The 547,709-nt window shown below is 52.0% G+C and overlaps 26 protein-coding genes across 65 annotated transcripts in view; 15 read left to right on the top strand and 11 right to left on the bottom strand.

The window, feature by feature from the left end:
* Positions 1-74,106, top strand: part of KAZN (kazrin, periplakin interacting protein) — a 90,216-nt gene extending 16,110 nt beyond the window's left edge. The window contains exons 1-8 of one of the 2 annotated variants that reach the window (XM_062012938.1): positions 53,169-53,520; positions 60,736-60,927; positions 68,082-68,218; positions 69,160-69,330; positions 69,818-70,007; positions 70,894-71,024; positions 71,265-71,315; positions 72,365-74,106. In XM_062012938.1, the coding sequence (XP_061868922.1) occupies positions 53,364-53,520; positions 60,736-60,927; positions 68,082-68,218; positions 69,160-69,330; positions 69,818-70,007; positions 70,894-71,024; positions 71,265-71,315; positions 72,365-72,532 (1,197 nt within the window). In that variant the 5' untranslated portion in view covers positions 53,169-53,363 and the 3' untranslated portion in view covers positions 72,533-74,106. Of the gene's footprint in view, positions 1-53,168; positions 53,521-60,735; positions 60,928-68,081; positions 68,219-69,159; positions 69,331-69,817; positions 70,008-70,893; positions 71,025-71,264; positions 71,316-72,364 lie in introns of those variants that run through there. The other variant, XM_062012937.1, reaches the window with a different exon arrangement.
* An 8,109-nt stretch (positions 74,107-82,215) lies between these two features.
* On the top strand, positions 82,216-92,648 carry TMEM51 (transmembrane protein 51). The gene is made up of 3 exons (XM_062013023.1): positions 82,216-82,259; positions 89,095-89,531; positions 91,520-92,648. The coding sequence occupies exons 2-3, from the start codon at positions 89,194-89,196 to the stop codon at positions 91,917-91,919; spliced, it is 738 nt and encodes a 245-aa protein (XP_061869007.1). The 5' UTR covers positions 82,216-82,259; positions 89,095-89,193; the 3' UTR covers positions 91,920-92,648.
* Positions 92,649-95,871: 3,223 nt separating this feature from the next.
* On the top strand, positions 95,872-114,688 carry FHAD1 (forkhead associated phosphopeptide binding domain 1). The gene is given in 30 exon segments (XM_062013265.1): positions 95,872-95,967; positions 96,190-96,396; positions 96,686-96,926; positions 98,072-98,163; positions 98,409-98,639; positions 99,214-99,337; positions 100,082-100,212; positions 101,889-101,954; positions 102,275-102,379; positions 102,675-102,782; positions 103,371-103,454; positions 104,100-104,252; positions 104,601-104,796; positions 106,250-106,320; positions 106,628-106,762; positions 107,442-107,549; positions 107,859-107,948; positions 108,137-108,362; positions 108,848-108,929; positions 109,342-109,457; positions 110,174-110,333; positions 110,655-110,784; positions 111,229-111,269; positions 111,271-111,387; positions 112,242-112,390; positions 113,065-113,192; positions 113,469-113,552; positions 113,843-114,063; positions 114,276-114,441; positions 114,605-114,688. Coding segments are annotated over 30 exon segments (3,942 nt in total).
* Positions 114,689-115,820: 1,132 nt separating this feature from the next.
* Positions 115,821-120,550, top strand: EFHD2 (EF-hand domain family member D2). The gene is made up of 4 exons (XM_062012867.1): positions 115,821-116,019; positions 119,179-119,326; positions 119,481-119,615; positions 119,740-120,550. The coding sequence occupies exons 1-4, from the start codon at positions 115,832-115,834 to the stop codon at positions 119,872-119,874; spliced, it is 606 nt and encodes a 201-aa protein (XP_061868851.1). The 5' UTR covers positions 115,821-115,831; the 3' UTR covers positions 119,875-120,550.
* A 527-nt stretch (positions 120,551-121,077) lies between these two features.
* Positions 121,078-123,176, top strand: LOC104556604 (chymotrypsin-C-like). The gene is given in 9 exon segments (XM_062013264.1): positions 121,078-121,131; positions 121,133-121,216; positions 121,218-121,296; positions 121,415-121,506; positions 121,590-121,687; positions 121,765-121,890; positions 121,980-122,116; positions 122,561-122,706; positions 122,805-123,176. Coding segments are annotated over 9 exon segments (1,188 nt in total).
* Positions 123,177-124,908: 1,732 nt separating this feature from the next.
* CASP9 (caspase 9) lies at positions 124,909-130,620 on the bottom strand. The gene is made up of 9 exons (XM_062012866.1): positions 130,489-130,620; positions 129,213-129,432; positions 128,624-128,715; positions 127,857-128,033; positions 127,240-127,329; positions 126,459-126,606; positions 125,806-125,985; positions 125,527-125,636; positions 124,909-125,438 (listed from the first exon to the last, which is right to left on the bottom strand). Exons 1-9 carry the CDS (start codon positions 130,618-130,620, stop codon positions 125,346-125,348), a joined length of 1,242 nt encoding a protein of 413 aa, XP_061868850.1. The 3' UTR covers positions 124,909-125,345.
* A 174-nt stretch (positions 130,621-130,794) lies between these two features.
* Positions 130,795-144,289, top strand: DNAJC16 (DnaJ heat shock protein family (Hsp40) member C16). Of its 4 annotated transcripts, none has more exons than XR_009820221.1 (15): positions 130,795-130,982; positions 132,301-132,367; positions 133,865-134,195; positions 134,915-135,099; positions 136,275-136,379; positions 137,181-137,339; positions 137,661-137,791; positions 138,175-138,358; positions 138,540-138,722; positions 138,982-139,058; positions 139,713-139,793; positions 139,885-139,983; positions 140,423-140,593; positions 140,969-141,855; positions 143,325-144,289. XR_009820221.1 is itself a non-coding variant. In XM_062013105.1 (14 exons), exons 1-14 carry the CDS (start codon positions 130,819-130,821, stop codon positions 141,363-141,365), a joined length of 2,331 nt encoding a protein of 776 aa, XP_061869089.1. In that variant the 5' UTR covers positions 130,795-130,818; the 3' UTR covers positions 141,366-143,086. The 4 variants fall into 4 exon arrangements, 2 of the variants coding, with proteins under 2 accessions (XP_061869089.1, XP_061869088.1); XR_009820220.1 differs by lacking the exon at positions 143,325-144,289 and adding an exon at positions 142,918-143,086; XM_062013105.1 differs by lacking the exon at positions 143,325-144,289 and having other exon boundaries at positions 140,426-140,593; positions 140,969-143,086.
* Positions 144,290-146,176: 1,887 nt separating this feature from the next.
* On the top strand, positions 146,177-151,783 carry FBLIM1 (filamin binding LIM protein 1). 3 transcript variants are annotated; one of them, XM_062012988.1, is made up of 10 exons: positions 146,177-146,373; positions 147,079-147,113; positions 147,259-147,379; positions 148,115-148,323; positions 148,643-148,776; positions 148,874-148,985; positions 149,058-149,227; positions 149,314-149,492; positions 150,326-150,443; positions 151,245-151,783. In XM_062012988.1, exons 4-10 carry the CDS (start codon positions 148,140-148,142, stop codon positions 151,356-151,358), a joined length of 1,011 nt encoding a protein of 336 aa, XP_061868972.1. In that variant the 5' UTR covers positions 146,177-146,373; positions 147,079-147,113; positions 147,259-147,379; positions 148,115-148,139; the 3' UTR covers positions 151,359-151,783. The 3 variants fall into 3 exon arrangements, with proteins under 3 accessions (XP_061868972.1, XP_061868973.1, XP_061868971.1); XM_062012989.1 differs by having other exon boundaries at positions 147,255-147,379; XM_062012987.1 differs by lacking the exons at positions 146,177-146,373; positions 147,079-147,113; positions 147,259-147,379 and having other exon boundaries at positions 148,017-148,323.
* A 3,870-nt stretch (positions 151,784-155,653) lies between these two features.
* Positions 155,654-235,306, top strand: SPEN (spen family transcriptional repressor). Of its 10 annotated transcripts, XM_062012934.1 has the most exons (20): positions 155,654-155,866; positions 156,293-156,601; positions 159,107-159,158; positions 160,778-161,414; positions 161,857-162,443; positions 162,905-162,974; positions 187,194-187,514; positions 190,891-191,367; positions 210,936-211,096; positions 212,284-212,484; positions 213,351-213,502; positions 215,758-215,883; positions 216,432-216,545; positions 217,729-217,842; positions 219,450-219,550; positions 222,229-230,143; positions 230,720-231,115; positions 231,384-231,578; positions 233,280-233,438; positions 234,425-235,306. In XM_062012934.1, exons 7-20 carry the CDS (start codon positions 187,315-187,317, stop codon positions 234,554-234,556), a joined length of 10,443 nt encoding a protein of 3,480 aa, XP_061868918.1. In that variant the 5' UTR covers positions 155,654-155,866; positions 156,293-156,601; positions 159,107-159,158; positions 160,778-161,414; positions 161,857-162,443; positions 162,905-162,974; positions 187,194-187,314; the 3' UTR covers positions 234,557-235,306. The 10 variants fall into 10 exon arrangements, with proteins under 10 accessions (XP_061868918.1, XP_061868913.1, XP_061868912.1 ...); XM_062012929.1 differs by lacking the exon at positions 162,905-162,974 and having other exon boundaries at positions 161,896-162,443; XM_062012928.1 differs by lacking the exon at positions 162,905-162,974.
* Positions 235,307-237,176: 1,870 nt separating this feature from the next.
* ZBTB17 (zinc finger and BTB domain containing 17) lies at positions 237,177-248,405 on the bottom strand. Its single transcript, XM_062013151.1, has 16 exons — positions 248,306-248,405; positions 245,342-245,440; positions 243,320-243,526; positions 242,496-242,684; positions 242,093-242,257; positions 241,860-241,970; positions 240,957-241,195; positions 240,725-240,867; positions 239,774-240,074; positions 239,605-239,692; positions 238,905-239,021; positions 238,688-238,808; positions 238,443-238,573; positions 238,140-238,355; positions 237,665-237,754; positions 237,177-237,563 (listed from the first exon to the last, which is right to left on the bottom strand). The coding sequence occupies exons 3-16, from the start codon at positions 243,522-243,524 to the stop codon at positions 237,274-237,276; spliced, it is 2,406 nt and encodes an 801-aa protein (XP_061869135.1). The 5' UTR covers positions 243,525-243,526; positions 245,342-245,440; positions 248,306-248,405; the 3' UTR covers positions 237,177-237,273.
* Positions 248,406-250,657: 2,252 nt separating this feature from the next.
* On the bottom strand, positions 250,658-252,251 carry HSPB7 (heat shock protein family B (small) member 7). Its single transcript, XM_010209262.2, has 3 exons — positions 252,077-252,251; positions 251,516-251,649; positions 250,658-251,101 (listed from the first exon to the last, which is right to left on the bottom strand). Exons 1-3 carry the CDS (start codon positions 252,129-252,131, stop codon positions 250,916-250,918), a joined length of 375 nt encoding a protein of 124 aa, XP_010207564.1. The 5' UTR covers positions 252,132-252,251; the 3' UTR covers positions 250,658-250,915.
* A 480-nt stretch (positions 252,252-252,731) lies between these two features.
* Positions 252,732-256,989, top strand: CLCNKA (chloride voltage-gated channel Ka). Its single transcript, XM_062013263.1, has 19 exons — positions 252,732-252,840; positions 252,930-253,058; positions 253,155-253,283; positions 253,390-253,529; positions 253,652-253,729; positions 253,831-253,909; positions 253,988-254,113; positions 254,230-254,314; positions 254,407-254,508; positions 254,851-254,935; positions 255,021-255,197; positions 255,301-255,370; positions 255,645-255,755; positions 255,852-256,065; positions 256,159-256,292; positions 256,365-256,456; positions 256,539-256,622; positions 256,753-256,839; positions 256,948-256,989. The coding sequence occupies exons 1-19, from the start codon at positions 252,732-252,734 to the stop codon at positions 256,987-256,989; spliced, it is 2,073 nt and encodes a 690-aa protein (XP_061869247.1).
* Positions 256,990-258,646: 1,657 nt separating this feature from the next.
* On the bottom strand, positions 258,647-271,680 carry EPHA2 (EPH receptor A2). Its single transcript, XM_062012776.1, has 17 exons — positions 271,494-271,680; positions 268,576-268,643; positions 267,258-267,921; positions 266,199-266,354; positions 265,771-266,103; positions 265,558-265,682; positions 264,603-264,762; positions 264,405-264,504; positions 264,253-264,308; positions 264,048-264,173; positions 263,772-263,954; positions 263,452-263,513; positions 263,131-263,340; positions 262,360-262,509; positions 261,792-261,985; positions 260,478-260,633; positions 258,647-259,322 (listed from the first exon to the last, which is right to left on the bottom strand). Exons 1-17 carry the CDS (start codon positions 271,561-271,563, stop codon positions 259,184-259,186), a joined length of 2,952 nt encoding a protein of 983 aa, XP_061868760.1. The 5' UTR covers positions 271,564-271,680; the 3' UTR covers positions 258,647-259,183.
* A 798-nt stretch (positions 271,681-272,478) lies between these two features.
* On the bottom strand, positions 272,479-274,316 carry CPLANE2 (ciliogenesis and planar polarity effector complex subunit 2). The gene is made up of 6 exons (XM_062013026.1): positions 274,293-274,316; positions 273,917-274,041; positions 273,669-273,821; positions 273,436-273,560; positions 273,196-273,335; positions 272,479-272,811 (listed from the first exon to the last, which is right to left on the bottom strand). Exons 2-6 carry the CDS (start codon positions 274,020-274,022, stop codon positions 272,583-272,585), a joined length of 753 nt encoding a protein of 250 aa, XP_061869010.1. The 5' UTR covers positions 274,023-274,041; positions 274,293-274,316; the 3' UTR covers positions 272,479-272,582.
* A 453-nt stretch (positions 274,317-274,769) lies between these two features.
* Positions 274,770-324,321, bottom strand: FBXO42 (F-box protein 42). 6 transcript variants are annotated; one of them, XM_062013098.1, is made up of 11 exons: positions 324,192-324,281; positions 323,800-323,972; positions 308,443-308,709; positions 305,941-306,057; positions 298,988-299,122; positions 281,099-281,252; positions 280,064-280,174; positions 279,724-279,820; positions 278,574-278,630; positions 277,983-278,099; positions 274,770-277,809 (listed from the first exon to the last, which is right to left on the bottom strand). In XM_062013098.1, exons 3-11 carry the CDS (start codon positions 308,690-308,692, stop codon positions 276,724-276,726), a joined length of 2,124 nt encoding a protein of 707 aa, XP_061869082.1. In that variant the 5' UTR covers positions 308,693-308,709; positions 323,800-323,972; positions 324,192-324,281; the 3' UTR covers positions 274,770-276,723. The 6 variants fall into 6 exon arrangements, with proteins under 6 accessions (XP_061869082.1, XP_061869083.1, XP_061869085.1 ...); XM_062013099.1 differs by having other exon boundaries at positions 324,177-324,215; XM_062013101.1 differs by lacking the exon at positions 323,800-323,972 and having other exon boundaries at positions 324,177-324,321.
* A 189-nt stretch (positions 324,322-324,510) lies between these two features.
* On the top strand, positions 324,511-342,134 carry SZRD1 (SUZ RNA binding domain containing 1). 4 transcript variants are annotated; one of them, XM_062012698.1, is made up of 5 exons: positions 324,511-324,915; positions 325,009-325,120; positions 336,899-336,948; positions 337,906-338,160; positions 339,432-341,826. In XM_062012698.1, the coding sequence occupies exons 2-5, from the start codon at positions 325,100-325,102 to the stop codon at positions 339,532-339,534; spliced, it is 429 nt and encodes a 142-aa protein (XP_061868682.1). In that variant the 5' UTR covers positions 324,511-324,915; positions 325,009-325,099; the 3' UTR covers positions 339,535-341,826. The 4 variants fall into 4 exon arrangements, 3 of the variants coding, with proteins under 3 accessions (XP_061868682.1, XP_061868681.1, XP_061868680.1); XR_009820175.1 differs by lacking the exons at positions 324,511-324,915; positions 325,009-325,120 and adding an exon at positions 327,048-327,170 and having other exon boundaries at positions 339,432-340,085; positions 340,387-342,134; XM_062012697.1 differs by lacking the exons at positions 324,511-324,915; positions 325,009-325,120 and adding an exon at positions 327,048-327,170 and having other exon boundaries at positions 337,909-338,160; positions 339,432-342,133.
* Positions 342,135-342,538: 404 nt separating this feature from the next.
* Positions 342,539-346,762, top strand: NECAP2 (NECAP endocytosis associated 2). Of its 2 annotated transcripts, XR_009820174.1 has the most exons (9): positions 342,539-342,681; positions 343,292-343,392; positions 343,495-343,599; positions 344,309-344,390; positions 344,912-345,020; positions 345,349-345,523; positions 345,645-345,729; positions 346,040-346,329; positions 346,462-346,762. XR_009820174.1 is itself a non-coding variant. In XM_062012695.1 (8 exons), exons 1-8 carry the CDS (start codon positions 342,575-342,577, stop codon positions 346,086-346,088), a joined length of 813 nt encoding a protein of 270 aa, XP_061868679.1. In that variant the 5' UTR covers positions 342,539-342,574; the 3' UTR covers positions 346,089-346,762. The 2 variants fall into 2 exon arrangements, 1 of the variants encoding a protein (XP_061868679.1); XM_062012695.1 differs by having other exon boundaries at positions 346,040-346,762.
* Positions 346,763-347,373: 611 nt separating this feature from the next.
* CROCC (ciliary rootlet coiled-coil, rootletin) lies at positions 347,374-372,080 on the top strand. 4 transcript variants are annotated; one of them, XM_062012692.1, is made up of 33 exons: positions 347,374-347,423; positions 349,218-349,366; positions 350,547-350,732; positions 350,812-350,895; positions 350,984-351,075; positions 351,161-351,326; positions 352,020-352,126; positions 352,225-352,431; positions 352,529-352,625; positions 352,737-352,832; positions 353,309-353,416; positions 353,507-353,706; positions 354,468-354,629; positions 354,728-354,872; positions 355,585-355,953; positions 356,580-356,773; positions 356,847-356,974; positions 357,744-357,889; positions 358,633-358,734; positions 358,813-358,947; positions 359,562-359,693; positions 359,767-360,005; positions 361,232-361,391; positions 361,473-361,640; positions 362,623-362,959; positions 364,392-364,519; positions 364,604-364,724; positions 365,586-365,743; positions 366,622-366,825; positions 367,991-368,140; positions 368,950-369,120; positions 371,401-371,463; positions 371,546-372,080. In XM_062012692.1, exons 2-33 carry the CDS (start codon positions 349,232-349,234, stop codon positions 371,594-371,596), a joined length of 4,941 nt encoding a protein of 1,646 aa, XP_061868676.1. In that variant the 5' UTR covers positions 347,374-347,423; positions 349,218-349,231; the 3' UTR covers positions 371,597-372,080. The 4 variants fall into 4 exon arrangements, with proteins under 4 accessions (XP_061868676.1, XP_061868677.1, XP_061868678.1 ...); XM_062012693.1 differs by lacking the exon at positions 347,374-347,423 and adding an exon at positions 347,838-347,896 and having other exon boundaries at positions 350,990-351,075; XM_062012694.1 differs by lacking the exon at positions 347,374-347,423 and adding an exon at positions 347,838-347,896 and having other exon boundaries at positions 369,004-369,120.
* Positions 372,081-375,510: 3,430 nt separating this feature from the next.
* On the bottom strand, positions 375,511-382,544 carry MFAP2 (microfibril associated protein 2). Its single transcript, XM_062013024.1, has 9 exons — positions 382,456-382,544; positions 378,624-378,714; positions 377,591-377,677; positions 377,142-377,168; positions 376,950-377,036; positions 376,718-376,759; positions 376,422-376,509; positions 376,222-376,295; positions 375,511-375,944 (listed from the first exon to the last, which is right to left on the bottom strand). Exons 2-9 carry the CDS (start codon positions 378,658-378,660, stop codon positions 375,841-375,843), a joined length of 546 nt encoding a protein of 181 aa, XP_061869008.1. The 5' UTR covers positions 378,661-378,714; positions 382,456-382,544; the 3' UTR covers positions 375,511-375,840.
* Positions 382,545-384,464: 1,920 nt separating this feature from the next.
* Positions 384,465-404,644, bottom strand: ATP13A2 (ATPase cation transporting 13A2). 6 transcript variants are annotated; one of them, XM_062012921.1, is made up of 30 exons: positions 404,519-404,558; positions 400,740-400,883; positions 399,391-399,464; positions 398,679-398,846; positions 397,822-397,880; positions 397,590-397,701; positions 397,422-397,501; positions 396,521-396,598; positions 396,218-396,287; positions 395,692-395,826; positions 395,387-395,453; positions 395,171-395,302; positions 394,158-394,325; positions 393,959-394,069; positions 393,798-393,844; positions 393,250-393,438; positions 392,963-393,169; positions 392,702-392,812; positions 392,426-392,582; positions 391,505-391,625; positions 391,179-391,303; positions 389,865-390,025; positions 388,990-389,100; positions 388,747-388,826; positions 388,370-388,522; positions 387,457-387,553; positions 387,102-387,325; positions 386,277-386,428; positions 386,027-386,199; positions 384,465-385,845 (listed from the first exon to the last, which is right to left on the bottom strand). In XM_062012921.1, the coding sequence occupies exons 3-30, from the start codon at positions 399,391-399,393 to the stop codon at positions 385,675-385,677; spliced, it is 3,462 nt and encodes a 1,153-aa protein (XP_061868905.1). In that variant the 5' UTR covers positions 399,394-399,464; positions 400,740-400,883; positions 404,519-404,558; the 3' UTR covers positions 384,465-385,674. The 6 variants fall into 6 exon arrangements, with proteins under 6 accessions (XP_061868905.1, XP_061868907.1, XP_061868904.1 ...); XM_062012923.1 differs by lacking the exon at positions 404,519-404,558 and adding an exon at positions 401,053-401,122; XM_062012920.1 differs by lacking the exons at positions 400,740-400,883; positions 404,519-404,558 and adding an exon at positions 404,564-404,644.
* Positions 404,645-406,329: 1,685 nt separating this feature from the next.
* On the bottom strand, positions 406,330-416,119 carry SDHB (succinate dehydrogenase complex iron sulfur subunit B). Its single transcript, XM_062012985.1, has 8 exons — positions 416,008-416,119; positions 414,968-415,095; positions 413,687-413,772; positions 411,519-411,655; positions 411,006-411,122; positions 408,757-408,858; positions 408,431-408,553; positions 406,330-406,553 (listed from the first exon to the last, which is right to left on the bottom strand). The coding sequence occupies exons 1-8, from the start codon at positions 416,080-416,082 to the stop codon at positions 406,476-406,478; spliced, it is 846 nt and encodes a 281-aa protein (XP_061868969.1). The 5' UTR covers positions 416,083-416,119; the 3' UTR covers positions 406,330-406,475.
* Positions 416,120-416,560: 441 nt separating this feature from the next.
* LOC104556759 (protein-arginine deiminase type-2) lies at positions 416,561-426,917 on the bottom strand. 2 transcript variants are annotated; one of them, XM_062012984.1, is made up of 16 exons: positions 426,826-426,917; positions 425,178-425,364; positions 425,035-425,104; positions 424,806-424,867; positions 424,606-424,723; positions 423,907-424,032; positions 423,407-423,585; positions 423,108-423,211; positions 422,842-422,953; positions 422,649-422,756; positions 420,283-420,434; positions 419,870-420,014; positions 418,407-418,515; positions 417,536-417,606; positions 417,233-417,361; positions 416,561-416,812 (listed from the first exon to the last, which is right to left on the bottom strand). In XM_062012984.1, the coding sequence occupies exons 1-16, from the start codon at positions 426,915-426,917 to the stop codon at positions 416,579-416,581; spliced, it is 1,998 nt and encodes a 665-aa protein (XP_061868968.1). In that variant the 3' UTR covers positions 416,561-416,578. The 2 variants fall into 2 exon arrangements, with proteins under 2 accessions (XP_061868968.1, XP_061868967.1); XM_062012983.1 differs by having other exon boundaries at positions 417,536-417,621; positions 418,422-418,515.
* Positions 426,918-433,112: 6,195 nt separating this feature from the next.
* Positions 433,113-444,696, top strand: LOC104556757 (protein-arginine deiminase type-1). The gene is made up of 16 exons (XM_010200741.2): positions 433,113-433,204; positions 435,077-435,251; positions 435,940-436,009; positions 437,386-437,447; positions 438,173-438,290; positions 438,407-438,532; positions 439,132-439,307; positions 439,394-439,497; positions 439,808-439,931; positions 440,747-440,854; positions 441,692-441,843; positions 443,192-443,336; positions 443,587-443,680; positions 443,766-443,845; positions 444,225-444,350; positions 444,463-444,696. Exons 1-16 carry the CDS (start codon positions 433,113-433,115, stop codon positions 444,694-444,696), a joined length of 1,986 nt encoding a protein of 661 aa, XP_010199043.2.
* Positions 444,697-446,155: 1,459 nt separating this feature from the next.
* LOC104556756 (protein-arginine deiminase type-1-like) lies at positions 446,156-452,499 on the top strand. Its single transcript, XM_010200740.2, has 16 exons — positions 446,156-446,279; positions 447,677-447,857; positions 448,500-448,572; positions 448,661-448,722; positions 448,821-448,938; positions 449,041-449,166; positions 449,459-449,637; positions 449,724-449,827; positions 449,899-450,010; positions 450,092-450,199; positions 450,400-450,548; positions 450,705-450,849; positions 450,933-451,026; positions 451,333-451,412; positions 451,975-452,103; positions 452,194-452,499. Exons 1-16 carry the CDS (start codon positions 446,188-446,190, stop codon positions 452,425-452,427), a joined length of 1,986 nt encoding a protein of 661 aa, XP_010199042.2. The 5' UTR covers positions 446,156-446,187; the 3' UTR covers positions 452,428-452,499.
* Positions 452,500-454,751: 2,252 nt separating this feature from the next.
* On the bottom strand, positions 454,752-465,247 carry RCC2 (regulator of chromosome condensation 2). The gene is made up of 14 exons (XM_062012804.1): positions 465,138-465,247; positions 464,965-465,040; positions 463,587-463,911; positions 462,287-462,380; positions 460,947-461,090; positions 460,708-460,839; positions 460,519-460,607; positions 460,134-460,248; positions 459,742-459,908; positions 457,183-457,363; positions 456,986-457,091; positions 456,783-456,855; positions 456,561-456,638; positions 454,752-455,892 (listed from the first exon to the last, which is right to left on the bottom strand). Exons 3-14 carry the CDS (start codon positions 463,905-463,907, stop codon positions 455,788-455,790), a joined length of 1,605 nt encoding a protein of 534 aa, XP_061868788.1. The 5' UTR covers positions 463,908-463,911; positions 464,965-465,040; positions 465,138-465,247; the 3' UTR covers positions 454,752-455,787.
* Positions 465,248-472,466: 7,219 nt separating this feature from the next.
* Positions 472,467-496,426, top strand: ARHGEF10L (Rho guanine nucleotide exchange factor 10 like). 7 transcript variants are annotated; one of them, XM_062012799.1, is made up of 28 exons: positions 472,467-472,519; positions 477,709-477,793; positions 478,148-478,324; positions 478,446-478,473; positions 479,182-479,267; positions 479,393-479,476; positions 480,256-480,431; positions 481,906-482,014; positions 482,338-482,430; positions 483,356-483,462; positions 483,736-483,813; positions 483,890-484,069; positions 484,282-484,398; positions 484,503-484,595; positions 485,031-485,204; positions 485,854-485,999; positions 486,767-486,951; positions 487,051-487,166; positions 487,553-487,680; positions 487,769-487,869; positions 488,812-488,930; positions 489,207-489,293; positions 489,411-489,640; positions 489,723-489,877; positions 491,619-491,764; positions 492,989-493,163; positions 495,207-495,329; positions 495,410-496,426. In XM_062012799.1, exons 2-28 carry the CDS (start codon positions 477,757-477,759, stop codon positions 495,892-495,894), a joined length of 3,735 nt encoding a protein of 1,244 aa, XP_061868783.1. In that variant the 5' UTR covers positions 472,467-472,519; positions 477,709-477,756; the 3' UTR covers positions 495,895-496,426. The 7 variants fall into 7 exon arrangements, with proteins under 7 accessions (XP_061868783.1, XP_061868781.1, XP_061868780.1 ...); XM_062012797.1 differs by lacking the exon at positions 472,467-472,519 and adding an exon at positions 473,013-473,243 and having other exon boundaries at positions 479,414-479,476; XM_062012796.1 differs by lacking the exon at positions 472,467-472,519 and adding an exon at positions 473,013-473,243 and having other exon boundaries at positions 480,259-480,431.
* The last annotated feature ends 51,283 nt before the right edge of the window (positions 496,427-547,709 follow it).

The following is a 547,709-nucleotide window of genomic DNA, read 5'->3' as shown; positions in this document are numbered from 1 at the left end:
AGCAATCGATGGACATTTTTCTCTGTAGTTTTTGGGTTTCTTTTTGTGCTCCATGTTGTTTTTGTGCTCTGCTCTGGGGTATGGTTAGATGTGTGTGCTGCCTTTCTGCATCTGAGTTAGTGCCAGCTCTACAGTAAGTAGTGTGCTTACTGCTAAGTATTGCTAAGGATGTAACAAAAGGAGTCCTGGGGGAAAAAAAATGCCAAGCCAAACAGCATCTAAGGGATTTATCCACCCCTTGACATTTGAAGACAGCAGAGAGGAGAACTGAGGGGTTGTAGGCCAGGTCTGCTTGGGATCAGTGGAGTGTCTGAGCAGTCACCCACAAAGCTGACAGGGCTGTGATCACCTCTTCCTGGGGGGAACTGAGAAAAACACAGCTGTGCTTGCTCTGCTTCTACTGAGGGTCCTTCGAGTCTCTGGTTGTAGATCAAACTGTTCATTGCATCAGGAGAGAGGCCAGTGCAGGGCTCCCCAGATGCTGAAGGGATAGAACATGTGTGTGAGGAGGAAAGGCTGCAGCCCTGGGGCTGTTCAGCCTGGGGAAGCCTGAGGGGGTAACCTTATCAATGCTGATAAATACCTAAAGGGTGGGTGCTGAGAGGATGGGGCCAGTATTTGTTCTGTGGTGGCCAGTGACAGGACAAGGAGTAAGGGGCACAAGCTGGAACATGAGGAAAAACTCCTTCACTGTTCAGGTGATGGAGCCCAGGCTGCCCATGGAAGATGTGGAGGCTCCTCACAAAGCTTCCAAACACACCCAAATGTGTTCCAGTGCAACCTGATAGAGGGAAACCTGCCTTAGCAGGGGGTTGGGCTGGATGAGCTCTGCAGGGCCCTCCCAATCCCCATCCCTCTGGGATTCTGTGTAGTGCTTGCTCCCAGTAACACTGGGAGAAAGTCACAGGTTCACTCTGCAGCTTTGCAGATTTAACAGGAGTCATCCTCCCACAACAAGCCCCAGGGGGTTGAGGGCTGGGTTTGCACTTTCCCTGGTGTGAGAAGCTCCTGACTTGTATTCCAGGAATTACTGTGTGTCAGAGGGATGTGCAGCCAGGGGAGATGGGCTGAGGGAGTCAGGGAGAGAGCAGTGTTCTGAGCAGCAGAGGCAAGGTCTTAAAGAGGAGTTTCCAGCAATTTTAAGGTATTCATTGAATTGCAATGGGCTACAAATGTTCTTGCCATTTGATGTGTTGGAAGAGATCAGCTGCTGCTTTGAAAGATTAATTTATACAACTCACATCACACTTGTAGGGGTTTTTTTTCGTTTCCCATCGTTTCTTGTTTTACTAATTGCAATTGTTTCACGTCCTCTAATCCATTATACTTTTTAATAAGGCATATAATTCATTATTTAAGTGGTAGTGTTCTGGTAATTAGATGAGTTATTTTTGTCAGTGCTGATTAGTTGGTAAGTACAGATTAATATTTGAAGACGTGATGTGGTCCCTTGATATTTTTGTTTCAAAGAGGTGATGTGGCACTTGTTTCACAGCGTTCCCAACAACTTCATCCCTTACAGCCGGAGGAAGGTGCTGACAAATTGTAAAGAGGGTTTGAAAGGCTCCAGATCTTGTTTCCCCTGTAAAACTCATTATGTTAGGGGGGAAAAAAAATGACAGCAAGTGTAAACTGAGGCTGGTGTAGTGAAATTGCAGCTCCCTGGGCAGGCAGCATCTCTGCACATGCAGCACTGGTTACTGCAGGTGTCCTTACCCCAAATGGGTTTTTGGGGTGTGCAAACACAAAATCTTGCACATTGCAGGGCATGAACCTGCAGTTTGCTGGGTAGGGCCTAGAAAAGCTTTGCCTCTTCACAAATAAGAAGCCTTGGCCTTTTATTTTCCCCTGGAGTTAACGGCAGCGTGGGACAATGTGAGCTTTGTGTGTCGGTCTCTGCGCTGGGGGATGGTTTCTCCTCTGCCCCCTGCAATGCTGACAGGAGAGCTGTTCCCTGCTCTTGGTACAGAAGCTGTTTGCAGGATTAAGGCTTTTTTTTGTTCATTTGCACACTGTTTAATGAAGGGTGTGGTGGCAGAGGGGAGGGAGTGGGCATCTGCAGACTGGTATGACTCAGGTGCAGATATCTGTGGGGTGACACAGCCTGACATTCCCTGTCCCCTGCAAGCTACCCCAAATGAAACTGTTGATATGCTGGAAAGCAATCAAGCATGTGTTTTTGGGAGTTGCAGCCTTCAGCTTTCTCCAAGATATGATGAACCATGCTGCTAGAAGAGATGATGTACTTGGAGCTGAGCCATCACATTATTCAAGAGCAGATTTCTGGGAAAAGGGGGTAAAACAGACAGGGGGGGTTGTCACTTGATCACCCCTACCAAGGAAACCACAGTGCTCTTCAGTGGATCGTTCTTATTGTAGGCTGTTTCAACACTCCTTGCTTTGGCAGATGGTTCCAAACACAAATGAGCCTCAGGGATGCCTGTCCCTGCCTGTGGCCCCAGGGAAAGTAGAAACCACATCAGAAATGAGCAGGGATGAGGAGATGCCTGACACTTTCCTTGAGCAAAGTGGCACAGGGATAGCTGAGGTAAGCTCTGCGTGTTTATCAGTGCCATGAGCACACCTCTGGCAAAGCCCCTGCACCACCCTGTGATGCAAAGAGGGTTCATGATCCGTGGTACCTGTGTTAATCATTGGTCTCTGATGTATCTGCAAAGGTGTGGTAGGGTTTGCATGTGTTTCCAGAGCCCCTCTGCCTGAGAATGGGAGTTGAAGTCATTGTTTTGCTCTCCCTTGAGTTACCTGGGGGTGAATTTGGCATTTGCTCTGTCTTTCACGTGGAGATTGAGCTGCGAGTGATGGTGAAGATGGGTTAGATGAGCTTTGGAGATGAGTTTGCAGACTAGCACAGAAGCAGTGCAAGGAAAAGGATTTAACAAAGTAGAAACAGAGGTGTGATACTGAGGGTTTCCATACTTCCCCTGCTCTCAAGTCTGTTGGGCTGTGGAAATAAGTTAAAGGCTCAGCAACTGGGAATGAGGGGATAGGATGGTCTGCAAAGAGGGCAGAGGTAGAGCAGAGAAGACCAATGATGTCTCCATAACCCCACTGCAGCCCTGTAACACAGCCTGGGATTTCCAGCCCCTCTTTGCTCGGGCTGCAGTGCTGGAGTTGGCGTGTGGTGTGAGGAACGGCTCGTGCTTCCTGCGCCCTCTCGCTGCTGCTGGAGGAGGGGGTCAGAGTGTCAGGCAGTTAAGTGGCTGGATTGCCCTGGTATGTTTGCCACAGGATAATGGAAAATTCCTGTGAGGAGCCTTGCTTGATCTGGGGCCAGAGGAAACAGGATGAAGTGTATTCCACCAGCGAAACGACACAAGAGTACAGTGAGCATCTTCCGGTGCCTGCTGCCAGGCTTTTACTTGCAAGAAGAAAAGTGACCATGCATGAGGCCAAGCTGTGGTCATGCCAGGCTCCTGGCCTCGTGTCCTCTCACACTGCCCCTGTGCCTTTGTGCTTGCAGTCCTCCTAAAATGATACAAAGCCCATGATAGCTTTGGTTTGTGCTTCCCAGGGCGGTGGGAGGAATTTAAGGCTGCCCAGGGCCCCCGTGGTCAGACCCTGCGGTCAGTGTCCTGACACAGCATTCCAAAGTCTGCTCACGCAGAGGAGAGCCTGTCAGGAGCTGCAATAGGCTTTCCATCCTCCTCTTCTCCCTGAGTGGGTTTGTGTCCACACTGCTGTGGAGTGAAAGGGAAGTTTGGAAAACTAGTGTGTGGTAGAAGTCTTTGAAATGAAGTTGGAATGTCTCTCAGGACTTTGTGGCATCTTTGTGTTACAAAACCGTTTGTGCTGGAAGGCTTTAGGCTGAAGGATCCAACTTGCAGGTTTTAGACTGTTATCATTAATAAAGTGACTTTGCACTTTGATAGCCTCTTTCATTCAAGGATCTAAAAGTACTTAAAAAATGCTGATGAATTAAGCTCCTTGATAGCTCCTGAGTGCAGCTCTTTGTACAGGAACTTGGTCCAAAGCCTAGTGAAGTCAGTGGAGAGATGTCCATGTCATTAGCTCAGGCAAATCCCTTAATCTGTCTGTCCCTGCTTGTCCTATCTGCAGCCAGAGCTAATGGCATGGACATCTTCCCGTGCCAGGAGCTCTCATCCTTGCCCCATTGGGATTTTTCTGCCTGGTTCTGCTGCTGAGGAGCACATGAGGACAGCATGGGAAGGGGATTTCAAGGTTTAGGGTTACCTGTTTTGTCTGCTGCTGAGCTCTGATGTAAGGTCAGAGATTTAAGAGACATCTGGATTGGAAATAACATAGAATAATCCTGTAGAGAGAGCCCTGTTAGCCCAGCACCGAGGCAGTGTACAGCAATGGCTCTGTGCTGTCCACAGGCCATCGTGGCCCAGCTCAAGGAGTGATGCTGTCCTCCAGGAAATCTGCAGCAGTGGGATGAGCTTATTCATGTGTCTCATGATTTCCAGTCCAAGACCATCCCATGAGCTTTATACTTTCACCTTTTGTTTTAGTTTGCCATTTAAACATTGGGGATCAAGCTTTGGAGAAGGCTGCTGTGAGACAGCTCTGGACGTGAGCAGCAGGGCTGGGCTGGAAGGAAGAGTACGTGGCTGCTAATGGAAACTCTCTTTTGATCCAGTTCATGGCTGTCAACTGAAGTAGCAGGGGAATTCTTCTCCTTGCTATATTAAAAAAGATAAAAGCAGTTATGCCTCTAGCAAAGCTGTAGACACAAGGCACTGTGAACATCTTGACGCCCCTTTCCTCTCCGAGCCATACAACGGGTCATGTAATATCCTTACGTCTCGTCAGCCGTGACAATCTGTATTTTATGGATTCTCACTCTTTGTCACCTTATTACAATCTTCCCCTCTCCCCTACCTTTCATTAATTGTCTCTCAAAGCATCTCATCGCTGTTCTGATGCTTTTTGCCAGTGGATAAGCCTGTTAGAGGGAATCTAGTTTGCTGAATTCCCTTTCTGCTGGGCAATCTCCTTAATAGCCGCCTTGGAGGATTTCATTGTGTTGGATGTCAGGATGTGGCTTCGTGTACATATTCTGCTTCTTCATGGTTCTGCTGCTGCTTAAGGACCATTCTTTCTCCTAAATAAATTGTCCCATAAAATACTTCTGAGAGGAGAGAGCTTTGCAGACACTTGGCATGTGTTTGGTACTTCTGAACAGATTGCGTCGGCCAAGTCAAAATTCACTGTTGATTTGGGATATTGTCAACTTGGGCAGTTCAGGGGCCAAAACAAAGGGAGGAGGGGAGAAAGGAGTTATAATCCTTGAATGTGATGTGCCTTGCACTACAGGATACAGTCCCATTTGGGATGCCCCATGTAGAAAAGGTGCTTTAAATACAAAAGGCACATCCCATCTCCTTTTATCCCTTTCTCTGCTCCGTAGCAGTCGATTAATCATTTAATCTCTTCCAGAATTTTATCAGGCTTCATGTAACCTGATAAGGAAGTTTGTCAGCACTGCTCCTTTGGAAAAAGCTCATTTTTGGCACTTTTAAAAACAAGCCTCTCCCTTTTTTATACGTGCTCCAAGGATGCTTTTTCTCTTCCTTGTCCAAATCGACACTGGATGGAGGGTTCTTGGCGTTGCCAGCGAGTTGCTGAATGATCTTCAGCAATTCATTTGATCTTTCTGCACCTCATTCTCACAAATAAGGATGCTGGTAATAACTTTGTATTGTTAAAGCTCTGGTAATAACTTTCCATTGTTAAAGCTCTTGTATAGAAAGTGCTAGATGGGAGTTAGAATAATTATTGTAATCATGTGCAAGCGAAGGCACTGGAAAGAGGTTCTGCAGTGGAGGACTTGTTGTTAGCTCTTGTTGAAGGGAATTATTAGAATGATTTTGGAATGACCAATAAAGTGGGAATAAAGCAGATGCTTCTATTGAATTTCTAGCTGGAGAGAGATGATTGAAAGATATGAGAAATGAGTGGAAGGTGCAGGTTTCCATTTGAACCATCCTGGGGGGACCAAAATAGCACTGTGCTTACTCCAGCTGATTTGGATCGTGCCAAGTGCCTGTGTATCAGGTGGGCTCCTTGCACACATTGACAATGAGCCATTTGGGCCAGTGTTTTGTGGTTTGTGTTTTTGTAATAAACAAAAAATTGACTCCAACCCCAAACCAGTGACACTTCCCCCATCAGTGCTCATTCTGGGGCTGTGCATGCACAAGAAGGCAAGCTTAAGCAGCAAAGGCAATATAATGCTGACCATGATTGTCCATTCAGTACCTAGATATAGCAGTTATAAGTACATTAGGATAATGGAGAAGTAGATAAGTTTGCTCTATACATTTCTCAACTCCTGGCTTCCACCTTGTCCCTTATTGCCTCTTAATTTACAGCTGGCTAAAAATAGGTCTTGGAGAAGACTCTGAGCTGCTGAGATGGAGACAGAACAAGACTGTAAATCACTTGACAGCTCATTTCCTTGTAGCAAGTATCTTATTCTTGTGACAGTATGTTTAGATTCAGGAAGGAATAAAACATAGCGAGAACTCTGTTGGGATACTGCTAGTTGTGTTTCTTTTTCCTTTAAGTAATAGCAGGAGTAGACAGGAATGGGACAAATCCTGTAGAAAAGGCCTGAACTTGTTAGGTGTTGTATTTAAAGCATCTCAGATTTGGGGGTTTTGGGTGCTGGTGTGGAAAGGAGAGTCATGGTTGGTGCAGGAGCTGGGATCTGAGTTGCAGTGTGGTACATGGGGATGCAGCGATGCTGGCACCAAGTGCCCTGGCACTGACACGTCTGGGATGGGTTATTTCACCTGAGTGTCTGTGGGACGATGGACAATATGCCTCATCTTCACTTCTACTGAGCCCTTTTAGCCTTCCTTGTCGTTGACTCAGTCATTGTCATTGACTCTGCAACCCTTTGAGCCCCATTCCTGCAGCCAGCAGGAACTTTGCCAGTAATTCCAGCCAGGATGGGACCAAGACTTTGAGGGTCATTTCCTCTCCTTATGCACACAGGGAGCTGCAGAGCTCTTTGCAAACATCATTTAGTCTAAGGTGCTCTCATTAGGTATGTTGGAGGTGTTAGACACTGTTAGTCTCTATTCCCTTGGGGTATTTGCATTCTCTGGCTGTGATGAGAGATCAGCAGCCACAGCTGGGGCTGTTCTTCGAAAGACAAAGACATGGGCAACTTTTTCAGAAGAGCTTTTTGGAAAAGCCCTTGAAGCTGCTGCAGTCCCAGCCCTCCCCTCACCCTGCCCAGCCCAGCACTGACCCACAGCCCTCAGCACCTCAGCTCCATGGCTTTGGGATCCCTCCAGGGCTGGGCACTCCCCCAGCTCCCTGGGCAGCCTGGCACAGGGGCTCACACCCCTCTCAGGGAAACAGTTCTGCCTCAGCTCCAACCTCAACCTCCCCTGGGGCAGCTTGAGGCTACATCCACCTGTGTTTTCTGCAAAAGCCCCATTTCAGAGGGATCTGCTGGAGGTTACTCATATTTTGATGCATGTTTTAGTTTTCTCTAGCACTGCACCTCATGCAGCCTGAGCTGCTGCTCACCTTCCTCATTGCCACCGCCAAGGGACCAGCCAGGCTGAAGCAGGCTGTGCCAAAGTCACAGGATCAAGCCCATAATGACAGACTTCACCTTTTGGTGTGGCAATATGTGCTTTAGATGAAGGAAATTAGAGCCTTGTCTTGCTGGATGCAGCTTCTGATAATCAGAGCCGTTATCTGAATGTCATGCTGCTTTTTCACAGCAAACATTTTGCCAGTGTTCTAGATGGCTGGATGTTTCCATCATTTAATGGCAGCTTGGGACAGATGAGTCCTGCTTCCAGATCTGATAATAACCTATGATAAGATCACAGACAAGACTCTTCTTTCACCTGAGCTGCTGTTTCCCAACCTTAATGTCTTTGCAAGGAAAATGCTATGTGACAGCCAGGGGTTATAGCATTGCCTTAGACTTGCACTGTCTGTCTACACAGCAGAGCAACAAGAAAAAGGAGTTATCAGTGTCCCAGGAGGCAGTGAACAAATTTAGGTCCTGATCTTGCATATGCTTATACAGCTAATTAGCTTTACTGAATGGAGCCCATTCAGCCCATAGCACTTGTCCTTCATCTGTTCAGGACTGTGTGTGTGAATGCTTATTGCAACCCCAAGTCAATTGGCACATTGTGGCACGTACATTATTTCTTATGTTCTTGTTTGAAGCCAGGAACAGTCTCTCCATTATAGAAACCTTTATATATACAGCTATTGGTGTGAAATTGCAGGCCCAGGTAAATTTATGCTTTCTAGTTCTTGGGTCTGAAATAGCTGAGCTCAGCTGTTTAGAGGCAGGGAATGTTTAGCGATCTTTGTCATCTCGTGGGTTGATGTGGTTCCAAATCTGGTGTCCTGCCAGCGCTGGGACTTGGAGTAATAGACACATAATGACTGATTACCTGATTGTTGTCAGGTGCTTGTGTATCAGGACCTTTCTGTCTTGGCAATTAATCTGCCTGTTGATGAATGCTTGACCTGATCCTGCTGGGATCTCTCTTTCGCTCAGCAGCAAAGATTGCAACAAGACTTTGATCACATTTTGAACTTGAACTTTACTGATGCTTTTAAAGGATATAGGGATGCATAAAGCTGAGCAAATGCTGCATGCAGTGGAAGATGTGAATGCTCAGTGTGGAGTCCAGATGAGGCTGTGCACTGAGCCAGTCGTGGACCTCTGCACATCACCACGTCCTCCTGGACATGGATCCCAGGTCAGTGCATGTGCTGCTTTCACTCTGCTCCTACACTAAAACTACCTTGTGATAGCTGTGACCGACCTTAAAAACCACAATTTGCATAACAATTCTGTGTTAGTAATATTAACATAATGGTACCAACAGCAGCTTGTCCAAGGCCAATCTCCAGAGGTTTCTCTTTCCATTTGACCTTGAGTGCTGACTGGCCCAGTTCCTGCATTTTTGCCTTAACTTGAAAGGTTCTCTAATGCTCAGCTCCATGTTTCTGTTTTGCTTTTCCAATTCCTTATGATTTCCCATGGCTGTAATGTGCACTGATACCCCGTGCCAGGTCATTTCCACAACTTGGACCCAAATTAGATTTGGTAACTGGAAGGCTGTGAGCTTCAGAAATGTTTGTACATGATTCAGTTCCTGGAGGACAAAGGCTCATCCTTGGCCACGGAGCATCATACACAAGACTATCCTTGTGCTTCCAGGCACTGTCAGAAGAGAAATGTGGAGGCAGGCTGTTCCCAGGATAGTCCTGCCCTAAAATTTCCCGCCTGCATGGCTAATTTTGAGTTTTGTCTCCTTTCCCAGACAGATTCTCTCTCTGAATCTTTATCAGATGCTAATTAGCATTTGTTCCCACCCAGTACTGGTTTTTGAGAGAGCTTTTGAGTTTTGGCACTGTTGCAACCCTGAGGATGAAATCTCCTGTAACCCCTTCACTCCTTGGCCTGGTCTGCAAGTTCCCAGTGACCCCAAATGACTGAATCTCTGCCCTGCTCAGCTCAGACATCTTCTGATGAGTAAGGTTTTGGGATAAACAGGATTACACCAGGATCTACTGCACCACTATGACTTCAGCTTGCTAGAGACACTTCTCTTTGCATGGTCCTACACAGCCCAGGGTGTCCCTGATGTTGGTTGGAGGCCCATTTCAGCCTGAAGTTTGAAGCTGCAACTTGAGCTGCTGCCTGCAGGCTCAGTGCTGTGTATTCCCCAAGTCAGCAGATGCCATCACGAACTTGCTTTTGCTCACTGGTGCTGCCTGCTTATTTTTATTTGCATGCCTGGGATTCTTGCTTTCAGCTCAGCAGCAATAAATGAGCCATTTGCATAATGAATGGGTTTAAAAACTGCATCCCTGCAGTGTCTCCAGCCTTGCCCTTCACAAGGAGCTGTGTTCCAGGAGAAGGTGGCATAATTCAAAGAAGCTTAAATTCCTCTGGGAAATGGAAGTTTGAAAGGGAAAGACTTGGGTTGTTTTTCAGCTAATTTGTCCCATGGTTGCACAGTGCCCTTGCACAGCTCCATGAGTGCAGCATCACTGGGGCTTTTGAAGCAAGCAGAGAAAATACAATGTATTGCTCTGGGGGGGGAGGATTGAAGGCAGCTGTGTGAAGGGGATGCAATGGGTGAGAAATGAGAAGGTGAAAGTGCTGGGAAAGGCTGGTCTGCTCCAATTCCTGCTGTAGCAGTAACCTGATTTCTCCATGCCTTGTTTCTTTTCATGCAGAGTTGCTGGGAGTGGGGTTTGTCCTTGCTCCTGGATGGGGAGGGCAGCCTGGTTTCTGAGTGCTGCTGTCTTTTACTCTGTAATAAAAGAGCAAGCAAGCAGGTTTAATTTCCTACTTGTATTTCCTTGAGACCCTCTGGAAAATGAACTTTTAAAAGAGTAAAAAAAACCAGTCAGACCATTCTGTGCTCTCTCTCCTGCCTTTCCCTGTGCCTATTGCCACCCTGACAGTGGTTTTGGCTGCTTTGGCATAAATGCTCATTTAGTGCACTGTGGTCACCCTCCTCTTTAGGCAGAAGGACTTAGCAAAGGAGTGTTTCTTCCTGTATGCTCAGATTCTAATGTGAAAGTGGCAGTTTGGAAGAGGATTTTGGCTAAAACCATGCAGAGAGCACCTGTAGAATAGCAGGGAAAAACCAGCATCAGGAGATGTGCATCAGCCCCAGCTTGATGGTGCATGTGCCATATGGGGCTTTCTTTGGCCTCTTTTTCTTCTGGTCTGTGAGGAATTCAGAAGTAAAATGCTGTGGTGATATTCAGTGCTTGAGGAGATATTGATCTCTCTGATCCCTAATAACCCAGGCAAGGTGTGAGCTCTTCTATGGATCCTTTTGGGGTGATCTCATCTGTGGCCATGAGGCTGCTCAAGACCTCACGTCCTCCCCCTGAAACTGAGACATCCCCCAAACATAGTGAGATATGGAGCAGCAAATGAGGTGAAGGACCCCAAAATAACCCTCACCACCCCTAAAAGAACAGGAGCCCATGGCCTTTGTGAGTGAGGAGCTTTCTGCTGTGTTGGTGCTGCAGAGAAGCCCTGCAGCTCAACGAGTGATGTCTCCTAATCATTCCTAGTACAGAAAAGGAGGATGAGTAATGAGCAGCAATAACTGTCCTGCAAGCATTAGCATCCCACTCACTCTGATAAGATGTCCCTTAAAATGTTCTCTGTGTTTCCCAGGACTCTTTACTGTAAAAAAATCTGCAAGGCACCAGTTTGTTTTCCTTTAAACTACTTTCCAATTTCCCTTTGCCAAGTTGGTTGCACATGTTGCAAAGCTCCATTTCTGAAGAGGAGGAGATGATGAGGGTAGGCAAATCCTTAATGGAAAATGAATGTGGATCAAAAGCCAGCCCAAACCCTGTAATCTCTGCCCCACACCAGAAAGTTCCACTTCAAGGAATAAAAGTAGGAGAAAATAGGTTGGATTTAATTGCTTTGGATGCCCTGTTACAGCACAAGTGCGAGAAGGCGATAAAAGATGCAATTTAAAGCTCAGCAGCAGCAGGTTGGGAAGGCTGGTGCTGGTGCACTGGGAGATGGATGCTTTATCCCCAGCACATCTCTGCTGAGTTAGGATAAATGTTGAGCTATTAAGTACCTGAGAGCAATAAGAGGCTGGGAGAAGGTCACTTATGTTCCCCTGATTTTGGGTTTGGCCCTGTGCTGCACCACTTTCTCTCTGCTGTAAGGAGGATGGATCCCCTTTCTCCTCCAAGATTCCCCCCCAGTGAGCCCCCAAAAATGCCAGGGTAGGGGCTCAGGACAGCCCAGCTTAAGGCACTGGGGGTTGCTTCCCCCCATCACTGTGAGACAAAGTACTCAGCAACCAAAATAGCTCTGGGGATGACAGACACTCTCATGGGATGGTGAGGACTCAGTTCTCCTGCCTGTGGGGTTGAAGAAAGCTTGAGAAACTGGGCTGGAGCTTGTCGTGCCAAGCAGGCAGAGGCTGGAGTCTGGCCTTAGCCTGGCTGGGGTAAAATGCTTTTGAGAGGCTTTAAAACTCATATTCACCTTCTGCTGAGCAATTCCTGGGAGAGTCACGATGCTCAATATGGTGCAGCCAGGTGGAAAGAGCTCAGAGTGCCAGCAGCATCTGCAAAACCTGTGGGCACTCCAGTTCTCTTGCTGTCCTGCACACTGAGGTGGCAAAAGCCAGACCAGTGGGAAGATGCCCTGCTCCATCTCCCTACACAAATCCTGACTTTTCTCCAGCCTCAGGAGGCTGTGCACAGCTCCAGCAGATAAGACTGAAGTTAAGGAGGACAGAGGAGGGGAAAGAAGACGAAGCTCCTGCATTCATTATTCTGTATGCAAAGAACATCAAAAGCCCTAATGGAAAAGCCTTTTTATATTTTTCATCAAAGCAGTTGTTCACATTTGGCAGCCTGGTTTCTTACCAGTGAAATATTTATGAATGGAGCAGCTGTAGGGTGCTGCTTGAGGAGAACAGCAAGCAAAAGCTCCCTTCCCTCTCTGTTAATCTGTTCTTCCTCTTGGCCCTTTCCCCCCCTGCTTTATTCCCTCCTCTGCTTTATTTGTGTTAGTTCTGTTAGAAGAACTCATAGACAAGTTGGGACCACAGGTAGTGAGATGAGTTCCTTTGCTTTAAGTCAGGAAAAGGGAGACAGTGATAAACCAAACCTCAGGAGATAGATGGGCTGAATGGGGACAACAATGGGGGTTGCACCCTGACTTCTCTCTGCCAGTACATCCACATTTAACCTGAAAACCTCTTGACTTATTTCTATAGCTTATAATCCATCAAGGGTTTTCTTTCCTTGCTAAGGAAGACAATTGCACTGACCTAAATGAGGTTTGTCTTTTTTATCCTGAGTAATTAGACCCACCCATACAGAGGGAGGATGGAATGATTCATGAAGGTGTTTTGATCCCAGGTTATTCATTCCTAATCCCAATTTATTGTTATTCTGTCTGATTTTTCACTGTCACTGGGTCAGTAAGGTGGTGCAGAATGCACAGATGAAGAGCTAATATTGAATTTCAATTGGAAGAACAGACTCACAGAGGGAAAGCTGCAGCACTCCCATCTGTCTGAGGGGCTGGGAAGAGCAGCAGTGTGTCAGTGTGTCCAGTCTCATGGGCACTGATACTCTCAATTCATTTTAACAAAAACAAACTGCTTTTCCTTCTGGCTTTGTCCAGAACATGGTCAATCTGGTGCCATCACCAATGTTTTGCATCATTGCTTTCCTACCCTTCCTTCTCTGGAGATGGGACACGGATCCTGCTGTCACAGGGGTGTGTGGGGTGGCAGGTGACAAGTTTGGGGTGTGGGATGCTGAGCTGGGGCAGTGCTGGGGACAGGCAGGACCTGCTGTGGTTTTGTAGGGAATATGGGAGTTCTTGGGCATGGTGGCTGAGCATCTGTCTCTGCAATGCATAAAGAGAACACAGCTACTTCACATTTAAAGTTGCTGTGCACTCAGAGTATTGTGTTCTTCAAATAGAGACCCTTTGAAATGCAATAACTGTGGCTGTTGAAGGATAGTAACGGTAATTGTATAAATATTTATGTCATGTAAATTGGCACAAATCTGCAGCACAGAACTGGGCTAGCTCTTTGCAGTTGTCTTCAAATCTCAAGTTTTGACCAGATGTGTATGTGGCTCAGCCCATAAAAAGATGAGCAGCTGTCTGAGCTTGTTCCCATTGAAAAAGAAGTGCATTCATGCACCAAAAAGAGTGGAAAGTTCCAAACCTGCAGCTCACGAAACAACTGCAGGCTGCTTGCTGCTGAGGTTTGCACATCTGTGGGCTGCTGCTTGCCAGTATTCAAAGTGGGTGCACATATAGAACTGTTTAGGTTGGAAAAGACTTTCAAGATCCAATCCAAGCATGAACTGAGCAGTGCCACGTCCACCACGAAACGTGTGGTTCTGTGCAAGTGGAAGGTCCTGCTGAGCCTCCCCAGGTGCCATGAAGCCTTTCATTTCTGCCTGGCAAACAGAGGGGAAGCATAATGACATTTTGCATTTGTTTGCTCTTTTAATGTTTCTTTTCTGTGTGTTTTAATATTACAAAACCTCACAGCAGACTTTCTTATTAGATCTTCATGTTGATTTAGCATCTGGCCAAACACTGTGTAATCACTCGCCTCTGTCTAAATACGTCCCCAGAAGAGGAGTTCCCCATTAAGGAGCTCTTGCTGTCCTTAATGACCATCAGACCTGTTTCATTCCCTTGGTATTGGTAAAAAAAAAGCTTTTCCAGGGGTGAGATACTGGTGAAAGCACTAGTGGCTGTCTTGTTCCCAGCCCCATGGCATGCAGCAAAGCCTGGCACTGCAGCCTTCTGCTCAGTAGCACATCACTTCTGCTGGTGTCATCAACACCGAGTGGGAGCTGTAGTGTGTGTCCTGACAATGGAGAGAGAGCTGACACAGGGGCTGGAGCATCTTTCTTATGAGGAGAGGCTGCAGGACCTGGGACTGTTGAGCCTGGAGAAAACTGAGGGCAGAGCTCATTAACACTTGTAAGTCTCTAAAAGATGTTTGTCAAGAGGATGGGGTGATGCTTTGTTTCTGTTGTCTCCAGTGACAGGACAAGGGGTCATGGACATAAGCTGGAACACTGAAAATTCCACTTAAGCATAAGGAAAAACAACTTTATTGTAAGGGTGAGGGAGCCCTGGCCCAGGCTGCCCAGGGAGGGTGTGGAGGCTCCTTCTCAGGAGGTTTCCAACCCCACCTGGACACGTTCCTGTGCCCCCTGAGCAAGGGCAACCTGTCTTAGCAGGATTTGTGCTGGCTGAGCTCTGCAGGACCCTTCCAACCCACCATTCCATGATTCTGTGAGCTGAGCCACTGATGGTGTGTGCTTGATGGGGCAGATGTGAAGCTTCACAGGCTTGGTGCAGCATTAACTCTCCAGTCCTAGCGTGGCTTCAGCTGCGAGCTGCAAGGAGCTGGGCTATTAATCCTCTCTTTGAATACCATCATATTTCAGTCCTGTTAAGCTGTTGGGCTGTTGTTTATGGAGTTTGTACTGAAAGGAAGAGCTGTGCTGAGCCTGCAAAATGCTACTTTACTTTTGTAATGCCCCTGCAAGAGGAGGCAGCTCATCACCACTGCCCACAGCAGCCCTCCTCCAACCCCAGCTCCTGCCTTGTGCAAAGCCTTGTGTGGCTGAGCATTGCTGGCTGCTGCCCTGTGGGTCCCTGCAGCAGTGGAGACATGAGGAATGGAGCTTCTCTGTGAAACTTCCCAGCTCTCAAGGACAGCTTCAAAGCAAGGCCCAGGGTTCTCTGTGGAGGAAGGGGAGTATGGACCCTTTGCTAGCAGCACTGGCCTCAGTAGCAGCATCCCCAGCCTGTGCTTTATTAGTTGGGTTTGATTTCTTTCAGTTTGCATACCTTAGGGGTTTCCCTCCTGTCCATCTTGCTTGTACATGTTTTCCTTAGCCCTTTCTGCTTGTCTCTGCCACATCCCAGTGCCAGGGTGGACGTCTGTACTGGGGGCAATCAGGGCACAATGGTGCTGGGACTGGGGGTGGATGGAGGGTACCACACCAACAGCTTTGTCACCAGCCAAAAACTACATTTAGCTGGAAAACCAGAGTTTTTAACCAGGAGCCAGTGGTCCAAGCTTGCAGAGTCTGAGGGCACCCAGCAGCAGTAATATTCAAGTCATACTTTTGTCCAGGTCTCTTGGAATGAGTTTGTTGGATGCAAAGGGACCAGCTGAGATACTGCACTTGTAAAAGGGTGGAGAGGCGAATTCTGCTGCACAGCCACAGCTCAAGCTCCTCACCACACTCTGTGAGGAGAGGCTTGCAGTGATTTGTGGGGCAGGGAGCTTTCCTCCTTCCCTCTCCACAGGCAGTAATTCCCTGGCATTATAACATGTCATTTTTGCAGCCTACCTGAGGAGCCAGGAAATAATGTCTAAGCCTAGAGAAACAGCAACGATGGAGCCTCCAAAGGGAGCTGGGCTGGAGAGATTAGGGCAAGAAATGGAAGTTATCCTTTATTTCCTCAGGGTGGGAGGAAGGGAAAAGTAAACACGTTCCTGGGGATGCCTTTATTTTCCAGCTTTGAGCTTGTTGGGGTTTTTTAAAGCTACTGGATGCTGCCAGTCCCCATCACCTAGTCACAGCTCCTCTGTCGAAGGGCCGGTGTCAAACGAGCCGGCGGTCTCGTTCTGACATCCCATTATACCCTCTGTACTTTATAACCACCCAGGAGAGCTGACAGGTAACCAATGAGATGCATATTCCAATGACAACCCTCCTGCCCTCCCCTAGACAGACAGGACCCCTTTTTCTGTGCCAGAGCTGGGTGTGATTGTGGCTGGGTGCTTGCTGGGGAGCAGCTGGGGCCATTGTCTGTCCCGGCAGCCGCCGAGCGCGAGGCCATGGCGCAGCGAGGTTTGCTCTTTTGTTCCCTTCTCATTTCATTGTCTGTTTGGGATGGGTTGCCTTGCAAAGCTTCAGCATTTGTTGGTTTGATGTAAAAAGGGAAGAAGAGTCACTCAGAGGTATGGGGATAGCTGAGATGTAGAAGGAGGGGAGCTGGGAGTCTTGGAAAGGACCGGGGGTGGGGGCTAAATAATGTTGTTGCAACTAGATATTGCAGCTCAGCACAGCCTGATGGTGCACTAATTCATACCTCATTATGCAGTCTTATAGCCATCACCCTTACATCGGTACAATACAGTGCTGTCATGTCTTGGGCACCAAAGGGAAAGGAATCTCATTGATTTCAAAGCAGTGTCTTCCTTCTGTCTCTCCTCAGTGCTCTTCTGCTGTGTTTTGTTGTTTGTCATGATGAAGTGTGGGGTTTATTGGAATATTCTGTTTTCAGGACTTGTGCCTGGGGCAGGGGGGAAGGTCAGGCTGGACATGGAGGGGTGAGGGATAAACTGGGATTGGGAGAGATTTAGGAGTTGGCTGGGGTACAGCATGGTGCCTGGGATAACTTGATGGAGTAGAGTTATTTGCTGGTTTGGTGCTGAGTTAGTTGTGGGCTGCTTCTCTCCTTGCTTCTACTGCAAAACAAACCTTGAGCTCATGCCTGGTTCTGGTCTAAAAGCAAGCACTGGTAAATCCAAGGACAGTGATGCATCAGTGAGCTGCCAGCAGCGTGTCCATCCAGGCACACAGGTCAGGGCAGGAGGGGCAATATTGACTGCAGCATCTCATTTCTGTAAGGAATTGAGATGTCATTAGAGCAGCCTGAATAATTGGCTGTTAGTGAGAGCTGGGGCAGCCTGGGGTGAGACCTGTGTGTCAGCCTGGTGCTTTCCAGCATCCTTTGATCTGAGCCTCTCGCTGCACAGGGCTGGGAGTGCAAGTTCAAGGCTGCAGCACAATGGGTGCAAACTGAGTCTGGGACCAACTGGAGTCTTTTTGCCACTCAAGTGAGTTTTGCCCTCCCCTGTTGTCCTCTCTCTGTTGGATGTGGCAGCCAAAGGGACTCCCAGAGCACATTTGCAGCAGGAGTTGCCTTCAAATCCTCCAGCTCCTAATGTGACAGCTGCTAAATCACCTGTTATTATGCAGAGAACAAAGCTGTTGTCCTCCCTGAACAAAGGAAAGATGAGGGTCTGAAATCAGGGAGGGGGGTGAGTGGAAGGAAGAGCATAGCAGGGGGAAGGAGATGGTGTCTCCTGAGTGATGCCAAGCAAAGGTGCCGGGACTGGAGGGGTTGAGAAACCTCTCAGTGTGGTCATTAAAACCTCAAGTGATGGATGCAGTAACATCTGGATCCATCCAGCAATGCTCTGAACAGTGCCAGCCACGTGCTGCAGTGTCTAAAGGCCAGGGAAGAGCCACATCCAGGCTTGGCTGCAATTTGGAGTGAATATTGTTCCTTTCCTTTGAGACTGTCATACATGGCTGTAAGGAAAGAAGTGAGGTATAGACCTGTATTCCTGCTCTGTGTGCCTGGGCTTGAGCTGTAATCACACTGCCCAATGCCAGCACTTGTGCTCACAGCCTCTCATAGAATCATTTTGGTTGTTAAAGCCCCTGAAGCTGCTGCAGTGCCAGCCCTGCCCTCACCCAGCCCAGCCCAGCACTGACCCACAGCCTCAGCATCTCAGCTCCAGGGCTTTGGGGTCCCTCCAGGGCTGGGCACTGCCCCAGCTCCCTGGGCAGCCTGGCACAGGGGCTCACACCCCTCTCAGGGAAACAGTTCTGCCTCAGCTCCAGCCTCAACCTCCCCTGGGCAAACTGAGCCCATTTGCCCTTGTCCTGTCATTCATGGCTGGGGAGCAGAGCCCGACCCCCAGCTCCCTGCAGCCTCCTGTCAGGTAGTTACAGAGAGATGGTTCTGCAGCTCAGCTTGCAGTGAAACAATGCAGCCCAAACCCCTTTAAGAGCAAGTTCTATGCTACCTGAGCTTTTCCCACAAGTATTTTGGCCTCCTTCAAGCTAAATCAGTGAGCAAGAGATGCTTCCAATAGCCTTTTGATGCTAAAAAGTTAATCCCTCAGTCCCAGCCTGGTGTAGCTGTTAGACATGACCATGCAAACAGTGGGGAAGCACACTGGGGCACAGGAGCTGCTGGAAACTCAGTCTGGACGTGGCACACAGCAGTGGGCAAAGTCTCTCTTGTGCTTCTGCAAAGCACTTTGCTCCCAGACAGCTCTATCTAAATAACATTAATAATTGAGGGCTCAAGCTGGGCACAGATGTGCTTCCCAGGGGCTACAACCATGCACTTAAGCAACTACACCCAAGTCTGCAGATGCCACCTCCTCTGCCTGATGGCCTTGGCCATCCCCAGTAGCAGCAGCAGTCACAGCAGGAGCCCTTCTCAATATTTAAAGACTATTGATGGGCTTGTAGGGTTGGGATGATACAAAAGAAGACATGTCTAGACATATCAGAAAGCAGGGAGGCTGCTTTGCCTTTAGTGCATGAGGTCTGACAGGAGCAAAGAAGTTGCTTTATTAATATTTCTTTCCTTTTTCAATAGAAGAAAGTTGGGGGTTTGCACTGTTGTGCAGCCCAGGCCATGGTGTGGGAGAAACTGGTGGCTGGTGGCTCTGCCTGTCTCCAGATCTGTGTCTTCACCTCCCCTGGCAGCAGCAGGACGTTTTCCTCAGCACCTCACAAGTGAGCAGAGTGCTTCCAGTTTTACTGTGTTGTCAGTAATAATTAACTGCAAAGTAGGAGGAAGACTTGCAAAATAACTCTGGGCTCAAGGAGGCTCTTCCAGGAAGAAAAGTTGATGGGAAGAAAGAATCATCAGTCTGGAATTCAAGTAAAGGGCTGTTCCTGTAAATCTGAATTTCAGGGGCAGGGGCAGACTGTCATTTCTTCTCTGTTCCAGTGAACAGTGTTCTGAAGGAAAGCTCTTGCAATCGCTGTGATTTAGGGTATATATGTTAGAGTAGAGGGGAGGTGGCTGCTGAAAACCCTGCTGTAAGTCCCTGCAGAGCATCATGTAAAGAGGAGGCTTTTTAAAGTTGCTGTAAAAACATCAGGATAAAAGAAATCAAACTTGTTTTTCCCCAAGGGCTGTAACATCCTTTAAGGCTTCATTCTGCTTAGTACTTTGTCTGCCCCTCCTGGGCTGTGCTGTTATGTTTGGTCTGTTACAGTCCAGTTTTGTGGCTTGAGAGATGTTTGAGGTCTGGCTGCTCTTGCTCTCTGCCTTTCCCCTTCCCTCACCCTTTTTTATTGGTGGGGGAACAAGAGACAGGATTCCAGCACATACATTAAATGATGAGAGGTGTTCTGCCCAGGTGCCTGCTGCCTGCCCCCAGTGACCCTTTGCTGTGGTTACTTGTTCCAATAGCCTGCTTTTTTCACTTCTCCCCCATCAGACCATCCTGGTCTCTGTGTGCTATGGGCCCAGGCAGCCACATTCACTTCACATATTTGTCTCTCCTGTCAGCATTTGTGTCAGGAAAGCACTTGTGCAATTTCTTAGTGAAGTCCCCATCTCCCTCCACTGAACTTTTATTTCTTCTGTGGATGGAGCATTCCTTCTTTAGTATCCTCTACAGCTTTTGCTTCAGCCACCACTTATTCTCATATCACTTTATACACCTGCCTATAATCTCCCCAGTTTGCATCTACACATTTGCTCAAGAGCTTCCCTCTTTAACACTTGACGGGCTGCTGGTGGTTCCTCTTTTGCATGGCCATGGCCCCTGCTCCATCCTTCAGCTGAAGGGCACCCTTAGCACTTGAACATAGTTATATTCAAACAGTTTTCCTGCAGAATTGCACTTGTCTCAAAGCACTGTACTGTCCAAAAGCATCTCAAAGCCTGGAGAGATGAGATGGCATCCCATGCCCTCCTGCCACTTTCCATTGAAGGAACATCTTGCTTTTATCCATCTCCAAGTCCCTTGGGAGCTACTGAAGTGATGTGATACCAGCCATGGCTTTTGGAGCCATTTCCAAGTCAGCAGGACAGTGTGTCTGTAGCAGGACTCTGTTGCATGTGTGGTTTATGCTGGCTGCCCCCACAGCACTGCAGACCTGGTGCCACCATTGCCCTGAAAGCTGGTAGGCCATGCAGAGCTGTGTGTCTTAACTTTCAGACCATGAATTTCCTATTTAATGCCTTCTGTTTTCTGCCTTGGTCTTTCCTCTCTGTTATTTCCCCCCAGTAGTTCATCACCAAGTCAGTAGGTTTGTTACCAACAGAAGGCATTATGGATCACACTCAACACTCTTGGTAGGGAAATGTTTGAGGTCACTGTGGGGTTGGTTTGTTTTTTTTCAGGAAGAAAGCTAAATTCTTGGCTCTTCATTAAACTTTCAAAGCAATCAAGCTTTGTTGCTCCAGTGACCATCCACAGGACTCCAGCTCTCCTGGCTGTGTGGTGGCCCTCTCTGCCCTCTGCATGCCGTGCATTCCTCGTGTCCGGATGAGCTGGGCTCTGGGAAGTCTCATTAGTTCCTCGTGACCCCTCTTGGCTTTTTGCCATTTTCCCAACACTGTCCTTAGAGGAATTCCCCTTTTCTCTGATTCCTGTTTCCAGCTTTCAGTTTAAGAGGGAGATGCCCACGCATAAGGCAATGAGAGTGATTTTTGGTGACTTTAATGGAGCTGACTGGGAGTTTCCTGGGTTGGTGGTGGGAATGGACCACTCTGTGTTCAGCTTCTTGATTCAACCCATCCCCAGTAATCACTGCCTGTGCCACATTGCTTTTGGAAGCACCCCAGCACAGTTCTCCAATAGTAAGAGCACAGAGAAAGAGACTTTGTGCCTAAAAATGCCCACTCTGGCTTTTTGTGACTAGTACTTTATGTTGTTAAGATGACATAGTGGAGACCACTAAGCAGATAAACACCAAAAGCAATGATGATTTGTCCTTGAAAAGCTCTGTGGGCGGTTTGTGAGGAAAGGGGAGATACATTGGCTTGGACAGCTACTTACAGAAAACAGATGTGCAAGTTAGGAAACACAAGTGATAAATCTGAACCCATATGGCAGCCCTCTCACGAGCATTTAGAGTCACAGCCAGCCACGAATGGCTCTTGGCTTCTTGGAAGAACTCACCATCTCTTGTAAAACATGAAACAAAACCACGTTTCTGTCTGTGTCCCCCACTCCCCAACTTCCACTCTTGGTGGATGGAGCATCCTACACCCTACAGATTCCTCTTGCACTGGGTAGGAAGGCAGAGCAGGGGTGTGTGTCACTAGGACAGGCTTATGGGTTTTCCTTAGCAGATGCCAGGGTTGAAGGCACGAACAGGTCATGCAGGATCTGGGCTAGTTTCTGTAGCTGCTGGGGCCTGGCACTGATGAGAGTGGCTTTTGGCAGCACCCACAGTTGGGTTGGATTGGAAGCAGTTGTGATGTCTAATTTCCTGCCAAAAAAAAGGGGACTTCTTGACTTGCTTCTCTGCAAGGCTGAGGGATTCCTGCTCCCTCTCCCTTAAGCCTGCCTTATGTTTGGAGGTACCTTCAGGAACACCCATGCTCTGCTGCTTTGGACCTCTTTTTCCTTTTCTCCCCTTTCTCAAGCTTATAAAGAGAGGCAATTTCTAAACTAACTGTGGACATGTGGGTTTTTTCCTCATACCCATCTGAAAGCTGCTTTTCAAGCAAGTTGGGGCTTAGTGGCTGTGTAACCTCTGCACTGGGTGGGAAACCTTTTCTGTAGCCCTCTGTCTCCTCTCAGCTCATGGCATTCCCTCCTTGTTGGCTCTTCCAAAGCCCTTTGTATGGGAATCTAAAGTGTTTTACCAGTTATTGCCTTAAGTGTGTTAAATTAGTCCTTTCCCCACAATACCATAAGGAGATTTATGACAGAGAATGGATGCATTTATAACCTGAAGACTATAGAAATGTATCCTAAGGAAGCATTTCAAACTCTGGATCCCAGTTTAACCCAATGACTTCAAAAGTGTGGGGGATGTTCCTGCTCTGGATATGGTTTGTAGAGATGACCATGGTACAGGTCTCCTAGTTTATCATTAGCTTGGTCCTGCTGCACATCCCCTGACCAGCTGTTGTACTTCAGGACTGGGCTGTTGTATTCCCATTTTGATCTATTGCTGCACCCTAAATTAGTTTCTTACCAATGTCATTTGCAGCACTGTGGAGTGAGTGGGTCTCTAGAGGGGAACACATTGTTAACACTGACAAACTCCATGATAGGACCATGCAGAAGTTGACATAACTAAGGAAAAGAGGTGCTGTGAAGGTGCTCTTTGCAATCTGGCTGAAGTCCATGTCCTCTTCTAGTGCTTGCTGAGAGTCTTGTTTGGAAGGAAAACCACAAAGCATTTAGTGGAGGCCACAGGTAGGAGGAGTGGTGGGGAATGAGGTCCCAGGCAGAGTTCTGGCTTACCAAGGTTCATGGTTATCCTACAGCAGCACTGCTCAGAGTCCAACACTTGCTTGGAAGGAAATGTGGGGTCATCCAGGTACTTGTTTTGCTTGTGGAGCCCAGGGCTTACACTTTGATTCGTGGCTTTTGCTGATGTGAAGGTTTTGGCATGGAGCAAGCAGCACCATGAAGGTTGGCCTCTCAGCCTATGTATGTTGAGGTTTTTATATATGTGCATTGGTCTGTTGCAAATCTAATATCCTGCCACTGCTGTGCTGGCCAGAATGCCTTGTCTATTCCTGCTCTTCTCTCTGTGTTAAGTTGGTATCTAGCACCTTATCCCAAAGCCTGTGAGTCACTTGGAGAGGAGCCACCCATCCCTGCTCAGGTGTGGAATGCTGCTGCCTTGCACGTGGTCCTGGGATGCTTTCAAATCTCACTTGTGGTCCCTTGGGCTGTTCTTGGGACTAGATGAGACATGCATGTGTGTGGCTCTTGTGAATGAGGGTGTATTAAACTCAGAGGTGATGACAACTGCCAGATTAGTGGTTAAAATGACCTCAGTAATTGTAACAGGAGGGTTGAGTGAGGGCAACAAGCAATCTAACAGCATAGGCGAGGCTGCAGCGTACCGAGTGGGACACCTTGGGAAACTTGCAGGGCCAAAAACTGGTCTGTGAGAGACACTGGGGACCCTATTACCACATTTTAAAAGAATTTGGTACTCACTTCAGATAAAAAGTGGTGGCACCTTCAAGAACTGGTTAAGCCTGATCTTCTCAGGTGCATTTCTGGTGTTGCTGTGTTCTCTCAGGGTTCACAGTAGGGTTTTGTAATACGAGGGAAGACTCTTGTGCTTTGTTTGAGTCAAGGCCAACTGAAATATCCCAAGAACTTAGAAGTTATCTGGAGGCTCAAATTCCCCTGGCATCTTCAGAAATCCCAGCTGCCATTCTGAGCATGAGTTTAGATGTTTTGCAGATGGCATTAAATCAAAATACTCCCGGTTGATCCTTTGGGGTTTTGTTTCTCAGTGGCAGCAGTTCATTTAAGGCCATGGCTGACTTGTGTCCTGCCTGGCAGCAGAGCTCAGAGGGCTTTCTTTTGAAAGCAGCTGAGGAGGAGAGCTGGGCACAGTGTCAGCTCTCTCCAGCCTTTAGAAGAGCAGTTGCTGGTGGCTGATGTTGTGGCTGGTACCACGTAAACCAGTGTTGAAGCTACAGAGTTTGGTGGACTCATCTGGGAAGCAATAGCTCCAGTACCTCTTGCCTCTAACCCACACAGAGCCTGCTTTCTTTTGTGATGGAAATGGTAGGAAAAGGTAGAAATCCTGTCTTTGGGGAGGCAGCTTTTGCTGTGGCAGTTGGCATTGCTGAGCACTGTTTGTATTGATTGGAGCGGAGACAATTAAGAGGCTCCCACTGCTTTCACTGGAGCTTTTGCTGCATAAGGAGGCTTGAAGCAGAGGGGAGGGCCATTACAGTGTATAAACACAGCCCAGGCGAGCGGCTGGGGTCTAGAGGCATCTCACAGCCTTGTTTAAGCCTGAAATATTCACTGTTGAATGTCTGGGAGGCCAAGAAGCAGCACATGTCTCAGCAACGTGAGCCGTTGGCTTTGTGGTGCCGTCCCTCCTCACACGGGGTGCTGAGCTGTGGAAGTGGGGATGGGCCCCTCTCACTGCCCTGCATTTTAGTGGTGTTTCTGTGATGGAAAATGCCTCAAAACTTCCTTATTCATGGACTTAGTGGTCTTAAATCTGCTCATATCCCCTGAAACTCCCTTTTGTTGTGGTGGCAAGCTATAGCTGTGAAAGGATCATTTGTTCAGGAGAGGGGAGTCCTGTAGCATCTCAAATGCCTGCATGGAGAATTGTATGGCATTGCTTCCTTGTCCTCCATCCTGTGCTCTGGGTTAGGTGTTGGCATTGGCCATGGGCTTAGTCCTCAGCCACTGGGACTTTGCCCTGTCCCCAGTTAGGAAATGGTCTCCTGTATCTGCTGGCAAGAGCTCACAAGTGTGAGATGTAAGAATTTGGGATGGGTTGTAGGAAGTTGATTTGATCACTTGGCAAGAGCACAGGGTAATCCAGTTCTCATGCTGGGGGCTTTTTGTCTCAAAAGAAGAAAGTGGCAGCAAAGGAGCTTGGTTTTCAGTGCATTAACACATCTCTTATTGTTCTGATGTCTTTAACATCTCTCTTTAAACATGATATTTCACAGCAGCCCTTAGAGACCTCAAATCCTGTTTAGTCAAAGTAAGCTTTGATGAAGCTGGATGTTTCTAATTCAGCAACGTGCCTGAGAGAGGGCTGGTGTGAAAATGCTGGAAGAAAGAGTCAAATGCAGCCTCTCCTCACTGATGCTATGGTGTCCCCTTCTCTCTTATGGAGGATTGCTTGCTGGAACTCCAAAGTCTCTGGTTGATTTAGTAGTAACATGGTTAGTTGTTTGTGTGACTGTTCCTGTGACACTGACAGAAGCTGCTGGTGTTCCCCAGCAATGCCTCATTATAGGAGGTGAGCTGTAGCCTCATGCACCATTACAGCCCCATGGAATCAGGGGAAGAGCTGGAGGAGGGTGTTGAGGTAGCAGTCACTCCTGGCTTTGGAAGAGGAACCAGGCTGGGTGCTGTGCTGGGTTGGATGTAGGTCGGATGTGGCTGTTTGTTGCCTGGGAGAAGGTGAAGTTTTGAAACTGAAGAGGAATTGCAAAAATGCATCAACTTTGCTTGAAGCAAAACAAACCAAACCACCCAAACTGGATCTCATTTTCACTTTAGAATGATGCCTTTCCTCTCAGTTTTAATTCTGTTGGCATGAAAACTTGATTGCTGCTGTAATTGAGAAAAAGTGGAGGAAAACATCTTTCCTTTTGCCTTCTTGTATGTTCTTCACAGCTTTGGGTGTGTGCTTTAATTTGTCCACTGAGGATTTAGTTTCCTTTTCCAAGAGATGGGAATAACACCTGGGAGTGCTTAAAACTCATCCTAGAAGCTGAGGGGTGGCTCTGTAGTGTATGATAGAGCATAGGAGCATCAGGGTTATTCTCTGAAGCTTTCCTCTTTCTGCTTTGGTCCGTGCTAGAAGAGACTCTGCCCAAGTCTGTAGAGCTAGCAGAGCATCACTGAAGCAAAAGAAAGCAAAATGCAGTCTGCATTCAGTGCTGGTTGATCCAAAGGGCTAAAACCAGGTCTCTGGGCTGTGCAGAAGGAGCAGGAGAGGGCTGTAGAGAAGGGCTCAGTGGCCTCAGTGTTGGCCAATCCCAGCCAGAAGCTATAAAATACCATCACACTAAGCCTCTTGTTTGCTCTAAGCTGTTTATTTTGCTGCTGGAGGGATTTTATAATCTATTTGGCTGAGTGGAAGCAGCCAGAGAACATCATGGGCTGAAATTCCTGCCTACCTGTTAGATTATAGATACATTTTTAATAGATACCTAATTTACTAAGGATATATTTGCTAAATGCATGTGTGTTCACTGGTGTGTGTGTATGTGTGAGGGGTATTTGTCTTCAGCAGCACACTGGGATGCAAAGCCCAGCTCCAAGGCCAGGTCAGCACAAAGCAAGAATACAAAAAGCTTTCTGGAAGGCTGGCTCCCATCCATTATAATATTATTAAACACCATAATCCTGTGAGCTTTCTCTTCATAATACGATAATGAGTTATTAAAGACTAAGGCAGGCTACTTCAGGGAGGGAGGGAGGGAGGTTTAGGGTGGCTTGGTGGTGGTGGTGGTTTGTTTTCCCTGCTGCTGGCTCTCTCCTGCCATGGCTGAGCCATTTCTCTGGGTTATTCTCCATTCAGAAGATGCTGTTTCAGAGGTTAATATTTTTAAAGGCTGTAAAAACGACAGTATCTGATTATTTCATGGCTTCTCCAGACAAAACAAGCTGCTTTACTCTGTTCCCTGAGTTCCCAGCTTGCCTCACAGCCCTTTGCTCCTCGCCAAGGGAATCAGCTCAGAAGCAGTCCTGCAGTGCTGGAGTCTGGGGCTGTGCTGCCAGCTCAGCGTGGGCCATGGGGAAGGTGTTTCCTTGGCCACACATGTGCTCTGCTCAACATTAACACCTGGCAAAAGGATGCTGTTGGAATAAAAACGTTGGAAGCATCTTGCAGCCACCTCCACGTCTCAGGTCAAGGTCTCTACATGTTTCTTGGAGTTCCTAGTGAGGAAATGGTGCCATGCAGAGTGCCAGGGCTGCTGAGGGGGAGGGAGCCTGTTCTTGGTTGCTTGGAAAATAAAGGAGGAATGAAGGGGTGAAAAAAAAACCCCAAAGAGGAATGTGCCAGCCATTATTTGCAAACTCTTTAACTTTGGGTTTGGGAACGCTTGGCAGCTCTGGGCTATATTCAAAGTAAAGGCAGATACTCACATAACCCCTGCACCCTGCAGTGTGGAGGGAGGCCAGAGTGCTTTTTTTTCATTGCAAAATACTCTTTTTAATCTTTCTTAACCACTTTTCAGAGTCAAGTCTGTTGCTGTCTGTTTCATTTGGGTTTTTCAAGCCCTTGGAGTGGGCTGTGGCTGCATTCCTTGGCCCACCACCCTGCCTCTTCCAGCTCTTCCAAATACTGTTGTCCAGCAGCACTGGGATGAGCACTATTAACTATCAGGGGCAACTTAGGAGTTGATAGAGATCTCTTTATTATTTTACAAGCACAATAATTACCACCTAGAGATGTTTTCCTATAGCTTAAGTGCTCTGCTCCTCCTTTGGGTATGTGGGATGTACAGACTTGTCCTCAGTTGCTTGAATATCATCTGCAGAAGCCAGGATTTCTCCCAGCACACTGAATATCAAAGCAGCACCTTTGAAGAGCTATTTAAACCACTTTTCTTCCCCTTCCTAATTGTCAACACAAAAGCCTGAGGAAGGGCCAGAAGAAGAGATTTGGATTGATTTGCTCCAGCACTTGTTAATTAATGTTGTAGTGAGAGACTCCTTCAGTTGGCTCTGCAGGAGCAGACAGCCTGTTGTCACACTCTGATGGCTCAGAGGGGAGAACACTCTGTCAGGCATTGCTGGAGGAACCTGTACCCCTCTGCCTTATCAGGAGATGTGGGGAAACACCAAGGGGTTTTGTCTGGGCTGCTGTGCTGGGTTTAAGCTGTTGTGTCAGGCATGTCATGCTGTTAACATACATCCCTCCCATGTGTGCTCCTCTTGGAAGTTTCTGATGGGACATGATGGTTCAATGACTAAGTCATGCATCCAAGACTGACTGCAAAGCTGGCACAAAGCAAGGAGTTGTTTTCCATCCTAAAAATAACAGTAAATGTAAATCTGAGTCTGTGTTAAAATAGTAATTTCCAGGTAAATCTGCTCAGATGTGTCACTGGTGTAAGAGAGCAACGGGGGTGGATGCAGGAACTGCAGTGCTTGGTGTGTATGGATGGAAGTGTGGGAGGGAGAAAGAAATGAATCCAATGCTTCATCTGTGGCAGGCCTGTGGGAAGGACATTGCTGGGTGACAGTTCTGAAATGCATGTGCTTTGACCAGCCACTCCTGAGATGAGAAGCAAAAAAGGAAGGGTTTTACCCAGATGTGCACCAGCTGCCTCCCCTGGCAGTACATCTGGGGAGCGTGGGGTAGTGCAGAGTGTGGAGGTCATCTCTGGTCCTCCCATGTTGGCTGGCCACAAGGTCCCCTTTGTGCTCTGCCATCATTCTCCTCCTGAGGTTGGCCCCTGGCATGCATGTCCCAGCATTTTGGACAGTCACCAAAAAGCTGTGTTGGTCCCAGTGGAGCTGGAGGAAAGGTGGGAGAGCTGAGGCCAAAAGCAATGGGTGAAGGCGACAGGAGGCTTGCAGAAGGGGATAAAGATGCAGTGCTCAGGTTGGGATAGGGCAGCACTTCCCCACTATGCCAGTTTCTTCTTTTCTTCTTTGTTGGAATACCTGTGCTTTCGGGTTTTTACCCTCTCTGTCTTCCTGGGAGCACAGCAGGTGATATGTAAAGAGCTCCCTGCTGAGTTTGGCTGATGGAAATCTTGACAGCACAGACATATCTCCAGCACAGGGTGCACCTCAGCTGCTTCCAAGGCAGTAGAAGCCAAAGGGCTGGGAAAAGGTTATAAACTCTGTGATTTGGAGTAGCTGAACTCTTTCCTTCCAGCTTTTCCAGGCTCTGCTTGCCATGGGCACCATGGGCTGTGGATGCAAAGCCACACGCTGTGTGGTACCTGCATTGGTCCCAGCACTAGCATCTTGCCCAGCATGACACAGTCCCATTCAGGTGGCACTTCAGTTGCCCATTCCAGCTGAATAACAACAGAAATACACCGTGGGGGTGTGTTTTCTCTTTGGATTTCAAAACTGTGGCCTTTGACATGCTAGCTGGCAAATGAGCAGGTCCTGCTTCCTCCGTGCTAATGGATCTCCATCAATTTATTTCTCATTAAAAATTTTATGCTCTGCAATAAAAGTCAAGAGTGAGAAAACAGCAGAGCTTTATAACCTGTTAAATCAGGCCTCTGCTTATACATACAGCTGCCTTAGGCTGTCATCAGGGTGTAGAATGAAACCAAATCAATCCATCACCCTCCCCCCTGTCCCATGACCGTGATGCTCAATACAAAAGAGGGGGGGAGAAATCACTGTGTTTCAGTGACTCTTACCAAAGAGTTTGGTAAGTAGGAGAGGGATTGATCTCTGGGTGATCTGCATTACAGACAGCTTTTCTTTTTTCCTCTTTTTCTCCTTTTTTTCTCTCTGCACACAAGAAAAGCAGAAGAGGTTTGGGGTTGCAGGAGCCTGTAGTGGAAATCTTTTTAATTAACAGTGGATTAGTGCTTTAGCTGGAAGAGGGGAAGACTGGGCCTTGTTTTGCTGGGCAGCCAGGCAGACTGCTAATTATTATTTGTGAGGGCAAGAGGGTGCAGTGGGGTTTGTCCTCCACCCCATCCCTTTCTGGCACCAAACTCACTCTTTATGCCATTTGCTCCTCTTGTGCTGATGCGAGTTTATTCCCCCTGGTTTTACTCTGATCAAACCTCATTCCTTGCCAACTCCCAAGTTCACTCACCCCTCTTTGCTTTTAGGCTGAGCTCTGCTGAATCTCACTCTTGGGGCTTGTAGGGTGGGTGCAGGATGCACCATGAGTGATGCTGCAGGAGGGAAGGTGGGTGCCTCATCCCTCCCATGTCCCCTCCCCACCATCGATCTGGCTCTGTCGCATCTGGAGGCTCTTGCCATGGTCCCACTTTGCTCTAAGTGCAAAAGGAAGGGTGAAAAATCAATTCCCATCAGCTGAACAGTACCCTTTGATTTATTGCAGGGAGAGGAAGAAATTCTTTATCTCCTTCTCCTGGAAGGGATTGCTTTGCTGTTTGTTATTAGGGAGAGATGCTGTAACAGCCTCTTTCCTACCAACCCTGGTATTTTGATAACCTTTACCAAGCCGAGGACGTTCACGTTCTGTTTTCACTCTGAGAGCTCTCTTTTGGTTAAGCAATTACAGATCTTTAATTATTTATTTCATTTTAAGCTGTGAGGCTGCCCAGCCACTATCCCTGCAGAGGTGAGAGCCTGGAAAGGGACTTTTTGTGTTTGAAACACAAAGGGGATGCTGAATCAATACAGATGCATTGGATGGAGCCAGCTCACAGCCATCCCCAAAGCTTCATCTCTTGGTGTCCCAATGTATTGGATGGTATTTGATGGTGTTTTAGCAATTAGTACCTTGCATGAGGTCTTCTTATAGCAGCCAAGCTGTTTAACACCCCTGTGCAGGGTGCTGAATTGCTTTTGTGTCATGGTTTGGTCAGGACAGACAGACAGACAGACAGCAGCCTGGGGATATCTCCACTGCAAAGTGGGTATTTTCCTGCCATCATTCAAGGGATGCTCTAACCAGGGAAGAGCATGAAGGTTAGAAGGCAAAAAGCTCCATCTGAAGCCACCATGAACCACAGTCCAGAGAGATATCAAGCCTCTAATTCATATGGATGAAGGAAATGCCATTTGAAAGAGGTAAATCAGCTGTTTTTGGTGTATTTGTGTGAGTGGAAGCAGATTGAGACAGCCCTTGCAGGTATCAGGGCACAGAAAGGGTCTCCTCAGTGTGCAGTGAAACATGTCTACTGTGGTGGTTAGCAAAGGTCCATCTCTTCTCATAGTGGCTCATAGTACAAGGTGGCTTTGGCACCATGTTCCCTCAGCCATTTAAGTTCCTTTGGAGTCCATTCTTGCATCTCCCTGGGGTTATCTAGCATGATTTTTTTGGCCTGCAAGTAGAGAACAGCATTGCTGCACAGAGCAGAGGGAGTTATCTTGGTCCTCCTTGCCTTCTGACACTGGTCATCTCTCCTCTTGGTGTACACCACTGCTCTGCCACAGAGGATAGCTGTAAATGCACTGGTTTACACCCACTGAAGGTTACCCTCTTCATTCATCTTCCAGATGAGGTCCAGAGCAGCAGCAGCAGCAGGAGATGGGCACACCAGAGCTCAGACCTCAAGGCACTCCTCTGATGGGGAATGTTTTGCATGGTAATGACTCGAATTGCAATGCCTGCAGGGTGAGGTTTTAATTATCTGTAATTGCTGAAGCAGGTTAGTGGCCAAATGAGCGACTGCAGATGCACAACTGGCCTAATTTGTTGGCAGCAAGTGTGAGCTGATACCTTGACAATGTGATTAGTGCTAATTTTGCATTTCTGAGGAAAAAAACCAGACCCCAAGCCTGTGTCCCTTTTGGAATCTGAGGTTGCTTCTGGTCTCTGTCCCTGTCAGACTCTGACTGGGAGGACAGTGGGAGGTGGGTGGCCATGGCTTGGTCTGCTCAAGCTCTCCTCGATGGAAATGCAAGGTGAATTCTTTGCGATGAAGATGCTCTGATTGATACTTTCCCTGCAGGGCAACAGCTTTGCAGATGGTTTTGGTATGTGGGTGATAGCAGGAGTGTGCAGCAGCAATAGGTGTGATTTAGGGAAGAGAGAGAAAATTCAGACAGTCTCAGTGCCACTTAGTGTCAAAATGAGCTGCTCTCCCCTTTTGGATACTCTGACAGCATTTATTTGTGCACCTTTCTAGGACATGAAGGTTTTTGCATCATCCACAATCCATGAGTTTAATTCCCTCTTTAAAGCAGTGATCTTGAGACTTAAAACAGAGAAGGAAAGAAAAAGAACTCAGCCTGGTAGGCAGCAAGGAGCTTGTTTCCAGCCTCAGGCAATGCAGCTGCAGGCATGAAGTTCTCCTGGAGGAGAATCCCAGCTGCACCAGCAGTCCTGGGGCTTTTAGGCAAATCCCAATATTCATTTTAGCAGCAGTTTTGTGCAGATGAACTTCAGGGCTTTGTGAATAAAGAGAGTTTCTTTATAAACCTGCTGTGGGCTGGTTTTGCATAGCTGGTGAGTGATATCTACCCTGGTTGGGTTTGGTTGAAGCAGTTGGTTTCTTACACCTACCTTGAATGCCTTCCCTTGGGTCTTTCCTTCTCAGCAGGTAACAGGGGAAGTGGGAACATCTGAAAGGAAGGGTGGGCATTGCAAGACCTGTGTGGTTGAGGGTGCTGCCTTACAGCTATTGAGCAGAGCCAGATGACTACTTCTCTCCCTGGGCTGACCATGGTGCAGAAGTGGTCTGATGGCCACAAGCCAACTCGATGACATTTTGTCACAAGCCTACCTTGTTTCATGAGCATGTAAAGGGTGGGTGTGAGGATGGAGCCAGGCTGTGCTCAGGGATGGCCAGTGACAGGACAAGGGGCAATGGGCACAAGCTGGAACAGAAGAGGTTCCAAAGACCTCCAAGAATTTGTTCCCTGTTGAGGTGAGGGAGCCCTGGCAGGGGCTGCCCAGATGGGCTGTGGAGGCTCCTTCTCTGGAGACATCCCAACCCAGCTGGATGAGTCCCTGTGTGCCCTGCTCTAGGTGGTGCTGCTCTTGCAGGGGGGTTGCACTGGATGAGCTTTTGAGGTCCTTACCAACCCTTGAGATTCTGTGAGTGAGGCATATGAGGTTTTTAATAGAGTTGCCAAAATGAAATGCAGAGGTGGTGGCCCTGTGGAGCGTGACCATCCATCTGGCTTGTGGGGAACGAGGTACGTGGTGTTGAGCAAACCTCAGAAATCTGGGGCTGCTGTTAGTTTGGGCCAGATTCTGGGCTTAAATAAATCCTCAGCTTGATTTAAACTATTTCAGTTGATTTCATTCACGTTTCTTTTGTGCCATTTCACGTGACTTTTGGCCTAGAGGGCTTCTGCTTTGTGGTCTCTCTTGTTTCACTGGGGCTTTTGATGCTGGTTTGTCAAACATGCCTAATCCTGCTGTGGTAACCGTGTAGGAAACTCAAGAAAAGTACAATTTAAGGGTCTGTTGGACTTGTGCAGAGATTGGCCATGGACCAGAACAGATCAAATGTGCTGCAGAGCAAGTTTCTTTCTGCAGGATTTTACAGCATAGTGCAATTACAGAGCTAACCAGCATCCTTTAAGGAGATGATCATTCCACCTCCAGTATGGACACAACCTTTCTGCAGGGGCATCATAATCAGAGCTGGGGCAGTTCTCTGGTGTATTGAGGTTGAACCAGGTTAGTAGTGCTGTTGCAGCATTAATTACTCTGAAAGCAAAAGGTTAATTGGAAATTTTGGGGGTTGCAGCAGATACTGGGGAAAGAGAAACCTTTAATTTGGTGCCATCATGTAGATGCAGCAGCAAACTGTGTGAAAATGGTTGGGTGTGCTGAATGCAAGGAGATGCAGGGACTGTGAGCTCCCCTGCTTTCTGGAAGCTAAAATTAAAGCAAACCTCTTTATTTCTTGTATTGGTTTTTGCCAGCATATCCTAGATTTAAAAAGAAAAACCAGGAAAGATGGAGATTTGTCAAGATGAATTATTAAAGCAGTCATACTTCACATTGCCTTCCAGTCTGAGGAAGCAAAGCATGTCCTTCACTGTGATGGAGATGCTTTTTTATCTCTCTTTTTTTGTTCCAAGCATTGGGCATGCAGTTATCATTCTGCAATAACTCAGCAAACATCAGATTTCTGCCACAAATCTTCTGAGAGCAGCCGGAATCGATAGATGGTGTTTGTTTATTTTGATACAGCAAAGCAAAGGGGAAAGAAACAAATCAGGCAGGTTGGGGGGGGGAGGCAAAAGAAGAGCTTCAGGAGATTTTGTTTATATAAAGTTTGATGAGGTTGTTTATAAAAAAAAAAGAAAATGAAAGCACTGATCAGATTGGATTCAGATTTCCAGCCCAGCTTCCAAACACACAGGGTGCTCCCAAGCACAAAGACTTTCTTTCACATGGGCCTCAAAGGCACGATTTGTGCTTTTCTTCCTGGCATTCCCTCAGGAGTATTTGAATTATTCCACCCTGTCTGCCTTTCCCACCTGCCAGCTCCCTTATGGCTGCATGGTGGGGTCAGTCCTGCAAAGGTGGCCCCAGTGCAAGACTTAAAACAGGGGAGCTCAAGCCTCAGGGGCTTGCAACATCTCCCCAGGCTGGTGACTACAACGTGCTGCTTCAACTTGCCACCCCTGGCTTGGTGCAGGAGAAGCTGCCATGGCTTTGGGTTCATCTAGTGGGTTTTGCTTTCTGAATGCTCCTGTGGCTTGCTCTGCTTTAGAGCCTCCCCAAACTAGAAACTCCCTTAATATTGCTCCATGCAGAAGCCATAACACTGGTAAAGAGCCAGCTTGGGGAGCAGAAGGCAGAGACCTCAGGAAGACATCACTCATCAATCCAGTTTATGGTGTAATTAGAGCTGGCCAAATTAATCACAGGATATAAGATTATCCCATGAATTTAACTCTCTTTTTTAGGTGTATATGAATTAACTGTAACCCCATTCAGGTTTCTGCACCAGCTGCTTATCCATTTATAGCCCAGGTCAATAAGTCTTTGCCCAGCAGATGATTCACAAACCGGCCGTGTCGGTGTTTATTTGCCATCAGGGCTCCGTCACTCCTGGGTTTATGGTGTTTCCATCCCCAGCTCCAAGGGATGGAGAAGCAAACAGCAGAGCCCATCATCTGCCTGGGGATGTGAGTAAGGCTATTGATCAAAATATTAGAGCTGGGCAGTGGGGATGGAGAGCTGTGCATCCTTCCCCTGAACACCAAACGTCTCGGGGGGATGGTGTGCCGTGCCTGCACACAGGATGAAAGTGGAATGTGTCTTCCCCAGGTGCTGTGTTAATGCCAAACATCCCTCCTCTATTCAGCAGAGGAAAAGGAGAATCTCTCTAAATCCCTCACAGTTGTTAACATTGGAGTTTGGTGCCTGTCCTTAGGTCATTTGCAAACTTTAAACACCTCGTGATGCTTCTGGAAGAGCTGCCCTTTAAAAGTCAATCTTTTCGTTTCCAGCCCCTTGTTTTTGATACCAAAGTGCTGAGGAGCTGCAGAGCAGAGGGAAGAGCATCCCTTTCATTTTCACTTTGATTTAGCAGGCATGCAGGAATTATCCCCAATTAAAGCACGTTTGACATGATACAAACCAAACACGCTCGGGCATGTTCTTTCCCTGCCTTATCAGAGGCGTTTGTAGGAGCATTGAATTGGCTCAAGGGTGAGGGAAAGGGAGCTGGGAAGGTCCACATTTCTGAAAGTACACATTGCAGCTGCTTCCAGCCTCAGAAAGGTAAAAATTGCCCCAGATCTGGAGTGATGGTGGGATGTGGAGTACCCAGGGTCAGAGCTGGAGCATTGGATGCCTCCAAAAACTGCAGCTGCATCCAGAGTGCTGCTGGCACACTGAGCAGCCAGCTCAGATACATCTCCCCATCAGGTTGCCCCATGCTTTAAAGGTTTCTCCCATGCTGGGACCAGGGTGTGAGCCAAGCAGGAGGAAATTCGGTTTTTGTTGTAATTCCCATTTCAAAGAGACTTTGTAGATAGTGATCTTCCCTTCATTAGGATGCTCAGAGATACAGAGCGAGGGAGTGGAAAAACAGGGAAACCCAAATGGCTTTTGCCACACTTTGACCGTTCCTGGGTGGGCAGGGGAAGGGGTATGAGGTGGCACAAGTGGGTACCTGCCTGGTCTGTCCCCTGCTTGCATATTGCAGAGCTGGTGAGCTGGCACCTGCAGCTCAGATGGTCAGCAGCTTCCCAGCCGTGGGATTAGGAGGTGTGGCTGGAGGTATTTGTCTAATGACACTAATAAGCACTGGCTGGGATTTAGGAAGGTAGCAGTATTCAAAGAGACTTTCAGTGGGATTTAGACACCTTAACCAGCTTAGGTGTTCCTGAAAATTCCCCTAAGCTCTTAAATAGCTGCTGAAAATGTGCCCTGAAGTGAGGGATCCCAGCCCTTCGTGCATCCCTGGCACCAGGCACATGGCTTGCAGGGCTGCAGATGGGAGAAATCCTTCTTGCTCCCCAAATTAGCCCTAAGCTGCCAGTAAGGAATAAAACTGAGCTGCCTGCTCCATGCTGGTGAGCATTTTCCTTACTCTCCCTGTCCTTATATCAAACAGCATCCAGGGGAACAGGCACATCCTTAATTTAAAATGATGGGGGGTTTTTTTCCACTCACAACACTCTTGGCAGAGTGTTTTTTCCCATTTATTCTCAGCCCCCTCCAACAAGTTACTGGAAAACATAAAAAGGAACAAAGCCAAATGAGCAGGAACTCTTGGGGACAAGCTGCAAAACCAGGGTTGTCCAAATGTTGGGAGAGATGTTGTGGGGAGTGAGTGGGAGACTCTCTGGGTGAGAGAACTGCAATTAGGGTAATGTCTTCAACTGAACTTGGAAGCTCAGTAAAGAGGAGAAAGGTTGAGCTGGAAATAAAAGGTGGGACTGGATGAGTGTGGGAATTGCCAGTGGGATTTGGGAGCTTCCCAGCTGCTGGTTGGTGTTTCTTGCTTGAACCCCCCACATACACACCAGTCTGGGGATGGGGCTCCAAAAAGGGGAGTCACAGTGTGTGCATTACCTTGGGAGAGGTATTCTCTTTGCTGGGACTCCAGGTCCTCATGGCAATAGTCCCTAGAGTGTGTTTGGAGGAGTTTTGCAGGGGAGTGTGTGCTGTCCCAGCTGTTGGAGCAGAATCCAGCCTGGAAACAGGAACGGGGAGGGGGGCAACCAAAGGCCTTTTAAGCATGCTGAGGCTGAGCAATGGTGCTTTGCAAGTTGGCAGCTCCTATCCTAGCTGATCTCTTCCTATATGCATTCAAAGCAACCTCTGCTTTCAGGTTAGGGATATGTCTTGATTTGTTTGGCTCCTGCAGACCCAGCTCAGGGAAGAGTATAAGCTGGTTCTTAGGCAGGTGCTGCAATACTTAAAGGATTCCCAGGCTGGCTGCAATGGGGAGCTGCTCTGCCTGAGGGCTGGGAGCATCTCTGGAGAGGGTGGAAGGGTTTGACTGGGCTGCAGGGGCTTGCTGGGTCAGAGGAAAAAGAATCACAGAATTGTTGAGGTTAGAAAAGAGCTCATCATCAAGTCCCAGCCCAGCACTACCCCCTGGCCCTCAGCACCTCAGCTCCAGGCCTTTGGGATCCCTCCAGGGCTGGGCACTGCCCCAGCTCCCTGGGCAGCCTGGCACAGGGGCTGACACCCCTCTCAGGGAAACAGTTCTGCCTCAGCTCCAACCTCAACCTCCCCTGGGGCAGCTGCAGCCCATTGCCCCTTGTCCAGTCATTCATGGCTGGGGAGCAGAGCCCGACCCCCAGCTCCCTGCAGCCTCCTGTCAGGGAGTGTCAGAGAGTGCTGCTGGCTGCCCTCAGTCTCCACTTCTCCAGACCCCCAGCTCCCTCAGCTACTCCTCATAAGACTTGGAAAATAAGGCAAACAAGCCCTTTCCTCTGTGTATATTTTGATGAAGGAACTGTATTTGATATGCAGATCCCCAAGGAGTTAAAAAAACCCCATAACAACTTTGGAACCACAAATGTCCATTTGTTGGCATTTTAAGATAGTTTTATATTTAAATAATATCTGAGAAAAATAAACTGAGCCATAAGCTGACAAGAGTTGGCTTAAGCCCAGTGTTACTGCTGCTAGGAGGCAGGGCTGAGCTCAGCCCAAACCTGCAGAAAAGCAAAAAGCAGGGAACCTTCAGGCACTGGCAGGAGCCCAGAGCTTGCTGAAGCAGCGTTTGCAGGTGGCAGCCCCTGGATTTGGGGCTGAAGAGCTTTTTATCTCTTCTGTCTGTGATCCAACATGTGCTTTTTAACCATGTCCTGGTGCAGCTCAGCTTCCCTCTGCTTATTCCCATCGTGTTTTATCCCAGGTCAGAAGAAGAGCCGGGATGCTGTCGGCAGAGACAGTGGCTGGGTGACACCTCTTCATCTCCTCCCATCCTCTTGTTAAGCTCTTCAGATGCCCTTTGTAGATGGGATTTATTCCAGGGGGGGGTTTATTGAGGTGAAATTCTGCAGGAAGAAGCCTCTTAACTGCAGCAGAACTTTGTGCACAGCCGCTCACGGGGTTTATCTCACCACCACGGGTGAAATATTCCTTTCAAATGTGCTTGGCAAACAAATGAGAGAGGCAGAAACACAGATTGTGTTTGCTAATGGTAATGCAGTTGCCAAAGAATGTATCAACTGCTGTTCCCTGAGAGGGAAATTCCTCTCTTTCAGATGGTGGAGCTGTAAAGCTCAGGATAGCAGCTTTCCTGAAATGGCATTTCTTGCTCTGGCATCTTTTGGTGCAGGTCTTTTGGAGGGGAGAGTTAATGTTGCTGTGCTGAAGGAGAATCCCAAGTCAGCCAAGCCCTCAGTGATGCTGATTCATGGTGAGATCCTCTGGACTTCAGCAGGTCTTGAGGCAGCAGAGGTAAATGCCAGGGGTCTGTTGCATGGGTAGAAATCAGGTCTGTGCTTGTGTCTGCAGTGCTCTGGCTGCTCTGGGATGAGCTACTGCTCTGGAAAGTTGATTTTGGAGCTTTATCTGATTAGATGGCACATTCCCCAGCTTCCCACATCCTCCTTGTGCTTGTTGTTTTTGGGGTTGTTGAGTGTCTCATTGTACTGAGGATCACAAAGGTCCTTGTCCTCACACAGTGTCTGACAAGGAGGTTTTGGCCCTTGGCATTTGCTGTGGGCAGGTGCAGTCAAGGCAATGTATACACCTATATACACGTTGGTATTTGCAGTCAGATGTGTGGTCATTTTGGGATTAGGGCTCCCTGAGCAGAGAGCAGGGACTGCCCAGCCCCAGGGACACATCAGCTGGAGCAGCTCCCTGCACCCAGTCCATGGGCATCCAGTTAGAAACACGGTTTGGCTTTGAAGTTACTGTTTGAAGGCTGGAGAAAGGTAACTGGAGGATGGGGAGATGACAGACAATATTCATGTGTGGAATTCTCTTGTAAATACTGTGGTTTTTGAGTATGCTTCTTCCCCCTCCTATTTTGGATGTTAACTTAAAACCAGCTTTAGGTTTTGAATTACAGAATCACAGAATAGTAGAGATCTGAAGGAGCAGAAGATGACAGCAAAAACAATCAATTTGCAGCCCTTGGAGGGGCTGAGCTTCCCCTTCATCACCCTGGCAGCCTCCCTTGTCCCTCTCTTGCTATCTGTTGCTGAATATAAAAGGGCAGTAATGATTAAAATGGTGTGTACAGGAGAATTTAGCCTCTCATTTGAGTTGTCCTAATGACACTTCAACAACTGGTATGGAAGATAATAGGCTTTGTGGCAATTCCAGAGCCAGGAAAATGCCACACATGAATGGCTGGGGTTTGGGCTGGGAGCTGGGGTGATTCTGTGCTTTCTTTGTTAATGCACAGCTGCTTTGTGAAATATTTTGGCAGGAATGGTAGAACTGCCCATCTTCTGCTGGGGTCTGCTCCTGCATTTCTCCTCCACCTCTCACCTTGTGTCTTGTGTTCACTGTGATACCTGTGCTGAAGGGGATGCTGCCAGGCACTGAGGGCTCTGTTTCTTTGGGTTATCTTTGTCCTCTGCTATTGTTTCTTCAGAGCAGGCACTGTTGTTTGTTTCCCCCCCAAAAAAACCCTCTTGGATACCTAAAAATCAGACATTTAGCTCACATTTGCACACCAACATGCCCTGTGGTTCTCTGAGGCTGTTGGCAATAGTCAGGGCCGTGGCATCACTGCTGACATGAGCCCTCTCAACAACAAGGTAATGAACGACAGGACAAGAGGAAAAGGGCTCAAGTTGCCCCAGAGGAGGTTGAGGTTGGAGCTGAGGCAGAACTGTTTCCCTGAGAGGGGTGTCAGCCCCTGTGCCAGGCTGCCCAGGGAGCTGGGGCAGTGCCCAGCCCTGGAGGGATCCCAAAGCCCTGGAGCTGAGGTGCTGAGGCTGTGGGTCAGTGCTGGGCTGGGCAGGGTGAGGGCAGGGCTGGCACTGCAGCAGCTTCAGGGGCTTTAACAACCAAACAATTGTATGATTTGGAGATGGCTCCCATATAGAAATCTGCTCATGTTACTGTTACAGGGTGTTGAAGGCCTACAAAACCCCTCGAAGGTGTAACAGGGACTGGGTGGGATTGATTCAACCCAAGTAACAGCCACTAAGGAGGATGGAAAGGAACCTGCTCCCAGACAGATGTACTGTCCAGGGACACTTTTTTGGCACAAAGCCCATTCTCCTGTCCCTGATCTTTGTCTTTTTGATGTTGAGGAGTGCTCAGTGTGGTGTTGGCTCTTCCACAGCCAGGCCTAAGGAAACAAATTGCTCCATGTAGCTTTATTTGTTACCCTAGAACTAAAAAGATAAAGGAATGTTTAAAAAACTGATTTTATCAATTGCAAACCACTTTGCAACAGCAGAACAGTAGTGGCTGTCATTCCCAAGGGTGGCTTTACTGCATTAAGCATCACAGATAACATCCAGTCCTGTCCTATTTACGTCTACAAGGGTGGAAGGGAGTTTCTTTGGGACTTCTTGTCTCTGGTGATGCTGTTTGTGATGCCATAAAGCTGAACTCAGCTCTCCAGGGGTTTCTTGGAGGAGAGCCTACATCTCCAGCTCTGCCAGGGACTGCAGCCTCCACCCCCAGGGAGCTGCCAGAAGGGATCAGCTGCTTGCTGGCCATCTCATTTGGTTATTTCCAGTAAGAAAGGGATTTTCTAACGTTCTAACTTTGCAAGTGGGTTGGGCTGCTATGGCTTGTAGGTATTTTTCCCCATAGAAGCAACAGGACACCCAACTTCCACTTGTCAGTTCCCAAAACTCCCAGTGGGCAGGTCCCACTATGCATTTCTCTTGCTGTATTTTGATGTTCTCCAGAGTTCTTGGAGTTGCCAGTGCTTGGAAGAACTACCTTTGCTGAATTCTCCCTGGAATCCCTCTTTCCTTCCTTGGATGGAGTCATATCTTTGTGCCACGCTTTGGAGATAAGGGCAGGAGGCCAAACAAACCTGCTGCTATCTCAGCTTTAATTTTTACTTGCAACTAGTGTCAAGCCAATGCTTCTCCACCCAGATCAGCTTCTCTTATCAGAGAGATTATAACTGGCTCACTAAACAATATAATCCCTCCATAACCCCCAGCAATCTTTCAGGAGGATTTTGCAAGTGGCTGAAGAACAGAGTGAAATCTCTGGCTGGAGGATTAATTGGTAGAAAATGAAGCTGGTGTTTGAGCATGTGTTTAAAAATCATAAAAATGCTGTGTGCATGTAAATACAAGGGACTGGAGTTCAGCTTCTTGCCTCTTAAATGATCCCTCAGTGGCTCCTACACACACAGAGCCTGATTTATGGGCACAGCAACTTGGAGGCATACAAAAGTATGCAGATTTGAGACTCTGGGTGTCCCAAGGAGTTTGCTCTTGAAGCAGTGCTACAGGTGTGTGGTTTTTTTAGAGGGAACTATTTTTGCATTGCTAGGCTTTGTCTCACTGATGCTCTGGGGCTGTTCTTCACCTGCATCACCACTTCTCACAGCCCGTGGGACCAGCCTGGGCTGTGCTTGTCTCCAGGACATGCTGTGCTGCTGGTCTGCATCTCCTGGGCAGATGTATTTGTGCCTGGGAAGGTTTGATAGCCCTGAGGACAATTTTGCTTCCAAATATCTTCTTTTATTTGGGTTTTGTTTAGCTTTGGAACCTCACTGTAGTGTTTGCCTGTTGTTTCCTTATAGCTTGCTGAGTTGCTGCTATTGGATGCAAGTGGGCAGGCTGGATTATTGAAGAGGTTTTGATTTCCTTGTTGATCATTTGCTCTTTTTTTTCCCTCCTCACTCCTTTCAATACAAGGAAATCCACAGCAGCACCAAATAGCTGTGTCTTGCACCATTTGATTCTTGTCCCAAGAACTGGCAGGGATTGAACTTGCTTCTGCAGGGAGGTTGGACTAGATGATCTCTAAAGGTCCCTTCCAACCCCTACCATTCTATGATTATTGAATGTTAATAGCATTAACTGTAGTCATGTTGGTTTAAAATCCCCTCTCAAGTTGCCTTTATCACCCAGAAGCAGACACCCCTTGGGTTGTGAAGGGGGAGGGTTTCTTTTCTCCTCCCTCGCCTGCAGAAACCACAACCAGAATTGAGACAGATTTGGAAGGTTGAATCTTCCCAGATTGTTTCCCTTTCAGTTGTCATTCCAGGGTGATTTTGTTTTCTTTCTGATTGCATCAAATATTTTGAAATCCTACCAGGGCTGTGGTACAGGGGTGAATCTCACTCAGAAACACAAAGGGACTGGTTTTTCAGCCTTTCTGCAGCGTGGCTGGGGGGGAAACTGGGGAAAAGAGCAATTACCAAGCATGGCTCAACTTGGTGAAGATTGGGGCTGTGCTCAGCCTCTCCTAATGCCTCTTAATTGAGTGTGTAAAGCATCACCTGAGACTTTCATAGTTAGAAATACTGATGGAGACTGTTTCAGCCAGCTTGAGTTTCAGGTATCTTCTTGCTGTGCTGTCTCAGGCAGCCCCTGGGGAGAGGGGACATGGCCAGCACCCTGTCCCAGCACACATAAGGCACAAAATAGCTGAAATACTCAAAACTGCCCTGATTTGTTAAGGGAAAAAAATAACTTTGAATAGTTGTGAGTGTTTGAAGGCTTTGGAGTGTTCTCTGTCTTGTGTCTGTGGGGTGGTGAGTGGCTGCTGCCTCAATTACCAGTTATTTCTCCCATTTTTCTGATTTTAATGCTATTGCTGGAGTTGTCATTGAGTGACAGACGTGTCAGTGGTTCCAGGGGGCTGCTCTGGGCTCCAAGTCATCCCTAGAAGCTTATTATTTACCATGCTGAGGGTTTAAGGTACAGTGACCCAATCCCTGGGTCGAAGCTGGCTGAATCCCCACTCGTTGATGCTGTTGTGCAGGTGACTCCAGATTTTGATACCTGTCCCTGCACACAGCCTGGCTTTCCCCAAAGTGCCTCTTTACTTCATGCTTCCCTTACAAACACCCCATGCCCAGTGCATCTTGCAGATGGAGCTGAGCATCCCTTTCCCACCTGCCACTGCCTTGCTCCAAGTTTAGTGCACTACATTTGCTCCATCATGGCTTATTTTTTTCCCTTCCAAGTCCCCAAGTCACTTTGGTTGTATTTTTGTTGTTATTGGCCTGATTCTCTCAGTACAACAGTGTTTTTTCTGGGGCAGTGCCCACTTGGGAGAGGTCTCACGAGGGTAACATAGAAAAAGTGCACAGCATCGAAGCCTTTGTGGGAGTAAATAGAGAACAACATCCCTTTTTATTCTGTCATCTTCAACTAATGCATTGAAAACCCCTCACATTATTACTCTTGATCACATTTACTTTGGAGTTAATACAATTGCTTCTTGGGTACCCATCTCCTAGGACCATTTATTACAGTTTTCATGGTTTTTTTACTCTAGCTATTTGAAAATCATGGTTTGGGTGATAAAGTGTGTGTGGAAGAGATGAGAGCTGCTTTTATTTGCCTTGCTTTCTGAGCAGTACATCTCCAGAGCAGCAATCTCTTCTGTACTGGACCTGGGTCATGGACTTTTATTTATAAGCAGAAAGCTGAGATTTTCACAAGTCCCTTTTGAGTTAAGAAACTGAAGTTTGGGAGGGGAAAAGAAGAATCCAAACCAAATAAATACTGAGAGGCTTGTGATGAAGTAATGAAAATTGGCAGCTCCTGTTGCTGCACATCTTGCTCCAATAATCCCTCTTTCCCTCTTCTCTCCCTGCTTGAACTCTTGATCCCCCTCTCTTTCCTGGTTCTCCCCTGGTGCACACTGATGCTGGGGATCTCAGAGTGTGATGTCTGAGCTAGGATCCCTCCCTCATGGCAGTGGCACTGTCCCCAGCTGCACACACAGCCCAAGTGCAAAGAGTGCCCTGCCAGCAGGTGAAAACTGGAAGTGCACGAGAAGAGTTGCTGTTCTGTCACTGTGCAGCTTGGTTGCATCCTTCTGTGCCTGAGTGCTCTTTCTGATCCAAGGTGATGTAGGGAAGGGAATGGAAGGCCAGGGATGGTGGTTGCACAAGCAGTCAGAATAGTTGTCAACATGGCAGTGACTTATTCAGGGTTTTTTTTCCCCTCACATCTGTCCTGTGCTCACACCAATGATGCTGCTGGGACTGTCACCTTGCACGTGCTGCCTAAATGCTTAGCACTAAAAACTTAGCTCAGTAGCAGTCTCTTAAAACTGTGAGCTTTCCAGCTGGCCTCCTTGGCTAGCAAGAGCCTTGCTGTTGTGTTTGGGAGCTGCTGCAGCAGTGGTTGCAGAGAAACAGGGGAGAAACCCAGTGGCAGGGACCTGCTAAATATTGTAGCAGACCGTTGTGCCAGTAAAGGCTTCTGGCTTGGGGCTGTGGCTCTCTGCAGGTGCTGAGCATCAGAGCTCTGCTCCCCATTAAGCTTAGAAAACCCAAGAAACTGGAAAGTAACTTTCCTTTTTGCTCATAGACCTGTTGTAAAAATCACCTGGGTTGGGAAAACCCAGCAGCAAGGTCAGGATTTGAACGTGCCACATGATGATTCCTGTTTCCACCCCGTTAAAGTAGAAAAGGGCATCGAGGGCTTTGCACATCCACCCTATAACCTTAACTAAGCATTGGGTGCCTCCTGGGGAGCTTTGAAAGGCATTTAATGCAATTTAAAAATCAAACCCATCCTTCAGCTGCCTTTTTCCAGCCGTGGTGCAGTGTTTGGGTCGATCAGGAGCCGGCTGCAAATGCCATGGTTCCTTGGAGCTGATGTTCCCTCCGCGGCTCCGTGCTCACCTGGAGCATTGGTGCCTGAGGAACTGCAGTGCTCAAGCTCTGCAGGCTTTCCCCAAGTGCAGATAAAACATTTTAGAGCATGGCTTCCTCTAGATATTTTGCTTCATTTAGTTGGAACTAAAACCCATGAGGTTTCCTTCTGTGCTTAGCTGGGTTGCTGGACCTTCTCAGCGATGCCACTCCAATATCGAGCTCATTCCGTGACGATCCAGCCCCAGATTCCACCCCACTTCTCAGCCTCGTGCAGCTGACTTTGGCACCATCTTCTGTGGCTTCTGCTGCTCCCTTTCCCTTCAATTTATTCTTATATTTCTTTTTACCAGCTCTGGTTTGCTGTTGTTTCCCCAGCCCTGCCTTTGCCTGGTGTGACACGCTGATAACTTTGTGGGAGCAGCTGCCTGCCGGCTCCCAGCTCTGCACAGTGAGCTGAGATTAATAAAAGGCTGTCACTTTTATTAACTTTGCAACCTAGTGCATTATTTAATTCCAGGCAGGCACCAAGTGCAGCCCTCCAAGCTTTAAATGGCTTTTTGTGCATGAGGGTGAAATAGATGTGCAGCAGGCTGGTGTTACCCCAACCCAATGCCATTCTCCCGTTGAGCTCATTTTTAGTAGTGCTTGGTGCTTGCATCCCCATTTTAAGCCTGCCTGTACCATTTTGGGGTCAGTTTGGTCTTTTTATGAGGGCAGGAGTATATCTGGTTCACTACAATGCTATTTAGTGTGGTGGTAAAGGTTTGGTGGGGGAAAAAAAGCTGGTTGAAAGCCTTCAGGAGTTGGATTCTTTTGTCCTAAACCTCCTGGCAGGAAAAGGCAAAGTTTGCTGCAAAGGAGGTTTTAATAAATGGAGTTTGGAAGTTCAATAAGTGGCATATAAATAAAATGTAACTGCACTTGGAAAGAACTTGAGGTTTATTTAAAAAGAAAGGAGAGGAGGGGGGGAAATGCTTTTGGAAATAAAGCTCTGAGTCACTTATAGTGCAGTGCAAGGAGTGGGGATGCTGTGGGGCCGTTGGGGAGCATCTCACTTCTGCACAAAGTGGGCTTAGCCTGCAAATTCACACCCACTGAGGCAAACTCCAGCCTCTCAAATCAACATTAGCCCTTTAAATATCAGGTTTGTGGGTAGTTTTCCTGCTGTCAGGCCCCATACTTGCCTTTCAGTGGATGGGCTGTTTGAGCAGGGAGAAGGCTGCTCAGTGCTGCCTGTCTCCTTGCTGCAGTGCAGGTTTTTTTATCTATTATATATTGTTCTCAGTAGAATTCTTCTGCCCCCAGCCTGTAGATAAGGAGTGTTACTAAATGAATTTGAGCTCTTCCTTGAAGGTTAAATTGCTGCCTTGCAAGTTGGCAGGGAAGGAGAGATGCTTTCTCTCCTTTCCCCCCCTCCATGGAAGAGCAGGTGAGCTCCAGCCCTGACCTGGCAATTTTGTTGTTACTTGAAAAATACAAATATAGTACTGAAATGATGCATTGAAGTCTTCAAAACTCACAGCTTTTCCTAAGCCCTTTCAGTTGAAGATGCTCACCCAAGTATCAGCTCTCAGGGAGGGTCCTGCAACACCAGAGGAGGTGGTGCAGGGATTTAAAGCCACAACTTTGGGAAAGCTGCTTGTAGGTACCTCTGGGAGTGTTCCCATAGGATGCAGGTCACAGCCAGGGGATGGGACATTTTTGGGTGCTCCTCAAAAATCAAGTGGCAACTTCAACCCTCTTTGGAGCAGCTCAGAGGTGTATTCTGGCAGAAGGAGCTCAGTTCTTGGTAATACTATCACAGGGATACTGCTTCTGCAGGCTGGATGAAGCCCAGCCCTGGTGTTGGCATCATCTGTGAGCATGAAAAACATAACTAATGGCAGCAGCACAGCTTGTCCTGAGCCTCCCTAAAGTTTGGTGTGGAAGGATGAGGCTGAAAAAGTGAACAGGAAAACATATGGAAAATGTGACTGCTGGCTGCTGTGACCAGAGGGGAATTTTTCAGTTGGCAAGTGAAATGAGTCTCTTTAGTGCTGCCTTTGCTATTGGAAGGCTACAGTGGGATGTGTCAGGTGGGTAACAGCATCTGTGTGACACCGTGGTGCGGGTGGGCTGTGGGGGCTGTGGCTGGGTGATGGTTCCTTTGCAGGTCCTGCTGCCCATGGGCTGTGGTGGTTAACAACCAGCCTGCCACAGGTTGGTTTTTTTACAAGCTGTTAGCATAACCATTAACTCTTCCTTTTAATTATTCAGGTTGCCTCCTTTACATTTCTTTTTTAAGTGGAGCTAATAGGCTCTGCAGAAGGAGGCTCCCAACCACAGCAGTTCCTCCCCGGAGGAGCTCTGCTTGTGCAGAGCCAGCTAATCTCTTTTCTTCATTATCCCTTATCTTCCTCTAGCTGATTAATTGCTTTCAATTGATTTATAAATATTCTGTTGATACATGCAGCAGAAGGGAGGGGAACAGGATGTGTCCTGGCACATGGGGTCATTGATCCCTGCAGCCCCCGTGGGCTTTCCTAACCTGACTTGCAAAGCTGAGCAATATCAGCCAGACTTTCTTTTCTTTCTTTGGAATTCTTGCAAGCCATCAAAAAATGATCCTGTGGCATCATTTTGAGTCTCTGCACATGAACAAGCTCTGTTGCTTTTCATGGTCCTGTTCAAACAGCCATTGGGATGTTGGGCATACTCAAGGGCATGCTAAGGTGGGCTTTGTGCTTTGCCAGCTTCACTAGTGGGCAAGAAGTCACTGGTGTGATGCAGGTTTCCAACTCCATCAGTGCATCCCATCCACTCCCAAGGCTGTATCTGACCACCTGGTCCCAAAAATGTTAGTGGGTGGGATGTTCTTTGTGGCTTTGGGGCTGCTGGAGCTGCAGATGAGGATGTGAGCAGGATGGGGTGGGCTCTGCCCAACCTCCCCTCCACACAGAGCCTAGCCTTGTGTCTCATACCTGGTGAGCAGTGGGATTTGAGTGTAAAGAAAATGGGGTTGAGCAAGTTTCTGGAGGTTTCCAAACCCACCTGGACATGTTCCTGTGCCCCCTGAGCAAGGGGAACCTGCTTTAGCAGGGGGTTGGGCTGGAGAAGCTCTGGAGATCCCATCCAACGCTCACCATCCTGGGAGTCTGAAGTTCTGTTCTATGGACAGATGGGGCAGGTTGCTTTGGCAGCAAAGTCACCACAAGCTGCTTTCTATACTGAATTCCTGAAGACACACATAGACATATATGCAGATGGAGTGGTTAATGAAGAGGGCTTGTTAGAATTGCTTGTTTGCAACTCTCTAGAAGCTTGAAGAGCAAGAAACCCAATTCAAAAAGGCAGTGTGGCAGCTGGTTAGCAGAGTGGCCAAACTGGGAGTCAGGTTGCCTACCTTCCACCCCATTAAAACCACGTGTGTCATGGAGGACACAAAATGATGGTTAAAAACAAGAGCAGGTTTTCACACAGGGATAAATTATTAACCTCTCTGGGTAGACATCCTTTTCCCCCCTGTTATGTTCCCTGCCATTCCCCCCATGGACCCTGCTTGGGTGGGCTGAGCTGGGTGGCTCTGGGGACACCACAGCCCTTAGTGGCCTTGCAGGGAGAGATAAGGCTTCCCAAACCTCAACAAGAAACATCCCCAAAGGTTTGAGACCTACCATGCAGCTCTGGGGGGTTGTTGCTGGGTTGAGTTGTGATTGGTTTGATTTGTTACTATTTTGTTTGATGGTTGTTTAGCTTTATTCTCTTCATTCACCATCAGGTGGCTGTTGGTGGCAGAGGCACAACCTCAGTGTACAGCAGCTTAATTGCACGTTGCTAGTGAGGGATTGCCAGTCGAGGGGGCTGTTGCAGCAGCCCAGGCTGCCACATTATCATGTGTTCACAGCAGTTGTGTCAGTTCTTTGCCATCATAGGTGGTGATATATTCACTGCAGCATGACACAGGATGAGGTTCAATGAATAATGTAAACCTCAGCATAACACTGAATCATATTGGATGGGCTTTTCCCCTCCCCCAGCATTGGTTTGGAAAGGAAAATATTGATTTGGGTGAGGTTTTAAAGGTTCAGGGCTCTCAGAGAGCCTGTGTTTCACTGGTCAGTGCCCAGGCTGGGTGGCCAGCTGTGCCACATCCCCTCTGTGCCATCTCTCACCTCCCTGTGTGCTCGTTAGCTCTGGTGAAGATGGGGAGGATGGGAAGGAATTTGGTGGCATTTGCCACTGGACTAGGTTGGTCCCAGGCAGGGTGCTTGCAGAGAGAGCAGCTGAGGTTTTGGGTGCATGGCCCATGAGTGATGTGAAGATAAACTGCTACTGAGCTCAGAGACAATGCTTTGGGGCTTTCCTTCCCTTCCAACCACTCCCCAAAGCAGAGCTGCTTGTCACCCAGGGCAGGGCAGGTTGTGTTGGGATTTGGGTAGGAGGTGAAACAGCCCTCCCCACAAGACATGCTTCATTTTTTCCTCCTCCACTGACTCTTTGAATACTAAATAGAATGGACAAATTCTGTTTGTTTTCCTTTGGGGTTGTTTTGAACCAAACTCCCCATGTTCTGATCTGTATCGTTTCTTTTTGTGGGCTGTTATCTTCATTTCCTTACAGCCTTCTTAGCATTTGAATGAAAATATTGTAAGGAGTCCAGAAGTTGTTCAGCATAAACCTTCTGTGATGATAACCACGATTCTCATGATAAAATAAACACAATAGAAAGAACTGTGATGAGCTCAGGAAAACTGTCCCAAACGAGATGGCAGCATGGAACAAACCGATGATATTTGCCCTTTACTCGTTGCTTTTCTGCCTCTTTACCTTGCAAACAGCTTTTGCAGTGCTTTTTTAAAGAAGGGGAAAGTCATTGTGTAGGACTTGAGTAGGGACATTAAAACAAACCCATTGGGTGGTTCTCTTCATTGAGGCTTTGACAGCAACAAACTCTTGTGTGGTTTTTGGGGGGGAGGGAGCTTAAAACACTCTGTCAGTGGTGGAGGAGGAGGTGCCAAGCAGTGCCAAGTTCCTGAATGAAAACTACTCAGGTTTTGGAGCCAGATGTATATTAATTGATCCTTTGCCTCACACATTACATTGTGCAGCCTCGATTCTTTTAAGTGGGTGAAAGCAGACGGAGGCTTCCCGAAGCGCCGCCGTGATCCCCAGCCGAGCTCTGCTCGCTGACAGCACCAATTTGTCATGAGTGAGATGTTTGACAAAAATGTGTCATTTTGGAGAGAAGTTTTTCCTTGAAAGAAAAACTAGAGGGGGGGAACTGTCTGTTTTAAAACATCATCTCGCTCCATAATTTGATTCTGGTGAGAGACAGGGATGAGGGGAGGGAGTTTCCGTGGGCACGGGGGAGATGCTTCAGCCGCTTTTCCTGGAGGTTGATGGCATTTTGGTGCAGGAGATCTTGTATGAGGTCTCCTGACTTTTCTGTTCCAGGCAATGGGGGTGTGGTTTTTGTGGACAGCTCTGTTCTCCACAGCAAATGCAAGGACCAGGTCACAGAATCTTAAGGGTTGGAAGGGATCCTGAAAGCTCATCCAGTGCAACCCCCCTGCCAGAGCAGCACCACCCAGAGCAGGGCACACAGGGACTCATCCAGCTGGGTTGGAATGTCTCCAGAGATGGAGCCTCCACAGCCCATCTTGGCAGCCCCTGCCAGGGCTCCCTCACCTCAACAGGGAAGAAGCTTTTCCTTATGTTTCTTTGGCACCTCTTCTGTTCCGGCTTGTACCTGTTGCCCCTTGTTCTAGAGCTGCATAAAGACATCACTGACCTTTTGCAGAGTGCCTGTATGTTATTGCCTGGGCAATAACATACATCAACATGGTCAAGCTGTATTTAATCAACCACCAACTGCTATGAAGTTTTTTGGTGAGAAGGGTACCTTTTGGGTGGCAGTGTTGAAGTGGAAGTACTGCTTGACCTCAGCTTGACTCTCATGACAGGCCTGGCAATGTAGTTGGACTTGATGCACTTAAAGATCTTTCCCAACCATAATGATTCTGTGATTCTGGTTGCAAGTCTCTGGTGGTCTCTGCCCTTGTCAGGTGATGGATCATTGGGATTTTCAGCCCAGCCTTGAAGGAACTGAAATGACTTTGCCCAAGGACATTTTGGGAAGGCAGCCTGTGTGCCAGGGGGATGCTGTGCCTGTGTACTGCAGCCTCCTCCTGAATCAAGCATTGAACTTAAAGTTTAAGCAACCCACCTCCAAGAAGAAGTAAGCTCAGATATTGGTGGGCTTTGAGACAATGACTTTTCCTTAGAGATTATAAACTGACCCAGGGGCATGTTCAGAGCACAGTGTAAAGCTGAGGTATATGTCTCCTTTTAATTAACCAGCACCCTTTTTCCATGCACCTTGCAAAGGGGTTTTTATTCAGTTAGGAAGGGGCAGGGGGATCCCTGCAGACAGCCTTGCTGAGTTCAAGAGGAGCTGCAATGCCTCAGCACCTCACCCTGGGGATAAGTATAGGTGCTGTGGGTGTGAGGAATGCTGCCTGGTCCAGCATTAGTCAGCAGAAGCAAGGATACAAGCCAGCTCTGTCAGGGAGGAGCACAGCAGGTCAGAGGAGGCTCTGAGGAGCTGCTTTTGGGGAGCTTGGGGCTTGTGCAACACCCGTGACACAGAGAACTCCCTCCCCTGGCTTTGCTTTGGGGGCTCGGCACCTTCCCAAGCCCATCCCAGCGGAGAGCTGCACGGTTCCCTTTGCCTCACACTCAGTTTGTAAAGCACAATTCCATCAGGAGGTGCTCCCAGAGCCAGCAGTTTCCCTGCTCCTGTGGAGCTCCCAGCCGTGGTGGCATCTCTGCCACGGCGGGAGCTGAGTCGGCACGGGCAGACACGCTCCGACTTGATCCCCGGGGAGGGGTGTTGCAGCAGCGATGGGAAGTGAGGTGGCAGCTGAGAACGGAGCTGTCGTGGCCTTGAAGGAGCTGAGGTTGGTGGTGGGCAATGGGGGCATGGTATGGCATGGCCTGGGCACGGTGCAGAAGGCAGTGCCATGGCACACCCCTGGCTGCTGGCACTGCGAGCCCTGTCAGTGCTGGCCGCTCACACAGTGCTGGACTTGGTTGCAGTGAGGGCTTGTTGCAAAACACAGCCAACTCCCTCAGCCTCTGGTGAGGAAGCAGCAGGGTATGGAGTGGGGTAATGCCTGGGTGTGGGGCTGGTAAGGGCCTGGTTTATTGACCCAGGTTCACTTGGTGTATGAGACGACCGTGGGTGCACCTCTTCCTAGCCGGGAGCGGCTCGCTCCTCCCATGGTTACACTCTGACACCGCTTCCCAGCCATGTCAGAGCCCGTGTGCCTCGGTTTCCCCAGGCCTGAGATGCTGCTGCTGTAGGGTGGAGGAGCTGAGTTCATAGTGGATGCCTCAGGCCTCGTGTGCCAGGCTCTGTTGGAAAGCATTCTGTGTCTGAACTTTATGCAAGTGTGTGGAGCTGCCTGCAGAGAGTCCCCGTGCTGGGCTAGTGGCCACCCAGCCCTAGCAGTAGTGTTTATCCTCACTCCCACAGGTAGCAGTAAAGAGGCACCAATTTGTAAACCCAACCTGCTTCAGCCCAGTTCTTCCTCTCTTTAGGGGAGGAAATAAATCGAGTGTCTTCTGGAGGGCTTGGAACCCATGGCCCTGGGAAGGGTGCAGTGCATGCCATAGGGAGGGAAGAGCAGCACGAATCTGCTGGGTTTCAGAGTCTGGCTTTTGTGCTGGGTGTTTTTGTAGCTTTCATTATAGAAAAGCAAGTGGCCACTGATTGCTCGCTGGGTTTTGCTGTGTCCCTGCTTCCCTCATCCTCTGGCTCCACCTCTCTGCCCTTGCTCAGTGTGGGGCCGGTTCTGGTTGGCTTGGTGGCTTCCAGACAGGCAGGAGAGGCCTGGGTGTCCTCCCTGATGGCCACGGGCGAGATGGGTGCAAGCACCACCCACTGACCCATGTGCCGGGGGGTCCCATCTGGTGCTGTGCCCATCTGGAAGTGCCCAGGCTGAGCTGCCGCCAGTCTGAGGTGTGCCGCCGTGCTCCCGCCGCTGTGAGTGCCGTGCAAGCCCAACCTGCCCGGCCCCGAAAAGACAGCACTGCGGGGGAAAAATGCCTCCATTGCCCATTGCGAGGAGCAGCGAGCCCGAGCCGCTTGGCGCTGTGCTGCCTCGGCCGTGCCTCAGTTTCGCGGCGGGCCCCGCTCGGTGGGTGGTGGCAGCGCGATGGCCGCCGGCCGGGCCGCGGAGCCTTTCCCCCGGGGCCGGGCAGCGGGTTCCTGCGCAGCCCTTTGCCGCGGGGAGACAGCTCCGGCCTGCTCCGGGCTTCCCCTCGTCCCGTGGCCCTCGGCTCGGCGGCGGCGGCGGGGGAAAGCCACTCCTCTGCCGCCGTGACATCAGGCCGGAGAAACTCGGTGACCGGCGAGGGGTCAAATTCCCGGCGCAGGTAGCGCCGGCTGCGCTTCCGCGCTGCGCCTGGGGAGGAGTCTGCCCGCACACGGCCACCCCGCTGCTCCCCCGGCCCCGGGGACACCCCCGGCCCTGCCCTTACACACACCATGAAGTCGGAGCAGGAGGAGAGCAAGCCGGGGACGTGCCGCCGCGAGCGCGGCTTCGCCTCACGCCCGGCCTATTGTTCGGCTTCCTGGGGACGGCGAGGGGCGGCCGGGGACGATGCGAGGGGCAGGGCGCCGTGCCCCTGCTTGGCCCACGCAGGTAAGCCTCGGGGGGGTCCCGGCGCCTCGCAGGGGGATGTAACCCGGCGGGAGCGCCTTTCCCTCGCTGGCTTTGTGCCGTTGCAGCTCGCTTCCTCCTGCGAGGAGGGGAAGAACCACCCAAGCAGCGCCGGGCGGCCGGCGGAGCTCGCCGGGGCCACACGGGAGAGGTGGCTGCGGGTCACTGCTGTCCCCCCGGGCCCAGGGCAAAGCTCAGGGCTGGGGCTCAGGCTTGGGCTGCCCTGCAGCGGTGGGGAGGGCGGGCAGGCGGCTGGCTCTCCGCGCCCCGTAGTCCATTTTGTCTGCTGGAGAAGTTGGAGCGTGCTGGGAGCTCAGCGGGTGCCGGCCGGCGCCACCGCAGAGGTCACAGCACACGGCCCGCTGGGTTTCAGTCTGGGTGTGCTTTTGGAAGCCTTTGCAGGCTCCAGTCTGCTTCCCGAACCCCTCTTACCCCACCAGCATGCACAGGGGTGTTGCAGCTTTAAATTCACTGGGAGACCCCCACCGACTTGTAGCTGAGTGAGTGGGTGTCTGCATGGTAGGAATAGTCCTTTTGTGGGGTGTTGAGGGGTGCCAGGCTCCAGGGAAGATAACTTTGCAGGCAGGAGGTCCCTGTGTATGTGTTGAGGGGTGCCAGGTTGCAGGGGCATAACTTTGCAGGCAGGAGGTCCCTGTGTGTGTGTTGAGGGGTGCCAGGTTGCAGGGGCATAACTTTGCAGGCAGGAGGTCCCTGTGTGTGTGTTGAGGGGTGCCAGGTTGCAAGGAGATAACTTTGCAGGCAGGAGGTCCCTGTGTGTGTGTTGAGGGGTGCCAGGTTGCAGGGGCATAACTTTGCAGGCAGGAGGTCCCCCTGTGTGTGTTGAGGGGTGCCAGGTTGCAGGGGCATAACTTTGCAGGCAGGAGGTCCCCCTGTGTGTGTTGAGGGGTGCCAGGTTGCAGGGGCATAACTTTGCAGGCAGGAGGTCCCTGTGTGTGTGTTGAGGGGTGCCAGGTTGCAGGGAGGGTAACTTTGCAGGCAGGAGGTCCCTGTGTGTGTGTTGAGGGGTGCCAGGTTGCAGGGAGGGTAACTTTGCAGGCAGGAGGTCCCTGTATGTGTGTTGAGGGGTGCCAGGTTGCAGGGGCATAACTTTGCAGGCAGGAGGTCCCCCTGTGTATGTGTTGAGGGGTGCCAGGTTGCAGGGAGGTAACTTTGCAGGCAGGAGGTCCCCGTGTGTGTGTTGAGGGGTGCCAGGCTGCAGGGAGGTAACTTTGCAGGCAGGAGGTCCCTGTGTGTGTGTTGAGGGGTGCCAGGCTGCAGGGGCATAACTTTGCAGGCAGGAGGTCCCTGTGTGTCCTGTGGCCACAAGTGAGATGGGTACAAGCACCAGCAGTCAGGGCATGTGGCTGAAGGTCCCATCCAGGACTGTGATCATATGGAAGCACTGAGGCAGAGCTGGTGTCTGACTCAGGAAATGCTCAAAAATGGCTTTTTGCAAGGATTTACACTGACTGGGTGAAAGCTTTAACCCAAGCTTGCCAAGGACTGTCTGTATCCGTGTCCAGGTGTGACAGCTTGCTCACAGCATCACAGTGGTAGCAGGTGATGAATACTGAAGCTTCTTTCTTTACAAAATGTATGGAGGGAGCCCAAATGCACTTTATTAAGCCCAAGAAGCTCTGCAGCATGTGGCTGAGGGCCCTGGTGCTCACCCAGGAGGGAGCAGTGGCTGCTGACAGCTCCTCTGAGCTGGTGGTGTGGGAGATGCTGTGCCCAGGGGTACGTGGCGAAGGGACTGGGATGAAGGTACAAGAGGTTACAGACCCTTCTGCTTATCCCCATAGGGAGACAATGCAGCGTGGAGTTTGATTTTGAGCTAATCCATCAGGGTGTCCAGGTGTGGATGTGTGGGCAGCAGCAGTAACTGGGTTTTTCCTGCAAACCCAAGTGTGTTTTGAGCCAAACCAAATGCTTTCTCAAGTGTGACCCATGCTCTGTGTGGAGAAGCTCTCTGCTGACAGTGCTTGGTTTCCCTGGCCATCACACAGACCCTCTCTCTGAAAACTGGTGCTTTATCCTCTGAATTACTCTGTGCAGAGAAAACAAAACCCTCCATCATGCAGGCTACCTGGGAGGAGTGTTTGGTTGAACCTTTCTGCAAGAGACTCAAGTCCTAAGCTGGGGAGTTACTTAATGATCAAAGGTGATGAGATGCTCTTTCAAATACCAGCTCAGCTCATCCCTAGGGCTTCAGTCATTTTCTTTCAATCGTGGTCTTGATCCTTCTGTTTTCCATCCCAGGACAGAGGTGGATGTACATGTATATATGTGCTTATAAATAGATACCTGTGTTTATATTCTGGGCTAAAACTGAGTAGAGGTGAAGGGTTGTACCGTGCTCTCAACAAGTTGAGGGTCTGTTAGCACAGAGGTTTTGCATTTTCCTTTGTTGCCCCTTTCCCCCCTCCTCATTGTGCAGGGCCTGTGAAATCATCCTTCAGGGTGACCCACTGCTCCTTTTTAAGCTCTTGATCCCCATCTGAGGCTTTTCACCCTTTGGCCACCATCACTGATGTGCAGCTGCTGTGAGCCATGGCACTCTTGTGTCTTCCCTGTGTTTTTCCTGCCTGATGTCGTGGATTAAAAACCCAAAGTTCCTGACATTTGCTCAGCAAAGCAAAAACCATTCTGCCAGGAAACTTGTAAGAGTGGCACAAAATGCAGCTTTCACCTAAGATACTGATTTCCCCAACATAAACCTTGTTGTTTATACTGCATTCATTTTCAAGACCTACTCTCCAAAGGCAGAAACACGTGTACAGCTGAGTTACATGGGGGAGAAGAAAAACAGCCAGGCTTTTAAATGGGTATTTTTTAATGGATGCTTGCTCCAAGGCCAGGCAGAGGCTTTTCTGCTGCATGGCTGGTGGATCTGCTGCTGAGAAGCATCCAAGATGGGATTTGCTAGAGCCAGAGTGGAAACTTCAACCCCAAATGCTGTCTGGAGGTGTTCACCACAATTAAGGAAGCTCCAAATCAGTCTTTGCATTGTCTGTTAACACCAAGCTGTGCTTAAAGCATAAAGGGTGCAGAAGCTGACAGTGTCATAGAAGCTTAATGCTATCAACTGCAGTATAATTAACAATTATTTCAGTGTGAGTGGTGGGTTTTTTGTCAGTTAATCCAGGGAATGTTTCAATGGCATTAATTTCATCACTGCTCACTTGTGACAGGGTTGGAAGGGGCTGAAATGGAGCCAATGTGTGCAGATAACTCCCTCCAAAAAGGTTCAAAAGAGGAGGAAAAAACCAAAAAGGGGCAAAACAGCTGAGGAAAATGTGCTATGGAAGCCTTTAGCCCTGGGGTTATTGCATTTGGGAGGCAATTCCTAACAGCAGATTCAACTGTGCACCCTGGTATAGCAACACTGGTCAGGTTGGACTGCAAAAAATGGTGTTTAAAAATGATCCTATTCTCCAGGTGATACTTTTGCCTCGTGGTTTGGATGTGTGTGGATCCCCTCATATCAGATGCTGAGCCCTAGTCCTTGTTTGAGAGGGCTGAGACTCACTTGAGGTCACATACACCTCCTTCAGGGCTTCAAATAAGAGGCACAGACCCAACCAGCTGGTGGGGAAGCGTGTGGAAATCCCTGTTGAGCTGTCTGAGTGTGGAAGAAATAGAAGCTGAAATGAGGGTGCTGAAAAGTGGGCCTTATTTTCCCCCTTGTTGCAACTTTCCTGCAACAATCACTAAGAGCTGCTTGGATGGTTCATTTTAGGTGCTTGGTCTTGGCACTCAACTGCACTTGGCATTTAGGTGTTTAAACTGTTTGAGAAGGAAGGTAGACTTCCCTTTTCAAGCTGAGTTGTTCTCTTAATGGGATTTCTGCAAATAAAAGGGACTTTCTGTGGTAGGACCCTCTCAAGCTGGAGGTGGCAGGGTGGAAACTTGCAGGAGAGCCACGGGAAGCAGATGCTGGGTGGTGGGGGATGTGGCTTTTGGGGTGGTTTTGGTGGGTGAGCACTGACAGGCTGGATGGGGACAGGGAGCCTGAGGAAATACCAGAGTGAGGTGGAAATCCTGTATGTAAATGAGAGTAATTGCAGGTGTAAGTCAAGCTGAAGCAGCTTGATACAAGGCAAGAAATTGCCCATTAAATGGTTTCCAAAGAAAACTGAGGGGAACAGGAGATGCTGTACCCTCCCATCCCATCCCTGAAACACCAGAAAACCCTTTAAAAACTTGCTGGGAAGAGTTTGACTTGCCTCAAAGCCCATTCCTTGTTTCTACAGCAAAGGAGGGAGGTGAGAAGAGAGCAAAGACATCAACATTGCAATGTATTAAGAGCTGGTGGTGTGTCTTCTTGCTGTTGGAGCCTTAGCAAGAGGTGTAGGTGTTTCCCCCACCTTAAACCTTGGCTGTGTGGGTTGTGCTTTGCAGTTTTTATATCTCTATCCCTCTAAAAAGAGATGGATTGTGCTCTGTAAAATACAGATATAGCAGAAATAAATACATACTGCAAAGCACAGTCCATCTTTGTGTATGTCTCTTAAATTATATATATATAAAAGCAAGATTCCCAGGTATCTGCCTGCTCCTGAGCTCAATAATTCAGTTCCTCCATAGGCTTTGGCTTACACAGGGAGCACAGAGCTGCTTGCTCCTTTCCAGATTGCACCTAGAGCTTCTGAGAGAGCTTGGGTTTTAATGTTTGAGCTGTTTGTGCCTGTGCTGGGAGGCCAGGCTGAAGCTAGGGGTTGAGTTGCCTCCCTCCCTGTGTCAGAGGAGGAATGCTTTTCACTTGTGTCACTATTTTCTAACTGGGAACGGCTCAGTTTTGGGATAGCTGCATTGTGCAGTGCTTTCTAGACAGGAGCTTTGTAAGAAGCAACTGCTAATCTGTACCATGCCCAAGGACTCCTTGGGATTCTCTGCTGCACAATTCCCCCCTCAGCCTGCCCTTCCTTGCCCTCGTTTCCCCCCTCCCTTCCCCAAAGGGTTCCCCACTGTGTGGGGATTTTCTTGGATTCCCACCAAAACAAGAAATCCATCAGGATCAACCATCCTTACACACACTGTCCTGCCTGGATCCTCCTCTGCCACTTACTCATTTGCCAGGGAACAACCCTCTGTTCCCTCCTTGGCAAAGCAGCTTGGAATGAAAAGTGCAAATGAATTATCACCAGGGGAAGAAAATGAGCAATTAGCGACAGCCACTGGTGTTCTGTGGGGTTGCACAGGGCTGCCTGTGGCCAGGGAAGGTGCTTGGATGGGGTTTTGCACAGTATGACACGACATTTAGATCCCTTGCAATCCCTCCCCCAAGTTTCCCAAAGGCTGAAGGGGAAATGCTGCATTTCTGCAGCCCCTGGGGAAGATGCCCTTGGCCTTGGCTGCCTCTCAGTTCTTCTTTTCTTGCACGGATATCAAGAAACCACTTTGGGCTGCAGCGAAATCCCCAGCCTGGAGCTCAACTGTTCCTTGTTAGTGACTTTATTGCTAAATAATTTACAGAATGGGGCCTTGCCAGTTTTCATATGGGAAGCATTTCAAGTATGCAAACCAGATTTGATGCCTTCCTGGTGCAGCTGCTGGTGGGGCCAGGGGGAGCTGCCTCTCCCCATCCCAACACAGGCATCACCTCCCTGGCTGGGAGGAAACAGCCCACTTTGGGGGACCTTAACCAAGAAATAAAGGGGAAGCTCACCCTATATTTCATGCCCAGCTGCTGTTCCCCAGCTGGCTGTTACTCAGTGGCATTGTAGAAGGGCTCCCAAGCTTGGAGAGGAGGCATTAATATTCATTTCTGCTTTAACTTTCTTGTAACTCACATGCTGAGGGGTGATTTTTTTTCTCCCTGTGGTGCAAACCTGAGAAATCAAGAAGCTCTGTTTTCTTCACGTGTTCTCAAACTGGGGGAAGCAAAATCAAACCACTCACGTGCCCACACGAGTCATTTTGGATCACAGAGTCTGGCTCGTGCAGGGCACTGCAGTGATGGTGCACAGCCAGAGAAGTGTTCTGCAGGGAGGAGGATTGTGAGGGTAGATGAGGGAGATGGGTGCAGTGTGGCAGGAGCAGAAAAGCATTTTATGACACAAAGCAGTGGGTGCAGCTGTAGGAAATGGTGCCTCCTGCAGAGAGGACCCAGGCTGGGCTGTGCCAGGGTGCTCCAGTCATACAGCTGCTTTGAGGGCTATAAATCTGAAGAATTAGATCTGTGGGTGAAAGCATCTGCTGCTCCTTTCCAGTCTCAGAGGGGTTTTGTGGAGTTTTGTTGAAGGTGGGGGTGGCTGCAGGCAGAGCTGAGGGGTGTTATGTGTGGTGTAGTAGAGCTGTGAGCACAGGAGCAGCCCCATCAGGGAGTGGTTTGGATGGGGAGATGCTCCTTGGTTTGTTGTTGCCATACATGTTATTCCTTATTTTTAATTGTTTAATGCAAAAAAAGAGCCACCCCCATCACATCCATCCTTTCTTCTCTTCCTCTTCCATTCCCCCATCACATTCCTTTCCCGTTTTCCTCCTCCATTCCCCCATCACATTCCTCTCTCCTCTTCTTTCTCCATTCCCCCATCACATCCCTCTTCCTCCTCCATTCCCCCATCACATCCCTCTTCCTCCTCCATTCCCCCATCACATTCCTCTCTCCTTTTTCTCCTCCATTCCCCCATCAGATTCCTTTCTCTTCTTCCTTCTCCATTCCCCCATCACTTTGCTCTCACCTCTTCTTCCTCCATTCCCCCATCACATCCCTCTTCCTCCTCCATTCCCCCATCACATTCCTTTCCCCTTTTCCTCCTCCATTCCCCCATCAGATTCCTTTCTCTTCTTCCTCCTCCATTCCCCCATCACATTCCTTTCCCCTTTTCCTCCTCCATTCCCCCCATCGGATTCCTCTCTCCTCTTCCTCCTCCATTCCCCCATCACATCCCTCTTCCTCCTCCATTCCCCCCACCAGATTCCTTTCTCTTCTTCCTCCTCCATTCCCCCATCACATCCCTCTCCCCTCTTCCTCCTCCATTTCCCCATCCAATCCCTCTCTCCTCCTCCCTCCTCCATTCCCCAGGTGCTGTGAGCACCACTGCAGGTTTCTGGGCTGTGTGGACTGTGTTTGCACGTGGGGAGTGGGCATCACCCTGCCAGTGTTTGCCCCAGGGTCTGAGCTGACAGCAGGAGCACGGGGCTGTGCTGGGAGCCATCAGTCACTTCCTCACATTGTGTGTCCTCTTCCTGCAGCACTGCTGAGGGAGGAGGTGGCTCAGCTGCAGGAGGAGGTTCACCTGCTCCGGCAAATGAAGGAAATGCTCACAAAAGACTTGGAGGAGACCCACGGCAGCAAGTCCCCCGAGGTGCTCTCGGCCACCGAGCTGAAGGTGCAGCTGGCACAGAAGGAGCAGGAGCTGGCACGTGCCAAGGAGGCTCTGCAGGGTAAGGGCTGCACCACCCTCTTCTCACTCACCTCTCCCCAGGAACCTCAAGGTTCAAGAAGTTAATTAATGAGGAAAGGAGAAGCTGCCCTTTTCATCTGGGCTGTGCAGTGTGTGGTTGCTGTGGGCTTCTCAACACTTGCAGGGCAGTGTTCTCAGGTCATCCTGCCCTGCTTGAGGGCTGATGTGGAGCTGGGATGGACCAGGGTGCAGTGTTGGGCTGGGAAATGGGATGTGGGGGGTGTTTGCAGCACTGCAAAGGAATTTTTCCACGGTTAGCTATAGAGTGGAAGCCAAGAGAGCAGCTGAAATGCAGCTGCAGACGTTGGCAAGGTGGGGGTGGGTTGGATTTGAGCTCCTCAGATTCTTTTAGGAGGGCAGCAGCAAGTTTCCTGGTGAATCCAGTTTTCCTTGTCCCATGTGGAGTTACCAAAAGGGCTGCAGAAAGCAGAGGCTGGCTCTGCAGGTGATAGGCAGGATCTCCTCCTTGCCTCATGCCTTCATTTGGGTGTTTCCCTGCGAGCTTGCCCTGAGCCCCAGGACCAGAGTTTGCAGAGCAAAATGCAATATTGCAGCTTTTCCTCCTCAAAAACCCAGCTTGACAGTAAGTCTGGACAGGACAGTTTGTTAACTGGAGCCAGGGGATGATCCTGAGCAGGGGGAAGCTCTCACATGTCAAACCCTGGCAGCGTTGCAGCTCTAAATATCATCTCAAATCCCCAACATACCGAGTATAACTTCCACTTGTCACCTCGCGTTTGCGGATTACGAGGAGAGGCTGTCAGAAGTTCTCAGGCTCAGAGGTTGAGCAGCACATGAGGAGCCTGCAGGGCAGGGAGGGCTCCAGCCCACTGTGCCTCCCTGTTTTGGGATGTTGAGGTATGTAGGGGAGGGCAGGGAAATGGGCTGAATCAGTGTTTGCAGGGAGGGCAGGTTGCAGAAGGTGTTCTTTGAGCACGCTCTGTTTTGCAAATGCATCCCTAAGACATTAGTAACAGGGAAGTGATCTTGAGAATCTTGCCTCCCCTCCCATGCCACTGGTGCAGCCTCCAGCAGCAGGAAGTGGCTTAAAAAACCATCACTGGAGGAAAAAAATAACCCCACCCACTTAATTAGGGAATATGGACAGGGAAGAGGAAATGCTGCTAAGTGCAAAATGTGTCAGAGCAGAAGTGTTTGAAGGCTTTGCAAAACAAATAGGAATGAGAGGACATCTAAGAAGCTGCAGTGAGGTCATACATGCTCCTGTGGAGGGTAGCACAGAGAAAAAATGAGTTTGGCCTGAGAATCCTGTGTATTTAAGGAATATGATGGTGGGTTTTTATTGGACTTTTACTGGCCACTATATGAGCTGCTGGGATTGGTTTTCCAGGATGTCTCTGCAAGTGGGATGGCTAGGAAGAGGGAATTTCAGCTTGCACTTGGAAAGGCACAGAACAAGAATCCCTTTTAAATTGGTGCTCCTTCCCTGCAATATTGGAAAGCTGCTGCATAACTTGGAGAAGCTCTCTGTGCTGGCTCCAGCCCCGTGAGCTGTGCTGCAGGCACTGGGCAGCAGAGCAGGCTTAGCACAGGGACAGGTACTGGGGAAATGGGATCAGCAGCTGGAGAGGGACAAAAATCCTTTCTCCTTCCTGTGAAAAATTATCCATGGAGAAATGTGGCCAAAAGGGGAGGGGAAATGGCAATAACTACTCCTGGTGAATGGCTCTGAGAGGAGAAATGGATGTGCTGATAGAGGCATTTCATTGAATCCCAGAGTGGTGGGGGTGGGAAGGGACCTGCAGAGCTCATCCAGCACAACCCCCTGCTAAAGCAGGTTCCCCTGGCTCAGGGGGCACAGGAACGTGTCCAGGTGGGTTTGTGGAGCCTCCACACCCTTCCTGGGCAGCCTGGGCCAGGGCTCCCTCACCTCAGCACCAAAGGAGTTTCTCATTGAGTTTAAATGGAACTTGTTTTGTTCCAGCTCGTGTTTATTACCCCTTATCCTGTCAGTAGACACTGCAGGAAAAAGTGTCCCCCCATCCTCCTGACACCCACCCTTTAGGTACTTGTGAGTGTTGCTGAGGTCTCCCTGAGCTCAGGCTTCTCCTCTCTAGGCTGAAGAGCCCCAGGGCTGCAGCCTTTCCTCCTCACACACATGTTCCAGCCCCTCAGCATCTTGGTGGCCCTGCACTGGCCTCTCTCCAGCAGTTCCCTGTCTCTCTGCAGCTGGGGAGCCCAGAACTGGACACAGGACTCCAGATGTGGCCTCACCAGAGCAGAGCAGAGGGGGAGCAGAACCTCCCTCAACCTGGGAAGGTTCTAGGGAAGTTATATCTCTGTATTAAGGAGCTGCAGAATAAGACCATGTAAGGAGCTGAGGAAAACCTGGCCATGCTGTCCTGTTTCTGTATCTCTGTCAGCATGTGCTTTATGCATCTTTATTACTCCTTTTTTTCTGGGCCAATTCCATCTCTAGTCCTTCTTTTTACATCAATTAGCACCCAGATGAAATCCCCTAGCACTGCATCCTATCATTCTCTCTTTTGCTGGGGCTGGGACTCATTCTTTCAGTGGTAACACATTTTTTTCCCCTGGCCTCAGCTGGAAAGGGATGGATAAAGTCTGGATTTCTGATGTGGGGATCTCTGACAGGGGAAGCTGCAGACAGTTTTATTACTGTTGGGCCCTGCTGTGGGAAGGGACCGTGCCTGGAGGACTCAAGTTGCCTCTTGGCCAGGTGACATCTCTGAGCGTGTGGGCTAATGGCAGAAACCCCATTTCTGGGAAGGTCTATCCAAGATGCTGGAGCTCTCCTGTGGGATTCTCACACACAGAGCAAACCTGCTTTGTGTTTTGCTTTGTGAGTGCCAAGGTGGAGACCTCAGGCTGGCTTTCCCCACTGCTCAGGAAGGTAGGAACTGACTTCATGCCTGCTCCTCAAGTTGTAGCCTCGTCTCCTCTCTGCCAACCCCAGAGCTTAGAGCTGTGACCCCTCTTGGGGATGGCATTTGGGCTGGAACAGGAAACCTCCAGAACCTCCCAACTGGCTGCAGCAAGGGAATGGATGGATAAAGCTGACATCTCTTAGGGGAAGATCTCTGCTGATGGGGGTGGGCTGTGCCCAGGGGAGCACACGTGGCTGTTGAGTTACAAAGCAATTCCTGCATAGGGCTGACCAATTTTATGGGTTAGTCATGGTGACAATATTGAATTTCATGGTTGGGATGAAGAAACAGGAGAGATTAAGCAAGTGTTAAGGGCTTACACGTTGCTCTTGCGTTGGGGCATCGATGAGGCTTTGAGCAGTGCTTGAGCAGTGGATGTTCCCCACCTTGGAAAACTAAGTATATGAATCAGTAAGTGATAAAGTCAGCTCCCAGTTCCATTCCTGGCAGGAAAACCCACATTGCACAGCACGAGAGAACTGCTCCTGAGCACGTGGGAGTTGTAGGGAGCTGCTCTTTAGGGGGACAGAGATGGGCTGTGTCTGCTGCCAGCACCTTGGCCTGTGTTTGGGCTGTGCCACCATCCCAGGAGCAGGAGGTCAGGCAGAGCCATCACTGCCTCCTTCTCCCTTAATTTGATATCCATTTTGGAGAAGAGGATGGTACTTAGAGCAGGACATGCCTGCTTTCAGCATCCATTATCTGATTCCCCTCAGGAGTGGTTAGATGTTGAGGCCAGACAGGGGCTGTGAGCTGGTGGCACCTTCAGTGTTGGCATCCCCAGGTGGTTTCAGCCCCAGTTAAGGTTGTGCCACTCAGGTTGGTGCAGTGGAGTGAATAGTGGGAAACAGAAGGGGCTGGTAGGAGGGAAGTGTTTAATTGTTTTGTCTGTAAGAGGAGCCCAGCACAGAGCAGGTCTTGTTACTGCTCTGCAGCCATCATCCTTCTCCCAAAGGAGTGATGCTGAGCACAGCTCATGTGGCAGGAGGTGGAGGCTCAAATAACAGGAGGGAGGGTTGACCTCACCCAGGATTAACAGGACAGGAGAGGTGATGGTGAGAGCTGGAGGGTTTCACACTGCCTTTCCTGACCCTTCTCTCCCACCACTTGCTGCTGGGGCTGGTGGGTTCCCCCTCTACTTCTGCCCAAGTGCTTTGGGTGGGAGGGGAAGATGAATAATTCAAACAACCTGTGTGAGGTAAACACTTTCCACTCAGGGTGTGGGTTTAGGATTTCTTACTTCTCTTGTTTACAAACAGGTCAGAGGTTTTGCTGTAACACACGGTACAGATGGGCTGGGGGAGAGTTTATTGAGATACTCCTGAGGGACTGGTGTAAAGAAACCTGGCCCTGGATCATCAGATTAAAGAGAAACCCCATGTCACATCCCCAGATGGCCCTGATGACCAGTGAAAACCCACTTCATTCCTCCTTGGCTGCCCCTGCTGTCATGCCATGGATTGCAGTGGCTCATTTTCCCCCACTGAGTAATTAGCAGGGCTTGTTTGCTAAGGATGCATTAAGCTGCCACAGCAAGCAGTCTGTGGTCCAGGAGCTCTGGCAGCCCTAACTGCTCACTTCTGCCCAAGTTTTTATTTTTCTCCTGCCTCTTTCAATTAATTCCCTATTAATTGGGTTTGGATTGAAGCTCTCTAACATCTGACAAATCTCCTTTAAGCTTGGGGGCTAATCTGTTTTGGGAGGAGGGAGAGCAGTGCTAATAGAGGGGGAGGAATGTGTATTAATTGTAGCAAAACTCTCACACACAAACTGAAACAAATGGCAAATTGTCCTGTGGGGTTAACAGGTAAAAAAACCTGCTCCTGCAGTGCCCCAAAGTCCATCATCTTCCTCCAGTACTGCTTGGTTAAGTGTTCAGCCTTGGGAGATGGATACTCTCCTCCTAATAGTACTTCTGAGCATTTCTATCTCCTTTTTTTTGGCAAGCAATGAAGTGTTTTGTGTGACTCCTCAAGGACCCTGAGTGCTGCCACTAATTAAAGTGGGTTGTGTGTGTGTTATAGGGGACCCACTGTGTCATCAAATTCATTAGGAGCTTTCTGTTGCCTCCAGCATCAGAGTGCAAATGTGCCTCCAACTTTCAGAAGAGCCTCTCGGTGTCCTCAAGGAAATTAAAGGTGCACAGATATGTGTCTGTGTCACAAAGCATTCAAGGGCTTGAAAACAGAGGGGATAGGGCTGAGACTGACCCTGCTTGAAGGTTCTAAGGGGCAGAAGTTCCCCCTTAGGAGCCCAAATCACTTGGTAACTCTGGATACCCACTTCTGCAGGGACCAGATCTCACCCCAGTTATTGTTCATGCAGCTTAACATTCATTTTTGTGTTTCAGCAAGTTAGTTCATGTGGAATAACTGGTCAGAGGGGGGAAGGTTGTGGTTAAATACACACAGGCAGCAGGAAAGGGCTTTTTTAGAAACTCAGCTGTGATCCTGTTGTGTCTATTTTTAGAGGGTTTCTGTAGTAATTTCCTGAGCTGGAAATAAGGAAAGTCTCAGTGTTGGAAGGGGCTGAGTTGTCCCAGTGGGAGTGGTGTTCATTGAAGTGGGCAAGGGAAAAATCCCAAGTACTCCCTGTCACGGGACAACGTGAATTGTTGCAGCACTTCTTGAGCTGGTTCATTGTGTTGCTGGCTTTTGATTTACCTCTGATGTTTAATGGCAGAGTGCTTGGCTTGAAGAGTTTCATCTTCTGCTTTTTCACAGGTCAAAATCTCTGTTGGCCCAGACATCTCCCTCTTCCTCCACTATTAGGACTGATTTCCCCCTCTCCCCTTTTTCTCTGCTAAGCTGCAAGTCCTCTCCCTTCTGTCCTGGCTCCATCCCAAGCACTTGATTTATCATTCATCTTCCCAGCACATAGAAGTTCTTACCTGAGCAAATCCTTCCCTGAGCCAGTGGTTGTAGCAAGCTCAGATGAGGTGCAGGAGGTGGTCCAAATGTATTCTACAGAGCTGTCTGAGCCAGGGGAGCAGTTTAAGTCCCCAAATGAAGTGGCTCTTCATGGGGGTCCTGGGGTGGAGGAAATGCAGTGTGGGCTGAAATGCTGATTGTGGATTTGCTCAATAGAAATGAGTTGAGGGCAGAGATGGGTCCCCATGGTAGTGCTGTCATCTAGTACTACAGACAGCTCTTGGTAGCTTTGGGGATGGTTCTTCTGGTGGGTTTGGGAGCTTTGAGGGTTTCTTTCCAATGTAGAAGGATGTCTGGCTTGCAATGCAGTGGATGGAGGGGCAGAGGGTGTTTCATGCCATCCCACTCCCTGAAGAGCAGCCCTTCCTCAGGATGGAAAAGCATGCAATGACTTTCCTATAAAGAAAAGCAGTACTCTGGCTTCTAAACTGGGGATTATTTTGGTGGGATGGGGATGTATCTGGATTTTTTAGATACTGTCTGAGGCTGCCCAGGGAGCTGGGGGAGTGCCCAGCCCTGGAGGGATCCCAAAGCCCTGGAGCTGAGGTGCTGAGGGCTGTGGGTCAGTGCTGGGCTGGGCAGGGTGAGGGCAGGGCTGGGACTGCAGCAGCTTCAAGGCTTTAACAACCAAAACCCTCTGTTCTATGGAGCAGAGAGCTGCAGAGCAATGCCAAGGACCAGGTTCAAGGCTGGACAAAGCACTTCAGGAGCAGAAATCATTATAGTCCCATGTCTGACATGCTACTTGTGTAACTCTCCCTGGTTCTACCAGACTTCTACCGAGCTGTGCCCATGTTGGTGATCAGGAGAATCCCTCACTGGTGTATGGGAGAGGGAAAACACAAAGGTCTCCTGAGGTTTCCTCTCAGGGCTGGTGACATGGCCCTGTCACATCCCACAGTGCCCTCACTCAGCCTCCTGCTCTGCCCCACACAGCTGGCAGGGGACACTGGGGGAGCTGTGGGAGCGCAGCAGGAATCCGCCTCGCTGCTAAAAATAACCCACTCGTGGTTTATTTATCCTGGAAAGGGAGCAGCAGCTTTTCCTGTGCCAGGCCTTGAGGCTGAGGCAGTGGTTTTGCTCCCAAATCTCCTTTTCCAGGGGCTGAGCTGCCCTAGGGGAGGCTGGGCAAACGATTAGAAGCCACGGCAGCGCTCTGGCTGTTTGGGTGGGGAGCTGCTGGGTGTCTGCTCCCCGGGATTGTAGTTTTTGGTGGTGTTTTCCTTGGAAACCAAGAGATGGAGGCAGGGGGGCTGCTGTGCCCTCTGTGCTGGAGCCACCACCCTCTCCCACAGCCATGAAAGCCGACCGCAAGCGCTTGAAGGCAGAGAAGACAGACCTGGTGAGCCAGATGCAGCAGCTGTACGCCACGCTGGAGAGCCGCGAGGAGCAGCTCCGCGACTTCATCCGCAACTACGAGCAGCACAGGAAAGTGAGTGCAGGGGCCCAGCTGAGCACAGAGCCCTGTCTGCAGCCACCAAAGCTCCAGCTGGCCTCTTGCAAGCAGGCAGAGTCGTAAGGGCTGGAGCGTGGTGGGGTTAAGGATAGTTGGATAGCAGAGGAACTCAGGGTAGCGAGGCAGACCTGGAAGGTTTGGTGTATCACAGGATGGTGGGGGTTGGAAGGGCACTGCAGAGCTCATCCAGCCCAAGCTCCTGCTAAAGCAGGTACCCCTGGCTCAGGGGGCACAGCAATGTGTCCATGTGGGGTTGGAAACCTCCTGAGAAGGAGCCTCCACACCCTCCCTGGGCAGCCTGGGCCAGGGCTCCCTCACCTCAGCACCAAAGGACTTTCTCCTTGAGTTTAAATGGGACTTTCTGTGTTCCAGTTTATGTCCATCACCCCTTGTCCTGGCACTGGACACTGCAGCGAAAAGTGTCCCCCCATCCTCCTGACACCCACCCTTTAGGTACTTCTAAGTGTTGCTGAGGTGCCCTTGAGCTCAGGCTTCTGTTCTCCAGGCTGAACAGTCCCAGGGCTGCAGCCTTTCCTCCTCACACACGTTCCAGCCCCTCAGCATCTTGGCAGCCCTGCTCTGGCCTCTCTGCAGCAGCTCCCTGTCTCTCTGCAGCTGGGCAGCCCAGCACTGGACACAGGACTCCAGATGAGGCCTCACCAGGGCCGAGTGGAAGGAGAACCTCCTTCCACCTGCTGGCCACTGTCATTTTAACCAAGTGCATGGCTGACATCCCTTTTGGGGTGAACTGGCTGCATCCTGCAGCTCCTCACTCCTGCCTGCTGCAAACCGTGCAGCACAGGCTCTTGTGATACCAAGGGTGCCACTTGTCCTTTGGCACTGCAGCAGAGCGGGTGGTGGGAGAGGGGTTTGTAGCAATGTGTTTCCCCTTCCTGATGGCCACCCCTCTGCGGCAGGAGAGCGAGGATGCAGTGAAAGCCCTGGCCAAGGAGAAGGATCTCCTGGAGCGGGAGAAGTGGGAACTGCGGCGGCAAGCCAAGGAGGCGACCGACCACGCCAGTGCCCTCCGCTCCCAGCTCGACCTGAAGGACAACCGCATGAAGGAGCTGGAGGCCGAGCTGGCCATGGTGAGCTCAGCAACAGGGTGGGCACGGCCCAAGGCTCAGCTGCACCTCGAGGGCTTGAAACAGCCTCAGCAGGTTTTCCTGAGGTTAAATTATTGCTTGTAGTGCTGCATTGCCGTGTTTGCAGCTGCTGCATTGCGGTGTTTGCAGCTGCTGCATTGCGGTGTTTGCAGCTGCTGCATTGACATGTTTGCAGTGCTGCATTGACATGTTGCTGCATTGCAGTGTTCACACTGCTGCATTGTGGTGTTTGCAGTGCTGCATTGCAGTGTTTGCAGCTGCTGCTGCACTACTGCAGCACTGGCAGAGAAAAGAGAATCCATTAGGAAAGGTGTGGATATCCTCAGGGCAGGGAGCAAGACCATTTGGGTATTTACTTACCAGGGGTAGGGTGGGTTTGCAACAGTGCCTTGGTGCTGGTTCTGCTGCTCCAGGAGATGTTCACAGGGGCTTTTTTCACCCCCATCACCACTTTGCTGTCCTTCCCCAGGCCAAGCAGTCCCTCGCCACGCTGACCAAGGACGTCCCCAAGCGCCACTCCTTGGCCATGCCCGGCGAGACGGTGCTGAACGGCAACCAGGAGTGGGTGATGCAGGCTGACCTGCCGCTCACCGCCGCCATCCGGCAGAGCCAGCAGACCCTCTACCACTCACACCCCCAGCACTCAGCAGACCGGCAAGGTGGGCACCCCACACAGATCGAGACCTTCTCAGGGTGCAGGGGACAAACTTGTCTTGGGAAGCTGCCTTATCACAGAATCCCCGAGTGGTAGGGATGGGAAAGGCCCAGGAGCTGCTCCAGCCCCAGCCCCTGCTAAAGCAGGTTCCCCTGGCTCAGGGGGCACAGGAATGTGTCCAGGTGGGGCTGGAAACCTCCTGAGAAGGAGCCTCCACACCCTCCCTGGGCAGCCTGGGCCAGGGCTCCCTCACCTCAGCACCAAAGGAGCTTCTCCTTGTGTTTCAGTGAAACTTGTGTCCCAGCTTGTGCCCATCACCCCTTGTCCTGGCGCTGGGCACCACAGAAAAAACTGTCCCCCCATCCTTCTGACACCCACCCTTTAGGTACTTGTCATTGTTGGTGAGTTCTCCCTGAGCTCTGGCTTCTGTTCCCCAGGCTGAACAGCCCCAGGGCCCGCAGCCTTTCCTCCTCACACACATGTTCCATCCCCTCAGCATCTTGCTGGCCCTGCACTGGCCTCTCTGCAGCAGTTCCCTGTCTCTCTGCAGCTGGGGAGCCCAGAACTGGACACAGGACTCCAGCTGAGGGCAGAGTGGAGAGGGGTAGGATAACCCACACTCTCCTTGCTGCCCCCAGGCTGCCACTGGCCCCTTGCCCAGGAGGGCACGTTGCTGCTCATGTTGAGTTTGTTCTCCCCCAGCACTGCCAGGTCTCTCTCCTGGAGCTGCTCTCCAGCAGGTCACCCCCAGCCTGTGCTGCTCATGGGCTTGTTCCTCCCCAGCTGCAGGACTCTGCATCTCCCTCATTGAACCTCATGAGGTTCAACATGAGATTTCCAGGCTTGCTGGTGCCATGTTAACCCCTCCCTGCCCGCTGTGTGCCTTGCAGCAGTCAGAGTGAGCCCGTGTCATTCCCGGCAGCCGTCCATCATCTCCGACGCCTCCGCGGCCGAGGGCGACCGCTCGTCCACCCCCAGCGACATCAACTCGCCCCGGCATCGAACGCACTCGCTCTGCAACGTAAGGCCCCGTGGGATGGGGGAGGCATATCCCCCCCTGCCTGGCTTTTGCTGGGGAGGTGGGCTCTGGGAGTGCTGTGGGTCCTTTGCTTCCCAAAACGATGCTGGTTTTGGGGTTGGGTTATGGGCTGGGGGTTTGCTGACCTGGGGAGTTGCTTTCCTGGGAGTTTATGGCAAAGCCACAGTCATTGAATCACATCCCAGGCTGGGATTAAGTCAGATCCATCTCCTTCTGTCACAGGGAGACAGTCCTGGACCGGTACAGAAGAACTTGCACAACCCAATTGTACAGGTAGGACACAAAGCCTCATTGAAATCCCACTCACAAGACCCTGACCTGTGCTACCAACTATTTCAGTGGGCTCAGATTTGGGGTTTAATAAAAAATAACCCATCCAAAACTATCCATCTGGGATTTGGCCCAAAATCCAGGTAATGCTGTAGGTGATCCTTGTGCTCAGGCCCCATCGTGGTCTTGATCTGTGTAAGGCACAGCCCAGGTCAGGTTATTCTTCTATATTTGACCCTAAAATGTTGGGAGTGTTTTTGCAAGGCATAGACAGAGCCTTGCTGGAGTAGAAATCTTTTGAACCACTTGAATTAAGAATCTAAAGTCCTAGCAATATGGGGAGGGGGCCCAAGTTCACTGCAGATACCCCACACCTATTGCAGGATGGCTGTTTTGAGGGAGATCCAGGGTCTTTAATATTGCTTTGGGCCTGGGTTTGAGTGTTCTGGGGATTGGGACCCTGTGGTCCATTATCCCTGGTGTGAGTGGAGGTGGTGAATGAAAAGTTCATAGAATCATTGAATCATTTTGGTTGGAAAAGAGCTTTAAGCTCATTGAATCCAACCCTTCCCACTGCCAAACCTACCCATGGCCCTCAGCTCCATGGCTTTGGGATCCCTCCAGGGCTGGGCACTCCCCCAGCTCCCTGGGCAGCCTGGCACAGGGGCTCACACCCCTCTCAGGGAAACAGTTCTGCCTCAGCTCCAGCCTCAACCTCCCCTGGGGCAGCTGCAGCCCATTGCCCCTTGTCCTGTCATTCATGGCTGGGGAGCAGAGCCCGACCCCCAGCTCCCTGCAGCCTCCTGTCAGGGAGTGTCAGAGAGTGCTGCTGGCTGCCCTCAGCCTCCTCTTCTCCAGGCTCAACACCCCCATTCCCTCAGCCCCTGCCCAGCCCCTTGTGCTCCAGCCCCTTCCCCAGCTCTGTGCCCAGCTCTGGCCACGCTGCAGCCCCTCAGTGTCCCTGTGGCAGTGAGTGAGGGGCCCGAAATCAAACACAACATCGAACACGCAGCCAGCTCAATGACCAAACCCTGTGTCCTCTCCCCTCACAGTCTCTAGAGGATCTGGAAGACCAAAAACGGAAAAAGAAGAAAGAGAAGATGGGCTTTGGCTCCATCTCCAGGGTGTTTGCCAGGGGGAAGCAACGCAAGTCCCTCGACCCCGGGCTCTTCGACGGTACGGCCCCCGACTACTACATCGAGGAGGATGCGGACTGGTGACCTCTCCCCAGCCCCCCCATGGCCCATGTACATACCCCCCAGCCCAGCCCTGCCTGTGGACGTGTTACCTGTTGTCTTGGGAGCGATGCAGCTGTGTCTGTAACTTCAGTTTTCATCCCCTTTCTCTTTTTGTTGTGTGTGTTTCCTTCCCCCTCTCCCCCCACACACTCGGTAACTCCTTTGTTGTCGCTTCAGTTTGTCACTTTGGGTTTGTTTTCTTTCCTTCTTTTCCTTTTTGAGGTGTTTCTTTTCCCCCTTTTCCCTCTTTTGAACGAAAACTTGAAACTTGAAGGACTGCTGTGTCTCTGTAAATACCAGATTTCTTGTGCACTTTGTGCTTTCTGTGACGTCCCTTGTCCAAACCCCGCTGTTTTATTCTGGAGCCCAGCCTACCCGGGGTGGGGATTACCCTCACTTTGAGGACCCAAGGACCTGCTCAGCTGAAGAGACCTTAGAGAGAAAACAACACAAACAACACACACAGAGGCAAAACACAAAGAAGAAACAAATCTCTCACTTGCTGTGATGTCTTCCTGGCTGAAAACCCCACTGAGGCTACACACGGGCTGCTTTGGGACCCCCCCGCCGGTCTGGGAAAGAAGTTTGTGTTGAAAAACCTTCCTTTTTAAGTTGTTTTTAATTTATTTTGCACAAACCCAGAGAGGAGCTATTGTTAACTAAATTATTGCAGAAGTTTTTTGGGATTTTTCTATTTTTCCACGTCGGTTGGGATGGGGGAAGGGGGAGGAGTTGAAAAAAGGGGGCTGTGTTTGTACTGTACTTGTCCTGGGAAGCTGCTGCCTGTGGGGGTTGGAGCATGGAAACCATCCCCCCCTCCCTTTCTCCCCCTAACCTCAGGCTCCCCATGCCCCCAGGAGCACTTAAACCTAAATACATGCCTGGACATGAGCTGTGGGGGGTGGGAAGCTTGGGGGGGAGCTTCACCCACTGTTTTTTCCCCTGCATTTAGAGGGGCTTGGCCTTTGCTTCCAGTCCACACTGGGGAAGGGAGGAGGGGGAAATCCTGGCACCTCGCTCCCTTTTGGAGTGTTCCTGCACTCAGACAGAGGGGCAGGGGAATTGGTACGAGGTTTTTCTGGCACAGGGGGTGATTTTTAAGCACAGGCTTCACTTGTGTTTCCAAATCCCCTGGAATTTGCCCCAAAAGTGGCCGCTTCCCCCCCTCTCTCTCCACTAACACGCGCCGCGCTCTGCTTATGCCAAGATAAGTACCTTATGCTTTAATGCTTACAATATCATTTTAAGCTCTTAAGAAACAAACAAAACAAATGTATTAAGATTTATTTAATGATGTTATCACAGTGTATTCCCTTTTTTTTTTAATTTTTAATTCATCCCCATCCTCGTGCCCTGGTTGAAAACAACAAAAACCAAACAAAAAAGGGGGATTTAGGTCTTAAATCACCCCCCTGAAGCACCGATGCCCTCAGCTCTGTGTTTACTGCTAAGGGGGGTGATGATACAGAGGGACCAGCTCCCAGGGAAGACCTGGGGGTGGCCAGGTTTGCCCAGTGGCATTTTTCTCTACAAAGAAGCATTTTGATACATTGTGTTTGGGGTTTATTTTGGGGGGGAGGGGAGGGGTTGGGTGGCTTTTTGGTTTTGTTTTGTTTTTCTCCTTACATTTGTTATAATTTAAACTCTTAAACCACCAGAACAGATGAGCAATTCTTGTTATCAAGTAGTTTCCTTTGCATTTCAGCTTTTTTTTTTTTAATTGTAAATTAGGAAATGATTCTAAACAAAATGCCTAAGAGGATGATTTATTTAAGAGAGAACTGCGCTAAATAGCATATGAATTATGGGTAACATTAGAGTTAACTTTTCCCCACATGAGTGGGGGAGAATCCTTTGAAGACATGGATGCAAATATAAAATTATTAAGAAAAAAAAATCTAAATAAAGCTTATTTTAAAGTATGGATGAACTCCATGTGATTTAATTGCTTTGTCAGATGGAGATCCTGATGTTGGCACGCTGGGTACAAGCTGGATGGGTGCAGGGCAATGGTGGTCATCACCCTTGCCCTGGCTGCTGTGCAAATTAAGGGTCCATGAGGTGATGGGAGGTTGCAGGAGAAGAGCTGCATCCCTGGACCAGCTCTTTCCCAGGACTAGTTGAGCTCTTGCAGCCAGACACGATGATGCTGGTGGGAGGCTGAAGGCTGTCAGTGCATCCATGTGAAATGGGGATTGGAGGATGTAAGGTAAGGAAAGATTTGGGCATGTGGGAGGGACAGCCAGGAGATGCTCTCCTTGGATGCAGATGTCATGATAAGGACCAAGAAAAGCAGATGGGACAGAGAAAAAGACAAATTCTTGTGCTCTAGCACTTGCTGATGGATCAATTGGTAATTTACAGATGGATAAATGAGTGTTACGAATTTGTGGCTGCTGTTGGTCCCTTGCAGGGCTGTGCTGACAATCCCACAGAGCCTGATGCTGTCCTGGCTTGTGGGTGCAGCAGAGCTGGGCAGCTGTTGCCACACTTTGGGTGCTGAGGGGATTCCCAGGGAGAGCATCTGAGGGTCTCTGGTGTGTTGCAGGAAAAGCATCCTCTGGACTCACTGCACTCAGAGCAGCTTGAGGTACTCAAGCTCCAATCAGCCAGGGGAATGAAAAGAGCATTGCAGACAAGACCTGCAATGATACTCTGTTTGTCAAAACCATAATGAGGGTATAGATGAAGAGATGGAAGCTTGCTTTCTGCTGTTGTTGTTCTTTTTTCCCCCCTACAGAAGGACCTTCTGGCTTTGAGAGCAGCTGCAGAGCCAGGTAAGAGCCACCACAGGGCTGCAACGGAGAGAGGTTGGGCACAAAGCAAGCAGGCTAGAAGAACTAGAAGCCAGCTGGCTCTCCAGCTCTTGTCAGCTGAGCTGTAATGCAGCAATAATGAGAATTAAACATTGCATTAAAGTGGAGCTGTGGGGAGCAGCAGAGATAAGGTGGGCAGGGAGCGTGGCGGCGGTTGCTGTGCCTGGAGCGGTTCCCTGCAAATATTTGTTCCTGATGGAGAGCAGGTGCTCCTCCACCTCACCCACGGGTTTAAGAGCTCTGAGTTCCTTTTAGCAGCTGGGAGGTCAGCAGGGACTATGAGGGAAGTCCTGGGCCACCACTTGTCCCTGAGGAGGGCAGAATGGGTGATGACTTCTGTGCCGGAGCCTGTTGCAGCCAGGCTGAGCAGAGGGGGTTGGCCCAGCCATCAGTGGGTGATGGCCTGGGCTGAGGGGCATCTCCTTGGTGGCTTTGTCACAGAATCAGAGTGGTAGGGGTTGGAAGGGACCTTTAGAGATCATTTAGTCCAACCCCCTCTTAGAGCAGGTCCCACCTAGGTCAGGTCACACAGGAACATGTCCAAGTAGCTCTTGAAAGCCTCCAGAGGAGCCTCCACACGCTCCCTGGGCAGCCTGGGCCAGGGCTCCCTCACCTCAGCCAAAGGAGCTTCTCCTTGTGTTTAAGTGGAACTTCTAGTGTTCCAGCTTTTTTCCATTACCCCTTGTCCCTCTTCAGCCTGCATCTCCCTGGCACTGGAGGGCAGGAACCTGCCCCTTCTGCATTCCCCCTCCATTCCCTGCATGCTGCTGCATCCCCCTGCATGCAGCCTCATCCCTGCTGCAGCATGCTGCGCTGCTGCCATCGTGTGAGCAGTCTCTGAGCCACATCCAGCCCGGGACCCTGCAGCTACCTCACTAACCCATGTGCCCACCCTGGCTCCTCAGTCTGCCCCAAGTCAACTGAACCCCCCCAGCAGCTCCCCTGGCTGAAGATAAGCCTCATCCTCCCCTTAGAGCTGTAGAAAACAGCCCAGCAAAGGCACCACGAGGTTGTTTGTAAGGCCTGGCCTGGGATGTGTTTATTTTAGGTCTGACTCGTGGTGTTTGTGCACTTTGCACTGATAATATTACTGGGCAGATGGAGTCACAAGAGCATTTCCCCAGCAAAGGACTTTAGACCCAGGAAGGAAAATATCACAGCTCCCTGCTGGGACATGAGGTGTTGTGCTGGGATGGTTGGGGGTATCCCACAAAGGAGAGCACATAGAGACCACCACCTTCCTTCCCTGGTGTGTGAGCAAGGTGTACTGGTCCCAGCATGGTTGTAGGGTGATGTGTTTAGCCAGTGCACCACGACTGTGCCCTGCTGACCTGGAGATGAGGAGTAGATTTGAGAGGTTGCAGCAGGGAAGAGGGAGTGAGCCCTGAGAAGGTTTCTTGCCTTAGCATTGCCTCACCCCATTGCTTTAGGCAAGTGGTGGCACCTCCCTGAGCTGTGGGGTTTTGCATTAAAGAGCTAAGCCTGTGTACACTAAGCAGCTGAAGAAGCCATTAGGGGTGGTTGGTGAGTTTGGACACAGCCTGTGGGTGATGTGCACCAGGAATGGTGGCATCTCCCCTGACACTGGTGGCAAGGGCCACTGCTGAGCCTGCTGGTTTGTTGCTTGGGATCACTGAAAATCAGTGTCCCTGTTGTTTTATTCACTGAGTTTCAATGTTTTCCTTGAAGGTGTCTTCTTGCTGCTTTTTGTGCACAAATCCACGTTGGAAATGCCATTCTGAGCCTCAGGCATCCTGTGTGGCATCTGGGACAATCCCATCCTGCCAAGTGAGCTTTGTCCCTGCAGCTGTCCCCCACTTCAGCCTCTGCCCTCAGCTTCTTGCTGCCCCATCCTGATGCAGCCACCAGCACAGAGTTGCTCTGCTCCATGCAACCAGGATGCTGGAGCTGTGATGCTGCCCCATATCCAGGTAATAAGTTTCCTTGGAGTTTTTAACATCCAAGGAAGTGATTTAACATCCAAGCAGTGATTTTAACATCCAAGCAGTGATTTCCCACTGCTTTTCCTGTTCTCAGGCACCAGCCATCACTCACCATCTGCTCCTAATTCTGCAAAGCTCTGCTCAGTTACACACCACCATCACAGTTCTTCTCTTCAAGCCCTGGATCCCTGCTTCCAAGCCCTGGATCTTTATTCCCAAACCCCTTCTTGTCCTGATCAACACTCACTTCCCAGTGGGACAACTCAGGACACAGAAGCCTGGAGGAACATGAAGCAGCTCCTCAACCTCCCCATTTAGGGGTTCTCCAGCCTGGCCAAGCTGCACTTTGTCAAGGCAGAGCTGAGCCCAGAGGATCACAGATGAGCTGCAGCAACTGCCAGAGCAGCACCAGGAGGAAGCTGTGGGTTGTTTATTAGTGGTAGTACAGCAGCTTTACTCCTGCTGGTTTCCAGGTTGCAGACATGCATGTGCTTGAAATGACAGAGGGTGACCTGGCACTGTGGTTAGACTGGTTGTACTGGAACTCTGCGCCATGTCCTGCCCCACCAGCCCCCAGGGACACCAGTTCCAGCAGGTCACATCCTCCCACAGGGTAAGTGCAGGATTGGGCCAAGCAGGAGACAGAGGAAAATGCTGCTTTCCCTTTTTTACCCCCAGTTCCAGGTGCCCAGGCTGCAGCCCCAGCAGCACTCACTGAACCAGGGTATGGAAACCAAAGCGTGGCGAGGAGAGATACCAGTATGGACCAGTGCATGTGGGCTGGGAACTGGGGTCTGAGGGAGCCCAGCACAGAGCACCTCAGGGACAGGAGCTGTGCTGTGCTCCTCGTGGGAAATGAGCCTGGGCTGAGCTGTGGCTGGGGGCAGGTGGCTATGGCAGGGCCACTGAGGCTGGCTGGTGGGCACAGATGGCTGCTCCCTGGGCAGATGGGCTGCCTGGCAAACACTCTGCTCCTTTTCACCCACACACCAGGGCAAGTGAGGAGCTGGGCATTTGGGTTGGTGGTGCTGAGGAAGGGCTGGATGCAGCCCCTGAGGGCAGGTTTGGATGGGGCACATCAGGGTTGGTCACCACAGGGGGCTTTTGCTCCTGGTTTGGGCAATGGGGCAGCAGTTAATTAGCACAACCAGGGAAGAATCGTTTAATTAGTACTTAGGCTGCCCAGGTCCTCTCTGCTTTTGTTCTGGAGGGGTGCAAGTGTCTGAGACAAGGCAGTGTCTGTCCCCCAGCCCTTAAAGGCTGCACTGCCAGGGAAAGGGACAGCTTGGGGGCTGTAGGACTGGGAAGACAGGGGGAATAGGAGCCTGAGCATCCTCTCTAGGCTCAGATGTCTGATATTTCTGGTGCTAATTAAGTGTAAAATATAACTCTCTGTATGAAACAGCTAAGCAACCTGCTGACTCTGCTGATTAGACTCACATGGATGGGCTTTTCTTCTCCTAGGTTGCAGGTATCCAGGTATCACCCAGAGCAGTGGCTTTGGCTGGTAGCTGGAAAGGTTTGGAGGAATCCCAGGACTGTGGCTGGGAGTTGGTGGTTTTAATGTCCACGTTGAGCACCTTCCTTTGAGCAGAAAAGTAAAGCAGAGGGGAAGTGCTGGTGAGCTGTTATCTGCCACTAACAAAGAGTAACATGAATCCCTGGCATCTCAGCAAGTACCAGGGCATCCAGTGCCCCTCTCAAAGGCCCTTTTGTTGCCTGCTGATGCCTCCTAGTTGGGCTCCTCTTTCCTCTTTGGTGTTCCTGGACAAGCAAAGTCTTTATTGTGCATATTTGGTTGAATAAACACTCCTGAGAGGTACCAGCCCCCTGCCTGATGGGGCAGTGAGTGTTTGTAAGGGAAGGATTCGATCTGCCTGTAGGTAAATATCCACCCCAGGATGGCTGCTAGAGCTGCAAAGGCAAATGAGCCTAAAAACAATGCATGTTAAATGCATTAACCCCCAGGGCAGAGACTGCAGTTGCATTAGCAGCCACCCAGGCTCTGCCCTAAGAGGGATTTGAGTAAGCCCTCCTAATTTAAGGATGCACCAACCGATCTGAGTCAGCATCCTAAGGAGAGAGGAGAGAGAAACCTGCTCTAAAGGGAACAACTGAGTGAAGGGAGAGCTTAAATGGCTCAATGCAGAAACGTGCAGCTGCCTCCAGCTCACCAGTCCCTGCTGCTGTGGAAAAGGTCTTTTCTGGCCAATATTGAGCTTTGCAGAATGGAAACTCTTTGTGAACAGCCCCCTCTGTGCTCACAGCCTCCAGGGCCCGTGTGCAGGGTGGGTGACCTTGCTTGGGCTGGGCTCTCCCTGTGCTGGATTAAATGACATTCACTCTGTAAACTGTATTTTCCCATTTTTCTCACAGATAACCTGCAGAGAAAACAATTCCCTGCTATAGCTACCGACTGCTGGAGCTGCTGGAGACAACAGGTTTGTGTTTGATACAGAAAGGAGGGGCAGGAGTGGGGGGAATTTGCCTGAGTGGATGTTGAAGCCTGAAAATGCAAAGCAAACCATGTGGAGAACAAAATCCCCAACTCCTATGCCTGTGTGTTTAACAAATTGTTACTTCTTTAATAGCATGGCTACCAAAACTGGCCTTTGATTAGAGAAGGAAGGAATGGTGAGTGGGAAAGGGCAGCGCTGCTGTGCACAGGGAGGTGGAGCCTGGGCAGGTGAGTCAGTGGAAAATACCATCAGCTCGGTGTGGGATTGTGCTGGGAGGGAGAAAGCATGGAATGAGAGAATGGTGGGGGTTGAAGGGGCTTGTCCAGCCCAAGCCCCTGCTAAAGCAGGTTCCCCTGGCTCAGGGGGCACAGGGACGTGTCCAGGTGGGGTTGGAAACCTCCTGAGAAGGAGCCTCCACACCCTCCCTGGGCAGCCTGGGCCAGGGCTCCCTCACCTCAGCACCAAAGGAGTCTCTTCTCTACCAGTGGAACTTTGTGTGTTCCAGCTTTACTTTAGCTACTGATAAGTGTTGATGAGATTCCCTCCTCAGCCTTCTCTTCTCTAGGCTGATAAAGATGTTTCAGTCCCTTCATCATCAGGGGGTTTCCCACCCCAAGCACTGGTGCCCCCAAGGCAGGGCTGTGCCACACTGATTCACTCAGAGGGGATGTGACAAGCTGTGTTGGGTTGCTTTTGCCTTCACAGGGACTTGCATGGCTTAAGGGACAGGTAAAACTGCAGTGGCTGGTCCAGCGAGTGCAGCAGTGGGAAAAACCCACCCCAAGTGTCATCTCCAACAGAACTGGAGTCCTTGCTGGTGTTTATTATTACAGCAGGGTGTGAGAAGGGCTTGAGAAAACATGTTCCATTTGCCACTGGGATGGCAGCTGGGAAAAAGTGACACTGGACATGGCTTTAATTGTGATGGGGATGGCCAAAGCCCAGCTGCAGCTCATGCCCATCCCCATTGTGCTGCTGCTTGGGGACTGTGCTCCCAATTCTGTAGTTATTGTGTGTGTATCGTGTAGAAGGAGCACAGAAACATTACTGTGGCTGTTAATTGCTCGTTCATAACATCCTACCCAAGACAGAAAGCTGGAGACAGTGGGGAGTGCAGCCTGGCTGGCTACAAGACCAAGGCACGTGGCCAGCAGCCCCAGTGAGGGAAGAGCTCTTGCTGGGGAGCTGGTGGTTAACTGGGAGTGCTCATAGAAGGCAGCAGCCTGAGAAAAGGGCTTCCCAGGCTTGTTGCAGGCACCAGCCCTGCTCAGGGGTGGGGGAGGTTGTTGCCTTTGCCCTGTGAGCCTGAGCAGTTGTGGTTCCTCAAAATGAGGCTGCTGCAGTCAGTGCTCGGAACTGCTCGGATGAGGAAAGGCTCTGCCTGGCAGTCCAGCCTGGTTTGGTCACTCAGCATCCCTCACAAGCTGGTTTTTAAGCTAGAAATGAGGGCTGGTTTGCAGGAGGCACTGTGAGCACTTTGGAGTGATGTAACCTGCATCCCAGCTGTGACCCACACCTGGGATGAGGCAATGCATACATTGCATGGTGGGTTGGAAGTAGGGCAGGTAGGTGCTGCAGGGACCCCCAGGAGGCAGGCAGCCTGACCCCTGGCTGCACGACTAGCATGGGAAAAGGAAAGAAGGTGACTTGGCTGGCCCCACAGTACATCCTTTTCCTGAGCAAGCTGCTTGTTGCTGGAAGCACAGAGCAGGAGAAGGAAGGGGAACCAACCTCAGCCTGTGCAGTTCCCCAGTCTGAGAGCGTGGAGAAGATACTGAAAGAAACCACAAGCCCAGAGAGGGGCCGGAGGAGAGCGTGAGTCAGGACCAGCCCCTCCAGCCTCAGGCCACGGCTTAAATGGCTGCCAGGCGAGCAATGAATCCCCCCTCTGCCTCCCCTCAGGTCAGTGTGATTGCCCACACGTGGGTCAGAGGAAGGGACTGGGAAGAAGGGAGAAGAGCCTGCCTGCATCCCCCTGATCCTGAGGCTGCCTCTGCAGCCCCCCAGCCTGGGGTCTCTGCTGCAGCAGTCCCCGGTGGGCAATGGCTGGGGCTGGGCAGCGCTGCATCCCCCCAGCCGGGGGTCCATCTGCAGCAGCTCCCGGTGGGCAATGGCTGGGGCTGGGCAGCGCTGCATCCCCCAGCTGGGGGTCTCTGCTGCAGCAGCTCCCGGTGGGCAATGGCTGGGGCTGGGCAGCGCTGCATCCCCCAGCTGGGGGTCTCTGCTGCAGCAGCTCCCGGTGGCAATGGCCGGGGCTGGGCAATGGCCGGGGCTGGGCAGCGCTGCATCCCCCAGCCGGGGGTCTCTGCGGCAGCAGCTCCCGGTGGCAATGGCCGGGGCTGGGCAATGGCCGGGGCTGGGCAATGGCCGGGGCTGGGCAGCGCTGCCCGGGCCGCCCCGCCGCCGGGGCCGGGCCCCGCAAGCACCGCCCCGGGAGGGCCGGGCAGGGCGGATCGGCCCCGGAGCCACCCGCAGCCGCTGCCGCCGAGAGGTACGTGTGTGCGGCCGGGCCGGGGGCGGCGGGACCCCCGCGAGGGGCTGGGAGCCCGGCGGGGGCTGCGGGACTCGGCACCGGGGAGGGGTCGATGCTGCGGTGGCCGGGGCAGGGGGCGGGCTGGGGTCGGGCAGCCCCCGGGACGGGACCAGGCTGCATTCGGACTCGGGATGGGGGACAAAACCTGGTTGGTTTGAGCCCTGTGGGGCTCGCCCGTGGCTGAACCCCCCCGGGCCGGGGCCGGGACGTGCGGGGCGTCGGGGGAGGACACGGGGGGGTCTGTGAGAGCGGCCCGAGGGAGGGAGCCGGGGGCTGCCGGGCGGGCTCGGGAAGGTGAAATCAGCCGTGGGGACACTGCAGGGGAAACATCCCCCAGGGGCCGGGCGAGTGGGGGCTGGAGCGTCGGGGTTTGGGGGGCAGCGGTGCCGGGGGATGATGACACGGGGGCTCGGGGCACCTCCTCAGCCCCCCGCGGCTATCGGATTGGTGTTTGGGGAGGGAAAAGAGCAGCTGTGCTTTTTGGGGTGCAGCCACATGGGGGTCCGGAGGGGGGGAGGGTGCGAGGTGAGCCCCACGCCAGCCCCCCCCGGCCGGGGCAGTCACGGCTCACGGACCCATCGCTCCAAGACGTCAGCCCCGGGGAAAGGTGCAAAGGACGATGTGTGCACGAGGCTGTTTGGAAAGCAAACAAAGACAAAGAGAAGGAAAGCTGCTCGGGGCAGGTCCGTGTCGGGAGCTTTATGAGCTGAATGTCGGTCAGTGGGGTTTGGAGTTGTTCCTATGGTGCCGTTGATGTAACAGAGAGTGTCCCGGAGCTTTTAAAGGGCTCCAGCAAATCTGTGAGTGTCTCCTGAGTGTTCATTGAGAAAGAAATCTTGCTGGGAGAGCCAGTCAGCAGTTCCAGCAGGGGTTCTGTTGAGCTGGTGCAGCCGTGGCCCCCAGCATGCACAGTTAGTCACGGGGGGTGTGTCAGGCCAGCACGCACCCTCCTGCACCCAGGGTCTGGGACACAGGCCACGACAGGCACAAGGCTCTTAGGAAGCTCCTATCTCTGCTTGCTGCTGTGATTAATCCCTGCAGTGTCGAGGGGTAAGAACTTTGCTCTCCTTGGGTTGGAAGGCGAGGTCGAGTGGGAAGCTCCATGAGGTGGGTGTTTGTGGGGTTGTGAGTTTGGGTGCTGGGAGGGGAGGAATCCTGCTTGCCCCAGGGTCTGCTGGCTGCTGCCAGGTGGGTTTGTTGACTGCTGACAGCTTTGCCTGGATGGTTTTTCCCTCCCCTTAGGTGTGGGGGGAGCAGCATCTGCCCATCAGCAGTTGTGTCCCAAAGCAGTTGCCTGCATTTGCTTGGTGGGGGTGAGTGTCTCTGAGCCTGGTATAGCTGCATTTGGGGGAAAGTGGATTTTCTGTGAGCAGAAATCTAAGAGCACATCCCATGTGAGATGAGCTGCCCTCAGTGTCACGGAGGGAAGCTGCCCCAGGACCTGTGGTCTTGGCTTTCAGCTCACCAGCCCCAGCTGCTGATGGGCTCTCAGGCTCCTTAAAGCTCCTCTGCTGCACATTGTTCAATGAGATGCTGTGGCAATATACCCCTTGAGCAGCCTGCAGCCATCTAAGGCTTTGGATGAGGTGGTGTGATGTCCAGGAAGGGAAACCTCCCAGGTGGCAGTGAGGAAAGCTGTGGGTGTGGGGCTAATGAGCCCAGCCCTCTACCAAAATGACTCGGAAGTATGTGAGATGCCTTTGATTTAATCTGTGGGTAATTACACGGCTGAGGAAGGGAAGTGCCTGGGGAAGGAGGAATGGTTGGTGCCCTGGAGATAGCTGAGTGTCCTAAGGGCTGTCTGTCTGTGGCCAGAGCCCCTGAGGAGGAATTCCTGCAGCAGCTCAGGTATGCCTGTTTCCCAAACTCTGCTCAATGCCTTTCTTGTTCTCAGTGTACTTATTAGGCAGAAGCTGGTGTCAGGGCTCCACCAAAGCAGCTGAATATCCTGTGTGAGCTGTATAGGTGTAACATGCAGAGACATAATCCCCCAGCAAACCTCCATCCCTGTTCCAAATCCCTGGGCTTGCCTCACTGAACACTGCTGCTTTGTGTGGGGCTCCATCCCTCCCCCTGCATTGCTCCTCGTTCCACATCTGCCCCATCGATTCCTCTGTTAGATTTGAACTCTCCTTGGTTCCAGGGAGCAGCAAGGACACGACTGACAGTTCAGGCTGAGGTTAAAGAAGGCAGAACTAGTGAGGCTGATGGCAGTGGGGTGTGCTGGTTTAGTGCCTCTGGAGAGGGGAGATGAGGCTCTGGGGGCTCCCATGGTGGGACAGGAGCAGCTTAAAGCATTTCAGGAGTGGTGGGAAACTGTCTGAGGCAACAGGAATGTCACATTCTGCACCAGAAGGGCAGATGGATATTGTCTGAAGGCTCCAGGGAAGAGTGTGTTATCTGTCATGGAGACAGGGAGAGGTCACAGACCTAAAACCACGGGCAGGCTGCTGGGAGAAGTGGTTTTATCTGACAGGAAACAGCAGATTAGAAAAAGGTGAAAAAGAACCCCAAACAAAACCAAACCAAGCAAGCACAAAGGTGCAAAGTGGAGTCAGAGGGAAAGCAGGAAGGAGACACACTCAAAATGCTGGGATTTTCCCAGGCTGGCATTGCTTCCCCAGGCCTGGGCACACGTGGTGTGTTGGCAGTTCAGCTCCCTTTTCTAGCCCAAAGACAGGCAAGTGCCTCAAACTCTCTGGTTTGGCAGAGCCTGGCTGGGAGGTGTTAGGCTGGCACCAGCTGTGGATGTGTTCTGGGCTTGGGAAAAGCCTTGGGATGCTGCTCACACAGAGAGCTGGGACAGGGTGACAGCTCACTGAGCTCCAGCAGTGCCAGGAGCTCATGCCACTGTGATCTCGGTGGCTGCAGCACCACTATCCCCAAGAATAAGGGCTACCAGTTTGGGCTCCCAAGGTGCTGAGGGGATGGAACATGTGTGTGGGGAGGAAAAGCTGCAGGAGCTGGGGCTGTTCAGCCTAGAGAAGAGAAGGCTGAGCTCAAGGGGACCTCAGCAACACTTATCTAAAGGGTGGGTGTCAGGAGGATGGGGTGACAGTTTTTTCTGGGGTGCCCAGTGCCAGGCCAAGGGGTGATGGGCACAAGCTGGAACACAAGTTCCACTGGCACAGGAGGAGAAGCTCCTTTGGTGCTGAGGTGAGGGAGCCCTGGCCCAGGCTGCCCAGGGAGGGTGTGGAGGCTCCTTCTCAGGAGGTTTCCAACCCCACCTGGTCACGTTGCTGTGCCCCCTGAGCCAGGGGAGCCTGCTGTAGCAGGGGCTGGATGAGCTCTGCAGAGCCCTTCCCACCCCCATCACTTTGGGATTCCATGAACAAATGGTAATGTCCATAAATATGAGTTTAACAGGACTCTGTGTCCGAGTCCATCGCTGGGTTGCAGCCAGCACTGCTCTGAGGGCTCTAATGCAATTACTGCCTTCCAGACTCCTCCTCTCCCCACGTCCCAAACTGTCCATGGCAAAGTTCAAACTAATGTCTGGCTGCTGCACAGGGGTGATTGAGGCTCAGGGAATTTGATTACTCTGGCTTAATCTGTGCTGATTCTTGAACTGGTGGCTACTGGATCCTCTGAGGTTCCAAAGGATGGGGTGGTGGTGGCAGATGCCTTGAGCTGCAGAAGGAATCAGGGTGTTTTGTGAGCCCTGTCACTGTTGTTCAGCAGCCATCAGCAGAGCCAGCTGGCCACATTACAGCATCCTGAGCCCTGGGGTGGGTCGAGCAGCCTTTGCTTTCCCTTGTTTCACAGGAAGCCACAGGGCCCTGAGCTCCCATCCGAGGCGGATGGGGGGAAAGCGCCTTGTGCAGAGTTTTCAGCCCCAGCTGCTGCTCACCCTGGTGCTGTCTGCAGGAGCACAACTGAGGAGGAGTTGTTTAAAGTAAAAGTTAAGGGAAGAAATGAAAAGAACTAACTTCAGATGCCTGTGGGTATTGCCAAGAGCAACAAACGTGGGTGCATTCCTCTGCACTCTTGGCAGGAAGCATCAGCAGCAAAATGTGTTAAAGCCCTGATAGTCTAAACGGGGCTGTCCCTCTGGGTCTCTCTGTTCCCTGGCCAGATGCTTTAAAATGAGCTGGGTATTAGTCTCAATGAGGAGGAATTGGTCAAATCAGCTCATCCCAGCTCAGTTGGGTATCCCTGGGTGTTTATCTCTTGGGCTGCATCTGGCCAGGAAGGTCTGTGCTGCTGGGGCAGGTGTAATGCAGGCAGCAAGAAGGGCTCAGAGAGAGAAAATACTGCCTGACCTGTTGGTTTTCTGTCTCTGTGTGGAGTTTTGTGTGCTGGAGGTTGAGCCCTCGTGTAATGAAGGCTCTGGGAGAGGTTATGGCCATTGCAGGGATGAGCTGGTGGGGATCATGAGAATGTGCTGTGGTCACCAATTAGCAGGGAAGGTGGTTAATGAGAAGGCATAAGCATGAAGGTGAAGGTAGCACTTTGCTCCAGGGGAGCTGATGCTGTGCCCAGGAGCTGGGGCTGGGAAGGGAGGGGAGGCTCAGCCTTGGCTCAGTGTTACCCCCATCTCTGATCGTCTCATCCAGCCCAGGGCTGTGGTCAAACCCCTTGGAACTTCCAGCTCCATCTCCAAAAGGCACAGAGCTCTCTGGAAATGCCCCTGCATGAGCAGCTGAGCTCTGATGTTGAGAATTGCTGTGGAAAGGAGCCTGAGGACTTGATGGCTGTAACTGGGAAGGGATGGGGGTTGGGCTGCCAGCAGCCCTGGGAGCATCTTGGGAAGAGGAAGAGCTGTGGTCAGGAATGTGTCCTGGTTTGAGGTTTGGAAACCTCCTGAGAAGGAGCCTCCACACCCTCCCTGGGCAGCCTGGGCCAGGGCTCCCTCACCTCAGCACCAAAGGAGCTTCTCCTCCTGTTCCAGTGGAACTGCTTGTGTTCCAGTTTGTGCCCATCACCCTGTCACTGGGCACCACAGAACAAAGACTGACCCCATCCCCCTGACACCCACCCTTTATGTACTTGTAAGTGTTGCTGAGGTCCCCCCTCAGCCTTCTCTTCTCCAGGCTGAACAGCCCCAGCTCCTGCAGCCTTTCCTCATAGGGAAGATGTTCCCCTCATCATCCCTGTAGCCATCAGGTAGAAGCTGACGTGCAGCAGGCTCCAGGCTCAGGGGATGTTTGGGGAATAGATTTTTATGGGCTTTCCCCCCTCAAATCATCTAGAAATATGGTTTAGGACTGGTGCTGGAGCTGCACACTGGCTTTCAGAGGCAGGCTGCAGAGAGCTGTGTCTCTGGCAGCAAGCTGCCAGCTGTGCATCACACTCCCCCTCCTCCTCCTCAGGCAGCCCTGGAGCTCCGTGTGAGCTCATCAGCCCCGTGACTGCAGCGGGGTTTGCCCCATTCCCTCAAGTGCATATTCATCTCTCGTGATCCCATGACAAAGGTGTTGCTGCTGGAGCCTGAGCAGGGAAAGGTGATGTCACAGGAGGGGGAAAATCCAAAGGTTGTGGAGGGCACAGGAGCGTGGGCACTGCCATGGGCACTGCCGTGTGTCCTGCTTCCGCCTGACTCACCGCCCTGGGGGTGGCATTTCACCAGGAGCACGAGATGTGGAGCATGATCCAGGGCAGGCTCAGTCCCAGGGGCTCTGTGTCCTGGTGGTGGGGCTGTTGCTGGTGTCTCCCAGGGAGTGGAAGATATTATCTGCTGCCACGCCACCTGGGTGCCCCTGCCAAAAAGCCTTTGGGGTGCATCCAGGTGTGTGGGTGTGTGCAGTGCTTTGGGGAAAGGCTTATCCTGAGCCCTCCCCTGCTGAATGGAGCTGGAAATGTCCCAAGAGGAGGCACAAAAGCTTCCCTTGGCTCAGGGAGGTGCTGAGAGGTGCAGGAGGTGCAGGTGCCCCCCTGGCTTTGGAGTTTAATGATTCAGAGATCCTGGTGTAAATCATTGGCAGGGCAGCGTGGGATGGGGATGAAAGTGGGTCTGGCTGTGGGGAAGACTGTGTTGCAGGTGAAGGGAATGGTGGAGGGAGGAGCTGGAGCTACTCAGCCATCACTTGCCTGCCTGATGGAGAGGTGAGGTTCTATGGTGTGCTGTAAGGAGGCTGAGTACAGGTTGGATGCTGGGGGCTTTGTGCAGTGGAGCAGTCATGGTAACCAGGAAAAATCCCAGAGGGAGAAAATCCATCAAGGATTATCAAACCAGAGCAACCACAGGGCAGGGAATTCCCTGGGAGGACAGCACTGGATGTGTGCTGCTGCACCCCATCTGCCAGGGAAAGGCACAGCAGAGGCCAGCTCAGAGATACTGGAGATTTGGGGGTGAGTGGTTTGGGGCTTCCTTCAACCCTCAAGTTGCAACACCCTTTTGCTGAGCTGACCAGTGTCCATCTGTGCTGCTCCAGAGCCAGCAGCAGCTCCTTTCTCTGGCCACTGACGTCAGGGCAGCAGGGTCAGTGCTCAAGCAGAGACAGGAGCAGGCTCTGCAAAGCCAAAAGAAGAGCTAATTCAATGGAGAGACAGACTTGTTATGTCCAATCTCCTGCTTTAATCTGATTGCCCAGGCTGCAGGGTGGCACAGCCAGGCATCTGTGTAACACCTTTCAGGCACAGAGATGATGCAGAAGCTGAAATCCTGCCTGCATCCAGGACTGAGGTGCTCCAGGGGAGCCAGAGAGACTTCCCTGAGGTTGGTGGATATTAAAGCCAAGAAGCAGCAAAGGGTCGTGATGGCCAGCAAGGATCCTGCAGCCAACTGAAAGGAGAGCTTTGTAGCCCTTTGCATCATACTGTGCACTAACCAGAGCTTTCCATCTCTTCCCAGAGCAGAGGGAAGCGCACTCATGCGAGTGGGCCTGCAGCCCCCTGAGCCTGGCCTGGCTGTGAGCTGCAGGCAGCCCCAGTGACCCCAGCAGCAGCAGCCATGGCCCAGTCCCGGACCAACGGCTCACACTACGCCCTGACAGCCATAGGGCTGGGCATGCTCGTCCTGGGCATCATCATGGCTGTGTGGAACCTCGTCCCTGGCTTTGGCCCCCCTGAAAAACCCACCCCCCACCCTGGGAACAGCAGCAAACCCGACCACGGCGACGGGGCCGTCCTCAAGAGCAAAACCTTCTCGGTGGCCTATGTGTTGGTAGGGGCAGGTTTGCTGCTGCTGCTGCTCTCCATCTGCTTGAATATCCGGGACAAGAAGAGGCAAAGTGAAGATATCATCCATGTGCAGCACCAGTCTGCAGAGCCCTCGCAGCAGGAGGACAGGTGAGGCTGGCTGGGGGAAAGGGAGTGGGATCAAGTGGTGGAATGAAGCTAAGAGCTGCTATTAGAGAATGGTGGGGGCTGGAAGGGCCCTGCAGAGCTGCTGCAGCCCAACCTCCTGCTACAGCAGGTTCCCCTGGCTCAGGGGGCACAGGAACGTGTCCAGGTGGGGTTGGAAACGTCCTGAGAAGGAGCCTCCACACCCTCCCTGGGCAGCCTGGGCCAGGGCTCCCTCACCTCAGCACCAAAGGAGCTTCTCCTTGAGTTTAACTGGAATTTGTGTTCCAGCTTGTGCCCATTACTCCTTATCCTGTCATGGGGCACTACAGAAAAAAGTGTCACCTCATCCTCCTGACACCCACCCTCTAGGTACTTGTGTCAACAAGATCCCCCCTCAGGCTTCTCTCTCCAGGCTGAACAGCCCCAGGGCTGCAGCCTTTCCTCCTCACACACATGTTCCAGCCCCTCAGCATCTTGCTGGCCCTGCACTGGCCTCTCTCCAGCAGTTCCCTGTCTCTCTGCAGCTGGGGAGCCCAAAATTTGACAGAGCACTCCAGATGTGGCCTGATCCTTCCTCAGAGTCAGGAGTGAGGAAAGGAAGGCTGGTAGTGCTGTGTGCTAGATGAAAAACCAAGCCAGTCTCTTGATTTAGGGCTCAAATATGTTGTGGAGGTCAGGAGGGAATGACTTCAGATCTATTTCTGGTGCTGTAGGTGAAACAGAGTGTGTGTAAGCTGGGGTCTCAGTGGAGCTGTGGCTGAGACGTGCTGCTCCTGGCTTTGTCCCCACGCAGCAGTGTGCCAGGAGGGAACACCAACGGCAGCGGTTAATGGTTAACAGCAAAGAGCAGGAGCAGTGCTGCTGGGAGCTGGGCAAGGAGCAGGAGATGCAGGACCTGCTGTCTCTCTCTCCCTGGGTGCCAAACAGCCTTTTGACTCCAGTGGCTGGAAATGGAGTTTAGACTCTGAGATCCTCAACTCAAGAGAGACAGGGAACTGCTGCAGAGAGGCCAGTGCAGGGACAGCAAGATGCTGAGGGGCTGGAACATGTGTGTGAGGAGGAAAGGCTGCAGCCCTGGGGCTGTTCAGCCTGGAGAAGAGAAGCCTGAGCTCAGGGGGATCTCAGCAACACTTCTAAGTACATAAAAAGTGGGTGTCAGGAGGATGGGGGGACACTTTTTTGTGTGTGTGTCCAGTGCCAGGGCAAGGGGTGATGGGCACGAACTGGAACACAAACAGTTCCACTGGAACTCAAGGAGCAGCTCCTTTGGTGCTGAGGTGAGGGAGCCCTGGCCCAGGCTGCCCAGGGAGGGTGTGGAGGCTCCTCAGGAGATTTCCAACCCCACCTGGACACATTCCTGTGCCCCCTGAGCCAGGGGAACCTGCTGTAGCAGGGAGTTGGGCTGGAGCAGCTCTGCAGGGCTCTTCCAACCCCCACCACTCTGGGATTCAGGTCTGCAGGGCTCTCCTGTTTGCTCAGGACACTCCAATGAGCAGAGCAAAGGCAACTGCTGCAGCAGCCATGATCTAAGCAAATACAAGGTGTGGGAGAAGGCCCCTGATAACTGTGGTCTCTGGTGCAAAGACAAAGGGGTGATTTTCCAACCCATTTGGTCACGTTCCTGTGTGACCTGAGCAAGGTGGGACCTGCTTTTGCAGGGAGGTTGGACTGGATGATCCCTAAAGGTCCCTGCCCAACCCCTTCTGTGATTCTGTGTCTCTGAAATGTGTTCTGACCAATTGCCAAGAGGGGAGGAGAGGAATCAGTGTTCTGCTGGGGGCACAAATGCCAGCTGTGCAATAGGAAAGGGGGGTTTTGGTCAAAGAAAGTGAAGCTCAAAGGTGGATGTATGTACAGGGAACTGGTACATAAGGTAGAAAGGCAAGTAATTGATTAAGGTTTTGGGGGTGGTGGTTTTGCTCTCTCCACCACCCACCCCAAGTGGAGCTGAAGCAATGAGCTACTGACAGCTGTAATTCCTCCCCCTCTAGCCAAGAAGAGGATGAAGACACATCTTCCCAGTACTACGTCCCCAGCTACGAGGAGGTGATGAACACAGGCTACTCTGAGCCCAGAGACTTGGACAGGAGCAACAGGATCAGTGTGTCCCTGCCCTCCTACGAATCCCTGACGGGGCTGGAGGAGAGCAGCCAAGCTCCAGGAGCCACGGGCACGGAGCCTGGCCGGCACAGCTCCCGCCTCAGCAAGCGCCTCAAGCCCCTCAAGGTCCGCAGGATCAAGTCAGAGAAGCTGCACCTGAAGGACATCAGGTTGGACCTCAGCCAGGGGAACACCAGCATCCCTGTCACGATAGAGCCACTGACCCCTCCCCCCAAATATGAAGAGATCCAGGAGAAAGTGCCAGAAAGCAAGGAAATGACTTCAAAATAGAAGAGGGATGTGTGATGCTGATGGGGGTGTTGGTGGTTGTTTTGGGGTTTGGTTTTAAAAGCACACTAAGAGGGGCTCAGGTTGGGGGTGCAGAAGCAGTCCAGAGCTCCCAAGAAGCAGGGATGTGGAGGACACAAGGGGTGCACAGGGCTGTGGCATAGGGACAGGAGATGTTTTTCCCAGGACTGGGCTTTATAAAAGACTCTGAGGAATTAAATGTGAACGCCAGTAGGTCTGCTGGCCTGAAGGAAAAGAAGGCTGCAAGTGCCAAACAGTGTAGTCTGTGGTGTTTTACAGAAGGATCACCCAATGTAGCTTCTCACCCTCACTCCTCCTTGCACCAGCAAGGCTCCTCCAAGCCACCAACCTGATACCAAACAAGGATTTTTTTTTCCAAGTGGAAAAGGACAACTTTCCTATTTCTTGGTTTTGGTGCCTTTTTTCTGAGTAAGGCCAATGGCATTGCCAGAGGAGCACTGCAGCTTCCCCAGCTCCCATCTAGGGCTGTGATGGTGGCCCAGGGCCAGCCCCTACTCCTGCCAAGGTCTGTGCTTGCTGGTGGGAAGTGGGCTGAGACAAGGCCCCGTGCTCCTCAGGGGAGAGGATGGAGTTCTTGCCTCAGTTGCCTTCTCTGTCGTGTTTTGTGCTGGGATGTGAAGGGACTTGTCTGAGGCGAGTGAATAAATCTGGGGGAGGGCTGGGAGCTGAGTGCACCACTGCCAGGAGGGTGTGCAGGCTGAAATCACTGTGTGTGTGTTCAGAATAAATGTTTTATACCTTGTCTCTCTCTCTATGTGTGTGTGTGTGCCCTTCCCAAGGCTTGCAGTGGGTCAACTGCTTTGGGACAGATGCCTCTCCACAGCCAGGTGCCACCTCCTGAGCTTCCAGCAAAGCCACAGAGACATTGGCACATTCAGCTGTTTGGTCCAGGCTGAGTTTAGATGATGTGAATCTCCCATGAACTCAGAGCAGTGTGTGATGTTGACAGGGATGTAGTTGTGGACCATTCAGCAGAGGCTGGCTTGGCAATGTGGTTGATGTGTAAGAGGAGCACAAGTGACCAAAACTAAGACAAAGAAGAGATGCTGGTACAAATCCCCACCAGAGTTTCTGTTGGTTAGTTGTTATTTCACATTGCATCTCTTAATTTCTGCTGTTGTGTCACAGAGATTTCACTTTGCTGTGCCCCAAGGTGTCATCTCAGCTGAGCAAAGGGACATTAAATAAGGGTCTCCCTCATTAAATAAAAGGAAAAGAACACAGTAGAAGAATATAGCCTAGATGGAGGGGGTTGGGGTGAGGGGTCCCACGTGGTGCTGCTTGTTCAGGGGTTGGAAAGGTGATGCAGCTCCTTGGTAGTTGTCTCCCAGGCATGTGTGCTCACAAAGGGAAGCAATTCATGGAGCCCTCTCTCCCTGGTGAAGAAACACAACCCTGACAGATCTCTTGGAAAATCTGGGTTAAATAAAGTGAAGCTTCTTGTGTGAGCAGTCAGGAGTTGAAGTTTCATCGAGCCTCTTTGCCAGAGAGTCTCATGTAATGAAACAGACTGGCAAAAGCAGCACAGCATCTTGTGTAGGGAAAGAGAGCTGAGAAAATGCTGTGAAGTGCAGTGACCTCAGTGAAATGGGCTCTGACTAAGGCAATAGTGATGCCAAAAATGCACAAATGCCTAATGGGCATCTCCAGCTACGTCCATACTTGTCCTTTGATAGCATTCAGAAGGCAGAGGGAGATGTGGGCTGTCAAGAAGCACAAGAGCTCCCAAGGCTGTGACCATCACTGTCCCAGGATGGCTCATCCCCATGGCACTGACATATGTTGTAAGGGAAGAGTGATTCCTGAAGGAGAGTGTGCTGGAGAAGAAAGGGGAGAGAAGACAACCATGTCCTCCATGCACCCAACCCTGACCTCAGGCTGCTGTTCCCAGGTGAGATGTGCTGCTAGCCACTGTCTGAGGTGGCACATTGGTCTGGGAGGTGGCTCATGTACCATGGCAGCTCAGGAGAGATGTGCAGACATGGTCTGAGTGAGACCAGGGGAGCCTGGTGGGCAGTGGTTTTCAAAACAAGAAGTTAACAGATTGGAACTAGAGAATTTTGGCTGTTGTGCTGCAGTGCAAAGCTCCTGCAAGGGAAGGGACAGGATGAGAGTGCTGCTGGTCAAATCCAGCACTGGGACATGTGCCCAAGTACCCACTTCTGCTTTGTAGTGTGCACCTCTGCAAAATCAGCTGCTTCTGCCTCACAATTAACCATGACAGAATCATGCAGGGCTTGCAAGCTGTTCTCCTGGAAAGGTTTTGTTTGCCAAGTGTTAAACAGCCACGATGCAGCTGACCATGGCCCTGGTCAGCAGAGCAGCTCCTTTGTCTGGGATTGGCATCCAGGCCCTGCCAAGCATTGGAACAGCCTGAGTGGCAGCAGGAACCTTTTCTTTGCAGTTTATTTGTAGTTGGGCAATTAATTTGGGGGGAGGAGGGAAGAAAATGTGGTTTCATGTGTGTGCATCCAAAGGGATTTGCTGCTGACTTGTAGCCTGGCAGGGCAATAACCACTCTCCCTGCTGCCCACTCCTCCTGTCTGTGGGCTTGTTTGGCTGAAGGGTGAATTTGTGCTTCACTTCTGATGTGTTTCACTGGGATGATGTGGGAATTTCTCATCCACAGGAGCAGAATTGGGCCAAAAAGCCATCTTGGGGTTTGCTGTTAACAAAAATGCAAGGTTTAGGCTCACTTCCATCAAGCCTGAGCTGCTTTTCAGAAGGAATACAGTTGTGTTATGGATGGTAAAACACTGGGGTTGAGGGAAATGCTGTTGTTTTGGGCAATATAGGGATGCTGTGCCTCCCTCCTTCCCAAAACCCACGCTGGGGGGGATGGGGGTGCTGCTCAAGCTGCACCCATCTCACCCAGCCCTTTCCAACCTGCCAACTGCCCTGTGGTGGCACCTGAAAGACACACTGGCAACATTTGGACAGCAAAGCAGGAAAGGTGTGGGAATGAGAACGAGCAGAGGAGTGCAATGGTGGGATGTGGCACTGATCAGGAGCTGTCATTTGGGGTGCTGTTTGCTGGGGGTGAGAGAGATGGACGTCAGGTGCTTGGATGTGGGGAAAAGAAGCTCAAGTTGAGGCCAAAACAGAGGCTGCCAAGGGGAATGTTGGTGGTGGGTGTGTTATTTTCCCTTTTTGTGCTGAAAAAAGCCTGGGATGAAGGCACCTTGATGAAGTGACAGCCTCTCCATCTCCATCACAGCATCTCCATCTCCATCACAGCATCTCCATCACAGCCTCCCCATCTCCATCACAGCCTCCCCATCTCCATCACAGCATCTCCATCTCCATCACAGCCACCCCATCTCCATCACAGCCTCCCCATCTCCATCACAGCATCTCCATCACAGCCTCCCCATCTCCATCACAGCCTCCCCATCTCCATCACAGCATCTCCATCTCCATCACAGCCACCCCATCTCCATCACAGCCTCTCCATCACCAGGACAGAATGTGTATCCTCTTGCCTGAGGTTACAAGACCTGTTTGTGTGTGCATGCACAGTATTGAGTAAAAGATAAGCAATAAAAGGGTGGGAAATCCTTCCCTGGCAGCTTGCACAACCCCCTGTGAGCTTCTTGCTACGTCCCCGCGTGTGTCACCCTCTGCAGCCAGCACTGAGCTGTGTTGTGCAGCCGGGCCAGTTGCCTGGGAAAAGAAGAGGAAAACCAAAACAAAACAGAGAGAGGGACAGACTCAGGAGGGCAGCAGCCGGCTCCAGCTCGTCGGTGGTTTCCAAGGATACCGGGAGGCTGCCGGGCAGGGCAGAGGCACGTTTGGGGTGGATTCTGCACAATCTGGAGCTCCTGAGTTAGCCACAACGTTCCTGGAGCAGTGACTTGGGTGCTTTGGTTTGTTTTGCAGTGGAAGCCTTGCAGGTGAAGAGGCTGGATGGATGATGCAAGCCTTCCTAAAGAGTTCAGAGGGGTGTTTTCAGCTGAAGCCACACACCACGACCATAGGCAGGGATGAGAGATCCAGCATCACCCTGCAGGTAGGGGCGAGGAAGACAACCGTCGTGAAACAGAGAGTGGCTTGGGTGGAGGGAGGGTTTGGATGGGTAGAAGATGCACTGAGGTCTTCCCTGCAAAGCCTGGGGGCTCCCAGCTCTCTGCTGCTGAGGTGACAGTAAGTAGAAGGTTGGGGGTGCTTGGCAAACGAGTAACAAAAGCTGCTCTCTGGCAGGTTTCCCTGCCTGTTGATTGCTTGCTGCCAGCCCGCAGGTGCTGCAGAGCATCAGGCAGCCCTCACCTTCAGCGCCTCAGACAACAGCTTCGTCCTTCAGGACTTCAACTCCCCCCAAGGCACTTTTGTCAACGGCTGCCAGGTCCAAAACGCTGCGGTCAGAGTGAGCCCCGGGGACACCCTGCGCTTTGGTGCTGGGGGAGCAGCCTTCGAGCTGCTGCTGGATGGGACCGCCCGGGTAAGGGGGGCTTTGGGTGCCCGGGGAGAGGTGGATTTGGGATGCTCTGGAGCACGATGCCAGGCTCGTGTGGGGAAAGGAGGAATAAAAAGCTTGAGCTCCCTCTGCTGAAGGAATTGGAGCGGTTCAGGGCTCTGCAGAGCTCATCCAGGCTAAAGCAGCTTCCACTTCATCACGGGGCACAGGAACGTGTCCAGGTGGGGTTGGAAACCTCCTGAGGAGCCTCCACACCCCGCCTGGGCCAGGACTCAACACCTTTGCTGATGTTACAGTCTCTTTGCCACCACAGACGTCCCATCCCCCCGTGAAACGTCGCACAGCATGGACTGGGCAGCTCCAGGTGGTTGCAGAGCCCAAAGCCTCAGCTCCTGCCTCTCCTCCCCACCTCCCCTCACTGCAGCAGCAGCAGCAGCAGCATCCCCCAGGAGCAGCCACCCACATGCCACATCCACCCCTGCAGAAGCGCCCTGGGAGCGTGGCCACAACCAGCTGGATGGATGCTGTCAGCAGGACCTCTGCAGTGAGGCCAGGTACTCCCTGATGGCCAGCTCGGTGCTGTGTAGCCTTGGTGTCCTCTCTGACCAATTTGGAGTTGAGTGGAGGTGACCTGAGCTTGAGGAGGAGCTGAGGAGTGCTGCTGGTAGCTGGAGGTGAGGATGAGTCCAGTGAGGCTAATCAGAGACCACGTGTGGTCCTCTGTGGGTCAGTGAATAAGCTGTGGCATACAAAGGGGAATGCCATTGCCTTCAGAGATGAGAGGGACATTTCCTCTTCCTTTTTCCTTGTGTGTGATGGAGCAGGGCAATGACTAACTTTATCTGTATGGGTGACTCATGCCCCTGTTCCCATCTCCTGTTTGATGGTTTTTCCTCCTTTGAAGGGCAGTTTCTGGCTGCCACAAGTGCAGGGACTTTAAATTAGGTGCATAGGTGATATGCTGCTGAAAACAAAGTGTGCTTTACTGTGGGGCAAGGCTTTGGGGGAACAGTACAGATGGAGAATGAGGCTTTTACCATGAGTGGAGCTTTGTTATGGCCTGGTACACAGCTTGATCTTTTTCTTTCCCCTGGTCCTTGGGGGGTTTTGAGCAGCCTGAAGCAACACAATGTCAACAGTGAAGTGCCAGAGTGCAGCTGGTGGGCCAGGGTAGAGTCAGTACTGTGCAGCCACAGCACTCTGTTGTAAAGATGTGTGATGGGCAGAGTTAGGAACTGCAGCAAAGGTAAAGGGAGGGAAGCACACACTCCCAGTTAGCACACACTCATCTGATTTTTGAGGAATAAGAGGACCCATGTATGCTAATCATGGTGGGCATAGCTCTTCACACATGGGAAAGCCAGAAGAGCAGAGCTGCTTCTTGTAGAGCTGCATGATGCTGAAAAACCAGAGGTGCCTTTCTCTGCTGTGTTTCTCTGCTGCCCTTTGAGGCTTGTTTGGCTCCCAGACTTGGATCATTCCTCCTTGTCATGCAGATCATTTGCACTGGTATGTGTCCCTTCAGTGCCAAGCAGTTGTTTTCTCCTCTGGTTGTGAACTGAGCTGGTGGACTGTGAAGGAGCTGCTGCCTTTAGTGTATTTTTGAGACAAATGAGAGGGCTGCTGCAAGAGGCATTAGTGCTGCCTGAAACCACTTCTCGTGCTGACACTTGCTGCTGTGGTGTTTGCTTTCTTCCAGTTTCCAGGAGCATCTCAGGGGACAGTGTGAGTGGTGTGGGCACAGCCCCTTCCTCCAGGACTCACACCATGGATGTCTTCCCACAGGAGAAGGTGATGCTGAGGAAGGAGTTGGGAGATGCCATCCCTGTCCCACTCCTGAGCAGAGCAGGCAAATCCTGCCAAGGGGTTGTGTGTCTGAATGCACATTCCAGCAGGATGCAGGGGCTGCCACCAAAGGGATCTGCTGCCTTGGATGGGCACTGCAAGGGAGCCTGGTGGCACATGGGAAGGGAAGGCAAGCAGATCCCATGGCTCTGAGTCTCTGGCAAGTGACAGCACCTGTAATGTGCCTGCAGGGTGAAAAGCTGCTGAGGCTGGAGAAGGAGATCAGTCGCCTCTCAGGTTTGGAATCAGAACCCAAGAAGAAAGCTGCAGTGGTAAGAGAACTGCAGGATGAGATTGCAGCAATGGCAAAGACTCTGGCTCAGGCAGCAGCGAGGAACGAGGTTGAGCTGACCCAGAAGCTGCTCACCTTCGACAGAGAGCTGGCAGCCAAAACAGAGGAGATTAGAGCCTTGAGGGAACAGGTACAGAATGCTTCAGTGGGCATGGAGCAGGGAGAACACCTCTCTGGTACAGATGTGTTTAACACACAGGTCTGGGGAGGAGCAGGTCATATGCCTGCAACACATTTCTCTGGCAAAATCCTCTTCCACCTGTGGGTCTGGTTTGTTGTACCCTCCAGTGATTGCTTCATAAAACTGGTCATTTGAGCAGTGGGAAGTGCACTTGTGGGAAGCATATTCTGTGTCTGCAGAGAGGGACCTGGCAGTGCTGGGTGAGAACAAACTCAACATGAGCAGCAACGTGCCCCCATGGGCAAGGGGTCAGTGGCATCCTGGGGGCAGCAAGGAGAGTGTGGGCAGCAGGGCCAGGGAGGTTGTGCTGCCCCTCTGCTCTGCCCTGCTGAGGCCTCATCTGGAGTCCTGTGGCCAGTGCTGGGCTCCCCAGCTGCAGAGAGACAGGGAGTTGCTGGAGAGAGGCCAGTGCAGGGACACCAAGATGCTGAGGGGCTGGAGCATCTTCCCTTTGTACACTTACAAGTACCTACTTACACTGATAAATGATTCAGCAAAGGACACAGGTGCCTGTGTTTTGCAGATCAGTGACCTGCAGAAAGGCTCAAGCCAAGTTTTCAGCCATTCCCTCTATGAAAGAGACCTGGAGATAGGAAGGCTGAGTAAAGAGAGCGAGAAGTTGAAGAAGGACCAAGCTTTGGCTGCAGGTATTGTATCCCAGGAGCATTGTGTCAGGGCACAGAGCAGTTTGGGACCAGCTCTTGATGATGAGTGGGCATTGGCAAAACTGCCTGGGCATTTGTAGAGGCTTGTAGAAATCATCCAACCTCTGTTTCTGGGTCCTGAAACTCTGCAGGCAGTGTCTGACAGGAGTGGTTCCAGTGATGGGACAGAGATCTTTGATAGGGGAAGATGAGCCTGGAGCACAGGTGGCAGGGCTGGCTCTGGTCCATGTGTCATGTCATGGGCAACCCTCCACCCTGTTGCCCACCCAAGCTGCTGTGGGGCCACACAGGCCACCTTGGCCCACAAGCCTTTCCTAGTGACCTTTATCCCTGCCTTTAGCACACGAGGAGTGTGGTGTGAGTGCACAAAATACTGAGCTCTCATCATGCATTCAGATCAGTTAAAGTGTTCTGCTTGATCTCACTGCCTGAGATAAGGGAGCAGTAATGATGCTTGGCAGAGAGGAGGCATCAGAGCCGTGGATTTGACATAGGTAGGAAGCAAAACCAGATCTGTGGGTGCTGCTCATCTTCCAGGGAACTTGTGCTGTGAGTTCCTGAGGAGTTTGTTACTTGGAGCAATGTCCAGCACAATGTGCCAAAAGCTGAATCTGCTATCTGAGGCTGATGGTGGTTCAAGAGGGAGGATGGCCATTCAGTCAGTGGCCAGAGGGCTTGTGCAGGGACACTCTGGGGCAGCCTCTCAGCTGAGTTGTTTATTCTCAGGTCTGGTAACCAGCCTGCAAAGGGAGATCTGCAGGAAGGAGCAGCAAATCCAGCAGCTCGAGGAAGGTGTTGCAAAACTGAAGAAGGAAAACAGAGAAAAGGACAGTCAGCTAGCAGTTGTTTCTGCCAAGGTTAACATCCCTGATGAGGGGCTCTGGAATCTATGGTCTCCTGCACAGCTTAGGGTGGGAAACCAGGCTGGGAAGGGTGATGCTTCAGGAGCTGTATGTGTGTGGCTGTATCAAGGCAGTTGTCACCCCAGGGTGGTGGCTGAGTGCAAACAGAAGCCACAGAGCTGTTAGCACTGAGCCAGGGCTGTGGTTCTGTCCTTCCCCAGGTATCACTTTTCCCAGCTGAATCCCTCTCCCTGTTCTGCATTGAGGTACAGCGTGTCCCAGATCCCTGGGAGCACAGTAGCTGTTTGTGAGCACAAAGTGCTTGTGCCAAGCTCCTCCTGAGGAGCCATGGAAACCCTGTCTTTGTGTGGCTCCCTGCAGCCCAGCCTGCTTTTTCCCTTAAAGCAGACAGCCTGTGCAGCAGGTTGTTGCTTGATATTTGCAGCTCCCTGTTCAACTTGATGAGGGGTGACCTCATTAACACTGACAAGTACCTAAAGGGTGGGTGTCAGGAGGATGGGGGGACACTTTTGTGTGTGTGTGTCCAGTGACAGGACAAGGGGTGATGGACATAAGCTTGAACTCAAAGTTCCACTGGAAGAGGGGAAAGTCCTTTGGTGCTGAGGTGAGGGAGCCCTGGCCCAGGCTGCCCAGGGAGGGTGTGGAGGCTCCTTCTCAGGAGGTTTCCAACCCCACCTGGACACATTCCTGTGCCCCCTGAGCCAGGGGAACCTGCTGTAGCAGGGGCTGGGGCTGGAGGAGCTCTGCAGGGCCCTTCCCACCCCAACCACTCAGGGATTCCATGAATTTCCAGAGCTGCAGTGTCTGCATGATAAGCACAGAGTGGGTGCTGCGTGTTGGCTGGCTGACTAGACACAGTATCAAGACATGTCAGGGGTTGACTGTGGATTCTAAGTCATGAAAAAGATGTGTGAGTCTCCTGGAGTGGGCAGGCAGGAGTCACAGTGCCTGGCTGAGCATCCTCCCCAAGCAGCTCTCTGGAGGTGTATAATGGGTTCTGCTTTGCCTGGTGCAAAGGGGATGTGGCTGAGCAGCTGAGCTGCCATGTGTGGGAGTGTGACCAGGCACCCTGGGGAAGCATCCTGCTGGGTGCTCAGTGGCATTTGGTGGCCCACACTGCTGGTGTCAAGGCAGAGAGTGTGTCCCAGAGCATCCTCTTGTGGTTTCCCCCACTCTGTGAAGAGCTGGAGGGAGGTTGGAGCTGGTGTTCCTGGGAGAGGGAGCCAGATGCTTGGGGCAGGCAGATCAGAGTTCCTGAAGCACCAACAGCCTGGAACACTGAGCTGCAAAGCACAGTCTGAGGCTGTGCTGAGTAACCTGGAGCTGCCTGTTAATGGCATGGCCAGGTTACTGTGGGTGTTTTCAAGCACTGCTTTTCCTGCACACATCCCCCTCATCCCTGTCATGCTGTTTCTCTAAGGCCAGAGGAATTTCTCTCTGATGGGCACTCCTTCCAGATACCTGTCCTTTCCTTCTCCTTTAATACAAGCCTTTCCACCTGGGGATTCTCTCCATGCTCTGACATACTTGATGGCCCCATCAGGGCACTCCAGCACCCATTAGGCACTTAGCTGGGCTTTACCCCTGAAGTACATATTGCTGCAGAAGTGACAAGTATCTACCTGCCCTGCTGATGGGTTTTTCTTGTCCCTACTTGCCATTCACTCCAGTGTTCTAGAATTAAAGAGGAAACGAAGCGTGAACTCGGAGAACAAGAAGTGGTGGCCTGCAGAAATGTGAGTGGAGAGACATTTGGGGTGATGAAGGATGTGGGAGAGCAGGGGCTGAAGGAATGCATCATTGGTGTTTCAAGTCTGATTCCAGTAACAGAAGGCACCTAAGGAACTGGAGAAGTGTAAACTCATGGGAAAACTGTTAGGTTCCAGAAATGAGATGGAAATTCCACTTGAAAGCCAATATAAACACAATGGCTAGAGAAGAAAACCTCTGAGTAAAGGACATATGGGGCAGATGTATTGCTTATCAGTTAGAGCCCCCCAGAGAGGCAATGTCCCTTCTGCTGGTGAGAGCCTTTGCTATCCCACAACTCTTGCAGCGCATCAGGGAGCTGGAACGTGACCTGGAGGGGCTGCAAGGAGAAGTCCAGAAGTGTTGTGCCAAGCAGCACAGCCTCCACAAGCAGCTGGCTGAAAAAGCCAAGGTACCCATCCAGCTGGCCTGGCAAGCACGTGGCAGGCACCTCAGCCACCTGGGAGGGGTGGAAACTGAGGAGGGGTGATGGATGATGTGCTGGGAACACAAACACAGGCAAAAAGCACCGTGAAAGATCCAGTGCTGCAGATGCACTGCCTGCAAAGGGATTGCTGCCTCTCCTCTGGTGTTGCAAAGCTATGTTGAGAGTTGCCTGATGTGAATAATGCAGAGTTGGGGTAGAAGTGCTTACAGCATGACTTTTGGGTATGGCTTTGATATGCAAATGCTCTCCATCATTGCAGGCTGAGGAGCAGCTGAGGGAAGGCTGTGCCAGGCAGGCTCTGCAGCTGCAGGAGATGGGGCGCAGGGAACGCCTGCTGAGAGCTGACCTGGGCCGGGCCACCGAGCAGGTAGGGGTGGAGGGGATCAGGTAGGGGTGGAGGGGAGCAGGTAGGGGTGGATGGAGCAGGTAGAGGTGGATGGGAGCAGGTAGGGATGGATGGAGCAGGTAGAGGTGGATGGGAGCAGGTAGGGATGGATGGAGCAGGTAGAGGTGGATGGGAGCAGGTAGGGATGGATGGAGCAGGTAGGGGTGGGTGGAGCAGTTAGGGGTGGATGGAGCAGGTAGGGGTGGAGGGGAGCAGGTAGGGATGGATGGGAGCAGGTAGGGGTGGAGGGAAGCAGGTAGGGATGGATGGGAGCAGGTAGGGATGGAGGGGAGCAGGTAGAGGTGGATGGGAGCAGGTAGGGATGGATGGGACCAAGTAAGGATGAATGGGCTAAAGGAGGGGTGTCAGGGAACCCGTGTAAGTTTCATGGTGAAAGTGAGCTGAAGCACTGTGCTGAGAGGAAGGCAAGAACATACCCAGGGCCTCAGTGAGGGAGCCAGCAGGCACTGGGATGCCTTTGCATTGACAGGGCAGAGGTGGGTAGTGCAGATCAGCATCACTACTCTGTTGTCAGTGGTTTCTGTTTTCCTGTGTCACCTTCTGCTGTAGTTGGAGTCTTTCAGAACTCAAGTGATACGAATCTGTTCTCCTGAAGCAGCAGATGCTGCAGTGAAAGCCACAACAGAGCAGCAGGTGAGTCTGGACACCAAGCAAAGGAGATGCTGAGTGTCTCCAAAGCACAGCACAGCTTGAGCCAGTCACCACAGAGCAGCCACAGCACCTGCTCCATGCACAGGAGTGCCAGTAGCTTCTGAACTTCTCCAGCTCATAGACTCACAGAATCATTTTGGTTGGAAAAGACCTTTAAGAACACCAAGTCCAAGCCCTCCCCTCACCCTGCCCAGCCCAGCACTGACCCACAGCCCTCAGCACCTCAGCTCCATGGCTTTGGGATCCCTCCAGGGCTGGGCACTCCCCCAGCTCCCTGGGCAGCCTGGCACAAGGGCTGACACCCCTCTCAGGGAAACAGTTCTGCCTCAGCTCCAGCCTCAACCTCTCCTGGGGCAGCTGCAGCCCATTTCCCCTTGTCCTAAATCACATGTTGTGCCACAGCTCTCCCAGGTTAACGCTGCTGCACCGTGACATGAAGGAGACTTGATCCTTTTTGTGCCCAAAGCTTAGTTGGCATCAGTGGGCTGCAGCAGGGAGAAGCCCAGGAGTCTGCTGTGGCTACTGGATTGCAGCCTCTCAGGTGTTGCTCACTGAGACAACTGATGGCCCCTCAGCTGGAAAGCGTGTTAATACAGAGCCTGGGGCTCCTTTGCATGCTTTTGCCAGGTGATGGAGAAGGTCAGACAGATCTCCGATGAGAACAGACAGAGTCATGAGCGAGAGAAGTGTCTGCAGGAGGAATTAAACCTCAGGCTCTCAAAGGAAAAGGAGTTGTCTGCAAACATTGAGGTGCTCAAGGAATCCCTGCAGGAGCTCCAGGTCAGTCCTTTAAATGCTGAAGACCAGCTGGCAGCTGGGAGATGAGCATCAGTGGGCTTGTTCCTGGCTTGGGGAACGTGAGAAAAGACCCACTAGTGTCTCAGTGCTCTGGATTAGTGAGAGGTGAGTGTAGCCCCAAAAAGGATGGGTTAGAAAGAAATAGGAGGTGTGGCAGCAGTGTGTCCTTCCCTGGGGCTGCCAAGGGTGTTAACCACCCCCTGAAGTGCTGGACCAAAGCTTTCAGCTGGTTGTAGCCCAGGTTTTTGCAGAGCCAATGTGTTATCTGCCATGTGGCAGAAGGCCCCTGACTGTGGAGGTCAGCTCATGATCTGCTTGTATTTGTTCCAGGCTGGCCTGAGGAGCTCCTGCAGCAGTGAGAGCCTCAGAGGGGAGCTGGGGAAGCTGGAGGCAGTGTGCCTGGATCCCCTCATCTCAACCATCAGGGTGGCAGTGCTGGAAGTGGCACATGTGCCCCTGTCCTGGCTGGAGGGCATGGAGCAGCTCCTGGCAAGTGCAAGGATGGACCCACGTGCCTCTGGCAAAGGTCTGTGTCTCACTGGGTGTCCCTGGGAGTAAACCTGCCCCAGGTGGGATGTTCTGTGCCATTGGGAAAGGACAGTGTTAAGCCACTGCTTGGGAATGCCAGTCCCCCAGATTGGTGTAAATCTCAGGCAGATTGCTGCCCACAGCACTTGAAGGGCTTTGTCTGTGGGATGTGATGTGTGCCTGAGCTGGAACTGATCTACAGACATGGAGGTTGTTCAGTCTAGGTGGGTTTTGCTTCAGTGGCACATGAGAAACACTTTTGTGGCCACAGTGCTGGCTGAGATTTGAACCTCTGGTCTCGAGGTTATGAATGACTCTTTCCATAGCTGCCTCTGCTCTGGAGTGGCAGAACAACTGCTGTGTGGCTGTAAACAAGTGGGGGTGAATGGTGTGTGAGGAAGGGTCTCAAGTGACAGGACAAGAGGAAATGGGCTGCAGCTGCCCCAGGGGAGGTTGAGGCTGGAGCTGAGACAGAAATGTTTCCCTGAGAGGGGTGTCAGCCCTGTGCCAGGCTGCCCAGGGAGCTGGGGCAGTGCCCAGCCCTGGAGGGATCCCAAAGGCGTGGAGCTGAGGTGCTGAGGGCTGTGGGTCAGTGCTGGGCTGGGCAGGGTGAGGGGAGGGCTGGCACTGCAGCAGCTTCAAGGGCTTTTCCATCTGCAATGATGCTGTGACCCTGTGCAGGCAGCAGCTGGAGCAGTGCAGCTCTGTGTGGGAGCAGCGTGTGCTGTGGAGCATCGCTGCAGAGCAGGGATGGCTGGGGCAGCAGCGTGGGAGGGGGAGCAGGATGGGCCCTGTGGTTTGCAGGGTGCTAATTATAGCAGGAGGAGCATGGTGCAGCCACGAGCCAGCCTCAGCTCTTGCAGAAGTGTCAGGTTTAAAAAGGAGGTGCTACAGCCAAATGGGTGACGGTGTGTGAGAAGGAAAACAAGTCTCCTGGTGGGAACAGGCATCTGGGCTGTGTGTGCAGTCAAGCTCCCTGCCAGAGATGGCTCAGCTATAGCAGCCATCTCCCAGGGATGGGAATGTGCTGTGGTTCCACTAGGTGTGGAGAGAAAGCTTCAGGAGGCTTGTTGAGGGTTCCTGGGCTAGCAGGAGTCCCTGTGTGCAAGGCAGAACTGTGGCCCACAGGTCTCTTCCCCAGCAGCCAACACAGCAGTGCATTAAATGCCCCAGCTTGAGAGGGAAACTCGGGTCATGGGGGTTTTCTGGCTGTCCCAATAAGCCTGGGGGTGATGGTGTGGGAGGTTAGTGTCAGTCCCTCCTCTTCCCTGCTGTGTGTGAAGGAATGTGGACACCCCCTATCACAGGAGCGGGGTGAGGGCCAGGGCTGAAGGTCAGCAGTGGCTAAAGGGAGTTGGGCAAGGAGACAAACAGTGTCCCCAGGCCTCTGAGGATGCTCCAGCTGAGCTGCATGGACACCCTGCAGAGTGAGGCTCCCTTGGCTTTTTCAGGGCTGTTGGCTGCTCTCAGGACATTGTTGGAAACCAGTCAGGAAACTGCAGAGAGGAATCAGGCATTGCAGGTACAGAGCAAAGCATGGGCACACCAAGGGGACTGGGGGAGGCTTCCTGCCAGGAGCCACCATGGTAGCTGGGGGGACCTGAACTGGGACTGCACAGTGACAGAGGTCCCTGGGCCTGCAGCAGACACAGGGGAACAGAGAGGACAGAGCCCATAGTGAGTGTGGTGGTGTCCATGTCCCTAACGTGGCAGGGATGGAGCTGTGTTTCTTCTTTGGGATTGTGGTGAATGGATGCAGGGTGTTCATTTCTCACCCAGCTGCTGGCACACTTGCTTGAACACCTCAGTATCTGCTGTTTTCCCCATAGATCCAGTTAGAGAGTGTCCAGGAGACACAGGCAGCTTTACAGGAGCACGTGAGGGAGCTGGAAGCACAACACGAGCGAGACCTACAGACCAGAATAGAGCAAATGACACTGCACAAGGACCAGGAGAGCAAAGAGGTATGCTGGCATGGGTGGCATGGTCAGGGCAGGATGCACTGCAGCAGCTCAGGCCCTGGCAGCAAGAGGAAAGCATGAGCAGCACACAGACACATGAGCTCAGTAAGGCTCATGGTTGTAGCAAACAGAATGCAAGAGCAGGCAGGCTTCCTTGAAAGCCCTTTTCTCCCTCATGCTTTGCCTCATTTTTAGTGAGTTTTGGGTGGAAAAGGGTTTTCCTGGCAGAGCTGGAGGAGGAGCTTCCTACCAGGTCACTGTGAGACCCAGGGAAGCCTCAGGGCATGGAGCCAATGGCACTGGTGCTGGGTGTTAGGCAAGGGGTGAAGTGGTGTTTTGTGTTGGTCAAGGCAAAGTGGTGTTTTGGAGTGTTGTGATGGAGACAGCATCTCATGTTGGTCTTGTAAGGCAGTTTCTAGCATGCTTCTGTATCTGTTGCTTTGGGAATGGTTGTTTCCCAGCATCATTTTCCAAGGAGGCAGGTGAGGACCAGCTAAGTGGCTCCTCCTTGATCTCTCATTGAGTCACCTCATACCCTGCCAAGCTGTTCTCTCTCTCTGGAGCAGCTGTGCCTCTGCTCCAGAGCAGGGACAGTCCAAGTTGCTTCCCTTGTTGGAGTTGAGCTCTTTTGCCTAGTTCTATGTTGTTTTCTGTACTGAAATGGTGGGCTGTCACTTCTCAGCTGCTGGAGATTGCTGTTGCCAAGGAGAAGGACAAGTGCAAGCAATGTGTGGAGGAAGAACAGAAGAAGAACCAAGAACTGGAGAGCCAACTGAGAAGCATGACTGAGGTCAGTGCCAGGCACAAGAGGTAGAGCAGCACTGCTCATCCTTGGGATAAATGAATCCCAAGTGCTTTATAACATGGTTGCTCCATTTGGCCAGGGACCATCAGTGGAGTGGGGGGTTTTTGCCCCCCAGGTTGATCTAGGTGGGACCTGCTTTGGCAGGGGGGTTGGACTGGATGATCTCTAAAGGTCCTTTCCAACCCCCACCGTTCTGTGATCCTGTGAAATAGATGTAGGTGTGTATCTGCTGAGAGAAAGCTGGATTCTTGCAAGCTTATTAACTTCTCAATTACTGCTCACTTCCTCATGTAGGCAATAGCAAGGAAGTCAGAGGAGCAGGAGGCTGCAGCCTGCAAACTGAGAGCAGCTCTGCTGAAGCTGGAGGAAGCTGCCACACGAGAGGTAATGCCCACACCCCCCATGCACAGGCAGAGTAGATGCAGATTCAGTGAAGAAAGCTTCCCTGGCCCTTGCTGAGGAGGGGGAAGGTCACTGCAGCCTCCCCTCTCCCTAAAAACCTTCCCTCTGGCTGACAACCAGGAGAGATGGTGGTCCCAAAGGGAGACACTTCCACACACCTTGTGTCCCAGGTTGTGTTGCAGCAGCAGCTGGTCACAGGAGATGAGCAGCTCAGGAGCATTCAGGAGGAGCAAGAGGCAGAGAGGCAGAAACTGCAGGAAGAAATAGCAGAATATAAAGAGCAAAGCAAGCAGCATTCTCTGACAATTGTGGCTTTGGAGGACAAGCTGCTGGAGGCCAAGAAGCAGCTGGAGATGCTGGAGGAGGAAAAGGCAGCACTCATGGGAAAAATAGAAGGTAGCAAAGGGCTGGTGGGATGAGGCTGTACTGGGAACCTTCCCAGTTATTGTGAAGCTGATCCAGTGCATTGGCTGCTGTGGGAAGCATTGTGTAAGATGCTGGTTGGAGGTTTGCCTGCACGTGGGATGAGCTCCACAAGTCCCTGAAGCAACCATTTCACAGGGAGCTGCAGTGTAGTGCTCTGTGGCTTTGGGGACTGGTGGTAGTACACCACATAGGGCTTTTCCTCTGGAGAAGGGCTCTTGGCCCTTGAGACTGACACAGATTTAGGCTGCACTCAGGCAGAAGTGATCCCAAGTGAAGAAGGATACGAGCAACTGTCCAAGCCCTGCTTGAACCAGGCACTGAGGCACAGGTTTCCCAGAAGGAGAGTCCTTGGTCTTCCAAGCTGATGAGAAGGAAAGGATACCCACAGCAGAAGCAAGCAGACCAAAGGTGTGTGCATTACAGAAGTAGGTGGCCTTTGCCTTTGTGTCCTGCAGGACTCCAGGGTGCTGCTGGCAAGTTGACATCAGGAGCTTTGCTGGAGGTTTCTTCTGCCTCTGAGCCACACAGTTGTCAGAGGTGAGCACTGCTTGCTGCTGAGAGTCTTTTCAGAGGGGCTTGGAGAAGAGCAGATGTCTCTAGGAGAGCTTCAGGAAGGCTCAGGGGCTGGCTGCAACTCATCCCAAGATCCCTTTTTGTCTGTGATGGTGAAAAGAGTATTTTAGCTGGGCAGAGATGCTCTTAAGTGCCTACAGTGTCCAAATGATGCCAAGCAGCTTGTGAGTGATCTGCAATCTTGTCCAGATGGCTCCAGGTAAGAGCAAATGAGCTGGCAGTGCCAATGCCACAGGCTTGAACCTGGGGGACTGAGAGGCAGGTTAAAAAGGATTTTGAGTGGATAATTAGGAGTTAGAGCTCAGGGAAGGCATGCACAGGCTCTGTGAGATGAGTCTTCCAAAGGAGTGGTGAGATTGTCACTGATCTGTCTCAGAATGCTCAGGGAGGAGCTGGCAGCAGTGCAGAGCCTGCTCCTGTCCAAGGAGGCCATCATCACCCAACTGACCAAGGAGCTGGTGGGAACCAGAGCCAGGATGTCAGACATGAGAGGTGGGTAAAGAAATAACAAGGGCAGGTTCTAGTGAGCACACAGAGGGAGTAGGTGTCCTGGTCCTAAAGCAGTTCTATGGCCCTGCTCAGAGCAAAGTAGATGATCTATTCCCTTTGGGTAGGTGAATTCTGCCCTGTCCTTGGCAAAGCAGTGATGGTGAGTGAGGGGAACCAGGCTGGGCTGACAAAACAGGCCATCTTTCTCCAAATCCCACTTGGTGAGCTCTTAAGCTCTAAGGCAGTAGCCTGGGAGAGCCTTGCCTCACCTTTCTCTCTCTGGGGAGACTTTATGGGAGGAGCCAGCAGAGCAGACAGAAATAAGCCAGAGCCTGGAGAGATGTTCATGGCTTGTTCCCACGGCCTGTCAGGGTGAACATGGAGACAGAGCTGGTGAGGAATGTGAGGAAGTAGAAGTCTGCCAGGCAAAAAACACTGGTGAGCCTGCTCTTCTCCAATCTGAAGGAAAATGGCCAGAGCAAGTGGCTCTGACACGTGCCCAGAGAGACTGGCTATTGGCACAGCCCAGGATGTGGGGGCTGCTCTTGAGGGTAGGGCAAGGATCTGCAGGGACAGGTTCCATTGGTGCTGATAGCCCCTGTGAGGGTGTGCTGGGAAGGGGGAATAGCCTCTGTGAACATCACCTCAAGGAGAACTGCAGATGCCCCAGGGCTGGGTGAGGAAACAGCCCCCAAGCCCTGAAGCTGTTGTGTGCTTAGGTGAGCTGAGCGAGGAGCAGAAGGTGAAACTGGAGCAGAGCCTGAGCCAGCTGAAATGTCGAGGGCAGGAGCTGACCCTGCTCAGAGAGAAGCTCTCCCAGATGTCCAGGCTGGTGGAGAAGAAGGATCAAGCCCTGAAAGCAGCAGCTGAAGAGTTGAGGTACACACTGCCGTGACATGATGCTTGGCCAAAGCTGCTGTCTTACAGCCCAGCAGCTGCTGGCATGGAGTTATCTGCCTGAGTGAGAGCCTCTGGATTCTGCTCAGCAACGTGGTCTCTATGGAAGCACCACAGGAACCCAAAATGGGAGTTTAGGGAAGCTGGTGCCAGCGGCCATGTAACGGTGTCACTCGTAACTAAGTGACTGTTCCCACCCACACCACCGTAGTCATCAGTGGGTGCCTGAGGTGCGCTTCACAAGCTGTTGGGGCAACCATCATCCATCACAGTGGCCCACAAGGGTCTTATCTCTTGGCACAGGCAAGCCCAAGCCCAGTGCCAGGCTCTGAGGGAGAGGGATGGCTCCCAGGAAACACCACAAGAGCCGGTGGATGCTCCTGGGATGTCGCAGCAGGCGGGAGAAGCCTCCGAGAGGGTAAATCCACACGAGGCCAGGGGCTGCTGAGGGCTGCTGGTTGTGCAGAGAGTGCTTCTCAGCATCACTGTGAGACCTGAGGACGCCCAGGCAAACCTCAGGTGTGCTCAGAGCTGGCTGAAGACAAGAGCACTGGGTTGCCAGCTGCCCTTTCCCTAGCCAAGGGCTGCCAGGTAGCTGCTGGCTAATGAGCTGATGTTTGTACAGCACTTTGGAACTGGGAAGTGTTGTGTGTGCTAAGGGCTGTGATAATTGCCAATTAGAGAGGAGAGCAGAGAAAGATCTGCAGGAGTTTCCTCCTTCTCCCAGCCTTGCTGAGCCATACATGCTGGCTATACTGCTGCCAGGGTTGAACTTGCCAGGAGTAGGAGTAGCTTGTTGCTCAGGACAGGAATAAAGGTTCTTTTATCTCCTGTGCTGACTCCCCCTTTGATTTCCCCTGCTGCTAGATATGGGAAGAACTCAAAAGGTGGTTGCAGCAGCAGATGGAGGGACTGTAGAAATGGTACATCCTGTCCCATGGCAGGGGCAGACAGCGTGCCAGCATGGAAGGCTGGATGAGTGGGGGCCAAACGGTGACTCACAGCCAGATGACAAGCAGGAGCTATCACCCCTCCTGTTTGGCACATAGTAAGGAGGAGGAGAAGCACAGAGCACAGGAGGTACAGCTCAGCTGAAGCCCTGGTTTAGGAGCAAACAGCCTTTCCCTGAGCAGTGCCACAGGGACATGACAGCCAGACCTAAGGGAGGTTTGCAGCTGGTGCTACCTGTGTGCAGAGTGTCCCAGATTTTGGGGTGGTTGTCATAATGCAGCAAGCTGGGTAGAGCTGGAATAGGGAAATGCCAAGTGCCTGTGTGCACAGGTGTAGGTTAAAAGAGAATAATGCATGAGATCATGTCTAAATCCAGGCCACAAAGTGTCTCAGTGTTTGTGCATGGGAGACAGTGAAGTGGTAGCACCAAGTGTGAGAGGAAAACGCTGCTCAGAGCAGCACATCTCTGCAGCATTGGCAGGGCCTGTGACCTCCCCAGGGTGCAGCTGGCACCATGGAGTAGGAAAAGGTTCTCTGACACTGCTCTTCAACCTCCTAAATCCACAAAGAGGGTGTAGAGTGAGACATTCCTTGGGCTTTGCTCTTGGCATGATCCTAACGAAGCTGGTGAAGGGTCTGGAGAACGTGTCTTACGAGGGAACTGGGGAGTGTTTGGTCTGGAGAAGAGGAGGCTGAGGGGAGACATGAGAAGTCTCTGGAGCTACTGCAAAGCCATGGAGCTGAGGTGCTGAGGGCCATGGGTTAGTGCTGGGCTGGGCAGGGGGAGGGAGGGCTGGGACTTGATGCTTAAAGGTCTTTTCCAACCAAAATGGTTCTGTGATTCTAAGTGACCATCACTTGCCAGCAAGGCAGCGTTTAAGGCAGGTTTAAGCTGAGCTTGTGTTGAGCCAGATGCAGTTTGGGCAAGAACCAGCTGAGCTGCTGCTTCCAGGAACCAGCGTGGGACTTGGCTGACCTGGGTGCGAAATGCCGAGGCCTCAGGCACGAGGAGACGATCCAGCGCCAGAGGGAAGGTTTGGCTGAGCTCAGGGAGAGGGTAAAGATGCTGGAGAAGAGGCACTCCTCAGGTAAGTGTGGCTGTTTCTATGAAGGGAAGAGGCATCCTTTGGGGCAGTGCCCTGGGCTCCAGCTCTTGGCTTGCAACGGGCTCAAGCTTTTCCCTCAGCACTCCAGCGCTCCCCTGCATCCACCTTCGTGTGCACAGACGGCATGGAAAGCTCTCTGCAGAAGCTGCAGTGCAGCTGCAGGCTTTAGAAAAGCCCCTTGGTGTCATGTGTAGGCATCCAGTGTTATTAAGCACACACACATGTGAGGAGGTGGCACTTGAGGAGGCAGCTGGGGAGGGGTTTTGTGGCAGTCGCTGCTGTGCAGTCAGAGCCAGAAGCACTGGATGGTGTGAGCATCTCCTGCATGCCCTGCCTCATTCTCTTGCAGTCCCTTTCCATTGTGTCTATTCCTGTATCAAGAGCAGGCTGGAAAAGCAGCATTGACTGTTAGGAGCTGTGGGTAGAGTAGTGGTTTGTGGCACAACCTCTGAAATGCAGGTTAAGTAAAGCAAGTGATGCCCAAAACACTCTCTGCAGGAAAGGCTGGTGCAGGCTTTGCTCTGCAGCTTGGACCTGTCTCTATGCCTGGTGTCTGTAAGAGGAAGCCTGGCAAGTCTCAAAAGTGGCTGAGGGATGAAGCCCCAGCACACCATGTGGAGACTGGAATGACTTGATGGGTATTTGTTTGCCTCCAGCTGCTATGAAGAAGGATTCAGAGCTGCTGGGAGTCCTGACAAAAGATTTACCAGAGAAAATAGCCCAAAAAATAGGTCTCAAGAAGGAACCTGCATCTGTATTGGGAACCAAACTGAAGGCAGATGAGGTAAGAAGGCAGCTTGTGGTGCTTGTGGCTTCCTTGGAAAGGGATTCCCTGGAAAAGAGAGAATTAGGCTTTCAGATACACCAAAAGAGAAGCCATGGGGGAAGAGGGGAAGGTGTCCAAGAGGGAAGGCAGTGCTCACAGAGAGGGTGGCAGCTCCTGTCAGGAGCAGCATATGGCACAGTGTGGTTTTACCATGCAGCAGAAAGAAGGTTTGAGGCAGCTCAGTCCCAACCCAGGGAATCTGTGGGTTCTATTGCTGTTCCCCTGTCTGTGCAGGCTCCTGTCAGGGGATGTCACAGGGCTGGTGATGGAGCAGTTTGCTGGGAGATGGCAGATGGGACAGACCTCAGGGAGAAGATGGTATGTTGGTGATCAGGTTGTTTTCAAACATGTTTCACAAGGGATTGATTGGAATCAGGGTTCAGGAACATAGTCAGGCTTGAACTGTGTGTTGCAGGACCCAGGGCACGCTGGGCATCTGCTGGGTGTCTGGGGTCCCCAGAACATGCAGTGATGCCTCCTTCTCCCCTCCCCATCTTAGATCTCTGGGGGTCTTCCCTTGGGCAATCAGAGCTGATCCTCCAAGAGAGGTGTAGGGTTGGTGAGGAGTCATAGAATGGTAAAGAACACATCGTCTGTGCTTCCTACAGTACCTGGATGTCATTGGTGCCCTGGGAAGCCTGATGGAGGTGAAGGGGCTGTCAGGAATGCAGAGTCTGAAGCTCCTTCCCCAAGAGGAGAGGGAAAAAGCAGGATTGAGGAGACAGAAGGACCTGGAACTGCTGTATGATAAGATTAGGAACCTCAAGAGTCGCCTGAAGAGGAAAGAGGAGATGCTGAAAGAGTACGAGGGCAGCATGGAGCAGCTCAGGTACCAAAAGGCAGAGTGAGAGTCTGAGTAAGGCTGAGTCCTGGGATGCAGAGGTGTTAGCTACTCTGATGCCTTGCAGTGTCATCCTGTGGGGTCTGAGGGAGGGCACAGGCACGATGGGGTTTTGCTCAAATGGCATCTCTCCTGGGTAAAGCCCAACTGGGGGTCTGGGAGTCAATGCAGGTGACAGACCTTCCCTCCCGTTTACGCAGGCTGAGCCAAGCGTCCCTGCAAAGGTGCCAGGAGGAGGTGGCCAAACTAGAAGCTGAAGCCTACAGGGAGGCAGAGGAGAAGGCTCTGCTGAAAGAGGCTCTGGAGAGGATGCAGCTCCAGCTGAACCAGGAGAAGAGGCTGCTGCGAGCAGCCAAAGTGCAGCAGGTGAGAAGTCAGAGCGTGGTGTGCATTGTAGGCAGAGGTATTGGTGGGTTTGGGCAAAGCACCAGGGATGAGGGGGAAGGTGACACACATCCCACAGGCAGCATCAAGGCCATGTTGAGCTCTCCTGGGTAAACATGGTGTTTCATGTCCCTCTGTTCTGCAGCCTGGAGCCAAGAAGCCTTTCTGCTCAGGAAAGCCCAAGGCCAAAAAGCACACGGCAGCAGTTGTCAAGGCTGGAAGCCCATAGGAGAGGCACCACCCAGCCTTTGGTAGCTGAAGGTCCATGGTAGGAACAGCTCACTGTGCTGTGGACTCTGATGCTGGAGGTGATACGAGGTGTGGGTGCATTTCCCAGAGCTCCTGGGCATGCTGGTGTGACTGGAAGGTGTGAAGGACCTGATTTTTTCCCACAGTACCTGTCCCATACTGCCTGGTGGGGTTGATGGAATAGAAAAGGTTGTGTGTGTACGAGTTTGCAGCCGTTCTGCCTTTGCATGGCTCAGGGCAGCCTGTGCTGAGTCCTCAGCAAATCTTCTCAGCTGAGGATAACTTGGATATGAGCAAAAGCCCACTGGGCTTGGGGGATTTGGTTTTTATTGGTTTTGATGGGGATAAAAAGGTACCCAGGGGCATGCAGTGGCCCAAGCCTGATTTCTGGTGTGGTCTGTGGCAAGGTGTGACCTTGGCTCACCTGCATAGCATGAACACTGTCCTGGAAGCCTGTCTCTCTGATCTGTGGCCACCTTCTGCAGGTTGATCAAGTAGTTTGGGGCTATGGGATGTTGGTTCTCTCACTTCCCTGGTTGTGAAGCGATGGAGCTGTAGGTGCAGCCAGGGCTGCAGCATCCCCTTCCCTGGAGCTTCAGGAATCATAGAAGTGGTTTGGTTGGAAAAGGTCTTTAAGCTGCTGCAGTGCCAGCCCTGCCCTCACCCTGCCCAGCCCAGCACTGACTCACAGCCCTCAGCACCTCAGCCCCACGCCTTTGGGATCCCTCCAGGGCTGGGCACTCCCCCAGCTCCCTGGGCAGCCTGGCACAGGGGCTCACACCCCTCTCAGGGAAACAGTTCTGCCTCAGCTCCAACCTCAACCTCCCCTGGGGCCGCTGCAGCCCATTTGCCCTTGTCCTGTCACTAGTTACTGGGGTAAAGAGACCAGCCCCCACCTCACTACAACCTCGTCTCCGCATCCTCGGGGAGATCCCACGGGCGGGTGGGAGCGGGAGGGTGGGGAGAAGGTTGAGGGGCCGATGTGTGGGGCGGCGGCTGCAGCCGGAGCATCCCGCGCCGGGGGTCCAGCCCGCGGCGGGGGGCTGCAGCCCGGCCCCCGGGGCCGCCCCCGGCGGCGGGGCGGAGCGGGGCGGAGCGGTGGCGGCGCGGCCATCCGGGCACCATGGCGGCGGAGGAGCTGTCGGCACGACGGGGCCGGGGACCGGAGCCCGGGCCGGGACCGGGCAGCCCGGTGGGGCGGGTAGGGGGCGAGAGCTCGCCCGGGGGCGGTCGCCGAGTCTTCAGCCCCGCCGGGGAATTCCGCGAGTTCTCCCGGAGGCAGCTCCGCGACATGGAGCGGCTCTTCCGACAGTGAGTGCCGCTGGGGACGGGAGATGGGGTGTGGGGATGCGGACCCCCGGGTGGTCCTGGCCGGGGCACCCCCGGAATGCCGCCGCTGGCTGCCGGCGGGTGAGATGCCCCAGCAGCCGGAGGGATGCTCCCCGCCCCGGGCTTGCATGAGCAACCTGCCCACTTCTCCTTGCCGGAGGGACTCCCCATCCCCTTGCAGGAGGCTTCTCCCCATCCCCTTAAAGGAGGGACCCTCTATTCCCTGCAGGAGGGGACTCCCTCATCCCATTCCTTTGCAAGAGGGATGACTGGGACGCCCCAGCTCCTTGCATGAGGGATCCCAGGGACATCCCCAACTCCTTGCATAAAGAATCCTACAGACACCCACAACTCCTTGTGGAAGGGATCCCAGGGACACCCCCAGCTCCTTGCAGAAGGGATCCCACAGACTTCACCCCTGCCCTGAGCCCTTTTCAAGAGGGATGACAGAGACAAACCTTCCCCCCACCTCCTTTCAGGAGAGACTCCTGCACACCCCTAAATTCTTGCAGAATGGTCCCTCATCTCCTGGGAGGAGAGACCCTCGGTGCTGAGGCTGGGGGGCTGCAAGGGTGTGGGGAGCTGCCTCTGCCGCAGCATCCAGGGTTTCCCCCCCGCCCCGTTTTGCTGCCAGCGGTGCAGCCCCCGGGGCCGCAGCGGCAGGGCCGGCGCGGGCATGCGGCGTGTCCTCAGCATCCTCAGCATCCTCAGCATCCTCAGCATCCTCAGCATCCTCAGCATCCTCAGCATCCGTCCCCGGGCTCGCTGCGTGCCGCCGCGCACGACCGAGCGTGACTGGGCGACCTCAGCCCCCGGCCCCGGGGAGGCTGGCAGCAAGCGCCGAGCCTTGGAAATTTCCAGGGGGGAGATGGAAATTCGGGGTGGCCTTCGCTGCCGGTCACACCACGATGCACGTGAGGAGCTGGAGGCGAGGGGGCTGGCCCAGAGCATCCCCAGGGAGCCGGTGGCCTCCGGGAGGTGGCGGGGAGGGGGTTAGGGGAGTGTGGAGGCATCGCTGCAGCCCCTCACCCTATCTGACACCGGGCAGGGGGGATGCAAATCTGTGTAAGCATGCTGCGTGAAAGCAGAGGGGATGGAGGCTGCGAGGCCTGGAGAGTGAGGCTCTGGGGGGTTGTTGAGGGTGCAGCTTTGCCCTCTCAGCCTCCCCGTTCCCTGCTTCTTCCCGGAGGGCCGCCACCCCACCTCCCCCAGGGGATGTCAGCGCGGGGGGGACGTGCAGGGGGCTGGTTGGACTGCAGCAGAAGGGCAGCGGAGCGTCCGGGGTGCGGAGGGGCCGCCGGGGCGGCCGCGCGTGGTGCCGGCGGTGGGCGGGCGCGGGTGATGCGGCGCAGATGGCGATGGGGAGGGGGCGGGGGGACGAGCGGCGTGTGGTGGGAGTCTGGCCGGCGCAGATGAAGGAGGGAGCCGGGCGTGTGAAGCAGACGTGTTTGCTCTGACACCTGCAGCGTCTCGCTGCAGCGAAAGGAGCAGCGCCGGGGCTGCGCATCCTCCGGCGGAGCGGCCCCGGGGCTGTGCGAGCTGGAGGAGGCCGGGGGATTGTCTCCCAGGGAGCCGAGCCCTGCCACGCTGCCCTTGCCTCTGAGCAAGCTGGTTGTACAGGGTCAATAAACACACAAAAGGGGGGTTTTTTTGCAGTCTATAGGGAAGATGTTGTCCTTTAGGAGCTTTCCCAGGAGAAGCAGAGGCTGCTTGTGTGCCTGAAAGCCAGAGGAGGGGAACATGAGCGAGGAAGTTCCCTGTAGCTGGGGGATGGCTTGTATGGGACATGCAAGCAAGCGTGCCCCTTGCAGAGAAACTGTGTGATGCTCTGAGAAGGGTCTCAGAGAAGAAAGCCTGTGGGGTCTGCTCCCCCAGCCTTGCTCCTGGGGTGCCAGTGGTGGTGGAAGGCAGAGGTGAGTGGGGCTGGTGCAGGACAAGCCCTGTTTCAGGGCCCCAGCAGCGTGGGAGAAGAGGAAGGCGTCTCTTGCAACAGGGACAGTGCAGACCACAGCAGAGAAGGTACAAATGAGTCATGGACCCGCAGCGTGGCGAGTGTGGTGCTGTGCCTGGCTGCTGCAACGCCTGCAGGCACGGAGAGCACAAGCCACAAAGCAAAAATAAAGCCCTTGGTCTGGATGGGTGCAGCTGGACAGCTGCTCACTCACTTCTGCATAGAATCAGAGAAGCATTTAGGTTGGAAAAGCACTTTAAGCTCTGGAGTCCAAGCCCTCCCCTCACCCTGCCCAGCCCAGCACTAACCCATGGCCCTCAGCACTTCAGCTCCATGGCTTTGCAATAGCTTCAGGGCTGGGGACTCCCCCACCTCCCTGGGCATTGCACTGGGACGTGCCTCTTGCCCAAGAAGGTGCCAGCCAGCAGTCTTGCACAATCACTGTGGGCAGAGCAGCTGCCTGTGCTGGGGAGCCACACAGAGGGGAATTTGGGGAAAGGTCTCTGGGTGCTGGTTTGAGGTGAACTTTAACCTAGTTTGTCCATATATGGTCACAAGTCCTGATTTCTGCTTTTGTCACTCAGCAGAACCAGGGTGCTCAGTACTGACTGGCACCAAATCACCCTCAGCACACAACTTGCTTATCCTGTCTGCTTATCCTGTTTATACCAAGGGGGTCTTTTCTCCCATTCTTTGTCTATTGACTACACACCTTGTTCTTCACAAAGACTTGCTTATCTTCTCTGTCAAAGGGGGGTCCCATTCCTCTGTTCTTTGTATCACTGGGAGCAGAGCAAGCTGCCAGCTCTGCCAAGAGAAAGGTTGGTCGTGCCCCAGGAGTGATGGAGTGGTGCCTGGTGGGTGAAGCCCTGTGGCCCCTTACTCCTTGGAGCAGTCAGGAGTGTGTGGTCAGGCTCCTGGCCCAGGAGCAGGTTTGGCAGCATCCTCAGGGGTTCTGCTGCCAAATTGGAAGTAGAAATGATCCCGGATGGTGCCCTGGGGGGCTGTTAGTGGTTTGCCAGCAGCTTCTCGTGGTCTGGCAAGACGCCTGAGATCATTGGTGCCCAAGTCCTTGCTGTTCCCTGCTGGCAGCGTGGGCAGCGGGTGCTGGGCACACACAGAGGGGCTGGTGTGGGGGATGATGTCCGTGGCCCATGGTGATTTGGTGGGACCACGTCTCCCTCCTGCAGGTATGACGCAGGGAAAGATGGTTTCATTGACCTGATGGAGCTGAAGCTGATGATGGAGAAGCTGGGGGCCCCACAAACACACCTGGGCTTGAAGAACATGATCAAAGAAGTGGATGAGGACCTGGACAGCAAGCTCAGCTTTCGAGAGGTGAGAGGTTAGGCCAACCTCCGTGCCGTTAGGGAGGTGTCTCCGGCTGCTGCTTGGCTCAGCGGAGGGCTGGGCTTGGAGGTAAGAAGGTGGGGAGGGAGCCTTGGTGGCTTTGGGCTCCTGGGGGAGCTGACACCAGCATCTGGCCTGGCAGTTCCTGCTGATTTTCCGGAAGGCAGCAGCAGGGGAGCTGCAGGAGGACAGCGGGCTGCACGCCCTGGCCCGCCTCTCCGAGATCGACGTCTCCACCGAGGGCGTGAAAGGTGCCAAGAACTTCTTCGAGGCCAAGGTGAGAGGAGTGCCAGGGGGTGAAAGGTCTCCATCCGAAACAGTTGATGCATGAGGGTGGTTTGGTGCTGGCTCTCTGGGGCAGGGCTGGGCAGGGCTCTCAGGGGACACGCCGCTGTCTGCAGGTGCAAGCCATCCACGACGCCAGTCGCTTTGAGGAGGAGATCAAGGCAGAACAGGAGGAGAAGAAGAAGCAGGCGGAGGAGCTGAAGCAGAGGAAGGCAGCGTTCAAGGAGCTGCAGTCCACCTTCAAGCAGTGACAGGGCCCTGGCACGGGGCCAGGCGGGACTGGGAATGCTGCATGTGCCGTGTGCCGACCGTGCCAGGAGCGATGCCTGAGCCACGCACCACCTGTGACTCCCCAAAGGCCGGGCTGCTGACGGGCTCCCAGTCTGGGCTTGGCACAGAGCCCGCTCAGTCCCGGCTCCTTCCCTCTTGCTGTGGTGTCTGTCAGTGTTGTTCGTGCCCCCCTGCATCCCCAGCGTGCCCCCCACCCCCAGCGAGCCCCGCAGGGCAGCAGCACCCTGTCCCCTGCCCGCAGCCGTGCCCGGGGCAGCAGTGCCCGGGCTGTTGAGTGTTGTGCATGCACTGTGAGGTCTGCAGGACGGGGTTTTGCTGGGATGGCCGTGCCAGCCTGGTGCCTGTTGGCATTGCTGCGTGTGGATGGTGGCCGAGGGCCCACATGAGCTGTGCTCAGCAGTGGGCAGCTGCCTCTGCCTCTCTTTATTTTGCTGAAAGACACAGAGGGAGAAGCAGCTGCTGACCTGGGAAGCTGCAGTGTGTGTGTTTGTGTTGAGTTCAGCCCTGGGGGAGGATGAAGTGTTGTAGCCACGAGTGGTCCCTGTCAGTCAGCTGAGCCCCTGAGTCGCTGGGGGCTGTCGAGAGGCTGTGTCTGTCCTGCAGCAGCCCCCGTGCAGGAGTACTGGGGCTGGGGGAGGGAGGGAAGGGGGTTGTGTTTTGTTGTTTTGGGTTTTTATTTTGATCCCAAATAAATATTATCTTTCTTAAGCGTGTTGGGTGCCTGTGCAGGAGGCTGAGGGGCAGCCAGGGCTCGAGGGAGGGGGGAAGGAGCCTGCCAGGGAGAGGGCTCTGGCCACGGGTACCCAGTCCTGGCTGCCTGGGGTGTCGGGATGTGGGTGTGGGAAGCAGTGGGGGCTGAATCCAGCTGTGTGGACAGGGTGTTATCCAAGGTCTTTGGTATAGCCATTCAGTTTTGGCTGGTAGCCGTGGGGTTTTGACTGGCCTTGGTCACCTGGAGCGTGAGATAAGAGGACTTTGGCCTTAAGGAGGCAGTGGGCAGGGGGCCTGCATGCTGAGGCGGTGGGTGCTGGAGGTTGGGGTGCAGCTGGGCTGTCTGGCACCCCACGGAGAGCGGTGTGGCTGTCCCCTTGGAGAAGGACCCCAGGTTGAGGCCAGGCCTCCACATCACGTAGCACAATGAGATGTGGCCATTGCCAGGTGGGATGGGAGAGGATGATAAGATGATGCAACAGAGCTGGAGAGCCCCCTGTCCCCCGCAGCGTGGGACAGTCACCACATGGCAGTGGTGGGAGGAGTGTCACCAAGGTCCCTGCTGTGATGGGTGCTATAAGAGGGGTGAGTTGGCCCCACCACAGCACCTTGGGGCTGGCTGACTGCAACCATGCTGGGAGCTGTGTGTCTCGCTGTGCTGCTGGGCTACGGTGGGTGTGTGCAGCAGGGAGGGGATGGGGTGGGGGAGATGGGACCCCAGCACCCACCATGGCCCCAGGAACAAGGGTGCAGGTGGTGGCTGAGGTCCCTTTGCTGGCTGCCCCACAGCCTATGGATGCGGTCAGCCGGCCGTGCCGCCGCTGTTGGGTGCCCGTGTGGTGGGTGGTGAAGACGCCCGGGCCCACAGCTGGCCGTGGCAGGTAAGGGAAGGGGGGCACAGGGACAGGGAGGGGACTGGGGAGAGGGACATCCCTGCTCTGACGCTGTGCCTGGGCCGTTGCAGATCTCCCTACAGTACAGCCGCAGCGGGAGCTGGAGCCACACATGCGGAGGGACCCTCATTGCCCCTAACTGGGTGCTGACAGCTGCCCACTGCATCAGGTGAGGGATGGAGGGGTCTCTGTGATGGGGAGGAAGATGTTTGTGGAGACTGACACCCTTTCTCTTCCCACTGGCAGCTCTAGCCTGACGTACCGGGTGGTGCTGGGCAAGCAGGTCCTGTCTGAAGTGGATGAGCCAGGCTCAGTGGCCGTGGGTGTGGAGAAGATCATCGTGCACGAGAAGTGGAACTCCTTCCTCATCATGTAGGGGACAGGATGCTTTGGGTGGGGATGGGGCAGGGGGAGAAGCACAGGCAGGATCTCTCCTCCCTACAGCTTGGCTTTCCCCACAGCAACGACATCGCCCTGATCAAGCTGGCAGAGGAGGTGCAGGAGAGCGATACCATCCAGGCTGCCTGCCTGCCACCCTCCGGCCTCATCCTGGAGAATGACTACCCCTGCTACGTCACTGGCTGGGGACGCATCAGCAGTGAGCTGGGGGGGGACAGAGTGTCCCTGGGGAGGGGTCTGAGGGGATAGACAGAGGTGTGAGGTATGAGGTCAGGCTGTCACAGAATCACAGAATCTGAAGGGTTGGAAGGGACCTCGAGAGATCATCCAGTGCAACCTTCTGCAAGAGCAGCACCACCTGGAGTAGGGCACACAGGAACTCATCCAGCTGGGTTGGGATGTCTCCAGAGAAGGAGCCTCCACAGCCCATCTGGGCAGCCCCTGCCAGGGCTCCCTCACCTCATCAGGGAAGAAATTCTTCCTTGCCTTTGGAACCTCTCCTGTTCCAGTTTATACCCATTGCCCATTGTCCTATGATTGAGCACAGCCTGGCTCCATCCTCCTCACACCCACCCTTCATGTAAACATTCACGAGCTCACCCCTCAGTCTCCCATTCTCCACGCTGAAGAGCTGTCATTGCAGCAAACGGGCCGCTGGCTGACGTCCTGCAGCAGGCGCTGCTGCCCGTGGTGGACTACGCGACGTGCTCACAGACGAGCTGGTGGGGCAGCACCGTGCGCACCACCATGGTGTGTGCCGGCGGGGACGGCGTCGTCTCCGGCTGCAAGGTGAGTGGCGGCACCACGGGGGCTGGGGGATGGCGCTGTGGTGGTGGGGTGGCCACGGGAGGACACATGGGTTGTGGAACATCCGTCTGTCCGGGCAGGGGGACTCGGGTGGCCCCCTGAACTGCCACCATGACGGGGTCTGGGAGGTGGACGGCATCGTCAGCTTCGGCTCCGGCCTGGGCTGCAACACCATCAGGAAGCCCACGGTCTTCACAAGGGTATCTGCCTACATCGACTGGATCAACGAGGTGGGTGCACCTTCCTCTCACCCCAGGAGGGGCCACTTGCTTTGTCCCTGTCCCCTCCTGGCTGAGGGTCTCACCCTGAGTGCCCCCTTCACCCCATGTCTTGTCGTTGGCAGAAAATCAGCGCGAACTGAGGCGGCGGCGCGTGGCGCGACAGGTCTGGAGTGGAATAAAGGCACAAGTGCAGAGCTGGTCTCCTGTGTCTCGCTGGTTATTTGGGGTTGAGCGGGGTCACATGGCAGAGCTGGGGACCCAGGAAGATTGTGGTATACAGCCATGAGCTGTCCTCAGTTGTGGGGTGGGGGCAGAGTGGGGAGCCCCGGCTGTGGCACTCAGGGGCTGGAGGCTGGGCTAGTGGTCTGGGGGAAAGGGGTTGGAGTCTGGCTTGTGGGGTCCTGGGAGGGCTCTAAGGCATCCAGGTGAGCCTTGGGGGGCCTCTTGGGGATGTGGTAGGTCTCAGGAGGCTGTAGGGGGTTTGGCTGGCCCTGGATTACCTGGTCTTGAGGGAACTGATTTGAGTCTGGGGTGGTTCAGGGGGGCTGACTGGTCCAGGGGGAGCTTGAGGGAGCCCAGTTGGAGCCTCTCAGCAGTGGCACAGCATTGCCAACCCCAGGACCCACCACACAGCCCAGAAGCCGAGTGTCTTGCCATGAAGGGGGAGTCTCCTTCAATGGTGGCTGGAGAAACAAAGGTGGGGATGGCTGATGGAGTGGCATTGGGGTCACTGTGGGGCCCTGAGAGGAGCCAGGGCTGCCACGGGGCAGATGTGGGGTTTTCTGGGGACAGAGCCAGCTGTGGGTGTGAAGGGGCTGCCCAGGAGGGTGTCGAGCCAGAAGGCCCTGAGAAGAGCCTCAGGCAGGCAGTGGCAATGCCAGTGCCTGGACAGCCTGGAGAGGAGCTTTGCTGTGGGAGGAGGAAGATGACCAAAGACAGCCAGCAGTACCTGGAGCTCAGCAAGAGCCATGATGGGTCAGTGGCCGGCTTAGGAGCCGTGGTGCCACCGACTCAAGTGCCACCGAGCCCATGCAGCACGTGCCAGGCTGGCAGTGCAGTGGGCAAAGCAGAGGCACGGGCTGGGAACTTCTGTCAAGTGTGGTGCTGAGTGTGACAGCAAAAGGAAGATACACAGTGGGTGGTGGGGAAATAAATGCCCATCTGTGAGACGCATGGAGCCATGCCCTGTGTGCAGTGTCTGTGTCTGGGGCTGGAGGGGAGGCCCTGCCTGGGCTGAGAAGCTCAGGGCAGTGTTGGTGAGAAGGAGCTGTGTGAGGTGTGACCTCTGCAGCGTGGTGCATCCATGAGGGTGGCTCTCAGGGCTGGGGAGCAGGACCCCAGCCATGGGGGAGGTACTGGTCACAGCTCGTTATGGCACAACATACCGTCATGTCCTACGTGTACATCCACCTGTACGCTCTGTCCCCTTCCCCATGGTGCTCAAAATGATGTCTTAAGCTTGCTTGTGGTGCAGAGGGCAGGCAGGAACCAGAAAGCAAGGCTGATGGGGCATCTTGCCCAATTCTTCTTTGCTGAGGTCACTGTACATGGAGACCATTAACCCCTCATGACAGGGAACCATCCCCAGTGACATGAACCATGGCTGCTCAAAACAGCAGCTCCTTGGTCACCAAAGATGCTTTCCCTCTCACAATCCCATGCACATCCAGGGTTTCTGACCCAAACTGATCACCCTCAGCAGCTCCTTGGGGTAAGGACTTGGCTGTCATATCCAAAGGGATCTCACTCAGTTTCCCTTTAGGTGTCCAGTTGGCTCCTCAGGATGTGAGCTGCCTTCTCCTTACGCTCACACAGCTATTAGAAAATCTGGCAGAAACAGCAGGAGGCTTAAAAAAATGACCCAAGTCAGCTTTTTCTGGCTCTTCTCCTTTCCAAGAAGCCTTTGGGAGAGGCTGACATGGCATCCACAGGACAGAACAGACGAGGGAACACATGCAAAAGATCTGCTCCCTTTTTCATCACCTTTTACTTGAAAATGAGAAGCACTGGAAAAAAACCCACCTCATTGCACTGTCCCCAAGTGCCAGCCCTGGATGGCCATCCATCACTTATCCAGGCAGCAAATGACACACACATCCTGACCACTGAAAGAAGAGAGGACTCAGAAGCTGAGTGTAGCTGTGGTGAGGCACTCTCAAGGCGCTGGGCTGGCACATGCCCTGGCAAAGGGGCTTCCTCTGGCCACCTCGGCTCTGCCCTTCACACATTCCAGCACTGCTCTCCATCTCATCTCTCTTTCCCAGCGAGGAGAGCATTCCCAGGTTACATTTCTCAGGACAAACATCTTGACAAAGGCTGCTGGCAGCATCGACGCCGAGTGCTAGAGGGCGCTGATTTCACCCAGCTGTGGGGGAGTGACTCAGCCTCGGAGCACACACCTCACTTGCAGGAGAAGAAGAACTTTTTCCGGAGGAAGTTGAAACAGCCAGGGATCTGCTTGTACCTGCCCCTGGCAGAGACAGCATTGGCCACCTGGGAACAGGAGGAGAGGAGGCTGATTGCAGCCCTGACTTCTTTCCCTCATCCTGACTAGCAAAAGCAGGGCAAGGGGGATATTCACCCGCAGTAACATGTTCAGCAGATCCTCCGAGCGGGCGTGTTGCTCCAGCACGCTGTCCAGCGTTTCCACGTACCACGAGCCACTCGACACCTCCCTCCAGGAGACAAAACCTGCAGAGGAAAGAGGAGAACAAGGCTGCTGCTCAGGCCCCCTGACTGCTCTCACCTCACCAAGGCCCTGCTGCTCTCAGAGGGCCATCTCCCTGACTTTGGCCATGAGGCTCCCACTTTATTGCTAATTGCCCTTCACCCAGGAAAGGATTAGTGGGAGTTGTCTCACCTGGGAAAGTCGAGTAGGACACCAAGATATCACTTGGGGTGGGCAAACTGGCTACGGCATCTGGTTCATCCCCATTACCCAGTGGAGTCTGAAATGGAACAGCATCTGACTCCAAAGAACCTTCTGGAGCTTCGTCGCTGGGTGAATCGTGATCCACTTCGAAGCCACGATCCTTCTGTTCTGCAACAAGCAGCAAGGAGACAACCCCTGAAATTCATCTTACCCAAGCATTCCATGACCTTACATCCTCCCTTAAGAAAAGATGAGGCACTAAATAAAGGTCCTGCACGCAAACAAAGCCTTTTGGCCCACAAAAGCTTTTAGACTCCCATAAAAGCCCTCAGCCCATGCTTCCTCACCAACCTCTCTGGTGAAGGCCTGGGCTGTGGTTACTTCACTCCTTTTGTCCCATGGCCCTACCATGTGGAAAAACCCTTCCAGCACAGGCAAATGAGCACTGCCCTCCTAAGAGAGCCTCGTGCCTGAGTTCTTATCTCAACCTGTGTTGGCAGCACGAACACGTGGCTGAAAATAGAAGACAGCCAGAGAAACAGTTGAAGAGCAAAAAGGGAAGAAGTCAAAGCCTTGGCATGTTCCAAAGCCTACTTATGCCCAGTAGCTGATTTGTTTCAGCAGCTAAAACAGAGATTCACCTCCACCACAGGCCTGGATGAAGAAGAGTTTGGGTTTTCCTCTCAGACTCGGGCAATTGGACCCATTGAAATAGTTGACAATCTTTTCTATTGGAATGGGAGTTCCATCTGTTCCGTAAACGCCTCCAGGAAACTGAATATGGCTGGTCTGCAAGAGGAAAGTCCAGGAGGTAGTAACAGGGATGGGGAGGGTGGTGATGAAGGGACCCCTTCCCCATCAGGGGCTTTGTAGCCTAAAGTTACCAGAACCAGTCTCGCTGCTCAGGGGATGGCCCTGAGTCCTTGGAAACACTCTAAAGCCAATCTATCGAACTCCTCCTGTTCTCCACCTCCTACACTGACAGGGTTCTTCCTCCACTAGGCCAATGGGCACGTGACATACACCATTTTCCTACCAATTGCTCTTCTCACCCTTCCAGGTTTCTGCCTTATGATGGCTTTACTACCACTGGCATCTCCCCCATCAGAGCTGGAGAGAGAGGAAGGACTACACAACCATGGTGGGAGGGCTTTTAGCCCACCCTTCAGCTCTGAATTATACACTCCACCTTCCTTGATGGAAAAGGCTTCTCCCTTGGCCCCACTGATCAGACTGCACAGGAGAAGCTCCTGTTTCCTTCACTCCACACACGAGAGGGTAACTCTGCAACTGCAGAATGGCCATTGGTTGTGACAGACCACCTCCCTCCCACCACTCCTGAGACAGCACCATTGGGCAAAGCCCTGTCCCACGTGAGCAAGCCTGCCTGGGAGAGCAAAGAGAGAGACCTCCCAAACCTACCTGACACCCATGGGAGAGGATGACCACGATGCAGCAGTCCAAGGCGCTGTGGTCCCGCCGTGCCAGTCTCTGCAGCTCAGAAACCATTTCCTGCATGGAAAATGTCATGGGAAGAGTTCAATCAACCTCTGCAGCTCAGCCACAGGTTACAGCTGAGCCCTGCTCTCATCATTCTGTCGTGGCTGTGCTACTCAGAAGGCTCCAGCCAATCTCTCTGCTGCAGGGTCTGGTGGGTGAGTGAGACTTTGTTCCACCTCCAGCAGCCACTCTGCATAGTTGAGCTCCCTGTGCTGCTTCCAGTAACAGCCAAGGACTGTACTGACAGGCATCTCACAACCCCAGCCAGAGCTGTAACACACGTACAGCCTCACCCACTCTCCTAGAAACCACAGCCAGGAGGAAGCAAAGTTCAGGCAGAAGAGTGAAAACATGCCAAGGTCCTTTCTCATTCTACAATTGTATCAGGACCATAAAACAAGAGGGTGTGAGCAGTTGGTGCAGAATGAGACAGGGTTTTTGTGTGCTGCCAAGGTGGGGGTACATCCCCTTACGCTGTCCTGTTGCTGCCAGGCTCTCCCCTCTCAGCCCTTGCAGCAGTTGGCTGTGGATGGTCTCACCTGAGCTGGCAGATTCCGCCGGGTCAGGACATCGAAGCGCAAGGCCTTGAAGCGCTTCTCCAGCTTCTTGCAGTCCACATCAGAACCATCCCGAGGGGACAGACAGGAGTCTCTGCTGAAGGTGACATTGTTGATGATCAGGCAGCGTCCACATGGGTCTGCTTTCAGCTCATAAACCTGCCAAGCACACGTTGCAGTGAAACAGCCTGTTATTCACAGCACCAGCTGATCCAGCACAAAACAATGCCACTGAGCAACAGGAGCTCTTTCCTTTCTCCAGGCTGAGGGATGGACAAGAGCATCCATTCTCCACAGGCACAGTGTTAGCAGCAGCAGGGGAACACAGAACAACCAGGTGCTGCCTCATCTGTATTGTCTCTGATGGCAAGCTGAAGTTTCTGGGAGGTTTATAAGCACCGTTCAGGCAAGAGCCAACACAAGGAGCCAAGAGAATGGGCAGGTAGGATTCCTAGAGATTCAGCTTTACCATGAACAACAGCTGAGGGCTTACCCAAGAAACTAAGCACACGCTTGAGCTCTGTGTTATGTTATTTGTGTTGTAGCTGTGGTAACCTTAGGGAGGAGCTGGGTAACAACTGACCCTCTCTGAGCTAATCGGCCCCATTACGGCAATGTCAGCCTCAGAGTGATGGTTCAGGTAACACACAGCAAGGACCAGCAGTTCCAGGGCTGTTTTCTGGTAGCCACCCACAAGGCACAAAGCTTTTACTTAGAAGGGAATGCTTTTGGCCTAACCAAATACTAACCAAGTCATGGTTCCTCTTGTCTACAGCCGGCGTTCGAGGGCGTTCGCTCTTAGCTTGGACCAGGAAGGGCAAACGTTCAGGGAAGTTCACATCTGTAATGACACAGGACACGCAGGTCACACCTTCTGCCCCTCGTGATTTCACACGACAAGGAACCAACCCAGCAACCCCACAAGGACCTGAGTGACCTCCCTGCAAGGTTGCAGTACAACAGTACACTCCCAGTAAGTTTGTAGATGACAGTGACAAGAGGAAACAGCCTCAAGTTGCCCCAGGAGAGGCTGAGCTGAGGCAGAACTGTTTCCCTGAGAGGGTTGTCAGCCCCTGTGCCAGGCTGCCCAGGGAGCTGGGGGAGTGCCCAGCCCTGGAGGGATCCCAAAGCCGTGGAGCTGAGGTGCTGAGGGCCAGGGGTTAGTGCTGGGCTTGGCACCATGTTCTCCCAACAGCTCTGTGTAGTCATCTCCACAAGCTGTGCTCCAGGATAATAACAATTAGGACTCTGTAGACTATTATCCCCAGTGAGAGGGCTCCCAGCTGCCACCCCCATGCTGCTGTTTGCACAGAGAACAGCCACACTCTCAGTACTTACTTTTATTATGCTTCTCCGCATGTATGTCCAGCTGGACAGGCTGCAGGTCCACTGGCTGTGGTGCTGCTGGCAGGCCTTGGTACTCCTCCATCAGCATGTCAGCCAGGTCCCCTTGCCCAGTGTCCCTCAGGATGGAGAGGAACATGGGAAAAGCCTGTTTCCCTCGAGTCTCCAAGTCAATAACCAGCTTCCGGGCTTGCTCCCCTCGGCTGCCAGCGCTCTGCAGAGGAGGAAAGCCCAGGACAACGTGCCTTCACCCTGAGCCAAGGCACAGCAGCACCTGAGCAGCCCTTCTGACCCATACCCCGAGAGGGGAAACGTGGGGATGCAAGTGAGAACACCCACACGGGGCAAAGGAGACTGAGACGCAGGGGGGACAGCCACAGAGGCCCCCAGCAGCCACCTGAGCCCTGGCCCTCATCTCCCTCCAGCCACAAAGCCAGCCCCTGAGACAAGCAGGGAGGAAGGAAGGAGCACCCCCAGCCTGTCCCCAAAAGATGAAGGTAAGACAAAGGTAAGGTGACAGGCCTGTCACCAGAGCGAAGGGGCAGAGGAAGGCTTCCCTCAGGTCTGAGAGGGCATTGAGGCCACCCCTTGGGCCTGTCACTGGGGCTGAGGGGACACAGGGCCCTCCACACCTGAGAGGACATGGAGCCTTCCCTTGGGCCTGTGAGCAGGGTGAGGGGACACGGGGGGACCTCCCTTGAGCCTGAGATGAGATGGGGACAACCCCAGACCTGTCACTGTGGCTGAGGGGACACAGAGCCCTCCCTTGGGCCTGTCACCGGGGCTTGGGGGATCTGAGAGCCTCCTGTAAGCCCGTCAGCAGGGTGAGGGGACACAGAGCCCTCCCTTGGGCCTGTCACCGGGGCTCAGGGGACTTGAGAGGGTCCTGTAAGCCCGTCAGCAGGGTGAGGGGACACAGAGCCCTCCCTTGGGCCTGTCACCAGGGCTCAGGGGACTTGAGAGGGTCCTGTAAGCCCGTCACCAGGCTGAGGGGACACAGAGCCCTCCCTTGGGCCTGTCACCAGGGCTCAGGGGACTTGAGAGGGTCCTGTAAGCCCGTCACAGGGGTGAGGGGATGGGAGGGACCTCCCTTGGGCCTGAGAGGAGATGGAGCCACCCCCAGGCCTGTCACCGCGGCTGAGGGGACACCGGGGCCATCCTGCGCCCTCAGACGACTCGCTGCCCGTCCCCCGCCGCGTTCCCCCGGGGCAAACCACACGAGCCCCTCCCTGGGCCCCATCTCCCGCGCCGAAGGGGCCCCGGCCCCTACCTGCAGCTCCTCCACCATGGTCGGCGTGAAGAGCCCGCGCTGCTGCAGCGGCCGCCAGAGCGGCTCCGGGCTGAGGCCCGCCACGAGCCGCGCCCGCCCGCGCCGCAGCGCCCGCCGCGCCGCCTCCTCCATGGCGCCGCCGCCGCCGCCCCGGAAGCGCCGCGGTGTCCATGGTGACGGCGGGGCGGGCGCGACGGAAGCGGCGGCGCGGGGCAGGCTGAGCGCAGGGCGGCCCGGCGGGCGGTCCGCGGCCCCGCGGCTGGCCGGCGGCGCAGCGGCCGCGCTCCTTCCTTCCCTCGCTCCGTGCCGGGCCGAGCCGCCGCCGCGGCCATGGAGCTGCGCCGGGCGGGCCTGGCCTGGGTCGCCGCGCTGCTGCTGGCGGCCCTGGGAGCGCAGGCCGCGGGGGATTTCGACCCGTACCGCGTCCTGGGGGTCGGCCGGACCTCCAGTCAGGCCGAGATCAAGAAGGCGTACAAGCGGCTGGCCCGGGAATGGTACGTGTCTGCCCGCAGCGCCTCGGGCTCTCGCCGCGAGCCTGGGCCGGACACACGGCCCGGGAGGTTCCGCGTCCTCCCGGCTGACACAGCCAGGCCGCGGGGCTCTGAGGCGGGTGACGCTGCTGGGTGGTGGGTGAGCACCCTTACGGGGCTGACCGGGCTCAGCAGGCGCTCAGACATCAGGGCCGGTCTTCTTCGCACGCCAAGAGCCGTCTGAAACTCAGCGGACAGCCTCAAGCTCACTCTCCCGGCTCTGAAACCTTCCTGGAGCGATGGGGAGAGGGTTCTCAATAGGGTTCTTCCCCCTGTGCTGGGCCCTGGGCAGGCTGCAGCTCCAGGGCTGTGTCAGTGCTGGGCCCCTCACTCACTGCCACAGGGACACTGAGGGGCTGCAGCGTGGCCAGAGCCGGGCACAGAGCTGGGGAAGGGGCTGGAGCACAAGGGGCTGGGGAGGGGCTGAGGGAATGGGGGTGTTGAGCCTGGAGAAGAGGAGGCTGAGGGCAGCCAGCAGCACTCTCTGACACTCCCTGACAGGAGGCTGTGGCCAAGGAGGGGTTAGTCTCTTCTCCCAAGTAACAAGACAAGAGGAAACAGGCTCAGGTTGCCCCAGGGGAGGTTGAGGCTGGAGCTGAGGCAGAACTGTTTCCCTGAGAGGGGTGTCAGCCCCTGTGCCAGGCTGCCCAGGGAGCTGGGGGAGTGCCCAGCCCTGGAGAGATCCCAAAGCTGTGGAGCTGAGGTGCTGAGGGCTGTGGGTCAGTGCTGGGCTGGGCAGGGTGAAGGCAGGGCTGGCACTGCAGCAGCTTAAAGGTCTTTTCCAGTAAAAATGATTCTGTGATTCAACTGTGAACTTGTAATAAGCCAGAGTCTAAATCTCTGATGTGTCAAATGTCCAAGGACAACTTGCTGTGGAAGGGAAAACACTTTGGATCCACAAATCCCACCCCTCACTTCATTGAGGGTCAGGCTTGAGGGCAAATAGCTTCACCCAGAGCTTTTAGAGCCTACTTAGTTTTGCCTGAGGCATTCCCTAGGGCTGTGGCAGAAGGTATTTCACTGGAAGAACTCAGCAGATATGTAGGGCAAGAGTAGAGGAATGTATTTCTGCAGCAGGTTGGGAGATGACAGCTCCCTCCCCAAGGGATGGGCTGCAGGGGCACAAGGCACGTGTCCTGGTGCTGTGTATTGGGTGTCAAATCTGATCTTGGCCTCGGGGTATGTCACCACACACTGTCTGCCTACCCCTCACCTCTCTGGCAGCTCACTGTGCTCCCCTGGGAAACTGCTGACCCCCTTTTCCTCTGGTTCTACCTCGTAGGCACCCTGACAAAAACAAGAACCCAGGAGCAGAGGACAAATTCATCCAGATTAGCAAGGCCTATGAGGTAACATGCTCTTATTTAACTCTTGCTCTTGTTAAAATCTAAGGTGACCTTATTTTTCCATATGTAGCTTTGTGCTTTGTCTGCTTAAAGCTGCTTGACCCCATGGAGGTGAACACAACTGCCCAGATGAGTTTAGCCTTTTCCCTCAGCAGAGAGCTGCTGCCTCTCACTAGCGTGGCCTCTTGCAGATATTTTGCTATGAGTCAGCCCCTTTCTCCCTAAAAAGCCTCAGATGAGACAGCAGTGGGTATTCACCAAGCCCTGTGCAGATGGGTGGCTGTCACACCTCCAAATAAGCATTTGGGGGTTGAGGTAAGCAACGTTAGTCACAGCAGGGCTTGAGTTGCTTCAGATCATTCCATGCAGAAGAGGTTGTTTGTACCGAGCTCCAGCGCAGCTCTGCACATCAGCTGCCATGGTTTGCAGCAGCTGACCTGATCCTTCCACAGCCAGGGAGCTGAGCTCACAGAAATAAAAGCTAATCCTCATGTCTCAGCTGAAAGATGCAGTTTCTCTGCGGGGCTTCTGGCTGCTGGGTAAAACTTCTGGTGCTTTCTGATGAGCTGAGAAAACCTCTCAGTGGTGAAGGAGTCACCAGCAAAAACCTCTCCAGAAAAGAGTGCTGAGGTTCAGACAGCATGAGCTGCAGGCTGAAGGAGCTTTTAGTGTCAGATGCAGGTACAGCAATCTTGATTTCCAGGCTCCTTTTCTTTAGGCTTTGGCTTTTTGCACCCTTATGTACCACAGAGAGCCTGGCAGTGATGTGCTCCTTCCCTTTTCCAGAGTATTTCTCCTCTGACACACAGCTCCCTTGGAGCCTGTCCTTACCCATCCTGGCTGGAATCACAAATATTGTAACCAGCAGGCCCAGGGCAGGGACTGTACCCTGTGCTGGGCCCTGGGGAGGCTGCAGCTCCAGGGCTGTGCTCAGTGCTGGGCCCCTCACTCACTGCCACAGGGACACTGAGGGGCTGCAGCGTGGCCAGAGCCAGGCACAGAGCTGGGGAAGGGGCTGGAGCACAAGGGGCTGGGGAGGGGCTGAGGGAATGGGGGTGTTGAGCCTGGAGAAGAGGAGGCTGAGGGCAGCCAGGAGCACTCCCTGACAGGAGGCTGTGGCCAAGGAGGGGTTGGTCTCTCCTCCCAAGTAACAAGACAAGAGGAAATGGGCTCAGTTTGCCCAGGGGAGGTTGAGGCTGGAGCTGAGGCAGAACTGTTTCCCTGAGAGGGGTGTCAGCCCCTGTGCCAGGCTGCCCAGGGAGCTGGGGGAGTGCCCAGCCCTGGAGGGATCCCAAAGCCGTGGAGCTGAGGTGCTGAGGGCTGTGGGTCAGTGCTGGGCTGGGCAGGGTGAGGGCAGGGCTGGGACTGCAGCAGCTTCAAGGGCTTTTCCAACCAAACCACTTCCATGACTCTGTGCAGAGCTGTGATGTTCTGTAGGTTTATTATCAGGATGTTTCACCGTCACGGTTGCAGACAACTGTTGTATCCTCTACTTCCCAGATCCTGTCCAATGAGGAAAAAAGAGCAAACTTTGATCGCTATGGAGATGCTGGGGAGAGCCAGAGCTTCTCCCAGCACCAGCATCGCCAGTTCCACCACTTCCATGAAGGTTTCTATTTCGATGAGTCCTTCTTCCATTTCCCCTTTAACTCGGAGCGACGCGACGCCTCCGACGACAAGTACCTGCTCCATTTCTCCCACTACATCAACGAAATCGTGCCAGACAGCTTCAAGAAACCTTACCTCATTAAAATAACCTCAGACTGGTGCTTCAGCTGCATCCACATCGAGCCTGTGTGGAAGGAAGTCGCTCAGGAGTTGGAGGTGCTGGGTAAGGACGAGGCCGTTGAGTCTGGGCACGATTGCCTTCAGCTTCAAGGGGTCCCTTCAGCTTTGGAAGGATTCTGTTGAACCTCTAGATTTCCTTGGGGATTTGTCCTAATGCTTTCCTAAATGTGAATAACATCATAATTGATGAGGTTGTGTTAGAAAGGAGGAAAAAAAGTAGTCCTGTAGTCCAGAAGGGCAAGACAGCTTTCTGCTGCCCATATGGCCAACGACAGCTGTAATCAGTGATGGAGTGGGCAAGGGCTGATCACACCATCAAGTTTAGGCCATAAATGCTGTGTTTTCCTTTGGCTTGCACTTGGATGGCTTTGCTAAACACAAAAAAATCCCTGCAGAGTGTGTCCTCACCTTTAGGGCTGTTGCTGTGTGGTGAAGTTTGGAGGCTTTGTTGGACACACGTGGATGCCAAGGAGGTATTTTTGGACTTGCCTGCCTGCCCCTAGCTTCCTCGTCTTCCCTGCAGATGTTTCCAGAGAAACAGCAGGAGACACAGGCAGAGTCACCACTTACTGGGGTGTTTCTCCTCGAGGTTTTTGTGTGGCCACAACAAAAGAGGACAGTGTGTTTGACATGTAACTCTCAAGGGTTGCAAGAGCAGTACACCGTGCTGGGCAAGGGAACACATCTCCACCCTCAGTGCCCTGCCAGGTGTTGTGGCTTGCTGCTGCCGCTCTCCCATGTGAACCTCCTGTGCTTTGGCAGGCGTGGGCATCGGGGTGGTTCACGCTGGCTACGAGAGGCGCCTGGCCCATCACCTGGGGGCACACAGCACACCCACCCTGCTGGGGCTCATCAACGGCAGAGTCACCTTCTTCCACAGCGCCGTCCTCCGCGAGAACCTGCGGCGCTTCGTGGAGAGCCTGCTGCCGGGGAACCTCGTGGAGAAGGTACCTGCTGGGGAAAGCTCTGTGCTTCTCCTCCTTGGGTCAGTTCAGCTCTGATATTCAGTCTGTTTCATCCGGTCCCTGAGCTGATGTGTGTCACACAGGCGAGAAGATGCGAGCGGGATCGATGGCGCGGCACAGCTCCCCTTGCGCATCCCACCCCTCCACGCCCACAGCGCCAACCTTGGCTGCCTGACACTCTCCCTGTTGTACAACCCCGTGGCTGCCAGAGCTGTAGGAATGCTGCCCCTTGCTTAGGGATCTGTGCTTGTGCTCTACCTGTTGGATTCCACTTCCCTTCTCCTTTTTGTTTGGAGTTCTAGCTGGGAAATTAAGGACTGCTCACTAACTTGCAGGTGTTGCCTGCAAAAACTCACCCATGCAGAGACCTGTTGTTTGTTTCATCCAGTTTTGATTCAGGCCTGTGAAAACAGAGCCCTGTCAGAGTTCTAGGTCAAAGCTCCAAAGGTTACAAATTCCTTGGCCTTCCTTGGTTACTTTTGGCAGTTTCACCCCCATTTCAGTGCAGTGGAGCTGGGGCAGTCCCCACAGCGCTCTCACCTGCCCGTCCTCTGCCTGGGGCCTTGTTCATCTCAGCTCCTTTTCCCTTCAGTGAGGGCCACCCTTGCCTATGGACTCAGCACCTCTGGGTCTTTGAGTTCTCACCCCAAAAGCCAGGTCTGCTCTCCCTTTCAACAGCTTAAGTAGGAACATCACCTCCCACAGCCAGGCCTTCCCCAGCCATGGAGCTGGCAGCATGCTGCTTTCCCTGCAGGCCTCTTTTATCTCCTTCCTCGAGGTCAAAGAGGTAACTGCAGCTGAATCAGAGCAGGTCTGATGGAGTTCACAGGTGCCTCTTTCCCACTGTATATAAAGCACATGGCTCCAATGCACAGTTAAGAGAACAAAAGCAGCATTAGTGTTGGCTTGAAACAGGGTCAGAGAGTGCAATAGCCACAAGCGCTGGGAGGAGGGGTGAGAATCATGGCTTTAATTAATGTCCTGTACCAAAAAAGCACAGACCATCCCTGGCTGCTGGCAACACAAACCCACTGTCTGCTTCCTGTAACACCTGGATAGCTTTGTCAGGCTCAATTCTCACTCAGACACCTAACTGCAGAGCAGTGCCTGTGTGTGACAGCTCAGGGGTGGCACTGACCTGCTGATTGTGTTTCCAGATTACAGATAAAAACTACATCCACTTTCTCTCCAATGGGAAGAAAGAAAACAAGCCCCACGTCCTCCTGTTTGATCACATGCCAGTTGTGCCATTACTATACAAGGTAATGGGATTTCTATGGCTGTGCTGTTGACTTGCTAATAACTGCAGCTGGTCAAAAGAGAATGGGATACTGCTGGGAGCAGAGGCAGATGGAAGCCTCTGCAGTGTTGAGCAGTTCTAGGGTAGCAAGGTGAGTTGTGTGGGTTGAAAATGGCCTGGCCACATGACCCTCACTGCCACAGGGACACTGAGGGGCTGCAGTATGGCCAGAGCCGGGCACAGAGCTGGGGAAGGGGCTGGAGCACAAGGGGCTGGGGAGGGGCTGAGGGAATGGGGGTGTTGAGCCTGGAGAAGAGGAGGCTGAGGGCAGCCAGCAGCACTCTCTGACACTCCCTGACAGGAGGCTGCAGGGAGCTGGGGGTCGGGCTCTGCTCCCCAGCCATGAATGACAGGACAAGGGGAAATGGGCTGCAGTTGCCCCAGGGGAGGTTGAGGCTGGAGCTGAGGCAGAACTGTTTCCCTGAGAGGGGTGTGAGCCCCTGTGCCAGGCTGCCCAGGGAGCTGGGGGAGTGCCCAGCCCTGGAGGGATCCCACAGCCCTGGAGCTGAGGTGCTGAGGCTGTGGGTCAGTGCTGGGCTGGGCAGGGTGAGGGCAGGGCTGGCACTGCAGCAGCTTCAAGGGCTTTTGCAGCCAAACCAGTTCCATGATTCCATGACTAAGAGAACACAAACTGCCATTGAGTGAGGGCTTGGAAGGGCTTTTACCCCTAGCAGCACATACCCAGTGCATTTAAGCAGCAGGAGGCTCTGTGCACACCGCAGCCCTGGGGGGCCGTTTGACGCCGGGTGCTCTCTGCCCTCAGCTGGCCGCCTTCGCCTACCGCGACTACTTGTCCTTCGGTTACGTGTACGTGGGACTCCGTGGCACTGAGGAGTTGTCCAGGCAGTACAACATCAATGTCTACACTCCCACCATGATGGTCTTCAAGGAGCACATCGACAGGCCAGCTGATGTTGTGCAGGTAGGCTCACAGGTCTCTCTGAGGGCTTCTGCCAGACGGATGCTGAGGTTGGTCAGAGCAAAGAGCATCTCAGCATAAACTGCAACCTCAGCAGAGAGGGATGATTAGGAGCGGGGAGGAAGCTCAGGGAGCTTCAGCTCTGGTATCTGACCTTTTGAGGAGGGTGGCTGCAGGTAGCATCTCGATCTCAGGGCCTCAAAATGTGTCAGGTGATTTGAGTAAGGACTGTGATGGGCAGCAGCCTTCAGATGAGAACATCACAACAGCTTTACTCTCCTCATTTCACTCACTGCTCACCTCTGCTCTCTTTCTCCTCACCAGGCACGAGAGATGAAGAAGCAGCTCATTGATGACTTCCTTTCCCAGAACAAGTTCCTCATGGTGGCCAGGCTCACCAGCCAGAGGCTGTTCCAGGAGCTGTGTCCCGTCAAGAAGTCTCACCGTCAGCGCAAGTAAGGCTCTGTGGGTGACACTTCCCCTCTGTGGGTGACACTTCCCCTCTGTGGGTGACACTTCCCCTCTGTTCTGTTCCCTGAGGCTCTGGGGCTGCTCCTCTGTTTGATTCTGAGGGAGAAGGGGAAGGACAACATCAGATGGTGCTGGGTACTCATCCTGCCTTTACTGGGCGTATCATGGGACAGAGTGCAGGGGAAAGGGAGGAGGAACAGGGCAACAGGCTGGAGAGCTGAGTACACACAAGACAGGAGCAGCCAGCCTGGAAGCTAAAAATGGGAGTTTTGTCTCTTCAGGATCATTCTTACTTGTGGAAAGGGAACACTTGTTTCTTCTCATGTCCAGGATGGCTCTTAACCCTCCATCTCATTGTGTTGCCTAGGCACTGTGTGGTCTTACTTACTGGAGAAGGTGAAAGGTTTTCAGAGGCTTATGAGGCATTTCTGACGTTCGCTGTGGCCAACACAAAAGACACCCTGAAGTTTGTGCACATCTCTAACGAGCAGCAGCCAGAGTTTGCAGACACCTTGCTGATGGGGGACAAGAAGTATCAGGGCAGAGCAGCGGTGAGGGGTTGCTTGGTTTTATCCCTTCTTCTTTTCACCCACCTTTCTAATTCACATCACACTCTGTAGGATGTCACACCTTGATCTGACACCTAACTCCTGAGCAGTGATTTGAAGCACAACATGTGCCTGGTAAAGGGGATTTTCCTCTCTGACAGCTCTGATTTATTGGGTCACCCAGGTGGTCATCTTGGAGAGACGCAATAACGCGGGAAAGATTGCCTATAAAACCATGGAGGAGGCCTGGCAAGGCAGCAGAGAGGACAACTTCATCCTCCTGGACCTTCTGGACCAGCTGAGGACAGACCCTGGTCTTCTCTCTTCAGAGACAGTCCTGGCAGACTTGAATGATGAACTTGCTCCCGTAAGTGGTTGGACTCAAGGATCTCTGAGGTGACCTCCCAACCACCACAGGACCTTTTGGGATGCTCCCCTGGGTCACTCTCAGACATTATTTCTATTTTAAGAGACTGAGGCCAAGCTCTTACAAGGCTTCTCTCACACAGAGGGAAGCTTGGGGCATGCTTTGAAGCAGGTTAGGCCCAGGGTTCTGTTTAAAGGGTGGGAACTCTGTCAGGGCTCTGCAGAGCAGCTTTGTCATTTGATGTTTCTTGTTTAAACAGATGTTCCTTGTCCGTTGGCTCTACTCCACACTGGACTATCTCTCAGACTGCTGGGACAGTTTGTTTCACAGTAACTGGTAGGTACTGGCTGTGAATGAGTCTCAAGAGGGCACGGGATTGGTGTTGCCTTGCTCAGATGCACAGCAGAGCCAGGGTCTTAGACAACATCTCAAAACACACAGGTTTTCACCTTAGAATCACAGAGTTGGTTTGGTTGGAAAAGGTCTTGAAGCTGCTGCAGTGCCAGCCCTGCCCTCACCCTGCGCAGCCCAGCACTGACCCACAGCCCTCAGCACCTCAGCCCCACGGCTTTGGGATCCCTCCAGGGCTGGGCACTCTCCCAGCTCCCTGGGCAGCCTGGCACAGGGGCTGACAACCCTCCCAGGGAAACAGTTCTGCCTCAGCTCCAATCTCAACCTCCCCTGGGACAACTGCAGCCCATTTCCTCTTGTCATTAAGTACTTGGGAGAAGAGACCGACCCCCACCTCAACGTAAGCTCCTGTCAGGGAGTGTCAGACAGTGCTCGTGTCTCCCCTCAGTCTCCAGGCTAAACACCCCCAGAGCTGCCTCAGCTACACCCAATAAGACTTGTTTTGTAGACCCTTCACCTTCAAGATCGCAGGAAATGAGCTGAATGTCTGGGGACACTGCATGGTGTGACTCAGGCAGACAGGCACTGGAATTCCAGCAACTCCTGGCCCTGACTCCTGTTCACAACTCTTCCCCTCAGGCGCGAAATGATGCCGCTGCTGTCCTTGCTCTTCTCCGCTCTCTTCATTCTCTTTGGCACTGTTATTGTTCAGGCCTTCAGGTGAGTACATACCAAAACATCCTAGGGAACCTCATCTTGCCTCCATCCAATGTGGTGCCTCAAATGCACATGACATGATCTTCCTTTGCAGTGACTCCAGCGATACGAGGGACTCTCCTCCCTCAGAGAAGGAAGAAGCTGCTGCAAAGACTGAGAAGAACGACACGAGCTTCAGCAAAGAGAGTAACAGGTTCCCTTTCTAATTTCTCCAGCAATGGTTTCTGCTGAAGCATGGCTTGGGGAACATCTGTGTGGAGAGAGCTGGGTGGGTGGAGAAAGGGCCTGAGCTGCACGGACCCAGCGCGGTCACTGTGTGAGGCAGCGTGGGCACGGCCAGGGGCAGCAGCAGTGTGGCACTGGGAACCAGGGCAGAGGTGCACAAACTTGGTTATTAAGGTTAATAACTTGGTTATTATCCTGCCAAGTTTACCCCAGATGACATGTCCTGAGGGGAAAGGCAGAGGCCTGACTGGCTGGGTGAGGGAGATGCACTTCTGGCTGTCGCGCTGGATGAACTGCCTCGAGCAAGAGGGACGGCTCAGCGAAGGGGGTGGGGATCGAGCTCAGGGGTGTCCTCAGTCACTCCCAGCCCCTCATTCCCCTTTTACCTGGGCACTGTTTTGTCACAGCAGGATTCCAAAAAAGGGCTTTGTGGAGGTGACTGAGCTGACAGACATCAACTACAACAGCAACTTGGTACGCCTGAGGCCAGGTCACATGAACGTGGTGTTGATCCTCTCCAACTCAACCAAAACAGCCCTCCTCCAGAAGTTTGCCCTGGAAGTCTACACATTCACAGGGTAGGCTGGGACCCTCTCCTGGGTTTCTGGTCCTGCATTAACACCTTGTGTAATGCTGCTCTGGTGACAAGTTAGGAGGGAAATGGGCTTGCTTGCTGGGAGGGCACACTCCTGGCGAGAGCCCCCGCTGCAAACCAAGTGGCCTTTCCCAGATGGATGGGTCTGGCACAGCTGCTGTGGGTACAGCCAAACCCCCATTCCAAGGGATGGAGAGCACAAAGGGTAATTGTAGCCTGTGCTCAGCTGGGATAAAAAAGGAGCCGTGGTGACCCAGCTCTGCGCCCGCCCTTGTTGACAAACACTTGCCTGTGTGGCAAGAACCCAGCCTGACTCTGGACATGTGCTGATCCTGCTTCTCCTCTGCCCTTTCCCCAGGAGCAGCGCTCTTCATTTCTCCTTCCTCAGCCTGGACAAGCACCGAGAGTGGCTGGAGTACCTGTTAGAGTTTGCCCAGGACGCAGCCCCCATCCCAAACCAGTACGACAAGCATTTCCTGGAGCGCGACTACACGGGCTACGTCCTGGCTCTGAACGGCCACAAGAAATACTTCTGCCTCTTTAAGCCTCACAGATCAGGGGATGAGGGAGGAAGCACAGCATCCTGTGAGGAGTATGACACCTCACTACATGCAGAAGGCAGGGGGAAATCCTCCTGCAGCCCAGCATCTCGATCCATTAAAAACAAGTTACACAAATTGTCCTTCTGGATGGAACGGCTCCTCGAGGGCTCCCTGCAGAGGTTCTACATCCCCTCGTGGCCTGCACTAGACTGAGGGATTTTAAAAGAGATCCTAATGGACACACTTTTTATGAAGATGACAAGGGACAGCTCTTTCCAGCAACACACAGACCGTAGGTTTTAGATCAACCCTCGTGGGGCTGACGACTAGAGAAATACCTCCCCGTGTGCGGAGCTGGGGAGCGCGGCCGCAGTCCCCTGCCCCCACTCCTCCTGCCTTTGGACGCTGTACTACTGAAGAGCCAACAAGTCCTTGTGTTTTCCCTTCTCATCCTGCCCCATCTGCTTCCCAACTCACTCCTGTTCCACCTGTTTTACCTCAGTTGGATGAAAAGCCCCCCATGACGTGTCTCGGCGCCTGGGCCCGGACGGCGCGTGGCTGGTGACGTCGCTGGCGCCGTGGCTGTGTCTCTCTCTTCCCTTTGCCCATGGTGCATGGTGTCACACCGGCCAGAACCCCGCCTGCCCTGCCAAAAGGCCTTCTCCCACCAAGCAGTCCTACTTTATATTGGCTTTCCCCCCTGGTAAGTGACCTAGAGTAGGGTTGGGAGCTGCTCCCTCTTAGCAAACCCGTCGCTGGGGCCCCCGTGAGGTGCAGCTGCAGGTGATGTGTGTGTGTCACACTCCTGGTGTCACAGCTCCAGGGGCAGCTTTGCCAGCTCAGCCATCAGCAGTGGGAAGGGAAGGGGTTTGCACAGCCCTAAGTACTGTAAAGGTGTTGAGCCATTCACATGTCACCTGGGATTTTTCCTTTCAGATGCCTTTCTGCTTCTGTTGATTTTAGACGATGTGTCCTAGAGCCATAACTTTGTGTCCTCAGATTGTAGGTGTGAGCTACTATGAGCCAGTAGATGTGTAAAAGAAACTCTCCCCAGCTGCTAGGGAGTTGCTGTGGGCTCCTGTCCAACACCCTCACGTCTGTAGTACAAACCCACCTTTCTTTGTATCAAGGAACCTGACTCTTTAATGATTGTATCGAAGCGTGGCCCCACGAGTCCTGTGTCACCAGGCTGTTGCGTACGTGTGAAGCTCCTTTTGGCTTAGGCAGAGGTTTAAGATGTGTTTGCAGCCTCTTGCCCATTTCCCTCGTGCCACAGCCCTCTGTTTCTCAACGTGCAAGGCTTTGTCTTTGTTTGCAGGGGAGGTTCTTTATCTCTTTTGCACTCTTGGGTCTGTGTGAAGCCAGAAGGGCCATAAAGCACCAGGTTTGGGTTGGGCTTTGCTCTGACATCCTCCCCAGAAAGCTTTGTGGGGCAAGGGGAAGGTGAGAGGCAGCCTCACACCTCCTTTCCCCTCCTGGAGCTGAGCAGCAGGGTTTCTAGTTGTGGCTGGGACTGAAATCCTGTGAGGTTTACTCTTCCTTTGCACTGCTCAGGGCTGGTCCATGCTGTGCCTCCTGCAGCACCAGGCACAGGCCTCGAGTCCCCCAGTCCCAAGGCACAGGGGGGGCCTTTGCCAAAGGGCTCTGCACCCGATGGCAGAGTGCTGGGGATGTTAAAACCTTTGCCACCTTCGTTGCCACCTTAGCAGAGCAGCCAGTGAGGAGGGATAACTGCTGATCTCTGTCAATCTCATATGAAATCCAGGAATGCTCAAGCCATTTTCCTGCCTCCATGACCTGGTTGCTCACCAAACCCTTGGCTTGCTGCACTCCTCCCCGCCCCAGGAGCAGGTTGGCATGCTTCAACCACCACAGGTACCTCAAACACCCTGTACCATGTCCTTCCAAATAAAGGCTACGATGCTACCAACCCACCTTACGTCAGGTTACTTAATTTTAGCTCAGCAGACTCCAGGCTGCAGCGTGGATGAGGCATTGAAGGGAAGGGAAGGAAGGAAGGTGAGGTCTTCTCCCTGCCAAAGAGTATCAAAGCTGAAGAAAGAGACTGGGAGGGGGAAGGAAAAGTGGGCATGATGCTGCTAAGCTGGAGTTTCGTTTGGCTGGAGCAATCTCTGTAGCGCTCTCGTGCTTTCCCCGCTGTTTGCCACGCAGGACGGGGCTAGAAGAGCTTCCAGCCTCGTGGAAGGCTCCCTGTCACTTTCTCAACATTTGCAAAATCAAGGAAAACACTCAGTGGGTGTGTGCTGAGCCTTCAGCTGGTCAGAACCCAGGAGAAAAGCCTCGACACGTTACAAAAGTGCCTAGTTTTGCTGCAGCAAGGGAATTCAGCCCTGCCCCAGGTAAGAAGAGAATACAATTAGTCCACGTGCTGCACAACTGCTGGGAATCCTTTCATGCATTTTCTGTTTAGCACAGGGTGAGCTCCCCTCTCTGCCTGAGTTTTGCTGAAGCAGTGCTTGCTGCCTGCAGGAGCACAGCTCCTCTTCAGCTGCAGCTCTGCCCTTCAGTGCTTTTAACCAGGTCGCCTGGTGTCGCTGGATTATGGAGAGGAAAAAAAAAACCCTTTCAGGGAGCTGAAGCAAATGCCAAACTGTTCTAAACCCCTCCCTGAGTTCACTTTGGTGTCCACCATGGAGCACTGGGTGCTTGCTTTCACGGGGAAGAGCGTGGTTGGGAGGCTGCTTGCCCCTGAGCTCTCCCAGCAGCTCACATTCCGACCGTGGTGCCGTTACGCACGTGGCGGTTGGAAGCCAAAGACACAGTCAAATTCGGTCCTAGTGCACTGTTCTAGAGAGAGAATCCTGCTGCTCAGAAGCTGAAGCAAAGGGATTTGGCCCCTCAGTTTAACCAAAACCAGCCCAAGCAGGGTGGGCAGCAGCTGCCAGCTGGTCCCTGCAGGGAGCCTGCCTGGTAACGCAGCCCGAGAGCAGCACTGGAAACTAGGCACGTATTTTGCACTTTTGATACTGGGAGTAGGGGGAAAATTAACTTATTTGGCAAACTTGTCTCTTTTTGTTGTTGTTGTTATGGGTTTGTTGTGTACATGTGAGCAGGCACTGATGTCAGTTTTGGTTTGAAGATGGCTACAGGTTCGCAACCAAAATAAACTATTTTCCGGTGTGATGGAGCAGGTCTGTGTGTCCATGTACAACCCCTGTCCTGCAGCTGTACAACCCCTGTCCCCTGCAGCTGTACAACCCCTGTCCTGCACCTCTGCACACACATCCCAGGAGCTTGTCCCCACCAGCTCCCTCAGTCAGCTTTCCCCCTGCTCTCAGAACGAGCACCAGGACACCCTCAGCTTCCCTCCCTCCCCCGTTCATTCTCCTGCTGCTGCATCCTGCTGGGAGGAACCTTTGAGCACAGGGAGTTTTGCTGTGAGCCTGGTGAGTAGCTCAGAGGCAAAACACCATCAGGCTCCCCTTTTCCTTTCCCACTGTGGCAGAAGGACCATGCCCCTGCAGCCACTTGCTGAGTCTTCTTCCACTCCCCTACTCCAACGCCCTGTGGTGGGATGGTGAAGACAAGTAACCAAAGGCCTCCTGGAGACCCCCAAGGACAGGGAGGGCTTGCTTAGCAGTGATGGAGACCCCCAGGGACAGGGAGGGCTTGCTTAGCAGTGAGGGAGACTCCCAGGGACAGGGAGGGCTTGCTTAGCAGTGATGGAGACCCCCAAGGACAGGGAGGGCTTGCTTAGCAGTGATGGAGACCCCCAAGGACAGGGAGGGCTTGCTTAGCAGTGATGGTCCTGAGCAGACACAGACAAAGCTGCTACACTGGGACAATGAAACATAAAGAATTCAATCCATCCACCAGCAAAGCCATAACAAACAGAACTGGAGTGGGACTATGAGGAAAAGCATAACCAGTCCTTTAAGAGCAGCTTCTCCCCATCAACCACCTGCTGAACTAAGACTCAGGGCCCACTGAGTCTGGGTTGGTGATAGCCAAGGAAAGAAGTGCCTGTCTTTAGTCTTCCCTTTGGGGTGCATCATAACCTCCCCCCAGAGCTGGGGCTCTGGGGCTCATGTTACCCAACTGCCCCAAAACTCTCCCAGACTCTCAAAGGAACCCACCCAAGCTTGTCTAGGGAGCTTTTTCCAGCTGGTGGCAGCTTTGCAGCGACTCTGGGACTCAGATTCTCTCTCCTGTCCTTCCTCTTGTTTGTCAAGGAGCTGTGGCTAAACCTGTTGAGGGAGGTAACTCCACAGACCTGTGTTTGACTCTTGCTGAGGAGATCCCCAGGGATGCCTCAGAGCCCTTAACCCAGACAAAGAGCTCAAGGCTCTGTCTGCTCACACCCAGGGCTGGGGACACCCCAAAACCAGCCCAGCAGGCCTGTGCTTTGTTCTCAGCCCCTGTTTTTCCTGGGAGGAGCAGAGGAGCTGGGTTATGTCCCACTCTGCTCTCATGGACTTCCCAAACTGGCAGCAGTTTGTGTGCCATGGGAGGCCTGAACGCTTCCAGAGCCGTGCCAAGCCCCACATAGGGCTCCTTCACTCCAGCTCTTACCCCACTACCATTTACCATTTTGGCCAGTGGGTATTTAAAGCTGCAGTTTGGTATCTTGGCCCTGTATAGATGCCAAAAATAACAGCACAGGGATGTGGGGGCAGCGATGGGGACGTGCACAGCAGGCTCCTCTCTGCCCAGGGCAAGGTAGATGGGGGTATATGGGGCATCTGGGAGGTATATGGGGCACCCTGGGGCTGAATAGGGGCACATGGAGCATCCTGGGTCATGGATGGGATGTTTGGGGGGTACACGGGGCATCCTGGGGTGGGATCGTGGCCAACAGGCATCCTGGGGGTCTGTGGGGTGGTATGTGGCACATGAGGCACCCTGGGGGTGTGAGGGCACCCTGAGACATTATGGGGCACCGTCGGGAGGGTTCACGTCCTATGGAGCATCCTATAGGGCCGTGGAGGAGGCAGAGGGGAGGAGGAAGAAGGGAAGGAAGGAAGGAGGAGGAGGAGGAGGAGGAGGAGGAGGGAGGAAGGGGCGGTGATGCCGGGCGGCTCTGCCTCCCCGCTGCCGGGCGCGGAGCACACGGACGGACCCACACCGAGTGCCCAGGTAGGGCACAGGGACACGGACCCGCTCCCCCGCGGGCGGGCAGGGGACAGCCCCCGCCCCGGGAAGGGGACCGATCCCCCGCAAGGTGCGACCCTTCCAGAGAAGCGACGGCGGACACCCCCAGGTCAGGGAACCCCAGCGGTGGGGCTGGGGACTCCTGCAGGGAGTGGGGACACCACCACAGACGGGACAGGGGACCCCCGGGGAGGGGATGGGGGCTGCGGGGTCTGTGCTGAGAGAGGGGCTTGCAGGGGGCTGCAGGGCCACCCCCCAGGGAAGGGACAAGGAGACAGCGAGGGCATTCCAGGATGGGACAAGGGCACACCGAAGGCTTGTGTGTCCCCACTCCCTCTCTGGCATCCCCAAGTGCTCTCCCAGAGGTCCCCAGGGCAGGGGACAGGGTTGTGGTAGAGCTGAGGGAGAACCATGTCCTATCCCAGTTGGGAAGGGGGCCCATAAGTGTCCGTGTCCCCGTCAGCCCCACCTGGCTTCCCACCCTGGCACGGTGTGAGGAAACCAGGGGGACCCTTCCCAACCTCTGGCCTCGGCCATCCCAAACCAGGATGGAGCTACATCGGGAAGGGACACCCCAGAAAAAGAAGGAGGAGGGCTGAAGCCCACGGATGCCCCCTCCAACCCTGCCCACCCCCACGGCCCCGCTGGGGAGGATCCGGGGAGTGAGGCCACCGGGATCCCGCGGCCCCGGCACAAAGAGGAATGCGATGAGCACATGGTTCCCATTAGCCCTGCAGAGTTTTCTCTTTCTTTCTTTTTTTTTTTGCCTTATGGTTACTATTTCTCTTTGTTTTTTCATCCCCCTTTTCTGCAGCTCTTCCAGGGAGGAGGAAAAGCAGCAGCTCCTGGGTGAGGATTTGAGTGGCCCGGCAAAGGCTGGCAGCGCCTGAGCCCGTTTGGGGTTTCGCCGGCGGGGAGGGAGGGAGGGAAAGAGGGAGTGAAGCCACTCAGGGCTTTTTTTTTCCCCTTTAATCCCTTCCCCTGCTTGAGTCAGAGGCTGAAGTCACCGGTGTGCACATCCCTAAGCTCTTCCCCTGCTGTGTGGACACCAGCCCCCTCGGAAGCGATGGGTGAGCGGGGCTGCGGGGCGTGAGACCCGGCGACTCCTCACGCAGGTATCTGATGGTGGGGGGTGAATCCTGTTCCACCAGCTCCAGCCCCGGGGTTCCTCCCACCCCAAACCATCCCAGCTGGGAAAGGGGAAGCTTCGCCCTGGCTGCTTTTCCCTTTGGGAAGCTGAACAAACAGCCCTTTTCCTTCCCGTGCCGGGGTTTATCGGGGTCAGGCGCATCCTGCCTGTGCCGCCGCCTGATGCTCGGGGGCTGGCTGGGGGAATCGTGCCTCAGTTTCCCCACCTGTAAAATAAAGGAGGGGGGATGGCCCCGAGCTGGGAGTGAGTAGCAGGGAAATGGGGGTAAGCAGGGAGGGAATGGGGAGCCAGGGGACCTAGAAACATACAGAGGAAAGGGTTTGTACAAATGGATCTCATTGTAACCCTGGCTTTAAGAGGAAAGGTGGGTTTTTCCTCTTGCCCACAGGGAGTTGAATCCCAAGTGGGAGCAAGGGGAGGAAATGCAAAGGGTTAAAATGCTTAGAAAAGGGCAGAGTTTGGCCAGAGAGACATGAAAAGAGGTCACTTCAGCTCCTGCTTCACTGGGACCCTTTACCCTGTGTCCTCCCTGACCATTTATCGCCGTGACGTGGGCTGGAGCCACACGCTCCTTCTCCCTTTCCGGGAGGACGAGGAGGGAGGCGGGCTGAGGCCGAAGGGCAGCGCTGCTGCAGGAGCTGCCGCCGTGCCCGTGGCTTCTGCTCGCTTTTCACCTTCTTCTCCCTCAAATGACGGGCAGGTCGGGCCGTGGCAGCGCCGTGGCCATGCTGCCGGGCACCGCGCAGAAGAGGATCGCCTCGTCCGTCTTCATCACGCTGGTGCCGCCGCGCAGGGAGGCGGCTGCCGAGGGCAGGACCCAAAGGCAGCGGCAGCCGGGTGCTGCTGAGGCGCCCGGCACCCGTCGCCCCCCGAGCCCGCCGCCGCCGCTCCCCGCCGTGCCCAGCGCAGGTGAGGGGGTCCCTGCGGGCTGGGAGGATGCTGAGGGGGCGAGGAGGCTGTGGAGATGCTTTGCTAAAGGCTGTGCGTGCAGGCAGGAGGGGGTGTGGGTGTTTTTGGGGGGTTATAGCCCACGTCCCTGCCCCCAGCCCGGGCTGGATCCGGCTGCCAGGGAAGGGCTGTGTTTGCTCTCCGTGGCCGGGAGCTTATCGGCGCTGTTTGTCTGCTCGGGCCGGGACATTTGCTTTTGGGGCAGGTTGGTGAGTGCGGCTGCAAAGCTGTTGGGGCATTGCTGCACCCCTAAACACACCACGTCTGGCTTTCACCACAGAAAGCTGCCCAGCAGCCCCAGTGCCTTCGTCCCCACCAGTCCTCATCCTCGCCGATGCCCCCCAGCCCTTGTCTGCCGAGGCGCTGGGTCCGGCGCTGCAGCAACTGGACCTTGCAGCACCCGCCAGCCTCCAGGTGAGGGCAGAGGGGGCACAACTCCCCCACGGTGCCTGGGCTTCTCTACTTGTAGGAGTGTAAATGTGACGTGTCTTCACCTTCCCCTGCTCACCAGGTCCCTTCTGCCCTCCCTGCCGAACTGAGGCCGCCTAAGCATTGCCAGGAGCCAGCAGGCAAGCCGCAGCGGCAGGAAGCCAACGGGTACCCAGAGAGAGACAGCTCCAGAGGTAAGTGGGGAGGATGCAGTTGGGGAAACTGAGGCACGCAGCACCCAAACCCTTTCTCCCTTCTTCCCACAGATATCTGTGCCTTCTGCCACAAAGCTCTGGGAGCCCGGGAGCCGACGGTGGAGGCGCTGAGGAAGCAGTACCACGCAGCCTGCTTCACCTGCCGCACCTGCCAGCGGCTCCTGGCCGGGCAGCGCTACTACCAGAGGGACGGGCGGCCCGTGTGCGACGCCTGCTACCAGGTACCCGTGCTGCCCCTGGGGACAATCAGGGGTGGTGGTGGCAGAACTGGCACCTCACGACTGCCCTCTGCTCTGTCAAACCGCAGGCCACGCTGGAGAAATGCGCCAAGTGCCGGGGGCTGATCGCGGAGCGCATCGTGCGTGCCCTGGGTAAGGGCTACCACCCCGGCTGCTTCTCCTGCACCGCCTGCGGCCGCGCCATCGGCGCCGAGAGCTTCGCTGTGGATGAGCGGGACGAGGTGTACTGTGTGGCTGACTTCTACAGGTCAGGGAGGGCACAAACGGGGGGGCATCCCCTGTGGCTGGGGAGGGAGGGGGTCGGCTTGTCTTCAGCTTGCAGCAGCACAGGCTGGGGGTGACCTGCTGGAGAGCAGCTCCAGGAAAGAGACCTGGCAGTGCTGGGGGAGAACAAACTCAACATGAGCAGCAACGTGGCCTCGTGGGCAAGGGGCCAGTGGCATCCTGGGGGCAGCAAGGAGAGTGTGGGCAGCAGGGTGAGGGAGGTTGTGCTGCCCCTCTGCTCTGCCCTGCTGAGGCCTCATCTGGAGTCCTGTGGCCAGTGCTGGGCTCCCCAGCTGCAGAGAGACAGGGAACTGCTGGAGAGAGGCCAGTGCAGGGCCAGCAAGATGCTGAGGGGCTGGAACATGTGTGTGAGGAGGAAAGGCTGCAGCCCTGGGGCTGTTCAGCCTGGGGAAGGCTGAGGGGGGATCTCAGTAATATTTATAAGTATATAAACAGTGGGTGTCAGGAGGTTGGGGCAGCACTTTATTGTATCTAGCAACAGGACAAGGGGTGATGGGATGAAGCTGGAACACAAGAAGTTCCATTATAAACATAAGAAGAAAGTGTTTCAGTGTTTCAGTGAGGGAGTCCTGGCCCAGGCTGCCCAAGGAGGGTGTGGAGACTCTTCTCTGGAGCTCTTCAAACCCACCCGGACACGTTCCTGTGTGACCTGATCTAGGTGGGACCTGCTTTAGCAAGGAGGTTGGACTGGATGAGCTCTAAAGGTCCCTTCCAACCCTACCATTCTGTGATTCCATGATTGTCTTCATCACCCCCACCCCCAGGGCTCAGGCTGCTGCTGTTTGCTCCCCTCAGGAAGTACGCAGCGGTGTGCAGTGCCTGTGAGCTGCCCATCATTCCCTGTGAGGACAGGGACACCTACAAGATCGAGTGCCTGGGACGGACGTTCCACGAGAGCTGCTACTGCTGCGAGGTACAGCCCCGAGGGGCTTCGGCACTGAGCCACGGACACAGGGCTCACGGCACCCAGGGAGATGTTTTAGCCACAAGTTTGTCTTGCAAGGGATGGAGAAGGGGAAAAATAAATACATCAGGTGAAAAGGACAATGTGGTTGGCCACAGGGTTGTGCTGCCCCTCTGCTCTGCCCTGCTGAGGCCTCATCTGGAGTCCTGTGGCCAGTGCTGGGCTCCCCAGCTGCAGAGAGACAGGGAACTGCTGGAGAGAGGCCAGTGCAGGGCCAGCAAGATGCTGAGGGGCTGGAACATGTGTGTGAGGAGGAAAGGCTGCAGCCCTGGGGCTGTTCAGCCTGGGGAAGGCTGAGGAATGCTTACAAGTACCTAAAGGGTGGGTGTCAGGAGGATGAGGTGACACTTTTTCCTGTAGTGCCCAGTGCCAGGACAAGGGGTGATGGATATAAGATGGGACTCAAGTAGTCCCATTGGAACAGGAGGAGAAGCTCCTTTGGTGCTGAGGTGAGGGAGCCCTGGCCCAGGCTGCTCAGGGAGGGTGTGGAGGCTCCTTCTCAGGAGGTTTCCAACCCCACCTGGACACATTCCTGTGCCCCCTGAGCCAGGGGAACCTGCTTGAGCAGGGGGTTGGACTGGAGGAGCTCTGCAGGGCCCTCCTAACAATTCTATGAGTGCTTCAGCTTTTCACACTTTCGATGCAGTTCATTGCTTTTTCCAAGCAGGGGTGGGTTTTGCAGGAAAGATGGGATGCAACACAGCAGAGAGACCCTTACAATGTGACCTCCCTTTGCCCTCCCTCCCCCAGAGCTGCAGGACACCCCTGTCACCAGAGCCAACAGAGAATGGGTGCTACCCCCTGGACAACCACCTCCTCTGCAAGTCCTGCCACGTCCGCTGGCGAAACGAGTCGTCCTGCTAAAACCCAACGGCTCCACCTCTGTCATCCAGTGCCAGGCACCCAAACAGGGATGCACTCACCAGGATGCACCCCACAGCTGGTCCTGGGTGCCTGCTGCAACCCTGAATAGCTGCAGAACCAGTGTTTCCAGCACCAAGATGCACCCAGGAGCCCGACCCGCTGGGCTGGCAAGGCAGAGGAGCGCAGAGGTAACATCCTGACACAGCTCTGAGCTCCTTGTGAACATAAAAAGCCCTGGCACAGAGGCTGTGGTGGGGGAGCTGAGGTTTCTGTCACTCACTCCTGTATTTTAAACTCCTTTTTTAAGGCTGGTTTGGTTTCTTTGGGTGTTTTTCCTTTCTTCTGGAGCTTCCTTGGGGTTTGAAACCTTTCTCTCTGCAGTGATGCACTGATTTAGTTACGTGCAGTTAAATAAAACCACTGTTTAAACCCCCCTCATGTCTTTCATCCACCCCACACCCCAAACCCAGAAAATGCAAGCTTAAAAATGTCCCTTCTTTTAAACACTCTCCACTCTTTAGAGTTTCTAGGCCTGGCAAGAGGCCACTCAGGGCTGTAGCACATAGGCACGGTGATGCAGCCGTGCTGCTGTTGCCCATGAGAAAGCAGAGGGTTGTTTTTGAGGGGCTGGAATCGGTATTTTACGATCTGCCGTGCTGTTTGGTGCTGGGTTTTGGTTTTTGCAGGCAGCCTGTGCTGTCTGGGCTCCATCTCACTCAAGCGCTGGTGCCAGCAGAGGGCAGCCGCAGCACAGGTTCCTTCATCAGGCAGCAAAACTCCGGCTAAACGCTGTTTTCTTCTATACCCAACAGCCTGAGTTTTGCACGTTATTCAAGATCTTTTTGATCTCCTTGGTCCAAGCCCCAAACTGTCAAAAATCAAACCGTTTCTCTGAGCACCCAACATCTGTGCAACTGATGTCTCTGCTGCTCGGCGGTTTCACAGGCGAGGGCATTGCGAAGCTGCCAGAGAAAGAAGGGTTTTCTTTTCACCCTAAAATGCTTCAAAAGCCACAAATCAAGAGCAGAAAATAGCATCTGAGATGATGTTTAATGCTTTCCTGATGAAACAAAGGGAGCTGCTATAAAAGCAACAACCCAGCCACCACCAAACCAGCAGCCAACACACTGCCAGGTCACGTACGTCTCTCTCCATGGGAGCTGTGTTTATGGATGAAAGGGTTAATGTATGGTTAAGGTATGGTTAATGTATGGTTAATGCATGCACCAGAGTCCAGAGGGCTCACTGGTTAATCACATCAACCCTGCAAACTATTTCCTGCAGACTCTCCTCATCTGCAAAGCCTCAGTGTTCATTAATGTGCACCTACAGCCCATCAATCAGGTCACAACTCATACACTCAGCTATGAACAGGAGGTTCAAGTAAAGCTGTGGTCTGTCCCTGTCATGTAAGTAGGTGGCTTTAGGTCTGGTTGGGTGGGCAACCACCAAAGAAATCCTGTACTCAGAAGTCAGCTCTTGCTTTCTGAATCTTCTTGCCCTATGGGGAAAACCAGGCCCCAAAATGGGATGTTTAGAAAGGTGTGGGAAGGCTTGGCAGTGGTCAAAGGGAGTGGGGAAAGGGAAGCCCCAGGCAGCAAAGGGTTACATGGAGTTGCTTTTCTAACATGAGTGTTTTTCCAAGCCGTGTTTTCAGGGAGGATGATGCTGAGCTACAGTGTGGATGTGTTGTTGCATTGCACTCTGGCTTTAAGCCTCTGTGCAGCACCCATGGGTGCTCAGCAAGCTGATGGTGGCAAGGGCTCGGGGGTTTCTCCCACAGACCAAGCCAGGGTGGGCTGTGAGCACCAGGACTGGGGCAATTTTTTGCTGGAGGTGAGCAGGGAAAGGTTTTTTATCGACATGAAGCCTTGGAGAAGATGCTGGAGGGCAAAGAAGAGGGCACAGCACAGGTGGGGAGTTTGGCAGTACAGCAAAGGGATGCAGCAGTGATCAGACTTGGCCTGTTTTTCCAGGAGTTGAGGATGATGAGGGATGGATGGACGTGGAGATAAGAGGATAAAAACACTGATTTAAGCAATTTTCTTATTGGATAAGGGGAAAAACACTATGAGCCAGAGCCACGGGGAGAGTGGAGAGTTGCTAAGGCTGAAAAGCACGGCCCCAGTGTTTCCCCCTGGGAGGATCTTGAGGAATATCCAGCGCCAGCCAAGCCGTGTGGAAGAGATTTTGCAGGGGTGAGGCTGTGGGAGCTGGGTCTCATCCTGCTGCTGAGCAAGCCCACGTTGGCTGAGGCAGCTCCTCACCTCGTTGCAGGCACTTTTGCAAGCTCCTGCATCTACCAGCAGAAACCAAAACCAACCCAAAGCACACACAGAGCAACGGAAGCTTCTGCTCAGCGCTGGGAGACCCTCCCACCAAGGACACTCAGGCATAAAACCTGCTCAAGGTCTCTTATTCTCATGGCAATGAGGGCAAAGAGGACCATACACCTCCAAGTCGCGCTGTCCAAGCCCTGCCCTTCCCTCTGCTGCTGCAATAAGCCTGTGTTTTCTTGCAATCCCTCTTGGCAGGCCAAGGAGAGCTGGGAGGGGCCTGGCTGCCCTCCAAGGAGAAGCAAAATGCAAATATTTCTTCACTTCAGGCTTCATGCAGCCCGGGGATAACATTTCCCTGGGCTTTCCCAGCCAAGGCATCCGATACCTACCCCACTGCAAGCTCAATTTGCTCCCAAGAATACAACGATGTAAGAAAACCCCAAAGGTTATCTTTGTTGCAACTCAAAGGGCTGCCCCAATTTTTAAAGAGAGCTTTTAAATGGAGGAGGAGTTGACAGGCACAGCCACAGTGGTTTTAAATCAGTGGTCAAAGTGTCCCTTCATAACAAATAAGGCGTTTTCGGAGGTTTTGTTTGCAAGCCGAGGAAGGGGAGGTTGTAAAGGGAAACGGGCTGGAAAATGCCTTTCCCCCACATCTCCCCCCCTCACTCAGCCGTGAGAAATGCAAAAAGCAGAAGGGGAGAGATGAGCCGGATTCCTGGCGTGCCTTGGCTGTGCCATCACCATCCCTGAGGGGCCGGGGAAGGAGCCTGAGCAGCTGCAGGAGGGGAAACTGAGGCTGAAGCAGCTAAGGGGGGGTTGTTGGCTGGAAAGGGAGTTGGGAAGAAGACTGGGTGCCCACTACTGCTGATGTTTTGGTTTGAGGGGTTTTTTCTTTCCTTTCAAATGGGATGGAGAGAGATGGAGGAAAAATTAGTGTCTATTTTCGACTTGGGTTAATTGCAACCATATCCCTGCTGGCTTGCTGCAGCGTTGCCTTTTCTCCATAGAGCATTCAGATCCATTTTCTGCACATTCTTGTCTTCAGCATCACCTAAAACCTTAACATTTCTTAATAAAGTGGTCTGATGCTGCTGGCTAAGGGAGAGCCAGGAGGGAACCAGCAGGAATTACTCTGAGAGCAGCACCAGCCCTCAACTTCTCCAGCTTCATTACGCAGCACATGAAGAATATATACACATAGATTTAAAAGGCACTTTCCCCCTGTTTTCACCACAAAACTGAAACACCCAGCGCCACGACTTCTTTTCAAAGCAGTGTTTTCAGTAACACGAGGCAAAATCAATGCAGCGGGTTACACAAGCGTGTTACCAAGCTGAAAGAGATAAACTTGCTTATTAGCGAAACAGAAAAAGGCAAAAGACCTCAAAACCCCAGAACCCAACCCAGCCTATTTCTGAAAATAGCTGCATGGCACACTCCTGGAAGCAGGGCTGTTGGTATTTTATATCCCAGGTTTTTCTTTGTTGTACCAGCAGTGACTACAGCATCCTGCAGCATGGTTTCCCAGAAAGGAACAATGTTTGCCCAGACCTGGCTTCAAGCAGTTTACATCTTTATTTCGCTGGAGTGTCCATTTGAGCCCACAGGTGAGGGGGTTTATTAACAAAAGAGTTGTTTCTTGACGAGGTTTTGTGATCTCGGTGATGTATCACTGGGAAAAAGACTGGAGAGAGAAGAAGGGGGGAAACAGCTCCTCAAAAATAAACATAACCCTTGATTCTCCGTGTGGAGACTTTTCCTCAGCGCCCAGGTGGAGGAATATGCTTTAATGTCCTTTATCAGACTGTTTCATCCGAGGTTGAATCTTATACTGAGCCGATCGGCCTCCACCCGCGGCGTTTCAAGAGCACCACGTTTGTGTGTGGAGGAAAAAAAAAGGAGAAGAAAGACAAGGGCGGTATTTGGTTGACAAAGGGGGAGGAGGGCAAGGGGGAGGAGGCGGGGGGCTGCCCCTCACGCCCGGTCCCGCCGCCTCCGGCTCCACAGCGCCGCCTCGCCCGCGCTACCTCAGCGGCTGCCCCCCGCCCCGCCGCTCGCTTCACAAAATGGCCGCCCGGCCGGGCCGCGGCTAAGCGCTGCCGAGGCGACAAAATGGCGCCGGGCGGGTAGCAAGGGGAAGGACGGACGACGAGAAGCTGCGGGAGCCCGGGTGGCAAGAGTGAGCTTCAGCCGTGCCAGGAGCACGGCGGAGGGGCTTCTCCTGATGTGCGTATCCCCTCCAGGCGGGCAGCGAAACCGCTGCGGGTGAAACCTGACCTGCCCCCCCTTCCCCCCGCCTTTCTTTTCGCAGTCTTTGCAGAAGGATACGAAAATGCCCAGAAATGCGCATTTCCACTCGGCCACGGGGATAGTGGAGGCCGCGGCCTCCCCACCGCCGCCCCAGGCACCATCGCTGCCTCAGGTTCCCGGCTCCCCCCCGCGCCGCCGCCATCACTCCTTCATGCCCCTCACGGCGCAGCTAGCCGACACGGAACCCTGACATGAGGGGTTTTCTCCCTCATAGCGTGAAGATTTTTTGGCCCAGAGTTGCTCATTCCACATCCCCCCCCTTCATCATCACCACACGCACCCCAAGGTGGGTAGTTTTTTATGTCTTAATTATATCTCTTCTGCCGCTTTTCTCCTTTGCAGGGGTTGAAGCCACTACCTCCCGCTCTCACGGAATGGAAAATACCCAAATCCGCTTAAAACAAAAACCACACCAAAAACAAACCACCAAAAAAACAACCCCAAAACAGCAGAGGATTGATTTATCTTCAGAGCTGGAGTGGCATGGGGAAGAAGCCGTCGCTGTTCGCCTTGCTCTCCACGACAACCTGCCCGCCATTCGGTTAATTAAAAGCATATACTTGGTGTGATCAGAAGTGGTAATACCGTAAAAAAAAACACCTAAAAGCCCCTCTAACATCCAAATGCTCGTTGTTGGAGGCTGCAGCCAAGGTACTACATCTGCTTTTTCTGGGTTTTTTAAGTGTTTTTTTAAATGTTGCCTTTTTTTTCTGCACCCCAGTGTTGTTACAGGCTACGATGTAACATTGCCCCTTCTTTGTTAAAACCCACATGCCTAAAAAACTGATAATTTTCCCTGCAATTAGAGATTTAGGCCCATATAGATGCTTTTTAAAAATTCCTACATATATAGAAATATTTATGTATATTTTACAGGGACTGATTACAAAATATAAAGTAAACCCACACACCTAAACCACTATGATTTAATTATATAGAATCGACTAATTTTGTCCCATATATATGTTTGATTTGAGATATATATATATATATTACCTTTGTTTTCCTCCATTGGTTTTCTACTACAATATATCCTAAAAGCAGGAGAAAAAAAGATGCCATTTAAAAAGAAGAAAAACAAAAAGCAACCCATCTCTTTTTTACAGTCCATGTTGGAGGTTTGTGCCTTAATGTTTTATTTGTTCCACAGAGATGTAGATTTTCCTTGGGAGATTTGGGGAGGATGGTTGTTTTTAATTAAACAAGGAAAAAAAATGCAGCAAAAACGAAAAAAAATTTAAAAAACAGTAAAAAGAGAACCAAAAAGGAAAAAAAAAAGCACACAAAACCAAAACCCCGGTAACTGAAGCTGCAATCAAATAGTCCGGATCACACAATTCATTGCAACAAAAAAGAGAGGACAAATTAGTTCAAGTGAAATGGCAGGGCTTTGCTGTAGATCCGGGAGGAGGGATCAGCTCCTTTATCCCACCAAACACCACCATCTTTTTTTTTTCTTTCTTTTTTTTTTTTGTGTGCTTTGTGTTGAGGAGCTTTATTTAAAGCCAAGCCAGGGCTGCCAAAGCCGCTCCTGGGTTTCATGTTGATGTATCTCTTTTCCCCCCTGCACACGCCGCATCCTTGCGCATCCTCTTGCTTTTATTGTGTGCTCTGTTGCTTGCTCTCTTTTTTTTTTTTGGATTGGTGTCGGGTTTTTTTTTTTCCCTTCCTGCTGCGGGTATAAAGGGATTTTTTTTCTCCTTTCCCCGGCTTGGTTGCTTATTCCAGAAGTTTCTACGGGGGAGGGGAGCACCCACTGCGGAGCCTTTGCCGCAGCGCCGGGCAGGCGTGGTCACTGCCGCCGGGGGAGGAAGAGGAGGATGCAGAGGAAACACCACCTCTCCTGCCTTCCCTCCCTGCCTGGCAGCCTCTTTCCAAGCCTTTTCCTCTTGCTCGTTTTCCCTATCCTTGAAAATGGTGCTGGGAGATGTATAAAGGGTTTTTTTGGTGGGTTTTCTGGTCGGGGTTTGGGGTTTTTCGCCCCCCTCCCCCTTTGCTAAATAAATGACAAGCAGAGCTGTCTCCTGATGGAGATGGATGAGGCACGGCTGGCAGCAGAGGGGTTGCTCGCTTGCTGCTGCAGCCTTGATCTGGCGTAGCGAGGGCGCCGGCGGCAGAAGTGACCTTTCCCAGGCGGTGGGAGGGAGGAAAGGAAGGAAGGAGGAGGGGGAGGGAGGAGGAGAGAGAGGCTTTCCCCCTGCCCCGACATGCTCCCGCTTGGAATTTCTTTTAAATAGCAGGGTTGTTATTTTTTATGTCCTTTCTACCCTTAAAGAACAGCTTGCTTTTCAGTGATTTGATTTTTTTTTTTCCCTTGGTAGCCATGAGTTGAAGCTTCCTCATTGAGGGTTTGTTTTTTTTGTGTGTGTGTGTTTTGAATTGTGTTTAAAATTGCCCAGCTGGAGACAAGTCTTGATTAGAGCCAGAACAATAGCTCTGTTTTATTAATAATGGGAAGGATTTATAATCCTACAGCACCTTCCTTGGAAGGCTTTCAAAGTCATTTGCAAACACTCACAAATTTCAGATCTCACAGCCCTTGGCTGTGAAGTGGGTAAGTATTTGAATGGTGCCACCACCAAAAATCAGGTTGATGGCAAATCTAGTGGGTTTTAGGGCTATGAAGCTGGGGGGGGAAGGTCGGTAAGCAGGGCTGGCTAAAAGCTGTAACCTAAATCTGTTCAGCATTCTGTGTAGATGCAGAGTGGTTTTATTTTGCTGTGTCCTGGGAACTGGGCTGTTATTTCCCCTCCTGCTTTGTGCAGACCACGCAGCTCGCAGAGTGAAACTGTGGACACTTCCCTGCTTGTCACTAAACATCTGCTTATAGATTTTTTCCCCCTCTTATTTATTTTTTTCTTCATTACCTTTTTGTAGTCCCCAAGTGACCTCCTTTAGTGCTGGCTCTGCTGTGGTTTGACCACAGCTTTGCATTAAAGCAGGCTTGCTAGCGCTAATGTGCGAGCCAGAGTGACCTTGCTTGGGGGGCCTGGCCCACCCAGCTAATGCAGATGCTCCACTTTGATTACACACAGCTTTTTTTACCAGCACATCCCTTCCCTGACCCAGGTAGCACAGGGGGATGTTGAAATATTATAGATGAGAGCTGTCTTCTGCCTTATTTTTTCCCTTTTGTTTTTTTTTCTTCCTTCCCAGGGAAATAAGAGGATTGTTTGTGTAACCCCTCTGCACAGCAGATACCTTCTTTGTAAGTATGGAAGCGCTGGCTGGGCAGTGGGATCTGGCCTTGCTGAGGAGTATAAGGCACAGTGCACTGGTGGTGTGGGCGCGTGTTGTGCACGGGCCACAGAAACCCACAACGTTTCTGTGGTTACTTGTCTCTGGACAGCATGAGTAGGTCCCAGGGTTTCCCCTTCCCACTGCTTGTTTCACAAAAGCAAAGGCTGGTGCTTCTGGAAAAAGCTCTGCCTTGTGGCCTTTATAAAAAAAAAGAAGTGCTGTGGATTAGTCATCCTTATTTTTAAAGGAAGCTGTGTTTGGCAGCGCTGTCTGTAATGCATGCATCTGTGAGATATTAACTGTTAGCTTTATTTGCAAAGGCTGTGCTCTGGCTGTGGCTCTGTGGAGCCGCTGCTGACAGGTGGAAAAACTGACAACCCAGCTTTTCATACCCTTCCCTCCATTTTCCTCTTTCAGTGCTGGTATCTCTGCATTGGCAGGTGTGGAAACATAGAGGCTGTAGCAGGATCTGTATATCTGTAGGACAGATGAGCTGTCTTTCTGGGGTCACTTCAGAGAAGAAACCCCTGTGATTTATATACTTTTTTCAAGCCTTTGGTGGCTTTCACTCTTATCTCTACTGTATCTTATAAGAAGACTCAGTTTGATCTTTTTGGGTGCTAAAGTAGTGGTTTTTAACCTCTGTGGTCGAGCTGTGCAGTTAAAACAGCACAGCAGAGGACATCTCCCTCCCCCTTTCCCCTCTCCTCTTCCAGAGTTGTGTGCTCTTGAACTGCTGCATAGGCAGAAAGCATACAATGCAGTTGTCAGCATTGTGCTGGTGTGTGGCACGTTTAAAAAACGACCAAAAAAAAACCCCCTACACAGCGAAGGGGTGGGGAGAACAGTTGCCTCCAGGGAGTAAAACTGTGGGGCCCCTTTCCCTGCAAGCAAACAGCCCTACACGTGCTAGTATATTACTCCTGATTTTGCTCAGACAAAAGGCAGCAGGCAAACACCCTAAATCACATTGATGAAGATCAGGGTCTCCTTGAGCTATTTATTTGGGTTCTTTTTTCCCCCTGTGAACTTGCTCCCATGAGGTGTGGTTGGTTTATTACTTGATTCCTCAAAGCCGTGCTTGTTCAGCAGGAAGAAAGAAAATGCTTCCTTACTGGGTGCAATGACTTTTTGTTGTGGTGCAGAAGGGTAATAAAACCCACCCAGTGCTGGTCTCTGCCAGGTCACACATGACTTCAGGGTGCAGAGTCCCAGCAATCATTAGTGCCTAAGGAGTGTTTAGGTATCGGTGCCTTCTCGTTAGCCTCCCTTAATGAGAATATTGGCATCAGTGTTGCATGAATGACCGCCAGAGAGGTCCTGCCCTGCTAAGCTGGAGCAACACCACCTGAGAAAGGCAGTGATTTCCCTGCCAGGGAGGCAGTCTGGTTCCTGATCTGTAGCACAGTTATGACTATGCTTTCCTGGGAAAAAACAATCTGCAAAGAATAAGTGCGAGAGGTTTCTCACCGTGCTCCCTGCAGTGGAGAGTTACTGTGGGATGTACATGAAAAGTGTGCCTGAAACCTTGTCTGTGCTTGAAATAAACCACTGTGGACGGGGATATTAATTGTGTTCTCTTGTTAGGGATGTGTTGGTTTGGAGATACACCTCATGCTCATCGGAGCCCTTCCAGAGGGATGGTGGACCAAGGAGATGGCCCTTCCAGATGTTTCCATGTTTTCCAGCTTGGCACATCCTGCAGGACTTGGAGTTACTGTGGGTTTTTTGGCACTTGAGGACAAGCAAATGAGAATTACCTTTTGAAGGTTGAACTTTTACCACCGTCTGCTTTGGACTGAGGAGTCAGTAGAAGTACATCCATGAGATTTCCAAGCTAAACAAAAACCTCAATTTCCAGTGACAAAAAGGAGTGACAGAAACCTCCACTTGTCTTCTGTAAAGGAGGAAACCAGGGTCTCTCAAGCTTTCCAGTTATCCAGAAGAGTTAAAAAGCTGCATTGTGAGACCTGCAGAGGTAAAATGAAAGGCAAAGCTAACCAAGAAACTCTTCTCCTTCACCGTATTGCTGGAGAGGTTTTTTGAGTGCAGCAAGTCTCAATGCACAAGAGCAATAACCATGCAAGAGCACATTCATCCTGCTCTGTGTAAAACACCAAGTTGCTTCAGTATCTAAACAGTGTCTGATGAAACAAAAGCTCTCCCTGTCTTGGAATTTATCTTGTGCTGGTCAATCTGATGAAGAGCAGCCTTTAGCTCACAGGTTTGTGCTGTGAGTTTTGTGTTAAAACCTTGTCCTGCAAAATCTCCAGTGTCGTTTCTGTGATGGCTTTTCTTCCCTGGGTGTTGCACACAGGGACTTTACGTAGAGGTAACACAGTTGAGTGTTGAAAATGGATAACTGGAGGATAATGTAGTCTACATAGTCACAGGGGATTTATATCCTTTTCAGTTGTTGTGTTTGGGTATCAAATCACATGGTGGTTGGTTTTTTTCTTTGGTTTTTCCCTAAAATGGAATGTTTTCCAGCCTGGAAGGCTGAAGTTCTCTCTTGTCTAGTTGGTGAGATGTCTCATGTTTGGGAAAAAGCCCTTGTGAAGTGAGCAGGCACAGCTCTTCTCTACATGGCCACACAGTAGTTGAGGGGCAAAGGGATGCAGGGCAGAAGCAAGCACTGTAATATTTCTGTTTTTTCCTTCAAACAGGCCAAAAAAATAGGTATTTCTAATATGTCTACTCTACAGTGACCAAGAGTAAGCTCCTTTGCAGTCCTGTGATGGCACACGGTGTACAGGTTGCTTGGCTCAGCTGTAGCACTGTCCTCTGCTGCTGAAGAAACGTCTGGTTTTGCATTGCAAAGTATTTTGAAAACAGAAATGAGCTTTTATTTATATACAAATGGGTTCAGAGCCGCGTTGACTCCTGCTGCAGAAGGTAACTGGTGCTAACCCACTGTGGCAGCTTTCAGCCCAGCGTGGTGTGGATTAAAACACCACCGTGAAGATGGGGGAGAGCATCAGAGAGGAAAGTACTAAACCTGAAAGGAATTCTCTGGACAGCACCATCACATCCCGAAGATTTGGAGCACTGACCCTCCAAGAGGAAAGAACCGACATCAAGCACTTGATTGCTACAAATCCTACACTTTGTGTGGCTTAGGATCCAGAGCCAGGCTTTGTGCTCAAAGCGTTATCAGCGTTGTAAGCCGATATCCTCTGTCTTGGCAACAAATGAGTCCAGATATCAAACAGCACCAGTTTCTTCTTGGAGAAAATTATCCATTGCATAAAAGGTAATGGGTAAGCAATAAAATTAGGCCAGTAATTCAGGCTGGTTTTAAAAAATGAGATAAAAGCCTGGCAGGCAACTTGATATTCAGCTGTTGTTTTAATAAATACAGTCAATGAGCAGGAAAGGCACGAAAATACATTTTATAGAGGCAAGATGGTGGCTGGAGCCATCTGGCTCCAACAAAGAAAGGCCACGAGTGTTTCTGGTGATACCTGGGGGCTGCTGTCTGGGTAACCTACTGTTTTTTGTAAAAAGCAACCTTGATGAGTAGTGGACACTGGTGGGTGCTCTAATCCCTGGCCAATGTAGCTGGTAGGTGTCTCCAGCACCGGGGAGAGGCCTAACGCCGCCCTCCCCCGTCTCCAGCTGGGCACAAAACATGCAACTGTTGCTACACCAGGACCAAGTATAGGAAGGTAACAGTCTTAGCAAGTATAGCTCTGCTTTGCTGTCTTTTTTCAGGACCTAATCTTTGGGGTTTTAAAATGGCAAGCAGTGCTGGCGACACGTCGTAGCGAGCTGCACCGCTTGGGTAAGACATTCCAAGTGTACCAACAGCAAACTGTTGCATGCTTCTTTCTGTTTCTTGACGTTGCTTCCTTGAAGTGAGGCTGTCTCTGGCTGTTTGTGTAGACCCCAAGATGTTTTCTGATTCTCCTGCCCTTTTTGGGGTTGTTTTTTTTCCTTCCTCCAAACTGGAGAGCTGCTAACTTTATTAGCTCCTTATATGGCAGCACCATTTTCTCACGCCTTTAATGGCTCTCTTTTGATCTGTCCGGTCTTTGCTTTGATTTTCTCGATGTGAACATGGTGTTCAAGCTGCCATGAGTTTATAACCTCCCTCATTAATATGTGGCCTGGCATTTTAATCCTCTCCAGGTGCTGATAAGAAAGGTCCAAGTGTTTTAACTAAGGGGTTGGCTGAGATGCCCGGTGATAGCTCATGCCTAGGCATGAGTAATTTGAGTTGCACCGTGTGGTGCACCAGGCCCTGCCTGAAGACTGAGGGCCATGGGGTGGTGGAGAGCTGCCCAAGTCTCCTCTTCCTCAGCTGTTTGACTCTCTGGTAGCACGCAGAGGTGCATGTCCACATCTCTCCCCTGGGTGCTCATGGTGGTGTCGCTGCTGGCAGGACAGTGGGCTGGCAAGGACAGCATTGGCTGCTGCCATGGACGAGTGGTCCTTCGTTGAGGGAGGTTACTTCAGGTCTCTAGCCTAGATGTTTAAAATCTTTAAATGAGTTGGAGTGATGTGGTTTCAGCAGCATGATGTGTTGCAACTGGGAACAGTTTCCCCACCCCCCAAAGCATTTGAAAAGTATTGGGATAGTCCAGAGCTTTGTTTCTTGTCACCAGCCGTGCTTTGTGCTCCCCTTCCAGCTGGCTTTTGTGAAATGGCACTCATTGCAACCGCTCTTCTGTCAACAGCGTGGCTGGCTGGGCTTTGTTTGCAGTCCATGGCCGTCCCTCTGGCCAGCCTGCCTGCAAGATGGCCATGTGACAGCAGTCACCCTACGCGAGGATTCTGTGCAGGACCCGTGAGCCAGCGTGCTTTTCTCATCTAGCAGGGAGAGGGGAAGGAACGCTTGGCAATGCTGTCACAGCAAGCACGCCGGAGAATTCGGCATCAAAAAGCTGTTTGATGTGAGGCTTGGGTTTCTTCCTCTCCAAAACAGAGCCGGTTAAAGGTATAGACACGTAGCAGCTGCTCTTTGGGCTGCTGACCAGTTAAATCAGAGCCCATTTGCACGGAGAAGAAACGTGCGGTGGCAAGTGCTGGTGGAGCATGTTGGCAGCGCGTTTTCTTGCACGCACGTAGCTCGATTACATGCTTTAAATAATAGATGGTTTGCGTGCAAAGAGCTGTTTGTTGTTGGGGTATTTTGTAATTAATCAGTAGATCTTAGTTTGGTGAAGCATCGCTGGGGAAACTGAGGCACGGGGCAGTGAGGGGATGGGCTCGCAGCCACCCGGCAGTGGTCGGGTCGGGGATAAGGCTTGATGTGCGTCAGAGGTCTGATTAAATCAAAAGATTTGCATGTTTGTTAAGCCACCTCTAACTTGATGACTTTGACCAGGTGATGAGGCGGACTCGTTGCCAGAAGGTTACAGCGGCCACAGGCAGGATCTGGCTGGACCAGATGGCAAAGGCAGCAAAACTGAGCGCTGCCTGCCCCGACAAATAAAACACGGGTTTAATCGATAGAAAAGCACCAGCTTTGGCCAAAGAAAATACTGAATGATGGGTCTGCTGTCTGTGGTGACAGCAGCTTCCAGAACAGGCCCTCGAGGGCCTGAGCGCACGTTCGGTTTTATCCTGGTCACAGACAGCTCGTAGCAGCGGTCGGTTGGGCACTTCGGGCTTGGAATTGGGTGTGTTTATCTGTGCAGAGGTACATTTTGTCAGAAAACAAGACCCTTCACGTTGCAGAGCTGCCTTGCCATTGGGGTCGGGCAGGGTAGTATTTGCAGTGAGCGTGGGTTTTTTTTCTTCATCCTGCTTTAATTAAAGAGCTCGGCAACAACCCGGCGGGAGAGAAGGGGGGTGACACATCCGAATGCCCCCGATGGTGGGAGTTTCTGCTGCAGGGTTCTCAGGTAGAGGGAAGCGTTCTGGGCTGAGCCGGTGACCTCGCTGGCCGGGCCAGCCCCGTGCCGGGTTGCCCGTAGCTCTGAACTTTGGAGCCATGTGGATAAACTGAGCCATGGGCTGTCCAACGGCTGCGTGGGGCCCGCGTTTGCTGCCACGGCAATTAATTTCAACCTCGCTCTCGACGATGCGAGCTGGGTTTTCTTTCGCTTGAGAGTAAAGCCGGTTTGTGCCTCAGGATCGGGGCTCCTCATTTCTGGGTGAGGGCTGTAGGGTGCAGGGGGCTGCGATGCCCCGCCGGGACACTTCTCCGCTCCCCGCTCACGGGGCTGGGAGAAGCCCCTCTGGGTGCTTCCCTCCCCTCCTCACCTGCCAGCTGGGCAGCAGACAGACGGTTCCGTTCCCTCGCAGGCCCCGCTGTGTACGTTCTGCCCGGCACCCCCTCGGTTCCCACCGCAGCCCCCTCCCCGCGGCCGCGCTCCCGACGCTCTCCCCTCACACGAGCGGGGCGTTGCGCGCCCGCGCTCCGCCCCCGCCGCCGGGCCCGCGGCGCGCGCCCCCGGGCGCAGTGCGCCTGCGCGGGGGCCCCCGTGTGGCGTTACGAGAGGGCGCGCGAGGAAGGGAAGAGAAAAGGGGGGGGGGGGGGGAAGAGCAAGCGAGCGGAGCCGCCAGAGAAGCGGGAGCGCGGAGGGGGGGGAAGGAGGAGGCGGCGGCGCGGGGGGGGGGGGGGGCGCCGCGCTGCCGCTGACGGAGGGGGAGGAGGAGGAGGAGGAAGCGGGAGCGAGCGAGCGAGGGCCGCGGCGGGGGGACGCAGGGAGGAAGAAAACCCGCGGCGGAGGGGGAGCCCGCCGCCCGCCAGCCGGCCCGCCAGCCAGGGGGCCCCCCCGGAGGGGATGGTGTCGTCCGCCGCCGCCGCCGCGGGGGGAGGCAGCCGGCGGCGCTGAGGGCGGCAGGGCCCCGCGGCGGAAGAGGCGGAGGGCGGCGAGGAGGAGGAGGAGGCGGCGGCGGGCGGCGAGCGGCGGCGGCCGGCAGCGCTGCGCGGGGGGAGTTGGCGGCGGCCGGGAGCCGGGGCAGGGGCGGCGGGCTCGCCCCGCGCCGCGCAGCATGGTCCGGGAAACCAGGCACCTCTGGGTGGGCAACTTGCCGGAGAACGTGCGTGAGGAGAAGATCATCGAGCACTTCAAGCGGTGAGTGGGGAGAGGGACGGGGCGGGTGGGGGTGTCTCCGCCGGTCCTTCCCGCGCCTTTGGGTCGCTCTCCCCACCCTTCCCCCGAGGAGGCCCTTTCCGCGGCTCCCCCCGCTTCGCTCCGGTGGAGCAAAATAAGGGGAAAAAACCCCCATTAAAGAGGAGGAGGAGTACGGGGGTCCGGTGGTTCCCGTGGCCTGTGCTCAGGAGGAGGAAAACAAAATCGCTGTAAATAACCCCCGCGCCATGGCGAGGATCGTCCGCAGAGGGCTGACGGCGTGGACGGAGCTGCGGGGAGACCTGCCGGAGCGGAGGAAAACATCATCATCATCATCGCGACTAAAAATAAACCACAAAAAGACGAAGGAGCAGCGTGTCGAAGCTCGGCTTTCTGCACGGAGTGGATTTCATGCTGAGGGAGGAGTGCGGTGTCTCGAGGTAGCCTCAACCTTGGCCATCTTGCTTCTCCGTTGCTGGGTTTTATCTTCTTTGAATTACTCAACGTTTGGAGCTGTTTCGTTTTGATTTCGCCCCGTTTTTTTTCCTGTTTTCCATTATCTGGAGCTACCACTGCCCTGAGGATGCTGCGTCCCGTTCCCCTTTCCCCCAGCGCAGCGGCCGGTGGGAACCGAAGCGTCTGCAGCTGCGAAAACCGGACTCTTAAAACACCGGTAAAAATAAAGTCACACGAACCCACGAGGAAAACACCGGATCCCTCCACGTGAGAAGCGCTCTGGACTCTTTATACTGTGGGCTTTTGGGTGTTTTTCCTTTTTGTTGTTGCATAGATTAACCCAGCTCATGAGGAAGTAGTAGCTGTTGGCATGGTTGTATTTTTTTTCCTCTTCTTTTTGCCTTTTCGTGCGTGGAGGAGGAGGAGGAAGAAGAGGCTTCTCCCCCACTGCCTCAGCAACACCTTTTTCCTTGGGAAATGCTCTTGCACAAAGTTGATGTCTGGCACTTCACGTTGGAACGTCTTTTTTAGGGGTAAAAAGAAGGTAATGAGCCCAAGGTGGCTGCTCAGCTCATGGCCCCTCCAGCCACTTTGTTTTCACCCACACACACACCAAAAAAAAGGGATTTTGAAGCTTCCTTTAATCTTTCTGCCTTGGAAAAATGACGGAGCGTCCTTAATTGTGAGTCACCATGGGAAAAATAGATGAGGTGATACCAAGGAGGGGGGAAGGAAGATCCCCACTGCCTCTGTCCTTGCTCCTGCTGCCAAGGGGGCTGGGGGGCACTCGCAGCCCCTCACCCTGCTGCCAGAGCGGCCCCAGGGAGCACCAGTTGTGCCAACCTGTCTCTGAAATGACGGCAGGGCACCAGCTGAGGTGGGGGAGCTGGGGTCACCCCGTGAGTGAGGGGAGGAACCTCCTGGGGATCTCCTCCATCCTCCTGGCCTGAGCTGCAGCAGCAGCAAAACCCCATCTCGGCATCCTCAGCATGCAGGAATTACTCTGTTTTAATTGAGCTTTGGCTTTTATTTTCTTCCCCGAGCCCAGAATGGTTTTGGCTGTGCTGGTGTGCAGGGTGGTGATTGTGCATTTGAGGGGGTTTGCCTTGTTCATCAGCCCAGGTGAGGAGAACCACAGTTGTACAAAGACGGGGAATTTGGGGGAAGAAACCCCTCTCTGAGCTCCTAATTTAATTCCAGGCATAGGTAGCTGAAGGAATAGGTACTGCAGAGTGGAAATTTGACATTCCTGGGTCTCGTTGTGTCCAGTCCTTCTTTTTTCGTGAGATGTATTAAAGCAGGAAAAAAAGTTGCTATGGTACTGTTGCTTAGAGATGGGTGGGAAAAAATGGCAGGCGCTGAATTGTTAATTACCTTTTTTGGCTTGTTTTTTACGTTTGTGAGTGTCAATGGGAGGTTTGGGAAGGAGATCTGAAGCCAAGCAATGCCCTCACTTCCCAATCTCTATTTCAGCAAATTCACACTGCTGTTCCAAACTTGTTTTTTTTAACCAAAATGTGTGTGTTTGAGCAAGGCATGGGGGTAAACACGGTTAAAAACACGCTTCCAAACATTTGGCTGTGGCTGCAGGTACCAATGCACGGGGGAGGGAAATGACCCGCTGCCTCCGCAGCCCTTTCGGAGATGTAAAGGCTGAAATTGATGACTGTACAAGGGAGATATGTGGAGCTGCGTTTCAGGCTCGGTGTGGAGGTGCCGTAGGTGGACAATGGAGCAAGGCTTCCTTTGTATGCTGGTCCTCGCCTGGGGGAAGGGACACTACACAAGGATTGCAGCAGCGTGGTGGGGATATCCGTAGGGATATATCTATAGGGAAGAGGGGCTGGCTGAGCGTGGAGGTGGGATGTGGAAAGGCTTCCTCCTTGGAAAGGACCATTTAGTTTGGAGGGAAAGTCTTTTCAGAGGGAGCTGGGCTCGGCGAAACCCAGTTCCCACCCATCCCCCAGCCTGAGAATAGGGCGAAGAGCGTGAGGAGAGGCTGAGCCGAGGCTGAGCGGTGGCTGCGGGAGGAGGAATTTGGGGAAATGGCATCTAAAAATCTCAGCTGGGGTGGGACCAGGAACAGTGTTACCCCCGAAGCCTCTGTGCAACCCACGGGAGGGTTTGTTTTTCCACTTTGCTTAGGAAATACTGTCATTTCCATATTAAAGCCTTATTTGCAAGCGGTCTGTGCTGTTGCACAGTCTCTGCTAGGGGCAAGTTTGAGAAACACAACCATTTTGTTTCTAAAGAAGCAAAAATTCAAGGAAGACTCCTCAAACTTCAAACCCGAGGGGCATTTTCAGTGTTTGTGAAGGGTTTGCTGCTTCTCCTCCCCCCGTTTTGGTTTACCAGCTACTGTGGGAACCTTGCTGGGGTTTGCAGTCTCGCAAGAGGTGAATTAAGATGAAAGAAGTGTTTTGCAGAAAGTGTATTTTTTTGTGTGTATTGTATTTATTTAGCATGAATGGAAATGACACCCTGTGCATACAAATTCTCCTCTCAAATTAGAGAACAGTGACACTGGCCTTGAGAAGCTCTGGCTTGCATGTGCAGTGATGTTTTTTTTCTTCCTTAAAGCCCTTTCTGTTTCTTTTTTAATCCATTGTTTTGCTGTTAAAGAGGATTGCCAAAGAATTATTTTTATGTGCACTTGAGCAAGTGGAAGTCGGTAGGGGCTTTCTGTACTACTACACAAATGCTCCCTTTCAAGAAACCCTCTTTCTGATGTGCTGTATTTTTTTTTCTTTCAACTGAGTTATTAAGGCATTCCCGACCACGAAAGCAGTGGGTGGGAGGGTTGGTTTTCTGCTCTTAGGGATGGAATAAGTAGCGAATCCGTGGTAGGATCTGGGAGACGAGAGCTCAGTGCTGGGGGAAGCGATGGTAGCAATCATTTGGGTTCACCTAATTAATGCTGTCTTGACTAGCAGGGGGAAAAAAAAAGAGGCATTCACCATCATTGAAACAGATGCTCAGCAGCTTGCAGAACAAGGCGACTAAATATAGTAACAGTTGTCCCCAGCACAAGTGCTGGCCTTCCATATTTTATTTTTCACCCTGTGTTTTCTTTCAGTTATCTGCAGGAACATGGCTTTGTCCCTTTATTGCTGTTTTAAAGGGCAAAGAAGAGCCAAAGCCTCTTAATTCTGAACCGTGTGACTTTAGTACACCATCTCCTATTCTGTGAGGGGATTAAGACATTCAGAGCGGCAACCCAAGTCCAGGAGAAGGCCTGGCTTTCGGGAAATGGGCTTGGAAATAAGTTGCAAGTCAGAGCTGTGTCCGAGGAGACAAATCATGGTTTAAGGATGGGAAAATGTGCTTTGTCTGGCTTCACCTTGTTGAGATTTCTGTTCTCCGGGAGGTGCACAGGATGCCTTCTGGAGAAGTGGTTTGCATTTGAAACACAACTGCTCTGGGGAAAAAGAAACTGGCAAAACAGCGAGTGTGTGTTTGTTTTCAATAACTTTAGAAAACATTTGCTCAGTTTAGAAGGAAATGTTTTGTCTTGATGGCTGGGAGTGTGCATTCAGCCTGGGAGAGCGATATCTCCATGCTCTCTACTCCGTAGGTCGAGGTGGAGTGATGAGATTTTGGTCAGCTCTTCTCCAGATAGCAGGTAGGAGAGACCAGCGCAGATGGCTGTTGGTGGGCTGATGTGTAGCCCTGAGAGGGAAAAGCTGTGTGGCTGTTGGGGCTGCTGTCTGCTAGGACAGCACCGCTTCTGTCCCTTTTTCCCGCGTCTGTCACGCACAGGCCTTGCAGTGCCTTTCCGCGGGAACAGGCCAGAGTCAGAAGTAACAGTGCTCTGCTTTTTCCAGTAAAACCCTCAAATCCATTCCCAGGCTTTTATTGCTTATAGTCAAGGAGTGGTTCTTGGATATCGTGTAGGATGCAAGCATGTGGATGGTCGTATTAAATCAGCTTTGCATGTAGCGTTCTCCATCCAGATGTATTTTTTACTGTAGGAAAATACAGAAGTAAGGCCACAGAATGAACTATTCCTGTCTTCTTTCTTGAGTCATATAATTTTTAACTGAGAGTATTTTTATAGATGAGGTACTAGCCTTTTTAGTTCAGAGCCTTTGAAGGTAAATATTACGGTCATGCTTTGCTGCAGCAAGGACTAGAATATTGGCCAGTATCAGGACTTGGTCGTGCTGCATTCATCTCTAGCAAGCTAATCTTGGTTTTGCAGAATATAAAACCCAGGAAGATGGTGAGAGGCCATTTGGTTGGGGGATTAGGGCACGGGGATTAAATGAATGGCCCAGAATCAGAAGGGGAAGAAAGGTGCAGAGGGCATGAGGTGAGCCCTGCCTCCTCAAGCCTCGGTCAGTTCCTAGTGAAAGTCGGGCACAGGTTCATCAGTTGGGTGGCTGACTGGGGAGATGATGCTTCTGGAGGTGGCTCTCGTCTTTAATTCAGCCAAATCTCCTTTAATAATTCTGTTCCTAGTATTGATTCACTGGGTGCCATAAAGCAGCGGCGGCATCACCTCTGTGATGTACGCGCGGGTGTTACCAAGCGGTGTTTGTCTGCAGCCACCTACTTCTTCCCCCAAGCCTGAGTCACACAGAGGCCGGCTCCTCGACAGTTTAAGATTCATGAATCCTCTGGCTGCTCTGGATTCTGCTCTTCTCAGGCAGCTTGAGGTGGCAGCTCGTTGACGCCACACTGGTTGAGGAAATGCCTATATCATTATTTCAAAGAAACTTAATGAAAGCCGCAAAGAGCGTGGATTTGGACTCAGCTTCTATTAAGTGTTCCTACACACGGAGCGAAGTTAATGTCACTCCCTTACAAAACTCTGTCATCTGCTGAGCCTTGCTGGCATTGTTTCTCTCTCTGACATTTCTTCAAAGGTCCTGGCTGTGTGTGTTTGCGGTTTGATGAGAGCAGCTTCTGTTGTTTCTGAGCTGCTCCAAAATGGCGTTGGCTTTTGGTATTTCTTCTTATTCTAAATTCCTTTGGTACAATGATAAAATAATCTCAGTGCCCTTTCTTGCAGACTGCAAGAAAGTGGGAGTCGTGTGTTGAGAACTTAGCAGTCCTTGTGAGGCTTACAGCAGAATGCAATCCATTTGTCAAGTTACAACAGAGGGCAAGAAAAGGCTTCCATTTGTTTAGTGATAACCCTGTTGACTGTGTGGGTTTTTTTCCTTCTCCTTGCTTTTCAAAGGCCAGAAAGCCATGCCAAGTTCTCCAGCAAATGACCTTATTGCTGTCTTAAGGCGTGTCCAAAATTAGGTCCTTGTCTTTGCTGAGGGTGAGGAGGCTCTAAGCTGACTCTTCATACAAAAGGAAGTAAATATTCTAATGGGTAGAGGACAGGTTGCAGATTTTGGATGAGTCAGTGTGTCAGGATGAACCTGGGTCTTCTTAGGAGTTTTGTTTTCTTGAGCTGATGTGTCACAAGTGCAGGCCGTTGTGCTGTTGGGGTGGTTTCACACCGTTGACAGCTTGTGAAGAAGAGGAGGAGATGCCTTCTGCGCGTGGAAATGCACCTGAGAAATAACCAATACCAAAACAAGGTCTTCTGAAGGTGTATGGGAGGGAGTAAAACTGAGGGTCACTCCTCTCGACTGGTTTTAGCCTACTAAAGGTTTCAAGAGAGTCGCTGGCAACCAGGATCGAAGTTATTAAGCTGCTAGTGAGGTGGATGCTTTCTGGTCTGGTAGCTACCAAAAATAAGCACTTGTGAGATACTCTGCTTCTGGTTTTCTTGTTAAATTCAGCCAGCTTGCTGAGATCTGAGAACGCCCTGAAACCAAAGACTGCAAGGGCAAACATTCCTAAAGAATGAACTGAGGAATAAACTAGAAAATGTGATTACTGTCCTTAATAAGATTGTGAGTTTAGCTGCATCTTCAGCACGCTGATTTAGAACTCTCGTGGGAGGAATATATGAGCCCGAAGATGGAAATTAACAGTGTACAGTCAGCCTCATGGCTTACCTTTGCATGACTCTTTGTAGTGTTCTGAAGACTACCAGAACAGTTAATGAAAACCAGACAAAAGCTGCTTTTTTTTCTGTTGCCCGAGCTAACAAGCTGGGAGTGTTTCCCACCCGGTGGTTGCACACACTGGGGTAGTGCAGGAGGTTTGGCTCTTCTCTGGTCTCCTCGAGTCTGAAAAGCCATCTCCAGCACTGTTGTGCAGTAATGGATTGAGATGTGCTGAAGACTTCTGTCTGGTGAATAAAACACAGCAACTGCTTTGGTTTCTGCATTTCCATAGTTACTGTTTAACCTGCTAACACCCTGTAGTTGTCCTGTGCAACTTGTAAAACTCTGCAGTGTGAAGGTAACACCCTTTAGTAAAGGATAAACGTTGTCACAGCCCTTTCATAAATACACCAGGATCTATTCCGGGGGCTACTGCAATCTGAGCTGTTAGCAAAGGCGGCTCTGAATTGGGTTGAAATGACATCCTTCTCTGGACTGACTTATTCTGGAAGTGTGTCCTGTAGCAGTGCATGTGGCTGACTCTGTGCTCAGTTTGTATATTTGTGCTGTGTCCAAGGTCCAAACGTGCACGGTGACTTGGATGAGAACGCAGCAGAATTCGGATGTGGAAGGAACATCAATTTTCCGCTTGGACAGGCTAATCATGGGAGAAGAGCAGCAGTCTGTCTTAATGACCACTTTCTGTTTAAAGACTCAGGCATCTTTTAAGAACAAAAGGGAGCTTTTTTTCTGTGTGTATGCTTCCTTTCTCTTCCCATTTTTAATTAAGCAACTTAAAATTGCAAGCCCCTGTTCTCCTTCTTCTTCTTTTTTAAAGCACATTTAGATCTGAAGCGAGAGCTTCCAAATCTACTCAGGATGCCCTGAACCTACTCTCATCTCAACACTGAGAAGCCACATAAGTCCAACCATTTCTGGAGGGATGATCTGCACTGCTGTCTGTTGGACACTGATGGCTCTCTCTACAGATGGAGACGATGCTAATGTGTGTGCTCCTCTTGGATATGCCTCTATCCAAATAGAAGAGCTGTCATTTGTTATTCTTTTATGTGGTAGGAAATCAGGGCTGGATTCAAACCAAGTTCTTGTCGTGAAGGTGGTCAAGTACCCAACCAAAGCTGGATTTGAAGTGACCTTTTAGCACAATGAAATGACAATGTGGTAAATTGTTTGGGGTTTCTTTTCTTTTAGCATGTGGTCAATCACCTTCAGTTTTTCTCCAGGTGCAAACCTGAGCCAGTTGTGTTTTCTGTCCACGGGATTCACTGAGAGGAACTTAATGTCCCTGTGGCAGATTTCCCCCACTGCAGCGTGTGTGTCTTTGGTGAGACGCTCACTGCTTCCGCAGGGCACAAAGCACTGAGCCACGGTCCATCTGCTCCTGTCGCTGGTGTGAATACCTCCCGGCCTCGGGGACAGCGACGGCTGCCAGAGCCCTCATAGAGGCTTATTGAAATGTTCCCTCTTCGGGCTCTTTGTGGCAGCTACAGAGTGACCTGTAATAGTTAACAGGGCAAAAGAAGACAAAATGAATTGCCAAGTTGTATGTTTAAGGTAGTCATCTTTGGAGGAAAAAAAGTCTTCCGGCCTCATTAGCATCCTCACTGTGAGGAGAATAAAAGCTTGGGATGGATAAGTATCTCCCTTGTATATGTAATCAACATGTGATTAAATTCCAGGGAGCCTGTGCTTCTATGTGTAAGACACTGCCAGCTGAATCCACATCTAGACAGCTAATGATCTGCACAGTAACCTCCTTGTAATCCAAGGCTAAATAAACCTTTGGACTTTTTCTTAACTCTCCAGCAACTTGTTGGAAGTGTAAGTAGCAGAGGAGCTCGGAGATGTTTAAAGATCAAAAATGGCTTCAACGCTGATGGTGTGGCTGATATGCTGGTTGCTGGTAGGGTGGGACACACTGTGTGTTGGCAGCAGCTGAGCTCAGGAAGCAGCTCTTCCTCTATATCCATTCAGAGACGATAGTTTCCTTGGTTGTGCTGGTAATTCATGGTCTTGCCTAGTTTGTGTCAGACTCATTTTGGAAAAGAAGCATTGAAAGGTGAAGCTGATCACTGAAATGGCATCAAACTAAGAAGCAGCTTTGCTGGTGGTTGTGGTGATGTGGCTGGTTGTGTGGTGGGTGGCACGGTGTGTCCAGCTGCGTGCTTAAACCACAGGAGCAGCCCTATTAGTACCCACACACCTCGATGAGAGTCTGCTGAGTTCTTTGGTATGGCAAGGCCTCCTTTGAGTCAGCTGGTAAAACCAAGGTGAGAAACCTCACCCTTTGCAGCAATGACATTTCATCTCAACTCGACCAAACGTTGACTTTGAGTTGCATCAAAGCAAAAGCCATTAAAATGTGGCTGGCTGAGGAGCTCAGTTGTGGAAAGTTTGAAGCTCTCCTAGAGCACAGGTAATCACTGCAGACAAAAGGTCTGAGTGTGTTCCTGGCTATTACCAGGTGCCTGTCAGCAGGGAATATGAGTTTCCTTGGGCTGACGCCTGGCTCACGCTGGGTGTTGCGCTGCCGGGTGGTTTAGTCATGGGAACAAGCACTTTCTCCAAGGCGACGGTAGTGCTGAGTCGTGAACCAAGGAGACAACATTTGCACATGTGTGTTTGGCTGATGTGGCAATGTGGGAGTGACTGGATGTTGCGGATACAAGGCTTTGGAGGTGGCTGGACTGGCTGAGAACTGACCTTTGTTTCAGGGTGATGGGACTTTTTTCCTCCCCGGTTTCAAGATCATGATGGAGTAGGTGAGCTTTTGAGATGAAGGGCTTGACTGTGAGTCCTTGGATCCATGGCCACTTTCTATCAGAAATGAATTCCAAGTCTCAAACCTGTTGGTTGAGATGAAGGTGGACAGTTCTTTAAGCTGAGTTGGTGGTTCAAGGGGGGAAAAGCAATGTCAGCACTTGGGGTGGTCTAAGAGACTGCAGACGGATTAACTTTCTTTTCCTCTGACTTACCATTTGCTGGAAAATGTAGAAAACCTTGGAGAAGAGTTTGTAAAGTTCATGTTTTATTGGAGAAATATGAACCAGTGAGCACCAAGTCTTAGGATGCCTCAGGAAGATACATATTTAAAGTACTCAGCAGCGTGGCAGGGAGACCATACTGTTATGACTCTGCATTTTCTTCCATCTGCTGCCAAATACATGCATGCAAAATAGGGCTTGGAGAATCAAAACTGAGATGGGGAATTACCCTTTCGTGTCAGAATGGAAAACTTGATTAATCAAGAGATTCTCCTACTGTTGCGATGCAGCGCATCCTGAAACTGGGATCCAGATAAAGCCTAAAATCAGTCACACCAGGGAACAGGTTTGAGCCATTCCTCTACAGAGAGCATTGTATGTAGCCTATTGCCACTGGTATTCTTGAAGCAATGCTGGAGATTATGTTTTAAGCTGGAAGAAGAAAAAAGATGTCGTGGAGATGGAATTGAGCAGCTCTGCGCCTCGCGTGTAAACGTGATCCGGTGCATCTGCGTAGGCTGGTGGATAAAGCATCACAGCCCATCGTACTTGACACAACACAGCTGAACATGCCGAGGTGCTGCTGGTCTTTGTAACCTTCAGGCTTCTGTAAATAGTTGTATTTATTCTCATCTGCTTGGAGAGGAAGATTGATGTGATCTTGTTGTGCATATATATCTTTCCTAATCCATTTTGAACCCGTTAGCCAGTTTCAGCTGCTCTTCAGGGCGAAGAGGGTACTCACAGCCTCAGAGATCCAACCTTCCTTTGAGTTTTGTGAAAACAAGCGGTTTTAATAGAGGGGAGAGACCTGATTAGTGGCCCCATGGAGAGAAAAGCTGCAGTGAGAGTGCAGCCCTTATTAGACATTAAAGAATCCACATGGGAGAGAGGTGTTCCCGACCGTGGGAAAAGCTGCAGTGGGAACTGGCAGTTACTGGACGCTGGAGAATTCAACCTCAAGACATGCATCCATAAGAAATGAGTCTTCATTCTTTCTGCTCACAAAGCCACTTTGATTTCTTTCTTTTTGTTTTTTAATAGTGTCTATAGATGCTTTGTTTGCTTTTCCTTAATTGTACAGAAGTGACGACAAGGAAGAGTTCCTTAATGACAGAGCTTCTGCCTCTTTCCTGGCTGGCAGAGGTGACCGTGTGCACGGGAAACTTGTGTCATTCAGCTTTGCACAGCTTTAACTCAGGAATTTGGTGTTCAGCCCTTCATTACAGTTGGGTCAAGATTTGCCTTCCAGCTGCAGCCTGTGGATGGTCTGATGCAATGCCGGGCTCGCCCGACGTCGCACGCAGCAGAACTGCTGACTTGGGCGAGGATCTTAAACGCAGCCCAGCTGGATGTTGCTGAGAACAAACCGAGGGCTTTTTTTCCTCCTCCTTCTTTAAAATTCCTATGGCTCCATGTAATCGCAGCATCCAAAGCTTGGGTTTATCTCCCCCTCTGTTGTCTTTGTCCTAGGTTGAAGCGTTGCTAGGACTCCTTTTGAGCGCTGTTTGGGTGTCGCAGTGGAACTGATCTGTATCTCAAGGAAGGGATGTATCTGTGTTTAGGTGACATCTGATGAGTATTGCACTGGGACAACTTATCTGGCAAAACTTTTTGTCATGGGGGTTGCAGAAGAATTTTCTGCTCTGTTGACTATAGAAGTAGTAGCAACCATGGGTAAATGGTTTTAAATACTCTTGTTTCTTCCTTCTCAGAGAGTATGTAGTAGTTTCATTTGTATATTAATACCTTGGTGGTATTGAAAGGGTTACTTGGCAGTAAAGACATAAATGAAATGTCTTAATTAGGAATCACTCCGTGTCTTAAAATGGAGCTGTAAAGCAAGACGCGAGGGCTGATTTCAGCACGGAGTTATCTGCTGGACTATCTGATATGTGGAGCATGTTGCTCCTAAATAGCAGAGGTATCAGAAGCCTCTGTGAATGTGCCTATGCTAGCTTTTTAATTTCCGACTTTGTCATCTCTCAGGGAGGGATTACGAGTGCAGACAAAGCCCTGGCTGTTCCCAGTGCGTGGCAGGAACACGTGCTGTATCTCATTAACAAAACCCCTGTTTGTAGTTAGGAGTTGGGAGGTTTTTTTTTTTTTTCCCTGCAGTGCTGCTGGGGGCTAAAAGGAGCTCTGAAGTCTAGGAGTGGTCTGGATTCAAGTAACTTGGGAGGAGGAGAGAGTTCTGGGCATCACATGGAGGGCTGACCCCTGTCATGCAAGCAGTCAGACCGAGCTCTGTAACACAGTTGGTGTTTTTTTGCTCCTGAGTTTTGAAGTCTTTGCTAGGAGGAGAGCTGCAGAGAATGCCCTGAAGAACGTTGTTTTGCTCTCCCCTCCAAAGGTCACAGAGCCAATAAAGATCACTCTAAACAGGTTTTAAAACATCTCAGATTGCAATCTAGAAAATTATGGGAGCTTGGTAATTAGGGCATGTTTGTGAATCATTGCTGTCACAAGGTCTGCTCTTGAGAACTTGTGCTCTGTGATATGAGGAGCTTTTCTTTTGCCTGGCATTGGGAAGGTAAAGGTTTTCAAAGCCTTACCTGGTGTGGATTTATCGCTTGCTGATGAGCTTTCCTGTTTGTGATCATCTAGAACCATGTCCTGGATGCTCATGGTGGCTTACCTTTACAGAAACAGCAGTTTACCTCCAGCGTGGGCAACAGACAGGAGGAGCTGGAAGCCGTTGTGGAGCAGGAAAACCCATCTAGTTGTCATCACAGAAACACTGTGGGATGACTTGCACAAGTGGAGTGCTGCAAGGGATGGCTATAAACTCTTCAGAAGGGATGGGCAAAGAAAGAGAGGTTGGAGCTGGATTGCAAGAGTCCCTTTGTAGACAGTCCTGATGGGCAAAGGAGTCCAGGAAAGCTAAACTTTCTTCAAGGAGACCTTCAAGATGCAGGAGGAGGCTGTCCCCATGTGCCAAAAGACAAGCCTGGCTGGGAGCTCTGGCTGGAACTGAGGACAAAAAGGAGAGTTTATGACCTTTGGAAGAAAGGACAAGCAACTCAGGAGGACTACAAGGACCTTGTGAGGGTTTGCAGGGAGGAAATTAAAAGGACCAAAGCCCAACTAAAGCTTAATCTGGCTACTGCCATAAAAGACAGTTTAAAAAGTTTCTGTAAATGTATCAGCAACAAAAGGAGGACTAAGGAGAATCTCCATTCCTGTGTTGGGTGTGAGGGGATTGTAGTGACAAAGGCTGAGGTGGTTAATGCCTTCTGTGCCTCAGTCTTTAATAATAAGACTGGTTGTTCTCCAGGTACCCAGAGCCTGAGCTGGAAGGTGAGGACAGGGAGCAGAATGAAGCCCCCATGATCACAGGAGAAATGATTAGTGGGGCTCATGAGATCCACTTAAGGGTATGGAGGGAGATGGTGAAGAAAAAAGCCATTTGTCATTGTTTATTAGCAATCCTGGCTCACCAGAGAGGTCTGGAGGTGAGCAAGTGTGACACCCATGTATGAGAAGGACCAGAAGGAGAATCTGGGGAACTACAGGCCTGTCAGCCTGATCTTGGTGCAAGGGAAGGTTATGGAGCAGTTCATCTTGAGTGCCATTACATGGCACGTACAGGCCTTGTCAGCATGGGGTTATGAAAGGCAAGTCTGTCTTGACTAACCTGATCTCCTTTATGACAAGGTGGACAAGGGAGAGGCTGTGGATGTGGTCTACCTGGACTTTAGTAAAGTCTTTGACAGCATTCTCTTGGAGAAACTGCCTGCTCATGGCTTGGATGGGTGTACTGCTCCCTGGGTAAAAAATCGGTTAGATGGTCAGGTCCAAAGAGTGATGGTGGATGGAGTTAAATCTGGCTGCTGGCTGGTCACTAGTGGTGTTCCCCAGGGCTCAGTGCTGGGGCCTGTTCTGTTTAACATCTTTGTCAATGGTCTGCATGAGAGGATGGAGTGCTGCCTCAGTCAGTTTGCAGATGACACTGATTTGGGTGGGTGTGTTGATCTGCGTGATGGTAGGAAGGCTCTTCAGAGGGATCTGGATAGGCTGGAGCCGTGGGCTGAGGTCAGTGGGATGAGGTTCAACAAGGCTGAGTGCCAGATCCTGCATGTGGACCACACCAACCACAGGCAATGCTACACAGACTTGGGGCAGAGGGGATGGAAAACTGCCTGGTGGAAAAGGACCTGGGGGTGTTGAACCTGAACACGAGCTGGCAGTGTGCCCAGGTGGCCAAGATGGCCAATGGATCCACTGTGCTGGGCCCTGGGCAGGCTGCAGCTCCAGGGCTGTGTTCAGTGCTGGGCCCCTCACTCACTGCCACACTGAGGGGCTGCAGCGTGGCCAGAGCTGGGGAAGGGGCTGGAGCACAAGGGTACTGGGGAGGGGCTGAGGGAATGGGGGTATTGAGCCTGGAGAAGAGGAGGCTGAGGGGAACCAGCAGCACTCTCTGACACTCTCTGACAGGAGGCTGGTTGGGGGAAGGTCAGTCTCTTCTCACAGTAAGAAGTGATAGGACAAGAGGAAATGGGCTCAAGGTGCCCCAGGGCAGGTTTAGATTGTAGATTGGGAACAATTCCTTCCCCAAAAGGGCTTTTCCAGCCCTGTTCCAGGCTGCCCAGGGCTGTGGTGGAGTCCTTATGCCTGGAGGGATCCCAAAGCTGAGTAACTGTGGGGCTGAAGGTTAGTGCTGGCTGTGGCAGTGCTGGGGGATGGTTGGACTCCGTGAGCTTAAAGGTCTTTTCCAGCCTACTCGATTCTCCGATTCTGTGCTGAGAAAGAGCTAGAGACACACTTAATTAGTTTCAGTTTTTGTCTTCTTCAAGGCACTGTAGCAGCTGCAGAGAAGGACAGCCAATACCATATCCATTGAATCTGCCTGAGGCTGCTGGTATTGCTCTGCTCCCCACGTTTCTGGCTGCCTTAGTGCTGGTACCACTGTCCTCGTGCATTCTGCCACTTAAACCTGTTTCTTCAGAGAATTGGGAGAAGGTCATGTGTTTGGAGGAAGGTTACAAAATGGTGCTGTCAAGCTCTTCTCTGTGTGTGTGTGTGTGTGTATTAGAGAAATCACTGCAGTATTTTCACCACGATCCTGAAGAGCTGTGTCAGTTTTCAGGGTATCACTGGAGTGCATTGATAGGATTTTGGGTGTCCTGAGCGTTCTGGCATACCAGCTCCCTGCAGAGCCTGGTCTGGTGCCCTTGGGAATGGAGGCTCCTGCCTTCACCCTGCTTTGAGTCAGGGTAAATACTGCTTTTGGCCACCCGTGAGTGCAGCTGCCAGCCAAGGCCAGAAGCATTTGAGATAGCATTTGACAAATTCCACGGGGCTGAGTGACAGTCCTACAAAGCAAGCAGTTGTGGCTGGTTGGGTGACAATTCCCAACCCTTGCTAAGGCTGATTTTAAGTGTAGTTTTCCAGGACTCTGGAATTCTTGTTTGTATTTAGATCCATCTCCATTAACTTTTATGTTCATCCCAGTTCTGTGCACGTGCTTCTTTGGTTTTGCTGCCTGTTACAGATCAGTTACTGTACTTAACCATAGCATTGTAGAATCGTTATGGGTGGAAAAGCCCTTGAAGCTGCTGCAGTCCCAGCCCTCCTCTCACTCTGCCCAGCCCACCACAGCCCTCAGCACCTCAGCCCCACAGATTTGGGATCCCTCCAGGGCTGGGCACTCCCCCAGCACCCTGGGCAGCTATCCTTGTGGTAGGACCTAACCCAAATGTGGTCTGCGCATTTTTGACTACTTTTTGTTTCGATTCTGTTATTCTCCTGTACCTGTAAGCTCTCAGGTCTCCGTTCCACGCTAGGCACATGGGGATATTGTCATGTTTTGAACTGAGACTTGTGTTGAGTCTGAAGGTGGTGAAATACCATCTCTTACTGCTCTTGAGATGAAGTTCCCTTTCTAAGCAAAATCTAGAAGTGTGTAAATAGTTTTTTGTGGCAAGTAAAGTTTGTGACCATAACAACTAAGGAGCATGGAACGTGAGGGTATGTGACTTTTTGTTAGGCTTAAGGCCCTTGTTGTGATCAATCACCTTATTCTTTGTGCTATGTTCTCTGCAAATCCCCGTGTAAAGGCACCGAGCCCCTTTGTGTTGCCGACTTAGGAGCTTTTACAGCAGTAGATACTAAGCACTGCTTTTGTTGGTGGTGTGGGAGGGTCTAAGATGCTCTGTACTGTTCATGTTGTGAGCTGGTGATACTGGAAGCTGGCGCTGAAGGCTGAGCAGGATTTCTTCAGGATAGCTGTCACCATGGCATGGTGTCCTGCTGCTGGTAGGACTGTGGTGCAGTGGGGTTTGCTGCTGTTATCTTGTGTATTTTATGGATGGGAAGTAAATGCATGTGCTTTTTGAGGTGGGCCGGATTCTTGGACTGTGAAATGGACGTCCATGATAGCAGAAGACCCCAGAACTGATGGCAATGGAGTTTAAAAGTCCCTATGGAGCTGGTGATGGCAACCTGCTTTCTGGCAGCCCTGGCATTTCCCCATACCCGGAGCAGGTGTGCATTGTGCAAGGGGGAAAGAGGGGACTGGAGTAGCCTCTTGTGTGGGGTGTTGGGAGCGACTGGGAGGCAGGAATGAGGAGAAGAGGCGCGGACATCTGCATAAGTATTATTTCAGGTCACGTTATTTTGTTATGAAATAACAACAAAGCAGGAGGAATGTGAGAGGCCAAGGAAGGCTTCAAGCTGTGCGAGCGTTTCACTGAATCACACAGGCCGGGGCTTGCCTGGGTTATATAATAACAGAGGAGGAGGAGGAGGAAGGAGTTTGAGCCTGGCACAGAAAAACCATCCATGCTTTTCAGATAGCTAAAGATAGCCAGCTTTAGTCAACGTGAATCCAACATATTCACATGTCCTGCTGTATCAGGGCATCTTGTGGAATCGTGCTCTTAATGAGCAGTGCAGGAACAAGCACAAAAACTGGGGCGTTGGTTTTGATCTCGCAGCGTGTCTCGCGTTGAGCAGTGTGTGCGGCACAGCCTGGAGCTGCCTCCGAAAAAAAACGCAGGGAAAGGGGTTTTTTTTAGACTAGGAGGTAGCTGACCTCAGTGGTAATGGAAACAGTTGGGTGTAAATGGCCTTCAGAAGCTCAGAGGGAGCTGGAGATGTGAAATAGAGAGCTAATAGGATTTAAGGTGGGGTTGGGTTTAAGTTGAAAAAGCACATCTCCCCAATTTGGACCTGCCTTTTCCTATCCTGTGTGTGTCACCCTATAAGGATCCTCATCAGGTTATCAAATACTGCAGCGAGATGGGAGCATTTGCTTACTGAACGCTTGCTGGCCAGTCCATCCTTTGTCTAAAATGCCTTCTTCTGAGGGGAACAGCAGAGACTGTACAGAAAAAAAAGGCACGTTTGGAGTATTCATCTGAGATGAAATAGTTACTTAGAAATGGAAAGGCAAGAGTGCTGATACCTCGGTGCAGGGAAGGTTGTAGGGTGTCTTGGGCTGTGTCTGGGTGACACATTGCCCCTGGGCAGGAGGAACCAGCCTGGCCTCGCTGTCTGTCGGTATGGGAGGAAGGGCTGGGGAGGAGGAAGGACTGGAGCGACACAGAAACATGCCGAGCCAGCCATGCCAAGAGCCCAGAGACATTTCAGCTGCTTGATTATAGAGGTGCTTTGATCTGCAGTGAATAAACCGATAATGCTTAAATTATGAATTCCTTTTCTTTGGCTGAAAAGCTGGATTAGCGTGGCTTTGTCGCAGCAGCGATTATTGAGCAACTTCTCTTGCTGAAAGGGCCGCTAGATGTGTGCTTACAGCTGTGACTGCGCGGCGCTCGCGCGGGGGCCCGGCGTCACAACCGCTCTGCATGTCCTCCTCTGCCGCTTCGGCCTGAACTGTAAACCCCTCTGAAAAGCCGGGCTCGGCTGCCTTCCTTACGATACGCAGCTAATGATTAACCGGCCCGAGCTGCAGGCGAGAAGAGGCGCTGAAAGCCTTGTTTTCGTTCGGGCCGGTGGATTCGGAGCTGAGCGAAGGCGCCTCTTTGTTTTCTGTTCCGTCTGCCAGCGATTGCAAAACGCAGCCTTCTTGGAAAAGGCTGACGCGCAGGTAGAAAGACACGAGGCAAAGGTTGAGAGCGCCCGCTCTGCGAACGTTACCAAAGGTCACGGCGGTGCCTCCCCTTGTCTTTTGTCCCCTCTTCCCAGCCCTCAGCACCTGGACAAAGGTCGCTCCTTGGGGCTCCTTCAGCTCCATCTTGCCTTAACGTGCGCTCCGTGTAACGAAGCGCGCTGCTACCGCTGCCTCTCCTCCCCCTGGCCCTCCAGAGACTTCCAACCGGGGGGTTGTTGTAGGTTGGGTTTGGGTTGTCGGGTTTTTTACCCCGTGCACTGTCTCATTGTGCTGCAGTGAAGCCGTCTGGTGATGCAGCACTGCAGATCTCCCCTCCTCTCCCCTCGATGCAGTCGTTCTGCCGGCAGCGCCTGCCAAGCCGGGAGCAGCTCGGAGAGACGCCAACGGGTGGGGCCGGGTCGGATCACCAGACAGATTAATCTTCGCGGTGGGGGACCGAAGGATGTGTGTAATCACAGGACCACGTTGGGGCAAGGAAAATGCAAACCTTCCTCTCTCAGCAGCTGGCCTTCAACACTCGAGGCTCTCTCCTTCTCGGTTTTCTTTCATCCTTCCTTCCCCCCCCTTTCCTCCCCCCCAGCTTCTGCTGCCTTTCTCCTCCCTCGCTTTTCAGCAAAGGCGATTGTCACAGATTATCCTCGGGGCTCGGCAAGGGTACGGTGCAGGACACCAAAGCGCAGCCTGTACTGATGTATCTGGATAACAGACAGATTAAAACACACCTGAGAGGTGCTGAGAGGGGTGATTGTAGGACCACGACTCCGCAGTGGAATTACAGTAGCAGCCTCCCCCATCCGTGAAAAACCCAAAATCCAGCAGCAACCAAAGCAGACTTTTCACAGAATAAAAATGAAGCTGCAGCTGCCTGAGTTACATGTTTGCTGGGTGATTTTCTTGCTACACAGAGAGCATATTACGTCAGAGTTGTGTATCTTCTGTGCTTTCTGGGCAGTGTTAGCTTGAATATTGGAACATTTTAACACATTCTGGATCATCTGCAGCAAAAGAAAACTGAGGGGTGTGTGTGTGTCACAACAACACGTACGTGTGAGGATTTCAGAACTGGGGAATGAGGGATCTGTCAGGATGGTGAGCAGGATGTCTCCCAGAGCCCACCTCTGAGGTAACCAGCAGGCAGCACTCACATCAAGGAGGCTTCAGTCAGAAGGTCAATAAGGATTTTGGGGTTTTTGAGTAGTGCTGAGATGCTATGCTCAACGCCCTGAAGATTGCAGACAAAGCATGGACTCGCGTGTCCAGAAACTGAACGTGTAAACAGCGAGCAAACGGAAAGCACGTGTTTAACCAGTCATTTCTGGAACTACCTTATCGAGAAGGTAAAACTCGGTGGATGTGAGAGCTGGAGCACTCTGTCCTAGTACAAGTTCCCTGTGTTGTCTGTAGGGAACCAGCACCACACTGCATGTTCAAGGTGATGCTAACTGGGATACGTCATTATAATTTTTCTCCATTTTGTCATGTTTATTCATGGCATGAATGGTGTTTTTATAAATATAGACTCTTTCCTGCTTTCCTTCCCTCTTCTTCCCTCCCTGTTTCTCTATCCATGTGCCACACTGAGGCCATTTTTTGCCTCACACAGGTTTTATTATCCATATCCTCTCCTTTTCTGGTCTTTCTAACTGTTGCCTTCAAGGCAAGATAACCATATCCAGTATCAGAAGAGGGCAAACCTCTAGAAATACCTTTCCTTATTTCCTTATTCCTTGCAGCTTTGAATGGGAGTAACAAATAACAGTGTATCAGTTTGGTGTCACAGGTTAGGGAACTCTGGAGAGTGAATGTCACTGTGCTGTCCCCAGGAGATGACAGAGGCACAAGCTCTGCACTGGACAGCTTGGAGGCAGGAAAGCATCCCATATGTGACCTTGCCTTTTATTCCCTAGTGAAATGCTTTTTGACATGAAAGGTGCTTTTGTTTGCACACACATTCTTTAATGGTTTGGTGGAGTGTAAACCAGAAGAAGATGGCAGTCTAAATCCAAGCCAGGCTGCATGCAAAGTACAGTAGGTCAGGTTGGAGGGAGAAGCCTGCAGTCAGCCAGGCAGGTTTGCAAGCTGCTTAAGGATTAACCACCCAACAAGGATGATGAAATTTTAAGGAAAGCCATGAATAAAACAGCGTCAGGTTCAGGTTCTGACAACATTTGCTTCTCAGACACACAGTCTGAGCAGCTTTTTCCTATGTGTACAGCCAAAAAGGCCTTTTGTTTACGATCTGTTGATGTCAGCTCAGCATTGTGCCACCTTTGTGAACAGAAAAGTTTTTGCAGTAACCTCCCAGAGTTTACCAAGATGAGGTTTTTATTTGTGTGTCCTTTCCCCATTTGTCAGTGCATTCAAAAACATGCTTTTTGCTGTGGATTAACAACTGCAGTTGAAAGCCTTTGTGTGTTTTGCTCAAACTCTCTTAGCTGAGAGAAACCAGCAACCAAAACTCGACTTGAACTTCTTGGCTGCTCTAAAATGTTGCCACGTTCATACTTCTCATGTTATCCTTTCTGCTATGAGCTGAGGCACCTCGTTTAAAAACACCTTTACATTGTGTTTTCTTGTGTGCACAAGTTTGGTTTTCTGATTACGTTTTTTCACATAGACATTGAGTCATCTGTAAGTGCCTGTGTTGCAGTTGCTCAACATACATGGAGTACACTGTGAGGGTGAGGGAGCCCTGGAAGGGGCTGCCCAGATGGGCTGTGGAGTCTCCTTCTCTGGGGATATTCCAAACCCAGCTGGATGAGTTCCTGTGTGCCCTACTGTAGGTGGTGCTGCTCTGGCAGGGGGTTGGACTGGATGATCTCTCAAGGTCCCTTCCAGCCCTTGAGATTCTGTGATACAGTGGCGTTGGCATGAGAGTGGAATGTGAAGTGGAACCCCAAAAACACCCCACTCCAGGAGAGGCCTGGGTCAGCCACGCTCCCAGAGTGTCCTGCAAGGCTGTTGTGAATAAACAGGGTTGAGATCCAGAAGGAGGATCAGTAGAAGACACTTGTTTTAGTGCTGAATGGATTAAATATAGATGGGAGTAGCAGAATTGCTGTGTCAAGGTCACTTTTTTTTTCTACCTTAAGAAAATTGTCCTAATGTCTTTATTTTTACTTGTTGTGACACAGTTTTAATTATGTCTTGCTCGTCAGATGAAAAATGAGAAGGGCTCCTTTAATTGCAAATACCTTCCTATCTCTTCAGTTGCTGTGTTGTCACAGAGAGGGCAATGGCATGGTGGGCTAACCCAAAGAGAGGAGTTTTGTATATAATGAGAAGTTGAAACAGCTTTTTCCCCTTCTCCAAACACCTTTTCCCCTCTTTGTGAAAGCATGTCTCCCAGCCCCTGCCGTGCTTTGAGATGGGTTTGCCCGCTGTGTGGGAAGGGTTTGAAAGGGCCCTTGATTTTCCAGGAGGCAATGTTAATGAAAGGCAGTCACCTTCTGCCAGCACTAACCTATGTGCTCTGCTCTGCTTCTCTTCCAGATATGGACGTGTCGAAAGCGTCAAAATACTCCCAAAGAGGGGGTCAGAAGGCGGGGTGGCAGCGTTTGTGGATTTTGTGGACATCAAAAGTGCGCAGAAGGCACACAACTCTGTCAACAAAATGGGAGATAGAGACCTACGGACGGATTATAATGAACCAGGAACCATTCCCAGCGCGGCTCGGGGATTGGATGATACAGTTTCCATAGCATCTCGTAGTAGAGAGGTTTCTGGGTTCAGAGGAGGTGGCGGGGGGCCCACTTACGGCCCCCCCCCATCGCTTCATGCACGAGAAGGACGTTATGAGCGGAGACTTGATGGGTAAGTTCCAAGGTTTCTCTAGGCAGGTATTTTGTATTTGATGTGGTGAGAAACACAAACTCGTATCTAGGGCCCCCAGATGGATTTAAAATTTTGGGAATTATCTATGTTTCCTATTTTGGGTTGGAAACGGAAGTGATTTCTATCCCAGTGGCTGGTACCGTGTGGATCCATAGAGGATGTTTTCTGCAGCTGGTTGGATATCTACACGTGAAATAAGGTGGCTTTAAGATGGAAGATTTCCTTTGGCCAGCACCGATATTGGAGTTACTCTTTTCTAGAAGTAACGATTCCATTTCTTGGATACTATTCAGGCCTTGCTCGGATGTATCCCTGCTGCCAGATGGAGCTATCTTACTCTACAACATGTGGGGAAGTTCTCTATGGAGTATCTTCGGAATACTAGAACCTAAAATGCTGTGAAAGCTTGATGCCTAGTTCTCAGATCTCCCTATACGCAGTTGGTATGTTAATTGGATTGTCACCACAAAATTCCTAGTAGACTTTTAACGATGCAGCCCCTTGGATTCTACAGACAACACTTAGCCATGGAAATAACGCTTGGATGGAGAAGACCGAAGGCAGCTTGTGATGTTTCCATTTGGGATCTACATCATTTCCAAGTGATTGGGATTATTCTTTCTGATGGTATTGGCAAAAAAAGAGATGATGGACATTACTAAGTTTTGGAAATTATAGTGATTCCTTTTTTCTTAATGCTGGGATAAGAACCACTGCCTTGAATTTATTGGATGGTATACAGTCAAGACGCCAGTAGCCATGGGGAGTGGATTACTATCTAGTCTCTTAAAAAGCTCTTTGCTACTCCACATTAAACATACCTTAGTTTTAAGGACGTGGTGCTAACACCAGTTTGTGGATACGCCAGTGAAAAGTGACTGGGCTGGATGGTTACAAGGGCGGCTAGAGGATGCCTGCTGGCCAGCACTGCTCAGTGCCCTCCTGCACTGGGGGATCTTCTACCAGCTGCTTGATTCAGACTTAGGGCTGGAAATTAAAATAACGGATCTATTTAAGTGCCTACTGTCTCAAGAAAGAAGTCTGGGGGTTTCAGAGTTACGGTCTCAGGCTGGGACTGCTTCCTTCCAGTGGAATTTTTCATTTTTTAATTTTTTTTTTTTGTCTTGTCACTAAGATTTTTTTTTTTCTTGTTGGTTCATCTAAAATATCATTTGACACCCTTGCCCATTAAGAAGGTGGATTACCCCTGTAAGAGGGGCCAAAATTGGGGAAGTTATGTTCACAATTCTCTCCCTAGATTTAATTGGGAATATAGGTCGTGTTTCCACACTTGGAAAAGGTTGGTATGTCCTGCCCTGTGTATATTAGCCCCTCTCCTAACCCAAGTCAAACCCTCTCTTTCCACTAACTCCAGTAGTACTTAGTACTAATAGATAAATCAAAACAGCGCTGTAGCCGTTAGATTTTCAGCTCTGCTAGCTCCTCTGTCTGTCTTCTGTGTCCTTTTCATGGATAAGGACTCTGTTCTGTATGTCAGCTCTGTAGCAGTAACGCTCTAGAAAGTACTGCTTTGTTTTTATTTCCTCTTACCTCATTAAATCAGCTTTCACTGATTAACACTTTGTAGGATGCTCAATGCAATCGTTTATAAAATTGTTCATCTCGATCCTTCAAAAGGGGGGGGAAAAAAATAGAGACACGTTTCTGTGCCACAGCCTGAAATATCTGTCAAAGTGCCATTGTTGCAAGCAAGAGATAATGAAAATAGGATGGCAACAATGAATTTCAAGTGGATATGTAAGTTAATGACATTCTGTTGCACTGGCGAGGTAGCTTCTTATTACAATTTGAAACAAAAAAGCAGGCAAAACAGGAGCTAGGGCTAGGGCAAGCTTGCAGATGAGTTACAATTTAACAACAGAGGATGAATCTGTTTAGAGGATTAGGGATCTAGTGATTCATTGGAGAAGGAATGGATGGAACTGTGAGGTGATGCTAATGGAAAAAGATTCAGATCCCTTTTTCAGTTTTCTGAAAGGTACCTGAAATATCTCTGCCATTTTAACTAGAAGACACAGACCTGTGAGGCAGGAGAGGAGGAGGAGGCATGAGGCAAAATTGGGTCATTAGGATTCAGGGGATTGACGTGACTAATAACTCCTTCTGAAGGAGGAATCTGAGAGAGAAGGCTGGAAAAAAAAAACAAATGAAAGGACTGAGACGTCCTTCATAAGGTGGATAATTAAATCTGTAAATTAACTTTGGCCAGCCTGACATAGTTAGAATTTTGCAGGGATTTTTTAAACACTGCATATAATCATTCTTGGTCTGTCATGTTATGGACGTAACTTAGCCAACAGCACTTGTCCTGGCACTTGTCTAAAGCAGACTACTAAACTGTTTATGATGTTCTTTTAACTTTATCTGTCAGTTTTACTGTGTCTTTATTGGAGAGATCACACTAACTTTCTCAGAACATAGAGCTTTTCTCAGTTGACACACAAAATGTTTGAGACACTCTAAAGGGACCTTAGCTACTCAAAAGCAGCTCAGTGATTGCAGCAACAGCAGCAGTCTCAACAAACAAAAGCCACCTACAGAAACATGGAGTTTATACTCCTTGTGTAGGGTGTTAGTGTCTTTTGGGGCCCTGCATCCTTGCAGGTGTAAGCAGTCTGACAAGAGTAATCGAGGTGTTTCTTTAGCGTGTGCAGCTTTGGCGAGATTTGAGTGTAGCAGGCTGATAAAAGCAAAACTCCCCTCTAAGAGGATGAAATATTTTAGAACAGCAACAAGAAAACCCCTAATTTTCTGGATCTTCTCTATGGGTTGTGTTACCCCTTTTGAAAGCAGCTTCTTACCTCGGGGTCATGCTTTGCATGGAGGCTTTCATGGCTACAGCCCAATTTGTGATGCCATTTTTGCAGAAGGTTAATTAGCAGAGCTCCAGTAATTACCAAATTCCATTAAGAAAAAACTGAAGCTCTTAAGCAAAAATGGAAGGGGACAGAGGGGGAGTTCGTGGTGATACCCACAAACATGAAGTTTGTCTTGTTGACTGATCCAAGAAGAAAATAAAAGCCACAACTGAAATGAGACCTCTGCACTGGAAAGCTGTATTTTCATCCTGTGCAGGCAACATGCTGGTCATGAAAGCCCGACATTGTGATTAAACCAGAATCGATTGCTCAGCTTTATTGTATATGAATATAACTTTGGAGTCGAGTCGAACGTGTTTCAGTCGGTCGGTGTGTGCTTGGTAGGTTGTCGCTGTTTTAGCGGAGCAGCAGTCGCACCGATACGGTCGGTGCTGCCGTGAATGTTTTGCATGGTTTGCTTTTCGTTGGCACTTGCACCTTTCTGATGAAGTATTTTTCCCCCTTCCTAAATGCAGGGCTTCAGATAACAGGGAGCGTGCTTATGAACATAGTGCCTATGGACACCATGAGCGGGGGACGGGAGGATTTGATCGGACGAGACATTACGATCAGGATTACTATAGAGATCCTCGAGAGCGGACTTTACAACACGGGCTCTATTATACTTCTCGGAGTCGAAGTCCAAACCGTTTTGATGCTCATGACCCCCGTTATGAACCTAGGGCCCGGGAGCAGTTTACATTGCCCAGTGTGGTACACAGGGATATCTACAGGGATGATATTACACGGGAGGTACGAGGCCGAAGGCCGGAGAGGAATTACCAGCACAGCAGGAGTCGGTCGCCACATTCGTCCCAGTCCAGGACCCAGTCCCCGCAGAGGTTGGCCAGCCAGGCGTCCCGACCCACTCGCTCCCCCAGCGGCAGCGGATCCAGGAGCAGATCTTCCAGCAGCGACTCCATCAGCAGCAGCAGCAGTACCAGCAGCGACAGGTAAGGTCACTGCGGATCGTTCCCCAAAGCCACCGTCCCGTGGGCTTGGCGGCTCGTTTTCTGGGGCACGCTGAGGAGCTGTGAGCCGGGGCTGTGCAGACAGGAGGTGGTGTTGCGGCAAAGAGTTGATGTAGAAGGGAACTGGCGTGAAGTGTAGAAAGACTGAGGTGGCTGGAAACAGATCTGAGGGGAATACTGTTGCTGTTGTTAGCTTTTCCACAGTGGATCTGAGCAGCATCTGCGAGACCCAGCCGGGTGAAGCACCCCTGGCTGCTGCCCATGTGCCTGCAGAGTGGGGTGACTCTGATTTCTTCAATGAGGGAATAGTGGGATATTAAGGTCAGCCTCTATTTCCAGGACACAAAATACTGTGGGCAATTACAAGTGGTGGTGTGCACTTCCCTCTCATTCCCTGCCTTTGCATTCTTTTCCCTGTTGCCTCACAGCAAAGAATGGCAGACTTGGAAAGTACCTTAAGAAAAAGCCCCACTTAAATCCAAGTTTGCATTTCCTAGTGATACACTTGGCTCTGTGATAGTCACGGTGGTTCTGTATTGTGTGGCTTTATAAACTACAGATGGAGGTGTGGGAAAGCGTGCTAAAGCAGATCACTGGATTTCTTTTTAATAAGTTGAAATCTCATGTTGAAAAGTCTCTTGGATAGTCAATTCACCCTAAGTGTGGAAGCCAAGAAGCTGCCATTGTACCTGTAAACATTTCAGACTCTGTTTGGTGAGGAGCTCTGCCCTTCAGATGGGTTTCCAGAGCTGGAAATGTTTTATGTACCACTTCTTTTCTAAACCCAAAAATATCAATTAGGTACTTATCAGTCTAAGAAATACTCAGTGTTTGATTATCACTCTGAATTTTAGTGCTGCTAACTCTCAAATCAAGGTAATTGCTCTCATCAAATCTTGTATTGGACCTTCTGGAAGGACTGGATGAGCAAACATTGGACAGAGTGTGCAGAAGTGATAATGAGGAAATTTGTTTCCCGTCTTCTCATTTCCCCACACACACTCCCGATGTCTAAAGAGCTGTGGAAAGATTTATTTACTTAGTTATTGTTTCTCCTCCTGGATTTAGAAATCCAAATACTTGTCTAGGCTGATGAGGAGGTGGGGAGAGAGGCACCATTAGAATATCTGAGGTGACTTTTAGGCTGCTAGTTTGCATATTTCTAACACCTCTCACCAAGATCTTCACACCTAGATAAAGACAACCCTTTGACAAAGACTTTCACACTTACTACACATGAAAAAGAAATGGTGAGACTTGAACAGGTCTCCCAAAAGGAAAGCCCCTAGAGAAGATGAATGGAAAAGAGACTTGATTGTGTTTAAAGGTTTAAAAAAGAAGTCTCTTTCCTGGTGCTCCTTTGCTGGTTGCAGAACGGACAGAAGGGAGTCCAAGAAACACGTAATATGTATAAAATGCCATTGTTGGGATGTGGAGACGGGATGAAATACTGCTCTGAATTTGAGAGGACTAAATGTGATCCCACTGGAACAAAGTTTTAAGATGTAATCAGGAGATAAGCAGCGTCTGCTCTGTTTTAGCACTCCGTTTTCTTGGCAATTTCTAGCCGTAGTAATGGAAAACGAGATGATACCCTGGGAGGGAAAGGAAAGAAGCATTTGTTTTTTTCATCTTAACAGAGGAAATTCAAATTCAGTAGAGCAAATAGTGGAATGTGGTGGATGGCATATTTCATTCTGAAGGATCAGAACAGTTTTGCATCTTTCTGAGTTAGCCCTTAATAAACATTTAACAGCATCTTTACTTTGTAAAGCAAAACCCCACCTGGTCTTTTCCAAGACTTTGTGTGTTCCATTTTTAGCACATTCTGAATTTAGCAATGTAAATATGTAAACCCCTGGTACTCTGAGGTGAGGGAAAGCTTCCTTGCCTCCTTTTTACTGCTGAGGTCTCCTCACTCACCATCTGAACATACTCAGGTTTCACATACCCAGACCAGGCAGAAATTGATTTGCATTTCCAGACCTCGTCTGGTAAATTCTGTGTCACCAAATTGCCTGTGTGTTTTCCATTTCTATATAAGGCTTTATGTGGAATAACTCAAGGGCTGTTTGTTACCGTCTGGGAAGGAATTACTTTTTGCAGTTTCCATAGTACTTCTCGGGGATTTCAGGAAACTGGAGATCCTCTTCTGGCTTTATTGGAAGTGGGAATGGCCAGTTCTGTGACACTGTGAAATCAAGAACTTTATGACACCAGGTTCTTTTGAGATTGTACGTCTTGGGAGAACTTTGTTAGCCAAGTCTTGTCTCAACTCTCCAGGTAAAAAAAGGCAAAACCCGAGTTGTGTTCATTTAGAGAGGTGGGTTTCTTACCCTTTGCTCCTGTGAGTGAGTGGGGACAAAAACAAGAGCCTGTGGAAACTCAAGGGAGTTGAAATGCTGGTGAGAGTTGTTATGCCTGGCACCGTCCTTCAAATGCTGCCAAAAGGTGACAGAGAAGTTTGGGCTTTGTCCCTCGTGGTTTTCCAAGAAGTGAATATGACTTTCATTAAATGGAGGTGATTTTCCTGGACAGTAGAGTGAGGAAAGATGCTCTGCAGGTGGTTTAAGAAGAAAACACGAAGTGCCTTTATTTATAAAGGTTTGGTGTTTGTTGCTAAGCTTCACTTTATGTGTATATTTGGAGGCCTTCACAGGGGATTTATAATGCTGCAAAGGAGTGATTTAGAAGATAAGACCAAGAAAAAAATGGTCAAAATGAACCATATTCTGTGAAATAGGAATTTGGTGGATTTTGTGGCCTCTCAGGCGTTGCCCTCTGGGCTGAGCTGGGGAGGCTGGTGGCTGTGAAGGCCTTCTGCAGGAGCTGCGTGCCTGGATGGCATTACCTGGGTCAACTCGAGGAAGAATGAGTTTCCATGTTAGAGAAGAGGGTTGCTGGGGGTTTTCCACCTTGAAAGAGGGGGAAAAAACCTCAAATATTTTAATTTTTTGCCACCAGGAGCCCTAATTTCTCCAGGTTGTTGATTCAAACATGCACCACAAATAATATACTAGCCAACATATTTTCTATCCTCTGTCATGGAAGAAGCTGTGTGATCCCACAGGGAGCAAACCAGATTTAGTTTGTGCTCTGTCCAACCTCCTAGAAAAAAATCCCCCCTCCCTTTTAAATTATTTTTTGGTAGCAAATGTTTTCTAGGCTGCTTGTTGAGGTGTTCTAATGCATTAAAACAAAAAGGCTGTGCTTTTCTATTCCATTTGTAATGTCAGATGGCTTGGCCAAGTTTCTTACCCTTCCATGTGTTAGTGATTATTTTTAAGGCTTTGCTGCAGGGACGTACTGAACCACATGGCACTGAGCTCTGTGCGTGGCAGCCCACCTCACCGGGGAGGCTTCACAACTCCTTGGTGAAATCCTGGCAGAAGTGTGGGATTTTCTATAGGTGACATGCAGATGTGAAAGTGTGAACACCACCCCTTGTATGGGTGTGTAAATGTACAGATAAGAGACCTGAGATTTCCTTTTGCCACCTTCTTTTGAAGTGCTTGTTTGTCTGATGTTGAGGACTCAGAAGGATTTACTAGCTTGAGGAATTAATATAGCTTATAAAGTAAAAAGCAACTTCAGTGATTTCCCTGGCATTTAGTCATTCCTGTTGTGTGAAATTTAAGGGATGGTAAGAAGTTGCACACACAGAAGCCTGGAAATTGTTTGGTTTTGATGTTTCTTTAACAACTGTGATAGCTAAGTGGGCTAACTTGTGGGCTAATTGTGCTGACAAATGGGCAAGGCTCTCATAAAGAAATTAAGAGATTGTTATTGAAGTTTAGATTGCTCTGCAATGAGATTCTTTTGGGAGCAATGAGTTACAATTGGAAAGGAATACCTACGTGTTATTTTATATGTCTTAATATTGAAAGAAACTGATGAAAAATACTGCCAAGAGAATTTTAATCATGGGAAAACCAAGCTCCTTGAAAGCTCCCGTGGAGGCTGCAGTGCATTTTGTTGTGTTGGGGACTTTTTTAGCCTGTTTAAACTACTGAAGTGAAATTGGTTTCATGACATAACCCAAACCTTTCCCTGCCATTGTCTTCATCTCCTCTTTCCCGCTTCGTTTGTCTGCCAGCAAGTGATGAATCACCGACTTAGAATGGGATTTAGGGTTTTGAGTGGGTTGAGATACATCTCTGCTGGAGACAGCTGAAAAATCGGGAAGAATGAGGTTAAATGTAGCTGGTTTGTCTTAATATTTAACAATCGGTGAGATGGCCTTTGCTGATGTTAAATAATTCCTCGTAAATTTTGCACTGTAGAGATCACCTGAATATTTTTAATCTCTTCTGGTAGGATGACAGGGTTGAGCATGCTCCTCTTTGTATGGGGAAAAAAAAAGAGGATTAGGCAAATTTCTTCTTTTAAATTGAAAAACTGCCTGGAGTAGGAAGCCTCCTTTTCAGTCAGCACAGAGGCAACGGTGAATCCTGTTAAGAGTCAAGTGGAACACCTCATCTTTACCTTTTGTTCCCATAAAGCCACGTTCTGCTTTGATGTTCCCTCTCTACAGGGAAATGTCAATTAAGGAAAGGAAAAGTAAAAACAAAGGGGGAAAAAAATCCAACTCGGATATTCTCAGGTTTTTGTTACCAACTGTCGAGCGTTTTCACTTTGTTCTTTCTTGTGTTTCTGTTCCTGTCAGCCTGTTCTGCTTCTCATCTAAATATAACCTACACCATCCTCTTCAACTTTTCTCTCTTTTTTTTTTACCCTTGGGAGTGTATCAAGTTTCTTGAAATTGAGCACAGGCAGAAAATTTTCAGATGGTTTTGAAGAGACAGGAGGTATTTTTGTGCTGAAGAGATTATAGAAAGCAGACCTTTATATCCTCCCTTCTCAGAAACGGCCGAAAAAGACGACCTGTACTTGCACGCACGAACATGTTTACACATCAACAGATCCTCCTGGAGAGAGGGAGAGGAAAAAAAGCGCCGATATATCGCCCGGGATCTAAGATCTTCTCGCAGCTGGCGAGCAAATGGTGTCTCCGGCCCCTTGAGACGGGAACCAGCAGCCCGGAGGGAGGGCGGCCCGAGCCCCGCCGCCGAGCTGCTGACAGAGCGGCTGGGGGAGGGCGCCGACTCGCATTACCTCATCTGTATACTCTAGAGTAATCTATTAAAAATGTGCGTTGCATAATAGATTTCTATCTCGCTCTGAAAATCCGTCTCTTTAGGTCTGCTCAGTGCCGCTGCCGGCAGAGCCCGTGCCGGCGCTGTCCGGGAGGGCCGAGGCTGCCGGGGACGCTGGGCCGCCTCCTCCGCCTGCGCTTGGGCCAAAGGCGGGTGGTTTTGCCGCTGTGGTGCCTTTAGAGGGGGAGAAAAAAAGGGCCGCAGCCGCGGGCCGGCGGCGGCCGGGAGGGCGGGTTGTTTGTGCCTGAGAACCGGTCTGAACCGGCGGGAGCCGGCCGGGCCCGCCACCGCGCCGCCCTCAGGGCGGGGCCGCGCGCACCGTCCCTGCGCCGCCTGCAAGCCCGGCGGGTGGAAACACCTCAGGCTGCTACAAAACCCTCGCTGTTTCTCCTGTTTTTTGTTCCCTTCCTTTAAAGCATGTTTTCAAAGCCCCAGCCCCGAACGCTGCGGCGGTTTTCACTCTTACGTGATGATGTTTTCTTCTCGTATAGCGCAGGAAAGCGCCGCAGTTACGCAGCAAAACAGCAGCGCCCAAGGAGAAGCTCTCCCTTGGGTTTTGAAACCTTCCCTCTGCCCACTCTCGAACTTTGCACTGATTTCTCCCACCGGAGGAACAAGCCCCAAAAATCCTCCAAAAGGGGTGATTTTGGAGCCTGCCCACACATCTTTAACACCACCACAGCTGTGATACGAGGCAGGGAGGACGCAGTTGCAAAATGAGACGTTTCAACATTTCCAGCCCACCTGGAAGAACCCACCCTCCCCCATCTTTTATATGAATATACAAAAAAATCCTTATAAAACAATATTGTCAAGGACCTTTATTATTTTATGCCTTGTTTTCTTTGCTTGAGCTGCCCCAAAAAGAATGAACGTTTTGCGGCAATTTAATAACCCCCCCTATCCCCCGCAGTATTCCCAATTAATACTTGGTAATTGCTGGCTCTAAATGACAAAGCAATTAAGCCTTTTCCTAAATTTGCAGAAGTAGGTGTTTATCTAAATCTGTCCTGTCAGTCTTTGTTTCTGTAGCAGGGCCCAGAAGCTGAACTGCTGCTGCTTTTTCAGAGAGCACTTGATTTTTTTTTTGGCTCTACAGAGAAAGATATCCAGAAAGGGAGTCTTAAAAATGTGTCGTGTTTGGGATGGATTCAAATAGAAAGGGGTCCTAGCAAAATAGCCTCTGTTTTATGACATTGGTAACTGTTTTATCTCAGATGACTTTATTGTTTTGCATTCTGTGGGGTTTTTAAATGGTATAAAGGTTTCTCGCAATTGAATCAGAGTCTTTGTTAGCAAATAGGAAGATTTCTGGCAGCAACATTTTGAAGTCACCTGTGGACAGCTGCAGGTCTTCAGGAGCTGGTATCTAGGGTGAGGTTTGTCAATTGCAGGTCTTCCTCACCTCTTTTTTAGGAGCAGAGGAAAAAACCTGAGCTGTGTGGAAGGCATTGCTCCCACCAGCATCGTGGGAGATGTCATCCTTCTGAGCTTTGCTGAGGTTTGTTTCCTTCCTGCGGGCGTGCTTGCAGCCCAAGGAAGGTCTGGAGCTGTTGCTGGATTGGGTTTGTGACTTTGGGGTATGAACAAAATGGTCACTTCTAATTGAATTTTTAAGGCTTTGATTTCCTTCCAAGTCTTTTGCTTAATCATCTTGAGTAGGCTGAGGGAAGGAAAGAATTAGCTGAGGTCAGGGAAGTTGAAGCTGCCCGTGTTACTTCTCAGAAGCCAGGCATAAGTCTGAGGGATCCTGAAGGCAGGAAGAAATCTGTCTCCTGTTCTCTTCCTGTGCTCCGCTGAAAGAGCAAGAGGAAACCAAGCCCTGAAAAAGCCAAACCAAACAGGGAAACCATGTCCCCCTCTGCAGCAGTGGTTCAGATTCCCCTTTCTTCGAGAGAAATGCACCTTGGATGTGAATCATCACTAAAATAGATTAGAGGGATCGGTGTCTTGAAACGTCTGCTCATCTGCGCTGATGATGGAGGGAGTCTAGACAGCTCAGACGGACGCACATACATTACAGGCACCAAAAGGTGGAGGAGAGGATTCCCGTCGTTAAAGACCTTGGGAATAATGAGCAGTTTAATAATTTCTAATGAATATTCACGTGGTGAGATGAATAGCAAAAGACAAGGCTGTATTGAATGCTTCCTGAAAAAAATACACCAGTCATTACGATGATCAAAGGGAAGATGCAGCCACCGCCTGTGTTCAGTCATACATGTTTCCATTAAAGGATAGGCAAGCGTCCCTTCACATGTTAAGGGTCAGACTTGCAAATACAGTGATTTGGGTGTCTTTTTTTTGGCAAAGAGGCTGGTTTTGACTCTGCCAGAGGCGTGAATGGGGACACAGTAATGGCTTAGTGAGGAGAACCTGCTGCCTAAAACCTAAGGGCTAGGACAACAGCTGTCTTTGAGACATATTTGAGGAGACCTGGGCATTAACCTTAAAAACAGCTTGAGGTAGGACATGCTACACTTAACCTAAGGTCACAGGAGCATGAATTAATGGTAAATAAACCTTACTGGGAAACAAAACCCAGAATATCATCCTTCATTCTTTGCCCATTGAACTAACTGTGAAACGAATGCATTTAGGTTTGCCCCTAACACCCAAGAGTCAAGAGTAGTCCATCTGTGACATTGCAGGTGCCAAAACCACTGATGATGGCATCAGGGTTTTAATTGTGAAAGCTTCTTAGCGGGCCATCCCTCACCAGATCATTACGGTCAGCTGGCCGTGCCGCTCAGGGAGGTAACACGGCGTGTTTACGAGTGGAAAATCACAGACTCAGAGAAGCGAGGACTTTGGTGGTGTTTGTAGACAGTTCCTCAATGTTGTCTTAATTTTACAGTCTGTAAAGGAAGCAAAAGCTGAGTTGCCAAAAGGAGGAGGAGGGACATGTGCACTGTTAGGTGCCATATTAATCAAAACCTTGCATTGTTACCTGTTAAACGCCTAATACAAGAACAAAAGTAGGCCTTTAAATGTGTATGGTGTTGAGCCTTCTCTGTGAATCTCTCCTCCTCACAAGAAGCCTGTACCAAAGGTAGGAGAGCTGTTCTTTCATTTCCCAATATCTCTTTCCAACCCTGAGTCCTCTCTCGTGTTCTGAGAAGTGAAGCACAGAGCCTTTCAGATGCTCTCTGGAAAACGTCTGGGGTTCATTGTGCGGTTGCTTTATTTAGCTCAAAGCGACGATTCTGACTAGAAGACACTTAGAATTCTAGGATGGCATCACAAGTACCTTTTGGAGAATCCTTTCTTTGAGAGGAGAGTGGTTTTCAGGGCAGTCTCCTCATTACTTCCACAGTTGCTTTACGTTCTCCACAAATGCCCAGGAATCATTATCCGTTTTGTACCTGGGCAAAACACTGTGAAACCCTTCAGAAATCAGACAAGTCTCCATCAGGTCCTGGCAATAAGGGCATTCAGGATTTTGTTCTCTCTCTTGTCCGTTTGAGAGTAGAAAGCTTTTATCTAGAGCACAATAACACGTGAAAGAAAGGCACTGTTCTCTGGAAAGTGAATTCCCAAGGATGAACAGCACCGGGTCCCCACGGACAAACGCTGCCAGGCTGGGCCGACGGAGAGATAGATGCAAAGCGCCCTACTTACTCCAGCTGCTACAGGTCTGACCTCCTTGTATCATCTGACACCTCGTTTGGTAAGAGGTTGCTGCAAGATCTCAAACCCTCAAATTATGTATGATTTACACAGTTGCTTTGAAGTTAGTCCCTCCCTTCAGTGTTTGTTTACTGCCTGCTATGTCCTGGTGTCTGGATTGTGAAGGATGAATAGTCACAGAAAGGAAGCTATCGGGTTAGTACAATCTTTCTATTCCTCTTAAACACCCGTGGAGCTGTGTTCAGCCATGTTTCAGAGTCTGGGAATACATCCTGTGTTGGATGGGGCTTTGCTGGGTAAAGGTTGGCTTGTAAGATTTGTGTTTGTTTGTTTTTTCGAGGCAGAGGGAAATGAGGAATGGCTTGTTGTGTTGTTAGAGGAGAAACAGATAGATGCTATCTCACAGTTCAGGAGGAGTTTATGTTGGTTTTGCTTTTCAATATGCAGTTTCCCTGTAACTTTTAGAAATCACATGTGAGGAAGATACTTAATTAATATTGTGTGTGTGTGGCTTGGAGACTGCCTTGCTGTGCTGCTACAGTTTGGAGGGTTTCAAGTCTCCTGTGTAAGCCCTAAATGCCATGCAGGAAGCGTGCAGGTGGGACACGTAGGCTTTGCGTGTGGGAATTCCTCAGGGGACGCTTCTTCTGTCCCGTAATCTCCAGTGTACCAGCTGAATTGCCTCACTGCTCCTCCTTTCCTAGCCTGCCACTGCCATGTGGGATGGAGGCCACGGGTGTAAAGGCAGTTGAGCCAGGGGTTTGCAAGGATGTAAAGCATTTTTCTTCTGTGTTTCTCCTTGCTTTTGCATTTTCCCCACAAGTATCTTAGTCCTCACCCTTGCTTTACAATCTGTAGTTAGTGTGATGGAACTGCTGTGGGATTTTTTTGGGAGAGGAGTCCCTGGACTTGTGACCATGCAGTGGTTTAATCACTACACTGTAACAAACACTGATGAGTGGAAAGACAACAGGGTGCTCTTTCAGAAGTTTGCCTTAAGAGACAAACACAAAAACCACTGTCATATGATACTGGGTTTGGATGTTTTGGGGGTTTGATATTTTTTGTTTCTAAGTCTGGCATTAACTCTTGGTAGCTTCTTGCCAAATGTTTTTCCCACCATGGTGATACACAGTCACTAGGCTGTGGTGCTTTACCTGCTTCATACAAAGGTTGTCTTTTTAAATGTTCTTTTCATGACTTCAGTGTTTCCTACCCATGCAAAAAACGCACAGAAAGTTCTACTTTTAGTTGTATTTTTATTTGCATGTGGGCAGAAAATGAAGTAATTCCCAAATATAGCCCTAGCCAAGAGATCCATCTGTTCTCTGCATTTTTAAATGGCAAATCAATCCTTAGCATACAACTCATCAAATGTCTCCTCTTTTATAATGTATGCTGTCTGAGATCACAGAAATGACTGTTGGGTTTTTTTTTTTCCCAGGCCTTCCATTTTAAATAGTCCTTTACGTGAGAATAGCAGCCACTGTTCCAGTCTGACAGAGCACTCATGCATCTTCCAGTTGCTGGTAGTTGGTGTAAAAAAAGCTATTTCACAAACCAAACCAATCAACCTCCAAAATTATTCTTCCCTTTGTCTCTATGGCATTTCTTTAAATGGCCATAGAAGGTGTAAGGAAGTAGAAATTCTGTTTCAAAACCACACTTAATAAAGGCACTTGTTTTTGATGGTGAATTTAGGGTGGCTCTTTCCATTTTCTTTTCAGTGTAGCTCTTTGGACAATAGTGACCATTTTTAGAAGTCCTAAACTTCCACAGGGTTATCTGCCATAAATGGAATCTCTATATTAAGCTTTGCATGCTCCCATTTTGACTCAAGAGACATTGTTTGTCAGCCGTGGATCTTGGCCTGCCTTTCATCACAACTCCTATCCCAAGAACAACTCTGTTTATAAAGAGAGGATGCACCAGGCAAAAACTGCTTCAATCAGGAGTTCCAACACATGGCATTTTGTGTCACACTCAAAAGCAGTGCCTGGAATGGGGAGGCAATGATCTTGCCCACCTTTCGTCAGGGTAGAGCACAAGGTTAGGGTCTCAATGCCCATGCAGGTAGGAAGAGCAACAGGCCAAGAGTAGAGTCAGTCACATATCAGGCCAGATGACAGACCAACAAGAGTAACACAGTAGTAGTTGCATTTTAGGTGACGCTTCACCCTCCCGGCTTACAGACAGTACTTAGAGTATGGTTTTCTTGGGTTTTTTAAGATGAGAAGTAGATCCCTTTGTGAAAGCAGTGCAGTTGTTGTTTAGGAAACTGCTTTTATGTAGTGCTTTCTCAGTATTTTCAAAGGATTTGGCCTCTCATGAGCCAGGAGATCAAGTTCCTCAGCCCACTTCCTCAGTAGTTCATTGAATGACCTTGGGCAAAGCCCACGGCCTCTTCTTACCTTGTCCTTCCCTCTGCAATGCAGAGATGTTAGGCCATACCTGCCTCCTATTAGTCTTGAATGAAAATGTTTGGGTTTTTTCAAAGATTTCATATGCTCTGAAGTGACAGTTGCAGAATATTCATTTAGATTGTCTGCAGCTAGCTGGCAAAAGCTCTTTAACAATATTACATCAATTTTTGGCCAAAGGGTTGAAAGCCGTTTTTCTTGTAGACTGAACGAGCTGTTCCTCCACCTCAGTGGTGAGCCCTGTCCTTTTCTTTCCAAAGCTGCTGTGATTGCAGGCTTATTGGTGCAGCTCTTCTGCAGGCAAGACCCTGGAAACAATATGACTGAAGCCCCTGTAGTCAGAGGAGGTGGGAGTTTGGGCTGGCTGCAGCAGAAGTTCTCACAGGGAGCTGATTCTTGACCCCAGGCTTCCCTCTATGAAGGTAATGCTAAAAAACACAGACTTTTTGGGCTCCCATGTTCTCACACTCACCCTCTCTCTTCCCTCTTTGCATCGGTGGAAGTTTAATTGTGGGAAAGCTATGCCAAAGAGCTGGCTTTGTACTTCACCCTCAAGGCCTCGATGACTTTAATCTTTCCCAGCACTGAGCTCTGTCACCACGGCCGTTTGCTGAGAAAGCATTTCCTCTGGCTTCCTAGAGTTTCATTTTTGAGCATGAGTGGTCCCCCCATCCTCCATGTTTCAAAAAGGCGATGTCTGGGGAGACAGGCCACTCCAGCTGCTCTCAAGTGCAGCATTAAACTCCACTAAACATAGACTTAACAGCCAGTGCGAGGAGCAGAAGGTTTAACTAGCGACTCCCTAGCAGTGGTAACCTGCTGTGGTTGCAGACTTGGGTGTTTGCTGCGTAGATTGGCTGATATCTGTAACCAAGACCTTTTTTTTTGCCTTCCAGGTTAGTGTTTTTTATACTTCATGAAATTCAAACCTCAGGACAGAGGAACATAGGCTGAGGAGTGAGGTGGTAGCACGGACTGTGGGTTGGCTGCAGTCTCCAGCAGCCAGACAGGGATTCAGATAAACATACATCTTTTTAGCAATCATAATGGATATTTAGTTGCAGGGAAGAATTAAAACAAGCCTGCAGCTCTCTAAATACTCTCAGAGCAGGTGGCTGCAGGGAGAGGTGGTTCTGGGGGTGGGAGTAGTCCTGCATCCTTCTGAGCAACCTCTTCATCTCTGTGATTCATCAAAGATCAGATGTTAGACATCATCGACTAAAGGAAATATATTGATGTGACCTGTCACAGAAATGAGAATGTGATGTAAATAAGCCAGTTACTTGATGTGGATTAAATACGTGATAAATACTATCTGGAGTTTGGATCTTAACTTACTGATCAAAGACTGACAGAAACGCTGCAAAGAGCCTGTGTTTGGCCAGCTGAAAGATATGGAGTTGTCCTGGTTGTGTTGCTTTCCCATGGCCTTCAAACATCATTTCGTTTAATTCCTTTCAGTTTAGGATTCCAGCCCAGCAGGAGATTTCTGAAGTCTCCTTTCTGGGTGTGGTAAAAGTTCAGGCAGAGAGGATATCCTCATTTCGTTTGTCTGCAATATTTAATGATTGTTTTTCAGAGCAGTACATGATTTTTTTCTTTGTCCAGTGCTTTTTTGGTGACTGTTTTCTGTTTCCTTCCAGTAGGGCTCTTCCTTTTTTTTTTCCCTGCCCTCCACAGATTGTTTTATCATAGCTCTGTGTTGTTAAATACTTCAGAGCGTGTGACAAGTACAAACCAAAGTTCCTTGGGTGGCGAGTTCTCAGTGGCTTGAAAAGGTGCCAAGAATGTCGTGCAATGCTAGCTCTGCTCTGCGAGCTCCAGAGGTACGGGAGGTGATGGGCATGGAGTAATTACACCACGAGAATATGAGGTGTAACTCTGCTCCTCAGCTCTCTTTCTCCACCCTTGCATGCTGAGCATCCACAGTCTGCTTCGGTGCTTATTTAAAAGAGAAAGGTTTGTTAGGAGATGGGAGAGCAGGGTTCGAGCTCTTGGTGGTAGGCGCATGTGTGGGCCCAGCCCCTTCAGCGTGCCTGTAGTCTGCAAAATATGGTAACGACTTGTTACCTCTTGATCTGTTAGTACAAACCTACTTCAGATGTTTGTTTGGCTTTTCTGATCTCTTTCACTTCAGGTTCAGCAGCTCCTTTTAACTAGGAAATAAAACTCCTGTATTTATTTCCATTGATGGGGTTCTTTTTTCCTTACACTGCTGGGACTGGTATTACGCGTGAAACACGGTGTGTACAAAACAACTACCTGCTGCTCATCTGCCTGTTCAGGTCAGCATCGAAATCAGCTCTGGCCAAGAGATGTTAACCCTCTGCCCAGAGCTCTCTTGAATTTTTCTCATGCTTGTTCTTCCTTGAAGGTGTCAGAACAGCCATCTTGCGGTGTTCTGGTTGTGTGGGAGTGGAGCACTTGTTGTTCTTAAGGCATTTGATGCAACTTTTTCATCAGGTGAAGAGAAGGGGGGGGGAAATTCTGGTTAAATAACTCTTTAGATTCATCTAGTATTTAGTAGTAGGACAGAAATAGCAGCCTGTAATAGAGCTGTGCATATATTATTTCAATATATCATTTTTCATCCAGAAGAGAAGCCGAAGAGTGTTTCCTTGGTAAAGATCTTTAAATCTAAATCTAGAAAGGAAGACAGTGCACTTTTAAATTCTTTTTCAAAATAGTGTCTTAAAATGACAGACAATGTCTAGCAAAAAAAAATACATTGTGGGGATTTTTTTCTCTCAAACACCACATTGATCAGGCTACCAGTTTTCTGGTGCTGTCTTCCCAGGTATGAGAAATCAACTTGGCAGTTTGTTTCAGAAACCTAGTGCTGGTATTTAATGCATTCCAAGGATTTATGTCTCCCGGAGAGAGCTGAGCACTGTCACTATCTGCGTTTTGCAGCTGGTGCTTTTTACAAAGAGATGGTGTCTGATCACTTAACTCAGCTCTGGAGTGGAGGAATGAGGAGAGAAAGGGTTCCTGTTGTTTCCATTCAGAGATGACTGTACTGTTAACTTTGGATTTCCTGACTCTTGGGAATGTGCTGCTGCCATCAGCCCTGAGAATAACTTGCCGTCAGCTGGGGCTGGTGCTGCAGGAGGCTGGCCTGGAAAGATCTTTCTAGGAGATAATCTTTACTTGGAGATTATTTTGACAGGGTATTGAATCATAGCTGATCTAGGCAGAGTTCCTGATTTCAGTGAATTTTGGCAGGGAAAAACCCCCATGATCACTCAGCTTATTTCTGCCGCAGGAACCCTGGATCCTTTACCAGTTCTGGTGTACGTTTTGTGAAGGCAGCTATTAAAAAGTAAAAATACAATCTCACTTTTTTTTCCCCCTGAAAAATTCAGGTGACTTGGTTTTTACATTGCTCCAACAATCAGAGGTTGGGGTTTTGTTTGGCTTTGTTCTGTTTAAACCCGAAGTTTGTCAGCACATCACCCTCAGCGCTTGTTAAACGCTTCTTTCTGCTTTTATTTTCCACGAAAGCCGGGGTGTTTCCCGCTTGCTCTGAGGAGGGCAGGCGCTGCTCTGGCAGCTGACTCACCGTTCCCAAATCAATTCGCAGAAATGACAATTGTCCCACATTTTCAGATTGCAAAAGGGTGTAGGGCAGGTTGTGAGATCCCTTCATTCAGCGCGGCTGCCATTGACGGAAAGCAGCGGGTATCCTGTTACATCGACTGGTTTGGATTCTCCCTTTTATCTCCTTTTTACCGGGGAACAAAGAGAATGTCTCACTTTGTATTCCTTGCTCCGGTGCTGTCGTTTTTCATACATAAATGGAGCGAAACTTTGTAGTTAGTTACGGGAACTGCAAAATGCAATTAATTGAAAAGGAGATATTTGTGTGGAAAGGAGGACTGGTTATGGAGGATGTGTGTGCATCCTCCTCTTAGCATTTCAGATGTCATCTTTCCAGTTAGAAGTGAGAAGAGAAGGATTCTGTGTGCCAAAACAGCTGCAGCATACTGAAATTGCATTTTTGGTGCTCATTGTGATCTGAACCCCATTGCTAGTCTTACGTGCCAAGTCTCAGGGACTCAGCCCATGCAGATGAAACTTGAAGAGTGGATTTCAAGTAGATTTTCTCTTGTTTAATAGAAAATAGATGTGTAGATAAGTACTGTGAGGAGAAACACATACATCCTTAAATATTTGTAGGCAACTGTGGAAGGCAGATTAATGTTTTGAAAGGGCTTGTAAACTTTGCCTCTGGAGATGTTCAAAATCCACGTGGATGAGTTCCTGTGTGCCCTACTCTAGCTGATCCTGCTCTGGAAGGGGGGGTTGCACTGGATGAGCTTTCGAGGTCCCTTCCAGCCCTTAAGATTCTGTGGAAAGTGCATGTGTAAGAGAAGGCTTTCACTTCCACCTCCTTACTAAAGTAAGAACAATGTGCTTTATAGCTCAGATTTTCCATCTGACTTTGCTGACATATGCTGAGATAAAAACCGGAACAAAACCAGATTTGAGAAGCTCTCTGGGCTGGACAAATGAGCATCTGAAACTCTTGCTGCTTAAATGCTCGTGTTCTTCATAAATGAGCACACAGCAGCAGCAAAAGTCTGCAAACCATCAGAAAAGACAACCGAAGCTGTAAGCCCGAGATGTTTCAAGAGGCAGATTCCCACTGCAGGCTCCCTCTCTGTGCAAGGCCTGTGTTGTGACAGCTCAGGAGATTAGTTTTTCGGCGTGCTGGCATTCTGCTCCGCTGAGTTTACATGGATGTTGAAGAGCAGGTTTTCCTGTGTTGGGAAAAGGCTGAGTGCCAGAGCACGTTCTGCTTCTGGAAAAAAAAACCTCACTGCAGCTTTAATAGTGTTTGTGGAAGTGCAAAATGAAGTTAGAAATCCGTTCTCTTGACACCACGTTTGGCCTTCCCCAAGACCTATCGATCACTTGAAACCCTTTCAAGAAGGAAATTATTAGTACTGTTGATTTTAACCTGTTACATTCGTAGGTTAAAATCTCCCTGACTTGTTTTTCTAAAGCTCCATGAGCTAACTTTTGCTAGAAGGGTGTTTAATAACCTCTTTTCTGCGAGTTGGCAAAGGGCAGTTGTTTGCAAAATTACTCACAGGGAAAAGAAAGCCATATTCTCATTTTAATATTCTGGGAACAGATCCTCGTGCAGCTTACAAACATGCTTTAGTGTTGTGTATTTTTAAAGTTGGAGTAGTTGAAAGAGTTGTGCTTTTCTGCTTGAGACTACACATAATTGACTGTCAGATACTTTGTTTTGATTCTGTGGTGTGCTATAACTGGATGGCACAGCAGCTATAATTAACTCTTCCATCATTCTCCTAGTCACAGAACATAAAACCTTTGACTTAACTTTTCAAATGACTTAGATCCATGTTTCTTTGCTTGGAAAAAATGATGAGGCCTTCCCTAAAGAAAAGGGAATTGTTCTTGCTACCATTATTTTCCCTTTCAAAAAACAGAGTCTGGAAACAATGACATTTTTCATTTCTATGGAATGTCTCAGAAAGTCTTGATTTGCTTAGGGACATGCAAAACCCCCTGGGGAGGTGAAAGTTTATCAGCATAAACGTTTTCTTCCTCAAAACTGTGTGGAATTCAGACTCTTGCTGTAGAATTTATCACCTTGTTAGACTGTTCTTTCATCTCTGGGATGTCTTAAGGTGTTACCTGGAGTTTATTCAGTGGAATGCTGTGATTTTAACAGCACGTTCCATATTTTAAACACCCAACCAACAACCCACACCTAAAAATAGCCTGTTCCCATTTTAAAACACTGCTCAAATAGAAATTCAGTGCTGCCTCTCACTTACCAGATACCATCTTAGCAAAGCAGACTATTTAAAGTGCTTTAGAAGGTATGGAGTCGATGGTCATACTGAGCACCAGGACATGAGAAAGGAAGAACAGGGCAGAAGCTGCAGCCCCACGATCTGATTTTAGCCAGGGGAATGGTGAACCATGCAGTGCTGCTCTCAGCTTGGGAACTACTTTCAAATTCTCCCCACACACATTCTCTGACTATATGTTAAAAGAAGCTTCTCTCTGCCCATTTATTTCATAGTAGCAGGCGTTTACTGACGTTATCCCTGGAGACTACTGAGGGCTGTTCACAGGGGGCTGGGTTTGTCCTCCTTTGCTCAAAATGCTGTAGGGGAGAAGATCAATGTGATGAGGATTGGAGGTCATCTGGCATTGCCAGAGTTAGCAGAAAGGTAGGAGGCAGAAGGAATGGGATCCTTGGGTGGGAGATGAGTGAATTGCAGCCTGCTTCACTTCTAGCAAGGAAATAGTTGAGTAATGAAGAGAGCATGAAAGCAGGTTGCACAAATGCAGGTGGGGCAAAGAAAAGGAGTTTACAGATTTGTAAGAAAAAGGAATCTGTGAACAGGGAGGTAAATTCAGATCTGAGAAGCACACAGGACTATAGATTGGAAGGGGAAATGTTATTGTTTATGAAATACAAGGTTGAGTGGCACAGGGCAGCTGCCCCTTGGCAAATGCAGAGCAGTGCCCATCTTGGAAGAGGAAGGCAGGAGGAAGGGCTCAGTTTTTCAGGCCTTTTCTGGCATAGCTTTATTTTCTCTCCTCTCCCAAAGCAAGGCTGAACTTCTTCCTCCAGGGACAGAGGAGTAGGAGGAGAGTGTGTGGGAAAGGCACCGACGTGTGAAGCAGCTCGATGTCAACTGGACGGGAGGGTTATAATGAGAGGGTGAGGCTGGGAAGAGTTTCTTGTGTTTATTGTTACTTCTGCTTTTTTGACCTTTTGTTTTTTGGTTGGTTTGGGTTTGGTCTGGTGTGGTTTTATATCCTCTGCTGCTGGTTTGTAAGCATTTTGAGACAGAGATTGTCCTCTCTTCTGCGCCTCCAAATAGAATGGGGACAGAGCCCAGGGGCTTTTAGTAACATGCCACAGCTCTCATTACACCAAGAAACTCATTTGAAAAAAGCAGTTTTCTGGAGTGCTTTAGGAAAAATGACTCTTGGTGTTACATAAACTGTACACCCACAAAAAAAAAGGAGTGTAGTAGAGGAGTTCACAAAATTGAAACATGAAGATGATTAGGAGCTTGAAATGGTTTCCCTGAGAAAAGACAAGAAAAAGTTGAATGGGAAAAAGCCTGTGAAATGATTCAAGATAAGAAAAACATAAACTCACTTATCGTTCTCCTGATACCATGTGGAGAGGGACACAGAAATGCAATCAGAAGCACCCAATCTAAACCCGACAGGGTTATTTTTGTACGTGGCAGATCTCCCCCCACTCCCTTTCCCAGCCTGCAAGTTAAAATTCCAGCAGAATTTTTTAGAAGGCTGTTGGTGTAATGGAGAATGAGACTCTCCAGGGTTATGTCAGACACAATTATTTTTAGCGATGTTATAAGCCCTCATGCCTCAGGGAAGGAACCAGCCCCTGAAGAAGATGACGTGTCCCCACTAGGCAAGCTTTAATAACATTATTCTCTGTTATTCCTTACTCTTCTGCAAAGCATCTAACAATCTGCACAGTCAAGAGTCGATGGACTACATTGACTCCCTGTATATGATTGAATATGCAAATCCCCTTCTGCCCCAGTTATTGTTTATGTTGGTGAGTCTGAACTCTGTGTACCCTGAACCTGGCCATGGAGGCTGAGCCTGCAGATAGCATTTGCTGGTTCATACACATCTGCCCAAGTTATTCTCCAGCAGCTGACCAAAACAACTTGCCATGATTTTCTTCTATATAAGGCTTGTGTATTGCCAGAGGTTTTTTCAGAGATGTGCAAGAGGCAATAAGGAGAACTCTAGGGTCAGCTCTAGGTGGGACCTGCTTTAGCAGGGGAGTTGGGCTGGATTATCTCTAAAGATCCCTTCCAACCTCCACCATGCTGTGATTCTGTGACTCTCAGATTGACAGTGATACCTGAGAGCATGATAGTATTTCTTTCCTTGTAGATGAGAGCGCTGGGAAGGATTTCTAGGCTTTGGCAGACCTGTGTACCCTCTCTGTATTTCTCCAGTCTTCCCACACAGCTCCTAAGCTGATACAACATTGTATTACACTTAATTAAATCCGTGCCATTGTCACAGCACGTAACAGGATCTAGCTGACATTTTACCTATATTCCATTTCTCCCACTGTCACCTCCAAGGGCTCTGTAGGAGAATATCTGTGGAATGAGTCTTAAATTCCTATGCATAACCGGGCTGTTATGGGGCTTTCTGTGTCAGGCCGAGGAGAGGGCAACACCTGGAGATGAGCAAACACATCTGACATCCTGCTTTAAACAAAATGCCTGTGTGCTCTGGTCATGTTGCACGTCCATGTGCTCATCTCTCGTTTCCTTCGTGCTGTTTGTAGCAGTGACTCCAGCAGCAGCTCGAGTGACGAGTCCCCAGCACGGTCAGTGCAGTCGACGGCCGTCCCAGCGCCCGCGGCCCAGCTGCTTCCGTCTCTGGAGAAGGATGAACCCCGCAAAAGCTTTGGGATCAAGGTTCAAAATCTTCCAGTGCGCTCAACAGGTAAATTCACTCAGGAATCAGAGGGGAAAAAAAGAGGGGAATCAGGTTAAATAACCTTTAATGGTGTCTTCGGCATGGCAGCCACATGCCGCCTCCAAGGACAGAATTCTCTCAGCTCCTGTCTCAGTTCCTTGTGTGATGGTGGGAAAATTGCTTCATTAGTGACCATCTGTGAGCAATCCTGCAAGTCTCTAGCTCAAGTCCTGGGGCTTGAGCACTTAAAGCTACTGGAGCTGGTGCTTTGAAACAGCACTGTGGATTTCCCCAGGGAAAAACCTGGAGCAAGTCATGTTTTTCACTTACCATTCAGACCATTTATTCCCACCCTGCTTCAGTTTCTTCTTTTTTTTAACTACAAAAAAAACACCCTTGAGTGTAATCATAATGGCATTGAGTGTTGCATGGTAAATAATGCAAGAAATGGCTCATGGAGGAGCACACACGATCACTCTCCGTTCCTTGTGCTGAGTGCAGGAGAGATCCCGCAGAAAAAACCAGCATGGAATCGTTTGTAAAACAGTTGTAGCATAATTCATGGATACAAAGGCACGGCCTGAATTAAAAGAGTGTGTATTAGCTTAGTGAACAGCATACCTCACAACATCAATATTCTCTCTGTAGATGTTATTTCTGTAATGCTCCACGAAGTGACGCGCCACCGAGGTAAAAACCCCACAGATTCCAGGCAGATTGTGTGGTCCTGAGTCAGCTTTTGCAGAATCAGATGAATCTGCCTTAGATGTCTCTTTGAAATGACTGAACACAATGCTGTATAACTTTGATCCCTGTTCCAGGTGCCTCATCCCAGCTTTGGAAAACTGCTCTATGCAGTATCTGTATGGAATTACTAACAAAGTAGCGCAGTTTCTTTCTTGGTCTTGAATTGGATGTCTCTTAGAAGTAATAACAATACACTGCCAGCTTTAGTGGTGTGTGAGAAGCTTGCACATGTAGTTTCTTGGGTTTAAAAATCAAGGCAAAGAGAAAGGTCAGCCAGAAGCTTTTGACATTGGCCAAATTAACACCTGAGATTAAAAGACCACTTCTGTGAGTGCTGAGATTCAAGTTAAACTGGGTGAAGTCACATTTCAGAAGGAAGATCAGATTTCTTTGTGTATTTTCTGAACTATTAAATTGGTAAAAAAACCCCAAGGGTTTCTAGCACTAATCCTTATTTGTTGGTCTAGATACAAGCCTTAAAGATGGACTTTTCCATGAATTCAAGAAGTACGGGAAGGTGACGTCAGTGCAGATTCACGGGGCTTCTGAGGAACGGTATGGCCTGGTGTTCTTCCGACAACAGGAGGACCAGGAAAAAGCACTAAATGCCTCCAAAGGAAAACTTTTCTTTGGCATGCAGATTGAAGTCACAGCCTGGATAGGACCAGGTAAGATTCATGCCCTCCTTGCACTGGGCATGTGACCACTGGGCGTGTTCACGAGCTGTTGTAGAGAGGCAGCGTAGGAGTAGGAAACGTTAAAACTGCCTTTCTGCAGAAACAGATTTTAAACAAGCTGGGAAATACACCAGAATAAATTTTAGAGCAAGATGCTCTCAGGTTCAACAGAGAGAGGGTTCCAGTCTGAAATGTCAGAGAAGGAAACCTGCCATCCTCTCAAACCGTGGGATCTGAGGGCTGCTGGAAGAAACAATCTCATCTTCTTTGTCTCAGTGGAGCAGAAGCATGGTATAAGCATAGCAATGTGTCCCCACAGGCATGTTTTGTCTGCTGTTAATTAAAGCAGCTAACGATGGCTGCATTTTTGAGGCTAAGGCAGCGTAGCCCAAATGACCAACCAAACTGTAGCACTGAGGTTAACTTCTCAGTCTGAGTTATTTGTTTAAGAATTGATTTGTGAAAACAATCTTCTTCCATGTTGCCCAAGCACCATGATGCCTTGTTTGAATTCATACATTCAAGAATCAATATTTGTTAAAAGAGTGAATTTCTAGGGAAGCAATTGGCCAGTACAGCTGCCTTTCACCTGAAGGTGCTCCAGTTCCTCAGCCCTCACCCAGTGATGTGATGCAGAGATTTCAAACTGCACGTAAATAGCAATTCACAAATGTAGCACTGTGTCAAATACAAAATGCTGTAGCACTTTGGCTTTTGTCAGAGCTGTTGGTCTCTCACTCAGATCCTATCTGCTCATCAGGAAGTAGACGTGAGCAAACAAATCAACAGGAACCAAATCCACATGAAAAAAACCCTCTCCACACATCACAAACTTCCTGCTCTCTTTTTGCCTCTAGAAACAGAAAGCGAGAATGAATTTCGTCCTTTGGATGAGAGGATAGATGAGTTTCACCCAAAAGCAACAAGAACTCTCTTCATTGGCAACCTGGAGAAAACAACCACCTACCATGACCTCCGCAACATCTTTCAGCGCTTTGGTGGGATAGTGGTATGTGAATTCTCCATGCTGTGTGTCTTTGCCTGTGCTTTCTATCTACACCTGAAGTATGCTACTAGCAGTGGTTCAATTGTAATGTCAAGGACAGATAATTCAGTCTGTATATAATAATCTGAGGCATTCATCTTGTTGGAATATTACCTGAAAGCTTTTCATTGGTTTTGGAGTGAAAGCTTAGTGTGGAGGGGATAACTTAGCAGTAGAAACAGTTAAAATGCAGACAGGCCTAACAAGGTAGTTGGGATGCAAATATGCCTGCTGTTATTTTAATGTTGAATCAGGACAACTCTGTGAAGTTTCCTGATGATTTCTGAAACAAAGGGTTCAGTTGCTGCATGTGGAAGCAGCCATGAGCTGTGACAATCTGTGCCCTGACAATAGGGCAGGGGAGATGTGGCGCAGATGGAGCAGTGATGACACACATGGGATTTGGGTTTTCAAGTGAGCAAGTATCTCTGAGTGAGGTAGAGCAGCAGTCATCTCCCTCTCCTCTACTTATGCTGCTTTCTGTCAGGTCGTATCGATAGTGCATCTAAGAGAAATTATCCAGAAAAGGAAAGTAACTATGCACAGTCAGTTTAATTAATTGAATCTGGGCTTCAGCACTGATGGTTTGTGTACTTGTGGTGGCTGTGGCTGCTTATGAACATGCTGTGCCTTATCCAGTCTGCTCTGAAGTACTTTTGTATCTGTTGAGCTTCAGTCACACACACCAGGAACCCCATACGTGCTTCCTCCCTAAAAGAAGGGGAGATGTGCTTCCATACACACTGAGGACAGATACAGAACGTACATTTTATGATGCGAGGCAGCTCTTGAGCATCCAACCTCTGCTCTGTCCTTGGCATCAACCCTGATTTAGGAATTCACACTGTGTCTGTGGCATAAACCCTTTCCTGATGTCAGACCAGCAGAACCTCCCTGCTAAAGATGCGTATCGGCGGTTGTGCATTGTCTTGTAAATTGGCTCTTCTGTGAGATGGTGCTGTGCTGTCAACATTATTAACTGGTCAGAATTTGGCAGCAGTGCTGCCTTGCACAGTTTCTGTGAAAACAAGCTCAGGTGGAAAAGGGACCAGCTTTCTAACCTTTGCAGTGGATAATGAGCAAGGTAATGATGTTTTATCTATCTGTCAGAAGGAATTGCTTGTCCAGGGTGAGTGGTCTGGTCTAATTTGCTACTGTGCTTCTTTGGACTCTGGGAAATATAGTTTTCTATTAGTATTGCACTTAAACCATTGGGCCAGGGCTATAGGAATCTAATAGTTGTGTAAATCTCCCTGTTTACGTGTGTTTTCACAGACAAAGAGCTCTTGGGTGAGAAAGTCTCAAACTGCTGCTTTGTCCTTAAATTTATTAACCATGAAATTAGTCTGTCCTGGATGTTGGAATGTTTGTGCTTAAAGTCATGTTCTGGCCTTGGCATGTAGCTCGGAAAGGAAGCTTGTGCTAGTTCAACAAATAAACGGAAACACTCCACCTTCTATTTTCAGCTTGGAATGAATCATAATATCATGAGTTTGTTCAGAGACTTTCGGTACATTTGCCAGTACTAGTGCTGAGCTTGATTTTAAACCAAATGTCAACTCCAAGCTTGCTAGTTTTTTGAAATCAATTAAAATCAGCTTTTCCAGGGCTTTCATAGCTTTCTCCTGACTGCACTTACTTTTGAATGGGCCTCAGATTCAAATCCCAGCAGCACTAGCAGCTAAGGATCTTCTTTGCCTTTGCCATATCAGCGCCATGGTGGTTCAAGAGACGAGTCCAGCACCACTTTCTGTTTCTAGGAACAGGATGGATCATGTTTATTTGGAAAAGAAGCCCTGCTTGCCTCTCGGCTCAGAAATGAGAGCTGAAGCAGGTTGTTTTCTCTTGATCCTTTGCAAGCTGAAATTAATCTGGAATTCTTTGATTCTGAGTTGTCTCTTCATGACTTAATATTAACAAATTAAAGTGAGTGTTTGTTGTTCAGGTCAGGCTTAGGTTGAGTTTTAAATCTGCATTATGAAGAGCTTTCCCTGCATCAGTAAGGATTTGGTTTTTCATTTGAATGAGGAACAGCAGAACAGGGAAGTTTGTAACTCCTTGCTGTTGTTTAGATCCTCTCTGAAGAAAATCCTAATTAAAGAGCGCTTGCTCTGCCATGTGTCTCTCTCCTGAAATGCCCACTTGGATCTCATTGACACTGTTGAATGTCCTTTTTGGCCCTGTGGCTGTCAATTGTTCTGTTTTGTGGTTTTCCCCAGGATATTGACATTAAGAAAGTGAATGGTGTTCCTCAGTATGCATTCCTGCAGTACTGTGATATTGCAAGTGTGTGTAAAGCAATTAAGAAGATGGATGGGGAATATCTTGGAAACAACCGGCTCAAGGTAAAAGAAATCCTCCTGTGGAGTGTATCCTTCTCCTTGATGCTTTTCACTTACATCATAGGATGCTTTGCAGCAGCAGAGTTCGGGGCAGTAAGATGTTTTTTAATGTGTAGATCAGATTAGAGCACAATGCTCTCAACCACCATCACCATAATTGAGATGAATCAGCGTTTTTGTTGGCTGTCTCAGCAAGGAGCCCCAGGAGGGAGTAAACCTGGGGGACTGACATTCCCTGGCCTTGAGGGTTGGCATCTGCTACCAATGATAAGCAGGGGCTGTCAGTCCCCAGAGCTGTCAACCTGTCACTTTTCAGATGCATTCAAATTGTAAAAGAACCGAATGTTGTCACACACTGTATTTGTTTAAGCAGGCAGAAGGATTGCCATTAACTGCTGTTTGAGTTTTGCCTCCTCACACCTGCACGAGGTGCTAATTGTAGTAAAAACCCACACAAACAATTAGCTTTCTTCAAATAACTCTGCAATTAGGGGCGCTCTGTTCCACTTAAACACTTTGTACTGATGGAAGTTTTGCCCTTTTGTGTTCAGCTGGGCTTTGGGAAGAGCATGCCTACAAACTGCGTGTGGTTAGATGGGCTTTCTACCAACGTTACGGATCAGTATTTAACTCGACATTTCTGCCGATACGGGCCTGTGGTGAAGGTAGGTGGGAGGCTGTGGCGTGTGGTTTCAAGTTGTTACTGTCTTCCTTTCTTCCCATCCTGTCCTTTCAACCCCAACTGTCCAGGGCTTTATAGCTCAGGTAGAAAAATTCTCTCTGGGGTGTAATTTGGCCAACAGGGCTCTGTAGCTTTGCATCCTGTTGATCCAATGCATAGAGCTGTCGCTTCTGGTGTTTTGGGAGAGAAAAAGAAACCCAAATGGATTTTGAATGAGCCGAGATAATGAACACTGTAAACCATTTGTTGCTCTTGTGCAGTACAGTCTCTCCCCAACAACAGTTCTTTAGAAGGCTGACGTTGGAGGAACAGCAGTCTCATTATGCACTTACACACGCTGATTACGTAATTAGACACAACGATACCTTTGTCTTCAGACCCCCAAAAAATCACTCTTTAAAGCAGTTAGGATAACCACACTGACAGAAGTACATGAAAATAAGTCAGTGATGGTGCAACATCCCATTGTCACACAGTGGCAGTGTGTTACTTGCCCCAGGGATTTATGCACACGCTTAAACTTACGCCTGTGAGTTGTCCCCTATGTTCCTGTTGGACATGGATGTGCTTAAAGTTAAGCAACGGGTGTAAATCTTTACAGGATCAGGGTGTTGCATCCTTAAAAGGATTTTTGTGGGTTTGTGTTGCAGCTTTGACATTCTTTATTGCTGTTGAGTATTAAGCTTAATGTTGCCAAAGGAAGACAAGATTCGGAAATCAGGCATTTAGCAAGTGACAAGTGGTACTGCAGACTGTGATAACACCTCTTTTTCCATGTTGGGATTCAAAGTTCCCTTTCACCTTTTTTCCCCCCTAAAACACATTGGATTTTTTGTGTGTGTGTCCAAAACCTAAAAGTAAACAAAGAGAAACTGCAAAACTCAGTCACCAAAGACAACAAAACACAGTTTGAAAGTAAAATACAGAAAAACAAAATAAAGGCATAATATACCTCAAGCCACAAGATCCACAACTGAAAGCAGTCCCGTGGCCTTATGTTGTCTGTTCATTAGAATATGCCTCATCAGAAAAGCCTGGAAATTTACCTTGCGACAAATTATTTCCTTCCTGGTGTCCTCATGACTTAGGATTTTGTTGGGACTGACGTTAAGTCCTGTGGATGAGGCTCTTATTTGGTTTTTGTTTTGTTTTTTTGTTTTTTACAGGTGGTGTTTGACCGCTTAAAAGGCATGGCCCTGGTTCTCTACAATGAGATTGAATATGCACAAGCAGCTGTAAAAGAGACCAAGGGGAGGAAAATCGGTGGGAATAAAATTAAGGTGTGCAGAATGACCTCCAAAACAAACAAAAAATGAGAAACAAATTGTATTTAGGCCTTACCCCTTAAATGCCTGGCACTTGCAGACTGCCAGACAAGAGGAATACTCAGTGGGACACGTGTCCCAGACGTCAAAGGCTTTGAGCTATGTTTTTTATACTCGGCTTATCAAGATGTCAGGGTGTCTTGAACCTGTAAAGCCTTTCCCAGTATTCTGCCGTTTGTTTCACTCAACTTGTCTCTCTGAGCTCCTGAGTGTTGGTGTCCGTGTTACTACCTCATTGACCTGAATCCAAGGCAAACTTGTTGTCCTTTTTTTGGGGTAGAAGAGGGAAATCTGAGGGTGTGAGTTCCTCTGGGATGACACGTGACTGCATTTCAGCTGCTCCATGCTGATGTCCAGGCTGTTGACCGGGCTGAGGCAACACGTGGTTGGCTTGCTCTCTGTAGCTGTGGGATACAGCGAGGCCTGCTCTTGCCATGGTAGCTCCCTTCTTGTAACAGGTTAAAAATAATTAAAACCACTACTGAAAAGAAACAGAAAGTACTTTTTTCCTGGAGCAACACTTGCCATCTACAGGAATGCCTTGGATTTGGGTGAATGTGGTAATACCTGTTTCGACTGTCCCATCGGTTCCACTAATTGGGGATGTGAGATATCAGCCAGCCTTCTGAATTGTCTTCCTCCTCCTCCTTTCTTCTCTCCTAAAGAGTGGGTAATGATTTCAAGCATGATCTTTCCTCCGATGTATTATTAACCTAGCAACTCCACACCCTTTGTGGTTGAGAGCTGCATATACTTTAGTTTCTAAGTGTGGGGGTTGCAAGAAAATGCATGGTCATCTAGAAGTTTCCTGTCTTGTGTTGGTGGGTCTTGCTACCAAGCACCTTTGGAATAAGCAACACCCATGAGGCACTTAAATCTGCTCTCCACTGCTGTGGCTCTATAAATACATAGGCCTTTGTGGTTATTTTTAATGAAAAGGAACTAGAATGTCAAGGAAAGACGTTACATGGCATACACCCAGTTAAATCCATTCTAATCCTGGTTTTTGTGCAGCTATGCCATTAATTAATATTGTCACCCTAGAAAACATCCACTCTTCGAGCAGCTAGAGTAGGGAGCTGCAATTCAGGAGGCTTGATTCCTTTTCCATCCCTGTACTTGCCTTGCCATATAACCTCAGGCAAATAATGTGGTGTCTGAAATAGATGAATCATACTGACCTGCTCTAGCACTGCGTGGAGATAAAAGGGACATTGAGCTGTAATTGGAGCCGTAGTATTAAAAACGTCAATACCACGCTAATAATGGGGATTTTTCCTGCTGGTTTACTGAGCAGAAGCTTCTGGTCTGGCAGCTACAACAACATACCCCAGTAAGGAGGTAGTTATATAGCTCCATGCAGCTGTGCTGAGGTAAGAGAGAAAGGCCTTCACTGCTGGGAATTTGTAGAGCTCGTCCAGAGGAGCATTTGACCTTTTTTTGTTCAATATTACCACCCCCATTTTCGCCCTGCTCCCATCTTCAGACCGTGGCAGATAGTGAAATGTTGTCCAAACAGGATGTTTCTTTTCACTGAGGTGTTTTTTCCCTTTGTTTTTCAGGTGGACTTTGCCAATCGAGAAAGTCAGTTGGCATTTTATCATTCCATGGAGAAAACGGGTCAAGATATCAGAGACTTCTACGAAATGCTGGCAGAAAGAAGGCATGTGTCCATACCTTTATTACATTACTACATTTATTACAGTCTTTTTTCATCATCGTCTGAATATGCAATTAAAACATTCTTCAGGCCATAATTATTAAACCAACACTTGCTTTTTGTTCCGCTTGACTTTATCCTTCCCTTAATGTTTCGTTAGCAATATTTGAGCAGATTCTGAGTGTCTTTTGCCTGTTTAATACATAGATTTCAAACAGATGTAGGTGGTCAGACTTATGGAGCCAGGCTGTTAAAGTCCAGTGATAGGACAAGGGGCAATGGGGACAAACTAGAACAGAAGAGATTCCAAAGAAACGTAAGGAAAAACTTCTCCCCTGTTGGGGTGAGGGAGCCCTGGCAGGGGCTGCCCAGATGGGCTGTGGAGGCTCCTTCTCTGGGGACATTCCAACCCAGATGGATGAGTCCCTGTGTGCCCTGCTCTAGGTGGTCCTGCTCTGGCAGGGGATTGGACTGGATGAGCTTTTGAGGTCCCTTCCAATCCTTAAGATGCTGTGATTAAAGCAGACAGGCTGTCACACATCTGAGGTGTAGCTGATTCTGGAAGTTTGTACTTAGGTGGCAGCTGTGGCTGTTGGTGTGATCTATATATTTGGTATCTGGTTACTGTGGTGGGTCACCAGGACACACTTGTGAGTCATTCATCATTTCTTAGGAATGCAAAGCATCTGTAACGCTTTCCTGCACCCTCCAGACAAATGTACATGTTAGTGGGTGGATACAGAGCCTGAGAAACTGCTGCTGCTCATCTGCTGAGCACAGAGTAAAACTTGGTCTTTCGCTTCCCCCTTTCCAGCAGTTTAGTTTGTTTGCTTGATAATATCATAGGAATGAGACTGCAATTAATTTATTTCCCTTTTTTTTTGCTATTGGACATGAAGAATGTGTTCTGTGTTGATGCCTCTTCGCAGCATCTGTCAGGATGGTGTCTGGCCATTTTGCACATGCTGCAAAGGCTTGTGTTCCTCCTGCGTGACCACTTATCTCTGCAGAGCCCAGCTGAGCACAGCCTGGCACAGAAGCCATCTGCATTTTGTGCCTTTTTTATTCTTTCTCCAGTGGCTGGAAGAAAAAAACCATCATGGTTTATTACCTTCAGAGTCTGGCTTAATTGTTAGGGTTCTGGCTGATGAATAAGCCTGGCGTGACAGTGCCTGTACCCATGAGACAGATGAATTTGATGGGGCTTTTTGCAGCAAAATAGGTTGTTCTCACATCTATGAGAAATTACCAGCTTTAAAAGAGAGGAGGGTTTGCAAATCAGCAATCAGGATTTGCATAGTGGAAATAACTGTGTGCTTCCCCCAGTCGTTGCCAGATGTGATGTGCCAGCAAGCAGTCAGTAATCATTTCCTCTGAACCACAGCGAATTCGGGAAAGAGAAGTGCATTATCAGATGTCTTTTAGCACACAGGAGTCAGCTGGGCTTGTCTTCACCGTGAAATAGTTGTGAGCAGAACACTGATTTCTGGAACGATGTGATCCTTGGGTACACGTTAGTCTTGTTTTTTTCCCTTCCTGTCATTATGCTCACATAGTCATTAGGAGATACTCAGCAGCTATGAATCATGGAGTGATTGAGCCAGCTCTGCAGTGAGTGGATCTTGTAATTCTGCATCTTACAGTCCTCCTCCAAGCAACTCCTACCAACTCTCAGTCCCTTGCAGTGATGCTGAGAGCTGTGCTAACCAGGTTCTCTTAGGTTGTAGTTGTAGCCAGTCTAAATAGGCCCCAAAGGAGATTAAAAAGAAGTATAAACCCCCAAAAAACCCCAAACCCCATGGTTATTTTCTTTAACTTCACAGCTGCCTTTCACAGCATCCCACTTCTCTTGCAGAATGAGGTTTTTGTCATCCATCTTATGTTTCCTTGTGTTCTTCTTTGTGTTTCTCAAAAGGTGGAAGCTGTCAGCTTTTAACATAAAACATAAGCTGGGAAGGCAAAGACACGTAGGGGAAATAGAGTGTGCAAAACACACTGTAATGGTGGTGAGTTGGAGCACCAGCTCCATGCCACTGCTCTGCCAAAGAGGCATCTTAAGGAATATAAATGGCTGGTTTGTTCTGCTCTTTGGAGGTTTCGAGATCATAACGTTAATTGCTTGACTTCTTTTGCTGAATGTTTCCCATGAGTTCATCTGATCTGATAAACAACCTGATGTTGATTGGCAACGTCACCCTGTCACATGCAGTGAAAGAGCCAGTGTTGGAACTGAATGATTGCTTACAAGGTTTAGGATTGTTAAAGGAATCATGTTACTGCTTAATGGGAGAGGCTCCAAGCCTGAATTTTGCCTTGACTCACGTGTTCAGAGGTAGGTTTCAGGTTCTTTAGATGGGGCGGGCATCACCATGACAGACTGTGTGTTGGCTGCACAGATGCTGCCTAAATTTTGCCTTCATACTCTAGAACAAAAATGAAGCAGTGAGGGTGACAAAAAGATACTTGGCAGAGCTGTCTCAAATGCCCCATTGATTGCACACGGTATTTGATGAGCTCCCAAAGCACCGAGTCCCCTGCACACCACTGTGTGCTTGTTGAGTCTGTACAGTTGCCGTGATGCGCTTACAAGAAATGATCCGATTCCCCTGCTTAGCAAGGGAGGTTGGTGATGCTGAGCCTTGGTTGAGAAGGAAAACTCATCTGTTTATTCTCATATTTAGCAGAGATGAACGAAGAGGATCTTACGAATACGCCCCTGATCGTACTTACTACGAGACTGTCCGGACTCCGGGGACGTATCCCGAAGATCCTCGCCGGGAATACCCAGCTCGAGGCAGGGAGTTCTACGCAGAGTGGGATCCCTACCAAGGAGACTACTACGACCCCCGATACTACGACGACCCCCGCGAGTACAGGGATTACCGGGGCGATCCCTACGAGCAAGACATAAGGGAGTACAGTTACAGGCAGCGGGAGAGAGAGAGGGAGAGGGAACGATTCGAATCCGACCGGGACAGAGACCACGAACGGAGACCGATCGAAAGGAGCCAAAGCCCGACTCACTCACGGCGCCCGCAGAGCCCCGGAGCCTCTCCCTCGCAGTCGGAAAGGCTGCAGAGCGATTCCGAGAGGAGGATTTACAGCAGGTCCTCGGATCGCAGCGGCAGCTGCAGCTCTCTGTCACCTCCACGATACGACAAGCTCGATAAAGCCCGCGTGGAACGTTACGCCAAGAACGAGAAGGCGGAGAAGGAGCGAGTGTTCGACCAGGAGAGGGTGGAGAAGGAGAAGCGCCTGGTGAGGAAGGAGAAGCCGGAAAAACTAGAGAAGGAGAAACCCGACAAGCAAAAACGAAAAGCCAAAATCCACTCGCCCAGTTCTCAGTCTTCTGAAACGGATCAAGAGAACGAGAGAGAGCCCAGTCCTGAAAAACTGAAGGGCAACAGCAAGCAGAGTAAAGAGAGAGGCGACAAAGAAGGGACGGCTAAAAACCGCCTGGAACTAATGCCCTGCGTCGTGCTGACCCGAGTGAAAGAAAAGGAAGGGAAGGTTATTGATCAGCCTGCTCTGGAGAAACTGAGGGCGAAGCTGGATAATGACACGATGAAGTCTCCGCTTCTTGAACAGAAAACGCAGACATCTCAGGCTGAGCAAACCAAGTCTGATCAGTCCAAACTGGAACCTGTCCGAACCAAGGTACAAAAAGAGAAAGCCCTTGCCAGTCACATAGAGGTGGTGGACAAGGAGGGGAAACTGAAGCCCAAGAAACACTTGAAGACAGAGCAAACTTCTGAGGGGGCCAACGCGGTAGATTTAGACAAGTTGGAGGCTCGTAAAAGACGTTTTGCCGATGCAAATCTGAAGGCTGACAGGCAGAAACTGGAAGTAAAGAGAAGCAGCCAAGATGAGGAGGATGCACGCATGGTCCTGAAAAAGCAGCTCGATGCAACGGCTTCATCTAGAGAAACGACAATAAGGGAAGGAGAATTGGAGAGAAAACCCCCGAGGAAGGAGATGCTTAAAAGGGAATCTAAAAAACCCAAACTGGAAAGACTTATTCCTGTTACTAGCCCCAAAGAAATTCAGGAGACTCTTAACGTCGGTGGGACTGGCATGCGTCCCAGCCTCGACCTGCAGGCGAGGCTCATCGAGGCAGCTGAGGAACCAGTGGAAGTTCAGGAACTCCCTTCTAAGAAACTGAACCCGCTAAAAACCCAGCATAAACAGGTACAGCTGCTGGATGAGCAAGGGACAGAGAAAGAGGACGCCAGGAAGAACTACTCTGGTCTTCCCGAAGACACAACTGACCATAAACTTGGGCAAGAGAAGCCTCAGTCAGCAGACACCGAGGAGAAAATTGGCATTGACATTGACCACACGCAGAGCTACAGGAAACAAATGGAGCAAAGCCGGCGGTTAAAGCAGCAGCTGGAGATGGAGATAGCAAAGTCTGAGAAGTTCGGCAGCCCAAAGAAAGACGTGGACGAATACGAAAGGCGGAGCTTGGTCCACGAGGTGGGGAAACCTCCGCAAGACGTCACCGACGACTCGCCACCGAGTAAAAGGAAAAAGACTGACCAGTTTGACTTCGAAATTAGCACTAAAAGAGAAAGAAACTACAGAAGTTCTCGTCAGGTGAGTGAAGACTCCGAAAGGACGTCCTGCTCCCCTAGCATCAGGCACTTCCCTTTCCACGAAGACGACGACACGCTCGATTCTCCGAGGCTGGTGCCGTTAAAGGAAACCAAAGAGTCACCCAAAATAGAGGAAAAGGGTCTTTCGTACTCCAACATGTCTGTGAGGGAGGACTCGCTCAAGTTCAATCCTTACGACTCCAGCAGAAGGGAGCAGATGGCAGAAATGGCTAAAATAAAACTCTCTGTGCTGAGTTCTGAAGACGACTCGAGTAGGTGGGAGACACAAGTGAAGCAGGAGCCTGGTAGAGTGGATATCAGCTTTCCAAGCAGCATTGTCAAGAGAGACAGCATACGGAAGAGGTCTGTGCGGGACCTGGAGCCCGGGGAGGTGCCTTCAGACTCGGATGACGACGGGGAAAACAAGCCCCATTCCCCAAAAGCCTCATCCTTGTTAGAGAGCTCCAGGTTGTCTTTTTTATTAAGAGACAGAGAAGAGAAGTTACGTGAAAGAGAGGAAAGACTGTCGAGTTCCTTAGAGAGGAACAAGTTTTACTCTTTTGCATTGGACAAGACAATCACACCAGACACCAAGGCCTTGCTTGAAAGAGCTAAATCTCTCTCCTCATCCAGAGAAGAAAACTGGTCCTTTCTAGACTGGGATTCAAGATTTGCTAGTTTTAGAAACAATAAAGACAAAGAGAAGGTCGACTCTGCTCCGAGACCTATTCCATCTTGGTATATGAAAAAGAAGAAGATCAGGACCGATTCGGAAGGTGGGAAACTGGATGATAAGAAAGAAGATCATAAAGAAGAGGAACAAGAGAGACAGGAGCTGTTTGCTTCCCGTTTTTTACACAGTTCAATCTTTGAACAGGACTCTAAGCGCCTGCAGCATTTAGAGAGGAAAGATGATGACCTCGACTTCATTTCTGGGAGGTTGTACGGGAGACAGTCTTCCTCTGACGGGACTAACAGCGCGGCTGATTTGGTGCAAGAGCCGGTGGTTCTCTTCCACAGCCGGTTTATCGAGCTGACGCGAATGCAGCAGAAAGAAAAGGAGAAAGATCAGAAACCAAAAGAAGCAGAGAAACAGGAAGATAAAGAAAACAGGCCGAAAACACCAGAAACGGTTCCTGACGGTAAAGAACCAGAACATAAAGCTTCCTCAGCGGTTGGTCCCTCTTCGGTTTCTGTCCTACAACAGGAACCGGCGCCGGTCGCTCCCGAGAAGGTAACGAACGAAAAGGTAGTGGTGGAACCAGCTTCTGTGAAAGAAGAAAAACCATCTGAACCTGCCTCTGCAACAGAGGAACAAAAACCTTTTCCTGAACTTGCTGCCTTCGTCAAAGTGGAGCCAGCCGAGCAAACCGAACCCCCACCAGTCGTAGAAGCCGGTAAAGAAGTTGTCGCTACCATCCTGGCACCAGAGGAAGATGCTGTGACAACGGAGCATCCTTCCTACTTGGACACCAAGCCTCCAACTCCTGGGGCTTCGTTCTCCCAAGGGGACATCAGTGTAGACCCAGAACCTGAAGCTGCCCAGTTGATTCCACCACCGGCCAAACTGGTTCAGAAGTCCGACGAGGCTGCCGAGCCTAAAGAGGACAATCCTCTGCCTTCTGCCAACACCGACGCTGGCGCGAGTCAGAAGGTGGAGGCAGCTGCTGAGGCCTTGCCACCCGTTTCTGACAACGACATGGAAGTCGAGGCTCCCATCGTTGTCAAAGACAAAAAGTCCTACAAGAGCAAACGCTCCAAGACTCCCGTGCAGTCGGCTGCAGCCGCCGTGACGGAAAAGCCCGTCACGAGGAAGAGCGAAAGAATCGACCGTGAGAAACTCAAAAGGTCGAGCTCTCCTCGTGGGGAGATGCAGAAGCTTCCCGAACCAAAAGCGGAAGCGGAGAAGGTCTCGAGGAACGCTGCTAAATCCCCCAGTTCTGCTGCAGAGACAGAGAACGTGGAGCCGAGCTTGCCAATAGGCCGGACCAGGCGCAGGAACGTGCGGTCGGTCTACGCTACCACGGGGGACAATGAAGGCCCATCTCCGGTGAAGGACTCCGTGGAGGTCACTAGATCCACCAGGAAGAGAGGGGAAAAGGAACCACAGGAAACTGTGACAACTGTTCCTACGACCCCGAGGAGGGGAAGACCTCCGAAAACACGCCGTAAGCCGGAGGAGGACATCTCTCCAATAAAGGCAGAACCGGTACAGCAAGAGGCGGAGGAGGCTGAAACTAAAGATGCCGTGGAAGCTCCTAAGCCTGCAGAAGGCTGGAGGTCTCCTAGATCCCAGAAGGTAACACACAGTCACTCATCAGCTACTGCCAGCCAGCAGGGAAAGAAGGGGAAGAACGAAGCGAAAGCCGATACTTCGGTTGAATGTGAAGATGCTGGTGAAAGAAGCGGCCAGGAGCCGAGCCTCGGTGACAACGGCAAAGCAAAAGCTGCCGAGAAAGAGCCGGCGGCCAGCGAGCAGAAACGTGATCGGAAAGAGCTGGACGTGGAGAAAAACCAGCTGGAATTCCCCACGGTCGAGATCACGGAGAAGAAACCGGCGCCGGAAAAGGTGACGAAATCCAAAAGGGGAAGGTATAAAAACACCAAAGCGGTGGTAGATAAAGCGTCCGTGTGTCTGAAAAGCGTGGAAATCCGCCTCAACGTGGACGAAGTGAAGGGCGCCCTGCGGCCCGCCGACGACGAGGCGGAGCCGGTGGCGGTGTCGCCGCCCAAGATGAAGAGCCCTCCGAAAGAGGACGTCTTGCCACCCCACTTTGCTAAGAGTGAGGTGGAAGATTCGTTCCCAGAAACGGAGAAAGAGGTGTTGCGGGAGCCAAAGCCATCCCCCGAAGCCGCCCAGCTGGCGAAGCAGATCGAGCTGGAGCAGGCCGTGGAGAACATCGCGAAACTCACCGAGACTCCTCCCTCCATCGCTGCCTACAAAGAGCCGCCGGCAGACGTGGCCGAGGTCCGTCAGGAGGAGGAAGGGGATAAACCCGCGCATCAGGCGAGCGAAACGGAGCTGGCGGCGGCCATCGGCTCCATCATCAATGACATCTCTGGGGAGACAGAGAGCTTTCCCGCGCCCCCGACGTACCCGGCGGAGGCGGAGGCCGAAATCCCGGCAGAGCCCTTGGTGTTACCGTCTCCTCGGGAGGAGATGGAGCCCGAGACTGACCAGGCGGTGAACAACATCTTAGAAACGGAGGCAGCCGTCGAGCCAGCGGTGCAGGCGGTTCCCGGCGCCGCCCCGGCCATGGTGGAGGCGGACAGCAAGGAGGCCGACGTCAGCTTCAGCGAGTCTTCCAACTCTGCCCAGGAGGCCGAGACCTCGCAGGAGGCTGAAGTGGCTCGGAAGGAGAAAGGCCGTCAGAAGAACACGCGGCAGAGGCGCAAGAGGAGCACGGGCAGGAAGGGCGACGTCGCTGAAGTGGCCACCTTTGAGCCGGAGAGGGTGCAGAGCAAGTCACCCCCCGCCAGCGAAGTGAAGGCAAAACCCGACGAAGCCTCGAAGGAGGAAAAGCAGCCGAAAAGTGCTGCGCAGGCACCCGCGGAGCCGAGCGCTGCCAACGCCGGCAAGGCCGCGGCCGCTGATGTGGCGACGCACGAGGCGGTCCCTGAGAGCAGCTCCCCTCCCAGAGCGCCCGCTCCCGCCCCTCTGGACCTGGCTGCCCCACCGCTGCCCCTGGACGAGGGGAGCCAGAGCGGGTTCAAGATCCGTTCGCCCATGGAGAACGCGCCCGTCACGCCGCCGAGCGCGGCCCTTCCCACCATCCCTGCGGCGGCGGCCAAGCTGCCCACCCTGGTGCCCGCCGCCATCGTCCCCCTTCACTCCGGCGCTGCCAAGGTGCCAGAGTGGATGGTCCGGCATGAGGAGCCCCGTGCGCACTCCACGCCGCCGCCCGCCCTCCCGCCGGACACGAAGGCGTCGGATATCGACACCAACTCCAGCACTTTGAGGAAGATCCTGATGGAGCCCAAGTACGTCTCGGCGACTGGCATCACGTCCACGCACGTGACGACGGCGCACGCCGAGCCCGTGAGCGCGCCCTGTCTGGAGGAGATCCCGCTGCAGCCCGCCGTGGAGGCCGCCAGGCCGGTGTCGGAGGAGAAGTCGGCGGTTCCCGTCGCCAACGCCTTGGAGCCACCGGGGGCCGAAGCACCGGCGTTCGGCGAGAAGGAGAAGAAAAGTACAGTGATTGCTCCGAAAGCCACTTCTGTGATAAGCAGGATGCCTCACAGCGTGGATCTGGAGGAGGCTCCCAGGATCACCTTGGTGAAGCAAGCTCCTCAAACCCAGACGTGTCTCGTCAACGCCCCCTCACCCAAATTTAAGCAGAGGTCAAACACGAATGACAACAGCAGGTTTCACCCGGGATCGATGTCTATTATCGAGGAGAGGCCCGTGGAGACCGGGTCCAGTCCGGGGCTGCGGGTAAACACCTCAGAGGGCGTAGTGCTGCTGAGTTACTCGGGGCAGAAGACGGAAGGCCCGCAGCGGATCAGTGCCAAGATCAGCCAGATTCCCCCAGCCAGCGCCGTGGACATCGAGTTTCAGCAGTCCGTGTCCAAGTCCCAGATCAAACAGGAGCCCATCACGCCGTCTCAGCCGACGCCGAAAGGCTCCCAGGCCTCGGCAGCCTACGGGACTGTTTCCACCCATTCCTCTCTGGTGCTGGGGACACAACCTTACAACACGCCGCCCGTCATCTCCTCCATTAAACAAGAGCGTGCGGCGCTGGAGAAACCCGACTCGTCCCACCTCTCTGTCCAGCCCCCGGCGTCTCAGCCCGGGAAGGTCGTCACGCAGACCGTAAACACTCCGCCTGTACTCGTCCATAACCAGATGGTTGTGAACAAGAAACTGTCCGATCCAGCTGCTCTGAAAGCGGAGACCAAGGCTCTGCAACCCTCCAACTTGAGTCCTGGGGTGAGTCCTCACCACCCCTCCCTCTCTGGGAAAATGCATTCGGAAGCAAACCACGTCAGCTCAGGGCCCAGCACCCCCACCGACCGGGCTCTTTCCCACTTGGGGGTCAGCAAGCAGGAGCCTCACTCTCCCCGCACCAGCGGGCACTCGCCGTCGCCGTTCCCCCGCGCCTGCCACCCCGGCAGCACCTCGTCCCCGGCTCTGTCGAGCAGCGCCCCGGTGATGCTGGCGCCGGGCATCCCCGTTCCTCAGTACATCTCCAGCATGCACCCCGAGCAGTCCGTCATCATGCCCCCTCACAGCGTAACGCAGACTGTGTCCCTGGGCCACCTGTCCCAAGGCGAGGTGAGGATGAACACCCCTCCTCTCTCCAGCATCCCTTACGGCATCCGCCCCGAAGCGCTCCACTCCCCCAGAGCTGCTCTGCAACCCCAGATGGAGATCAAACCCCAGCGATCCAGCACGCCCCAACCGGCTCCCATCCGAGACATAGTCATGCCTCCTCTGTCCTCTCAGCATCCCCCCGAGGAGGACATGCACTACCACCACAGCACGGTGTGCCGAGGGCCGGCCCCCGTCCAGTCCGACGTGCTGGTGATGCAGCCGGATTACCGCATGCACCCCGCCGGCATCAGGCTGGACCAGTACAACGTTCCCCGGGACGTCAGGATGATCATGCACCCTCACATGGCCGCCGTGGGCGAGCACCACTCGGAAACCAGACAATCCCGGACGCCCGAGGGGGCCGTCAAGACTCCCCCCATCAGTAAAACCCCGCAGCCCGGAAAAGAGACGCCGAAATCCAGCGAAGGCAAGATGGCACATTCCCCTCACAGCGAGCCCCGGCTCCTGAGCGTGCCCTCAGGCAGCCAGCTGCCAGGGCTGCCTCTGACACAGCCCGTGGTGGTACCACACGGGGTACAGATCATGCACCCCGCGGGGAGCTCCTTCCACGATTACCGCTCGGTCTACGGCGACATGAGGAACTACCACACGGCACAGCTCGGGCACCCGCAGTTCCCGGGGGCCTCTCCCATCGGGCTGCCTTCCCGGAGCATGACCCCGTCCCAGGTGAGAAGGGAAACCCTTTCATCCCCTTGCTCCTCAGATCTGGAGCAGCCCCGGCGTGGCTCTGCCTGGGCCATGGCAGCTGAGTTTCTCTCTCTCTGTGGTCAGTCTCACAGCCCTGCTTTGAGTTTGTAGCACAAGAGGAGCTGTTTGGGTGTGGGAAATGGGGTTTGAACGCTGCTCAGCCTTAGAGGAAGCTGCACTAACCCAATTCCTCAACTGCCTCAGGACTCAAACCGCAAGGCGTGAGGCTGCCTGCGGGTTTCTAGACATAGAGGTGTTGGGGGGAGAATTGTCAGCATGGAGGTAGTGCCCAGGTCAGACATCCTTGGATGTGGCTTAGCGTGGCTAAGGATGGGCCTGGGGCAGGATTCAGAGGATGTGGCTTCAGCTCTGGGCTCTGAGGGGCTGCCGAGGTGGCCTTGGAGGTGGAAGACCGGCCCAGGCAGCCCCACAGGGCTGGGGCTGTGATGTGGAGACACCAGTTTCCCCTGCAACGATCTGATGGCAGCCTCAGCTTTGAATCAACGAGTTCTGGCTTGTCCACAGCCTAAAACTCTTCCGTTTTTCCCTTGCCAGGGTCTGCCAGAGGGCGAACACTCACACCCCAGCCAGCCAGTACGCAGCAAGACTCCTCAGATCCCCCAGGATCCCAAGGGCCCGCCGGCAGCAGGCCCTGAGCAGAGTCACCACCCCACTGTAAACAGGCACCCGGCGCAGATGGACCCTCACGTCCACCTTCAGAGGGCACAAGCCGACACGGGCCAGACCTCCTACCCCTCCCCCGTCGCCATCTCCATGAAACAGGAGCTTCCGTCACCCCACCAGCCTCAGGCGGTCCCCAAGCAATCCATCTTCATCCCCACCACCTCGGGGCCGCCCCTCAGTCGCCCCGAGCCGCAGTCTGCTCTCAAACAGGAGCCCTCTCCTCACCCCGTTTCGCAGAGACCCGTGGATATGGTTCAGCTGCTGACGGTGAGTATCGCTCCCTCACAGCACCAAACGGGTGTCCAGCGGGACCGTCGGTGTTCCAGCTCGTGGCCATTGAGCAAATCTCCTGGCAGCTCTCCCTGCTTCTGTTTGTAACGGGGAAGATCCCTCTCGGTACCAGCCCCGCTCTGCCTCACGCTGTGGCAGGCTGAAAACGGCGTGAAAGCATCCAAACGAGCAGCTCGGGCTGGGGTTGATATCCCCCCTTCTGCTCCCTTCCCATTGACTATCCCTCCTCCTTCTCCCTTTGCAGAAATACCCCATTGTCTGGCAGGGCCTTTTGGCTCTGAAGAACGACACGGCGGCCGTGCAGCTCCACTTCGTGTCGGGGAACAACGTGCTGGCGCATCGGTCGCTGCCGGCGCCCGAGGGAGGGCCCCCGCTGCGCATCGCCCAGCGCATGCGGCTCGAGGCCTCGCAGCTGGAGGGCGTCGCGCGCAGGATGATGGTGAGGGGGCTGCCTCGGGGCTGGCAGGGGGCTGGGCTCTTCTGACCAAAGCAGTCGCACCCTGTGCCTGTGCTGCTGCCTGTCGAGGCACAGACATGGTGTCCAGGGGCTCCCTGACCTTCTGTAGGGACCAGAGTTGCGTTTTACTGGTCTAAACTCTCATTTTTAGGGTAGAAAGTCTCTTGTGATGGTCCAGACACTGATAGCGTGGGCAGCAGGAGCAGGGCAGGGATTGTCCCCTGTGCTGGGCCCTGGGCAGGCTGCAGCTCCAGGGCTGTGTCAGTGCTGGGCCCCTCACTCACTGCCACAGGGACACTGAGGGGCTGCAGCGTGGCCAGAGCCGGGCACAGAGCTGGGGAAGGGGCTGGAGCACAAGGGGCTGGGGAGGGGCTGAGGGAATGGGGGTGTTGAGCCTGGAGAAGAGGAGGCTGAGGGCAGCCAGCAGCACTCTCTGACACTCCCTGCCAGGAGGCTGCAGGGAGCTGGGAGCTGGGGGTCGGGCTCTGCTCCCCAGCCATGAATGACAGGACAAGGGGAAATGGGCTGCAGTTGGCCCAGGGGAGGTTGAGGTTGGAGCTGATGCAGAACTGTTTCCCTGAGAGGGGTGTGAGCCCCTGTGCCAGGCTGCCCAGGGAGCTGGGGCAGTGCCCAGCCCTGGAGGGATCCCAAAGGCGTGGAGCTGAGGTGCTGAGGCTGTGGGTCAGTGCTGGGCTGGGCTGGGACTGCAGCAGCTTCTAGGGCTTTTGCAGCCAAACCAAGTCTATAATTCTGTGATTTATTGCATCCAGAGCCTCATTTTTACTTTCCAAAGTCTTAATTTCATATGCCATGCCAAAAGCCTCATTTTAGGCTCCAAACCCTTGTTTTTATGGTCCAAAGCCTCAGTTTCAATTTGCAAAGTCTCGTTTTCAATGTCCAAAACCCACTTCAGTGCCCAAAGCCTCATTTTTAGGATCCAGCAAGTAATTTTTAAGCTCCAAGCTGTATCTTGGGAGTCCAAAACCCAATTTTTGTACTCCAAAAGAGGAGTTTGGACCATAAAACCCTCCTTTTATGGTCCAAACTCTCATTTTTGTTGTCCAAACTCATCTTTTGTTGCTCAAAACACTCTTTGGCTCTCGTTGCTTGTGTCACGTTCCTTTGGGTGACACAGCTGTGTGATTCCTTTGTCCCAGAGAAGCTGGAGTAGGGATTGCAAGTTGTGAGCAATAGCTACTGTTCTGCTTTTGTAGCAAATGGGGAATGGGAGAGCTGGGAAAGCTCTGAAGTCACCCATCCTTCAGCCTGGGAGCAAATTCCTGCTGCCTCCAATGGGTCTGAATAAGGTGGAAAGTGGAATTTGGGCTGTGGAAATCAGTGAGTTTCAGTCCTTTTCACCATCTCTGAGGCTGGTAACTCTGAAGGAGCTCAGAGAGAGGATTTTCCACCTCAGATAATGTGTGTCAGGCAAACTAGGACAGAAGAGGTTCCAAAGAAACATAAGGAAAAACTTCCCTGTTGAGGTGAGGGAGCCCTGGCAGGGGCTGCCCAGATGGGCTGTGGAGGCTCCTTCTCTGGAGACATTCCAACCCAGCTGGATGAGTCCCTGTGTGCCCTGCTCTAGATGCTGCTGCTCTGGCAGGGGCGTTGGACTGGATGAGCTTTCCAGGTCCCTTCCAGCCCTCGAGATTCTGTGACTGAATGCCTCTTCTGTCTTTCCAGGTGGAGAGTGATTACTGCCTGCTACTGGCCCTGCCCTGTGGCCGAGACCAGGAAGACGTGGTGAATCAGACAGAGTCTCTGAAGGCTGCCTTCATCAGCTACCTGCAGGCCAAGCAAGCTGCAGGGATCATCAACGTCCCCAACCCCGGCTCCAACCAGGTATGGTGCACCCAGACTGTTCCCAGCCCTACATCTTTGGCTGAAAACAAACCAGCCCCATTTTCCATCTCTCCCTGCTGGAAGCAGAGTCCTTGTTTCTTCCTCCTGCTGTACTCTGGGCTCTCCAGGACACAAGGTGTTCTCTTGCTCTTGGCCCCATGTGGTCCAGAGGCTTCTGCCAGATGTTTTGCTGCATGAAGTCCAATTTGATGTGCTTCAGCAAGGGCCAAGTGCAGAGTCCTGCACTTCAGGAGGAACAACCCCCTCAGCAGTACAGGCTGGAGCAAAAAGCCCAGGGAGTGTGTAGAGGCTCCTTCTCAGGAGGTTTCCAAACCCACATGGACACTTTCCTGTGCCCCCTTTAGCAGGGGCTGGGGCTGGATGAGCCCTGCAGGGCCTTTCCCACCCCACCACTCTGGGGTTCTGTGATGCATCTGTCCCCAGAAGGAGCAGTCAGCACTCAGAGCAACTGCTGCAATGAGAATGAACAGTCACATGAGGCAGCTCTCGTGTGACACAGAGGACTCTCTGTGGACAAACCCCACACACATCAGAGGCAGCTGAGCTGCCCCTTGTGTTTTCTACAGCCACACCACTTCATCAGTCACAGAATCATTTTGATTGGTAAAGTGCATGAAGCTGCTGCAGTGCCAGCCCTGCCCTCACCCTGCCCAGCCCAGCACTGACCCACAGCCTCAGCACCTCAGCTCCAGGGCTTTGGGATCCCTCCAGGGCTGGGCACTGCCCCAGCTCCCTGGGCAGCCTGGCACAGGGGTGACACCCCTCTCAGGGACACAGTTCTGCCTCAGCTCCAGCCTCAACCTCCCCTGGGGCAACTGCAGCCCATTTCCTCGAGTCAGAGGAAGGACACGAGTCCATGAGCCTTAAAGCACCCCAGAAATAATCCATCAGCCTGGCTCTAAACCACGTGAAGCCTGCCAAGCACTGGACCCCTCACCCTGTGCTGTTCCCTCTCTCCCTCACAGCCTGCCTACGTTCTGCAGATCTTCCCACCCTGTGAGTTCTCCGAGAGCCACCTCTCTCGCCTTGCCCCGGATCTCCTCGCCAGCATCTCCAACATCTCTCCTCACCTGATGATTGTCATCGCCTCGGTCTGAGCTCTTCACCCCCACTGACTGACGCTGAGGTTTCCAGTTTCCTTGTTTGATTTTATTTGATCCTTTGTGTTTTGTTTTTTTCCAAGGCCCTGCAGCAAAAAAACAACCACAACAAAACAAAACCCCACAACCACACACACACACACACACACAGAGAGATAACTGATGTTAAAGTTTAAAAGATCCATAGAAACAAGAGCGAGAGAAAGGAAATGAAACAAGAAAATGCTGCCAGACGTACCAGCCTCCTGCCCTGACTGGCCTCGATCAAACTGTCACTGGGCAGGGCTCCTCCTGCCCTGGATGTTTACATATTGCTTTAGCTTATGGACAACTGATGCACTCAGCAGGTTGGACTGGTGAGGGGGTTCTGTGCCTCCTTTTTTGGGGAAAAAAAATAAGAAACACAAAGAAAAAAAGACAAAAAAACAAAGAAAGGATGGCTTATTTTTTTTAACAAAGGAGAAAAAAAAAACAGAAACAAAAAAAACACCAAAAAAAGAAAAAAAAAGGAAAAAAAAAACCCAACCCAATAATAAAAAAGAACCTTGAACTGCCTTTGCACTAAGTGAGTGACTGGGACCTTTGCACAGTTGGAGACACGCTGTGACGTTCTGGATTGTCCTGACACACGTCCCGGGCGCCGTGGACTCCCCTGGGGACTCCCTCAAGGAGCATTTCACACACCATCTCCTGGCTTTTTCTTTTGTTGGTTGGATTTTCTCCGTGGTTATTTTCTTCCCCAGGGTGGGGGGGGTTTGGGTGGGTTGGGGTTGTTTTTGTTAGGGGGTGGGGGGTGGGTGGTTATCTTTGTTTTCTGGATGTGAACTTTCCTTCCACTTCTGTCCCTCTGGTCTCTCCCCTCCGCTGCAGCGTCTTCTCTTCATCTGGGATGTACAGTTTACACTGAAAAGACATAGAAAAAAGGAGACAAAAGACAAAAAAAAAAGACCCCCCCCCCTCCAAAACAGAGAAGTAAAAACAAATCAAAAGGGAGAGTTATTTTCCTTCCTGGTGGGATGTGCAGAACTCGGTGGGTGTGTGTATATATAAATATATATATAATATATATAAATATATATAATACTGACTTTAAAAGGAGAAAAACAAACAAACAACCCCCCCCTTCAATCCCCACAAACACCGTTTGGGTTGGTTTTGGGTTTTGGTTCTTTGTTGTTTTTTTTTTTAATCTGTGCCAAAAAAAAACCCAACAAAAAAAACACAAAAAGGAGGAAAAAAAAAAGAGGAAAAAAAAGGCAAAAAAACAAAGGAAAAAAAAAAGTGTTTTCAGAGAAAAACAAAAGGAAAAAAATCTTATTTTCATACTCAGACTTTGTATTGTCACTCATTTGTAAGTGCGCTTCAGATCCACGGCCCCGGCCCTGGGAGTGTTCCCCACGTGTACAAAAGACTTTGGCTCCTTCCCCTCTCCTCCCCCCACACACACACACACACAATTAATTTATGGAACTGGTTGGGTGTTTTTGGTTTGGTTTGGGGTTATTTTGGGGGAGGGAGGGGGAGGTGCTGGGTTGTTTTTTTTCCCCTCGCAGCGCAGTTTTTGTTTTGTGTGTCCATTGGATTACAGACTTTATTAAAAAATACAAAACATGCTCAGCTCTGGTCCCTCAGCGGCTCAGGGGGAGGGTTTGGGGGCACCAAGATGTCAGCACCGAGCTTTGGGTTAAGGAGGACGCAGATTTCCTCAGAGGGAACCAGATTTGTTTCTTTTCCCTGTTTTTTTGTGGAGTTGTGGGGTTTTGGTTCTAATTTCCATGTGTGCCAAAAGCCCCGGTTTGGATGTTCATCAGCCTGGCAGAAACACAGCCAACACTTGACAGGTTTTGGTGCTTTTCCACCCAAAGGTGTGTGGGGCAAGGGGGGAAGCAGGGCCAGGAGCCACCAGGCGTTGCTCCAGCAGCAAATGGGTTCAGTTTGTGATGATCTGGTTAAAGATTTAGGAGCAAATGGGGAGAGGAGGGGCTGGATCTCACTGGTGGGGTCAGTGGGGGGACAGAGGGGGCTGTTTGGGGTGAATAAAGGACACAAAGGTGCTGGTGCTGCAGGATGAGGGCTGGGGGGTGCCCAGGTGTCTGTCAGCCAGCTGGGGCTGGGCAGGGCCTGGGGGTGAAGGGGGGCTCCTGCCCACCCCGAGGGGCTGAAGTTGGTTGTTTGCTGGGTGGGGGCCTGTGGTCCATTCTGGGGGAAGGGGGGTGTGTCTGTCCCTCTGTCCCATGGCCTCAGCCCAGAGCCAGCCCCTGCTCCTCTGGGTGTCCCACTCTGTCAGCGGGTGTGGGAGGGGGCTGGAGCCCCCCAGCCCGGGGCTGGGTAAGGATGGGGCAGCCAGTGCCCATCTCCTCCCCTCAGCCCCATTTTGTCCTTTTCTTACCTCAGCTGTGTCTCTCCTCAGCCTCCAGCTTCCCTCACCCTGACCCAGAGGAGGAACAACGCTCCTGAACCCCCTTTTTAACCTGTTTTTCCATCTCCCTGCTCCTCTGGGGCTAACTGGGGCATCACACACCCTCCTTAGCAATTGAGTACTGTCAGGTGAGCTGGGGGGCTGCAGCCCCGGGCCCTCCCTCTGCCCGGGTCCCTTTTCCCACCACAGCAGCAGCCGTTAGAAAATATTGCAATTTATTCTCTCTTTGTCTCCTTCAGAAATACACTTTATACACCAGCTCCAAGCAGCTCTGTTAAATAAAGGCGAAGGGGAGTCACTCGGGGGGCGTTTGGCCGTCGCCGGGCGGGGCTGCGGGCGCCAGGGGGGCGGCGGGGGGCTCGGGGGCCGCGTCGCGGGCGCGGAACAGCAGCTCGGCGGCCGGCAGCACCTGCTCCGCCTGCCAGGCGGCGGCGGCGGGGCCGTAGTGCTGGTAAAAGTCCGTGTCGGCCTGGAACATGACGAGCGCCTGCGCCGTGTGGATGCGGACGTGCTGCGCCAGGCTGCTGGCGTCCAGGAACTTCTCCCCGCACGAATCGCAGGCGTAAAGGATCTGCGTGTTGGGGTCTGCGTGGGAAAAGGGGAGGAGAGAGGCAAGGGGAGGGTGGGAACTGGACAACACCCTTTTTCTTCCCCTCTCTCTCCCCGCCAACTCTTCCCCCTCTCACCTGCTTCCTGCACTTGCTTCACCGCTTTGGTGATCTCGGCTTTCAGGGCTTCGGTCTCATCCGCGGTCACGGCGGCTGCCACGGGCACCACTGCGGGGGAGAGGAGGGGACAGGGCTGAGGGGAGGTGCTGGAGAGGGGAGGGCACAGGACTGTGTCAGGGCACCCCACAGGCTGCTGCACCCCGAGGCTCAGCCTCCCGGCTCCTGGGGGAGGGTGACAGGACGCCCCCCTGCACCCCATGGATAAAGCTCCCTTTTGGGACAGGTCTTCTTGCGGGGGCAAGCTGCAGCCCAGGGATAAAGCTCCCTTTTAAAATCATCCTGGGACTCCCAGGGGTTGTTTCCCTTTCTGGGTGTCTCTAAGACCCTCAAAACTGCACCCCACAGCTGAACCTCGCTGTTGAGATCATCCTGGGAGCCCTCCAGGCAGCAGCCCCTGGCTAAACCTGCTTTAAGTCAGCTGAGCCCCTCTCACCCGTGAGCTGCGTGACAGCGGTAGCAGCCAGCGCCTCGGTGGCCAGTGTCACCATGTCATCAGAAGCCACAGTGACTATATTGACCTCATCCCCTTCCTCAGGCTCGAGGATTTTGATGCCAGCTTTGCCCTGATGCACCGTCTTGACGTGAGAACGCAGGTTGTCCACCCTGTTGAAGCCTCGACCACACTTATCACACAGGAAAGGCTTCTCCCCTAGAGAAGGGGATAAATGTGGGGGTGGTTAGAAGGTTTTAGGGGAAGCTTTTTTGGGGGGAAGGGGGTGTTGTCAAGGTAACCCACCTGTGTGGATGATGATGTGCTTGGAGAGGTCGCCCACGTTGACAAAGGCTTTGTTGCAGACGGTGCATTTGTGGGGTCGGATGTTGTCGTGGTGCCGGATGTGGTTGGCCAGTTGGCTCGACTGAACAAACCTTGGTGAGCAGGAGAAAGGGGGATAATTCTGGCACCTCCACCCAGCCTCCACAGTGGAGGGTAGCTGGAGGTACCCCCTTAAATACTGAGGTGGGGTGAAGCCCCTTCCTCACCTCTTCCCACAGCGCTCACACACGTAGGGCTTCTCCCCCGTGTGCTGGCGGACGTGGGCGATGAGCGAGCTCGCCTGGGTGAAGGCTTTGCCACAGATCAAGCACTGGCAGGGCTTCTCTCCTAGGGGGAGAAACCAATGGAGGAGGGGGTTAACAACCTGAGGAGGGGCTCCTTCCCAACCCCCTGTGCTCTGTGTGTACAGGGCTGTGTGTGTACCGGTGTGGATGCGGACGTGTCTCTGCAGCGCGCCGGGGTCAGCGAACTGGCGTTGGCAGTGGACGCAGACGTAGGGCTTCTCCCCGCTGTGGATGCGCAGGTGCCGCTTCAGGTTCCCTGAGGGCAGAAGGGCTTCAGCCAAGGGTCAGAGGGCAGCTCCTTCCCTCTCCTCCCTCCTTCTCAGCCCCCTTGGGGAAGGCCCAGCTCTGTTTCAGGAGTGGGGACCATCACAGAATCATGTTGGTTGTTAAAGCCCTTGAAGCTCCTGAGTCCCAGCCCTCCCCTCACCCTGCCCAGCCCAGCACTAACCCCTGCCCTCAGCACCTCAGCCATGTGTCCTTGCACTATCTCCAGGGTTTGGGACTCCAGCACCTCCCACACCAGTGTCTAAAGTGTTAGTGTCACATCACCTACCCCCAGAAGAGGATCAGGGGACAATGTGGCAGTGGGGACAGAGATTTTTGAGGGGATGGGGAGTCTCAGTTGGGCTCTCCCCAACAGTCCTGGCTCTGCAGCTGCCCAGTGAGCAGGAGATGTCCCTGTCCCATGGGGAACAGCAGCCTGTCCCTGCACAGGGGGGAGACATTCACAGACCACCCCCCAGGGCCACACAGTGAAGAGTCTCCAACCCCTTCAACACCCGCCCTGAGGCCGTCAAACCTTTATCACCCAGCCTCCCACCTCCCAGCCCCGGGGCTACCTGAAGTGGTGAACTGTTTGCCACATTCCCGACACTTCAGGGGCCCGTCCGCGATGTGGATCTTCAAATGAGCCTTCAAGTTCCCCACCTGAGGATGGGCAGAGGGGATGTGGAGAGGCCCCTCTCCCTCCACCAACCCCCTGCCCCTGCTCCCTCTCTCCCCCCTCACCTGGTTGAACTTCTTGTCGCAGTGGGGGCACTTGTGCTCCTTGTCGGTGTCGTGGGTCTCCAGGTGCCTCATTTTGGAGGTGGGGTCGGAGAAGGAGCGGCCGCAGTAGTCGCACTGGTAGGGCTTCTCCCCGCTGTGCACCAGCTGGTGCCGCTTCAGGTTGCCGGAGGTGGTGAAGAGCTTGCCGCAGTCGTCGCAGCGGTACTTGGCCTCCCCCGTGTGCCGCTTCTTGTGCAGGTTCAGGAGGCTGATCAGCCGGTAGCTCTTGCCACACTCCTCGCAGCCGTACGGCTTCAGCGGGCTGGGGGCGACATGGGGGCCTCAGGCTGAGCTCAGGCCGCTGTCAGCCCTTCCCCAGCCCAGAGCACCGTGGAGTCACTGAGTGCTGGGGGTTGGAAGGGCCCTGCAGAGCTCCTCCAGCCCAACCCCCTGCTACAGCAGGTTCCCCTGGCTCAGGGGGCACAGGAACGTGTCCAGGTGGGGTTGGAAACCTCCTGAGAAGGAGCCTCCACACCCTCCCTGGGCAGCCTGGGCCAGGGCTCCCTCACCTCAGCACCAAAGGACTTTCTCCTCCTGTGCCAGTGGAACTTGTTGTGTTCCAGCTTGTGTCTATCACCCTTTGCTCTGTCACTGGACACCAGTAAAAAGTGTCCCCCCATCCTCCTGACACCCCCACCCTCTAGGTATTGATCAGCATTGATAAGGCCTCCCCTCAGCCTTCTCTTCTCCAGGCTGAACAGCCCCAGGCCCTGCAGCCCTTCCAGGATGCAGGAGGGAGGGACAGGGGCACAGAGCCCCATCTCCTCACAGACCACACCCCTCTGCTGACGGGTTTCACAGCGTTTGCTCTTTTGCCAGGGTTCTTACGTCCTTTTGCTGCTGGCACCGCCCCAGCGAGCTGCTGATCCCTCCAGCCCCTCGCTGCCCCCAGCCCTCCACCTTCGCCCTTACCTGTGTGTTTTCTCGTGGGCCTTGCAGGCAGCAGGGTCAGAGAAGGCCTTGCTGCACTCCCTGCAGGAGAAGGGCTTCTCGCCGGTGTGGATGCGGATGTGGCGCTTGAAGTTGCCGGTGTGGGTGAACTCCTTGCCGCAGTCCTAGGGACGGAGGGACACAGGCGGCGGCGGCTGACGCCGGGCGGCCCGGGGCAGGGGGCACCCCGCGGAGGGGCCGGGCCCGGCCTCACCTCGCACTTGTGGGTGACGGAGCCGTAGGCTTTGGACTCGGTCCTGTCGCTGTAAGTGCCCGAGCGCAGCAGCCGCGGCTCCCCGCAGCTCTCCTGCCCCGAGTCGCCGCTGCCCGATTCGTTGTCCTCAGCCTGGTCTCCGTTTGCTAAGCCAGGCTGCTCTTCCTCGGGGGGTTTAGTCTCGTCTTCCTCCTCCACTGTCACCTCCCCCTCTTCCTCCTTCCCCTCCAGCTCGGTCTCTGCAGGCAGTTAGCAAGCGGGGACGCTGGTGGGGAGCAGCAGCAGAGGCACAAACCCCACCTGTATTTCCTGACTCCGAGCCCTGGTTTGAGGTGATGGGGTTTCAACCTGCCTGGCTCAGGGGAGCCTCACGGCCCCACTGCACCCGAGTGCCAAGGCCTGGACTCAGTTTGGAGCTGGAGCTTATGAGGCCTCAAATCACAGAACAGTTTCTGTTGTTAAAGCCCTTGAAGCTGCTGCAGTCCCAGCCCTGCCCTCACCCTGCCCAGCCCAGCACTGACCCACAGCCCTCAGCACCTCAGCTCCACGCCTTTGCGGTCCCTCCAGGGCTGGGCACTCCCCCAGCTCCCTGAGCAGCCTGGCACAGGGGCTGACACCCCTCTCAGGGCAAATGTCCTTCCTAATCCATAAAGCTTAGTACTTCCTAACCCTAAAGTCCAAAAGCCTGCATAGGCAGAGGAGCATTTCCCACCTTGTCCCAGCTCTGCCCCACAGTAAACTGCTCCCAGGGGCTTCACAGCTCCCAGGACACAGCACGTGCGCCATAAAACTTGAAGCAATGGAGATGAATCACACAGCAAACAAAGGCCCAACCCCTGGCCAGCCCTGCCGAGGGGAAGGGGCAGCCAAAGTCCTGAGCACCACCCTGGCTCACCAACACACCTCCCGTGCCGCTGCTGCCCTTGGCCGTGGCGCTGCTGCTGTCGGCCGCGCTCTGTGCCGGGGGGATGGGGCACGCGGCGTCAGGGTCCTCCTGGATGCCACCATCTGGCCCTACAGACAACAGAGCTGCTCCAGGACACAGGCAGGCTCCCTGCAGCCGAGTCCAGGAGCTGGACAGGGTGTGCTGGGGGGACATAGCAGGGTTCTGGGCGGGGGCAGCCCCTGGTGCTCACCTTCGGGGCCAGCTGGCTGCTCTGGCTGTGCCTCGGGCCACGCTGTCGCGGCCACAGGCGCCTCTTCCTTCACCTCCAGCTCAGGAGCAGCTGGTTTGGTTTTGTCAGCATCATCTAGTGCTTGTGCTGCTGCTGTCTTGTCCTCCACAGTCACCTTGGCAGCCTCTGCGAGGGAAAGAGGCAAAGCTGGAAGGCAAAGCCCTGATGGCTGCCGGGATTCCCAGATCCCATTAAGATTCCCAAAACCATCAGTTCTTCAATCACTGATGCTGTGTGAAGGGATCAAATCCAACCCAGGCATCCTGTGCTGCAGGGGCTGGATGGTGGCTGGGGAATGTGGCTGCTCTGGGGGGCAATTCTGAGCCTCCTGGGCCGAGGGAAAGTGAGGAGGGCGAGCACGTACCGACCTCGGCGGGGGGCTGCGGGCTCTCGGCGGCGTTTGCTGCTGGCACCGTCAGGGACTTGAGAGCGTTGCAAGCGCTGACAATCTCCTGCATCTGCAGGAATCCTGCCACAGCCAGCACGTCCTCCACGTTGTCAGGGTTTAGGCTTAGCTTAGCTGTGTACATGAACTCCAGAACCTGACCCAGGCCTGCGAGGGAGACAAGGCAACTATCGCAAATCACAGAATCCTTGTGGTTGCAAAAGCCCTTGAGGCTGCTGCAGTCCCAGCCCTGCCCTCACCCTGCCCAGCCCAGCACTGACCCATAGCCTCAGCACCTCAGCTCCACGCCTTTGGGATCCCTCCAGGGCTGGGCACTTCCCCAGCTCCCTGGGCAGCCTGGCACAGGGGCTCACACCCCTCTCAGGGAAACAGTTCTGCCTCAGCTCCAATTTCAACCTCCCCTGGGGCAACTGCAGCCCAATTCCCCTTGTCCTGTCATTCACTACTGACCCCCAGCTCCCTGCAGCCTCCTGTCAGGGAGTGTCAGAGAGTGCTGCTGGCTGCCCTCAGCCTCCTCTTCTCCAGGCTCAACACCCCCATTCCCTCAGGCCCTCCCCAGCACCCTTGTGCTCCAGCCCCTTCCCAAGCTCCAGCCCCTCCATGTCTTTCTTCCAGTGAGAGGCCCAAAACTTGAACACAGATCGAACACATCGATGAGCTTCCATCCTTTTGGGGTATCTTTTTTGTTCACAGTGCCCAAAATAAGAGCTTCCCTCAGACCACAGCCACCAAACTGCTTCACTGAAGCAGCTCAGAGGGATAGCAGACAAGGCTCTGCCTACCTGCTGCATTGCTGATGTCAAGGTGCACCACGTCCTTCTGGTCAACAAAAAGCATCCTGAAGTACTCACTGCAGGCTGCCAGGACAGCTTTGTGAGCCTTGAAGTCGATGCCATCCACCACAAAGGTGCAGTCACAAAGCAAACCCAGCTGCCGCTGCTGGTTCAGCTGTTCCAGGACTTGTTTGCTGTGCTGGGGGAAATCCATGGCTGCAGGGAGAGAGAAAAAACCAACAGGAATACTTCAGGAGAGTGGGTGAGGTTGGTGCTGAAACCCCCACGCCATGGCAGAAAGGGCCATGGAACAGGACTGATCACAAAGCCATGGATCAACCGGGGAGAACACAGCTCCTCACTGCAGGCACCCACCAAACACAACCCCAAAGCCTCTCCTGTTGAACACTCAGTCTGGATTCTTGCCATCCTAACAGCCTCTTCAACCAGCCCAAGCTGTGAGCAGGAAGCCCATCACCTCCACAAACACGAGTGACATCCGCCACGAGCCGGTGGTGGGCTGGGCAGGGTGAGGGGAGGGCTTGGGCTCAATCATCTCAGAGGGCTTTTCCAACCCAAATGGTTCTGTGATTCCACAAAGCTCTGGATGCTGGAAGAGGCAGGGCTATGGCCAGGGAAACACTCCTGGGCTTGCTGCTGAGCCCCTGCTCAGTGTCTCTCTGATGGTTTCCAGCCCACAGCAGCTGCTCTTCCACTTTACAGCTCTTTTCACAAGCACATCTCTGCTCCGGGGCCCTTTCAGCAGCGGGCAGAGGGAGCCTCCTCCTGTCTGCTGCGGGTGTTAGCAACAGACAAACATCTGCCCGGGGATGGATTCAGCTGCCAAAATCATTCCCAGGGGGGATGAGAAGCCCAGACACCTCCACAAGCATCAGATCACTGCACTGGCACAGGTTGGTTCCCAAACCCACCTGGACACGTTCCTGTGTGACCTGATCTAGGTGGGAGCTGCTTCTGCAGGGGGGTTGGACTGGATGAGCTCTAAAGGTCCCTTCTAACCCTCACCACTCTGTGATTCTGTGATTCTATAATCACACACAGAGAGAAAGTTTCAATCCCAAAAGATGCCACAGTTGACTCCCCACCCTGACTTTCCCCCAGTTCATCAAACACAAGGTGCCTTTTAACAAACCACCCCCAGCCTGTCCCAAAACACAGCCCCTGGCAGCAGGATTTGCATCCAAATCTGGCCAATCCCTTGTGTATGTATGACTGGGGAAAAGGGGGAGCACAAACAACACTGCCTTCTGTGCCTGGAAAGCTCTGTGCACTGGGACCTGTGGAATCACCGTGGTTTTGTAGAATCAGAGAATCATTTTGGCTGGAAAAGACCTTTGAGAGTCCCAGCCCTCCCCTCACCCTTCCAAGCCCGGCACTAACCCATGGCCCTCAGCACCTCAGCTTTGCAATGGCCCCAGGGATGGGGACTCCCCCACCTCCAGCAGGCTGGGACAGGGTTTAATGCACTAAAAGGCTATTTTTGGTAATGTGTAGGAGGTGCTTTTGCACCTCAGTGAAGGTTTTTGTGGCTCCTCAATTAGATTTGCCTCAGCTCCACACCTGAGCTTTGGAAAAGAAGCACAATCCCAAGAAACAATCTCTCCAACTTGCATCTTTTCTGCAGTTTGCTCTGTAACTGGCACAGGGGTGAGCTGTTTCTCACCCTCACACCCAGCCTCCCCCAGCAGTCCACATCACCTTTGTACACTTAAAATCCCCAACCAAGCCTCAAAGATCCCACATATCTAGATTAAAATGCACCTGAAATACCACCCTGGCTCCTTGCCACAACTCAGTTGTCAAGATCCTTCTCTCTCCCTGACAGAAGGGGATGTACTGAAATGGAGATGGAAGCAGGGATGGATCCAGGGAGAGCAAATGCTAAAGAAGGCATTGCTGCTCTATCCAACTGCTAAAGACATTTGCTTCCATTGGTGCAAAGCCATCTGATGTGTGGCAGAGCCCCTCTCCTGAAAAGCAACGAGAGGTAGAAGGGAAGTGAGAACTCACCCCTGTGCTGCCAGGAGGGACAGAGGAGTGAGGCTGCGGGACAGACGGTTGTGGCTCTTCCCCCTTCCTGGTGCTCAGGTCAGTCTCTACACAGCCATCCTGGGAGAAACAGAACAAAAAGCTCAGTTTTAAACCCCAAACCTGGTGTGCTGAAAGCTGCAAGGTCTGACATCACCAGCCCAGGACTGAGCAACCCTCCTCAATTCGCCCTGTCAGAGGCGGGTGAGTGCAGTTTCCCCTCCCGACCTTGCTGTCAAGTCTCTCCTTACCCAATTAACTGCAGTTAATTAGAAGCTTTGTTATGAGAACACCCACATATACTACACGTAGTCACAGAGTTAAAATACAGCAGCTCCTGTCTCAGGGAGCTCCCACACAAGCTCCAGTTAGGCTCTCTGACTTGTTCATGCCATTAACCTCTCCCCAGATTTGCTCCCTGACCATCCAAAAAACTCTCAAAGCCTCAATAAATGGGTAAAAAAAGAGTGGTTTAAAAGTTGTTTTTTAACACTGGCACCATCCAGCTGCCTGTTCTTACACAGAGAAAAGGGAAGAGGGGCTTTGCTTTCTGCCTACCGTCATCTCCCTTCTCGCGTGTCAGCTCGGGGAGCAAAGCAGCCCTGATCCTCTCAGTCTCTGTGAAGGGGAGGCTGTCCTCATTTACACTGACTGAGTCTGTCTTCTCAGGTAATAACAACAACAAATGAAGATAAGAGCTGACCTGAGCAAAGCATCCAAGGCACAGATGTGCTAATGATATGAATTATGAAACAGAAGAGAGCTCTGGGGTTTGAGGTCGGCAGCGAAACCAGGAGGTGAGCTGGGGCTGAGCTGTGAGCGGGGGAAACGATCAGAGTCACAGAGTGGTGGGGGCTGGAAGGGCCCTGTAGAGCTGCTCCAGCCCAACCCCCTGCTAAAGCAGCTTCCCCTGGCTCAGGGGCACAGGAACGTGTCCAGGTGGGGTTGGAAACCTCCTGAGAAGGAGCCTCCACACCCTCCCTGGGCAGCCTGGGCCAGGGCTCCCTCACCTCAGCACCAAAGGAGCTTTTCCTCCTGTGCCAGTGGAACTTGTTGTGTCCCAGCTTGTGCCCATCACCCCTTGTCCTGGCACTGGGCACTACAGTAAAAAGTGTCACCTCATCTTCCTGACACCCACCCTCTAGGTACTTGTGTCAACAAGATTACCCCTCAGGCTTCTGTTCCCCAGGCTGAACAGCCCCAGGGCTGCAGCCTTTCCTCCTCACACACATGTTCCAGCCCCTCAGCATCTTGCTGGCCCTGCACTGGCCTCTCTCCAGCAGTTCCCTGTCTCTCTGCAGCTGGGGAGCCCAGAACTAGCCACAGGACTCCAGATGAGGCCTCAGCAGGGCAGAGCAGAGGGGGAGCAGAACCTCCCTCACCCTGCTGCCCACACTCTCCTTGCTGCCCCCAGGATGCCCACGAGGGCACGTTGCTGCTTGTGTTGAGTTTGTTATCAACCAGCACTGCCAGGTCTCTCTCCAAAGAGCTCCAGGAAAAGCAACAAGAAGGTAAAAAAGTGGTAAAAACGAACTAAAAGGAGAAAGTGATGAGGAGAGAGATGAGCCAGAGACACTCTGCATCCCCCCCTGCAGTGAACAGACACCCCACAGAGTCCTCAGTTATGCAGTTTTGAGGCTCAGGGATATGCTGGTGCAGCTCCTGCCACGGCTGACTGGATGATCTTTCAAGGTCCCTTCCAGCCCTTGAGATTCTGTGATTCTGTAACCAGAGCCCTGGGCTGCAGCAGGCAGGGAGCCAGCCAGGCTCTGCCTGAGACTCCTCCAGCTCTGCATGACAAAAAAACCCACTCCCACAGCACCAGGGTGCCAAAGCACAAAACCTTCATCTCCTTGCACACCCCCCTCATCCTCTCCACACTGCCACAGCCCCAAACCACAGCAGAAGCTTCTGGTGAAGAAACACAACCGAGGGAAGGTGTCTCGGCCACGAAAGGCGAGCCCTGCAGAGAGCACATTGAGCCAAGCCCAGCTGTCAGCAGGCCAGAAAGGAACGTGCCACAAGCTGAGCTGGCAGCCCACGCTGGGAAGCTCTCTGCCTTCTTCAGCAGGTGATGGCTTTGGCACAGAGGCTGGCACAGCTCGGGAGGTGCTGTGTCAGGGTCGCATCCCCATCGGCTCTCACCCACGTCCCGAGGGGCTGGCAGCTGCCAGGGACGGAGTTTCCTGCCTGATCTCGCCTCAGATCACCCCACAGCTCCGGGGGGAACGGGACACACGATCCCTCACAGCAGACACGGCAGCCCTGGTGTGGGGTTGAGCCTGGCCAGGACCCCGCAGCCGCCCCAAGCCTCACGGCAGCCGCCCCGCTCCCTCACGGCAGCCGCCCCAAGCCTCACGGCAGCCGCCCCGGGCCTCACGGCAGCCGCCCCGGGCCTCACGGCAGCCGCCCCAAGCCTCACGGCAGCCGCCCCAAGCCTCACGGCAGCCGCCCCGGGCCTCACGGCAGCCGCCCCGGGCCTCACGGCAGCCGCCCCGGGCCTCACGGCAGCCGCCCCGGGCCTCACGGCAGCCGCCCCGCTCCCTCACGGCAGCCGCCCCGCTCCCTCACGGCAGCCGCCCCGGGCCTCACGGCAGCCGCCCCGCTCCCTCACGGCAGCCGCCCCGCTCCCTCACGGCAGCCGCCCCGCTCCCTCACGGCAGCCGCCCCGGGCCTCAGCGCAGCGGCCGCACGCAGCCAGGGCCGCGGCTCCGGCGGGGCAAGCGCTGCCGCAGCCTTCGGCGCGGGGTGAGGGGAAGGACGGGACCCCCTCCCGCAGCCTCCCCACCGACAGCGGGCGGCCCCTCGAGCGGCTCCTTTTCGGCCGCGATCCCTCGCAGGGCCGCGGCCCCCTCCTCTCCGCGCCTCATCCCCCCGCAGCCCAGAGGCACCGTCACACGCAGCTGAAGCCGCCGCAGCCGCTCTGCCCGCGCTGCCCGCCGTTACCTGCCACGCCGGGCCCGGCGGGGGCCTCCCATCGCCGCCCCCGCCGCTCACCGTGACACCGACCAGACAAAGGGCGCCGCCATCTTGGCGCCGGGCGGAAGCGGCGTCGCCCCGTGCCCCGCCCACCGCCGCGCGCGCTTCCCGCCCTTCCCCTCAGCGCCGCCGCTTCCCGCCCTTCCTTCCCCTCAGCGCCGCCGCCATGACGGCGGCCCCGTGGCCAGGGGAGGGGAGCGGCGGTGCCGCGGGCCCTGCGAGCCCTCCGCTGGCCCCGCGGCTCAGTGAAGGGCCCCCAAGGGCACCGTTTCACCACACCCCCGAGGGCTTCGGTTTCCCCTCCTTCCTAAGGCTGCCCGCGCCCCCAGGCTTGCCACCGGCTGCCATGATGGCGGCCAAGGGCATCTCTGTTACCAGGAGAGAGAAGAATGTGTTTAGATGATACCAACCTCCAAACATCCAAAGGCTCCTATAGATCCCTCGTTCACAAGCATGATTTGGGCTGTGAGTGATGAGTGGTGAGAGAATGGCAATAAAAGGGTTTAAAGTATGGAAGGCATCTGTTGCTGAGCTGTGGCCCACAGCGCCCTGAGGGAGAGGCTGCAAAATCAGCCTGAGAAGCAGCCGAGGGAAGGAGCCTTAGAGGGGCAGGACAGATAGTTTTTGTCTACAGAGCAGACAAAATAACTCTCAAACGATTTCAGCCAGTCCACAAGTGTCCAGAGTGAGATCTCTGCTTCATCAACTGACAAATGAATGCCCCTAAGCGTGATAATGAGCTCAGAGGAGGATGCGGTAAACACACATACCCATGATACTCAACTCTCGGTAGCCCTTGGCCACAAAGTGCCAGCATTTCATGTTTGTGCCAGGCTGTGTCTGCATCCCATGTGTTTTAAGATCGCTGGAGCTGAAGGAAGCACGAGTTACACTTACAAAGTTCTGGCAAGAACGAAACTTTCCATTTCAAGCCCATATGTGTCACCTCCATGGGGAATGAACCCTGTGTTGCAGCCCATTAAGCTGTGGGTTATGCCTAAAGCGTGGCCTCTGAACAACCAGACCAGACCCCCTCGGATGGGTGCCTGGCGCTGGGTGACGTGAGGAGCTCTGAGTGGCTCTGAGGGCAGCCGTGTACTGGCCTGCATTGTGAGGTACCATTGAGCTTGGCCAGGTGCAGGCAGCCCTAAAATTGTAATATTCCTCTTCCTGTCAACCTCTTTCCCCCTAAGCCCGGATTCCCTGACTTGTCTCCCCAAAATGAGCCCACACGGGGCCACGCTGCTGTGAGGACTGTGCAGTGCTGGGGCTTTAACCCGTCCCTTCATCCTCTCCCTGCCTTGGAAATGTCCTCCCGTGCAAAAGCAGCTTTGGGGAGAGAAAGGGGGGGAAAAAGTGGGTTTTGTACTTTAAATTCGTCCTTTGGCTGGGGCTTTGTGGGTGAGGGGCACCCACCGCCCTGTCACCACTAGATGGCAATGGGTGACCGTGGCGGGTGGCTCCTGGCTGCTGGGGTGGCCCTGAGCACCCAGGGGTGACATTTGGGGACAGAGCCGACACAAATCCCATCCAAGAAGATCCAGGACAGAGCATCCTCACTGCTGCTCCTCACCTCCCATTTCCTAAGCTCTGCCAGGGGGTGTTTATGGCCATTAGGAGCTTTTTCTCCTCACTTCTAAACACTTTTTCCTCGCAGCATCCTGTGGCAGGGACTCCTTCCACCAAGAGACGAGCCGGGGTGTGTGTTGGTGTGTGTCCCTGACGCTGCAGGTGAGATAACACAAGTCACGAGTCGTTGTTGGGGGACAAGCAGGGACGACCTGACCTCGCTGCTGCAGCAGCAACACGAGCTGGATGGCGTGTGGTAGCTATAAACAGTCGCTCAGCCCCAACGGGCGCTTCACTGTTGTTTGTACACACAGGGAGATGGAGATGGGGGATTCGAGGCTCCCAAAAACAAGCCTCTGGGTTTGGCAACCATTGCTGGGACCATCATCCTGGCTCATACCACTGCTGAGGGCATCCCCAAGGGAGATGGGTGCGGGTGGGCGAGGGGAGGAGGAGGATTTGGTGCCCTTCCAGGTGGGCTGGCGGCCGAACAGCTGAGGGAATGGCTCAGAAATAGAGAGTGGGGAAGAAATGAGTCACCTCAGGCTGGAAATAAACGGGGCCACGGGCATCAGAGGGGAGCTGGGGCAAGTCCTCGTCCGTGGTTTGGTCGGGAAGAAGGATGCAGTCATGGTACCCCTCACCCAGACACCCTGTGGGGCTGAACTCACGGCCTTTTAGGGGAAAAGCATCGAGAAAACATTAAAAGATGGAAGAGGCAGCAGGCAGGCGTTCTCAATAATTTATCCCAAGCTGTATATACAGAGACAAGCTCCAGCAGAGGGCTGGGGAAGGGAACCTCTCTCCTGGCAGGGCTTTTGGCACGACAGATCTTCCCCATCAACCTTCACTGGCTAAAAACCGCCGGAGCTGGGACTGGGTGCTGGCGTTCCCATCCCCTACCCCACATCCCACCTTCTTCCCAAATCACCCAACTGTTTAATGAGGGATTAGGCACAGGGGAGGGAAAGAGGGATAAAAGAGCTCCCTTTTTCCCCTGGCCCTGCCTCAGATCTTGATCTCAGTCCGGAAGGTTTGCTGGACATGGTCGCTGTGCTTGGCGGGCCGCCGCTGAGCCCGGATGGTCAACGTGCCATTGTCCCCCAGCGAGGACGTCACCGACGTGGGGTCCACGTCTTCGGGCAGCTGACATTTGTGGGTGAAGGTGTTCATGACAGTGCCATCTGCAGCCAGCTGGGGTGGGGTGAGGGGGTGGGAAATACATACAATAGGTGAAAAAGGGGAGATTTTTAGGATGCAGGAGGGAAGGGAGATTGTGCCCTGCCCTGGGGTGAGGCTGGCAGCCCTGCCTTGTGTGTGGTGGCAATATTTATCTCCCTGAAGGGATGGGCAGGATGCAGGTGGCATCAGCCAGGGGACAAAGGTGCTTTATTTCAGTTTCAGTCCCCCTCTCTCCTGGGAGAAGAGCATGGCTTTGTTGGGTCTCTTGTGAAATACTGGGTGAAAAGATGAGGTGAATTAAGCCCAAATGGGGTTATGGCCAGGTCTGTTAGGGAGTTGGGGAGGGTCCCTGTGTCCCCTGATTGAGAGGATTGTGGGAGGCTCCCCACAGTTTGAGGGTGAGTGGGGCAGGGAGGGAGCACTCACCTTCTCAGCATGCACCTCGATCTGGTTGTTGGAGGTGGTGACAATGATGTCCTCAGGGGCAAAGTCACTGACGTCCACCGTGAACTGGTAAGTGTTGCCCAGGGTCTTCACTGTGCCCGCGCTGCCAGGACGAGCTGCCAGACACGGGGATCACCAGAGAATCCCAGAGTGCCGGGGGCTGGAAGGGCCCTGCAGAGCTCCTCCAGCCCAATCCCCTGCTAAAGCAGCTTCCCCTGGCTCAGGGGGCACAGGAACTTGTCCAGGTGGGGTTGGAAACCTCCTGAGAAGGAGCCTCCACACCCTCCCTGGGCAGCCTGGGCCAGGGCTCCCTCACCTCAGCACCAAAGGAGCTTCTCCCTGTGTTTAAGTGACACTTGTTGTGCTCCAGCTTCTGTCACAGCCACATTTCATCAGGGTTCCCCTCCCAATAAAACCTTTCCTACAGCACTGACTCGTGCCCAAACCCCCCAGGAGGGCAATGTGCATCACCAGCCCCCTCTCTGCACTCATAGCTCTAGGAACAGTGTGTGTATATGTGTGTGTGTCCCCAGATAAACTCACCTGGAAACCCCAAAGTCTCTCCACGAGGCCTGACAAAGCTCCCAAAAAGCTCCATGATGCCGACAGACGTCTCTCTGAGCAGAAGGCAGCCGAGGCCTTCACCTTCCTCCCCTACTCCCCCTCCTCAAATCCTCCCGCCGGGGAGGAAGAGCAAAACCCCTCGTCCTCCTCCTGGCACAGCAGGGTCAGTTACTCAGTGGAGCTGGGGGTGGCTTGCCGAGCTTTTTAAAGCTTGGTGGAGGCTGTGGGCTGCCTGCCAGGCCTCTCGTAAAACCGGCTAAATTTAGGGCTTGCGCCGCAGACGGGGGAATGCTTTCCCTGTCCTCCCCCCTCCCTCCCCTTCCCCGGCCTGTCAGCGCTGTGGAATGTGATGCCAACCTTCCTGGCTATTATTAAGGAATAATGATTAATTAAAGCACTTGTTAAATGTACCTGGGGATGGGAACTCGGAGGTGACAGGGGAAGGGGGGGGAGGAGGGAGAACCCGGCTCGCTCCGGCCCCGGCGGCTCCGTCAAGGTCGTTCTTAATGAGTTTGTTTGCAAGCTGCAGTCTGGCAGCAGAGGTTGAGGCAGGAGGACCAGGGGAAGGGTGCTGAAACAACAGAGGGACAACAAGGGGAAGGTGTCCTGTCTTTTCCCCCAGATGATCCCCAGGATGGAGGAGCCCGGCGCCGGGGGGCTGCGGGGGGACAAGGAGGAGCAGAGGGTGTTGGTGTCAGAGCAGAGCTGGAGACCCTGCCCCGAAAGCCGGCGGAGGGTCCGAGGTGAGACCCCCACCCGAGGCTGGGGGGACTTTCAGGGGGTAAAGGGGTGGGTTTTGGGGGGGTTATCACCTGGTTTCCCTCCCGTGCAGGGTGCCTGGGGTGGGTGAAGAGGCAGCTGTTCCGTGTCGGGGAGGATTGGTATTTCCTCTTTGTCCTGGGTGTCCTCATGGCCACCGTCAGCTTCGTCATGGACATCATCGTCTTCAGGCTCTACAACGGTAAACCAGGGGCTGCCAGGGAGGGGGAGTTTTCACCTGGCATTTCAAGGCTTGGCTGTGGATTTGAGGGGGGAGGGTCTTTTGCTTCTTCCCCAGCCCACAGGTGGCTTTACCAAGAGGTTGGGGACTACCTGGTGCTCAAGTACCTCTCGTGGACCATGTACCCCATAGCACTGACAGCCTTCTCCACCGGCTTCTCCCAGAGCATCACCCCCTTCTCAGGAGGTGGGACAGCCCCCCAGCCTCTCTACCCCCCAAAAAACTCCCCCCTTTACCCTCAGCAGCAGCCAGGAACCCCTAAAATGTAGACAGCCCCTCTCCTTTCCTGCAGGCTCTGGCATCCCAGAGCTGAAGGTCATCCTGACGGGCGTGATGCTGGAAGACTACCTGGCCATCCACAACTTCGGAGCCAAGGTGGTGGGCTTGACCTGCACCCTGGCCAGTGGCAGCACCGTTTTCCTTGGCAAATTGGTGAGGGATCCCCTTCCCACCCCTTCCCCACTCCCAGGTGGGTTTGGTTGGCAGCGAGGGGGGATGTGAGGGACACCCTCAGTCTGTGTGTGTGTCCCCCACAACCCCTCCCTGGCACCCAGGGTCCCTTCGTCCACCTCTCCTCCATGGCTGCAGCGTACCTGGGGAAGATGAGGACCTCAGTGATGAGGGATTACGAGGTGGGGGGGGTGCTGCTTTCTCCTTCAAAAGGGATTCTATTTTAACCCACTCCTCCCCCAAAAAAAACCCCCATGTCTCTGACTAAACCCCCTCCCTGCAGAACAAGTTCAAGCAGCACGAGATGCTGGTGGCAGCACAAGCCGTTGGGGTGGCCACTGTTTTCGGGGCACCCATCAGCGGTGAGATACCCCTGATCCCACCCTGGGCACCTTCAAATAGCCCCCCTCTAAATCCTCCTCCCTCCATGTCCTTCCCAGGGGTGCTTCTCAGCGTGGAGGTGATGTCCTCCCACTTTGCTGTCAGGGATTACTGGAGGGGCTTTTTTGCTGCTACCTCCGGCGCCTTCATGTTTCGCCTCCTCGCTGTCTTCAACAGCGAGCAAGGCACGTGGCAGGCAGGATGGGTGTCCCCCCTTCCCCCTTCATCCCCCTGGGAGGGGGACATGGGCCATTTTTGGGGTGCCCACCCTCAAAACCTCTTTCACTCCTTCCTCTGCCAGAATCCATCGCTGCCATTTTTAAGAGCGACCTCAAGATCGATTTCCCTTTTGACCTCAAGGAGACCTTTTTCTTTGCAATCTTGGGGTAAGAAGGGTCCTGCCTGTGCCTTGCCTGTGCCCTGCCTGTGCCCTGCCCAAACACTGCCCAAACACTGCCTGCACCTCTCTCCTCTGCAGGGTCATCTGTGGGCTCGTGGCCTGTGCCTACCTCTTCTGCCAGCGCTGGCTGCTGGCCGCCGTCGGCAAGAACCGCTTCAGTGCCAAGCTGCTGGCCACCGAGTCTGTGCCAGGCATCTGTCTGTCTGTCTGTGCCCCTGCACCCTGTGTGTCTGTGTGCCCACCCCCTGCACCCTGGGTGTCTGTGTGCCCACCCTCTGCACCCTGTGTGTCTGTGTGCCCACCCCCTGCACCCTGGATGTCTGTGTGCCCACCCCCTGCACCCCAAGCATCCATCTGTTCCCTCACACACTCGCTGGGCATCCCCTTGTCCATCCCCGACACCTTTCCCATCCACCCCATGCCCCTGGGGTGTCCATATGTCCTCCTCCCACACACTCTGGGCACCCATGGGTCCCCCTCTGTCCATCCCCCCCACCCCCAGCTCTGCCTTCCCCCCTCCAGCAAGCCCATCTACACGGCGCTGGTGGTTCTGCTCCTCGCCTCCATCACCTTCCCCCCAGGGCTGGGCCAGCTGATGGCCTCCAAGGTGAGTTAGGGGTGGGGGTGAGGGCTACGTGGGGCTCCCCCAGCCCATCCCAGTGGGTGCTCAGGGTGTGTGCCTGCCCTTGCAGCTCACCATGAAGGAATACCTCACCTCCTTCTTCGACAACCGCACCTGGGCAGTGCTGGCCCGCAACGTCTCCCGTGAGGCCAGCGGTGCGGACGTGGACCCTCAGGAGCTCTGGAGGGAGTGGTGCCACCCTTCCACCACCATCTTTGGCACCTTGGTCTTCTTCTTGCTGATGAAGGTAGCCATGGCCACTCCCAGTCCCTGTGTGTCCCCCTTACCCTGTGATGGAGTCCCCACAGGGGTCACACCCCCCTTTTTCTCTCCTGTGTGGACACCCCCAGTTCTGGATGCTGATCCTGGCCACCACCCTGCCCTTGCCTGCTGGCTACTTCATGCCTATCTTTGTATATGGTGAGTCTGGAGCAAGGGAGTGGGTACAGGGGGAGCAACCAGCCCTTGGGGAAGAGTATGGGAGGAGCAGGCAGCCCTGGAGGGGGTTGCATCAGGTATCAGGTGGGAGGTGCAGGGGTTGCATCCCACCTTGGGGAGAGGGGGTTGTGTAGAGTTGGGGGTGGGGGATCATGGAGGTTGTGGCCAGCTGAGGGTGAAGGGGGGTGTCCAGATGCCTTATCTGGGGGACACACACCTCTTCTGGCACTCCCCATCTCCCCCTGCCCCGCTTCAGGAGCTGCCATCGGGCGCTTGGTGGGGGAGGTGCTGGCTCTGCTCTTCCCCCATGGCCTCCGCTCCCAGGGGCAGCTGCAGCCCATCAGCCCTGGTGGCTACGCGCTGGCTGGTGAGTCTGGGGGGCAGGGGAGGGGGTGACACCCCCATGCTGAGGGTGAGGGGACACCCACCACCCCACACACACTGCCCCACAACCCCACTCCAGGCGCAGCCGCCTTCTCGGGCTCAGTGACCCACTCCATCTCCACGGCTTTACTGGTGTGTGAGGCCACTGGGCACCTGAGCTACATCCTGCCCATCGTCCTGACGGTGCTGGTGGCCAATGCCATTGTCCAGAAGCACCAACCTTCCTTCTACGATGGCACCATCATTGTCAAGAAGCTGCCCTACCTCCCCCGCATCCGCAGCCGCCACCTGGCGTAAGACTCTTCCCCCTTTCCTCCTCCCCCACCCCAAATCTCACCTTCTGGGGTATTTTGCTGTGAAATGATGAGGTTTTGGGACTCCCCCAGCTCTTACCAAGTGGTGGTGGAGGAGTTCATGGAGAGCCAGGTGGTGGCTTTGCCCAAAGGTGGTGGCTTTGAGGAGGTGCTGGTGGCCCTGGACGCCTCTGCTGATGCTGAGTACCCCGTGGTGGAGAGTGCAGGTGGGATGGGGGGATGGAGGGGGTCACCCTGACTCGGGGGGGGGATGTCACTGCTTTGTCCTTGTCCCCCAGAGTCACCCACACTGGTGGGCACCGTCAGCAGAGCCCAGCTGATAAGCTTCCTCCAGAGCCACAAGCATCCTCAGGCACCCCCAGGGGAGAAGGTAAATGGGGAGAGGGGTGGGAGGCAAAGCCCAAACAGCTGGATTTCCCTTCCAAAATGACCAATGTCACCTTGTCCCCAAGCTGGCTGCTGCTGGGACAGTTGGGGACAACTGCACCATTGAGCCCATCATGCTCCAACTCTCGCCATGGACCTCCCTGCACCAGGTACGGGGAAGGGGACACACACACTGCCCCCAACCGCCCCCTCCCCAGTGCTGTGTCGGGGGGAAGGGGCCTGCAGGGGTGGCTTTGTCCCCAACACCTCTCTGGTGTCACCTGTCCCCTTCCCCTCCAGACCCATCACCTGTTTGAGCTGCTGAAGCTGCAGCGCATCTTCGTCACCCGCTCCGGGGAGCTGGTGGGAGCCGTCAGCAGGGTGGAGGTGAGGAGAGGGGGGTTGTGGGGGGCACAAGGTGTGTGTGTGAGGGAGGTGGGGGACAAAGGAGAGGGGGTGACAACCTGCTGTGCCACCTCCTGTGTCCCCTGGCAGCTGCGGAGAGCCATCGAGGATCTGGCCAACCCCAAGGGCTGATGGTTGGAGAGCCCAGGGATGGCACCCATGGAAAGAGGAGGAGGGAGGAGTGTCCTGGCCTTGCTCCCATCCCCAAACCCAGATGTCTGGGCACCTCCCTGCCACCATGTGCTTTTGCATTAAATACATCACTGCTCCCTCCTCCTGGTTCATTCAGAGCTCCCCAAATCACCCCAAAACGTGCACCCAGCCCAGTGCCCCAGTCTCTGAATCCTCCTCTAATTATCAGCACAATAAGCTCATTAATCATTGCAATTAATAAGAGTGGGGGGTGCTCTGTGACCCCAAGAGTATGGGGAAAAGGGAGGAGGGGGCTCAGCTCCCCTCAGTTCTTTGCTGCACCCCCAAAACTGGGTGCAGTTGGAGTGGGGGGGGAGGCGAGGCAGATGCTAAGATGTAATTAAGCCTGGTGGGGTAATTAAGGCCGGTGGGGCAGGTTGGGTGAGGCAGGCAGGCCCAGGCCCAGCCCCAGGAGAGGGGAAGCGGGGTCAGAGCCAGGGAGACACCCCAAAAACGGGGTGGGTGCTGGGCTGGGTGCTGGGGTGAGGCTGTGGGAGCAGGGACGGGCTCCGCGCCCGTGTGCCCCACGGAGGGAACCACAGCACCCGCAGCACTGGGGGAGGCTGGGCAGTGGGGTGGAGGGACCACAGCACCCAGAGCACTCACAGTGGGTGCTCAGGGGGGAGAGGGGACAACAGCACCCCTTGAGACCCCATAAAACCCCCTAAAACCTTCCTTAAAAGACCCTTCAACTTCCTTAACCTCCACCTCCCTCCCTTAACCCCTTAAACAATCCTTCAAAGCATTTTAAGGCCCTTAAAACCACCCCCAATCCAACTGCAACTTGAAAACCTCTTAAAATTCCTGTAACACCCCTTAAAACATCCTTACAATCTCTTAAAACCCCAACTGGGTCCCCCTGAAGTGCCCTGGTAACCCCTTAAGAACCCTTTAAACTCCCTAAAAAGAGACATTTCACATAAATGCTTAAAACACCCTGAAAAAAATCCTTTAAACCTCCTTAAAAAACTCTTAAAACCTCTGTTAACCTCCCCTTAGAAACCCTTCAAACCCCAAACTTCCCTTAACCCCCCCTAAAACCCTTGAGATCTCTTAAAAGAACCTCAAACCTCAATTAAACCCCAACTGAAACCTCAGTCAGCCCCCCCAAAACCTTTTAACCCCTTCAAAACTTCCCTTAAACCCCCTCAGAAGCCTTGAAACATCTTTTAAAAGAACCTCACATTTAAAACCTCAATTAACCTCCCTTTAAAAACCCTTTAAACTCCCCCAAAACTTCCCTTCAACTCCCTCAAAATCCTTTAAACCCATTTTAAAAGAACCTCAAACTTAAAACCTCAATTAACTCCCTCAAAACCCTTTTAACCCCCAAAACTTCCCTTAAACCTTTAAATATCTTTTAAGAGAACCCCAATTTTAAAACCTCTTTAAAAAGCACTTCAAAACAGTCCTTAAAGCCCCCAAACCCCCTTAAAAAGCCTCTTAAACCCCCTTCAAACTCCTTAAAAACCCCTTTAACCCCCTCAAAGCCCCTTTTTTTTGCCCCCAACCTCCCCCCATCAGCACCAAACAACGTGATAGAAAACCAAAAAGCACTTTTTTATTCAAATCCAAACCCCACCAAACCCCCCCCAAAAAAAACACCCCAAAACCAACAAAAACCCACAGAAAGGGAAGGAAAAAAACCCCAAAACCCTTTAAAAAGAGGGTCAGGGTTTGGGGTTCGTTGGTTTCCTTTCCCCCTTCTCACTCTCCTGTGTCTGACACGTAATAAATATACAAAAATAGAATAAATTAGGTTTAAAAAATAAAAGGGAAAAGGTCCCACTGGCAAATCAGCGTTAAAGGGGGGCAAAAACCCCCCAAAACGCCCCCAAACCCCACGGGAGAGGAATAAATAGGGAGGAAAAAGCCAAAATAAGCCAAGTTTGGGGAGCTCTATGATGTTTTTTCTCTTGAAATGTGGAAAATAAAAGGAAATGCCCCCCTCCCCCAGCCCCAAAATGAGCTTGAAATGGTGTTTTTGGGGGGTTCAGGGGAGGGTGGGGGGTGACACCCCTTTGAGCCCCAACCCCAGGGGGTCGTAGTAATAATAATACTATGGAAAAGCAACACAATAATAAGAGGAATAATAAATAAAGTCCCCTGGGAGGAGTGGGGGTGGGGGGTGTCTTCACTGGGGGGTTTTCAAGTGTTTTGGGGGGCGGGGGTCAGAGGGGACCCCCCCGGCAGCCCCCTCCTGCAGCCCCAGCAGGCTGTAGGCGATGCGCTTCTGGTGCCCCGGCAGCCGCACCCCGATCTTCCTGATGTCCCTGTGGGGAGAGGAGGGCAAGGGGTGGGTTTGGGGGGGGACAGGAGGGGGGCATGGGGGCAGGAAACCCCCCTCCCAGGGCTGAGGGTTGGGAGTGGTGTGGGGATACCATGGGGGTACCATGGGGATTCCATAGGGACACCATGGAGGGAGCATGAGTGTGCCATAGAGACACCATGAGGGTGCCATGGGGACACCACGAGGGTGCCATGGGGACACCACGGGGACACCACGAGGGTATCATGAGTGTGCCATAGAGAAACCATGAGGAGACCATGGGGACACCATGAGGGTACCATGGGGACACCATGAGGGTATCGTGAGTGTTCCATAGAGAAACCATGAGGAGACCATGGGGACACCATGAGGGTACCATGGGGACACCATGAGGGTATCGTGAGTGTTCCATAGAGAAACCATGAGGAGACCATGGGGACACCACAGGGACTCCCTAGGGACACCACAAGGACACTATGAGGGTATCATGAGTGTGCCACAGAGAAAGCAAGAGGAGATCATGAAGGTACCATGGGCACAGCATGGGGACATCATGGAGACATCATGAGTGTGCCATAGAGACACCATGAGGGCACCATGGGGACACCATAGGGACAGTATGGGAATATCAAGGGGACAGCATGGGGACACCATGAATACAGTACGAGGACATCAAGGGGTCAGCATGGAGACAGCAGGAAGATACCATGGGGACAGAATGGGGACATCAAGGGGACACTATGAGAGTGCCATGAGGGCACCATGGAGACACCATAAAAGTACCATGGGGACAGGATGAGTACACCACAGAGACACCATGAGAACACTGTGAGGGTGCCATGAGGGAACCATGGGCACATCAGGAGGTCACCAAGGGGATGCCATAAGGACACCACCATGGGGACAGCAAGGGGATGGGATGAGGACATCAAGGGGTCACTGATGGGGACACTATGGGGATATCAAAGAGACACAATGGGGACAGGATGAGGACACCAAGGGGTCACCATGGGGACAGAATGAGAACACCATGGAGACAGTGTGGGGTCACCATGAGGACACCATGGGGGACAGCACAGGGATAGAATGGGGACAGTGTGGGGTCATTATGAGGATACCAAGGGGTCACCACAAGGACACCCCAGGGCTGTGAACTCACTCGCTGGTCATCTGCAGAACCTTCTCAATGGTGCTGTAGCCTGAGGCCATGAAGTGCTCTGTGTACTGGGGCATCCTGATGGACTCCAACCACTCAGGGACGGAGCGGAAGGGGAGACCCTCAGAGCCACTGGTGCTGGGCAGGCGGATGGAGACCCTGTGGTGGTGGTGAGGGGGTGTCAGAAATGAGGTGGGAATGGAAAGATGCCCAGAGAAAATAATGCAGAGGCAGAAGGATGAGGAAATGATGTGAAAGTGGGAGGGGGTGAAAAAGAGGTGCAAAGAAAAGGTGGAGAAATGGAAAGAGGCAAAAGAATGAGGCAATGAGAGGGTGCAAAGGATGATGCAAACAATGAGGCAGAAATGCAACCATGCAAAAAAAAAGGGGGTGAAAATGGGAGGATGCAACAAATGCAGCATGTGGGAGATGCAAGAAAAATGATCCAGGAGGAGGAGGAAGGAAAAACGATGCCACAAAGGTGATGCAAAGGTGGGAAAAAAAGGGATTCAAAGGATGATGTGGGAATAGAGGGATGGAAATGGTAGTGCAGAAGTGGAGAGAGGCAAAAAGTGGTGTGAAAATGGAAGGGAGCAGAAGATGATGCAGAAAAAAAGGTGATGCAGGGATGGAAGGGTGCAAAAAATGCTGTGGAAATGGAAAGGTTCAGCAAAGACAATAGGAGGAGGTAAAAATGAGGTGAGAAAAGGGACAGGAAGGTGCAAAGAGACTGCAAAGGTGCAAAAAAAGAGCTCAAGAATGCAGAGGTGCAAAAGAGGTGCAGATGCAAAAAGAGGTGCAAGAGTGCAAAGCTGCAAAAAGCAGGGGGGAAATGCAAAGGTGATGCAATAAAAAGGGCACAAAGATGCAAAAAGGAAGGTGAGACTGCAGAGAGGCTGCACAAAGGAGCAAAAAAGCAGCACAAAGGTGCAAAGAGCAAAGGAAACAAATAAGCAAAGGCAGAAAAAAGAGCTCAAGAATGCAGAGGAGCAAAACCTAACACAGAATGCAGGTGCAGAAAGGGATGCAAGAGTGCAAAGATGCCAAGAACAGTGCTAAAAAGCAGCTCAAAGGTGCCAAAAAGCAGCTCAAAGACGCCAAAATGCAGCTCAAAGGTGCCAAAATGCAGCTCAAAGACGCCAAAATGCAGCTCAAAGGTGCCAAACCCAACGCAAACAAATAAGCAAAGATGTGAGGAAGTGCGGCAAGAACACCGAGAGGTCAGGCAAAGGGCTACCAAAGCCAGCACAAAGATGCCAAAGGCAACACAAGCTCCTCAGGCCCTGCCAGCTGCCCCTTCCTCAGCCCAGGGCTCACCGGGGGTCGAAGTCAGCCAAGGCCTTGAGGGAGTCGGGGGCGCGGATGAGCTTGTCCAGGAAGCTGACGACGTCGGCGAACTTGGGGCGGCGGCTGCGCTCCTGCTGCCAGCACTGCATCATCAGCTGGTAGATGGCTGAGGGGCAGTCCAAGGGGGCAGGCAGGCGGAAGCCCTCGTTGATGGCCTTCATCACCTATGAAGAGGAGGAGGTTGAGTGCTTCTCCCCTCCCTACCCCCTCAGAAAGAGTCTGTTTGGTGAGATCCCCCCCTAAAAGGGGACAAGGGGTAATGGACAGAAGCTGGAGCACAGTAAGTTCCATTTGAACACAAGGAGAAGCTCCTTTGGTGCTGAGGTGAGGGAGCCCTGGCCCAGGCTGCCCAGGGAGGGTGTGGAGGCTCCTTCTCAGGAGGTTTCCAACCCCACCTGGACACGTTCCTGTGCCCTCTGAGCCAGGGGAACTTGCTTTAGCAGGGGCTGGGGCTGGAGCAGCTCTGCAGGGCCCTTCCAGCCCCCACCATCTGGGGTTCTGTGTAGCACATGGGTGCTGGAGGAAGGTGGGTGCTCACCTCGTGGTTTGACAGCTCCCAGTAGGGCCGCTCCCCGTAGGACATCACCTCCCACATGACGATGCCGTAGCTCCAGACGTCGCTGGCAGAGGTGAACTTGCGGTAGGAGATGGCTTCAGGTGCTGTCCAACGGATGGGGATCTTCCCACCCTGTGGCAAAGCTAGGGTTAACCCTCCAAAACACAGCCCCCAACCACGGGGATCTTCCCATCCTACAGCAGCACTGGGGGGAGCCCTGTGCACCCCCAAAAAGAGCTCCCAGACAATGAGGGTCTTCCCATCCTACAGCAAGGCTCTAAAAAGGACCCCTCAACAACAGGGATCATCCCACTCAATGGCAGTGCTGTGGTCAACCCTGTGACCCCCCAAAAAAGAGCCCCCCAACACTGGGGATCTTCCCAACCAATGGCAACATTGCAGTCAAGACTGTGCCCCTCCCTCCCCCCCAAAAAAAGACCCTCCTAGCCATAGGGATCTTCTCACTCTATGGCAGCACTGGGGTCAACACCTGCACCCCCCAAAAAAGACCTTCCCAACCATGGGGATCTTCCCATCCTACAGCAATGCTTGGGTGAGCCCTGTGCCCCCCAAAAAAGAGCCCCCCAACATTGGGGATCTTCCCATCCAGTGGCATCGTTGCAGTCAACCCTGTGCCCCCCCAAAACAGACCCCCAACAGTAGGGATCTTCCCATCCTACAGCAACGCTGTGGTCAACCCCTAAATAAGCCACAACCCCCCAGGCATGGCCAACCACCGTGGTGTCAACTTACACTAGTGGTGTAGGTGGCTTCAGGGTCATCTTCCAACACCCTGGAAAGCCCAAAGTCGGACACTTTGCACACCAGGTTGCTGTTCACCAGGATGTTGCGGGCAGCAAGATCCCGGTGGACGTAATTCATGTTGGCCAAGTACTTCATGCCAGCGGCGATGCCCCTCAACATGCCCACCAGCTGGATGACACCAAACTCCCCCTCTTTTTCCTAGGAAAAGAGGAGAAATTTGGCCTCAAATCTCTCTCACCCCACCTCCCGTGGTGGGTTTTGGTGGTTCCACCACCGGGTTAATCCTCGTCGTCGCCACATTTCGCCTACCCGCAGGAACTTATCCAGCGCGCCGTTCTCCATGTACTCCGTGATGATCATGAAGGGTTTGTCTGTAGGCAGAGAGAGACCAGATGGGTCAAAAAAAAACCCCAAAGCAGGTCAAAACTCCCCCAATCCCCTCAAAAACCCACCCAAAACCCACTAAAACTTCAAGAAACCCACCCAAAAGAACATCAACCCCTCGAAAAACCCACCCAAAACCCCACTGACCCCCCCAAATCGTTGCTCAAAACACCCTGGTTTTATATAGCGGGGTTTTTTTGTGGTGTTTTGCAGGGAAATTGGGTTTTTGAGGTGAGGGGACTCACATTTGGAGACAACCCCTTCCAGACGGATGATGTTGTGGTGACAGAACTGGCCCATGATGGTGGCTTCGCTCAGGAAGTCCACCCGTTGCTTCTCCGTGTAGCCCACCTTCAAGGTCTTGATGGCCACAGGCACCTCCTTCTTCCCACGCTTTAGGGTGCCCTTGTAGACCTCCCCAAATTCACCTGCTCGGAGGAAAGGGTGTTGAGATGTTTAAACCCTCACTTTGGTCCAACCCTGGGGTGTCTTTGGGGTGATGGTGCTGCCCAAGGACCTACCGGCGCCGATGACCTTCTGGCGGGTGATGGAGGAAGGATGGATCTCGGTGGTGAACTTGAGCATGGCTTGGTTGGGGTCTTCATAGGTGTGTGGGTCAACATAGGTCTTGAGGGGCTTCAGCTGGTCTGTGGGGTGCCACAGGAGGGAGTCAGCACCCACGTCACCCCACAGCCGTCCCCGTTGATCCACCGTGCCGTCGCTCACCTGACTTGGAGAAGTAGACGTCCTCAACAGACTGGCGTGGCCGTGACCTCCTCCTCCTGTGTGAAAAGCAGCGTTTTGTCCCCCAAAAGTCACCCCTCACCCATCTGTGGTGGTGGAAAAATGGTATTTTGGGGTATTTTTGAAGTCCTTACCGCCGGAGGACGTAGAGCAGAGCGGCCAGGAGGAGGAAGACGAAGAAGGCACCAGCGACGGAGCCGCTGATGACGGCGGTGGATGCCATGGCCTCGGCGCCTGCGGGGACAGGTTGCAGGGGGGAGGGTTGTTGGAGTGAGCCACACACCCCTTGGACCCCTCACCCCAAAATCTCACCCTCCCCCTGAGATGCTCACCCTCGGGCAGGGTCTCGAACTCGTGCTGGGGGCTGTAGGCGCCGTGGCCGTCCGGGGTGAGCGCCTGGACACGCACCACGTAGGCGGTGGCAGGGGACAGCTTGGGCAGGGTGACAGAGGTGCCCTCGCAGCGCAGCACTGAGTAGCTGTTCTCATCCACCTGGGGACACGGGGCGAGGTGACGTGGGTCAGGGGGACACGGGAGGAAGGAGGTAGGGAAGGGTGGAAGGGGTGACATAGATGGTGGTAAGGATGGAGGTGAGACAGATGGAAGAGATGAGACATGGGTGGAAGAGGTGACATGGGTGGAAGAGGTGACATGGGTGGAAGAGGTGACATGGGTGGAAGAGGTGACATGGAAGTGGCACAGATGAAGGTAAGGATGGAGGTGACATGGATGGAAGAGGTGACACAGGTGATGGCAAGGATGGAGGTGAAATGGATGAAGAACGAAGGTGACACATGAAAGGGGTGACATGGATGGGCATGACAGTTGAAAGGATGGAGGTGATGTGGATGGAAGAAGTAGCATGGATGATGGTAAGGATGGAGGTGACAGATGGAAGAGGTGACGTGGATGGAAGAGGTGACGTGGATGGAAGAGGTGACGTGGATGGAAGAGGTGACGTGGATGATGGTAAGGATGGAGGTGACATGGATGAAGAATGAAGGTTATGCAGATGGAAAGGGTGACAAGGATGGAAGTGACACAGATGAAGGATAGAGGTGACATGGATGGAAGGTGACATGGATGGAAGGTGACATGGATGGAGGTGACATGGATGGAGGTGACATGGATGGAGGTAAGGATGGATGGGATAAGAATGAAGGAGATACATACGGAAGGGGTGACACAGCTGGAAGTGACACAGATGAAGGTAAAGACAGAGGTGACAGGGATGGAAGGGGCGATGAATTTGGGGGTAACAGGCTGAAGCTGTGACAAGGGACAGACCTTCTTGCTGTAGGTGACCTCGTACTTCCAGACCCGACTCTGTTGCCTCGGTGGCACCGTCCAGGACAAGACCAAGCTGGTGGCCGTCCGTCCGTCCAGGCTCACCGACGTCACCCGGGGTGGCTCTGCCGTGGGGACAGGGAGGTCAGGGATGGGTCCCCACTGCGGGGGGAGGTGGCAGGGCGGGCGCTGGGGACACCAGCAGCCCCTCACCCGTCTGGTTGACGCTGATGGTGGCGGTGGCCACGCTGCGGAGCTGGCTGTAGGCTGACACCCCGTTGCGGGCCTCCACGCTGAAGGTGTAGTTGACGTGTGGCTCCAGGTCGGTGACGGTGACCCCCGTCCCCGTCAGGCCCTGTGGGGGCTGCGAGTAGCGGAGCCCCCCGTCGCAGGGCCGGCACTCCCCGCCGTCGGGCCAGCACTGCTCACACGTCACGCTGTACGTCACGTCCCCGCGGCCGCCCGCGTCGGCAGGGGGAGCCCAGCGGAGCTGCACCGCCGCCCCCAGCCCCACGGCCACCACGCTGCGGGGCGGCGAGGGGGGACCTGGGGACAAAGCAGAGGGAGATGGGGAGTGGGGAGAGGGATGGTGGCACCGTGCCTCTGTTCCCTCCCCTCCAGACGTAAGAGAGGTCACTTACGGGTGCAGGGGTCGCTCGGGGGGTCGTCGGGGGCGCGGAAGAAGCCGTCCTGGCAGGGGCAGGCGGTGGCAGCGGGGGGAGAGGGCAGCGTGTTGGGGGGACAGGGCTGGCAGCCACTCGAGGACACCGTGGCCTTGAAGGAGCCAGGGGGACAAGCTGAGGGGACACACACACAATGACACGGGTGAGACCTCAGATCCCTCCTCCCTACCCACAGCATCCTCACCCGGGTGGGTTTTGGGAGGGTATCACCTCCCACCCTCAGCACCCTGAGTGGGGGTTTTAGGGTATTGCACTTCAGTTTTCATCTTCTGCCTCCCCTTTCTCCCCTGGCTGAGCTCTGCTGCTCTTGCATTGCTCAAGTTCAGGATGCAGGACGGAGAATTTGGGGGCCAAAACCTCATTTCTCCACCCCCTTCAAGCACCCAGAGTGGGGATTTTAGGGTATTTCACCTTATTTCATCTTACTTTTCAGCTTTCTGCCCACAGGCAAGGACAGGACCCCCACTTTGCCCCCTTTCTCCCCTGGCTGAGCTCTGTCACTCACTATGCTCAAGCCAAGGATCCAGGATGAAGAATTTGGGGGCCAAAACTTCCATTTCCCCACCTCCCTCAAGCACCCAGAATGGAGATTTTAGGGTATTTCACCTTATTTTTCAGCTTTCTGCCCACAGGCAAGGACAGGACCCCCACTTTGCTCCCTTCCTCCCTTAGCTGAGCCCTGTCACTCACTATGCTCAAGTTGAGGATCCAGGATGGAGAATTTGGGGGCCAAAATCTCATTTCTCCACCCCCTTCAAGCACCTAGAATGGGGATTTTAGGGTATTTCACCTTATTTCATCTTACTTTTCAGCTTTCTGCCCACAGGCCAGGCCAGGACCCCCACTTTGCTCCCTTCCTCCCTTAGCTGAGCCCTGTCACTCACTATGCTCAAGTTGAGGATCCAGGATGGAGAATTTGGGAGCCCACCCTCAGCACACACCGAGCCGCCTCCTCAGCCCCCACAGCTCCTCACCCCTCTCCCCCCTTCCCAAATTTCCCCCCTCCTCAGGCCCTACCTTGGCAACTCTCTCCCGCTGCCTCGTAGCCGGCCCGGCACAGGCACTCGCCGATGGGCACCAGCCACTTGCCGTCGGCGTTGCAGTGAAGGACGGGCGCTTGCTCGGCCACAGCATCCTCCACGCAGCTGCCCCTCACCTTGGCCAAGGTCTGCGAGTCGGCCCCAGCCACGGTCTGTGGGAAACGAGCCATCCCCCGAAACACAGCCGGGCACCTCTTGTAATAAACCCTGACAGAAAGCAGAGCCACGCAAGCTCCCAGGTCCTGGAAGGCCAAGTAGAAACCCTTGTGGCGGAGAGGCCCCACGGAGCGCACCTCCACGTTCAGCTTCACGTTGCGGGAAGCAAAATCCTCTTGGACGGTGATTTCATCCGGGGCGATGGTGTCGATCTTCTTGAACTGCCTCTTCTGGAAGTTGGTGCCGTAATCCACGTCGGACTCGGCGTAGTAGAGGTTGAAGGTCTCCTTGCAGGAGCCGCCGCCGGCGGTGGGGAAGCTGTTGCAGTCTCTGACGGTGAACTGCAGCTCGATGAAGATGCGTTGGGCCACCCTGTGGTAGATCCAGTTGGTGCGCAGCCAGTTCTCCTGCTCGCCCTCCAGCACGTTGCACACCGAGTAGATGTAGATCAAGGAGTCGTTCAGGACGTTCTGCAGCAGGTCCCACTGCAACACCACCACAAAACGGGGAAACTGAGGCAGGCTGGGAGGTGCCCCTGGGCCAAACTCGTCCTCATCACCTGGGATGTTGCTGTCTCCATCCCCACAGGTGCTCCTGGTCCCATGGGGGTCCCCATCCCGATGAATGTCTCCAGTTCCGTGGATATCCCCATCCCCATGGATGTCCTCAAATCACTCCCTATCCCCATGGCAGTCTCTGTCCCCATTCCCATGGATGCCCCCATCCCGGTCCCTGTCCCTATCCCAATCGATGTCCCTCATTCCCATCACCAGCAGTGTCCCCATGGATGTCCCTAAGTCAGTCCCTATGGAGGTCCCCATCCCCATCCCCATGGCAGTCTCTGTCCCCATGGAGGTCCCCATTCCAGTGGATGCCCCAGTCCCCATCCAGGTCCCCATTGATGTTTTCAATCCCATCACCATCATATCCCCATCCCCATGGAGGTCCCCAAACTCCTCCCCATGGATGTCCCTGACTCAATCCCCATGGAGGTCTCCATCTCTATCCCCATGGAGGTCCCCCATGGATGCCTCTGTCCCCATGAAGCTCCCATCCTCCTCCCCATGGAGTCCCCTGTCCCCATGGATGTCCCCAGCCCCACTGTGGCCTCTCAGCCCCTCATCTTCCTGGCTGCTCACCCCTTTGCCATAGGGCTGGGTGAGCCAGCCCAGCTTCCCCTGGTCCTTGGCGAAGTCCAGCAGGTCCACTGCAAAGAGAGAAGGCTGTTAGTGGGGTGAGCAATGAAGCCTGGGAGATGCTACCAGACCCCAGGACCTACAGGTGCCACCAATACATCTCTTGGACCTATAGATATCCCTGGGACCCAAAGATGTCCCCAAGGACCCAGAGATGTCCCCAGGATCCACAGATGCCCTTGGGACCCATGGATGTCCTCCCAGGACCCATGTGTACATCCCTAGCACCCACAGATGTTCCCAGGACAACATGTACATCCCTGGATCCCATAGATGTATCTGAGACCCACGGATGTCCTTGGTACCCACGTGTACATCCTTGATCCCACAGATGTCCGTGGTACCCAGAGATGTCCTTGGGACCCACAGACATTGCCAGGACCCGCAGGACCCCTGGATACCCCTCGGCCATAAGGACACCTTCATTTCCACCAGATTCCACTGAGACTGCCGGGGACAACCCCAACCCCCCACGGCAGGAAGGGAGCGGCAGCCGCGGGGCCGCGCTCGGGGCGTGCCGGGGCCGCGCTGGGACGTGCCGGGGCCGCGCTCGGGGCGTGCCGGGGCCGCGCTCGGGACGTGCCGGGGCCGCGCTCGGACCTGCCGGGACACGCCGCGAGGGCGGCAGCCGGAGCCGCGCCGGGGGAGGAAGAGGAGGGAGGAGGAAGAGGAGCGGAGAGGAGCCTGAGGCTGCCAGGGCCGGGAGGAAAGCGCCGAGGGGGGCCCCCGCCACCTCCCCCCTCCCCGGCCGGTGAATCACCCCCCAGGAATGTGCCCGGACGCCCGGGTTCCGGAGGGGGGCTGGGGGGGGGAGTTTCAGGGGCAGACACACAACCCCCCACCCCAAATTCCTCCACCGCAGCCGCCGAGACCCGGCGCGTCCGCGGCATGCCCCGGGAGGGTGAAATCGCGGGGGGACGCCGCTCGGGACGGCGCTTTGCCGTGCCCCCCGCGCCAGGAAGGATGCCGGGCGGATATCCCGCTTTTCCTGCGGCTGCAGTTCACCCCCCGCGCTGCTGGGCGGCCGAAAGCTGCCGGGAGATGCGGCTGGGGGGGTCTCTGCGGGGTGGGTGTCGTTGCCCCCACCCCAAACGTCGGGGGTGAGTCAGGGGAGAAACCCGGGGCTGTGGCTGTTGAGTCAAGGGGTGCAGCACCCATGGGTGCACCCACGCCCGGGGCCACCGGTGCTGCTGGCACCTCTGGTGCCATCGCTATCTGCACCCCAGTGCCGCCCCCGAGCCCCTGGCGCCGCTGTCAGTGTCACCACCAGCGACATCTCCACGGCCACGGCCAGCAACACTTCCAGGGCCATCATCACTGTGGCCTTGACCATCACCACAGCCAGCAGTGCCACCAGAACGGCCACCACCACCATCTCCATCACCACCTCCAGCCCCTCCAACATTCTCATCTTCCTCATCCATTTCTGTGTTGCCACCACAGTCCCAGCTCCAGGCCCAGCACCATCCCCACCTGCACCACAAGCCCCCTGACCTCCTCCATCCCGTCACCATCCCCATCTGCATCCCCATCACTGCCCCATTCCACATCTGCAGCCCCATCACTGCCCCATTCCACATCTGCAGCCCCATCCCCTTCCCAGCTCCATTTTCACCCCCATCCATGTCCTCTCCTGTCCCCATCCCACCCTCATCGACCCCTCACCCCCCAGTGACCCCCAAAGCCGGCAGCTGCAGGACCCACCCAGGGTGCTGAGCACCCCTTCCCCTCCAATCCCACCAGACTCCCCCCTTTCCAACCCCTGGGACTCCCCCAGTCTCACTCCTCTCCCAACACTCTCCCCTCCCCCCCCCCCCCACTTTTCAGACCCCAACATCCCGCTGTCCCCACAGATCCCTCAGACTCAGCACCCCATGTCGGGGTGCTTGGGGGTCACCTCACCCCATCTTCCCCAGAACACTTAACCCCCCTCATTTCAGGGGCATTTCCCCTCTGGTTCATTTCGTTGGGGACTATTTTCCATCCAAACCACTCCCCAGCCTCCCGTTTTTTTACATCCGGAGCCGGATCTTTCCATTTCCCCTCCGAAAGCGACAGATTCAACCCTTCGGCTGCTTTCAGGAACCTCAGTTTCTTTCCTTTTCATTAAATAACGTCTTTTTCCCCCCTTTCCCTCGCCCAACCCCTCCGGCTGAGCCCCCAGCAGCCGGGGGAAGGTTCTGAGGTGGAGGCCGAGTCTCTCCCTGTTTCTCCCGACATTTTTGGGGGTTTTCCTGACATTGTTTCCCAGCTCACCGGGCCGCATCCTGCCCGGCCCAGGCAAACGCTCCACTTCAGGCTCATTCTCTCCCTTTTGGTTTTAGGGATTGTTTGGAAACCCCTTCACCCCGACGGACTTTTCTCTCTGGGGGGGAGGCACTCAGCAGGATGCAGCCCCGGCGCATGAGCTGGACGCTCTGCATTATAAGTTGCCCCAAACTCTTGTATTTCCCCCCATTTTAGCATTTCTCCCTCTATTTCAGCTCCCCTTCCCCCCCACTTTAGCACACCCCGGTCTCCCCTTTTAGCTTCACCCCTTTAGCTAACTTTCCCCCCTCCTTTTAAACTTTTTCTTCCCTCTTTTAAACTTTTTTCTTCCCTCTTTTTACCTCCCGCCTCCCCCCAACGCACCTCCCGCCGCACCCGCGAGCGCCCCTTTTTTAGGGGGAGGGCATCCACCCATCCTCCTTTCTTTTTTTGGGGAGGGGGGAGTCCCCCAGACCCCCCCTCAGCTCCGAAAGCCGCCCAACCTCAGTCGAACTCCCCCCACCCCCTTTTGATGGCGCATCCCGCATCCCCTCCAGCGCCCAAATCTAGTGGGTTTCGGGGTGCCTCCCCCCACCCTCAAACGCAGAACTCACCTTCCTCGGCTGCCAGGGGGGTGACGGCGGTGAGGAAGAGGAGGGTGAAGGCCGGGGGGGTGCCCGCCATGGCGGGGGAGGGGTGAGGGTGTTTTGGGGGAGGGGGGGGAACACCTTGAGTGCACCCCACAAGCGGCGGCACCCAGCGCTATGGGGCGTGTGGGGCTGAGCACCCCGCTCCTGTTCATTCATGTCCCGAGTGATGTCACGCGGCCACGCCCGCTCTTAAAGGGGCAGGAGCTGCTCCCAGTACCCACCAGTACGGGACTGGGAGGGTAGGAAGGGGGCGGGGATTGGGATCCCCCCCTCATACACAGGGGATTACGGTTGGGGAGTGTGTCTCTGATCCCGCCGCTCGGATTCCTCTCCGCTCCCGAAGGGAGCCCCCCGCCAGCCCCTTCCCCTTTCATTCATGAACCGGCGTGGGAAGGGACGGGGGGCGCCAGCCAATGGCAGCAGGGGGCGGAGCCACGCGGTTACTCCGGCCACGCCCCCCGCCCCGGCCCCGAACCCCCGTCCTCTAAACCCCGCCGCACCCCCAGCTCCCCCAAATCCTGACTCACTCCCAGCGCCTCAAACCCCCCCAAAACCCCAGCTCCCCCAAACCCCGCCGTACTCCCAGCTCCCCAAAACCCTGCTCCCCCAAATCCTGACTCACTCCCAGCGCCCCAAACCTCAAGCATCCCCATCCCCGTGACCCCCAGCACCCCAAAACCAACATCTCAAATTCCCCCAAATCCCCAGCATCCTAAATCCCCCAGCACTCCTATCCCCACCATCCCATTGCACCCCAAACCCCCCAAAACCCCTATCCCTATAACCCCATAGCACCCCAATTCCCCCCTCCCTTCCCATCCCCCCAAATCCTCACCTCTCCAAATCCCCTCGATCCCATAGCACCCCAATTCCCCCCCTCCCTTCCCATCCCCCCAAATTAGATGCATCAGGGCACACAGGGATTTTTTTGGTGGAAATAAGTGGATTTGAGTCAAAAAGCACATTTTCCACTCCCTGGGAGGGGGCACAGGCAATGCTGTTCAACTGGGGTTGGGGATAAGGCCCCTCCAAACCCACCCCACAGGAGGGGGTTCAGGTAGGGGGGAGCCCCTCATCCTCTGGGGTGATGCCAGCAGCAATTTGGTCCCGACGCCAGAGGCTCTCGACCAGGGCATCAAGGAGGGGGGCAACCTGTGCCAGCCCCCTGCGTGCCCCCCTGGCCCCCGGCGTGCTGCCCACCCGCAGCACCTGCAGCCCCCACCTCCCCTCAAAGGCCTCCACGTCTCTCTCTGTCACGTCCGCTTGTGGGGACAGGTCGAATCTGGGTTGAGGGTAGTGGGGGGACACAAAGTCAAGGGAGATACCAACACCCCAAAAATGGCCCTAAGACCCCACAGAAATAAGTGGGAGCTGCTGATCCATCGGTGTGATGAAGTGTGCCTGTTCTCTACACACTGAGGTACTGAGTGCTGTGAAATATGGGGGTGCAAACCCACTCCTCAGGGGACACGTAGTCAAGGGAGACACCACCACCCCTACAATGGCCCTATAACCCCACAGAAGTGAGTGGGAGCTGCTGATCCATCGGTGTAATGACGTGTGGATGTTCTCAGCCTGCTGAGCTGTCATGTGGTGGGAAATCTAAGGGTACAAACCTGGGCAACTCAGCCCTCCCCAGGGACCTCTCTTCCTACCAGAAGGATACTTGGTGCCAACGACCACCCTGACGAGGTTCCCCTCCTCGGGGCCGAGCACACGGCTCATCTGGGCCGGCAGATCCTCGAAGGACGAGCGGTCGATGAAGGAGAAGAGGAAGAGGACGGCATCCGCTTCCTCCTTACAAGCCTGGCAAGGGGGTGATGAGGGGACAACACCATCGCTGAGGGGGGTCCTGTGTTGTGTCTGTCTCCCCCCTCCCCAGTTTATCACAGTCCCCTCGACTCACGGGCATCAGATACTCAAACTTCCTCAGGGCACTGTCCCCGCAGTCCCAGAAATGGAGCTGGAAGATGACGGGGCGGCCGCTGGCCCGTGGCTTGGCCGGCCAGTACACTGTGGTGGTCTCGATGCCTGGGGTGGACACACACACACACACACACACACACACACACAGAGTGACCCCGGGGACGCTGTGGGGAGGGGGATGCTGTGTGTCCCCCCCTCTCCCCGGGACGTTACCCAGGGTCTCGTGGTGCACGGGGGGCGCAGGGGTCCCAGCCAGCGTGGCCGCCAAAGCCGTTTTGCCCACTCCGCTCTTGCCCGAGAGGAACAGTTTGTAGGTGACGGTGGGGGCGGCCAATGCGGGGGGCAGCGCCGGGCGCTCCAGCACTCCTGAGGGCACAGGGGGGTGTCAGGGCTGACGGGGGGCGGGGAGATGGCGCTCCATTTCGGGGGTGGGGGGAAGGAAGGCCGGGCGCGGGGCTCACCGAACACTCTGCGCCGGTTCTTGTGCAGGATGGAGTCCAGGTAGGGGCGGCCGGCGGGGGAGAGGAGCCATCCCGGCTCCAGCACCGAGCCCTCCCGCGCCGCCATGCGCCGCCCCCGCCGCAGCCTGAGGGGACAGGGAGACCCCCCCACATCCCCTCACGTCACTGCACCCCGCAGCGGGGGGGGGGGGAGCGCAGGTAACGCCCCCCTCCCAGGGGCCAGGTACCCCCCGCCCCAGGCTCCCAGCACCCCCCCGGGCTCCCCGCAGCCTCCCACGGGGTCCCTGAACGCCCCATCGCCTCCTTATTGCCCCCCTCGCCCCACATCAGGATGTTCCCGCCATGAATTCACACCCTCCCCCCCTCCCGCCCTCACCTGTGGCGGCTTCCGCCCGGCGTGACGTCAGCGGGGCGTGGCCCGGGCGGCGCGTGCGCGTGGAGCGGGCAGCCGCGGGCCCGGGGCGGCGGGAGCGGGGGGACACACGGAGCGGCCCGTGGTGGGGGCGCAGGGGATTTCCAGCCCTCGCAGGTTTTGGGGTCCCCGTCCTCAATTCCCTGCCCGCCCTCAGGCTTTGGGGTGCCCCATTTCCAGTCCCTCAGCCTTAAGGGTCCCACCTTTCCCCCGCTAGCCCCCTTTTTTCCTTGTGCCTCTTTCCCACCTGTAACACCCCCTGCTAGAAATACACCGGGTTTGGTTTTTTTTACCCGATGTGACCTCAAATCCCCCCTTTTCACCCCCAAATCTGTGAGGAGGGGAGTTCCCTCCACGGCATTTCCCCCCCCCCCCCCCTTCCCAAAAGCACCAACCATCCGTTTCTTTTCCTTTTTATTTGTTAAACTGCTAAAAATTCATCAGGATAAGGGGGGAGGGAAACCCAGAAACCCCCTCCCGCCACCCTCCCCCCCCAAAAAAATGTACACAAGGTTTTAAATATCACCAAAAATCGCTTTTTCATTCCTATGCTTGGCTGAGCCTGAGGGGAACAACGTGGGGGGTGGGGGACACACACCTGAGTCGTGGAGGGGGGGATACACCTCGCTCACAGCACCAGCAGCTTGGTTGGGGTGGGAGCTGTTATAATTGGGGATGAATTTAGCATTGAGGGCGCAGAACATGCCTTTCTGTGACCCGTGGGGATGGAGGAGGGATGGCCTTGGCTGCTCAGTGGGTTTGGGGGGGCTTTGGAATTGGTGTGGGAGGGGGATTTGGGGATCAATTAGGGAGATTTTGGGGCCATCTGAGTGGATTTGGAGACACTTTAGGGAGATTTTAGGACATGGAGAGCACATAAACACCCCTTAAAGGACAAGAACCCACCATTCATCCCTTTTTCAGCTCTTTTTTTTGGGGGGGGGGGGTGTGATGACAATTGACATGCAAAGGGAAGGAGGGACTCGCTGCCCAAAGCCCAACCACAGCTTCCAAGCGATAACTATTTCCCACATTCCCCCCTCCCAGGTGCTCCTGAGGTTAAAAAAGAAATGGCATTTTGCTTCCCCTTGGGACAAATCAGATGAGTTTGGGATTGGGAGAGGTTGAGATTTATTTACAGAGGTGGAAAAAGCCGCAGATGAAGCAAAACCCTCCTCATCCCCGTGCGGCTGGGATGCGATTTAAGGCTCCGACCGGCAAGAGAACAGCTCAGTGGTGGGGGGGAAATAAAGGAGGGGGGGAAAAGGGGCCACGTCATGGCACTGCCGGCTTGGGGAGGGTTCCCTGTTTTCCAGGTGCTGCAGGTTGTTGGCCAAAAGTTGGCAGAATCTGCCTCTTTTTTTCCCCCCTCCATGTCTCGAGGGGGAAGGGCAGAGGTTGTCCCAGGACACAGCTTGGATCCCTTTGGGTTTTTTGTTGGGACTCTTTGCAGGAGGAGGCACGTGCAAAGCTGAGCTGGAGTTGCTGCCATGGGGCTGCTCCCACCCTCAGGTTCACTGAGACACATCTTTTGGCTGGAAAAAAAGCACGCAACCCCACCCTTGGTCCCGGGCTACGAGGTGTGGGTCCAGCTTTTTGAGTTTGGGCTGTCCAGTGAAAGGCAAACCTCGGAGTCTCGAAGGGAATGGGCAGCCAAAAGTCTCAGCTTTGGGGCAAGAATAGGATTTATTGAGTTACTAGTGTGGGGCGTTTTACAGGAGGGATCAGGGCTGATCCTGAAGCTCGATCCAGCATAATCCAGGGCAGGTGGATGGGGAAGGATGCTAAAACCCAGCTAATTCATCTTTTTTTTTTGGCATTTTGACTCAAAACCACCCCCCTCCATGTCCTTTCTTGCTCTTTAGGGTCCTGGATGGGGACGGGAGAGTGACAGGCCAAAGGGGCGAGAGGCAAAAGACAAAAAGGCATTGTGTTTGTGTGGAGCAAAGGTCTGCAGCGCTGGGAGGCTGCTGGGGAACGGGGGTATTGCTGTTGTTTTCCTTCCAGAGTCGAGCCCAGAACTCCTCAGCAGCACAAGCCCACGGCCTCTGTCACACACATGCCAGGAAGAGTTCTGGAGAGATCCAAAAACCTCTCAAACGCCTTCCCTTTGGAAAACCAAACCCACCTCCAGAGAGATTTCCCTACCTGCTCACCCCAAATCCTCAGCTCGGATCACGGCGGGTCCCGTAAACACCATTTGCTTCACTGGGCTCTTACTGGGAACTGCTGGGGCAGCGCTGGAGGTTTCGCTCGGGACTTTTTATTGGTTTCTCGCTGCCTAATTTCACAGTTTGACAGAGTAAAAAGGTCTTTGGAAAGGAGAGGGAAGAGCCAGGGGGAGGGGGGGGGGGGGGGGGGGGGAGGTGACGGCGGCGAAGGGCTCGGGGCCACATTATCTTTTCGCTCGCACAAAGTACAAGGCATTTGTTTTGGGATAATATTTCACGTTCTGTTTCTTGTCCATGAGGCCACCGAATATGATTAACTCCCCTCTGCCTTGCACCACCGTGTGTAAACTGGTTTCTGGTGGCCCCACCACCGAACTGCTGTTGAACACTTTCCATTTGACTCGTCCTTTTTCCTTGGTGTCTTTAATGTCCAGCACGTACATCTGCATGGGTTTGCAGTTCATGCTCTGGTATAAAGGCTTCCCAACGTTGAGGGACTGGGGAGGGTGATGGCCCAGGCGGCGGGCGATGGGAGGTAAGGAATGGCCGTCGCCTTGGGTAGAGCCCGGCCGCGCCGCCGAGCCCGTCTCGGCACCCGGGGAACCAGGGGACGAAGCCAAGGGAGGGCTCAAGGCTGCAGAAGCTGAAGAGGCTTTGGAAGAGAGGGCTTTGACGGCCTCCAGGCTCCTGCGCAGCGCGCCGGGGGACACGGCCCCCGCGAGGGAGCCGGCGCCGTGGGGCGGCGTGTGGACGCCGTTGGTTTGCTCGGGGGGGTTCCTGCCCGTCCTGCCCTCAGCACCGTCCGTCTGGCACACGAGGGGAGCCGCTTTCTGGTCCCAGCTCAGGTCGACCGAAGCCAAACGAAGGTCTTTCTGCTCCGGCAGCGAGCCCCGTCGCGGAGCCAGGGCCAGCCCCGCTTTGAGGTCGTATCCTTCGGCGGCAGAGGGTGTGCTGGGCGATACCACCTGCACTGGGCTGTCCAAGGAGGCCCCGCCGCCCGCCGTGGAGCCCGGTGAGAAACTCCCACCGTTGAGGACAGGGGAACTGTCCCCTCTGGCAGGGGAGAGGCTGCCTTCCCGGGATCCCGAGGGGGTTTGCCTCTGGGCCCTGGGCCGTAAGGTGCCCCAGCGGCCGTTGACGCAGGGAGCTTCGTCCGTGTTCCTGACGGGGGACTGGGAGCGATATTCCCGCGTCTCAGGGACCAGGGCGGGCGGCGTGGCACTGATGGGAGAGGGCCGAGAGTTCAGGCTGGGACTCAGAGGGGCTCTGCCGCTGGGAGCTTGGCTAAAGACCACCACACACTGTCCCACCTGGAAGAGGAGAAGGGGAGAGAAGGGAGGGTTACAAATGGGCAGATGGCCCTCTGCGCTGTCCCGGGGAAAACAACAGCTGGGGGGGTCTGGAGCGTTCTGGGCAGGGAACAAAGATCAGTGGATGGATAAGAGAGACCCCTCTCTCCTTAGAGACCCCACTGTGTCCATACCCTGCAGGCAGGATGGCACCACAGCTCCGGGGCTCCGTGGTCTTCATTCTCCACCTTGAGCGGCTGCCAGGTCCAGGGGCTGGTGTGCATGTGCAGTAGCCAGGCATCTTTAAACAGCTGTGAAGGAAAGCAGGGACAGAGTTAGGAGTCCCAGCTGAGACTGAGGAGCCTGGTTTGCTGCTAGGATCAGCCCAGCAGAGGCAGGAGAGGTGCCTTGGTGCTGCAGACAGAGGAATGGTGACGCAGATCAGGATGTGACTGCCCAGGAGTGACTACACCCTACCATGGCCAAATCCCTTCATCTCCATCTTCTATCCCAGTGTAAAATCAGGGCTCATTCTTCTGAGGCTCAATTAACCTCAACAAGCTGCTCAGGTAGTGCCTGAGGTGCTTTTTTCTTAATTAAAGCAGCTCTAGCAATAGCTAGACAGCTTCTCTGGGAAACCTACCACATGAGTGCCCAGATTTACAGGATAAAATGCCATCTGGGTGACACACCGAGTCCCTCCCTCTCCTCAGTCCGGCACCCAGGGCTCACAGCTGCAGTAAAACACGTGAAGCTCATGCCCACGCTCCCTCTTGGATACTTACTGCATTGGGACCACCACAGCCACCCAGGATTAAAATGGTTTCGTTGTCTATTACGATCTGGAGGGGACAAAGAAGAGCGTTTCAGAGGGGGAATGGGGTGAAGCGTCCCTGGGACTTTCAGCAGGGCCTCCAAGTGCAGGCAGAGCCAGGTTATGGCTCCTCAGCTGCACTGATGCTGCCCTGGGATGAGGAGTGGAGCTGGGATGGGGAGCAGGTTTTACTGGGCCTGAGGCAAAGGGGGATGAAGGGTTCACCCTGTTGCCTTATGCCAAACAGCTCGCAAACCAGTCTCTCTTCCTGAGGAGAGCAATTACCCCCTTGCTGATACTGACCCAAAGCACACGAGACTCAACACCCCTGCTTCAATTAAGGGAGAATCACAGAATGGTGAGGGCTGGAAGGGACCTTTAGAGATCTAGTCCAACCCCCCTGCCAAAGCAGGTTCACCTAGATCAGGCTGCAGGTGGAAGGGTTGTCTGGGAGGACATGTGCTTTCAGCAGTATTTGTCAGGTGCTGGTAGCAGGTGAGTTTAGTCCATTAATCTCCTTTTGCAGCGGATGGAAAGGCACAAGCACAAGCACTTGATCTCTTCTGAGTGTCCTCCTAGGCTGAGAGGAACCAGTGAGTGTCCTCCCTGGGGACCACAGAGGGATGGCAGGGATGCCAGCTGCCAGAGCCACCTGCATCCTGACTCCCACGAGCTCCCTGCCCCAGGCAGGCAATAAACCAGGTGCTGCCAGCCCCGTGATCTGAGTGGCTGGAACCAAGAACAAGGAGAGCAGAGCAATCAAAAAGGCCTGGAGCCAAACCCAACTTGTGATAACACTTCATTGATCTTAAATGCCAAAGGGAACAATTGCTGGGGTTCAACCAGGCATTTGTTCTCCAGAAATGCTCGTTAGAGTTATGAGTCATGTGCAAGGCAGGGCCTGGTACCTGCCTGAGTGTTGGGGAGATGAAAAGTGCACCCTCACAGAACAGATGGCTGAGGAAAAGACAGGCCCTTGGGCAAAGGCTGCAAAGATAACTTGGAAATCAGGCACTGGATTTCAGGCAAGCTGCTAAGCTGCCTGGAAGCTGGAAATGAAGCTCTGCCTGGTTTATCCTTGGCAGTGTGTGTTGGTGCTGGGATTGGAAAGGGGAGCTCACCTGAGATTGGCCACCTCGTGGGTGAGGGCTGGGCCCAGAGATGTTGGGCTTGGACCAAGCCCACTGCTCCAGATCCAGCACCCAGATGTCATTGCTCCTGCAAGGACAAGACAACACACATTGAAGATGCAGCCAGGCCCTGTGGGCATTTGAAAAGCAGCTTTGGGGTAGGGTTTTGGGTTTTTAATGGGCTGGAGCCCTGAGGGGATTCGCTGGGAAGGGTGTGCTAAGGCAGCAGGCAGACCCCAAAGCCCTGTGGAGACCTCCTTGTACGAGCTACCCCAGCACCATCATGACACACACCTCTCTTGCAGCAGCACTTCTCAGACCCCAGACTTACATTTGTCGGGATCCTAACGAACCCCCAAAGACGATCATTTTGTCTTCTATGACACAGGAAGAGTGTCCTGCCATGGGAGGGGGGCCATGGGTGGTCACAATGCAGTTCCACCTAAAGCAACAAAGAGGAAGTCACTCACCATCAGGCTGGATCGTCATTGGTTGTTCCTCCAGAACACATTACAGGGGAAAACCTCTAAAGATCCAAATAATAACGAAACTCATTACAAATACTAATGTGCTAAGCATTTTTAGAACATGACAAAGTCACAAGGCCAGGTTGGAAATATCACCCCTTTCAATTAAGTTCTCCCTGAACTATTTCCAACACGGTTTAATTACAGTGTCCTAATGACACTGCCCAAAAGGGCATTGGATAATTGACACTTCTGATGATGAAAAGTTCTCAATGAAAGAGGAGCAGGAACCATCACTGCTTTGATACAGCCATCAGTGAGAAAGCCTGGTGTAAAACCAGCCAAACGGTGTTTGCAAGGGGAGAGGAAAATTCCTGCCATCTTCCTGGTCACTGCTGGGTGCTTTAATGAAGGAGCTGTAAAGGCAGAGAGATTTCTACAATGGTGTAGATGTCTGCTTTGTCACCTCTTCCTTAGAGGGACACAGGAGCTGTGAGTTTTGGACCATTGCTAAAAACAAGACCTCCAGGAGTTGGGGCTTTGTTTCCTTTCCTCAAAGACATCAACGGTCTCACAACCAAATGGATTTGGCCTTTCAAGCACACACATCTCCAACCTGGCTGGCTGGGAGCACTCAGGGAGTCTGGCATATTTTAGGGACGAGGTGAGGGTTGCACGGAAGCAACCACCACCCAAAAGGTGCCAGGCAGCAGCGTGCCAACATCTCTAGTGTGCTTTTGTGGGGTGTTTTTTGTAGACACACGCCAGGATTAGACACACAGAGGAAACCAGGACCATGCACAGCTTCCCAGCTAGGCTCAGGAGACCCCCTCCAGGTGCATTAAACACAGACTTTTACAGGACGAAAGCCCAGGCTTCCAATGCAGGTGTGCTCTTACCAGTTTTTGGAGGGTGAGTATGTATGGATTTCATCAAAGAACCTCTCTGGCTGGTGCAGAGGGTAAGGGCTCGGCCGTGTCCACCCACCAAAAAGCACCAGTAAATCCTTGTAGACTACCAGTGTGGCCCCAGCCTTGGGTGAGGGGTATGAACCTGGGCAAAAGGGAGAGAAGGGGAGGGTTAGGAAGCCACCCTTGAACACAAGCACCCAAACCTCTGTCCTGGGCTTTGCTGAAACATGACAACACAGAGACTCCACCTCCCAGAGCAAATAAATAAATAGCAGAAAAGAAGGGCAAAATTAGAGCTGGGAGCCTGGGAAGAAAACTCCTGCCAATTTGTGTCACTGTAATTAGTAGGAGCCTGAAAGCACATCTCTTGTATGGCAAAACATCTGTCACTCACTGGCAGGAAATTGCTAGCTTTCCACCGTATCCCTTGAAATTACTGCTTTAGCACTGAATAAAAGCCATAATTACCTCCAAATACCTCGTAACTTCTCCCCAAGGAAGGAGGCAGAAAAAAATACCAACTCTAATGCATGCAGAGAGGCGAGTGGCAGATCGCTGGGGTGCTCAAGAGTGGCAGCACACACCAAACCCCTCTGTTTTGGCAAATAGCACCATGAAACCTCTGAGCTCTTTGCTGTGTCAATTAACAGCTGCTCCTCTACTGATTATTAAGTGGAGTTTTATTCCCCTTGACTTGTTTGAGGTTCAAAAGGCTCTGTGGGAGCCAGGGACCTCCTGAGTAGGACATGAGGAAGATGCCATGAGCTCTTGGGCTTGGTGGTGTTTAGATAACGCTGCTCTGTTACAACCCTGCTTGCCTGACCACTGCATCACTCCTTAACCAACTCAGAGCAACACAACTTCAATGCAAAGAGTCCCTTTGCAAGGTGCCTTTGCATTGATGTCAGGAAATCAGCCATGGTCTGCTGCAAAAGGACAAGCCCTGGCTGCTCCTGCAGCCAGAAGTGCCGTGTCACAACCTCACCGATGTGTCAGGTGCTTGAACAGCTTCCCAGGAGAAAGCTAAAGGCTCTCCAGTTAGGGCTGACGTGTGTGAGCATCCTCCTTCCCACGGCCAGCACCAGCAGCAGGCAGATTCCTCCACCTCTGCAGTCACACTTTCAAAATAATCATCAAGGCATCATCTGAAACATGCGGATGCTGCGAGAGCAGCTCAAGGGCAAAGCTGCACACGTGGCTGCAGACACACCGTCACCCTCTCCAAAAAGGCTGAGACACCAAAGCCACCTCTCTCTCTCTCTCTCTCTTAATAGGACTTGGAGAAACATTTTTAGCAGGTAATGACATGCAGAAGGGAGACTATTTATAAAAGAAACCAGGGTGGCTATTTTAAGAGGCTGTAGCTGAGAAAGGCTGTTGCATGGCGATGGGTTCCAGGCGGTGGGTGGGAAGAGCACAGCCAAAAAGTAACCCCTGTCCAGAGGTGAGGGAGATGGCCACAGAGTCCCCCAGCCTTTCTCCAGGGACAAAGCACCTTTTGCTGCTGCTCTCAGGCAGGTGAAAAAGGGGAAATGAAGTTGTTCAGGAAATAGTTCTTGTGCTGGGCCACATATATAGTGTGGGCAGAGCTATACCCAAGGTCTCCTTATGAGACTCACAGTTGGATACTCTTAGTTCCCAAATTCCAGCTTTCCTGGCTTGTTCCATGGCAGTGGGCAACTCATTAATCCACATTAACAGGTTTCCAGCCTAAATATTTCCCCAGAAGAGCATAAAGTTGTTTCAAGCCTGGCATCAGATATGAGACTGCTAGAAACGTTTCTGCCTGACTTGCTGGCTGGGCTTCTCCATCAGGGGAGCACGAGAGTGAAAGGTGCTGGGTTTAAATTGGGTTGTTTTTAAACAAAAAAAGGTCAGCTAGAGTTATCCCAGGATGAAGAAACAGATAGGAACTTTGCTCTGGGATGGTGCAGAGTGAGGGAAGCCACCCTCTTGTTGCTGTAACCTAAAGGTCAACCCCAGTCTCAGACAGTTCCCAAATGAGTCAACAAGACATAAACAGCCCAGGGCAGAAGCTAGCCCTGGTTCTTCAGGAAGCTTTGCCTGTTACTGGATGTTGCACAGGTGTAAATGATGGGAGTTTCATTCTGCAATGCAGGAAGAATCTGCAGACTTAGCCTCTCAAAGCCTCTCCTATCCAGTGGAGATATCTATAGATGCTCCCTGCAAGAGATGCACCACAAGACTGTCACAGCACAGCAGGCTTCAGCGATCTTGTGTTTGAGTAGAAACACGTGGGCAAAGAGCAGCTGAAACCCTGAGAATTACTACAGCTTCTATTTCTAAAGCAGGAGAGAGCTGCTGAGTGCTGCTGCCACTCTTCCCTGGAAAAGGCAGGAGCATTGGGAAGGAGGCAGAGCAAAGTTTGCCCTGCCCAGGCAAAGGGGGAAAAGGTGATCGGCAGCCTTTGTGACTTCAGATCTCAAGTATGCGGAGGAGAGCGGAGACGGCAGCAGGAACATCAAAGGGACCCGGTGCCTCAATTCCGTGGGGCCCTGAAAGGACCTGCTCAAAGTCTGAGCTCTTCAGAGGATGTGTCCAGCGGCGTTTCAAACGAACCTACTCGACAGGGGAGGGCTCCTTCCTCCCCAGGATCCCACTTGCAAATGAAACGGCCTCTGTATCTAGCTGCGGACTGAAGTGCCTGCCCAGGAACATCCTTAGTTAATTGCCTGGGTTTCAACTGCTCCCGGGGTACAGAGAAGACTCTTCCTGGCTGGGTTTCTAAGCTCTCACACCCTGATAACACCAACCAACCCCATATCAGATTATCTTTCCTTGGGGATAAAAATTCAGAGGGTGTAGCACAATTAACTCCTCCTAAACATAGAAGGCAACATCTCTTTACAGCTGACGCTGTTTATTCAGCCAGGGTGAGCAGCTAAAAGCTGGCCCGAGCTATTTTTTCCCAGTTGATGGATTTTCCTGGCTCACAAAGCACACACATACTTTTCAAACAAACAAACAAAGATCTCGGGCTGCCACAGCTGTCTGCATGAGAAACGTCAGCCTCTGATCGCTTCTGCCACGAGCTCTGCATGCTGTCTGTTTAGGATCTGTCCTTATAAGCATTTTTTAAAGCCCATTTATTCATCTCTCTAATGCAACCAGAGCAGCACCCACAGAGACTGGAGGCCACAGAAGCAAAGCCTGGCTGTGAGGGCACACGTAACGTGAATTTCCAGACCAGCCTTTTACCTCCAGCAGGTGCAATGCTGTGTGACCCCAAAACCAAACACCAAGGGCAGCTTAACATAAAATACATGAGGAGGGGAAAAAACCCACCACCCAAAGCAATGAAACCACATGGTGCCCGATTCGATGGGATTAACCAGATGAAATGGTCAGTTGAGATCGATATTGTTTGGGATAATATTGTCAAAGAGGCGGAGTAGAGCAGAGCCAAAGGTTTGTGCTGTGCTGGGGGGAAGGATGAGATGTGGAAGGAGTTCTGGGCTTGTGTCAAGGGGATAAATCTGGGGGAATTTTTACTACAGTAGATTTCTAGAGATAGGTGAGACTAGAGCTACAGCTGAGGCCCATTATTGCTGGACCTGATGGATTTCTGAAGCCACCTTAGCTCCAGCAAGAGCTGCCCAGGGAGGGTGTGGAGGCTCCTTCCTTGGAGGTCTTCAAAACCCACTTGGACACATTCCTGTGTGACCTGATCTAGGGGGACCTGCCTTGGCAGGGGGATTGTACTGGATGATCTCTAGAGGTCCCTTCCAACCCTACCATCCTCTGATTCTCTGACTCCATTGAGGTGACCATGGTCCTCACCAGCTGATTCTCTGTACATGAAATGCCAGGATAAACAAAACCAAGCCCGTGGCTGTGTTTCCAATTTCAAAGCTGAGAAATTAAAGTGAGCTGGTCCAGTAGCCAGTGGACTTCAATGCAAAAAGGAAGCCAAGCTCACAGGTTCAAAAGGCATCCACAATCTGCACACCAAAGGCACAGGAAGCCCTCCTGGGGAAGAACTCGGGGCTACCAGCCACTACCTGCACCAGCCAAAAAATAAAGGGCAAGGTGATGGTCCTGCTCTGCCATGGCTCAAGCCACACTGTAAACACAGGAGAACAAATGATGTTTGCTTACCAAGTTATGTTCCATCACAAGGATGTGCTTAATTTGGTGGCTACATTATCAGCAGAGCATATTATAATCCCAAAGAAAGAGCCAAAGGGAGATGCTGAACCTGTGTAGTCATTTCTGAAAAGTCAATCTGTGCTGGTGTTTCCTAAGTGGTCTGTACCTCTGCTCAGAGCATTTCAGTGTAACACATCTGCAGAAGAATAAAAGGTTCTGTGGGATTGCACCCCAAGGAGCTTGTGTTGTTTAGAGAGAGGCAAAAAGGAATGGTAAGAGGCAAATTTCTGTTAAGAAGAGAAAAAAACCCCGCACCAGTTGCTGGATGTCCCAGCAGAAATGAGGCTACAAGGATGACCTGGACTTACTGCACCTGGCCTCTGCCTTACAAAACCCCACCTCAGACCTTTCCTTGCCAGAGGAGCTGGCTGTTCTGGTGCTGTTTTAAACTGTGTACATCTCTGGGGGAGCTGCCTGTGGAACACAGAGCTCATGCTCTCCTCTATGTCTTGGCAGAGGGTGAAACCTGCTGTGCTGCCTGCTACGGAGTGGAAGCCGCCGGGGCCTGATGCTCAGCCTGGATCTACGAGCCTGGCTTTTGAGGTGACAGAGACTTAAAAGATGCCAAAGCACCTAATCTAGAAACCTCATTCACTTCAGCACCATCATCCACCCCAACTGAGGGATTACACTCCATCACACTCAGGCCCACCCCAAACCCTCCTGACAGTGTGAAATCCCCAAACCTTTCCCCTTTCCTTGGAAGGGAAACCAGAGAAGGAAAAAAATAGCAAACCCCTCTGCTTCCCAGACAGGCTTGGTTTTTCCACAGCAGTCTGCAGATTTGCCTGAAAGCTATTCCCCTGCCAGCAGTTTGTGAGGTTTCACAAAGGGAGGATGACAAGCCGGTGAGCAGAGGTCGGATACGGCGTGACCGGCAGAGGATGACCATCCCGGCAATCCAGGCATTAGCATCGGATTTGGGAGACGCCAAAGGAGAGCTCCTATGAGAAGAGCTGATGTCTTCACAGCACATTGCACACCAGGCTCTTTCCCCAAGTGAAACCACACCATTTAGGGCTCTGGTGCTCAGCTGCCTTGGATCCAGCGTTGGACATTCACCTGGTTTTATCCCCAAGATGTTCAAAGTGGGGCAGGAGAATTATGAACGTTTTTAAGACCAGCTTTGACTGGAGCTGCCTAAACCTTAAAGCTTTTAAGAGCTAAGACAGTATCATTTTCCCTTACCAAAGCCACATGTGATTTAGTGTTCCCTCCAATCTGGCTCAAAACCATAAATTCCTTGCTTGGAAGCAGACAGGCATTCAGCTCTGCAAGAGTTTAAAGACAAAAACCTGAGCAAGATCCAATTTGTCTCCACACCAGGGAGACCAAACCTTTGCAGCACATACAATACCTCTCAGGCAGGGGGAAAACAACCAAACCACAGCAGCCCCTGTGATGTTTACACACACAAATAAAACCCACCCTGCTCTCAGTGTTGAATTTTCAGCCTACAATGGCACAAGGCTCATCCTGCAAGCCTGATCAGACCCATGGCATGGAACTGCAGGTCTGGTTTCTTGCAATCTTTACAAGGTGGAGGCAGAAATCCCCGCTGGGGAGGATAAGTCACCTCCAAGCTTTTGCAATGTCACAGTCATTTCTTTGTTGGAGCTCTTTTTTTTAACTTCTTTAACCCCTGAAATCCTTACATGCCGCCACCCAGAGCCTGATAAAGCTGTTGCAAAGGAGAGGCAGTGCCCTCTGAACCCTGTGCAACAGGATTACTGAGTCACTAGCTGCTAATGCTTGGCAAAAATGTCCTTACCCTGCAAGTTGAGCAAACAGGGATGAGATAAAAACGCCCCAGGGCCTCACCCCCTTATCTCTTAATAGCTGCAAACCAGGAGCATTGCAACTCCTGCACCTCGGTGGTGCAGGAAAGGTTTTATTAGGATCCATCCTGAACCTTTCTCAGCCATCACTCCCAAGGTGCTGAGTTACTCCTTAGGGTGAGGTCACCTCATATTCCCCTTCACAATCACCTCACCTTGGTTTTGGGAAATGCAGATTTGGCCCTGGGCTAAAGGGTGCTGCTGTTGCAAGAGCTGCCTTTCCCTCTAGGTGGGTGGAAGCCAAACTCCAGCCAGAGATCCACCTTTCTCTGCTATAACACTTGGGGTTTTTCCCCCCCCTCTCCACCTTAACTGATCCCCTGCAGACTCCCAAGTGATTTGAGTAACAGTCTGCCATCCTCCACAAACCACCTCCCATGCTAATTACAGAGCTCAACAGCTCGGAGAGTAGAGGGTTGATCAGCTCCAGTGTCTTCCCTCCACGAGGCCAACGGCGAGCTGGGAATTGCTGTATCAGGCTCCAGGAGGCCACAAAGAAACGGTTAATTGCAGGGAAGGGCCCGAGGTCTGTGTGGGTTAGTGGAGGAGAGAGAGCCCTGACTCTGCTGAGCTCCACATTTCTCGCTCCAGTCATGCTCCCGTCTCGGCCGCCGCAGCACGAGGGAGGCGGCAGAGGAACGGGCAGACGTCAGAGAACCCCCAAATTACTGGCCTTTCAGGAAATGACTGCTGTGTAATTTGGTGAGGTTTGAGCTACCACGGGGCTAAAAAACCCTCAACTATCCTTTACAGAGCATCCTGGGGGCACAGGCAGAAAAGTCGATTCGAGGTGAGCACGAAAAGCTCAGCGCTGGGAAGAGTGGGGACTGGGCTCCTATCAGAACGTGCTGCAAACCCTGATGCCTGCCTACTGAAAACTCCAGTACAGCACACAGGGGCACAGTGAGTCAGCTCTCTGCACCTTCCTTTAACCAGCCCTTCCCTCACTTGCTGCCACTGAATCATGTGGGTTGGGAAGCCCTTGAAGCTGCTGCAGTCCCAGCCCTCCCCTCACCCTGCCACAGTCACCACTAACCCCTGGCCCTCATCACCTCAGCTCCACGGCTTTGGGATCCCTCCAGGGCTGGGCACTCCCCCAGCTCCCTGGGCAGCCTGGCACAGGGGCTGACACCCCTCTCAGGGAAACAGTTCTGCCTCAGCTCCAATCTCAACCTCCCCTGGGGAAACTTGAGCCCATTCCCTCGTCACTCATTACTGGAGAGATGAGACTCACTCACTTGCTACAACCTCCTTTCAGGTAGCTGTCTTTGCCCTTATTCTCATATCCAAGCCATCACCTCCTGCACTGTGCTCTCCTCACACAGCGACTGTGCTTTTCTCCCTCATTCCAGTAAATCCAGCACTTAATGCCAAACCTGCTTAAATATTTCACTGTCAGGAATAAACGTTGCCCTTTTGGACTGCAGACAAGCGTGTGCTCGTGCTTTGTCATTCCACACACCTACCAGATTTAGGAGGTGCTTTTGGGAAAGATGTACAAATCCCATCAGGCTACACAGGGCTGCCCAGATGGGCTGTGGAGTCTCCTTCTCTGGAGACATTCAAACCCAGCTGGACGAGTTCCTGTGTGCCCTACTCTACGTGGTCCTGCTCTGGCAGGATGAGCTTTCCAGGTCCCTTCCAGCCCCTTGTGATGCTGTGATTCTATGAAGCACATCACACTGGCCAGGGTACAGAGTGCAAAGAGGATATTGTCTGTTCAGTCTCGATGGATGTAATCTTGGTAGACAGAGTCCTTAAGGTGAAGGCACAAGGGCAGCATCAGCTTCAAGAAGGAAAAGCTGGAGTATGGCTGGGTGCCTGCTGGCTGCCAAGCCTCGGGAAGAGCTGTTGCCGATAGGTGTCAGCACAGCCTGCCCGAAATTGCTGAGGATCGTTCCAAAGGCTCCTCTTAAAGCTCCTTCCCAGCTCACAAGCCATGGCATAGCAGGGTTTTGTTTCACTGCCTCCCTCCCTAAAACAGAGTTGTTCCCACGCAGAGGTGCATGTACCTGCCAAGGAGAGATGGCTTTGAGACAGGGAGAAGAAAAGAAACAAGAAGATATGAAATGACCAGGGAGCTCGTGTGTGGACAGATCCCCATCAGTCCTGGGCTCCTCCTGAGCTGCTGCCGAGGGCAGAGTCTGGGCTGAGGGCAGCAGCCTCAGGCAGGAGCTGGTTCAGGCTATCGGCTCCCTCACTGCTGCAATGCATTCATTAGATGTGAGACACCACCAATGTAAACAACTGGTATGTGTGGCTGCGTTTGCATATTTTTAAAGCCTCTTTTTCCTGAAAAGGAAATAAAATAGAAGGTTTTACAGATGCCTTGGCTGCTCTCACAGCCTCCTGCCAGCTTGCAAATACCTTGGCTCCAGTCAGCCAAACCCAGACTAACAGATAGCCACAAGAAATTAAACTCTCCACAGGGCTGTGAAATCAGCGCCAGGAAAAAGACAGACCCCTGAAAGGGAACCAAAAATCCTGCCAGAAGAGAAGAAAACCAAACCAAAACTTGCAAAAGCCACCCTAACTTCTGCTTAGGGAAGTACCAGTTTGCAAGAAAGGCCTGTTCAAAAGCATCAACTTTCCAAGGCAGAGGAAGGAGTGCTGCAGGACAGATTCCTGCTCATCACTCCAGCAGCAGAGGAAGGAGTGCTGCAGGACAGACTCCTGCTCATCACTCCAACAGCATGTACCCAACTCTCAGATGCACTGAGACCTTCAGAAGTTTCCAGGCTCACTGTGAGCAACCAGATGCTCAGCACCATCAACAAGATACAACTACTTCTGTGGCTATGTAAAGACTCTCATGTAAAGACTCTCAACCTATTTTTGCAGATTGTGGACTTATTTACCATATTTACCATCAGGGCTGCAAATAGTTTTCCCCCATAGCGATATTTTCAGATGGCCTGGGGGTCACATTTAAAGTGAATTTGTAGTACCCACGATGCTGCAAAGCAGTGTGCATGAGCCAGCCACCCCATCCCTGCTCCTGGCTCCCTTTGCTCCTCACAAACTGGACCAGGGAGGTTAAAAATTCTCCTCATCCACCCCAGAGCTGATGAAGGAAATAGTGGGAAAAATTCCTCTGTTAATCTCTGGAGGGATCTGTGTCCAGGGAGCTTCTCTCTGAGAATCTACATCTGAGAAGGTTAAAGCAATAAGCTATTTTTCATGTCTTTCTGCTCGAGCCACACTGATGGGGCTGCTCCACGCAAAGAGACAAAAAAAAGGCTTCTAGAGAGATGAATGCCATTCAGGATTTAACATCCTGACTAAATTCCTCATCATCCAGGAGACAAAAGCATTACCAAAACCATTCCTCATCAAGTCTCTTGCTCCATTAGATGCTTAGGCTTGCTGGTTACCATGGCTAACATTTGAGCTAGTGCTCCTGAAAAACTCCTGGCAGCTCTTCTGGGTGTCTGCTTTTGAATGTGAGCGAGGAGGGGTGGCAGCTAGTGAGCTGTGAAGTGCAACAGGGAAAGAAAAAAACACTCCCCTCTTTCAGGGCTGTTTTGACTGCAGCTTACACAGAGCCCTGGGCTTTCCCTGTCAGAGGATCCAGCATCTCGTGGGCTAAAACTAATGCATAGGCTCAAGGAGTAATGTCCTGCCTGACTCCATTTCTGCACCAACAGAAAACCCAGATCATGGTATAAACCATCCATTTCCCTTTGAGGCACGTCTCATCCAGCCTCCTCTGCTGCATTTGCCCCCCCTCAATGTATTTCTGTCACGTCAGGCCAAACTGTCCAGGGCAGGACAAGAGGGCATCCAAGGGCTAAAGCATCTTTCCCCGAGGAAGCACCAGGGTCAGAGAGACGTGTCTTGCTGCCCTGCTGACGACAGCAGGCGAGTCATGGCTCTGAGGAGCAAATTTCCCACAGCAGGGACTGTTCCCCCCTCCCTCCACATTTCATCTGCAGATAAAAATGTGCCCAACTTCCCAATACCGCAGCGCACTGAGAGAGGGGAACAGGGGACACAAACCGCCAGCTGCTTTGGCCTGCTGATGGAAAAGCAACTTTACCAAGCCTCAGCACCGCTGTGCCAGCTCCTCAGATGCAGACTGGCTGGGTTGCTGCCGGCCCTGAGCCCTGGGCCCGTTCCCACCTCCGTGTGAGGGCGTGTTGGCTTCTTCAAAGCGATTCCTGGCCGCCTCCGGCGCCGCATTCCTGCGCCCTGATGCCACAGCAGTGACGGCAGCAGTATCCCTCTGTGTCTGCAGCCCAGTGGAGGACCAGTCACTCCTCAGTTTAATTGTCAAACAGACTCTGCCCCCTGCCTCAAGCCGTAAGAGAATCGCTCAGTAACGTTGTTCCTGTGACCTCTGCAGGTATTGGAATGCTACAGGAACCTGGTGCAGAGATATGGAAAACTTCCTCAGTGCCAGCTGGGATAAGGAGCAGGCGGCAGCCTGGCAAGAGCAGGGAGAGGGAGGAATGGAAAGCCAAGCAAAGAGATGATTTTCAGATGTGGTGCTTGAGAAAAGGAGGCACAGGTATATTTTTCAGCCTGGCAGCAGTAGCCCACATCCATTTCTCATCATGCTGACCACCTAAAGAGTTTAAGGGGTTTATTCTAGGCTGTGTAGCCTAGAAAAATAGACTGAGGGCAGACCTCAGCAACCCTTCTAAGTATCTAAAGCATGGGTGTCAGGAGGATGGGGTACCACTTGGTCCTGAGGTGTCCAGTGACAGGACGAGGGGTGATGGGCACAAGCTGGAACACAACAAGTGCCACTGGGACAGGAGGAGAAAGTCCTTTGGTGCTGAGGTGAGGGAGCCCTGGCCCAGGCTGCCCAGGGAGGGTGTGGAGGCTCCTTCTCAGGAGGTTTCCAACCCCATCTGGACACGTTCCTGTGCCCCCTGAGTGAGGGGAACCTGCTTTAGCAGGGGGTTGGGCTGGAGGAGTTCTGCAGGGCCCTTCTCACTACCATCACTCTGGGATTCTGTGATTCTGAAGCATCTGAACAGTCTCTCCAAGCAGGTGTCAATCAGAAGACGACAGAAAACTCACAGAGGTTAAAACAGTCAGAGAGGCCACGAGAGCAGAAGACAGCGCCTGGTAATTCAAAGGGAGGGTAGACATGTGTTGTAAACCTAAGCCCACTCAGATAAGGCACCTCATCACTGCCACAGAGCAAGCTGATCAAACCCAAGCAGTGATGGGTTAACCTCCTGGAAGCCAGTCTTCCATGCCTTTCCCAACAAGGCACCACCAACCAACCAACAAACCCCTCACCTAATTTTTCATCTCTTGCCCTTGAAATATTTCATATTCAATAAGACAAATTTCATTAGAGACATTTTTCCAAACCACCCAAGCAAAGAAAGGAACAAATCACCATCCTGTCTGCCTCACACAGACTAACCCAGGGACCAAAGGGCACTGAGAAGCACCCGAGCCCTGCAGAGCCACAGCTCAGAGCCTGTCAAACAAGCTCTGAGCTCGCTCTCTGGAAGGGTACTAATGAAGCTGAAACTCCTTATTCAGGCTGTTGGATTCTTCAGAGAGCAGGGCATGGTTTGCTGTTTCCAAACGCAGCAAAGCCAGATCCTTTTGCACTGCAAGTTAAGGTGTTGCAGTTTACACTTGGAAGCAGCAAGGCTACTGCCTTGTGTACCTGCAAGGAAACAACCTCTAGGTGCTGTGCTTTGCAGCATGTCTGCATGTACCACCAGCTAGATTACTCTACTTGCCAGGCTTCTGCTTCAAAAGATGCACTTTGCCTTTTCATTTCAGCCTAAATTTCAGCAAGGCTCCATCCTTCAGTACTCCTCATCACTCCCAGTATGATGGGTCAACACTGGGCTGGAGGATACAGCTGTCATACTACCATTGTAAACCTGTGAGCCCAAGGAGGGGAAAAATATATATACCCAGAGAAAGCAATTCCAAGCAACCTGTGCTGCCATATTGTCTGTCCCAAAGGATGGCATGAGCCAAGCCCAGAAACTCATGTTTTCGTTTCAGAAGGGCAGAAATTGGCTGTGTGATAAGCAAGCAGCATTCTCACCACAATTAAGGCAGTTTCCAATGGGGTCAAGTCACTCTGGGGCTCAAAGGGCAAAAAACCCCAGGGATTTTTCCTTGATAACACAGAAAGCTTTAGCTGTGCAAAGGCAGAAAGATGCTCTAATGCTACTCAATTCAAAGGGCAATGAGGAAGAAACAAATCAGATCAGGGGGAAAAAAAAGCTGGAGAAAGCTTTCTTCTCTTTCAGGCTGCACTGGATATGACAGCAGCAGAATGACTCTGTAGATACTGCAAGGGATTTCCAGCCGTCTCATTAACCTGTTCTGCTTTGAAGTATCAGACAGCCACAGCCTGTAGCTGCAGTTGTAATTAGAACCATTATTCTGTGCCAGGTATCAGCTTTTTCACTCCTTTGCATTCCCAAGAGCCCAGTAGCTATGACATGGCTGCAGGGTGCTCAAGGTGAGCCCAAGTTCGTATTAAAACGTTTGGCACACCTTCAGTTAAAAGGGACTTTCAACCCCACAACACTGCCTTTGGAAACACATGGGTACACCAAGATCATTTTGTAGCCTTTCTCCTCAAGTGCTGTGAGGGGCAATGAGTTGGGGCTCAGTTTTGAATGTTTCTTGCCTGCTTCTCTTGGTTTCCTTCCTTGTGTGACAAACAAATGGTGTGAAGGGGATCAGCAGCAGTTCACAGAGTGAGCAGTGATGCTCTAGAGAAGCTATTGCCATGGTCAGGTCAGGACTTTGTGGATCTGGGGCTATTTTTTAATCCCCAAAGCAAGGATGTGCCTTTGATCACTCGCTGTGGTAACCACAAGGAGGGTCACTCTGCAATGGGAAGAGAAGAATTGCAACACAGGGTCAGGGCAGAGTATTTCAGTAACAAATCTCTGCTGGTTGCTGCTATTCAGAGGAAAAGAAGATGCAAAACACAACCAAGGACTGAACAATCTGCACAATCTCAGATCCTCTGTCACAGTGGGTTTTAAATCCCACTGTGAGGTGGCTTCCAGTGCTCTAACAACCATTTATTCTTTAGAAGCCTCATTGATCCCTTGCACTGCCCTGCAGCCACCAGTCTGGCAAGTTATTTACACCGGGCCTGAGGGCATCACATTGATTTGTGGATGAGGAGGGCTGGCCAGCTGCTGGATCTCAGCTGCATGACCACCTCCCTTCCTTGGGAAGGCTGGTCCTTCGCTGTGGCTCAGCTCCTTTCAGCCCCACAGAGCTCCCATCACCGAGGAGGCCTCGAACAAGAAGCTCATCCTGGCTCAGGACCAGCATTATGAAACATCAACTGCTCTGAAAACTTGCCATTGTTTTCTAGTGGTGAAAACCATCACCAAGTGTTTTCTAGATGATGAAAACAGGGCATGTTTGGGGGATTTTTTCCCCCTTTTGCTGGGGGCAAGGTTCTTGCATAGCTTTGTCATGGGCAAACCCTTGTGCTCCATGACTAACGGGCAGGTTTCTCTTTCAGCCTCCCACCGCACTGGGACCACATCTGATACAACCACCTCAGGCAGGCGACAGCAGAGTCTCTCCTACCTCCTTTGGGCTGTTAGCTTTGTTGACATAACACCAATCAAAGGCACCTTCCCCTCAGCTCACATGGGGAAAACTGATCCTCAGTGGCTCCCACTCAAAAGCACAGAGGGGACCTGGGGGAAGAACAGAGCTAAGAGGAATGGGCGTGGGAGAGGTTGTTTTGCACAGGGACTGTGTGGTGTTAAGGCTGCCCAGGAGGTTTTCAGTGCAAATTTCAGGCTGAAGGTCTCTTAATTTTCAAGCTAAAGCAGAGAGGATCAGCTGCTCAGATGAGGACAAGTCTTGACACTGTGAACACCAACAGAGAGGAGCAGAGCACCTAATGAATGAGTTTTGCCTCCAAGCCTGGTTTTACTCTGAAATCCTGAGAAAGAGACAAGCAGCTTTCCCATCTCCCCAGCAAAAGTGAATGCAGCATGATCTCAGGGAGACAAAAACACCAGGAAACAGGTCCTGGGGAGCTTTAACCTCCTGGGTGGAAGGGTGGAGATGGGGCCAGCCACACCAAGAGCCTTTTTGCAGCAAACAGGAAAAGCAGAGTCATGAGTCTCCTGAACTCCCTGATACCAGAATGGGCTATCACAGCCCAGCAGTGGAAAAACACTCAGTGTCAAGGAGTGGGACAGGGTCTTTTCAGCTCTCTTGTCTTCCCAGGTAGTCATAGGGAAGATGGGATCAAATAGGAGGAGCACACTTGGCCTAGGTTCATAAAGCAGAAACTACAGTGAGGATTCATAGACCCTGTAGGACTTGAGGCAGCCTTCCTCTCCCTGCAAAGACCTGGTCTTTAGATTGCCATTCCTTACATTATAAGCACAGTAAAAAGCTTGGTTTCAAAAAGAAATGCTTTCCATTTCTGTCCCACAAACCCCTGGGAGCACAGGCAAAACTATTGGCATTTTTCTCTCTGATTTATAAAAGGTGTTTCCCAGCTGAGTGCACAGACAGAGGCCAAGCACAGGGCTCCCAAGGAATATAAACTAACAAATACAGGAAGGGAGAAAGTCTGCAGAAACACACGGGGTCTGAAATAGCACAGGCAGGCCAGAAGGACAACTGCCTGGGGATATGCTCCCAATTCTGCCTATAAATTATCCCCTGCAGCAGATCAGGAGACACAGACAATGGTAAAAGGCCTGGGTCAGCACTCCTGGCCAAGCCAGCCTCTGCTAAGACCTGCCAGCAGTTTTAATGACACAGAGATGGAAGGGACCTCATCAAGAGTGTTTCACAGACCTGCATGGAAACAGGACAAACCTTCCCTGCCACCAGTGCAGCAGATCCAGGGCCAAATCCCTGCTTAGCCAACTCCAGGTGTCAGCAAGCCCAAGTCAAAGCCCTCACTATGGGAACTTCTGTGTTACCCATTGCATTCATTCTCTGTTTTGACTGGGGTTTGGTTTCTTTCCTGGCTGTTTCAGCTCATTTCTGGGGAGCACCAGTGGGTGTTCACTGTCAAAGTCATCCTGCCTGCTGGAAGAGTGGTGGGCTGTGGCTTGAGCTACAGAGGAGTCAAGACTAACCCTTGCCTCTAGCTGGATAAACAGACTCCAGCATAAACCACCTCCAGTCTTCCATCAGGTTCTCCTCTGTGCAGATAGGCTAAATATTAAAGAAGTGCCCAGATTAATTATGCAAATTATGCAAAGAGCTCCAACACATGGAGAGAGGCACCCAGGGACCACCTACCCTGAGATAACACTGAGAGCTTCCCACATGACACAGGCCATGAATTATCACTCCCCTCCTGCTCCAGCAAGACTCTTGTGGGAGTGGAGGAGGTGGAAAGTAACTCCAAAGTGGCCACAAAAGCTCGAGGGAGAAAAAGTTTAGAGGCATTCAAGTTCCTAAAATAGAGATCCTGCTGCCTTACACCTTCCTTTGTAAAGCATTAAACCCTACCAGTAAAAGGCATGACATAAAAGCCATGCATCAACTCTCTTGTTCTGCTCCAGCCTCATAAGTAGAAAGTCAATGCCATTGTTTAAGATCTAAGCAAAAAAACACTATGAAACCTCAAAAATTAGGGTTTTTTTTAAGCAATTATCTCCCTCCCCCATCTCTGAGACTAAAGAAACACGGGCCAATTATTTCTTTGAAGGCTAAATATTTACCCCCAGATGAAGCACAGCAGCTCAGGCTGGAGATGAATTACCCAGCTCTCATGTAATCTAATGCCTGCAAGCAGGAAAACCCCAACGAAACCAGGTATGAATAAACAATAACAACAAGAAGGGTGTTTTCTCCCGGAAAAGCCCTTCAGAGAAGGGAAAGAGATGAAGTCGTTTCAGCTCACCTGAGCTGTATTCCAGACATTTAGTGTGGCCCTGGCCCCAGGCTCCAGTTCCCTTCGTGTATCCCATTAGATAAGATGCTCATGCTTAAGGAGGGCACAATGAGAGTGTGATCACATCTCTCCAAGAAAGAATTGGCCTTGTGGAAAAGCTGCTGTCTTATTCTGGAGCAAGTCCTACCCTCTAGAGTGCATAGGGCCAGGTGTGGGAACTCCTCCTCCTCCTCAACCTCCAGAAGCAAGTAGCCTGCACACACAGCGGGTGTTTATAAATCAATGTCAGCTCTTCTTTAATAAATAAATAATATCTAAATCCCTCCTGCCTTATTTGCATCTGACTCCTGAGTTTCAAAGCTCTCTGCTTTTACCCCCTCCAGTCACTATTCTTTCCCAGGCAGCGGCTGCCAACCCTCTGGTTAAGGGCACCAAAAAAAAACCACCCCACAACCAGAGTGAAGGAAAAAAAAGCAGCAGCTATGTGTAAGAAAAATCACCAAGGGGCAGAAACGTGGGGTGACTCATCTCCTCTGAAGACTGAGGAACAAGAGCTCTCTCTGTTCAGTGAGACTGCCTGAAGTTTCAGTTGCGATCCCATCTCGCTACCCAGCGCTCATGACAGCATGCAGAAATATTTCCTCAGGGGATCTTCCCATGGGACTTCATTCTGACACATATTCCCACAGGACTCGTTCTTTTCAAAGTGTTATTTTGTTAGTAAGGCAGTGGGAATTTGACTTGGTGAAATACCAAGAGAGTGACTGAGCAGAGCTGGGTGCCGGCGGCTGGACTCAACGCGACTGCGAGTCGTGCCCCGCATTCAACGCAACGGAAGAACTCACTGAGCTGCAAGAATAGATGTCCTGGGTCAGAGCAAAGGTCTGCATCACCCAGTATCCTGTTTATGCTACCCATGGCCTCTTCTCCACCCCTGAGCAGAGCTGAGCAGAAGGACAGCACTACAGCAGGGGAGGAGGAAGATCGAGAGGCAGTTTCCACGTACATGTACGGTTGTTGTTTGTTTTCTTCCTCCATTTTAAGTCCATGAATACTCAATTCTCACCTGTAGGCATCATATGGTGGAGGTGCAGACTCAAAAAGCAAATCAAAATACTAAGAGTTGTGTACACTCTTAGTCTCTTAGACTGCTACCAAGCACTAAGTTATCTGTTAACATGTCCAAGTGACATGTGACCAGTTCCCAGACAGCACCAGTAAACTGATGGATTTTGGAGGACTTCACACAAGAAAAAAGCATCAGACAAGAGACTATGACTTCACAGTAACTGAGTAACCCACAATGCTTGGAGCACACAAAGCAAGATCAGAAGGAGTTGGCATTCAGCAAGGAGTGCTTGGTGGGTGCTGAGCTCCTTTGCTTCTTCCTACTTTTCATTAATGTAAAGCTTTTGCTGACGTGGCTAATTTAACACCAACTTCCTTTCCAGCTTCCTCCTGTTCTTCCCTCTCTTCATTAAAACATAAAGATTCTGCTGAAATAGTGAGCTTAATTCTGAATACCCCTCCCCACCAAGAGCTTCCCCAATTCTTCTGCTTCTATCAAAGTTATTTTAGTCAAGTTCAGAAATATATGAAAAACAAGTGTGCTGTGGGTGACATTTGGAGCACAAAAAAAAAACCCCCAGTGTGGGAAATCATCTGTGGCATTTTCCTGCCCTGCTCAGAGCACGAGGGCTGCAGGAATGTACCTGTTTTCCCACGCTCTCCCCGTTGCTGTGGGTAGCCAGCACGGGCATGTCTCCTCCACTCCTCGAAATACCTGAAGTGGCAGCTACCAAAGTTATTACAAACCCATACAACCTCAGCTTTAGGCTCTCTTGGCTGTAAGTGTCACTCATCCTATGTGGTACAAACCAGCACTGAGCTGGAGTACAGGGAAACAAGCCAGCACAGTGCTGCAGGCACGAGGATACACACAGTCTGTATGACAGAACCACGAAGGAGATAACCTGAAAACTGGTCAGATAATGATAAAACCCGTGGGGGAGCTGCACATCTGTCACCTCTCACCTGATGCCAGGGGTCGGATCCATTCCTTGCTGTTCAGGTCAAGTCTCCAGAGGTCGTTGAAGGCGGCGTTACAGCTGCTCTGTGTGCAGCCACCGAACACGTACATGGACTGGTTGGCATCGTAGTAACACGCACCTGGGAAAGAGTGAACATCACATCAGCCACTGCTCTGACCTTCCTGGCTTCAGGTGAAAAAGCAAAGATTGTTTTCTTTTCCCCCTGGGTTTCACAGAATCATGGAGTGGTGGGGGCTGGAAGGGCCCTGCAGAGCTCCTCCAGCCCAACCCCATGCTAAAGCAGGTTCCCCTGGCTCAGGGGGCACAGGAACTTGTCCAGGTGGGATTGGAAACCTCCTGAGAAGGAGCCTCCACACCCTCCCTGGGCAGCCTGGGCCAGGGCTCCCTCACCTCAGCACCAAAGTTTCTCTTCCTCTTCCAGTGGCACTTTTTGTGTCCCAGCTAATGTCCATCAACCCTTGTCCTGTCAGTGGGCACCACAGAAAAAAGTATCACCCCATCCTCCTGACACCCACCCTTTCGGTACTTTTAAGTGTTGCTGAGGTCCCCCCTTAGTGCTCTCTTTTCCAGGCTGAACAGCCCCAGGGCTAACAGCCTTTCCTCATAAGATGTCCCAGTCCCCTGCTCATCTTGGGAGAAAAGCAGCCAGGCTGCCCTGACTTCGATAAAACCACAGGGCAGCTTAGGGATATCCCTGACCAGTGTAAATCTCCAGCAAGAGCTGCTCCTGAAAGTGCAATGAAAGCTGTCTTAGAAGCTTGTAGTTAATTAGCTCAGCTGTGATTAACACACTCAGCACATTTACCTTCTCTAAGCTAGTTTGTATGGTTTATAGGGTCACCAAATGAGACCAAGAAACTGGCCTGGGTACCTAGACCTGCTTGATTATTCTCTCTTTCCAAAGCTGACAGCATTTCACCTGATTTCATTGTAGAAAAGCACCACTGAAATGCAGGCACCTTACATTCCCCTTGCTCCTTGTGGAGAAGGACCAGGCAGTGAGATGGGGAATGGGGAGAGAACACAACACTTGATAACCCTCAAAGACACCCAGGGAAATAAAGAGCTTTTGGCCCCAAACCAAACTCTACAGCAAAAACAAGAGATATGCAAGTGTCTGCCTTTGGCAGTCAGCATCCCAAGATAACCAGGCACCTCTGGCAATAGGTAAATTAAATATCCTTCAGCAGCAGCTTTGATAACCAAACTCACATCAGGTTGTAAGCCTGTAAGCCAAAGATGGAGGAGTGAAGGCTACTCGAGCTCCTGGGCTGGTCTGGGTGACAGGGCAACAGGTTCTTCTGCATCCACACCCTTCCCTGACCTGTACAGGTACCAATGTGTTTGAAATTCAATCCTCCCTTGGCCTGACACATCCTTAAAAATCTCAATTCCTGGGTCTTGCAGTAAAATTCTTCCCCCAGAGCTTTGGTAAAAGTGTATAGTGTGGCTGGCAGGAGGAGCAAGCTTGCTTCTGAAGCCTTGATCTGTCTGTTGAGGTAGTGCTGTGTTTGTTACTACACCTCCCAGGACATATTTAATGGTCTCCAGACAGCAGGAATTCAGCAGCACATATGTGGACAGTCCCAGAACACTAAAATCCTGTATGCAGTCCCTTCACACCAGCAAGAGGAACACCAGCACTCATCTCAAAGAGGACTTGCTGCCTGATGCTCAAAACCAAAGCATCTTTCTGGAAAGCTCAACTTGATATGCAAGTACCCTCAAAAAAAGGTCATAAAAATCCACTGTCAACCCTTTCAGCAAGAGCAAGGCCTCCCCAGTGACTCCTCAAGTATTTATTATCAAGTCTAGTGAGAGGAAAATCCACACTAAATCATATCCATGCACACATAGGCCAGCACACAGCAGAAAGCTGTGGTGTTTTATGCTGTGGGAACACTGAAGGCTACTGCCCAGGGCTCAGAGGGAGCAGGAGTCATTGGCCTCGTGATGACAAGCAATATATTGCCCAATAGGAGAAGCAAGAGGAAAAGTCAAAGTTCAGGCAGGCAGCCCATGGCACAGGGCAGCATCTGGCCCTGGGTCTGAGAGGGAGGAGAGGAGCACTTGTGATTATGCAGGAGCCTTCCACAGAGCGTTTCCAGGTTCAGGACCACGTGTGGTTGGAAATAATAAGCACAAAGTGCAGGATAATAGAAACACAGAATCATTTAGGTTGGAAAGGACCTTTGAAACACCAATATTGATTCTGTGCTGAAGCACAAGCAGAGGTAGATGCATGGCAGGGGTGCAGGTTGCACCCTCTCTCTCTCCACAGGTTGTACGCAGCAGTTCACCAGTTAAAAAATAAACCCAGGTTCAGATGAGCTGACCTAACAGGACACAGGACTACTGCAGAGCTCCCACAGACATAAAGGCATCTTTCTTTTTGAAAGAGCACCAAGAAGAAAGAAGGAAACAGCCTAGAAAAGGAGCATCAGGAGTCAAATGGCTGATAACCCACTTTAAGTAGCAGGAGAAACAATTCAGAGTAAATCCCAAGGAGAAGCCCCTGCTTCCAACTTTGCTCTTCCCCAGAACAAGCACCTCTGGGGTTTCAAGTGATCCAGCCCCCATTTTACAGGCTGGAGGTGGGTATTTCCAGCATGAAAGAGCTCTTTAACACAGCCCACCCGTTTGCAGAGCAGCCATATTCATCTTCCTGCAAACCCGCACATTCAGGAGCCGGCAGACAAAGCAGCAGCTCAGCGGGGGATGTGACTGGGGATGTGCGATGCCTTTGCCGATGGTCTCATTGTCTGACCTGGGCCTTGTCATGCAGATCTCTCACTGAAAAGCCACCAGCCCTCATGGCCTTGGCTTTTAGTGACAAGTCCAGGGCAGCCTGCTGACCACACAGTGGGAAGAGGGGAGCTGGAGGCATGAGATGTGCTGGTAAGAGGAGACCACCCAGCTCTGCCTCGTGTACATCCCTGTGTGCATCCTCAGCTGCCTTCATCTCAACCCACCTCTTGCCAAACTAAGAGAAGACACAGCCATAGGCCCAGGAGCTCTGCCTGGAGTGGAGAATATAGAAATAGTGGTGTAGGGGGTTTACTTGGGGTGAGATTGAGGAAGAAATAATGATTAAGAGCATTTTTATAGCTTTAGCTACTCCTTAAGGAAACCCCTGGCAGGCTGCAGTGTCACCTCCACCCAGGAAGGCACCAGTCAGTGCTTCACACCCTAACTGAGTGTAAAACACTGCTGTTTTTCTGCTCAACCCTTCTTGAAGGGTTTAGTTTCCTTTAGAACCTAATCTCTATCTAAACCTTGACAGCTTGAGAGGCTCTTACCTCCTCCTCATGCCAAACCCTTGGCAAGCAGGGCTTTCACCCAACAGCACAGCCCATTTATTATTGTTGAGAGGAGGTGGCAGCATTCTTCTCCTCTATTTGGATTTAAAAACCGGGCCAGCCAGCCAGGCACCCTGATGCCCTCACGGCCTGTATTTTAACTCTAGACCAAAATAACCGAAACTGTACTTTCCTACTTCTTTGCAAGCCCTTTAAAGCTTCTGAAGCAGAGAAACCTCCAGTTTCTACCAGCTTTGCAAAGGTGTAGAATAAATCAGGAGAGGAGGATTGAGTCCCTGGTGCCTTGAGCCCTTTTTTTTGGGTGGTAAAAATGCAACAGGAGAGAGCACTGGATAGATTTTTAGGGGTTTTCCTTTAAAGCACTTAAGCCCCAGTAAAATTCATTGTGTCCCAGAGTTTTAATATTGCAGAGGTAGTTTGTCTTTGTAACTGGAAATGATGAGAAGAAACATTTCTGATGTTTGAAGACTCTGATACCCAAACAGACCACATTCCTGTTTCCCCTCCGTGCTGCCTAACGAAGCATCAGAGACTTTCCCCCAGAGTGTGAGATAACCAAAATAAAGATCAACTGGGAAGGGAGAAGGGAATACAATGCACATGCCCTTTGCAAGAAATAAAGGGCACTGACTTTTTAAGCATCAAGTACATCAAATAAAGTCACCCATCCAAGTCCAAAGGTCGTGTGCCATATCAGAGAGAGAGGAGAAAGAGTCAGCTCAGCTCTTGAAATGCCTCTGCTTGAAAACAGCCCTGTACAGAGGGACAGCCCTTTGGTGTTGGCATTCCCAGCAGGGCCCTGCCTGCGTGTGGTTTGTTCCTCCAACGCAGGGCTGGGTTTTGGAGGTAACCTCTCCATGCCTAAGCACGCTTGGCAGGAGAGCTGGCAGGATGGCAGGGCTGCAGATGAAAGCGCCTGCTCCTGCTGGCTGGCACTGATGTTTACACCAACTACACCGCAAGTCGTGGCACGATCAAAACACAGCAGCCCTCAGATAGGGGGAAAATAAATCCCACATCTCTCTCCTTATTCCCTAAAATACTATTTTCCTGCTTCCTGCAGCAGAGGGACTCAGTGCAGGCAAAAGGCAGAGGGACACTGAGCAAAGCTGGGCCATAGGAAGAGCCGGAGCTGCGGTACAAAAGCAGCCCATCCTGTAAAACAAACATTCCAGCTTTTACCTCTCCCTCGTCTCTCAGGGTAAACCCACGAAATTGCTTTAATTACTCATCCCACTGGTGCCACTCTCCCCAGACTATAAGGGAAAAAATAATAATCACTATTTAAAATGAGTCACTGTTCCATCAAAGGATCAATATTGCTGGCACAAGGGTCGGCATTCCTGTGCTGCCTTTCCGCTCCTGCATTCCTGCGCCTCCTGTCAGTGCCAGCTATTTAACCAACATGAGTCATGGCCCTGCTATGATGTTTGTAGGCTCCTGTGTTAGGGTTAAGAAAAGAGTTAAGATGACTACTTGCAAACATTAAACCTGGTGTTCAAAAAGAACCCCCAAACTCCTGTGTGTGAAGTATTTATTCCAGGATATTTGTACCTAATGAACAGCATTGTTGAGTCTGTACCGTGTCCTGCAGCTTCTGACCAATTCCTTGCCAAACTGACAAGCCCATCCATAAAGTTGGTCAGCAGGCATCTGATCAAAGCCCTTGCCCAACGCTCCCTCCCTGTGAGAGGACAGTAACTGCCATGAATTATTCCTTATCAAACAGGTTTTCTATACTCCTGTCAGAATTGATAGAAGACACAGTGACCTCTTAACCGGTTAAAATTCTCTCACTTGCCCTTTCATGCTCCATATGAGCACTGCTGGGTTGCTTCTAATAAATCTTGAAAGAGAGAGAGCCTCAGACACCACTTTGATGCCAGCTATCACTGTCTGTTAACTCCAAATGACTCGTGCCTGGTAGATGACGTCTTCCCATACAACCTGGTAAGTCACCCTTAAAAAAGGGGGTTGTGAATCCTCCCTCACTCCCTCCTCCCCAGATCTCCTGTTCTTACTTCCACCTTCTCTTACCACAGTCTTAGTAGTTTAGGTCATGGGTTTAAAGATCCAGTTGGAGTTTTTGCTTTTAGGATTTGTAACTTCAGTTTACCATTGGGGTCCAGTCACAAATGTGCAATGTTTTGTTGTGGGGAAAAGCAGGTACCACAGATCTGGGGAACTGCTTCAAAAAAATGAATCAGTTTTAAGTCAAACAAGTTAATTTGGATTAGCTTTCTGCACATAAAGAGCATTAATATCATTTCTGTAGCAACTGAGGGCTGACCAGAGCCACAACACTGTCAGTTAGCAAGGCTAACACATGACATGCTCTGAGGGCAGTGGCTTTAACAAGACAACTCCTTTTGGATGGAGTAGGATGGCAGCACACTCAGAGGAAGCCCCCATTGGGCAGCAGAATAAATCACAAAGCATCCAGCAGGTTTTGGTGCACTGTTTGGACCCTTTTTTGGGATAATTTCTAACTAGCCTTAAAGCTCACCAGTTGCAAAAAGGCTACAAAAATGGAGGGGAAAACACATGCAAATCAGCAAGTCATTAATAAGCACTTTATTAACACAGCTGCTAGGAATGGTGGTGCCTTTTTTATTCTCTAGTAGGACAAGGAAATCTTTAAAGAGCACAATGATTTCACCAGAGCTTCCTGCAGTGTCTCTCAGACTTGTCTTGGCAGGAGGCTGAGCACTGGTTGCTTCATAAATTATTACTTGGGAATATGAAAGTTTTATGCTTGTTTGCTCGTGACATCACATGGCTTCTACCATCTTCATTTACCTTTAGAAAAATGAAATTTGCTCCCTAGAACTGCCTCCCAGAGGGCTCAGACCCACTGATGGTGCCATGAGGACTGAGTTCTTGTCCTGTTGACTACATTGCATCTCAGAACAGCCTGAGGCATATCCATGCTCTTGCAGTATTGCAGTACAAATAAGTTTTATTTCAGTATCTCTCCCTCCATGGGAATGATTTTTCTGTTATCTTCCAGAAATCTGGAAGGAGGGCAAAACTTTACCTGTGTGTTAAGTGATGGTGTTGACTGAATTACTGATTTCTGCCAGCACATGCATGTGAGGAGCAAGGGTAGCTTTGTGTTTGAAAACAAGTCACACTCAGCATCCTTCAAATTGTGTTACTGACAGATGTATCAGAGAAGCATTTCAGTTTGAAAAGACCTTTAAGCTGATGGAGTCCCAGCCCTGCCCTCACCCTGCCCAGCCCAGCACTGACCCACAGCCCTCAGCACCTCAGCTCCATGGCTCTGGGATCCCTCCAGGGCTGGGCACAACCCCAGCTCCCTGGGCAGCCTGGCACAGGGGCTGACACCCCTCTCAGGAAAACAGTTCTGCCTCAGCTCCAATCTCAACTTCCCCTGGGGCAACTGCAGCCCATTTCCTCTTGTCCTGTCACTCATTACTGGGAAGAAGAGACTGATCAACCCCTGGCCAGCCTCCTGTCAGGGAGTGTCAGAGTGCTGCTGGCTCCCCTCAGCCTCCTCTTCTCCAGGCTCAACACCCTCATTCCCTCAGTCCCTGGAGCTGCTGCTTCCAGTCACACAACAGAGAGAGCAGAACTTTCCCCAGCAGTTACTTACTGTGCGAGAAGCGTTGTGTGATGGGGGTGCCGGGGTAGGGGTAAGTGCGACTCTCCCACTGGATGTTTCCTTCTTGCACTGCTTTGATAAAGCCATGGTAACACTGATGGGCCACACCTAGGGGGGAAAGAAACAAGTCAAAATTTGTGGGAGGTTAGGAATGAACAGTGCTCACAGTTGCACATGCAGTGTTGCAGCAAAGACTCTGTTTAGATTAGAAATACGCTGGTGAAAATTCAGAGGATTAAAGAGAATCAACAACAGAGACTCTGCAACATGGAAAAAACTGAATCAATTCACTACATTTCCACTGTCCACTACACTTCACTCTAGCTTGGTGAAGAAAAGCCTTGGTGGAAGGTAAGCACATGTGCTGCCTTCACAGAGCTGGTTTTCAGCCACCTCTTCTGCAATGCAAGCCCTAATCACACCCCCAGGGAGCAGCTGCCCTTCCCTTAATGGACCTTAGAGGACAAATAAGGTGCAATAATGAATTTTTAAGCCTGTGCACACAGCTAATGCACAGGAGTCTAAAATAAATATGAGAGGAGACATCAGTGACAAAAGTCAGTGTGTCTCAGGTGAAAATATTCCTCCTCAGCAGTGCAAGGGAAGGGATCTGGCTGACAACAGTCCCAGAGCTGTAATTAAGTCTGTGTATGAAGCACCTGTGTCTGTGTGTGTGCTGAGAGGGGTCAGAGACTGCTCCCTGTGGAAAGAAAAGGGGCTGCTGAAGATTTCTGACTGCAGCAGCTCAGCAGATGCTCAGTGGCATCTGATCTGCTGTGGCAGCCCTCGCACTGAGGAGACCACAACCTGCCAAGATTGTTTCCCCAAAGACTTGCTTACTCAAAGCCCCGTGCCAGGAACACCCCCAGCAAGAAATCACACTTTGGAAGAGAAAGCAGGAAGTTGAGGTTTTTTAAAGAAGAAAAAAAAAGAAACCCGGGGTCCTCAAGCAGCCAGTCCCTGAGAGTCACAGGGGAAGTGTAAAGTGAACCATAGGATTTCACAGCAGATGTATCCTGACAAACAGGAAAAATTAACCAGAAGAAACCAAGCATTTACCTCGAGTGACCTCTCTTCACAGTGTGCAGGTTAGTAATTACACTCCCTTTTATTTCTTGCTCTAATTGCCACAAAAATGGCACAGCTGCCCAGCACCACTCATCCCCTGAGACTCAGCTAACTCCCTCCAACGCCACATTGTGCCTCAGGCTGCTCATCCCTCCCCTCCTCTCCAAGGATGTTTCCCACAGTCTCTTTTGGGGTGAATCACCAGGTGCTTGTTCATTCCAGCTGCATCCTTTGCATCTCTTCCTGCCACCCCAGGAACAAGCACGCGTGAGAAAGTGTGCTCATGCAGCAACTCAAGGGCCCTGGACACCTGGGAAAAAAGCCCCTTTCACCAGGGGTGCAGGCTGCTGCTGCCCCAGAATTATGCAAAAAGAGCCACTGTGTGCAATGCTCACTTCTGAAGTAGCTGGGGTGGGTTGGTTTTATTTCACCTCCAGCCTGTTGAGACGCAGGGCAAGGCAGAAAACGCCTGGAATCTGAACAATGCTTTCACATGTACAGAGAAGTCCACAAATTAGACATCACCCCATCCACCTGCCAAAGGCATTTCTCACCTGACACCTGCTCTGCATTTTACAGAAGAAACAAGTTACCCTTGTGCAGCAGCGTGCCTCATTTCCTACAGATCTGACTGAGGTCTCTTCTTCAACTGGGAGTTTTTTTTTACAATGAAGCTTGCAATCAAAACATATCTCTAACAGAAATGTAACAGAAATCAGCCAATTCATTAAAAAAACACCAAAGTAGGCAGCTTTGCCTGTACCCCTGTCCAAACTTTGCTCCTCTATTTGTCATATCATATATATCTAGCATTAAAATATCCCTGTAAGGCTTCAGAATTAATGCTGCATGGAGGCAAAGTGAAGTATCTGTATCTCAGGGCTATTCTTTCAGGAAGTCTGAATATGTAGATCTACATTAAAGTAGATTTTATATCCTACTTATCTTCAACAGAGCTGTAAGAACCAGACACTGTTTTGTTTCCAGACAAAAGCATAAGCTTTGGGAGCGTTAATTACTGAGCAAGACGCAAACGAAGCACAATTACAGCCACATTAGACATGGGACACTGGCAATGGGCACTGCTACGTGGTGGAAAGGAAGTCTGAATGCAAGGTCAACACAGAGAATATCCAAAAGAAACGTTAAGGGAGCTGTTCTGTTTTGAGGGGGTGGGGGGTTTCACTCTTTTGTACTTCAAAAGAGGCCGAGGGTTTCAATTCTGTGCCACTATTAGCAATGCCTTGAGCAAAGCAAGTGACCCGATGACTGTAGCTATTCTTCTGGCATTTTGCAGAAGTTAAGCTTCTAAGTTTGAGGAGAAAACAACAGGCAAGGCTAAAACAAAGCAAAGAACAGCTGAGATACAAATCCATCTGCCCACAATTCAAAAAACAAATGCACTCTCATTACAGCTATTTGTACCTTTGATTAGTCGATACCACTGTTTGCAGACAAGGGCAGCAGTTTTGTGCTCCTGATAGGGTGAAAGGAAGGAGAGGATATACTCCAAAACCTCTTCTGGGAGCTCCAGCATTGATCTGTTGTGCCTGGTCTGCTCGACCTCCAGCTCAGCATGTGGCTCATCATCTTGCTCCATCGTCCCTTCGACCACAGCGTCTTCTGGATCCACGGCCATGAAACCGTCATCTTCACTGTCTGAGGAACTGGCCATGGCATTCCACTTCACAGCTTCAAGGGAGGGGGGAAAGGAAAAAACAAAGACAACAGTGAGGTCACAAAGAAAATTACCAGCATTGGAAATGCATCTGCAAGCTGTCTGGGTTACAGCAAAGGTCTGTGACAAGCTCTACCCAAGCAAACTCTATGTCAAAGACGTGGGGTTTGCAAAGCTTTGAAGGAGGCTGGGCATGGTTTAGTCACAAGCCATTCCCTACTGGTGCAGTGTTTTCCCAGGCCACTTCATCTCACTCAGCCCTACCATTGCCTACAGATAGTACCAGAGAGAGTAAAAACCCCAGATCCAGTGGAGGAATTGCAGCTTCTCAAGCCCCTGTTCTCTTGCCTGGCAGAAGAAGGCATCACTGGTAGTCCCAGTTGTTTTCAACCATGGAGAAAGGGATTCCCACTAAACTGAGAGCAATCCTAGGCAAGACGGGATGGAAGCAACAGCTTTGCAGCCCCTCCTCCTCAGTGAAACCAGTTTGGCCAGTGAGCCTGCTTTACCCCAAGCAACTTCTCAGCAGCAAGCAGAGGGGGGAAAGAAACCAATCCCTGACCCACTCTCCCTTAACAACCCCTTTCTCTTTTATTAAATACTCATGCAAAGTTGTTTACTGACAGTATGTAGGTGAGGAAAGAAAAAACCTCCCAAGATTTACTGCTGCTGGCATATCCAACACTGCATCACATCTTAAGCATAAGGAAACAGACCGATGACAGAAATACATGATGAAATAAATCCACCTTAACGAGCAGCTGTGTCCGATTGGGCCAGTTGGCATGGGCTGCAGTGAAAGCCAGGGCTGTTGCTGCAAAACAAATCCCTGCACCCTATTTCCTAAGAAGCAGCTGACGTGTTTAGGGGGGAGTAGTGATAGTTTTTCCTTCCAACACTGCTGGGTGAAGACCAAGGGACGCCCACTGCTTTGTGGTTATACTCTCACTGATAGCTCACACCAGTGTAACCCATGAGGATGACACAGGAATTTTGCCTTTTGAAAAACTACAATCACAAATTCCCTTTTTCTCCTTTCCTAGCACAGCAGGTTGTAACAAAGGACCCAAAACAGTGCAAGCTCAGCTCAGTGTGAGCTTCCGCTGATGCCACAAGGAAGAGATTGCCCAGCCATCCCCAGGTCTCAGATCTACTGGGATGAGGGGATACAGATCACAGTCCATGGGACAAATCTCACCTACAGGAAGAAACCAGCTCCTCAGGAGGGAAGGCAAGGTATGGCTTTTAGCCCAACATGCTTCAATACAAGTGTACAGTATCTTATTTTAACCTATCAGTATTGCAGAGAATATGGCTGGAAGGAGTTCAAGCTCCCTAGCTATCAGGAACAAACTAAGCTGTTACAAGCTTCCAGCAACGCAAACTCAACTGTCTTCCCTAGCTAAACCCAGGGTTTTCCCATCCCAGCATATACAGAGGAGTAAGAGCCATGGGAACAGCAGACAGCAGAGCAGAGAAGCTTGCCATGACAACTAATTCATGCTCAGAAAAATGACACTCCACAGCATTACTCTCCACTTTTGTCAGGTTCCCTGATGAAGCAGCTTCAGAAAAATGCACAAGGCTGTCAATCTCGGGTAGAAACCACGTCAAAATTCAACTTACAGTTACCATCCTAACAGATGCTCAGCACGTTTTCCTGTGTCACAAATCCTTCTTAGAGTCAATGTTATGACAGAGGAAGGCTGAAACCCAAACACTTTGACACGAGAGCTGCTGCTGCCAGCAAACTGTATTACACAGCAGATAACACCCAAATTCCCAAAGATTAAGGAAATGGAAAGAAAAAGAAAAAAGCAGAGCTGTACTAAAATAAAACTTAAATAATTAAAAAGCAAAGAGTTGGGTGTTTACCAAGAAAAAGCATCTATTGCCCTGAAGCATGTGTGCTGATTTCCATCCTGACACGGCACAGCAGGAAGCCAAAGGCTGACAGTACTCCAGCCTCCTCAGGATGGAGAGACTGGAGGAAGGAGAGTCAGACTCTAGTTCATGGCTTGGGGAAACACGGAGCAGCACATTTAGCCAGGCAGAGCAGAAGGTGTTTCACACCCTAAAAACATGCTAGAAAACCAAACAGAAGCGTGTTGGCATCCACATTAGGTACAATGGGACACCTGCAGGTGACAATGCCGAGCATAAGCCACGGCTCGACAGGTTTGCACAAGACATCTGCTGTGTTATTAAGGTTCAGAAGCAAAGATTCTGTGTGTTTCCCAACAGCTTTTATTTACCTTTTAAATAATGTCCAAAACCTGCTGGAGAAGTTGGCTGAGAAGTGCAGGAAGGAACTAGCTAGCAAGGTTGGGGGCGGAGGGGGGCCTCCAGTTATTAAATCCTCATTTCAAGCCTCTGTAGCAGGCTTGGGAACAACACAGCAAGTTAATCACAGGCACAAAACAGCTTGGGGGTTACAAAGGCATCACTAAGGGCAACTTATAAAAGGTAGGAGAAGGGAAACCTGTCCCTACTTCCTAACAGCATGTGCCTGTGCAGAGCTGGGGATGGAGAAGCTGCACAGAGTTGTACCTGATGATATTATACATATTCAAATGCATCCACTTTGCTAGAGCCTCGTTTTCTAAACACTTCAGCATAAGAAATAACCATATTCCAAGTTTTCACACCCCAGCTGTGTTATTTTTCGTAAAGAAAACTAGACCAGTAAACAACTCCACTGCCCAAAGGCAAGTTGCTGTCAAAATAACCCCTCAAGCTCGACCTGCCACGGATGTGGATTTTGCTCTTATGACCTAGGATCAGCAGCCTGGGAATAACCACTCCAGTCTTGCAAAGCAGCAAAAGCCCTGTCCTACAACCCTGCTCCAACATCAAAAAAAGGAAAAAGAAACCCAGTCAGTCAGTAAGAGAGAGCTGAAGCATCTCAGCCAGCTTCAATGACCAATTAGTCAGCAGGTCCACGGGAGAAATCTCATGTCATAGTTTTTACTGGTTATTAACACAGAAGAAAAGAGCTTCTGTGCTGTTTGCCTTTAGTGTCAATGCAGTAGGTGCATTCTGCCTCATCCTATCTCTCCAGGTGCTCTCTGTGTGCATTAAGCTGGGCTTCAGTTTGTACATGGGCTAAAATTCATCTCAGAGCATTCCAAAAGCCGCAGTGAAGGGATTTCAGCAGTTGTGTGGCATCCAAACATCCAGGTAATTCAATTAACTCTCTGGGACGGACCCAGGAGCCCCGTCCTGCTCGGATGGATTGCTCTGAAGGCCAACACCAACCCCTTGAAAATTCAGATTTTGCACCCCACAGCCCTCCTGGTCCTGGAGAAGTGTCTTTTTATTCCACCAGCAGCCTAAAGCCATACCAAGGTGGAATGGCAGCTGCTTAAAATAACATGTAAAGAAATGCTAGAAGGGCAATTGAAACAGAGCTCTGCCAGTCCTGATCACATTTGCCTGGCTCTTCCTAAAAGCTGTGTCTCTGCCAGTTGGCAAAGCATTTTATAACTTTTCCTACCTTCAGAGCACTTCAATTTTCCTCTTTCTCCCCTCCTGAAGTTATTTAAGAACTAGCTATCTATTCTGCTAAAACAGTTATTCACTGTGGCAGAATAAAAGGATGACAAATATTAAATACAGGCAAAAAAACCCTCCCAGTGGGTATAAGAACTTCCTAAAGTCAGCCAGAGACATCAGGCAGGCAGAACCAGTCAGCCAGAGACATCAGGCAAAATCCCTCTCGAGCCAAGAAGTTTTTCCTACCTGCAGGCATCTCTCCTGGTCCCATGGCCCCCAATTCACAGGCGTGAGTGGCATCAGTGGTTCCCATTTCGAGCTACCTCCTCTTCTCTGAAACTCTGAACTGTTTAAAGAAGGGTTTTTGACCTGGCTTATTTTTTAAGTCAACAGATTTTTTTTTAGGAGGAAAAAAGCCTCCAAGGGAAAGTTCTTGAATGAAAACAAGAGGCCGTGCGATAGTACTGAGTCAGAGCACATTACACAGAAGGGAATGCTCATTCTCACATGCCACAGGAAAAAAAAGCCTCTCTCCAAACATGATTGTAGAAGATATGTTCTCACCAGGGGAAGAAAAAAAAAAGGAAGGTGTGTGAAAGGACCCAGCCCTGGCTGGCTGAGTGCTTCAGCTAGAAAGGAACTCCACAGAGCAGAATGGCTAATTGCACTTGGCAATCGGGAGCTACAGCGTTAATTTAGGGGTGGAAAAGAGCAACTGCCTCTAGACTCTTCCTCATCCTTTGCAACTGCTTATTCTCCTTGTCAAGAGCCCCATCTGTACAGCATGGGAGCATTTATGGAGACATTTAGAGCTTTGAGGCTTATTCTCTTACCCAGCTTAAAAAACAAAGTCTGCTCCATCAGACACATTTACTAATAAGGCTTAGGCTGCTTTCCTTAGAAAAACAAATCCTATCTGTATTGGAAGGATTATTTTTGCATGATATTTTCTTGTGTGTCTCATGTAGCTATGCCATCAAGGACTTGGATGGCAGCTTCCTCCTCTCCACTTCAGCTTTTGCCTCTATCAGTTGCCCCACAGAAGCCCTGATCCCTTTTCTAGGGATGTAAGAGGAAAAATAAAGCACTACTATTTCCAAGTTGGAAACACACTCATTTATGAAAGCAAGAGCACAGGGAGTACAAGGTCTGCAGGAGCTGCAGGATTTGGAGTAGGGATCAACATTTAAATAAGATAACATTCCAGTCCTCCTAAACTTGCACCAGTTAGAGCTGATGCATTTGAAAATCAACTGCTAGGCAAGTTCAATAACGGAGAGGAAAAAGAGAGCAGATTTTGGTCCAAAAATGAACACAAAAGCCTCTGGGAAATGGAGCGATGAGCAATATCCTGTCATCGTGCCCAGACCAACGAGCAGGACCTCGGGGATACCTGCACCACGCTTTTCTTCTTATCCCTACAAAACAGGCAATTACAAGTGTTTTGAAGCACAGCTTTTCCTCACCCCCCCTCTTTAGCTGCCTTTCAACAGGAAATTGTTTTTCCTCTTTCATATAAGACCAAGCTTCACCCACAAAAAGAAAGGTTTCCTAAATTCCATATATACCTATACCTTTCAGAGCTGCCTCCCTGCTGTGTTTTGCCCGTTAACCAGTACTTTTATAGAGACTCCAGAGACAAATTCAAAACTCTGTGACTTCATTTCACGCTGCCATACAACCTGCACCATACTGCAATGAAACAGCATGATTACAACTGAATTTTAACTGATGTTACTGTAGTAAGAAGGTTTAGAGCTACCAGAAATCCCTCCCACCCTGATGATGATGATGAGCTGACCCTCATCTCTTCCTGATTCCTATTCATTTTGATCCTAAGCTTTCAGAAATATTACACACCAAGATTTAGTGCTCTAACAGTAAACTCAATTGCTCAAACACTTGCACAGCAACCTGAAAAAGAAATTCTGCCTAATGTAGCTTCCTCCAAAATTAAAGCACTGAAAATGAGGGGGGAAAGTCAAGGTTTATTCTGGATTTATTGTAGGAATACAAATCTAGGTGGTGCATTGTTTTATATCCTTGTTATTAGTGTGTAGTTCATAAGAACAAGAGGAAACCGAGGAGCTTAATGACAGGTGAACACAGCAAAGGCTGTCACTCGAATCTGCTAATGGGATAAACAGGATAAAACTTCAGAATGGGCCTGAAAGCTTCATAAAAATAATAACAAATCAAGAACCAGATCAAAAAGCAAAGGCATCACCTCCAGACATCCCCGCAGAACTCTGCTAAACAAGCTGAGGTCTCCAATGTCCACCACATCCTCCCCAGTGTGTCTACCACAAATGGGATTTGAAGACTTTTGAGTCCTTGTGGCAGCATTATTACCCTTAAACCAGCTTAAGTTGTTTAAAAGCTGTTGAAATCTGACTTGATAAGCACTAGCAGCACAAAAGAGCTGTTAAATTACTTTCATACTGCTCAAGCTCACACACTCTTTTGGCCAACAAGCCCCCAGTTCAATTGCACTGGGTATTAAAATCACAGAATCTTTGAAGTTGGAAAAGCCCTTTAAACTCATCAAGTCCAACCATCCCCCAGCACTTCCACAGCCACCACTAACCCATGGCCCTCAGCCACAGCTCCATGGCTTTGGAAACCCTCCAGGGATCGGGACTCCACCATGGCCCTGGGCAGCCTGGCACAGGGGCTGACAACCCTTTTGGGGAAGGAATTGTTCCCAATCTCCACTCTGAAGCTCCCCTGGAGCAACTTGACCCCATTTCATCTTGTCCTATCAGTCATTACTTGGGAGAAGAGGCCGACCCCTACCTCACTGCAGCCTCCTGTCCGGTTGTTGCAGAGAGTGTCCCTGTCACCTCCTCCTCTCTCATCCAAGCCAGGACCTATTGGCCTTCTTGGCCACCGGGGCACACTATTGGCTCATATTCAGGTTCAACATCCTCAGGCTCTTTCTCTCCAGGCAGCTTTCTAGAGCCTCTGCCCCAGCCTGTCACATTGCCTGGGGTTGTTATGACCCAAGTGCAGGACCCAGCACTGAGCCTTGTTGAATCTCATCCCATTGGCCTCAGCCCATCACTCCAGCCTATCCAGATCTCTGCCCTCAAGCAGTTCAACACTCCCGCCCAACGTGGTGTCATCTGCACACTTATCCTTAGGTTAAAAGGTGATCTGGGTGAGCAAGGCATTGATGCAGAAGGTGCTATGCTCTCTGTGTTTCCCTGATAGAAATCCAAGCCTCCTCGTGAACACCTCTAACTCTGAAATCTCAGTAATTGCTCCAGTTGCATTCCTCCAACCAAGCCAAAAAGGAGTAAGTCTGAATATCAGTCCTAGTTGGGGTCCTCAAATGCAGAAAGGGTCAATCCCAGTAACTTACACACAAAATTTGGCTTGTTCTGAAATCTGTATTGCCTGGGTGCAATAATTACCTGGGTCAGTGTCTAGGTGCACTCTTCCAATTCATCCCCTTTACTGAAATCACCCTAAATTCTGTATGGCTGTAAATCAGTAGGATTTGGGGCTCACACACTCCCTCTACCGGCTCCCGGCAAACCGTTAATTAAAATGACTTGCCTGAACTTTTTCAAGCAAAACAAACAATCATGATTCATTTCAAACTCAAGGCAAAACTGCATACTAGCCAGAAAACGAGAATGATCCTTAAACAAGCAAATAAAAGGCTTTTGGACTTGAAACTAAGAGGATTTTACAAGCAAATGTGCAGATGCTTCTCCCCTTGTCACATATGCTGCTTGAGGATAAACAGTTTGCATAGTGGCTGTCTAGATAAAAACATCCAATGTGATTTTCAGTACCTATCCAAACCTGCCTGCAAGGACTCATCAGCAAGAGCTCCTGCTCAGCAATGGCAAACACACAATGGCAGCTTCTGGAAATAATTGTCACCTCCCTCCTTCGTTAAGATAGAGCAGCAGGTTTCGGAGCTTACAGGCAGCACTTGGAAAGTTGCAGTTCAATTATTTTGAAGACTGTCTTCAAAAATAAGACAGTACTCTTTCCTTTCCACAGACCAAAGCCATTCAAATTGGTTCAGCTGTATATAGGTTTCAGGCAAATGAAGGCAAATTTACAGATGAATCAAAAGGAAAACCAACATGCTACTGATCTAAAAACCAGCCCAGTTTTGACTGTGTGAAGAATAAGTTTGAAAACACAAGTCTGAAACACAGTATTTTACATTTCCCTACAGCCTGATGCCCAAACTGCCCAGAGAACCTGCTCAGGTAAAATAATTACATGGCAAGCATGACAATATCTTAGAGGAGGGTTTGCTCACAAAACCAGGAGGTACCCAAAGACACTGAGAGACTAATCCCTGATTTTTCTGACAGACTGCACTAGATGCTTATTCAGTGTATTTGGGATTATTTCTTGTTTTAAAATAAACTCTTTCCTTTGCACAATATAACCCTGATGAATCCAAACAGCTGCCCCCAGCACAATTCCCACTGAAGTGCTGCCCACATGGAGGAAACCACAGTCCCTGCGGTGCCCACGTGTCGAGCAAACCCTGCCACAGGAAAGCGGCCCGCGGCAAGTGGCACAGACCAACCCGGCGCACGACTTCCTTGGCCGGGAAAGCCCTGGATCACATCCACCTCCTCCAGTTCAGCCAGCAAAACAGGCAGCTCAGGAAGCAGCAGCATGTCATTTCCTACTCATGCATTGCCTGTGGGTGAGCCTCTGCCGCCTGCACCGATTGCACTGGGGAGGTCAGACTCTTTTCCTCCCTGGTAGCTCCTCTGGTCTCCAGGATTTTGAGCTTTCTTGCTTCAGCAGCTTCTCTCCTCTCCTGTAAAACCTGGGATCTTTCCAAAACCCACCTGTACAAGTTCCTGTGTGACCTACTCTAAGAGGTCCTGCTCTGGCAGGGAGGTTGGACTGGATGATCTCTAAAGGTCCCTTCCTGCCCTTAAGATTCTGTGATGTTTGATACCTTTATCCTTTCATTGAATCAGGCAGAATGGGATAACAGGAATTAGTGTAAGAAGGAGAGCAAACTGCATAAACCTTATTTCCAAAACAGCCCATTAAGAGGCAGATACACCATTAAGAGACAGATACACACTGCTCCATGCAACTTCCCCCACAAACTGCCTCGAGAGACTTAAATAATTAGCATTAAAATGCACACTGTAAGGATGTCTGTGTAAATCAGGCACTCTCTTGCTGCTTCAAGCAGGAGGATAACCAGTAAAGATGTAGGTTTCCAACACCACTGCAAAATCTGGACTTTACGTTTCACTGCAGGAGCAAAGAATTGAGTTTTAGCACTCAGGAAAATGAAGTTCAGCAAACGGTAGGTCAAGGTCAGGGTTTACCAGCGGGGCAACTTGTCACACAAGCACTCACATTCGAGCCTCTGCTTCCCCCCTGTGATGTGGTCTTTGGCTTAGCACAAGCACATGAAAGAGGAGAGGTACAGGAAGGCTTCATTTTCTGCAATCCACACTCTGCAGTCTGAATTCACAACATCGCTCTACTAAGAAATGTAAGTCATGAGCAGCCCTGAGGCATTTCATCTGAAGTCAAGCTCAAGGGTACAGACTTTCAAGCCAAAAAAAGAAGGCTGTATTGGAAAAGGCCATGTATTAGTACCAGCTCAGTAGCCAAGGTTTAATTTGAATCGATGTCTCTAGCTTTCAGCAGGATTGCTGACTTGGCAGCAGGTCACTGATGCAATGTTTTTATCTTTGTTAGCAAGCAGGGTACCAAGACATCAAATACTATCTCCACACAGACATTATCAGCACATGAACACTGTAAGTGATGCTGTCCTCCCCGTCTTAACTCCTAGCAGAGGAGCTGCTCAGCTGTAACATGCATTGTGTATTTAACATGCTAAAAGCATGTTTGCATGATGTCCATAGGCCTCATCATATTGAATAAATGTGTATGCCACCACCAAAGGAGTCTTTGTAATTCCCAGTGCAAAGCCTTTGATGAAAGATGCCAACTATATTAACCATCTAGCAAATACTGGCCAGGAGCAGGGCTGGATCACACCAAAGAGAATTTAAAGGCAGACCTGTTCCTAAATAGAGATTGCAACACTATAGAAAATATTTTCTCCCTGTCAATGGTGGGGAAAAAAAATGCAATTTACATCAATATGTACACACCTGGCCAGAAAACCCTCAGAGCACATAGCACCTACCTTAAATGCCTTCACACATTACAAAGGCACAGCAGCGGGTGGCCCAGTGTCTGGCTCAGAAGCACCACGGTGGTAATTAACCCCTTTTTATAGGTAAAGGAACAAAACCACCAAGAAGCTGAGGTCAAGCAAACCCTGAACAGCACTGGGATTACAATACCAGAGGTTTCTGGCTCCCTGACCTCCGCTGAAGAAATTAGGCCACCATCTCTCAGTTAAGATGAATGTGCAGATAGCACTGAGAGCTCTGCTTTATTTATGACAGCGAGGTGGAAACAAAAACAGGCTAATCACAACATAAAAGGGTGATGGAAAAGAGTAAGATTTCTGAAAAGCAAGCACAGAGCTTCAGCTCTTGCCTCGACACCCATGAGGAGGGCTGGAGTGTGTGACTTCAGAATGTGGCTGAATTCAGAACGTGTGTTCTCTAGCAGAAGATATTAACTTGGAAGGGCCAACACCCATCAGTCTGTGTAACATGGACAGAGAGAACAGTGTCCAAGGGTCCATGAGCATGAGAGTGAGAAGAATAGTGCCCAAGGGTCTAGGAGAACAATTGAAGAGCATCACTGGACCCCAGCAAAGATGCAAACATTGGCCTCAAGACAGGACTGACTCTGAGGCAGCATGTCTTCTCATCACTCCAAATCTAGCGGAGCTGTTGTTAGCTGCGTGACTGGCAGTCTAGACAGAGTCTCTTTTATTCACTGTCAATATGGTGTTGGCAGTAAAGCTTCTGCTAAACCCATTTCTCCCTGAAATCGTCTTTGAAGGGAGAAAAATCCCAACTACCTCCCAGTAAACAGCAACATCACCTAAAGTCAGCAACAGAGGAGTCTTTTAAATGCTTCAGAAGGTAAAGCAAACAGAAAGGGAAGGATAAATACTTTCCTCTTTGGCAATATGAGTGTGCAAAGCAGCCCACAGGGTGCTGGTGATTGCAACCCTATGATTATAAAACAGGAAGGACTGCTCTGTGTCCCCACCGACCCAGAGGCTTGAAAGGACAAAGAAATAGGGCTAAAGCCAGTGGGAAGAGCCACACATCATAAAACAGAATCTTAAGGGTTGGAAGGGACCTGGAAAGCTCATCCAGTGCAACCCCCCTGCCAGAGCAGGACCACCTAGACTAGGTCACACAGGAACTCGGCCAGCTGGGTTTGAATGTCTCCAGAGAAGGAGCCTCCACAGCCCATCTGGGCAGTAAATATTGGTTTGGCTGGACTGGATGATCTCTAAGGGTCCCTCCCAACAATTCTATGATTCTATGTTTTCACAGCATCCAAGAGTCAGATTCAGGGGAGGATAAAACGTCCCACATATCCCCTCCCGTGCTGCAATGCACAACTGTCTCCACAGACCAGGTCCAGGAGGTTTGTAGGAGTCCCCAGCAGCAGTTGTGATGGGGAAAGAAAACAGTCAGCCTAAAGACAAATGCAGGAAGAGTGTGTATTCAACAGAGGAGATGAAAAGGTGGCTGCTCAACAGAGGAATTCCACAAAATAACTGCAGAATGGATGCAGCAACAATGGTAGGGGAGCTGCTGTTTGGTTTTCTTGTTGAAGGTGTTTTTGGCAGGCTCCTCCTCACACCAGCAAAAGGATCTGATGTGCATCTGACACCAGAGACAAGAAAAGTCAGAGATCTGCTGAAAATATTTGACTTTTGCAGAATTACGCATTTTAAAACAGGCTTGGTACCTTGCATGTGCTCAGCCCCTTCCCCTGGAAGCTCATCAGGAGGGTAACTGCACCTAAGGGTCTCATCATTGCTCATTAAAGTGCCGACTGCAGGCTCTCCAGCCTGATCAAAAGCTATTAACGATTAAGACATATCACAAATTTCTTGATGTAAGAAGTTTTGGGATGGATAGTTTCTTCCTGCAGCCACCCTGACTTAACAGCACAATTTTTACATTCATGTGCTACTTTTTATGCTGAAAACCCAAAATCCCTCAGCAAACCAGATCTCTTTTGCCCACTGAAACGTGTCACTTGCTGTTACTGGCTGTATGGTCTGTCTGCAAGAACAGTAATTTCTGCAGCTTCATAAGAGGTTTTGCTTAGGCAGAAGACAGATCACAAAATATAGATTCTGCTACACTTGTCATGTGTTTTGGGTAATAATTTGCAGCATTCAGTGACAGTCCCTTGCTTTTACACCTGTGGTATGAGACAGTAGGATGCAACCTGACCCTGCCCCTTCACAACCAACTCAAAAGTATCTTTTCACCAAACACAACTTGCTTTAGAGACCTGGGGTACCTTTAAATGCAGCTCAAATCACCACTCATCTGAGGTTTGAGAATACCAGCAGCATTACCACAGTGCATCAATATTAACCTAACAAGAAGCCCCAAATTAATCTGAGTAGCTCTCCCAGCTTACCTTCAACTTCCCAAAGCCCACACCATTACAAAGTTTGCACAACCACAGAACAAGCTACACAAGTGTTTCAAAATGAGTCTGTAGACATAGGAAAAGAGACAGCATGTCTGAGTTGCAAATCCTTGTTGCCTGAACTACAGGGGGAAAGCCAACATTTTAAGTCACAGATGTTTCAGTAGGTGTTCAGCTAGCAAAGATAAATATTGTCAAAATTGCCATAGAAATGAGGAAGCAAATACAGTCCAACAGCACATCCAACTTGAATTAACCAGAGCTCTAGAACATTTGCAGCTCCTGAAATAGCAAGCTCCTGAAGGCAAGATTCTTCTGCATGTTCTTTCGATGTGGATGTGTCACCCCACATCCTGAGTGCCTTTAATCTAAGACACAAGCGAGTTCAAAAGGGATTTTGACCTGAATTTCTGATCTACATCAAAAAGCTGCATTAGCTGTTAATGGTAGCACAGCCCAGATACCTTGATGCATCTCTTGGGGATGTCACCAACTGCAGATGGTCCCACTCAGGTCAGAAAAAGCACTGCAAAATGAGCTTTTTCCAGGACAAACACCAGTCAAGCGTGTTATCAGAGCACCAGAGTCCTCTTTTCATCTAGATTTGGATTGAATCTGAGCCTAGCTCTGACTCTAGCACCTTTTCTAAGCCCTCACAGACATCCCCATATGATGCTGCATTTCAAAAGCCAAAGGCTTGAAGCTTATATATGTCCAACCTTAAGAAAATCCGTTAGGGCCGAGTCTGAATCAATGTTTTACAACAAAGCCTGCCATGACTAAATAGACAGCGAAAAATAACTTCCCTCAGAGGCACGGCACTGTTTACACAGAAGGTGGGAAGCCTTTTCCAGCACCACTCACTCACATCCTGTGGAAGAGGCTGGAATCGGCAGCAGGGGCTGCTGAAACCCAACGCCTCTTTGAAACCCTGTAAAAGAGATCTTTACACATCAGTTGTGGGCTGGGAACACAAGGAGAGCAGACCATCTCCATCCTCCAACTCCCAAGCTGCAACTGGTGTCTCTCCTTTTAAACATGAAGATTAAATTCCCTGAGATAAGAGACAGGGCAGTTGAGCACACCTTCTCTATCCTTGGGAACACTTCCCACTCCAGAAGGTGCCTGATACAGCAGCTAGCAACACCAGTGGCTTAAAATCCCCAAGTCAAAGGTGAGCCACGTTCCACAGCAGCAATAAAACATCCCCATCTTTATACCAACCACAGGCAGGACAACAACATTTGTTCTGCAGGTGAAAAACTGCTTCCAGAGCTTCTCCAACAGCCAAATACTGAGAAAGAGAAACCCTGATCCCCAGAGACTAAAGGCTGTTGTAAATAAGAATTGAAAATTGCACAGGCTGCCTTTAAAAAGTCCACAAGAGTAAACCAGTGCACACCAGGCTGATAAACCAGTGCAATATTAAAACTCTATGGTGCCTTTCAAACCCCAAAGCGCTTCACTTACCACCGTGGAAATAAATGCTGCTTGGGTGGAGTGAGAGGTGAGTTAAAGCACCAGGTAACACAGCAGGAAAAACGTCCACAAACATCCTTGCTATGTCAAAACAACCACTAGATGGGATTCTGCTTCTGCTAGGAGCATGAAGATACAAAAGCCCTGGTCAACAACATTGAACCCATTGCAGTAATTTCTCCCTCTACAAAAGAAGCATCATCCTGCTTCAGAAACAGCCCAGAATCCTGGCCAAGAACTTGGCTCTCTCACAGTTCTGACACTAGGGAAAGAGCAATCCCAGGCAAACCTGAGGGACAAAACCTAAGAGAAAACCACCAGTATTCAGCCTTTTTCTGGTATAAGCACAAGGAAAGGGAAGGAGAGATGGTGGTGGGAGCATACAGGGCTATGGCAATGAGGAAATGACAACGAGTCTCATAACTCCCCAAGTTAATATAGAGCTCAGAGATTTGGCTCTCTAGAAGGGCCTGCTGTGACTGCTATGTTGTGATATAAAGGGGTTGTTTGAGACACTGCAGCATCATCACCAACTCAGGGCTTCCTGAGGCCACCTACAAGGCAGCGGATCGATTCAGGCTTTGGGCTGCTTTGCTTTTGAAGGGCAGGGTTGGTGAAAACATTGTTACAAATTTAGGTGGGCAGCATCTCAAATGTAATTTATTTCAATTAACATCCCCTTCAGTAAAGGGGGAGACTTCCAGCTGCTGACCTGCAGTGTGAGCCAGTCTCACTAGTGATAATTAAAGCCATTTTAATACAAATGACATTCCCCAGTGACCAAGCAGGTTATCTCACAGACAGAACACAGTCCCCACCTAACAAACTGCTTTGCCGTACTGCAGACAAGCATCTCAGTTTCACCATTTCTCTTTTGTTCTTCATCCAAGCACTCAGTACAGTTTAGGTTATTAAGACCCAGATAACAAGGCTTTGCTCCTGCTCTTGTAGCTCCTAAGTAATGCCCTGCCCCGATTTGAAAACCCAAACAGGTTTGAAGTGAGACATTTCAGCCCGGAGAGGGTTGGGCAGCATCTTGCAGGCAGCATGAGATAATCCTCCCGAGTGAGACTCATGCATCTAGAGGAGCCCCTGCAGCGTCTGCTCAGCCCAGCCCCGTTGTGACAAAAACAAAATAACAATAAATAAAGCCATTCTCGAATCACTGGCAAGAGATTATCAGTCAAGACAATGGGGGGGGTAACACCTCAAATCCTTTTGGGATGATAAATACCAAGCTTGCCACCACTACTCATACAATACAATGCTTTCAGGACCCAACCAAACACGTATCTCCACACAGATGAGCAGCACGCGAGGCATGAAGGCGGATGCGAGGCACGATGTGGATTCAAACGGAATTATTTGGAGAGTAACTGGAGACGGAGCCTCACCTTTGTTTTCACACACAGGAGACGTGAGCCTTCGGAGCAGCCACAACACCCCGCAGCCTCCGTCTCCCCCGGGCTGCCAGCCTGCGCCTTCGCGCTCACCGATGGCGACAATGGGGGCTTTTTGGAGGGGAAACTTGGTGGGGATTTTTGGGAGGAGGAGGTTTTACCCACCTCCAGCACTGAGGAAGACTCCGGGATCTTCCTTCACCCTGCCCGCCCCGCCCGGGGCTGCCGCTGCTCTTCGCGAGGAAGGGGCTCCTCTCCCTCACAGGGACCAGTAGCCCTCAGATTGGGGCGAGGGGGTCTACAACACCCCGGGGTGCTCTACTCCTCAATACTGATCCCTCAAAAAGAAATAAGGAGGGGAAAAGAGGAGCTCAATCCCTCCTCAAGCTCCCAGCGGGGTGGCCCCCTCCATGCGAGGCCTGTCCCGCCCTGAGGGGCCTGGCGGGGCGGGCCGGGCCCACTGCCGCGCCCCACTCCCCGGGGAAGGGACGCTGCCCGTCGCCGTCGCTCCCATCCCTCCCCCCATCTCAAGAGAATCGCACCTCTGGGCCGCTCACCTGCCGCCGGCCACCGCCCGCCGCGGCCCAGCCGGACCCTTAGGGCTGCAGGCGCCGGGGCTGCCGCGTCGCCCGGGTGACGGCTCGAACCGGCGCCGCCATCTTCCCTTCCCTCCCCGCCGCCGCCGCTCCGGCCGCGGCGGAGAACGCACTGCGCAGGCGCCGCCCGGCCCCGCGTCACATGATCGCGGCGGCGGGCGGGGAGGTGAGGGTCACGTGGCGGGGCGCGCCATGCTGGGAAGGTCGGGTTTGCCGTGGCACAGGAGCGAGGGTTTTGGCGGGGTGAGGTCGCCATGTTGGGGAGGTCGGCTCTGAGGGAAAGGTGGCAGGGCGGCTCTTTCTCCTTCCCCGGCCTCCTCGCAGGCCTCGGCACTGCCCTCCTCAGCCATTCTCCGGAGAGGAACTGCGGGGGCATGGCAACCCTCTGTACCCACAGGGCCTGGGCCGCCCTTGCCACGTCCCTGCCTCTCCCCTGAGGCAGGAGACAGAGGATACAGGACCTGTCCCCGTCCTGAAGGACAGCATGTGCCCATTTTGACGTTCCAAACCCATCTGGACGAGTTCCTGCAGCACCTACTCTAGGTGGTCCTGCGTTGGCAGGGGAGTTTGACTGGATGAGCTTTTGAGGTCCCTTCCAGCCCTTGTGATTTCACCGCAGAGGTGAGGAGCCCTTGGTGCTGCTGGAGCTCTTCACCGTTGGAGCACAAACAGCTGGGCACACCAGGTCTGTGTTTTGATGTGCAAGTTGGAGAGTGACATGAATCATTTGGGGGAACAAAGCAGAGTCAGACACTGCCATCCTCTTTGCTTTCTACAGGACTGCACCTGCCCAGCATCCTGGATGTGTGCTCTGCCGAACTGAAGGCCCCAACTGCCTTGCAGAGGGTTGGGATTAGCTGAAAGGAGACATGGAATTTGTGCCCAAGCCTGTGAGTAGCCCAGTGTTCACCTGGCTGTGTGGGTGTGACTGTTAAGATCATGTTCCCAAAAGATGCTCCCATGTGGTTGTGTGAGGTGCTTGGCCTCAAACAGGGCTGCTGTGGCCAGGAATGGGATTTGTTACAGCGAGGCCAAAACCAGCAGGAAGGAGGGAAAATAACACTACTGGGATGCTGAATTGTCTATAGATTGAGCCAACAATGCCAGGCAGTGGCTGCTTGAAAACATGGTTCCTGTTTCCTTCTGGAAAAATCCCAGAGGATGGGTTTTTTCCTTCTGGAAAAATCCCAAAGGCTGCTGTACCCTTTGCTCCACCTGCACGGCTCCTGCGAGCTCAGTACCTGTCTCAGGGAGTGGAAACACTGCCTCCTACCCCTCTGGGGGGCTGAAAAAACAGACATCCAGGAATACAGAACCCCCAACTGCCCTCCCCCAGTGCCATACACCCCAGAAAACCCCACTAGCAGCTGCACTACTGATAAACAACCTCCCCAGACTCGACCGTGAGTGTGCCTGGCTGCTCCCTGCACAGCACTGGGGGTTGGCAGGAGAGGAGGAGCCTCGGGAGGGGCAGCGAGGGGAGGTGGAAGTGTTTGTGTCAGGATTTACTTTTTTAGCTGGAGTATTTATTTAATTATTTTTGTCTAAAGAAGCCAGGCGCCTCCTGCAGGCAAACAGCAGCGGTCGGGTGGCACCATGGGGGGAAAGCTTTAAGGATTTAAGGGCAGTTCCTGCAACTCCATGTCTCCAAACGTTGGATTGTTGTATTTTCTTATTTAGGATGCTGGAAGGGGTGGTTAATTTTACAGAGAGAAAAATTAAATGCAGCCCTGACCCCAGATACCGTTGTGTATGACATAGCTCAAGGTGCTATGTTGGTGCAAGGAAACCTTGCCTATAAATGAAATAAAGCTGATGAATTGGTTTTATTTTGAGGAAATCTATCTTGTTTTAAAAGTTGGAGATGATATGGGCTCTCTTGCCCCTCAGGACATTGCATAGAATCCCAGCATGGTGGGGGGCTGGAAGGGCCCTGCAGCTCATCCAGCCCCAGTCCCTGCTAAAGCAGGTTCCCCTGGCTCAGGGGACACAGGAACGTGTCCAGGTGGGGTTGGAAACCTCCTGAGAAGGAGCCTCCACACCCTCCCTGGGCAGCCTGGGCCAGGGCTCCCTCACCTCAGCACCAAAGGAGCTTTTCCTCCTGTGCCAGTGAAACTTGTTGTGTTCCAGCTTGTGTGCATTACCTCTTGTCCTGGCACTGGGCACTATAGAAAGAAGTGTCGTTCCCCCCCATCTTCCTGACAGCCACCCTTTAGGTATTTATCAGCATTGATAAGGTTCCCCGAGGCTTCTGTTCCCCAGGCTGAACAGCCCCAGGGCTGCAGCCTTTCCTCCTCACACACATGTTGCATCCCCTCAGCATCTTGCTGGCCCTGCACTGGCCTCTCTCCAGCAGTTCCCTGTCTCTCTGCAGCTGGGGAGCCCAGAACTGGCCACAGGACTCCAGATGAGGCCTCAGCAGGGCAGAGCAGAGCGGGTTTCAGAGTGGCTGAGGGGGATTTCAGAGTAGCTGAGGGCTTGGAGGAAAAGGGACGCCAACCGGGGTGCTGGAAGGACACACGGGCACTTGGATGCTCGGGCAAGATTTGCTGACCTCGGGGGGATTCTTGCCCAGCTCACTGAGCCCTCAGTGCCGGGACAGCAGCTCCGGCCCCGCCCCGCGGTTTCACGCGGCTGTGGCGGAACGCGCGGGCTCGGCGGTGGGGTCCTCCCGGCCGCCAGGGGGCGCCGCGGCTCCGGCCGCCGCACGTGGCCACCCGCGGCGGCGCCACTGCGCACGCGCGGCCTCGCTCCCCCGGAGGCGGCTCCCGGCCGTTGGGCGCGGGCGCAGGCGCGGCGCGCGCGGGCTGGCGGCGCTGGGGCAGCGGGCGCGCGCATGCGCCGGGCGCGGGTTCGCGGCGGCGGCGGCGGCGGCGGAGGGGAATTAAAATGGAAGATGAGGAGGTCGCCGAGAGCTGGGAGGAGGCGGCCGACAGCGGGGTGAGGGCGGCTGCTTGCGGCGGCTGTGAGAGCGGGGAAAGCGGCGCGGCGGCGCTTGAGCAGGCCGTGGGGTGCGGCCACTGAGGCGGCGGGTCCGGAGCGCCTGCTAGGCCTCTTAAAGGGACCGCGGCCTCGCTCGGCGTGGGGGGGCTGCGGCCCGGCCCCAGCCCCTCCTGCTTGCCTCTTCTCCATCCCCTTGTGCCGGGACTGCCGCGGGGAGCCCGCTCCCTGCCCGTCCTTGCCCTCCATGTTTTACTTGGTCTCCAAACCCACCCCTCTGTCCCCACAGCCCTGTGTGGCTGCGAGCAGCACGGCAGTGGCTGGTCATTGCGGGTTGCAGCTGAGCCCGGAACAAAGCTCCTGCTGCCGGAGAGCATGTGGTGGGTGCTGTGAGGATGCCGGGTAGCTTGCTCTCTGCCAAGGGACTTTGACAAAACGTGTCTCCCTGGCATCGCGTTGGCCCTCAGTGTGCGGGCCTCTGGGGTGAAGCAGTTGGGCAGCGTCTCGTGGGAGGGGCAGGGGGTGCCTATCAAAAGCCTTTTTTCCCCCTTGCTCGAGCTGAACGTGCTTCTTCCTTAAGACAAAACGTGGAGGAGTCTTATTGTGGCCTAGTGCAGCTTCCAGCGTTTGAACTGAAGTTCTCTCCTGCTTTTAACAGCCAGCTCCATAGCTGAAGTTTTCATCATGTCTCTCATGCCGAGACTCTGAAGCATTTCTGCGTGTTGTGCTTGCAAAATAGAATCGTGATTTTAGCAGGAGTGTGGGCGGGTGATGTGCGAGGTGTTCACTACGGCGTGACAGAGAAAGGAACCCGTCTCTGCCAGCCCATCTCCTGGTTTAATAAGTTCAACAGGCTCTTTAACAATCAGAGGGCAGAAGAGACTTTGTAACAATGACTCGGTGAGAAGACTGAATTTGATTCTGTTTCAGGAGATTGGGTTACAGCTGGTCAGAAAGAGGGGTAGCAAAATAGAGCCTGTAACTCAATGCCCTCGCTGAGCAGCACCAAAGATGCCTGTGGCAGTGGCTGGCGGCGTAAGCGAAGCCCTCACCCTCTCCTTTTGCCAATGCCATGAGACAGCAGTCATAGGGAGCCTCGTGCCTGGTGGCAGAGTTAATTCTGGTTGCTTGGTAAGTCATTTCATGAAGGGACATAGTTTGTCTCAGGAGCTGATGATAGCTGTGGCCTTGAGTAATGGTTTAAAATTGTAGGGCTGCTCAAATCTCAGCCCTCAGTTGACTTTCCTCTTCGTCCTTTCAGCTCATACCTTTTAGGTGTTCTTTTAAAGTCCTTAGAAGGAAAAAAACTTCTGTCACCTGCCCTTTCTCATGTCCTTTTCCAGTGTTCATAAACTTGGTGGCACTTGTGCTGCTGAGCAGAGAGATTATTTGAGGAGCTGCTGCCACTCTTGCAGCTGCTTTCGCAGTTGTCAAGGCTTTGGAGGTCTGCAAAGGCAGTTGGAGCGAAGGGAAAAGTGAGCTGTCTGTGGCAGGAGTTCTTACGTAAGAGAAGAGACAGGAGATGCCTTCTGGCATCTGTCATGGTTTAAAAAAGTAACTTTCAAACCCTACCTGGCAGGAAGGAGACCCTCTGCTGCTGCTGGTGGCCAGAGGAGGTGGAAAGCTAAGCAGGATGGAGTGCAGGAGAGCCCAACCTTGGTTTTTTTGGTGGTCAAGGACAGCAGGCTCTCCAGGCTGCAATAGAAATCAAAGCTGCCAGAGGTAGACAGGTTGAGAAAAGAGGAAGAGAGGGAGGAAGGGACTCTGCTGTAGAGCAGGCAATGTGACTGACCTGTTGGTTAACAGCTGAAAGAGATTTTGGGTGCACCAGGTTGTTCTCTGCTGTGTGAGAAGTGTATGAGCTGGTCTGGTCCTGACATTATGGGGTTGTGGGGTTTTTTTGTCTTAAGGAATTACTTATTTTCTTGTGCCACCTGAGACCCACACCAAAAAAGACACGGGTGGAAGAAGATGGATCCCACCCTAAAGGCACAAGCCATACCGTGAGGGATCTGTAGAGACTTACGGTGGGCTTCTGAGACAGATTGCCTGCTTCTTGATGTGTGTGTAATATTTCACCCAGACAGTGTTCCTTAGGACAGAAAAGACATCAGATTTTCAGTGTTGGTCCCTTTTGTGTGTGTGTAATTTTTGGTGTTAGCCTGCAAAATTCTAGAAGAAGGTGGTTCTCCTTAAAGAGGCTGTCCTGAACTGACCAGAGATGCTGTGGCCTCTTAGTTATAATGTCCCTTCATTTACCTCTTGCTGATCTGCCTTCCAAAACAGGCAGCACTAAAATCTTGTTAGGTTGAGGGGAAAACCCCCCTAAAAAATCTGACTCACAGCTTCTGATTTGGTTTGTTCATCTGTGTAGCTGTAAAACAGAACCTCAAGCATTTTTAAGGGGGGAGATCTTTAACGTGGCTTCTGTTTGTCTTTTATTTTCCCGTGTCACTGGAGTTACCCAGTGCTTGCCAGAAAAAGGAGCAGCTCCTTGGGTAGGTGCCACCCTCTGAGTGACCATATGCCAAGCAGATGCCCCCGACAGTGTCATCTCCCCCAGGAATCCCGTGGGTGCAGCAATGTTAATGCTGGTGCAGCACAACTCCATGGGGCTCCTAGATCTGTGTTATCTAATTGCTATCTAATTAGATCTTTGAAATGGCTGTGAAATAGGGGAGAGTTTGCTTTTCTGTGAGCTACAGATGGCAAATCAGCATGTGGATAATGAATGAGCTGTCTATTTTACCAATCTCAGAGCACCAGGCTTCCAAATCCCAGTCTGGATCTTTTGTGTGGCCTCTCTGGCTTTAGGGAAGAGAGAAATCACTAACAAGAGGTTTGTTTGGGACACCCAGGTCTCACTTACCTGGTTAAACTAATAATTAAATGTCAGAGGAGAAGCTGGGCTGCAAAACTGGAGTGAGAGCTCTGTGTCCAGCGGCACAGGTAATCCTCAGCTCTGAGGTGACACTCTTCAGCTGCACTGATTGCTTATTAATTTCCTAACTAGAATTTGAATCTTATCTTAATTAATTACTTATGTCAAGTCAGAATTTTGGCAACACAAAGTATTTTCTCTTTAAAAAGGTGATTTCTTTATGTGTTGTGGGTCTTTTTTCCCCACTGCAGTTTGCTGATAGACAGTTTGCAGGTCAGTTACCTCCCAGCTACTGCCTACAACCTCCCTGCTGGCACCTCAAACTTACCCTGCCACAGTCCAGAGTCTAGAGCCCTCAGTTAGGCTGTGCCTTGCTTCACTGCTCACCCCCAGAAAGGGAAACCACTCCCCTCCCTGCTCACCTGCTTACCAGCCGCTTGGGGAGGCTGTGAGCAGCCCAGTTCCTGGGACTGAACTTTGTCCCTCGTGCCAGGGGACAGGAGTTGTCGCCAGGCGCTTGGTGAGGAACATTCACCTGAGGGTTGCAAAAAGACCTCGTTTCTATCATCTTTGAATTGGTCCATGTACAGGCAGAGAGGGCTGCTGGCCTTGAATTTCACCCTGCAGCAGAGGCAGTGCTGCTTATCGAGGGTTTGACTAATAGCACTTTGAGTTGCTAAATGGTTTTGACGTCAGGGCTGTGAGGATGGGCTTTGACTTCAGGGACCAAAAGGATTTTTGTAAAACATTTGCTGAGTATTTCCTTTAGCTGTTTGGGTTTTCTTTTCAATAATCTTGAAACCAGGAAATGAAAAAGTTTCTCTTCTTGCTGCTCAGCTTTGCTTAGGCAGAGTCAGATTGTTTGATGAGGAGTGCTTGTAGGTTGGGAATGAACAGGTACCTTTAATAACATGAAGCGAGTATTGGTTTGGGGCCACTCAGGAGCAGGTTTTGTTTTGTGACTGCTCTCAGAATCACACAGAATCACAGAATCTGAAGGGCTGGAAGCGACCTTGAAAGCTCATCCAGTGCAAGCCCCCTGCCAGAGCAGCACCACCCAGAGTAGGGCACACAGGAACTCATCCAGCTGGGTTGGAATGTCTCCAGTGAAGGAGCCTCCACAGCACATCTGGGCAGCCCCTGCCAGGGCTCCCTCACCTCAACAGGGAAGAAGTTCTTCCTTGTGTTTCTTTGGAACCTCTTCTGTTCCAGCTCGTACCTGTTGCCCCTGTCATTGCCCATCACTGACCACAGCCTGGCTCCAGCCTCCTCACACCCACCCTTGATGCATTTGTAACATGAATGAGCTCACCCTTCAGTCTCTTCTCCAAGCTCCAGAGCCCCAGCTCCCTCAGCCTTTCATCACAAGGGAGATGCTCCACTCCAGCATCTCTGTGGCCCTGCACTGAGCTCTCTCCAGCAGCTCCCTGTCCTTCTGCAACTGAGGGGCCTAGAACTGGACACAATATTCCAGATGTGGTCTCACGAGGGCAGAGCAGAGGGGGAGCAGAACCTCTCTGGATGAGCAACTGGATGTTCTGACTGACCCCTTGCAGGGATGTGGGTGCAGAAGGCCAAGATGATCCTCTGGGTTAAGAGATATTCAAATGCTTTTGTAAAGTAGCATGCAGAGGCCTTTTACTAGGTTTTTGTCTGGTTTTTTTTGCCTCCTAGCTTGATAAGTTGTGTCAATATATTCCCCACCTGGACCTTTGAGGTGCATCTGTGTGACCTGCCCGCTGCAGGAGGTGTGAAGGGTGAGGAGGGTGAAGGAGCTGCAGCCTTCCCAAATGCACTTTCCCCACCTCCACAACATGCCTGTGCTGGGAATACCGTGTGGCGCCTGCCAGGCTTGTTCCCAAAAATACTCTCGTGTCTTGTTTCTCCATCTCTTAGCTGCCAAGAAGCGTTATCTACCTACGGAAGATGTAAATGCCAGCACAACTTAAAAGCATCTGTGGCTTTCTTGGGTACAATCCATTGAACATAAGCGGGGTGACTTGGAGAATTAATTAATGGAGCAGGCTGATTCTCGATAGCCTCAGGAGTTGGAATGTTCTAGCAATGAATAGAAGATGAATTTATCTGCAGAGGAAAGAAATAGGCAGCTAATGAGGAGGCATTTTGGAGATAAGTTTAGGATTATCTGCTTCTGCTCGCCCTTGATGGTGTTTTCGATGAAACAGCTGTAAGTTGTTGGGTACCCATCAACAGCTGTGGTAACCTCAGATGTTAAAAACCTAAAGTGTTTTTTTCTCATAAAGAACATTAACTAGGCCTTGAAGTTTATCTCCTGTCCTTTAGAAAATGCCAGAGTGTCTGACAGTGTTTTTAATAAGCAGACGGGGCTTTGTTTTTAGTACTGGCGTGGGAGGATGCCACTCTAGCCTGAATTCCCTCCTCCCGGGATTGCTCTTACACATTATTTGAGTGAACAAGGGTAGAAGGTTGTGTTTGGGAGTAATCTCCAGTAAATACATCAAAGAATGTGGTTAATGGTTTTCTAGAGCTGCATATTTGCAATGTTATCCAATTTCTAGGAGAGCGCAGCTTCATTTAGCAGGGACGAGCCTATGCTCTGACAGGAGGGCTGGGAGGCATCTCCTCTCAAGTTCTGCAAGGTAACCTGATTTTGGAGGTAGAAGGGGAAACATCCTCCTAAGGGATTTGTAGGGAGCCCAAATCTCTGCCTCCCTTCAAACATTCACTTGTGGTTACTCACTAAACTTGAAATAAAAACTAGCCAGCAGTTATCTTGTTATTCCCTTCCCTTTTATCAGCAGAGCTTGCAGACACTGTTATTTAGTCTATCTAGAGAGTCTTTGCTGGCAGTTATGGGAAGGATCATTCTTTCTGTGTTTCTGACACATTATAGTTATTCCAACAAAGTTCTTAAACAACAGCTCAGGCCTCTCTCACTGCTTTGCAATACCCTGGAGAAGCAGGTTTGCTTGGGAAGGTGCCCAGACCCTGTGTGAAACTAATCCATAGGAGCTGACCTCTGTAGGTTCACCTCTTCTCTTTCCCAAGGGACACCCCTTCCCAAAGGATGTGTTTCTGGGATTTCAAAGGGGAGCATCTACCCCAAACTCACCAAAATTATCGGCTATCTTGAGTCTTTAGTACGGCAGCCCATAGGATTGTAGGTTTGTGTCGTAGTGTCTGTGTCTTAGTTGCTTTCCAAGAGGTATTTAATGAATCTTGTTATGCATTTCTATTTTTCTCAGGGTTAAAGGGTAGGAAGAATGGTGGTGATGGGGCTGGAGTTCAGTTTCCATTACATCCTCATCTACAAATGCAGCTTAAATGTCAAAGAACAGTGTCTTCTTCGCACTGTTTATTTGAGTCCTTTTTAGTCTCTAGACATAATAGCACTAAAAATAGTTTGTTGAGAGTCCTTACTAATCTTTGGGGAGGGTGTTTTGAACCGGGGGTGTAAAGGAGGCTTAGTTTTTGGTTCTATAAAGAAGTTTGTTTGGGAAATGAAAGCTAAGAGAAGCCTCCTAAGAGGATTAATAACTGGGTTTTGTGTGGTGTGACCTGCCCTGCTACGGGTGCGTGCGGCGCCATGGCCTCGAATGCCAAGTCTAATCGCCTCTCCTGTGAGCTCCTGCCTTTGGGTTGTTGTTGTGCTGCTGGCACTTGCCCTATAAGCCAGGTCCTAATTTTATCTCATTACCCAGACAGCTTGGTGACAGTGTGACATAGCAGTAGGAAGGGAATGACATCAGCAGAATGACCAGGTCGGTGGAAAGCAGCAGCACTGATTGTTTTCCCCCCCTTTATTAAGAATAGGCCATGTCAAGGTGTTTCTGTCTCTCAAGCTCCTACGTTCATGCAGTGTGATCCCTGTCACAAGCTGCTGGGTTGTTTTTGCAGGGTGATGTAGGGTTGCCCATGTGCATTCAAACACCACACTACCTACTATTCCAGCCACAAGACTGTTACACACTGAGATTTTGCAGCGCTGTGGCTTTTGCAGGGAAAAGATGGGATCAATCCCTTTGTCTAAAAGAAAACACAACCAACAACTAACACACCAAAAGGTGTGTGTCAGGTGGTTTTTTTTACCCTAGCCATCCACTTTGAACACAAAGACTTTTTCCCCCCAAGAGTTGAGTGGAGGCAGCTGGAATCCCCTCAGCAGCTGTGGGGAATTATTAGGGTGGTGTAAGAGTAACAGTTGTTTGGAAGGGGTGAAGGTGATTTGTGTACATTTGGTAGGGATGAGTGGTTTGTGTTATTCTGCCAGGATTTCTACCTGTGGAGGAAGCCTCTCATTTTGGAGAGTACACAGGGGTTCTAACAGCCACTGGTGTTACAACTTAGAGGGTATTTTAGCTGCCTGTTCCTTTGCTCTTTGGCGAGGAGCTCGCCAGGCACAGAGCAACCACTGAGCTCCTGGACCAGGACTGTGCATGTTCGCTCACTGACTGCTGGTGATTGAGGAGGAATGAGGGGTGAAAATACCAAGTATTTTGCAAGAAATGACCTGCACAGGAGGAGGAAGGAATGAAACTGAGACTGTCAACAGTTCATTTGGGAAGGGGTGAAGGATTCCTTGGAATCAGTTTGCACATGTTGAGTAAATTAAAGGGCTATGGATGGGTGTTTTTTTTTCTGGTAGGGGAAGTTACAGGTTGTGGCATCAGACGATGCAGTTGGAGGAAGTCTGGGGTGTGCAAGGGTGTGCAAAGCTGTCCAGCTGTGTCTATGTGACAGCTGCATTAATCAGAGTGTTTCTCAGATGCTGAGCTCGAACTGACGCTTTGCAATTACAGGATGTTGTCGTCTGATGGTCAGACTTTGCCTTTAGCCCCAGGACTGACCTGCACAGCCACCAGGAATGTAGAAATGTGGCTTTTCTCAAAGCCATCTCTCTTCTGCCAGGGAGTAGAGAGATGAGAGCACCAACAGAGCCATCCTCGTGGCTACTGTGTGGCTTGTGATGCTTTTGTGCCCCATGGTCCTCGCTGTGGTCTGTGGGGCATGTCTGCTCTAGCTGGGTGGTTCAGCACTGTGCTTCTGCCTTGCAGCTGGCTCTGTACTCACTGCACGAGGCCAAACACCAAGTTAAACAACTTGAGATGCTTTGGAGTGTGCTTCCCTCTCCTCCTCTGCCCTGTCTCCGTGGCCTCCCTCTCCCTCATGTGCTCAAGTATTTAATAAGGGATTTTAAAGGAAGTGTCCTTCCAGTCCACTGCTTCCAGGTGGCCCTGGGGAGCCTATTTGAGTTCCAAAAGCTTGGTTTAAAGTCTCTTCTCTAGCTGGATATGACCTGCTGTAATGCAGGCAGATGAGCTAACCCCTTCCCCTTAATTTAACTTTCATTATTTGCTTCCAACATCTCTGTCCTTGCTGGGATTTCCATTTCCCTGCTGTCTGTTCCTCCCTCTTTCCAAGCAGGAGACAGCTGATGCACACTTTCCTCCATCCTGAGCAACATTGGGTTGGGATTTGCCTCAGTTCTCTGAAAGAGGAGATGTGTTTGCCCTCAACAGGAGGCTCTAGCTATGACCTGGCCTTCAGCTCAATGCCACATGAGGCCCCTGACTGGTTCTATCCTTACAAATACCCATCACCTCCCAGTACAGAGTTTGGTAGAAAATTCCACCTCCCATCCACCTTTCCCCCAAACAGTTTATAACTCTTGCTTTCTAGATGGAACCTACTGTGGGCTGTGGGCCCATGTAACTGTGTGACCAAAAGCAAACACCGTGGTTTGGCATCTTGTAGAGACTTGTGTTCATTCCCTGCTTACTGGGGCAGCGAGGAATTGCCGTGCAAACCAGTTTCTTTACCGAGTTGAGCCCGCTGTGGTTTCTGACGGCAGGGTAGGCTCTGCTGGCAGTGAGCTTTCAGTGTAGTTAAGCAAACTGACATGAAAACTAGAGCAGCTGCCTCCTGCCAGAAGCTTGGAATTTCCTTCAGTGTTGCCAGTTATTGGCTGGTGAAACTAGGCCACCTCAGGTGGGGTTTTTTTTTCCCCCCTCTTCATTGATGATTAAATAAAGCACATTGCTCTTTTAATAGCGTCGGCAGTCGTGAGCTTCTAAATACCAGCAGAGCTGAGGGTTACTGAAGAGACACTGAAGCTGGCTTTGTTTTTTTCTGTTTAGCAAGGTTTCTTTGCATAATTGCTTGGGTTGCAAAACATAAACACCTTTGGTAAGGTCAGTACAAGCCTCGGACAGAAGGTGACATGCTTAAAGCCACGCTCCCTATGCATTCAGGGGTGATTAATAAGTCTCTCCGCCGACTGATGACTCGGCAGCTGTGTTGCAAAGGGAAGGAGAAGCACAATAAGGCTCTGCTCTGGCGAGTCCTGGGGTGCATGTCAGGCAGGGCAGGGCCTTTTTTTACTGAAGGAGGGTTATTGCCACAAGCAGCAGGAATGCAGACCTGCAGGCTCTGGGGCTGAGCTGCCCCACTGACATCAAACATGTAGGCTGCTGCAGATCGCCCCGGCTGCTGCTGCTCCTCTGCCCGAGAGGTTTGATGCCGGTTGCTGCTTGGATCTGGGAACATCTTGGTTGCTCTTTGCCCTTAATAGAGCTTTCTTGCCAGATGAAATCCTTAAAATGAAAGATGAATGCCTCTCAGCTGCCTTCTCCCTGTGATGGGCAAAATCCACAGCCTGCAGTAGGTATTTTAATGGCTAGGGTGGAAAATACGTGGTGGCTTTGCTTTTCTCTACCTTTTGATTTGCAGGTTATCCTCAGGTGGAGACACACGTTCTGCCCTCTTTGCTGTACAGAAGAGTGAAATTAAATGTGTGTGCTCAGGCTCAAACTCCAATCTCCTGAAAGAGCCTTCAGGTTTTTATTTTTATCTCCTTTCTTTCTAGGAAATAGACAGACGGTTGGAAAAGAAGCTGAAGATCACACAGAAGGAAAGGTAATGATACTGCTTTGGTTAAACAAATCCACTTTTCCTGAGGTGCTGTGGGACATCTGAAGGCCTGGGGAGCTGGAACAGTGGGGAAAGAGCTTCAGACTGAAGACAGAGCGCTGGGTTTGAGTTCAGAAAGAGGGAATCTTGGTCATGGTGCCACTAGATGGCCCTTTTGATCCAGAGCAGGGCAGCAGCAAGCTTCTTGGGAGTGATTTTATTTCAGAGCTGGGTCTTCCAGGCTGGATGAAGCTAGAGCTATGGAGAAGCCATTTAAGAAAAAGACACTCAGAGGAAGAAATGAGTGAGTCAGGTAACTCCAACTCATGGCCTCAAATTGGCTTACCGTGTCTTGAGTCATCAGGGCTTTCTTTTCCTGCTTACTTTGTGTTGGGGCAGGTGGGTGTTACTGTCTTCCAGCAGAAATGTTTCTAGTAATTTCTGACAAGTCTTGGGTGGTTGGTTTGTGGTTCTTTTTCCCCTTTTGATTCTCAGTAGGCCACTTAAAGTCATGGTTATTAATTCTCTGCAACTTCCATGTGCAGAAGGGACCATAAGAACCAAATTGAAATGGGGAGACAGGTGACACTTCTCAGACTGAGTCTGAGAAGTGAAGTGGCAGGGTTGGAGGGAAAGGCCAGGTATCTTGGTGAGAGAAGCCTTTGCAGGAAATAGAATTGAGGTGCTTACACCAATATCCTTGAGTAGAAGTGCTGAAGCTTTTGCCCAGTGTCTGCTTCCCTTTGTGTTCAGAGATGTCAAACGCAGCAGGGACTGTTTTTTTGTCCCTTACAGAGCAAAACCTCCTGCACACCCACCTTTAGGTTAAGGTTGCAAATAGAACAAGGTCTTCAGGGATTACAGGCCGCCTGTTAATCACAGGAATGCCATCTGACTGGCAGGAGTTGGCACGGGGAGTGCAAACTGAGTACTGACCAAATGTGTCTTGTTTCTTTTAAACAGCAGAAAGTCCAAATCTCCTCCTAAAGTGCCGATAGTGATTCAGGACGACAGCCTTCCCACGGGTCCTCCCCCCCAGATCCGCATCCTGAAGAGGCCGACGACCAACGGCGTGCTCAGCAACCCCAACTCCGCCAGCAGACCTGCCCTGCCCGTCAAATCCCTGGCGCAGCGGGAGGCGGAGTACGCGGAAGCCAGGAAACGAATACTGGGCAGCGCGAGCCCTGAAGAAGAGCAGGAGAAACCCATCCTAGATAGGTGAGCAGCCCGGTTCCTGGGTAGCTGAGAGCAGCCTTTTGCAGCTTTACCTATGCTCCTCACAAACACCTTCCTCTCAAGAGGAGGGAGCTGAGCTCTTTGGAGGGTCAAGGCCAGGAGGGAGAAAAGGAGCGTTCCATTAGTGTGCAGAGCACCTGAATGGAGAGCTGGGCAGGGAGAAGTCTGATGAAATTTAACAAGGGCAAGTGTACGGTCTTGCATTTGGGAAAGAATAACCCCATGGACCAGCACAGGCTGGGGAATGAACTCTTAGAGAGTGGTGTAGGGGAAAGGGAGCTGGGGGTGCTGGTGGGCAGCAGGATGAGCATCAGCCAGCAATGTGCCCTCATGGCCAAGAAGGCCAATGGCATCCTGAGGTGGATTAGAAGGGCTGTGGGCAGTAGGTCAGAGAGGTTCTGCTCCCCCTCTGCCCTTGTGAGACCACATCTGGAGTATTGTGTCCAGTTCTAGGCCCCTCAGTTGCAGAAGGACAGGGAGCTGCTGGAGAGAGCTCAGTGCAGGGCCACAGAGATGCTGGAGTGGAGCATCTCCCTTGTGATGAAAGGCTGAGGGAGCTGGGGCTCTGGAGCTTGGAGAAGAGACTGAGGAGTGACCTCATTGATGTTTACGTATACATAAAAGGTGGGTGTGAGGAGGCTGGAGTCAGGCTGTGCTCAATGATGGCCAGTGCCAGGACAAGGGGCAGTTGGGACAAGCTGGAACAGAAGAGGTTCCAAAGCAACACAAGGAAGAGTTTGTTCCCTGTTGAGGTGAGGGAGCCCTGGCAGGGGCTGCCCAGATGGGCTGTGGAGGCTCCTTCTCTGGAGACATTCCAACCCAGCTGGATGAGTTCCTGCGTGCCCTACTCTAGGTGGTCCTGCTCTGGCAGGGGGGTTGCACTGGATGATCTCTCGAGGCCCCTTCCAGCCCTTGAGATTCTATGATGCTGTGATAAATCCCATCTTTGGGGGAACTGAAGGAAGGGCATTTTCCTGATAAGGCTGTAAATGCTCTCTCAGACCTTCAGAAGAGCGTGCTGGGGGCAGAGAGGCGAGTTTGGTTTTGGTTGCGTTCCCCGTCACAGAATGGTAGGGTTTGGAAAGGACCTTTAGAGGTCATCTAGTCCAGCCCCCCTGCCAGAGCAGGACCACCTGGGGAACAGCATTTGCCAGTTGCCCTGTGGCAGTGACTTCCCAGCGAGGCAAATGTTGAAGGTGTACAGCCTTACACAGCCACTTTGCCTCCCTCTCTCATCTCCATTCTCCTTTCAGGCCGCCGAGGATCTCCCAGCCAGAGGACACCAGACAGCCCAACAATGTGATTAGGCAACCCTTGGGTCCCGATGGCTCGCAAGGCTTCAAACAACGCAGATAAAGGCGGGCGAGCGATGCTGCTGCGGAAGGCAGGGTCCCCCGCCGCGGGTCGCGCTGCCGCGGCGGCCACACGGACTTGAGCAAAGGGAAACTCCCTGGTTTTATTTGCACTGTGATTCCCCTTTTGCTCTGCCCACTGTGACCTTCAACCCCACGCACTGTGACCTCCCCTCTCCACCCACTGTGACCGGCAAACCCGAGAAGGGCTGTCCCTGAGTCGCTGTAAAAACAAAGGGGGACAACGAAGAGGGGCAGGGGAGGGGATGGGTGTAAAGGACTGGGCCGGGTGCAGGGAGTCGTGTGTGTGCCACTTGGGTTGAAGCTAACGCCAGCAATAACGTTTGTTGTACTCATAACCTGGCATTTAAGGAAAAACAAAACAAAACAAAATGGGAAGCCTCCCCAGACGTGCATGTTTGTCCTCCTGGCTTTAAGAGCAAGTTCTGTTTCAAAGGAGCTGCTTCTGGTTTTACTTTTGTTTGTTTTTTCAGTGGATCAGATGGATGGAGTGCACAGGAAGGGTTCTAACCCTCCGGTTTTAATTGAGAAGAGGTAGTTAAGCATTCAGAAAGGGGTTTTGGTGAATTTCTGCCACTTTTTTAACGCCTCAGACCTGGCAAACTCTCGCTTCTCCCTTTCCACCACCGCCAAGCACGTGGAAGTGGAGACTCCCAGATACCTGGCCTTCCCCTGGGGAGCTGGCTGAGCCCGACAGCCTCCTTTACCTCTTGTCCCTGTTAAAGCTTGGCTCGTATTTTCTGCTGGCTTTGAGGAAAAAAGGTTAAAATACTTCTTTTTTTGTTTTGTTTTGTTTTGTTTGTTTGTTTTGTCTTTCTATTTTTTTGGGGAGAAGGGAATGTAGAGTGATCCCATGGAAATGCCTGCTGCCCGCCCGCCGGCGGCGGCGAAGAATTAGGGCTCCGTTGTGAGGAGGAGGAGGAGGAAATAGCAGTGACTGCTGTGCCCTGGGAAGTAGCTGGTGAAGGAGCCCCACGGCCTGTGCTCCTCAAGGGCCCAAACCTGCGTGGCTTAAGGACAGAGCGACGGCTCTGCTCGCTCTCTGGGTCACGGTACGAGCTGTGTGTTTGCCTCCCGACGTGGGGAACAAACCCCGCCGCTGGATATAAAGCCTGGATGATTCCCCCACGCCTCGTCTTCCTGGCAGCAGCTGGTTCCCCGTGTGAGGCTTCGGGGAAGGGATTTTCCTCCTCTGGCTCCTGAGAAGAGGACAAGGGAGGCTGGCACGGGGCTGCAGGAAGGCGGATGTCACCCGCCCGGATCAAGCTGACCTACCTTAATATCACTTTTGAGGGATTAGATGAACACTAAAACGCTCTTCGTGGAGGGGACAGTACCTAGAAAATCCATGTTCTGGTTCTTGGTGGATTATTCTGTATGGGTGCAACTTTGGTTGCTCAGTAGGTTCAAGGGTAAACGAGCAAATTGTCTTCTATGCGAAGGGAAGTGACCGTACAAAGACAGACCTGTATGGAAATACAGCTTAAAAACAACCAACCAAGCAAGCAACGGTAAAATAAAACTACCTGTGTCTAAAAAGAAGCCGCCAGAGCGTTAATTAGCTGGTTAAAAGCTGATTAAAGCACGGAGGATGCTGGTGAGGTGGGGATGGATGGATGGAGGGGCAGGTGTTCCCCTGGGGAACCCCAACCGCTGCTGCTTTCTGGGGGGGAGGTCTTGTATTTATCCCCCTTCCCTTTGCCAGGCTGGTGGTTGGGATGAGTCCCCGGGGCTGGGGGGGAGTGGGAGGGCAGAAAGACATCAGCAATAACTGTAGTCACCGCGCCTTTCCTTAATGAGTACTCAAAATAGCTTTCAATGGCCAACCTCCCCCCCCATATTCACTCCATCCTGGTGTAAACGGCCAGTGCTGAGGTCCCCACCTCCACCACTGAAATCTTTGTGTTCGACACCAAAAAAAATCTCCTGACCAGCACTGCAATCTCCATCTGTGGCACTGAAACCTTCCCCCCACCCCGACTCCTCCCTCCCGGTGCCCAGGACACGTCCCACCCGCGGGCAGGGCTCGGCGGCAGGTCCTGGGAAGCCCCCTTGTCCCGGGAAGGTGGTGGATAAACACGGTGCCACGTGTTTTCCCGACACCTCCCCCCCAAAAAAAACCCCATGCGCCGAAAAGAAACCGTTTTATAAATTGTATTTTAAATAAATGTCTTTAAACTTTTAACGACTTTTTTTCTCTCCTTTATCCCTGTCTCTCGCAGGGGCTGCAGCAAGAGGGATGTTTCGGTGGCAGCTTAAGCTCCCAGTGCGAGTAGATCCTTAAAATTTCGGCAGGAAGGTAAAAATCTGGCTGTAGTTGTGCCAATGATTTACCCAAAAAAGGGAAATTGCGTCTCGTTTTTAGAGGCTGGCTTAGGGAGATGTGGTCAGAGGAGGGTGAGAAGTGGCAGTGCTTGGAGGGAAGATGTGGTTTCCAAACCCAGGTGTGCTGAGAATAAAGTCAGCGACTGGGAGGGGGTCGATTGATGTTATTTAGGGTTTTTTTTTGCCACATGCTGACCTCCCCTCTGTGGCTCTGTGCACCACAACCACTGGAAAAGGTGGGCAGAGGCTGTTGAGGTGCCTGCAGCTGAGGTGAGGAGGGGTTCAGGTGTGCTGGCAGCACCTCCAGGCTCCTTTTCAGTTATTTTAGCTTTTTTAATGCAGAAAAGATGCTTTTGTAGAGACTGGGAGCCGCTAATTGCGCAGGAAATGCTGCAACAGTCTTCAACGCCACGGCTTCTCTCATTTCTGAAGGATTCCTGCTTCCCAGAGCCTTAACTATTCCCTGCGCGGGGCGGGAAAGGGACGAGTCCTTCGTGTACTGGTCCCCAGTTGCAGCAGCACGCTGGGACCAGTTCCCTCCGCCCCGCAGTGCGGCCTCCCGGCCGGCAGGGGGCTCCCCTCCCGCCCGTCTGTCCGTGGCTCGTCCCGCCCGCGCCCAGGGGCGGGTACCATAGAGGCGGCCGGGCAGAACCATCGAGGCGGGGCCGGAGGGGTGCGCTGGGCGGGGTTCCGCCGCGATGGCGGCCATGGCGGCAGAGGAGGAGGAGTACGAGGCGGTGCTCTGCGTGAAACCGGCTGTTCACGTCTACCGGGTACCGCCGCGGACCTCCAACCGCGGCTACAGGTGAGGCTTCCCCCTCTCAGCCGGGGGCCCGGGCGCTGCGGGTTGCCGCTGCCCCTGGCTTGGGTTGCACGGCGTCCGTCCCGTCCTTCCCCGCTGTCACGGCGGTGTGCGGGGTTCTCCTCCCCGTGAGGTGTACGGCAGCTGCCCCTCGCTGTGGGACACCTCAGCAGGTATGTCTCCTCCCATCCCGGCCGCACTGAGCTGGAAGGGGTTCTCCGTTCTCCCTCCTGGGGTGTTTTGGGGCTCCACGCTGTCAGCCCTCGGCCCGGACTGGAGGCTGTGCCGGCAGCGCCAGGCCGTCGCTAACAGAGCTCAGCACCTCCGAGAAAACACTTTCGAGCTGGAAATTCTGCAGAAAGGGAAGTGAAACCGTTGTGCAGTTCTTGCCTGGTCCCCACTGGGACCTGATGCCTGGTTCTGCAGCTGCTCTGGGCCGAGAGGAGAGACGTGACAAGCGCAGCTCCTTCCGCAGCGGGTGCGAGCCTGTCTCGCTGGCTGTGCTGCTGTTGAGGAGAGCCGAGCTCTGTGGCAGCGCTGAAGTAGGTCAGCGGTGGTGCCTGGGACGGGAGAGGCAGCTCAGACATCCGCTGCTGTTTCCTCTTTTCTCCAGAGCTGCAGAGTGGCAGTTGGAGCAGCCGGCCTGGAGCGGCAGGCTGCGCATCACGGCCAAGGGCAAGACCGCCTTCATTAAGCTGGAGGACAAGACCTCGGGTGAGGAGGAGGGAAGGTGACAGCTCCCTGTCTCTTCTTGGGGAAGGCGACAGCACAGAGATGCTGTGCCCTGGCATTAACCCCCTCCCACGTCTCTTTCAGGAGAGCTGTTTGCCCAGGCTCCAGTGGAGCAGTTCCCCGGCATCGCTGTGGAGGGCGTCACTGACTCCAGCAGATACTTTGTCATCCGGGTGGAAGATGGGAACGGTACGTGGGGGGAGTCATCTCAAAGCCTTCACTGTTCTCTTTGCTTTTAGTTGTGAAGGATTCCTGCTTTCATACGATCATAGAATGGTTTCAGCTGGGAGAGACCTTCAAGCCCCTGGAGCCCAGCCTCTGTCCCAGCCCTGTCACCCACCAGCCCATTGCCCTCAGTGCAACACCCACCCTGCTCTGAAACCCCTCCAGCAGCTCCCTGGGCAGCCCCTTCCAATGCCTGACAGCCCTGGCAGCAAAGACATTCCTCCTCACATCCAGCCTCAACCTCCCCTGATGCAACTGGAGGCCATTTACGCTTGTCCTAGTGCTTGTTACTGGGGAGAACAGACCCACTCCCACCTTGCTACAGCTTCCAGAGGCAAAGGGACACATCATCCCGCTCCCATGCACCAACTAGACTCTGTCCTTCAGCAGGAATAAAACCAGTTTCATTTTGCTGCTTGGTGTTGGTGTGAGGCCGTCTCAGTGTGCAGGATTGTCACCATGAGGCCAGCCTCTGCTTTGACTCGCTTCTGTTCATTTAAAAACTGGTTTTAGTAAAGCCTGTCCGTGGAAATCCAACAAGCTAAAGATACCTCCAGTCCCATATCTTGGTCTCTGGAGTCTCAGCTCCAGCTGGTGAGGGGTGTGTGGGCTGTCCTCTCCCTTTTCCTGTGCTCTTTTGATACTCCAGCCCTTGCTCTCCCTCCTTGCCCAGGCCGCCGGGCTTTCATCGGAGTCGGCTTTGTTGACCGAGGGGACGCTTTTGACTTCAACGTGGCTCTCCAAGACCATTTTAAGTAAGTTGAGCCTCTGTGTCCTCTCAGTCTGCCAGAAATGGTGTGGGGAGAGGAAGCTGTGAGCTGCTGTTGCGCTTGAGCGAGCGAGTGTGGTGTGCAGAGGTGGAAACGCCTGTTCCTCTGCGCAGCCTTTGTGCAGGCAGTTCTCCCTCTCTCTAACATTTCCCATTAGGCTCCCAAACTGGGCTTTACCCTAATTTCTTTTCATTTCTTCACATGCTACCGATAAGGGGCTGCTCCTGAGGGCCTGGGATGCTGCTCCAGCTGCTGGTGGGTAGCGGGGATTTGGGACAGGATGGGATGTGGTGCTGGCTGGAGGATCCATGTGGCTTGAGCACCAATGGCCACTGTCAGGATTCATTCCCCCACCACTGCACGGTGGGCAAGGTCTTGGGGGGTCACATGCAGCACCCTTACAGAGCTGCTTCCAGGCAGAGGGGATGATCTTGGGCAAGACTTGGCTGGGAGAGCCTCGGGCTGGTTGTTGACGTGTCCTTTTTCTGCTCCTTTAATCCCTGCAGATGGGTGAGGCAGCAGAGCGAGCTGACCAAAGAGGCTGAGAACCCTGATCAGGGACCCAAACTGGATCTGGGCTTCAAGGAGGGGCAAACTATCAAACTCAACATTGCAGTGAGTGGCTTCTCCAGCTAAATCTTCTCTTAACCTGTCTCTCGGGGGGGTGGCACAAGAGGAAGCAGCAGCTTCGCCCTGAAATCTCAGGGCCCTTCAGGATCATTCTGCACACTGTAGTTCCTGAGTACAGAACCAGGTCTGGGGGTTGGTGATGGGGATTTACAGGGGGAAAACACCATACACTTGATTTGTCCACCAGCAGTGGGATGTCACAGCACAGCAGGTTTTGTTCCCCAGAATAAAGCAATCAGGTTTCCTGTGAGGAATCGTGCTCTGGCTCTGCCTTTAAACGTGGCAGCACCCAAATGGCCCTCTCTTCTTTCAGAATATGAAAAAGAAAGAAGGAGCACCAGGGAGCACCAGACCACGTCTCGCTGGTCCTGGGGGCCTGAGCTTGCTCCCACCACCTCCTGGGGGAAGATCTGCTCCGGTTTGTCCTTCAGGAGAGCAGCCGTCTTCGCTCTCCGCACCCACTCAGCTCCCAGGCACCCCCATCACAGGTCTGTGGTCACACAGTAAAACTCTTCAGTTGTGAAAACAGAGGAGGAATCTGGGAGTAAGAGTGGGTACTAACTCCTGGTGTTTGTTTTCTCTCTCTCTGACTTCCCTGGCTGCCAGCAGACTCCCTCCTGTCCTGGCCACAGCCTGCTGCTGCTCCCTCAGCCTCTGCCACCGACGTCTGGGGAGACTTTACCAAAGCTTCAGGGTGAGGCCCAGTGGAGTCTGAGGGTGATGTGGGTGATCCAAACCCTACTTCTTTTGCTGGAGTGAGGGCACTGCTCCAGCCAAACATCCCTTGGGGGATTCAAAGCAGCCCTGACAGCCTCTGTTGCAAATGCCCTGAGATCAGTGCAGGTCTGTGGGCACTGCTGTCCTCCTCCAGCACCAGCAGATGCTCTGTGCCATGGGGAGAGTTTTAGGGCAGCCCCAGGGCACTCATTTCTGGCTGCCCAGCTCCCTCCCTGCATGCCACATGTCTAAAACTTCCCCCTCTCTTTTGTTTTTCCTTTCTCTAGATCACCTTCTAATCAGACTCAGGCAAACACAGGCTGGGTTCAGTTCTGACCCTCTGTCCTCTCTTCCCTACATGGGTGCTGGGATTATCACGATTCCTTCTGGACCAAAGCAGGGGCTTCAGGACACCCCCCTCCTGTCCTTCAGTCCCTCTCCCTGGCAACAAAATGCTGCAGTAAGTGCCAGAGAGCAAACCACCACACGCCTTAAACCACTCCACACCAGCACCCTCCACATCAGAGGCCTTTTTGGATCACAGGAAACCTCTGAGGCTTCTCCTTTCTGCAAAATGGTAACTTCCAGCTTCACCACCTCCGTGGTAACTCAGAGCAGGAGGACTCTTCCCCAATAAAGGTCGTTTTCACTAAAGGTTTATGTGACAGAGCCTCCTCAGGGACTTCTCTGCTTCCTCCTCGCATTTTAGGGGCTGGATAAATCCTTCTCACCCTGCCAACATGCTGAGCCTCACCTCAGTTTCTGTTCTGAGCACCTGAGCCTGCGGTGCAGGAGCTGCAGCGCTGCGTGTGATGCTGAAATGCCTCATTTCTTCTTCTGGGAACGTTGTGGGGATTTTTCCTTCCTTTATTTCGAAGACAGATTGGGGAGTGGTGGGTTCTTTTACCTCTCTCTGTGGACATTTTAAGCAATGAAGGACAGAAGGGCCAGAGCAGAGCTGGGGCTTGAGATTTCTCTTTTAAACAAATAAATATTTTCTTACCTATTTATATGATGGCTTTGCAGCACAACATCCTCCTTCGTGGCTTTTTTGGAGGGGAGGGACTTTTATTCTTTCCATTTCCTACTGGAGGAGGAGCACTTTGGGTTTCAGAGCTCACCTGTACCTGGCAGCCAGCATGCAAACCCAGGTGAGACATGTAACACTGGCAAGGGAGTAATAAAATGGTTTTGATGCCAAATGTGCCTTGTTTTTGACACACTGTCCCCCACAATGTGAGCTCCAAGGGGCTGTGATGAGCTTTTGCTGTTCCCCCTCCTTGCTGGTGTGAAGCACAACAGACCCTTGTTGCTTAGCAGTGGGTTTATGGTTGTGAAAGGCTCTTGGAGGGGAAGGAAGGTGAGGAAGAAAAAAGGGGGCGGGGAAAGAGGGTTTTCTGCATCCTCAGTGCCAGGGGGAAGCCTCGGTGGCCAGAGGAACCTGAGACGCTGTAAATCCTCCCCCGGGGGAGGGGTTGTTAATGCTTCTTTGCCCCATAGCAACCCTGGCATGCTCCACCTCAAAAGCTTTTCCTGCCAGAGCAAACCCCTGGGCTTTAATGAGCTTAATGAGGGCCGGGATTTAACGAAAGACTGGCTCACTCTCTCCCGGGAGACCCTTTCCCCGGTGGGAACCAGCACCGTCCTGCCCGGGGGGGACCCTGCCGCAAAGTAAGGCCATTTCCACTCGTTTGGGACACGAGGAAGCTCAGGGCACAGGGACTTTTTACATCTCTCCCTTCCTTTTTTTTTTTGCTTATTCCCTTCTGGGCTCCAGTTTCGCTTTGTGGGTTTATAAATAAACCGGCGGCTTGGGGACGGGGGAGGGGGGATATTTAAGCGCTGGTTTTGATATTGGATGGTAAAATATCGCTGCTGTTGTGCTTCGGTGGAGAAGCTGGGACCCTCCCCGCTGTGGTGACCAGGAAGAGGAGGGTCCCCGGGTCCCGCCGTCACACGGGGAGGGGAAGGGAATGGTTTCGGGCAAATCCCGAGCGCGCATCCGCTTCCCGCCGAGCCCAAAGGGAGCCCCAAAAACCTCGCCAGGGGCTGTCGGAGCGAGGAGCCCGCGGCACAGCGGGGCAGGGAGGGGGGTGTATGCCAAGGGGTCACCCCCCATGAGTGAGGCGGAGGCTGCGGTTGAGGTGGGTGTCGGGGTGTGTGTGTGTGTCCCCTCCTCAGTCCCTCCCGCAGCGGGATCTGGTGGCAGCTCTCGCGGGAGCCGAGGGAGGGGAGGAGGGGAGGGGGTTTGGCGAGTGCAAGTAGCACTTTTGACGAGTAGAAATGGCTCTTTTGTGAGGGCAAGTGGCGGAGCCGCGGCCGTGTGGCGGCTGGGAATTGTGGCCATTGAACCCGCGGTGGGCGCTTTGGTGCGAAACTGCAGCGGGTTGGTGCCAGCGGCTGCAAACTCCCCGCGGGGCTGTGGTGGCACCTTGGAATGTGCGGTGGGATGGTGGTGGCACCTCGGAATGTGCGGTGGGATGGTGGTGGCACCTTGGAATGTGCGGTGGGATGGTGGTGGCACCTTGGAATGTGCGGTGGGATGGTGGTGGCACCTCGGAATGTGCGGTGGGATTGTGGTGGCAGCTAGGAATCTGCATCGGTTTTGTGATTGCAGCGGGTTTGTGATTGCAGCTGTGAGTTTGCAGCGGGTTTGTGATTGCAGCTGTGAGTTTGCAGCGGGTTTGTGGTGACAGCTCTAAACCTGCAGCGGGTTTGTGATTGCAGCTGCAAACTTGTAGCGGGTGGGTGGCTGCAACTGCAAATCTGCAGCGGTTTTCTCTTTGCAGCTGTGAACCTGTAGCAGCTTTGTGGCTGCAGCTGTAAGTTTGTGGCAGTTTCGTGACTGCAGCTGTAGATGTGCAGCAGTTTTGTGACTGCAACAGTAAGTTTTGCAGCAGTGTTGTGGCTGCAGCTGCAAATCTGCATCTGTTTTTTTGACCAACTGCAAATCTGCAGCTGTTTTATGACCACAAATGCAAATTCATAGTGGTTTTGCGATTGCAGCTGCGAATCTGCAGCAGTTGTATGACCACAAATGCAAATTCAGAGTGATTTTGTGATTGCAGCTGTGAATCTGCAGCAGTTGTATGACCACAAATGCAAATTCAGAGTGATTTTGTGATTGCAGCTGCAAATCTGCAGCAGTTGTATGATCACAAGTGCAAGTTAATTGTTTTGCGATTGCAGCTTCGAATCTGCAACAGTTGTGCAGCCACAAGTGCAAATCTGCAACAGTTTTGCGATCACAGGCAAACTTGCAGCAGTTTTGCAACCACAGCTGTTCGTTTGCAGTAGCCTGGTGATTGTGACCTCAAGCCTGCAGCGGTTTTGCCGTTGCAAACTGCGTCGCTCAGCCTGGCTGGGTTGCAGGGGGTGCAGCATTTGCAGCTGAGGGAGAGGAAAGCAATGCATTTTGTGGCCTTAGGGTATCTTGTCTCTGACTATGATCCATGTCCTGAGCAGGGGTGGCGGGGGCCATGTCCTCGCTGCTGTCCCTCCAGGAGGAGAACCGCATCCTGCAGCAGGAGCTGTCGCGTGTCGAGGACTTGCTGGCTCAGAGCCGGGCTGAACGCGATGAGTTGGCCATCAAGTACAATGCCATCAGCGAGCGGGTATGTCACCAGCTAGATTAACCCAAACCCACCCTTTTTCACCCCAAAATCAAGGCCATGCAAGCCAGAACCTTTGCATTCCCCACACCGAGAGCAGGAGATGCTGCAGCGTCTAGTGATGGGAGATTCAGTGCCATGCATGTGGCTTGTCCAGACCTGTCCTGGCTTGCCAGGGCTTGTCCTGTGGGATGAACAAAGCTGCCCCCATCCCTCTTTTATTTGTCCTGTTGTTTATTGGGAACCAGGACTTTCCCCCCTGCCCATGGGCATCCTGCACCTTTGCATCCCTTCACTTTGGTAACAGGGGAATTAGAAGAGGCTTTGGGCAGTGGCCAGATGCTGAATGTGGGTCCAGGGGAGACCCGAAGTGAGAGGTGCTGGGATTTTGAGGGGCAACCCCTCTGTTTGTGCCTGGTTATTTACAAAACAAAGGCAGATATCAGGAAAATGCTCCAAAGGGAATTGCCAGCACTGTGCCCAAGGATCCTTTACCCATGCAAGCCAGGGTGGCAAAGAAGGCCAAGGGCATCCTGGCTTGTACCAGCACCAGGGCAGGGTTTGTCCCCCTGTGCTGGGCCCTGGTGAGGCTGCAGCTCCAGGGCTGTGTTCAATGTTGGGCTGGAGCACAGGGGTGCTGGGGAGGGGCTGAGGGAATGGGGGTGTTGAGCCTGGAGAAGAGGAGGCTGAGGGGAGACAGGAGCACTCTCTGACACTCCCTGACAGTGAGCTGGGGGTCGGGTTCTTCTCCTAAGTGACAGGACAAGAGGAAATGGGCTGCAGTTTCCCCAGAGGAGGTTGAGGTTGAAGCTGAGGCAGAATTGTTTCCCTGAGAGGGGTGTCAGCCGCTGTGCCAGGCTGCTCAGGGAGCTGGGGGAGTCCCCAGCCCTGGAGGGATCCCAAAGGCGTGGAGCTGAGATGCTGAGGGCTGTGGGTCAGTGCTGGGCTGGGCAGGGTGAGGGGAGGGCTGGCACTGCAGCAGCTTCAAGGGCTTTTCCAGCCAAAATGATTCCATGATTCTATGAAGCGATGGCTTTGGAGCGTTATGTGTGAAGGATCCTGGGTGGGGGACTGGGGAGGGGGAAGTTGAACTTCCTTGGGGTGGGGGTGAGGGAGTGTTCCTTGAGATCTCCCCCATCCCATCCCATCCCATCCCATCCCATCCCATCCCATCCCATCCCAGCTGGAGCAAAGCCTGCGGCTGGAGACGGGCGAGCGGGAAGCAGCAGAGAGCCGGAGCCTGGCGCAGCACAACATCGAGCTGCGGCGGCTGCTGGAGGAGGAGCAGGCTGCCTACAAACGCAAGCTGCAGGCTTACCAGGAGGGCCAGCAGCGACAAGCCCAGCTGGTGCAGAAGCTCCAAGCCAAGGTAAATCCTTCCTGGGGGACACAGGGACATTTTGGGGTCCCCTCCCTTCGGTGGCTCCCACCCCATCCGCTCTGCCCAGGTGTTGCAGTATAAGAAGAAATGTGGCGAAGTGGAGCAGCAGCTGCTGGAGAAGTCAACGGAGCTGGAGCAGGAGAGGCTGACGGTGAGGGTTGGTTTTGGGGCAGAGGGAGTTCCCTGCCTCAAACCTTTCCAAGAGTGGGGTGATGGCAAGTGTGCTGATGTCCTTGCAGAATCAGCTGGATGCGAGCAGCTCGCAACTGGAGGAGGAGAGCAGCAACGAGCTGGAGAACGCCCTGATCCGGCTGGAAGAGGAGCAACAGAGGTGAGCTGGGAGTCCCCTGGGAGTTGCAGGACCCCTCCAGGGGTGATGCTCAGGCCTTGTGTGACCCTTTCCTTTCCCACACCAGGAGCAGCAGCCTGGTGCAGGTGAACTCGATGCTGCGGGAGCAGCTGGAACAAGCCAACGTGGCCAACGCGGCGCTGAGCGAGGACATCCGCAAGCTGACGGCCGACTGGGCACGGGCACGGGACGAGCTGGAGCAGCGGGAGCTGGAGTGGAGGCGTGAGGAGGAGGTGTGGGGGGACCCTGAGGGTGTGTGAGGGTGGCTGGGGATATGGGAGGGAGCAGGATGGGGGGTGGCAGGGAGAGGGATGTGAGGCAGAGGGATGTAGTGGTCTGGAGGGGGATACAGGACCACTGGGAGGGATGTGGTGTCGCAGGGAGAAGAATTTGGGGGTGCTGAGGATGCAGCATGTGATGGGGAAGGGGTGAGAGGCAGAGTGATGTGGGAATGTGGCACAGAAAGGGATATGGGACCATCAGGGAGGAGTGCAGGACCACCATGAGAGGTGTAGGACCACTGGGAAGGATGTGGGGCCATGGGGGATATTGCATGGAGAAGAATTCAGGGGTGTAGAGGATGCAGCACGTGATAGGGAGGGGATGTGGCACAGACAAGGATGCAGGACCATGGGGGAAGGGTGCAGGCCTGCCATGAGGACATGGAACTGCTGGGAGAGATGTGAGGCCATGGGGGATGCTGCATGGAGAATAATTTGGGGGTGCAAGGGATGCAATATGTGATGGGAAGGCAGTGCAGGGCAGCAGGAGGAATACCCTGTCCCTCTCCATGCAGGATGGAAGGGATTTGGGCTGGGGGGCTGCTGGCTGTGGAGCACCATGGGGGCGGGAGCTGTGGACACGGGGAGTGTTGTGTGATATGAGGAGCGAGTGGAGCACCAACAGCCTCTCTGTTCACCGGGCAGTCCTTCAACACCTACTTCAGCAACGAGCACAGCCGCCTCCTGACCCTCTGGAGGCAAGTGGTGGCCTTCAGGCGTCACTTCGGAGAGATGAAAGCCACCACCGAGAGGTCAGGGGGGGAAAAACTCCCCTCGGGGTGAGGCGGGTGGGTGTCCCTGGAGCTCCCCCAGACACCAGCCGCGTTTAACCCCATCGGCCCCATCGCAGGGACCTGTCGGAGCTGAGCCACGAGGCCTCTCGGGCGAGCAGGGCAGCCCACGCCGCGTGCCTGCACCTGGCTGCCAACCTGCGGCTGGCCGAGAGCCAGGCGGGCGCTGCGCGGGAGCGGCAGGCGCTGCGGCAGGCGCAGCTCGAGGAGCAGCTGGCGGCCAGGGCGCGCGATGCCGACCTGGAGAAGGCTGCCCTGGGAGCCAGGTACCCCACGTGGGACGATTCCTTGAGGAGGGGGCGTGGGTTGTGGTGATTTGTGGTGCAGAGGAGCCCTGTGCTCTGCCCCCGTGTCTCGTCGCAGGTTGGCGGAGCTGGCGGCTGCCCTGGAGCGGCTGCGGGCTGAGGATGGGGAGAAGGAGAGAGCGGTGGAGGAGCTCACCCTGCAGCTGAGAGACCTGGTGATGCAGCTCACTGGGGGGATGGGTGCTGGGGGGTGCATCCATGGGCACGGTGCCCGCTGGGCTGCGATGCCCTGTGCCTGACACCCTGTGCTGAGGTGGCTGTTGCAGGAGGCTTCGCGCGCCCGGGAGCCGGCGCCGGAGGAGGTGGGAGCGTTGCGCTCCGAGGTGGAGCTGCTCCGGCAGGTGCTGCAGGACGTCACCCAGGCGAGTCTTAGTGCCTCCCCTCACCTCACAGGCAGAAGGGCCCCTTCCCTGCCTCACTTTGCCCCTTCCCTGCCTCAGTTTCCTCCTTCCCTGCCTCACTTTGCCCCTTCCCTGCCTCAGTTTCCTCCTCCTTTCTTCAGTTTCTCCATTCCCTGCCTCTATTTCCTCCTTCTTTCTTCAATTTTCCTCTCCTTTCTCTAGTTTGCTCTCTCTCTCACCTCAGTTTCCACCCTCCTCACCTTGGTTTCCTCCTTCTCCATGTCCCTTTCCTCTTCCTTTCTTCAATTCCCCCTTCCTGCCTCAGTTTCCTTCTCCCTTGCCTCAGTTTGCTCCTCTTTTCTTCACTTCCCCCCTTCCTTATCTCATTTTTAGCCCTTCCATGCCTCAGTTTCTTCCTCCTTTCTTCTCTTTCCCCCTTCCCCACCTCCATGTCCCCTGGCTGACCCGGGGGGGGGTCCCTCCCTGTCCCCTCTCAGGCGGTGCTGGCAGATGCCCCGGAGCAGCCGCTGCCTACAGAGCCCTCTCCTGCCGCTGCCGCCGCTGCCGTACGCGCTGCCCTGCGCCGCCAACACCTCCAGCTGCAGGTGAGCACGGGGAGCTGGGAGGATGCATCTGCAGGAGGACAATGAGGATGATGATGGTGATGAAGGCTGACCTCCCTTTTGTCTCCCCAGGAGGCTCGGGGCCAGGCAGACGCCAGCCGGGAGGTGGCTGGGAGCCTGCGGCGGGAGCTGGACGACAGCGAGAGGCGGTTGGAGACCCTGGAGAGGCGGCTGGAGGAGCTCAGCACCGAGGCTGGGGGCTGCAGGCGGGCACAGGATGAGGCCCTGCGTGAGGTGGCCCAGCTGCGAGCTGAGGCCGAGGCCCTGCGCAGGTACCTGCAGCTGTCTGTCTGTCCCGACCTCCAGCCACCCCTGTGCTTGCAGCCTTGTGTCTGTCTGTCCCGACCTCCAGCCACCCCTGTGCTTGGAGCCTTGTATCTGTCTGTCCCGACCTCCAGCCACCCCTGTGCTTGCAGCCTTGTGTGTGTCTGTCCCGACCTCCAGCCACCCCTGTGCTTGCAGCCTTGTGTCTGTCTGTCCCGACCTCCAGCCACCCCTGTGCTTGCAGCCTTGTGTCTGTCCCTCTGCAGCCTGGTGTTCATCTGTCTGTCCATACCCCCTGCATCCATGTACATCCCTTCCTCTGTACCCTGGCCAATCCATCAATCCATCTATCCATCTCTTTTTATCTTTCTCTCTACCTGCCAACCTGTCTGTCCCTGTACATTTGCCTCTGTGCATGTCTGTCTGTCTGTTCCTCTGTCCCTTCACATGTCTCCTTGTCCATCTCTCCACCCCTTCACATCTCTGTGTTTCTGCATGTCTATCCATCCCCACTCATCCTGGCTTGTCTCTGTCCATCCACCTCCCTGGCTTGCCTGCCCATCCATCCATCCATCCATATGTGTCCACTCTTCCCTGTCTCTGCATCCATCCCATCCCTGTCTGTTTGTCCATCCCTGTGTGCATCAGATCCCTGTGCATGCTGCCTGTCTGTCCATCCACCCCTATGTACTTATCTCTGTCTGTCCCTGTGCCTCCCTCCACCGTGCCGTGGCCACCCCTGAGCATCCCCGTGTCTGTGTGTCTGCAGGGAGCGGCTGCAAGTGGAGGAGGCTCTGTCAGAGGAGCAGCAGCGGGCGAGTGCCCTGCAGCAGGAGCGGGCGCAGCTGCAGCGCCGCAGCGAGGGGCTGGAGGACGCCCGTGCCGAGGCTGCCCGCGCCGCCGAGGCCGCCCGCACGCAGCTGGAGCACAGGTGGGGGGACACGATGGGGCCTGGGTGCTGTGCCCTCCCGGGATGCTGCTTGGGAGTGGGTGCTGCAGCCTTTGCCCCCTCCCTGTGGGTGCTGGCAGCCAGCAGCAGCTGGAGGAGCTGGAGGCGCAGCGTGCCGGGGCGCAGCGGGAGCTGCTGGAGGCGCGGGAGGCTCTGAGCCGTGTGGCGCTGGAGGCTGAGGTGGCTCGGGGCGAGCGGGAGGCGCTGGCTGAGGCTCTGGGCAAGGTGAGTCCCTGGTCCCCCCACCATGAACACTGCAGTGGGTGTAACCCCCTCCAATGCAGTAGGTGCAACCCCTAAGCTAACAGACTCAGCCCATGTAGCTACACCCCCCTTGCAGGAGGCTTATCCTCTGCAATGCAACAGGCTTACCCCCTCCAGTGCAGTTGGTGCAACCTCCAAGCAGCACACTTAGCCCATGCAGTGGGCACAACCCACCTGCAACGGCCTTACTCCCTCAATGCAGTGGGTGCAGCACCCTACCATGCAGCATAAGCAAGCCTCTCCCATGCAGCGGGTGCAGCCCTCATGCAGCAGACTCACCATGCAGTGGACACAACTCCCCTGCAGTAGGCTGCACCCCTCCCTTGCAGCGGGTACCGCCCCCACATAGTGTGTGCAGCCCCCATGCAGTGTGTACAGTCCCTATACAGCACATGCAGCCCCCATGCAGCAGGCTGAGCCCATGCAGTGTGTGCAGCCCCCATGCAGCAGGCTGAGCCCGTGCAGTGTGTGCAGCCCCCATACAGCAGGCTGAGCCCATGCAGTGTGTGCAGCCCCCATGCAGCAGGCTGAGCCCATGCAGTATGTGCAGCCCCCATGCAGCAGGCTGAGCCCGTGCAGTGTGTGCAGCCCCCATGCAGCAGGCTGAGCCCATGCAGTGTGTGCAGCCCCCATGCAGCAGGCTGAGCCCACACAGCGGGTGCCCGTGTGCCAGGCGCAGGGCAGCTGCGGGGAGCTGGCAGCGGCGCAGCGGGCGGCACAGGCAGAGGAGGCCCGGCTGCGGGACGCACTGGCCAAGACCAGCGAGCTGGCAGCCGGGCTGGCGCGGGAGAAGGCGGAGCTGAGCCGGACGCTGTCCCGGCTGGAAGAGGAGCGAGAGGGCGGGCGGCTGCGGGCGCGGGAGCTGTGCCGGGAGCTGGCGCTGCTGCGCGGGCAGCTGGAGCGCGGGCACCGGGCCGGGGCGGCCGAGCGGCGCGGGCTGGAGCGGGCGCGCAGGGCGGCGGAGGAGGGATGCCGCGGGCTGCGGGCTGAGCTGCGCCAGCTGCGGGGCCAGCACCAGCGCCTGCGCCAGCACCTGGCACAGGTGGGCTGTGGGGGCTGGGCAGGGGGGGCAAGGGGCGAGTGGGAGCGATGGGGCAGGGTGCCAGGGGTGACTGGGAGGGATGGGGGAGGGTGCCAGGGATAACAGATATCGTATGGGCCAAATGGGAGAGGTTGAGAGGCTGCAGGGGGTGACTGGGAGGAATGGGGAAGGTGCACAAGGCAACTGGGAGAAGTGGAGAAGGTGTGTGAGACAACTGGGAGTACCATAGAGGGTGACTGGGGGGACCATGGAGGGCGGCTGGGGTAACTGGGGGACCATGGAGGATGGCTGGGGTAATTGGGGGGGACCATGGGGGATGGCTGGGGTAACTGGGGGGACCATGGAGGATGGCTGGGTTAACTGGGGGACCATGGGGGATGGCTGGGGTAACTGGGGGGACCATGGAGGATGGCTGGGTTAACTGGGGGACCATGGGGGATGGCTGGGGTAACTGGGGGGACCATGGAGGATGGCTGGGGGGACCATGGAGGATGGCTGGGGTAATTGGGGGGGACCATGGGGGATGGCTGGGGTAATTGGGGGGGACCATGGAGGATGGCTGGGGGGACCATGGGGGATGGCTGGGGTGAGTGGGAGGCTGCAGAAGGTAAGCAGGCTGCCCGCAGGCGGTGCAGGAGCAGAGTGCTGCGGGCGAGGCGCTGGCGCAGGCGCGGGGCGAGCAGGAGCGGCTGCGGGCCGAGCTGCTGCGGCTCAGCCGGGCCCGCGAGGGACTGGCCAAGGAGGGGGCCAGCCTGGCCGTGCAGCTCGCCAGCGCCCAGCGCCAGGGCCAGGACCGGGCCCAGGAGGCGGCCGGGCTCAGGTGGGTGCTGGCAGGGGTGGGGGGCGTCTGGCCGGTGCCCGGGTTCGGCAGCATGGCTGCGGTGTTTCGGCAGGACGGAGAAGGAGGGGCTGGAGAGCAGCATCTTCCAGCTGCAGCAGCGCCTGGCCCAGCTCGACAGCCACAGCCAGCAGCTGGAGGCCGAGGGCCGGGCCCTGCGCCAGGCCAAGGAGACATTGGAGAGTGAGAAGCCCCTTACACCTTACATCCCTCCTTACACCTCTCCATCACCATCCCTGGCCATCCTCATCTTCAGCCTCACCACATCTATCCCTGTCCTTCCCCATCTCCATCCTCCTCCTCATCCCCATCTATTCCTATGCTCATCTTCATTCTCATCCCTGTTTCCATCCCCATCTCCATCTTCATTCCATCCCTCTCCATTATATTCCTTCTCCTGTCTTTATCCTTACCCTTGTTCCCATCTTCCTTCCCATCCATTTCCATCTCCATCCTCATCCCTATCCTCATCCACCCCTATTCCTTCTATCTTCATTGTCATCCTTATTCCCATCCTAATTCCCACCCATCCCCATCTTCATCCTTATCTCCATCTTCATCCTTATCTCCATCCTCATTCTCATCCACATCCATCCCTATATCCTCTCCATCTTCCCTCCCATTCTCATCTTGACCTTCATCCCCATCCAACCCCATCTTCATCCCCATCCTCATTCTCATCCACATCCATCCCTATATCCTCTCCATCTTCCCTCCCATTCTCATCTTGACCTTCATCCCCATCCAACCCCATCTTCATCCCCATTCCCATCCTCATCCTCCTTCCAGTCCTCCTTCCTATCCTCTCCCCCCGCTATCCTTCTCCACCACCATCCATCCCTGCCCACCCACATCAACCCTCCCTGCTCCGCCACCGCGTCCTCCCTCGTGTCCCTGCTCCTGTCACCCTCCCGTGCCGAGGGGCATCCCCTGAGGCAGGGTCCCCCTGCAGCGGAGCTGGCTGCGGCGCGGCAGGAGCGGGAGCGGGAGCTGCAGTGCCGGCGGGAGGCGGCGGCGGAGGCGGCGGCTGTGGCCATGGCCCTGGAGAGCGCCCGCGCCACACACCGCGATGAGCTCGACCGCCTGCAGCAGCAGAAGGTGAGAGGCTGGGTTGGGGTGCAGGGCTGGACTTTGGGCTGTGACGGTGACTCTTTATTGGTACGATGCTGATACATGAGATGTGGCGTTGAGTCATAGAGTCAGGATCGTTTTGGTTGTTAAAGCCCCTGAAGCTGCTGCAGTGCCAGCCCTGCCCTCACAATGCCCAGCCCAGCACTGACCCACAGCCTCAGCACCTCAGCTCCACGCCTTTGGGATCCCTCCAGGGCTGGGCACTGCCCCAGCTCCCTGGGCAGCCTGGCACAGGGGCTCACACCCCTCTCAGGGAAACAGTTCTGCCTCAGCTCCAACCTCAACCTCCCCTGGGGCAGCTGCAACCCATTTGCCCTTGTCCTGTCATTCATGGCTGGGGAGCAGAGCCTGACCCCCAGCTCCCTGCAGCCTCCTGTCAGGGAGTGTCAGAGAGTGCTGCTGGCTGCCCTCAGCCTCCTCTTCTCCAGGCTCAACACCCCCATTCCCTCAGCCCCTCCCCAGCCCCTTGTGCTCCAGCCCCTTCCCCAGCTCTGTGCCCGGCTCTGGCCACGCTGCAGCCCCTCAGTGTCCCTGTGGCAGTGAGTGAGGGGCCCAGCACTGACACAGCCCTGGAGCTGCAGCCTGCCCAGGGCCCAGCACCCAGAGAGGCTGGCTTCTCGAAGCACAGTGCTGATTCTCACAATGTGATGCTGGGTTTTGTGTCGTGCTGCTGGTGTTTGGGGTTTGCTGCTGGTTGCTGGGGCTGGCAGGAGGAGCTGGAGGCCGAGCGGGACCGGCTGGCGCGGCAGCAGCAGGAGCTGGCGGCTGAACTCGCGGCAACGCGGCGGCAGCGCGAGAGCGAGAAGCAGCAGGTGGGTGTCCCTGATGTTCCCCCTGTGCGGGGTGTCCCCCCTGTATGGGGTGTCCCAGCTCTGGTGTGTCCCCCTCAGGTGCTGGCGCTGCGGGAGGAGGAGCGGGTGGCACTGGCAGAGACGCTGCAGGGGCTGCAGCAGAGCCTGGACCAGGCCACGGCTGAGCTCGAGCAGCAGCGACGTGAGGTCACTGGTCACCAGGAGAAGGAGCAGGTGGGGAAGGAGAATAGGGCCTGAGACTCCCCCCAGAATGATACAGAGCCCCCCACGTGTCCCACACTGCAAGTGCCCGTGCCTGGGTGTCCTCTCACTGCCTGAGTGTCCCTGATGCCCCCTGCTGCATTGCAACCCCCCCATGCTTGGGCACCCCCCTATTGCAGCACCCAACCCCTGAGGCTCACCCTTTGCTTGTGAGCCCCTCTTACAGCCCCGTCAGTGACCCACTTCCCCTTGCAGTCCTCCCCATTCCAAACCCCCTAGCAATGACGATGCTCAGGTGTGGTACCTCAGCATCCTCATCCCCATCCCTGCACCATCCTTACTGCAACCCCCATCCCTGCACCATCCTTACTGCAACCCCCATGCCTAGCCACCCCCCTCATGCAACACCCAACCCCTGAGGCTCACCCTTTGCTTGTGAGCCCCCCTTGCAGCCCCCTCAATGATCCCCCTCTCCCTCCCCACTTGCAGCCCCCTCATTACAAGCCCCCTGGTAATGACAGTGCTTGATGATGGTACCTCAGCATCCCCATCCCTGCACCATCCCCATTGCACCCCCCACCCAACAACTGCAAGGGGGTGCTCAGGGTGCTGTGCCCTCCCTGCAGAGCCTGGCAGCAGAGCTGAGCAGCCTGCGGGCACAGGCAGAGGAGACAACGGCAACCCACGAGCGGGAGACGAAGAGCCTCCGTGACCAAGCGACGGTGGCGGCCAAGCAGCGGGACGGTGCCTTGCGGGAGGTGAATCCCACCCCTCCCACCTCCCCAGATATGCCCTCCCCGACCTGCTGAGCCCCCGGTGCCGCGGCTGCAGGCGGAGGAGGCGCGGGCGCAGCTGCGGCTGGCGGCAGAGGCGCGGGCAGCGGCGCGGCGGGAGCTGCAGGAGGCACAGCGCCAAGCCCGCGAGTGCCAGGAGGGCCGGGACGAGGAGCGGAGGCGGGCGCAGGAGGCGCGGCGGGCTCTGGGCGACCATGCCAGGGAGAAGGACACCCTGCGCCGCTCCAACGAGGAGCTGCGGGCGACGCTGCGGCGCGTCGAGGGCGAGCGCATCAGGTGAGGGCGGCAGGCCATGGGGAGGGGGTGCAGGGGATGGAGAGATGGCCGGGGTCGGTGTGGGGTGGTGGAATGCTTTGGGTGCTCTGGGCTGGGTGATGCTCAGGATGAGAGGGTGCCCACACTGGGAGATGCAGGGGTTGGGGTGATGCTCAGGGTAAATGGGTGCAGGGATTGGGGTGATGCTCAGGGTAAATGGGTGCAGGGATTGGGGTGATGCTCAGGGTAAATGGATGCAAGGGTTGGGGTGATGCTCGGGGTAAGGATGCAGAGATTGGGGTGATGCTCAGGGTCAGGGGATGCAGGGATTGGGGTGATGCTCAGGATGAGAGGGTGCCCACACTGGGAGATGCAGGGGTTGGGGTGATGCTCAGGATAAGGAGATGCCCAAGGTGGGAGATGTAGGAGTTGGGCTGATGGTCAGGGTAAATGGATGCAAGGGTTGGGGTGATGCTCAGGGTAAATGGATGCAAGGGTTGGGATGATGGTCAGGGTAAATGGATGCAAGGATTGGGATGATGCTCAGGATAAGGGGATGCCCAAGGTGGGAGATGCAAGGGTTAGGGGTGATGCTCAGGATAAGGGGATGCCCAAGGTGGGAGATGCAGGAGTTGGGGTGATGCTCAGAGTAAATGGATGCAAGGGTTGGGATGATACTCAGGGTAAATGGGTGCAGAGATTGGGGTGATGCTCAGGGTAAATGGGTGCAGGGACTGGGGTGATGCTCAGGGTAAATGGATGCAAGGGTTGGGGTGATGCTCAGGGTAAGGGAATGCCCAACGTGGGAGATGCAGGGGTTAGGGGTGATGCTCAGGATAAGGGGATGCCCAAGGTGGGAGATGCAGGGGTTGTAGTGATGGTCAGGATTGGGTGATGCATGGAGTGGTTTTGGGTGCTCTGGGTTGTGGTGATGCTCGGATAAGGGAATATAGGAGTTGGAGTGATGCTCAGGATGAGGGATTGCAGACGATGGGGTCATACTCAGGATTAGAGGCTGCAGGGTGGTGATGCTGAGGGTGAGGGCTGCTCTGATGGGGTGATACCTGTGAGATGATGCCCAAGGTGGGGGGATACCCAAGGTGGGGGGATACCTGGGATGGGGATGGCTTGGAGCAGGATGCTCAGGACAGGGTGATGCTCAGGGAGATGCTGGGGTTGGGGAGGTGCTCAGGGCAGTGGTGATGCCCTGGGGGGATGATGCCAGCCCTGACTCCCCACTCCTGCAGCCTGAAGCGTGCTAGTGAGGAGAAGGAGCAGCAGCTGGCACTGGTGGAGCACGGGCGGGCAGCAGCAGAGCAGGAGGTGCGGGAGCTGCGGGCAGCCCTGCGGGAGCTGGAGCGTGCCCGCCTCGACGCCCGCCGCGAGCTGCAGGACCTGCGCCGGCAGGTGAGGAGGAGGAAGAGGAGGATGGCAGGGACCATCCACCCTGAGGTGCCCCCAAACTGCCTCCAACTCCTCCTTGGGCAGGTGAAGGACCTGGACAGCGAGAACAGCAAGAGGAGCAAGGAAGTGGGTGAGCTGCAGGCGCGCGTGGCCCTGGAGGAGCAGCGGGAGGAGGAGAGTCGCCGTGAAGCCTTTGGCCTCAGGCAGAAGGTGGCAGAGAGTGAGGCTGGCACGGAGGCTGCTAGGAAGGAGGTGGGGAGTCCCCAAGGGTTGGAGTTGTCCCCATCACCCTGAAATGTCCTCATCAGCTCACAGCTTGGTACCCTGAGTGTCTAGGTGTTCCTGTCATCCCCATCATCCCCACTGCCCCATAACTGGTATCTGGTACCGCTGCTACTCCATTGCTTGATGTTGTGTCCCTGGGTGCCCCCATTGCCCCACTGCTCAGTCCCCTATGTCCCCATTGCCCTGCTGTTCTCTACTCTGCATCCCTGGTTAGATCTTGCATCAACCTCCTTTGTCTGTCCTTTGCACCACCATTGTCCCCTTGCTCTGGACCTGATGTCCCTGGCTGTCCCCATCACCCTACCACTCCATCCCCTTCATTCCCCAGCATCCTCGTCACCCCATTGCCCCATCCCCTGCATCCCTGAGCATCCTCATCACCCCATTGCCCCATCCCCTGCATCCCTGAGCATCCTCGTCACCCCATTGCTCCATCTCCTGCATCCCTGAGCATCCTCATCACCCCATTGCCCCATCCCCTGCATCCCTGAGCATCCTCATCACCCCATTGCCCCATCCCCTGCATCCCTGAGCATCCTCGTCACCCCATTGCTCCATCTCCTGCATCCCTGAGCATCCTCATCACCCCATTGCTTCATCCCCTGCATCCTTGAGCATCCTCATCACCCCATTGCCCCATCCTCATCACCCCATTGCCCCATCCCCTGCATCTCCATCACCCCATTTCTGTGTCCCCTGTGTCCTGGGTGTCCCACATCACTCTATTGCCGTGTCCTCCACATCCTCATCACCCCATTACTCCATCCCCTACATCCCCATCGCCCCATTGCTCTGTCCCTTGGATCCCTATCACCACCTTGCATCCTGGGTGTCGCACATCACCCCATTACTCCATCCCTTGCATCTCCATCACCCCGTGCTCCATCCCTGGCGCCCCATTGCTCCGTGCCCCTGCACCCCATCCCCACTTTTCCATCCCCCTCCCCAGCTGCAGCAGCTGCAGCGGCGGCTGTCGGAGGCGGAGGGTGAGTTCCGGCAGCGGGAGAAGGACCTGGCCCGCAGCTTGGAGGAGGCTCGTGGCAACGAGAAGAAGCTGCTGGCCGACGCCCGCAACCTGCAGCTGAAGGTGGAGGCGGCGCGGGGCGAAGCGGCCGAGCTGAGCCTGCGGCTGAGCGCGGCCGAGGGTCGGGCTCAGGGGCTGGAGGCTGAGCTGGTGCGCGGGGAAGCTCTGCGCCGCGCCGCCGAGACGCGCCTGGGCGGCATCCAGTCTGCCCTGCGCCGCACCGTGGGCATCGCCCGCGCCCGGCACGGCTCCCCGGCCAAGGGTGAGGCTCCCTGGGACCCCCAGCGTGCCCTGGCCCTGCCTCAGGGGATGGGGGTGTGTCCCGCTGCAGTGCTCCATCCCCTGCATGCTGGGGTCCTCCATGTGCCCCTGCTCCATCCCCTGCATCCTGGGGTCCTCCATGTGCCCCTGCTCCATCCCCTGCATGCTGGGGTCCTCCATGTGCCCCTGCTCCATCCCCTGCATGCTGGGGTCCTCTGATGCCCTTGCTGCATCCCCTGCATGCTGGGGTCCTCCATGTGCCCCTGCTCCATCCCCTGCATCCTGGGGTCCTCCATGTGCCCCTGCTCCATCCCCTGCATGCTGGGGTCCTCCATGTGCCCCTGCTCCATCCCCTGCATGCTGGGGTCCTCTGATGCCCTTGCTGCATCCCCTGCATGCTGGGGTCCTCCATGTGCCCCTGCTCCATCCCCTGCATCCTGGGGTCCTCCATGTGCCCCTGCTCCATCCCCTGCATGCTGGGGTCCTCCATGTGCCCCTGCTCCATCCCCTGCACCCTGGGGTCCTCCGTGTGTCCCTGCTCTATCCCCTGCATCCTGGGGTCCTCCATGTGCCCCTGCTCCATCCCCTGCATGCTGGGGTCCTCCATGTGCCCCTGCTCTATCCCCTGCATGCTGGGGTCCTCCATGTGCCCCTGCTCCATTCCCTGCATCCTGGGGTCCTCCATGTGCCCCTGCTCCATTCCCTGCATCCTGGGGTCCTCTATGTGCCCCTGCTCCATCCCCTGCATCCTGGGGTCCTCCATGTGCCCCTGCTCCATCCCCTGCATCCTGGGGTCCTCCATGTGCCCCTGCTCCATCCCCTGCATCCTGGGGTCCTCCATGTGCCCCTGCTCCATCCCCTGCATGCTGGGGTCCTCTGATGCCCTTGCTGCATCCCCTGCATCCTGGGGTCCTCCATGTGCCCCTGCTCCATCCCGTGCATCCTGGGGTCCTCCATGTGCCCCTGCTCCATCTGTGGGGTCCCCCCATCACCCCATTGCTGCATCCCCTGCATCTCCATCACCCTGTGCTCCACCTTTTGCACCCCATCACTCTGTTGCTCTGTCTCCTACATCTCTGAGAGTCCCCCATTACCCCATTGTGTCATCCCTGGGTGTCCCCCATGTGCCATATTGCTCCATCTCCTACATCTCTGGGGGTCCCCTGTGTCCCACTGCTCCATCCCTGGGGTTCCCCCCTCACTCCATTGCTCCATCCTCTGCATCTCCATCACACTGTGCACCATCCTTTACACTTCATCCCCCTCTTGCTGTCTCTCCTGCTTCTCTGGGGACCCCCCCCATACCCCACTGCACCATCCCTGCCTGTCCTCCATCACCCTATTGCTCCATCTCTAACATCCCCATATTCCACAGTCCTCCCTTGGCTGCTGCACCCCATTGTCCTCATGCCACCCTGTTTGTCCTCATGCAGGTGGGGGACCAGAGGGCTCAGGGAACCCCGACTCCTCCCCAGACCCCAATGCAGCGACTGAGCCCGAGGCGGTGCGGGCAGCCCTGCGGGATTTCCTGCGCGAGCTGCAGGATGCACAGCGGGAGCGGGTACCTGCCCCTTCCCCTCCCCTCCCCATCATCCCAAAAAGCTCTTTTCTCCCCCTAAAAAAGCCCCTTTCTGTCTCTGCTCAGGAGGAGCTGCGGGTGCAGGTGAGCACCCTGAGCCAGCAGCTGGCTGAGGCAGAGGAGGAACGGGACAACGCCAGCTCCCGGGCACAGCAGCTGCAGAAGCTGGTGGCTGAGAGTCAGGAAGGTGATGGTGAGGGGTTTTTTGGGGGTTGGGGGCTGTATCTCCCCCAAATCATAAGGTTTGGGATGATTTAACCCATGCTGGACCCTTGCCAGTCCCTCACCAAACTAAGGCATGGGATGGGGGGATGATGCTGCCTGGGACTGCAGGATGCTCAGTGGGATTTCCCCAAGTCCTGGTGACATTGATAAAATCCCATTGATCCCAGTAAACCCCAGTAAAACTGGTAATCCCCCACCCATGCTTCTCTTGTTAACCCCAGTAAAACCAGTAAATGCTGTGTACATCTCCTGTAAACCCCAGTAGAACTGGTAAAACCCTCATGCACACCCCACCAACCCCAATAACACTGATAACTCTGCTGTGGATCCCCTGTAAATCCCAGTGAAACTGGGAAACCCCACTGTGCACACCCCATAAACCCCAGTTAAACTGGTCAATACCTAGTGCACACCCCATAAACCCCAGTTAAACTGGTCAATGCCTAGTGCACACCCCATAAACCCCAGTTAAACTGGTAAATACCTTGTGCACACCCCATAAACCCCAGCTAAACTGGTAAAAGACCCCTGCATCACCTCTAAATCCCACTGAAACTGATAAAACTCCCTGTGCAGACTCCATGAATCCCAATGAAAAGGGAAAACTCCCTTGTGTATCCCCCCTGAATCCCAGTAAACCACCCTCCATCCCTCTAAACCCCAGTAAAACTGGTAAAACCCCTTGTGTAGACTCCATAAATCCCAGTAAAATGGGTGAAACTCCCCTTAAATCCCAGTTAAACCAGTGACCTGCCCCCTACACCCCCCTGTAGCCCCCCGTGCCCGCCCCAGCAGGTGGGTGACGGCGGGGTGGCTGTCGCAGGGCGTCGCAGCGGGGAGCTGAGCAGTGCCCAGGCCACGCTGCTGCTGCAGGAGGAGACGCTGCGGCGGGGCGAGAGGGAGCGGCGGGCGCTGAGGGACAAGGTGGCGGCGCTGGAACGGAGCCTGAACGCTGCCGAGGGCGAGCGGAGGGCTGCCCAGGTTGGGCACTGCCATGGGGAGGAGTCAGTCCTGCCCCTATCCCCATCCCCAGCTTGGGCACTGCCATGAGAGAGGCTCAGTCCTGCCCCTAACCCCATCCCCAGCTTGGGCATTGCCATAGGAGAGGCTCAGTCCTGCCCCTATCCCCATCCCCAGGTTGGGCACTGCCATAAGAGGCTCAGTCCTGCCCCTATCCCCATCCCCAGGTTGGGCACTGCCATGGCAGAGGCTCAGTCCTGCCCCTATCCCCATCCCCAGGTTGGGCACTGCCATAAGAGGCTCAGTCCTGCCCCTATCCCCATCCCCAGGTTGGGCATTGCCATGGCAGAGGCTCAGTCCTACCCCTATCCCCATCCCCAGGCTGAGCATTGCCATAGGAGAGGCTCAGTCCTGCCCCTGTCCCCATCTCCAGGCTGAGCATTGCCATAGGAGAGGCTCAGTCCTGCCCCTGTCCCCATCTCCAGGTTGGGCACTGCCATGAGAGGCTCAATCTCACCCTTATCCCCATCCCCAGGTTGGGCACTGCCATAAGAGGCTCAGTCCTGCCCCTGTCCCCATCCCCAGGTTGGGCACTGCCATGAGAGGCTCAGTCCTGCCCCTGTCCCCATCCCTTCCTTGGGCATTGCCAAGGAGAGACTAAAACCTGCCTTTACTCCCATCCCTGGCACTGGTGAACTGCCCAGGTGGAGCATTACCAAGGGGGGCTTCATCCTGCCCTTATCCCCATCCCCTGGCACCAGTGAGCGTCTGAGGTTGGGCATTGCCAGGACAGGGACCAAACCCTGCCCTTACCGCCGTCCTTGGCACTGGTGAGCTGCCCAGGTTGGGCACTGGCCGCAGCCCCCGTGGTGTCCCTGAGGGCTGCGGGGGCTCTGCAGGAGCGGCTGAGCGCGGTGCGTGCTGCCGAGGCCGAGCTGGAGGATGCCAGGCGGCGGCTGGAAGCGGCAGAGAGCAGGAGCAGCCGCCTGGAGCTGCAGCAGCGGGTGCTGCAGGGAGAGCTGCAGCGGGCACGGCTGGCCCTGGGCGAGCGGCAGGCGGGGGCACGGGCAACGCGGGAGCGAGCGGAGCGGCTCCAGAAACAGGTACCAGCCCTGATTCCTCACACACACCGTGCACAGGGCGGTGGCATAGAGTCACAGCATGGCTTTGGCTGAAAAGCCCTTGAGGCTGCTGCAGTCCCAGCCCTGCCCTCACCCTGCCCAGCCCAGCACTGACCCACAGCCTCAGCACCTCAGCTCCATCCTTTGGGATCCCTCCAGGGCTGGGCACTGCCCCAGCTCCGTGGGCAGCCTGGCACAGGGGCTCACACCCCTCTCAGGGAAACAGTTCTGCCTCAGCTCCAGCCTCAACCTCCCCTGGGGCAGCTGCAGCCCATTTGCCCTTGTCCTGTCATTCATGGCTGGGGAGCAGAGCCCGACCCCCAGCCCCCTGCAGCCTCCTGTCAGGGAGTGTCAGAGAGTGCTGCTGGCTGCCCTCAGCCTCCTCTTCTCCAGGCTCAGCACCCCCATTCCCTCAGCCCCTCCCCAGCCCCTTGTGCTCCAGCCCCTTCCCCAGCTCTGTGCCCGGCTCTGGCCACGCTGCAGCCCCTCAGTGTCCCTGTGGCAGTGAGTGAGGGGCCCAGCACTGACACAGCCCTGGAGCTGCAGCCTGCCCAGGGCCCAGCACAGGGGACAATCCCTGCCCTGCTCCTGCTGCCACCCCACTGCTGAGCCCAGCCAGGCTGCCGCTGGCCTTCTTGCCCTCCTGGGCACGCTGCTGGCTCCTGTTCAGCCGCTGGCACCAACCCCTCCAGGCCCTTTCCCTGCAGCAGCTTTCCAGCCCCTCTGCCCCAGCCTGGAGCTGCCTGAGGCTGTTGTGACCCAAGGGCAGGACCCGGCCCTTACCTCTTGGGCAACCTCAGCCCATTGCCCTGGGCCCACGGCTGTGTTTGCCCCACCATGGTGTGGGGCTGTGCCCCAGGGCTGGGCTGTAGCTCACAGGCAGCGAGCAGGGGCTCTGCAGCTGGCCATGCAATGGCTGAGCACAGTGGCACTGGCAGGGAGCCGGGCCAGGGACCAGGCCATGCCAGCTGCAGGTCTGGTCGATGGCACCACGGTCCGTGAGCTGCTGCTGCAGCTCCAAAGCACCCTGGCCACCGGCGAGCTCGCAGGGTGCTGCAGGTGGGAGCCAGCTCCCTGGAGCGAGGTGAGCCCGGGGTGGCTTTGATTTGAGAGTGGGGAGGTGTCACCGGGTGTCCCCCTGTGCCAGGAGGGGCTGGAGGTGGCGCAGCGGGCGCTGGAGGAGGCGCGGGAGGAGAAGGGAGCGCTGCGGGAGCAGCTGCGGGGGCTGCGGGAGGAGCAGGACGCCCTGAGGCACAGCAAACTGCAGCTGCAGCTGCAGCTCCGGCAGCAGCAGGAGGTGAGGGTGGCTGCACCCCGTGCTGGTGGGAGGGGGGGTCACTGAAAATCGCTGTCCTTTGCCCCCACACAGCATCCTGCACCCTCATGACCCCATGCAACTCCTTATTACTCCCATGCAGCTCCCTGCACACTCTTGCACCCCCCATGTAGCAACCTGTTACCCCTGTGCAGCCCCCTGCACTTTCTCCCACCCCTCCATAGCATCCTATTGCCCCCACAGCCTTTTACACCCTTTAACCCCCCCATGCAGCACCCCATTGCCCCCATACAGCTCCCTGCACTCATTCCCACCCCCTATAGCTCCCTATTGCCCTCACACAGCCCCCTGCACCCTTTCCTACCCCCTAGAGCACCCTATTGCCTCCATACAGTCCCCTGCATTCATTCCCACCCCCTGTAGCATCCTATTGCTCCCATACTGCCCACTGCACCCATTCCTGCCCCCTGCACCCCCTCCCACCCTATATAGGACGCTATTGCTCCCATACTGTTCCCTGCACCCTTTCCCAGCCTATATAGCACCCTATTTCCCCCATGCAACCCCCTGCACCCATTCCCACCCCCTATAGCACCCTATTGCCCCTATTCAGCCCTTTGTACCCCCGTGTTGCCCCCCCAGCATCCCATTGCCCCCATGCAGCCTCTTACACCCTTTAACCTCCCCATGCACAGCCCTTTGCCCCCATGCAGCACCCTGCACACCTTTCCCCCCTCCCCGTGCCACATCCTTTACCACTCTCACATCACCCTACAGACCCCACAGCCACCTATCACCCCTCAATCCCTCTGCCCCCATGTACCCCCCAGCCCCCCACTGTGCCCATGGAGGGGGTGCCATGGGTGCCCCCCACCCTGGCACAGGCGCTGCAGGAGCGGGTGTGTGGGCTGCAGCACACCCTGAGCCTCACCCAAGGCGAGAGGCGGGAAGCCCTGCGCCTCGACAAGGACAAAGGGACCCTGAAGAAGACCCTGGATAAGGTGAGAGGGGCTGGTGCTGGGGGGGAGAGCACCCTCGAGTGCCCAGGGGCTGCCACCCTGCAGCACATCACACTCAGGGGGATGCAGAGCCACAGCCACCAGGCCTGGGGGCAAATCAAAGATTCCATATATACTAGTGTGCTGTCATTGGTAATGTCTCTGTTACCTGCTGTCTCTGGTAATCCTCTACTTAATGTGTATTATCTGCTGCAGTTAATGTCTGATAGCCACTGTCTTCCCTGCTTTCTATACTACCCATTGTGGTTAATATATGTTTATATGCATAAGTTTATGTGTCTGTTTGCTGTGTATTATCTGCTGTCATTAATAATGTCTCTGTTACCTGCTGTCTTTATCAGTGGTGTAGTTAATAGGTACAATAGGAACTATGTCTGTTATCTGCTCTCTTTGATAACACTACATTTAATATCTATCAGAGAATCATAGAATGGTAGGGTTGGAAGGGACCTTTAGAGATCATCTAGTCCATATATATTAACCTGCTGCCATGGACAGTGTGTTACCTGCTTTCTGATAACACTCCATGTAATATATCAAGTACTAAAGCCAGCAGGTAACATACACTATCCATGGCAGCAGATAATACACATGTTGAACGTGGTGCTATCAAAGAGCATCTAACAGATGAACTCCAGCACATTAGATCTGTGATAGACATAATTCTATATAGATATGCATCAAATAGAGTGGGTGGTGTGTAAATTAGTAAAGACAGATATCAGATACACTATCAACTAGAGCAGATAATGTGTGTGTTACATGTAGTGTTATTCAAGGCAGCAGGTAACAGACACATTATTAGCTGGAGCAGATAATATACATATTAAATGCAATATCACTAAATAGGTGTGCTAAATGTAGTTATTCTCTGCTGTGGTTAATGTGTCTGTTATCTTCAGTAACATTCTCTTCAACCTTTATTTATATAGTTGTTGAGATCATAGAATCACAGAGTGGTTGGGGTTGGAAGGGACCTTTAGACATCATCCATGTGTAGATAATAATTTAGGTATATGTGTATAATTATTATGTGTTATAGTTGATAATAACATAGCTTTAATAATCTTTACTGATACTACATTTAACATGAGTATTAGCTGCTGCAGTTAATAATGTGTGTGTTGCCTGCTAGCTGTAATCATTGCTCTTGTCCACCACACTGAATATTTTACATCTGTCTATCTCCCTATTCCATGCCACATTCACTAGTTTCTAGGTGTTCACTAATTGATATGTGGCTATTTTCTGTGTATCTCTCTATATCCCATGCTACACTCAGTAGCTGATAGGTGCTCACTAACTGAGATGCTGGCAGCTGTGGTTAATAACTCCAACACCATTCCTGCTCCGTGCAATGTTTTCTCTCCTCTCTGCCATGGCTGTTGGCAGGGTTCTGTGATACCTTCAGTCCCTATTCCCTGTGTGTTTGCTCTCCCTGCCCTGGCTGTGCATGTAACTCACAGCTGTGTGTGCTTTCCCCTGCCCTGCTCCTGTTTGTGTGTGTGTCCTGCAGGAGCTGCCACCCCTGGGTGCTGCCTCCAGCCTCAGGGCACATGCTGCTGGTGGCAGGAGGGTGCTGGGCTCCTATGGGAGCCTGGCTCAGCTTGGAGAGGTGCTGGGGCTTGTGCTGGAAGGGTGCTGGACTGGGTTTGGGGCTATTCCCAGCGTGGGAGTATGCTGGGGTTTGTACTGGAGTGATGCTGGGCTCGTTTTAGGGCTCTTCCCAGCTTGGAAAGGTGCTGGTGTTTGTACTGGAAGGGTGCTGAGCTTGTTTTGGGGCTCTTCCCAGCTTGGAAAGGTGCTGGTACTTGTGCTGGAGTGATGCTGGGCTCTTTTTAGGGCTCTTCCCAGCTTGGAAAGGTGCTGGTGTTTGTACTGGAAGGGTGCTGAGCTCATTTTGGGGCTCTTCCCAGCTGGGGCTTGTACTGGGATGATGCAGGGCTCTGTTTAGGGCTCTTTCCAGCTTGGAAAGGTGCTGATGTTTGTACTGGCAGGGTGCTGGGCTCATTTTGGGGCTCTTCCCAGCTTGGGAGGCTGCTGCTGCTTTCACTGGGATGATGCTGGGCTCTTTTTAGGATGCTTTGGAGAGATGCTGATGCTTCCACTGGGTTGGTGCTGGTCTCTTTTTGGGGCCTTTCTCAGCTTGGGGAGGTGCTGGTGTTTGCCCTGGGCTGGTGCTGGGCTCTTTTGGGGGCTCTCCCCAGTCCCTGAGACTGCTGGTGCCCACTTTTGGGGTGACAGCCCTCCCTGCCCTCCCAGACCCAGATCTCAGCGCTGGAACCCTCGTCCCCTCTGAGCCACAGCCGCAGCCTGGAGGAGCAGGTACAGAGACACAGACCCCCTCCCTGGGGGAAGACACCCCCACACCCCTTCCTCACTGCCCCCCACCTCCTTTCCTTTGCAGATCTCACTGCTGAAGGGGCAGGAGCTGCACCATCACCCCACCAGCCTTTAGGCCCCAACTGCAGCAGCAACCAGCACAGCTCAGCTACCCCTCCATCAACAAACCCCATCACCCCAGCAAGCTGGGGCTCCACATTCCTTCTTCTCAAGCCAAAAGCTGCACTTTACCAACGAGACAACAACACTCATGTGGTTTTGATACAGGTTGGGTGGTTTTTTCCCTTTTTCTATCACAGTTTGTAACAAAGAACTTACCAATGCTCCTTTTTCTAGGCACCTGGTTTATTCCTCCCTGACACACGATGCCCCTTCAGCCCTCACAACCCCAGCACTCACCACAGCCTAATTTTCCCCCCTTTTTTGGCTTTTTTGCTAACCAAAAGCTCCTCTGGGTTGGTGAGGGTGGGTTTGGGTTTCACTGGGTGGGTTTTTAGCAAGCTGTGGGATTTTTCTATCTCTATTTTTGAAGTTGTAGGTTTTTACTGGTGGGAACTGAGGGGAGTCCCTGACCTGCTATTAAATGGGAATAAAACCAAACTGGCAGCCCAGAGGGGTTTTTTTGGGGGGTGGGGGTGTGGGTGTGGCATTTGGGCTGTGCATTGGGATATCAGGAGTGATTTGGGTCTAATAATAATAATAAACAACAATAATATAGTAATAAAGAGCAAATAGCAAAGAATAAATACTGAACATTCAGCACCCAAGCCCTTGGGGCTGGAAAATATAAGGAGTGCAGCCAATGTGAAGGAGAGACAAGCTATGGAGCTGTGTATGAGAGAACTGGAGATGGTAGAAGAGCTCCAGGCTCTTGAGAGAGCTGCATGTTGTAAGGGAAGCACAGCCTATAGAGGTGAGAGCTGCACCCTGGGTACAGGTGTACACCTTATGCTGAGGATACACCACATAGAGCTGCACACTAAAGGGGAGTGTGCACAATGTAGAGAGCTGCATGTTCCAGAAGAGAGTACACATGAGATGAGAACAGGACACTATATACAGAGATCAAACTATAGGAGAGATCAGACTATGTATAAGAGATCTCACAGATATATAAGAGAGAAGCCCACACTATGTAAGAGTTCTCTCTGCTGTATATGTGAGATCTCCCCACTATGTGAGACAGGAGAACTGTCCATTCTAGGAGTTCTCCACACTATATGAGAGATCTCCATGCTATAGGAGAGAACTGGCCACTCTATAAGAGCTCTCCACACTCTATGTGAGAGCTCCACATCATATAAGCCATCTCCACACTAGATGGGAGCTCCACACTCTATGGGTTGCACCCTCTAGAAGAGCACTGCATGCTCTGTAAGAACTCCCCACTAGGAGCTGCATGCTGTGGGAGAGCTGCATGATACAGAAAAGAGCTGGCTGCTGTACACACTGTATGAGAGCTGCATGGGATGGAAGAGAACTGCTCCCTGGAGGGATGACATGCTGTATAAGAGAACTGCACACTATGTAAGTGCATCCTATATGAGCTACATGCCATAGGGGAGAACTATATGTGTGCTGCACACTATACAAGAGCTGCATGCTAAATATGAGCTACATGCTGTATGAAACCTGCACACTATATGGGAGCCACACACTGTATACAAGCTACTCACTACATACAGCAGCCACATGTCACATACAGGATCTACATGCTATATACACAGGAGCCACACACTATAGACATGAGCTACCAGCTGTAGCTGGGAGCCAGACACTATATATGGGATCTAGGTGCTATATATACAAGAGCCACACTCTGTACAGGAGCCACATGCTGTATACAAGTTCCACACACTATCTATGGGATCTATATGCTATATATACAAGAGCCACACACTGTATACACCATCTATGTGCTATATATACAAGAGCCACGTTATCCAGGAGCCACACACTATATGGGATCTATATGCTATATATACAAGAGCCACACTCCCTGTACAGGAGCCACATGCTATATACAGGTGCCACACACTATATACAGGAGCCACATGCTATATATACATACACATATGAGGCACACACTCTGTATGGGAGCTATGTGCTATATACAGGAGCTCAGTGCTATATCCAAGTGCCACACACTATATGTGAGAGCTACACACTGTATACAAGTGCCACACATTGTGTACAGGATCTGTGTGCTCTATATACAAGTGCCACATGCTATATCCAAGTGCCACACTCTATAGGAGAGCCACACACTCTGTATGAGCTGCTATGTACAGGAGCCACACTATATATTATATAGAGAGCCACATGCTCTATGTGAGACCTGCACACTGTACAAGAGCTTCACACTCTGTATGAATCACACACTATACATGAGGCTACTCCAATTAACTGTAAGAGCCTTGCAGCCAAACTCCTACAGCCCACACCATTGTGTACACATCCAACCCCACCCTCCTTTCTATAGGGGAACCTGAACACCTAAAAGCATGGCAGGACCCCAGCAGACACCCACCTTCCCCCCCATTCCATAGGGGCACCAGCCAACACTCCAAAAGCAAACCCCAAATCCCCAGCATTTGCTGGAAGAGACTCAGAAATGAGCCCTAAACAAATGAGAAACCTCCCCCCAAAATCAGACAGTGTCACTTAATGAGCACAAAGTCTTCCCCAAAGCAGAAAATTCCCCCCAAAATACAAAAATTCCCCTCAAGGCAGAAAAGTCCTCCCCCAAAATCAGAAAATCCCCCTCACAATCCTCCCCCAACTAGACATTCACCCCCCAAAGTCGTAACAGTCTCCCACAACCCCCCAAAATCCCACCAGATTCAAAATTCTCCCCCTAAAACAAAAAATCCCCCTCTTAAATCACAAATCCCTCCCTCAAATCAGCAAATCCCTCCCTCAAATCAAATCCTCTGCCCCCACATCACCAGTTTCCCCTCCAGTTCCCCTCCAAATCACCAATTCCCCCCCAAATTCCCCCCAAATCACCAGTTTCCCCCCAATTCCCCCTCAAATCACCAATTTCCCCCCAATTCCCCACAAATCACCAATTTCCCCCCCAATTCCCCCCCAAATCACCAATTTCCCCCTGAAATCACCAATTTCCCTCCAGTTCCCCCTAAACCATCAAATTTCCCTCCCAAAAATCACCAATTTCCCACCAATTCCCCTCCAAATGACCAATTTCCCCCCCAATTCACCAGTTTCCCCTCCAATTCCCCCCAAATCACCAGTTTCCCCTCCATTTCCCCCCCATATCAGCCATTTCCCCCTGAAATAACCCAGTTTCCCCCCAAATCACCAATTTCCCCCTGAAATCACACAATTTCCCCCCCAGTTCCCCTCCAAATCACCAATTTCCCCCTGAAATCACCAATTTCCCTCCAGTTCTCCCTAAACCATCACATTTCCCTCCCAAAATGACCAGTTTCCCCCCAATTCTCGCCCAAATCACCAGTTTCCCCCTGAAATAACCTAATTCCCCCCCCAAATCACCAATTTCCCCCCCATTTTCCCCCAAATCACCCAATTTCCCCCCCAATTCCCCCCCAAATCACCAGTTTCCCCCTGAAATCACCCAATTTTCCCCCAATTCCCCCTGAAATCACCCAGTTTTCCCCCAATTCCCCCAAATCACTGATTTCCCCCCAATTCCCCCCAAATCACCAATTTCCCCCCCAATTCCCCCCAAATCACCAATTTCCCCCTGAAATCACCCAATTCCCCCCCCAAATCACCAATATCCCCCTGAAATCACCTAATTTCCCCCCCAATTCCCCCCCAAATCACCAATTTCCCCCTGAAATCACCCAATTCCCCCCCCAAATCACCAATATCCCCCTGAAATCACCTAATTTCCCCCCCAAATCACCCAGTTTCCCCCAAATCACCAATTTCCCCCTGAAACCACCCAATTTCCCCTCCAATTCCCCCCCAAATCACCAATTTCCACCCCCCAAACCAGGACACCTCCCCTCAAAATAAAGGAGCCAGGAGCCTCAGTGACCCTTACACTTTATCTCTCGGATACTCTATGTAGAATCTGGGGGGGTGGGGCCCCCCCTTACAATAGAATAAACAAAAGCAATAAAAATAATAACACCCCCCCTTTTGTTTTTCCCTCTTTTAATTGTGAGGTGCATCAAAAGCCAGACCTTGCTTGGGTTTCATGCCCTTTGATGCACAGTTGCTTTAGCACCATGGTGAGGATGTGGGAGAGGCAAGTGGGAAAGTTGAAGGGGAGGGGGGGTGTCTCCAGAGGGATGGTGGGTGAAATATTTGGGGGGTGTGTGTGTGTGTAGGGGGGGTGGGTTGGGGTTGTCCCTCACCCCTCCCGTCTCAGCAGCCACCGCAGCTACGGGCGCAGGAGGTGCCAAGGGTTTGGCAGAGCCCACTTGTAGCCATCACCCCGCACTTGGAGAACTTGTCCCGACAAAGATCAGCTGTGGGGAGAGTGGGAGAGGGTGTGTGGATGCTGGGAAAATAGAAAGAGAGGCCAAAGCAACGAGGGGACCCTCCCCCCCCCCCCCCAATTCCCAAACTGGGACATCATGATGCTGCAAGGAGCTGGCTGAGTGATGCTGCTGCAGAGTGATGCCTTTAAACAGCTTTACACACTAGGATTCTCTTTCAACCTCCCTCTCCCACCAGGAAAAGGGGTGACCAGGATGGGGCTGACCCTAATTTGGGGTGTCCCCCTCCCCCTGCCACCCCTCTCACCTCGCAGCAGCTCCTCGTGGGCGCACACGGTGCGGACACAGATCTCTTTGTTGATGACGTAAACCCGGCGCAGGCTGGGTGGGAAGGAGGAGAGCAAGTGAGCTTCTGGGTTAGTCTCAAAGCACAAAAGGGTCCCTACATTTTTTAGGTGGAGGGAGGGGGGGGTCAGGGAAGGTTTCCCCCTTCCTTCCCCAGCTCACCTGTAAAAGCAGATCTCGTTCAGGCACTGCTTGCAGGGCTTGTGCACGGAGTAGAGCCTGGTGCAGGGGTATTGCTCCTCCCGGCAGTCTGCAAGGGGAAAAGGCTGCTGGTTTCTCATGGAGGGGCTGGAAAATTCATGCTGGGGGGCTAGGAAAAGCCATGGCAGTGCTGGTAAATCCGTGAAGGGGAAAGCTGATGCCTCAGGGATGGGCTTTGTATCTACTCGCCACCTTCTCCCTGCTCCACATCCTGACCTCAGCTGGGCTAAAAGGGTGAGGTGGGGGGAGGTACTCACCGAGGGGTCCTGGCTCCGTGGGCTCAGTCTCAGGGGCAGCAGCTGCAGGGAGGATGAAGGGAGAGGAAATTTAGGGCTGGAGCAATAGTATCTCACTGCCCTTTCTTGGGTTTTAGGGCTGGAGCATCCTGATGCTGCTCCAAAGAGTGGGGAGGGACAAAAATGGGTGCAGGGGGAGGTGAAAAGGGCTGAAGACCCCCAGGTGGGGAGGGGGGTGGTGGCTGACACCCACCTGGGGTTGGGGCTGGCACAATTTCCTGCTGGGATTGCTGCTGGGACTGGAACCGAAACTGCTCCTCAGGGGCACGAGGGGTGGCATCTGCAAAGAGAGAGGCAGTGCAGGCAGTACCCCAAAAACACACCCTCCCCCTGCCCCCTCAAAACCTGCCCCCCCTTCCCCCCAAGCCACAGGGGATCCACTTACCACTGTAGTCATAGTAATCCTGAATTTCTATGGGAATAAAACAGAAATCAGAGGCTGAGGATGGGGGGGCTGAACTGTACAAGGGAGAGAAATCACCCCACTGGGGCTCAGGCTTGGCAAAGAGCTCCCCAAAATCTAACAGCTGGTCTGAGTGATGGGGAAAACACCCTCCAGCCAGGAATGAACCTGGGCAACATCCCATATTAAGCTGAAGTTTGAAGCTGGGTAAATAATTGGGAGCATGAGGAAGGGGAAAGGAGAGGCACGTGTGGAAGGGGGGAGATGGGGAGGTGATGGGAGGCAGCTGGAAATGGGGAGAAGAGAAAGGATGGAGCAAAGAGTGCTGAGGCAGGAACAGGTATTTGGTCAGAGACAGTAAAAAGAAAGGGGGGAAATAAAAGAGGGGGAGAGGTGTGGGTGAAGCCTCTCCCCAGTTCAGGCTGCTCTACCTGATTGCTGGTCGTACTGGGAATATTGTACCGGCTCGGGGTAGGTGATGCCTTCAAACCTGCTGTACTGGCCCTGGACCAGGAGCACTGCTGGGGAGACAGAGGCAGGGGGACAAGCATCACCAGGAGAGGCACAGCCACCCTCAGCCTGGCAATTCAGGGTTCCTGCTCTGCCTCCACCACTCCAGCTTTGTGTCATACCCCTAAAAATCGTGCCATCATTGCCCTCAGGGCCCAGAGGAGAGGAGGGAGAGGAGAGTGGGATGCTGCTCTATGTTATCCAAGGACTGATTCCTGATCCCACAACCCCACCCTGGAAAAGGGACCAACACCCAGCTGCCCCCAGGGATGCTCCCAACACCCTGGGGCACCCCCTGCCCCCCTGGCAGCCCCCCTGGCAGCTCATCCTGCCACAGACCCAGGGGAGCACGTGGGGTTCCAACAGCCCTGTGCCATCAGTCGATGCCATCACTCAGGATGCTCTGGGGGGGGCTGGAACTGGGTCACCCCCATCCCTGGGCCATTCCTCCATACCCCACGGTCACCCTGTGCCCCTCCAGCTGCTGCATCCTCACGAGAGGCAGCACCATGAGCAAAGCAGCACTGGGAAACAACCCTGGGAAGGGACTTTTCTGCCCCTTTCCCCATTCCATGGGCTCCCTCAGCTTCTTCTGCTTAATATTTTCCATCTGTCCTCTCTCCTTTGAGCTGCCTGAGCCCAGAGTTTTCCTGGCTCCAGGCTCCCAGCTCTGTAGCCTCCCTCCTGCTTTCCATCCCACCTTTGCCAGACCCCCCTGGGGGGGTGGGTTACAAATGTAAGTTTTTCTGGCTGTCATCCTGGCCCTGAGGTGCCAATTTTGTGCCACCCCATGGTGCCACTTTGATGTCCCCAAAGCAGAGACCCACTTAGTGCCAGACCCCTTCATGACGTGATGCATAGATGGGTGCAGGCACCCAAACACCACTGGGGGGTTGGGGAGTGGCTGGCTGCTGGGGTCTAACCTTGGGGACCCCTGAGGAGGGGGGCACTCACCTGGCAGACACAGCAAGAAGAGCCCCACAGCTCTCATCCTGACAGCAGTGATGGAGGAGCAGGGCAGGGGCTGGGATGCAGCTGGAGGGGTCTGGAGGGAGAGGAAGAAAACAGAGGGGTCAGAGACTCCCAGACCCCTCCATTCCCCAGCTCCTACCCCTTCTCCACTCCCAGCACGATGCCTCAGGGGCTCAAACCCCCCCAAGAACAACCCCAAACGCTACAGACTAAGGAACTTCCCCCAAAAGAAAAGGCAGAGCAGGCTTCCAGCCCTGACCACACACCCCCAGGGGGACTGCAAGGACCAAGCCTCAGCAGGACGTGTGTGGGGGGTGAGAGATGCCAGAAGGGCTGAGTCACCGCCGTGGGGGATACACAGAGACCCCCCCGCGCTGAGATCCCGGCTGGGAGCTCTTGATAGAGGTTTGCAGCCCTTAAACCAAAGGCTGAGGGCTTCTCTGGGAGGGGGAGTCCCGTGGCTGCCGGGGGATGCTGCGTTTGTTCGAGCATCCCCTTCAGTCCCAGGGCTTGGGGAGATTGATTTGGGGAGGGGGGTGAAAAAAGCAGCAAGGGCAACATTTCCCACGCTGGCTTTTGGCAGCTTCGGGCTCTGGCGGCTCCCCGGAGCTTCCCAAGCAGCGATTCGCAAGTCCAGCGGCTGCTTTGCCCGGCCAGGAGCCGGGTCCCGTCCCCGCCACCCCCCGGCTGCCCCAGGGAAAGGGGGGAGGTGAGAAATCCTCCCCCCGCGCTCCCCAAAACTCCTTCGAGATGCAACCGAGCAGCGTTCGGCTGCCGGGGGTGAAGCACGGGGTGGGGGTTCCCGGTATGGAGGGATGCTGTGCCCCCTCCTGGCAGCACCGGCGGGGAAACTGAGGCACGGCTGGAGACAAGGGGAAGCTGTTGGCTTCTTGCCCCTGCTGAGGGGAGACATCAGCCCCCCCCCCCCCCAGGCTGGGAGGCAGCGATGCACCCACCCATGGGTGCCCCAAGCACCCCAGCACGCCTGGGCACAGCTTCAGCACAGCACAGCACGGTTCCTGATGGGTTTAAGACCATGGTGGGGTCAACAGGACTGACTGCACCATCACCAGGGCATGGCAATGTCCAGAGACCATGTCCTCACCATCACCAAAGCACAGCACCTTCTAGGGACCACATCCTGCATCAGCCCTGTGGTGTTGCACCTTAGAGCCAGATCAGCACAGTGCAACGTCTTCTAGGGCCTCATCCTGCACCACCAGCAAAGTGTAGCAGCTTCTAGGGACCACAACGTGTGTCATCCCCATGGTGTTGTACCTGGTAGCCACCATCTCAGGTGTAGCATCCTCTAGGGACCTTGTTCTGTACCATCACCAAAGTGTAGCACCTCCTTAGGGACCATATCCTGCACCATCACCAGAGCACAGAGTCTCCTAAGGGCCATGTCCTGCACCATCACCAGGGCACAGAGTCTCCTAAGGGCCATGTCCTGCACCATCACCAGAGCACAGAGTCTCCTAAGGGCCATGTCCTGCACCACCACCAGAGCACAGAGTCTCCTAAGGACCATGTCCTGCACCATCACCAGAGCACAGAGTCTCCTAAGGACCATGTCCTGCACCATCACCAGAGCACAGAATCTCCTAAGGACCATGTCCTGCACCATCACCAGAGCACAGAGTCTCCTAAGGACCATGTCCTGCACCATCACCAGAGCACAGAGTCTCCTAAGGACCGTGTCCTGCACCATCACCAGGGCACAGATTCTCCTAAGGACCATGTCCTGCACCATCACCAGAGCACAGAGTCTCCTAAGGACCGTGTCCTGCACCATCACCAGGGCACAGAGTCTCCTAAGGACCATGTCCTGCACCATCACCAGGGCACAGAGTCTCCTAAGGACCATGTCCTGCACCATCTCCCTGGTGTTGCACCTCCCTAGTCCCCTGTGCTCAAGATGACCAAAGCATAGCCCCTTGTAGGGACAATGTTCTGCACCATCCCCACCTTCTGGACACCTTGTCCTCACCATCACCAGTGTAGTACCTGGCCACCACATCCTCAAGATCACCCATCCCAACCATCCCTTTGCACCATCACCATCTTCCAGGTGCCACAGCCTCCTCCATCCCCACGCTTGCAGGTACTGGAGATGCTGACACCTGACTTCCAGCCCCCTCCCAGCTGTGGGAAAGGCAGGAAGCAGATCCCTCCCTGAGCTGGGGTTGGATGTCCAGCCTCAGGGGATGGGCACAGTTTAGTGATGCCAAATGAAGTGCCCAGCAGTGCTTCATCCCTAATCCACATCTGCACCTTGGTGGGACCCGTGTCCCTGGGACCTCCATCTGCTTCCCACTGCAAAGGAAGCCCCAGACATGGGTTTAACCCAGGCTCAACGTGTCCTGGGATTAAAGGGATTGTGTGGGGATGAGGGAGATCCAGGTGTGGGATGGTTGGCCCTTGGCAGAGGTTTCTGGAGCTGTAGCAGTTGCTGGAAGACCTCAGCCTTGGGAAAGCAGTTGGAACACGGGAGCTACGGGGGATCTGGAGGGGTTGGGGCTACCTCAGGGTGGCACAAAAGGGCTGTAGATACCCATCTGGTTCTCCAGATGCCTGGGGCAGAGCTGCAGGGCACATGGTGCCCACCTCAGGAGGCACCACACGCTCAGCTCCCATCGCTGCAGCAAGCCCAGGGCCACGCAGCTGGGGCTGTCTTACCCTGGCAGCCTCTTTGTTTTTACCCCAAGGCTTCTCTCGAGGTCTGACTCCCCCTGCATTTCCCCCTCCGCCTGCTCCACCAGGGAGCTGCTGGAGCTCGCTCGCAGGGTTTGGCCGGGACCGGGGACAGCCAGGTCACGTCTCTCCCCCGACGGCAGCGCCAACGTCGCGTCCCGCCGCGGGGACGAGCCCATCGCTCCCCAGCCCCGCAAACGAGCCACGGGGAAGCCTCCACCCTCCTCCCTCCCCACCTGGGGCTTTTCCTCCCCGCCAGGGTCCCGCACCCCAAACGCGGCCGCTGCGGGGTCCGGCGGCTCCGGCCGCGCCAGATGTTTTTGCAACTGCACATCTGGGAACAATCAACCCCGAAGAAAGAACACCACAGTCTCTCCCTTTCATTCTGCTAAACCCCACCTTCCCCCAGCCGTTCCCCCTTCCCCCAGCTATTTCTCTCCCCCTCTTTTTCTTTCCTTTTCCCCTTTTCCTTTCTCTTCTTTCTCTTTTTTCCCCCCTTCCCAGCTCTGCAGTTGCCAGGGAGGGAGAGAACAAAGGCAATAGGGAAGGATTCACATTTTTGTTTTGGCCCTCGACCAAAGGTAAAGAATAAAATCAAGAAACCTTCTTTCCTCTCCCCCTTCTTTCCCTTTTCTCCTCGGTTTCACACATCCCCCTTTCCCCAGGGTCCCCCCCCGAGGAGCCAAAAGAAAGAGAAAGACTAAAACATCCCTTTTTCTACAGGATGGGGAAGGAAGAAAGAAGGTTCCTTCAGACTTTAGCATAGTTTTAGACTCTTTGAAGTGGTTCAAAATGTACTACAGCAGCTGTCAGGCTCTAAAGATGGGGGTCTCCCACTCCTTCCCTCCCCCTCCCCCCCCCCCACGGGACCCCCGGCTCTTCAGCACCCCAAAAATCAAGCAGCTTCTCGTTTTAGGCGATTCAAAAAGCTTGTTGCAAACTCGCCTGCCCCGACTGAGAGTTTTTCAAGCGACTTTGCAAAGCCCCAGAGATGAGGTTTCAGCCCCATCCCCTGCTGGGGGGGGCGAGGGGAAGGGGAGAGAGGGGTTCCCCAGCATCCCTGCCTGCTGCAGAGAGGGGTGGGATGGGGAGCGGGGGGTCCCTCTCGCCTGGTCCTTACCGTTTTGGCTGTTAGTGCTGCTGCTGCCCTTGCCCCAACACCGCCTTGGTGTGTTCTCTCTCTGCTTTCCAAAAAGAAACCACCACAACCCTCCCGAAACGAGAGTTGCAAAGGGAAAAGAAACCAACCCACCCCCAAAAAAAAACCTCCTACCTCCAACGTGGGGGATCCGCTGGGTCCTAATGCCACACCTGAGCCCGGCCCGGCCTCCTCCCAAAATGCTGCTTGCTGAGGGGGGGAAGGATAACAATAGTAACGCAATAAAATAGCGAGCAGCCACTGCAGAGTCAGGGTTGGAGTTTGGTGAGGTTTGGGTGGGTTTTTATTCCAGCTGGATGGGGCTTGAGGAGTGAGGTGGGGGCTGTGTGCAGTGCTGAGCACCCTTGGTGAGGTTTGGGCTGTGGGTTGTGCTGCTGGAGGGTGAGAGGAAAGGATTCTGTCAGGGTATTGCTCTGTGATGTCGGATAAACCCCCCTAAAATTGGGGATCTTGGGATCTCAGTGGCTCCCTCCTGCTTCCAAGCCGCCCATCAGGGCTGCATCCAGCCCCCAGCAGCACACTTAAAGCTTTACCTCAGGATGGCGGGAGAACAAAGTGGAAAAGTCCCTCTTTCTCCCCCTCCCCTTAGTTTTTCCCCTCCCAGGCTGAGGGTGCTGGAGCTGATCTGCAGCCCCTGCTCAGCAGCAGAGCCAGCCTGGCTGACCGTGGGGCCCTCTTTCCCCCGGCTCGCTGGCGGCTTTCCGGCTGCCTCCTGCATCCCTGTGAGCCTGGAGATGCTCCCCCCAAACCACCTCCCAGCCTGTGACACCCCTGAGCACGGCTACAAAGGTGGAAATCTGAGGTATGGGCAAAAGCAGAGCTGACAGAGGGCTGGGATGGAAGGAGAAGCTCTGCAGAGACCTGTGCAGCGATGGGGAGGTTTCTCACCCCTGGGGCAGGATTATAGCCAGGGCACCTGAGCTCACAAGTGGCTGTGATGAGGTCTGGGCATTTCCACAGGCTGAGTGCTGTAAAAAGGAGGAGAAAGCAGAGTTTCACACCAGGAGGAGAAGCAGGGGGGTTTTAAGGTGCTCTCATCTCTTATCAAGCTCCAACAGGGAGGATGGATAAAAATCATCCAACCAGCTGCTCCCAGAAAGCTTCTGCCCCCCCAGCCCAGCATCAGCCATGTCCCCAGCCCTGGTAACCTCTAGCTAAAGGCAGGAGCTGCCTGTTTAATTAAAGGGACATTGCAAAACCCCTTGAGGCTGGAAACACCCCCTAAGAAACCAGCAAAACACAGGGAGGAGGGAAGGAAAAACCTGAGGTCCCTCACCCCCAGCTGCCTTTTGGGCTTTGGAATTGCCAAGCACAGGCAGACAGAAAAAAACCCCAGATCTCAGAGGGTTGTGTGTTGTTTGGGGCTTTTTTAAGCTCAGGAAGGCTGGTTTAATAACTCAAGCCTTGGCTAAGGTTTCAGGAAACCTCTTACCTCTGCTTGTGCCTCATTTCCTGATGTAATCCCCAGCTCCCGGAGGGCTGAGGCGCTGCTGGCGCTTGGGGGAAGGGGAGGGGGGGGGAAGGTTTCGACTTTCCATGCAGGAGAGTCCCTGCAAGAACCAGCCTCTGAGCCAAGAGGCTTGGAAGGAGCCAAAACATCCCAGCACATGCCCCTTTCCTCGGAGATGGGCTCTTCTCCTCTTGGGATGCAGCATCTCCCTGCACTGGCTTTTCCTCCAGTGGAAGGAGTGAGCTTTCTGCAGCCCTGGAAAGGACACACCTGGGCTTTTTCCAGCTCTTATTTTCTAGGAAATTCCATCTGGAAAGAGGCTGAGAGTTTCTTCCCTGGCTCTGGGCTGCTGCAATCCCAGCAGTGCCGTCCCTTGGGTCGCTCTCTGCTCTCTAGGACAGCGTTTTGCAGCCCAGCTGCTGAATGAAATGACCCTAAAAACCCCTTTCCAAGCCCTCCCTTGCTCCATCTGATCCTCACCCAGCCCAGCAGCCCGTCCCCACCAGGCAGCACGAGGAAATGCTCAAGAAAATAGTGTTAATTTATTAGCCAAGGCTCACAATGGCCCCATGGGGAGGCCAAAAGCTGTGTGTCCTTGTCCTGACTGCACTGACATCTCCATGCACTGCAGCTGAGCTAAAAACCAAAGAGATGTGGGGGTGTTTTGGGGTTTTTAATGCTACAAAGCTCCTGTCTGAAAGAAGTGCTCTGCAGGAGTGTGGCAAGCAGGGAGAGGGAGGCTCATGGCCAGCCCCTGGGGATTGAGCAGCATCCTTGGCAAGCCAGAGACAGGGAGGTTTGTAAACAGTTCCTACACATCCAGGGCAGCTGTGGTGGGAGGCAGAGGGAGGCTTCACAGTGAGACTGGGGACCCTCTTCGTGGTTGTTTTCATCAGCCAGGAGAGGAAAAGGGAAGTGGCTCCCCCCTGCAGAAGGGTGACAGTGCCCAGTGTGGGGAGATGGGGCTGAGGCCAGTAAAGGAGCAGGGTGGGTCCTGGAGGAACAGTTCAACTGGACTATTTCTCTTCTTCTGGAGTCCTGTGTCCAGTTCTGGACTTTCCAGTTCAAGGGAACTGCTGGAGAGAGGCCAGTGCAGGGGTCCCAAGATGCTGAGGGAACTGGAGCAGGTTTCTTATGAGGAAAGGCTGCAGGACCTGGGGCTGTTCAGTCTGGAGGAGGCTCAGTAACACTTACAGGTACCTAAAGGGTGGGTGTCAGGAGGATGGGGGGACAGTTCTGTCTGTAGTGCTCAGTGACAAGACAAGGGGTGATGGACACAAGCTGGAACATAAAAAATTCCACTGTCACAGGAGAAGCTCCTTTGGTGCTGAGGTGAGGGAGCCCTGGCCCAGGCTGCCCAGGGAGGGTGTGGAGGCTCCTTCTCAGGAGGTTTCCAAACCCACCTGGACATGTTCCTGTGCCCCCTGAGCCAGGGGAACCTGCTTTAGCAGGGGGTTGGGCTGGAGGAGCTCTGCAGGGCCCTTCCAACCCCAACCATGCTGGGATTCTGTGACTCTTCTGGACCTTCTCTCCCAGTTTGTTTCTCTTCCTCCCATCTGCAGGGATCAGTGGGCAATTCACAGCTGCAATGCTGAGGGTCTCCCTGTGGGAATCTGCCCTCTGCACCCCACGATTCACCAGGATAAATAAATAGCCATGGAGCAGTGCCCAAGGGCTGCTGGGCAGCAGCTGCCCACGGGAAGGGCAGGGAGGCTCAGCCCAGCGTGTTGCTATCTCACAGCGATGGACATCTTGGGTGTAGCAAAGAGAGGTTCATTAAGGGGTGGCCAGGATGGCTGCTGCTGGCTCAGCTCCTTCTCCAGCCTCTTGAAAAGCTTCTTGGATGCTTTCTTGCGGCGCAGCTTGCGCAGGCAGCTCAGCAAACCATGGTCCAGGGCGGTCTGCAGCCAAGATGGAGAGAGGAGCAGCTTTTGGAGCAGGCTGTGAACTCTTGAGGAGAGGGCAGAGTTCGTGCCCTGCTCCCTCCATACCCACAGCTCCCACAAAAGGGGTTGCTTGGCTAAATCCAAAGGGAAAACACACCCCCCTTGTGTGGCCAGTGCCCACCCTGGGCTGACCTACCTCCAGCACAAAGGCAGCAAAGAAGTTGAGGGCAGCGATCCCCAGCAGCAGCAGCTTGAAATTCAAATCGTCGATGCCCTGCAGCTTCAGCAGGGTTTTGGGAAAGCCCAGTGGGTAGAGGGTCAACCATATCATGAGGCCAAAAAGGAGGATAAGGACTACCAAGAACAGCACTGAGGATGAGAAGGAAGAAGGTTGAGGAGGAAGGTTTGATGTCTCTCTTCACCCACACAGCCAGTGTCATGCTCACCGTTGGTGTAGAGCGGCTCCCGGAACGGGTGCCCCTTGGACATGGCCACGGCCAGGATCAGGTACTGGAAGCCAGTGACACAGAAGAGGACAGTGTTCTCATAGTTGGGCAGGTTCTGGGGAGCTGTCACTGTGCTGTTCAGTGGAACATACCTGGCAGGGAAGAAAGGGAGGGAGAAGGTTTGAATGCTGACAGCTCCCTCAGGCTGACAGCTGGTGGCTGGATGTGTCTCCTTGATGTCAGCCAGAGGTGGCCAAAGCAAAGGCTTTGCACCAAGGAAAAGCACCAAGACTTTAGATAGGGGTTGAGAGAGCCCTTTAGAGATCATCCAGTTCAATCCCCCTGCTAAAGCAGGTCCCACCTATATCAGGTCACACAGGAACGTGTCCAGGTGGGTTTGGAAACCTCTTGAGAATCATAGAATGGTGGGGGTTGGAAGGGACCTTTAGAGATCATCTAGTCCAACCCCTCTGCAGAAGCAGCTGAGAAGGAGCCTCCACACCCTCCCTGGGCAGCCTGGGCCAGGGCTCCCTCACCTCACACTGGAAGAGTTTCTTATGTTTAAATGGAACTTTTTGTGTTCCAGCTTCATCCCATCACCCCTTTTCCTGTTGCTAGATACAGCAGAAAAGAGGGATGCTCCAACCTCCTGACACCTACCATTTATATACTTATAAATAAGATCTCCCCTCAGTCTCCTCTTCTCCAGGCTGAACAGCCCCAGTTCCCACAGCCTTTCCTCATAAGGAAGATGCTCCAGTCCCCTCAGCATCCTGATGGCTTTGCTGCAATCCCCTGAGTCTACATCAAAGCTGGGTTCCTTACCAGCTCTGTGAGATGGTGATGAAGTAGCTGAGGACTTGCAGGGTGATGAGCAGAGCTGTCTGGAGGAGGAGGCTGCCCAGCACCAGGACACTGATCAATGCCCCTTGGGGACGCTCCACTCCCAGGTCCTGGGCTGGACCAGTGCGACCCATCAGCACTGCCACGGTGGTGGTGATGATCAGGTCAAAGAAGAGGAACTGGAAATCACTCAGGTTGGTGTTGATCTGGGGAGGAGAAACCACCAGCTCTCAGTGAGGGGCTGGGAAAAGGGGCAAGTGAAACCCCAGCTGGGACACTGGGGTCCCATGAGACACCCCCTGAGCACTGCAGCTATCGGGGCAACCACGGGACTCACCGTGTAGAGCAGCAGCACAGACACAAACTGCACGAGGCTGTACAGGGCCATGTACTTAAAGACACCAAAAGAGGTGACCAGGGAGCACCTGCCCTCCCTGCAGAGAGAAAGACATTCACCCACCTGCCCTGACATCCTGGCCATGAGGTGTCCCAAAGAATCACAGAATTGGTTTGGTTGGCAAAGCCCCTGAAGCTGCTGCAGTCCCAGCCCTGCCCTCAGCCTGCCCAGCCCAGCACTGACCCACAGCCTCAGCACCTCAGCTCCACGGCTTTGGGATCCCTCCAGGGCTGGGCACTGCCCCAGCTCCGTGGGCAGCCTGGCACAGGGGCTGACACCCCTCTCAGGGAAACAGTTCTGCCTCAGCTCCAGCCTCAACCTCCCCTGGGGCAACTGCAGCCCATTATCTCGTTTCCTCTTGTCCTATGACTCCTGTCACTTGGGGGCAGAGCCCAACCCCCAGCTCTCCACAGGCTGCTGTCAGGGAGCTGCAGAGAGTGATGGCTTTGGGATCCCTCCAGAGGTGGGACTCAGTCACCTCCCTGGGCAGCCTGGCACAGGGGCTGACAACCCTGTGGGGGAAGAAATAGTTCCTCAGCTCCAATCTCAACCTCCCCTGGGGCAACCTGAGCCCGTTCCTTCTTGTGCTGTCACTTGGGAGCACAGACTGATCTCTCCCTGGCCACAGCCTCCTGTCAGGGAGTGTCAGAGAGTGCTGCTGGCTGCCCTCAGCCTCCTCTTCTCCAGGCTCAACACTCCCATTCCCTCAGCCCCTCCCCAGCACCCTTGTGCTCCAGCCCCTTCCCCAGCTCCAGTGCTCACATGCTCCAGCCTCTCAGTGTCCTGACACACTCCTGAGACTCTTGGTGCCCCTTGGCTTTGCCCCCCCTGCAGGAGGCTCCTGGCAGCTCACCGGATGACCGTGGGCACACACTTGATGTTGGCCACGCGGGAGGTGAACGGCGAAGCCACCGACGCCTCGGCCTCCGACAGCGAGATGCCAACATCAGCTGCCTTCAGAGCCCCACAGTCATTGGCACCATCCCCACACATCCCCACACAGTAGCTGCAGCGAGAAGAGATTCCATATTTCACAACAGAATGGGGGAAAAGCTCTTGTGTCTTCACGTCTCAGCCCCAGTATTTAGGATCACCCCACCTCTGGGAGAGGGCAGGATGTGATCTGGAAGCTGCCAACTGCTCTGGCACACAAGAGAAGTGTCCAAGCAGAGGAATAAACCCCCTTTTCCCCTCCTCTGTCCTCCATCCCTCAGGGCTGGAGGGGCTTACTTGAGCTCCTGCAGGCTGCACACCAGCTGAGTCTTCTGGTCAGGCGACATGCGGGCGAACACCGTGGCTCGGATGAGGATCTGCAGAGGGAAGGCTCCGTGTTCACCCCCCAACAGCTCAGCACACCCAGCAGCATGGCTCTTTAGGGCTTTGCCAGGGCAAAAAGGAAACCCCATGGCACTTTGTTTGAGAGTTGTGAGGCTGCAGCACGAAACCCTGGTGAGGCCAAGCTGCTGGACTCACCTTGGGCAGCAGGTCGGCGAAGTGCTCGCAAACCACGGCGAAGGATCTGCCATTGAGAGCAAAGTGACAGGGCTGTGGGGGGAGGCAGCAGCCATCCTGCTGGTACAGACCCTGCCAAGGAAAACAACTCCTTCTTTTTCTGCAAGTAGGGGTTTGATTCGTGCTCAAATCCCTGCTGAGCCCAGGGGCAATGGTCTGAACTGGCATCCCCAGCACACACAGAGCAGGAGGTAAAGCAGCTTCCCTTGAACCTCGATTCCAGGCATAGGAATGATGGTATTTGGGATAAAAAGCTTGAGTGACTGAACCCTTCATGCCAAGCCTGGAGCAGGAGCTCAGTAACATGGTGCTGGGTGCCAATGAGGGTGTTTGGAGCATCAGTTCCAGCCTGATGTTCTCTCTGGGAGAACCAGGAGCAGGTTATCTACTCCTAAAGAAAGCATTTAATAACCATAGAATCACAGAGTCATGTTGGTAGGAAAAGCCCTTGAAGCTGCTGCAGTGCCAGCCCTGCCCTCACCCTGCCCAGTCCAGCACTGACCCACAGCCTCAGCACCTCAGCTCCATGGCTTTGGGATCCCTCCAGGGCTGGGCACTCCCCCAGCTCCCTGGGCAGCCTGGCACAGGGGCTGACAACCCTCTCAGGGAAACAGTTCTGCCTCAGCTCCAACCTCAACCTCCCCTGGGGCAGCTGCAGCCCATTTCCCCTTGTCCTGTTGCTTATGACTGGGGAGCAAAGATGGCCATCCCTCCTCCCCTCAGCCTCCTGTCAGGGAGTGTCAGAGAGTGCTGCTGGCTGCCCTCAGCCTCCTCTTCTCCAGGCTCAACACCCCTATTCCCAATTCCCCTCCTTGAAACATCCCCTCGGGCCTCACCTCTGGTTGCTCTTCCCCCTGGGTGTTGTCAGCCAGGATGAACTTCAGAGCAGCAGGTTTGTCATGGCCAGGAGGGGAGGCATTGACAAACACCACCCTCTCTCTGGGCTCCAGCATGCGGCAGCCCCTGGCCACGTTCACGGCCGTCAGCATGTTGTCCCCTGGCAGAAAGAGGCAGCAGGGCTCAGTACCTTTGCTAGTTGGTGCTCCCAGGCTCTGCTATGAATGAAAGCCAAGAAGAGCAGCTTAAACTTGCTCCATTCCCTCTCCCAGGTGCCACAGCCACACTGGGGGTTCCTCTGCTTCCCTGTGTTTTGGGAGAGAGCTTCAAAAGTCTCATTTCTGTTCTAACCCAATGAAAGGCATCAGGTTCAAACCTGCCTGGCTGCACAACACCTGAGGGCAACTGTCCCCCTGACATTAGCTGTGCAACTTGGAGTGCTCTTGAGATAGAATCACAGAAGCCCAGAATGGTGGGGGCTGGAAGGGCCCTGCAGAGCTGCTGCAGCCCAACCCCCTGCTAAAGCAGGCTCCCCTGGCTCAGGGGGCACAGGAACGTGTCCAGGTGGGGTTGGAAACCTCCTGAGAAGGAGCCTCCACACCCTCCCTGGGCAGCCTGGGCCAGGGCTCCCTCACCTCAGCACCAAAGGACTTTCTCCTCCTGTTCCACTGGAACTGCTTGTGTCCAGCTTGTGTATATTACCCCTTGTCCTGTCATTGGGCACTACAGAAAAAGAAGTGTCCCCCATCCTTTGACACCCACCCTTCAGGTATTTATCAGCATTGATGAGACACCCCCTCAGCCTTCCCCAGGCTGAACAGCCCCAGGGCTGCAGCCTTTCCTCCTCACACACATGTTCCAGCCCCTCAGCATCTTGCTGGCCCTGCACTGGCCTCTCTCCAGCAGTTCCCTGTCTCTCTGCAGCTGGGGAGCCCAGCACTAGCCACAGGACTCCAGATGAGGCCTCAGCAGGGCAGAGCAGAGGGGGAGCAGAACCTTCCTCACCCTGCTGCCCACACTTGTGATTGGTGATGAAACCATGAGCGGTTTTTCCATCAAAGCTGCCCACCCCAGCTCTGTGGAATCACTCAGCATGCATCAAAAAGCAGCCTGCACCCCCCAAACCCCAATCCCTGCCTGCCACAAGTAATGCAAGGCAAACAAGCAGCAGGGATGCCCAAACCCAGGGGCCAGCAGCCCTTGCTGTGCCTCACAGCTACTTCAGGCCACTGATTTCTGGAGGAGAAAACCCTTCACCCCTTGCACAACATCAAGGGTGGGGTGTGTGTGTGTCCCTGTGTCCCTCCACAGACCTGTCACCATGACTGGGCGGATGTTGGCGTTCCTCAGGAGGTGAATCACAGGTGCAGACTCTGGCTTGAGGACGTTTTTCATCACAAGGAAGCCCAGGAAGGTCAGGCTGCTCTCCACAGAGTCCCTGGGAGGACACAACACCATCTTCAACACAGGCCAGAGAGGATCAATTGGTGTAAACACCAATCAACCCAGCTCGAGGGCAGCCAGCTTTAGGAGGGGTTAAGGTTTGATTCCTTGCAGGCTGTAAGGATGGGGAAAAGCATCCCAGCAAATGCTCAGAGCAAACAAGATCTGAACAGAGAAAAACAAGGTTGGCACCAACCTGGGGAGGTGCAGAGCCTCCTCAAAGCTGGGCACAGGGCTCAGGGGTTTGAAAGCCAGACCCAAGACCCGGAACCCATCTGTGGTGTAGTGTCGCAGCATCTGGGAGAAGTCCAGGGGCACTGCCAGCACAGGAGGGACAAAGCAAGGTCAAACAGCTCTGGAGTGAGCTCAGGTGAAGGGAGACAGGGCTTGAGCTCCCAAAGGGCTGAAGGGCTTTGGATGCTCATTCAGACTCCAACACCCTTCACTGTCTTCAGGCTCCCACTTTCTTCCCCCAACATGGCTGGAGCAAATCCAAAGCCCTGTGCCTCTGGGAAGTGAATTTTGGGCCCCTCACTCACTGCCACAGGGACACTGAGGGGCTGCAGCGTGGCCAGAGCCGGGCACAGAGCTGGGGAAGGGGCTGGAGCACAAGGGGCTGGGGAGGGGCTGAGGGAATGGGGGTGTTGAGCCTGGAGAAGAGGAGGCTGAGGGCAGCCAGCAGCACTCTCTGACACTCCCTGACAGGAGGCTGCAGGGAGCTGGGGGTCGGGCTCTGCTCCCCAGCCATGAATGACAGGACAAGAGGAAACAGCCTCAAGTTGCCCCAGGGGAGGTTGAGGCTGGAGCTGAGGCAGAACTGTTTCCCTGAGAGGGGTGTGAGCCCCTGTGCCAGGCTGCCCAGGGAGCTGGGGCAGTGCCCAGCCCTGGAGGGATCCCAAAGCCCTGGAGCTGAGGTGCTGAGGCTGTGGGTCAGTGCTGGGCTGGGCAGGGTGAGGGCAGGGCTGGCACTGCAGCAGCTTCAGGGGCTTTAACAACTGAAATGATTTAATGATTCTCTGATCACTGAGGGCAATTCCCTGTGGGGATGAGCTGCAGATGGATGATGCAGCAGCAGGACTGCACATCTCTCAGCCAAGCACCTTTCCCCAGCACAAACCTGTTTCTCTCCTGCACAGGCTTCCCACCATCTCTGGTGCACCCTTGACGTAGACATGGGCTGAGGCTTCTCCAGGCAGCTTCACCACCACACTCATCCTCTGCAGGGAGGAGGAGAAGGGGAACCGCCGGAGGATGCCCAGGGCTGACTGGTGCTTCTGCAGAGGGAGCAGCTGTCAGGCTCAGGCAGGGACTTCTCTGGGGGGTCCAACCACCCTTTAGGAGTGTAGCCTTGGTGACATGGAGAACCTGAGCCACTCTGGCACATAACACCTACCCTGTCTCGTGGCTGTTCTTCTTCAGGAGGGGGTTTCATCACAGCCAGGACCTTTGTCCCAAACTGGAAGGTGGGCAGCTCGCCTTCCTCCTCCTCCATCATCTCCAGGTGCTGAGACCAAGGCAGATGCTGAGGTGGCCTTGCAAGTCCCCAAGCCCCAACCACCTCACAGGTGCTTTCAAACACCTTCACTCCTTCAGAGCAAGATGTGTGGCACCTCCCACTTCACTGAGACACAACTTTGCCCACCACTTGCCTTACCCAGCCCGTGGATTCCATCATCTTGAGGTCCACGGGGTCCCCCACGGGCTGTGCCCGCAGCAGTGAGACCGTGTGGCAGGTGGCCAAGGAGTAGAGCAAGGGCCCAGCAGGCAGGCAGCGAGGCTCATGGACAATGGGCATGAAGGAGTTATTCTCCAGAGGGACCACTCCCCAGACATCCAAACCTTCCTCTGTCAGAGTGCCTGTCTGTGGGGAAGAGCGTGGTGGGTCCAAGGCCAGGTCTCCTCTCCTGAGCTCTGGTGCCACAGGTGCTGCCCAAGACTCACCTTGTCAAAGCAAACCAGGCGGATCTTCCCGCAGAGGTTGATGCGAGGAGGGCTGATGCAGAAGATGCCCTGTTTCTTCAGCCTGTTCTGGGCATAGATGGTGCCCACTGTCATTGCAGCTGGCAGAGCTGGGGGCACGATGACGGTGACGAGGTCAAGGGCACGGATGATGATTTGCCCCACGGGGACCTGGCAGGTGGAGGAGGAGGAGGAGGAGGAGGAGGAGGAGGAGGAGGAGGAGGAGGAGGAGTAGAAGAAGAAGGAGAAGAAGGTGGAGAAGGAGGAGAAGGAGGAGAAGGAGGAGAAGGAGGAGAAGAAGGAGAAGAAGGAGAAGAAGGAGAAGAAGGAGAAGAAGGAGAAGAAGGAGAAGAAGAAGAAGAAGAAGAAGAAAAAGAAGAAAAAGAAGAAAAAGAAGAAAAAGAAGAAAAAGAAGAAAAAGAAGAAGAAGGGTGGGCATCCTGGTAGCCCTCACCCATCTCCACCTGCAGCAGGTGATGCTCCCAGTGTCAACCTATGCTTGGGGACTGACCAGCTCCAACCAACCCTACCTGGTTTCTAACCAAGATGAGGATGCTGTAGAGCGTGCCGATAAGAGCTGCGTGGTGGGGGGAGAAGGGGCTCAGTTACAAAGCAAAGCAGGTGAAGGATGGCTTCAATCATTTCAGAGGAGTTTGGCTGCTCCTGGCCCTGCCTCCACTCTCAGACGTACCCAGGATGGCGAGGAACAGGACAAACTTCACAGCATCCTTGTAGAACTTGAAGCTCACGGGTTTAGGGTAGAGGATGGAGCTGATGAGATCCCCTTTAGCTGTGCAAAACCCTGTGGGAGAGAGGTAGAGGGTGAACACATGCAGTCCCCACTCTGAGGGACGTGGTTCAGCCTTGGCTTTGCCCCACAGTCCGTTTACCTGTGCGGGTCACCACTGCCAGCACTTCTGTGCCCACGTAGGACTTGGCTTGAATGACCTGTGTGCCACAGAACAAGGTGTGCCTCCGGTGCTCCTCGGGGGAGTACACAGCCCTGGCTGCCTGGCTGCCAGCTGGGAGAGGGGTTTTCATCACTGGCACACTCTCCCCTGCAGTGAGGAATAGCACAGAGAGGGGTTGTTATCATGGAGGGGTCAGATGGAGAGCAGCTCCAGGAGAGGGACCTGGCAGTGCTGGTTGATAATAAACTAAACATGGGCCAGCAACGTGCCCTCGTGGGCAAGGGGGCAGTGGCATTTTAGGATGCATTAAGAGTGGGCAGGAGGTCAAGGGAGGTTCTCCTCTCCCTCTGCTCTGCCCTGGGGAGGCCTCATCTGAGTCCTGTGTCCAGTTCTGGGCTCCCCAGCTGCAGAGAGACAGGGAACTGCTGGAGAGAGGCCAGTGCAGGGCCAGCAAGATGCTGAGGGGCTGGAACATGTGTGTGAGGAGGAAAGGCTGCAGCCCTGGGTCTGTTCAGCCTGGGGAAGAGAAGCCTCAGGGGGCACCTTATCAATGCTGATAAATACCTAAAGGGTGGGTGTCAGAGGAGGAGGTGACACTTTTTTCTGTGGTGCCCAATGACAGGACAAGGGGTGATGGGCACAAGCTGGAACACAAGCAGTTCCACTGGCACAGGAGGAGGAAGTCCTTTGGTGCTGAGGTGAGGCAGCCCTGGCCCAGGCTGCCCAGTGAGGGTGTGGAGGTTCCTTCTCAGGAGGTTTCCAACCCCACCTGGACACATTCCTGTGCTCCCTGAGCCATGGGAACCTGCTTTAGCAGGGGCTGGGGCTGGATGAGCGCTGCAGGGCTCTTCCAACCCCCACTGTGCTGGGATTCTAGAATCCAGCCAGCCTGGATAGGAAGGGGCTGATGCAGAGCCACCAAGACACCAGGCTCATCCTCTCCCCCTAAATGCCCTGTGAGAGCAGGGGCAGTGCAGGGCTGCAGCCCTCACCTGTCAGCATGCTCTCGTTGACCATGCACTCGCCCGTCAGCAGCGCAGCATCACAAGGGACCAACAGTCCATCCGAGGGCAAACTGATGCAATCCCCTGGCACCAGGTCTGCAGAGCTCACCACCATCTCCTCTGAAATAAAAAGCACAGGCCATGCTCAGCCACATCACCCTGGCATCATCCTGAGGAGCTTCCCACCAGAAGCATCACACTCACCTCCACTGGGCCGATGGACACGGACACCCACTGACATCTTGGCCATGTTTTGCAACGTGGTGCTTTGCTGGAAGGAGAAGGAGCAGTGAGCAGGTGGAAAACCACAGCAAAGCACCCATCAAACAGGTCTCAAAGGCACGGGACCACGGATGAAGGACAAGGAAACCTGCCCAGCCGTTGGAGTATGGGTTGTCCTCACCCAGCTGGGCTCAGAGGGACTTCAACATCAGCACAGAGGTCAAACAGCATCAGAAAACGGGCTACTTCGCTAGAGCTGCTTGTCCCAAATGAGCCCAAGCACCAACCTTCCTCGTCTCGTAGAGGGACAGCCCTAAGGAGATGGTGGAGATGAGGAAGATGCAGGCGGCGTAGTAGTAATAGGCGTCACAGACCCACAGCACGATGCTGAACACTTGGAAGATGTAGAAGGGGTTGAGCACCTGGGTGAGAACAAGGAGAGACACCAAGTTTTGGAGGAGGGAGAGCTCTCTCCAGCTTATCATGAGACCTCCAGGCTCCTTAAGTGCTAATGCAGAGAGGCTGGCCCTTCCCTGGGGATGGATGAGCTGACTTCTCACCAACCCTCCATCCTGCCCAGCTTGGCTGATGGTCAGTACTCCTGGGGATGCTCAGCCACCTCTGACACTACCTGGGGATGCTCCCCTCTGAGCTAAGAGGCAGGATGGGTCCCCTCCATGGCTGCACCAGCTCTGCCTTCCCAGCTGACTCTCTGAAAGTCCTCTCCTCTCTCTAACAGAGAGGAAGAGCCCACAAAGCACTTGCAGGGAAGGGATGTGGAGCAGGGGAAGAACAAGGCCCATAACTGCACACCTCCTCCACCAACAGCCTCGCGTAGGACTTGACAGGCACCTCGATGAGGTTTGGCCCATAGATCTTCCTTCTGCAAAGGAGAGAAAAAAAGCCATGAGGGAGGCAAATGGGTGCTGGAGAAAAGCTGCATTTCCAACTCCCTCAGGCTGCCCAGGCCTCCACGGGAGCCTGGAGAAGCCAAACCAGGGCCATCCAGCCCATGTAGCTGTCCTCCCTTTTGAGGTCTGATTGCAAGGAAATCCCAGGCTTCAGGATTTGCTGTCTCCCTTGTCTACACTCCCTGGACAGCTGGTAAATCCCTACCTGGTGTTGTGGTCTTGCTGGTCGAGCCCAGCCTGGGAGAGGTGGAGATCTGCGCAGGTCCAGCCTTCATCCAAGACACTGGCAAGCACCACGGCAGAGAAAAACAGAGGCAAAATCAGCAGGAGCCTGGCCCAGCAGAACAAATACCACATCCAAGTCCCTGGTGACAAATAAAACACAACCCCTTTGGGAAAGGGAGAGCATCTTGTTCCTCGGCCCCTGCTGCAGCTCGCGGGTGCCAAGGAGCAGGAACAAAAGGGGCACAGTTTGGAGAGCGTGGTGAGGAGCATCCAGCATGGAGCAGCTGCCAAAGTGCTGTGCCCGCTTTCCTCTGCCCTCAAAGACAGGCAACATCACCAATCTGGTGAGGGGGAGAGAGGCAGCGTGCCTTGCCCTGACCCAGCACCCCAGGGATGAGCTCCAAAAGGCTTTGAGGCATGGAAAAAAGTAAGCTCCATCTAGCATTGGTTATGTGACTTTCAGCTGGGTCAGGATTGTTTTAGGGGGGGCTGAAGGGGTGAGGAGAGCAGCAGAGAGATGGAGAGAGAATGGTAGGGGCTGGGAGAGATCTTCAGAGCTCATCTAGTCCAACCCTTATCTAAAGCAGGTTCCCATTGAGCAGGAGGCACAGGAACACAGCCAGACAGGTTTGGAGACCCCACACCATCCCTGGGCAGCCTGGACTAGGGCTCCATCACCCTTACAGCAATTACACCCTTACACCCACCAGGCCCCTCTCCTGGAGCTGCTCTCCAGCAGGTCACCCCCAGCCTGTGCTGCTGATGGGCTTGGTGACCCTCAGCAGGTTCCTCTCTGCCCAGTTCTCCAGCTGGCTGTGTCTGAAGGGCAGATTTTGCCCCGTGGTGCCAGGTTGGTGTGGCAGGAGGGGAGGGAGGGATACCTGACTTTGCAGTACGCCTGCCGCCGCTCGATCCACACGTAACGCATGCCCTCGAACACGTAGTACCGCAAGGTGTTCTTCTGGGGTGTTCAAAACAAGGTGTCAGCAGGACAGTGCCACCAAGGAGAGGATTTATAGGGTGAAGGTGGGCAGGATGGAGAGTGTTACCTCTTCCTTCTGGTGGAGCCGGATGGTGTCCCGACTCTCCTCCTCATCCGACACGCCGATGGCGATGCTGCTCCTCCGGTCCTCCAGTCTGGCCCCAGGGTGATGCTCCAGGCTGCTTGGGGGGAAAACCAAAGGTTAATTCCTTCCCATACAACAGCACTGCTGCAAATCCCCTTCTCCTTCCAAGCCACAAGCAGAGCTGAGCCCCTGCAGGGCTGTCAGCCCAGCTCACCTGCCCTCGCCCAGCGTCTCCGTGCGCACGCGGGTGGTGAAGCACTGTCCGAACCGGTCCTGTAACACGGGCACAGGCTGAGCAGAGGGAAACAGGCAGCTCCCCTTCAAAAAGGGCCAGTGTGGCAGGCAGGCAGGAAGCCCCCAGGCCACCTATTCCAGATCACAGAATCCCAGAATGGTGGGATTCTCCAGAGCTGCTCCAGCCCCAGCCCCTGCTAAAGCAGGTTCCCCCGGCTCAGGGGGCACAGGAACTTGTCCAGGTGGGGTTGGAAACCTCCTGAGAAGGAGCCTCCACAGCCTCCCTGGGCAGCCTGGGCCAGGGCTCCCTCACCTCAGCACCAAAGGAGTTTCTCCTGTGCCAGTGGAACTGCTTGTGTCCCAGCTTGTGCCCATCACCCCTTGTCCTGTCACTGGGCACTACAGAAAAAAGTGTCCCTCCATCCTCCTGACATCCATCCTTTAAGTACTTGTGTTAATGAGGTCCCCCCTTAGTCTTCTCTCTTCTAAGCTAAAGAGCCCCAGGTCCTGCAGCCTTTCCTCATAAGAAAGATGTTGCAGTCCTCTCATCATCTTGGTAGCCCTTGGATAGCCATCACCTTGGATGACAGCTGGGTTCCAGGGTTGATATGCAAAGCCAGGCTGGCTACTCCAGAAAGGGAAAACACTAAATTATTCCAGGAATAAGGATTCCTCCTGCAATAATCTGGCTCTGGGGTAGCACATTGCTTGATGAAGGGAGATAGTTAGGAAGAGGAGGAAAACAAGCAGCAAGGAATATGCCCAGGGCCCTCCCAGGAAGCCAGTGGCAGAGCCCAACCTGACCCTTGGGTCCCCTGGAACCCTGGAGGGACTTACTCTGATGATGACCCAGTCAGCCTGGCTGAGGGCACAGGGTCTGCACTTTGCCTGCACCTCCAGGCTGGGCTTCCAGTGGAAGAGGACGAGAAGCAGCCCGGCCGTCAGCACGGAGCAGGCGTGGCACAGGGCCACTCGCCACGTCGTGGTCTGGTAGCCTGTGACCTCCTGGAAGAAAGGAGATCATAGGATCAAAAAAATCCCACAATGGTGGGGGTTGGAAGGGTCCTGCAGAGCTCATCCAGCCCAACTCCCTGCTAAAGCAGGTACCCCTGGCTCAGGGGGCACAGGAACGTGTCCAGGTGGGGTTGGAAACCTCCTGAGAAGGAGCCTCCACACCCTCCCTGGGCAGCCTGGGCCAGGGCTCCCTCACCTCAGCACCAAAGGACTTTCTCCTCCTGTTCCAGTGGAACCACTTGAGTCCTATCTTATATCCATCACCCCTTGTCCTATCACTGGACACCACCGAAACAAACGTCGTCCCATTCCCAACCTAAAGTCACCTTCATGGGGACAATCACTCCTAAACCCAACCCAAACCCGGATTATCAAGCATCTACATTCTGACCTGATAAAAGCCCTAAGCCTCCTGGCACCATTTAACACCAGGCAGGTGATAAACAAGTAGCTTTGAGGGTGGAAAACCACCACTGGTCCTAACAGAGGGGGTTTTGTGCCAACCCTTGCCCCGTGTGCCCTCCCTCACACCTACCATGCGGGATCTCTCGGTGTCCGGCTGCAGCGTCCCGTAGCCCGGCTGCCGGCTGCCCAGCAGCCTGCTGCTGTCTGCAAAGGCAAACAACAGGGGAAAAACTATCAGGGGAGCTGATCCAAGAGGTTATTTAGGAGATGTTACAGTGACAGGCTCCCAGAAGGTGTCCCCTGGACTCGGTGTCCCCTCTATCAGCCAGCCTGGCTAGTGGCAGAGCTACCGCTGCCCTGCAGGGGGATGCTGCTGTGGGCAAGGGGCACCCCAGCACTGCCCAGTCACCCTCCTACAGCACGTGATGGTCAGGCAAACCATGCCAAAGGAGCCCTGGGAGAAAAGCTGGCATCAAACCAACACAAAAGCGGCACAAAAGCAGCGGCTTAGCGGCCGGGGGAAGGGAGCAGGGCTGGTGCAGAGCCAGGGAGAGCTCTCCCAGCTACTTTTCACGCTTGTTTGCTCCTTGTGTTTCCCTCTGCACCGAGGACCTGGCCACAGAATTGACTTTTATGAGTTTTAAGGATGGCCAGCACGGCTCAGCACCTCTGATTCCCATCCCCACTGCACCCTGATGCTCTGCCTGGGAGATGGGGATCGCTGGAGGCACCACCATCATCATCTCAGGTGGGATTTCAATCATCACCCTCCGTGCTGTGAAGTTTATCCCTTAAATCCACCAGGGATCCCAGCTCCTGGGATCTTAAAGCAGCAGTAGGAGACAACACGTGGCACAAACACAAACCCAAGGGCCAGTCCCAAGCCTTGGAGCCAGCAGGTAATTTCCTGGCTGGGTTCAGGTTTCCAGGAAGGCACTGAGACAGGCTTAACGATTTACATGCCAGGCTCTGTCCCCGTGGAGGTAAAACCACCCTGGTTGGATTCCTGCCCCTCCCTGGTCCGACCCCAAAGCTCATCTGCAGGTGATAAAAGCAATTAACTCAAACCACCCCCTGCTTTTGATGATCACCAGGGGTGAGGTCTCCCATCTCAGCTGCTCCAAGGGATAAGTTTTGGGTTGAGAAGGCGGCAGGGGGGGAAGCCTGAGGGATGGTTTAGTGAAACAAAAGCCTTCCCAGGAGCCAAGGAAGGACTGTGAGGAGGGGACATGTCTGATCTCCCCACTGCCAGCTTCAAACCCAGCAAAAAGCACCGATTCCAGGTGAAAAGAGGGCGGGGGAAGGGTGAGGAGGAGCCTGTGCTGCCCTTCAAAAGAGCAGAACAAAGGAGAGGGCCAGGGGTTGCCTCACACAAAGGCTTTTCCTTGGCGCTGCCTGCAGGGAAAGCACCGAAAAACAACCCCAGTTTGCTTTCTGCACCTCCCCAAACCGGGCTGGGTGGCAAGAAGCACAGCCCACCTCTGTGCCACAGCTCTCCTCTGTGCCTCAACTGTCCTCTGTGCCACAGCTCTCCTCTGTGCCACAGCTCTCCTCTGTGCCACAGCTCTCCTCTGTGCCACAGCTCTCCTCTGTGCCACAGCTCTCCTCTGTGCCACAGCTCTCCTGCAAAAGGGAAACGACACTGACTCGTGCGGATCCCAGAGCAGCACTTCCACACAGCCCCGCTCCAGGGGGAGGGTTGATTGCCCTCACCTCCCCTTCCCATCCCAGCTACTCCCCAAAACACGGCCAAGGGACAGAAAGGCTCCAGCCCTGACTCCCTGTGCCTTACCCCGCCGGTTGTGCAAGCAGAGCCGTCCCCAGATGGGATGGGATGGGATGGGATAATGGGCACCATCCCCTGCCCGGCGCTGCCCAAGCTGCTGTCTTAGCGAGAAGCTGCCTTGCCAGCTCAGATTGCCACACCTCGTTGGCAAACACAGCGTGGGGCAACCGGCTGTCCCTCCTCCAGCCCACAAAGCATGGGGTGTTTTACCCTTTGAGTTCATCCAGAGAGCCAGGGGGATGAGATTTGCTTGTGTGTCTCTGCTGCTAAGGTAGGGGAGAAGCCCCAGGAACGGCCACAGACACGGAGAGGGGTGTGCAAAGGGATGAGGGGAGCCAGGATTCCCTGCTGAGTTGCTTTTTGCAGCTGCCTGGCTCTGAGAAGAGCTCCTGCCCCTGTCTCAGAGCTTTCAGAGAACCACTACACATCCCTGCTGCCCAGCTTTGGGGAAAAAACACAGGGAGAAACGTGCTCAGGACGCCCTGGCAGCTAGGACAGGTCCCAGCAGGGCAGGGTGTGCCTTCTGTCACCAAAAAGCAGAACTGGAAACCTCGAACCTGCACATGCTGTGGTACTGAACACCCCTCTGCAAAGCAGCCTCACCCCCACTGAGGAACCACTTGTGAATGCCAGTGCTGCTGCTTGCCCTGAGAGTCTGCCCTGACACACAGCCTTTTCCTCTCCCCAGCAGCAAATCCCCCAAAAGCAGATGTGTGCTGGTCCTAGAGACTTTCCCCACAAACTCCCTTTGCAGTCCCAGGCCTTTTATGAGCCTTTTTGAAGCAAACAAACCCCCAAGGGACTTGGAGATGTCCCTCCACTCTCACGGTCCCCACTGAATGCTCTGGGCTTCTCAAGCAGCAGCATCCATCCATCCATATCTCCATCCATATCTTCATCCATCCTCATGGGTGGGTCAGAGGCAGAGCAAGAAGAGGAATGTCTACCCAGGGAGGTTACTGCAAGGTTTGGTGCTGCCTGGTGGACAGGATGGGGTTGGCAAGATCAATCCAAGCCCCTTGACTGAGAAAATCAACATGAAGGAGTGGACAGGGGAGGAAAATGGCCTTGGGGTCATGTAGAGTCAGGATTTAACTGAGGAGGATCTTTCATTTCAGAGCAGTTTTCAAGCCCTAGTTTGGGACGGGAGATGCCACAACCAGCTGCAAGCCCCGTGGCTCTGGGTGAGGGGTTGGGGTGAGACAGTGTGGCTTCTCCTGCCCTTTCCACCAAGCCAAGATAAACTCATCTGCATGAATCAACCTGAGGGAAATACGTTGCCCTGACGCGTTTTCTGGAGCAGGGGTGGAAAAACATCCCAAGGGTGGATGAAACAAAGGGACAAGACAGGCTCAATACAAGGTGGGGAGGGGGAAGATGGGGATTTGGGCTCTGCTGTTACTGGTAACACCACAGCAATGGCTCTTGTGCATCAGCCCCCTGAGATGGGTGATGAAATAAAGCCATGTCCACTTCAAACTGGTTTTGGTTTGGATTTGTAGGGAAAGGCTGTCCCTGAGAAGGAAGCCACCAGCACAGGCCATGTGTGCATCACCACGTGCTGATGACAGAGGCTGAGGTCAAACCTTTCCAGCACAGCAGGTTTCTCTCCCAGTCTGGGCAGGCATCGCCCTGACCTCTCCTGCACCCGGTTGTGCAAGAGCTCCTGTGCCAAAATCACCTGCCAAGCTGCAGGTAAGAGCCCCGTGGCTTCAAGGAGCATCCTTGCTTGGACAGTCACTGGCAAAGGGGGTGAAAAACAAGGTTGTTTCCATCTAAATCCCACGTTTTCCCCAAATCAAGGTTCAATAAAAGGGTTCTGATCTCCCTTGGGGAGAGAGGGGCTGTGCTCCCTGCAGCCCATCATCCCCTTTTTGGTGTGTTAAGGCAGGATTAGAGCATCTTCTGCCTCTAATGGGTTAAACCTGGGTGCAGAGGGGAAAAAAAAGGGGTAAGGTTTAACCCCCGTGGAGCTGGAGCAGAAGAGGGTGAAAGGAAGTTTGAGCAAGGTCAGCACAGCAACAGCAACCACACTGGCAGGGGAACAGCGGGGCAGAGTCAAGCCTGGGCACCTAAAAACCCCCCTGGTGTGGTCACGCTCCTCTCTTTCCTGCCACAAAGCTCCTCTTCTCTTGTCCCCAAGTGCTTTTGAGAAACTCCTCTGTGCTGACTGGTGCAAATTGAAAAGGAAAGGGGCCTGGGATGGGAAATGCCCGTTGAGAAGAGGGATGTGGGTACTTCACGTGCTTTCCCGGCACCTTATCACATTTCACAGCCTCTTCTGAAGGCCTGGGATGCCTTTTTTTCCCCCTCCCTGCCAGCCTCAAGCCTGTAAAAAAGGCTGTCAGTTGTAAGGCCACAGGGTGAAATGAAAGGAGAGGAAAGAGAGGAGGAGAGGAGAGGAGAGGAGAGGAGAGGAGAGGAGAGGAGAGGAGAGGAGAGAAGAGAAGAGAAGAGAAGAGAAGAGAAGAGAAGAGAAGAGAAGAGAAGAGAAGAGAAGAGAAGAGAAGAGAAGAGAAGAGAAGAGAAGAGAAGAGAAGAGGGTTAGGAGGAGAGGAGAGGAGAGGAGAGGAGAGGAGAGGAGAGGAGAGGAGAGGAGAGGAGAGGAGAGAGAAGAAGAAAGAGAGAAGAAGAGAGAAGAAGAGAGAAGACAGAAGAAGACAGAAGAAGAAGAGAAGAAGAGAGAAGAAGAGAGAAGAAGAGAGAAGAAGAGAGAAGAGAGGAGAGAAGAAGAAAGAAGAAGAAAGAAGAAGAGAGAAGAAGAGAGAAGAAGAGAGAAGAAGAGAGAAGAAGAGAGAAGAAGAGAGTCCCCATAACCAAAATAAAGCAAAAAGCAAAGCAAGGAAAAGCAAAACCAAAAAGAAAATCAAAGAGAAAAGAAGAGAAAAAAGAAAAAGCAAAATTAAAAAAGCCCCAGAAAGAAAAATGACAGAAAAATTAAGAAAAAGGAGAAAAAAGAAAGAAAAAGAACTAAAAGGCAACAACAAAGCGCCCAGAAAAGCCAAATGCAATGAAGTCGCCCTTCACTCTGCACCCCGGCCCCACGCACCATGGGGACACGCACCATTCAGCCCCGTGCCCCACGCACCATGGGGACACGCACCATTCAGCCCCGTGCCCCACGCACCATGGGGACACGCACCATTCAGCCCCGTGCCCCACGCACCATGGGACACGCACCATTCAGCCCCGTGCCCCACGCACAATGGGGACACGCACCACTCACCCCCGTGCCCCACGCACAATGGGGACATGCACCATTCACCCCCGTGCCCCACGCACAATGGGACACGCACCACTCACCCCCGTGCCCCACGCCGAATGCAGCCGCGGGGACACGCACCACTCACCCCACCCCGCCGCGGGCCACACGAGCGATGAACCACCCCCCCCACCCCCCAAGAGCCCCACGCACGATGCGCCCCCGGGGCCAAGAACAGCCCCGCACAGCCCGCGGCATCTCGGCGCTCACCCCGCTCCCCCAGCACCGCCAGCAGCACGCGTGGGGCGCCCTGACCTGAGCTCATGGCGAGCGGCCACGCGTGGGCCCGCGGGGAGCGCGCCCCGGGGCCGCAGCCCCGCGCGCACCCACGGCCGCGGCAGGCGCCGGAAGTGCGCGGCGCGGGGGCTGACGGGAGTTGTAGTCCGTGTCCGTCCCGCCCCCCCCCCCCCCCAATTGCATCAAGTCCTGACCCCAAAACAGAGGCTTTATCATAGACAGAATCACAGATTGATAGGGTTGGAAGGGACCTTTAGAGCTCATCCAGTCCAACCGCCCTGCAGAAGCAGCTCCCACCCAGATCAGGTCACACAGGAACGTGTCCAGTCGGGTCTTGAAGAGCTCCAAGGAGACTCCAAGTTCTGTCCCCCCCCAAAAGCTTTACACCCCCAGCTATTGCAAGGGAATGCATCAAGTCCTGACTCTTCAAAAAGTGCTTTGCACCTTCAAATCTTGTAAGGAAATGCACTAAGTTTGCCCTCCCGAAACAAGAGCTTTGCACCCCTACGTCTTGTAAGGAAATGTACCAAGTCCTGACCCCAAAACAGGGGCTTTGGACCTTCAAATCTTGTGAGGAAATGCACCAGGCTCTGCCCCCCTCCCCAAAAGAGCTTTACACCCCCAACTATTTCAGGGAAATGTATGAAGTCCTGATCCTTCAAAAAGTGCTTTGAAACCCCAAATCTTGTAAAGAAAGGCACCAAGTTTGTCCCTTCAAAACAGGGGCTTTGCACCCCCACATCTTGGAAGGAAATGCACCAGGTTCTGCCCCCTCCAAAAAAGAGCTTTGCAGTCTCAAATCTTTCAAAGAAATCCACCAAGTTTGCCCCCCCAAACGTGCTTTGCACCTCCAAATCTCATAAGGAAATGCCTCAGGTTCTACCCCCCCAAAAGGGGTTTGTATCCCCACACCTTGTAAGGAAATGCATCAGGTTCTACCCCCTCAAAAAGAGCTTTCACCTCCACATCTTGTAAGGAGATGTATCAGGTTCTCCCCCAAAAGGGGCTTTGCACCTCAAATCTTGCAGGCAATCTGACTTTAAAGAGTGGGCTTTGCCTCCCCCCATCTTGCAACTAAATGCATGGGGTTTGCACCCAAAAAGGGTCATGTTTGAGGTAACCCTTTCCAGAGCCACACACAATTTTTTATGCCACCACCTCTCTGCATCAGGACACTTTTGGCATTAAACAGCACAACAGAAAGCACTTCCTTTCTGTGCACTCCCCTCAGCCTGCAAACAGCTGCTTCTAGCAACAACTTGCCACAAAGACCACGAGTTTGTGAAATCTGGAGCTAAAAACCCCCACTTGTCCTAGAGCAAACAGAAAGATTCAATCCACAGAGAGAAATCTCATTCACTTGGTATCACAATCAATCCCCCACCACGGACAGACACATCTTTCCCAGTGGCACTGCCATCAGTATTTTGCCACATGCACTCTGAGAGCTCCATTTGCTCCTCACCAGAGCACAGAGGACTTCAGAACCGGGTGGGATTCTTCCCAAATCCCTCTTTTCCAGTCATTTCCATGGTTTTCTTGCTCACTCCCTCTCCATCACACATGCATTTGCTTTAAAGACACAGGATTGAGGTCGTTACACAAATCCTGTCTCTGCTAGTCTGTGCTGTGGAGCCACTTAGAAACCCTCATCCCACAGCACTGTCTCAGAGGTGACCCCAAACTGCTCACACCTCCAATAACTACAAACCAGAGAGGTTTGGGATTCCACCACGGGAAGCAGAAGCATCAGTCCAATATTGTTAACAGAGGAACAACTCTGGTTTGTTCTTTACAGTATTTATTGTACGTGCAAACCTAGAGGAAAAAGACCAAACTCCCTGCTGGAACTTGTTTTTTCCTACTTCAGGTAGAAATTGCTTTCAGGCAAAGCACGTTTTCATGTTACACTTCCAGTTAGGGAACAGCATCATGCTGCAGTTGCCTTCTCTTTGTAAGTTGCCATCATCTTCTTGATCTCAGCAATTGCTTTGCCAGGGTTCAACCCCTAAAAAGAGTAAAATTTCAGTTAGCTCCCCCTGGAAATCACCATGTTACAGCACCCTCCCTGCATCTAAGCCAAACTCACAAATTTGATGCTACTCACTAAAACACATGGCAGAGGACCATTTTCCCCTCCCTAAAAGCCTAATGTTGTGCTGCTCTTCAAGTGCTGGGAGATCAGAGGACACTGAGGGATGGCTCTCAAGAGCAAGGCTGGGTATTATGGTGTGCAGAGCCCCTTGTTTAAGGTGTGCCACTGCCAAGTTTCCTGTGCTCCATCCCCAAATTTGCAAGGGTAGAGAACAAGCCAGCCTGGAGTAGAGACACAGTGCTGGGAGCTCACTTCCTCTACCTGGAGGCTGAGCCAGCAGCACTTCCCACAGCTTGAAGAAAAATGCTCATTTGGCTTTGGAGGATTTGTTTTAATCAGCAAAACGATGATCAAAAAGAAGAACGAGTGGCTGAGCACTAGGAACTTTGAATAAAGCCCGAGCAGAAGTGAATTCAACACTTTTCCAACCTCTGCCCTGGAAAAGCTTGATAGGGACAGCACAAGAGATGTGGTTTTTCTCCTTGTCTGAAATACAAAGCAGCTCTGTCTTGGAGGACATGAGGGAAGTGAGCAAGAACACTAAGTCACAAGATGAAAATGCTCCTCACACAAAAGGCAGCTAAGCTTCCCTAAGGTTTCCCTACAATCCAGACACATGGCAGGTTGCAAAAGCCCTTAATCCTGCAGCACTGCTACCAACCCAAGCATGCCTAATCCCCAAACGAGAGCGGGATCACAACCATATCGTGGTGATTGCAACAGCAGCAGCGCTGTGAGACGGAAGAACCAGCAGGAAATGACTCTGGTGCAGAGCTCACCACGTTGTCTTTCAGGGCTGATTAAGATAAGGGGCAGGATTAGAGCACGTGAGTGGAAGTGTGTTATTAACCACAAACATGTCTCAAACTTGAGACCAAGTGTGATTTCCCCACACTTCATATGTTCCCACAGCTCTTTGGAGTTGAATCTTCACCTTTAGCTGAACTGTGGTTGACATCTGATCAGGAGCTGGCTCCCTACACAAAGGGGGAATTATCTGTAGGCAGTGAATCACTTGAGAGAAATACACTCTAAAAAATATTCACCATGCAGTGCTCCTCACAAACACATCAACCCAGATCTTGAGCATCTCATCTGCCCCACATCTGTGACTCACTCCAATACTTGCCTTCATATTATTTCCCAGCTCGAGAAGAGCTGCTCCACCACCAGGCACAAAGGCTGGCTGGAAAGCAGCAGAGCTGGCAGGAGAGTAAACCTTGATAATCTGCCCAACAACAGGCACAGTGTCATTGCAAGATGAGGAAGAGGCATGTTCTGATCTGGGAAAACTTGCTCAGTTCTCAAAAAGAATAGCAGAGAGAACAGACCATCTGGGAAATGCCTTGCTGAGAGGAAAGCAGCATAAAACAGCCCCCAAAGGCACTGAAAGCTTGTTGTGTGCTTATCACAAGAGCTGCACAACACAGGAGGGACTGCTGCTGCCACTGGGGTTCAGGCTTGTGCTGTGTGGGGGTTCAGTGCATTACTCACAACACGCAAACTACACAGGACAAACTCCCCTCTACCATTTCTGGCATGACAAGCACTCTATACTCATCCTCCTAAACCTTGCCAACGGGTTCTCAAAGCCACAGCCTTGCTGAGGAGGAAGAGATGTTCCTGCTATGTGTAATCCTGACTTGGTCACATCCTCTTGTACCGTCACACTACTTGCAAACGTGACTTCTGGTAACAAGCTTGAGGAAAACATAAGCCTAAGTGGGTATTTTCCTTTTGTTTTCAAACCAGGCTGCTTGGAAACAAGCCAATAACCCTCAGCCACATACCTTGGGGCAAGTCCTTGTGCAATTCATGATCGTGTGACAACGGTAGAGAGAAAACGGGTCTTGAAGCTGTGCCAGACGTTCCTCTGTGTAATCATCCCTGGAGTCAATCATCCAGCGATAGGCCTGAAAGGCAGTGGCATTTGACACCCCAAATGCTTCTTCAAGGTGTTGGAATCAGCAGTGAAGGTTATTTTTAAAAGCAACACCTAACTCAGGAATTCCACATCTGGGATCTGGGCTATGTGAAACCAACCTGTGCTTGGAAGTATTTGGACTGGTTTGAAGGGTGGAGGGAGTAGCTCAGCAGAGATAAATGGGATCCTTACCTGCATCAGTACTGCAGGACCCAAGTACTTGTCCCCGTTCCACCAGTAACTGGGACAGCTGGTGCTGCAGCAGGCACACAGGATGCACTCGTACAGTCCGTCCTGCACGGAGGTGGGAGACCAGTCAAGCCACTCCAAAAACCCATCACAGAGCCTTAGAAGGGCTTTACAAGAGCACATGCTTCCCTCACCGCTTTCCCCTCTAGTGACTTGCCACAACAGAGTGCCTCCTGAAAACCTTATGCTGAAGCAGCAGTGCTGGAAGCAAGCAACTCCTACGTGCAGGTCCTGTGAAACAAGCAGCATGCAAACCTCTCCAGTCAACCCCCAGAATAAACCTAGGGTTTTGTGACAACAGCAGGTGGGGGGAAAGCATGAACTGAAAAACAATGGGCAAATTGCTCAATCTTCTTGCACTCCTTTCTTCTAGCCTGTCCCATGAAGTGACAGAGGAAAGGAACAGGTATGTGACCCACTAACAATGCAAGGTTGTCTTTCAGAAGGGAAGAAAGAGGAGAATCTGCCCAAGATCCCAAGGGAGAAGAGCTCATGGTTTAGTAAATGCTTTGAGGGGATCCCCAGGCACTCACAGAAGGGGAATGGTGCAAGTCTTCAGCCATTTCATCCTTTTTAGAGAGATGAAGGCCTTTGTATTTCAGGCACTGAAGAAAAGGTAAACCCACATGCAAGTGACATTAGGTAGAAGACTGAGGAGCAGAGGGTCTCTCAAATCTCCTAGTAGCTCAATTAGCCTCCCAGGCTAAAAGACAGAGTCCACTCTGGCTTAATTTACGTGTCTGAAAGTTGCTTTGGGACCAAGGTTTCACTAAATTGAGTTTAGAAAGGTACCTGATGCCAGAACTCCCAGGACCTTGTAGCAAGGTAAGTCAGAGACACCCTCTTGCTCTTAATTTGCCTTATTTCTAGTTTTAACATTTCAAATGATTGATGATTTCAAGGAAAAGGTGGGAGTTTTCCTGCAGACACTTCTATCCAAGATTCTCTTGCACATGGGCCGTTCTCAAAGCAAGAGAAACTTCAGCAATGAGATAAAAAGCAAGTTTGCTAGCTGTGAGAAAGATTGGGGCAGCTCTTGCAGTCTCTTTTAGCTCTGCTTTATTTCTACTCAAATGAGAATGTGATTTCAAAGATGTTGCTTTATGAAAACCATGTGAAGGGAGAGTCCCTTCAGCCCTTACATAGAGATTAGATAACATCATGAAGTGGGGCAGGAAAACTAACAGCTGCCCTTGGACAGACATTCTTTCATACTGTGAAATCCTGTGGCTGTTAAGACATCACATCACCAGTCTCATGGTGCTGCTGCCATCTCGGGCACATGACTGATGACATTCATCTGATGTTAACTTACCAGCAAACACAGAGAGTGGAAAACATTCAAAGATCACTGCAGAGAATTAGGCTGCAGCTCACATGTTTTCATTGCATCTCCTTTCATCAGCCTTGCTCTTCATATTCACCTCTCTGTTCCTGCCTGCCAAAATCCAGGCTGCTTGCCCCACTTTGTGCCTACTCAGTGACTGAAGCAATGATCAGGCTGAGCTCTGAACCACGAAGCCAGTGATGGATCCACCACGAGTGGTTAGAAGCAAAAGGGAAAGTGCTCATTTAATAACACTACTGCAGACAGGGAAATCCAGACAAGAATTTATCCACTTTTTTTAAAAGCTATTACACCCCAGCTCTTCAAATGGTTCCTCAGACACTCTTCGGCTTTATGTGGAAACTCTGGAGCAACACCACTACATTCCCACAGAACAGACATCCAAAGACTTGTGCTAACATATCATGCTTGTGCCTCCACATCCAAAAGTGTTTTAGCCTTTGCCATTAGTTTTTAGGGCTGAAAAACTCAGCAAGCAGCAACGTGAGAGAGCTGTTTTGCATGCTGAAGCTAGACAAGCACCGAGCCCGACAGCCTCCATGCCTGCAGTGTCTCCATTCCAGTTATCTCCACTGGAATATTACAGGCCTGTCCCCTCCACAATGTTTTTACAAGCACACAAGAGTTTCACAGGGCAGACAGGGGAAGTGGAATCAGAGCTCCTGTGGCAACCCCGAGCAGTGCAGTCATGCCACGACACCGCGTTGCAGGCAGCACATTCCACCCACGCCAGGTTTTGCACCAGACAGCTTTGTCATTAAAGGATCTAGAAGCTACTGCATGTTAATGTTTAACCCTGGTCTTATCTGGAAGGGATGTCAAGGGGAAGAAAAGAAGCAGTAACCAGTTTCTGACGGTCTTCTATGGACTGCAGGTACTGCTCCTTGCCCTGCTTCGACTCGTCCTTCTTCTTCAGGTAAGGCTCGATGGATTTGTACTGTGCATAGAAGTTGCTCAAGTCCTAGGAGTCAAAAGGCAAAGAGGTCATGTTTATTAAGCTAAACTGATCACCAGAGATGGAACATCTGCTGCCACTCCAACAGAAGGCAGCACCTTCTACCTCGACCTGACACACTGCTCCAAATGAGGACTGATTTAGTCACTGCTGAAGCTCAGACCTACCCATGCCAGAAAATATCAGTGGATCCACAGGACCACAGAACAGTAGGGGTTAGAAAGTACCTCTAGAGATCACCTAATCCAACCCCCTGGAAGCAGGTCCCCTTGATCAGGTCACACAGGATCCCTTGTGAGATGTGATCTTGTTGGCACCTCCCAATGTCCTCCTTTCCCACTCAATCTGAACCCCATCCTGCCTGGAATAGTGTCACCCTCTGCTGCCAGCTGACATACTCACTGGAACAAGGTCCTTCACGACATACATGTGGGGGAGAGGGTAGATTTTTGTGATCTTGTTGAGATCAGGGTCAATTTTTTTGATACAGGCCAGCGTGTTTCCACCTGCAATGTTCATAGCACAGGAGCCACAGATGCCTGAATGGGAGAGAAAGAATAAAGCATTAGATATTTACCCTCTTATCCTACCTGAGGAAGATCCTTTTGGCCTCAAAAAATGCCCCTGGGTTGTCTTCAAGAACCCTGTACGTGACAAGGAAAACGGCAGGAGTTGCCATTGGGCCAAACATGTTGTTGTTTAAATAAAGAACAAAGGCAGGAGGCACTTTCATTAAGGCTTAAACACATCCTCAGCACTGAGCTTCCTTCCACAGCACAAACCAAACAGCTTGGACACTTCATCCCTGTCGCATCAGTCATTAGTTTCTAGATGTTACTTAGGGTGGGGAAAACATTCAGCTTTGTTCACAAGTCTGAAGCACAAGCTGGTGTTGATGTGAAGCAGCCAATGCTGGGGTTAAGATATGTAAAGCAGGAGCATTCCCCATCAGCCTTATGGTTATGGACAGAAGCATCCCTGAATGTCAGGAGCACAAAGTCTCTTAAGACAGAAGCTTCTTTCTGTGCCTTCTGCAGGAGGGGAGAGTGGTGCCATGAACTGCATTAATTCCCAAAGGTGAGAAGACAGACACTCACTAGAACAAAGGGCATATAAATAGCTTAACAAACAGGCTAAATGACACTGCTAATGATCTCCCAGCAATAGAAAGATCAGATGAAACCCAGGAAAGGCCAAAGTTTACAAGCAAAACCACGGCAGAACTGTCAGAGATACTGCTCAGGTCAGGAGCTCGGGTATCCAACTCAGCCCAAAGCCTAAAACACCCTATTAGAAAGAAGATAAATGTTGAAAGGGTCAAACTCTAATTTCAGAGGATTTGACACATATCAATTGCTATGAGTCAGAGAAATGCCACTGCTCCTCACACTGACGAGCCAGTCAGCCTCAGCACCTGATGTGCTGGCCTTCCCCTCACTGCCAAAGGCTGGCACTCAAACAAGGTTATTCCTCCCACTCAAGGAATGGTTCCAACTATTTTCCAGTCAACTGGAGAGAGAACCAGGACTGCAACCACAAGGACCACGAGTAGGCAACAGGAATGTGACACTGGGTTGGGTTTTTATCCTGCATGGTAGAAAAAGGGGTAAGAGTGAAGCAGCCCAGCTTGAAAAATCTGTCTTCATGTTCTCAAAGGGAAATATTTGAGGCAGTTACTGCTCAGGAGCAGTGCTGCCTATCTAAATATCAGACACTGGGAACAACCACATCACATGAAATCCCTCCACCTGCTATGCAGATTCTGCAGGAAACAGGCGTTTGAGCGTGCTTTTGATTCAGGTCCAAGTCAAAACATCTTCAGGCATCAACTGCACCTAAAGTTCTCATCCTTGCAAAAACCCATCTCATTCAAAAGCCACTCCACAAAGGCATCCTCCCCTCCTGCATTTTTCCAACTATCATTTGAAGCTCTGCATCCCAACATTAGCCATCAATTAAGAGAGGGGTTGTTTTTTTAAGCAGGGAAAGTCACTTGGCCAAGTTTTCCCCGCAGTTAATTTAAGGACACGCTGATCTGTGCCTGTAGAACCAACCTGTTGGCTCTGCAGCATGAAGTCACCAGATGGCCTTTTCCTCAATCAATCACATTCACTTAGTCAAAGGGCCAAAAAAAGATTCCTGAAGCTATTCCTCGAAGTCACCCTCTTGCAGTGACGCCCTTCCTTATTCCCAGCACTAGACAGAGCAGCCCCGACGATTCATTCCCATTCACCACGTCTGCCCCCTCAATTTTGCTGCTGTTAGCTCTCTCACTACATTTCCTCAAGGAGTCCAACACTGGAGGGCAGCAAGATGGAGAAGATTAGGGACAGAAACAGGAACAACTGGGGCTGTTTAAGCATGTTGCCCATAGCTCAGTGTTCTGCAATTACACCCTGTGAATATGAGCTTTAAGTGCCTGATTCATGGTGGTATTTCCAGCAGCAGCTGGAAGAGGAGAGTGGGATGCTGCCATTTACCCTGAAGTTTTCTAGTGGTTACATGTAGACTGGCTGCAACAGTCTTGAGGGACAATCCTGAAGTTCAGCAGGCTGGAAAGTCCTTCTTACCTTCCCTACACGACCTGCGGAAGGTCAGAGTGGAGTCCATCTCGTTTTTAATCTTGATCAGAGCATCGAGTACCATAGGCCCACATCTAGAACAGAAAGCAAGAGTCAGTGAACCTCTAACAGTCCCTCTCCCTCAGCCTCAAGTGCTTGATCTCTGGCCCCTAAAAGGACTTTGATCACCTAACAACTAAAGATACACAATTCTGTAACGAGATCTTTCTATCGGTGCATATCCCTTTAGCACAGGCCAGGGTCAGGGTGGGAGAGAAGCACCTTCTTTTGCTGATACCCAGATGTGGCTCAGCAGGAGAGTTCAGACAGCACAACTGAAAAAAATCAAGTGCTTTGCTACCAGTTCTCTCATTTTGGGTCAGGTTTTAACAAGTCTGCCTGTCCTCATTAGTCACAAGAGGCAGTGCTGCACATAAAACCAAAGTCTTGGACAACTTCTGTAATTTTATACACAGCAAACAAGGCAACACCCAGAAATTATTAACTGGTTCAAGTAACACAAAAATCTGAGTCGTGTATCACGTGCTTCTGAAGTCACGAGCTGCATGGCTTTGTATCTGAAGCTTTCAGAAAGGGCTCGAGGTGAATTCCTCTGGCAAGAGCACAGCAGCAAGCAGAGCTCAGGGAAATCAAGACTGCACCCCTTTGCAGAATGAGAGAGAAGAGGGAGCTTTCTTGGTGATAGCTACATCAAACTGTGCCAGGTGGTTACTTCCAGTTTAATAGGATCTGTAAAGGAGAAGTAACTAAGTGTGAAGAGAACTATAAGGAGAGTTGATAAAGCTTCCACTGTATCTCTCACACTTGGGACTGCGAGCTGTAGGTTAAAAGGTTTCCTTTGGGAACATGCCTCCAAGTTCTCCATATAAATAAAGCTTATTAAAGCCACAAACACCTTCAAAGTCTTCAACAGAGATAAAAACTCATGGAAGTCACAAGCCAAAGGGACTGTTTCACTGCTGACATGTTATTGAGTAACTGGGATTTAGGGTACTATAAACATCCCACTGTAGGCTTTATCAGGAAAGAACATTGATTCTGTCCTTGCTGAGGAGAAGGTGCTTTGTAACACAGCTGAGGCACCACCTCCCCAGCCACTCCAACAAGCTTTCCATCTCTGAAGCTTAATGCAACTGCTGACACCTTTAGCTGTCAGCTCAAGTGTTTCTCAACCACCCTCCATCATCACCTACCAGATAACCTGCATGCCCACGCAGCCCCAGAGTACCTGCCTGGCAGCAAACCTCCTCTCTAACGGGGCATACTCACTTATTCAAATCCACTTCATAGGTCTGCATGCGGGGCTTGTCCCCAGGCTTATCGGGATCCCATCTGTAGATGGCAAACTTCTTGATACGGGGCGCTGCCGCTGCTGCCGTCTGCGCTCCCCGACACATCTGCATTCCAACAACAAGCAGCAAAACAGCCCTCAGCTCTCTTTGGGGTGCCTTTTGGCCAGCTAACAAAAATGACTTGAGGCTGCAGGAGGAGCTGCAGGACCCAAGGCTGCTTTGCATTTGAGCATTTGTACAGCGTTTGGGAAATCCTGCTGGGGACTTGCAGCAGCGGTGCACACGGGGCATGCAGCCATCTCTGCCCTGGGGCTCCCTGCTGCACGAGGCAGAAGACCCCTAAAATAAGGGGCAGCTACAGTGCCCACTGAGACTCCTTTCTCTACAGCCCTGAAGACTCTCTCTGCCCCAAACTGCCCTCTGAAGCTGCCAGACACATTTCTACCCTGTTCCAGTATTCCATCTCCTCCCAGTACTCCTCTAGAAGCTATTTTTCCCCCTAAGCCACTTGCCCCTACTCACTTCTCCCCAGCTCACCCCACATCCCTTTTCCTCCTGTTCCCACATCACTTCCAAATCATTTTATGCATCTCCTACACCCACCAGTCCCCTACCAACCTCTCCCTCCCCTTAACACCTTCCTAACACCCCTTCTTGTTCCTTTTCCTCCACAGCATCCCCCTCTTGCTCCCCCAAGCCCACCTCCTCTTCTCCTGCTCACTCTGAACCCTCTTCCCATCCTGTACTGCACCATGGACCCCCATCTGCCCCCCTCAGCCCTTCCTGCACCCCCTCCTGCTCCTCAGCTCCCTCACAGCCCTCTCTGCCTTCCCCCTCGCCCTCCAGCTCCCTCCCTTACCCATCCCCAAACCTCACGCAACCCCTCCCGCCCACCAACCTCCCTCCCACCTCACCTCTCCTTCTCCCCCTCACACTCCCTTCACACCCCCGCTCCAGCCCCTCGCCCCGGTCTCCCTCCCGGCTGCCCGGGATCTAAAGCGGCCGCAAGCCCCTCACCGGCCGCGGCACGGCCCCCAGGAGCCGCGCGGGGACGCCGCGCTTCAAGGAGACTCCCACGACGGCCGCTGCCATCTTGGCGTTGCGCAGTTCCGAGCCGACTCCCGCCCCGGCGGCGGAAGGAGCCTGAGGGCGGCCATAGGGCGCAGCCTGAGGGGCGGGATTCTCCCGGCGGCCATCTTGGATGTGGAGGCTGCCAGAGCGCGGGCGCCATGTTGAGTGTGGCGGCGGTCTGTGGGACAGAGCGGGATGGCGGGCGCTAGGATGCTTGGATCTTCGCTTTTTCGGGGAAATCCGGCGACCAGCGTGTCCCTCCATTCATTCCCAGCCTCATTCTTTTCGCAGGGCGGGTGCCCAGACCCTCACGCTCACCCCACCACCATGACAGCTGCTGAGGGCTGAAGTATTGCCCCCCAACCCCAAGGGCTTCTTTTCCTTCCTCTCACAACTATCACCGTCTGTTATTTAATTTCCCACATCTTTCCTCACAGCAAATTTATTTATTAAGTGAATCGCAAGCAACACACACTGAAAAAAGCCATTTTGAGTGGAGAGGGAAAGAAGCCCCCACTTATGGCGTCACGTGCCACCATTTGAAGGCAAAGGGCCGTCGCTGGACGTTGGTGCCGCAGCGAACCTCGCCAAGGCTGTTGTGGTAGGAGGCCACGTCCTCGAGGAAGCGGCAGCGTAGGCCCAGCGGCTCCAGGAGGGAACGGGTCCGTTGCTCCAGGCAACATTCGCCCCCCACCACAGGACCGAAGGGTTTAGGGATGCCCAGGTCCTTGGCCAGGACGATCATGGTGACCTGTGGGGTGACAGCAAGGGGAGCTCAGCGGGCATCGGGACTGATGGAGCCAAAGGAGAGCTGCTGGCCACCCTCCTCCGTTAGCCTCACCCCAAAATGGAGCATCAACACCACTTTTGGAAGCCACCCTCCCCCAGGCCTCCACATCCATCATCATTTCCCCCCTTCTTATCACTAAAATGCAACCTACACCTTGAAATTTTACTGCCTTGAAGGTTTTTTGCCTCAAAATTAACCCCACCACAGGCAAAGTTATGGCAGACCTGGGCTTATCTGAGCCTGTCTGGAGATGCTTTGTGTTTCTAGGCAGCTGTAAATATCGTCCTGTTAGGGACTGTTTTTGGGACAAGTTTTGGGACTCATCTTGGCTAAATAAGCTATTTTTTTTGAGAAGATCTGAGGAGCAGGGACCCTCCTCACCATGTTGGGGAAGTACGGCATGGCTTTGCCCTGCTTGTCGAGCTTGAAGAGGGCTGGCAGGTCGACGATGTCTTCCTCTGTCAACCCCAGCTCCTTCTTCAGGACATCCCTGTTCCAGTCAATGCAGCGCTAGAGGAAGCAGAGAAGAGCAGGCCAAAGGCAGGGAACATGGGTGGGCACAGTCCCCAAAATCATCTCATGTGGGAGAAGAGCCAAAATACAACATCTCCCTTATGGGTTTGCATGGCTCCGGGGCAATTATTGCAAGAAATATCAATTTTTACCAGAAATATCAGTTATTACCTGGGCATATTGGTTCTGCTGCATCAGGATGTCGTTAGAAAGGACCTTGTTAATGGTGACTCGTTTTGTGTCTGTCCCTGAGTACCCTACAAATGCAAATCCCTGTCAAAATGAAGCAATGCTAGCAAGAAGCCTGGACTAAGATAGGGTACAAAGTCACCAAAATCTCCAGAATTTGGAGTTAAGGCTGATGGGACACCCAATTCTTAGTTTATTGGGAAGCTGAATGAGAAGAAAACCTCTGCCCGTTGGAAAAGACTACTGGGCAGGTCTTACCATTTGTCTTCTCACCCACAGGAATCATTAGTTGCTACATTTTCCCACTCAACTCCGTAAAACCAGAGCTGTCACCTCCACGGATGCCACTCTCCTTGTCTGGGGAAGGCCAGGTTCCAGGCAGGTGGTAGTGAGGACCCACAGAGGTATGGAGATCTACCCCCAAAACTGTTTAGAAACACAACTAAAAGATGCCCAAACTGGCAACCAATCTGTCATTGCTGCAGGGAGGGAAGGGCAAGGGAGAAAAACTCAGTGCTAATCTGGGGTGACGTGAGAGCCTTGGTTGTCCCATTCAGTGCTGGAGCTCAGCTGGCATTTACAGAGCTGCTCCATCCCACCAAGGAAACATCCCCTCTGTGCACAGGGCTTTATCCCTCCCATCCCACTTGCTTTCCCAAAATAGAGCTTGAGGAGGCTGGGTATGGTGGGCAGGCATCCCGCTTGCCAGCTCTGAAGGGCAACAGGGTGGGAAAATATCCCCCCACATCTCCCCAAGACCATCCCGTCCGTCAGGCGCTGCCGCCCTCGGGCCGACTGCTCTGCGGGGTGGCTCCGGCTGTCTCGTGCCATGTCAAAGCTCAGTCAAAGCCACCCACTGTCCCCTTGCCTTTGAACATGGTGGCTTCACCCTGGCCCTCCTTCTGCTTCTCCCGAAAGAGCTTGTAGCACGCTGCAGGGCTGGCCATCAGCATCCGAAATCGCTGTGGCGAAACAGGAGAGAGAGCAGTCACAGAAAGCAGCTGATCTGAAACTTCAGGGGCACCTCAGGGGCTTGTTTTTGCAAGGAACCTGAGCTTAAACACTTGAAATTAGGCAACTTTCCTGTTTACATAGTGCCTCTTTGAATGCAGCACTGAGGGGATGTATCCAAATGAGATGCAGTGATTTGTGCTGTTGGCAAACACCCACCAAACCACCCCCAAGGGGTTAAACTGCTGCTGGCTCCAGTCCTGCCCACCCCAGGTATATAAATCCCCAGGGGGGAGTTTGCTAGAGGTTTTGGGTGAGCTGAGATGGTGAGTGAGGGGTGCTGCTGCTGCTGCCTAGGTTGGAGGTTCTTTGATTTCTGGGCTGGCATTGCACTGTGTGTGTGTGGGGAGAATAGAATGAGTGAATAATCAGGCTCCATCTCCCTCAGAAGCAGCCAGAAATCGCTATGAAACTAATCCCATGGGAACTGTACATTTGTAGGGTCTGAGCCCCATGTGTCCCTGCCTTGCTTCCCTCCAGCTGAAAGGGACTCCTTGTTCTTTGGGGGCTGCTCACTGCCATCTTGTTGGCATCACTATTGGGGGTTTGGCACAGCTCTGGGGAGGGCAAGGGTGTTGTGTGGATGGTTTGGGGGGAGGTACGTGCATAAATACTGCTGTTCTGAATCATCCAAGTCATAAGATCACAGAGTGGTGGGGGTTGGAAGGGCCCTCCAGAGCTCATCCAGTCCAACCCCCTGCCAAAGCAGGTCCCACCTAGATCAGGTCACACAGGAACGTGTCCAGGTGGGTTTGGAAACCTCCCAAGAAGGAGCCTCCACACCCTCCCTGGGCAGCCTGGGCCAGGGCTCCCTCATCTCAACAGTCAAATAGATTCTCCTTGTGTTTAAATGGAACTCTGTGTTCCAGTTTCTTCCCATTACCCCTTCTCCTGTCACTGGATACAACAGAAAAAAAGCCCCAACCTCCTGGCACCCACCCTTTAGATCCCCAGGGGGGAAAGTCTTGTGTCAGAAGCAGTAAAAAGCACAACAGAGGAAAGAGCTGCCTTCTGAAAACATCTGGGTGATACTGAGCAGACACAAGCCCTGGACAGCCCATGTGAATCTTGAGATTTATTCTTGGACTACCTTTGCAAGCATCTTTTTTTGTTTTGCTTCTACATGTTGATTATTAGCTCAGCAAGTCCCTTTTTGTGTGCAGAGCCCTCATTTTGCAGCTGAGATAAGAACCCAAGCAGCTACTGCTCGGGACTGTCAAACAAATGAGCTTTGGGAGCTTCCCTACAGGTGTCCCAATGAGACTGATATCTCAGGAGAGAGAAGCCTTGGCACTTTGAGGGTACCTTTTTGTCAGAGGTGGGCACAAAAGTGACAAACTCATCGACGTGACCCACGGACAGCCAGTCAGAGTAGAGCTCCACAGGAGCCTGCACTTGCTGCGCGTAGAGGAAATCCCGCACCACCCTGGTCATTCTCCTCCCTGCAGATCTGGGGGCACAATAACCCCCAGAGAGGGAATAAGGGGAAGAAATATTTAAGCAGTGATAGGTACATACACAGAAATTGCTGCTGAGGTAAAGGAAAGGAAGGAGGGTGCCAATGTGAAGGCAGAGATTGGCTATATCTGCTTCAGAGGGTACCAGCTTTGCAGCTGGTCAGGGAATGGCTAAGGACCTTAATCTGATATTTTTAAAGTGACATCTAGAGGCAATTGTGGTTCCTCTGCTCCCAAAACTGTGTATTTCTCATCTCTTACGTGGGGAAGCTGCTGCCAATGAGGATCCTCCCCAGGGGATACTCCTTCCCTGCCACGGTCACCGGTGGGCTGACTTCCAGGTTACCACAGGAGTCGAGGCTGGTGATGGCTTCAAAGAGGGGCTCTCTGCTCACGTAGCCAAACTCAGGGCCCTGGGGAAAGAGAAATCACTGTGGGCTCTACCCTGAGTTCCCAGTGCCCCTCTGCCTTTGCTTCTACTCTTCTTGCTGGGCTCAGTCTTCCTCCAGTGGGTGAAAATACAAATAGTGGAGCTGCCCATGGATGGAGAGAGGCTAAAGGAAAGGCAGGAGGATAAAGGTCTCTGGGTTACCTGAACTCAGTAATAGGGCAGAGCTGGGGTACAGAGCCAGGAAGAGATCTCTGCTATCCCACAGCCAATGTTTAAGTGTCTGCATTAAGCTAATTAGATGCTGGGGCAGCCTTGAAGCAGAGTTTCTGGATGGCACTTGTCGAGCTGGATGAACTTCAGCCCCTGAGGGTTAATCCACCCCAGGCATAAGAGTCACCCAGAGGGCTATACTTCACTTCAATCCTGTTTAAGCCCTGATTTCCAGGACTTAATATATCTGGGATTTGAAGTGGCGTGCATGCAAAGGTAATTAACCCTCAGTCATGATGTGCCAGGGCTAAATGCCCAAGGCAGTGATTACAGTGCTAAAAGTGAGGCAAAAAATGACAGTGGTGGGCCAAAAATCTTGCCTTGATCCTGTCCTTGCTCTCTGGTTCAACTGCTTTAAATTCTGGTCACTTATTAGTGTTGGGTTTCCATCGGGGTGAACCAAATATAGAGGTCGTTAAAAAGGAGTGGGGAAACTTGAGGGTGCCTGGTTGTGGTCTAGAAATTGCCTTTTTTAAACTACTGCTTTTTTCAGTTGAGTGTATTTGGAGAAGCAGAGAGCTGCTGCAGCTTTCCTCAAAGCTGCCCCTGCATTTTTGGGGTGCAGGTCTGGAGGATGGCCAGGGATCAGATCCTTTCCTTGGGTGCCACGGGAGAGACTGAGCATGAGCCACCTGCTCTCAGCTTATTTCAGTTTAATAAATCATAGAGCTGAGACGGTTTCAACTGTCAAGGCACTGGTTCATCCCAGGTTTGCGGGTTGCATCCAAGTCCTATCAATTCCAGATTGATTTTGAGGGGCTAATTCCATCTCGTCTCGTTTTTCCCTGGTGTGGAGTCCCAGGGGCTTAGGGCTTGGCTGGAGTGAGAGGAGGACCCGTGCTTGTTGCTTTTGGCTAAATATTCCTATCTGCAAAATGAGATTGGAAAGATAGGAGTGAGGATTAGGGGGGGCTTCAAAGCAGAAATGGGGAGTATAATGTTTTAGCAGCTCCAAAGGCTGAAATTGCTTCTCTAAATATGAAGCTGAGCAGTTCCTAAAGAGGCCAGACAGGAGCTTGTTTGCGAAGGAGCGAATCCGTGTGCTATTCCCACCCTGCCCCGTCAACCCAGGACTGCATGTACTCATTCCAGGCATGAGAAGTGACGTGTTTCAGTGCTTTTGAAAGCACTTAAACCTTCCCTAAAGTGATTTGTAGAGAAAAAAAATACAAAAGGGATCAGTCCTCTTCTCCAGTTACTGTTGAAGAGATGAGGGCTGGGGCTGCTGCCAGGGCCTGGCTGGGTGTATGGGGCAGAGATTGGGTGGCTCCTTGGGGATGTCTTATCCTTTCTGCAAGATGGTATCTCAAAGGGATCATCTTTTATTCCCATGCTTGTCTTTGCTGGGATCTCCCAACACGGGTCACTGCTGTCCCTAGCAGCTTTCTTTGCGTGCCCTGCCCACGCCTGGCCCTTTGCCTTGGCAGAGGAGCCCCACAGGGATGTTTTTGGCAGCTGGCTGCATCTTGTTCTCTTCTGAGAAAGTAAATTGACCCCTGTTATGCTTTCCTTTCCTCTCCTGCTTGGGACCTGCTGCATATTTGCTGCTGTAGAGGAGGAAAGGAAAAACCAGCCCATTGCTGGGATAGTCAGGGTGAAGAAATCCACTCCTGTCCCAGAACTTGGCAGGAGTCTTTCATTCCTAGAGGCGTGGGCTCCTCCTTTCCCCTCTCATCCGACACCTTCTGGATAAAGGGTTTTCTAGATGGCTTGGATGTAGATTAGGCTCTGATCCTTGGTTTGAGGGCAGGGGCTGAGCTGTTGGTGTCCTCCCAGCTGTAAATGGACACGGTAGTGTCTCCATGCAGTTGCATGCAGAGGTGTTAATCTCTCATTTTCCAGGAAATTCACTGTAGGGCCTCCAAAGAGCCAAGTGCAAGTGGGATTTTAGGAAAGGTTAAACAGGTTAAGCAGAAAAGCCTTTTAGCTGTTCCTTGAGCAATAGAAGTGACTGTCCTGCTCTTACCAGCAGCTCCTTGATGGGGAATTGCTCCAGCTCTCCATTTTGAGGGGAGTCCAGCACCACTGGGAAGGTTTTCTGGGGAGCATGGGTGTAGCCAAACTCAATCTCATCCTAAAGAAAGGAGGAAAACCCACATTGCAGGGAGTACCTCAGCAGGGAGGGGAAAAGCTTTACCCCCTCTCTGGTGCCCCCCTACCTGCATCCAGCGATCCCCACGGTTGATGTAGCCGAAGCAAGCCTTTAGCTCACAGCCAGCCTTGTTCACCAGGTTTTTAATCTCCTTGATGAAGAGGTAGTTGTCCTTCATGCTGGGAAAGTGGATGGCAGGAGGGAAGGGGATGAAAAGCTGCTGGATATCCTCCACAGGCAGCTGCTTTTCCCTCAGCCCATCACCTCCCTATCCAGGGAAACTGTGGGGCTGATGCCTGTTTGGCTGGGAAAGCATCATCCCTTGGCCTTTACCTGCAGACAAAGACGTTCACAGGTGCCAAAGTATTGGGGGTCATGATCCATGGTGCTACCCTGAACACCACTGTGTCAGTGAAGACCGGTGAGTGGGGGATACCCTAGGGGAGGCAAGCAGAAATAGGACTTCCCACAACCTATTTATCACTATTCCTGCCCTAAATACCCTATCCCCACAGTCATTTTGGGGGGTACATTAATGAAGACCACTCTCCATTCAACCCCCATCCACTTCCTCCAAGTGCCTGGGGCTGTTTCAACCTCCCATCTACACCCTTTCCCCGGAGCCTCCAGACCTCAGCCAATGTCTCCAAGAGGCTGACATGGATAGAGACCAGCCCAGGGAAGGTGTCATCAGGAAAGCAAAGACCCTCAACGAAGAAGTCGAGCTCAGCAGCCCCACCAGTGTACTGCACACTGTGGTACAGCTTCCTGCGGCCCAGCACGTGGACGTAGCGCTGCCCGAAGAAGGGGTCTGCAAGAAGAGAAAGGGGAAGGTGGGCCATTGCCAACGTTTCAGTGGTGGTTTCAAGCCTGTTTTGCTTGTATGCAAGGAGGTACCACAATCCCTCTGTGCTGGAGCCTCTGCTTGTGAATCTCTAAAGCTTTTTTTTTCAATTGATTGAGGAAACAGAATATGGAGGAGGGATGCTGAGGACATGATTTGCTTCAGAAGTGCCATTTGGAGAGCATAGGGAGGACAAGGTCAGAGATGGGAAGAACAGAGCTTGCAGAGCTCTCAAAAGCCCCCAAAACGAGGAGGAAGGGGCAGAGGAGGAGGTGACAAAGGACTTACTCTGCACATAAAAGACCCCGACTTTGTCAGCATCTGAGACAGGGATATTAAGAACGATTTCATAGCCCCGGGGCAGGCGCTGTGGCCCTTCGGTCCTCAAGACCATCCGAGACATGTCCAGCAAATCTGGGGTGTAAACAAAGCAAATACCGAGTGACTCTGGCCTTTTGCATCTCCTCTTCCCTTGCTATCAGCAGTTGCAAGCTGGAAAAACAACCCAGGGTCCTGCTAGCAAACCTCCTAGCTTGTGCTTTGAAACACATACCTTTTCCCCCCTCCTCCCACAGCCCTGCCACAGCCCCACCCTGACGCCAAGAAGCTGATGGGCACCAGCTCTGTGTGGTTTTAGTTTTCCAGGAACAGGAGGGTGTTTTGCTGGCTGCCAGCTGCGTGCCTTGCCCCAGGCTCCTTTCACCAGTGTGAAGCATCCCTGGGCCAAGCGCTGCCGTCAGTGGCACCTCTGCTGTTTTGCTGGCTGGGTTTCATGCCCTTGCTCGACCGCAATTAATTCACAGGGCATTAAAAAAAAAATCATCATTAAATTCCCATGTGGGAAGCTTACTCAGCAGCTCAATGGAGAGCAGCTCATGGGCAGCTGGTTCCCAAGCAAAACTTCCTTTCCAAAAAGGTTGAAGAGGGGAAATAACAGAGCAGCTTTTGCTTTATATGAGTTTTTAAGGGAGGGGGAAGGTGTTTTACCTTCTTTGCTGAATACTCTTTCATCATTGCAGTCTGATGGTGGAGTGAAGGGGCTCTCCTTGTCACAGCTGACGAGCAGGATGGCCCCGTGTCCCTCAGGACCCCAGGTCCAGCTTGCCTAAAACACCCCACTAGGAGTTAGCCAACTCAGGCTCTTACAAGCCTGTGGCCTTTCTGTGCAGCACAAGAGGCTGAATTACCTTGTTGGGGTTGTTCTTTTCCACCACACCATCCCGATCAGCATCAACATCTAGAGAGATCCCTGGATGGACAGACCCCACCATCACCCCAGGGTATGACAAGGTTGTCTGGGTGCAAAACCCCCACCAGACCCAGCAAAATTGGGTCCATCTGTGCCCCTGCATCACAACTCCAAGGGACCAAGGGGATGAAAATGGATTGTTGCATTGCAGAAGCCTTCATACTCACCAATGCCAGTGAGGAAGACTCCAGCTTGGTTGATGGGCTGCCCTCCCTCAGCGTAAAAGCTGACAGTTACCTGCAAACCCCCAAAATCCCTAGTTGGGGAAGGATTCTCTCACTCCACGGACATCCCACACCCCACTTCTTACCTTGTTATCATTGACCTCAGTGCTGGCTCTGCTCATGCTGAATGTCAGGACCATCCCCTCATCCAGCGGCCACCGCGTCCCGCTGCCGGGGGCTGACCCCACGTCTGCCCGGCCCCGGCAGCTCACCTCCACGCTCACCCCCTCTGTGTGCTTCACACTGAAGGACACTGCCCCAGCCGGGGCCGCCCTGCCAAAAAACACTCCATTTTTAGACATTTGCACTGACAAATGCCTGGTTCTCAGTTGCTATTAATTTCACTGCCCAAAACACAGCCAGGACCAGCCAGGTTGACATTTCCACGCTCAGTTACTGGCCCCTTTCTACCTTTTCCTCCCTGCCTGGGAACCTTTGAAGTGTCTCTTTTTAAGGCAGAACATACTATTTTAGCAAAGTTATTCTATTTTGTAGCTATTGGTGCAGATTATGATCTATAATAATCACAGCCAAAGCACTCTGTGCTGCTGGAGTCGAGTTGGGGTTTACACTTCAATAGAGAAATGTGTATTTATTTTCCAGCTGAGGCAAACGTGGTATTTAACAGCTCATTGGGATGGTGTGGCAGCCCAGCTCAGAGACTTTACCATGGGAAACTAATTCTCAGGGTGATTTTATCCAACACCAAAGCAGCTAGTGTTGCACTGCTCCCAGTTCAATGTGCCCTTGCTTCTCCACAGCCACTCTGCACATCCCCTTTCCCCTCTCCTGGCTCCTTTTCCCTAATTTCCCCATCTTTCCAGGGTTATTATTTTTGGGCTTATGCAGTACCAGCCTCTTTTGAGCACACACACACTCCCAACACTCGAGATCTCACACTGTATCACCATTACAGCATTATTTCTTGGCTTTCTGAACGCTGACAGCCCCACCAAACCTGCACCAGCTGGGGTGAGGAAACCCAAGTCCTCGTTTGCTGCTGCCTGGGTGTTTCTTAAATTGTTAAAATCACATTTAATTATGCATGGTAAAACTGGTTTGGTTGCCTTGTTTCTGGGTTTTTGGGAATCCCACCGGGAGGAGATTTGGCCTGGAGAGATGCCAACTGACTTGTAACTGTGCTGCTTGGTTTGAATAGCAAAAGTGAGGTTTGCAAAAGCCAGAATTAACCATGAAATGAGCTTTTTAACTGATGTTGGGTTTTTTTTTTCCCTTTGGAATGATTATCTTCAAGTACAGCATTTGGTTTAGAGGAGCAGGGTTGGTGGTTTGGGGACTTGCATGCTTTCCCAGGACACTCCTTGGTCACTAGATCTTGTTTTTTCTCCCCTCTCCCAGCTGCATCCCCTCTTTTACAGTCCATCCTTTGGCTCCTGCTCATCCCTCTGCTCTCCAGCAGCTTTCCAAGGGCACAGTGGCTCTGTCGGCTGCAAATGGATGGAACCCATCTCAGACCCGGGGCAAGTACCATATCATGCAAATAGGAAGGGCTCAAAACTTCCCTGGGACTTGTGCAGATTTGCAAAGGCCAGGAGGAGGATTTTGCCCACAAATTGCATTAAATGACAATGTCAGGGCTGTGGGATTTGGGAGAGAGGAAGGAAAAACAAGGAGTGGGGAATTTGCAGAAGGATAAACAGGGTTTAGAGGCGAGAAGAAAGGTGGAGGTGCAGAGGTGGAGGAGGGAATGGGGTGTTGGGGCTTCCCACTCACCCGTAGACATCAGCAGAGATGCGGGTGCCCAGCACACACAGGGCCACGATGCGGTTCCCGTGCTGCAGCCGGAGCGTGCGGTCCCGCGGCATGTCCCCACGCGGCAGCCCCGGCGATGGGCACGCACACCCTTCCCCACCCGCTCTGCGTGGCACTGAGCACCCCCCCAGCAGCACCCAGCTTCTTCTCCTTCCTCCCTGGCACGCCTCCCTCCTCCTCCTCAACTGGCCCCAGAGCAAATCAAATGGCTTTTGGAGCTTGCAAAAATTTGGGGATGCCAACTTTGCAGCCGCCACCCCGGCGCGAAAGGAGAGGCCGGGTGGATTAGACCCTCTAAAGCCCCATGAAAATGATCTCTGAGGGGAGGGAAAGGGTGGAGAGGGAGGGTGACTGGCCCAAAGCCCAGCCAGCTCCCAGGCCTATGCCAGGAGCTCCCCCAGCTGTCTCCAACTCTCCAGCCCTCCAGCATCTCCCTGACCCCAAACTGGGACGAGCAGCCCAAGGCAGAGGAGATTTTGCAGCACTTTGGGTTTCTGCTGGTGTTTGCATCTGTGGGGTATCCACTCCTTTTGCTCTCTAGGGAAAAGCTCTGTCTGCTCTTGGGAGGGAAAAAATGCAATTTCCCAGCCCTTAGGCTGGAGGAGGTCTCCCTGTTTTTTTTCCCTGCCTGTTTTCAGAGGGCAGCTGTGGAGCCAGTTGCTGATGAGGGTAAAACAGAGACAATTTTGCCACTTGCTGCTCTGCACCGCAGCAGAGCACATCAGGAGCAATTGCTGCCCACACAGGCACTTACATTATTTATTAGCATCAAGCTAAATATTCATTTTAAAAACCAAACTTCAGCCCCAGATTTTGGAAGCCACAAGCAATTAGTGAGGAGCAGAAATGTTCAGGTTGATGTTCCCCTTTTTTAATATCCCTTTTGGGCTTTTCTTTTTTAGCTTTGTCTTCTCTCTGTGGCCAGGGCATAGGAAACAAGCTCAAATCCAGTTTCCCATCTGAATCCCGGTTTATTTTCCTGAGCAAATGTGAGCAAGGGCTTTGCATTGCTGAGCAAACTCCTGGGAGGAGGCAGTTTTGCCGCTTTTCTGCACATACCAAAACGAGGTTTGTGGCAAGGGGGGCAATATATGTTCTTCCCTAAGCATACAAGAAAATAACCCTCAGTTTAGACACTTTGACCCAGGAGCTGCCCCCACCAGCAACTGGAAAATGCTCCTCTTCCCGAGAAGCACCATGAGTTATCCATTTAACCCACTAGAAGTAGGAAATACTGGTGAAAGAGGAACCAATAAGAGAAATAAAAGGAAAAAAAAGGGGGGAAACAGAAAGAAACAAAACCAGCATCATCTTTACACAAGCAGACTCTCTCCTCCAGCTTATTTTACCTGTTTTTACCCCAAAACAGAGCCACTAGCCAGCATTTTGTGGGCTGGGGTGGCCTCACCTCCATCTCCTGGGACCTGTGGGGCTGGGGAAATAGAGGTGTAAACCCAACACTTTGGAAGCAAATGAGCAAAAAAAGCAGCTTCTCTTTTACCATTTTCACTTCCCAGTTCCTGGATTTAGTGTTTCAGTTGTCAGTGAGGAAAACATGACCTACTTAAATACTCCTTTTCCTCTAAACCCCCAACTCCAAATCCCTCCCATCTTACTCTCAAAGTCACTGCATCACTTGTGACTTATAAAATCAGGTGGAGTGTTTCTAGCTGATCACAGGGTTTGTTTTATACATCTATATGTAAATATAAATGTATTCCTATCCCAGTGGGCATGATGGTGCTGCCATGCAAAAGCCAGGCAGAAAGAAACCTGTGGACTTTGAGGAGCAAGTGTTACCTGCTAGCAAAGATGGGATTGAAACCCTGATGGCTCTGGGGATTTTTGAGTGGTCTTCGGATTTTTTAGGTGGCCCTGACTGCCCAAGGGCTGCAGCCAGGCTGGGGCTTATGTCCACCTCTCTGGGAGCTTGTAACAAAACAAAAAAACAGAGGAGAATGCCCCATTTGGGGGCAAAAACTGAGGATGGCTGCTGAATTTTGTGGGGAAAGAGCTGGCAGGGCCCATTTCCCCTCCACTCCACTGGTCCAGTCTTTGAGGCATTGCTGTGGGAGGAGGATGAGGTCTTTGCAAGTTTCCTGGGTTTTATTTGGAAAACAGGTGTGGACTTTGCAAACTGTGTGGGGTCTTTCAAAGCTCGTTGGGGTCTTTGCAAGCTTCCCAGAGGCATTGCAAGTCTTTGGCATTCTTTGCCAGCTATGTAGGGTCTTTGTAAAGTTCTTGAGAGTCTTTGCAAGGCTCTGGATATCTTTGTGAAGCTGCTGCAGCTGTGCCAGCAGTGAGGGAAACACTGAATCCTTCTTGCAGAGGCTTTGCAGGGGGGTTGCACTGGATGATCCTTCAAGATCCCTTCCAGCCCTTGAGATTCTGTAATTTGGGGAGGAAGGAGGTGGCAGAAACATCCTCTCTGTGCCTGTGTCCAGTGCTGGGGAAAAATGCAAGGACCTGCCTGTTGCCACCTTGGTGAAAACCTGGGTGAGTCCATCCACGAGCTGATGAATAAACCATGGTTTGTGCTGCAAGGATGAGATTTTTTCAGGAGGCAAAAGTGTGATTTGCTCTGCACTATCAAGTGAGAGATCAGCCACAGTAAGTCATCACAGGACATATATAGAGACATATATAAATACACACACGTAGATGTCTGGAGGCTCGTGGTTTCATGGCTAACAGTCAATCTGGTCAGAGGAGTTCTCTGTTGTTCCTTTTAAAAGTCAGATCTGCTAGATTAGGAGCTGTTCTGCATAAACTTCCACTCCACTGATGGATCTCTGGCTGCCCTAATTTCCAGGACCTGGGAACAGATCCCAGCGCTGGAGCTTTCAAACAACCCTGGTGAGCTGACTCCTGAGGGTTTCCACGTGCTCATCTCCCAGCATCTCCCCATGGAGGACCGAGCTGGTGAGTGCGAGGGGGCTTTAAGTTCTGTGGGTGCTTGGTGAGGAGTTTTGAGGTGGTTTTGTGGCTCCTTTCCTGCAGGCATGTGCCTTATTGCAAAGAGTAGGAGGGCAATGTTCTCCCTATGGAATCCTTTCGAGCTGACCTTTCACGTTTAGGAGGTGTAAACAGGTGCCTGTCCCAATCGACCCATGAGGGCCTGTTCCTGCCCTCGCTGGCTTTATTTTGGAAGAGGCAGGCAGCTTCCAGGAGTCAAAACCAACCCACTGGCAAGGATGAAGGAGCTTGGGCAAGGCTGAGCCCACCCATGGCTTTATTGCTGTCCCTGGGAGAGGCATCCAGCATGCCTCAATGAGGGAGATATTTACAGGGCTGAAAATTTAGTGCAAAGCTGGGGGAGAGAGTGGGCAGGGTGAGCAGGGGTTTGGGCACAGCTGCAGCCCCAGGGGATAAAGCAGTTCTATGGGGTGATTTGCTCTTGGATTGTCTGGGTATGAAGTCTCCCAGAGGGCAGACACTTTAATTTTGAAGGGAGAAGAAAGGATGGGGAAGGTGTTTGCAAAGCCAGTTCTGACGAGTCTTGGCCATGGAGGTTTGTAAACCTCTCTTAGGTTTTAGTGGCTTTAAAAGGACTATTTGCTGGTCCAAACCAGCCTCCTGCCCTTCTTCCCTGGCTCCCAACTGGGATGGGGAATGCAGGTTCCCAGGAGGGGACTTGGTGCCTGCCTGGGATCTTCCTGCCCTGCTGTTACAGCTATGTGCCTGAAGAAAATGAACCCTGATGCAAACCCAAGCGGGACTTGATAACTGGTTCGATGCCTTGCTCTCTTGCAACTAATTAGACTGACATGGCTCTTAAAAATTCCTGCCTGCAATTACACATGCAGAGTAATAAATAAGGTGTAATTATCAGCTTAGAGACATTATCAAACTTTCCTTGACAGAGTGGTGGTGCAGGATGTATGAGAACAAACACCCTGAGGGGGTCTGGGCTGTTAGTGGGGTTCCTGGGGGAGCACTTGGAGGGTTGGATCTTGCTTCATCATGGCTAGAAAGTGAAAGAAATTGGAGAAAATGATGAAATGAGCCCCAAATCCCAAGGCTGACCAAGCTCATTCAGTCTGGAGAGGTGGGATCTCATCCGTTGCATACCAGGGATCTTAATAACAGCTTCTCAGGACAAGGTATTATTAGGAAGAAACACTCAGCTCTGAATGGGACAGATGACTAAAAATCATCATTCTCCCTGTGCACGGACATGTCAGTGCTAATAGCACCTAATAGGTGGAGGAGGAAGAAGAGGTGAATGTAGGTACCACCCAACAAAGACGAGGTGTTTTGGGTTTGGGTGAGCATCTGCAGTGACCGTGGCGGTTCAAAATGTGCCGTGACTAAACCTGATGGAAGAAAAACCCTCCCAAACTGAAGATAAGGTTTCACCACTGTGTCTCCATCCTTTCTGGATGGGTGTGATCCCAGGTGGATTTGGAGAAGCACATGCTCCCAAACCCTCTGCTGAAGCCCTTATGCTTGTTGGGAGCTTGAAACCACCACTATCCTCCACCTCCCTCCAGATTACAGACCATACCAGCCTGACCCTGTGGGGATTAAGGTGTGTTCCCTGTCCGGTACAGGGCTCAAACCAGCTGAGCAGGATAGGATGCTAAAATCACAGCAGGCAGCAAGCTCAGCACCGTGCCCAGTCCAAACCAGTGTGACCAGCAGCCACGAGTGGGATATCCAACTTGCAGCTCCCTTCAGTAGAGACGCTGCCGTGGCCAGGCTCTTCCTTGGAGGATGCAGCAAGCTCCTTGCCCCCCTGTGACATCTCTTCTTTACCCCAGCTTGAAGGGTTTTAGGGATGTGGGAGGGCTGGAGAACCAACAAAATTCACAAGGCTGTGAGCATCAGCAGTTTGGCTGCTGAGTTTCGAGAAATGGGATTTTATCTCAAATCTGCAGCAAGGCGAGGTGCAGGAGTGCCTGGAAGTGCCGCTAGCGTTCCCCGTTTGAGCATCCTGGCCACCCTGGCAGGCTCCCACGATCTCATTAAAGCCGTGCTCCTGTACGAGACACAGTGCTGCTGGCTTTTTTTTTCTGTTGCAATTAGAAGTCGGAAGGAGGCCTTTAATGTAGACTGGCTGGGAGATGTTTAAAGCTGCTGGTTTGATCTTGCAGGGGAAGGTGAGTGTGGATTGCTGCTCCTGGGGCTGAGGACGTGCAGCTCACTGCAATAGTGGGGACTGTTCCTTCCTGAGCTTGCTTTGACCTTTGTAGATTGCAAAGGGGTCCTGCGCCTCGCAAAGCCAGACGTCTGCTGGCTCCAGCTCTCTCCTGCCTATTACATCATGATCACATCACTTTACATCCCCCTTGCTACGAGGATGAACCTTGTGGCAACGGGGCCATTGGTGCTCTCTCCATCCCCTGTACTGCCTTTTTGCTTCCTCTTAGCCACCACCTCCATCCCCAAGCTTGGCAGGGACCTGCCTGGCTTCAGCAGGATTAATCTCACTGAGTTTCCCTCTTTGCAGGCAGGTGAAGCTCCCTGGGATGGCCCAGACAGACATCTTTCAGCACCAGGATGTTTCCCCTGGGAGCTTTGCATGCCCCAAAACAAACCCAATTCCCCTGAAACGCAAAGTCCAAGCGAAACACCGAGAACTTTTAATTTCCACCGAAAGCCTCTTGTTGTTTTGTTGTTGTTTGTTTGTTTTTCCCCTTCCCTGCCTGCCAAATAACCAGTTTTCCCTGCACTCGTTTCTGCCTGTCGCACTCCTCGGGAGTTGTTATGATGGGAAAGACTGACCTGAACAAACATTTCGTTAGGCTTTATTCAGGTATTGCCCTAATGGGGTAGCTGAGGCCGTGAGTCGCCTGGGGAGAGGCCAGATGGAAAATTTGGGTTGTTTTAAAGAAAACGCTTTATTTTAATGATACCATGTATTGTAATAACAATGTTGCACAGCAGGAGTTGAAATGTTTAATGCATTAAGCTTTGGAGTCCTTCTGTGGAGCTGTAAGGCAAGAAAAAGGTGAGAATAAGCCCAGAAAGAGTTCGCTGCTGAGCATCCCAGGGCAGGGCTGGGTATCACCCTGTCCTGCCCCTGTCCCTCCCGGGGGCTGCCTTATCACCTCCATCTCCCTAAGGGAGCTGGGGTTGGCAGCTTGCTGGGTGGTGGAGGTGGAGACAACAGGGTCCCCTGGCTCAACCCAGTCATCGAGGGAAGGAGGAGTTAAATCCCCATGCCTTTTAATCCAGTTGTGCTGGTTTACCTACCAAACCAGGCAGCAGCTCCCTTCGCATGCGGCTGCAGTCCCCGGCACATCATGCCCCAACGTCACGTCGTGCAGATGTCCACCAGCCACGCCACCTACGGCGTCTGCGTGTTGGGTACCGAGGTCTTCCTCGATACACGCCGGTAAGGCTTTGGGATTGGGGTATCCCATTTTTTTCTATAAGGATGGTGGGTTTTGGGGGGGAACCCAATGGTGGTTTTTGGTCTTTGCTTAGAGGAGAAATATGTGCTAGGCGGGGGATAGCAGAGCTCATTTGAAGCCCACGTCATGAGTTCACCCAAGGATTTGGCAAGCTCATTCAATGCACAGGGGACATGTCCTCTTGGGTCTTGTTTAGAGGACAATGTCCCATGGGGAGCTGCACCCAAAGGAGGGATGTTGGCTAAATACGAGGCGTCGAAGCATAGCCGAGCCGTGACGATCTGCAGGCAAAGCCCATGCACACCCCAGCAAAGTGGGATCTATTTCTGGCTGTGAAAACATTAGGCAAGAACAATTCAAGACTAACAACTTGTCCAGACCTAAATGAGGGAAAGAATGAAATGTGTGGCTCAAGCAGAAAAAAGAAATCCACCTTTGGGTCTGCATGGGTGATTTCACAGAGGGAGATATAGCCAGCATTAAATATGGGGGTTGCTTCATTAGCCAGATACCAAGCTGTACTTACCCTGCTGTTACATTATCATTATTTAATAAATCACATTTCTAATGACAGAGATTACAGGGCAAGCCAGTTGTCATCGCATCCGGGGCAATTATTGGGGTTGTGTGTTGGAGCTGGGCCAGGTCATGCCATTGTCCCCTCAAAGGGCTTTGGATTGAAATTTAGCCACCCTGAAAGAGTATTAGTTTTCCACCCATCCACATGGGGATATATAAAACCTATTATTTCCATTCATTTTTTCCATGGGTTTGGACTCAAGCTCAGTCCCATTTAAACGTGGAGCCTGAGCCCCAGAATGGGCTCATTTGGTCCTAAGGGGCAAAATCTGAGCTTTGATTTAAAAAAGCAAATAGTGGATGTTCATTCAATTAAAAAACAAAAGGGATCATTTTGTGCCAGGAGAACACTGGGAGCCAGGGGGAACTCTGTGATGGATGCATCAAACTTTGGCTGTGTTTAGGGCTGGTTTAGGGCAGAAAATGGAGCACAGTGGGAATCTGGTGGTGATGCTGAGCTGTGAGGGCTGTAAAATCCAGGCAAATAAGCTCAAATTTGAGGAGTCACATCTTGCAACAGCGTACAGGTGGATTTATGATGTTGCATGACATTAAATACAAGGGATGACAAGTGAGATGACACTTTAATCTCCCCTTACAAGCCGCTGCAGGCACTAGGGATGCCATGCCAAGAGCAGCACCAGGAACAAACCACTTGGTTTCCCTGTTAAAATGTATCACCTTGTTGCTTTTGGGATGCGTGTGTGTGTGGCTGGGGAGGCTGTCTGCCGATGGCAGACAGGTCGGAGCACTCGTGCTCCTTGGATGGAGGTGCTGGGACTGTAATGAGCAGGTAGGCAGCACTTCAAAGGCGAGGGATGTCATGCAGGTGGGGTGAGGGTTCTGTGTGCTCCACTCCAGTTTGGGCATCTCTCAGGTCAGGGTCTGGGGCTGAGATAACCCTCTCATTAAATGGTTGACGTCAATAATTGTCCTGACTCTTTGTCAGGGTTTTGTCCCAGGATGCTGAAATTTTGGGGGCTTTCTTGCTTGTTGTGGGGGGAGGTTGGATGCCCAGAGGTTGGTGATTCACAATCTAGGCTTAACCACGGATGGATGTGCTGAAGCTTCAGTGGGAGCTCTGCTTGCTCAACACCACCACAGAGATAATACATATAAAATTCAGACAACACATGTCATCACCCAAAGATGGTTTCTGAGTCCTTTCCACCCAGTTCAGGCTGGATTTTAATTTCAGGTTCGAGTATTTGACTGCGCAGAGGAGAACAGGAGGGACAACTTGGTCTATAACCCAATGCTGCTCTCTGTTTCAGATCTACCCCCAAAGATGCCACGTCATTTGATGTGCATGCCACCTCCGCCGTCACGGTCCACATCATCCACAGCCCTATGACAAAACCCATGATTAACTCCAGATGGCCCCTGGATCCTGATACAGAGGTTGTAGTGACCATTGATGTCACCAGCAGGACTGTCAATGACAATAAGGTTAGTTGCTTCTTTTGCACCCAAACTGGGAAAAATAAGTCAAACTTTCTAGGAAAGGAGGATTGTGGGCAGACTTGAGCATTTCTACGTAGTCCTGTCATCAGACACAAAATGTTTCATTTAAACATAAGGGGAAACTATTTGACTGTTGAGGTGAGGTAGCCCTGGCCCAGGCTGCCCAGGGAGGGTATGGAGGCTCCTTCTCTGAAGGTCTTCAAAACCCACCTGGACACGTTCCTGTGTGACCTGATCTAGGTGAGACCTGCTTTAGCAAGGGTATTGGACCTCTAAAGATCCCTTCCAACCCCCACCATTCTCTGATTCTATGATTTCCACAGAGAAAAAACAAACTTTAAATGATTTGTGTAATTTTTTTGTACAAAATGAAACTAAGAAGGGGAAGGAAATCACACTTTGTGCCCTAAATATGAGAAAGCTGTGGCTGCAAAAGCTGACATCAGAAACTCCTTGCTGGGCAGCAAAAATGCTGCCACTTTGGCCTTTTTTCATGCCTGTTTTTGCACTGAAGCAGGTGGAAACATTTCAGCAGAACTATGATTAATGGAGCATGGCTTGGATGAACCCTCCAAGGGTTTGTTGTATAGTGCTGATTGGTCAGCCAAAGGAGTGGAAACACAGCATGATGGGACACAGGACTTGGGTCGTGATCTTGGTGATGTCTTTGCAGGTAAAGATTTCATACTATGGACGGGAAGACAATGAGCTTTCAGTGGCTTGGTTGTATCTCACCTGTGTAGGTAGGTATTACAGCAACACTCCTTCAAACCCAGCCAACCCTTTATGATGCCAAGATCTAGTTGGGTTCATGGGATGGGAGTTAAGTGGGGGGCGCGGGCTGCCCATGTGTGACGTGCAATGAAGGTTTGGGTGTTGACTGATGCTGACAAGCAAGAGGGAAATAATTAAAATGTTATTATGCTGCCTTATATGGTGCAAAAAAGACACAGGCTGGGCTGTGTCCCCACCCATCGTACATGCCAAGCATCCTCCTCTGCTTGCCAAGACCATTGCGTTGGCGGAAGAGGATCCAGAGGAGACCATCTCACCCAACTTTGGCCAGCATCCCGCTTCCTCGACCTCCACTGGAGTTAGTGGAGAGGAATAGGCACCAAAGTGTAGTTGTCTGACCTATTTTAGGAGTTTAGGATAAGATGAATCATTCCCTTCAAATGCCTGTTTTCCTCTGCTGACTACAAAGGGAGTCTAGACAACCAGTCTGGATGCAGAGTCTTCCACTTGGATGGATTAATTACCCTAAATTTGGGATTTTCTGAAGCCTTCACATGACAGTCAGACCTGTGAGCTTAAGTCATGCATATGCCTCCCAAAATTGCACTTAAAGAGGCTGATGGTTTCCCACGTCCCGTGACTGATGGGTTCCATCTGGGGCCATCGCTATCCACAGGGCTTTTGCCTTACAAATGCTTTTTGCTTGCTTAGATTTAAAGTGTCGTTTCCATCTTGTCCATGTCCTCTCTGCACCCAGAAGGACAATCTCTCCTTCAGTGCCTGTATTTTCCACAGGCTGTGTATCCCCTTTTGGAGGAGTTTCTGTATTGTGACCTGATCTAGTTGGGACCTGCTTCTGCAGGGGGATTGGACTGGATAATCTCTAAAGGTCCCTTCCAACCCCCACCATTCTGTGATTCTGTGATTCTATGGTTAAGGAAGGCTTAATACAGATTTAAGTGGAGTTTAGATGCTTTATTACAGCAGAGATTTGGGCCAAGAAGAGCTCTGAAAGTCCTTCTTGAAGGTCACATCAAGCCTAGTGTCCACTTGCCCATGAAGAAAACAGTTTCATACATCCACCATGTGTCAGCTTCGTGAAAAAAAGTTACAGTCAATATAAAGTTGGTGAAAACACAGAAATGGGTACATTCCTGTTAGGGGAACAAAGACAGAAGGTAGCTGGAGACCAAAGAAGGGGAAGCCATAAAAAAGCCATCACATTGGCTTTTCTATCAACGTTTGCTTGGAGACATTGCATCTGGAGCAGCTTTGGAGCATGAAGTTGGAGTTAGTACTGGGTGACTCATACTGGGGACAAGCCCCAGATGCCACCAAGAGCTCGTTCCCCTGCCAAGCATCTTCTTCTCTTTTGATCTTTCAGATATATCCCTGGATGTGGACTTGAGCCGTAATGGCAGAGTGAAGAGCAAGGGCAAGGACAAGGTAAAGAGAAGCTTTGCCATAGGCAACGCACGAAGGGTCAACGCAGGGTGCAACTGTTTGCAGTCTCTGCCCTGAAAACCTCCAAGAGGGAATGAGACTTGAGTGGTTTCACTGGTGTTGGAGTTAGAGAAAATAACCTGGCGAATTCTCAACCTACTAATTGAGGAGGAAAATACTTTGTTTTCTTATTCCATGCCAAAATCTCCTGCCTCTCCAGTCCAGCTCCAAGGATCATATGGGAGAATATACTCTGCTTCCTTTTCTTTCTTTCTTTCCTTTTCCCCCATTTTGGACTTGAAATGTGCCACTAAATGAGTCAGCTGCAAGTTTTGCAAACAGCAAGAGATTTTGGCAACAATTCTGCATATGCCTCAGCCCTCACACCTGGGTTATTAGCTGCAGCCCGATAGGCAGCGTGAGATACACATCAAGATGAGATGCATTCCTATAAATGGTGTAGTGTTGTCCAGATGAGGCCAGACAGATACTTTCTGGCTTCTTAGAAGACAGGTTGTGTTTGAAATAGTTTTTGCTGGGCCTGCTACAAGCTGAGATTAGGAAATTTAGTGGCTTAAAAGCACCACTGCTGTTTCCTCACCAGCCTTGACTTCATGTTGTGGGTTGTCCTCCAAGCATAGCCATGGCAGTAGTGTTTTCCCCAGTCTGGGAGGAGGCTGGGATGGGAGAAACCTTGCTTCCATCCCCTTTGGGTGCTTCTCCTCCAGGCCAAGTGGACTTGGGGTCCAGATGGGCAAGGTGCCGTGCTGCTGGTCAACTGTGATCGGGACAGCCCCGGTGCTTGGCAGATGGACAGCACTCAGGTGGACATACGAACCACTGCAGGTAGGGGGTCATCTGCAGCACAAGGAGACCCAAAAGATCCCACCAAGGTGTTTCCCATATAAAACACCTCCAATCCCTCTTTCCATGTCCCTTGTATCCATCTTTTCCCTCTGTAGACCTTCAGGACATGTCTGTCATGCTGCTGCGGACTCAAGGGCCCAGTGCCATCTTTGATGACTACCAGGTGGTCCTGCATGTGCCTGAGTCAGATGCAGATAAAGTGCGAGTTTTCCATGCTATCTGTGAGTAGTTCTCCCTTCCTTCCATGGGTGACCCCCAAGTTGGATGAAGCCTAATTTTTCTTGTTCACCTGGCTAAAGGCTGGGCACTTGCAGTTGCTGGAAATGCTTGTTTATCCCCAAAGCTCTTCTGCAGTTGTAGAAGATAGGTTATATGGGGGAAAAAAAGAAGAAGAAAAGAATGAAAAAAAGGCTGTTCTCAGCAGGGTAGCTGAAATTTGGACATTCCCATGGGGTGGATAACTCCCACGTGGCTCCCGGCACCTTTTTGGCATGGGCAATGCCCCAGCCACCAAAGCAGCCCATCTCGTTGGGCAGCACCTTTTGCCTTTGAACACCCTAGCAGATGGATCCCCAGCAGCTCCCTGCTGTAAATCAGGTCAGGGAACCCAAGTATATCATTAGATGCTTAACTCCAGCCACACACCTTGAAAGGGTTGGACCTGAGGGTATAGAGTCCACTTTGTAAGAGGAAGATCGTGTTCCCCAGAGAAGAGGAGGCTCCTCTGCAAACCGTGCTGGCATCAGCCACCTCCTCACTGGTGCCTCTTTCCAGCCCAGTGGACAGATTGGTCATCCCATCTTGGGTTGTGTTTCTCTAGGGAATGACTCACACCTCCAATACAAACCTGTGTTGGGGCCAGACAAACTCTCCTACGTGCTGGACCATGTTGGCAGTGGAGAAAACACCTTCTACGTCGAAGGACTGGCTTTCCCTGATGTGGGCTTCTCTGGGTTGATTTCCTTCAGTGTCAGCTTGCTGGAGATCCACCATAAGGTATGTGGGGTTTACCTCATCCCATGCAAAGTCTCACAATGGGGTGAGTTCCAAGCACCACTCCCCACTGTTTTCATCCCTCACAGTATTCGCTGGGCACCCCGATTTTCACGGACACGGTGGTTTTCCGCGTGGCACCCTGGATAATGACACCCAACACCCAGCAGCCTTTAGAAGTCTTTGTCTGCAGGTAGGAAAGATGTCACCTCATCCCACTCCTGCCTTGGAGGACTCTCCAAGGAGGATTTGTTGACCCTGTGTAGCAGCTATAGGGTAAGCCAGGCTATGTGCAATATTTAGACAGGGAGCCTGCTAGCTCTGATGCACTCATTGAAACCCCAAACCCCAAGGAGAAAGGCTGGAGGGCCCTCTCCAGGGTCAAACCTCATGCAGGACTATTACCCAGCACATTTAAGGAGGAGGAATGGGCTACACAGCTGAGTTGTGGGGAGTTTCTTGTGATCCTCCCTTGCAGCCCTTGCTCCTTCCTTTCTCTCCAGCATCCAGTGGGGTTCAGACTCCAATGAAGTCTTTCTGGAAGGGCTCCGGCTCCTGCTGAAGAAAGCCAACTGCAAGCTGACCATCTGCTCTGAGGTGGAAACCCGCAGTGACCGCTGGATCCAGGTCAGCAATCACAATGCTTAGAATAATATGCTGCTCTCCTGGTCTCATACAGACTGCTGGGGTATGTACAGTGTCACCCCCATTGCTGACACCCCTGGGAGGGACTTGCTGAGTAGCCTGGGGAAGCACTTGAGATGCTAAGAGGTGAAAAAGGCAACTGTAAACCAAAGCACAGGGAAATGCTGGTGGTGGTGGCAACCAGCACAGAGAGGGTTCAGGTAGACCCCATGGGAGATAGCAAGAGGGACCCTGTGGGTAATTACAAGAGGAACCCCACTGCAACAGGCACCCTGTGGGTCTTTGCAAGAGGCTCTCCACTGCAAGAGGATCCCTACAGGACATTGTAAGAGGGATTCCATTACAAGAGGGATTCCATTCCAAGAGAGACCTTGTGGGGCATTGCAAATAGGTCCCCACTGCAAGAAGGGCCCCATAGAACATGACAAGAAGGGCTCTATTGCAAGAAGCAGCCCACAGTGTGTTGCCAGGAAGACCTGGTGTGCTCTGGCTGGATGTGCTGTGTGCTCCCCACAGCAAGCCCAACCGCTGCCATCGCTACCCCACTTCCTTGCCTGTGGTAGCAACATGTTGCTGCCCTGAGGGTGACCCGTGCCAGGCACTATGGTGCCAAGTAGTGTGTCACCCCCCTGGGAGAACAAGGCAGTTGCCTTCCTTGGGGTTAAGGGCAACAGCCAGGCTTTGCCAATTTTGCCTCATTTCCTGCTCCACCCTCACCGCACACCTCTCCAAGATAGCTATCACCTTGCCAAGAGCCTTCCTCCTTTTCCTCCTCCTCCTCTTTCTTCCCACAACAGGATGAACTGGAGTTTGGCTACGTGGAAGCACCACACAAGACCTTCCCTGTTGTCTTTGACTCACCCAGGAACAGAGGCTTGAAGGATTTTGCTTTTAAAAAGATCCTGGTGCGTTGGTTGAATTGCCAGCTCCCTGTTTTCTCACCACCTGTTTGTCCTGTTAAGAGTATGTAGCTGGGGGAAGTCATGAGGTTCAGAAAGGACCCTCTTGCTTTCTAAACTCCTCAGAGAGGAGTCTTGATGAGCCTGGATCTTGGTCTCAGACTTGGTCAAGGGTTTTGTGTCTAAAGGTTTATACGTGTAGCCACTTCTAGAGTCAAAGTCTGCCTGTTTCACAGAGCCCTCTCATTGACCTTCACTGCAAGACTGAAAGATGAAGTCATTTATTAAGACAACAGATTCAGAACTGCCATTGATAAATACTGCAAAAAAAATGAGCTGGAGTTAATGGTTCAGCTCTTCAGTTAACAATATGTTCCTGGGTAACATCTGACACAGTCAGAGGCACAAATCTTAACATGGGGGGTTCCTAAATGGGTCCTCAAAATGAGGCTTTCTAAATGCCAGATTTATACACTTGGTGAGATGGGGCTAAGTCAGCATCGTGTCTCAATTGGCTCTTAATGAGACTTGAAAGAGGTTGAGGGGGAGGTGAGGCCAACATTTGATACACAGGCACAGTTGTTTTACTGAAACACCTTCAGACTGTGAGGCCTCTGTCTCACCCCAGATATCCTCAGCTGAAAGGTGAGTTCCAGGCTTTATCTGAACATTAGACCATGAGCTGTGACTTCTGTCCTTATTCAACTCCCATCAACTCAAGGCCAGTGCAAGACCAGCACATTGATTAACTCACATTCTTCCTCAAGTCAACCCCCCCTCTAACATTCTGCTGACTCAAGCCTGGTCATTTTCCACACCCATCACTGTTCCTCTCTTGCCCAGGGCCCTGACTTTGGCTATGTGACCCGTGAGCCCCCTGGGAAAGTCGCCTGCAGCCTCGACTCCTTCGGCAACCTGGACGTCAGCCCACCGGTGACGGTGAGAGGGAAGGAGTATCCCCTGGGCCGGATCCTGATCGGCAGCCCCCTGCCATGGTGAGATCCCTCCCCCTGGGATGTGTGCAAGCACCAAAACCTCTTGCATAAGGAAGAGTCACATCCTCTGGAGTGGAAATTTGGGGCTGGTTCCCATCACAATGAGAATTTAGGGACAGTTCCCATCAAATTAATGTGCAAACTGCATCATCATTCTTTCATCTCTTACAAGAACCCTGCCACTGCTCTGATTTTTTTTCAACCCCTTCCCAAACCTCTGGTGCTTTTGCTCCAGACCAATAATGTCATAAGCATTGAGGCTATTTTTTTTCCCCCTGCTCCCTATTAAAAGGAAAACCAGGAAAGGGTGAAATCCTGAATAACTGGAAATTGTTTTGCTCTGGGCAGGCAGTGCTTGGCAGCCCTGGGGGAACAACAGCGCCCTGCAAAACCCTCCACAAAGGAGGTTATTTTCCCAGAGAAACAACAACAGGGACAAAGCGGGATGGGCTTGTAGCTGGATAACAAATGGGATGCTCCAACCCCAGCCCTGCTACAAGCTGAGGGGCTCACTTCAGTTACAGCAGCAGGCATTTTCCCAGCCTCTCTAGGACCATAATTAGCCCTTATTACCACAAGCTTAATTAATGTTTTCCCAGCCTGCTGCTGTGTCTGTCTAAGAAAACCTCATCCCCATGCCAAGTGCCTCATAAGGAGTGATTTAAGATTCACAAGGATGGGGGAAAAGAAACCCCAAAGTGCTCAAGCAGGCAGGGGATGTGATCCACAATGGCCTGTAGATGTGTGTGACAGATATTAATATATCATATTGATTAATCTATAGGATAGCTATATTAATAGAAGCAATGGATGTTAATATAGATATATTAACGTTATATCTCTATAATGGGTATGGACATAGATATATTACTGTTATATCTATAAAGTAGTTATTCATATAGATATATCTATATTGAGAGATAGGTATTACTATGTTATATAGGCATATTATATACCTGTATACATTTACAGATCATTTATGTTACTATATAATGTAGGTATAATAGGTAATAGAGATATTAAGGTACAATACAATATTAGTATTTCAAATAGAGATATTAATACAGATCATAGAGATATATTAGCATATAGTATAGAAGATATATACTATTCTATCTTAAATCTTATATGTTATATCTAGTATCTGCTTATAGAAGATTAAAGTATTACATAGGAGATGTATTGCTCAGGCTGTTTCCTGCCTTTCCTGTGCTTCCCATAAAGCAGGGAGTGCAGGTGTGCCTTCTCCCCTTGGCATGATGTTTGGGAGGAGGCTTGGGGGTAAACCTTGAAGGAGGGATATGATGACCACTGGCTTTCTCCTCCTCCTCCTACCCCTTCCCCCCAGGGCCTCTGGCCGGCGGATGTCCAAGGCTGTCAGGGATTTCCTTTACGCCCAGAAAGTGCAGGCGCCGGTGGAGGTGTACTCGGAGTGGCTGACCGTGGGCCACGTGGATGAATTCCTCACCTTCGTCCCTGCTTATGATAGGAAGGTACAAGCCCTGGAGCCATCCCTGCTCCTGCATGGGACAACTGCAAACACGACAGCAAAAAACCCCTTTTGGCAGTCGCTTGTCCTCGCTGGGGATGCTGGGTGATGCGACTTCTTTTGGGGTGGCTGTCCCTGGGTGGCATCCTGCTGCCTGGGGCTGGGTTTGGGGTCAGCATGCTGTCTCTCAGAAGGGTGGTGGCATAAAATATCCCGCTGGCAGCAAAGCTTGACTCCTGGGCTCTCTCCCACAGGGTTTCCGTCTCCTCTTGGCCTGCCCCAATGCCTGCTACACGCTCTTCAAGGAGAAGCAGAGGCAGGGCCACGGCGAAGCCACACTGCTCGTCGGTAAGGGATGGGTTGAGGGCATCCCTGCAGCCCACCAGCATCCCTTACTGCTGTCCCTTACTGCTCTGCTTCCCTCCCCACACAGGGCTGAAAGGCAGTGACAGGAGAAGCATCGATGACATCCTGGCAGACGAGTCATTGAAGAATGACAACAAGCACGTGCAGGTGGGTCTTTGTAAGCTCTGGATTTTCTGTCCTCACTTACATGTTGCTGCCAGGTGATTTCTGGGTGTGGGGAGCATTTTTGGAGATCCTGGGGAATAGCAAGAAATTGTAGGGTGAGGTGCACCATGCAGTGTGAAAGCAAATAGACAAGAAGAGCAGCTATTGGGGAACGAGGCACCCTTGGAGGGCTGGGAGATGTCAAAACCAAAGCAAAGAAGTTGCTCCTGTTGGGGCTGGGTTCAGGAGGTTTATCAGAGGGATGCAGAGGAGTGGGTGAGGATCCTGGCAAGATGTGACAGGGCACACAGGGGTCTGTGCTTGGGATTTGGAGGCACTGGGATGGTCAGGGGTGGTAATTCCAGGTCCCCTCACTCCACAGCGCTGCATCGACTGGAACCGTGACCTCCTGAAGCAGGAGCTGGGCCTGAGCGAGCAGGATATCATCGACATCCCCCAGCTCTTCATCCTGAAGGGCTCCCGTGCTGATGCCCTCTTCCCAGACATGGTGAGACTCCTGACACCTCCCTCCCTTCCAACCCCCTTCTTTTTCCATCCCTACTTGCCACAAACACACCTTTTGAGTGGGAAAACACTGTGTTTTTTTTGTCTGGCTGCAGGTGAACATGCTGGTGCTGGGCAGACACTTGGGCATCCCTAAACCCTTTGGACCAGTGGTGGGTGGGCAGTGCTGCCTGGAGCAGCGGGTACGGGCGCTGCTGGAGCCCCTGGGCCTCACCTGCACCTTCATTGACGACTACTTCTCCTACCACGTCCTCTCTGGTGACGTCCACTGCGGCACCAACGTCCGCCGCAAGCCCTTCGCCTTCAAATGGTGGCACATGGTGCCTTGAAACACTTGGGGATGGGCAACCAAAGGATGAAGTTGCACTGGGTCCATCAGAAGATGCATCAAAATGAAGGGTTTGGCCAATAAAGCTGCATTAATACTCAGGGTGCAGCTCTTCCCCCTCTCCTGTCTTTTCTTCCTCAGCTGTGGGGATGAAAATATCATGTGAAACTGTTTTTAAGCACATGGGAATGGGGAGTTTATGGGATGGGGACAATGTGGGGCATCTTGGGAACATGGTGCACATAAATCAGCAGGGAAGGAGGCTGCTTTAGGGGTTTGAGACCCCTTACCCCAGGCTTGTACCTAACAACCGCCCCTAAATTCCCTGTATCAGCCAAACTCCCATCTCCTGCTGGAGAGACTGGCTCTGCGCCCCGACATGGCGTAGAGGCAGAGCCCTCTCCTTCCATAAATCATCTCACACCTTCCCCAGTGACAAAACAATTCACTCTGCAGCCACCCAGGCTGCTCTTTCTCTCCCTCTTTTCATAGCAACCAGAGTGTGGCATTTCCCTGTGCCAGGCTGCCACCCGGGTCCGGCTGCAGCAACCGGCACCAGGAACTGAAACCGAGCCCCTGTCCCGGGTATCGCTCAGCCCTCTGCCACCTTCAGAGCCATTTTGGGGCTAAACCCATGTTTTTGTGGGAGAGACAATTTGCTTTTTTAACAAAACTTTTTGTAAGATTGTATCTATGATGCTGCATTTGCTGGAGGTGGGGTGAGAGATGCTCCCAAAAAGGGTCATGCATCCTGCTTGGCACCCCTCCCTTTTCCTTTTTCACCCCAAAAAGATGATTTCTGACACCAGAGCCTCCTTTTTTTTTCTCCTCTGCAATTACAGCTCTGCTGAATTTCCCCAGCCCTGAGAAGTGATATTAAATTCCAGCGAGGCCTGACCCTGCAGGGAGTTGGTGGGGGGACAGCTGCAGCCACAAAGGGCTCTCCCACGCCGAGGCGAGGGTTTAATTAAAACAAAGACAATTAAAGCCGTGACAGGAGTCTGCTGTCCCCACTGCAGGTGACATACCAACCCCTCAGCCCATGCAGCACCCAGCTCACACCTTCAACCCCCACCCCTAAAAAGAAGAATTCAAGCCAATCTTTCCAGCTGGAGAAACAAAACCCCTCTGAGCCCGGCGCTGGCACGTTCCCAGCTCGGCTCTAGTGTCACACTGAATATTTTACAGCGTGGGCTTAAGGGTGACTGGTCACAAGGGAATAAAAAACCCAACCAACCAACCCCTGAGCTTTGTATAAAGGAAAAACCAACCCCCCTTCGTGGGTGTCTTGGGGTGCTTTTCCCCCCACACTGATTCATGCTCCATCACCGGGAAGCGCAAGCAGGGCACAGCACACACCCAGCCCAGAGGCTGAGCGCCCGGAGGTGGGGTTAAACTGGGCTTTGGTTAATCCCCTCCCAGAAGTCAGGCTTTATAAATCCCCTCGTGGCACCCATCACAGCACCTAAGGGTGCCCTGTGGGCCTGCCGGCATGGCCCAGCAGCGCCGTGTCCAGCTTTCCACCCAGCGTCCCACCAGCACCGTCTGTGTGCTGGGCACCGAGATCTCCCTCGATGTCTGTGGGTAAGCGGCCAGGACGCTGCAGGGGGAGGAGCTGGAGGGGGGAAAGGGAAATATAGATCTCCTCTTGGTGGTTTTTTTAGGGTTTTATCCAATTTCTCAAGCTGATAAAACCAGCTTGGGGTGAGGTGGGGGGCAATGTGGCTGCTTGGGGTGGTTTGGCAAGGGGAGGCCAAGCCCCAGGAGGAAGGGGATGCTTCAAATCCACAGAGACCCCTCCAAGGAGGGGTTTGGCAGGTTTTGGTGTGGTTTTGAGGGTTTTGAGGAGCTTTAAGTGATACCTCAGGCTGAGTTTCACATCCCAGCCAGAGGCTGCCACATCCTTCTGCGAAATGGAAATATTTCCCTCTTTCAGGAGGAATGTGGAGAGTGAAACCACCGAGGCGTCACCTCTCTGGTGTTTTCAGCTGCTTTGCTGGCCCCAGTCCAAATTCAAGTGCTTTTCAGCAGCAGGTTTTGCCTTTTATTTCCTTAAAGCCTGGCTCAAGCAGCAGCTGGGGGGGTTTATTTTCCCCAGTGCATCCAAACCCACTGCAGCATCGCTTCCTACAGCATCCCAATCCTCTCCAGCTTGCCCTGGGGTGGGTTTTTCCCCTCTGCCCTGGGGAGAGATTCACACTTCCCTCCTGGCACGGCAGGATTTGTGCTCCTTGGCCAGTTGCCCACAGCCTCTTCACAGCAGGACAGAGCCATGCAAGCTGCAGCCTGCCCCACCATTGCAGCTTTGCATGAGTGATGCATCTGATCAGGGTGAAATGTGGCTATTTGTGAGGCTCCATGCTGGAAGAAAACACCACTTCAAACAGCTCTGGGGTTCTGCAGTGCTGGAATATTGCAGGGCTTGTTGCATTTGGCAAGCTTTGTGGCAGCAGAATGCTGCAAGATTCAGTGCACGTTGCAGGGTTTCTCTGCACTCCTGTTGCAGGATTTGCTGCTGTTTCATCTCACAGGACTCGTTGCATTCTGCAGGGTTGGGTGGAGTTGGCTGTTGCAAGATTCCCTGTGCACTGCAGGGTTTGCTGCCGTTGATCTAACAGGATCTCTCCCTGCTGCCTTTTACAGGATTTGTTGCCTCTGGCAGAAGATTTGTTGTAATTGCCTTTTAGGGGATTTGCTGTAATCCCCTTCTATAGGATTCATGGCCCACTGAAGGTCCATTCTGCAGGACTCACTGCATCTCACAGAACTTGTGCCAACTGCAGCTTGCAGGGCGTGTTGCCCGTTGAAGGACCCATTGCAATCCCATCCTGCAGGATCCATCACCTTGCAGTGGCACGCTGCAGCATTCTCAGCCTGTTACAACACCATTACAGCAGGATCTGCAGCACCTGCATTCCAGCCATGCCTCCCACTCCCCCACCCCACTTCCCCACCTCATCAGGTTTTTCTCCTTGCCCCAGATCTGCACCCAAAGACGCCGTCTCCTTCCACGTGCAGGGGACGCCGGGTGTGAAGCTCTATGTGGTGCATGAGACACAGAGCATCAAGTTGCCCTCCAGCGTGTGCCGCTGGCCCTTGGCTGCCAACGCCGAGGTGCTGCTGGCCATGGATTCTCTCAGCAAGGATGTGGGTGATGAGAAGGTGGGTGCTTCAACAAGGGCAAATGTACAGTCTTGCATCTGGGAAAGAACAACCCCATGGACCAGCACAGGCTGAGAAATGAACTGTTAGTGGTGTAGGGGAAAGGGAGCTGGGGGTGCTGGTGGGCAGCAGAATGAGCATCAGCCAGCAACATGCCCTCGTGGCCAAGAAGGCCAATGGCAGCATGAGGTGGGTTAGAAGGGCTGTGGGCAGTAGGTCAGAGAGGTTCTGCTCCCCCTCTGCCCTTGTTAGACCACATCTGGAATATTGTGTCCAGTTCAGGAGGCTGGAGCCAGGCTGTGCTCAGTGATGCCAGTGACAGGACAAGGGGCAATGGGGACAAGCTGGAACAGAAGAGGTTCCAAAGCAACACAAGGAAGAATTTCTTCCCTGTTGAGATGAGGGAGCCCTGGCAGGGGCTGCCCAGATGGGCTGTGGAGGCTCCTTCTCTGGAGACATTTCAAACCCACCTGGACGAGTTCCTGTGTGACCTACTCTAGCTGGTCCTGTTCTGGCAGGGGGTTTGGCTGGATGGTATCTCGAGGTCCCTTCCAGCCCTTAAGATTCTGTGATTCTGTGTTGGGGTGCCATCAGGATTTGGCCTTTCTTTGCACCTTGCTGAGCACTTGCTTCTCGTTGCAGGTCAGGATTTCTTATTTCGGGGAGGGCGGCGGGGTGCCCGTGGGCAGAGCCATGCTGTACCTCACCTGTGTGGGTAAGTGTGTGTGTGGGGGAAACCCCTAAAATGTGGCACCAGTGGGGATGTCTCCTCCACCTCCCTCCCAGCACCTCTCTCCCCCCAGAGATCTCGTTGGACGCTGACACCAGCCGCAGCGGAGCCGTGAGCAAGACGCTGCTGGATAAGGTATAAACAGGGGTGTGGGAGTCCCCTGGGACGGCTGTAGGATGGGGAGGGGGTGATGACTGATACTTCCAGCCTTGCTTCATTCCTCCTCTCCCCAGGCAACGTGGACATGGGGTCCTGATGGACGTGGGGCCATCCTGCTGGTGAACTGTGACCGGGATGATCCCAAAAGCGACGCACTGGATAACCACGACACTGCCATCCGCTCCTACGATGGTACTTGGGCATCCCATAGAGGGATTTTCCTGATTTTCCTACTTTCCCCTCTCCCCCTCCTCAATTTTCCATTCTCACACCCCTTTCCTCCCTCACCTCCAGACCTGAAGGACATGTCACAGATGGTGCTGTGGACCCGAGGACCCCGCACCATCTTCACTGGCCACCACCTCGTCCTTCATGTGGACTACAGCGACGCCGATAAAGTCGGTGTCTTCTACGGTGGCAGTGAGTATCTGACACCAGGGTTTGGCTGCTGAGGACAAACACCACAGATTCTGCCAATTATGGGGTTTCCAGCCACATGCTTAAGCAGTTGGATGCTTCTACAGCATCCAACCGACATCCCACAGTGGGGAGGGTTTATCTGGTGCACTGGTGATTTTGCTCCCCCAGTTCATGCTCCACAGGATGAACTATCCCTTTTTTTTGGCAAGGTTTTAGCAAAATAAAAAGAGCTGAAATGCTGCAGAAAAGGGGTTGGTTGGTTAAGGGGGTTGCATGGTGCTTGTACCCACAGACAGTGTTTCTCTGGAGGAGTACAAACATGTGCTGGGGGGATCCAAGCTTGCCTACACCATCAAACCCAGCCGGCACCAGGAGGAGAGCATCTTCTACGTGGAGGGACTCGCCTTCCCTGACATTGGCTTTTCAGGCCTGGTGGCTTTCCATGTCACACTGCTGGAGAGCCCTGAGAAGGTACCAGCCAGGTGGAGGGGGTTGGGTGAGCTGTAACCTGGGTGGAGGGAAGCAGAACCCAAACACTTCCCCCCTCACCCTCCCAGGGTTTGCTGGAGACTCCCATTTTCACTGACACAGTGGTTTTCCGTGTGGCCCCCTGGATCATGACCCCCAACACGGCAGCACCACTGGAAGTCTTTGTCTGTAGGTGAGTGCTGGGAGGTTGGCCACATTCTGCTGGGTGCTGGATCAGCCCCCACATCCCATTTTCCTTCTCAGTGTGGACAACAACGAGGATTTCGTGGCAGCTGTGGGTGCCATGGCTGAGAAAGCCAAGTGCCCACTCACCATCTGCCCACTGCCAGAAAACCGTGAGGACCGCTGGATCCAGGTGGGTCCAGGACAAGCCCAGCCCCATCCTCACTGCCACAGCTCTGTGGGGCTTCCCCCATCTTCTCCATCCCTTCTCCAGGATGAAGTTGAATTTGGCTACGTTCAAGCCCCCCACAAGACCTTCCCCGTTGTCTTTGACTCACCCCGTGACCGGGAGCTGAAGGATTTCCCCGTCAAGAGGATCCTGGTACCCAACTCCTTCCTCCTCCCCTCTCCTAACAGGACAGAAAACTTTGCAAACTCATAAAAAAGAGAAGAAATCTCATTTTCTCTTGCATTTTTGGGCAGGGAAGAGCCAGCACAGTGGTTGATTTGAGAGTGCTGCATGTCAGGTGCTTACAGCTACTTCTTTTTAAACAATTACTGCTTTTTTTCCTCCCCATCCAGGGCCCTGACTTTGGTTATGTGGCCAGACAAGCACCAGAGGGTGCTTCCAGCCTCGATTCCTTTGGTAATTTGGAGGTGAGCCCCCCCGTGACAGTGAGGGGCAAAGAATATCCCTTGGGCCGCATCCTGATCGGCAGCAGCTTCCCCAGGTGAGATGCAGGACTGAGGGGGTCAGAACACTGCCAAAAAACACCCCCAATTCCCCTCCCAAAAATATTTGTATGCACCATTTGAGGTGGGTTGCAAGCAGAACATCACCTTAGGCACCCCAAAATGTCAGAACCCTCCTTTGTGCCCCTCTGCAGATTCGGTGGGCGGCGCATGGCGAAAGCTGTGAAGGATTTTCTCGTTGCCCAACAAGTGCAGTCACCAGTGGAGCTGTTCTCAGACTGGCTCCATGTTGGCCACGTAGATGAGTTCCTTACCTTTGTCCCTGCACCTGATAGGAAGGTAATGAGTCCCAGGAAGCGTGGCAAAAAGTGGGGTGCAACCTTTATAACCTCCCTTAAAATCCCCCCTTTCTCCCTCCGCAGGGATTTCGGCTGCTCCTGGCCAGCCCCAGCGCCTGCTACCAGCTGCTCAAGGAGAAGCAAGAGGAGGGGTTTGGCGAGGCAGCAATGTTTGGAGGTAGGGGGAAGGAGGCCAGATGGGATTCCCTGGGCTCATTGTCCCTTTCTTGTGCAAAATGCAATGGGGTGGGTGAATGCACAGCACCCCAAAACCCAGCTCATGGCTGGAAAGTGCTGCCAGCAGTGAGGGTGGGGAGCAGAATTCAACAGAACTCATTGAAAAGTGGAAGAGATTTGGGATCCTGGGTTGGGATGGAGCTTGCTGCCTGTGAGCCCTGCAATAGGGGAGCTCCTGGCTCAGAGCTGGCAGTCTCATCCCAGATGTGTTGGGAGAAGAATTCCCACCCAGCTCTCTGTGCCACAGGCCTGGCAGAGGTGCCCAAGCCAACAATCAGCGAGATTCTGGCTAACGAAGGCCTCCGGAAATTCAATAATTATGCACAGGTGAGGAAAGGGAGCAGGGGGCTCCCATCTAGCCCTCTCTGTCCCTCCATCCAGCCCTCTCTGTCCCTCCATCCAGCCCTCTCTGTCCCTCCATCCAGCCCTCCAGCTGTCCACTCCTCCTTCTGTCCAGCCTTCCATCTACCCACCCATCCTTCTGCCCATCCTTCTTGTCCCTCCAACCACCCATCCACCCTTTCCTCCCTGTCCATCTCTGTCCATCCACTCATCCCTCTTCCTATCCCTCTATCCATCCCCCTATCTCTCTGTCCATCTACCCACTCCTCCATCTGTCCATCTATCCTGTTTTCCTTCCCTCTTCCTCCTACCCACCCCACCAGCTGCCCTTCCACCCCTCTGTCCATCTCTCTACTCACCCATTCCTCCATATCTCCATCCCTCTGTCTCTCCATCCAACTCTGCATCCCTCCACATTCTCTCCATCACTCCCTCTGTCCGTGCATCCTTCATCTCTATCTCCATCCCTCCATCCTTCTATCCCTCCACCCCTTCCTCCTTCTCTCCATCCACTCATCCCTCCATCTCTCTGTCTCTCCCTCCCCAGAGCTGTGTCAGCTGGAACAGGGACATCCTGAAGCGGGCTCTGGGACTGGCTGAGCCTGACATCATTGACATCCCCCAACTCTTCCGAGGTGACATGGCCACCGGTGCCAAAGCCTTCTTCCCTGACATGGTAACACTCACCATCCTCCCCCTACCCAAACCCCCAAGGATGAATTTCGAGGTGGGATTTGCACTCTCACCAGCATCCTCATTGCTGCAGGTGAACATGCTGGTGTTGGGCAAACACTTGGGCATCCCTAAACCCTTTGGACCAGTGGTGGGTGGGCAGTGCTGCCTGGAGCAGCGGGTACGGGCGCTGCTGGAGCCCCTGGGCCTCACCTGCACCTTCATTGACGACTACTTCTCCTACCACGTCCTCTCTGGGGAGGTTCACTGCGGCACCAACGTCCGCCGCAAGCCCTTCGCCTTCAAATGGTGGCACATGGTGCCTTGAAGTGGCTTCAGAACCAACTCCTCCTCCCCTAAACCCTCTCGCCATCCCTGCAAGTGCCTTCGGCTGCAGCCATCGACCTGTGGTGGAAATAAAAGGCTGCAGCTTCCTCCCGGCTCCCTTCTTGCTGGCTGCAAGATTTGAAGCTTTGAAGATGGTTTTGGCATGCTCTTGGGTGACATTTTGGTGAGGTGGCACTTGGGCACCACTCTCCCAGTACTGCCAGTGGAGCCAGGCTGTTCTCAGTGATGGCCAGTGCCAGGACAAGGGGCAATGGGGACAAGCTGGAACAGAAGAGGTTCCAAAGCAACACAAGGAAGAATTTGTTCCCTGTTGAGGTGAGGGAGCCCTGGCAGGGGCTGCCCAGATGGGCTGTGGAGGCTCCTTCTCTGGAGACATTCCAACCCAGCTGGATGAGTTCCTGTGTGCCCTACTCTACCTGGTCCTGCTCTGGCAGGGGGATTGCACTGGATGAGCTTTCCAGGTCCTTTCCAGCCCTTGAGATTCTGTGAAACTGGGGAGCAGGAAAAGTGGTGAGTGGGGTCTATACAGTCCTTAGTCTTGCTGCAGGGATGGGTGTACAAAAACACACACCCAACCCACATGCATGGCAAGCTTTGTGTGCATGCAGAGATGGGGGCATGCAAAAAGCATGTGCATTCCCTCAAATCCACATGTGTGCCCCCCAAATCCTCAGGCATGCCCCAAGATTCACACACATGCTCAAAACCCACACAAGTGTGCACAAAACCCACACATGCAGGGACCAAAAAAAGCACAGGTCCATGCCACAAAATCCACACACCTGCCCAAAAATCCATGTGTGCCCCGAAAAACACATGTGCACGAGCAAAAAGTACACATGGGCATGCCCCAAAACCCCACACATGTGCCCTAAAATCCATGTGTGCCAAAAAGCAACACAAAGATGGACATAAAGCACACATGGGCCAAAAAAACCCACACATGCATGAGCAAAAAACACACATGTGCATGCCCAAAAGTCCACCTGCCCCCAAAATGACACATGTAGAAGCAAAAAGCCCATATGTGCCTGTCCCAGAATCCACACACATGTCCAAAATCCACAGGCAAGAAGCAAACAGGCTTTTTGTAGCATCAAAGTACAGGCTGGGGGGTGACCTGGTGGAGAGCAGCTCCAGGGGAGGGACCCGGCAGTGCTGGTGGGCAGCAAATGAACATGAGCCAGCAACGTGCTCTTGTGGGCAAGGGGGCAGTGGCATCCTGGGGGCAGCAAGGACAGTGTGGGCAGCAGGGCCAGGGAGGTTGTGCTGCCCCTCTGCTCTGCCCTGCTGAGGCCTCATCTGGAGTTCTGTGTCCAGTGCTGGGCTCCCCAGCTGCAGAGAGACAGGGAACTGCTGGAGAGAGGCCAGTGCAGGGCCAGCAAGATGCTGAGGGGCTGGAACATGTGTGTGAGGAGGAAAGGCTGCAGCCCTGGGGCTGTTCAGCCTGGAGAAGGCTGAGTGGGAATCTCAGTAATTAAACACATAAAGGGTGTGTGTCAGGAGGACAAGGGGTGATGAGCACAAGCTGGAACACAACAGTTCCACTGGAACACAAGGAGCAGCTCCTTTGGTGCTGAGGTGAGGGAGCCCTGGCCCAGGCTGCCCAGGGAGGGTGTGGAGGCTCCTTCTCAGGAGGTTTCCAACCCCACCTGGACACGTTCCTGTGCCCCCTGAGCCAGGGGAACCTGCTGTAGCAGAGGGTTGGGCTGGATGAGCTCTGCAGGGCCCTTCCAACCCCCAGCACTCAGGGACTCTGTGATGCTAATGGCATTCAAATGATAATGAAATCCCCTCAGAGGTGTGTGTGTGGGGGGGATAAATCAATGTACACAATGACATCATTTTATTTAAACATTTACTCCAAGAAATATAAAAAACCCCAGCCCCAAACCCCCACGAAGACAATCCCAGATCTAACCCGGGGCCCCTCTGCTAAAGGACACCTCCAGATCCTCCTGCTTTGGGATTTCCTTCCTCCTGCCCTCACCCACTGCTGGGCCAGGGTGACTGAAGCAGGAGAAGTTCCCTCAGGCTCCAACTCTTTTGCTGGTGGGCAGGATGAACTAAAATGATGCTTTTTTGGGGGAGGTGGGGTGGTAAAAGCAGGTTTTTGGTGATATATCCCCCCCTTTTGTTTTCTTGGGGTGGCAGCATCTGCTCACGCCACAGCCCCCCAAAAAAACCAATATTGCTAAAACAAAGCAGAATATTGGGACTTCTCCACTTTGCTGCTCTCCTGGGTATCTTCTAACAACCCCCCCCTCAAAAAAAAAAAACCCTCACCCCAAAATAACCCCCCAAACCCTAAAGCAAAAAGCCAAACAAAACACCCCAAACCAACCCCTTTTGTAACCGCAAACCTCCCCGGGAAGAGCTCAAACACCCCCGAGCTCACTCAGGGAAAAGAGCAGAAAGGCCCTTAAAAAAAACCCCCCAACCTCCCCTCAAAGGAATCATTCCAAAGAAACCCCCACGAATTGCAAAATAACACTAAAAGTACAAAACATGTCACCCTGGGGTGGCGGGAAGGCAGAGCCAGGCTCTGCTCAGAAAAGGCACCTCGTTTCTCCAGCACAGTGCACAGCGTCGTAGGAGGGACTTTGGGCTGATCCCAGGCAGAAATAATGACAGGAATAATTTAAATGAAGAAGGATTTTCCCACTCCCCTCCCCATTTCCCCCTCCCCCCCTAAAAAAAAGCAGCTTTTGGGCTCCCCTCTCTTCATACCTGAGATCTCCCTGGGATGGGCGAGGGCTGTGAGAGCGGGGAGAGCTTCAAAATGCTGTTTGGGGCTGAGTTTGGCCCTTGAGGGGTTGGGGGGATGACATGTATATCCTGAATCCCGCAGGGAAAAGGGATGCTGGAGAGGAGAACTCCCCCTCCTTTCCCCCACATTCCAGCTCCCCAAAACAGGGAGGTGTTTGGAGGGGAAAGAAATGTCAAAAAAGGGGAGTACTGGGGTAAGAAAAGGTGTTTTTCAGCTGCTCATCTGGCCCCCGGTTTTATCCGGGGATGTTTGTGGTTGGGGAGAGGGGAAATGACCCAAAACTGAGAGAAAAAAAAAGACAAATAACATTAAAATAGTTAAAAAACACCACCAAAAAAAAAAGAGAGAGAAATAATGAAGCCTGGATGTGCCAAAAGCTCCTGCTACGGTTGGGAATTCAAAAGGCCGTGGGGAGGGAGGGTGGGAAGGGGAAAGAAACCCTCCCCAGAGCTTTGGAAATGGGAGAACAGGTAGTTCAAAGGGCGGCTGGCTTGGAAAAGCGGGGTTTGGGGGGATTGGGGGGGAGGGAGAAGAGGGTCCCAGCGGGGTGGGGAGCCAGGGGGATCCCCCTCAGATGGTGCGGGGGTTGTACTCGGGCAGTTTGCGGAGCTTCTCCTTCTCGGCGTCGGTCTCGTCACGGGCGATCACCAGGGAGTGGGCATAGCCCATGGCCACCTGGCAGGAGGGCAGAGAGGGAAACTGAGCCACAAGGCCACTCACTTCGTTCCCCTGCTGCTCTTTCTATCCCTCCTCTTTGCTTTTAGCCAGGACTATGAGCATCCTGTGGGTGTGATGAGTTGTGTACAGCCTCAGCCACCATCTTTACTTAAGGAGACTATCACAGCATCTTAAGGGCTGGAAGGGACCTGGAAAGCTCATCCAGTGCAACCCTCCTGCCAGAGCAGGACCACCTAGAGTAGGGCACACAGGAACCATCCAGGTGGGGTTTGAACATCTCCAGAACAGACTCAACAACAACTCCAGCACTCCACGGGTGTGATGAGTTGTGTACAGCCTCAGCCACCACCTTTACTTAAGGAGGATGGTCTGCACACCTCACCTCCAGCACCCCACAGGTGTGATGAGTTGTGTACAGCCTCAGCCACCACCTTTACTTAAGGAGGATGGTCTGCACACCTCACCTCCAGCACCCCACAGGTGTGATGAGTTGTGTACAGCCTCAGCTACCACATTATTTACAGAGGAAGGTCTACACACCTTCCCTCCAGCACCCTGTGGGTGTGATGAGTTGTGTACAAAATCAGCAACCATCTTTATTTGAGGGAGGGGGTTTTCTACCTGGCCTTCCCCCCAGCATTCTCTTGGTGGGGTCACCCCCTCACCTGCTCTGTGTAGATCCCATCCAGGGTCTTCACCTCTTGGGCAGCCGTTGAGGATTTGGGCTTGTGGTCCCCGTAGCCCTATCAAGTGCATCCCATGTAGAGGTGGAGGGGGAAAGAGAAAACAAATGTGATGGTAGGCAGCCAATCCCTCCTGCTCGTGGCTGTGGAGGGGAAGGTTCTGGGGTGTCAAAGGGTTGAGGGTCCCCAGTACAACCCTCTTACCAGTTCCCCAAAGGTGGGTGAGGGACCCCAGCTGATGGTGCTCTCATCTGCCGCCACGATGATGCTGCTCTTCCTGCAGTGGAGTGCAAAGGCAGCATGACCCCATATCCCCCACCCCTCAAACCACCTCACGGGTGGCTGCACCCCAAAAATCAGGAAATTGGGAGGGGTTATTTTGTTGGGGAGGTGTGTGTAGCACTTACCCACAGGCCAGGCTGCGGATCTTCCAGCCGCAGAGGTCCTGCACGGCTTTGGGGTACATGGTGGACTCCCGGGAGGTGTTGGTAGCACCCCAAAAAAACAAACCACCTGCAAACCCCCGACATCACCTGTCAAGCTCCAACATCCCCCCTAAACCCCTCCCTAAAAACAACTTGCTCTCAAAGCCCCAGCCCCCAACCTGTCTCGCTGACGGCGAAGGAGCACGTGTAGCCAGCGTAGATCTGCGCCGCCCCGCGCCCCGGGAAGTCAAAGAGCTTGACGAGGCGAGGAACCATCTCATCTTTCTGCTCAGCGTGGCCCAGCCGCCCGTAGCCCCCGAAGCCCCAGGAGAAAACACGCTTCTGAGAGTCCAGGACAAGCTGGGGATGGAGAAATGTCACTCCACAGCCAACGGAGCTGAGACCCCACCAGCTCAGTGCAGGGAATGCAGCCAATGGCAGCGACTGCAAACACTAAAGGCACCCTGCAAATATTTAGCCTGAAATGCACCCTCCAAATCTCTGTCCTGAAATGCAAGACTCAAATATTTAGCCTTAAACACACATTTGCAACTATCTATCCTTAAAATGCAGGCTGCAAGAATTCATCCTTAAACAAATGCTGCAAATCTCTGTCCATAAAGGCAGGGCTGCAAATATTTAGCCTTCAATACACACTCCAAATCTCTGGCCTCAGATGTCACACTGCAATAACTTATCCTTAAATCAATGCTGCAAATCTCTGTCCTTAAAACCAGGCTGCAAATATTTAGCCTTCAATACACACTGTAAATCTCTGCCCTTAAATGCAGGCTGCAAGAATTTATCCTTAAATAAATGCTGCAAATCTCTATCCTTAAAAGCAGACTGCAAATACTTCTCCTTAAACACACACTCCAAACTTCTGTCCTTAAATGCACACTGCAAGAATTGATCCATAAATGCATGCTGCAAGTTTCTGTCCTTAAATGCAGGCTGCAAATCTTGTAGCCTTAAATGCACACTGCATGGATTTCTCCTTAAATGAATGCTGCAACTATTTATCCTGAGATGCACACTGTAAATCTCTGTCCTTAAATGCAGGTTGCAAGTCTCTATACTTACATGCATGCTGCAAAACTTTAAATGCACCCTGCAAGCTTCTGTCCTTAAATGCAGGCTGCAGGAATTTATCCTTCCATAAATGCTGCCAATCTTTAGCCTTAAATGCACCCTGGCAAATCTGGCCTTAAAAGCATATGAAAAGAACTTCTCCTTAAACACCTGCTGCAAACCTCAATCCCTAACTGCAGGCTGCAAATCTTTAGGCTTAAATGCATGCTGCAAGTATTTCTCCTTAAGCATAGGCCACAAATCAAGACCTTCAAATGCAGGCTGCAATTCTTGATCCTTAAGATGTGTGGTGCCAATTTCAGCCCTCAAATGCAGGCTGTGAACCTTCATCCTTCAACAGCCACGCTGCAAACTTTCACCCCTCAAAAACCATGTTGTGAACCTTCACCCCTCAAATGCATCTGCCAGCCTCCATCCTTACAAGCCACATTGCAAACCTCCAGCCCTCAAAAGCCACATTGCAAACCTTCACCCCTCAAAGCCATGCTGCACACCTTCATCCCTCAAATGTGGGCTGCCAACCTTCATCCTTACAAGCCACACTGCCAACCTCCATCCTTGGAAACCTTTATCCCAAAAACCACACTGGCACACCTTCATCCTTCAAGGCCACAGTGCCAACCTCCATCCCTCAAAGCCATGTGCCAACCTCCATCCTTGCAGACTTTCATCCCAAAAACCACGCTGCAAACCTTCATCCTTCAAAGCCACGCTGCCAACCTCCATCCTTGCAAACCTTCATCCCAAAAACCACGTTGCCAACCTCTTTCCTTACAAACCACACTGCAGACCTTCATCCCTCAAGGCCATGGTACCAACCTCCATCCTTACAAGCCACACTGCAAACCTTCATCCCTCAAGGCCATGGTACCAACCTCCATCCTTACAAGCCACACTGCAAACCCTCATCCCTCAAGGCCACAGTGCCAACCTCCATCCTTACAAGCCACACTGCAAACCCTCATCCCTCAAGGCCACAGTGCCAACCTCCATCCTTACAAGCCACACTGCAAACCTTCATCCCTCAAGGCCACAGTGCCAACCTCCATCCTTACAAGCCACACTGCAAACCCTCATCCCTCAAGGCCACAGTGCCAACCTCCATCCTTACAAGCCACACTGCAAACCTTCATCCCTCAAGGCCACAGTGCCAACCTCCATCCTTACAAGCCACACTGCAAACATTCATCCCTCAAGGCCATGGTACCAACCTCCATCCTTACAAGCCACACTGCAAACCTTCATCCCTCAAGGCCATGGTACCAACCTCCATCCTTACAAGCCACACTGCAAACCTTCATCCCTCAAGGCCATGGTACCAACCTCCATCCTTACAAGCCACACTGCAAACCTTCATCCCTCAAGGCCACAGTGCCAACCTCTTTCCTTACAAACCACACTGCAAACCTTCATCCCTCAAGGCCACAGTGCCAACCTCCATCCTTACAAGCCACACTGCAAACCTTCATCCTTGCAAACCTTCAATCCCTGAAAGCCACGCTGCAAACCTCTTTCAATGCCGACTGCAAGCATCCTCATACACACCCCCCAAATCTTGGCCTTTACATGCCCACCTCCATCTCCATCCTGCATGCATTTCCCCCTCTCTGTGCCCGCTGCAAACCCATGTTACACGTGTACCCTACCGTGTGGTTGGCCCCACAGGCCACGTCTCGCACCACCACGTTGGGGACAGGCAGGATCTGCCCGTCTTTGGTCTTCTCAATGAAGATGGCCACGCGCCGTGGCACCAGCTCGCAGTCATACTCGATCCTCTGTGCCCGGGCAATGAACTTCCCATCCGAGTTATGCCCTGCCAACGAGCACTGGGGTGAAAACATGGCACTCCCCCACCCTGCACCCCGTTATTTCCCAACCACCTGCAGAAACAACCCCTTTTCCTTTGTGCTGTTTTTCCAGGAGGGGATGATTTAGTTGCCCAAATGGGGAAACTGAAGGAAAAAACCTTTGTCCTCCCTCTCCCAACACTGTAATGGCTTAAAATTTCTAATGAATCACTCCCAAATTAACGCCATACCCAGCTGCCCATACTCAGGGCACCCGAAGGAGTAGAGGTTTCCTTTGCAATCCATGATCATGCTGAATTCAGCCCCACAGGCCAGTTTGGTGATGGGCTGCCCATTGTACATGATCTGCAGGAGAAGTCAAGACAACAAAGGGTAAAAATAAAGTGAATTTCCCAGGTGGAACCCCCAAAATGCTCAAATCTGGGGGTTTATTGTCAATGCCTCTTTGTGTTTGTGCCGACGCTGAAAGTGAAGGAGCGTCCCCGAGAGGGACAGTCTCGTGTCCTCAAAGGGTTTGGGCTCTGCTGGGGAGTTTGTTTTCAATGAGAACCCCCCCCATCTCCCCATAAATTTAGGGGTTCACCCAAAAAAGGCCACTGAAAGGAGTGGGGATACCTGCGTCGGGCTGGGCACGGCGTCCGTCTGGTTCCCCAGCCCCAGCTGCCCCATTTTATTCTCTCCGAAGGCAAACACGGAGCCGCTCTCTACAACACAAGGAATAAAACCCAAATGGGTGCTTTTGGGGCAAAAAGGGGCTGATTTCAGGCAATTTCCCCCAAATGTGAGCTTTCCCCATCCTCATACCTGTAAGTGCCAGCGTGTGGTTGCGGCCACAGGCTGCCAACACGATGGCTTCGCTCGCCAGCACCTCGATGAGCTTCGGGGCTTCCACCCGCTTCGTGTCCCCGTGGCCCAGTTGCCCTTTTTCATTGCGACCTAAACCATCACAATCACCCTTTTTAGCTCTTTTTGGAGTGGATAAAGATTTCAGGGGAGGCTTTTTGGGGGTATTTCCCTCTCCCCCTCTCCTCTTGGATGCTCACCCCAGCTCCAGAGCTTGCCCTCGGCAGTGATGAGCAGACTATGAGCAGCGCAGGGGCCTGACACCACGCTCCGCACCTGAATCCCTGAGAGACACCCGTACCTGTGTGGCCCCCACAGGTTCTGGCCCAGGTTGCGATATGCCACTGTATTCAAACCAAATCAATCACAATGAATTCCTTAAAATAAAACGGCACTCCACAGAAAGGCATCAAAAAGCAGCAGAAAAATGAATGAAACGCCTCAAAAATCAGCAGTGCGTTTCGTTTGCTTTGCAGGGGGCCTGTTGCACCCCAAGTTCTGACCAAGGTGATCATCTGTGGCTGTTAAAAGACTCCCTCAAAACTATTAATTAACAAAAATAATCATTAAATAGAAATACATCTGAAATGAGCAGAAAATTCAATGAATACAAATGCCTCAAAAACCCACAGCGTGTTTCATTCGCTTTGCAGGAGACTCAGCGCAGCTCAAATTCTGGCCCAGCTGATGACATGAGACTGTAACTGCTCCCCAAATCAATTAATAAAAAGTTAATTAGCTATAAAATACTAAGCAGCACAAAGGAATTTGTTAAAGGCATCAGAAAATAAGCAGTGTGTTTCCCTTTGCTTTGCAGGAGATCAGACGTGCCCCAAGTTCTGGCCCAGACGACAATCTGCAACTGTAACTCCTCATCCCAGTTAATTAATTAAAAGAAATAATAATTAAATCTAAAAGGCACCAAAAATAAGCAGAAAATAATTAAAGGCATAAAATCCAAGCAGCCCATTTAATTTGCTTTGCAGGAGATCTGGCACATCTCATGTTTTGGCTCAGATTATGAGATGTGACTGTACAAACTTCCCTCCCAAACTCTTAATTAATCCAAATAATAATTAAATCTAAAGGCATGGAAAAGAAAAATAAGCAGAGAACATTCATGAAGTCTAAAGGCATCAAAAACAAAGTGGTGTGTTTCATTTGCTTTGCAGGAGACCCAGCCCAGCCTGTACCCCAACTTCTGGCCCAGGTGATGATCTGCAACTGCACCCCAACAAGATGAACTCATTAAAAGAAAATTAACAATAAGGTAGGAAATTAATTTGACAGAAATGCATAAAAAAATAAGCAGGAGAAGGACTGAAACATAAAGGCATCCCAACATAAAGGCATCCCAAATCAAGTGTGGTCCTTCTGCTTTGCAGGAGACCCGATGTGCACCACGTCCCAGCTCATGACATGCAACTGGTTTAAAGACAAACCCCAAAATGCTCTTTTTTAGGGTAAAAAAATCAATATAAATGCATAAAAATAAGGCTCCAAAGATGAATCCCAGTGAGACACAGTGTGGCAGCCTCACCTTGCTGCTTAGGCACTTCTTTGCGGCCGATCAGGTCCCAGTTGGTGGCTCCGAAGATGAGGAGCTGCCCCCGGCACCTGGAGCCCTCCAGCTTCTGCAAAGGGTCCCCACACCATCAGCCCCAATGGGATGGGGAAAGGGGATGTAGGGGGATGTGGGGGGCAGAGGGGACATGAGGGATAGGGAGGACATGTGGGATGTGTAAGGAGATGTGGGGGACATCAGGGGCATGGGAGAAGTAGTGGACATGGAGGACATAGTGGGGACACAGGGGATGTGGGAGATGTGGGGGGCATCGAGGCCGTGGGAGATGTAGTGGACATCGAGGACATGGGGGGGACATGGGGGATGTGGGAGATGTGGGGGACCTGTGGGATGCATAAGGGGATGTGGGGGACATCAGGAGCATGGGAGATGTGGGGGATGTGGAGGGCATCAGGGACACGGAGGACATCAGTGGCATAGGAGACAGAGGGATGTGGGGGACAACAAGGGCATGAGAAGTGGGGCATACGGAGGACACTAGGGGACACGGGGAATGTGAGAGGCATCAGGGACATGGGGGAGGGACATCAGGGGTACAGGAGGTGTAAGGGGATGTGGGGGACATGGGGCATGTAGAGGACATACAGGGGTCATGGGGACATCAAGGGCATGGGAGGTGTAAGGGGACATAGAAGATGTGGGGGGCTTAAGGTGACATGGGGGACATCAGGGACACAGGGTACGTGGGAGGCAGAGGGGGACATGGGAGATGTGGGGGGTGTAATGGGGGAGTGTAGTTATTGGGGTGTAACAAAGGGGTGCAATGATGGGGGCACGAGGGGTGAGGGGTTCAATAAGGAGGGGCATTAAAGGGGGATGATGGAATTGGGGAGGTGCATGGGGAGGGCTCATTAAGGGGTGCAATGGGGGGTGGTGAAGGTGTCATTAAGAGGTGCAATGGGGGGTGAAGTAGGGGGTGCAGTGTGTGGGGCCATGATGTGGGGGGTTCAATAAGGGATGCAACAGGGGGGTATCCTGAGTTGGGGGCCATGTTGTGGGGGTGTAACAGGGGGTGCAGTGGGATGGTGCAATAAGGAGATACAACAGGAGAAACAGAATTGGGGGTGCAATGAGGGGGTGTGATGGGGAGGATGCCTCAGGGCAGTGCAATAAGGGGGTGCAACAGTGGGGACAGAACTGGGGGTGTGAAGAGGAGATGCATTTTGGGGTGCAATGGAGGGGTGTTAGTGGGTGCAACAGGGGGGATGCATTAGGGGGGTGCAAGGGGATGCTGCCCTCCCGCCGCCCCGCTCACGATGCGCTCTTTGCTGTGCTCGGGCTCGCAGATCACCACGCTCTGTCCCCTCGCTGCCGTCCCACCGCCTCCTCCGGCCCCCCCGGGCCGGCCGCCTCTCCTCCCGCCGGGGCTCCCGTCCCGGGGCCGCCGCTCCCGCGGGGCCGCTTCATCCTCGCTGCTGCCGCCGCTGCTGCCTCCGCTGCGCTCCGGCCGCGGCCGCCGCCTTCCTCCTCCTCCTCCTCCTCCTCCCGGGCCGGGCCGCCTCCTCCCCGCCGCCGCCACCGCCCCGTTCCCCGGGGCCGCTTCCCAGGGCGGCCCCGCCGCTTTCCTCCGGGGCATAGCGCTGGGCACACCAACGTCACCCCCAGACACGGCCCCTCCAGCCCACCCCCGGGCCACAAAAGCCTTGGAGAGGGGGAGCCGCGGGGTGACCCCCCCAAACCCTCCCCGGCCCCCAACCGCACTTGGAGAAAGTTTGGGGTGAAGGGGGGGAACGGGGGATTGTAAAGGGGGGTGGGCAGGGAGGGTGCGAGAGGGGCGAGTTGGAAGAGGGGGCAAAGGGACAAAAGTGGGTAAGGGGCGGTTTGCAAAGGGGGGTTCACGGGGGGGTTACAAAGAGGGGTGCAAAGGGACGGTTTGCCAATGGGGGGGGATTAGATAAATGGGGTTGAAAGGGGGCGGTGCAAAGGGGGGGGCTGCAAAAGTGGGGGGGGGAGTGCAAAAAGGAGGGTTGAAAAGGGGCGATTTGCAGAAGGGGGGTGCAAAGGGGAGGTGTAAAGGGGGGGCTTCAAGGCGAGGGGGGGCGGGATACAAAGCGGGGGGGTGCGGAAGGAGAATTCACAAAGCGGGGGCGGGTTTGCACGGCAAGAAAAGGGCCCGGAGACAAATCCCCCCCCCCCAGGGAAGTGCAGGAGAGCTGTGCACGACCAGGGGAGCCGCGGGGACTCCCCCCTCCCACCTTCCCCCGCACCCCCCCACCTGCTCTCGACTTTGGGGGGCGGGGGGGGGTAACAACCCGCGCGTGCTCCTCCCGCTCCGGCCTTTTATTTGCTCATATTTTTAGGGGTGCGGGACAGAGAAGGAAGGATTGGTTTTGGTGGGGAGGGGGCACTAAAAAAAACCCTCCCCCCTCTCTGCACCCCTGGGGTCGAGTCCATCCCCTCCCTCCCCCTCCTCCTCCCCCCCCCCCCCAACGTGAATTTCCCCTCGCAGGGTATGAACAATGGGCTCTCTGTCTGCCCCCACCGCACCACGTGGATCCGCCTTTTTTTTCCCCTTCCCTCTCTTCTCTTTTTTTTCTTTAAAGCCTTTTTAAGCCCCCCCCCCTCTTTTTTTTTTCCCCTCCTCCTCCCCACCCTCCCCCCTTCCCCTACACCCACCCCCCCCCATCTCAAACCTGATTTTAGGGCGAAGGGTGCAGCATCAAGAAAAACCCCAACTCGGGGCCTTTGCAATATTTTTGGTGCTGTTTCCTGTTGCAAAAAAAAAAAAAAAAGGAGGTAATTCTCTCTCTTTCTCTCTCTCTCTTTTTTTTTCCTTCCTCTTTTCCTCCCTTTAGCGCCCACCCACCAGATGCCCTTAAAATGTAAATACGAGCCGGCCGAACAAACGCTACGATACAAAACAGAAACACATGTATGGGCAGGAAAAGGAAGGGAAAAAAAAAAGAGAGAAGGTTGACGGGGGGGGAGGAAGGAAAGAAAATGCTGTTTTGGAGAAGAAGAGGCTGTAGATAGAAAAAAAAAAGGGAGCTGAACGCGCACAGCTCCATCTCCAGGCCAGGAAGACCCGCGAGGAAAGAATAAGGCAAAGGGATTCCCCTTCTTGCAGAGGGGTGGCTGGTTGGCACAGGGAGGAAAATCGGGTTTGATGGGGTGGGTTTTTTCCAAGAGCAAAAAGTGCTCGATGCCCTTCTGCAAAGGGAGGGGGTCCCCGGGAATTGGTGCGTGTGGTGTCTTTATTGCACTGGGTTCCCCCCCCCCCCAAGAAATAAAAAGCACATAATGCTTTTCTTGCAAATTGGGGTGGGTTTTTCTCTCCAAGAAATAAATGCAAACATAGCTTTTATTGCATCCCCCCCCCCCAATTCATCAATGCACTCATTGCCTTTATTGCAATACTCCCAATTCATCAATGCACTCATTGTCTTTATTGCAACCCCCCCAATAAATAAATGCACTCATTGCCTTTATTGCATTTCCCCCCCAATAAATAAATGCACTCATTACCTTTATTGCAATCCCCCCAATAAATAAATGCACTCATTGGCTTTATTGCATTTCCCCCCAATAAATAAATGCACTCATTAACTTTATTGCAATCCCCCCAATAAATAAATGCACCCATTGCCTTTATTGCAACCCCCCCAATTCATCAATGCACTCATTGCCTTTATTGCAACCCCCCCAATAAATAAATGCACCCATTGCCTTTATTGCATTTCCCCCCCAATAAATAAATGCACCCATTGCCTTTATTGCAACCCCCCCAATTCATCAATGCACTCATTACCTTTATTGCAACCCCCCCAATAAATAAATGCACTCATTGGCTTTATTGCATTTCCCCCCCAATAAATAAATGCACTCATTGCCTTTATTGCAACCCCCCCAATAAATAAATGCACCCATTGCCTTTATTGCAATCCCTCCAATTCATCAATGCACTCATTGCCTTTATTGCAACCACCCAATAAATAAATGCACTCATTGCCTTTATTGCACCCCCCCAAAATAAATGCACTCATTACCTTTATTGCAACCCCCCAAAGAAATAAGTGCTCTCATTGCCTGTATTGCACACCCCCCCCAAGAAATATATGCACACATTGCCTTTATTGCAAAGAGTTGGGGTTTGTTTCCCCCAGAAATTAATGCACACAGTGCCTTTCTTGCAGAGGGGTTTCCCCCCCATGAAATAAACAGCACATATTGCCTTTCATGCAAATTGGGGGTCTTTTCCCCAGCAATAAATGCACACATGAGCTTTATGGCAGGTTTTTTCCCCTCAATAAATAAATGCACACATGAGCTTTATTGCATTTCCCCTCCCCTCCAAGAAATAAATGCACACATGGCCTTTGCTGCAAAGAGCTGGGGTTTGTTTCTCCCCAAAATAAATGCACATAGTGCCTTTATTGCACTTTTTACCCCCTAAGAAATTAATGCACATGGTGCCTTTATTACAGAGGGGTTTTCCTCCCAAGAGATAAACAGCACATGTTGTCTTTCTTGCAAATTGGGAGTCCTTTCCCAAGAAATAAATGCATCCATGGCTTTTACTGCAGAGAGTTGGGGTTTTTCCCCCCATAAATTAATGCACATAGTGCCTTTCTTGCATTACTTCCCCCAGCAAATCACTGCACACATGGCCTTTATTGCATTCCCCCCTCCCCACCAGGAAATAAATGCACACACGGCCTTTGTTGCATTTTCCCCCCCCTAAGAAATTAATGCACATGATGCCTTTATTATAGAGGGCTTTTTCCCCCAAGAAATAAACAGCACACATTGCCTTTCATGCAAATTGAGGGTCTTTTCCCAAGCAATACATGCACACATGGCCTTTATTGCAAAGAGAGGGCTTCCCCCCCCGCCCAAGAAATTAATGCACATAGTGCCTTTATTACATTCCCCTCCCTCTAAGAAATAAATGCACCTATTCTCCATCTTTATTGCATTTTTCCCTTCAAGAAATAAATGCACACAGTGCCTTTATTGCTGAGAGCTTTTTTTTCCCCCAAGAAATAAACAGCACATATTGCCTTTCTTGCAAATTGGCTATTTTGTTGTTCTCCAAGAAATAAACCCACACATGGCCTTTCTGGCTTTTTTTTCCCCCCTCCCAGGAAATAAATGCACACATTGCTTTTATTGCAAAGGGTTATGTCTTATTTTTCCCCCCTGAAATAAATGCATATAAGGCCATTCTTGCAAACTGGGCTTTCCCAAGAAACTCATGCACACACTGCAGAGATTTTACCCCAAGAAATGAATGTACCTATGGCCATAGTTGCATTTCCCCCCCCCCCAAGAAATAAATGCACATATGACCATTATTGCATGTGGCTCCTCATTGACAAATGCATTTATTGCCTTTATTGCAATCTCCCCCAATAAGTAAATAACACATTTTGCCTTTCATGCAAATTGGGGGTCTTTTCTCCAAGAAATAAATGCACACAAGGCATTTATTGCATTTCCCCCCAAGAAATAAATCCACACCTGGCCTTTATCACAAAGAATTTAGTCTTTTTTCCCCCTCCCCTGCAAAGAAAAGCACATATTGCAAATTAGGTCCTGCCAAGAAATAAATGCACCCATAGCCTTTTATTGCAAAGGGTTAGGGGGGTTTTCTTCCCCCAGGAATTAAATGCAAACAGTGTTTTTATTGCAAAGTTTCTCCCCAAGAAATAAAGAGCACAAATTGCCTTTCTGGCAATTTAGGGTGGGTTTTTTTCCAAGAGGTAAATGCACATAAAGCCTTTAGTGCATTCTTTTTCCCCCCAATAAATACATGCACACATGGCCTTTATTGCAAAGGATTGGATCTTCTTTTTTCCTCCCTTCAGAAATAAAAGCACATAATGCCATTATTACAAACTGAGGTGGGGTTTTCCCCCCTAAGAAATAAATGCACACGGTGCCTTTAGTGCATTTTTCCTCCCAAGAAAGAAGCAGCACATCTTGCCTTTCCTTCAAATTGGGGGTATTTTTCCTCCAAGGTTTACAAAGAGGTCTTTTTTCCCAAGAAATAAATGTACATTTTCTCTTTATTACAGGTTCTCCCCCCTCAAAGAACTCCTTGCACACATTGCCTTTATTGTGGCAAGTTGGGGCTTTTTTCCTCCCCATAAATAAATGCACATATTGCCCTGATTGCAGAGTTTTTCTCCCAAGAAAAAAACCCCTTTTTTCCCCCCCTCAAAACTATGTTTTGGTAAACTTTTTTCCTCATAAATAAGCACACACAGGCCCTTCCTTGCAAAGAGGTTTTGCACTCTTCATGCAAAGCAAGATACTCGTGGGAGCGGACACGCACTGCCTCTCTTGCAAAGCACCTTTTACAGCAGAGGGAAGACCTTCCATCCCCCCTCTCCTTAAAAAAAAAGAGATTTCAGGAAGGAAGACTCACTCTCCTTATTCCAGATATCTTTATTACCAGGGGAGAATTCCCTTGATTGCAAAGAGGAGTTTTGAAGGAGGGAAGGACACATTCATTTGCCTCGACCTCCCTGGGCCGCTTCATTTTTACTGTCCCAGTCCCATCCTGTCAAGGCACATTGAAGGTGAGATGTCTTTGCAATATGGGATGGATCTCCAGTCTGGGATGGGTTTGCAATCTGGGGTTTCCAGTGGATGGTGTGTTTTTAATGTTGCCAGTGTTGCATTTGCAATCTGGGCCCTTGGGCCCAATGGGGTGATGGTGGCTTGCAAAAACCCCACCAAACCGCTCAGAATTGGCAAAGCCCCGGTGCTGTTTCAGAAGAAAAGACCCTCTTTGGTGGTTGAAAAGGGGATAAAAAGAGGAATATGTTACTTACTGGATCATGGGTGAAGCATCTTGATGTGGTGACCTCCCTTCCCACCGACGCTCGGGATGGATTTGGGAGATCAAAGGTTGGATGGAGACGAACAACGGCGTGTCCTTCCCCTCCTGCCAAGGGAAGCAAGAGGCACCACAGCCTCAAACCAACAGCACCCCCCAAGAAAACCCACCCCAAATCCCAAACTGCTGCAACAGCAGGCTTTTAAAAGGAGGAGGAAGAGGAGGGGATGATTTCAGAGGAGGAAGAGTTTGGCTGGGATGATTCCCCCTGCTGCCGGGATGGGTTTCGGCCTGCAGCCCCGCTGCCTGGGCCAAATTTCCCTCCCATTTCCCTGCTCACTCCTGTTTTACCCTGAAAATTGGGTGTATTTTGGGGACTATTTTGCAGTGGGGTTTTTTTTTGGTCCTCATTCTGGTAAAAAGGAAAATGAAAAGTGTCACTTACAGGAGCAGGAGGAAGGAACTTGATTTATCGAAGGGCTTTTCCGTGGTACCAATAGCAACAGGATGGAATAAAAGTGCTGCTGGCACTGAGACCTGGCCACTTATCCCTAAAAATGTGCTTTTATTCCCCCTCCCAAAAACCCCCACTCACTGGGGTAGTCAGGGTGGATGGGAACCTTTTCAAGGCAGGTTGCATCAGGCTGGAGGTTAAACTGGTTTTACTTGGGATAAGGAAAAACTGGTCTTACCTGTTAATTCCCCAGGGCGTCTGGGATGGATGGGGAGCGACTGGCCTTGGATAACCTTGGCCTTGCTTTGCTTCCCCTAACCCTGGCTCTGCCTGTGGGCTTTGCATCCCCATCCTGATGGTATTTGGGGTATCTCAGGGGAGGGTGATATTTGGGATGTGCCCGTTGCAGTTGGAAAAAGGGGGATTTGCAGCAAGATCCTCTTCAAAAACCCCCCTGGCCCCAGGAGGGGATGGTTTGGGTGCAGCGTGGGAATGGGTGCTGGGGGTATTTGCATGCCCTGCCTGCAGTGAGGGAGTGAAAAATCTCTGGGCAGGGGATGTGCTCCAATAAACACAAGTCCATTTCCAGGCTCCTTTCACAGCCTGGTTGCACCCTTGGAGTTTTTAAGCAAGTAACTGATGCTCTGGGAGGTGATTTGTCCTCTGAGTGAAGCGTGTGTTGAGTTTTCCCAAGTATCCAAGAGCACATGAGAGGGGAATTTAAAGTCTCTGACTGGTGGGACGTTGCAGTGGAATGTTTTGCTGGGGAACACTCTGTTTTGCTGGGAATTGCATGGCTGGAAGATGTAGAGGAAGCTTAAAAATAATGAATATATGCCTGATGAGCTTGCATCCATATGGCTTGGGAGCTTGCAAGTGGCTTTGTGCACCTCTGAGGGGTTTTTGATTGGGAGCCTAGGGAGCAAAACCAGCCCAGTTGCTCTCTTGCATCCCAGCATCTTCACCCAGGGTTTCTAGGAACGTGATGCCACAGACAGCAGATTCTGCTGCTTCCCTGCAAGGCCTTTCCTAAACAAACCTCCACTCTGGAGAAGTTAGGACATGTCTTGGTGACGGTGGCCCAAAGCCTTCCCAGGGAGGATGCCAGCAGAGGGCATCCCCGGACCAGCTCCATGCCCCCAGTTACATAGATCTCTATAACTATAGATTCACCTGGAATGGGGGTATTTAAATGAACACCTTTCTTCAACACACATCCCTCCTGGCCCATGACACAGACAGCCCCATGGTGCCCTTAGATTGAGACTGAAATGCCAAATATTTCAAGGTCCTTGGAAAAGTCTCTGTGCACACCCATGAAAACGGGTTTGTTGAGTTCCTGTTCTGTGAGGTAGTGCAAAACTTCCTGAGGAGGGAGTAAACCTGAGCAAGGCTCTAATTTGAGGCTGGGTTTTGGTTTAGGATTTGCATTTGAAACCAAGCAGGGGGGGATTTTTTTTTTGGGGGGGTGGGGGTGGTGCAGGATGAGGCCAGCTGAGCTCTATCAGCATGGCTGGGAGGGCAGGAAACAGCTGCTTATTTAAGGGCTGAGCATAGGTACAAGCTGTTTGCTCACCTAAATGTCCTCTGGGTGCTTTCCTGGAGGAGTAGAGGGCTGCAATAAAAGGAATCCCTCTGGCAGACTGGATTAAATCACTCTCACTCGGGGTGAGTGAACCTCATCCTGTACCCAGCACCCTCCTGTCTTTTGGGGGTGAATCAAACCAGGTCACTGTTGTTGCCAGACTCTTTTGGGGGGGGGCTGACATGGAGGTTGCTTTGCATACAAGCAGGAGCTGCATGAAGCTGCCTCTGAGCTGGACGAGCACCTTTAACCCTTGCAGGTGTTTGCTGTCCTGCTGCAAATGCAGCCTTGCACCTTGCAAGGGAGGGGGTGGTTTGGGGAGGCTTTTGGCTCTCAGCTTACAGACAGGAACTGAGGGATGATATTTGATTTTTAATCTCTTTCTATGTCGAATTTCTTTCTTTGGGGGTGGGGTTGTTTCAGCTCCCAGCACCTCAGGGTAGCCCAGTCCTGCTGACACAGGCACCCAGCCCTGGCTGAGTCAGTGCTGCCGACATGCTGGGCACAAGCCAGTAAATCTCTCCTTGCACCTAGTTTTGCTGGGCTCAGGGTGAGTTTTTCGGGGGGCAGGGGGTACCCTCTGGGTACCAGGAAGACTCCTCCTCTCACAAAAGGATTTGCAAACCACTGCTGAGTGCGTTGGGCACTTGGGGAGGGGTTGTGTGCATGAAATTGGGGGTGTACACAAACTCATACCCCCATCCCCTTTACCAACACAATAATTTGGGTGTTCTGTGCTGCTTTGGCTTCAGCCTTTGCAGAGCTGGTTTTTGGGGTGCAGCAGCCCCTCGCTGTGAAGTTTCTGGGGTGGGGCACTGAGAGTTGAGTCCCAATTGAAACCCAAGTCGAAAAACCAGAAAAGTCACTCGAATTTCCGCCAAGATGCTTTTTGCTGCTCCTCAACTCTCCCCAAAAACAAGGTGTGGAGGGTGTTCCCCCCCATCCAAATTCTGGAACAGCAGGGACAAAACTCTCTCCACTATGATCCTCAGGTCCTGCTCCTGCTTGCAGAGAGGCTTTTTCCTGGCAGAACTCAGCACCTCCACCAGCCAGGATGCCATTAACGAAAGGAAAAGTCGTTGGGCTTGTGTTTTTGCTGCAAGTCAAATGAAGGGCACTTAGGTGTGGACCTAGAGATATTCATTTATTTCTTTCATTTCCTGGTCTTGTTAGGCTGGTTTATGAGCTGCAATGAACCTGGAGGCTATTTAGTTTGTTTGCAAGGGGCGTTATCCAGCAGGGCTGGGCAGCGGCACCTGGGCTGTGCCAACAGGTAACGCTGGGCCAGCCCCAGAAAAACTTCTTCCTAGTGAGGAAAACAGCTCCAAACCTGGAGGAAAACAGCTCCAAAGCCTCATGAAATAGGTAAGGTGGGTGTGTTTTGTAGTGAGGATCTTGCATTCAAACAAACACCTGCGTGGGGTCCTTGAACCAATTTAACTTGGGGGGGGTTTCCTGTATGGTGTATTTTGAGGGGGCTTTTTTTAGGGCCTGAAAAGGTGGCAGGAGGGAAATAACCTTTGAATGGGGTTGTGGAGCAGTGGTTTGGCTTGGCTGTGAAATATCCCAGGGAGAATCCTCTTTGCTGGCAAGTTTTGCAGCCTCCTGCAAATGTTGGGCTGTTACATGGGCGACTGGCGGCGACAGGGTTAATGGGTGTCTCCCCCCTTGTCCAGCATGCAGAGGGTTAAAAGACAAGGAGAAGGGGGCTAAATCTTGCTGAGGAGGTTGATTTATTAGGATTGGGAAGCCCATGGGGTGTAAATCAAGAGCTGCTTGGGAAGAAGAAGGAGGAGGAGGAGGGGGGGAGATGCTGCCCAAAATCCCGGCATCCCTCGCTGCAGCCGCTGGACCGCGGCTCCCATCCGCTGCGAGCCCTCGCCCTCCAGGATCTCAGGCTGCTGGCGAGGGATGTAGGTGGATGCCAACTACCTCTCACCCACCCTGGGTCTCCCCTCAGCGTGGTGACAGTGGGATTAACCCCTCCTGGAGTTGGTTTTTTTCCCCCCCTCGCTTCCGACGTTGCCTCCCCGCCGGAGGCCTCTCGGCCGATGCGGATACAAAGCCGGAGGAGCCGCGGCCTTCCCAGGTCAGCAAAATCCATATCAATTCCGATAAAAAAGGGGCAATCTGGAGGGTATCACATCCCCTGGCAGCGGGGGGAAGCTCACCTCTCCCTCTCCCCACTGCTGCCAGCCACTGGGACTTTTATTATCTGGATTTAATCCCTTTTCAATACAGCAGCAAAGCTTCAGGAGCTGGGCATCGTTTATCCCGCACCCATTCCTCCTCCTCCTCCTCACCCCGTTTCCATGCAAAGCCCAGCTTTACCCTGGCTTTTGCCAGCTGGGATTTGCAGCACCTGCAGGAAATGGCAATTTCAGGAAAGGGAAAGCTTCCTCCAGGATGATTTTGACAGCAATTAACAGCAGTTTTCTCCTTTTCCAGTGCTTTTTAGGGGGGGGAGGGTGTTGGTTGTGTCGGGGTGCAAGGTTGTGGAAGTGCTGGGTTTGTAACCCCTCCTTTTGCACCAATTCATTATTAATGTTGAAGCTGTTGTGCTGTAGCACATACTTAGTACAAATATGTTGTGTTTTAACAAGGTTTTTGTAATGAACAGGTTTTTTTCCCCTCAAATCCCAGCCAAAAATTGAAGCGATGCAGCTGGTGGGTGGGAAAATAAACCTCCCCACCCCAATATTTTGTGGGGTGTTTGCAAAATGGGGAGAGAAATGAAGGATATTGGGAAGGGGGATCTCAAATTCATTGGTGTCACCACTCAGTGCTGATTTTTGGGTCGCTTCTCAGGTAAAATAAGGTGACCCCAGAGCACTAACAGGGGAAAATAACCACAAAGGGTGGGGGATGTTTTAACTTAGAGCTTGGCAATAGATAAAACCCCACCCAAATTGTTGGGAACTTGGAGCTGGGAACACAAATAAGGGAAAAATAACTCCTTTTTTTACTTTGTTGTTGTTCTTTCTGATCCAAGTTCTTCCCCCAATTCCTTTCTGGGATAGTGTTGCAATGGGTGAACTTTACAGTGACTTTGCAAAGCAGTGAGAAGGGCAGATTTGGGATAAGCCTCGAATCAGGGAGGGGTTTGGCAAGCTGTAAGGCTTTTTTTTTTGCTGCTTTTTGGGGTCTCTTTGTGAGAAATCTTTGCCCAACAGGTTCCTCTTTTGGATTGAAGTGCTGTCACTGCTGGTTTTCCTCCCTTTCCCCCTGTTTTTCCCCTTCTCACAGCAGGAGCTGGACAAGGGATGGATTTTTTCCGCTTCACTGGCGATGGAGAAAAGGGAAATAGAAAGGAACAGGGCAGCAGTTTTCCAGGTCTTGGGTGTTTTAGCTGGGATATTTGTGAGCTATTTGCCTGGAGGAGTCCTTTTGAGGTACAAGATGGAAATGGCTTATTGAGGACAAGCTTTTTCTGTGACTCTATGTGTTTTGGCAAGAGGTTATTTCAAATATCATCCCTAAATCACCTTGAATCTGGAATTTTCATGGCATTTAGGGCAGGGAAAACCCTCCTCATGTCTTTTTTTCCAAGAAACCCTTTTTGAGAGGGGGGAAAAACCCATCTTTTGCCTGTTTTTAGGGGGGAAAACCCAATCTTTTTGCTGTCATTTCTTTCTGCCTGCCAAACCGCCCCTTCTTGCTGCCTCCACCAGAACATTCAATATTGGGAAGTTTTCAAGCCATGGGATCATTTTTCTCTTCATTGGGGTATTTTTTCCTTCCCTGTAGCCCTCATTCCTCCACCACTACCTTCAAATTCTTTGGAAAACTAGGAAATAAACCACACAGCCCTTAAAACACTGAAGTGCTGCACAGACCCAACTAGGATTGAGGGGGAAAAAAACCCCTTTCCTTGAGCATTTCTTTCCTTGAGCATTTCCAGCCAATATTTGCTGCTTTTATTAAATGGCTATTTTAAAGGATTGAGATTTGGGGCAGCAAACATCTCTGCTTTGTTTTGGGGACTTGCACCCCTCTCCCTGCCATCCTGCCTGCTGCAAATCTGCATGAATTTGGATGTTTTTGGCCAAGGTGATGATGGAAACTCAAGCAGGTGATGGAATAAATGCCACAAGTTGGGCTTTGGGACTGTCATTAAGAAAAAGTCAGAGGAAACTCATGAGAGACAAGCTAATTCCTATTCCCACCCCCCACATCCCTTATAAATAGCCCTTTGGGGGGGGTTATTTATAAAGAGGGATTAACATGGCTGGGATAGAGAGGAGCAGGAGGGATTCACACAGTCAATCCTGCCTGGGATATGCTGGATTCTTTCTGATGTATAAACCCTTCCATTGAAGAAAAAGGGGGTTAGTGGGATGTAGGGGGGAGGATGCTTTAACTGGGGACCAGTCCCTGAGGGTTGGCAGCCGTCCCTGCCAGCTGGGACCTGTCGCTCCGTCGTGGGGGCTAAAAATAACCCAAATAAAGCCAAATAGATGCCAGCTTGCTGGAGCTGGCTTTAGCAGATGGCCTCTCTTCTCTGCCTTTATTTAGATCCAGCTCTATTTATTTTCCCTCCTCGGATTGGGAGGGAGATGAGGTTGAACTGTGGCTCGTGATGCCGCCTCGAAGCCGTTGCCGGCAGCGGGGTGAGGATCCAGCAGCTCCCCAGGGCTTGAAATCGCTGTTTCACAAGGATGATATCACATGCTTCCATCCTTTGGGATTATGTTGCATCCCCACATCCTTCTGGGATTATTCTGCATCCTCTTTTTGCTGTCCCAGGCTGGGCTGAGGTGTGTGTGGGGGTCTCTCTCCAGGAGGGCAGCTCATCCCCACTGTTTTTCCCCCTCATCCCATGGGATGCATTTTACTGCCTTCCCTTAGTAACAATAACAGCACCTCCCCCAAGTAACAGCTTTGCTGTGACAAGTGATGCAAAATAACTCTCTTGGGTTTGAATTTTTCATTCAGCAGGACTCAAAGGTGGCAACAGGTTGTTTTGGAGAGAGCTGGGAATTCTCCTCAGTGGCAGGCAGAAAAAGAACCAGCCCTGGGACAAATCAGGCTGGTGGCAGCTTATGTCAACTGTCAAAATGGGAAGTGACCTTCTCCTGCCCAGCTAGGGGGATAAAATCACGACAGAGCCACAGAGCCTGGCTGTTCATCAGCCTGCTGCTCCCTTCTCTGAATGCAGAAGCCATCAGATTCCTGGAGCAAACTGGTTTCTGGAGGAGTCCCCCAGCATCGCTGTGCTGGGTTTCTTTTCCCCAGGTGATGGTCTTCTCCTTGCTTTGAGTCCTTTTCTTTTGGAGGCATTGCTGCAGAAATAGAGGTTTGGGGTTGTTTTCATTCCCTTGTGGCCCTCAGCTTCGTTGTGTCACTGGGTTTGTTGTGGATTTCTGGCTTGGAATCGCCTCCAAACCTGGAGCTTGGGAGAGAGGAGGGAGCAGGGAATCGCCTGCTGCCACGCTAATGAGAAGCAGGTTAGGTGACATGTGAGAGCAGCCTGAGCTGCCAACCCCTTTCTGCTTCCAGGGCCAGGAAAAGAGTTCAAGGAGGAAAAAGCAAACGTCCCTGAGTCTTCCTCTCAAATAATTCCTTGTTGATGTGGTTATGGAGGCAACAGGCTCGTTGTGAGAGGGGCTGGAAGAGGACATTTGTGGCAGGAACACAGGAGGAGGAGAGGTTTACTTATTTTTACCTATTTTTGGCTGGGGAAAGGTCCAGGTGAGTTTTAGCTCAGTGCTTTGGGGGTGGGGGTTTGCAGTGAAGATGGGGTTGGGGATTGCTGAGTGTGTTGCAGCGTTGGTTTGTGCACGTGCTGTAGCTGCAGGGGGGTTAGAACTCATTTTCCAGGGGTAGATCCAAATCTGGGAGGTGATCCCAGAGCTCAGCTCCCTCCTGCTGTGCTCTAAACCTCTGTGTGTGTGTATACAAATAGCCCTGGAGCTTGCTGCAGCTTGAAGGGGTTTTGGTACAGGGGGAAGAGAGAGATACTTTTACTCTTGGGATTGTTTTGGGTCTGTGCATCTCCTGTATCCACCAGCCAGGGGAAATGAGGGTCCAAGTGAGGGAGAAATGGTTGCTGGGGAGTGGGTCATGGCTCTTTGGAGCAGGGTGGTAGCATCCATCCTGCACCTTGCTACTTCCAGCAGGACCAAAGCAGCAGAGCCTGGCCTCATTTTGCTCTTTGCAGCCTCTCAGGCGCCGTTTGTCTCTCCTGCATCATCCCCTGGGCAGGGGGGGTCTCTGCTCTGTCCTTCCTCTCCCTCTTGGTGACCTTTCAGGCCATCTCTGGTTACTGGAGCGGATGAGCCATCGATTACAAGGAGGATGTTGGGCACTTCCCGCCTTCTGAGACCTTCAAAACTTAATGCTGAGCTGGATCTGCTGTGCAGGGGAGAAATTGGCTGTGCCCAAGCTGCAAACCCCTCCCTGGGAGCAGTTCTTCCCTTTCCTTGCAGGGTTTTGCAGCAGCCAGAGCTGGGTCCATCACACTTGGGGTCTCCTGACGTTGCCTCTTCTCCCAGGGATGGATTTAGGGGGCTGATCTCTCCTCTCTAACCCATTTCTCTCCCTCTGTCCCACAGGAAAGCCTCGGGGAAGGGCCCAGGGGGAGCATCAGCACCCCCCATGCTATGGCTTCATCTGAGCTGCCCCCTCACCCTGCAGTAGGTACTGTCAACCCATCAGAGCTGGGGCTGTGGGGTTTTTTTGGGTGGGATTCACTCATCCTTGGGTAGAAAAGGGGGGATGTATCACCCAGGAGCATCCTGCACATCCCCATCAGAGCCTCCCTGGCTTGTGAGAACACCAAGGGCTGCTGAACCTTGCAGTTTTCAGAGGGTGGTGTTAACTTCTGCCCCTGCATCCCCCCAGCCCCTCTCCCTGCATCCCCCCAGCCCCTCTCCCTGCATCCCCCAGCCCCTCTCCCTGCATCCCCCCAGCCCCCCTCTCTGCCCCTGCATCCCCCCTCTCCCTTTGTCCCTCTGCAGTACAGACACCAAGTGCCAGACTTTGTGCTCACAGGTGACCACCTGCCCCCTGAGCCCCCCAGCCCTCTGCCTCAGGGGGTGGAGGATCTTGGTGAAGCCTTTGACTTTGAGGACAGCGAGGAAGAGGAGGAGGAGGAGGAAGAAGACTTGACGGCTGACGCTGTCCTTCGAGCCCCTCCCCGAAGGCATCGAGCTGCCAGCTCCAGCCTCGGTGAGGAGCACGGTGGGGGGGAAGGAGGAGGGTCCCCGGTGTCCCCCCTGTGTCCCCTTGGGTTGCCAGGGTGACACTGGTGGGCGCCAACATCATTTCTCTTTGCTTTTCTGCTCCACAGACGGGCTGGTGCCAGAGACCCAGGAAGGGTACGTGGGGGTTAGGGGGGGATTTGGGAGGGGGTTGAGCTCCTTGAAGGAGGAAGCACAGCTTTGGGGTTTATCCTCCCTTGTTTGGTGTTGTGCCTCAGTTTCCCCACTTACCCCCATTGCTTGAGAAAGAGGCTGCAAACAGGAGAGCTCCAGGGGTTTGGGGTGCACTTCACAGCTCTGGGCATCTGGGAGGAGGAGTTGGGTACCATAGTCTGTGGTTAACTGGGTGGTGGGGGCTTCCTTCAGCCCCAGGTGAGCTGGTGAAGGATGGGGGCTGCTGTTCACCCAGCTGGGGATTTGGGGGGGAAAGATGGACATTTAGCTGCAAGGAAGGCTTGTCCCCGCTGGCAGAGCACACACAGGAGCAGTGAGGGAGGTACCTTGTACTTCCCCATGCCAATGCATCCCCCTGCCCTGCAGCTGCATGTGGACTGAGGCTAAATAAGCCACTTTTGGAGCCTTTTGCCTCATCCCTCCATGGGTCACCTGGACTCACTTAAAAAGCTGTTGTTACCCTAAAACCAATCCATGAAGAAGCAGATGTGTGACTGGGGAAGGGGGGCAGAAGAATATAAACTTGATTCTGTGCTTCTGAACCTCTGTAATAGGAACAAGGAGGGGATGGGGAGGGGGGTGAGGGGCTTGGGTGCACCCAATCCTGGGGGGTTTGTACCCTGAGATGCCCTCTGACCCCCTTCCTTGCAGGTTGCCACTGGGAGTGAGCAATGGGGAGGCTGGTGGAGACCCCCCCATCAGTACTCGGACTTGGAAGAGGGAAAGCATCTGCCATGGTGAGTTACAATGCTGGAAACCCACCCTGCCAAGGCTTGGGAAGGGTTTTTCCAGCCTGGCTTTGATCTTCAGGTGCTGACCTGACTTCCTGAGGGGGGTTCTTTGTGTCTTCCCCCCACTAAAGGTGATCGTTTTGAGTTCCCAGCAGTGGAGGATGATGTGATCTACGATGATGTCCCCTGTGAAACCCTCGATGCTGAGCAGGATGGTAGGTACAGACCTTCCCCAAGCACCCATGAGCCCATTTTCCAGCCAGACAAACTGTGTCATGCTCAGGGAAGAAATGCATCCTAGGAGGAGGGTGGAGGAATTGCATCTTAGGAGAGTAGAGAGGAATTGCATCCTAGGGGAGGAGGAAGGAGGAGAAATTGTATCCTAGGGGAGGATAAGGGAGGAGGAATTGCATCCTAGGGGAGGATAAGGGAGGAGGAATTGCATCCTAGGGGAGGATAAGGGAGGAGGAATTGCATCCTAGGGGAGGATAAGGGAGGAGGAATTGCATCCTAGGAGAGGAGAGAGGAATTACATCCTAGGGGAGGGTGAAGGAGGAGGAATTGCATCCTAGGAGAGGATGAGGGAGGAGGAATTGCATCCTAGGGGAGGATAAGGGAGGAGGAATTGCATCCTAGGAGAGGAGAGAGGAATTACATCCTAGGGGAGGGTGAAGGAGGAGGAATTGCATCCTAGGAGAGGAGGAGGGAGGAGGAATTGCATCCTAGGAGAGGAGGAGAGAGGAGGAATTGCATCCTAGGAGAGGAGGAGAGAGGAGGAATTGCATCCTAGGGGAGGATGAGGGAGGAGGAATTGGATCTGAGGAGAGAGAAGGAATTGCATCCTAGGAGAGGGATGACTGCTTGTGTGTGGGAAGGAAAGCAGCTGTGTTCCCAGAGGGAACTGCAAGACTCTGAGGATTTAGGGCATCTCCTATGGATCCCAGGGGAGGGGAAGTTGCCTTCCTGGAAGGCAAAGGAGGTGTTTTTTGCTCAGCAGGCCCAGGGACGGGGCACAGCCTGATCTACGAGGAGGTGCAGCGCGAGGGGCCGCGGGCGGGCGAGGATTTGGGCTGGAGCTCCAGCGAGTTCGAGAGCTACAGCGAGGATTCAGGAGAGGAAACCAAGGTTGAGGCCGAGCCAGCCAAGCAGCGAGCCTCCTTCCAGCCCAAGGTAACACTTGCATTCATTTTTCCACTCCTATTTTCCTTCTCCCCCCTGGGTTTACTTGCATAACGACACCCAGAGCATCCCTCTCAGCCGCTCCCGCCGATGGTGAGGCAGAAGATGCTGCAGTTCCTGGGCTCATCCAGTGCAAAACCAGCCTGAAACTTCAAGGGGTTTATTTCTTTTCTTTCTTTTTTTTTCCCCTTTCTTCCTTCCTTTCCCCTTTTTTTCCCCCCCTCCCCTATTTCCTTCTGCATTTTGGCACTGCTGCTGCTTTGCCCTGCGCTCGCTCCCTTCCCTGCTCGAGCAAAGTCTGGGGGCTGGGGAAGATGCTGCCCGTCCTGTGCTGCTTTGGGATGATTTCTCCTCCTCTGGTTCTGGATTTGGTGGGGTTTGATTTCCTTTTGGCTGCTTACCTGGATCTCTTCTCTGCCTTTTTCTCGCCTCCTTTGCCTTCTCCTCCTGCCTGGTTTGCTTTGGGCTCAGCTTTCTCCAGACCTGAATAGACTAAAGGAGAGATACGCCAGGACTAAGAGGGACATCCTGGCTTTAAGAGTTGGGGGGAGAGACATGCAGGAGCTGAAGCAGAAGTACGATTGGAAGGTACAGTCCCTCCTCTGTCCCTTCACCCTTTGTCCCCCAAACTTCCCAGGAAAGGATAAAATAAACCTCCTCCCTCCTGGACTTTATCCAGGCTGAATTCATCCCATTTTATCTCTCTAGAAGAGAAAAAGAAAAGGAATTAAAGCACCACAAAGCTGCCTCTCATGTTCATCTGTCTTGCAGCTCCCCATCCTCCAGCTGCCCAAACCATTTGCTTTTGGGGTACTTTGGTGGGTTTTTTTTGAATGACATTTGGCTGAAGCAAGGTTGCCCATGGGATAGATGGCTCTGAGCAGGTATTTCCCCCCCCTCCCCAGTGCAGGGTGGAAATCAGGTGGGGAAGGTGTAGAAACAATGCAAAGCCTTTGCTAGCACTGAACCCTCCAGATTATGGCCAGTTTGGGCTGGGAAGGCAACACTGGTATTGGCTTGGGCTAAAACTGCTGTGGTTTGAGGTGTGAAATTCCACCCCCTCACCACCTCTTGCTGCCCCACACATAAAACCCTGACCACGAGGAGGGGATGGACGAGCTTGTGCCTCCCTTCCCCTCCCTCCTCTTGGCTTTTGCTGCATGCTGCTGCTTTGCCCGCTCCTGCTTGCCCACAGCCATGTCCCTGCAGAGGCAGGAGATATGCTGGACAGCATCTTTCTTCCTCACTTCATGTGCCTCCTTTTCCTCCCCATGGGGCTGTGTGGGGAAGATGAGGACCCATCCTCAGAGATGTCCCCAAGGGGATGATACTGCTGTGTGTGGATGTGAAGTGGGGGGTGATGCTCAGAGATGTTCTCCAAAGGCATGACACTGCCCTATCCAGACTTGAAACGGGGTCCTGGTGCTGTCTCTAACTCCCTGGTCCCTCTCCTCTCCTTGCCCAGATGACTCAACTGATGAAAGCAGCCAAAAGTGGCACCAAGGATGGTTTGGAGAAGACCAAGATCGCGGTGATGAGGAAGGTGACGTTCCTGCACCGGAAAGAAGCGCCAGGTGAGTGGGGAAACCACCCCTTTTGCTTTTGGGGAGCCCCCAAAAATGAATCCTTTTGAGGTTATTATGAATTATGAATCCTTGTGGCTTTCAACTTCTCCTTTTGCTGACTTCTTTGCTGTTTTAAGCCTTCCTTTGACGTTTTTCCCTCTTTGCATCCCCCGTGCAAGCGCGGTCCGTTTGGCTCCTTGCTCCAAGCAGCCCCAGGAGCGGGAGAGTGCCACCTTCCCCACCCTGCCAGCACCTATGGGTGCCCCCCTCGGACACAGAGCAGGATAATCCTGCTTTGAGGGTGTTTTCCTAACCCTCCTGCTGTCACATAGGGGATGGGGAACGCAGGAGGAGGGCGGTGGAGGCGGAAAAGCAGCCGCCTGCCCGCCGGAGCTCGAGGGTCTCCCTGGAGCATCACAGGGGAGGTAGGATCCTGTCGGGTGGCCCTTGGAGAGTCACCTTGGGGGGATCCAGTGTGTGTGTCCCAGCCCTGCTGCACGTCCCCAGCGTGGCTTAGCCTGCCTGAGATAGAGGCTTCAACGCTTTGGGGGGTTCCTCGATGAGCTGGGCTGGCATCCCACGGGCAGGTTGCTGCAGAGCATCCCGAGGAGAGGGGGAGGAAGGAGCTCCGGGAGTTGCCAGCTCGAGGGCTACGGTGCTCCCTACCAAAATTAGGGAAGGAAAAAGGTCAGCTGGGTGCTCAGCGCCCTCCCTCGCAGCCCGGCCGGGCCGCCCCGGTTATTTATAGCCGCCAGGGATGGGGCCGGGGAGGGGAAGGGAAGGGGGAGCCGGGACGGGGCGATGCGGCCATGTGGAAGAAGCGACCGTCCCTGCAGCGCGACCCTGTGCTTCCCCTGGCCCTCACTCGCTCCCTCTCCTCCTCCTCAGCTGCTTCAGCCTCGGGTAAGGGATCCCCATCCCTCCCCCACTCCGGGCACCCTCTTGCCTTCCCCGTTTTCTCCTCCCTGCTGCTTTTTGCCTCGTTTTTTGGGTGTCCCCCTCGTTTTCCCTGCTTGTACCCGCCTTTGGAGCAAGAATTGGTTGGAGAGGGCTTTTCTCCTCCAACTACAGTGGCTTTCTGGGGACAGGGGTGTCTATTTGTCCCCTCCCTGAGGGGTGCTGGCTCGGTCCCTGCTCACAGCCTGACTCATGCTGGTGTCTGGTGACAGGGGCCAGGGAGAGCCACGCGATGCTGGGAGGACACTGGGGTCCATCTCCTCTGGCAGCTCCAAAGCCAAATGCATCCCCAGCCAAGCAGCTGATGGGAATCTTCTTTAGACTTCAAAACAAATGGTCTAAAATAATGGGGTTTTCTGGCATTTGGTTGTGTTTTTCCTCTGTTCCCTGCAGGGGAGTCTGAGGAGGAGGACACGGGGTTCCTGGAGGTCACTGTCTCCGACATGAAGCACCCGCCGCCGGAGCTGGGTCCCATGCCTGAGGGGCTGAGCCCACAGCAGGTCGGTGTGGGGTGGGTTGGGGGGGTTTTGGGGGTGTGAGGTTGGATGTTGAGGGGGATGGCACAGCTTCCTTTTGCTCCTGTGATTGAGCAACTGAGGAAAAAGCGAGTCAGCAGACAGCGAATGCCGCCGCATCAGCACTTCTGCAGGTCCCTGTGCCTGCATTGCCCCCCACCCCCCCTCTCCCATAGCCCAGGAAACAAAGGGATTAAATTTGGGGTTGGGGGAGATACACACAAACCCCTGAGCTTCTGAACCTCAGCATCATTGCAGGTGGTGAGGCGGCACATCCTGGGCTCCATCGTGCAGAGCGAGAGGAGCTACGTGGACTCCCTGAAACGCATCCTGCAGGTGAGGGGCTGTGGGACCCCTTTTTAGAGGGCAGAGGAGAGGTGTATGGGGGGATGCTGACTGGTGTCTCCCATAGGATTACAGGAACCCCTTGGTGGAGATGGAGCCGAAGGTGCTGAGCAGTAGGAAGTGCCAGGTGGTGTTCTTTCGGCTGAAGGAGATCCTGCAGTGCCACTCCATGTTCCAGATCGCGCTCGCGTCCCGCGTGGCTGAGTGGGACTCAGCTGAGAAAATCGGGGACCTCTTCGTGGCCTCGGTAGGAGGAAGAGTTGGGGAATCTCTGGCAAACCTCCCCCCAGGTCCCCCTCTCAGTGATGGGTGGGGGGTTGGAGGATTGAGGCAGTGCAGCCTCAAGCTGGGGTGGCACCAGCATCGCTTCAGAAATACACAGGCACTGCTGCGCTCATGCTGGTCGCCTTTTTGGGGGAGCCCCATGCCACCATGGCTCTCCTCCTGCCTTCTCCTCAGTTCTCCAAGTCAATGGTGCTGGATGTCTACAGTGACTACGTCAACAACTTCACCACTGCCATGTCCCTCATCAAGAAGGCCTGTCTCACCAAACCTGCCTTCCTCGACTTCCTCAAGGTCAGCAGGACCCAAACGTGGGCACACAGTGCTGCCACTCCCTGCTATGAGTGAAAACTCCTCTCTTTTCTGCCTTTTGTGTTCTTTTTCTCCTCCTCATGTAGAAGAGGCAGATGGCCAGTGCTGACCGGGTCACACTCTACGGGCTGATGGTGAAGCCCATCCAGAGGTTCCCTCAGTTCATCCTGCTCCTGCAGGTACGGATGAGGGGAACCAGCTTGAAGCTGAAACAGCCTCAAGTTGCCCCAGGGGAGGTTGAGGCTGGAGCTGAGGCAGAACTGTTTCCCTGAGAGGGGTGTGAGCCCCTGTGCCAGGCTGCCCAGGGAGCTGGGGGAGTGCCCAGCCCTGGAGGAATCCCAAAGGCGTGGAGCTGAGGTGCTGAGGCTGTGGGTCAGTGCTGGGCAGGGTGAGGGCAGGGCTGGGACTGCAGCAGCTTCAAGGGCTTTAACAACCAAAAACCAACCTGGGTGCTGCAGGAAAGGATTTGGCAAGGGACACATTTTCAGGTTGGCAGCTCGGTTGCAGCTTTGGGAACCATCCCAGGGATCGTTTTCCGAGCTTTGATTTCAGAGGGTGCCAAGAGCTGATTTTTTGCCACGTGGCTTTTGTTCACCCTTTCCCCCCTACCCCAGGACATGCTGAAAAACACCCCCAAGGGCCATGCAGACCGCCTGTCCCTCCAGTTGGCCCTCACTGAGCTGGAGACCTTGGCAGAGAAGCTCAACGAGCAGAAGCGTTTGGCCGACCAAGTGGCTGAAATCCAACAGCTCAGCAAGAGCATCAGCGACCGCAGCAGCCTCAACAAGGTGGGTCCTGTCCTTCAGCCTCACTCTCCTCATCCTCCTGATTGAGAGTGGGTTTTGGAGCTGGTGGTTGAGCTTTACAGCTTCCACCTTCTCGATTTCAGGGGTTTTGGGGAAGGCAGGATCCCTGTTTTCTGCGGAAGGATGTTGAGTAAAAGCAGCTCTCGAGGGTGGCACAGGGAAATCCCTCTCCAGGGAGAATCAAGGATGAACTTGCTTTCTCATCTTGCCTGATTTTGCAACCAGTGGTGCTTAAAAAAATCCCCTAAACAAAGATATTGCAACACATCCTGGTGCTGGGGATGACACTGATGGCAAAAAACCACAACGAGGCACCTGCCAGCTCAGTCCTGGGGTCAGGATTTAGGGTGGGAGGGGATGAAGAGAGACCCAAAAGGGGCTGCAAAAGGGCCACAGTGGTCTTGCAGGGCTCTGCTGTCTTGGTGGTTGGATATAGAGGGTGCAAAAGGGTTTTGAGTGCTGCAGCCTCAGAACACGTTGCACAACCATCTCTGTAGAACTCGAGGCCGTGCACGCTCCCAGTTGGAGGAAAATCCATGCCATAAGGGAAAAGCACCCCAAATTTTGAGGCAGGAGGCTTGCAAGAAGCCCCTCAGGCTGAGCCTTCCACTTGGCTGCGTTCCTTTGGCAGCTGCTGAGCTCGGGGCAGAGGCAGCTCCTGCTCTGCGAGACGCTGACAGAGACGGTGTACGGGGACCGGGGGCAGCTCATCAAGTCGAAGGAGAGGAAGGTTTTCCTGCTCAATGACATGCTGGTCTGTGCCAACATCAACTTCAAGTACGTGCTGATGGTCCCCAGACTCCAAAATCCCTTTGGAGACACCTTCCCTCTTCCATACCTTAATTCTTGGGCTTCATGGGTTTTGCCAGCTCCTACTCCCAAGAGCTTTTAAAACCACTTCACCTTGTTTTGGAGGGGGAACCCACTGACTTAATGGCCTCAAGTTGCCCCAGGAGAGGTTGAGGTTGGAGCTGAGGCAGAACTGTTTCCCTGAGAGGGGTGTGAGCCCCTGTGCCAGGCTGCCCAGGGAGCTGGGGGAGTGCCCAGCCCTGGAGGGATCCCAAAGCCATGGAGCTGAGGTGCTGAGGGCTGTGGGTTTGGCTGGGCAGGGTGAGGGCAGGGCTGGGACTGCAGCAGCTTCAAGGGCTTTTGCAACCAAAATGACTCTATGAGACTTTGGGGTTGGCTTTTGGCATGCCTCCATGCAAAGCCTCCACCCCTGGTGCTGTGGGGTATGGGAGGCTGCTGAGACCTCATACCTTGATGCTGCAAAAGGGGGAAAAAAACCCTTCCTTCAACTCCCCATAATACCTCTTTGTTAATCATTTTCCCCCTTCTTGCAGGCCAGTGAACTTGGGGTAGGTGCCAAGTGTGTGGTCTGCTGTGGTTGTGTGCCCCATGTTTGGGGGTGCAGGCATGCACTGCTGCATGGTGTGGGGTTGCAAAAGGGGGCTTGGCTTGCACAAGTGCATCTTTCAGGTCCTTGCAGGGTGAGCCACGGTACCTGCTGATTTGTACATACTTTTTGCATCCTCCTTTGACAGAGGCCAGCTGGAAATTAGCAGCCTGGTGCCCCTAGGTCCCAAATACGTGGTGAAGTGGAGCACAGCCCTCCCACAGGTGCAGGTGGTGGAGGTGGGACAGGAGAGTGGTGCCTACGACAAAGACAACGTCATCATCCACAACGCTGGTGCCAAGAAGCACCCGCCGGCCGGGCAAGCTTCCCACAGTGAGCACACAGCCCTTGAGAGCAAGGCTTGGGCTGGTTTGGGTGGGATGGGCTTGGAGTATCCTCCATGGATCTCACTTCTCCATTTCTCCACTCAAGATAAAGTCTACTTGGGGCCACCACGGCTCTTCCAGGAGCTGCAGGACCTGCAGAAGGATTTGGCAGTGGTGGAGCAGATCACCCTTCTCATCAGCACTTTGCATGGCACTTATCAGGTATCTACATGCCAAAGCCTGGTCAAACTCAGGGTTCGGGTTAGAACCAAGTTTGGATGCTTAGCCATAACCATGAGGTTCCATCCTCAGGGACTGGAGAGGGTTGTTAAACACTGGCATGGGCTGCCCAGGGAGGTGGGGGAGTCACCATCCTTGGAGACATTGCAAAGACACATAGTTGAGGTGCTGAGGGCTGTGGGTCAGTGCTGGGCTGGGCAGGGTGAGGGGAGGGCTGGGACTGCAGCAGCTTCAAGCTCTCCTCCAACCAAAATGATTCTGTGACTGCTGGACATCTCATCCTCCTGAGCCCCTTGGATGAAACCTGGGGGCAATCCAGGCTTGTGTTTTGGAGGCACTGCCATGATTGATGACCTTTTTTCCCCCAGAACCTCAACATGACAGTGGCCCAGGACTGGTGCTTGGCCCTGCAGAGGATGATGAAGGTGAAGGAGGAGGAGATCCACTCTGCCAACAAGTGCCGCCTCCGTCTCCTGCTGCCTGGGAAGCCAGACAAGTGAGTTTGTGGCTCGTGGGTGAGCTCTTCCCGCCTTGGGAAGGAGGAGGAGGCTGAAGATCGACCTGGTGATGCTTTCCCTACGCAGATCTGGCCGCCCCATCAGCGTCATGGTGGTCTTCATCACTCCAAACCCCCTGAGCAAGATCTCCTGGGTGAACCGTCTGCACCTGGCCAAGATAGGGCTGCGTGAGTAGCCTGTTACTTGCCTTCACCCTTGCTTTGAAGCCCCAAGTTTGGGAGCAGAGAGGGAGTTTGCATCCCTCTGAGCATCCTGACACAAAATGGGGCAGGGGAAAAAAAGTCAAGGTGATGGAGAACATCTTGGAGGGCTTCAAGACCCACCTGGACACGTTCCTGTGTGACCTGATCTAGGTGGGAGCTGCTTCTGCAGGGATGTTGGGCTGGATGAGCTCTAAAGGTCCCTCCCAACCCCCACCATTCTGTGATTCTATGGCTTGCATGCTGGAAGTGATGGGGATCAGTAATTCTGTCTCAAAATGCTCTGAGTTTTGCCTCATCTCTGGGTTGGCATCACGTGGTGATGGATTTCCATTGGCTCTTGTGCCAGTGATGTCGTGGCTGACCCAAAACAGGATGAATAAGCAAGAGAGGAACCATCCCCACACCCTCCCCACTGCTTCCCTCTCCTCATTCCTCCACCAGCCACTGCAGCTATAAAACCCATTTCAATGGAAGGAGGAGAAATCATTTACCATCTTATTTGAGTGCTCAGATCCCCCCCAGGCTGGAGTGATTTTTGATTCTCTTGTTTTTAACAGTTAATATGTTTCGGGTGTGTGTTTTCTTTTAATCTGGGATGCCTAGGGGATAATCCTGCATCCATGAGTTAGAAATGAAAACACATTAAAGCCTAATGTGAAGAAACACATTAGGGTGGTTTTATTTTCCCCTTTATGCTTATGTTATCTGTGGTTTTGGGGGGGGTCTTTTTGCTGCTGCCTGAGGCAGTTGCTTGGCTGTGGGGTGAGATGCACCCCAGGTCTGCAGATGGTGATGGTTGGAGATGAGAGTCCTGCATCTCAAATTACTATTTTTGAGGTCCCTTCAGAGAGGGGAGGGATGCTGGGAGCTGTCTTGGCTGTCCTCAAGCTCCTCTGCTCGCCACAGGGGAGGAGAACCAGCCGGGCTGGCTCTGTCCTGATGAAGACAAGAAGAGCAAAGCTCCTTTCTGGTGCCCTATCCTCTCCTGCCACATGCCTGCCTTCTCCAAAGCCCTTGATCTGCAGGTAAGAGTGATGGCCAACCTCTTCTCCAACCCTACCCAATACCTCCTCCCTTTTTACACCCATCATTTTGGGGTGTAAAGGCAGAAGTCCCACAGTGGATGGGGCAGCCAAGCTGGTTGCAAAGGCAGAAATGGGTGCAATCCACCCTGGAAAACTGAAAACACAAGCTAGCCTTTGGTTGGATCTCAAACATTGGGGTGTGCACTGATAACCTGCATGTGTTGGGGTGACTGTGGGGGGTGTTCTGGCCCCTCTGCACCCCGTTTTCTCCTGCAGCTCGGCGCCGCTGTGCACAACCCCGTGCAGTCCTCCCTGCTGGGCTTCTCCGCCGTCAGCACCTCGCTGCCACAGGGCTACCTCTGGGTGAGCCAAACGGCCCCAAAACGGGCCAAAACACCCCAAGTTTGGGTCGTGCTGGCTGCAAACCCCTCTTTCTAAGACTTGTGGCTGGGGCTAAAGGCTGTTTTCTGGCCCCTGCAGGTCGGAGGGGGCCAGGAAGGTGCAGGGGGGCAGGTGGAGATCTTCTCCCTCAACCGTGCCGTGCCACGGACGGTGAAGTCCTTCCCGGTGGCCTCACCGGTGCTGTGCATGGAATATATCCCTGAGATGGGTGAGGAGGAATCAACAGGCACCCAGGAGCCCAGACCCACCACTGAACAGCCTCTGGCATCCCCTCATCCCACCGTCTGCTTGGGTTTACGGGATGGCAGGTGAGCTCACACACCTGGTGCCAAGCACCAGCACCAGACCTTGGAGGACTGGCACCATCTCCTCTCCCTGTTCCCTCCTCAGCATCGCAGTCTATGGCAGTGTGGACACAGGGACACAGTGCTTGTTGATCTGCAAAAGCCCAGGCATGCAGCCAGTCCTCTGCTTGAAGCACAGCCCTGAGTACCTCTTTGCTGGGTTGCAGGATGGAACCGTGGCTGCCTACCCCAGGAGCAATGGTGAGGCCATGCTTTCAGACAGGTTGTTTTTGGTGGAACACCCTCAAAACCATAAAGCAGGAGGTTCTTTACACCAGTGAGAGCTGCTGACTGCTAAAAGAGTGATAAATGTCCATTTTCTTTTTCCTTCCCCCTACTATTTCATTCTTCCCCTTCCAGTCCAGAGTGGGGAGGAAAAAGAGGATGCTCTTTGCATTCTCAGGATGAATCTGTCTCTTCTCCCCAGTAATGAATGACAGGGCAAGAGGAAAGGGCCTCAAGCTGCCCCAGGGGAGGTTGAGATTGGAGCTGAGGCAGAACTGTTTCCCTAAGAGGGGTGTCAGCCCCTGTGCCAGGCTGCCCAGGGAGCTGGGGCAGTGCCCAGCCCTGGAGGGATCCCAAAGGAGGTGCTGAGGGCTGTGGGTTAGTGCTGGACTGGGCAGGGTGAGGAGAGGGCTGGGACTCCACCTTAAAAGATCTTTTTCAATCCAAATGATTCACTGAATGCATGAGGGGCTTGATTTGGGGGAAAACATGTGGAAAACAGTGCTGGTGAAGGATTGGTGCCACAGCAAAGGGTTTGCTCAGAGGGTGGTTGCAATTGCAGGCTGCCAGAACAGTCCCATGCTGAGAGGCACAAGGGCTTCAGAGATTTTGGCTTCAAAAAATCACCTTTTGGGTGCTATAAATCCCATCCAAACCCCATCCATGCAAAAAAAACCCTCATTACCTTGAGTTTGGATTTATTTTCCCTGGCCCCAGTGCAGGCTGAGGCTGCAGCTTGCTGAGAGCTTTCCTCCCTGGGAACTCCTCTCCTGTTAAATACCTTTGCTTCATCGCTAGAGGGTAGGAAAGAGCCTCAAATCCTGTGTTGCACTGGCCTATTTTGGGACAAAACCTTGAATTTGTCTGTGAGAGGCTGCAGTGAGCAGCGCTCCAGTCAACCCAGAGCCAGTGAAACCAGTTTAAATTGCATTTTGGAGTGCTGCTCATCCCTTTTTCCCACCTCACAGCAACCCTGCCAGCCAATTAATAGAGTAACTTTCATTTCATCTCCAGTGAATGAAGGCCAGTTGAAGGCAGCTGCTGACAGGGCTGTGGGGTGGGAGTTTTTAATCTTAGCCTCAGCTTATTGGAAGGCAAAAGCTTTCCCAAAATACCTCGTTTTGGGTGGGGTATTTTTACCTGAAAGTTAGGATTTGCTGAAAGGCAGCTCGTTTGCAAACTCCTGCTGCTGGGTGCAGAGGTCTGTGAGCCCAAAGAGCTCTTTTATCCCTCAGATCCCATGGTTCAGTTGAAAAAAAAACCAACCCAAATTGTGGTGGAAATCAGCAAAGGAGGGCAATTATCTATTGAAGCTGCTCAGCCACTGCTGGTGGTGAATTCAGCCAAGTCCAGATTGGATGCTGCTCACAGAGACACTCCAGATCAGCCCTGGAGTGTCACTTCAAGTGCAAAGGCATTTAAGGAAGCAAAAAAAAAGAGGCATTTTTGGCTTTCCCAGTGAGGAACAAGCCCCAGTGGTGCAGCTGGACAGTTGTTGGCTGCTAAAAATCTGTTTGCACTTTGGGGGGTTGAAGTTGGGGGTGTGAGCTCCCCTCCTTGTAGCTGTGGCATTAAGATGCTCAGAGGGTGACACTGTGGGCACAAGGGGTTTGCAGCTGACCCCAGCAGCTGTTTGGGGCAGCTTAAGCTGCATCAAAAGATGCTTTTTGTCTCTTTTTCTTTGCTGAGCATCTTATTTCCATCCTGGCATCTTTAGGGGGGCTGTGGGACCCAGCAGAGCAGCCCACTCACCTCACCGTGGGCACCAGCCCCGTGCGAGCCCTCCTGACGCTGGAGGAGACCCTCTGGGCCAGTTGGGCCAACCAAGTCACTGTCCTGGATGCCACCAGCCTCCATACCCAGGTAGGGAACATCACCAGGACCCCTGTGCTGCATCCATGGGAGGATACAAGTGTGACTTTGTGTGGTCACACTGGTTTGAACCTCAAAAAGATGCCCATGCAATACCCAAACCCAACCTTCCCTTTGATGTCAGATGATGGGAGGAAGATGCCAAGACATCTCCTGCAGCTGCATAAACAGAGAATGCTGAACAGCTCCTTTGGTGATTTCTTTTTACAGAAAAAGGAGAAAAATCCCACCTTTCTCCCACATTTAATGCTCAGATTTAGTGCTCAAACTTAGTTTGCATGTATTAGCTGTTGTAAATCCAGCCTCACAACAGTGCCAGGGATGAATAATGCATCAGGGACTGGATTCGTTTTCCATCTCCACTTTTATTTATGACAGGAGCTGACTGGGAATTTTTGCAGAAGAGTCCAAGAAAATAGAGTGGAAGAGGGTGGGGGAGATGGTGTAAATAGTATTTACAAGCTGGGGCTTGGGTCTGCCTGGAATAAACCATCAGGGAATAAATCCCATGGCCATGAGGACGAAGAGATCACCTGTCCACCTCTATTTTGTGCAAGGGTTCTTGGGGAGGGATGTTCTAGGCTGGTTCTCTTCAGAAAAGAGGGATCAATACCAGCTGTTCTGAGGAGGAATGAAGCAGGTTGCTGCTCCAGTGATTTAATCCCTTGGTGCTAATATCAGGGCTTGTGGGAAATGTGCAGCAAGGGGGATGATTCTTCTGGATGCAAAATGATGTTTTGCCTGCAGTTTGCATCCTGTGTCTGAGAGGGAAATCCTCTGCTGGGGAGCTTGGGAAGCAGATGGACCAGTCTGTGATCCACAAAGAGCTTTTGCAGCAGAGCTGAGCATTTACTTGCTGATTTTTTGGGTGTAGGAGAGGAGCTGGAAGGTCTTGTCCCATCTTGGGGTGGGTTTTGCAGATGTGTCTGCTCTGGGAAATGAGGCTTTTAAAGAAGACAAAGCACTTGGAAGGATGGGAAAGGCTGTGTGTTCACAAGGAAAACCAACCCAAGAGGAGTGATGGGTTGATTTTGGTGTCCTCTGCCCAAGCCAAAGCTGGTGAGGAGGGATGAGACCTCTGAGTCACTCTTGTCTCTTCCCTGTGCAGCTTTCCAGCCCTCAGGCAGTTCCAGGAGAGAGCCTGAGCTACCAGCAGCAGTTTTAGGGAGCAACCCTCTTATTTCCTCTTCCTTTTTGCAATTCCCCTTGTGGCAGCAAACCTTTGAGGCCCACCCAGACACAGAGGCCAACGTCACACACATGATCAAGGCGGGCAGTGGGGTCTGGATGGCCTTTTCCTCGGGCTCCTCCATCCGCCTCTTCCACACTGAGACACTGGAACACCTGCAGGAGATCAACATTGCCACCAGGACCACCTTTGTCCTCCCAGGTGAGCTCCCCTTTCCCCTCTGGCTCTTCATTGTGATTCGTGGGTGATTTGAGGCACCAAGCCATGGATGTGTTGCTTTGTAAATCAGCACAGCGTGAAGAAGAGAAACTGCCTGAGGGATTTATGTGATTGATGGTGTAAAGGTTTGGATTTGGACCTCTGGGGTCTCTCATGGACTGCAGAGATGGAGCTGGTGGCATCTTTTCACCTGTGTATGCATCCCTGCACCCTACCCTTGCACCACATGTACCTTTTGCACTTGTGAGCATCCTTGCAAGCATCCACATATCCCACCATAGAATCTTTGTGGTTGCAAAAGCCCTTGAAGCTGCTGCAGTGCCAGCCCTGCCCTCACCCTGCCCAGCCCAGCACTGACCCACAGCCTCAGCACCTCAGCCCCACGCCTTTGGGATCCCTCCAGGGCTGGGCACTGCCCCAGCTCCCTGGGCAGCCTGGCACAGGGGCTCACACCCCTCTCAGGGAAACATTTCTGCCTCAGCTCCAGCCTCAACCTCCCCTGGGGCAGCTTGAGGCTGTTTCCTTGTGTCCTATCACTTGTTACCTGGGAGAGGAGACCAACCCCTCCTTGGCCACAGCCTCCTGTCAGGGAGTGCCAGAGAGTGCTGCTGGCTGCCCTCAGCCTCCTCTTCTCCAGGCTCAACACCCCCATTCCCTCAGCCTCTTGTCCTTGCACCCCATCCCTGTGTGTGTGTATGTGTGCAGCCATACACCCCATCTTTGCACCCATGCATCCCTGCATGCCTTCATGCACCCCACATGCCTCCCTGCACCCATCTCCATCCACCCTTGCACCCCATCCTTACCCTCATCCCTCAGCCCACTGCTCTTGCCCCTTACACCCTTTTCCCCTCCTTACCATGCAGCACCATCTTCCCTCCATGTCCTCTCCTCCAGCTCATCCCTACAAGCTTGTCTCGCTGCTTGTTCCAGCTACCAAACAACATAATTGTGTAATTAGTTACAAGCACAGTCCTCATGGAAGTTGCCTTTTCTGCCTTCCTCCGTTTTTCAGAGCCTGTTAAAATATTTATCACTTCCTTTTCTTCCTGGGTGAGTGAGCTTTGGGTATTAATGCATTTTTGAACTGGTGCTCCCTCATCCTTTTTAACTTGACAGGTCATTAATAAAGTCCTCCCAGAGCAAGCAGAGTTGCATCTCCACAGATCTACTGCTTCACTGAGCCCAATGCTGTGCAGTGCTCAGTCCTGCTCAGAAAACATTCATTTGCCAGTACAAGTCTCCCTTTTCCTCTCCCTTTTCCTCTCCCTTTTCCTCTCCCTTTTCCTCTCCCTTTTCCTCTCCCTTTTCCTCTCCCTTTTCCTCTCCCTTTTCCTCTCCCTTTTCCTCTCCCTTTTCCTCTCCCTTTTCCTCCCCCTTTTCCTCCCCCTTTTCCTCCCCCTTTTCCTCCCCCTTTTCCTCCCCCTTTTCCTCCCCCTTTTCCTCCCCCTTTTCCTCCCCCTTTTCCTCCCCCTTTTCCTCCCCCTTTTCCTCCCCCTTTTCCTCCCCCTTTTCCTCCCCCTTTTCCTCCCCCTTTTCCTCCCCCTTTTCCTCCCCCTTTTCCTCCCCCTTTTCCTCCCCCTTTTCCTCCCCCTTTTCCTCCCCCTTTTCCTCCCCCTTTTCCTCCCCCTTTTCCTCCCCCTTTTCCTCCCCCTTTTCCTCCCCCTTTTCCTCCCCCTTTTCCTCCCCCTTTTCCTCCCCCTTTTCCTCCCCCTTTTCCTCCCCCTTTTCCTCCCCCTTTTCCTCCCCCTTTTCCTCCCCCTTTTCCTCCCCCTTTTCCTCCCCCTTTTCCTCCCCCTTTTCCTCCCCCTTTTCCTCCCCCTTTTCCTCCCCCTTTTCCTCCCCCTTTTCCTCCCCCTTTTCCTCCCCCATTTACAAGGTGCTGCCTGTTCTTTTGGAGGAGTCCTGGAGCATGTTCCCTGTGAACAAATCCTCTGCTGGTGGATCATTTGGGAATATACTGCTGCAAATTCATCTCTCACCCCCCTCTCTTGACTTGTTGTGGGCTTTTTCCTCCTCTCCCAGGTCACAAACACGTTCGGGTCACCAGTCTCCTCATCTGCCAGGGCTCACTCTGGGTGGGCACCGACCAGGGCATCATTGTGCTGCTGCCTGTCCCTCGTTTGGAAGGAATCCCCAAAATCACTGGTGAGCACACAAAAACCTTTCAATCTGCATCTTCAACCTCCCTTTTGGGCTGCTTTTAACCAAACCTCTGTGTCTGGCAGGTAAAGGCATGGTGTCCCTCAACGGGCACAGCGGCCCTGTGGAGTTCTTGGCTGTGGCAACGAGCACCTTGGCACCTGACGTACTGAAAGGCGACCAGGAGGAGGAAGAGGAGGCTGAAGAAGAGAAACCCCCTGAACTAGATGGTCCCCCACCTCGGGAAATGAGAAAGAAAGGCATTTTATTACAGTATCGCCTCCGTTCCACCTCCCACCTCCCGGGGCAGCTCCTCTCGGTCCGGGAGGCGCCGAGCGGCGCGGCGCCGGCACACACCGAGGAGGATGGTTCCATCTATGAGATGGCTGATGACCCTGATGTCTGGGTCAGGAGTCGACCCTGTAGCCGTGACACCTCTCGGAAAGAAATCTCCTCAGTTGCCATCATCTCAGGAGGTCGAGGCTACCGGCACTTCAGCAGCGAGTCACCACGTCGCAGTGGCGACGCCGACAGCACTCTGCTCATCTGGCAGGTCCCCTTGATGCTATAGCACCTTGGGATCTTAACTTGGCACCTACCTCAAAACATAAGAAGCCACCCAAAAGCTGCCAGAAAGGGGGATTTTGTCTTGGGTGCATCGCTTTGGGTGAGGGAAAGACTGAGACCTGAGCTTTGTGCGTGGGGAGAGGGGAGTTTTGAATGGCTGGAACGGCCACCTCCCTGCAGGCTTTGGAGGTGCTGACTCTCTGGTCAAAGGTGTCTGTGTGTCTGTGTGTGAATAGCTATATATATATATATAAATATAAATATGATGTACATTATTACCTGTATAAAGAAGGAATCTGTATATATTGGGGCACTTGGAGATGCAGAAATAGCAGCAGGAGCACTCGGAGGGTGCTGGCTGTGCCAAAATAGAAGGGGGGGGGGGTGGTTACTGAAATAGCCTTGTTTCTTTGGACTGTGAAATGGAAGATATTTGGTACAAAAGAATCCCCTGGTTTTTTGGGAGCTGAGCATGCATGGTTTCCTGAGGGAAAGGATGTTTTGGGGAGCGTGGAAATAAATCCTGTAGGAATCGATGTGTTTCCTTGAGGTGTTTTGTGATGGGGTTTGGCTTTGAGGGCAAGTGTTTCCTCTCTTTTGCTTCAGGGGCAGCATCCCAAAGGGTTAATATAGAATCATAGAGTCATAGAATGGTAGGGGTTGGAAGGGACCTTTAGAGCTCATCCAGTCCAACCCCCTGCAAAAGCAGGTCCTACCTAGATCAGGTCACACAGGAACATGTCCAGGTGGGTTTGGAAACCTCCTGAGAAGGAGCCTCCACACCCTCCCTGGGCAGCCTGGGCCAGGGCTCCCTCACCTCAGCACCAAAGGACTTTCTCCTGCTGTTCAAGTGGAACTTGTGTTCCAGCTTCATCCCATCACCCCTTGTTCTGGCACTGGATACAATAGAAAAAGGGATGCTCCAACCCCCTGACACCCACCATTTAGATACTGATAACTATTCAGATCCCCCTTGGAGCTGCACATCCTCAAAAAATCAATAGGAAGCCCCCAACTTTTCCTCCTAGAAATGGTGTGGGATGGAGGGGAAAATGGTTAGAAGGATGTGCCCCATCACCTCCATCTCTGGTACCCTGAGCTCTCTCCATCCCCAGCAGCGAAATGCGAGGCCAGGGGAGGCAGAAACTTGTCTGAGGACTAAATCAATTTATCATGTGATCCTCTAAGTGGCTTCAATTTGATTTTCATTTGTAGCATTACAATTATCAGATTGATATTCCCGACTGCTCAACCTTGAAACGGGGCAGCGCTGGCTCCTGCTGCCAAGCCAGCCGAGATTATCTGCCTTGTGCTGATTTCTGACTCTCTTTCTAATTAGCCACTGAACGTGCTTTGCTGAGTTTTTCTTTCTTTGCCCTCAAAGTCTCTTCTTTTTTTTCTGATCTGTTTTTTTCCCCCCTCCTCCTCGTTTCACTGCCTTGAAACAGAACGAAGCAGGTGCTGGAATCTCTCTGGAGCAGCCGTGCAGCGACGCCGCAGCCAAAGGGCCACGGGCATCAAGGATGCCCATGGGAAGGTGTCAAGGAGCTTGTGGGGTTTTTTCCCCCACCCATTTCTTGTCCTCTTTTTCCTTTTTGATTTTGCCACCTCTGGGGTGGGGGTGTGGGAAAGCAGCTGGATATCACCCCATGGCATGGTGGGGAGTTGTCACACAATGGGGTTGTAACTGTCTGGTTAAAATACATCTGAGTATTTCTTGCAGTGCTCCATGTAATCACCACCCTGGAGCTTGCACTTCATTTAGCAAAGGGACAGTGTAAAACCAATTTAAGGGACCTCACACACCATCCCAATGGACTCACCAACCACCTGAGCTACACTTGCAATTAAAATAGCCCAAAGAGAGGATGAGGCAGAGCTGTGCTGCTGCTTTTGAAGCCCCGAGGAGATGCTGCAGCTGCTGTTTCCCCCCTGTGCATGGCCTGACTCTGTCAGGAAGCTGCTCCATCACCTTGGATGTTTGTTTTACTCATCCCAAATTCATGTCCTTTACCTCACAAAGATTTCTCCTGCTAACAGGATATTGTGCTCCCAAAAGGAGATGGGACCCACCAAAGGGGGTCATTGCTGCTGCCTTAATGAGCCACGTTATCAACCCAAGCATGGTCTGACCCCAATCCCACCCCATCTGTGCCCTGGGTGGGATCACCACCTTCTCCCATGCCTGAGACACAAATCTTTTCTCTTTTACCCACAAAGTGCATTTCATGCATTCAATGCAAATATCTCTATGCTGGTACCCTTGAGAAGATGCTGCAAGACTTGAGCCTGCTCCCCCTTCATCCAAGCTGGAGATGGGTGACCTGCTGCAAGATTCATCTTCTCAAGCTTCTTATTATCACATTTTTATTTATTATTCCCCCTTTTTCCCCTCTTGACATCCCCTGTATTGATCCCTTCCTCCAGCCTCATTATCTCACCCGGATGCTAACGTGCCAGGGCAGGCAGAGAGCTCGTTGCAGGCAGTGTTTGCAAACTCACAGCAAATGCTATTAAGCAGAAGGTTCCCTTTTAATGACTGTGTGGCCAAAAATTGAATATCTATAAAACCTCAGGCCTTGGGTTTAGAAAAGATGAGGGGTTTTTGTGCTTATTCTTTGAAAGGTGCTGCTTGGTGGGGGCAGCAAGGGAATTGGGGCAACCCTCCCTGGTTTCAGAGTGCTTTCACGGGGGCTTTTTGGACTTAAAAAGGTGATTTTGGATACCTTGAAGGGTTAGAACTGGTTGGGGGAATGGTGATGTTTTCACTTTCAGGTGTGTTTAAGCAATAGGCTCATGACCCTTGTCCTGAGGGGATGTATCATGTGTGGAGCATCCCACATGCAGGCATCCTGGCAGTTGCTTTTGCAGTGGTCCACAGAGGGTGAGAAGAGGCATTTGCTGTGTCAGCAAGGCCAAAAGCAGGGATGGACAACAGAGAGCTCCTCCCACCATGAAGAAGCTGGGTTAGGAGGTGCCTGAGCTGCTCACAGCCACAGGAGAAGAGTTTTTCTTTATCCCACCACATTTAGGTGTGGAAACCCAACTTGAGAGGTTTCTAGCAGTGGTCCAGCCATGGAGTTGCAAAGGCAAAGCAGCCTTGCTTTGCTTTCCCCTATGCTGCTTGTCCAAGGGATGCCAGCAAAGCTGATTCCTCTCCTCTCTGCCCATCATCCCCCCCTACAGTTCCATCTCTTTTAATCAAGCTGGTGTGATTCCTCCTGGATTTTTCCCCCCCCTCCTCCTTGCAAGCTCTGGGTGGAAAAAGAAAACAGAAACAAATGTATAATAATCATCATCCTCATAACAAGCAGTGTGGGAGCCTGGGGGGGGGGAAAGAGCAAAGAAGAAATTGCTTTGAGCTGCAAAGGCAAACCAGCTCTGAAGATGGGCTTGCCTGAGACTTGGGATGAGAAACCTGCCTTGAAAGGAGCAATTAAAAGAGGAAAGCAATTAAATGGCTGCAGGGAAGTGGGTGCAGGAGCCTGGGGTGGGATGGAGAGGATGGGGAGGGAGATTCTACTGGGTACACTGCTCCTTGCTCCTGTTTAGGAGGCCTCAAATATTGCATGGATGTGCATTATAGATTTTACATGTATATATATATAAAACATTTTAAACTAGATATACATGCAGCAGGGAAGTTGAATGTTGTTGCCAGGGATGAAGTTAGGGTCTGTCTGAAGGTGTTTGGTTATGAAATCCTGAGGAAATGCTGCAGCCAGAGGGAAATGATTCCACCAAACCCAACAAGTGGCTGCCAGGTGGGATGAAAACAAGATTTCCTTCCAAAGAAATGCTCCACCAGCCAGGCTCAGGCTCAATATTTGACTTGTGAAGTCTCTTGGGCTCAGTTTCCCCCTCCCTGCCACCTCCTTGGGCACCCACTGAAGGGTGACAATTCCCCCTCACTGGGCACAGGAGGAATTTGGGGATGAAATCCCTCCCTTGCTATTAAAAGATGTTCTGGTTTTATTATTGTTGTTGCTTTTTGCATGTCCCTCCCTGGGGCTACAGAGGCAAGAAAGGGGCCCACTTTCCCCCTAGCCTTTTGCTTTTGGGGGCTGCACACACATCTCTTTCTCCCCAAGGATTTCTTTGCACTAATTAGCCCTTAATTACAGCAACAACCTAAATCTTAGGTGTAGTTTTTATCCAGTCCCTCTCTGCCCTACTCAGGGCAACTGGAGCCAGTGTGGACACATCTATAATTATATACATTTATGGGTAAAAATCATCTACAATGATATACATTTATAGGTAAAAATCCTCAATTTGGGATCTATTCCTCCAGAATCCCCCAAATTTAGTGCAAATCCTTTTAGTGCAGCCCTTAAACCCCTCCTTGGGTCAGACTCTGGGGCAGCAAAAGCTCCAACCTGCCTTTTGCAGCAGCTCCAGGGGTAAAGCCATCATCCAACACGTGCTGCCCATGGGGATTTGGAGAGTTTTCTATGAGAATCAGATGGGATTTTTTAGGAAAAAAGAAGAAAAAGCATATCTGAGGGCTGGTTGCATGTGTAAAGCAGCACTAGAAAGGCTTATGCAGCACTACTACTCCTTATATATAAATATATCTAGCCCACAGTGCACAAATGAATTGACTGGCAATTGTTGTTCCCAGGCAGAAGAGCTCAGAGAGACTAATTTAACTAGGAGCAAAACATTTAAATCCTTCATTTTCTTCTTTCTTTCCTGCAATGGGAGCTCTGCTGCATAGGAAGGAATGGCATTTTCTCTCCTCTCCCTCCTCCTCAGCCTCAGGTTGGGAAGGCTGCAGCATCCCTAATTGATGCCTCTCAGTCAGCTTCTTTGGGGGGGGGTGGTCACAGGCTCAACCTCCCCCAGAGCTGTTCAGCCCCACCACTGCCTTCCCTGCCATCACTCCAACTGCAATGATTAGCCAAATAAAATTTCCATCTGTTGAGGACTTTCTGGGAGTTATTACTGGCAATAAAACCCAAACGATGGATCTGAGGGGTAAGTGTCTCCATTACAAGCAAAAGAGACTTTTAAATAAGGTTCTGGGCTTCCTCATCAGCCTGAAAAAAAAAAGCCACATTTTAAACCACCTGGAAAGAGCATCCCAGGGAAAAAAATCACTCAGATCAGCCAGGGAGGATGAATGTGGGGAGTTATTCATACTGGTTGGAGTGGGAGGAGGTTTTGGGATGTTTCTGCAGCCTTGGGATGTGATGGCTTTTGGGACCCAGGAGCTTGTGAACTGTACCCACAAGCATCACTTCAGCCCCTAAATCTCATTTCCCTTTCAAAACAACTCAAGGAGCCGGTGTCCTTCGCTCAGCCCTTGTCTGACGTGATTGAAGCTGCTGGGGGTTGGATGTACAAATCCTCACACACACACACACACCCCCACACACACACACCCGTTAATTGAAGCGGAGGGTTAACGGCTGCGGCTCTGCTGATGCTCTCCCAGCAGGGGAAATGGCTGCAGATGGGATGCAGAACTATTTGTCCAACCTCTTCTTGCTCTCAAACAAACCAAGTAGCCCTTAGAAGGGCAGAAAGCTCCCGTAAAGCCCTTGGAAAGGAGGAGCAAGGGCTGCGTGCAGCAGGATGGGTGCCAAGGTGCAGAGCCTGTTGCAGGTGGCTGCCTGCTCAAGCCAGCTGGATTGCAGGGGGATTTGCTGCCCTGCAGCAAAAAAACCCACCCAACCCAGAGGATAGTTTAAAATGCAGCTGCATCTCTGGCTTCTTGTTTTCTCCCCCTGCAAACGTCGAGCCCCAGTTGTGTCGCTTCGGGCTGGAAAAACTCTCGGGGTGTTTGCACAAGGAAAAGCTTCAGCAAAACAAAGCAGCTGGGAGATGGGAGGGAGGGAGGGAACTGAGAGGGAGCAGCGGGATGGAGCTGCCTCCTGCAGCTAACAGGCAATATTTGTGCCCTCTTAATTCCTCCAAATGAATTCTTTTCCCTCAGCAATTTGGAAGGATTAAACCCAACTGAACAGCAGGTAATAATCCCAAGGCTGGCGGAGGCTGAAGCAGCCAGTGTCCTCAGCTCAACAAGTGAAGGTTTGCTCCTGCCCAGGGCATCTCAGAGGCTGGCACCTTGCATCTTGGTTTGCCAGCAGGCAGGAGCTGGGTGGCAGCTTGCTTAGGGATGCTTAAATTCCCCAGGCTGCTATTTATTCCTTGAGATTTAGCAGTGATGAGGAGCAATTCCTTATCCCCACACCTTTATTTTCTCACCTTTGCAGCTGCTGAAGGGTAAAGATGCTGCAGCATCGTCCACACAGGGTGGGCTGGGGGGATGTGTGTGGCATGGCAAGGGAGACAGCAAAGAGGTGGGGGGTTTTGAGTTCATCCTCCAGCCCTGCCTCAGAGGGATTTTGGCAGCCCAAGGACTTGCAAAAGCAGCACTGGAGCTCAGTGTTAGCCCTGTTTGGCTACCAGCCCAGTGCCCGGCTTAGCCAGAATCACCTTCAGACTCTGCTCAACGTGCTTTAATTGCCTCAAAACTGGATTTATCCTTCCCCTTGAGCTGGGCTTTGCTCTAAAGGAGACTAGTCCTGCCCAAAATGCCCCTTTTCCTTCTGCTTGGGCCATGCTCGTGGCCTCTGCTGTTGATAGAAACACTGTTGGGGCTCAACACAGGCTGGGATTTGGGCCTCTCAAAGGGGGTTGGGGAAGAGGGCGGAAAAAAGGACAATGAGCCCTGGGAGAGTTTGGAAAACATCCATCCACCTTCCCCACTGAGCTGTCAGCATCCTCAGCAAGGTATTTATTTGAGCTTTCACATGCTCCTGCCTCCCATATGGCTCTTCCTCTTGCCCTTGCCCTGCCTGGGATGTTTCCAGAGCCTGCTTAAGGCAAGCTGCTTCTGTTTTAGTTTATCTCCTCGAGGGCAATGGGGGGTTTCCCCATGGGGAGGTACATTACTGCTCCATGGGAAACAGCAAGGAGCAATTTAAGGGTCCAAGGAGCAAAAGCAGAAGCTGGTTTTTCGGTGGACCAAAGCCACGGAGCCAGAGTGGAAAAGGTTCTGTTAAAAGCTGGTCCCTTCTCACTGGTGTTTGCAAGTCCCAGTGCTCTGAATACTGAAATCCCCTTTACAGAGGGACAACCTGCAGCTTTCATCAACACTTTTGCACCTTCTGCTGCCTTTTGTGCCTGCTGTTAGGGTTAAGGCCAGGCCAAGTGCAGCTTGCATGGGCTGAGCGTGCTCTCCCCGTGCCAACAGCCACCGACACCAACCCCCAGCATCACCAGCAGCCAACGGAGATGAATTTCAGCTGCTGAATATCCCCCGTGGTATCTTTGTCTCTGCTTTAGAAACCAAGCAGGGAAGCTAATGACCTGCCTGGCTGCAGCTTTTGGTATCAAAGCCCAGCTACACGGCTCCGGCAGAGAGCAGCCGTCTCGATCCTGGGTGTGATGATAAAAAACACACAAGCTCTAGAAATTCATGTTCATTCGTAAGCTTTCTACCAGCCTCTGCCCCTGGGGAGCCTGGCGAGTGAGAGACATCAAACACAGCAACAGAAAGGAGCAGAGCAGAGGAAAGAAGCTTTTAGGAAGCTTGAAGCTGAGTTTGGGTTCAGCCTTGGGAACGCTGCTGTACGGATTCACTGCGAGAGGGTCACAGATGGAGAGGTGGGCTCAGGACACTAAACCCTCTCTTCCACTCTTTTTTTCAGCATCCTCCACTGCAGGCTAAATACATGCTGGCTGCTAATTGCCTCTGCAGTGTCATACTTGTAGCTGAACCTTTATGAAGCAGCTGGACAAGACCTGACCTCTGCTTCCCGTTGACTCCTGCCGTGAATAAAGCATCGAAGGAGCATCTTCAGCTTGACCCTACCTGATGGCTCCTGTTTCATCCCTTGCCATCAGCTTTTAGAGATACCTGACCACCAATAATAACCCCATCCCAATAATAACTGCAGTAATAACCAATACTAACTGCATCCAGCTCTAGTGACTTCAACTGGTCTTAATGAAGAGCAGGGGTAGAAATGAGTTTGCCTGGTGTGTGCTGGTGCTTTGCTCCTCGGGTTCTCCTCTCCCAGGTAATGTGGGTTTTGCAACTCTATCAGTGGCTCCAAGGAAGGGATGGAGGTGTGTGGGGGGTGATGTTGTTCTCATTCCCCCCATTTTTGGTGTCTTGACCAGGTGCCTCTCAATGCAAGGGGAAGCCAAGCTCCAAACCCCCTGATTTTTTCCCGTTGGCCGAGTGTTTGAGCTTGGAAACTGTCACCTAGAGTCGGGCAGAAGGGAAACAAAACACTTGAGATATGTCAAAACATGGGCTGTTCAAAAGTCATTTGCTGAATGAACAATTTGGGCTGTGAGAAGAGCTGTGATTGCCCTCTTCACAGATCTTGGATGGGTTTGTTTCAGCTCCTGGCTCCATGCCTTCCAAGTAGGGTTTTGGTTTCTGACTCCTTTTCCTCTAAAACCATGGCAAGAGGACAAAGGGACCTCAATGGACCTCAATTTCTTCTCCTTTTAGCCAATGATGTGACCACCTTGGATGCTCAGTGGGGATGTTTCCCCCTGCATGAGTGTCATCCCCATGGGGATGCTTCTTTGGCATTGAGCACCTATGAATTGTGTTGGTGGTGACTGCAACCCAAAAAGAAGAGGCTGATTTCACCCCAGGGGCTTAAATTATCCTAAAAGGGAGGTTTTCCTGCTCCCGTGCTGCCTTTGCTGAGCTAAGGGCAAAGCACTTGTAGCTGGCTGTATTTTGCTCTGAGGGCAGCCCTGCCTTTCCTATAGCCACTCCACAACATAGAGTTGCTCTAGGCACTTTGCCAGCCTCCCAGTTTGGGTTGGCAGGTTAATTTTGAGGACAACCCCTCTCTCCTGACTTACACGAGGCTATTGAGACCGGCAGCCGAGGAGGCTGTTTAATAACCACGCATCCCTTGTGAATGCCCAGCTTGCTAATATCAGGTGCCATTAAACAGCACTTAAACACTTTTAACATTTCACCCTGGCACTGCTCAGCTGCTTGTTTGCCCGTTCATGCTGACAAACAGGACTAAGGCTGCATCCAGCCAATTTCATGGTCTGATTCCTGCACACAAGCACAAGACCGTCGTGTCCCCGGCTAAAAATAATGCGACGTCCGCTGTATTAAAGGCTGATTCATGATGTCTCTATGAAGCAGTTGCTTCAGTAGCTTCTGTGCAAGGAGGGAGCTGGAGGATGTTGCAAATAGCTGAGGTGTGTGCAACATGTGTGGGCTTTTCCTTTCAGCAGTGAGATGGAGATGCTGAGCAGAGCCCAAGGGGTTGTCCTGCTCCCGGCTGCCCTTTTAGATGATGAATTTGCCATTCAAACACTTTTCTGCCACCATCCACTGTGCTGATGGGTGTATGAGAAAGATGGACCTGAGCTGCTTCACGTCTTGTCTCAGTGGGAACTGGGGCTGCTGGGAAGTTTCTTTTTCCCAGGGTAGGATATTAGGCAGCTGCCTTAATCAGGCACCATTGTTTGCAAGAGCTGGACCTCTGCATGCATTGCTATTCCTGGTGATGGGGCTCTGCCAGCAAAGGTTGCCAAGAAGAGAAGTTGGGTGAGATGAGAAGGAGCTACTGCCTTTGGAGAGCTTTGATACAGGCAGAGGTTTGGGAAATGGAAAGGAAGGCAACAGGGAGGGTGAAGCCAACCATTGCCTTCAGCATGGCTCTTGGTGAGCTCCACCATTGCTGAAGGTAAGGATGTAACCCAGGATCATGGCAGGAGGTGGAAAGATGTTTGGTGGTGTGTGATAGGGCTGATTGTATCCTATGCAGGACCATCTCCTGCAGTTTAACCCTCTGTGGGTCACTTCATTTGTGGATGGTCACAGCTGGGACTGGTAAGGCTGGAGAGCCTCGTGACAACTCCCTCTTTGTTGAGCTTGAAACACAAACCCATGGGATTTGAGGTGTTAAATTCACCCAAGCCAACTCCCTTAACAGAGGCCCATGGCTTCTACAGCTAATGAGGCTCAGTGAGTTCCTGATGCCCCTGAGGAGGAAGAAAAAATAACCAAAACCCTCAAGAATTTCCTCATCTAATTACATTTTCCTAATGCAGTTGACCTCAACTGCTCAGCAGACTACTTATCAAAGCTGCAATCTCCCAGACATCATTGGACTCTTAATAAGAGTCAATTGGTTGCTGTTCCTTGTGGGGTTGGATGTAGCTGTGGTGGCAGCAGCAGCAGTGGCTTTGCTTTCACGTCGTTGGTGCTGATGTAAAGGGCTGCAAAGCTTTGGGGGTTTGCAAGGGAATGGGAACAACTCCCGTTCAGGGAGGGTGGGATGGGGACTGCAATACCTTGCATGGTGGGGGTAACCCCCTTGGGTGAGGATTTGGAGAGTCCTGGGTGGTTTGCTGTGTGTCTCATCCCTGGCTCAGGGATGTAAACCATCCTAATAGGATTGCAGGCTGCAAGCTGCGAGAGGAAAAGTGCTCTCACAGGAGCCTCCCGCAGAAACAAGGCTTAGACACTCTTTGTGTCAGGGCTTTTTGAAGTCCCTGTCAAAACTGACATTTTTCAGGTTGTTAGCCAAAAACTCCCCTCTGACAAACCCCAATCTGTCAAAGTGGACACATCCTTTCCCATCCCCCTTGACAAAGCTGTTTTGATCCGGTGCCAAACCCCAAACGCCTTCACTGGAGCGAGATGCTGCCGGCGACGCTGGGTCGTGTCTGGTGGTGGGAATTTGGGGGGAGGAAAGAGGGTTTAAAAGGCTGAGGGGGGCAAAAAAGCAATCCCCAGCAGAGCATGGAGAGTTGGGAGTGAGGATATGTTCCTATGTGAGCTGATCTAGGTGAGAGCTGCTTCTGCAGGGGGGTTGGACTGGATGATGTCTAAAGGTCCCTTCCAATCCCCACCACTGTGATATGCCCAGGCTGAGCTGGGGTGCAGCAGGGCAGGCACCTCCTTGGCAAGGATTTGAAAGCATGGGAAGGTCAAATCCTGCTTGAGAGGAGGAAAAACCCCCTCTTGTTTGAGAGCATTTGCTCTTTGCTGATAGTGGTGCTCAGCTGACATTTGGGGCTCAACCATGTCTGGGTTGCACCCCTGTTATTTCTTTCTGCTTCCTGTTAACCCACATCCAGACCAGAGGTTAATGGGAACTTGAACCCAGGGCTGAGCATCATGGCTTTACCACCTCCCAGCTCTCTGCAATGACAGCCAGAGGAGCAAACCAAGACTTTAATGCAATGGGGAAAAACCTCCTTGAGACTGGAGTTCTTACCCCAGCATGGGGATGATGGATGCAGCATTGAGTTTGGGGCTGCATCTCCCCTTTCTCTGCAGCCAGGGGAGCAAAATATCCACTTCTTTTTTGGTAACTGATGGGTTTTTTTAATCTGCTGACTCGTTTTCAGGGGTTTAAGACTGCAAAGATCCTGCCTGGCTCCCTTTCAGGTTGCCTGACAGGCTATAATCTCCTCTTCTCCAAACAATCGACAATCTGAAATGGTACAAAATAGCCATCTGCAACTTTCAGGGGCTGCATCTCCCCCACCAGCCAGCATTGGTTCTGGGAGGGAGGGGGGATTGTCTCCCTTTTATCACCTCAGAAACGCTGTGAGCCTTGCTGCACACTGAAAACCAGGATGGGTGGATGCATCCACTGCCCTGTAGCTGTTTAACTGGTTTATAATGGTTTGCAGGAGTGTCAGCTGGTAGATCATGGCATCACAGCATGGTGGAGGTTGGAAGGGACCTTTAGAGATCATCCAGTCCAACCCTCCTGCAGAAGCAGGTCCCATCTAGATCAGGTCACACAGGAACACATCCAGGCTGGCTCCAAGTTGTGAGATCCAACTTCATCCCCTTTGGCTTGCTGACAAAGGTTCTCCTGCCCCAAAATACCTCTCCTGAAGGATGCTTTGGATGCAGTCCTGGTGCAGGACGAGGCCTTTTGTGTTGAAGGATGAGTGTGGATGCTCCCATTCCCCACTTGGCTGTTTGCTTGGGCTTTGCAGGGGATGCAATGCCATGGTGGGGGCCACAATGAGCCACTGGTTTGGCCTTTTTAGGCTATTTTTGTTCACTTCTTAAGCAAAAAAAGGCTGTGGAATAAGACATTATTGAATTCTTCCAGGCTGGTTTCTTCCCCTTTATTTCCCTGTCACTCTGATCTCCCTTGAAACCAGCTTTAAGGCTGGTGGCTGTCCGGGCTTAAACTCTCCCAAAGGCTCATCCCTCCCGTGCTCCCATGTTTGACAGCCCTTGCATGCCACACATCCTCTCCATGTCTCTCTTTTTCCCACATAATGAGATTAATTACAGCCAGATTTGTGTTCTCTGCACTGCTTTTGGAGGAACTGGTTATGTATGTTGATGGCTTTGCATTCCCCCTCCTTCTCTCCTTAGCTTTAGGTTCCTTAATAGCTTTGCTTGGAGCTAATTAGTGACCAGGAGAATGGAAGAGGATGGTGTAAATCCACAAAGCTGGGGGTTGGGAGGATTTGAAGGGGTTACTTTTGCAAACCATGCTGAGCAAAAAGCTCTTGCCACACTGGTAGAAGATGCTGCAGTGATGGCCACACTGATGGGCAAAGCAATCCCGTAACAATGCTGGCTCCATAGCAAACCCATAATGATCCAACCACTGGGGCAAAGGGTCACATGCTGCAGCAAACCCTCATCCCAGTCTTCAAGGATGTTGAATCTGTGGTCATGCTGCTGGGCAAAGCAAACCCATAATGATCATAGTATTGTAGAATCCTTCTGGCTGGAAAAGACCTTCAAAGATCAAGTCCCAGCCCTGCCCTCACCCTGCCCAACCCAGCACTGACCCACAGCCTCAGCACCTCAGCTCCATGCTTTGGGATCCCTCCAGGGCTGGGCACTCCCCCAGCTCCCTGGGCAGCCTGGCACAGGGCTGACACCCCTCTCAGGGAAACAGTTCTGCCTCAGCTCCAGCCTCAACCTCTCCTGGGGCAGCTGCAGCCCATTTCCCCTTGTCCTGTCATTCATGGCTGGGGAGCAGAGCCCGACCTCCAGCTCCCTGCAGCCTCCTGTCAGGGAGTGTTAGAGAGTGCTGCTGGCTGCCCTCAGCCTCCTCTTCTCCAGGCTCAACACCCCCATTCCCTCAGCCCCTCCCCAGCCCCTTCCCCAGCTCTGTGCCTGGCTCTGGACACCCTCCAGCCCCTCAGTGTCATGAATGATGTTGACCCCATGTCAAACCCATAGCAATATTGACCCCAACCATCCCATCATGGTACAGGCCCAGCTGCTGCTGCAGACCTTCAGGGACACAAAGCAGCCAGTCAGTGGGACAACATTTTCCCCACCACACTCTTGACCTTCAAGGTGTCCAGGTCTACCTTCAGCCCCATCCTTGCGTGCCCTTGTGTGCTAATTATGATCGCTGTGTTCTCATTAAGCCTCAAGCCTGGGCTATTTCTCAGCAGAGGCATCCAAGCCTTGTGCAGCTGGGGAGGAGGAGGTTAGCCAGTCCATTCATAATTACAGGGCCAGAGCCCATGTGAACATCAAACCATTAGTCTAATTTGACTATCTAACAAGGAGCTGTGATGTTTTATGCATGGCGCCTAATTTTACCCTCCCAATCTCCTGCTATATTTAACATCATTAATCATTTATTCCCATGGGGCTGGAACCCTGATTAGTGTCAGATGTATTATGGGAGGAAAGGGATTTAAAATAAAACCCCTTTGCCTTTCTCCTGGGGGAAGATGGAGCTGCTTCGTCAGTGCTGAGCTGCTGGTCCTTGGCTCACTTGAGTCTGCAAACGTGGCTGCAGGAGATGGCTCTTTACTGAGCTTTTGATGAGGTTTTTAGGGCAAGAATAAGGAAGCACAGACAATGTGGGACCCTTTCCCCCTCTCAGCTCCCTGCCCTAGTCTTATTAGCTATGTTTACATGGCAGGAATGTCAAGCAATTAATTGTTAATGGCTTGGTTTATTGCAGGTTTGAAGGGTTTATTGAGTAATTCCCCCATTTAAGTGATTAATTCCCCAGGGTCAGGTGGGACTGGTTAGTTTTACATTAATCAGGTCATCTGGATGATCGATCAATCCCCCACTGCCAGCACCAGGGATGCTGAAATACCTCAAGGTGCAACGAGGTTAAGGCAAAGGAGTAATTAAAGCTCCGAGTCCCCTTTGCAAAGCTGGTGCCTGGCCAGCAGCTGTCTGCTCCCACTTTCCTCTTGTTCCCTGAGTAAAACAACCCCCCCTCCCCCAATTAATTTAGAGACCCAAGGCTTGAAGCTCAGTGTTGTTTTGTAGGGTTGGTAGGAAGACAGGGGGTTTTACACACACACACACACACACGTGGGAGACGTCGCTGCTGTCAGATCCTCCAACGCCTGAGCTGAGATCGATGTAAAAACCTTCTCAAGGTCGAGTGTTTTAAGTAAATGACACTAATTAAGGTGAGATGACTTCTTCTGGAGCTAATTGCTGCTTGCTAGTGATGTGCTGGCAGGATGGAGGGATGCCATGATGGTTTAGGAGGGCAACTGGCTTCTGCAGGCAGCTGGTCCTCAGCCTGCTGCCACCTTCTTGAGGCCACTGCCCATGACTCTGCTCTGCCAAAATCATCCTTGCAATAAAGGAAGAGTTTGCAGTGTGGGATGCTGGATTGCTTGGGGAGGTGCTGAGGACTGACACATCTAATTTTTTTCTCCCTGTGCATGCTGAGATGGAGACTTGGGTGATGTCCATGAGCCTCTTGCAGCTTGCAGAGACACCAAGGTCCTGCTTTTCCACCATCCCACTTGGTTTAAGAGGGTTTTTCTCCCCTTGCTTAGCTCCATCTACTATTCCTCCCCTTGCTTAGGTACTGCTTTCCATAGAATCATAGAATGGCAGGGGCTGGAAGGGACCTTTAGAGATCATCCAGTCCAACCTCCCTGCAGAAGCAGGTCCACAACCTCACTTTGTTTAAGAGAGTTTTCTCCCCTTGCTTAGGTACTGCTTTTCCACAACCTTATTTGCTTTAAGAGGGTTTTTCTCCCCTTGCTTTGCTCCATCTCCCCCCCTGCTATTTTGCCTGGAGGCAGCTCTCTCCTCTCTCACCCTCTCTCCTTTTTCCTCCCCAAGCTATACCAAACCCACCTGCAAGGGAGGTGGGAAAGCAGCAGCAAACAGGTGCTTTGCAGCACATCTCCCATCGCTCTGGGGCTGCCAAATGAAACAAACCCACTGTGTTTATTTATTTGATTATCTTTCTTTCTTTCTTTCTTCCTTCTTCTGGTTTTTTCCCCCCCCCACACTTCCACATGGGGAAAGGAGCTGTTTGCTGGCAGCCAGGCAGCTGCAAGCTGCTAATGACGGCTGCTGAAGGCACAGGGAGCCGCTGTCTCCTGCCTCATCAAAGCAGGCAGAGGTATTTTTAGCAGAGGCTTTGCTCTGCCTCTGAGACTGAAGCATCAACATCGTCGGCAGAGTGAGATGTGAGTGTCTTCTTCCTCCCCCTTACACCCCTCCCAAAGCTTTTTCTGCAAGGAATGTTCAGAAATCAAGCCCTTAATGGGTTAAAAGGAAAAGTAGGGGTTGAGGTCCTAACCACACTGCCCAGGGAAATGCAGTTTTGCCACCTTGGAGATGCCTTTTTGTTACCTCCTGTGAGGACTTATTGGATGCTTTTGGGAGTGTCAAGTCTTCTGAGTGTGCTGAATCAGGATGGGATGCATCAAGGAGAGTGTGGGCAGTAGGTCATGGGAGGTTCTGCTCCCTCTCTGCTCTGGTGAGGTCTCATCTGGAGTCCTGTGGCCAGTGCTGGGCTCCCCAGCTGCAGAGAGACAGGGAACTGCTGGAGAGAGGCCAGTGCAGGGACAGCAAGATGCTGAGGGGCTGGAACATGTGTGTGAGGAGGAAAGGCTGCAGCCCTGGGGCTGTTCAGCCTGGAGCAGAGGAGACTGAGAGGAGAACTTATTAATATTGACAAATATCTAAATGATGGGTGTCAGGAGGTTGGGGCATCACTTTATTGTAGCCAGCAACAGGACAAGGGGTGATGGGATGAAGCTGGAACATAAAAAGTTCCATTTAAACATAAGGAGAAACTGTTTGAGTGAGGGAGTCCTGGCCCAGGCTGCCCAGGGAGGGTGTGGAGACTCCTTCCTTGGAAGTCTTCAAGACCCCCCTGGACATGTTCCTGTGTGACCTGATCTAGGTGGGACCTGCTTTAGCAGAGGAGTTGGACTGGATGAGCTCTAAAGGTCCTTTCTGACCCTACCATTCTATGAATGCCCCCAACTCCTCCATCCTCAAATCACCATCACATGCTGGATGTGCTTTGTGTCATCAGGTGTCACCTGCTTGCCCCAAATTTGCTGTTTCTGTCCTCATTTTGACCCTGCATCTTGGGACCTCCATGGACTTGCTTTTTGAGGAGCATCTTTATGGGTTGGTGAGTCTGTCCTGCTGTGACAAGGTGGGACCAACACCCAGGGATGTACATGAGGAGAGGGGAATGTTTGGTGCAGTGGAATCCCACACCCCATTGGGTACAGCTTGGGTGTCTGTTTATGTGCTAAACTACCCCAAACTACACTAAACTACCCCAAAATGAAAGTCTTGTGGCTGGTGAGGTCTGAGCATCCAAGTTCTGAACTGAGGGCATATTGAGAGCTGGGAGGGGGTGACATTGGGACTTGAAGGGTTGGAGCACTCAAGTCCTGAGCTGGGAGAACATTGGGATCTGCAGTCACAGAGATTTCTCCAAGGCAGAGAGGTAACAAAAGGGAGAAAGAAGTTGGGAGTGGGGGTGTGTGGAACTAGCAAAGCAAGGGATGCAATTGCATCTTCCCAACTCACAGATGGTGCAATTAGAGGACAAATCCTTCACTGAAGATGATACCACTCCAAGAAAGCAAACAGTTCCACGGGGGGTCCTTTCCCTGCTTTAAAAGGCTGCCAGCAGCATGTAATTCCTTGATGGAAATTGTATATTTAAGTACTTAAGATGGTTATGAGAACAGCAGAGGGCATGGAAACAAGCGTTTTGCCACCCTGTAAAGTTCAAGAGAGCCTCATTCTTGGGGTGCAACGAGCTGCTGGAGAGGAGGAATGAGCCCCATGCAGGTAATTTGGAGAAGATCAAAAAATCCCAGGAAAAAGATGAGCATCACCATCCAACCCAAGGGCTGCAGAGGGGTTTGAGGTGCAACGAGCACAGCCCGACCTCCCTTTTCACCTCCTTCCCCCTTCTTTAGGTCACTATCTCTGGCTCTGGAGACCAGAAACAATTTCCCAAAGCTTTAAATTAAGTGCTTCCTATAGGAGAGTTTAATTAGCACATTATAGGACAGTTACTGGGCATTAGGATTTTTTTTTCCCCCTTAATAATTATTAATATCACATTAAACAATGAATGATCATGAACAATTAAAATTAATTACATTTCTCCAAGTTAATTAAATTATTCCTCTAACAGGGAGATGAGTGTGCTCCACCAGAAAAATCAGTGTCCCTCATGGGAGAGTCGAATGTGGCCTCAGCAGGAGCAGGGAATGAGGTCAATGCTCCCAAATTTCATGGCTCTCTTGGTTTCCCTTGTTTCCCTGCTCATCCTCCAGCATCTTGCTCCACAGGGTTGGATACTGTGAGGTTGTTTTTTGCAGATATATCTCCAAGGAAAGGTTAAAAAAGGAACTTTACTGAGTTCTTCCATAGGAAAAAGGGATTTGGGTTCAAATAAATGATGATTTTTGTGGAAGTGGCTGGAGGTGTCAAGTGGAGGCTCAGGGATGTGTCCAGGGTTACTCAGGGAATGCTGAAGGTAACACAACTGGGGCAGCACATCTGGTGTTGGACAGTGATAGGACAAGGGGTGATGGACATAAACTGGAACACAACAAGTTCCACTGGAACAGGAGGAGAAAGTCCTTTGGTGCTGAGGTGAGGGAGCCCTGGCCCAGGCTGCCCAGGGAGGGTGTGGAGGCTCCTTCTCAGGAGGTTTCCAACCCCACCTGGACACGTTCCTGTGCCCCCTGAGCCAGGGGAACCTGTTTTAGCAGGGGTTGGGCTGGAGCAGCTCTGCAGGGCCCTTCCAACCCCCACCATCCTGTGATTCTATGATTTGTACCACTGCAAGCCCCCAAACACCCCTAATCCAGACAGTTTTCCCCCTTACATGACCCCAGCTGGGGTTTTCCCCTCCCCAACACAGGCTTTGCAAACAGTTTCTTCACCAAGGGGATATTTTCAGCAGCTCAAAATCCCCTTTTCCCCACAAGAAGAACTTCACAGTGCTACAACACAGCAGCAGGGCCACGTTGCACCAGGATCAGGCCATTTGACCTTCCCTGTTCTTGCCTGTAATAACTGTTATCCTCCATAATCACTTGGAAACAACTCGGGGTCATTATGCACCTTCTTGCAATTTTCCCCCCATTTATCCGTGGCTTTTTCCAGGCTGGGGGGAGTGGGGGAGGAAAGATGGGATGTAATGGCTTTATTTGATTCTTATTCTTTTCTACTTCTCCCTTTCTTTAGCTGGATTAACCCTCTGTGGGTTAAAAAAACAACTAGAGGGATATTGAGATTCTTCACCCCTGGCCAGTCCTTTGCAAAATAAAGAACCTCAGTGATAATTCCTATTTGGGACAAGCTCCTGTGCCTTTTCTTTGTCCCATTTTCTCAGTAAATTTGTAATTGGGACCTTAAGGCAGGAGAGAATGAGACAAGCTGTAAGGAATGGGAGAAAAGCCCTTTTTTCCCCTCTCTAAGTCTATAATACCCCAAGATGGAGCAGTGCAATTCTCTATGGGATGGAATAGTGCAATGGGATGAAACAAGCACTTCTTTGGGGGTGTATTTACTACCTGGGGGGTAGCTGAGCCCCCAGACAGGCTGATTTTAGTTCCTTTGCCTTCCACTGAGCCTCTCCTGCTGCTGGAATCATCTCCCTGCTCTGGATTTATTTACTTCAAGGACTTTTCTGTGTAACGACTTGCTTGAAATTGTCCCTCTATTTACTCCATCTGTGACATTACCATCACACAGACAGAGAGAGAGAAAAAGATCCCTGTGAATTCCCAAAAGACAGATAAATGCCAACCCCTTTCCCCCTCCAACCCCACACTCCAACCCAGCCAGCAAAGCACTTAAACACCTCTGTGGTGACGCTACTGTCGCTGCTCTGATTAACAAGGACTAAGTGCCCAAATTTGGGCCAGATTCAGCCAGTTTGCAGCTCCTGAGAGATGAAACAAGGACCATGGGAGCAAAGCCCCGTGCCTGGGTAACAGCCTGTCCTTGTTTTACAGCCTTGACCTATTTGTTTCCATCCTTCTCCCCACGCCAGCAGCCCTCTCCGATTTGCATCGGTGTCACCAAGGCGGTGACAACGAGTTGGAGGCAGCCTGGGGAAATGAAACAGCACCATCCATCCCTTCCCCCCTCCAAAAAATCTCTATTAATAAAGCACTGGATGTGCTGAGGATGCTCTGCTAAAACCTGAGCTGTGCTGCAGCAAAACGTTGCACTGGGGTGCGTTTTGCTTTGCTATCGGGTTGAAACTCAAGGAGAAAGATCCATTTATTGCAGGAAAAGTATTTCCCTGCTCCCCTTTATTCTTACAGTATTGAAATGTGGCCTTTTAGAGCTCAAACACATGTGCTGAGTCCTGCCATGCTGCTCCTGCCTCCCTAACCTTTTAATCATGTTAAAAAGCAATAAGGGAGAAGAGTTTTGGAGCAAGGGAAGAACGTGAATAGAGGGACAAGGAGCTAAGCTCAGCCTAGGTTGGGTTTGATCCCAACAGGAGCTGGAAATCCTCCCCCAAGGGGTATTTGCAAAAGAAGGGGCTTGCTCCTGCTAAGAAACAGGTGATTTTTGCAGTTGCTTCATGATTTTGGCACCCAAATGGAGGTGGAGAGGCAGGGTTTTATGTGCCTCAGGTGGGGCAGCACCTGGGGCTTTTTAGGAGTAAATGCCACCTCCTGTAAGTCCTGGGCCAGAGAGGTTTTGGAGGTTCTTCTTGTTGGTCCTTTCAGTCTTTATTCCTCAAAATGAGGGGAAAGAAATAGTTCTCCCAACTTTAAGCTTTACCACTTTTCTTTGGCCACTTGTGGGCTCCTCTCTGGAGGAGCTGAGAGATGCTGCTTTTGGAGGAGGAAAACTAAGACTCACCTTGCAGCTCTTTGCCTCCTGCACTGAGGGAAGGAATGTGTGTTCCTAATGTGATTGAAATCTCCTTTGGAAGTGGTTGGTTTTTAAGGAGGTCATTGGTTTTTTTTAGAAAGCCTTTTGGCACAGATGAGTTTGTGCTTTGTAGGGTTTTGTTTTGGAGAAGCTGGGCTTCAGAAAGTGTGTGTGTGTGGAGCTTTGACCTTATCTCATGGGCTTTCCTTGCTGTGGTGGGTTTTGCACTGGCTGTTTGTCCCACTAAGGTGGCATTCTTCTAGTCTGCTTCATATATCTCAGCCTGGTCCAGAGCTGTGTCAAGCTGCAGGGATAAATATATTGGCTGCTGTTCCTGGGATGGGAGACACATCCCTGGGGGTGTGTTTGACATCCAGACCCTTGATGTCCCTCCCCATGATGCCATTGACCTGGATTTTTTGGGCTCTGCTTTGCTTTGTCCTTCCTCTGGCCCAAGAAGTAGTTTAATTAGCAGGTCTTGTAATTAGGACACTTATCTGGGAGGAGGGAAATGCTGCTCAATGTCTGCTCTTGGAGGATGCAGCACATCCTGGGGCTGTGCATCTCTTTGGCCTCATCCTGCTTCCAGCCTCCCATGCACTGTTTGTGCTGCATTACACCAACATGTTGCAATGCATGCAACCCCCTCCAGATCTGGGGGAAAACCCCCCTAAGATCAGCCCTTTTTGCTCCATTACCACCCATCTTGAAGGCAAAACCCTGGAGCTGGATGAAGTACAGTGGAGAAAAGCTGCATTTTCCCCCCAAAGCTCATCCCAGGGTAAGAAAACAAAGCTGCAGCCTCTCCTGTGTTTGGAATAAAAGCTTGAATTGTGCTGCAAAGGGGGAAAATGGTGCATTTGCTGCAAATTTAAGTTCCTCCTAACAAGAAACACCCCAGGGAATAGACAGAAGGGAACCAGTTGTGCCATTTAGTGCCGTGGTTAAAAGCTTAATTTGTTTTGTTAATGGGTGAGAAGGTAAATGGAAAACCCATATAATGGTGTGGGTTTGCAGCAGCAAAGTCCCAGGGCTTCTGTAAATGGGGAGGGAAGAGTGATTAATGGGACAGTTTGAAGGGATTTGTGTGCTGGCTAATGGAGGTGTTATGGCATGATGTGCTCCTTTAGTGAAACTGGGCTATTTTTAACCTGAAACAGCTGTAAAGTTGGTGTGTTGAGTGGCAGGGTGGTAGCATGGAAGTGGGTGTAATGGGGAGCTGTCACCAAACCTGGCTAAAATACACAGACTGGCTTAAGGGAGGTATTTTGAGGTTCAAACTGCTTCTTTATTCTGAAAGAATAACCATCCTTTGATACCATCCACGTGTCCTTCACTGACCTCCCACCCTGCCATGGCAGCATCCAGTGTTTTGGTACAATTTTCTTTCTTCTGAGTCCCAAGAGGGGGATGTGTTTATGGAACTGGATGATCTCTAAAGGTCCTTTCCAACCCCTACCATTCTATGAGTCTATGATGCCTAAGCTTCTCACCTCCAAGGCTTGCTTATTTGTCTCCCCAGGACCCTAAATTTATGCTGTGCAGGGAAAATGGGTACAAGAGGCAGGAGATCTCCAAAAGCAATACAAATCCCACTCATCCTTGCTAAACTGTGCCTCTTTTCCCTCCCCATCTGTTAAAGCCACTTGTGCTCACTTGTGTTATACACCTATTGCCCCTCTTTGCACCAACCCCTAGGGCTGGGGGGTGCCAGGAAGGGATGTCAGAATTGCTGCAGGACTCTTTTCCATCCCCATTTACACCCTCTGCCCTTTTCTTCCCTTTCATTTCAGCAGGACACCATGTACTTTGCTCATTGCCAGATCAGCACAGGTATATATAGACACAGGTGGAGCTAATTTATAGGCAGCCTTTCTCGTCTCACCCTTGACTGTGAGCATTTCTATCAGCATTCCCTTGCTTGTACCACATAACTTGCAATCCTCTATTATTGTCTGGGTTTCTTTCCTCCCTTTACTCATACTTTAAGTGTTTTATACTAATGTCCTCAGCTCCCAGGTTGAAATGCTGGATTCAAGTATCAACAGGGGATGGCAGGAAATAAATGCAAGAACCAGGCTTTTGAGGGAGGAAAAAGGGAAGTGTCTTTTCATTAAATTAAACACCAGCTATGTAAATACATTTTCATTATCAGCAGGAAAAGTGCAGGCAAGGCAAAAGAGATTTAACTATGAAAATGTCTTTATCTGGCGGTCTGCACGTGCCTGGGGCAAGGGAATGGGAATTGCAGTAGATGAAGCTGTTGCTGGTCCTGTCTGGGGCTCTGTGCTACATTTGGGAAATGATGGATATTTCCATCCTGCCCCACCTCACCAGACCCCTGATGGGGTTTTTCTGGTGCTCTGCAAACAGGACAAGGGATTGAAGCTTTTGCAAGGGTCCAGAAACTTTGAGTTGAATCCAAGTGCTGGACACCACGACTCGCTCTTCTCTCCGTCTGGATGGAGAAATTGAGGTCTAGGGGGTTCAGGAAAGGGTTTTGGGTGCCTCACTGAGTATATAAGAGCATCCTGGCTTGTAGTAGAAATAATGTGACCAGCAGGGCAGGGATTGTCCCCTGTGCTGGGCCCTGGGCAGGCTGCAGCTCCAGGGCTGTGTCAGTGCTGGGCCCCTCACTCACTGCCACAGGGACACTGAGGGGCTGCAGCGTGGCCAAAGCCGGGATCACCAGCTTGGCACAGAAAGTGGTGGCCCTGGCAAAGGCTGGCCAGGATTATTGGCGTGCCAAAGAGCTTCTTTACCTAATCTGGTTAGAGAGGAGAGAACTAAACTGTCCCTTTGAAGGCATCGTTTCATGCAGTAAACGGTTTAGCTGGGAATTAGCTGGACCCAGAGATAAAAAGGAGGAGGAACCACGTTGCTTGGAGGGTCTTCTCATATATCTTCCAGCTCAGGCATGTTTTTGGTTGAATTCCCAAGGTTTTCTGTGCAATCACAAGGGGGAGAAATTGGCATTTCTCTTCCCAAAGCCTGAGCTGCGTGTACGACAACGAGACGCCAGGAGCCTTAAAACTACAGTAATCACCAGAGCTGTCAAACAGCACATTACAGTAAGTAATTACAAGCGTGGAGGGTTCCCAATTCTGTGCAAATTTTAGCTTAGCACAATTTTTCAGACCAAAAAGAAAAAAAAGAGGAGATGGAGTAGATTGTGACTGGCTCCACTTGCAGCCAGTTTTACACCTGCATGCCTGGTGCTTCACAGAAGCCCAGAGTGGAGGGGGTGGAAGGGACCTTTAGAGCTCCTCCAGCCCAAGCCCCTGCTAAAGCAGGTTCCCCTGGCGCAGGGGGCACAGGAACATGTCCAGCTGGGGTTGGAAACCTCCTGAGAAGGAGCCTCCACACCCTCCCTGGGCAGCCTGGGCCAGGGCTCCCTCACCTCAGCACCAAAGGAGCTTCTCCTTGTGTTTAAGTGGCTCTTGTTGTGTTCCAGCTTGTGCTCATTACCCTTTGTCCTGTTTCTTGAGACAACAGGAAAAAGTGCTGCCCCATCCTCTTGACATCCACTCTTTAAATGCTTGTGTTGGTGAGATGTCCCCTCAGCCTTCTCTTCTCCAGGCTGAACAGCCCCAATTTCCACAGCCTTTCCTAAGATGATCCAGTCTCTCCATCCTCTTGGTGACTCTGTGCCAAACTCTCTCCAGAAGTTCTCAGGGATCAATGCTTTATGTCCCCTTCCCCATCCCAAGAACTGAGATGTTACAGCACATGCTCAGGAGTTAAAAAAACCCCTTGGTTTTGGGATTTCAAAGCCATTGGGGTTGTTTTTTTCTAGTCTTTGTGGTCCCAGGATGAAGTTTGGCTGCAGAGCTGAACGATGCCATGATAAAATCCTCCATCTAAGACTCATAAGTGGTTCAGCTTTCACAAAAGAAATCTTTTTTGATTTGGGAGGCAGAAGAGCAGCTTTACATTCTGTCAGTGGTTTGGGCTGAATGTTATGTGGTGTTTCTTTTCCTGTGGAGTGCCTTTGTGGAGGTAGGGAGTGGTGATTGACTGGCAGCAGAGGTGTTTTGAAGACGTTTCGGAGTGATTGCAATAGGTTTTTATGTTCTGAGATTGTCAAAATGGAGCAGCTTTGTAGCTGCAAATGATTTGCTTTGGAAAGAGAAGCAGGTGAGGGGAGGAAATTGAAATTGGGGATGAGCAGAAACGCACCTGGGAGCTGCTGTGTCTCTAACCAGTGTAAATCCATCACCTTCTGAGGTCTGTTAATGCAAGCCTGGGTTTACCTGTTGGCCCAGGAGCAACCCCTTCCCCTCTTCTCAGGGGTGCTTCATGTGACAAGGAGGTTTTCATGACCCCAAAAGCTTGTCTGTGTGGCTTTTGTTCTCCCTTGGTGGTAGTGTTGGTGATGAATGTCCTGGTGAGGCTGCAGGGAGCTGCTGGCTCCCAATTGCCCACCCAACACCGTTACTTATGTCCCAGTTTGGGGATGTTTCTGCTCATGGCAAGGAGGTAGCCATGTACTTACCTCCTCCATTAGGATTTTGCTCACAAAACTTTCTCCTTCCCCATATTTCCCAGCAGGAAGAAGTTTACTGGTGCTCAGAGGGCAGAAACCACCTTCTTTATGAAGCTGCAGGCTCTGAAAATGTTGTAGTTGGGTAATACAACGAGCTACCAGCTTGTGTTTTGCCCAGAAGTCCCAGCATCCCAAAAAAAGCTTCGTGCAGCTGAGCTCAGGAGCATTGATTTAGTGCTCAGCCCTTGGGTAGGCTCCTGGGTGACCTTGGTTGTCTCCCTCTCCTGCTCAGCCTCTTATTTGGCATCTAGAAAGGAGAGGAGAAATAATCCTCAGTAATTTGGGGATAAAGCAAATAACAAGTCAGAGGCTTCTGGATGACCCAAGTACCACCTGGGATGCTGGTGGGATGTGATGAAAACCCCATCTCTGCTTGCATCAAGGTCATGAATAACACTTATATGCAACCTCCTGGTTTCATACACTGATGGAATAGGGGAAATAAATGAAAATGAAATTGGGAGGCTCTTGAGTATGAGCAGTATGAGCCAAAGCTGCTCTTTCCCTCCCATCTCAAGTGGGTAGGATTTGCCTGGCTGTTTGCTTTACCTGCTCTTCCTCATGTGGAATTAAATGGTTTCAGGGAGGGGAAAACATTCAGGGTGAAATGCTGTATTTTAGGAGACTAATCACTCCATATGGGGCTTGTGCTGCCTGGAGTCCTGCCCCACCGTGTGCTGGGCCTCTCATCTCTGCAGCATTCCTCAGTTGTTGGTTTTGAGTGGTTTTCTTGGGGTTGTTTGGGGTTTTATTGCAACACCTCCTCCCACAATGCTACAAGTAACGCTCATCATCCTACAAAACTCGGAGTGGTTTCCTTGTGGGAAGGGAAATCTCTGCTCCTCCTGGCACATCTCACGCAGGCATGAGGCTGCACCTCTGGGAAGCCAGCATGAGTGCTTCCCCCCAGTCAAAAACTGCTTGATTATCTTAGAATCATAGAATGGTGGGGGTTAGAAAGGATCTTTAGGGCTCAACCAGTCCAACCCCCCTGCCAAAGCAGGTCCCACCTAGACCAGATCACACAGGAACGTGTCCAGGTGCGTCTTGAAGCCCTCCAAGGAAGGAGCCTCCACACCCTCCCTGGGCAGGGAGGTTGTATAAACATGAATAATACATAATTTCTATGTGTTTATCATTATTTAACCTTCCTTTCTTCTCTAGCAACTGATCTGTTTGCCAAGTGTACGGGGGGGATGTTATTTTCCCCCTCCTGCTCTGTTCCAAGCGCTGCCGCCAGACCCGGCGGGATCCCCACCGCACGCGCCGCCCGTGTCGCATCGCTCCCTGCATCTCCTGCATCAATTATTCACACCCTTTTGCAGGCTGCCTCCTGCATCCCAGAGCCAGCCCTGACGTTGATTTGAAGGTGTTGTGACAGGTTGAGGGCTGGATCGCTGGCGTTAACACGCGGGGCACGGGGCGAAGGAGGAGCGGCTGCCGTGGGAAGTCACGGCACGTTAAGGCAGCGATGAGGCATTGAGGGGACGTGGCAAAGATGGAACCAACCTGGAGAGTAAATGGGGCATAGGGGTAATTAAGGATGCTCTATGCCAGGAGACATTGAAGATATTGAGGTGCTGGGGTGTGTCCAGAGCTGGGGAAGGGGCTGAAGGAATGGGGGTGTTGAGCCTCGAGAAGAGGAGGCTGAGGGGAGACAGGAGCACTCTGACACTCCCTGACAGGAGGCTGCAAGGAGCTGGGGGTTGAGCTCTGCTCCAAGTAACAAGCACCAGGACAAGAGGAAATGGGCTGCAGTTGGCCCAGGGGAGGTTGAGGCTGGAGCTGAGGCAGAACTGTTTCCCTGAGAGGGGTGTGAGCCCCTGTGCCAGGCTGCCCAGGGAGCTGGGGGAGTGCCCAGCCCTGGAGGGATCCCAAAGGCGTGGAGCTGAGGTGCTGAGGGCTGTGGGTCAGTGCTGGGCTGGGCAGGGTGAGGGCAGGGCTGGGACTGCAGCAGCTTCAAGGGCTTTTGCAACCACAAAGATTCTGTGGTGGGATATGTGGATGCTTGCAAGGATGCTCACAAGTGCAAAAGGTACATGTGGTGCAAAGGTAGGGTGCAGGGATGCATACACAGGTGAAAAGATGCCACCAGCTCCATCTCTGCAGTCCATGAGAGACCCCAGAGGTCCAAACCTTTACACCATTAATCACATAAACCCTTCCTTTGAAGAGCAATAGAGAGGAATAAGTGCCTTTAGGGTGCTGATGCCTTGGGCTAATGTCCTTTTTCATTCCTCTCTTGCTCGTACATCTCCTTTTTTCCTAGTTGACTATTAAAGAGCATGAAGGTCATGGCCAAGATGTGACTGTCTAAAAGACAATTCTGGTGGTGAAGGTGAAGCCCACCTCAGGGGTCTCTCTTTTGGTTGGATGCCTGGATGGCCAAGAAAGTCAATGCATGAAAGGTCCTGTCTGCTTCCTGCTTGCAAACTGCCTGTGTCCTTCTGGCATCTTTGTAAGGAGCAAGTCAAGTGGAAGGAAGCAAAATCTTGAACTTGGATTCAAAGCAGAAACTCTGTTGATGCCAGGCTTGGAAATGCTTGCTTCTGTCACAGCATGAGAGTTTCTCTTTACAGCCTTCCCTGCCAACAAAAAGAAAAAGGCAGGATTACTAGAAACCTCACACAGGATGGCTCATCTTGTTTCCAGCTCCTTTGCAGGAGGATGGGATCCCATCCAGGGCCTTGTTTAGCATCTTCAGTTAGGTTTGGGGAGTTTCTTGGAGCCAGGTGAGCTCTGTACCAGGCAGAGAGGGATTTGAGGAGGAGATGGCATGTGGTTTTGCTCCAGTTCAGCTGATGTGCCTAAACCCTTATTAAAACTGCATGAGCCTGGCAGTGTGTAAATATGAAACTTGGACAAAGTGGTGGGGTTTTTTACCCCAAAGTACAATCAATTCCTTCAGTCTAAGTAAGAGCATCTATATATAGCAATGGGAAGATGCTCAAGTATTGCAAAAGGCTCTGTTTTAGGAGGTGAGTGCATTGACCAAGCAGGAAAAACCTCCAAGAGGTGGAAATTTGAGGCTCAAGACCCCGTTTATTGCACCCTGGCTCTGCAAAAGTGGCTGCAGATCTCCTAGCACCTGTGGGGATGCCTCTTCCCTCTGCTGTAAGAGGCTGAAGGAGCCCAGCAAGCTCTTAGCTTGAAGAAACTGAGGGTTTAGTTTAAAAAAAAAGGAGCTTTTTATTTAAAAGAGGGTATCTATGAGAAGCACAAGTCCATAATGGGGTTAATGACTCGGTCACCAATTCCCTACGAGCCGGCAATAGCTGATGAATTGCTGAGTACACTCAAGCTCAGCTTCGCCCAGCTCAGGTTATTTCCTGCACGGTACAGACCTCCAAGTAGGTCATTACTGCCTAATTACTGCCTAAACGCTCTCATTTGTCCTCCCCTTGTCAGATCAGACACGGGAGTGTGCAGCCAGCACACTGGAGATTCCTTCTGGCCTCATCCTTCTGCATTTCCCAGGCCAACAGGGAACAGGGAAAGGAAAATAACAGCAAGTTGTGGTTGTGGTGAGGTGCTTTTCTTTAAACATTACAAACCAAATTGATTCCATTCTAGCACGTGCTAGTGCCCAGCTTGGCTTTTTGATGCAAGCTGAGCCTGTTATCACAGAATCATGTCAATTGGAAAAGATCTTTAAGCTCCTGGAGTCCAAGCCCTCAACCTGCCCAGCTCAGCACTACCCCACTGCCCTCAGCCCCACAGTTTTGGTATCCCTCCAGGGCTGGGCACTGCCCCAGCTCCCTGGGCAGCCTGGCACAGGGGCTCACACCCCTCTCAGGGAAACAGTTCTGCCTCAGCTCCAATCTCAACCTCCCCTGGGGCAGCTTCAGCCCATTTCTTCGTGTGCATTTGTCATTATTGGAGAGAAGAGACCAGCTCCCATCGTGCCTTCTCTCTAGGCCAAACATCCCCTTCTCCCTCAGTCCCTCCTCATCAGACTTGTGCTCCAGACCCTTTCCCAGCTGCATTGCCTGTCTCTGGACACACTGAAGCACCTCCACGTCCTTCTTGCAGTGAGAGTCCCAGAACTGAACACAGTAGTTGAGTTGCACTTGCAGCAAGGCTTGTTGCATTTTCTTGCCCTTTGCTTGGCTGCAAGTAGCTGCTGTCAGCTCCTCCAGCCAAAAGCAAGCTGGTTTAGTAATATGTTCACAGAATCTCAAGGGCTGGAAGGGACCTGGAAAGCTCATCCAGTGCAACCCCCCTGCCAGAGCAGCACCACCTAGAGCAGGGCACACAGGGACTCATCCAGCTGGGTTGGAATGTCTCCAGAGAAGGAGCCTCCACAGCCCATCTGGGCAGCACATTCCTTGGCTCCTTCACCCTCACAATTCTTCCCAGGTTTTGTGTTACTGGGATGGAACACCAAGCTTTGGCTGGGTTTAAGTTGTTATTATTTCCTTTCCCCTCCCCTTGCTGACGGGATTGGGATGGTTTTTGCATCCCACTCACAGCCCAGCCTGTTGTCGCTGGGTGACAAGTTGATGAAAGCTGCTCGAAAAAGAGGGCGAGGAGATGGATTTGTTGAGGGGAAAAGAGGGAAGGAAAAAAAAAAGAGGGGAAGAGGAGGGAGGGGAGAGGAGGTCGTGGAAGGAATAACGAGACATCGAGATGCCACTTTGCTGCCAGCGCTCGCCTTGATTATCCGATTGCGGCTCTCGGGTGCTGGAGTGTTTGCTGCCTCCCCCCTCCCCTTGTGACGTGATTTAATCCCCTCCTCCATCTCCAATGGCTTTTCCTATTTGGATCTTTATATCTTTGATGTGGTTTTTATGTATCTATATAAAAGCAAAAGCCCTCTCTGTGCCAGCTGCATCTGTGCCATGTGGGGATGGGGAATGAGGGATGTGGGTCTGGTGTGGGCGCTTCCTCCCATCAAAGCTGCAGCAGAGGCATCTCCAGGAGGGCTGCTGGTGGCAAAACACCATCTTTTGCAAAATGAATCTTTAGTGTGAGGGGTTTTGCCACCTTTTTGCTCCCCCCCTGGAGGGAGTAAGAGCTTTGCAGGCTGGTAATAAAGTTTGTTGTTATTATTAAGAAGAGTTCTTAGCAGCAGCTTGGCTGAGGAAAAGGGTTTTCAGGACTCAGGTTTCCATCCATGAGGCAGTGTGGGGGTTATTTTCCTCTCCCTTTCCCTTGAGAACCGTTTGGCACTTGTGCCCTGTGTCTAATCCTCTGCTGGGGGCTTCATCTGTGGGGTTTGGGGAGCCAGCAGCATTGGTGCAACCCCAGTTTCACAGTGAGAGGGGAAAGCCCATTGAAGTCCGGCCACTGCTGTTGTGACACGAAGGTCAGAGTTTCTCTGCCCACAGGTGGCAAATGATGCAGAGAAATGCAAATACATCTTTTTTCTTGTTATTGTCCCCCCTTTTTTGGCCTTACCTTGCACTTCCCCCAAGCTGTCACTGGTAGCAGCCTCCTCCCCAAGGCAACAGCACCTGTCTCTGGGATTATTTTTACCATCTCCTTTTGGCATCGTTATCTCCTCCCGCACAAACCCACGTCCTATAAATAACTCCAGCCTGTGCTCAAGCTCACTCCCCCCCCCCTTCTCCCTCGTATCACTTCGTCTTCCTTTCTCCTTGTCTTGTCTGTCCCTTTGCCTGTGGAGAGGAGATATTGTAAGAGCCTCAAGTGGGGGCTCATCCAGCACCTTTGTGAACCCTGAAATCGGCTGCATCGAAGTCACATGGGAGGTAGCCTGTAATTGGATTAGATCCAGAATGACTCGTCCTGATTTGTCTCCCCACAATGATAAAGTCTTATATAGAATTGACTTTGCCTTCTATCCTCCCTGATGCTCCCAAATCCAGGCAGCTCCTCCCTTAAGATTTCCTCCCATCCATTTCATTGCTTGGTTTTCCATCCCCTCCTCCCCCCCCTCCAAAAAAAAACCCCAGAAGATGAGCTTTTCCTGAAGGAAAATGCTTGTAAAGGTATTTTTCAGCCTTTTCTGTGCACAATAGAGCCTGGTTCAAATAGACTGGGAGTGGAAGGGAAATAGCTGCACATGGATTATGAGCAAGGTCCCTTGGCCCATGGGACTATATATTTCCAGAAATAAATTGCCAAGTCTAGACAAATGCATAAAGCTTCAAAAAGTAAAAATTACCCTGATGAAAGCCTGTTAATTTTTGGACCCATTGAGGGGGGGGAAAAGCTAAAGTGAGCTTGAACTGAACTTGAACTGGGAAGGAGCAGGGGGAGAGAGAATGAAGGATAAACCTGGGTCTGCAGAGAGGAAACTCTGCACCCAGTGCCACAGCAAAACCAATTTGAGCAATCAGCCAAACCCCTGGGGATTGCAAATTTGCCTCTTTTATTTTTTTCACTTTGGATTTTTCCAAAGGGAAATTTTGCTGGGAGCTGGGGGGAGTTGGGGGTGGGGTAATGAAATGCTGCTCACGCGCCCCAATGAAGTGCCGAAACACTCGGCGTCAGGCTCCCGGCAAATTAGAGCTGGATTATTGGAGCAATGAGAATTGAACGATCTGAGATGTTATCAGAGGGGGGTGGGAATGCCTTGCAGCACCAAGAAGTGTGTATTTAATTACCTGGAAGAGAATGAAAGGTATAAATCCCACCTCCCTCCCAAAATCTGGGAGGGATTGTTATCTGTGGGTGATGATGTTGGCTTGAGCAGGGATGCAGCGAGACATGTAAATGGGGCTCATCCAATGCATCTCCAGCTTTTCGTGGGCTGCATCTCTCCAAATCTGTTGGCAATGGAGCTTTTTAATCAATTCCTGACTGGGTTTGGCTCTGCTCTCCTTTCTGAGCGGTCCTCAGGCGCGTTTGCATCCCGGCACCTTGTCCAAAAGCGACGTGTTTGGGAAATATTATGCTAAAGCATGTGCATTGCTTGACTTTCTCAGGAGAAAAAAAAACCCTGCTGCTTCATCCTGTTTGCACCCAGTTCAGCTCTTTTCACATCTGAGTGCTCACCCACGCACCAAAATGCTTGGGACAAGCAGGATTTGGCCAGTGTATCCCTCCTCTTCCTTCACAACCACAATCCCTGGAGAAGGAGGTCGCATTAGAGCGTCTTCCACTGCTCTAATGGAGAGTTGAAGCTCATTTTAAAGCAGAGACCAAGCAGATTTAATTAAACATAACCTTCCTTTTAGCAAGAAAATAAACTGCCTTCTCCTTCTGGAACAATTAGTATTTACAGCCCCCTCCCTTTGCTGTGTTTCCTCCTTCTTTTAATACCTTTCCTTTATTATCCCTGGCTGGGAGCTGGCACCATTTGATTTCCATAAATTAGCATGAGGAATGGTTGAGGGAGGGGGTGGGGAAGGAGGAGAGGGGAAAAAAGCTAAGAAAAAGAACGATCTTTTTAAGCAATGAACTCACTACAGAGAAAGAAACAACAACATTTCCCTGCTAGAGAAGGGAGGTGGCAGGAGGAGGTTGGGAAACGATGGAGTTTTTTCTCTTTCCTTATTTTAAAGTTCACCCAGTCCCTGGTGTTCCTCAGGAGATAAAAGCTTTAGTTGGCCTGGGCAAAGAGCCAAAATCTGTGTTTATCTGAACACAACTATAAAATACGACAGACACTAATTCCTTGGTTTCATTTGGGGTTTGTTTTTTTTCCTGGGGAGGATCTGCCTCACTCTGGTTTTTTTTTCCCCATGCTGGGCAAATGTCAGCTTGAAGCTCTCGGGTGTTTGAGTGTGAGGGAAAACCTCTTTGTTGAGGTTGAGCTTGGAGGATGGGATGCAACAAAACCTCTAGGCTTTGGAGGCTTGTTTTGCTTCCAGACTTGCTTGTTGTTGGGATTTAAGTATTGCTCAGGTGGAGAGGAGGATGCTGGAGTATTGAGGACCACAGAGGTCCCATCTCTCAGGCATTTGGGTGATGTGTCACAAGTCAGATGAATCATAGAATGGTGAGGGTTGGAAGGGGCCTTTAGAGATCATCCAGTGCAACTCCCCTGCAGAAGCAGGTCCCACCTAGATCAGGTCACACAGGAACATGTCCAGATGGGTCTTGAAGATCTCCAAGGAAGGAGCCTCCACAACCTCCCAGCACAGATTTCTCTCTGTTGGATGTATATTGAATAAAAACAATATCCAAGATTGGACAGATGGGGAAGGCTGAATCCCAAACCCACTGTGTCCTGACCTTAAACAAATGCTATTCAGTATCATGGTGATGGTAACCTGCTTTGCTGGAAGATGTCACTGCACTGCTGGTGCCAGAGGATCACCAGCATCTGAGAATTTTACTATTTATTCTTGTTTCCCAAACTGGTTACACTGTAATTACCAAGCAAGGGTGAGCTGTACTCATCCCCTTGGCTTCATCAAGCCTCTCAGTCCCCAGTGTCTGGGCTGCTGGTGGAGCTGGTACATCAGTAAGTGACATTCCTCTGGCAGGATGCTGTTGCATTGGGTTCACACGATGTTCCCATGTAAAATGTTATCAATTGCTTCATTTACTCTTTTCCAGCTGCTTTGTGACCTAGCAGCAGGTAACTGCAAGGCAGGGTTGCATGTGCACGCTTTTTTGGGGTAGACTTCTTCCTGATGATGGTTTCTAGGGGCTAAGAGCTGGGAGATGGGGCTTGGCATTAATGACATGTTGAGATGATGCTTGTCCTGGTCCCTTTGGAACCTGTCCATTGCCATCAGCTGCCTATAGATGATGCATCTTTGCACCTCTGAAGGCTCGATGGTCATGGACCACAGTGCACCTCTAAATCCTCTATAATGCTTCTGGGGTCTTGATGAAAAACCACTTCCAGAAGAGCAGCTCAGAGGGTTTTCCAACCCCAATGAGAAAATTGCCTCTCAACCCAACTCATTGCAAAAACCCAAGTGGGTTTTGGGCAGATTTGGATGCAGAGCAGCTTTGGGAGTGGCATTGCACCGAATAAGCTGTTTCCCAAGTCTTAAAACCATTGTGTTGTTATTCTCTTTCATATTAAAAGAGAAAACAGTTTATGGGTAGAAACTGCCATCTACAGTGTATCTGTTTACTTTCTCATCCCAAGCTGTCAATCAGCTGTCTTGATTGTGTAGGTGTGATTGACGGGCATGTGGAGGTGACATCACATCTGCTCACAATATTTGGAGGGGGATAATGACTGGCTTGGAGTGATTTCTGATGACGCCAATCGAGGCATGTGGTCACCCCATCAAAAAACCAAACCCCCAGCCCTGAGTTGTTGCTCAGCCCCCGTCTCAGCAGCATCCTTAGGACAGATTTAAATCTGGTTCAGGAGTTATGGTTGATGTATTTTAGTCTATTTTGAGCATGTGAGGGGTATGCAAAAGAGCTAAAACTTGTAACTGGATTGGAGGAGTTATTATGGGAGCAGTAGGACTCAATCTGTTCTCACCAACGAGGAAGAATTTCCCAGAAAGCCAATTTAACTGACACATCTGAATGAGTTTTTTAGTTAAAATCACGTGTAAGTGCCATTTTCTTCTTTTCAATGACCTCAGTGAAAGATGGTTAACCTGACATCAGGTTTTTGCTGCCTGATCAAGCCCTTGCCTGTAGACATTTAAAGACAGCAATTACCCAAGTCAGCTTCCTGCAGCTCTTGCTCACCCCATGAGGGAAGGATGTCCTCTGGGGACAAGGGTAGGAATATATCTGGAGGGAGCTTTGCTGGTCTTTCTTTCCCTCTGAAGCATTTGATGGGGACACTGGAGCATTTTTCCAGCTCTCCTTTGGTTTCCCAAGCTAAATTTTTCTCCTTCCCCTTCTTTAGGCTGACAATTTGGGAGGTTTTGTGGAGATTTCCCCCCCCCCCATTTTTTGTCTAGGCTTGAGTTTACTTTTCCCTGTGGAAATGTGGTCCTCAGAGGCAAAGGGAAAATGAGATTTAGAGAGAGATAATCCATCTCCTTCCCCAATTCTCCCCATGGTTCCCTGAGCACACACAACACCCCAAAGCAGAAAAGAGCATCCCATGGGGAGAAAAAGGAGAAACCCAACAACTTCAGCTGAGACAAGCCAAGGGATGAGGAGCTGAAAAGCTGGGGAAAGCCTTGGGTTGTCTGTGTGGTTTTTGGGCTTGGCCTCCCTAAAATGACCCCTTTTCTACCCAGTTTGTAGGACGCTGCCTTCTTCCTGAACCCTGTTCTTCTTTTGGCCCCTTTCTATGTTTCTATTTAGATAAATAAATAGAAAATCAGTACCTAAATAGACAGATCTCTAACTAAATCTATAGATACATATCTATACACACCCATCTCTCCATGTGTGCCTCCAGTTTCTCCAACCCTCTCATTTTTTCATCCTTTTTGGGGTTAAAATAGCAACTTGATTTTTTTTCTCGCTCGATAATCCTTTGAATGTCGCTTCTCTTTTCCCCACACAAATCCCCACAGCTGTTAGGACTTCAAATCCTTCATCCATCAAGAGAAGCAAGAAAAAAAAACCCATAAAAAAAAGGAGGGGAGGGAAGGACCAGGAGGGGGAATGAAAGAGTCATCCAGCACGCACAAAAGCACTGGAGCCGGGAAAAAGGCGCCGGCGATGTGGTTGATGCATAAACCAGGGAAAATTTCTGGCACTCCTCGTGTCATTAATCTGTCTAAAGTGCCTTTTGATCTCTTTTGCTTTAATTATCTTATCATTATAATGTCATTGTGTTATTTTTCTTGTGGGTGAAGCAGTTTTGCAGCAGGGAGGGGCTCTGCCCATCGCTGTCCTCATGGGGACGGGTAACCCTTTCCAAGGCACCTCCCTGCAGGAATCCCTTTGGACTTGGTACATCTGGCTTAAGATTCTTTTTTCTTGAGCATCCCTTGGCAAACTGAGCTCTAAAATACCTTGAAAAAGGCCATTTAACAAGGAAATTAGGCTATTTGAGTTTTGGGGTCATCCATCACAGCACCTGGCAGCATCAGTGATGTCCCTCACGTCTCACATACCCAGAAGTAGCTGGATTTGTCATTTTTGGCCAGTTTGATGAAAAAATCCCACTCTGATTTCTGTAGTGATGAAGTCATTTGTCAATTGGCTAAGTTTCTGAAATATAGAGAGGGCAGAAATCAGGGTGAGGTGTGTGGGGTACCCCAAAAGTCCTGCCCCATGCTCCTGGGGACATGGACCACAAATAACCCTTCACAGGAGCAACTGCCGTGGAGTTGGGAACTAGCTTGTGCTTGGTAGTAGCTCAGTGGAGTTTTTAAGCCTTGTTTTGGGGGCTGTTTTGAGTTTTAAAAACCTCCTTCTGCTGCCTATCTACCTCATTTCACATCTTTGCATCTTACACTTGCTTTGTGAGCCTGATGGTGGATATTTAGCTTTTCCAAACGAGACACCTTTGCTTGTGGAGATTTGTTTCCTTTAGGAAGAATTAATGGGGATTGTGGGGTTAGAGGTGCAAAAAAACCCCAAACAAACAAAGCTAACCCATCCTTTCCCCAGGCACTGATGGTGGTTTTGCCCTGAGAAGGGGAGAAAAGCAGGATAGTATCAGATGTATCCCTTTGGGTGAGAGATATTCTGCCAAAAGTGCTAGTGAGCAGCTGTTTTGCACCAGCACCTGGGTTTTGGTGCTTTGGAAGCACAGAAAATACAGTAAAGGGGGGATTTGCACATCATTTTTTTGCCTGCAATGCTGCTTTGTTCTGAGATTTTCCTCCTTGGTTTTCCTTGTCCTGACAAACTGATGGGTGTTAGAACATAACTGGGAGCATTTAGCAGCCCTTGCTAAATCCAGAACTTGAATTAAGATTGGGCTTGGCTGAGGTCTTGCTTGTTTTCCTTGATAGCTGTGTCCATCTCTCCAGCTCCCTCAAATCCTTGAAGCACCAGGGACTATTCCTCACCTTCCTTCTGCTTCTCTTTGGCTTGTTTTTTACCAATGTGTGAGTGGTTTCTGCATTCAAACAGCAAATTAACACAAGCAGTCGAACAAGCTGCTATTGATTCACTTTATGCATCCCAAATTTTGCATGTCAGTCCGTGGAGGCAGATGCAGGCAGGGAAATTAGGGGGTTTAGTCAATAATATCTTCAGCAATGATGTTTGGGCATGCTGGTAGATGTTCTGCAGGGTTCATAGGAGGAAAGCAAAAAGCCATCCCACTCAAAACCTCCTTGGCATAACCAAGGGCTAAAGGCAGGGCTATTTTCTTGGTAACTTTTGGAGCCAAGAGCTAGTGATAGTGGTTATTTGGAGGATATACCACTGTCTGGAGCCTCCTGGGCCACCTGCATCATAGAATCATAGAATGGTGGGGGTTGGAAGGGACCTTTAGAGATCACCTAGTCTGACTCCCCTGCAGAAGCAGGGTCACCTAGGTCAGGTCACATAGGAACATGTCCAGATGGGTCTTGAAGACCTCCAAGGAAGGAGCCTCCACAACCCCTCTGGGCAGCCTGTTCACATCATGTAATCCCCACCCTTCTGTCTTAGAAATTATAACTCATGGGTTGCCTCAGGTGTCCCTCTTGCAGTCAGAGCCTGGATGTGCCTGAAGCTGGTGGCAGCAGTGAGAAGATGTGGTTTGGATGGGGCAGGAGAAGAAAAGTAAGACTTGGGTGAGTGGATGGGACAGGAGAGGGAAAACAAATGAGATCTGAGTGATTCCAAGCTATTCTCATTGATGAAAGCAGCTTGTTCTCAAGTCTACAGGCAGTTAGGCTCACGGGAGACTGGAATGACCCGAGTCATTGGCTCATCTGACCTCGACAAGATGGTCCATTTGCCTGTCTATACCACAGTCTCTGTGTGAGAGGAGAGGCAGAAGTGCTTCTGGTTTTCCTGCCCAGCTCGAATTCAATTAAAATGAAACGCCTATTGATTTTGCAATCAACATTTCAGGAGGACTCTTCTGTTCACTCGCCTGAGATAATTGGCCCCCGTAGGAAACCCAGGGCTGCACGGCTGCAGGGATGCAGCAAGAAGCAGCTGTGTGTGTCTGTGGCATGTGTGGAGTTGTTCAAGATGAGGAGTGTGGCCAACACACACATCTTGGCATTTCTTGGGCATGCTTGATCTAATATTGCCTTTGGACCATGGGAAGTTTAGCTCTTCCCCTCTCATAAATGACTCTGTGGTGCAGTGGTGTCCTGTCATCAAATGCCAGGTCATGGAGGAGCTGGGTTGGTCAAAGCATGAGGAGTTTGTAGTTGTCCTCAAATGTTTGGAGACACCAATGTCAGCACTATGGGACTCCAGCTATGAATAGAATCATAGAATCACAGAATGGTGGGGGTTGGAAGGGACCATTAGAGCTCATCCAGCCCAACCCCCTGCTGAAGCAGGTCCCACCTAGATCAGGTCACACAGGGACGTGCCCAGGTGGGTCTTGGAGACCTCCAAGGAAGGAGCCTCCACACTCTCCCTGGGCAGCCTGTTGCAGTGTTAGTTCCAGAATAGTGGCAGCTGGGGAGAGTGTGGGATTCTCTACCAGGAGAAGCGCTGCTGCCACAGCAGCACGGTGCCTGTTTCCAAGGCAATGACATCTCGCCAGAAGATGCTCATGGAGAAGTTGTGATGAAGATCTCATTTACACATGACAGGCTGGGAAACAGGTACCTTCCAGCGAGAGAAATACCATGTCTCACCCCAGAATTGTATTTCTTGATGGTAGACAGCACTGAGACCACTTTTGAGTAGCACAGAGTCAGACCTAGAATCGAGAGCTCACCTCCAGCATTGGACCCAGCTCTGCTTCATGCAGATGTTTGGAGAAGTTCCCATTTACCAAAACCATCACTCAAGTGCATTTCACATATCAGAACTACCTTTTGCTAAATCAAGAAGCTGCTTCTTGAGGATGCTCTTGTGTCCCCAGGCAATTCATGTTACATCCAGCATTGCAGTCAGACCTGCAGGAAGGTGACAGAGGGTTAGTACATCTAACAGGAGACATGTCCATTGAATTATAAGCTGTTAAAAACGTCCCAGTATGTTGCAAAAATGCTGCTGGTTTCACCAGGAATCTGTCTGGGGAAAGAAAGGTCCAGAGAGAGCAGTAGCACTTTGTTTCATCTCATTTTTTTTCAAGACCTCAGCACCTTATTTATTTATTTCCTCCCACTTTGAAGCATTTGGGGTTCAATTTGGTTTTGAAACACATAAGCTGGCATTTCAGCAGAGAGCAAACCAGTGCTTTCAGAGGACTTTTCCTCCAGAGAGACAGGGAAATCTGGAGTTCTCTTTGATTTTTGTCATGTGGTTGTTTTTTTTTCCTTTGAGGACACCAGTGAAATCCAATTTTCATGTTCTTGGGGTGTGAGTTTCTGAACTATGGTGGTTACCTGATGGGGTAGGTGTTGCTTATCAGGTCAAAAACACCCTGAATTTCTCTGTGTTGCCTGCTGTATGCAGGAGGTGACAGCTACCCCAAGGAATTTATAGCAGTACAAATCACCCTGTAAGGGAAAGGTGGAAAAATCCTCTCTGGTGAAAAGATAACCACCCCTTGAGCTTTTCTTTTTCACCTCTGTGCCCAGCCCTAATGGGTTTTTTTTGCATGAGATAAATCCACTTCTTGTTTTGATTCATATTTTACCTTCACTCTGGGAGCAGCTCTCATGTGAGTTTGCACCATCAAGAACTTTGGCCTCTTTCATCACTTTCCAAAATGATATAAAAGCAAGTTTCTGTTCCTCCTCTTGGGCTTGATGCCTGCTTTGATTTATAATGGATTTGGGATTTATCAATATTTATTGATGAGCTGGGATCCACCCAAAGCAGGTGGCAAATACAGAGGGGCCATTCTCCCAGAGGGTGTAAACTGGTGTCACTCCTTGACAATCAGTTGGACCTGGGAGGATTTACAGCAGCTTGCTGCAAACACAACATACTAAAACTGATTGTGTTTTGTCATGTTTTACATAGGGGTTTGCTGTGTCCTGCTCCATAGCAGCATGTGAGGAGACAAGAAGGGAAAATGGGCATCCCTTGCCCAAAAATGTGGGTTCTTGCACAATTTGGCAGCTTGGAGAGATGGTGAATTAAGCTGTGCCACTGCTTAAGGGTACTAGGGAGCAAGATGACCAGCAAATCCCAGTAAAATCAGGTTACTAGGGTGGCTGAGCTTGAAATAAGAGCCTGAATTTGGGATAAAAGGGCTCTGGAAAGCAACTTTGGTGCCCACAGTGGGAGGTACAGACACACACACAGAGAAAACCACCCCAACCTCTTTGCACATGGTGGGAGCTTCCAAACTCAGCAGCAACTTTTCCTAACTTTCTGGCCTTTTTTTTCTGGTCCTCTGTTATCATTTTAAAAGGCTGAGCTCTTGCAAACCTCAGTGTAAATCCTGTGGTGAGCTCTTACAGGGTCTCATAACTCTGTGACAAATTAAGGAGCAGATCAATGTTATTTATTTTTATTATGATTGGGGGTTTTTTTCTCCCTCAAGCAGAATTCATAATGTTTATGGCAAAATCAATACGTGAATCAAGCAATGCCATGGTGTAGAGAAGTAAAAAGGGGACCAAAGCCATCCAGGGGTATATTGTGCTTAGAGAAAAGGGTTTTGGGGACTGGCCTGGGGACTGAGTATGATGCTCAGCCTCCAAATCACATCCCTACCGTGGCTTTTCCCTGAGGAATTGAGACTGAACCTGAGATGGGGGGTTTTTTTTGGATAAAAGACCTGAAGTTTAAAGGTCTTTTCCAACCAGACCTTACAACTCATGTTCCTCCTCTTCCTGACATGGCTGAAGGTTGTTTTACTGCCTCTCCCTTGGGTGGACTGTAAGAATAGGTTGGATGAATGCATGTAGTCAGTGGGGCTAACAAGGTAGCCCAAATGATCTGTGGTAGTTCCTCAGTTTCATTTGCTGTGGAGGGGGAGACCAAGAGTGTGTCAGAAATAAAAGGGAACAGCTAAAGTATTTCTTACCTTAACTGTCCTGGGTTTGAAACAGCTTGCAGAAGATAAAGAGGAGCTGTTAGCATCACAAAGGCCAGGAGAAGGATATTTTGCTCTGCCTCTTAAAGCATAAACAGGAATCTACCCCCAGCATCCTGGGATCAGCAATCAGCTGCTGTCTGAAGCTGTGATGCATGACTGGTTAGCTGGGAGAACAAAGACCTGTGTAATGTATTCCATCACCACCTCTGGAAAAAGAAGTATACATTCCTAACTTGTAAGGAATTTAAGGATGAAATGGTTGATACTCCAAAGAAAAACACAAATTGGGGTTTTTTTTTTCTTAGTACTGCTGTCAACAAGCACATTTTTGGTGAAACTGAGCTGATGTAGAGCTTTATACTAACATGGAGGTGAAAGACAACATTAGCATCTCCTTTAATGTATTTATGTTAGTTCTTATAGTGTTGCTGGAAGTAGATAAAGAATTTATTACCAAAGCAATCACTGTTTCCTAAAACAGTGTGAAAAGTTGTAGACAAGGGTAGTTTCCTGGTAGGCACCAGACTGATGACAGGAACAGCACATAGATGTGCTACTAGATGATCAGGAGACTGGAGCATCTTTCTTACAAGGAAAGGCTGTGGGACCTGGGGCTGGAGGAGACAGAGGGGGGACCTCAGTAATACTTATAAGTATTTAAAGGTGCATGTGAAGAGGATGGGGCAACACTTTTTTCTGTAGTGTCCAGTGACAGGACAAGGGGTAATGGACAAAAGTTGGAACACAAGAGGTTCCACTTCAGGGAAAGCTTCTTTCCTGTGAGGTGAGGGAGCCCTGGCCCAGGCTGCCCAGGGAGGGTGTGGAGTCTTATTCTCTGGAGGTCTTCAAAACTTGCCTGGACATGTTCCTGTGTGACCTCATCTAGGTGGACCTGCTTGAGGAGAGGGGTTAGACTAGATGATCTTTACAGGTCCCTTCTGACCCCTACCACTCTGTGACTCTATAAATCAGAATGATTCTGTGGTCCTGCCATGAACTTGCAGGAAAGCTTCTTTTTAGGAAATCTACATTAAACCCACGCTGGATATTGGTTGCATGAGGTTTAGCTCTTGGAAAATAGCTACATGTTGTGGTTTTCCCCATCAAAAACACCCCAAAGTGCCAAAATAACCCAATAAGGGATGAGCACGTTGGGGTTTTGGGGCTGAGGATGGAGCCCATCACAATGTCCTGCCTAGTGTGTGTCTGGTTGAATCTTTTGAGGCTTAAATAGAGTTCTTTTATTCTGTGAAGGTGCTCACAGGCTTGTGGCTGGGGAGATATCAAAGAGTGATTGTGAGTAAAAGAAAACATCCTCGCTGAAATGTGGCAGATAAAAAGCAACAAGCACGGATGGAAACGTGGGAAATCAGGATGGAGAAGAGACACAAGAGGGGGATACTCCTGTCCCACAGCCTCCTCCTGCACCCTGGCACCTGCTCAGCCCACGTCACCACCTTATTCATCATGATTAAGCCTAGAAATTGGCCAAAGACAGAGGAAAAAGGTGCCAATTAGAAGCTTTATTTCAGCTATCTGTCTTCCTTTCAGGCCCTCTGCTCGCTGGAGAGGGACCGACAGCAAATGAAGAAAGACTTAAACGCCCCCAAATGACTTCCAAAATGTTTAAATAAGATTTCCATCAGTCTTTCCCCCACTTTTGCACCAGGCATTTCAGCTGGCTGGAAGCAGGATGATTTACAGCCTCCACTTCCCTTAATGGGCTCAGCATCGTTGCTGTGGCTGCAGGGGGGAGGAAGAGGTGGAGCCATGAGAGTGATGAAGGCTGAAGGTCAAGAGGGGAGCTTTCAAATTTAGGGGGAAATAAAAAGATGTGTTTAAAGATTTACTCTTTTTTTTTTTTCCTCACAAGGGTCTGTGTTTAAAATTTGGCATCTTTTTCCCTGGACAAAGGGGAAAAACAAGGCAGTGGGAGAAAGGAGGTGTTGAAAGGGTTAAAGCCCCAGTGAAATGCATTGATCAACCCAACCACTTCTTAAAGGCTTTCAGACTTTTGGAAGGTTCTATATATAATATTCCCTTCCCCTCTAATTCAGGGCAGAAGCATTTATCAATATCCTACAGAGAAACCCCTCCCTCAGTCCCATCCTCCCAGGGCAAAGCTGGGCTTTAAGAAGCAGCAACCAGTGGCAGTTGATGCCATGGGGACACATCCTCAAATCTGGAGGGATACACATTGTTTACACCCTTCAACTCATTTCTCTCTGTCACTTATATGGGTTTTTTTTCCCCCATCTTTCTTTTTTTAATCCCATTAAAGACAAGGTTGAATCTCTGTTAATAGTTTACTGGAGCTGGCTCTGTTTCAGCACCCTCTTTGCCTTTAAAACATGACCTTTTTACCCCAAATTGCCACCCAGTAGCTGTTTTTTTTATGCTCTTTCATCACCAGAAATTATATTAGGGGGAAAATTGGAAAATCCCTGGATGGTGAATAGTTGCAACCACCTCTGAGGTCTCAGTGATGGGGGAATTTGGGGAAAGACTGAAGGATCTCTTCATCTCTCCCAGTCCCTTTTGCCTGTGGAACAATGAAAAGAGGACAAAAGCTCTGGTGGCAATTCCTGAGCCAGGATCATCAGTAACAGGAGTAAAAGTAGCTGGAATAATTCTCATTGGGAAATAAAAGCAGTTTAGGAAGAGAGAGAAAGAGTTTTGAGGGGGAGAAAGAGGCCATTTATGGATTTCCACCTTAAATGAATGAATCCCAAAGAAACACAGGGATGAGATAAACTTAGTTTTACTGCCCAGGATGGAGCCACACGTTGCAGAACAATATTCCAAAGCACCTTGGAGGACTTGATTCAGCTCAGACCCAATTTATGCAAAATTTAGCTTTGAAACTTTCCTTAGAACCCTCCTCCCATCTTTCTTTACCCTCTCTACAGCCAAATCCATCTTCTTTTCCTCCCCAGATTCATCTATGCTCTCTCAGGGCATCTCCACCAACTTCCACGCCAATATTGGGGTGAGTTTTGGGTTCAAAAGGTGGCTTTTCAGGTTTGGTGCAAGAGTTTTTGGGTTCAGAAAGATGCTTTTTGTTGTTTAAAGGGTGGGTTTTGGGTTCAGAGTGCTATTGTTTAGGCTCTGAGGCAAAGGTTTGGAAAGGATGGGGAGATCCTGAGTGTTGGGATGTTTTCTGTGCTCATTAAACTGGCCTCCTGAGAAGAATGGGAAATGTAACCTCACTTTGAGGAGCACAAAAGCAGTTGGCCCCAAGCTGACAGAGTTTTGGGAAGCTGCTCCTTACTCAGTCCACAGTGGTGAAACCCTGGGGTGGGTGTTTTAGGTGCTGAGCTGAATTTAAGCCAAATGTGAACACCCTTTCTCTTCTCCCAGGGAGTTTTAGCTGCACGTGAGTGCAGGGGATGGATCTATCCATCACCAGATTGCAATGAAATGATTTCCCCCCCCTCTCCTTTATTTATAGGCATCCTATGGGGGCTGGAAAAATCTTAATATCTTGAGGTTACATAATACCCTGTGTGCCAAAGTGCTTGAGAAGGCAGGAACAGCTTCACCCACCAGTGAAAAGGAGCTGCTGCAGGAGTGGGAAGCTCCTCAGGATGCAGTGAGCAGCAAGCAAGAGTTTTGGGGTGATATCTGCCAACTTAATGCTTGTTGGGGGGTAGAGCTGGCTTTCCCCAGCATGTGATGATTCATTTGGATCCATTTATGTGAACTTGTTTTGGTAGAGGACTTGGGCTAGATGATCTCTAGAGGGTCCCTTCCAACCCCTACCATTCTGTGATTGCCAGCAAAAGTGGGGTAAAGGGTAGAATTAATGGTGTCACTGTGGAAAAGAGGAGAGGGAGTTTTGTAGGAAATTGAGGGGGGGGAGTTGGAGGTTTTGCAAGAGCAAAGCAACCAGTGTGAGCTGGGATGATGACATCTTGTGTTACTGTAAATGTGAGACCACCACCGAGAGGATCTTCTCTCCCTTTTCATCAACCTGAGTAAAACTGAGAGCAAGTATTGCAGGGGAGACACAACCTGCTGATTCAGCATCCTCAGGAGCTCTGGTTTGGGTTCTCTGGGATTCAAGGCTTCGGTTCCTTCGGCATCAAGCCCTTGGCAATGATGCTCTGCCAGGAGAAAAGGGCAACGACACAGACCTGGAGGAGAGAGGAAGTGCTGAGCCCCGATGCCTTCATCACAGGGATGGGGGATGCCAGAGAGCTGCCAGCAATGGGAAGATTTCCAAGTGTGGAGAAATTATATTAACCCACTTGGGAGCTTGGTTTAGTTATTTGGAGATGAGGGATCGATGGGCCCTGATCCTAAATGAAGCATTAATGCATTAGCAGCAGTTCTGTGGAGAAGCAGCAACCCTAATGCAATTTCCCAAGGCTGTGGCCAGCTGCCTGTCCTACCCACACCCCATCCCTGCCTACTTTCAGATACCCAAGCCCAAATTCCCCCTCTCATGTCATTTAAGAGGCATTTCTTAGCTTTCAGAGGTCTCCTGAGCATGGTTGAGGTGATTTTTTTTACCTTTCCCTTTCATTTTGGCATAAGCATAAAAAGGCATTTGCCTAAAATGTTTTTCCCTCCTCATAAATCAACTTGGTGTGTCCTCACCCAAGCAACTCTGAGCTAATTAAAGAATTACTGCACGATGGAGTCTTAAAAAAAAACAACTCCAAATCCGAAACAATTTGTGGCAGAGGAATTAATTTGGCAAATGTTTGACTTGGGCACTGTCATATTGCTACCCTTCCCTCCTCAGTGTCAAAACCAGAGCTGGCTAAAAGGACTTTGAGTAATTTCCTATTAATCAATCTCTTTTTAAGAGTTGCTCAAAGGACGTTCAAGGCCAAGGATGGAAATGAAGGCACGAGGCCAAATTAATCCCTGGCGCAACGTTAGAGACTCCAGCGAAGGCAAGCAGCAGGGCATTGAAGTCACAGGAGGAAGGGAGGAGCTGAGGTTCCCAATTTCTCTGCTCCACAGTTTGCCTGGAAATATTTCCAGGGCAAGCAAAGGAGTAGAAATACTTGAGCAATGCTGTGATGTGGTGCTTTGCTGCTGCTCCCGTGGGCTGTGATCAGGAGCAAACCTGGCGGTACCCAGGTTTTAGTGATGCTCACACAAGCAGCATCCAACCTAAGGATGGTTTTAGTTGCAGTGACAGCATCTCCCTTGCAGGGAGGCAAAGGCCAAGCTGGGAATAGGGCTGTGAAGGATGGAGCTGGTGAAATGAAGCTGAAATAGCAAAGAGGATGATGAATTGGGGAAATAAAAGGTCAAAGCTGGCAGTGATTGTGCTGGGAAGGAGACAGCGTGAAAACCCTGCTGCAAAGGAATCCCTCTGCATGGGATGCTCTTGCAGCCTTGTAAAGATTTGGGAGCAGGCAGAGGGGGGCAGGGAGGACCCTTCCAAGCCCCATTTTTCCAGGCATCCCCACCATGATTCTGGCTTTCATGCTGCTGTTTTTAGCCACCTCAGATGGCTTTTGCCAGCAACACGGGGCTGTGGAGAGTTGAGTTGCAACGGGATCATCACAACTCAGAGAGACCCTGAGTCATAGGGAAACGGGGTGAGCTCACAATGTGCTGGGGTACACGATGTGTGTGGGGGAGAGCAACTAAATCAGGCTGCTGGCTGAGTCACAGCACGAGGGGTTTGCTCAGCTGCCTTGGAGTTTGCTTTCTCTGGGTTACTGAAACTTAAGAAGAAAAGCAAGGTGCTGGTGTTCTCCAAAGGGAGATGCACAAAAGGATGGATTTGAGTTGGCTGCACTGCCAGTCTCTGGGTTGTTTACTTCTGTTTGGGTTTTTTGTTGTTTTACTTTAGTGTGAAGTTTCTCAGAGCTGGAAACAAGACTTGAAGCAAACCACAAACAGCAATTTGCAAATGTGGCTGGGGATGTGACCACAACCTTCAGCATCAGCCCAAAAATTACCCCCAAGCACTGAAAACCTGCTTTTAGGTGAGGTCCCTGCTCACTGCTTCATGCCAGAGCCGTTGATGCCCTTTGTGTTATTGCAACATAAAACATCTCAGCTGAGAGAGATGGAGAAACACAAAGCTTGGTGCCACACTTGAGGAGAGCACAGGATTAAAGGGCAAAGAAGGGAAGTTTCTGCTGGATATTTGCTTTTTCTCTTGCCAGTGCTGTCACCCAGCCCTGCCCTCTCCCCAGGGAGGAAGGGAACAGTTCTCCAACAACAAGGGAAACAGTCTGCTTTTGTGCCAGGTCCTTTCTTTTTCTTGGCTGCTGGAGGATTTACCAATTAAACGGTTGTTTAGGGCTCTAAAACCACTAATCAGATCTGCCAAAAGCCTTAATGAGAGCTTTTCACTTCCCTTCCTCTTTGTTTTTTGGTTTTGGTGGGTTTTTCTTTTTTTTTTTTGGCATGTTTAAAGGTTCATTAAAGATCCCACAAAGGCTGGCAACGAGTTTCTCAAGCCACGCTCCTCTCCCCAAAATAATTGCAGCGGCAGCTCTTACCACCAGCACTCACCAACCTGCCCACTGCCATGCTGGTGGGAACTGGGCATGGGATGTTTTTCCCTGGGAAGTGTTTTGCTTTTCTCTTCCCTTCCTCATTTCCCCCCACCCCCCTTTTGTAGTTTTTAGCTTTTGAGGCTTTTTTTCTTCCTTTTCTCTTTGTCTTTGCAATTATCTGTGCAAAGGCTGCAGGGAACCCTTAGGAGGAAGATGTTTGGAGCACATTGGGTTGACTCCATCTTTGACCTTCAAATTCCTCCTGGATTTTTCTGCTGCTCTCATTCCAGCTCCTCTCACTGTTTCCAGCTTTGGAAACTAAACCTCTCCCCAAAGAGCACGAGCCCTTCAAGGGTAACAGATGGTTGATGAGGAGGAAAGTCGTGGGCAGAAGGATGCAAATGATCTTGGATGTCTTTGCAATATTCATCTCGTCAAGGTCGTGCTGCTGGGGAAATGTATCATCCAGCTTGGCTTGTTGCAGGTTCTTCCCCTCAACCAGTCAGGTTTTGGGGTATTTAATGAATATTTGATGCTTTTGCAACACTTGTAATATCTTGTCTACCATCACATCACATGCTAACAAAACATTAAACCTGTGTCAAAGGGGTTTTGTAACATCATCCAGACTTTTCAGGAGATGCTGCTCCAAAACAGAATCACCACATCCGTGAGGAGGTTTATAATGATATCTCCTCCATCAACTGGAACAGACCTGCAAATTTCAGGATGTCAGAATTTCTCCTGGGACTGAAATGCCACGTTTTGACCAGCTGTAATTATTGGGTGTCACCGTGTGCCGCTCGTGCCGTTCGAGCGTGGAGGCATTTCAAAGCTCTCAGGAGAACCAAATTCCAGTGGGGAGGGTTTTTTAGCTTTCCAAAGTTGAGCTTATTTACAGCCAAATGGGATCTGCTTGTGTCTTGCTAAAAGAAACCCACTGCCAACTCTTCAGTGAGGCAGATGTATTTTAATATTGAAGGGGTAAAACTATATAATAATGCAATGCCAAAGAAAAAATGATGGGGAGTTGCTCAAAGCTACTTATCAGCTGCAAAACTTCCTCAGCCCCTCTTCAAAACTGCAAAACCTCTCAGGGATGAGCACGTTGCACATTTTAATTCTCTCTGAGCAGATCTCCTCTGCATTGCTAGGCAGCTTAAGATACTTTAATGTGTGCAGCGAAGGCTGGTGGTGACACGTGTAATTAAAGTCTTGCAGAACACCCTTCAACAGTAGAGATCAAAGCCATTTGCAAAAGAAATTTGCGTCATTATCTCGACTTTACAGGGAAACTGAGGCTTAAAAAGGGGAAATCTCCCAGCAGACAAAGGCTTGGAGGCAGGGAGGGGAAAAAAAGGATTGCCAAATCTCTCCTCTGCTGACGAGGCGAAAGCGCCAGAGAGCTGAAACTGCTGGTGAGCAACGTGTTTGGTAGCCTACAAACGATGAAGGCTCCAAAGGGGAAATAATTGAGCTTGAAAGAAATGGATTGAAATGCAAACAGATTGTCCCCCTTCCCCAGGAAAATGACAGCTTGAAAGAAGGATTTGATTTGCTATGTGGGAAGCTATTTTAAGGAGACGAGTCAGTATTTTACTGTGTTGATTCACAGATTGGACATTAGGAAGAACTTCTTCACCAAGAGGATTATTAAGCATTAGAATGAGCTGCCCAGGGAGATGGTGGAGTCCTCATCCCTGGTGGTACTTAAAAGATGCATAGATGAGGTGCTGAGGGCCATGGGTTAGTGGTGGGCTTGGCAGGGTGAGCTTAGTGATCGGACTCAATGATCTTAAAGGTCTTTTCCAACCATAATGAGTCTGTGATTCTAAGGAACCTTGTCTTGCATGAACAGTCTGACTCCATTTTCATGTTATGACCAATCTGTTTGCATCCCATAAGCTCTCCCTCACATCAAAACTCCTGCTTGCTGCCATGGTATGTCACCTCCACAGGCCATGCAGCAGAGATGGTGTGGAAATTTAGGATGCATCTCCATGTTGGCTTGCTTATGGCTCCCTGTGACCATGTTGGCTAAGTAAGAATGGACCCTCAAGTATCCCTCAGGTCCACATTTCATGTCCCTCTGTTGTGGTGATTTGTTCCAGACACTATTTCTTGTTCATAGACCTTGTTGAGCAGAGCTGGATGCTCCCTTTGCCCGCACAAAGCTCTTTGTTTCCAAAAGCCCTCAAGATAGTACCCCTGTGCTTTCTTTGCTGTAATTAAATTTTGCTTTGCAACCACCAAAAAAAACCCCCCCAGCCTCCTGACAACCAGTGAAAAATAATTAGCAGCACATTGTGTCATTAAACACTAGACTTTAATTAAATTGCATAGAGATAACTGCCTCTAAGAACTGGAAGTCTGGAGCCTCGAGACAGCCAAACACTCAGTAGAATGGAGTAAAAGACCTCATAAAACAGAAACCAGTCAAATCCTTTCCTCTGGCCCATGAAGCACCTGCCTAAGTAGGGCATCACATTGTATCTCACAACTGAAAATAGCTTGTTATCTCTTGTTCTCCCTTGCTTTTCATCTCTTTGGAGCTAATAGGCATTTGTTGGGACTGGGTTTCATCCTGGGAGGAGATGCTGCTCTTCTTACATTGCTCTCCCCATGAACCTGCTTCTGCGGGGTGGGGTTGGACTGGATGATCTCTAAAGGTCCCTTCCAACCCCTACCATTCTATGATTCTGTGATTCTTTTCTGTCTTTGTGTCTTGGGATAAAAGGATTCTCCTGGGATCTAAAGGAGCTGGGATTGGACCAACTCAGTGGTCATTCGTAACGTTGCAAGCTCATGGCTTTGGTGAATTAAACATGGGGAGAACTTCTTGGAGTATCTAGGTCACCGCGTCCTGTTGCTTGCTCACGTCCTTGATGGGCTTGAGCTTCTCTAAAGGGGATGGAAATCTTAAACAGACCCATTTTAAAGGTCTTTTTGAGTCTACATGTATCTCCAAGCTGATTTCCAGCCATGCATTAGCTTTACTCCCTGTCTATATTGTGTTTGCTAAGACTATATAGGTGGGGTTTGCACCACTCCCGAACTTCTCAGGGCATCTGTGCATGTTCAGTGGGTGAAAAGATGGTCATGGGATTAACACTGTGGGGAAGAAGGTGCTCTCACATCTGCACTTCGCCTTTTGAGCTGAGAAGTGTTACATTTTTCCACTCTTATTGCCTTACCCTAAATACAATCGCACTCCCCCTCCATCATTGGCCCACCCCGACGTTTTCTGCTGACTTCTCCCAACGCAGAGCACAAAGCTGAAACCTTCTTCCATGTGAAAATTTAATTACTGCTTTCTGGCATCTCTCTGCCAGCCCTAGAAAAAAAGAGGCTTATCGGGAGCGATAAGCTCCGCGGCGGCAGGAATGGCACTGGAACTCATGCACGGAGCTGAGATGCAAAGGGGCAGCTCCTTTCATGGCCTTTTTCCAACTGCTTTCTCCTGGCAATGCTACAGCCAAGCACTTTAATGCAAATACCCAAGTTTTGGGGGCTTTGGATGGGTTTCCCACCCCCCTTTTAAATAAATAGCATTAGAATTCAGCTGCTTCTCTCTTGCTTTCTCCTCAGTCTTTCATCCTCATCTCTTCAAACCCCAGTAACATTTTCCCCTCTCGCTACTACTTCAGCTAGAATTCGTCTTGGGAGAAGGCTTATTTTTGAAGAGATCCCACTGCTGGTGTAAAGGAACAGAAAGGATCTGGGTCAAACATTGCTGCTGACTTTTTGCTCACCATCATGTTGCAACATCCCTGAGAGCAGCTCCTTTGCAAGCAGATGTCTTGCCAAATCTCTAAAGAGCTCATAAACACAGAAAGCAAAAGGAAAGCGAGATACCTTCTTGCAAAAAGTCAGCTTTCTGCAGAATCCTCAAGGTGTTTTTCCTCCTCTTAAAACTGCCCATTACAGACCAAGGTCAGGTCTCCAAAGAAAACAGTCGTGTGCCGGGAAGAGTTGTGGATGTGCCCGGAATTGAGACAGGCGCCGAGCACGATGATCGCTGTAAAACTGCTCGAGGAGGGCAAGGTCTCCTCTGAAAAAAAGCTCAAAAACACCTTAAAAACCCCAAATCCTGTCTTGGCTATTGCCTCGAGCTCAAGCAAAGCAACTGGCTGCCATCCCCTCTTGGCTTTTTTCCTCGTGTGAGCTGGATCGTGCTCTTTCCCTTTTGCCTCCTTGTTGCTTTGAGGCAGGTTGCAGCAGTTGGCTTTGATTTATTATTGCTGGGTTTGCTCAAAGCTCCTGCTCCCACTTCACAGGGGCCAGTGGAGGAGCAAAACCTCCAAGCAGCATCAAAATTGCTATTCATTTGACTTTTCTTCCAACTATTTTCCATGAAAAGTAACTTGTCTTTTTCTTTTGCTCTGCAAAAAAACAAACCCCCAACCCTGCTTGTTCCTCTGGATGGGGGTGGGGGAGATACGTGGAACCTGGCTGCTCTTCTGCATCATTTCAGGTCTGCTCTAGACATTTTCACTTGTAATATTTGGCTGCCAGCACTATGGCTTGAGCTGATGCTGAGCTGTGCATCCAATCAACCAAACCCCTCCTGTCTTGTCATTGTCATTGTTTCTCTCTTGAAAGCTCTGGCTCTATTTTGAGGTCATTTTCAGGCTCCTCACCTTGTCTGATGCAAAATGAAGCTTCTCCCTTATTACTACTGCCTCTGCTGCACCAACATGTTTCCAACCCTATGCAAAGCATCACTGCCTCTATGATTTTTGAGAGGATTTGTGGTGTGGGGGGAAGTTTAGAGTTTGTTCTCACATGAGCAATCTGACAGGAGTGTGACCACACAGATCTGCCCTTCAGTGCCAGCAGG

Source organism: Colius striatus, chromosome 21, assembly GCF_028858725.1.
Source record: "Colius striatus isolate bColStr4 chromosome 21, bColStr4.1.hap1, whole genome shotgun sequence".
Classification (NCBI taxonomy): Eukaryota; Metazoa; Chordata; class Aves; order Coliiformes; family Coliidae; genus Colius; species Colius striatus.
This window is presented reverse-complemented; position numbering and strand designations above follow the sequence as displayed.

What these genes read in the sequence shown, in the direction of transcription:
- EPHA2 (XM_062012776.1), bottom strand. Translation starts at nt 271,563, where the DNA reads ATGGCGGGCACCCCCCCGGCCTTCACCCTCCTCTTCCTCACCGCCGTC. An exon ending in CCAGAAGGTCATCGGCGCCG is followed by an intron (nt 263,955 to 264,047) that starts GTAGGTCCTTGG and finishes TCCTCCGAGCAG; the next exon opens with GTGAATTTGGGGAGGTCTAC. An exon ending in GTTCTGCAGATGACCAGCGA is followed by an intron (nt 259,323 to 260,477) that starts GTGAGTTCACAG and finishes CTCTCCCCACAG; the next exon opens with GGACATCAGGAAGATCGGGG.
- RCC2 (XM_062012804.1), bottom strand. Translation starts at nt 463,907, where the DNA reads ATGCCCCGGAGGAAAGCGGCGGGGCCGCCCTGGGAAGCGGCCCCGGGG. An exon ending in CCTGTGGGGCCAACCACACG is followed by an intron (nt 457,364 to 459,741) that starts GTAGGGTACACG and finishes CTCCATCCCCAG; the next exon opens with CTTGTCCTGGACTCTCAGAA. An exon ending in CTTCGCCGTCAGCGAGACAG is followed by an intron (nt 457,092 to 457,182) that starts GTTGGGGGCTGG and finishes GGGGGTTTGCAG; the next exon opens with GTGGTTTGTTTTTTTGGGGT.
- ARHGEF10L (XM_062012796.1), top strand. Translation starts at nt 473,076, where the DNA reads ATGCCAACTACCTCTCACCCACCCTGGGTCTCCCCTCAGCGTGGTGAC. An exon ending in GTGCCAGAGACCCAGGAAGG is followed by an intron (nt 478,474 to 479,181) that starts GTACGTGGGGGT and finishes CCTTCCTTGCAG; the next exon opens with GTTGCCACTGGGAGTGAGCA. An exon ending in GGCCGGGCAAGCTTCCCACA is followed by an intron (nt 486,952 to 487,050) that starts GTGAGCACACAG and finishes TCTCCACTCAAG; the next exon opens with ATAAAGTCTACTTGGGGCCA.
- SDHB (XM_062012985.1), bottom strand. Translation starts at nt 416,082, where the DNA reads ATGGCAGCGGCCGTCGTGGGAGTCTCCTTGAAGCGCGGCGTCCCCGCG. An exon ending in CCGCAGGTCGTGTAGGGAAG is followed by an intron (nt 411,656 to 413,686) that starts GTAAGAAGGACT and finishes TCTCCCATTCAG; the next exon opens with GCATCTGTGGCTCCTGTGCT. An exon ending in TAGAAGACCGTCAGAAACTG is followed by an intron (nt 408,859 to 411,005) that starts GTTACTGCTTCT and finishes ACCTCCGTGCAG; the next exon opens with GACGGACTGTACGAGTGCAT.
- CLCNKA (XM_062013263.1), top strand. Translation starts at nt 252,732, where the DNA reads ATGGAGGAGCCCGGCGCCGGGGGGCTGCGGGGGGACAAGGAGGAGCAG. An exon ending in GCCAGCTGATGGCCTCCAAG is followed by an intron (nt 254,936 to 255,020) that starts GTGAGTTAGGGG and finishes CTGCCCTTGCAG; the next exon opens with CTCACCATGAAGGAATACCT. An exon ending in ATCCGCAGCCGCCACCTGGC is followed by an intron (nt 256,066 to 256,158) that starts GTAAGACTCTTC and finishes GGACTCCCCCAG; the next exon opens with CTCTTACCAAGTGGTGGTGG.
- MFAP2 (XM_062013024.1), bottom strand. Translation starts at nt 378,660, where the DNA reads ATGAGAGCTGTGGGGCTCTTCTTGCTGTGTCTGCCAG. An exon ending in CACGGAGCCAGGACCCCTCG is followed by an intron (nt 376,510 to 376,717) that starts GTGAGTACCTCC and finishes TTCCCCTTGCAG; the next exon opens with ACTGCCGGGAGGAGCAATAC. An exon ending in CCACGAGGAGCTGCTGCGAG is followed by an intron (nt 375,945 to 376,221) that starts GTGAGAGGGGTG and finishes CTCTCCCCACAG; the next exon opens with CTGATCTTTGTCGGGACAAG.
- SPEN (XM_062012926.1), top strand. Translation starts at nt 166,136, where the DNA reads ATGGTCCGGGAAACCAGGCACCTCTGGGTGGGCAACTTGCCGGAGAAC. An exon ending in TTGGAAACAACCGGCTCAAG is followed by an intron (nt 215,884 to 216,431) that starts GTAAAAGAAATC and finishes TTTTGTGTTCAG; the next exon opens with CTGGGCTTTGGGAAGAGCAT. An exon ending in TCGGTGGGAATAAAATTAAG is followed by an intron (nt 217,843 to 219,449) that starts GTGTGCAGAATG and finishes TTTGTTTTTCAG; the next exon opens with GTGGACTTTGCCAATCGAGA.
- LOC104556757 (XM_010200741.2), top strand. Translation starts at nt 433,113, where the DNA reads ATGCCCCAACGTCACGTCGTGCAGATGTCCACCAGCCACGCCACCTAC. An exon ending in AGAGCAAGGGCAAGGACAAG is followed by an intron (nt 437,448 to 438,172) that starts GTAAAGAGAAGC and finishes CTTCTCCTCCAG; the next exon opens with GCCAAGTGGACTTGGGGTCC. An exon ending in CGAAGCCACACTGCTCGTCG is followed by an intron (nt 443,681 to 443,765) that starts GTAAGGGATGGG and finishes CTCCCCACACAG; the next exon opens with GGCTGAAAGGCAGTGACAGG.
- SZRD1 (XM_062012696.1), top strand. Translation starts at nt 327,120, where the DNA reads ATGGAAGATGAGGAGGTCGCCGAGAGCTGGGAGGAGGCGGCCGACAGC. An exon ending in AGGAGGCGGCCGACAGCGGG is followed by an intron (nt 327,171 to 336,898) that starts GTGAGGGCGGCT and finishes CTTTCTTTCTAG; the next exon opens with GAAATAGACAGACGGTTGGA. An exon ending in AAGATCACACAGAAGGAAAG is followed by an intron (nt 336,949 to 337,905) that starts GTAATGATACTG and finishes TCTTTTAAACAG; the next exon opens with CAGAAAGTCCAAATCTCCTC.
- DNAJC16 (XM_062013104.1), top strand. Translation starts at nt 130,819, where the DNA reads ATGGAGCTGCGCCGGGCGGGCCTGGCCTGGGTCGCCGCGCTGCTGCTG. An exon ending in AAGTCTCACCGTCAGCGCAA is followed by an intron (nt 137,792 to 138,174) that starts GTAAGGCTCTGT and finishes TGTGTTGCCTAG; the next exon opens with GCACTGTGTGGTCTTACTTA. An exon ending in TTCAGCAAAGAGAGTAACAG is followed by an intron (nt 139,984 to 140,422) that starts GTTCCCTTTCTA and finishes GTTTTGTCACAG; the next exon opens with CAGGATTCCAAAAAAGGGCT.
- FBXO42 (XM_062013095.1), bottom strand. An exon ending in GCTGTGGTGGTCCCAATGCA is followed by an intron (nt 278,100 to 278,573) that starts GTAAGTATCCAA and finishes TTTCCTTCACAG; the next exon opens with CTGTTTAAAGATGCCTGGCT. An exon ending in GGTGCCATCCTGCCTGCAGG is followed by an intron (nt 277,810 to 277,982) that starts GTATGGACACAG and finishes CTCCTCTTCCAG; the next exon opens with GTGGGACAGTGTGTGGTGGT.
- LOC104556756 (XM_010200740.2), top strand. Translation starts at nt 446,188, where the DNA reads ATGGCCCAGCAGCGCCGTGTCCAGCTTTCCACCCAGCGTCCCACCAGC. An exon ending in AGGATGTGGGTGATGAGAAG is followed by an intron (nt 447,858 to 448,499) that starts GTGGGTGCTTCA and finishes TTCTCGTTGCAG; the next exon opens with GTCAGGATTTCTTATTTCGG. An exon ending in TCCCTGCACCTGATAGGAAG is followed by an intron (nt 450,850 to 450,932) that starts GTAATGAGTCCC and finishes CTCCCTCCGCAG; the next exon opens with GGATTTCGGCTGCTCCTGGC.
- NECAP2 (XM_062012695.1), top strand. Translation starts at nt 342,575, where the DNA reads ATGGCGGCCATGGCGGCAGAGGAGGAGGAGTACGAGGCGGTGCTCTGC. An exon ending in GCTCTCCAAGACCATTTTAA is followed by an intron (nt 344,391 to 344,911) that starts GTAAGTTGAGCC and finishes TAATCCCTGCAG; the next exon opens with ATGGGTGAGGCAGCAGAGCG. An exon ending in GACTTTACCAAAGCTTCAGG is followed by an intron (nt 345,730 to 346,039) that starts GTGAGGCCCAGT and finishes TCCTTTCTCTAG; the next exon opens with ATCACCTTCTAATCAGACTC.
- TMEM51 (XM_062013023.1), top strand. Translation starts at nt 89,194, where the DNA reads ATGGCCCAGTCCCGGACCAACGGCTCACACTACGCCCTGACAGCCATA. An exon ending in CCCTCGCAGCAGGAGGACAG is followed by an intron (nt 89,532 to 91,519) that starts GTGAGGCTGGCT and finishes CTCCCCCTCTAG; the next exon opens with CCAAGAAGAGGATGAAGACA.
- CASP9 (XM_062012866.1), bottom strand. Translation starts at nt 130,620, where the DNA reads ATGGAGGAGGCGGCGCGGCGGGCGCTGCGGCGCGGGCGGGCGCGGCTC. An exon ending in TGCGGAGAAGCATAATAAAA is followed by an intron (nt 128,716 to 129,212) that starts GTAAGTACTGAG and finishes GTGTCATTACAG; the next exon opens with ATGTGAACTTCCCTGAACGT. An exon ending in TGCTGAACATGTTACTGCGG is followed by an intron (nt 125,439 to 125,526) that starts GTGAATATCCCC and finishes TCCTGTTCCCAG; the next exon opens with GTGGCCAATGCTGTCTCTGC.
- FBLIM1 (XM_062012987.1), top strand. Translation starts at nt 148,104, where the DNA reads ATGACGGGCAGGTCGGGCCGTGGCAGCGCCGTGGCCATGCTGCCGGGC. An exon ending in CCCCGCCGTGCCCAGCGCAG is followed by an intron (nt 148,324 to 148,642) that starts GTGAGGGGGTCC and finishes CTTTCACCACAG; the next exon opens with AAAGCTGCCCAGCAGCCCCA. An exon ending in TGTGTGGCTGACTTCTACAG is followed by an intron (nt 149,493 to 150,325) that starts GTCAGGGAGGGC and finishes TGCTCCCCTCAG; the next exon opens with GAAGTACGCAGCGGTGTGCA.
- HSPB7 (XM_010209262.2), bottom strand. Translation starts at nt 252,131, where the DNA reads ATGGAGCTTTTTGGGAGCTTTGTCAGGCCTCGTGGAGAGACTTTGGGG. An exon ending in AGAGACTTTGGGGTTTCCAG is followed by an intron (nt 251,650 to 252,076) that starts GTGAGTTTATCT and finishes CGTGTCTGGCAG; the next exon opens with CTCGTCCTGGCAGCGCGGGC. An exon ending in TCGAGGTGCATGCTGAGAAG is followed by an intron (nt 251,102 to 251,515) that starts GTGAGTGCTCCC and finishes ACCCCACCCCAG; the next exon opens with CTGGCTGCAGATGGCACTGT.
- ZBTB17 (XM_062013151.1), bottom strand. Translation starts at nt 243,524, where the DNA reads ATGGATTTCCCCCAGCACAGCAAACAAGTCCTGGAACAGCTGAACCAG. An exon ending in GCCCACGAGAAAACACACAG is followed by an intron (nt 240,075 to 240,724) that starts GTAAGGGCGAAG and finishes TGTCGCCCCCAG; the next exon opens with CCCGCTGAAGCCGTACGGCT. An exon ending in TGTGAGCGCTGTGGGAAGAG is followed by an intron (nt 238,574 to 238,687) that starts GTGAGGAAGGGG and finishes CTGCTCACCAAG; the next exon opens with GTTTGTTCAGTCGAGCCAAC.
- EFHD2 (XM_062012867.1), top strand. Translation starts at nt 115,832, where the DNA reads ATGGCGGCGGAGGAGCTGTCGGCACGACGGGGCCGGGGACCGGAGCCC. An exon ending in ATGGAGCGGCTCTTCCGACA is followed by an intron (nt 116,020 to 119,178) that starts GTGAGTGCCGCT and finishes TCCCTCCTGCAG; the next exon opens with GTATGACGCAGGGAAAGATG. An exon ending in AGAACTTCTTCGAGGCCAAG is followed by an intron (nt 119,616 to 119,739) that starts GTGAGAGGAGTG and finishes CGCTGTCTGCAG; the next exon opens with GTGCAAGCCATCCACGACGC.
- CROCC (XM_062012692.1), top strand. Translation starts at nt 349,232, where the DNA reads ATGTCCTCGCTGCTGTCCCTCCAGGAGGAGAACCGCATCCTGCAGCAG. An exon ending in GGGACGGTGCCTTGCGGGAG is followed by an intron (nt 359,694 to 359,766) that starts GTGAATCCCACC and finishes CCGCGGCTGCAG; the next exon opens with GCGGAGGAGGCGCGGGCGCA. An exon ending in TGCAGGACCTGCGCCGGCAG is followed by an intron (nt 361,392 to 361,472) that starts GTGAGGAGGAGG and finishes CTCCTTGGGCAG; the next exon opens with GTGAAGGACCTGGACAGCGA.
- ATP13A2 (XM_062012918.1), bottom strand. Translation starts at nt 404,573, where the DNA reads ATGAGCTCAGGTCAGGGCGCCCCACGCGTGCTGCTGGCGGTGCTGGGG. An exon ending in AAGAACAGCCACGAGACAGG is followed by an intron (nt 392,583 to 392,701) that starts GTAGGTGTTATG and finishes CTCCCTCTGCAG; the next exon opens with AAGCACCAGTCAGCCCTGGG. An exon ending in GGAGCCGCTCTACACCAACG is followed by an intron (nt 386,200 to 386,276) that starts GTGAGCATGACA and finishes TCTCATCCTCAG; the next exon opens with TGCTGTTCTTGGTAGTCCTT.
- LOC104556759 (XM_062012984.1), bottom strand. Translation starts at nt 426,917, where the DNA reads ATGCCGCGGGACCGCACGCTCCGGCTGCAGCACGGGAACCGCATCGTG. An exon ending in CAAAGGCAAGGGGACAGTGG is followed by an intron (nt 417,607 to 418,406) that starts GTGGCTTTGACT and finishes ACTCAGGGACAG; the next exon opens with ACACAAAACGAGTCACCATT. An exon ending in TGCCGTACTTCCCCAACATG is followed by an intron (nt 416,813 to 417,232) that starts GTGAGGAGGGTC and finishes GTCACCCCACAG; the next exon opens with GTCACCATGATCGTCCTGGC.
- CPLANE2 (XM_062013026.1), bottom strand. Translation starts at nt 274,022, where the DNA reads ATGGCGGCGCGGGAGGGCTCGGTGCTGGAGCCGGGATGGCTCCTCTCC. An exon ending in CGTGCACCACGAGACCCTGG is followed by an intron (nt 273,561 to 273,668) that starts GTAACGTCCCGG and finishes TGTCCACCCCAG; the next exon opens with GCATCGAGACCACCACAGTG. An exon ending in AGTTTGAGTATCTGATGCCC is followed by an intron (nt 273,336 to 273,435) that starts GTGAGTCGAGGG and finishes CCCCCTTGCCAG; the next exon opens with GCTTGTAAGGAGGAAGCGGA.